Genomic DNA, 547,228 nt, shown 5'->3' on the forward strand with positions numbered 1-547,228 from the left:
GTACCGTCAGCTGGTTCTCGGCAGTGTCTTTGGCACGGGTACTCCCTCCTGCCCAGCCTGGTTCCAGCACGCCAGCTGTTTCCGGGTAGTGTCAACGTCACTTTGCCTCCAATGCGTTGTCCTGTCGTGTTGCGGTCGGGTTAGCCGACTCTATGGTGCCTGCAGTTTAGGTGACTCCTATGTGGGCTGCGGGATCTGGCAATGAAGGCTGGTTCCATAGTGCCAATAGGACAAGCACCCTCTGTAGGACTGTGGGTTTTGGTAACTGCGGCCGGCTCGCGGCCTTGAACTTTTTTTTTACATGGGTACCTTCTGCTACCCATCCGGGTTCCAGTACCGTCAGCTGGTTCTCGGCAGTGCCTTTGGATTAGGTGCCTCCTTCTCGGTATCCAAGTTCCACCAACGTCTGCTGGTCCTTGGTAGTGCTTTCTGGCACAGGTACCTCCTGCTTAGTAACCGAGTTCCAGTAACATCAGCTGGTCCTCGGTAGTTCCATTGGCTCTTGTACCTTCTGCTACCCATCCGGGTTCCAGTAACATCAGCTGGTCCTCGGTAGTTCCATTGGCTCTTGTACCTTCTGCTACCCATCCGGGTTCCAGTACCGTCAGCTGGTTCTCGGCAGTGCCTTTGGATTAGGTGCCTCCTTCTCGGTATCCAAGTTCCACCAACGTCTGCTGGTCCTTGGTAGTGCTTTCTGGCACAGGTACCTCCTGCTTAGTAACCGAGTTCCAGTAACATCAGCTGGTCCTCGGTAGTTCCATTGGCTCTTGTACCTTCTGCTATCCATCCGGGTTCCAGTACCGTCAGCTGGTCCTCGGTAGTTCCTCAGCTTTCTTGTACCTTCTGCTACATTTCCAAGTTCAAGCTTTTTGAAATGGTTCTTGGTAATCACTCTGGATCTCCCTGACGAGGACCCTGAAGACGAGGACCCTGAAGACCAACCCTAAGAAGACGAGGACCCCGAAGACAATGACCCTGAAGACGAGGACCCTGAAGACCACCCCGAAGAAGACGAGGACCCTGAAGACCACCCCGAAGAAGACGAGGACCCTGAAGACCACCCCGAAGAAGACGAGGACCCCGAAGACGAGGACCCAGAAGACCAACCCGAAGAAGACAAGGACCCCGAAGACGAGGACCCCCGAAGACGACGACCCTGAAGACCACCCCGAAGAAGACCAAGAAGATGACCCTGAAGAAGTTGACCAAGAAGACAAAGAAGAGAAGACAAGCACCAAGATACAGAAAAACAAGAGACAGAAAACCAAGAAGCAGAAATACAAGAAGCTGCAGAACAAAAAGCGGAAGAACATTAAGCATAAGACTAAAAATCAGAGCAAAAGATAATATCTAAATTATAAGCAGAAGATGACTAAGCAGTGTATGGGGGTGAGTCCGTTCCTCCTCGTGGTGCCCCTGGAAAAGACCTGCTGCTGCAGGCCAAACTGAACGCGGACAAATCCTGTTGTAAATCTTTTGTGACGGGCAGAACGAAAGGTGTAATGTCCAACCTTTTATAGATAACAACTACAGGAATGCCTGTCACAAATAAGAATATGATGAAGAAGAAGAATATGAAGAAGATGAAGAAGTAGAATATGAAGAATGTAAAAAAAAGAATAATACGAAGAAGGTGAAGAAGAAGAAGGTGAAGAAGAAGTGGATGAAAAAGATGCTGAGGATGATGAAGGAGAAAGTGTGGGAGAAGTAAAAAAGAAGGTGAAGAGCATGGAAGTAGTGAAACATAAATATCTGACAAAATATAAAAATACTTAACATAGTTAATATTTCCGTAACTCAGAACATAATAAAAAAATATTAATTCCTGCTATTCCATTTGACTGGGCTAAACCTCTATGCCTTTATTGTCTCCCCCACCTCCCCCAATACATTCTACATTATTCTTAGTTGTTTTCCTTCATGTAGAAATAACCTACAAGGAAAGAAAGGGTTTATTTTAATTCCGATATTTATGTCCCATTGACTTGCATTGGTTTCCGGTATCGGAATCGGCGATATCCGATACTTTTTCGGTATCGGTCCGATCCAATCCGATCCGATATTTCCCGATATCGGAAGGTATCGCTCAACACTAGTCATAAGTTATACTGCCACTTCATAAACATCATTGTGGTTTCTTTATTAAAGTATTATTCAACAAAAATACAAACAAGTAATCCTATGCCAGAGAAATTTCCAGAAAAAATATCAACGGTATTTAACCATATCCTGCCACTTAAGGTATTTCCACACACCTTCAGAATCTGTTCCACCACCACCACCTTCTCTTGTATCCCACAAATAGATTACATATAGTCTTGCTAAGATCAACCTAATACAATCATTTACTGTTAAATTTACCTTTTTAAACACACACAAATTTCTCACATCCCATAAGCTCTCCTGCACACACACCATAATAAACCACATCATCCTTTCTAGGCCACGACGACTAGCACCAAAACCAAACATAGCCACTCTCCAATCAATAAACTTCACACCAGCAATCCCTTTACACAGTCCACCCACACCTTTCCACACATCATACGCAAAATTACAATCCCACATAAGGTGCCTCACCGTCTCATTCGCTCCACAACCATCCCTTGGACATACTGCAGATCTTATGAGATCTCTTTTCTTCTGAAAATCCCTCACTGGCAAAATATTATGAAGGCCCATCCATACTATATCTCGCTGTCTATTCGACACACCTTGAATGCTTAACTTCTTCCATACCCGCGCAACTTCCATAGAACGCAATCCCACCACATTACTCTCACACTCATTCACACACATCTTCCCCATCACCTTCTTAACAAACGTAAAGTCTTTCATTGCAACTGCTAACAAATCATTCTTCCTCACAAACTTCTCAATCAAACCATACCACTCAGGACACTTAAAAGCAACAGGCACATTCTTATCACGCTTCACCCAATTCAGACCATACAGCATCCATCCAGCCAAATACTTACACATAAATGCCCCTTTATTATTCTTCCCAATCAAAATGACCGTAGTCTTAATAAAATGCAATGTTAGAAACACTTCAATATTCGGAAACTTCAGTCCCCCATACAAATATTGCTTAAACAAAATCTCTCTCTTAAGTCTTTCCATCCTACTGCCCCAAAAAAACACAAAAATTAGTTTCTCCACTTTTTTAATTTTCCTATAGGGCACTGGAAAAATACAAGAAACATAAAGCAAAATAGGGAGAATAACAGCCTTAATAATAAGAACCTTCCCTACCAAAGACAAAGAACGTAACTTCCAAAAATTCATCTTCCGCACAATCCGCTCACCACATTCATCCCAACTCTCATAACCTTTCAAATCATCATTAAAAAAAACTCCCAACACTTTAATTGCACCATCCACACCAGCCACACCATCCATCTTAATCCTATTGTCACCAAAACATTTAAACATGCATTTGTTCCAATTCACACGAAACGCTGACGCGCCACAAAAAAAATTCAACAACAATTTTACTCTCTCCATAGAGGCCACACTCTCACTCACCACTACTACATCATCCATATATCCTAAGACTTTCACAGTCATTCCACCACTCCCCGGCACTAACAAACCACGCACCACTTTCTCTTTCCGAATCATACACAGCAGTGGCTCAATCACACACACAAATAATACCGGTGACATGGGACAACCTTGCCTCACACCAGACCTAATACACACTTTCTCACTCAAAAACCCATTCACCAGAAATTCACTCACCACCTCCCCATACAATCCTCTCACGGCACGCACAAATTTCTCCGGAAAACCCATTCTACGCAAAACCTCAAATAGAAACACATGAGACACGCGATCAAACGCCTTTTCAAAGTCAACAGCCATCACCATACACTTCTGCTTTCTTACTTTACAATCCCACAACACATCTCTTAAAAGACACAGATTATCTGTCATACATCTACCAGGCACTGCACACACTTGATCTTTACCAATCACATCAGCTATAACCACACGCATCCGACACGCCAAAATTTTACTGAATACCTTGTAATCGGCGTTCAGAAGCGTAATTGGCCTCCAATTACTCAAACACCTTTTATCCCCTTTCTTATGGATTAAGACCACCACTCCCTCCTTCATTGAACCCGCAAGCATCCCATTCTCCCACATAAACTGACACACTTCCACTAAATCCATACCCATCACTTCCCACATCATAACATATAGCTCCACAGGCAAACCATCCTTCCCAGGCGTCACATTTTTCCTTGCACCAAACACCGCTTTCTTAACTTCCTCCTCAATCACTGCCTCACATAAACCAGAACATCCATCCTTATCCACCTTACAATCCAAAGTCTTAAGCACTTCTTCTTTCAAACTCTCATCCACCCACTTCCTGCCAAACAACTCAGCATAAAACGTGACCACTTCCTTCATTACATCCTCCCCACTCACACAAACACCATCCACATCAAAAATCTCCTCCATACCCTCCTTCTTACCATTTATTTTTTTAAAGAAATATCTTGAACACTTTTCATCTTTATCAAGATGGACCACCTTTGACCTAAAAATTATTTCCCTTCCCTTCCTCTCCAAAGTCCTCTTCAAATCCTCTCTCGCACTTCTTAACAAATCATCCACATCCACACCACACATCCTCATTTTCTCCAGCCATTCCACCCTCATCATTAAATCTTTATATTGACTCCTAACCATGGCAGCCTTTTTATAGCCCCATCGACGAAAAAACTTTTGCACTTCATACTTCATCCAATCCCACCACACCAACACACTTTCAAACTTACTCTTTTGAGATTTACACCAACTATATTTTTTCTTAAAATCATTCACAATTCTCTCATCCTCAAGCAAACTCACATTCAATTTCCACACACCTCTCCCATGCACCCGCCTTAAATCCCCTCTAAACTCACCTTTCAGGCACACATGGTCCGAAAAAGGAACTGAAAATTGAGAAAAACCATCACATATTATATTTTTAGAAAAAAACATCCTATCAATCCTAGATGTTATCCCACCCCTGTCAGCTTTATAGGTTGGTGGTGGTGGCTTCCCCAAATAAACCTCAGCAGCATCAAAAAAGAAAAAATCAGAAATAATGTTTGCCAATTTTTTTCCTGAGGCATCAACTTTCCCCTCAGTTACACAGTTAAAATCACCTGTTACTATCACAGGGATCCTACCAGGTAATTCTAAACATAATTTATCTAATAAACTTAACCTGTCTTCTTTTTTTGTTGGACCATAAATATTTATAATTTTAACTTTCCACCCCCTCCCACACACAACTGCAGAGATGCAACGACCCACCTCTATTACCTTATAATATTCAAAAACAAAATTTCTATTATTTAATACTATCCCAACTCCATCATTTATTATTCCCACTAGAGCCAGACCAGATATGCTGGCCATATGGCCAATCAGCGTCTTCCAGGGGTTCTTCTATACCACACTCCTGTAGACACATAATATCAAAAGAATGGTTATGTAAGAAGTCCAGAATCACAGATCTTCTAACTCTAGACTTTAAAAGTCTTACATTAAGGGACGCAATGTCCCAATTTGGTTTAGAGACCATTCTTTGGCTCAAAAACCAGAAACACCAGTCTCAGCAAAAAAACATGCCTTCCTTATCCTTTGTCATCCGGCGAACTCCCACTTAGCTGAAAGATAGTGGACTCCAAATTCTCCTCCAGGTAAGCCGTTGACGCAGGAGAAAGAGAAACCACTGGGTAATCCCGCTCACTCACCGGACTTGCCACGCATTGGCTACTTGATGGTTCAGACAACCGGGCCCTTTTATTCTTAGCGCGATCCGGTTCCTCAGAAGACCTCACCCCAGTCTCAGTGAAGTCTCCTTGACCTCCAGCTCCCTCTTCATCCATACTTTCACTGCTCCAACTGAGAGCCGGGTCCCCTGGGATTTCCAAGGCTCCCTCACGTTCTTCACAAAAGGAGTCAATGAAACCCCCCTGATAGGAAGAAATGTCCATCTCAGCTGCCAGAACCTCTTCCACTCTCCCGGGCTCCACCAGTAGGTCAGCAGACGCCCTCACTGGAGCAGTCTCCACACGCTGTTCCACTACCTTCACCCTGGAAGAAACTGCGGCCTCAGGTGCCACACTCTTAGGCCTCGGAGAGTTCGAGACCACCTCAGAGTATGCCCTTGCCTTGCCCTCGTTCGCACGACGAGTACAATCCTTAAAGGCATGCCCCTCCATACCACAAGCATTGCAAACAATTGGATTGGTACAGTCCTTAGCAACATGCCCACTTTGGTTGCACTTGGAGCAAACAGGCACAGCAGTACAAACCTCTTGTAAGTGTCCGTACTTCTTACATTTCCTGCAAAAAACTGGGGCCTCAGGAAAGAAGAGAATACCCCTATCTCTCCCGATAGAGAAACTTTGGGGAGGGTAATGAACACCTCCAGGCTCCGAAGAACTTTCCCCAAATCTGACAAAATATCTGTATTTGCCAGTCCATAAGTTCTCCTCGTTCATGATTTTGTGACTGTTGCTCACAAAGTCACAATGCCTCTTAAGAAAAGTCGCAATGTCATGTTCGTGCACAAAGGGATTATACATAAATATGACTAGGGGAACATCACCTTTGGAGTACAAGACTGTAAAAGTCAAACCATGCAAGGTTGGATTCTTCTCCTGCTCCCTCAACTTCTTATACAGGTTCCGGCAAGCCGCCATAGATTGCAACACCAAGACATACCGTCCTTCTTTCCGGGATTCCTGCAGGCAGACGATGTTTTCTCTTGTCACTTCCAGGATTTTGAAGATCACCTCGTGCACCATATACGACAGATTGAAACGCTCTCTGACAGCAGCATCAACTTCAATGCGGAATGCATTGCGAACCCGATTGTCATCGGTCCCAGCATAGCGTATCTTCACGCCCATTATGATCACTCTCTCGTTCCTCCTCGTTCTCCCCCTAAAGCAGCAACCGGCTTAAGCCATCAAGATGGCGATGCCGGAAGGCCAAGGGAAAACACTCAAGGACCCCAGACAAGACACTTGGTCTTAGCCAAAAGGCCGAGAAGCGATAACCAGAATTGGTTTCAAACTACGGAGCCACCCAAGGATCCTGAAAAGTCCATTTGTGGAGATGAGCTCCTGGACTCCCGTTAAGAAGACATGTTGTCAACCTCTAGATCCCTTACATGCCTGCACTTTTCGGCTTGCTGCTGCTGCAATCCACGCGTTTTAGATCTGCATAACTGCACCTCTTTAAACACAGCACCTTCACCCCCTGCTGTTCCCACCCGCCTCAACACCGTTGGAAGGGAGGAGAACCAATTAAGGCGGGGGGTGGGGTGGAACGAGCAGCTGTCTACCCTTAGCAGGAGGGCTGCTGATTACATACCTCTCCTGCTGCTGCTGCTGCTGCTGGCTGTCCAGCAGCAGACTGAAGGTGGCTGCTGCTGTGCACAGGTATATAAAGGCTCAGAGCCTATTATGACACGCGCAGCCAGCGTTCCATTGCCACATTCCATCTACTGCAGGCAGGATACCTGGCTGGCTGAATGTCGCTGAGAAGCTCACAGAGACCGCCATAAGCAACAGTTTAACAGAATGCCACAGACTAATCAACCAAACTTTTTGGGTTGGGTTCTCTTTTATAGTCTGCAGGCATTAAATGAAAGAAGTCAGTGTTCCAGCAGAGGGAGACAACGTTTCAGAAAAGGCATTGTAGCAAACCAAAAAAGAAATTTTAAGCGCAGCAGAGTAACCAGCGCACATACCTGTTAGCTCAGGTGAGTTTAAAAGGCTGCTGTTGATAACAAGGGCATTTGCTAAATAGATGGTGTGTGTGCAACAATATACTGAAAGGTCAATTATATTGTGCAGCTTATCTCACCACCTGTAGTTATTTAGGTGAAAGCTCCAAAATGCTTGCCTAATATGTCTGTTTATCCAAAAGGAAGTAAAAAGGGAGAGCTAGAAAGATAGCATTTCATTACATTACATGGCAATGCAATGCACAGTTGCTGAAGTTGAACCAAAATGAGCTTGTAATCTGGCTTCTGCAACTTTGAACATGAAAAATCCAATGAGGAGAAGAAAAGCAAAGCCAAAGAGTCCATCCCAAAATCCGACAAACAAGCAAAATGAACAAAAAACATTGAATTCAATTCTTTCTGATTTTAGAAACTGCATTAAAGAAGGGGTGCACCGGTCCTGGAGATACTGCAATACCAGGTCAATGCGTGGAGTGGACAGAGCAAGCTCTTTTTCCATCTCCCTGTTCTAAAAATCCATTTAATATATGGTCCCCAGATAGGGGACGTATCAGATATTAAACTGATAAGAACAGATTTTTTTTTTTTTAATTTGGCTATCCCCTGCAGAGGGATAAAACCGTTTATTAAAACTTTAACAAATTACAAGCATAATTAAACAAATACCAAACGTTAAAAGACAAATGAAATTTACAAAACAAAAAAAATACAAAGATTTTAAATAATTAGGTTCCATTGGTCAACAAGCCATTTTTTGGAAATATGTACATTCTTCTTTTTGTCAATTAAATAATAAGTATACATTTCACATAAAGATAAACTTAAAACATCATTCACTGATAAAACATCTTGTTTAAAAATAGCAATGTTGCGCGCTTTCCAGAGAGATGACTTGGCGCAGTTCACTGTCTTCCAAGCCATTGTGTACTGGTCCATTGTGGGGCATTCCATAAGTCCGTATAGCACAGTTTTATATGTAAAGTCCTTGAGGTCTGCCACCCTTTCCAGTAGGGGGAGCAGTCTTCTCCAGAAATCCTTTGCAAAATTACATGTCCATAATAGATGTTCCACCGTTTCCTCTTCTTGGCATCCGGCTCTTGGGCAGATGGCAGACCTCACAAAACCTCTTCTGTATTGGAATGCCCGGCAAGGAAGACAGCGGTGCATGCAACTCCAAGCCAGATCTCTCTGTTCATTAAAAAGATAAAAAACGTTAATCATTTTCCAGATAGACATAGATTTGTCATCATCATATCTGTCAACATTACATATTTCCTCACTTTTACGTATTTCTTTAATTAGTTTCTTACTATTTCTTAATTCCTCTATTTTCTTAGTCCCTAAATTAAAATCGGACACTATTTTCCTTAAAATCTCATAATGCGTCGACAAATTAAAAGCATGGGGCACAGATATATTAACTTCATACCATCCAAACTTTCTCATAAAAAATCCTGTATTAAAACGCATAAAAAAGGACCAATAGTGATTCTTAAAAAGGGCATTAAAACAGTAAACGAACAGATGGATTAAAAGAAACCTATTAAAATCTGGAAAATCTTTACCACCTTTTACTTTTGATTTCATCACGATTTCTCTTTTCAGCTTTTCCATTTTTGAGTTCCAAAAGAAGGTAAAACAGGTTTTGGTTATCTTTTTTAAAACATTAACAGGCGGGGGGAAAACCATGCTAAGATACAATAAAAGAGGTAAAATCACCATCTTTAAAACCAATACTTTACCCTCCATTGTAAGTCTCCTCATGTTCCACATACATATTTTCGTATTTACTTTCTGTGTAACTGTTTCCCAACTATTATAACCATCATTATTTTCAGTGAATGATATACCTAAAATGGAAATGGATTCGGAGACATTAATTGGTACATCACGTAAAATCATCCCCCCAACACTTAAAATGTTACACTTATTAAAATTGATTTTAAAACCAGAAGCTAGACAAAAGGATTGCACTTGATGGAGAGTGGCCGTAAGTGATGGTGCATCTGTACACAAGACCGCCACGTCATCCATGTAGCCTACAACCTTGGCCTCCAAACCACCGCTTCCAGGCAGAGGGACACCGCATATCTGTTTATTTTGGCGTATTGCACATAACATTGGTTCCAGTGCACAGATAAACAGTAGGGGGGACAGAGGGCATCCCTGTTTCACCCCTGACCGTAAAAATACCTCTTGTGTCTTAAAACCATTCACTAAAATCTTACTTGTACAATCCTTGTAAAATGCTTTAAGCGATAGTAAAAATCCTTCTGGTATGCCCATTTTCTCTAAAACTTTAAAAAGATAAAAGTGTGAGACACGGTCAAATGCTTTTTCAAAATCAATAGATAAAATCGCCATTTTCCCCTTTCTGTCTTTCACATTCTCAATACAGTCTTTCACTAAATTCAGATTGTCCCATATACTGCGCCCCGGCACCCCACACACTTGATTAGAATGAATAACTTTGCTGATGACTTCTTTTAGACGATTTGCACAAATTTTAGCCATTATTTTATAGTCACAATTTAAAAGTGTTATTGGTCTCCAGTTTTCTAATTTTGATTTATCACCTTTTTTGTATAGGAGGGAGACTTCACCTTTCTTCCAGGAATTTAATAAAACCTTATTATTAAAAACCTCAGTAAACAAATAAAACAAATCATCTTTTAAAATATCATAAAAACATACATAAAATTCTATTGGGATGCCATCAGGACCAGGGACCTTTCCAGTTTTAAAACTTTTAATAGTTTTTAACACTTCTTGTTCCGTTAAAACTTGGGATAAAAACTCTTGGGATGCGGGATCTAAAACAGCCGTTAGTCCTTTCAGCGAATCATCCATTAATTTATTATCTATATTTTTTCCATTAAAAAGATTAGAAAAAAAAACCTCAACTTTACCCAGCATATTTTTTATATTATTCTCACCATCTATATGGTCAATTATCACTTTTTCTTTTTTATTTTTCCTAAAAAAATATCTGGAACACTTTTCATTTTCTTCTATATGTTGTACTCTAGAACGAAAAATTATCTCTTTTCCTTTTTGTTCTAGCCATTTTGAAATCTCTTCTTTTAAGTTTGAAATATCAACTTGTACATCTATCCCATTGTCTCTGAGCTTAAATAATGTTTGTAGGCGGGTATTTAAAATTCTATATTCTTCATATTTTTCTTTGGCTCTACATATACTCTTTTTAATAAAAAAGTCTTTTATTTTTACTTTCATTCTATCCCACCATACACTCATAGTCTCATTTGTTTTTTTCCCTTTTCTACATTTCCTATACAACTCAATAAAATCTGATAAAATCTGCGGGTCGGTTAAAAGGGATACGTTCATTTTCCAGCTTTTCTTACCACATTTTTTGTTGTCATTTACTTTTATGGTAAAGGATAAAAGTTTATGGTCTGAAAATATATTAGTTAAAACTTCACATTTGGCAGGTATTGTTTTATCTGAACCAAAAATAAAATCAATCCTAGAGCTACAATTAGCATTGTTCCAAGTGAAACCGGCGTCCTCTGGGCTGTCACTATGACACTCTTTATATATGTCTATCAATTTAGCATCTTTGACTATATCATGTAGCATACCTGAGGTTTTATCGTAGTTCCTGCTTACAGAGCTGGAGCGCCGGTTTTCACCTTTTAAAACACAATTAAAATCCCCTGCTAAGATAAAAGGTTCAGAGTTATTAATAAATAATGGTAAAAGATCAAGCATTTCGGCTCTTTCATTTTTCTCTGGGGATCCATAAAAATTTAAAAACTGCCATCTAATACCATCAATAAAAGCTTTCACTAATAAAATACGACCTGGTAAAATTTCCTGAATAAAATCAATTAAAACGTTCCCTTTAAAAAGTATGGCTACACCCGCTGATCCTGCAGCATTCGATCCGGACCAGACAGATGGCCCACACTTCCACTCATCTTTATATTTTTGATATGACATTTCATGTGGGATATTACATTCTTGCAGAAAAAATACAGATGCAGTAAAACACGTAAAAAAATTAAAAAGAGCAGTTCTTCTCGTGTTAGATTTTATGCCTCTCACGTTGAGGGAAATACCTTTCAGTTCAGCCATCATTAGAAAATGTAAAAATTTTACTTAGGTAACTAAGAGCAACGGATTTACCTGTCCGATGAACCTGATCAGACCACTGGGCTTGCGCCTCCCTCCTCATCTGATAGTATCGTCACGAGAGTCTCCGTGGAGGAGGAAAGATTACCACATTTATATAAACCCGACGCTACACTGGCATAGCTCGGAGGGCTGGCTGGCAGAACCCGCTGGGTCTCCATTGGCTGGCCATGCAGTTCCTCATCAGGTGGGTCCCCGAGGGGTTCCGCCGCCCCTGTTTGACCTGTAGAAGGTCGTCCTATAGGAGGAGGTTGCACACAAGGCAGAGCCTCTGACTCTTCAGAGGCAGCAAGATCCCGGTCCCCACCTGTAGCAGCGGAGACCGAAACCTTTGAGGGACCAGCGTCCACGTCCCCTTCTGGAGAAGTGTCCATCTGTTCACCTCCTGCTGCCTCCTCCGAACCACCCTTTTTCTTTTTCTTAGGACCCACCTTTATCCACTCAGCGTCCTCAGCCCTAGGAGACCCAGACTGGGCAAGGGCTTCTGTGTCGGCCTTTTGCCGGTCCCTTTTGACCTTTCCAGTAGTGCCCTTCTGCTCCTTCTCAGCCCTCCTTTTGGACTCCCGCAGGTCCTGCAGCCAGGTTTTGGGATTTGGTATTTTACCTGTCATAGACTCTGGAGACACTTCACTATTTGGTACGCCCTTATTGTCTCCAGAGGCTCCAGGTTGTTGTTCCTCCTCCTGAGGGGTGGTCTGATCTTTTGGTCCTTGGTCGGACGTCTTGGACTTCCCCTTTTGCTCATCTTCCCGAAATCTGTGAGGGCAAGAAAAATAAAAGTGACCTGGAGTCTGGCAAAAACTGCATTTCTTTTCCTTAGGGCATTCTTTTGTCTCATGTTCTTCACTAGCACAATTTCTACATGATACATGACAGTTTTCTTTTGAATGACCATAGCGCCCACAATTTCTGCAATATACTGGCATCCCAGAAAAGAAGAAATCCCCATTTGTTTGCCCAATTTTGAAACGGGCAGGGGGGAGCCGTATACCACCTGGTGTATTTGGATCTCTTGTACACTTCACAAGGAATTTCCACTTAGATGTCCATATGTTATATTCGTTTAATATCTTCCCAATACATTTAACACTTTTAAAATAAATTGCTAGAAATGACATTACTTCTGGAGCAGAAACAAAGGGCGAAAATACTTTTACAATAACCAGTCTTACCTCATCCAGGACGTGCTCAACAATTTGTATCCCTTTCAAAACAGGACTATTTTCAACTTTTTTTAACTTTTCTAGTACATCTCTAAAAATACCTTCTCCGGTGAATGTGATGTCATAGTCACCTCTTCTGGGATAATCCTGGATGGAGAGAATTTCATTCCTTTGTACGCCAAGAAGGTTCCTGAGCACGTCCTGGACTACATACCCTAATTTCCTCATATCCGAGCCACCCGCCGTGAAGTGAACTCGGATAGAGTTTTTTAGCCTCGCATAAAGAGGCACGAGGTTAGGGTCAACCTCCATGGAAAAACGCAACAAGGTTGCAAATTGCAGCCGCTTGCAATCTGCGCTCCCAGTGTTCTTGCAGCGAAAAACACCTGGAAGCTGGGGGATCGCAACTCGTTACCCTGGGACTAAGCCCTCTCCCTAATAGCAGCAAGCAGGTTAAGTCCACCAAAGTGGACGATCCTGCCAGGCCAAGGAGAGGGGTACCCGAGTGCCCTTCAACCACAATCTCCTGCAATAAAGCACTTGATCGTAGCCAAAAGGCCGAGAAGCGATAACCAGAATTGGTTTCAAACTACGGAGCCACCCAAGGATCCTGAAAAGTCCATTTGTGGAGATGAGCTCCTGGACTCCCGTTAAGAAGACATGTTGTCAACCTCTAGATCCCTTACATGCCTGCACTTTTCGGCTTGCTGCTGCTGCAATCCACGCGTTTTAGATCTGCATAACTCCACCTCTTTAAACACAGCACCTTCACCCCCTGCTGTTCCCACCCGCCTCAACACCGTTGGAAGGGAGGAGAACCAATTAAGGCGGGGGGTGGGGTGGAACGAGCAGCTGTCTACCCTTAGCAGGAGGGCTGCTGATTACATACCTCTCCTGCTGCTGCTGCTGCTGCTGGCTGTCCAGCAGCAGACTGAAGGTGGCTGCTGCTGTGCACAGGTATATAAAGGCTCAGAGCCTATTATGACACGCGCAGCCAGCGTTCCATTGCCACATTCCATCTACTGCAGGCAGGATACCTGGCTGGCTGAATGTCGCTGAGAAGCTCACAGAGACCGCCATAAGCAACAGTTTAACAGAATGCCACAGACTAATCAACCAAACTTTTTGGGTTGGGTTCTCTTTTATAGTCTGCAGGCATTAAATGAAAGAAGTCAGTGTTCCAGCAGAGGGAGACAACGTTTCAGAAAAGGCATTGTAGCAAACCAAAAAAGAAATTTTAAGCGCAGCAGAGTAACCAGTGCACATACCTGTTAGCTCAGGTGAGTTTAAAAGGCTGCTGTTGATAACAAGGGCATTTGCTAAATAGATGGTGTGTGTGCAACAATATACTGAAAGGTCAATTATATTGTGCAGCTTATCTCACCACCTGTAGTTATTTAGGTGAAAGCTCCAAAATGCTTGCCTAATATGTCTGTTTATCCAAAAGGAAGTAAAAAGGGAGAGCTAGAAAGATAGCATTTCATTACATTACATGGCAATGCAATGCACAGTTGCTGAAGTTGAACCAAAATGAGCTTGTAATCTGGCTTCTGCAACTTTGAACATGAAAAATCCAATGAGGAGAAGAAAAGCAAAGCCAAAGAGTCCATCCCAAAATCCGACAAACAAGCAAAATGAACAAAAAACATTGAATTCAATTCTTTCTGATTTTAGAAACTGCATTAAAGAAGGGGTGCACCGGTCCTGGAGATACTGCAATACCAGGTCAATGCGTGGAGTGGACAGAGCAAGCTCTTTTTCCATCTCCCTGTTCTAAAAATCCATTTAATATATGGTCCCCAGATAGGGGACGTATCAGATATTAAACTGATAAGAACAGATTTTTTTTTTTTTTTTTGAAAGCCCGAATTCGTGTACAAAACCCGAGTGCGCTTAAAAAAGTGACAAGTGCCACAAAAAAAAGTGCACTAGGATGCTGGTCTTCTTGAAACCCTCTCCAAAAGGAGAAGGGTCCCCCAAACCATTCCCCGTCCCTCCGAGCCAGAAGGCCACAGCGAGGAACAGGGACAAATAGCCACCTCCAGCCGGAGCCAGAGGCGACCCAATCTTACCCCCAATACCTGCCCGAGTTCTCACCCGAGCAAGGCACTGGGAGCCAAAGACTGTGCTCCCCTCCCGGAAGAGGGGAGCCAACAACGCTCTCCTCCCGAAAGAGGAGAGCCAGTGGGGTTCAGGGGGGAGCGGAACCTGATGGCCACACACTCCCCCCCTAGACCTGCCAAGAGAGGAACCCGTAAGGGAACCGCATCCCGACAAAATCCTAGTAAGGACGTGGACACACGTGAAAAAGTGGACACACAGTGACAAAAAAAAAAATTAAATAAATAGTGAAGGTTTCACAGTATAATACTGCCCGGACCTTCGACCGGGAATTGAAAAATTCCCCATCCTAAGGCCAGAAGGCCCGGAATAAGGGTGTGTGTGAAGAAAGAAATATTGAAGTGCTAGTGCAAATGTGCCATAAACTCAAGTGGGGTTCCCAATCCCAGTGAGTTAAGGCACCCCAGGGTCACCACTCCTGGGGCACTTCACACTTCGGGCTTTCGATCTTCCCCGGCCCAATGGCGTCGATCCTGGGGGGCCATGCTTTCCACCAGATGACTATATTAGCCACCTGGCGTACTAACAAGCGCCTAAACCCCAGTGTGCATAATGTATCAATCTACTAGGGCGGCCAACATCCAAAACCGCCTTTTCGAAAGATACTACACTTGATCTTAGCCAAAAGGCCGAGAAGCGATAACCAGAATTGGTTTCAAACTACGGAGCCACCCAAGGATCCTGAAAAGTCCATTTGTGGAGATGAGCTCCTGGACTCCCGTTAAGAAGACATGTTGTCAACCTCTAGATCCCTTACATGCCTGCACTTTTCGGCTTGCTGCTGCTGCAATCCACGCGTTTTAGATCTGCATAACTCCACCTCTTTAAACACAGCACCTTCACCCCCTGCTGTTCCCACCCGCCTCAACACCGTTGGAAGGGAGGAGAACCAATTAAGGCGGGGGGTGGGGTGGAACGAGCAGCTGTCTACCCTTAGCAGGAGGGCTGCTGATTACATACCTCTCCTGCTGCTGCTGCTGCTGCTGGCTGTCCAGCAGCAGACTGAAGGTGGCTGCTGCTGTGCACAGGTATATAAAGGCTCAGAGCCTATTATGACACGCGCAGCCAGCGTTCCATTGCCACATTCCATCTACTGCAGGCAGGATACCTGGCTGGCTGAATGTCGCTGAGAAGCTCACAGAGACCGCCATAAGCAACAGTTTAACAGAATGCCACAGACTAATCAACCAAACTTTTTGGGTTGGGTTCTCTTTTATAGTCTGCAGGCATTAAATGAAAGAAGTCAGTGTTCCAGCAGAGGGAGACAACGTTTCAGAAAAGGCATTGTAGCAAACCAAAAAAGAAATTTTAAGCGCAGCAGAGTAACCAGCGCACATACCTGTTAGCTCAGGTGAGTTTAAAAGGCTGCTGTTGATAACAAGGGCATTTGCTAAATAGATGGTGTGTGTGCAACAATATACTGAAAGGTCAATTATATTGTGCAGCTTATCTCACCACCTGTAGTTATTTAGGTGAAAGCTCCAAAATGCTTGCCTAATATGTCTGTTTATCCAAAAGGAAGTAAAAAGGGAGAGCTAGAAAGATAGCATTTCATTACATTACATGGCAATGCAATGCACAGTTGCTGAAGTTGAACCAAAATGAGCTTGTAATCTGGCTTCTGCAACTTTGAACATGAAAAATCCAATGAGGAGAAGAAAAGCAAAGCCAAAGAGTCCATCCCAAAATCCGACAAACAAGCAAAATGAACAAAAAACATTGAATTCAATTCTTTCTGATTTTAGAAACTGCATTAAAGAAGGGGTGCACCGGTCCTGGAGATACTGCAATACCAGGTCAATGCGTGGAGTGGACAGAGCAAGCTCTTTTTCCATCTCCCTGTTCTAAAAATCCATTTAATATATGGTCCCCAGATAGGGGACGTATCAGATATTAAACTGATAAGAACAGATACTACACTTGATCTTAGCCAAAAGGCCGAGAAGCGATAACCAGAATTGGTTTCAAACTACGGAGCCACCCAAGGATCCTGAAAAGTCCATTTGTGGAGATGAGCTCCTGGACTCCCGTTAAGAAGACATGTTGTCAACCTCTAGATCCCTTACATGCCTGCACTTTTCGGCTTGCTGCTGCTGCAATCCACGCGTTTTAGATCTGCATAACTCCACCTCTTTAAACACAGCACCTTCACCCCCTGCTGTTCCCACCCGCCTCAACACCGTTGGAAGGGAGGAGAACCAATTAAGGCGGGGGGTGGGGTGGAACGAGCAGCTGTCTACCCTTAGCAGGAGGGCTGCTGATTACATACCTCTCCTGCTGCTGCTGCTGCTGCTGGCTGTCCAGCAGCAGACTGAAGGTGGCTGCTGCTGTGCACAGGTATATAAAGGCTCAGAGCCTATTATGACACGCGCAGCCAGCGTTCCATTGCCACATTCCATCTACTGCAGGCAGGATACCTGGCTGGCTGAATGTCGCTGAGAAGCTCACAGAGACCGCCATAAGCAACAGTTTAACAGAATGCCACAGACTAATCAACCAAACTTTTTGGGTTGGGTTCTCTTTTATAGTCTGCAGGCATTAAATGAAAGAAGTCAGTGTTCCAGCAGAGGGAGACAACGTTTCAGAAAAGGCATTGTAGCAAACCAAAAAAGAAATTTTAAGCGCAGCAGAGTAACCAGCGCACATACCTGTTAGCTCAGGTGAGTTTAAAAGGCTGCTGTTGATAACAAGGGCATTTGCTAAATAGATGGTGTGTGTGCAACAATATACTGAAAGGTCAATTATATTGTGCAGCTTATCTCACCACCTGTAGTTATTTAGGTGAAAGCTCCAAAATGCTTGCCTAATATGTCTGTTTATCCAAAAGGAAGTAAAAAGGGAGAGCTAGAAAGATAGCATTTCATTACATTACATGGCAATGCAATGCACAGTTGCTGAAGTTGAACCAAAATGAGCTTGTAATCTGGCTTCTGCAACTTTGAACATGAAAAATCCAATGAGGAGAAGAAAAGCAAAGCCAAAGAGTCCATCCCAAAATCCGACAAACAAGCAAAATGAACAAAAAACATTGAATTCAATTCTTTCTGATTTTAGAAACTGCATTAAAGAAGGGGTGCACCGGTCCTGGAGATACTGCAATACCAGGTCAATGCGTGGAGTGGACAGAGCAAGCTCTTTTTCCATCTCCCTGTTCTAAAAATCCATTTAATATATGGTCCCCAGATAGGGGACGTATCAGATATTAAACTGATAAGAACAGATACTACACTTGATCTTAGCCAAAAGGCCGAGAAGCGATAACCAGAATTGGTTTCAAACTACGGAGCCACCCAAGGATCCTGAAAAGTCCATTTGTGGAGATGAGCTCCTGGACTCCCGTTAAGAAGACATGTTGTCAACCTCTAGATCCCTTACATGCCTGCACTTTTCGGCTTGCTGCTGCTGCAATCCACGCGTTTTAGATCTGCATAACTCCACCTCTTTAAACACAGCACCTTCACCCCCTGCTGTTCCCACCCGCCTCAACACCGTTGGAAGGGAGGAGAACCAATTAAGGCGGGGGGTGGGGTGGAACGAGCAGCTGTCTACCCTTAGCAGGAGGGCTGCTGATTACATACCTCTCCTGCTGCTGCTGCTGCTGCTGGCTGTCCAGCAGCAGACTGAAGGTGGCTGCTGCTGTGCACAGGTATATAAAGGCTCAGAGCCTATTATGACACGCGCAGCCAGCGTTCCATTGCCACATTCCATCTACTGCAGGCAGGATACCTGGCTGGCTGAATGTCGCTGAGAAGCTCACAGAGACCGCCATAAGCAACAGTTTAACAGAATGCCACAGACTAATCAACCAAACTTTTTGGGTTGGGTTCTCTTTTATAGTCTGCAGGCATTAAATGAAAGAAGTCAGTGTTCCAGCAGAGGGAGACAACGTTTCAGAAAAGGCATTGTAGCAAACCAAAAAAGAAATTTTAAGCGCAGCAGAGTAACCAGCGCACATACCTGTTAGCTCAGGTGAGTTTAAAAGGCTGCTGTTGATAACAAGGGCATTTGCTAAATAGATGGTGTGTGTGCAACAATATACTGAAAGGTCAATTATATTGTGCAGCTTATCTCACCACCTGTAGTTATTTAGGTGAAAGCTCCAAAATGCTTGCCTAATATGTCTGTTTATCCAAAAGGAAGTAAAAAGGGAGAGCTAGAAAGATAGCATTTCATTACATTACATGGCAATGCAATGCACAGTTGCTGAAGTTGAACCAAAATGAGCTTGTAATCTGGCTTCTGCAAATTTGAACATGAAAAATCCAATGAGGAGAAGAAAAGCAAAGCCAAAGAGTCCATCCCAAAATCCGACAAACAAGCAAAATGAACAAAAAACATTGAATTCAATTCTTTCTGATTTTAGAAACTGCATTAAAGAAGGGGTGCACCGGTCCTGGAGATACTGCAATACCAGGTCAATGCGTGGAGTGGACAGAGCAAGCTCTTTTTCCATCTCCCTGTTCTAAAAATCCATTTAATATATGGTCCCCAGATAGGGGACGTATCAGATATTAAACTGATAAGAACAGATACTACACTTGATCTTAGCCAAAAGGCCGAGAAGCGATAACCAGAATTGGTTTCAAACTACGGAGCCACCCAAGGATCCTGAAAAGTCCATTTGTGGAGATGAGCTCCTGGACTCCCGTTAAGAAGACATGTTGTCAACCTCTAGATCCCTTACATGCCTGCACTTTTCGGCTTGCTGCTGCTGCAATCCACGCGTTTTAGATCTGCATAACTCCACCTCTTTAAACACAGCACCTTCACCCCCTGCTGTTCCCACCCGCCTCAACACCGTTGGAAGGGAGGAGAACCAATTAAGGCGGGGGGTGGGGTGGAACGAGCAGCTGTCTACCCTTAGCAGGAGGGCTGCTGATTACATACCTCTCCTGCTGCTGCTGCTGCTGCTGGCTGTCCAGCAGCAGACTGAAGGTGGCTGCTGCTGTGCACAGGTATATAAAGGCTCAGAGCCTATTATGACACGCGCAGCCAGCGTTCCATTGCCACATTCCATCTACTGCAGGCAGGATACCTGGCTGGCTGAATGTCGCTGAGAAGCTCACAGAGACCGCCATAAGCAACAGTTTAACAGAATGCCACAGACTAATCAACCAAACTTTTTGGGTTGGGTTCTCTTTTATAGTCTGCAGGCATTAAATGAAAGAAGTCAGTGTTCCAGCAGAGGGAGACAACGTTTCAGAAAAGGCATTGTAGCAAACCAAAAAAGAAATTTTAAGCGCAGCAGAGTAACCAGCGCACATACCTGTTAGCTCAGGTGAGTTTAAAAGGCTGCTGTTGATAACAAGGGCATTTGCTAAATAGATGGTGTGTGTGCAACAATATACTGAAAGGTCAATTATATTGTGCAGCTTATCTCACCACCTGTAGTTATTTAGGTGAAAGCTCCAAAATGCTTGCCTAATATGTCTGTTTATCCAAAAGGAAGTAAAAAGGGAGAGCTAGAAAGATAGCATTTCATTACATTACATGGCAATGCAATGCACAGTTGCTGAAGTTGAACCAAAATGAGCTTGTAATCTGGCTTCTGCAACTTTGAACATGAAAAATCCAATGAGGAGAAGAAAAGCAAAGCCAAAGAGTCCATCCCAAAATCCGACAAACAAGCAAAATGAACAAAAAACATTGAATTCAATTCTTTCTGATTTTAGAAACTGCATTAAAGAAGGGGTGCACCGGTCCTGGAGATACTGCAATACCAGGTCAATGCGTGGAGTGGACAGAGCAAGCTCTTTTTCCATCTCCCTGTTCTAAAAATCCATTTAATATATGGTCCCCAGATAGGGGACGTATCAGATATTAAACTGATAAGAACAGATACTACACTTGATCTTAGCCAAAAGGCCGAGAAGCGATAACCAGAATTGGTTTCAAACTACGGAGCCACCCAAGGATCCTGAAAAGTCCATTTGTGGAGATGAGCTCCTGGACTCCCGTTAAGAAGACATGTTGTCAACCTCTAGATCCCTTACATGCCTGCACTTTTCGGCTTGCTGCTGCTGCAATCCACGCGTTTTAGATCTGCATAACTCCACCTCTTTAAACACAGCACCTTCACCCCCTGCTGTTCCCACCCGCCTCAACACCGTTGGAAGGGAGGAGAACCAATTAAGGCGGGGGGTGGGGTGGAACGAGCAGCTGTCTACCCTTAGCAGGAGGGCTGCTGATTACATACCTCTCCTGCTGCTGCTGCTGCTGCTGGCTGTCCAGCAGCAGACTGAAGGTGGCTGCTGCTGTGCACAGGTATATAAAGGCTCAGAGCCTATTATGACACGCGCAGCCAGCGTTCCATTGCCACATTCCATCTACTGCAGGCAGGATACCTGGCTGGCTGAATGTCGCTGAGAAGCTCACAGAGACCGCCATAAGCAACAGTTTAACAGAATGCCACAGACTAATCAACCAAACTTTTTGGGTTGGGTTCTCTTTTATAGTCTGCAGGCATTAAATGAAAGAAGTCAGTGTTCCAGCAGAGGGAGACAACGTTTCAGAAAAGGCATTGTAGCAAACCAAAAAAGAAATTTTAAGCGCAGCAGAGTAACCAGCGCACATACCTGTTAGCTCAGGTGAGTTTAAAAGGCTGCTGTTGATAACAAGGGCATTTGCTAAATAGATGGTGTGTGTGCAACAATATACTGAAAGGTCAATTATATTGTGCAGCTTATCTCACCACCTGTAGTTATTTAGGTGAAAGCTCCAAAATGCTTGCCTAATATGTCTGTTTATCCAAAAGGAAGTAAAAAGGGAGAGCTAGAAAGATAGCATTTCATTACATTACATGGCAATGCAATGCACAGTTGCTGAAGTTGAACCAAAATGAGCTTGTAATCTGGCTTCTGCAACTTTGAACATGAAAAATCCAATGAGGAGAAGAAAAGCAAAGCCAAAGAGTCCATCCCAAAATCCGACAAACAAGCAAAATGAACAAAAAACATTGAATTCAATTCTTTCTGATTTTAGAAACTGCATTAAAGAAGGGGTGCACCGGTCCTGGAGATACTGCAATACCAGGTCAATGCGTGGAGTGGACAGAGCAAGCTCTTTTTCCATCTCCCTGTTCTAAAAATCCATTTAATATATGGTCCCCAGATAGGGGACGTATCAGATATTAAACTGATAAGAACAGATACTACACTTGATCTTAGCCAAAAGGCCGAGAAGCGATAACCAGAATTGGTTTCAAACTACGGAGCCACCCAAGGATCCTGAAAAGTCCATTTGTGGAGATGAGCTCCTGGACTCCCGTTAAGAAGACATGTTGTCAACCTCTAGATCCCTTACATGCCTGCACTTTTCGGCTTGCTGCTGCTGCAATCCACGCGTTTTAGATCTGCATAACTCCACCTCTTTAAACACAGCACCTTCACCCCCTGCTGTTCCCACCCGCCTCAACACCGTTGGAAGGGAGGAGAACCAATTAAGGCGGGGGGTGGGGTGGAACGAGCAGCTGTCTACCCTTAGCAGGAGGGCTGCTGATTACATACCTCTCCTGCTGCTGCTGCTGCTGCTGGCTGTCCAGCAGCAGACTGAAGGTGGCTGCTGCTGTGCACAGGTATATAAAGGCTCAGAGCCTATTATGACACGCGCAGCCAGCGTTCCATTGCCACATTCCATCTACTGCAGGCAGGATACCTGGCTGGCTGAATGTCGCTGAGAAGCTCACAGAGACCGCCATAAGCAACAGTTTAACAGAATGCCACAGACTAATCAACCAAACTTTTTGGGTTGGGTTCTCTTTTATAGTCTGCAGGCATTAAATGAAAGAAGTCAGTGTTCCAGCAGAGGGAGACAACGTTTCAGAAAAGGCATTGTAGCAAACCAAAAAAGAAATTTTAAGCGCAGCAGAGTAACCAGCGCACATACCTGTTAGCTCAGGTGAGTTTAAAAGGCTGCTGTTGATAACAAGGGCATTTGCTAAATAGATGGTGTGTGTGCAACAATATACTGAAAGGTCAATTATATTGTGCAGCTTATCTCACCACCTGTAGTTATTTAGGTGAAAGCTCCAAAATGCTTGCCTAATATGTCTGTTTATCCAAAAGGAAGTAAAAAGGGAGAGCTAGAAAGATAGCATTTCATTACATTACATGGCAATGCAATGCACAGTTGCTGAAGTTGAACCAAAATGAGCTTGTAATCTGGCTTCTGCAACTTTGAACATGAAAAATCCAATGAGGAGAAGAAAAGCAAAGCCAAAGAGTCCATCCCAAAATCCGACAAACAAGCAAAATGAACAAAAAACATTGAATTCAATTCTTTCTGATTTTAGAAACTGCATTAAAGAAGGGGTGCACCGGTCCTGGAGATACTGCAATACCAGGTCAATGCGTGGAGTGGACAGAGCAAGCTCTTTTTCCATCTCCCTGTTCTAAAAATCCATTTAATATATGGTCCCCAGATAGGGGACGTATCAGATATTAAACTGATAAGAACAGATACTACACTTGATCTTAGCCAAAAGGCCGAGAAGCGATAACCAGAATTGGTTTCAAACTACGGAGCCACCCAAGGATCCTGAAAAGTCCATTTGTGGAGATGAGCTCCTGGACTCCCGTTAAGAAGACATGTTGTCAACCTCTAGATCCCTTACATGCCTGCACTTTTCGGCTTGCTGCTGCTGCAATCCACGCGTTTTAGATCTGCATAACTCCACCTCTTTAAACACAGCACCTTCACCCCCTGCTGTTCCCACCCGCCTCAACACCGTTGGAAGGGAGGAGAACCAATTAAGGCGGGGGGTGGGGTGGAACGAGCAGCTGTCTACCCTTAGCAGGAGGGCTGCTGATTACATACCTCTCCTGCTGCTGCTGCTGCTGCTGGCTGTCCAGCAGCAGACTGAAGGTGGCTGCTGCTGTGCACAGGTATATAAAGGCTCAGAGCCTATTATGACACGCGCAGCCAGCGTTCCATTGCCACATTCCATCTACTGCAGGCAGGATACCTGGCTGGCTGAATGTCGCTGAGAAGCTCACAGAGACCGCCATAAGCAACAGTTTAACAGAATGCCACAGACTAATCAACCAAACTTTTTGGGTTGGGTTCTCTTTTATAGTCTGCAGGCATTAAATGAAAGAAGTCAGTGTTCCAGCAGAGGGAGACAACGTTTCAGAAAAGGCATTGTAGCAAACCAAAAAAGAAATTTTAAGCGCAGCAGAGTAACCAGCGCACATACCTGTTAGCTCAGGTGAGTTTAAAAGGCTGCTGTTGATAACAAGGGCATTTGCTAAATAGATGGTGTGTGTGCAACAATATACTGAAAGGTCAATTATATTGTGCAGCTTATCTCACCACCTGTAGTTATTTAGGTGAAAGCTCCAAAATGCTTGCCTAATATGTCTGTTTATCCAAAAGGAAGTAAAAAGGGAGAGCTAGAAAGATAGCATTTCATTACATTACATGGCAATGCAATGCACAGTTGCTGAAGTTGAACCAAAATGAGCTTGTAATCTGGCTTCTGCAACTTTGAACATGAAAAATCCAATGAGGAGAAGAAAAGCAAAGCCAAAGAGTCCATCCCAAAATCCGACAAACAAGCAAAATGAACAAAAAACATTGAATTCAATTCTTTCTGATTTTAGAAACTGCATTAAAGAAGGGGTGCACCGGTCCTGGAGATACTGCAATACCAGGTCAATGCGTGGAGTGGACAGAGCAAGCTCTTTTTCCATCTCCCTGTTCTAAAAATCCATTTAATATATGGTCCCCAGATAGGGGACGTATCAGATATTAAACTGATAAGAACAGATACTACACTTGATCTTAGCCAAAAGGCCGAGAAGCGATAACCAGAATTGGTTTCAAACTACGGAGCCACCCAAGGATCCTGAAAAGTCCATTTGTGGAGATGAGCTCCTGGACTCCCGTTAAGAAGACATGTTGTCAACCTCTAGATCCCTTACATGCCTGCACTTTTCGGCTTGCTGCTGCTGCAATCCACGCGTTTTAGATCTGCATAACTCCACCTCTTTAAACACAGCACCTTCACCCCCTGCTGTTCCCACCCGCCTCAACACCGTTGGAAGGGAGGAGAACCAATTAAGGCAGGGGGTGGGGTGGAACGAGCAGCTGTCTACCCTTAGCAGGAGGGCTGCTGATTACATACCTCTCCTGCTGCTGCTGCTGCTGGCTGTCCAGCAGCAGACTGAAGGTGGCTGCTGCTGTGCACAGGTATATAAAGGCTCAGAGCCTATTATGATACGCGCAGCCAGCGTTCCATTGCCACATTCCATCTACTGCAGGCAGGATACCTGGCTGGCTGAATGTCGCTGAGAAGCTCACAGAGACCGCCATAAGCAACAGTTTAACAGAATGCCACAGACTAATCAACCAAACTTTTTGGGTTGGGTTCTCTTTTATAGTCTGCAGGCATTAAATGAAAGAAGTCAGTGTTCCAGCAGAGGGAGACAACGTTTCAGAAAAGGCATTGTAGCAAACCAAAAAAGAAATTTTAAGCGCAGCAGAGTAACCAGCGCACATACCTGTTAGCTCAGGTGAGTTTAAAAGGCTGCTGTTGATAACAAGGGCATTTGCTAAATAGATGGTGTGTGTGCAACAATATACTGAAAGGTCAATTATATTGTGCAGCTTATCTCACCACCTGTAGTTATTTAGGTGAAAGCTCCAAAATGCTTGCCTAATATGTCTGTTTATCCAAAAGGAAGTAAAAAGGGAGAGCTAGAAAGATAGCATTTCATTACATTACATGGCAATGCAATGCACAGTTGCTGAAGTTGAACCAAAATGAGCTTGTAATCTGGCTTCTGCAACTTTGAACATGAAAAATCCAATGAGGAGAAGAAAAGCAAAGCCAAAGAGTCCATCCCAAAATCCGACAAACAAGCAAAATGAACAAAAAACATTGAATTCAATTCTTTCTGATTTTAGAAACTGCATTAAAGAAGGGGTGCACCGGTCCTGGAGATACTGCAATACCAGGTCAATGCGTGGAGTGGACAGAGCAAGCTCTTTTTCCATCTCCCTGTTCTAAAAATCCATTTAATATATGGTCCCCAGATAGGGGACGTATCAGATATTAAACTGATAAGAACAGATACTACACTTGATCTTAGCCAAAAGGCCGAGAAGCGATAACCAGAATTGGTTTCAAACTACGGAGCCACCCAAGGATCCTGAAAAGTCCATTTGTGGAGATGAGCTCCTGGACTCCCGTTAAGAAGACATGTTGTCAACCTCTAGATCCCTTACATGCCTGCACTTGTCGGCTTGCTGCTGCTGCAATCCACGCGTTTTAGATCTGCATAACTCCACCTCTTTAAACACAGCACCTTCACCCCCTGCTGTTCCCACCCGCCTCAACACCGTTGGAAGGGAGGAGAACCAATTAAGGCGGGGGGTGGGGTGGAACGAGCAGCTGTCTACCCTTAGCAGGAGGGCTGCTGATTACATACCTCTCCTGCTGCTGCTGCTGCTGCTGGCTGTCCAGCAGCAGACTGAAGGTGGCTGCTGCTGTGCACAGGTATATAAAGGCTCAGAGCCTATTATGACACGCGCAGCCAGCGTTCCATTGCCACATTCCATCTACTGCAGGCAGGATACCTGGCTGGCTGAATGTCGCTGAGAAGCTCACAGAGACCGCCATAAGCAACAGTTTAACAGAATGCCACAGACTAATCAACCAAACTTTTTGGGTTGGGTTCTCTTTTATAGTCTGCAGGCATTAAATGAAAGAAGTCAGTGTTCCAGCAGAGGGAGACAACGTTTCAGAAAAGGCATTGTAGCAAACCAAAAAAGAAATTTTAAGCGCAGCAGAGTAACCAGCGCACATACCTGTTAGCTCAGGTGAGTTTAAAAGGCTGCTGTTGATAACAAGGGCATTTGCTAAATAGATGGTGTGTGTGCAACAATATACTGAAAGGTCAATTATATTGTGCAGCTTATCTCACCACCTGTAGTTATTTAGGTGAAAGCTCCAAAATGCTTGCCTAATATGTCTGTTTATCCAAAAGGAAGTAAAAAGGGAGAGCTAGAAAGATAGCATTTCATTACATTACATGGCAATGCAATGCACAGTTGCTGAAGTTGAACCAAAATGAGCTTGTAATCTGGCTTCTGCAACTTTGAACATGAAAAATCCAATGAGGAGAAGAAAAGCAAAGCCAAAGAGTCCATCCCAAAATCCGACAAACAAGCAAAATGGACAAAAAACATTGAATTCAATTCTTTCTGATTTTAGAAACTGCATTAAAGAAGGGGTGCACCGGTCCTGGAGATACTGCAATACCAGGTCAATGCGTGGAGTGGACAGAGCAAGCTCTTTTTCCATCTCCCTGTTCTAAAAATCCATTTAATATATGGTCCCCAGATAGGGAACGTATCAGATATTAAACTGATAAGAACAGATTTTTTTTTTAATTTGGCTATCCCCCACATGGGGATAAAAACCGTTTATTTAAAATTTAACAAATTACAGAAATAAAACCATTACATCCACATTACACTTTCGGGACTTCAAAGAAAAATAAAAATTCCATCACAGCAAATTTTACAAGACTTCAAATATTCCATAGGTTAAAAAGCCATTTGCCTGCAAACGTTACATTCTTTTTCCTGTCCAATAAATAGTATATGTACATTTCACTTTTACAAAAGGCTAAAACATCATCTACTGGTAACATTTCATGTTTAAAAACAGCAATATTTCTAGCATTCCAGAGCGCTATCTTGGCACAATTCACTGTCTTCCACGCCATTATTTTTAGGTCCATTGTTGGGCATTCCAGAAGACCATATAACACTGATGCAAAATTAAAGTCCTTGAGGTCCACCATTTTCTCCAGCAGGGGGATTAGTCTTCTCCAGAACTCTTTAGCAAAAGCACAAGTCCATAAAAGATGCTTCACTGTCTCTTCTTCTTGACAACCTTCTCTTGGGCAGATGGCAGACCTCACAAAACCTCTTCTGTACTGGAATGCCCGGCAAGGAAGACAGTGGTGTGCGCAGCTCCAAGACATGTCTTTCTGTACATTAAAAAGATAAGGGGCGTTAATCATTTTCCATATGTGTACAGTTTTGTCATCATCATAACGCTCAATATCACACAACGTCACATCAGTACTAATTTGTTTGAGTAGTGTCTTGCTGTTACATAGATCCCCTGTCTGTTTCTTATTCAAATTAAAATCAAGAATAATTTTCTTTAAAATCTCATAATGTGCAGGTAGGTTAAAAGCATAAGGAGAGGATAAAACCGTTTCAAACCAACCAAACCTTCTCATGAGAAAACCAGTGTTAAAACGCATAAAATAGGAAAGGTAATTATCTTTAAAAAGGGTTTTAAAACAGAAACAGAAAAAATGTATTAAAAGAAACTTATCTAAAACAGGGAAATCTTTCCCACCTTTAACCTTTGGCTTTGTCACAATTTCTCTTTTGAGTTTCTCCATTTTTGAGCCCCAAAAAAAGGTAAAACACACTTTTGTAATTCGTTTCAACAAATTTGTAGGAGGGGGGAACACCAAACTAAGATATAACAGGATAGGTAATATCACCATTTTTACAATCAGAACTTTACCTTCCATTGACAGCTTTCTCATATTCCACATGCAGATTTTCTGATTAATTTTCTGTGCTGCCGCATCCCAGCTATTAAAACCATTATTAGATTCATTAAAAGAAACACCTAAAATAGTAATGGAATCTGTAACTGCAATTGGTACATCATGTAAACTCATCCCCCCGACATTTAAAATATTACATTTAGTAAGATTAATTTTAAAACCGGAAACTGTACAAAAAGACTGAATTTGGCTTATCGTTTTTTGTATTGAAGGTACATCACATCCAAACACTGCTACATCATCCATATAGCTTACAACTTTAACTTGTAGACCATTCCCTCCGGGTAAGGGTACTCCACATATTTGCTTATCCCGGCGTATTGTACATAAAAGGGGTTCTATAGCACATATAAAAAGCAGGGGGGACAAAGGGCAACCCTGCTTCACCCCTGATTTTAAAACTACCTCTTTTGTTTTAAAACCATTAACTAAAATCTTACTCGTACAATCATTATAAAAAGCTTTAAGAGACAATAAAAACCCACCCGGAATGCCCATTTTTTCTAAAACTTTAAAAAGATAAAAATGAGACACGCGGTCAAAAGCTTTCTCAAAATCCACCGCTAGGATTGACATCTTTGTCTTTCTGGTTTTTACATCTTCAATACAATCTTTCACCAGGTTTAAATTGTCCCAGATACTACGCCCAGGTACCCCGCATACCTGATTTGCATGAATTACTTTATGTATCACCTTTTTCAACCGATTTGCACAGATCTTAGCCATAATTTTGTAATCACTATTTAAAAGAGTTATCGGCCTCCAGTTTTTAAGATCCGTTTTGTCACCTTTTTTGTATAGTAGTGATACCTCACCTTTCTTCCATGAGTTGAGTAAAACCTTATTATTAAAAACTTCGGAAAACAAATTAAACAAATCATCTTTTAAAATATCATAAAAACTTATATAAAACTCTATGGGGATACCATCAGGGCCCGGCACTTTACCATTTTTAAAACTCTTCATGGTTTCTAAAATCTCTTCCTCACATAGAGGTTGGGATAAAAAACTTTGGGCATCAGCATCTAGGGTGGACTTGATCTCCCCCAGTAAAGTGTGTATTAAATCATGGTCTACAGTTTTTACATTAAAAAGATCATTAAAATAGACATTTACCTTATCCAATATAACGTTGATATTATTATCTCCATCTATGTTATCAATTATTGTTTTCTCCTGTTTGTTTTTCTTAAAAAAATACCTGGAACAAGTCTCATCCTCTTCTACGTGTTTTACCTTTGAACGAAAAATCAGTTCTTTTCCTTTTTGTTCCAACCACTTTGGAATTTCTCCTTTAAGACTCAATATATCATTACCTACATCCAGACCATTGTCTTTGAATTTGTACAATGTCTGTAACCTGATATTAAGAAAATTATAGATCTCAAACTTTTCTTTAGCTTTTTGTATGCTTTTCTTAATAAAGAAATCTTTAATGCTTATTTTCATTCTATCCCACCAGGAGCTAAAAGAAATATTGGGGTTTTTCCTTTTTCTACACTTTACATAAAACTCAATAAAATCCGATAAAATTTGTGGATCTTTTAAAAGGGACACATTCAATTTCCAAGATTTCTTACCACATTTCTTCTTTCCATTAATCCTCACTCTAAAAGATAAAACCTTGTGATCTGAGAGAATATTAGTTAAAACTTCACATTTCACTGGCAGTATTTTTTCTGAACCTAAAACAAAATCTATCCTGGAGCTACATGTAGAATTGCTCCAGGTGAAACCAGCGTCTATAGGGCTATCCTTGTTACATTCTTTATACACATCAGTTAATTTACAATCATTTATAATATTGCTTAACATTCCAGACGTTTTGTCATAATTTCTACTCACGGAACCGGAGCGTCGGCTTTCGCCTTTTAAAATACAATTAAAATCACCTGCCAGGATAAAAGGTTCAGAAATGTTAATAAATAAAGGTAAAATTTCCAGCATATCAGCCCTTTCATTTTTATCAGGTGACCCATAAAAATTTAAAAACTGCCATCTTGTCCCATCAATAAAAGCCTTAACTAAAAGAATACGACCCGGTAAAATATCTTGGATAAAATCAATAGACACATTTCCCTTAAAAAGTATAGCTACCCCGGCTGATCCGGTTGCATTTGATCCAGACCAGACCGATGGACCATGTTTCCACTCTTCCTTATATTTTTTGTAAGAAATCTTATGAGGGATATGACATTCTTGTAAAAAGAAAACAGAAGCTGTAAAACAGGTTAAAAAATGTAAAACAGTAGCTCTTCTGGTCTTGGATCCTATGCCTCTCACATTGAGGGAAACACCACTAATGTCAGCCATCATAACAAATGGTTAGGAAGAAACAAAAACTGGACTTTACCTATCCGATGGACGGATCAGACCACTTGGACTTTCACCAACGCCCTCTTCTGAATCCACCGTTATCAAAGAGTCTTCATCATCGGAGAAGGAACATTCACTTAAATTAAGACCCGACGCTACTGGGGTGTAGCTCGGAAGGATATTGAGAGAAAGGTTACACTGGGTCTCCATAGGCTGACCATTTAGGTCCTCGTCAGGTGGGTCTCCGAGAGGCTCCGCACTCCCCTGCTGACCCGCAGAGGGTCGTAACACAGGGGCAGGCTGCGCACATGGCGGAGCCTCAGAGTCCCCGGAGGCAGCCAGGTTCGGGGCCCCACCTGGGGCAGCAGAGCCCCGGGACCTCGGGATTCCAGAGTCTACACCCCCGTGAGGGGATGTATCCATCTCCTCCCTATTAGCCACCTCCACGGAACCATTCTTTTTCTTATTATGAGACTTCACCAAATGCCACGTACCGCCCTCGCTCTCGTGAGACCCAGTGGGAATTTTGGGCTCGGTGTCAGCCTTTTGGCGCTCTTTTTTGGCCTTACCGACCGCCCCTTTATGATCTTTCTCAGCCTTCCTTTTAGCCTCCTTATGGTATTTCAGCCAGCTCCTGGGCTCCTGTGAGTTACCTGTCATTGACTCGGAGGGATTGTTACTAGTCGAAGCGCCCTTATCACCTCCCGAGGCTCCAGGTTGCTGTTCCTCCTCCTGAGGGGTGGTCTGATTGGCCCGTCCATTCCCGGATGTCTTGGACTTCTCCTTTTGTTTTTGTTCATCCTCTCTGAACCTGTGAGGGCAAGAAAAATAGAAATGACCAGGTGTCCGACAAAAAGAGCATTTTTTTTCATTTGGGCACTCCTTTGTGTCATGTTCAGTACTGGCACAATTTCTACAAGTGGCACCACAACTATCCTTAGAGTGCCCATAGAGACCACAATACCTACAGAAAAGTGGCATTCCTGAGAAAAAAAAATCCCCATTAGTTTGCCCTATTTTAAATCGAGCTGGAGGAAGTCTCACACCTCCAGGGAATTTTGGGTCTCTTTCACATTTTACTAAAAACTTCCATTTTGAGGTCCAGATGTTAAACTCATTCAACACTTTCCCAATCAATTTCACACTTTTAAAATAAACTGACAAAAAGGAAATAACCTCTGGTGCCGTTATGAAGGGTGAGAAGATTTTCACAACCACCATCTTTACCTCATCCAGGACGTGCTCGATAATCTGAATCCCTTTTAGACCAGGGCTATTTTCTACCGACTTAACTCTGGACAAAACATCTTTGAAAATACCTTCGCCAGTAAAGGTTACATCATAGTCTCCACGTCGAGGATAATCCTGGATAGAAAGGATTTCGTTGGTTCTGACGTGGAGCAGTTTCTCAAGCACGTCCTGGACTACATATCCCAGATTCCGCATATCGGAACCACCAGCCGTAAAGCGGACCCTTATGGTGTTCTTGAGCCTCGCATATAGAGGCACGAGGTTGGGGTCAACCTCCATGGTATGGCGCAACAAAATGCAAATTGCAACCGCCTGCAATCTGCGCCTTCAGAGCTTTGTGATAAAGCACCTGAAGGCTGGGGGATCGCTGCCCGTTACCCTAGGACTAATCCCTCTCCCTAATAGCAGCAGGCAGGTGAAGCCCACCGAAGTGGACGATCCTGCCAGGCCAAGGAGAGGGGTACCTGAGTGCCCTTCAACTGAAACCTCCTGCTGTGAAGCACTTGGTCTCAGCCAAAAGGCCGAGAAGCGATAACCAGAATTGGTTTCAAACTACGGAGCCAGCCAAGGATCCTGAAAAGTCCATTTGTGGAGATGAGCTCCTGGACTCCCGTTAAGAAGACATGTTGTCAACCTCTAGATCCCTTACATGCCTGCACTTTTCGGCTTGCTGCTGCTGCAATCCACGCGTTTTAGATCTGCATAACTCCACCTCTTTAAACACAGCACCTTCACCCCCTGCTGTTCCCACCCGCCTCAACACCGTTGGAAGGGAGGAGAACCAATTAAGGCGGGGGGTGGGGTGGAACGAGCAGCTGTCTACCCTTAGCAGGAGGGCTGCTGATTACATACCTCTCCTGCTGCTGCTGCTGCTGCTGGCTGTCCAGCAGCAGACTGAAGGTGGCTGCTGCTGTGCACAGGTATATAAAGGCTCAGAGCCTATTATGACACGCGCAGCCAGCGTTCCATTGCCACATTCCATCTACTGCAGGCAGGATACCTGGCTGGCTGAATGTCGCTGAAAAGCTCACAGAGACCGCCATAAGCAACAGTTTAACAGAATGCCACAGACTAATCAACCAAACTTTTTGGGTTGGGTTCTCTTTTATAGTCTGCAGGCATTAAATGAAAGAAGTCAGTGTTCCAGCAGAGGGAGACAACGTTTCAGAAAAGGCATTGTAGCAAACCAAAAAAGAAATTTTAAGCGCAGCAGAGTAACCAGCGCACATACCTGTTAGCTCAGGTGAGTTTAAAAGGCTGCTGTTGATAACAAGGGCATTTGCTAAATAGATGGTGTGTGTGCAACAATATACTGAAAGGTCAATTATATTGTGCAGCTTATCTCACCACCTGTAGTTATTTAGGTGAAAGCTCCAAAATGCTTGCCTAATATGTCTGTTTATCCAAAAGGAAGTAAAAAGGGAGAGCTAGAAAGATAGCATTGCATTACATTACATGGCAATGCAATGCACAGTTGCTGAAGTTGAACCAAAATGAGCTTGTAATCTGGCTTCTGCAACTTTGAACATGAAAAATCCAATGAGGAGAAGAAAAGCAAAGCCAAAGAGTCCATCCCAAAATCCGACAAACAAGCAAAATGAACAAAAAACATTGAATTCAATTCTTTCTGATTTTAGAAACTGCATTAAAGAAGGGGTGCACCGGTCCTGGAGATACTGCAATACCAGGTCAATGCGTGGAGTGGACAGAGCAAGCTATTTTTCCATCTCCCTGTTCTAAAAATCCATTTAATATATGGTCCCCAGATAGGGGACGTATCAGATATTAAACTGATAAGAACAGATACTACACTTGATCTTAGCCAAAAGGCCGAGAAGCGATAACCAGAATTGGTTTCAAACTACGGAGCCACCCAAGGATCCTGAAAAGTCCATTTGTGGAGATGAGCTCCTGGACTCCCGTTAAGAAGACATGTTGTCAACCTCTAGATCCCTTACATGCCTGCACTTTTCGGCTTGCTGCTGCTGCAATCCACGCGTTTTAGATCTGCATAACTCCACCTCTTTAAACACAGCACCTTCACCCCCTGCTGTTCCCACCCGCCTCAACACCGTTGGAAGGGAGGAGAACCAATTAAGGCGGGGGGTGGGGTGGAACGAGCAGCTGTCTACCCTTAGCAGGAGGGCTGCTGATTACATACCTCTCCTGCTGCTGCTGCTGCTGGCTGTCCAGCAGCAGACTGAAGGTGGCTGCTGCTGTGCACAGGTATATAAAGGCTCAGAGCCTATTATGACACGTGCAGCCAGCGTTCCATTGCCACATTCCATCTACTGCAGGCAGGATACCTGGCTGGCTGAATGTCGCTGAGAAGCTCACAGAGACCGCCATAAGCAACAGTTTAACAGAATGCCACAGACTAATCAACCAAACTTTTTGGGTTGGGTTCTCTTTTATAGTCTGCAGGCATTAAATGAAAGAAGTCAGTGTTCCAGCAGAGGGAGACAACGTTTCAGAAAAGGCATTGTAGCAAACCAAAAAAGAAATTTTAAGCGCAGCAGAGTAACCAGCGCACATACCTGTTAGCTCAGGTGAGTTTAAAAGGCTGCTGTTGATAACAAGGGCATTTGCTAAATAGATGGTGTGTGTGCAACAATATACTGAAAGGTCAATTATATTGTGCAGCTTATCTCACCACCTGTAGTTATTTAGGTGAAAGCTCCAAAATGCTTGCCTAATATGTCTGTTTATCCAAAAGGAAGTAAAAAGGGAGAGCTAGAAAGATAGCATTGCATTACATTACATGGCAATGCAATGCACAGTTGCTGAAGTTGAACCAAAATGAGCTTGTAATCTGGCTTCTGCAACTTTGAACATGAAAAATCCAATGAGGAGAAGAAAAGCAAAGCCAAAGAGTCCATCCCAAAATCCGACAAACAAGCAAAATGAACAAAAAACATTGAATTCAATTCTTTCTGATTTTAGAAACTGCATTAAAGAAGGGGTGCACCGGTCCTGGAGATACTGCAATACCAGGTCAATGCGTGGAGTGGACAGAGCAAGCTCTTTTTCCATCTCCCTGTTCTAAAAATCCATTTAATATATGGTCCCCAGATAGGGGACGTATCAGATATTAAACTGATAAGAACAGATACTACACTTGATCTTAGCCAAAAGGCCGAGAAGCGATAACCAGAATTGGTTTCAAACTACGGAGCCACCCAAGGATCCTGAAAAGTCCATTTGTGGAGATGAGCTCCTGGACTCCCGTTAAGAAGACATGTTGTCAACCTCTAGATCCCTTACATGCCTGCACTTTTCGGCTTGCTGCTGCTGCAATCCACGCGTTTTAGATCTGCATAACTCCACCTCTTTAAACACAGCACCTTCACCCCCTGCTGTTCCCACCCGCCTCAACACCGTTGGAAGGGAGGAGAACCAATTAAGGCGGGGGGTGGGGTGGAACGAGCAGCTGTCTACCCTTAGCAGGAGGGCTGCTGATTACATACCTCTCCTGCTGCTGCTGCTGCTGGCTGTCCAGCAGCAGACTGAAGGTGGCTGCTGCTGTGCACAGGTATATAAAGGCTCAGAGCCTATTATGACACGCGCAGCCAGCGTTCCATTGCCACATTCCATCTACTGCAGGCAGGATACCTGGCTGGCTGAATGTCGCTGAGAAGCTCACAGAGACCGCCATAAGCAACAGTTTAACAGAATGCCACAGACTAATCAACCAAACTTTTTGGGTTGGGTTCTCTTTTATAGTCTGCAGGCATTAAATGAAAGAAGTCAGTGTTCCAGCAGAGGGAGACAACGTTTCAGAAAAGGCATTGTAGCAAACCAAAAAAGAAATTTTAAGCGCAGCAGAGTAACCAGCGCACATACCTGTTAGCTCAGGTGAGTTTAAAAGGCTGCTGTTGATAACAAGGGCATTTGCTAAATAGATGGTGTGTGTGCAACAATATACTGAAAGGTCAATTATATTGTGCAGCTTATCTCACCACCTGTAGTTATTTAGGTGAAAGCTCCAAAATGCTTGCCTAATATGTCTGTTTATCCAAAAGGAAGTAAAAAGGGAGAGCTAGAAAGATAGCATTGCATTACATTACATGGCAATGCAATGCACAGTTGCTGAAGTTGAACCAAAATGAGCTTGTAATCTGGCTTCTGCAACTTTGAACATGAAAAATCCAATGAGGAGAAGAAAAGCAAAGCCAAAGAGTCCATTCCAAAATCCGACAAACAAGCAAAATGAACAAAAAACATTGAATTCAATTCTTTCTGATTTTAGAAACTGCATTAAAGAAGGGGTGCACCGGTCCTGGAGATACTGCAATACCAGGTCAATGCGTGGAGTGGACAGAGCAAGCTCTTTTTCCATCTAACTGTTCTAAAAATCCATTTAATATATGGTCCCCAGATAGGGGACGTATCAGATATTAAACTGATAAGAACAGATACTACACTTGATCTTAGCCAAAAGGCCGAGAAGCGATAACCAGAATTGGTTTCAAACTACGGAGCCACCCAAGGATCCTGAAAAGTCCATTTGTGGAGATGAGCTCCTGGACTCCCGTTAAGAAGACATGTTGTCAACCTCTAGATCCCTTACATGCCTGCACTTTTCGGCTTGCTGCTGCTGCAATCCACGCGTTTTAGATCTGCATAACTCCACCTCTTTAAACACAGCACCTTCACCCCCTGCTGTTCCCACCCGCCTCAACACCGTTGGAAGGGAGGAGAACCAATTAAGGCGGGGGGTGGGGTGGAACGAGCAGCTGTCTACCCTTAGCAGGAGGGCTGCTGGTTACATACCTCTCCTGCTGCTGCTGCTGCTGGCTGTCCAGCAGCAGACTGAAGGTGGCTGCTGCTGTGCACAGGTATATAAAGGCTCAGAGCCTATTATGACACGCGCAGCCAGCGTTCCATTGCCACATTCCATCTACTGCAGGCAGGATACCTGGCTGGCTGAATGTCGCTGAGAAGCTCACAGAGACCGCCATAAGCAACAGTTTAACAGAATGCCACAGACTAATCAACCAAACTTTTTGGGTTGGGTTCTCTTTTATAGTCTGCAGGCATTAAATGAAAGAAGTCAGTGTTCCAGCAGAGGGAGACAACGTTTCAGAAAAGGCATTGTAGCAAACCAAAAAAGAAATTTTAAGCGCAGCAGAGTAACCAGCGCACATACCTGTTAGCTCAGGTGAGTTTAAAAGGCTGCTGTTGATAACAAGGGCATTTGCTAAATAGATGGTGTGTGTGCAACAATATACTGAAAGGTCAATTATATTGTGCAGCTTATCTCACCACCTGTAGTTATTTAGGTGAAAGCTCCAAAATGCTTGCCTAATATGTCTGTTTATCCAAAAGGAAGTAAAAAGGGAGAGCTAGAAAGATAGCATTGCATTACATTACATGGCAATGCAATGCACAGTTGCTGAAGTTGAACCAAAATGAGCTTGTAATCTGGCTTCTGCAACTTTGAACATGAAAAATCCAATGAGGAGAAGAAAAGCAAAGCCAAAGAGTCCATTCCAAAATCCGACAAACAAGCAAAATGAACAAAAAACATTGAATTCAATTCTTTCTGATTTTAGAAACTGCATTAAAGAAGGGGTGCACCGGTCCTGGAGATACTGCAATACCAGGTCAATGCGTGGAGTGGACAGAGCAAGCTCTTTTTCCATCTAACTGTTCTAAAAATCCATTTAATATATGGTCCCCAGATAGGGGACGTATCAGATATTAAACTGATAAGAACAGATACTACACTTGATCTTAGCCAAAAGGCCGAGAAGCGATAACCAGAATTGGTTTCAAACTACGGAGCCACCCAAGGATCCTGAAAAGTCCATTTGTGGAGATGAGCTCCTGGACTCCCGTTAAGAAGACATGTTGTCAACCTCTAGATCCCTTACATGCCTGCACTTTTCGGCTTGCTGCTGCTGCAATCCACGCGTTTTAGATCTGCATAACTCCACCTCTTTAAACACAGCACCTTCACCCCCTGCTGTTCCCACCCGCCTCAACACCGTTGGAAGGGAGGAGAACCAATTAAGGCGGGGGGTGGGGTGGAACGAGCAGCTGTCTACCCTTAGCAGGAGGGCTGCTGGTTACATACCTCTCCTGCTGCTGCTGCTGCTGGCTGTCCAGCAGCAGACTGAAGGTGGCTGCTGCTGTGCACAGGTATATAAAGGCTCAGAGCCTATTATGACACGCGCAGCCAGCGTTCCATTGCCACATTCCATCTACTGCAGGCAGGATACCTGGCTGGCTGAATGTCGCTGAGAAGCTCACAGAGACCGCCATAAGCAACAGTTTAACAGAATGCCACAGACTAATCAACCAAACTTTTTGGGTTGGGTTCTCTTTTATAGTCTGCAGGCATTAAATGAAAGAAGTCAGTGTTCCAGCAGAGGGAGACAACGTTTCAGAAAAGGCATTGTAGCAAACCAAAAAAGAAATTTTAAGCGCAGCAGAGTAACCAGCGCACATACCTGTTAGCTCAGGTGAGTTTAAAAGGCTGCTGTTGATAACAAGGGCATTTGCTAAATAGATGGTGTGTGTGCAACAATATACTGAAAGGTCAATTATATTGTGCAGCTTATCTCACCACCTGTAGTTATTTAGGTGAAAGCTCCAAAATGCTTGCCTAATATGTCTGTTTATCCAAAAGGAAGTAAAAAGGGAGAGCTAGAAAGATAGCATTGCATTACATTACATGGCAATGCAATGCACAGTTGCTGAAGTTGAACCAAAATGAGCTTGTAATCTGGCTTCTGCAACTTTGAACATGAAAAATCCAATGAGGAGAAGAAAAGCAAAGCCAAAGAGTCCATCCCAAAATCCGACAAACAAGCAAAATGAACAAAAAACATTGAATTCAATTTTTTCTGATTTTAGAAACTGCATTAAAGAAGGGGTGCACCGGTCCTGGAGATACTGCAATACCAGGTCAATGCGTGGAGTGGACAGAGCAAGCTCTTTTTCCATCTCCCTGTTCTAAAAATCCATTTAATATATGGTCCCCAGATAGGGGACGTATCAGATATTAAACTGATAAGAACAGATACTACACTTGATCTTAGCCAAAAGGCCGAGAAGCGATAACCAGAATTGGTTTCAAACTACGGAGCCACCCAAGGATCCTGAAAAGTCCATTTGTGGAGATGAGCTCCTGGACTCCCGTTAAGAAGACATGTTGTCAACCTCTAGATCCCTTACATGCCTGCACTTTTCGGCTTGCTGCTGCTGCAATCCACGCGTTTTAGATCTGCATAACTCCACCTCTTTAAACACAGCACCTTCACCCCCTGCTGTTCCCACCCGCCTCAACACCGTTGGAAGGGAGGAGAACCAATTAAGGCGGGGGGTGGGGTGGAACGAGCAGCTGTCTACCCTTAGCAGGAGGGCTGCTGATTACATACCTCTCCTGCTGCTGCTGCTGCTGGCTGTCCAGCAGCAGACTGAAGGTGGCTGCTGCTGTGCACAGGTATATAAAGGCTCAGAGCCTATTATGACACGCGCAGCCAGCGTTCCATTGCCACATTCTATCTACTGCAGGCAGGATACCTGGCTGGCTGAATGTCGCTGAGAAGCTCACAGAGACCGCCATAAGCAACAGTTTAACAGAATGCCACAGACTAATCAACCAAACTTTTTTGGGTTGGGTTCTCTTTTATAGTCTGCAGGCATTAAATGAAAGAAGTCAGTGTTCCAGCAGAGGGAGACAACGTTTCAGAAAAGGCATTGTAGCAAACCAAAAAAGAAATTTTAAGCGCAGCAGAGTAACCAGCGCACATACCTGTTAGCTCAGGTGAGCTTAAAAGGCTGCTGTTGACAACAAGGGCATTTGCTAAATAGATGGTGTGTGTGCAACAATATACTGAAAGGTCAATTATATTGTGCAGCTTATCTCACCACCTGTAGTTATTTAGGTGAAAGCTCCAAAATGCTTGCCTAATATGTCTGTTTATCCAAAAGGAAGTAAAAAGGGAGAGCTAGAAAGATAGCATTGCATTACATTACATGGCAATGCAATGCACAGTTGCTGAAGTTGAACCAAAATGAGCTTGTAATCTGGCTTCTGCAACTTTGAACATGAAAAATCCAATGAGGAGAAGAAAAGCAAAGCCAAAGAGTCCATCCCAAAATCCGACAAACAAGCAAAATGAACAAAAAACATTGAATTCAATTCTTTCTGATTGTAGAAACTGCATTAAAGAAGGGGTGCACCGGTCCTGGAGATACTGCAATACCAGGTCAATGCGTGGAGTGGACAGAGCAAGCTCTTTTTCCATCTCCCTGTTCTAAAAATCCATTTAATATATGGTCCCCAGATAGGGGACGTATCAGATATTAAACTGATAAGAACAGATACTACACTTGATCTTAGCCAAAAGGCCGAGAAGCGATAACCAGAATTGGTTTCAAACTACGGAGCCACCCAAGGATCCTGAAAAGTCCATTTGTGGAGATGAGCTCCTGGACTCCCGTTAAGAAGACATGTTGTCAACCTCTAGATCCCTTACATGCCTGCACTTTTCGGCTTGCTGCTGCTGCAATCCACGCGTTTTAGATCTGCATAACTCCACCTCTTTAAACACAGCACCTTCACCCCCTGCTGTTCCCACCCGCCTCAACACCGTTGGAAGGGAGGAGAACCAATTAAGGCGGGGGGTGGGGTGGAACGAGCAGCTGTCTACCCTTAGCAGGAGGGCTGCTGATTACATACCTCTCCTGCTGCTGCTGCTGCTGGCTGTCCAGCAGCAGACTGAAGGTGGCTGCTGCTGTGCACAGGTATATTAAGGCTCAGAGCCTATTATGACACGCGCAGCCAGCGTTCCATTGCCACATTCCATCTACTGCAGGCAGGATACCTGGCTGGCTGAATGTCGCTGAGAAGCTCACAGAGACCGCCATAAGCAACAGTTTAACAGAATGCCACAGACTAATCAACCAAACTTTTTGGGTTGGGTTCTCTTTTATAGTCTGCAGGCATTAAATGAAAGAAGTCAGTGTTCCAGCAGAGGGAGACAACGTTTCAGAAAAGGCATTGTAGCAAACCAAAAAAGAAATTTTAAGCGCAGCAGAGTAACCAGCGCACATACCTGTTAGCTCAGGTGAGTTTAAAAGGCTGCTGTTGACAACAAGGGCATTTGCTAAATAGATGGTGTGTGTGCAACAATATACTGAAAGGTCAATTATATTGTGCAGCTTATCTCACCACCTGTAGTTATTTAGGTGAAAGCTCCAAAATGCTTGCCTAATATGTCTGTTTATCCAAAAGGAAGTAAAAAGGGAGAGCTAGAAAGATAGCATTGCATTACATTACATGGCAATGCAATGCACAGTTGCTGAAGTTGAACCAAAATGAGCTTGTAATCTGGCTTCTGCAACTTTGAACATGAAAAATCCAATGAGGAGAAGAAAAGCAAAGCCAAAGAGTCCATCCCAAAATCCGACAAACAAGCAAAATGAACAAAAAACATTGAATTCAATTCTTTCTGATTTTAGAAACTGCATTAAAGAAGGGGTGCACCGGTCCTGGAGATACTGCAATACCAGGTCAATGCGTGGAGTGGACAGAGCAAGCTCTTTTTCCATCTCCCTGTTCTAAAAATCCATTTAATATATGGTCCCCAGATAGGGGACGTATCAGATGTTAAACTGATAAGAACAGATACTACACTTGATCTTAGCCAAAAGGCCGAGAAGCGATAACCAGAATTGGTTTCAAACTACGGAGCCACCGAAGGATCCTGAAAAGTCCATTTGTGGAGATGAGCTCCTGGACTCCCGTTAAGAAGACATGTTGTCAACCTCTAGATCCCTTACATGCCTGCACTTTTCGGCTTGCTGCTGCTGCAATCCACGCGTTTTAGATCTGCATAACTCCACCTCTTTAAACACAGCACCTTCACCCCCTGCTGTTCCCACCCGCCTCAACACCGTTGGAAGGGAGGAGAACCAATTAAGGCGGAGGGTGGGGTGGAACGAGCAGCTGTCTACCCTTAGCAGGAGGGCTGCTGATTACATACCTCTCCTGCTGCTGCTGCTGCTGGCTGTCCAGCAGCAGACTGAAGGTGGCTGCTGCTGTGCACAGGTATATAAAGGCTCAGAGCCTATTATGACACGCGCAGCCAGCGTTCCATTGCCACATTCCATCTACTGCAGGCAGGATACCTGGCTGGCTGAATGTTGCTGAGAAGCTCACAGAGACCGCCATAAGCAACAGTTTAACAGAATGCCACAGACTAATCAACCAAACTTTTTGGGTTGGGTTCTCTTTTATAGTCTGCAGGCATTAAATGAAAGAAGTCAGTGTTCCAGCAGAGGGAGACAACGTTTCAGAAAAGGCATTGTAGCAAACCAAAAAAGAAATTTTAAGCGCAGCAGAGTAACCAGCGCACATACCTGTTAGCTCAGGTGAGTTTAAAAGGCTGCTGTTGACAACAAGGGCATTTGCTAAATAGATGGTGTGTGTGCAACAATATACTGAAAGGTCAATTATATTGTGCAGCTTATCTCACCACCTGTAGTTATTTAGGTGAAAGCTCCAAAATGCTTGCCTAATATGTCTGTTTATCCAAAAGGAAGTAAAAAGGGAGAGCTAGAAAGATAGCATTGCATTACATTACATGGCAATGCAATGCACAGTTGCTGAAGTTGAACCAAAATGAGCTTGTAATCTGGCTTCTGCAACTTTGAACATGAAAAATCCAATGAGGAGAAGAAAAGCAAAGCCAAAGAGTCCATCCCAAAATCCGACAAACAAGCAAAATGAACAAAAAACATTGAATTCAATTCTTTCTGATTTTAGAAACTGCATTAAAGAAGGGGTGCACCGGTCCTGGAGATACTGCAATACCAGGTCAATGCGTGGAGTGGACAGAGCAAGCTCTTTTTCCATCTCCCTGTTCTAAAAATCCATTTAATATATGGTCCCCAGATAGGGGACGTATCAGATATTAAACTGATAAGAACAGATACTACACTTGATCTTAGCCAAAAGGCCGAGAAGCGATAACCAGAATTGGTTTCAAACTACGGAGCCACCCAAGGATCCTGAAAAGTCCATTTGTGGAGATGAGCTCCTGGACTCCCGTTAAGAAGACATGTTGTCAACCTCTAGATCCCTTACATGCCTGCACTTTTCGGCTTGCTGCTGCTGCAATCCACGCGTTTTAGATCTGCATAACTCCACCTCTTTAAACACAGCACCTTCAACCCCTGCTGTTCCCACCCGCCTCAACACCGTTGGAAGGGAGGAGAACCAATTAAGGCGGGGGGTGGGGTGGAACGAGCAGCTGTCTACCCTTAGCAGGAGGGCTGCTGATTACATACCTCTCCTGCTGCTGCTGCTGCTGGCTGTCCAGCAGCAGACTGAAGGTGGCTGCTGCTGTGCACAGGTATATAAAGGCTCAGAGCCTATTATGACACGCGCAGCCAGCGTTCCATTGCCACATTCCATCTACTGCAGGCAGGATACCTGGCTGGCTGAATGTCGCTGAGAAGCTCACAGAGACCGCCATAAGCAACAGTTTAACAGAATGCCACAGACTAATCAACCAAACTTTTTGGGTTGGGTTCTCTTTTATAGTCTGCAGGCATTAAATGAAAGAAGTCAGTGTTCCAGCAGAGGGAGACAACGTTTCAGAAAAGGCATTGTAGCAAACCAAAAAAGAAATTTTAAGCGCAGCAGAGTAACCAGCGCACATACCTGTTAGCTCAGGTGAGTTTAAAAGGCTGCTGTTGATAACAAGGGCATTTGCTAAATAGATGGTGTGTGTGCAACAATATACTGAAAGGTCAATTATATTGTGCAGATTATCTCACCACCTGTAGTTATTTAGGTGAAAGCTCCAAAATGCTTGCCTAATATGTCTGTTTATCCAAAAGGAAGTAAAAAGGGAGAGCTAGAAAGATAGCATTGCATTACATTACATGGCAATGCAATGCACAGTTGCTGAAGTTGAACCAAAATGAGCTTGTAATCTGGCTTCTGCAACTTTGAACATGAAAAATCCAATGAGGAGAAGAAAAGCAAAGCCAAAGAGTCCATCCCAAAATCCGACAAACAAGCAAAATGAACAAAAAACATTGAATTCAATTCTTTCTGATTTTAGAAACTGCATTAAAGAAGGGGTGCACCGGTCCTGGAGATACTGCAATACCAGGTCAATGCGTGGAGTGGACAGAGCAAGCTCTTTTTCCATCTCCCTGTTCTAAAAATCCATTTAATATATGGTCCCCAGATAGGGGACGTATCAGATATTAAACTGATAAGAACAGATACTACACTTGATCTTAGCCAAAAGGCCGAGAAGCGATAACCAGAATTGGTTTCAAACTACGGAGCCACCCAAGGATCCTGAAAAGTCCATTTGTGGAGATGAGCTCCTGGACTCCCGTTAAGAAGACATGTTGTCAACCTCTAGATCCCTTACATGCCTGCACTTTTCGGCTTGCTGCTGCTGCAATCCACGCGTTTTAGATCTGCATAACTCCACCTCTTTAAACACAGCACCTTCACCCCCTGCTGTTCCCACCCGCCTCAACACCGTTGGAAGGGAGGAGAACCAATTAAGGCGGGGGGTGGGGTGGAACGAGCAGCTGTCTACCCTTAGCAGGAGGGCTGCTGATTACATACCTCTCCTGCTGCTGCTGCTGGCTGTCCAGCAGCAGACTGAAGGTGGCTGCTGCTGTGCACAGGTATATAAAGGCTCAGAGCCTATTATGACACGCGCAGCCAGCGTTCCATTGCCACATTCCATCTACTGCAGGCAGGATACCTGGCTGGCTGAATGTCGCTGAGAAGCTCACAGAGACCGCCATAAGCAACAGTTTAACAGAATGCCACAGACTAATCAACCAAACTTTTTGGGTTGGGTTCTCTTTTATAGTCTGCAGGCATTAAATGAAAGAAGTCAGTGTTCCAGCAGAGGGAGACAACGTTTCAGAAAAGGCATTGTAGCAAACCAAAAAAGAAATTTTAAGCGCAGCAGAGTAACCAGCGCACATACCTGTTAGCTCAAGTGAGTTTAAAAGGCTGCTGTTGATAACAAGGGCATTTGCTAAATAGATGGTGTGTGTGCAACAATATACTGAAAGGTCAATTATATTGTGCAGCTTATCTCACCACCTGTAGTTATTTAGGTGAAAGCTCCAAAATGCTTGCCTAATATGTCTGTTTATCCAAAAGGAAGTAAAAAGGGAGAGCTAGAAAGATAGCATTGCATTACATTACATGGCAATGCAATGCACAGTTGCTGAAGTTGAACCAAAATGAGCTTGTAATCTGGCTTCTGCAACTTTGAACATGAAAAATCCAATGAGGAGAAGAAAAGCAAAGCCAAAGAGTCCATCCCAAAATCCGACAAACAAGCAAAATGAACAAAAAACATTGAATTCAATTCTTTCTGATTTTAGAAACTGCATTAAAGAAGGGGTGCACCGGTCCTGGAGATACTGCAATACCAGGTCAATGCGTGGAGTGGACAGAGCAAGCTCTTTTTCCATCTCCCTGTTCTAAAAATCCATTTAATATATGGTCCCCAGATAGGGGACGTATCAGATATTAAACTGATAAGAACAGATTTTTTTTGATTGAATATATCTTTTATTAGCACAAAAAATAAGTTAACAGACAGTGTACAGTGCCGCAGCCCAGTACACACAGAATTCTACATCATATTTACATAGCATGAGGATACGACGCACTAACTAGACACATCACACCCCTATGCTACACAAAACACTCAATCTGAAAGAAAAAGCATGTCAATCAATACAATACGACGAACCGTGATAAGGGATGGGGATTGGGAAAAAGGGGATGGGGAGGGGAAAATCACAGGACCGAAGCTTTATTGAAAGACAAGACACATAAGGGGAGAGGGGGAGGAGGGGTTTAGTCCTCATCCTCGTCCTCCGGACCGTCCACGATGGAATAGTCTCTGAGCAGGCTGTGGATCAGCCTGCGGCAGTCCTGGATGGACATCCTCTCCCTCCTCAAGATGAGCCGGTTCCTGGCGACCCAAACGGCATCCTTGAAGCAGTTCATAAGGCGCCAAGCCTCCTGGATTCCTGGATGGCTCCGACGGTATGAACCCCAGGGAAGAGTCCGTAAAGCACAGAATGGTGCGATAGGCTCGCCCTGGGGACAGAGTTCCTCAGGTCGTCCTCAAGGGCAGTCAACAAGCGCTGTGCAAATCCGCAGTCCCAAAAAGTGTGCAAAGATGTTTCCTCCACGAAGGGGCACCTTGGGCAGTACCGGGTCTTGCACAGGTTCCGGGCATGCATGAATGACCGGACGGGCAGTCCGCCCTGAATCGCCATCCACGACAAGTCCTTGTGCCCGTTGGTCAGCCTGTCAGACGACACATTTGTCCACACAGTCTCCAGCGTGTCCTGGTGAAGTCCTGTGATGTTCTCCACGTCATCCTTGGCTCTGATGAGCTTGTGGATAGTTTTGGGCTTCCACAAGTCGGGCTTGAGTCCCTCCAGTTGATGTTCCCCCACAAATCGAACGACGTCTCCGTAGAACCATGGCGTCGTCCAGTTTTAGGGGAAGGAGCTGTCCCACTTGTCCCAGCCGAGTCGCCTCCAAAGAGGAAGCAGGAAGAAGCGAGACATGGACCTGCCCGCGGAGCCATTCTTGACTTGCAAAGTCCGGCGGACACAATCACACACAAAAGAGGATCGCAGGAGGGTGGGGATATCTGGAACGCCCTTCCCACCCTTGCGAGGCTCCTTGTACATGACGGCCCGCCTGACTCTGTCCATCTTGGATCCCCAGACAAAGTGAAACACTGTCCTGGTAATGGCCCTGCACACAGTGACGTGTGGGGGCCAGGCCTGCGCCGTGTACTGCAAGACGGGCAGGACCTCATTACGCAGGACGAGTGCCTTACCCTCACAAGTGAGGTGTCTGAGGCTCCAGAGTCCGATCCGTTGCTTCACCTTGGCCAAGCGTTCTTGCCAGGACTTGAGGGCCGCTCCTTCCTTCCCGAACCAGACTCCCAGCACCTTGAGGAAATCCGGTTGAATGTTGAAGGGGAAGGGGGCGGAGGAGGCCGGCTGCCAATCCCCGAAGAGCATGGCTTCCGACTTCCTGCAGTTGACTTTGGCCCCTGAAGCCCGGCCGAACCTCTCACACGTCTGGACGAGGGCGTCGACTGAACCACGATCAGCGCAGAAGACGGTGACGTCGTCCATGTAGAGCGAGCACTTGACCTCGTGTCGTCCCGGACCCGGTGCGGTGATCCCTCTGATCTCTCCATTCTGCCGGATAGCCTCTGCGAAGAGTTCTATAACACAAACAAAAAGAAGAGGTGATAGAGGGCAGCCTTGTCTGACCCCAGAGAGGACAGGGAAGGGGTCAGTCTTCCAGCCTTTCACCAACACCGAGCTGTGGATATCAAAATACATCAAACGGACATACGAACAAAACATGTTACCCAAACCTAACCGGTGCAGAGCTCGGCCCATGAACTCGTGGGAAACCCGGTCGAAGGCCTTCTCCTGATCCAAGGAGACCAGGGCCGCGTGTGCGCGGCGGACCTTGATGTACTCGACCGTGTCCCGCACGAGAGCGAGGCTGTCTGCGATGCGACGCCCAGGGATGCCGCAGGTCTGGTCCGGGTGGATGATCCGTCCGATGACCGTCTTAAGTCGTGTCGCCATCGTCTTGGCCAGGATCTTGTAGTCCACGTTGAGCAGAGTGATGGGACGCCAATTCCTCAGGTCGCACCTCTCTCCCTTCCGCTTGTACAGGATCGTGACCATTCCTTCCCTCAAAGATGGAGGCATTCTACCCTCCACCACCATCTCCTCGTACAGGTCCAACAGGTCCGGACAGATGAGGTCTCCCAGCGCTACATAGAGCTCCGCTGGAAGACCATCACTGCCCGGGGTCCTGCCGGTCCTAAAGGATTTAGCGGCAGAGAGCAATTCGCCCACCATCAGAGGTTTGTCCAAGGCTGCCGTGCCTGCAGGATCAAGATGGTTAGTGATACCTGACAGGAACTTATCAGCAGCGTCGGGGTCGGTAGTCTTGTGGGAGTAGAGTTCGCTGTAGAAGTCGCTGACGACCCTCATCACGTCCTCCTTCCCACGTCGCATGTTTCCGCTCTCGTCTCGCAGCTCGTTCAGGGGCGTGTGACCGGCATGAAGTTTCCTGAAAAAGAATGAGTTACATTTCTCACCCTTCTCCAGATTCTCCACTTTGAAACGGAAGACGATTCGCTTGGACTCCTCCTCAAAGTGCCTTTTCAGGCTCTTCTTGGTCTCCTCCAGCTCCTCCCTCACGTCCCAGCCGCAGTGAAGAAGGTCCTGCAGCGACCGCAGCTCGCGCTGCAGCCCTCTGAAGTCCCTCCTCTTCTCACACGCCTGTTGTCGACCCTTGGCCTGAACGAAACAGCGAAACTCAAGTTTAACATATTCCCACCAATCAGAGACTGTTTGGAAGCTACCCTTTTAGGACTGCCACATTGCGTAGGCTGCTCTCAGCTCCTCCACGACTTCATCCTGAGCCAGCAGAGCACAATTCAGCTTCCAGGAGCCGGGGCCGGATGGAAAACCGTCGCCGAGGACACCTTGTAAGTGAATGGCTCTGTGGTCGGAGAAGAAGCAGGGGACCATCGAGTGTCCACTCTGCCTGACTGCCCGAGAGGTGAACACAAAGTCAATCCTGGAGCGGAGTGAGTCATCGGGTCGGCTCCACGAATAGTTCGTGGAGCCTCTCCCCATGGAGCCCACCACGTCCTGAAGAGAGGCCTCGGTTACCATCTCGATGAGCAGCTTGGACGTGATGTCCAACTTGGCAGATGTGCCAGAACTACGACCATCCTCCTCGATGGGGCAGTTGAAATCCCCGGCCATCACTAAGGTCCTGGTGGTGGCAAGCTGAAGTCGCAGGGTCTGGAAAAGCTCCAAACGCTCATTCTTCAGTGGGGACGCATACACGTTGATGAACCTGACAGGTTCTCCCGCCCAGTTGCCATCTACAACAAGAGCCCTGCCGCAGATGAGCTCCTGGACGGACTCAAGCGTGAATGCGCCCCCCCTGATCAGAATTGCGACCCCCGCAGACTTGCAGTCACCCCCACCGGACCAGTAGGATGGACCGTGGGACCACTCCCTGGCCAGATGTTTGAAGGACCTAGAGGAGGGAAGGGAACATTCCTGCAACATATAAACATCACACAACTGGGAAGTAAGGAAGGCATAAATAGTCTGACGTCTGAACTTGTCCTTGATGCTCCTGACATTAATGGAAAATAAGTTAATATTAGCCATCATGTAGGGAAAAAAGAAAAAGTTAGCGCAGGCAATACACCTTAGTTACCACTCCGGTCGGGTGGTCCCTCGTCGGTGTTGACTGCTGGTGACGGGATCACCAGCAGGCCCTCTTCCTCCATCTGGTCAAGCAGCGCGGCCTCGATCTCGGCGACCACCAGTTCCTCCTCTTCTGGCTCGGCCACCAGGGTCTCAACCATGTGCTCCATCTCTTCTGGCTCAGTGAGGGTATCCTCCTTTTCGCCTACGAAATCCAGAATCTTCTTTTTGGAGGATTCAGTAGCAGGGCTGTCCTCCACCTTCCTCTTTCCCCGGGTTGGAACTGGGGAGACAAGAAGGGGAAAATCCTCCTCGGAATAGATAGCGGCAGGTGGAGGAAAGGTTAATTCCACCGCTACCATGGTCTGGGGAGGGAGAGTGGCTGCCGGGGCAGGGGAAAGGACACCTGCTGAGGAGTAGGGGAAGGAGGAAGAGGAAGTGGAATCCTCAGCAGGGGTGGCCGGGGTGGGGGGGGATTGGACGGGGGTGGCAGGGGGAGGGATCGAGAGAGGGGTGACAGAACTCTTACCCTCCTTTGACTTTTTCTTCTGCTTCGGAGCTGCTGGGACCGTCGCTGGGGCTTTGGCCACCGACTCCTTGACCGCTTTGGCCTTGGTCGTCTCGGCCTTGGCCGCTGGGGCCTTGGTCGTCGCGTCCTTGACCTTCACAGGCCTGGTCGTCGGGGCCTTGTCCTCCGGAGCTGGGGTCGTCGCAACCACTGATGCCCAGGATCTCTCACGCTTGGGGCAATCCTTGTACAGATGAGCCGCCAGCCCACACAGGTTGCAGGACGTCTTCTTCGGGCAGTCCTTCGAGCTGTGTCCCGTCACTCGACAAATCCTGCAGGCATCCTCCTTGCAGTCCTTCATCTCGTGGCCGTTCTTGCCGCATCTCCTGCAGTTCCGCGGCATGTCCGGGTAATAGATGAGGCCGTAGGAGTTGCCCAGGGAGAATGTCGGGGGCAGGTGCCGAAGTCCGTCTGAGTACGCCAGGTCCCTGTGAAGTCTAACAGTCACCGACCACTTACCTGTCCAGAAGCCGAGTCCATTCAGGATGTGAGAGGGTTCCTTCACAACCAAACAGAAGCGTCTCAGGAAGGTACAGATGTCTTGGCCTGGGGTGTGCGGGTTGCGCATGGAGACCGTGATCCTCCTTTCATCCCTCTGGATAGGGCAGCTACCTGTAAAGGCAGAGAAAGAATTATCCGGTCCTTTTGCGCTTACCATTTCCCAGAACCTCCTGCAGGTGTTCACAGTGGCGAAGGTGACGAAGAAGATCCCCGTCAAGAAGGTCTGGATGCTGAGGGTGTCCGACCTGGAGAAGCCTCGATCCAGAAGCATCTTCTGGCAGAACACGTCCGAGGACATGTCCGGCACCCTCCCATCCACTTCCTTCAGCTTCAGGGCCACCGTCTGCCTTATCCATGGCTCCAGGGCTGGAGCTTCGTGGCGGGGCTTCTGGGGTCCCTTCTGCTGGCCAGTCGTGGAGGCAGAGTCCTTGGGGTCAGAATCGGCTCCTGGCTGGGCCCTCCTGGCTGTCCCCTGCTCCAGGCTCTTCTTTTCGGCCTTCCTCGCAGCGCTTGCCATGGCTTTCCTCCTGCAGTTACTTCTTGGAGCTGGATCTGGAGCTCTTCCCGAAATGGGTGGAGCTATGCAGATTCTTCTCCCGTCGTGTTCTGGACAAATTCCCCGAAAGGTCTTTGTCTCGATGATTTTCTTACTCGAAGATTCCACAGGACAGCCCGATTCTTCTCCGAGTCTTCGTCTTCTTCTGGATTCTTTAGAGCTTCTTCCTCCCACCGATATCCGCCTTCCTTCTCCGATGTCAGCTGGGCTCCGAAGCTCTTCTCCTTTCGAGTTCGATCGCTCTCGTCAAGTGTAGATCGTAGCTCTTGTGTTCTTATAAGAACAGATACTACACTTGATCTTAGCCAAAAGGCCGAGAAGCGATAACCAGAATTGGTTTCAAACTACGGAGCCACCCAAGGATCCTGAAAAGTCCATTTGTGGAGATGAGCTCCTGGACTCCCGTTAAGAAGACATGTTGTCAACCTCTAGATCCCTTACATGCCTGCACTTTTCGGCTTGCTGCTGCTGCAATCCACGCGTTTTAGATCTGCATAACTCCACCTCTTTAAACACAGCACCTTCACCCCCTGCTGTTCCCACCCGCCTCAACACCGTTGGAAGGGAGGAGAACCAATTAAGGCGGGGGGTGGGGTGGAACGAGCAGCTGTCTTCCCTTAGCAGGAGGGCTGCTGATTACATACCTCTCCTGCTGCTGCTGCTGCTGGCTGTCCAGCAGCAGACTGAAGGTGGCTGCTGCTGTGCACAGGTATATAAAGGCTCAGAGCCTATTATGACATGCGCAGCCAGCGTTCCATTGCCACATTCCATCTACTGCAGGCAGGATACCTGGCTGGCTGAATGTCGCTGAGAAGCTCACAGAGACCGCCATAAGCAACAGTTTAACAGAATGCCACAGACTAATCAACCAAACTTTTTGGGTTGGGTTCTCTTTTATAGTCTGCAGGCATTAAATGAAAGAAGTCAGTGTTCCAGCAGAGGGAGACAACGTTTCAGAAAAGGCATTGTAGCAAACCAAAAAAGAAATTTTAAGCGCAGCAGAGTAACCAGCGCACATACCTGTTAGCTCAGGTGAGTTTAAAAGGCTGCTGTTGATAACAAGGGCATTTGCTAAATAGATGGTGTGTGTGCAACAATATACTGAAAGGTCAATTATATTGTGCAGCTTATCTCACCACCTGTAGTTATTTAGGTGAAAGCTCCAAAATGCTTGCCTAATATATCTGTTTATCCAAAAGGAAGTAAAAAGGGAGAGCTAGAAAGATAGCATTGCATTACATTACATGGCAATGCAATGCACAGTTGCTGAAGTTGAACCAAAATGAGCTTGTAATCTGGCTTCTGCAACTTTGAACATGAAAAATCCAATGAGGAGAAGAAAAGCAAAGCCAAAGAGTCCATCCCAAAATCCGACAAACAAGCAAAATGAACAAAAAACATTGAATTCAATTCTTTCTGATTTTAGAAACTGCATTAAAGAAGGGGTGCACCGGTCCTGGAGATACTGCAATACCAGGTCAATGCGTGGAGTGGACAGAGCAAGCTCTTTTTCCATCTCCCTGTTCTAAAAATCCATTTAATATATGGTCCCCAAATAGGGGACGTATCAGATATTAAACTGATAAGAACAGATACTACACTTGATCTTAGCCAAAAGGCCGAGAAGCGATAACCAGAATTGGTTTCAAACTACGGAGCCACCCAAGGATCCTGAAAAGTCCATTTGTGGAGATGAGCTCCTGGACTCCCGTTAAGAAGACATGTTGTCAACCTCTAGATCCCTTACATGCCTGCACTTTTCGGCTTGCTGCTGCTGCAATCCACGCGTTTTAGATCTGCATAACTCCACCTCTTTAAACACAGCACCTTCACCCCCTGCTGTTCCCACCCGCCTCAACACCGTTGGAAGGGAGGAGAACCAATAAAGGCGGGGGGTGGGGTGGAACGAGCAGCTGTCTACCCTTAGCAGGAGGGCTGCTGATTACATACCTCTCCTGCTGCTGCTGCTGCTGGCTGTCCAGCAGCAGACTGAAGGTGGCTGCTGCTGTGCACAGGTATATAAAGGCTCAGAGCCTATTATGACACGCGCAGCCAGCGTTCCATTGCCACATTCCATCTACTGCAGGCAGGATACCTGGCTGGCTGAATGTCGCTGAGAAGCTCACAGAGACCGCCATAAGCAACAGTTTAACAGAATGCCACAGACTAATCAACCAAACTTTTTGGGTTGGGTTCTCTTTTATAGTCTGCAGGCATTAAATGAAAGAAGTCAGTGTTCCAGCAGAGGGAGACAACGTTTCAGAAAAGGCATTGTAGCAAACCAAAAAAGAAATTTTAAGCGCAGCAGAGTAACCAGCGCACATACCTGTTAGCTCAGGTGAGTTTAAAAGGCTGCTGTTGATAACAAGGGCATTTGCTAAATAGATGGTGTGTGTGCAACAATATACTGAAAGGTCAATTATATTGTGCAGCTTATCTCACCACCTGTAGTTATTTAGGTGAAAGCTCCAAAATGCTTGCCTAATATGTCTGTTTATCCAAAAGGAAGTAAAAAGGGAGAGCTAGAAAGATAGCATTGCATTACATTACATGGCAATGCAATGCACAGTTGCTGAAGTTGAACCAAAATGAGCTTGTTATCTGGCTTCTGCAACTTTGAACATGAAAAATCCAATGAGGAGAAGAAAAGCAAAGCCAAAGAGTCCATCCCAAAATCCGACAAACAAGCAAAATGAACAAAAAACATTGAATTCAATTCTTTCTGATTTTAGAAACTGCATTAAAGAAGGGGTGCACCGGTCCTGGAGATACTGCAATACCAGGTCAATGCGTGGAGTGGACAGAGCAAGCTCTTTTTCCATCTCCCTGTTCTAAAAATCCATTTAATATATGGTCCCCAGATAGGGGACGTATCAGATATTAAACTGATAAGAACAGATACTACACTTGATCTTAGCCAAAAGGCCGAGAAGCGATAACCAGAATTGGTTTCAAACTACGGAGCCACCCAAGGATCCTGAAAAGTCCATTTGTGGAGATGAGCTCCTGGACTCCCGTTAAGAAGACATGTTGTCAACCTCTAGATCCCTTACATGCCTGCACTTTTCGGCTTGCTGCTGCTGCAATCCACGCGTTTTAGATCTGCATAACTCCACCTCTTTAAACACAGCACCTTCACCCCCTGCTGTTCCCACCCGCCTCAACACCGTTGGAAGGGAGGAGAACCAATTAAGGCGGGGGGTGGGGTGGAACGAGCAGCTGTCTACCCTTAGCAGGAGGGCTGCTGATTACATACCTCTCCTGCTGCTGCTGCTGCTGGCTGTCCAGCAGCAGACTGAAGGTGGCTAATGCTGTGCACAGGTATATAAAGGCTCAGAGCCTATTATGACACGCGCAGCCAGCGTTCCATTGCCACATTCCATCTACTGCAGGCAGGATACCTGGCTGGCTGAATGTCGCTGAGAAGCTCACAGAGACCGCCATAAGCAACAGTTTAACAGAATGCCACAGACTAATCAACCAAACTTTTTGGGTTGGGTTCTCTTTTATAGTCTGCAGGCATTAAATGAAAGAAGTCAGTGTTCCAGCAGAGGGAGACAACGTTTCAGAAAAGGCATTGTAGCAAACCAAAAAAGAAATTTTAAGCGCAGCCGAGTAACCAGCGCACATACCTGTTAGCTCTGGTGAGTTTAAAAGGCTGCTGTTGATAACAAGGGCATTTGCTAAATAGATGGTGTGTGTGCAACAATATACTGAAAGGTCAATTATATTGTGCAGCTTATCTCACCACCTGTAGTTATTTAGGTGAAAGCTCCAAAATGCTTGCCTAATATGTCTGTTTATCCAAAAGGAAGTAAAAAGGGAGAGCTAGAAAGATAGCATTGCATTACATTACATGGCAATGCAATGCACAGTTGCTGAAGTTGAACCAAAATGAGCTTGTAATCTGGCTTCTGCAACTTTGAACATGAAAAATCCAATGAGGAGAAGAAAAGCAAAGCCAAAGAGTCCATCCCAAAATCCGACAAACAAGCAAAATGAACAAAAAACATTGAATTCAATTCTTTCTGATTTTAGAAACTGCATTAAAGAAGGGGTGCACCGGTCCTGGAGATACTGCAATACCAGGTCAATGCGTGGAGTGGACAGAGCAAGCTCTTTTTCCATCTCCCTGTTGTAAAAATCCATTTAATATATGGTCCCCAGATAGGGGACGTATCAGATATTAAACTGATAAGAACAGATACTACACTTGATCTTAGCCAAAAGGCCGAGAAGCGATAACCAGAATTGGTTTCAAACTACGGAGCCACCCAAGGATCCTGAAAAGTCCATTTGTGGAGATGAGCTCCTGGACTCCCGTTAAGAAGACATGTTGTCAACCTCTAGATCCCTTACATGCCTGCACTTTTCGGCTTGCTGCTGCTGCAATCCACGCGTTTTAGATCTGCATAACTCCACCTCTTTAAACACAGCACCTTCACCCCCTGCTGTTCCCACCCGCCTCAACACCGTTGGAAGGGAGGAGAACCAATTAAGGCGGGGGGTGGGGTGGAACGAGCAGCTGTCTACCCTTAGCAGGAGGGCTGCTGATTACATACCTCTCCTGCTGCTGCTGCTGCTGGCTGTCCAGCAGCAGACTGAAGGTGGCTGCTGCTGTGCACAGGTATATAAAGGCTCAGAGCCTATTATGACACGCGCAGCCAGCGTTCCATTGCCACATTCCATCTACTGCAGGCAGGATACCTGGCTGGCTGAATGTCGCTGAGAAGCTCACAGAGACCGCCATAAGCAACAGTTTAACAGAATGCCACAGACTAATCAACCAAACTTTTTGGGTTGGGTTCTCTTTTATAGTCTGCAGGCATTAAATGAAAGAAGTCAGTGTTCCAGCAGAGGGAGACAACGTTTCAGAAAAGGCATTGTAGCAAACCAAAAAAGAAATTTTAAGCGCAGCAGAGTAACCAGCGCACATACCTGTTAGCTCAGGTGAGTTTAAAAGGCTGCTGTTGATAACAAGGGCATTTGCTAAATAGATGGTGTGTGTGCAACAATATACTGAAAGGTCAATTATATTGTGCAGCTTATCTCACCACCTGTAGTTATTTAGGTGAAAGCTCCAAAATGCTTGCCTAATATGTCTGTTTATCCAAAAGGAAGTAAAAAGGGAGAGCTAGAAAGATAGCATTGCATTACATTACATGGCAATGCAATGCACAGTTGCTGAAGTTGAACCAAAATGAGCTTGTAATCTGGCTTCTGCAACTTTGAACATGAAAAATCCAATGAGGAGAAGAAAAGCAAAGCCAAAGAGTCCATCCCAAAATCCGACAAACAAGCAAAATGAACAAAAAACATTGAATTCAATTCTTTCTGATTTTAGAAACTGCATTAAAGAAGGGGTGCACCGGTCCTGGAGATACTGCAATACCAGGTCAATGCGTGGAGTGGACAGAGCAAGCTCTTTTTCCATCTCCCTGTTCTAAAAATCCATTTAATATATGGTCCCCAGATAGGGGACGTATCAGATATTAAACTGATAAGAACAGATACTACACTTGATCTTAGCCAAAAGGCCGAGAAGCGATAACCAGAATTGGTTTCAAACTACGGAGCCACCCAAGGATCCTGAAAAGTCCATTTGTGGAGATGAGCTCCTGGACTCCCGTTAAGAAGACATGTTGTCAACCTCTAGATCCCTTACATGCCTGCACTTTTCGGCTTGCTGCTGCTGCAATCCACGCGTTTTAGATCTGCATAACTCCACCTCTTTAAACACAGCACCTTCACCCCCTGCTGTTCCCACCCGCCTCAACACCGTTGGAAGGGAGGAGAACCAATTAAGGCGGGGGGTGGGGTGGAACGAGCAGCTGTCTACCCTTAGCAGGAGGGCTGCTGATTACATACCTCTCCTGCTGCTGCTGCTGCTGGCTGTCCAGCAGCAGACTGAAGGTGGCTGCTGCTGTGCACAGGTATATAAAGGCTCAGAGCCTATTATGACATGCGCAGCCAGCGTTCCATTGCCACATTCCATCTACTGCAGGCAGGATACCTGGCTGGCTGAATGTCGCTGAGAAGCTCACAGAGACCGCCATAAGCAACAGTTTAACAGAATGCCACAGACTAATCAACCAAACTTTTTGGGTTGGGTTCTCTTTTATAGTCTGCAGGCATTAAATGAAAGAAGTCAGTGTTCCAGCAGAGGGAGACAACGTTTCAGAAAAGGCATTGTAGCAAACCAAAAAAGAAATTTTAAGCGCAGCAGAGTAACCCGCGCACATACCTGTTAGCTCAGGTGAGTTTAAAAGGCTGCTGTTGATAACAAGGGCATTTGCTAAATAGATGGTGTGTGTGCAACAATATACTGAAAGGTCAATTATATTGTGCAGCTTATCTCACCACCTGTAGTTATTTAGGTGAAAGCTCCAAAATGCTTGCCTAATATGTCTGTTTATCCAAAAGGAAGTAAAAAGGGAGAGCTAGAAAGATAGCATTGCATTACATTACATGGCAATGCAATGCACAGTTGCTGAAGTTGAACCAAAATGAGCTTGTAATCTGGCTTCTGCAACTTTGAACATGAAAAATCCAATGAGGAGAAGAAAAGCAAAGCCAAAGAGTCCATCCCAAAATCCGACAAACAAGCAAAATGAACAAAAAACATTGAATTCAATTCTTTCTGATTTTAGAAACTGCATTAAAGAAGGGGTGCACCGGTCCTGGAGATACTGCAATACCAGGTCAATGCGTGGAGTGGACAGAGCAAGCTCTTTTTCCATCTCCCTGTTCTAAAAATCCATTTAATATATGGTCCCCAGATAGGGGACGTATCAGATATTAAACTGATAAGAACAGATACTACACTTGATCTTAGCCAAAAGGCCGAGAAGCGATAACCAGAATTGGTTTCAAACTACGGAGCCATACAAGGATCCTGAAAAGTCCATTTGTGGAGATGAGCTCCTGGACTCCCGTTAAGAAGACATGTTGTCAACCTCTAGATCCCTTACATGCCTGCACTTTTCGGCTTGCTGCTGCTGCAATCCACACGTTTTAGATCTGCAAAACTCCACCTCTTTAAACACAGGACCTTCACCACCTGCTGTTCCCACCCGCCTCAACACCGTTGGAAGGGAGGAGAACCAATTAAGGCGGGGGGTGGGGTGGAACGAGCAGCTGTCTACCCTTAGCAGGAGGGCTACTGATTACATACCTCTCCTGCTGCTGCTGCTGCTGGCTGTCCAGCAGCAGACTGAAGGTGGCTGCTGCTGTGCACAGGTATATAAAGGCTCAGAGCCTATTATGACACGCGCAGCCAGCGTTCCATTGCCACATTCCATCTACTGCAGGCAGGATACCTGGCTGGCTGAATGTCGCTGAGAAGCTCACAGAGACCGCCATAAGCAACAGTTTAACAGAATGCCACAGACTAATCAACCAAACTTTTTGGGTTGGGTTCTCTTTTATAGTCTGCAGGCATTAAATGAAAGAAGTCAGTGTTCCAGCAGAGGGAGACAACGTTTCAGAAAAGGCATTGTAGCAAACCAAAAAAGAAATTTTAAGCGCAGCAGAGTAACCAGCGCACATACCTGTTAGCTCAGGTGAGTTTAAAAGGCTGCTGTTGATAACAAGGGCATTTGCTAAATAGATGGTGTGTGTGCAACAATATACTGAAAGGTCAATTATATTGTGCAGCTTATCTCACCACCTGTAGTTATTTAGGTGAAAGCTCCAAAATGCTTGCCTAATATGTCTGTTTATCCAAAAGGAAGTAAAAAGGGAGAGCTAGAAAGATAGCATTGCATTACATTACATGGCAATGCAATGCACAGTTGCTGAAGTTGAACCAAAATGAGCTTGTAATCTGGCTTCTGCAACTTTGAACATGAAAAATCCAATGAGGAGAAGAAAAGCAAAGCCAAAGAGTCCATCCCAAAATCCGACAAACAAGCAAAATGAACAAAAAACATTGAATTCAATTCTTTCTGATTTTAGAAACTGCATTAAAGAAGGGGTGCACCGGTCCTGGAGATACTGCAATACCAGGTCAATGCGTGGAGTGGACAGAGCAAGCTCTTTTTCCATCTCCCTGTTCTAAAAATCCATTTAATATATGGTCCCCAGATAGGGGACGTATCAGATATTAAACTGATAAGAACAGATACTACACTTGATCTTAGCCAAAAGGCCGAGAAGCGATAACCAGAATTGGTTTCAAACTACGGAGCCACCCAAGGATCCTGAAAAGTCCATTTGTGGAGATGAGCTCCTGGACTCCCGTTAAGAAGACATGTTGTCAACCTCTAGATCCCTTACATGCCTGCACTTTTCGGCTTGCTGCTGCTGCAATCCACGCGTTTTAGATCTGCATAACTCCACCTCTTTAAACACAGCACCTTCACCCCCTGCTGTTCCCACCCGCCTCAACACCGTTGGAAGGGAGGAGAACCAATTAAGGTGGGGGGTGGGGTGGAACGAGCAGCTGTCTACCCTTAGCAGGAGGGCTGCTGATTACATACCTCTCCTGCTGCTGCTGCTGCTGGCTGTCCAGCAGCAGACTGAAGGTGGCTGCTGCTGTGCACAGGTATATAAAGGCTCAGAGCCTATTATGACACGCGCAGCCAGCGTTCCATTGCCACATTCCATCTACTGCAGGCAGGATACCTGGCTGGCTGAATGTCGCTGAGAAGCTCACAGAGACCGCCATAAGCAACAGTTTAACAGAATGCCACAGACTAATCAACCAAACTTTTTGGGTTGGGTTCTCTTTTATAGTCTGCAGGCATTAAATGAAAGAAGTCAGTGTTCCAGCAGAGGGAGACAACGTTTCAGAAAAGGCATTGTAGCAAACCAAAAAAGAAATTTTAAGCGCAGCAGAGTAACCAGCGCACATACCTGTTAGCTCAGGTGAGTTTAAAAGGCTGCTGTTGATAACAAGGGCATTTGCTAAATAGATGGTGTGTGTGCAACAATATACTGAAAGGTCAATTATATTGTGCAGCTTATCTCACCACCTGTAGTTATTTAGGTGAAAGCTCCAAAATGCTTGCCTAATATGTCTGTTTATCCAAAAGGAAGTAAAAAGGGAGAGCTAGAAAGATAGCATTGCATTACATTACATGGCAATGCAATGCACAGTTGCTGAAGTTGAACCAAAATGAGCTTGTAATCTGGCTTCTGCAACTTTGAACATGAAAAATCCAATGAGGAGAAGAAAAGCAAAGCCAAAGAGTCCATCCCAAAATCCGACAAACAAGCAAAATGAACAAAAAACATTGAATTCAATTCTTTCTGATTTTAGAAACTGCATTAAAGAAGGGGTGCACCGGTCCTGGAGATACTGCAATACCAGGTCAATGCGTGGAGTGGACAGAGCAAGCTCTTTTTCCATCTCCCTGTTCTAAAAATCCATTTAATATATGGTCCCCAGATAGGGGACGTATCAGATATTAAACTGATAAGAACAGATTTTTTTCTTTTTCATTTTGTTCTTATATTTCAGTTGTTATTTCTCTTCTAATATTTCTCTTGCCTTATAATCTGTTCATGCTACAAGGTTCCACAGATGAAAGTTCCATAGACTCTTGGCTCTTTTTTTCCCAATTCTCTTCAGATCTAACAGGTAATAAATATATATTTCACTTAGTGCTAATTTTATGCATTCACTTTCACTTATAAAATCTCTTTTAAAAAGCAATATGTTTCGGACTTTCCATAGCGCATTCTTTATTCCATTTATCATTATCCAAATGACTCTTTCTTTTTCTTTTGATTGACATGTAAAATTTCCATATAAAACTACTTCGTGATTTAAAAACTTAAGACCAGTAACAAACTTTAAGAGACTTCCAACTTCTTTCCAGACATTTTGGGCATAAAAACAGTTCCAAAAGGTGTGTAAAACTGTTTCCTCTCTAACACAGCCTGTTCTAGGGCATCTTGCAGTATTGCACAATCCCCTTCTGTGTTGAAAAAATCTAACAGGAACACATTCTTGCACTATTGCCCATGCCAAGTCTTTATATTCATTTGTTAGATAAGGTGCATAAGTCATTCTCCAAATTCTTCCACTTTTAGTGTATGTAAAGTTTGCCACTGCTGTCATCGTTTCTTTTCTCTTTGTCTCTAGAGCCAGTCTTCTTGAATTTGACAGCATCTCCACATCTACTTCAGGTAAGTTATAAAGTCTAATTGTTTTTTCTAGTAAGACATATTGTTTTGGCGGTGTAATTAGGACAGGAGAATTTGGGGGCAATGTTATCCACTTTCTTTTCCTAAAGATATCTCCAGCTGCATATCTTAAGTAGAAAGACCAATGAGTTCTTAGATTGGTCATTTTGAAGCAAAAACTAAAGAACTTTAGGTACAAAAATTTTTTGATATTTGGGATATTCTTTCCACCATATTTATGCTGCTTGTACATTGTCTCTCTTCGAACCTTCTCCATTTTTGATCCCCACAGAAAAAGAAAAATTTGTCTCTGGAGAAACTTTACTGTGTTCTCATTCGGGGGGTACACCATACTTAAAAACAACATTATCGGCAACAACAAAGACTTAATGATCAAGTTTTTACCTTCCATTGATAATTTTCTGAGTTTCCATAAACTTATCTTCTTTTGCATTTTCTCCTTCACCAACTGCCAACTTTCTTCTCCATCATTCTTTTTTGTAAACACAACACCTAAAATTTTGATCTTATCACTTCTTATTTTAAGTTGAGGAATCTGCGCATCTGACCAATCACCGAATCCAAGACATTCGCTCTTCTCCAAGTTCAGTTTGAAGGCAGATGCTAAACAGAAAAAATCAGTAGTTCTTACTGCTCTTCTCAGCGATTGTTCTGAGTCGCACAGGATCGTGATGTCATCCATGTACCCCAGTGACTTAGTACTTAGTCCATTTCCACCTGGTATGGGTACACCTTTCACCATCTTATCTTTCCTCAACATTGCCAGTAGAGGCTCGATTGCGCAGATAAAGAGCAGAGGCGAAAGTGGGCATCCTTGTTTGACGCCCGACTTTAGAACAACTTCTGAAGATAAAAAACCATTAATTAAAATCCTGCTAAAACTTCCATCATATAAAAGTGCAATGTGCTTAATAAAAACATCCGGGAATTTCATTTTCTTTAACACAGAATACAGGTACTTATGAGAGACTCTGTCGTACGCTTTCTGGAAATCAAGGGACAGAAGAGCTAGCTTTTGCTTCCTCTCTTGCTGATACCAAATTGCGTCCCGTATAATATTCAAGTTTTCTGCAATTGTACGACCAGGCACACCACATACCTGATCAGGATGCACGACCTTCTCTATCACCTTCTTCATTCTGTTCACCATGATTTTTGCCATAATTTTATAATCTACGTTGAGTAACGTGATTGGTCTCCAGTTCTCTAGATTAGTCTTATCTCCTTTTTTAAAAAGCAGGGTGACCACACCACTTCTCCAAGATTCAGGCAATTTGTCACATAAAAAGACAGCTTTAAAAATCTCAAACAGGTCGTCTTTTAAAATCTCCCAAAAAGTAAGATAAAATTCAATTTGTAGTCCGTCAGTACCCGGTGTTTTTCCTCTAGAAAAGCTTTTGATTGCACTTAGCAGTTCTTCTTCACAGATATCTTCAATCAACAACTCTTGATCTTGCTTTTCAAGGTGATTCTGCAATGAATTAAGAGCATCAGGTAAAAAATCAGCGTCAATTTTCTTTTCGCTAAAAAGATTTTGATAAAAAGTTTGCGCTTTGTCCAACAGTCCATCTTTAGTTGTTTCACCATCAAGTTCTTTAATTAATTCTTTGCGTTCTAAAGATTTTTTGAAAAAGAACCTGGAACATGTTTCATTTTTTTCCATATGTTCTACCTTGGCGTTGAAAATTATTTCTTTGCCTTTCTGTTCAATTGCTTTTTTAATGTCTTCTTTGACTTGTAAAATAACATCCTCCATATCTATCCCTGCATTTCTGAGTTTGTAACCTGTTTGCAGTTTTGTATTCAGGTCTTTAAACCATTTCTGATTCTGTCTGGCCTTCCTTTTGCCAGCTAAGAGAAAAAAATGTCTAATTTGAGACTTCACATACTCCCACCATTCTAGAATTCTTTTGTAATAATGTTTTTTCCCCTGTAGTTTTTTATAAAATTTCAAAAATTCCTCTTTTATACTTTCATCTTCCAGCAGCAGAGTGTTCAACTTCCAGACACCTCGCCCTTTCTCTAGACTGGGCAATTCCAAGTGAGTAATTAACGTTTTGTGGTCAGAAAAGATGTTACCTGTTAGATCCACTTTATTCACTTTAAAACTCTGTGATGTCAGAACAAAGTCAATTCTTGATTTTAGAAGATTGTTCTCCCAAGTGTATCCTGGTTCAGAGGTATTCTTTACTCTCCAGACATCATTCAGGCAAGTATCGTCGATTAGATTTTTTAACTGCATCTCAGTTTTGTCTTTCCTTCTAGTACCTGATGTCCTATTTTCATCAGACCGGATACAATTGAAGTCACCGCCAACCACAGTTGGTGTAGGACCAGGTATAAAGAGTTTGATGATATCTAATAAACTGGATCTTTCCTCTTTAATCGGAGATGCATAAACATTAATCAGCTTGAACTCGGATCCACAGTAACTCACATTAACAACTAGTGCACGTCCAGGTTCAACTTCAGTGAACGAGGTAACCTTAAAGTCTTTGTTTTTAAACAGGACGCCAACACCAGTAGCACGCGATCCATTTTCACCGGACCAGATGGAAGGTCCGTTCGCCCAATCTTCCCTTAGTTTGTTATAGTTAGGGTCATGGTCAATGCCGCATTCTTGAAGTAAAAAAATATCAGCATCTAAAGTCATCAGGTAAGAAAATAAAGCAGCTCTCTTGACAGAGCCCTTTAAACTCCTCACATTTAGTGAGGCAATTTTGAGTGTAGCCATAAATCATTTAAACAGAGCTTGAGTCCGTATCTGACATGAATCCGACCGGGGTAGAGGGACCCGCAGAAACGTCCGTGTCTGAGAATTCCTCGATGTTCACCGGATCAGATGGGTTTACAGGTTTAGGAACTGAGATGATCGGTTTAGGTGAGTAATTAGGGAGGACTATTTTCAAACGCCCAGCAGGTCTTTTGCTGGCGCTCTCTCCCTTAAACAAACTCGACTTCTCCTTTTTCCTTTTCCTCAAAACCTCCACGTCAATGTTAATCTCCTCCTCCTCCTCCTCACCACCAGCCTCCTTAGAAGACTCCTCTCCCATCTCCACTTCAGACTCAGCTGGATTCTCCTCCACCACATGACCATCTGGACTCTCCGACCAATCCTTGAGAACAATGCTATCCCCAGGCGGGTCCCCAGCAGTGTCCTTGGGCGGATCCCCAGAAGGGTTCCCGGGAGGGTCCTTGGATTTGTCTGTTTGTTCTTCAGGACTGGACCGCTTCGGAGGGGCTCCCCCCCGAGCTGCATCTGCATAGCTGAAGGTCTTTTTTCTCAACGGACAATCCCGAAAAGAGTGCCCAGGGATACGGCAGATATTACAGATCATCTGATTTGGGCAGTTCAGAGTGACATGTCCTTTTTGATAGCACTTCTTGCAAAGAGCGTTCTCCTCCTTGCAGCTCTCAAAGGAATGCCCAAAGTCCATACATTTTCTGCAGAAGATAGGCATCCCTGGATAGAAGAGTCTTCCTCTCTCTCTGCCAATCAGGAAGCTCTGAGGCGGATGAATGAGTCCACCAATTCCCAAACCTTCTCTCAGCTTCACGATGAACTTGTATTTTCCGGTCCACAACCTCTCAGAGTTCATGATTTTGTGAGAAAAGTGGACCTCAGAGCAATAGTTATGCAGAAACGCAGCCACATCCTTTTCAGAGACATGCGGATTGCTCATATGAACCACCACAGACTTCTCTTCTGCCAGGCAGAGGGTCACAAAACACAGTCCTTTAAGATGTTCCTCCTGAAGTCTCAGCTTGATCTGATGGTAAAAATTCTGAGATGCCACTTCAGAGGTCAGGGTAAGCACAAAGCGTCCAGGAGCATCTTGAAGTGCCAGAATGTTCTCCCTTTTCACCTGCAGGATCTCAAGCAGGACCTTCCTCACGAAGAAAGACAGGGAGAACTTGTCACGGGCTCGCTCTTCAACTTCAATCTTGAAAGAGTTCTTGATCTTCAAGTCGCCAGCTCCAGCAGAACGGAGAGTAGCCGATGTCGCCATCGCCATATTCAGATAAGTCGATCGCCTTCTTGGTTCTCTTCAGCACGCACACCCCCTATAGCAGCAGGAGGCTTAAGACAGTAGAACTGCCGATGCCTCAAGGCCGAGGATGCGATAGGCTTTGGAGTCTTCCAGCAACAACACTTGGTCGTAGCCAAAAGGCCGAGAAGCGATAACCAGAATTGGTTTCAAACTACGGAGCCACCCAAGGATCCTGAAAAGTCCATTTGTGGAGATGAGCTCCTGGACTCCCGTTAAGAAGACATGTTGTCAACCTCTAGATCCCTTACATGCCTGCACTTTTCGGCTTGCTGCTGCTGCAATCCACGCGTTTTAGATCTGCATAACTCCACCTCTTTAAACACAGCACCTTCACCCCCTGCTGTTCCCACCCGCCTCAACACCGTTGGAAGGGAGGAGAACCAATTAAGGCGGGGGGTGGGGTGGAACGAGCAGCTGTCTACCCTTAGCAGGAGGGCTGCTGATTACATACCTCTCCTGCTGCTGCTGCTGCTGGCTGTCCAGCAGCAGACTGAAGGTGGCTGCTGCTGTGCACAGGTATATAAAGGCTCAGAGCCTATTATGACACGCGCAGCCAGCGTTCCATTGCCACATTCCATCTACTGCAGGCAGGATACCTGGCTGGCTGAATGTCGCTGAGAAGCTCACAGAGACCGCCATAAGCAACAGTTTAACAGAATGCCACAGACTAATCAACCAAACTTTTTGGGTTGGGTTCTCTTTTATAGTCTGCAGGCATTAAATGAAAGAAGTCAGTGTTCCAGCAGAGGGAGACAACGTTTCAGAAAAGGCATTGTAGCAAACCAAAAAAGAAATTTTAAGCGCAGCAGAGTAACCAGCGCACATACCTGTTAGCTCAGGTGAGTTTAAAAGGCTGCTGTTGATAACAAGGGCATTTGCTAAATAGATGGTGTGTGTGCAACAATATACTGAAAGGTCAATTATATTGTGCAGCTTATCTCACCACCTGTAGTTATTTAGGTGAAAGCTCCAAAATGCTTGCCTAATATGTCTGTTTATTCAAAAGGAAGTAAAAAGGGAGAGCTAGAAAGATAGCATTGCATTACATTACATGGCAATGCAATGCACAGTTGCTGAAGTTGAACCAAAATGAGCTTGTAATCTGGCTTCTGCAACTTTGAACATGAAAAATCCAATGAGGAGAAGAAAAGCAAAGCCAAAGAGTCCATCCCAAAATCCGACAAACAAGCAAAATGAACAAAAAACATTGAATTCAATTCTTTCTGATTTTAGAAACTGCATTAAAGAAGGGGTGCACCGTTCCTGGAGATACTGCAATACCAGGTCAATGCGTGGAGTGGACAGAGCAAGCTCTTTTTCCATCTCCCTGTTCTAAAAATCCATTTAATATATGGTCCCCAGATAGGGGACGTATCAGATATTAAACTGATAAGAACAGATACTACACTTGATCTTAGCCAAAAGGCCGAGAAGCGATAACCAGAATTGGTTTCAAACTACGGAGCCACCCAAGGATCCTGAAAAGTCCATTTGTGGAGATGAGCTCCTGGACTCCCGTTAAGAAGACATGTTGTCAACCTCTAGATCCCTTACATGCCTGCACTTTTCGGCTTGCTGCTGCTGCAATCCACGCGTTTTAGATCTGCATAACTCCACCTCTTTAAACACAGCACCTTCACCCCCTGCTGTTCCCACCCGCCTCAACACCGTTGGAAGGGAGGAGAACCAATTAAGGCGGGGGGTGGGGTGGAACGAGCAGCTGTCTACTCTTAGCAGGAGGGCTGCTGATTACATACCTCTCCTGCTGCTGCTGCTGCTGGCTGTCCAGCAGCAGACTGAAGGTGGCTGCTGCTGTGCACAGGTATATAAAGGCTCAGAGCCTATTATGACACGCGCAGCCAGCGTTCCATTGCCACATTCCATCTACTGCAGGCAGGATACCTGGCTGGCTGAATGTCGCTGAGAAGCTCACAGAGACCGCCATAAGCAACAGTTTAACAGAATGCCACAGACTAATCAACCAAACTTTTTGGGTTGGGTTCTCTTTTATAGTCTGCAGGCATTAAATGAAAGAAGTCAGTGTTCCAGCAGAGGGAGACAACGTTTCAGAAAAGGCATTGTAGCAAACCAAAAAAGAAATTTTAAGCGCAGCAGAGTAACCAGCGCACATACCTGTTAGCTCAGGTGAGTTTAAAAGGCTGCTGTTGATAACAAGGGCATTTGCTAAATAGATGGTGTGTGTGCAACAATATACTGAAAGGTCAATTATATTGTGCAGCTTATCTCACCACCTGTAGTTATTTAGGTGAAAGCTCCAAAATGCTTGCCTAATATGTCTGTTTATCCAAAAGGAAGTAAAAAGGGAGAGCTAGAAAGATAGCATTTCATTACATTACATGGCAATGCAATGCACAGTTGCTGAAGTTGAACCAAAATGAGCTTGTAATCTGGCTTCTGCAACTTTGAACATGAAAAATCCAATGAGGAGAAGAAAAGCAAAGCCAAAGAGTCCATCCCAAAATCTGACAAACAAGCAAAATGAACAAAAAACATTGAATTCAATTCTTTCTGATTTTAGAAACTGCATTAAAGAAGGGGTGCACCGGTCCTGGAGATACTGCAATACCAGGTCAATGCGTGGAGTGGACAGAGCAAGCTCTTTTTCCATCTCCCTGTTCTAAAAATCCATTTAATATATGGTCCCCAGATAGGGGACGTATCAGATATTAAACTGATAAGAACAGATACTACACTTGATCTTAGCCAAAAGGCCGAGAAGCGATAACCAGAATTGGTTTCAAACTATGGAGCCACCCAAGGATCCTGAAAAGTCCATTTGTGGAGATGAGCTCCTGGACTCCCGTTAAGAAGACATGTTGTCAACCTCTAGATCCCTTACATGCCTGCACTTTTCGGCTTGCTGCTGCTGCAATCCACGCGTTTTAGATCTGCATAACTCCACCTCTTTAAACACAGCACCTTCACCCCCTGCTGTTCCCACCCGCCTCAACACCGTTGGAAGGGAGGAGAACCAATTAAGGCGGGGGGTGGGGTGGAACGAGCAGCTGTCTACCCTTAGCAGGAGGGCTGCTGATTACATACCTCTCCTGCTGCTGCTGCTGCTGGCTGTCCAGCAGCAGACTGAAGGTGGCTGCTGCTGTGCACAGGTATATAAAGGCTCAGAGCCTATTATGACACGCGCAGCCAGCGTTCCATTGCCACATTCCATCTACTGCAGGCAGGATACCTGGCTGGCTGAATGTCGCTGAGAAGCTCACAGAGACCGCCATAAGCAACAGTTTAACAGAATGCCACAGACTAATCAACCAAACTTTTTGGGTTGGGTTCTCTTTTATAGTCTGCAGGCATTAAATGAAAGAAGTCAGTGTTCCAGCAGAGGGAGACAACGTTTCAGAAAAGGCATTGTAGCAAACCAAAAAAGAAATTTTAAGCGCAGCAGAGTAACCAGCGCACATACCTGTTAGCTCAGGTGAGTTTAAAAGGCTGCTGTTGATAACAAGGGCATTTGCTAAATAGATGGTGTGTGTGCAACAATATACTGAAAGGTCAATTATATTGTGCAGCTTATCTCACCACCTGTAGTTATTTAGGTGAAAGCTCCAAAATGCTTGCCTAATATGTCTGTTTATCCAAAAGGAAGTAAAAAGGGAGAGCTAGAAAGATAGCATTTCATTACATTACATGGCAATGCAATGCACAGTTGCTGAAGTTGAACCAAAATGAGCTTGTAATCTGGCTTCTGCAACTTTGAACATGAAAAATCCAATGAGGAGAAGAAAAGCAAAGCCAAAGAGTCCATCCCAAAATCTGACAAACAAGCAAAATGAACAAAAAACATTGAATTCAATTCTTTCTGATTTTAGAAACTGCATTAAAGAAGGGGTGCACCGGTCCTGGAGATACTGCAATACCAGGTCAATGCGTGGAGTGGACAGAGCAAGCTCTTTTTCCATCTCCCTGTTCTAAAAATCCATTTAATATATGGTCCCCAGATAGGGGACGTATCAGATATTAAACTGATAAGAACAGATACTACACTTGATCTTAGCCAAAAGGCCGAGAAGCGATAACCAGAATTGGTTTCAAACTACGGAGCCACCCAAGGATCCTGAAAAGTCCATTTGTGGAGATGAGCTCCTGGACTCCCGTTAAGAAGACATGTTGTCAACCTCTAGATCCCTTACATGCCTGCACTTTTCGGCTTGCTGCTGCTGCAATCCACGCGTTTTAGATCTGCATAACTCCACCTCTTTAAACACAGCACCTTCACCCCCTGCTGTTCCCACCCGCCTCAACACCGTTGGAAGGGAGGAGAACCAATTAAGGCGGGGGGTGGGGTGGAACGAGCAGCTGTCTACCCTTAGCAGGAGGGCTGCTGATTACATACCTCTCCTGCTGCTGCTGCTGGCTGTCCAGCAGCAGACTGAAGGTGGCTGCTGCTGTGCACAGGTATATAAAGGCTCAGAGCCTATTATGACACGCGCAGCCAGCGTTCCATTGCCACGTTCCATCTACAGCAGGCAGGATACCTGGCTGGCTGAATGTCGCTGAGAAGCTCACAGAGACCGCCATAAGCAACAGTTTAACAGAATGCCACAGACTAATCAACCAAACTTTTTGGGTTGGGTTCTCTTTTATAGTCTGCAGGCATTAAATGAAAGAAGTCAGTGTTCCAGCAGAGGGAGACAACGTTTCAGAAAAGGCATTGTAGCAAACCAAAAAATAAATTTTAAGCGCAGCAGAGTAACCAGCGCACATACCTGTTAGCTCAGGTGAGTTTAAAAGGCTGCTGTTGATAACAAGGGCATTTGCTAAATAGATGGTGTGTGTGCAACAATATACTGAAAGGTCAATTATATTGTGCAGCTTATCTCACCACCTGTAGTTATTTAGGTGAAAGCTCCAAAATGCTTGCCTAATATGTCTGTTTATCCAAAAGGAAGTAAAAAGGGAGAGCTAGAAAGATAGCATTGCATTACATTACATGGCAATGCAATGCACAGTTGCTGAAGTTGAACCAAAATGAGCTTGTAATCTGGCTTCTGCAACTTTGAACATGAAAAATCCAATGAGGAGAAGAAAAGCAAAGCCAAAGAGTCCATCCCAAAATCCGACAAACAAGCAAAATGAACAAAAAACATTGAATTCAATTCTTTCTGATTTTAGAAACTGCATTAAAGAAGGGGTGCACCGGTCCTGGAGATACTGCAATACCAGGTCAATGCGTGGAGTGGACAGAGCAAGCTCTTTTTCCATCTCCCTGTTCTAAAAATCCATTTAATATATGGTCCCCAGATAGGGGACGTATCAGATATTAAACTGATAAGAACAGATACTACACTTGATCTTAGCCAAAAGGCCGAGAAGCGATAACCAGAATTGGTTTCAAACTACGGAGCCACCCAAGGATCCTGAAAAGTCCATTTGTGGAGATGAGCTCCTGGACTCCCGTTAAGAAGACATGTTGTCAACCTCTAGATCCCTTACATGCCTGCACTTTTCGGCTTGCTGCTGCTGCAATCCACGCGTTTTAGATCTGCATAACTCCACCTCTTTAAACACAGCACTTTCACCCCCTGCTGTTCCCACCCGCCTCAACACCGTTGGAAGGGAGGAGAACCAATTAAGGCGGGGGGTGGGGTGGAACGAGCAGCTGTCTACCCTTAGCAGGAGGGCTGCTGATTACATACCTCTCCTGCTGCTGCTGCTGCTGGCTGTCCAGCAGCAGACTGAAGGTGGCTGCTGCTGTGCACAGGTATATAAAGGCTCAGAGCCTATTATGACACGCGCAGCCAGCGTTCCATTGCCACATTCCATCTACTGCAGGCAGGATACCTGGCTGGCTGAATGTCGCTGAGAAGCTCACAGAGACCGCCATAAGCAACAGTTTAACAGAATGCCACAGACTAATCAACCAAACTTTTTGGGTTGGGTTCTCTTTTATAGTCTGCAGGCATTAAATGAAAGAAGTCAGTGTTCCAGCAGAGGGAGACAACGTTTCAGAAAAGGCATTGTAGCAAACCAAAAAAGAAATTTTAAGCGCAGCAGAGTAACCAGCGCACATACCTGTTAGCTCAGGTGAGTTTAAAAGGCTGCTGTTGATAACAAGGGCATTTGCTAAATAGATGGTGTGTGTGCAACAATATACTGAAAGGTCAATTATATTGTGCAGCTTATCTCACCACCTGTAGTTATTTAGGTGAAAGCTCCAAAATGCTTGCCTAATATGTCTGTTTATCCAAAAGGAAGTAAAAAGGGAGAGCTAGAAAGATAGCATTGCATTACATTACATGGCAATGCAATGCACAGTTGCTGAAGTTGAACCAAAATGAGCTTGTAATCTGGCTTCTGCAACTTTGAACATGAAAAATCCAATGAGGAGAAGAAAAGCAAAGCCAAAGAGTCCATCCCAAAATCCGACAAACAAGCAAAATGAACAAAAAACATTGAATTCAATTCTTTCTGATTTTAGAAACTGCATTAAAGAAGGGGTGCACCGGTCCTGGAGATACTGCAATACCAGGTCAATGCGTGGAGTGGACAGAGCAAGCTCTTTTTCCATCTCCCTGTTCTAAAAATCCATTTAATATATGGTCCCCAGATAGGGGACGTATCAGATATTAAACTGATAAGAACAGATACTACACTTGATCTTAGCCAAAAGGCCGAGAAGCGATAACCAGAATTGGTTTCAAACTACGGAGCCACCCAAGGATCCTGAAAAGTCCATTTGTGGAGATGAGCTCCTGGACTCCCGTTAAGAAGACATGTTGTCAACCTCTAGATCCCTTACATGCCTGCACTTTTCGGCTTGCTGCTGCTGCAATCCACGCGTTTTAGATCTGCATAACTCCACCTCTTTAAACACAGCACCTTCACCCCCTGCTGTTCCCACCCGCCTCAACACCATTGGAAGGGAGGAGAACCAATTAAGGCGGGGGGTGGGGTGGAACGAGCAGCTGTCTACCCTTAGCAGGAGGGCTGCTGATTACATACCTCTCCTGCTGCTGCTGCTGCTGGCTGTCCAGCAGCAGACTGAAGGTGGCTGCTGCTGTGCACAGGTATATAAAGGCTCAGAGCCTATTATGACACGCGCAGCCAGCGTTCCATTGCCACATTCCATCTACTGCAGGCAGGATACCTGGCTGGCTGAATGTCGCTGAGAAGCTCACAGAGACCGCCATAAGCAACAGTTTAACAGAATGCCACAGACTAATCAACCAAACTTTTTGGGTTGGGTTCTCTTTTATAGTCTGCAGGCATTAAATGAAAGAAGTCAGTGTTCCAGCAGAGGGAGACAACGTTTCAGAAAAGGCATTGTAGCAAACCAAAAAAGAAATTTTAAGCGCAGCAGAGTAACCAGCGCACATACCTGTTAGCTCAGGTGAGTTTAAAAGGCTGCTGTTGATAACAAGGGCATTTGCTAAATAGATGGTGTGTGTGCAACAATATACTGAAAGGTCAATTATATTGTGCAGCTTATCTCACCACCTGTAGTTATTTAGGTGAAAGCTCCAAAATGCTTGCCTAATATGTCTGTTTATCCAAAAGGAAGTAAAAAGGGAGAGCTAGAAAGATAGCATTGCATTACATTACATGGCAATGCAATGCACAGTTGCTGAAGTTGAACCAAAATGAGCTTGTAATCTGGCTTCTGCAACTTTGAACATGAAAAATCCAATGAGGAGAAGAAAAGCAAAGCCAAAGAGTCCATCCCAAAATCCGACAAACAAGCAAAATGAACAAAAAACATTGAATTCAATTCTTTCTGATTTTAGAAACTGCATTAAAGAAGGGGTGCACCGGTCCTGGAGATACTGCAATACCAGGTCAATGCGTGGAGTGGACAGAGCAAGCTCTTTTTCCATCTCCCTGTTCTAAAAATCCATTTAATATATGGTCCCCAGATAGGGGACGTATCAGATATTAAACTGATAAGAACAGATACTACACTTGATCTTAGCCAAAAGGCCGAGAAGCGATAACCAGAATTGGTTTCAAACTACGGAGCCACCCAAGGATCCTGAAAAGTCCATTTGTGGAGATGAGCTCCTGGACTCCCGTTAAGAAGACATGTTGTCAACCTCTAGATCCCTTACATGCCTGCACTTTTCGGCTTGCTGCTGCTGCAATCCACGCGTTTTAGATCTGCATAACTCCACCTCTTTAAACACAGCACCTTCACCCCCTGCTGTTCCCACCCGCCTCAACACCGTTGGAAGGGAGGAGAACCAATTAAGGCGGGGGGTGGGGTGGAACGAGCAGCTGTCTACCCTTAGCAGGAGGGCTGCTGATTACATACCTCTCCTGCTGCTGCTGCTGCTGCTGGCTGTCCAGCAGCAGACTGAAGGTGGCTGCTGCTGTGCACAGGTATATAAAGGCTCAGAGCCTATTATGACACGCGCAGCCAGCGTTCCATTGCCACATTCCATCTACTGCAGGCAGGATACCTGGCTGGCTGAATGTCGCTGAGAAGCTCACAGAGACCGCCATAAGCAACAGTTTAACAGAATGCCACAGACTAATCAACCAAACTTTTTGGGTTGGGTTCTCTTTTATAGTCTGCAGGCATTAAATGAAAGAAGTCAGTGTTCCAGCAGAGGGAGACAAAGTTTCAGAAAAGGCATTGTAGCAAACCAAAAAAGAAATTTTAAGCGCAGCAGAGTAACCAGCGCACATACCTGTTAGCTCAGGTGAGTTTAAAAGGCTGCTGTTGATAACAAGGGCATTTGCTAAATAGATGGTGTGTGTGCAACAATATACTGAAAGGTCAATTATATTGTGCAGCTTATCTCACCACCTGTAGTTATTTAGGTGAAAGCTCCAAAATGCTTGCCTAATATGTCTGTTTATCCAAAAGGAAGTAAAAAGGGAGAGCTAGAAAGATAGCATTGCATTACATTACATGGCAATGCAATGCACAGTTGCTGAAGTTGAACCAAAATGAGCTTGTAATCTGGCTTCTGCAACTTTGAACATGAAAAATCCAATGAGGAGAAGAAAAGCAAAGCCAAAGAGTCCATCCCAAAATCCGACAAACAAGCAAAATGAACAAAAAACATTGAATTCAATTCTTTCTGATTTTAGAAACTGCATTAAAGAAGGGGTGCACCGGTCCTGGAGATACTGCAATACCAGGTCAATGCGTGGAGTGGACAGAGCAAGCTCTTTTTCCATCTCCCTGTTCTAAAAATCCATTTAATATATGGTCCCCAGATAGGGGACGTATCAGATATTAAACTGATAAGAACAGATACTACACTTGATCTTAGCCAAAAGGCCGAGAAGCGATAACCAGAATTGGTTTCAAACTACGGAGCCACCCAAGGATCCTGAAAAGTCCATTTGTGGAGATGAGCTCCTGGACTCCCGTTAAGAAGACATGTTGTCAACCTCTAGATCCCTTACATGCCTGCACTTTTCGGCTTGCTGCTGCTGCAATCCACGCGTTTTAGATCTGCATAACTCCACCTCTTTAAACACAGCACCTTCACCCCCTGCTGTTCCCACCCGCCTCAACACCGTTGGAAGGGAGGAGAACCAATTAAGGCGGGGGGTGGGGTGGAACGAGCAGCTGTCTACCCTTAGCAGGAGGGCTGCTGATTACATACCTCTCCTGCTGCTGCTGCTGCTGGCTGTCCAGCAGCAGACTGAAGGTGGCTGCTGCTGTGCACAGGTATATAAAGGCTCAGAGCCTATTATGACACGCGCAGCCAGCGTTCCATTGCCACATTCCATCTACTGCAGGCAGGATACCTGGCTGGCTGAATGTCGCTGAGAAGCTCACAGAGACCGCCATAAGCAACAGTTTAACAGAATGCCACAGACTAATCAACCAAACTTTTTGGGTTGGGTTCTCTTTTATAGTCTGCAGGCATTAAATGAAAGAAGTCAGTGTTCCAGCAGAGGGAGACAACGTTTCAGAAAAGGCATTGTAGCAAACCAAAAAAGAAATTTTAAGCGCAGCAGAGTAACCAGCGCACATACCTGTTAGCTCAGGTGAGTTTAAAAGGCTGCTGTTGATAACAAGGGCATTTGCTAAATAGATGGTGTGTGTGCAACAATATACTGAAAGGTCAATTATATTGTGCAGCTTATCTCACCACCTGTAGTTATTTAGGTGAAAGCTCCAAAATGCTTGCCTAATATGTCTGTTTATCCAAAAGGAAGTAAAAAGGGAGAGCTAGAAAGATAGCATTGCATTACATTACATGGCAATGCAATGCACAGTTGCTGAAGTTGAACCAAAATGAGCTTGTAATCTGGCTTCTGCAACTTTGAACATGAAAAATCCAATGAGGAGAAGAAAAGCAAAGCCAAAGAGTCCATCCCAAAATCCGACAAACAAGCAAAATGAACAAAAAACATTGAATTCAATTCTTTCTGATTTTAGAAACTGCATTAAAGAAGGGTGCACCGGTCCTGGAGATACTGCAATACCAGGTCAATGCGTGGAGTGGACAGAGCAAGCTCTTTTTCCATCTCCCTGTTCTAAAAATCCATTTAATATATGGTCCCCAGATAGGGGACGTATCAGATATTAAACTGATAAGAACAGATACTACACTTGATCTTAGCCAAAAGGCCGAGAAGCGATAACCAGAATTGGTTTCAAACTACGGAGCCACCCAAGGATCCTGAAAAGTCCATTTGTGGAGATGAGCTCCTGGACTCCCGTTAAGAAGACATGTTGTCAACCTCTAGATCCCTTACATGCCTGCACTTTTCGGCTTGCTGCTGCTGCAATCCACGCGTTTTAGATCTGCATAACTCCACCTCTTTAAACACAGCACCTTCACCCCCTGCTGTTCCCACCCGCCTCAACACCGTTGGAAGGGAGGAGAACCAATTAAGGCGGGGGGTGGGGTGGAACGAGCAGCTGTCTACCCTTAGCAGGAGGGCTGCTGATTACATACCTCTCCTGCTGCTGCTGCTGCTGCTGGCTGTCCAGCAGCAGACTGAAGGTGGCTGCTGCTGTGCACAGGTATATAAAGGCTCAGAGCCTATTATGACACGCGCAGCCAGCGTTCCATTGCCACATTCCATCTACTGCAGGCAGGATACCTGGCTGGCTGAATGTCGCTGAGAAGCTCACAGAGACCGCCATAAGCAACAGTTTAACAGAATGCCACAGACTAATCAACCAAACTTTTTGGGTTGGGTTCTCTTTTATAGTCTGCAGGCATTAAATGAAAGAAGTCAGTGTTCCAGCAGAGGGAGACAACGTTTCAGAAAAGGCATTGTAGCAAACCAAAAAAGAAATTTTAAGCGCAGCAGAGTAACCAGCGCACATACCTGTTAGCTCAGGTGAGTTTAAAAGGCTGCTGTTGATAACAAGGGCATTTGCTAAATAGATGGTGTGTGTGCAACAATATACTGAAAGGTCAATTATATTGTGCAGCTTATCTCACCACCTGTAGTTATTTAGGTGAAAGCTCCAAAATGCTTGCCTAATATGTCTGTTTATCCAAAAGGAAGTAAAAAGGGAGAGCTAGAAAGATAGCATTGCATTACATTACATGGCAATGCAATGCACAGTTGCTGAAGTTGAACCAAAATGAGCTTGTAATCTGGCTTCTGCAACTTTGAACATGAAAAATCCAATGAGGAGAAGAAAAGCAAAGCCAAAGAGTCCATCCCAAAATCCGACAAACAAGCAAAATGAACAAAAAACATTGAATTCAATTCTTTCTGATTTTAGAAACTGCATTAAAGAAGGGGTGCACCGGTCCTGGAGATACTGCAATACCAGGTCAATGCGTGGAGTGGACAGAGCAAGCTCTTTTTCCATCTCCCTGTTCTAAAAATCCATTTAATATATGGTCCCCAGATAGGGGACGTATCAGATATTAAACTGATAAGAACAGATACTACACTTGATCTTAGCCAAAAGGCCGAGAAGCGATAACCAGAATTGGTTTCAAACTACGGAGCCACCCAAGGATCCTGAAAAGTCCATTTGTGGAGATGAGCTCCTGGACTCCCGTTAAGAAGACATGTTGTCAACCTCTAGATCCCTTACATGCCTGCACTTTTCGGCTTGCTGCTGCTGCAATCCACGCGTTTTAGATCTGCATAACTCCACCTCTTTAAACACAGCACCTTCACCCCCTGCTGTTCCCACCCGCCTCAACACCGTTGGAAGGGAGGAGAACCAATTAAGGCGGGGGGTGGGGTGGAACGAGCAGCTGTCTACCCTTAGCAGGAGGGCTGCTGATTACATACCTCTCCTGCTGCTGCTGCTGCTGGCTGTCCAGCAGCAGACTGAAGGTGGCTGCTGCTGTGCACAGGTATATAAAGGCTCAGAGCCTATTATGACACGCGCAGCCAGCGTTCCATTGCCACATTCCATCTACTGCAGGCAGGATACCTGGCTGGCTGAATGTCGCTGAGAAGCTCACAGAGACCGCCATAAGCAACAGTTTAACAGAATGCCACAGACTAATCAACCAAACTTTTTGGGTTGGGTTCTCTTTTATAGTCTGCAGGCATTAAATGAAAGAAGTCAGTGTTCCAGCAGAGGGAGACAACGTTTCAGAAAAGGCATTGTAGCAAACCAAAAAAGAAATTTTAAGCGCAGCAGAGTAACCAGCGCACATACCTGTTAGCTCAGGTGAGTTTAAAAGGCTGCTGTTGATAACAAGGGCATTTGCTAAATAGATGGTGTGTGTGCAACAATATACTGAAAGGTCAATTATATTGTGCAGCTTATCTCACCACCTGTAGTTATTTAGGTGAAAGCTCCAAAATGCTTGCCTAATATGTCTGTTTATCCAAAAGGAAGTAAAAAGGGAGAGCTAGAAAGATAGCATTGCATTACATTACATGGCAATGCAATGCACAGTTGCTGAAGTTGAACCAAAATGAGCTTGTAATCTGGCTTCTGCAACTTTGAACATGAAAAATCCAATGAGGAGAAGAAAAGCAAAGCCAAAGAGTCCATCCCAAAATCCGACAAACAAGCAAAATGAACAAAAAACATTGAATTCAATTCTTTCTGATTTTAGAAACTGCATTAAAGAAGGGGTGCACCGGTCCTGGAGATACTGCAATACCAGGTCAATGCGTGGAGTGGACAGAGCAAGCTCTTTTTCCATCTCCCTGTTCTAAAAATCCATTTAATATATGGTACCCAGATAGGGGACGTATCAGATATTAAACTGATAAGAACAGATTTTTGATTGAATATATCTTTTATTAGCACAAAAAATAAGTTAACAGACAGTGTACAGTGCCGCAGCCCAGTACACACAGAATTCTACATCATATTTACATAGCATGAGGATACGACGCACTAACTAGACACATCACACCCCTATGCTACACAAAACACTCAATCTGAAAGAAAAACATGTCAATCAATACAGTACGACGAACCGTGATAAGGGATGGGGATTGGGAAAAAGGGGATGGGGAGGGGAAAATCACAGGCCCGAAGCTTTATTGAAAGACAAGACACATAAGGGGAGAGGGGGAGGAGGGGTTTAGTCCTCATCCTCGTCCTCCGGACCGTCCATGATGGAATAGTCTCTGAGCAGGCTGTGGATCAGCCTGCGGCAGTCCTGGATGGACATCCTCTCCCTCCTCAAGATGAGCCGGTTCCTGGCGACCCAAACGGCATCCTTGAAGCAGTTCATAAGGCGCCAAGCCTCCTGGATGGCTCCGACGGTATGAACCCCAGGGAAGAGTCCGTAAAGCACAGAATGGTGCGATAGGCTCGCCCTGGGGACAGAGTTCCTCAGGTCGTCCTCAAGTGCAGTCAATAGGCGCTGTGCAAATCCGCAGTCCCAAAAAGTGTGCAAAGATGTTTCCTCCACGAAGGGGCACCTTGGGCAGTACCGGGTCTTGCACAGGTTCCGGGCATGCATGAATGACCGGACGGGCAGTCCGCCCTGAATCGCCATCCATGACAAGTCCTTGTGCCCGTTGGTCAGCCTGTCAGACGACACATTTGTCCACACAGTCTCCAGCGTGTCCTGGTGAAGTCCTGTGATGTTCTCCACGTCATCCTTGGCTCTGATTAGCTTGTGGATAGTTTTGGGCTTCCACAAGTCGGGCTTGAGTCCCTCCAGTTGATGCTCCCCCACAAATCGAACGACGTCTCCGTAGAACCATGGCGTCTTCCAGTTGTAGGGGAAGGAGCTGTCCCACTTGTCCCAGCCGAGTCGCCTCCAAAGAGGAAGCAGGAAGAAGCGAGACATGGACCTGCCCGCGGAGCCATTCTTGACTTGCAAAGTCCGGCGGACACAATCACACACAAAAGAGGATCGCAGGAGGGTGGGGATATCTGGAACGCCCTTCCCACCCTTGCGAGGCTCCTTGTACATGACGGCCCGCCTGACTCTGTCCATCTTGGATCCCCAGACAAAGTGAAACACTGTCCTGGTAATGGCCCTGCACACAGTGACGTGTGGGGGCCAGGCCTGCGCCGTGTACTGCAAGACGGGCAGGACCTCATTACGCAGGACGAGTGCCTTACCCTCACAAGTGAGGTGTCTGAGGCTCCAGAGTCCGATCCGTTGCTTCACCTTGGCCAAGCGTTCTTGCCAGGACTTGAGGGCCGCTCCTTCCTTCCCGAACCAGACTCCCAGCACCTTGAGGAAATCCGGTTGAATGTTGAAGGGGAAGGGGGCGGAGGAGGCCGGCTGCCAATCCCCGAAGAGCATGGCTTCCGACTTCCTGCAGTTGACTTTGGCCCCTGAAGCCCGGCCGAACCTCTCACACGTCTGGACGAGGTCGTCGACTGAACCACGATCAGCGCAGAAGACGGTGACGTCGTCCATGTAGAGCGAGCACTTGACCTCGTGTCGTCCCGGACCCGGTGCGGTGATCCCTCTGATCTCTCCATTCTGCCGGATAGCCTCTGCGAAGAGTTCTATAACACAAACAAAAAGAAGAGGTGATAGAGGGCAGCCTTGTCTGACCCCAGAGAGGACAGGGAAGGGGTCAGTCTTCCAGCCGTTCACCAACACCGAGCTGTGGATATCAAAATACATCAGACGGACATACGAACAAAACATGTTACCCAAACCTAACCGGTGCAGAGCTTGGCCCATGAACTCGTGGGAAACCCGGTCGAAGGCCTTCTCCTGATCCAAGGAGACCAGGGCCGCGTGTGCGCGGCGGCCCTTGATGTACTCGACCGTGTCCCGCACGAGAGCGAGGCTGTCTGCGATGCGACGTCCAGGGATGCCGCAGGTCTGGTCCGGGTGGATGATCCGTCCGATGACCGTCTTAAGTCGTGTCACCATCGTCTTGGCCAGGATCTTGTAGTCCACGTTGAGCAGAGTGATGGGACGCCAATTCCTCAGGTCGCACCTCTCTCCCTTCCGCTTGTACAGGATCGTGACCATTCCTTCCCTCAAAGATGGAGGCATTCTACCCTTCACCACCATCTCCTCGTACAGGTCCAACAGGTCCGGACAGATGAGGTCTCCCAGCGCTACATAGAGCTCCGCTGGAAGACCATCACTGCCCGGGGTAATGCCGGTCCTAAAGGATTTAGCGGCAGAGAGCAATTCGCCCACCATCAGAGGTTTGTCCAAGGCTGCCGTGCCTGCAGGATCAAGATGGTTAGTGATACCTGACAGGAACTTATCAGCAGCGTCGGGGTCGGTAGTCTTGTGGGAGTAGAGTTCGCTGTAGAAGTCGCTGACGACCCTCATCACGTCCTCCTTCCCACGTCGCATGTTTCCGCTCTCGTCTCGCAGCTCGTTCAGGGGCGTGTGACCGGCATGAAGTTTCCTGAAAAAGAATGAGTTACATTTCTCACCCTTCTCCAGATTCTCCACTTTGGAACGGAAGACGATTCGCTTGGACTCCTCCTCAAAGTGCCTTTTCAGGCTCTTCTTGGTCTCCTCCAGCTCCTCCCTCACGTCCCAGCCGCAGTGAAGAAGGTCCTGCAGCGACCGCAGCTCGCGCTGCAGCCCTCTGAAGTCCCTCCTCTTCTCACACGCCTGTTGTCGACCCTTGGCCTGAAAGAAACAGCGAAACTCAAGTTTAACATATTCCCACCAATCAGAGACTGTTTGGAAGCTACCCTTGTAGGACTGCCACATTGCGTAGGCTGCTCTCAGCTCCTCCACGACTTCATCCTGAGCCAGCAGAGCACAATTCAGCTTCCAGGAGCCGGGGCCGGACGGAAAACCGTCGCCGAGGACACCTTGTAAGTGAATGGCTCTGTGGTCGGAGAAGAAGCAGGAGACCATCGAGTGCCTACTCTGCCTGACTGCACGAGAGGTGAACACAAAGTCAATCCTGGAGCGGAGTGAGCCATCGGGTCGGCTCCACGAATAGTTCGTGGAGCCTCTCCCCATGGAGCCCACCACGTCCTGAAGAGAGGCCTCGGTTACCATCTCGATGAGCAGCTTGGACGTGATGTCCAACTTGGCAGATGTGCCAGAACTACGACCATCCTCCTCGATGGGGCAGTTGAAATCCCCGGCCATCACTAAGGTCCTGGTGGTGGCAAGCTGAAGCCGCAGGGTCTGGAAAAGCTCCAAACGCTCATTCTTCAGTGGGGACGCATACACGTTGATGAACCTGACAGGTTCTCCCGCCCAGTTGCCATCTACAACAAGAGCCCTGCCGCAGATGAGCTCCTGGACGGACTCAAGCGTGAATGCGCCCCCCCTGATCAGAATTGCGACCCCCGCAGACTTGCAGTCACCCCCACCGGACCAGTAGGATGGACCGTGGGACCACTCCCTGGCCAGATGTTTGAAGGACCTAGAGGAGGGAAGGGAACATTCCTGCAACATATAAACATCACACAACTGGGAAGTAAGGAAGGCATAAATAGTCTGACGTCTGAACTTGTCCTTGATGCTCCTGACATTAATGGAAAATAAGTTAATATTAGCCATCATGTAGGGAAAAAAAGAAAAAGTTAGCGCAGGCAATACACCTTAGTTACCACTCCGGTCGGGTGGTCCCTCGTCGGTGTTGACTGCTGGTGACGGGATCACCAGCAGGCCCTCTTCCTCCATCTGGTCAAGCAGCGCGGCCTCGATCTCGGCGACCACCAGTTCCTCCTCTTCTGGCTCGGCCACCAGGGTCTCAACCATGTGCTCCATCTCTTCTGGCTCAGGGAGGGTATCCTCCTTTTCGCCTACGAAATCCAGAATCTTCTTTTTGGAGGATTCAGTAGCAGGGCTGTCCTCCACCTTCCTCTTTCCCCGGGTTGGAACTGGGGAGACAAGAAGGGAAAAATCCTCCTCGGAATAGATAGCGGCGGGTGGAGGAAAGGTTAATTCCACCGCTACCATGGTCTGGGGAGGGAGAGTGGCTGCCGCGGCAGGGGAAAGGACACCTGCTGAGGAGTAGGGGAAGGAGGAAGAGGAAGTGGAATCCTCAGCAGGGGTGGCCGGGGTGGGGGGGGATTGGACGGGGGTGGCAGGGGGAGGGATCGAGAGAGGGGTGACAGAACTCTTACCCTCCTTTGACTTTTTCTTCTGCTTCGGAGCTGCTGGGACCGTCGCTGGGGCTTTGGCCACCGACTCCTTGACCGCTTTGGCCTTGGTCGTCTCGGCCTTGGCCGCTGGGGCCTTGGTCGTCGCGTCCTTGACCTTCACAGGCCTGGTCGTCGGGGCCTTGTCCTCCGTAGCTGGGGTCGTCGCAACCACCGATGCCCAGGATCTCTCACGCTTGGGGCAATCCTTGTACAGATGAGCCGCCAGCCCACACAGGTTGCAGGACGTCTTCTTCGGGCAGTCCTTCGAGCTGTGTCCCGTCACTCGACAAATCCTGCAGGCATCCTCCTTGCAGTCCTTCATCTCGTGGCCGTTCTTGCCGCATCTCCTGCAGTTCCGCGGCATGTCCGGGTAATAGATGAGGCCGTAGGAGTTGCCCAGGGAGAATGTCGGGGGCAGGTGCCGAAGTCCGTCTGAGTACGCCAGGTCCCTGTGAAGTCTAACGGTCACCGACCACTTACCTGTCCAGAAGCCGAGTCCATTCAGGATGTGAGAGGGTTCCTTCACAACCAAACAGAAGCGTCTCAGGAAGGTACAGATGTCTTGGCCTGGGGTGTGCGGGTTGCGCATGGAGACCGTGATCCTCCTTTCGTCCCTCTGGATAGGGCAGCTACCTGTAAAGGCAGAGAAAGAATTATCCGGTCCTTTTGCGCTTACCATTTCCCAGAACCTCCTGCAGGTGTTCACAGTGGCGAAGGTGACGAAGAAGATCCCCGTCAAGAAGGTCTGGATGCTGAGGGTGTCCGACCTGGAGAAGCCTCGATCCAGCAGCATCTTCTGGCAGAACACGTCCGAGGACATGTCCGGCACCCTCCCATCCACTTCCTTCAGCTTCAGGGCCACCGTCTGCCGCATCCATGGCTCCAGGGCTGGAGCTTCGTGGCGGGGCTTCTGGGGTCCCTTCTGCTGGCCAGTCGTGGAGGCAGAGTCCTTGGGGTCAGAATCGGCTCCTGGCTGGGCCCTCCTGGCTGTCCCCTGCTCCAGGCTCTTCTTTTCGGCCTTCCTCGCAGCGCTTGCCATGGCTTTCCTCCTGCAGTTACTTCTTGGAGCTGGATCTGGAACTCTTCCCGGAATGGGTGGAGCTATGCAGATTCTTCTCCCGTCGTGTTCTGGACAAATTCCCCGAAAGGTCTTTGTCTCGATGATTTTCTTCCTCGAAGATTCCACAGGACAGCCCGATTCTTCTCCGAGTCTTCGTCTTCTTCTGGATTCTTTAGCGCTTCTTCCTCCCACCGATATCTGCCTTCCTTCTCCGATGTCAGCTGGGCTCCGAAGCTCTTCTCCTTCCGAGTTCGATCGCTCTCGTCAAGTGTAGATCGTAGCTCTTGTGTTCTTAAAAGAACAGATACTACACTTGATCTTAGCCAAAAGGCCGAGAAGCGATAACCAGAATTGGTTTCAAACTACGGAGCCACCCAAGGATCCTGAAAAGTCCATTTGTGGAGATGAGCTCCTGGACTCCCGTTAAGAAGACATGTTGTCAACCTCTAGATCCCTTACATGCCTGCACTTTTCGGCTTGCTGCTGCTGCAATCCACGCGTTTTAGATCTGCATAACTCCACCTCTTTAAACACAGCACCTTCACCCCCTGCTGTTCCCACCCGCCTCAACACCGGTGGAAGGGAGGAGAACCAATTAAGGCGGGGGGTGGGGTGGAACGAGCAGCTGTCTACCCTTAGCAGGAGGGCTGCTGATTACATACCTCTCCTGCTGCTGCTGCTGGCTGTCCAGCAGCAGACTGAAGGTGGCTGCTGCTGTGCACAGGTATATAAAGGCTCAGAGCCTATTATGACACGCGCAGCCAGCGTTCCATTGCCACATTCCATCTACTGCAGGCAGGATACCTGGCTGGCTGAATGTCGCTGAGAAGCTCACAGAGACCGCCATAAGCAACAGTTTAACAGAATGCCACAGACTAATCAACCAAACTTTTTGGGTTGGGTTCTCTTTTATAGTCTGCAGGCATTAAATGAAAGAAGTCAGTGTTCCAGCAGAGGGAGACAACGTTTCAGAAAAGGCATTGTAGCAAACCAAAAAAGAAATTTTAAGCGCAGCAGAGTAACCAGCGCACATACCTGTTAGCTCAGGTGAGTTTAAAAGGCTGCTGTTGATAACAAGGGCATTTGCTAAATAGATGGTGTGTGTGCAACAATATACTGAAAGGTCAATTATATTGTGCAGCTTATCTCACCACCTGTAGTTATTTAGGTGAAAGCTCCAAAATGCTTGCCTAATATGTCTGTTTATCCAAAAGGAAGTAAAAAGGGAGAGCTAGAAAGATAGCATTGCATTACATTACATGGCAATGCAATGCACAGTTGCTGAAGTTGAACCAAAATGAGCTTGTAATCTGGCTTCTGCAACTTTGAACATGAAAAATCCAATGAGGAGAAGAAAAGCAAAGCCAAAGAGTCCATCCCAAAATCCGACAAACAAGCAAAATGAACAAAAAACATTGAATTCAATTCTTTCTGATTTTAGAAACTGCATTAAAGAAGGGGTGCACCGGTCCTGGAGATACTGCAATACCAGGTCAATGCGTGGAGTGGACAGAGCAAGCTCTTTTTCCATCTCCCTGTTCTAAAAATCCATTTAATATATGGTCCCCAGATAGGGGACGTATCAGATATTAAACTGATAAGAACAGATACTACACTTGATCTTAGTCAAAAGGCCGAGAAGCGATAACCAGAATTGGTTTCAAACTACGGAGCCACCCAAGGATCCTGAAAAGTCCATTTGTGGAGATGAGCTCCTGGACTCCCGTTAAGAAGACATGTTGTCAACCTCTAGATCCCTTACATGCCTGCACTTTTCGGCTTGCTGCTGCTGCAATCCACGCGTTTTAGATCTGCATAACTCCACCTCTTTAAACACAGCACCTTCACCCCCTGCTGTTCCCACCCGCCTCAACACCGTTGGAAGGGAGGAGAACCAATTAAGGCGGGGGGTGGGGTGGAACGAGCAGCTGTCTACCCTTAGCAGGAGGGCTGCTGATTACATACCTCTCCTGCTGCTGCTGCTGCTGGCTGTCCAGCAGCAGACTGAAGGTGGCTGCTGCTGTGCACAGGTATATAAAGGCTCAGAGCCTATTATGACACGCGCAGCCAGCGCTCCATTGCCACATTCCATCTACTGCAGGCAGGATACCTGGCTGGCTGAATGTCGCTGAGAAGCTCACAGAGACCGCCATAAGCAACAGTTTAACAGAATGCCACAGACTAATCAACCAAACTTTTTGGGTTGGGTTCTCTTTTACAGTCTGCAGGCATTAAATGAAAGAAGTCAGTGTTCCAGCAGAGGGAGACAACGTTTCAGAAAATGCATTGTAGCAAACCAAAAAAGAAATTTTAAGCGCAGCAGAGTAACCAGCGCACATACCTGTTAGCTCAGGTGAGTTTAAAAGGCTGCTGTTGATAACAAGGGCATTTGCTAAATAGATGGTGTGTGTGCAACAATATACTGAAAGGTCAATTATATTGTGCAGCTTATCTCACCACCTGTAGTTATTTAGGTGAAAGCTCCAAAATGCTTGCCTAATATGTCTGTTTATCCAAAAGGAAGTAAAAAGGGAGAGCTAGAAAGATAGCATTGCATTACATTACATGGCAATGCAATGCACAGTTGCTGAAGTTGAACCAAAATGAGCTTGTAATCTGGCTTCTGCAACTTTGAACATGAAAAATCCAATGAGGAGAAGAAAAGCAAAGCCAAAGAGTCCATCCCAAAATCCGACAAACAAGCAAAATGAACAAAAAACATTGAATTCAATTCTTTCTGATTTTAGAAACTGCATTAAAGAAGGGGTGCACCGGTCCTGGAGATACTGCAATACCAGGTCAATGCGTGGAGTGGACAGAGCAAGCTCTTTTTCCATCTCCCTGTTCTAAAAATCCATTTAATATATGGTCCCCAGATAGGGGACGTATCAGATATTAAACTGATAAGAACAGATACTACACTTGATCTTAGCCAAAAGGCCGAGAAGCGATAACCAGAATTGGTTTCAAACTACGGAGCCACCCAAGGATCCTGAAAAGTCCATTTGTGGAGATGAGCTCCTGGACTCCCGTTAAGAAGACATGTTGTCAACCTCTAGATCCCTTACATGCCTGCACTTTTCGGCTTGCTGCTGCTGCAATCCACGCGTTTTAGATCTGCATAACTCCACCTCTTTAAACACAGCACCTTCACCCCCTGCTGTTCCCACCCGCCTCAACACCGTTGGAAGGGAGGAGAACCAATTAAGGCAGGGGGTGGGGTGGAACGAGCAGCTGTCTACCCTTAGCAGGAGGGCTGCTGATTACATACCTCTCCTGCTGCTGCTGCTGCTGGCTGTCCAGCAGCAGACTGAAGGTGGCTGCTGCTGTGCACAGGTATATAAAGGCTCAGAGCCTATTATGACACGCGCAGCCAGCGTTCCATTGCCACATTCCATCTACTGCAGGCAGGATACCTGGCTGGCTGAATGTCGCTGAGAAGCTCACAGAGACCGCCATAAGCAACAGTTTAACAGAATGCCACAGACTAATCAACCAAACTTTTTGGGTTGGGTTCTCTTTTATAGTCTGCAGGCATTAAATGAAAGAAGTCAGTGTTCCAGCAGAGGGAGACAACGTTTCAGAAAAGGCATTGTAGCAAACCAAAAAAGAAATTTTAAGCGCAGCAGAGTAACCAGCGCACATACCTGTTAGCTCAGGTGAGTTTAAAAGGCTGCTGTTGATAACAAGGGCATTTGCTAAATAGATGGTGTGTGTGCAACAATATACTGAAAGGTCAATTATATTGTGCAGCTTATCTCACCACCTGTAGTTATTTAGGTGAAAGCTCCAAAATGCTTGCCTAATATGTCTGTTTATCCAAAAGGAAGTAAAAAGGGAGAGCTAGAAAGATAGCATTGCATTACATTACATGGCAATGCAATGCACAGTTGCTGAAGTTGAACCAAAATGAGCTTGTAATCTGGCTTCTGCAACTTTGAACATGAAAAATCCAATGAGGAGAAGAAAAGCAAAGCCAAAGAGTCCATCCCAAAATCCGACAAACAAGCAAAATGAACAAAAAACATTGAATTCAATTCTTTCTGATTTTAGAAACTGCATTAAAGAAGGGGTGCACCGGTCCTGGAGATACTGCAATACCAGGTCAATGCGTGGAGTGGACAGAGCAAGCTCTTTTTCCATCTCCCTGTTCTAAAAATCCATTTAATATATGGTCCCCAGATAGGGGACGTATCAGATAATAAACTGATAAGAACAGATACTACACTTGATCTTAGCCAAAAGGCCGAGAAGCGATAACCAGAATTGGTTTCAAACTACGGAGCCACCCAAGGATCCTGAAAAGTCCATTTGTGGAGATGAGCTCCTGGACTCCCGTTAAGAAGACATGTTGTCAACCTCTAGATCCCTTACATGCCTGCACTTTTCGGCTTGATGCTGCTGCAATCCACGCGTTTTAGATCTGCATAACTCCACCTCTTTAAACACAGCACCTTCACCCCCTGCTGTTCCCACCCGCCTCAACACCGTTGGAAGGGAGGAGAACCAATTAAGGCAGGGGGTGGGGTGGAACGAGCAGCTGTCTACCCTTAGCAGGAGGGCTGCTGATTACATACCTCTCCTGCTGCTGCTGCTGCTGGCTGTCCAGCAGCAGACTGAAGGTGGCTGCTGCTGTGCACAGGTATATAAAGGCTCAGAGCCTATTATGACACGCGCAGCCAGCGTTCCATTGCCACATTCCATCTACTGCAGGCAGGATACCTGGCTGGCTGAATGTCGCTGAGAAGCTCACAGAGACCGCCATAAGCAACAGTTTAACAGAATGCCACAGACTAATCAACCAAACTTTTTGGGTTGGGTTCTCTTTTATAGTCTGCAGGCATTAAATGAAAGAAGTCAGTGTTCCAGCAGAGGGAGACAACGTTTCAGAAAAGGCATTGTAGCAAACCAAAAAAGAAATTTTAAGCGCAGCAGAGTAACCAGCGCACATACCTGTTAGCTCAGGTGAGTTTAAAAGGCTGCTGTTGATAACAAGGGCATTTGCTAAATAGATGGTGTGTGTGCAACAATATACTGAAAGGTCAATTATATTGTGCAGCTTATCTCACCACCTGTAGTTATTTAGGTGAAAGCTCCAAAATGCTTGCCTAATATGTCTGTTTATCCAAAAGGAAGTAAAAAGGGAGAGCTAGAAAGATAGCATTGCATTACATTACATGGCAATGCAATGCACAGTTGCTGAAGTTGAACCAAAATGAGCTTGTAATCTGGCTTCTGCAACTTTGAACATGAAAAATCCAATGAGGAGAAGAAAAGCAAAGCCAAAGAGTCCATCCCAAAATCCGACAAACAAGCAAAATGAACAAAAAACATTGAATTCAATTCTTTCTGATTTTAGAAACTGCATTAAAGAAGGGGTGCACCGGTCCTGGAGATACTGCAATACCAGGTCAATGCGTGGAGTGGACAGAGCAAGCTCTTTTTCCATCTCCCTGTTCTAAAAATCCATTTAATATATGGTCCCCAGATAGGGGACGTATCAGATATTAAACTGATAAGAACAGATACTACACTTGATCTTAGCCAAAAGGCCGAGAAGCGATAACCAGAATTGATTTCAAACTACGGAGCCACCCAAGGATCCTGAAAAGTCCATTTGTGGAGATGAGCTCCTGGACTCCCGTTAAGAAGACATGTTGTCAACCTCTAGATCCCTTACATGCCTGCACTTTTCGGCTTGCTGCTGCTGCAATCCACGCGTTTTAGATCTGCATAACTCCACCTCTTTAAACACAGCACCTTCACCCCCTGCTGTTCCCACCCGCCTCAACACCGTTGGAAGGGAGGAGAACCAATTAAGGCGGGGGGTGGGGTGGAACGAGCAGCTGTCTACCCTTAGCAGGAGGGCTGCTGATTACATACCTCTCCTGCTGCTGCTGCTGCTGGCTGTCCAGCAGCAGACTGAAGGTGGCTGCTGCTGTGCACAGGTATATAAAGGCTCAGAGCCTATTATGACACGCGCAGCCAGCGTTCCATTGCCACATTCCATCTACTGCAGGCAGGATACCTGGCTGGCTGAATGTCGCTGAGAAGCTCACAGAGACCGCCATAAGCAACAGTTTAACAGAATGCCACAGACTAATCAACCAAACTTTTTGGGTTGGGTTCTCTTTTATAGTCTGCAGGCATTAAATGAAAGAAGTCAGTGTTCCAGCAGAGGGAGACAACGTTTCAGAAAAGGCATTGTAGCAAACCAAAAAAGAAATTTTAAGCGCAGCAGAGTAACCAGCGCACATACCTGTTAGCTCAGGTGAGTTTAAAAGGCTGCTGTTGATAACAAGGGCATTTGCTAAATAGATGGTGTGTGTGCAACAATATACTGAAAGGTCAATTATATTGTGCAGCTTATCTCACCACCTGTAGTTATTTAGGTGAAAGCTCCAAAATGCTTGCCTAATATGTCTGTTTATCCAAAAGGAAGTAAAAAGGGAGAGCTAGAAAGATAGCATTGCATTACATTACATGGCAATGCAATGCACAGTTGCTGAAGTTGAACCAAAATGAGCTTGTAATCTGGCTTCTGCAACTTTGAACATGAAAAATCCAATGAGGAGAAGAAAAGCAAAGCCAAAGAGTCCATCCCAAAATCCGACAAACAAGCAAAATGAACAAAAAACATTGAATTCAATTCTTTCTGATTTTAGAAACTGCATTAAAGAAGGGGTGCACCGGTCCTGGAGATACTGCAATACCAGGTCAATGCGTGGAGTGGACAGAGCAAGCTCTTTTTCCATCTCCCTGTTCTAAAAATCCATTTAATATATGGTCCCCAGATAGGGGACGTATCAGATATTAAACTGATAAGAACAGATACTACACTTGATCTTAGCCAAAAGGCCGAGAAGCGATAACCAGAATTGGTTTCAAACTACGGAGCCACCCAAGGATCCTGAAAAGTCCATTTGTGGAGATGAGCTCCTGGACTCCGGTTAAGAAGACATGTTGTCAACCTCTAGATCCCTTACATGCCTGCACTTTTCGGCTTGCTGCTGCTGCAATCCACGCGTTTTAGATCTGCATAACTCCACCTCTTTAAACACAGCACCTTCACCCCCTGCTGTTCCCACTCGCCTCAACACCGTTGGAAGGGAGGAGAACCAATTAAGGCGGGGGGTGGGGTGGAACGAGCAGCTGTCTACCCTTAGCAGAAGGGCTGCTGATTACATACCTCTCCTGCTGCTGCTGCTGCTGGCTGTGCAGCAGCAGACTGAAGGTGGCTGCTGCTGTGCACAGGTATATAAAGGCTCAGAGCCTATTATGACACGCGCAGCCAGCGTTCCATTGCCACATTCCATCTACTGCAGGCAGGATACCTGGCTGGCTGAATGTCGCTGAGAAGCTCACAGAGACCGCCATAAGCAACAGTTTAACAGAATGCCACAGACTAATCAACCAAACTTTTTGGGTTGGGTTCTCTTTTATAGTCTGCAGGCATTAAATGAAAGAAGTCAGTGTTCCAGCAGAGGGAGACAACGTTTCAGAAAAGGCATTGTAGCAAACCAAAAAAGAAATTTTAAGCGCAGCAGAGTAACCAGCGCACATACCTGTTAGCTCAGGTGAGTTTAAAAGGCTGCTGTTGATAACAAGGGCATTTGCTAAATAGATGGTGTGTGTGCAACAATATACTGAAAGGTCAATTATATTGTGCAGCTTATCTCACCACCTGTAGTTATTTAGGTGAAAGCTCCAAAATGCTTGCCTAATATGTCTGTTTATCCAAAAGGAAGTAAAAAGGGAGAGCTAGAAAGATAGCACTGCATTACATTACATGGCAATGCAATGCACAGTTGCTGAAGTTGAACCAAAATGAGCTTGTAATCTGGCTTCTGCAACTTTGAACATGAAAAATCCAATGAGGAGAAGAAAAGCAAAGCCAAAGAGTCCATCCCAAAATCCGACAAACAAGCAAAATGAACAAAAAACATTGAATTCAATTCTTTCTGATTTTAGAAACTGCATTAAAGAAGGGGTGCACCGGTCCTGGAGATACTGCAATACCAGGTCAATGCGTGGAGTGGACAGAGCAAGCTCTTTTTCCATCTCCCTGTTCTAAAAATCCATTTAATATATGGTCCCCAGATAGGGGACGTATCAGATATTAAACTGATAAGAACAGATACTACACTTGATCTTAGCCAAAAGACCGAGAAGCGATAACCAGAATTGGTTTCAAACTACGGAGCCACCCAAGGATCCTGAAAAGTCCATTTGTGGAGATGAGCTCCTGGACTCCCGTTAAGAAGACATGTTGTCAACCTCTAGATCCCTTACATGCCTGCACTTTTCGGCTTGCTGCTGCTGCAATCCACGCGTTTTAGATCTGCATAACTCCACCTCTTTAAACACAGCACCTTCACCCCCTGCTGTTCCCACCCGCCTCAACACCGTTGGAAGGGAGGAGAACCAATTAAGGCGGGGGGTGGGGTGGAACGAGCAGCTGTCTACCCTTAGCAGGAGGGCTGCTGATTACATACCTCTCCTGCTGCTGCTGCTGGCTGTCCAGCAGCAGACTGAAGGTGGCTGCTGCTGTGCACAGGTATATAAAGGCTCAGAGCCTATTATGACACGCGCAGCCAGCGTTCCATTGCCACATTCCATCTACTGCAGGCAGGATACCTGGCTGGCTGAATGTCGCTGAGAAGCTCACAGAGACCGCCATAAGCAACAGTTTAACAGAATGCCACAGACTAATCAACCAAACTTTTTGGGTTGGGTTCTCTTTTATAGTCTGCAGGCATTAAATGAAAGAAGTCAGTGTTCCAGCAGAGGGAGACAACGTTTCAGAAAAGGCATTGTAGCAAACCAAAAAAGAAATTTTAAGCGCAGCAGAGTAACCAGCGCACATACCTGTTAGCTCAGGTGAGTTTAAAAGGCTGCTGTTGATAACAAGGGCATTTGCTAAATAGATGGTGTGTGTGCAACAATATACTGAAAGGTCAATTATATTGTGCAGCTTATCTCACCACCTGTAGTTATTTAGGTGAAAGCTCCAAAATGCTTGCCTAATATGTCTGTTTATCCAAAAGGAAGTAAAAAGGGAGAGCTAGAAAAATAGCATTGCATTACATTACATGGCAATGCAATGCACAGTTGCTGAAGTTGAACCAAAATGAGCTTGTAATCTGGCTTCTGCAACTTTGAACATGAAAAATCCAATGAGGAGAAGAAAAGCAAAGCCAAAGAGTCCATCCCAAAATCCGACAAACAAGCAAAATGAACAAAAAACATTGAATTCAATTCTTTCTGATTTTAGAAACTGCATTAAAGAAGGGGTGCACCGGTCCTGGAGATACTGCAATACCAGGTCAATGCGTGGAGTGGACAGAGCAAGCTCTTTTTCCATCTCCCTGTTCTAAAAATCCATTTAATATATGGTCCCCAGATAGGGGACGTATCAAATATTAAACTGATAAGAACAGATACTACACTTGATCTTAGCCAAAAGGCCGAGAAGCGATAACCAGAATTGGTTTCAAACTACGGAGCCACCCAAGGATCCTGAAAAGTCCATTTGTGGAGATGAGCTCCTGGACTCCCGTTAAGAAGACATGTTGTCAACCTCTAGATCCCTTACATGCCTGCACTTTTCGGCTTGCTGCTGCTGCAATCCACGCGTTTTAGATCTGCATAACTCCACCTCTTTAAACACAGCACCTTCACCCCCTGCTGTTCCCACCCGCCTCAACACCGTTGGAAGGGAGGAGAACCAATTAAGGCGGGGGGTGGGGTGGAACGAGCAGCTGTCTACCCTTAGCAGGAGGGCTGCTGATTACATACCTCTCCTGCTGCTGCTGCTGCTGGCTGTCCAGCAGCAGACTGAAGGTGGCTGCTGCTGTGCACAGGTATATAAAGGCTCAGAGCCTATTATGACACGCGCAGCCAGCGTTCCATTGCCACATTCCATCTACTGCAGGCAGGATACCTGGCTGGCTGAATGTCGCTGAGAAGCTCACAGAGACCGCCATAAGCAACAGTTTAACAGAATGCCACAGACTAATCAACCAAACTTTTTGGGTTGGGTTCTCTTTTATAGTCTGCAGGCATTAAATGAAAGAAGTCAGTGTTCCAGCAGAGGGAGACAACGTTTCAGAAAAGGCATTGTAGCAAACCAAAAAAGAAATTTTAAGCGCAGCAGAGTAACCAGCGCACATACCTGTTAGCTCAGGTGAGTTTAAAAGGCTGCTGTTGATAACAAGGGCATTTGCTAAATAGATGGTGTGTGTGCAACAATATACTGAAAGGTCAATTATATTGTGCAGCTTATCTCACCACCTGTAGTTATTTAGGTGAAAGCTCCAAAATGCTTGCCTAATATGTCTGTTTATCCAAAAGGAAGTAAAAAGGGAGAGCTAGAAAGATAGCACTGCATTACATTACATGGCAATGCAATGCACAGTTGCTGAAGTTGAACCAAAATGAGCTTGTAATCTGGCTTCTGCAACTTTGAACATGAAAAATCCAATGAGGAGAAGAAAAGCAAAGCCAAAGAGTCCATCCCAAAATCCGACAAACAAGCAAAATGAACAAAAAACATTGAATTCAATTCTTTCTGATTTTAGAAACTGCATTAAAGAAGGGGTGCACCGGTCCTGGAGATACTGCAATACCAGGTCAATGCGTGGAGTGGACAGAGCAAGCTCTTTTTCCATCTCCCTGTTCTAAAAATCCATTTAATATATGGTCCCCAGATAGGGGACGTATCAGATATTAAACTGATAAGAACAGATACTACACTTGATCTTAGCCAAAAGACCGAGAAGCGATAACCAGAATTGGTTTCAAACTACGGAGCCACCCAAGGATCCTGAAAAGTCCATTTGTGGAGATGAGCTCCTGGACTCCCGTTAAGAAGACATGTTGTCAACCTCTAGATCCCTTACATGCCTGCACTTTTCGGCTTGCTGCTGCTGCAATCCACGCGTTTTAGATCTGCATAACTCCACCTCTTTAAACACAGCACCTTCACCCCCTGCTGTTCCCACCCGCCTCAACACCGTTGGAAGGGAGGAGAACCAATTAAGGCGGGGGGTGGGGTGGAACGAGCAGCTGTCTACCCTTAGCAGGAGGGCTGCTGATTACATACCTCTCCTGCTGCTGCTGCTGGCTGTCCAGCAGCAGACTGAAGGTGGCTGCTGCTGTGCACAGGTATATAAAGGCTCAGAGCCTATTATGACACGCGCAGCCAGCGTTCCATTGCCACATTCCATCTACTGCAGGCAGGATACCTGGCTGGCTGAATGTCGCTGAGAAGCTCACAGAGACCGCCATAAGCAACAGTTTAACAGAATGCCACAGACTAATCAACCAAACTTTTTGGGTTGGGTTCTCTTTTATAGTCTGCAGGCATTAAATGAAAGAAGTCAGTGTTCCAGCAGAGGGAGACAACGTTTCAGAAAAGGCATTGTAGCAAACCAAAAAAGAAATTTTAAGCGCAGCAGAGTAACCAGCGCACATACCTGTTAGCTCAGGTGAGTTTAAAAGGCTGCTGTTGATAACAAGGGCATTTGCTAAATAGATGGTGTGTGTGCAACAATATACTGAAAGGTCAATTATATTGTGCAGCTTATCTCACCACCTGTAGTTATTTAGGTGAAAGCTCCAAAATGCTTGCCTAATATGTCTGTTTATCCAAAAGGAAGTAAAAAGGGAGAGCTAGAAAAATAGCATTGCATTACATTACATGGCAATGCAATGCACAGTTGCTGAAGTTGAACCAAAATGAGCTTGTAATCTGGCTTCTGCAACTTTGAACATGAAAAATCCAATGAGGAGAAGAAAAGCAAAGCCAAAGAGTCCATCCCAAAATCCGACAAACAAGCAAAATGAACAAAAAACATTGAATTCAATTCTTTCTGATTTTAGAAACTGCATTAAAGAAGGGGTGCACCGGTCCTGGAGATACTGCAATACCAGGTCAATGCGTGGAGTGGACAGAGCAAGCTCTTTTTCCATCTCCCTGTTCTAAAAATCCATTTAATATATGGTCCCCAGATAGGGGACGTATCAAATATTAAACTGATAAGAACAGATACTACACTTGATCTTAGCCAAAAGGCCGAGAAGCGATAACCAGAATTGGTTTCAAACTACGGAGCCACCCAAGGATCCTGAAAAGTCCATTTGTGGAGATGAGCTCCTGGACTCCCGTTAAGAAGACATGTTGTCAACCTCTAGATCCCTTACATGCCTGCACTTTTCGGCTTGCTGCTGCTGCAATCCACGCGTTTTAGATCTGCATAACTCCACCTCTTTAAACACAGCACCTTCACCCCATGCTGTTCCCACCCGCCTCAACACCGTTGGAAGGGAGGAGAACCAATTAAGGCGGGGGGTGGGGTGGAACGAGCAGCTGTCTACCCTTAGCAGGAGGGCTGCTGATTACATACCTCTCCTGCTGCTGCTGCTGCTGGCTGTCCAGCAGCAGACTGAAGGTGGCTGCTGCTGTGCACAGGTATATAAAGGCTCAGAGCCTATTATGACACGCGCAGCCAGCGTTCCATTGCCACATTCCATCTACTGCAGGCAGGATACCTGGCTGGCTGAATGTCGCTGAGAAGCTCACAGAGACCGCCATAAGCAACAGTTTAACAGAATGCCACAGACTAATCAACCAAACTTTTTGGGTTGGGTTCTCTTTTATAGTCTGCAGGCATTAAATGAAAGAAGTCAGTGTTCCAGCAGAGGGAGACAACGTTTCAGAAAAGGCATTGTAGCAAACCAAAAAAGAAATTTTAAGCGCAGCAGAGTAACCAGCGCACATACCTGTTAGCTCAGGTGAGTTTAAAAGGCTGCTGTTGATAACAAGGGCATTTGCTAAATAGATGGTGTGTGTGCAACAATATACTGAAAGGTCAATTATATTGTGCAGCTTATCTCACCACCTGTAGTTATTTAGGTGAAAGCTCCAAAATGCTTGCCTAATATGTCTGTTTATCCAAAAGGAAGTAAAAAGGGAGAGCTAGAAAGATAGCACTGCATTACATTACATGGCAATGCAATGCACAGTTGCTGAAGTTGAACCAAAATGAGCTTGTAATCTGGCTTCTGCAACTTTGAACATGAAAAATCCAATGAGGAGAAGAAAAGCAAAGCCAAAGAGTCCATCCCAAAATCCGACAAACAAGCAAAATGAACAAAAAACATTGAATTCAATTCTTTCTGATTTTAGAAACTGCATTAAAGAAGGGGTGCACCGGTCCTGGAGATACTGCAATACCAGGTCAATGCGTGGAGTGGACAGAGCAAGCTCTTTTTCCATCTCCCTGTTCTAAAAATCCATTTAATATATGGTCCCCAGATAGGGGACGTATCAGATATTAAACTGATAAGAACAGATACTACACTTGATCTTAGCCAAAAGACCGAGAAGCGATAACCAGAATTGGTTTCAAACTACGGAGCCACCCAAGGATCCTGAAAAGTCCATTTGTGGAGATGAGCTCCTGGACTCCCGTTAAGAAGACATGTTGTCAACCTCTAGATCCCTTACATGCCTGCACTTTTCGGCTTGCTGCTGCTGCAATCCACGCGTTTTAGATCTGCATAACTCCACCTCTTTAAACACAGCACCTTCACCCCCTGCTGTTCCCACCCGCCTCAACACCGTTGGAAGGGAGGAGAACCAATTAAGGCGGGGGGTGGGGTGGAACGAGCAGCTGTCTACCCTTAGCAGGAGGGCTGCTGATTACATACCTCTCCTGCTGCTGCTGCTGGCTGTCCAGCAGCAGACTGAAGGTGGCTGCTGCTGTGCACAGGTATATAAAGGCTCAGAGCCTATTATGACACGCGCAGCCAGCGTTCCATTGCCACATTCCATCTACTGCAGGCAGGATACCTGGCTGGCTGAATGTCGCTGAGAAGCTCACAGAGACCGCCATAAGCAACAGTTTAACAGAATGCCACAGACTAATCAACCAAACTTTTTGGGTTGGGTTCTCTTTTATAGTCTGCAGGCATTAAATGAAAGAAGTCAGTGTTCCAGCAGAGGGAGACAACGTTTCAGAAAAGGCATTGTAGCAAACCAAAAAAGAAATTTTAAGCGCAGCAGAGTAACCAGCGCACATACCTGTTAGCTCAGGTGAGTTTAAAAGGCTGCTGTTGATAACAAGGGCATTTGCTAAATAGATGGTGTGTGTGCAACAATATACTGAAAGGTCAATTATATTGTGCAGCTTATCTCACCACCTGTAGTTATTTAGGTGAAAGCTCCAAAATGCTTGCCTAATATGTCTGTTTATCCAAAAGGAAGTAAAAAGGGAGAGCTAGAAAAATAGCATTGCATTACATTACATGGCAATGCAATGCACAGTTGCTGAAGTTGAACCAAAATGAGCTTGTAATCTGGCTTCTGCAACTTTGAACATGAAAAATCCAATGAGGAGAAGAAAAGCAAAGCCAAAGAGTCCATCCCAAAATCCGACAAACAAGCAAAATGAACAAAAAACATTGAATTCAATTCTTTCTGATTTTAGAAACTGCATTAAAGAAGGGGTGCACCGGTCCTGGAGATACTGCAATACCAGGTCAATGCGTGGAGTGGACAGAGCAAGCTCTTTTTCCATCTCCCTGTTCTAAAAATCCATTTAATATATGGTCCCCAGATAGGGGACGTATCAAATATTAAACTGATAAGAACAGATACTACACTTGATCTTAGCCAAAAGGCCGAGAAGCGATAACCAGAATTGGTTTCAAACTACGGAGCCACCCAAGGATCCTGAAAAGTCCATTTGTGGAGATGAGCTCCTGGACTCCCGTTAAGAAGACATGTTGTCAACCTCTAGATCCCTTACATGCCTGCACTTTTCGGCTTGCTGCTGCTGCAATCCACGCGTTTTAGATCTGCATAACTCCACCTCTTTAAACACAGCACCTTCACCCCCTGCTGTTCCCACCCGCCTCAACACCGTTGGAAGGGAGGAGAACCAATTAAGGCGGGGGGTGGGGTGGAACGAGCAGCTGTCTACCCTTAGCAGGAGGGCTGCTGATTACATACCTCTCCTGCTGCTGCTGCTGCTGGCTGTCCAGCAGCAGACTGAAGGTGGCTGCTGCTGTGCACAGGTATATAAAGGCTCAGAGCCTATTATGACACGCGCAGCCAGCGTTCCATTGCCACATTCCATCTACTGCAGGCAGGATACCTGGCTGGCTGAATGTCGCTGAGAAGCTCACAGAGACCGCCATAAGCAACAGTTTAACAGAATGCCACAGACTAATCAACCAAACTTTTTGGGTTGGGTTCTCTTTTATAGTCTGCAGGCATTAAATGAAAGAAGTCAGTGTTCCAGCAGAGGGAGACAACGTTTCAGAAAAGGCATTGTAGCAAACCAAAAAAGAAATTTTAAGCGCAGCAGAGTAACCAGCGCACATACCTGTTAGCTCAGGTGAGTTTAAAAGGCTGCTGTTGATAACAAGGGCATTTGCTAAATAGATGGTGTGTGTGCAACAATATACTGAAAGGTCAATTATATTGTGCAGCTTATCTCACCACCTGTAGTTATTTAGGTGAAAGCTCCAAAATGCTTGCCTAATATGTCTGTTTATCCAAAAGGAAGTAAAAAGGGAGAGCTAGAAAGATAGCATTGCATTACATTACATGGCAATGCAATGCACAGTTGCTGAAGTTGAACCAAAATGAGCTTGTAATCTGGCTTCTGCAACTTTGAACATGAAAAATCCAATGAGGAGAAGAAAAGCAAAGCCAAAGAGTCCATCCCAAAATCCGACAAACAAGCAAAATGAACAAAAAACATTGAATTCAATTCTTTCTGATTTTAGAAACTGCATTAAAGAAGGGGTGCACCGGTCCTGGAGATACTGCAATACCAGGTCAATGCGTGGAGTGGACAGAGCAAGCTCTTTTTCCATCTCCCTGTTCTAAAAATCCATTTAATATATGGTCCCCAGATAGGGGACGTATCAGATATTAAACTGATAAGAACAGATACTACACTTGATCTTAGCCAAAAGGCCGAGAAGCGATAACCAGAATTGGTTTCAAACTACGGAGCCACCCAAGGATCCTGAAAAGTCCATTTGTGGAGATGAGCTCCTGGACTCCCGTTAAGAAGACATGTTGTCAACCTCTAGATCCCTTAAATGCCTGCACTTTTCGGCTTGCTGCTGCTGCAATCCACGCGTTTTAGATCTGCATAACTCCACCTCTTTAAACACAGCACCTTCACCCCCTGCTGTTCCCACCCGCCTCAACACCGTTGGAAGGGAGGAGAACCAATTAAGGCGGGGGGTGGGGTGGAACGAGCAGCTGTCTACCCTTAGCAGGAGGGCTGCTGATTACATACCTCTCCTGCTGCTGCTGCTGCTGCTGGCTGTCCAGCAGCAGACTGAAGGTGGCTGCTGCTGTGCACAGGTATATAAAGGCTCAGAGCCTATTATGACACGCGCAGCCAGCGTTCCATTGCCACATTCCATCTACTGCAGGCAGGATACCTGGCTGGCTGAATGTCGCTGAGAAGCTCACAGAGACCGCCATAAGCAACAGTTTAACAGAATGCCACAGACTAATCAACCAAACTTTTTGGGTTGGGTTCTCTTTTATAGTCTGCAGGCATTAAATGAAAGAAGTCAGTGTTCCAGCAGAGGGAGACAACGTTTCAGAAAAGGCATTGTAGCAAACCAAAAAAGAAATTTTAAGCGCAGCAGAGTAACGAGCGCACATACCTGTTAGCTCAGGTGAGTTTAAAAGGCTGCTGTTGATAACAAGGGCATTTGCTAAATAGATGGTGTGTGTGCAACAATATACTGAAAGGTCAATTATATTGTGCAGCTTATCTCACCACCTGTAGTTATTTAGGTGAAAGCTCCAAAATGCTTGCCTAATATGTCTGTTTATCCAAAAGGAAGTAAAAAGGGAGAGCTAGAAAGATAGCATTGCATTACATTACATGGCAATGCAATGCACAGTTGCTGAAGTTGAACCAAAATGAGCTTGTAATCTGGCTTCTGCAACTTTGAACATGAAAAATCCAATGAGGAGAAGAAAAGCAAAGCCAAAGAGTCCATCCCAAAATCCGACAAACAAGCAAAATGAACAAAAAACATTGAATTCAATTCTTTCTGATTTTAGAAACTGCATTAAAGAAGGGGTGCACCGGTCCTGGAGATACTGCAATACCAGGTCAATGCGTGGAGTGGACAGAGCAAGCTCTTTTTCCATCTCCCTGTTCTAAAAATCCATTTAATATATGGTCCCCAGATAGGGGACGTATCAGATATTAAACTGATAAGAACAGATACTACACTTGATCTTAGCCAAAAGGCCGAGAAGCGATAACCAGAATTGGTTTCAAACTACGGAGCCACCCAAGGATCCTGAAAAGTCCATTTGTGGAGATGAGCTCCTGGACTCCCGTTAAGAAGACATGTTGTCAACCTCTAGATCCCTTACATGCCTGCACTTTTCGGCTTGCTGCTGCTGCAATCCACGCGTTTTAGATCTGCATAACTCCACCTCTTTAAACACAGCACCTTCACCCCCTGCTGTTCCCACCCGCCTCAACACCGTTGGAAGGGAGGAGAACCAATTAAGGCGGGGGGTGGGGTGGAACGAGCAGCTGTCTACCCTTAGCAGGAGGGCTGCTGATTACATACCTCTCCTGCTGCTGCTGCTGCTGGCTGTCCAGCAGCAGACTGAAGGTGGCTGCTGCTGTGCACAGGTATATAAAGGCTCAGAGCCTATTATGACACGCGCAGCCAGCGTTCCATTGCCACATTCCATCTACTGCAGGCAGGATACCTGGCTGGCTGAATGTCGCTGAGAAGCTCACAGAGACCGCCATAAGCAACAGTTTAACAGAATGCCACAGACTAATCAACCAAACTTTTTGGGTTGGGTTCTCTTTTATAGTCTGCAGGCATTAAATGAAAGAAGTCAGTGTTCCAGCAGAGGGAGACAACGTTTCAGAAAAGGCATTGTAGCAAACCAAAAAAGAAATTTTAAGCGCAGCAGAGTAACCAGCGCACATACCTGTTAGCTCAGGTGAGTTTAAAAGGCTGCTGTTGATAACAAGGGCATTTGCTAAATAGATGGTGTGTGTGCAACAATATACTGAAAGGTCAATTATATTGTGCAGCTTATCTCACCACCTGTAGTTATTTAGGTGAAAGCTCCAAAATGCTTGCCTAATATGTCTGTTTATCCAAAAGGAAGTAAAAAGGGAGAGCTAGAAAGATAGCATTGCATTACATTACATGGCAATGCAATGCACAGTTGCTGAAGTTGAACCAAAATGAGCTTGTAATCTGGCTTCTGCAACTTTGAACATGAAAAATCCAATGAGGAGAAGAAAAGCAAAGCCAAAGAGTCCATCCCAAAATCCGACAAACAAGCAAAATGAACAAAAAACATTGAATTCAATTCTTTCTGATTTTAGAAACTGCATTAAAGAAGGGGTGCACCGGTCCTGGAGATACTGCAATACCAGGTCAATGCGTGGAGTGGACAGAGCAAGCTCTTTTTCCATCTCCCTGTTCTAAAAATCCATTTAATATATGGTCCCCAGATAGGGGACGTATCAGATATTAAACTGATAAGAACAGATCCTACACTTGATCTTAGCCAAAAGGCCGAGAAGCGATAACCAGAATTGGTTTCAAACTACGGAGCCACCCAAGGATCCTGAAAAGTCCATTTGTGGAGATGAGCTCCTGGACTCCCGTTAAGAAGACATGTTGTCAACCTCTAGATCCCTTACATGCCTGCACTTTTCGGCTTGCTGCTGCTGCAATCCACGCGTTTTAGATCTGCATAACTCCACCTCTTTAAACACAGCACCTTCACCCCCTGCTGTTCCCACCCGCCTCAACACCGTTGGAAGGGAGGAGAACCAATTAAGGCGGGGGGTGGGGTGGAACGAGCAGCTGTCTACCCTTAGCAGGAGGGCTGCTGATTACATACCTCTCCTGCTGCTGCTGCTGCTGCTGGCTGTCCAGCAGCAGACTGAAGGTGGCTGCTGCTGTGCACAGGTATATAAAGGCTCAGAGCCTATTATGACACGCGCAGCCAGCGTTCCATTGCCACATTCCATCTACTGCAGGCAGGATACCTGGCTGTCTGAATGTCGCTGAGAAGCTCACAGAGACCGCCATAAGCAACAGTTTAACAGAATGCCACAGACTAATCAACCAAACTTTTTGGGTTGGGTTCTCTTTTATAGTCTGCAGGCATTAAATGAAAGAAGTCAGTGTTCCAGCAGAGGGAGACAACGTTTCAGAAAAGGCATTGTAGCAAACCAAAAAAGAAATTTTAAGCGCAGCAGAGTAACCAGCGCACATACCTGTTAGCTCAGGTGAGTTTAAAAGGCTGCTGTTGATAACAAGGGCATTTGCTAAATAGATGGTGTGTGTGCAACAATATACTGAAAGGTCAATTATATTGTGCAGCTTATCTCACCACCTGTAGTTATTTAGGTGAAAGCTCCAAAATGCTTGCCTAATATGTCTGTTTATCCAAAAGGAAGTAAAAAGGGAGAGCTAGAAAGATAGCATTGCATTACATTACATGGCAATGCAATGCACAGTTGCTGAAGTTGAACCAAAATGAGCTTGTAATCTGGCTTCTGCAACTTTGAACATGAAAAATCCAATGAGGAGAAGAAAAGCAAAGCCAAAGAGTCCATCCCAAAATCCGACAAACAAGCAAAATGAACAAAAAACATTGAATTCAATTCTTTCTGATTTTAGAAACTGCATTAAAGAAGGGGTGCACCGGTCCTGGAGATACTGCAATACCAGGTCAATGCGTGGAGTGGACAGAGCAAGCTCTTTTTCCATCTCCCTGTTCTAAAAATCCATTTAATATATGGTCCCCAGATAGGGGACGTATCAGATATTAAACTGATAAGAACAGATACTACACTTGATCTTAGCCAAAAGGCCGAGAAGCGATAACCAGAATTGGTTTCAAACTACGGAGCCACCCAAGGATCCTGAAAAGTCCATTTGTGGAGATGAGCTCCTGGACTCCCGTTAAGAAGACATGTTGTCAACCTCTAGATCCCTTACATACCTGCACTTTTCGGCTTGCTGCTGCTGCAATCCACGCGTTTTAGATCTGCATAACTCCACCTCTTTAAACACAGCACCTTAACCCCCTGCTGTTCCCACCCGCCTCAACACCGTTGGAAGGGAGGAGAACCAATTAAGGCGGGGGGTGGGGTGGAACGAGCAGCTGTCTACCCTTAGCAGGAGGGCTGCTGATTACATACCTCTCCTGCTGCTGCTGCTGCTGGCTGTCCAGCAGCAGACTGAAGGTGGCTGCTGCTGTGCACAGGTATATAAAGGCTCAGAGCCTATTATGACACGCGCAGCCAGCGTTCCATTGCCACATTCCATCTACTGCAGGCAGGATACCTGGCTGGCTGAATGTCGCTGAGAAGCTCACAGAGACCGCCATAAGCAACAGTTTAACAGAATGCCACAGACTAATCAACCAAACTTTTTGGGTTGGGTTCTCTTTTATAGTCTGCAGGCATTAAATGAAAGAAGTCAGTGTTCCAGCAGAGGGAGACAACGTTTCAGAAAAGGCATTGTAGCAAACCAAAAAAGAAATTTTAAGCGCAGCAGAGTAACCAGCGCACATACCTGTTAGCTCAGGTGAGTTTAAAAGGCTGCTGTTGATAACAAGGGCATTTGCTAAATAGATGGTGTGTGTGCAACAATATACTGAAAGGTCAATTATATTGTGCAGCTTATCTCACCACCTGTAGTTATTTAGGTGAAAGCTCCAAAATGCTTGCCTAATATGTCTGTTTATCCAAAAGGAAGTAAAAAGGGAGAGCTAGAAAGATAGCATTGCATTACATTACATGGCAATGCAATGCACAGTTGCTGAAGTTGAACCAAAATGAGCTTGTAATCTGGCTTCTGCAACTTTGAACATGAAAAATCCAATGAGGAGAAGAAAAGCAAAGCCAAAGAGTCCATCCCAAAATCCGACAAACAAGCAAAATGAACAAAAAACATTGAATTCAATTCTTTCTGATTTTAGAAACTGCATTAAAGAAGGGGTGCACCGGTCCTGGAGATACTGCAATACCAGGTCAATGCGTGGAGTGGACAGAGCAAGCTCTTTTTCCATCTCCCTGTTCTAAAAATCCATTTAATATATGGTCCCCAGATAGGGGACGTATCAGATATTAAACTGATAAGAACAGATACTACACTTGATCTTAGCCAAAAGGCCGAGAAGCGATAACCAGAATTGGTTTCAAACTACGGAGCCACCCAAGGATCCTGAAAAGTCCATTTGTGGAGATGAGCTCCTGGACTCCCGTTAAGAAGACATGTTGTCAACCTCTAGATCCCTTACATGCCTGCACTTTTCGGCTTGCTGCTGCTGCAATCCACGCGTTTTAGATCTGCATAACTCCACCTCTTTAAACACAGCACCTTCACCCCCTGCTGTTCCCACCCGCCTCAACACCGTTGGAAGGGAGGAGAACCAATTAAGGCGGGGGGTGGGGTGGAACGAGCAGCTGTCTACCCTTAGCAGGAGGGCTGCTGATTACATACCTCTCCTGCTGCTGCTGGCTGTCCAGCAGCAGACTGAAGGTGGCTGCTGCTGTGCACAGGTATATAAAGGCTCAGAGCCTATTATGACACGCGCAGCCAGCGTTCCATTGCCACATTCCATCTACTGCAGGCAGGATACCTGGCTGGCTGAATGTCGCTGAGAAGCTCACAGAGACCGCCATAAGCAACAGTTTAACAGAATGCCACAGACTAATCAACCAAACTTTTTGGGTTGGGTTCTCTTTTATAGTCTGCAGGCATTAAATGAAAGAAGTCAGTGTTCCAGCAGAGGGAGACAACGTTTCAGAAAAGGCATTGTAGCAAACCAAAAAAGAAATTTTAAGCGCAGCAGAGTAACCAGCGCACATACCTGTTAGCTCAGGTGAGTTTAAAAGGCTGCTGTTGATAACAAGGGCATTTGCTAAATAGATGGTGTGTGTGCAACAATATACTGAAAGGTCAATTATATTGTGCAGCTTATCTCACCACCTGTAGTTATTTAGGTGAAAGCTCCAAAATTCTTGCCTAATATGTCTGTTTATCCAAAAGGAAGTAAAAAGGGAGAGCTAGAAAGATAGCATTGCATTACATTACATGGCAATGCAATGCACAGTTGCTGAAGTTGAACCAAAATGAGCTTGTAATCTGGCTTCTGCAACTTTGAACATTAAAAATCCAATGAGGAGAAGAAAAGCAAAGCAAAAGAGTCCATCCCAAAATCCGACAAACAAGCAAAATGAACAAAAAACATTGAATTCAATTCTTTCTGATTTTAGAAACTGCATTAAAGAAGGGGTGCACCGGTCCTGGAGATACTGCAATACCAGGTCAATGCGTGGAGTGGACAGAGCAAGCTCTTTTTCCATCTCCCTGTTCTAAAAATCCATTTAATATATGGTCCCCAGATAGGGGACGTATCAGATATTAAACTGATAAGAACAGATACTACACTTGATCTTAGCCAAAAGGCCGAGAAGCGATAACCAGAATTGGTTTCAAACTACGGAGCCACCCAAGGATCCTGAAAAGTCCATTTGTGGAGATGAGCTCCTGGACTCCCGTTAAGAAGACATGTTGTCAACCTCTAGATCCCTTACATGCCTGCACTTTTCGGCTTGCTGCTGCTGCAATCCACGCGTTTTAGATCTGCATAACTCCACCTCTTTAAACACAGCACCTTCACCCCCTGCTGTTCCCACCCGCCTCAACACCGTTGGAAGGGAGGAGAACCAATTAAGGCGGGGGTTGGGGTGGAACGAGCAGCTGTCTACCCTTAGCAGGAGGGCTGCTGATTACATACCTCTCCTGCTGCTGCTGCTGCTGGCTGTCCAGCAGCAGACTGAAGGTGGCTGCTGCTGTGCACAGGTATATAAAGGCTCAGAGCCTATTATGACACGCGCAGCCAGCGTTCCATTGCCACATTCCATCTACTGCAGGCAGGATACCTGGCTGGCTGAATGTCGCTGAGAAGCTCACAGAGACCGCCATAAGCAACAGTTTAACAGAATGCCACAGACTAATCAACCAAACTTTTTGGGTTGGGTTCTCTTTTATAGTCTGCAGGCATTAAATGAAAGAAGTCAGTGTTCTAGCAGAGGGAGACAACGTTTCAGAAAAGGCATTGTAGCAAACCAAAAAAGAAATTTTAAGCGCAGCAGAGTAACCAGCGCACATACCTGTTAGCTCAGGTGAGTTTAAAAGGCTGCTGTTGATAACAAGGGCATTTGCTAAATAGATGGTGTGTGTGCAACAATATACTGAAAGGTCAATTATATTGTGCAGCTTATCTCACCACCTGTAGTTGTTTAGGTGAAAGCTCCAAAATGCTTGCCTAATATGTCTGTTTATCCAAAAGGAAGTAAAAAGGGAGAGCTAGAAAGATAGCATTGCATTACATTACATGGCAATGCAATGCACAGTTGCTGAAGTTGAACCAAAATGAGCTTGTAATCTGGCTTCTGCAACTTTGAACATGAAAAATCCAATGAGGAGAAGAAAAGCAAAGCCAAAGAGTCCATCCCAAAATCCGACAAACAAGCAAAATGAACAAAAAACATTGAATTCAATTCTTTCTGATTTTAGAAACTGCATTAAAGAAGGGGTGCACCGGTCCTGGAGATACTGCAATGCCAGGTCAATGCGTGGAGTGGACAGAGCAAGCTCTTTTTCCATCTCCCTGTTCTAAAAATCCATTTAATATATGGTCCCCAGATAGGGGACGTATCAGATATTAAACTGATAAGAACAGATACTACACTTGATCTTAGCCAAAAGGCCGAGAAGCGATAACCAGAATTGGTTTCAAACTACGGAGCCACCCAAGGATCCTGAAAAGTCCATTTGTGGAGATGAGCTCCTGGACTCCCGTTAAGAAGACATGTTGTCAACCTCTAGATCCCTTACATGCCTGCACTTTTCGGCTTGCTGCTGCTGCAATCCACGCGTTTTAGATCTGCATAACTCCACCTCTTTAAACACAGCACCTTCACCCCCTGCTGTTCCCACCCGCCTCAACACCGTTGGAAGGGAGGAGAACCAATTAAGGCGGGGGGTGGGGTGGAACGAGCAGCTGTCTACCCTTAGCAGGAGGGCTGCTGATTACATACCTCTCCTGCTGCTGCTGCTGGCTGTCCAGCAGCAGACTGAAGGTGGCTGCTGCTGTGCACAGGTATATAAAGGCTCAGAGCCTATTATGACACGCGCAGCCAGCGTTCCATTGCCACATTCCATCTACTGCAGGCAGGATACCTGGCTGGCTGAATGTCGCTGAGAAGCTCACAGAGACCGCCATAAGCAACAGTTTAACAGAATGCCACAGACTAATCAACCAAACTTTTTGGGTTGGGTTCTCTTTTATAGTCTGCAGGCATTAAATGAAAGAAGTCAGTGTTCCAGCAGAGGGAGACAACGTTTCAGAAAAGGCATTGTAGCAAACCAAAAAAGAAATTTTAAGCGCAGCAGAGTAACCAGCGCACATACCTGTTAGCTCAGGTGAGTTTAAAAGGCTGCTGTTGATAACAAGGGCATTTGCTAAATAGATGGTGTGTGTGCAACAATATACTGAAAGGTCAATTATATTGTGCAGCTTATCTCACCACCTGTAGTTGTTTAGGTGAAAGCTCCAAAATGCTTGCCTAATATGTCTGTTTATCCAAAAGGAAGTAAAAAGGGAGAGCTAGAAAGATAGCATTGCATTACATTACATGGCAATGCAATGCACAGTTGCTGAAGTTGAACCAAAATGAGCTTGTAATCTGGCTTCTGCAACTTTGAACATGAAAAATCCAATGAGGAGAAGAAAAGCAAAGCCAAAGAGTCCATCCCAAAATCCGACAAACAAGCAAAATGAACAAAAAACATTGAATTCAATTCTTTCTGATTTTAGAAACTGCATTAAAGAAGGGGTGCACCGGTCCTGGAGATACTGCAATACCAGGTCAATGCGTGGAGTGGACAGAGCAAGCTCTTTTTCCATCTCCCTGTTCTAAAAATCCATTTAATATATGGTCCCCAGATAGGGGACGTATCAGATATTAAACTGATAAGAACAGATTTTTTTTTTTTTTTTTTTTTTTTTTTTTTTAACCAAATCAGATAGGCCGGAGCATAAGCTCAATCAAATCGACTTACAAAAGCCTTTCATTGACACTTAGCCTTTCATCACACTTGGTATATAATCAAAAATAAAACCAAACCTTATCATCAGGTACATTATACACTACGAATTAAACTTTACCAAAAACCTCCACTTTTTAAACTTCCAGATCCCTTCAGCATCTATAATACTTCCACGTTCCTGATCCCAGAGGTATATTACATACATACGTGACAGAATCAATCTCAAACATTCATTAACTGACATTTTCTTCCTTTTAAAAACTAACAAATTCCTCGCATCCCACAAACTTTCAATTACACACACCACCAACAACCATAAAATCCTATCCTTAATTCTACTACATGCACCGATCCCAAACATAGCAAGTTTCCAATTAACATACTTTACACCCACCAATTCCTTGCAAAGTCCCCCTATACCCTTCCATACATCATATGCAAAATCACAATCCAATACCATATGTCTAACATGCTCTCTCAAACCACATCCATCCCTCGGGCATACCTCAGATTTAACTAAATCCCTCTTCTTTTGCACATCTCTAACAGGCAAAATGTCATGCAATATCATCCAAGCGATATCTCTCTGTATGTTAGTCACACCATCTATACTTAATTTTCTCCACATCTCGGTTACTTCCTCCCCTCTCAACCCATTGATATTACATACCACCTCACGCTCACGCACCATCCTAATGACTTTCTTCTTTTGCCTAAAATCACTCATGTTAACGGACAACAAATCATACTTCCTTACAAATTTCTCAACACAACCATACCATACAGGACACTTAAAAGCAACAGGCACTCTAGCATCCCTTTTGACCCACTTTAAGCCATAAAGCATCCATCCAGCCGAATACTTCATCATATAAGCACACTTATTACTTTTCCCTAGAACCACCACCACCATTTTCACGTAACCAATCCCTAAAAAGAAATCAATATTTGGAAAATCCAAACCACCATTTACACATAACTTATAGACATATTCCCGTTTCAATTTCTCCATGCGACTTCCCCAAAGAAAATTAAAGATGAATTTCTCAGTTTTCCTAATTTTCTTAAAAGCAGCAGGATATACATTCGCAACAAACAACAAAATAGGCAAAATAACCGCCTTAATAATCAGAACTTTCCCAGTCAGAGTTAATTCTCTCATTCGCCAAAAATTCAACTTGCGCACCACTCTCACCCCACAATCTTCCCAACTCTCATTTCCTTTCAAATCATCATTAAACTTAATCCCAAGCACCTTTATTGCACCATCCTCACACCTCACACCATCCATCCGTACATTCCTCTCACCAAAACATTTAAAGGAACTCTTAGTCCAATTGACCTTAAAAGCTGAGACACTACAAAACAAACTTAATATCAACCTTGCCCTACTCATCGCAGCCATATTCCCACTCACAATCACTACATCATCCATGTAACCTAGAATTCTCACATCCTTTCCATTACTCCCAGGAATCATCACACCTCTCATAACCTTATCCTTCCTAACCATACACATCAACACTTCAATCACACTAATAAACAAAAAAGGGGACATAGGGCACCCCTGACGCACTCCTGATTTAATTCTCACTTTCTCACTCAACCACCCATTCACCAAAAATTCACTTGAAACATTACAATACAAACTCCTAACACAGTTTACAAAATTCCTGGAATAACCCATCTTAGACAAAACCTTAAACATAAAGCTATGTGACACACGGTCAAAAGCTTTTTCAAAATCAACCGAAAACAACAAACATTTCTGCTTACGACTCATACAATCCCCAATCACATCACGCAACAACACCAAATTTTCAGTCATACTTCTCCCAGGCACTGCACACACTTGATCTTCATCCACCACACCGCCAATCACTTCCCGCATCCGGCTAGCCAACAATTTACTAAACACCTTATAGTCTGCATTCAAAAGGGTGATTGGCCTCCAATTCCCCAAATCCTTTTTATCACCTTTCTTATGAACCAAAACCACCACCCCATCTCTCATAGATTCACTCAACATATTCTCCGTGAACATATACTGGCACACCTCCAATAAGTCATTTCCCATCGTGTCCCATTCCTTAACATATAACTCCACGGGCAGTCCATCCTTCCCAGGTGTTTTATTCTTACTCGCAGACATCACCACTTTTTTAACTTCATCCAACACAATTACATCATCCAATATTTCACGTTCATCCTCACCCAAACAACCTTCTAAACACCCCAAAGCATCAGTCAACATCCTATCATCAACCCATTTTTCCCCATACAACTCCTTATAAAACAACACCACCTCCTGCATCACATCCTTCCCACTCACACACACCCCATCACCATTCACCACCTCATCCATATCTACTTTCTTCCCAAAAACTTTTTTGAAAAAAAACCTTGTGCATTTCTCATTTTTCTCCAAATGTTCAATCTTAGAACGGTAAATAATTTCTTTCCCTTTACCCTCAATATATTTCTTAATCTCTTCTTTCACTTGACACATCAAAACATCCACATCCACTCCAATCATCCTTAACTTCCTCAGCCACTCCAGTCTAGAGCTTAAATCATTAAATTTTGCTCTATTCATTGCTGCTTTCCTCCTGCCCCTTTTTCTAAAGAAAAAAACAATCTCACTCTTCATCCAGTCCCACCACTCAAGCACATTCCTGAAATCACTTTTTTTATCCCTCCACCTAACATACATTCGCCTAAAATCACGCATGATCCTATTATCTTCCAGCAAACGCACATTAAGTTTCCACACGCCACCACCATATACAAAGGAAATCTTACCTTCTAGACGTGCCCTCAAACACACATGGTCAGAGAAGGGAACATCTTCCTGCTGGAAATTCCTACAAATAACATTTTGTGAAGAAAAGAAGATACGGTCTATTCTAGACTCTATGCCTCCCCTGTCGGGCCTTATAGGTCGCAGGAGGTGGATTACCTAAAAAAACTTCCGCAGCATCCTGTAAGGAAAAATCCGCCACAAGACTCTTGAGTCTTTTACCTGTAACATCCATCTTATCCCCCTCCGTCACACAATTGAAATCTCCAACAAAAATTATTGGCATTTTGCCAGATAAAAAAAAACATAATTTCTCAAAAATTTCCAGCCTCTCCCCTTTATCTATTGGTGCATACATATTTACCACCCTAACCCTCCACCCCCTACAATTTAACTTACATATTACACACCTCCCCGCCTCCACCACCATGTAACTTTCTATCTTAACACTATAACCCTTCACCAAAACACCTACCCCACAATTTTTATTACATACAGAACCAGACCACACACTTTGACCTAAAGGCCATGCATTTTCACTTAAGGGATCGGAGATCCCACACTCCTGGACACAGTATACGTCCGCATCCAAGTTGCTCAAGTAGTCCAAAATTGCCACTCTTCTCGACTCAGATTTAATCAGCCGAACATTTAGCGACAAGATGCTGAGAGCAACTTGGGCACCCATCTATTAATTTGATGTGGCAGGTCACGACAACATGCCCACCTGTACATCATCCTAACCCTTCTGGGGGTAGGACGCTGGACGTGCAGATATCGTAGTTTGTGCCTTCCCCCAAAAAAGACACATCTTGGGGATCGGATGCAGTAGGGTACACCCGGGCTGGACTCACACTGCAGTCACTTAAAGGGGAAAAGGATGGTTCAGTTTTCTTCTTTTTCTTCACTGAAGCGCCTCCATCTTCATCTGAACTATAATCCCGCCGCTGGGGGTCAAAGTCCCCCTGACCTCCCTCCTCCTCAAGGTCAGAAACGACATCGCTCCAGGCCACATGCGGTGTTCTGGTCAGATCAGACTCCTCTTCCCCCTGCATTGTAACCATCATGTCTGGAATTTCAGCCTCCAGATCCTCCACCGGGGCCACTTCCATGCCTATACGATCATCAGTTATCGTCTCAGACTCACTGACATCTGAAGCCACAGACGCGGCCCTCTGCACCGGTGGCTCAGGTGCCAGCTCCATATTTCCTCTTACATTCACACGAACCAGTTCTGGAAAAGCAACCCGAGCCTCCTCCTCATCCAGGAAAGCCAGAGTAGATATCGGAGCAGTCGGAGTTGGAGCAGTCGGAGTTGTAGCTGTGGGTGCAGGAGATTCATTTCTTCTCCTTCCCCTTCCCGCTGCCCCCGCATATGAACCAGGATGGAATATACAGTCTCTGAAGGCATGCCCCTTCTCTCCGCAGAGGTTACAGACTATTTCATTTTTGCAATTATTGGAAGAATGACCCACCTCATTGCACTTCCTGCAAATAATCTGTCTGATGTCGCATGCTTCCTGAGTATGGCCATACCTCCTACAATGACGACAAAACCTGGGCGCATTGGGGAAGAACAGGTAACCCCGCTCACTCCCAATGGAAAAATTTGATGGAGGATAATGTATACCCCCTGGTTCATCAGGACTTTCCCGGAACTTGACCATGAAACGATATTTACCGGTCCATAGTTCCTCCTCATTCATGACTTTTACTGCCACCTTGGTAATATAGCAGTGCCTATTTAGAAAGGCATAAATCAAAGCCAAGTCCACATGTGGGTTGTACATGAAAACAGTCAGAGGTACCTCTTTGGAGCAATACAAGATGACAAAAGTCAGCCCATCCAAATATTGATTGTCCAGATTCTTTTTCAAACAATCATAGAAATTGTTGCAAACAGCCATAGAAGTAAATACAAGATTATACTTGCTTTTGAATTGCTGGAGGCACAAGATTTCTTCCTTCTTCACTTCAAGGAGTCCAAACAAAATCTCCTTCACCACGAAGCTGAGGGTAAAGATTCCTTCTTTGCCTTCTTCCACATCAATCTGGATTCCAAACTTCACTCGAGCCTCACCGGGCCCAGCGTATCGAATGCGTCCCATTATCGCTAGTCGTGTCTACTGGCCAACTCCTTATAGCAGCAAGTGGCTTAAGCCATAAAATGGCGATGCCACAGGGCCAAGAGTTAACGCACAGACAGCCAAATGACTAGACCCATTACAGATCTGAGCCAAAAGGCCGAGAAGCGATAACCAGAATTGGTTTCAAACTACGGAGCCACCCAAGGATCCTGAAAAGTCCATTTGTGGAGATGAGCTCCTGGACTCCCGTTAAGAAGACATGTTGTCAACCTCTAGATCCCTTACATGCCTGCACTTTTCGGCTTGCTGCTGCTGCAATCCACGCGTTTTAGATCTGCATAACTCCACCTCTTTAAACACAGCACCTTCACCCCCTGCTGTTCCCACCCGCCTCAACACCGTTGGAAGGGAGGAGAACCAATTAAGGCGGGGGGTGGGGTGGAACGAGCAGCTGTCTACCCTTAGCAGGAGGGCTGCTGATTACATACCTCTCCTGCTGCTGCTGCTGCTGGCTGTCCAGCAGCAGACTGAAGGTGGCTGCTGCTGTGCACAGGTATATAAAGGCTCAGAGCCTATTATGACACGCGCAGCCAGCGTTCCATTGCCACATTCCATCTACTGCAGGCAGGATACCTGGCTGGCTGAATGTCGCTGAGAAGCTCACAGAGACCGCCATAAGCAACAGTTTAACAGAACGCCACAGACTAATCAACCAAACTTTTTGGGTTGGGTTCTCTTTTATAGTCTGCAGGCATTAAATGAAAGAAGTCAGTGTTCCAGCAGAGGGAGACAACGTTTCAGAAAAGGCATTGTAGCAAACCAAAAAAGAAATTTTAAGCGCAGCAGAGTAACCAGCGCACATACCTGTTAGCTCAGGTGAGTTTAAAAGGCTGCTGTTGATAACAAGGGCATTTGCTAAATAGATGGTGTGTGTGCAACAATATACTGAAAGGTCAATTATATTGTGCAGCTTATCTCACCACCTGTAGTTATTTAGGTGAAAGCTCCAAAATGCTTGCCTAATATGTCTGTTTATCCAAAAGGAAGTAAAAAGGGAGAGCTAGAAAGATAGCATTGCATTACATTACATGGCAATGCAATGCACAGTTGCTGAAGTTGAACCAAAATGAGCTTGTAATCTGGCTTCTGCAACTTTGAACATGAAAAATCCAATGAGGAGAAGAAAAGCAAAGCCAAAGAGTCCATCCCAAAATCCGACAAACAAGCAAAATGAACAAAAAACATTGAATTCAATTCTTTCTGATTTTAGAAACTGCATTAAAGAAGGGGTGCACCGGTCCTGGAGATACTGCAATACCAGGTCAATGCGTGGAGTGGACAGAGCAAGCTCTTTTTCCATCTCCCTGTTCTAAAAATCCATTTAATATATGGTCCCCAGATAGGGGACGTATCAGATATTAAACTGATAAGAACAGATACTACACTTGATCTTAGCCAAAAGGCCGAGAAGCGATAACCAGAATTGGTTTCAAACTACGGAGCCACCCAAGGATCCTGAAAAGTCCATTTGTGGAGATGAGCTCCTGGACTCCCGTTAAGAAGACATGTTGTCAACCTCTAGATCCCTTACATGCCTGCACTTTTCGGCTTGCTGCTGCTGCAATCCACGCGTTTTAGATCTGCATAACTCCACCTCTTTAAACACAGCACCTTCACCCCCTGCTGTTCCCACCCGCCTCAACACCGTTGGAAGGGAGGAGAACCAATTAAGGCGGGGGGTGGGGTGGAACGAGCAGCTGTCTACCCTTAGCAGGAGGGCTGCTGATTACATACCTCTCCTGCTGCTGCTGCTGCTGGCTGTCCAGCAGCAGACTGAAGGTGGCTGCTGCTGTGCACAGGTATATAAAGGCTCAGAGCCTATTATGACACGCGCAGCCAGCGTTCCATTGCCACATTCCATCTACTGCAGGCAGGATACCTGGCTGGCTGAATGTCGCTGAGAAGCTCACAGAGACCGCCATAAGCAACAGTTTAACAGAATGCCACAGACTAATCAACCAAACTTTTTGGGTTGGGTTCTCTTTTATAGTCTGCAGGCATTAAATGAAAGAAGTCAGTGTTCCAGCAGAGGGAGACAACGTTTCAGAAAAGGCATTGTAGCAAACCAAAAAAGAAATTTTAAGCGCAGCAGAGTAACCAGCGCACATACCTGTTAGCTCAGGTGAGTTTAAAAGGCTGCTGTTGATAACAAGGGCATTTGCTAAATAGATGGTGTGTGTGCAACAATATACTGAAAGGTCAATTATATTGTGCAGCTTATCTCACCACCTGTAGTTATTTAGGTGAAAGCTCCAAAATGCTTGCCTAATATGTCTGTTTATCCAAAAGGAAGTAAAAAGGGAGAGCTAGAAAGATAGCATTGCATTACATTACATGGCAATGCAATGCACAGTTGCTGAAGTTGAACCAAAATGAGCTTGTAATCTGGCTTCTGCAACTTTGAACATGAAAAATCCAATGAGGAGAAGAAAAGCAAAGCCAAAGAGTCCATCCCAAAATCCGACAAACAAGCAAAATGAACAAAAAACATTGAATTCAATTCTTTCTGATTTTAGAAACTGCATTAAAGAAGGGGTGCACCGGTCCTGGAGATACTGCAATACCAGGTCAATGCGTGGAGTGGACAGAGCAAGCTCTTTTTCCATCTCCCTGTTCTAAAAATCCATTTAATATATGGTCCCCAGATAGGGGACGTATCAGATATTAAACTGATAAGAACAGATACTACACTTGATCTTAGCCAAAAGGCCGAGAAGCGATAACCAGAATTGGTTTCAAACTACGGAGCCACCCAAGGATCCTGAAAAGTCCATTTGTGGAGATGAGCTCCTGGACTCCCGTTAAGAAGACATGTTGTCAACCTCTAGATCCCTTACATGCCTGCACTTTTCGGCTAGCTGCTGCTGCAATCCACGCGTTTTAGATCTGCATAACTCCACCTCTTTAAACACAGCACCTTCACCCCCTGCTGTTCCCACCCGCCTCAACACCGTTGGAAGGGAGGAGAACCAATTAAGGCGGGGGGTGGGGTGGAACGAGCAGCTGTCTACCCTTAGCAGGAGGGCTGCTGATTACATACCTCTCCTGCTGCTGCTGCTGCTGGCTGTCCAGCAGCAGACTGAAGGTGGCTGCTGCTGTGCACAGGTATATAAAGGCTCAGAGCCTATTATGACACGCGCAGCCAGCGTTCCATTGCCACATTCCATCTACTGCAGGCAGGATACCTGGCTGGCTGAATGTCGCTGAGAAGCTCACAGAGACCGCCAAAAGCAACAGTTTAACAGAATGCCACAGACTAATCAACCAAACTTTTTGGGTTGGGTTCTCTTTTATAGTCTGCAGGCATTAAATGAAAGAAGTCAGTGTTCCAGCAGAGGGAGACAACGTTTCAGAAAAGGCATTGTAGCAAACCAAAAAAGAAATTTTAAGCGCAGCAGAGTAACCAGCGCACATACCTGTTAGCTCAGGTGAGTTTAAAAGGCTGCTGTTGATAACAAGGGCATTTGCTAAATAGATGGTGTGTGTGCAACAATATACTGAAAGGTCAATTATATTGTGCAGCTTATCTCACCACCTGTAGTTATTTAGGTGAAAGCTCCAAAATGCTTGCCTAATATGTCTGTTTATCCAAAAGGAAGTAAAAAGGGAGAGCTAGAAAGATAGCATTGCATTACATTACATGGCAATGCAATGCACAGTTGCTGAAGTTGAACCAAAATGAGCTTGTAATCTGGCTTCTGCAACTTTGAACATGAAAAATCCAATGAGGAGAAGAAAAGCAAAGCCAAAGAGTCCATCCCAAAATCCGACAAACAAGCAAAATGAACAAAAAACATTGAATTCAATTCTTTCTGATTTTAGAAACTGCATTAAAGAAGGGGTGCACCGGTCCTGGAGATACTGCAATACCAGGTCAATGCGTGGAGTGGACAGAGCAAGCTCTTTTTCCATCTCCCTGTTCTAAAAATCCATTTAATATATGGTCCCCAGATAGGGGACGTATCAGATATTAAACTGATAAGAACAGATACTACACTTGATCTTAGCCAAAAGGCCGAGAAGCGATAACCAGAATTGGTTTCAAACTACGGAGCCACCCAAGGATCCTGAAAAGTCCATTTGTGGAGATGAGCTCCTGGACTCCCGTTAAGAAGACATGTTGTCAACCTCTAGATCCCTTACATGCCTGCACTTTTCGGCTTGCTGCTGCTGCAATCCACGCGTTTTAGATCTGCATAACTCCACCTCTTTAAACACAGCACCTTCACCCCCTGCTGTTCCCACCCGCCTCAACACCGTTGGAAGGGAGGAGAACCAATTAAGGCGGGGGGTGGGGTGGAACGAGCAGCTGTCTACCCTTAGCAGGAGGGCTGCTGATTACATACCTCTCCTGCTGCTGCTGCTGCTGGCTGTCCAGCAGCAGACTGAAGGTGGCTGCTGCTGTGCACAGGTATATAAAGGCTCAGAGCCTATTATGACACGCGCAGCCAGCGTTCCATTGCCACATTCCATCTACTGCAGGCAGGATACCTGGCTGGCTGAATGTCGCTGAGAAGCTCACAGAGACCGCCATAAGCAACAGTTTAACAGAATGCCACAGACTAATCAACCAAACTTTTTGGGTTGGGTTCTCTTTTATAGTCTGCAGGCATTAAATGAAAGAAGTCAGTGTTCCAGCAGAGGGAGACAACGTTTCAGAAAAGGCATTGTAGCAAACCAAAAAAGAAATTTTAAGCGCAGCAGAGTAACCAGCGCACATACCTGTTAGCTCAGGTGAGTTTAAAAGGCTGCTGTTGATAACAAGGGCATTTGCTAAATAGATGGTGTGTGTGCAACAATATACTGAAAGGTCAATTATATTGTGCAGCTTATCTCACCACCTGTAGTTATTTAGGTGAAAGCTCCAAAATGCTTGCCTAATATGTCTGTTTATCCAAAAGGAAGTAAAAAGGGAGAGCTAGAAAGATAGCATTGCATTACATTACATGGCAATGCAATGCACAGTTGCTGAAGTTGAACCAAAATGAGCTTGTAATCTGGCTTCTGCAACTTTGAACATGAAAAATCCAATGAGGAGAAGAAAAGCAAAGCCAAAGAGTCCATCCCAAAATCCGACAAACAAGCAAAATGAACAAAAAACATTGAATTCAATTCTTTCTGATTTTAGAAACTGCATTAAAGAAGGGGTGCACCGGTCCTGGAGATACTGCAATACCAGGTCAATGCGTGGAGTGGACAGAGCAAGCTCTTTTTCCATCTCCCTGTTCTAAAAATCCATTTAATATATGGTCCCCAGATAGGGGACGTATCAGATATTAAACTGATAAGAACAGATACTACACTTGATCTTAGCCAAAAGGCCGAGAAGCGATAACCAGAATTGGTTTCAAACTACGGAGCCACCCAAGGATCCTGAAAAGTCCATTTGTGGAGATGAGCTCCTGGACTCCCGTTAAGAAGACATGTTGTCAACCTCTAGATCCCTTACATGCCTGCACTTTTCGGCTTGCTGCTGCTGCAATCCACGCGTTTTAGATCTGCATAACTCCACCTCTTTAAACACAGCACCTTCACCCCCTGCTGTTCCCACCCGCCTCAACACCGTTGGAAGGGAGGAGAACCAATTAAGGCGGGGGGTGGGGTGGAACGAGCAGCTGTCTACCCTTAGCAGGAGGGCTGCTGATTACATACCTCTCCTGCTGCTTCTGCTGGCTGTCCAGCAGCAGACTGAAGGTGGCTGCTGCTGTGCACAGGTATATAAAGGCTCAGAGCCTATTATGACACGCGCAGCCAGCGTTCCATTGCCACATTCCATCTACTGCAGGCAGGATACCTGGCTGGCTGAATGTCGCTGAGAAGCTCACAGAGACCGCCATAAGCAACAGTTTAACAGAATGCCACAGACTAATCAACCAAACTTTTTGGGTTGGGATCTCTTTTATAGTCTGCAGGCATTAAATGAAAGAAGTCAGTGTTCCAGCAGAGGGAGACAACGTTTCAGAAAAGGCATTGTAGCAAACCAAAAAAGAAATTTTAAGCGCAGCAGAGTAACCAGCGCACATACCTGTTAGCTCAGGTGAGTTTAAAAGGCTGCTGTTGATAACAAGGGCATTTGCTAAATAGATGGTGTGTGTGCAACAATATACTGAAAGGTCAATTATATTGTGCAGCTTATCTCACCACCTGTAGTTGTTTAGGTGAAAGCTCCAAAATGCTTGCCTAATATGTCTGTTTATCCAAAAGGAAGTAAAAAGGGAGAGCTAGAAAGATAGCATTGCATTACATTACATGGCAATGCAATGCACAGTTGCTGAAGTTGAACCAAAATGAGCTTGTAATCTGGCTTCTGCAACTTTGAACATGAAAAATCCAATGAGGAGAAGAAAAGCAAAGCCAAAGAGTCCATCCCAAAATCCGACAAACAAGCAAAATGAACAAAAAACATTGAATTCAATTCTTTCTGATTTTAGAAACTGCATTAAAGAAGGGGTGCACCGGTCCTGGAGATACTGCAATACCAGGTCAATGCGTGGAGTGGACAGAGCAAGCTCTTTTTCCATCTCCCTGTTCTAAAAATCCATTTAATATATGGTCCCCAGATAGGGGACGTATCAGATATTAAACTGATAAGAACAGATACTACACTTGATCTTAGCCAAAAGGCCGAGAAGCGATAACCAGAATTGGTTTCAAACTACGGAGCCACCCAAGGATCCTGAAAAGTCCATTTGTGGAGATGAGCTCCTGGACTCCCGTTAAGAAGACATGTTGTCAACCTCTAGATCCCTTACATGCCTGCACTTTTCGGCTAGCTGCTGCTGCAATCCACGCGTTTTAGATCTGCATAACTCCACCTCTTTAAACACAGCACCTTCACCCCCTGCTGTTCCCACCCGCCTCAACACCGTTGGAAGGGAGGAGAACCAATTAAGGCGGGGGGTGGGGTGGAACGAGCAGCTGTCTACCCTTAGCAGGAGGGCTGCTGATTACATACCTCTCCTGCTGCTGCTGCTGCTGGCTGTCCAGCAGCAGACTGAAGGTGGCTGCTGCTGTGCACAGGTATATAAAGGCTCAGAGCCTATTATGACACGCGCAGCCAGCGTTCCATTGCCACATTCCATCTACTGCAGGCAGGATACCTGGCTGGCTGAATGTCGCTGAGAAGCTCACAGAGACCGCCAAAAGCAACAGTTTAACAGAATGCCACAGACTAATCAACCAAACTTTTTGGGTTGGGTTCTCTTTTATAGTCTGCAGGCATTAAATGAAAGAAGTCAGTGTTCCAGCAGAGGGAGACAACGTTTCAGAAAAGGCATTGTAGCAAACCAAAAAAGAAATTTTAAGCGCAGCAGAGTAACCAGCGCACATACCTGTTAGCTCAGGTGAGTTTAAAAGGCTGCTGTTGATAACAAGGGCATTTGCTAAATAGATGGTGTGTGTGCAACAATATACTGAAAGGTCAATTATATTGTGCAGCTTATCTCACCACCTGTAGTTATTTAGGTGAAAGCTCCAAAATGCTTGCCTAATATGTCTGTTTATCCAAAAGGAAGTAAAAAGGGAGAGCTAGAAAGATAGCATTGCATTACATTACATGGCAATGCAATGCACAGTTGCTGAAGTTGAACCAAAATGAGCTTGTAATCTGGCTTCTGCAACTTTGAACATGAAAAATCCAATGAGGAGAAGAAAAGCAAAGCCAAAGAGTCCATCCCAAAATCCGACAAACAAGCAAAATGAACAAAAAACATTGAATTCAATTCTTTCTGATTTTAGAAACTGCATTAAAGAAGGGGTGCACCGGTCCTGGAGATACTGCAATACCAGGTCAATGCGTGGAGTGGACAGAGCAAGCTCTTTTTCCATCTCCCTGTTCTAAAAATCCATTTAATATATGGTCCCCAGATAGGGGACGTATCAGATATTAAACTGATAAGAACAGATACTACACTTGATCTTAGCCAAAAGGCCGAGAAGCGATAACCAGAATTGGTTTCAAACTACGGAGCCACCCAAGGATCCTGAAAAGTCCATTTGTGGAGATGAGCTCCTGGACTCCCGTTAAGAAGACATGTTGTCAACCTCTAGATCCCTTACATGCCTGCACTTTTCGGCTTGCTGCTGCTGCAATCCACGCGTTTTAGATCTGCATAACTCCACCTCTTTAAACACAGCACCTTCACCCCCTGCTGTTCCCACCCGCCTCAACACCGTTGGAAGGGAGGAGAACCAATTAAGGCGGGGGGTGGGGTGGAACGAGCAGCTGTCTACCCTTAGCAGGAGGGCTGCTGATTACATACCTCTCCTGCTGCTGCTGCTGCTGGCTGTCCAGCAGCAGACTGAAGGTGGCTGCTGCTGTGCACAGGTATATAAAGGCTCAGAGCCTATTATGACACGCGCAGCCAGCGTTCCATTGCCACATTCCATCTACTGCAGGCAGGATACCTGGCTGGCTGAATGTCGCTGAGAAGCTCACAGAGACCGCCATAAGCAACAGTTTAACAGAATGCCACAGACTAATCAACCAAACTTTTTGGGTTGGGTTCTCTTTTATAGTCTGCAGGCATTAAATGAAAGAAGTCAGTGTTCCAGCAGAGGGAGACAACGTTTCAGAAAAGGCATTGTAGCAAACCAAAAAAGAAATTTTAAGCGCAGCAGAGTAACCAGCGCACATACCTGTTAGCTCAGGTGAGTTTAAAAGGCTGCTGTTGATAACAAGGGCATTTGCTAAATAGATGGTGTGTGTGCAACAATATACTGAAAGGTCAATTATATTGTGCAGCTTATCTCACCACCTGTAGTTATTTAGGTGAAAGCTCCAAAATGCTTGCCTAATATGTCTGTTTATCCAAAAGGAAGTAAAAAGGGAGAGCTAGAAAGATAGCATTGCATTACATTACATGGCAATGCAATGCACAGTTGCTGAAGTTGAACCAAAATGAGCTTGTAATCTGGCTTCTGCAACTTTGAACATGAAAAATCCAATGAGGAGAAGAAAAGCAAAGCCAAAGAGTCCATCCCAAAATCCGACAAACAAGCAAAATGAACAAAAAACATTGAATTCAATTCTTTCTGATTTTAGAAACTGCATTAAAGAAGGGGTGCACCGGTCCTGGAGATACTGCAATACCAGGTCAATGCGTGGAGTGGACAGAGCAAGCTCTTTTTCCATCTCCCTGTTCTAAAAATCCATTTAATATATGGTCCCCAGATAGGGGACGTATCAGATATTAAACTGATAAGAACAGATACTACACTTGATCTTAGCCAAAAGGCCGAGAAGCGATAACCAGAATTGGTTTCAAACTACGGAGCCACCCAAGGATCCTGAAAAGTCCATTTGTGGAGATGAGCTCCTGGACTCCCGTTAAGAAGACATGTTGTCAACCTCTAGATCCCTTACATGCCTGCACTTTTCGGCTTGCTGCTGCTGCAATCCACGCGTTTTAGATCTGCATAACTCCACCTCTTTAAACACAGCACCTTCACCCCCTGCTGTTCCCACCCGCCTCAACACCGTTGGAAGGGAGGAGAACCAATTAAGGCGGGGGGTGGGGTGGAACGAGCAGCTGTCTACCCTTAGCAGGAGGGCTGCTGATTACATACCTCTCCTGCTGCTGCTGCTGGCTGTCCAGCAGCAGACTGAAGGTGGCTGCTGCTGTGCACAGGTATATAAAGGCTCAGAGCCTATTATGACACGCGCAGCCAGCGTTCCATTGCCACATTCCATCTACTGCAGGCAGGATACCTGGCTGGCTGAATGTCGCTGAGAAGCTCACAGAGACCGCCATAAGCAACAGTTTAACAGAATGCCACAGACTAATCAACCAAACTTTTTGGGTTGGGTTCTCTTTTATAGTCTGCAGGCATTAAATGAAAGAAGTCAGTGTTCCAGCAGAGGGAGACAACGTTTCAGAAAAGGCATTGTAGCAAACCAAAAAAGAAATTTTAAGCGCAGCAGAGTAACCAGCGCACATACCTGTTAGCTCAGGTGAGTTTAAAAGGCTGCTGTTGATAACAAGGGCATTTGCTAAATAGATGGTGTGTGTGCAACAATATACTGAAAGGTCAATTATATTGTGCAGCTTATCTCACCACCTGTAGTTGTTTAGGTGAAAGCTCCAAAATGCTTGCCTAATATGTCTGTTTATCCAAAAGGAAGTAAAAAGGGAGAGCTAGAAAGATAGCATTGCATTACATTACATGGCAATGCAATGCACAGTTGCTGAAGTTGAACCAAAATGAGCTTGTAATCTGGCTTCTGCAACTTTGAACATGAAAAATCCAATGAGGAGAAGAAAAGCAAAGCCAAAGAGTCCATCCCAAAATCCGACAAACAAGCAAAATGAACAAAAAACATTGAATTCAATTCTTTCTGATTTTAGAAACTGCATTAAAGAAGGGGTGCACCGGTCCTGGAGATACTGCAATACCAGGTCAATGCGTGGAGTGGACAGAGCAAGCTCTTTTTCCATCTCCCTGTTCTAAAAATCCATTTAATATATGGTCCCCAGATAGGGGACGTATCAGATATTAAACTGATAAGAACAGATACTACACTTGATCTTAGCCAAAAGGCCGAGAAGCGATAACCAGAATTGGTTTCAAACTACGGAGCCACCCAAGGATCCTGAAAAGTCCATTTGTGGAGATGAGCTCCTGGACTCCCGTTAAGAAGACATGTTGTCAACCTCTAGATCCCTTACATGCCTGCACTTTTCGGCTTGCTGCTGCTGCAATCCATGCGTTTTAGATCTGCATAACTCCACCTCTTTAAACACAGCACCTTCACCCCCTGCTGTTCCCACCCGCCTCAACACCGTTGGAAGGGAGGAGAACCAATTAAGGCGGGGGGTGGGGTGGAACGAGCAGCTGTCTACCCTTAGCAGGAGGGCTGCTGATTACATACCTCTCCTGCTGCTGCTGCTGCTGGCTGCCCAGCAGCAGACTGAAGGTGGCTGCTGCTGTGCACAGGTATATAAAGGCTCAGAGCCTATTATGACACGCGCAGCCAGCGTTCCATTGCCACATTCCATCTACTGCAGGCAGGATACCTGGCTGGCTGAATGTCGCTGAGAAGCTCACAGAGACCGCCATAAGCAAAAGTTTAACAGAACGCCACAGACTAATCAACCAAACTTTTTGGGTTGGGTTCTCTTTTATAGTCTGCAGGCATTAAATGAAAGAAGTCAGTGTTCCAGCAGAGGGAGACAACGTTTCAGAAAAGGCATTGTAGCAAACCAAAAAAGAAATTTTAAGCGCAGCAGAGTAACCAGCGCACATACCTGTTAGCTCAGGTGAGTTTAAAAGGCTGCTGTTGATAACAAGGGCATTTGCTAAATAGATGGTGTGTGTGCAACAATATACTGAAAGGTCAATTATATTGTGCAGCTTATCTCACCACCTGTAGTTATTTAGGTGAAAGCTCCAAAATGCTTGCCTAATATGTCTGTTTATCCAAAAGGAAGTAAAAAGGGAGAGCTAGAAAGATAGCATTGCATTACATTACATGGCAATGCAATGCACAGTTGCTGAAGTTGAACCAAAATGAGCTTGTAATCTGGCTTCTGCAACTTTGAACATGAAAAATCCAATGAGGAGAAGAAAAGCAAAGCCAAAGAGTCCATCCCAAAATCCGACAAACAGGCAAAATGAACAAAAAACATTGAATTCAATTCTTTCTGATTTTAGAAACTGCATTAAAGAAGGGGTGCACCGGTCCTGGAGATACTGCAATACCAGGTCAATGCGTGGAGTGGACAGAGCAAGCTCTTTTTCCATCTCCCTGTTCTAAAAATCCATTTAATATATGGTCCCCAGATAGGGGACGTATCAGATATTAAACTGATAAGAACAGATACTACACTTGATCTTAGCCAAAAGGCCGAGAAGCGATAACCAGAATTGGTTTCAAACTACGGAGCCACCCAAGGATCCTGAAAAGTCCATTTGTGGAGATGAGCTCCTGGACTCCCGTTAAGAAGACATGTTGTCAACCTCTAGATCCCTTACATGCCTGCACTTTTCGGCTTGCTGCTGCTGCAATCCACGCGTTTTAGATCTGCATAACTCCACCTCTTTAAACACAGCACCTTCACCCCCTGCTGTTCCCACCCGCCTCAACACCGTTGGAAGGGAGGAGAACCAATTAAGGCGGGGGGTGGGGTGGAACGAGCAGCTGTCTACCCTTAGCAGGAGGGCTGCTGATTACATACCTCTCCTGCTGCTGCTGCTGCTGGCTGTCCAGCAGCAGACTGAAGGTGGCTGCTGCTGTGCACAGGTATATAAAGGCTCAGAGCCTATTATGACACGCGCAGCCAGCGTTCCATTGCCACATTCCATCTACTGCAGGCAGGATACCTGGCTGGCTGAATGTCGCTGAGAAGCTCACAGAGACCGCCATAAGCAACAGTTTAACAGAATGCCACAGACTAATCAACCAAACTTTTTGGGTTGGGTTCTCTTTTATAGTCTGCAGGCATTAAATGAAAGAAGTCAGTGTTCCAGCAGAGGGAGACAACGTTTCAGAAAAGGCATTGTAGCAAACCAAAAAAGATATTTTAAGCGCAGCAGAGTAACCAGCGCACATACCTGTTAGCTCAGGTGAGTTTAAAAGGCTGCTGTTGATAACAAGGGCATTTGCTAAATAGATGGTGTGTGTGCAACAATATACTGAAAGGTCAATTATATTGTGCAGCTTATCTCACCACCTGTAGTTATTTAGGTGAAAGCTCCAAAATGCTTGCCTAATATGTCTGTTTATCCAAAAGGAAGTAAAAAGGGAGAGCTAGAAAGATAGCATTGCATTACATTACATGGCAATGCAATGCACAGTTGCTGAAGTTGAACCAAAATGAGCTTGTAATCTGGCTTCTGCAACTTTGAACATGAAAAATCCAATGAGGAGAAGAAAAGCAAAGCCAAAGAGTCCATCCCAAAATCCGACAAACAAGCAAAATGAACAAAAAACATTGAATTCAATTCTTTCTGATTTTAGAAACTGCATTAAAGAAGGGGTGCACCGGTCCTGGAGATACTGCAATACCAGGTCAATGCGTGGAGTGGACAGAGAAAGCTCTTTTTCCATCTCCCTGTTCTAAAAATCCATTTAATATATGGTCCCCAGATAGGGGACGTATCAGATATTAAACTGATAAGAACAGATACTACACTTGATCTTAGCCAAAAGGCCGAGAAGCGATAACCAGAATTGGTTTCAAACTACGGAGCCACCCAAGGATCCTGAAAAGTCCATTTGTGGAGATGAGCTCCTGGACTCCCGTTAAGAAGACATGTTGTCAACCTCTAGATCCCTTACATGCCTGCACTTTTCGGCTTGCTGCTGCTGCAATCCACGCGTTTTAGATCTGCATAACTCCACCTCTTTAAACACAGCACCTTCACCCCCTGCTGTTCCCACCCGCCTCAACACCGTTGGAAGGGAGGAGAACCAATTAAGGTGGGGGGTGGGGTGGAACGAGCAGCTGTCTACCCTTAGCAGGAGGGCTGCTGATTACATACCTCTCCTGCTGCTGCTGCTGCTGGCTGTCCAGCAGCAGACTGAAGGTGGCTGCTGCTGTGCACAGGTATATAAAGGCTCAGAGCCTATTATGACATGCGCAGCCAGCGTTCCATTGCCACATTCCATCTACTGCAGGCAGGATACCTGGCTGGCTGAATGTCGCTGAGAAGCTCACAGAGACCGCCATAAGCAACAGTTTAACAGAATGCCACAGACTAATCAACCAAACTTTTTGGGTTGGGTTCTCTTTTATAGTCTGCAGGCATTAAATGAAAGAAGTCAGTGTTCCAGCAGAGGGAGACAACGTTTCAGAAAAGGCATTGTAGCAAACCAAAAAAGAAATTTTAAGCGCAGCAGAGTAACCAGCGCACATACCTGTTAGCTCAGGTGAGTTTAAAAGGCTGCTGTTGATAACAAGGGCATTTGCTAAATAGATGGTGTGTGTGCAACAATATACTGAAAGGTCAATTATATTGTGCAGCTTATCTCACCACCTGTAGTTATTTAGGTGAAAGCTCCAAAATGCTTGCCTAATATGTCTGTTTATCCAAAAGGAAGTAAAAAGGGAGAGCTAGAAAGATAGCATTGCATTACATTACATGGCAATGCAATGCACAGTTGCTGAAGTTGAACCAAAATGAGCTTGTAATCTGGCTTCTGCAACTTTGAACATGAAAAATCCAATGAGGAGAAGAAAAGCAAAGCCAAAGAGTCCATCCCAAAATCCGACAAACAAGCAAAATGAACAAAAAACATTGAATTCAATTCTTTCTGATTTTAGAAACTGCATTAAAGAAGGGGTGCACCGGTCCTGGAGATACTGCAATACCAGGTCAATGCGTGGAGTGGACAGAGCAAGCTCTTTTTCCATCTCCCTGTTCTAAAAATCCATTTAATATATGGTCCCCAGATAGGGGACGTATCAGATATTAAACTGATAAGAACAGATACTACACTTGATCTTAGCCAAAAGGCCGAGAAGCGATAACCAGAATTGGTTTCAAACTACGGAGCCACCCAAGGATCCTGAAAAGTCCATTTGTGGAGATGAGCTCCTGGACTCCCGTTAAGAAGACATGTTGTCAACCTCTAGATCCCTTACATGCCTGCACTTTTCGGCTTGCTGCTGCTGCAATCCACGCGTTTTAGATCTGCATAACTCCACCTCTTTAAACACAGCACCTTCACCCCCTGCTGTTCCCACCCGCCTCAACACCGTTGGAAGGGAGGAGAACCAATTAAGGCGGGGGGTGGGGTGGAACGAGCAGCTGTCTACCCTTAGCAGGAGGGCTGCTGATTACATACCTCTCCTGCTGCTGCTGCTGCTGGCTGTCCAGCAGCAGACTGAAGGTGGCTGCTGCTGTGCACAGGTATATAAAGGCTCAGAGCCTATTATGACACGCGCAGCCAGCGTTCCATTGCCACATTCCATCTACTGCAGGCAGGATACCTGGCTGGCTGAATGTCGCTGAGAAGCTCACAGAGACCGCCATAAGCAACAGTTTAACAGAATGCCACAGACTAATCAACCAAACTTTTTGGGTTGGGTTCTCTTTTATAGTCTGCAGGCATTAAATGAAAGAAGTCAGTGTTCCAGCAGAGGGAAACAACGTTTCAGAAAAGGCATTGTAGCAAACCAAAAAAGAAATTTTAAGCGCAGCAGAGTAACCAGCGCACATACCTGTTAGCTCAGGTGAGTTTAAAAGGCTGCTGTTGATAACAAGGGCATTTGCTAAATAGATGGTGTGTGTGCAACAATATACTGAAAGGTCAATTATATTGTGCAGCTTATCTCACCACCTGTAGTTATTTAGGTGAAAGCTCCAAAATGCTTGCCTAATATGTCTGTTTATCCAAAAGGAAGTAAAAAGGGAGAGCTAGAAAGATAGCATTGCATTACATTACATGGCAATGCAATGCACAGTTGCTGAAGTTGAACCAAAATGAGCTTGTAATCTGGCTTCTGCAACTTTGAACATGAAAAATCCAATGAGGAGAAGAAAAGCAAAGCCAAAGAGTCCATCCCAAAATCCGACAAACAAGCAAAATGAACAAAAAACATTGAATTCAATTCTTTCTGATTTTAGAAACTGCATTAAAGAAGGGGTGCACCGGTCCTGGAGATACTGCAATACCAGGTCAATGCGTGGAGTGGACAGAGCAAGCTCTTTTTCCATCTCCCTGTTCTAAAAATCCATTTAATATATGGTCCCCAGATAGGGGACGTATCAGATATTAAACTGATAAGAACAGATACTACACTTGATCTTAGCCAAAAGGCCGAGAAGCGATAACCAGAATTGGTTTCAAACTACGGAGCCACCCAAGGATCCTGAAAAGTCCATTTGTGGAGATGAGCTCCTGGACTCCCGTTAAGAAGACATGTTGTCAACCTCTAGATCCCTTACATGCCTGCACTTTTCGGCTTGCTGCTGCTACAATCCACGCGTTTTAGATCTGCATAACTCCACCTCTTTAAACACAGCACCTTCACCCCCTGCTGTTCCCACCCGCCTCAACACCGTTGGAAGGGAGGAGAACCAATTAAGGCGGGGGGTGGGGTGGAACGAGCAGCTGTCTACCCTTAGCAGGAGGGCTGCTGATTACATACCTCTCCTGCTGCTGCTGCTGCTGGCTGTCCAGCAGCAGACTGAAGGTGGCTGCTGCTGTGCACAGGTATATAAAGGCTCAGAGCCTATTATGACACACGCAGCCAGCGTTCCATTGCCACATTCCATCTACTGCAGGCAGGATACCTGGCTGGCTGAATGTCGCTGAGAAGCTCACAGAGACCGCCATAAGCAACAGTTTAACAGAATGCCACAGACTAATCAACCAAACTTTTTGGGTTGGGTTCTCTTTTATAGTCTGCAGGCATTAAATGAAAGAAGTCAGTGTTCCAGCAGAGGGAGACAACGTTTCAGAAAAGGCATTGTAGCAAACCAAAAAAGAAATTTTAAGCGCAGCAGAGTAACCAGCGCACATACCTGTTAGCTCAGGTGAGTTTAAAAGGCTGCTGTTGATAACAAGGGCATTTGCTAAATAGATGGTGTGTGTGCAACAATATACTGAAAGGTCAATTATATTGTGCAGCTTATCTCACCACCTGTAGTTATTTAGGTGAAAGCTCCAAAATGCTTGCCTAATATGTCTGTTTATCCAAAAGGAAGTAAAAAGGGAGAGCTAGAAAGATAGCATTGCATTACATTACATGGCAATGCAATGCACAGTTGCTGAAGTTGAACCAAAATGAGCTTGTAATCTGGCTTCTGCAACTTTGAACATGAAAAATCCAATGAGGAGAAGAAAAGCAAAGCCAAAGAGTCCATCCCAAAATCCGACAAACAAGCAAAATGAACAAAAAACATTGAATTCAATTCTTTCTGATTTAAGAAACTGCATTAAAGAAGGGGTGCACCGGTCCTGGAGATACTGCAATACCAGGTCAATGCGTGGAGTGGACAGAGCAAGCTCTTTTTCCATCTCCCTGTTCTAAAAATCCATTTAATATATGGTCCCCAGATAGGGGACGTATCAGATATTAAACTGATAAGAACAGATACTACACTTGATCTTAGCCAAAAGGCCGAGAAGCGATAACCAGAATTGGTTTCAAACTACGGAGCCACCCAAGGATCCTGAAAAGTCCATTTGTGGAGATGAGCTCCTGGACTCCCGTTAAGAAGACATGTTGTCAACCTCTAGATCCCTTACATGCCTGCACTTTTCGGCTTGCTGCTGCTGCAATCCACGCGTTTTAGATCTGCATAACTCCACCTCTTTAAACACAGCACCTTCACCCCCTGCTGTTCCCACCCGCCTCAACACCGTTGGAAGGGAGGAGAACCAATTAAGGCGGGGGGTGGGGTGGAACGAGCAGCTGTCTACCCTTAGCAGGAGGGCTGCTGATTACATACCTCTCCTGCTGCTGCTGCTGCTGGCTGTCCAGCAGCAGACTGAAGGTGGCTGCTGCTGTGCACAGGTATATAAAGGCTCAGAGCCTATTATGACACGCGCAGCCTGCGTTCCATTGCCACATTCCATCTACTGCAGGCAGGATACCTGGCTGGCTGAATGTCGCTGAGAAGCTCACAGAGACCGCCATAAGCAACAGTTTAACAGAATGCCACAGACTAATCAACCAAACTTTTTGGGTTGGGTTCTCTTTTATAGTCTGCAGGCATTAAATGAAAGAAGTCAGTGTTCCAGCAGAGGGAGACAACGTTTCAGAAAAGGCATTGTAGCAAACCAAAAAAGAAATTTTAAGCGCAGCAGAGTAACCAGCGCACATACCTGTTAGCTCAGGTGAGTTTAAAAGGCTGCTGTTGATAACAAGGGCATTTGCTAAATAGATGGTGTGTGTGCAACAATATACTGAAAGGTCAATTATATTGTGCAGCTTATCTCACCACCTGTAGTTATTTAGGTGAAAGCTCCAAAATGCTTGCCTAATATGTCTGTTTATCCAAAAGGAAGTAAAAAGGGAGAGCTAGAAAGATAGCATTGCATTACATTACATGGCAATGCAATGCACAGTTGCTGAAGTTGAACCAAAATGAGCTTGTAATCTGGCTTCTGCAACTTTGAACATGAAAAATCCAATGAGGAGAAGAAAAGCAAAGCCAAAGAGTCCATCCCAAAATCCGACAAACAAGCAAAATGAACAAAAAACATTGAATTCAATTCTTTCTGATTTTAGAAACTGCATTAAAGAAGGGGTGCACCGGTCCTGGAGATACTGCAATACCAGGTCAATGCGTGGAGTGGACAGAGCAAGCTCTTTTTCCATCTCCCTGTTCTAAAAATCCATTTAATATATGGTCCCCAGATAGGGGACGTATCAGATATTAAACTGATAAGAACAGATACTACACTTGATCTTAGCCAAAAGGCCGAGAAGCGATAACCAGAATTGGTTTCAAACTACGGAGCCACCCAAGGATCCTGAAAAGTCCATTTGTGGAGATGAGCTCCTGGACTCCCGTTAAGAAGACATGTTGTCAACCTCTAGATCCCTTACATGCCTGCACTTTTCGGCTTGCTGCTGCTGCAATCCACGCGTTTTAGATCTGCATAACTCCACCTCTTTAAACACAGCACCTTCACCCCCTGCTGTTCCCACCCGCCTCAACACCGTTGGAAGGGAGGAGAACCAATTAAGGCGGGGGGTGGGGTGGAACGAGCAGCTGTTTACCCTTAGCAGGAGGGCTGCTGATTACATACCTCTCCTGCTGCTGCTGCTGCTGGCTGTCCAGCAGCAGACTGAAGGTGGCTGCTGCTGTGCACAGGTATATAAAGGCTCAGAGCCTATTATGACACGCGCAGCCAGCGTTCCATTGCCACATTCCATCTACTGCAGGCAGGATACCTGGCTGGCTGAATGTCGCTGAGAAGCTCACAGAGACCGCCATAAGCAACAGTTTACCAGAATGCCACAGACTAATCAACCAAACTTTTTGGGTTGGGTTCTCTTTTATAGTCTGCAGGCATTAAATGAAAGAAGTCAGTGTTCCAGCAGAGGGAGACAACGTTTCAGAAAAGGCATTGTAGCAAACCAAAAAAGAAATTTTAAGCGCAGCAGAGTAACCAGCGCACATACCTGTTAGCTCAGGTGAGTTTAAAAGGCTGCTGTTGATAACAAGGGCATTTGCTAAATAGATGGTGTGTGTGCAACAATATACTGAAAGGTCAATTATATTGTGCAGCTTATCTCACCACCTGTAGTTATTTAGGTGAAAGCTCCAAAATGCTTGCCTAATATGTCTGTTTATCCAAAAGGAAGTAAAAAGGGAGAGCTAGAAAGATAGCATTGCATTACATTACATGGCAATGCAATGCACAGTTGCTGAAGTTGAACCAAAATGAGCTTGTAATCTGGCTTCTGCAACTTTGAACATGAAAAATCCAATGAGGAGAAGAAAAGCAAAGCCAAAGAGTCCATCCCAAAATCCGACAAACAAGCAAAATGAACAAAAACATTGAATTCAATTCTTTCTGATTTTAGAAACTGCATTAAAGAAGGGGTGCACCGGTCCTGGAGATACTGCAATACCAGGTCAATGCGTGGAGTGGACAGAGCAAGCTCTTTTTCCATCTCCCTGTTCTAAAAATCCATTTAATATATGGTCCCCAGATAGGGGACGTATCAGATATTAAACTGATAAGAACAGATAAGGTTTCAACATAAATTTATTCAGATATAAAAAAGTACAAAAACACATTATTCTTATTTACAGCGTTAATAGAGCTCTTTCCACAGACATTATTAGTACAAAATAGTATTCCACATGTAAAAGCACCATCTTCTATTCGCTTCGTGTTTACCCACATCTTTGACATCTTTCAAATAATAAATATACATTTCGCTAAAAACCACTCTAATACAATCATTAATGGAAATACAGTCACGTTTGAACAACAAAATATTCCTCACTTTCCACATAGCACTTTTTGCACAATTTATTATACACCAGCATATTTTGGTTTGATGTAAAGTTGGGCAATTAAAAAGTCCGTATAAAACATATTCGTGACAAAAGTCTTTCAGACCACAAACCCATTTCAAAAGCACCCCCAGTCTCCGCCAAAGTTCTTGCGCATAAAAACAGTTCCAAAACAGATGTAAAACCATCTCATCACTTCCACACGAGTCTCTAGGACATTTTGCCCGCGCCGCCAGGCCTCTCCTGTGATGAAAGTCTCTAGTTGGGAGGCACTGGTGGACGGACATCCAGGCAAGGTCTTTATGAATATTTGCGAGAAACTTTCCAAACACATTCCTCCAGACTCGCTTGGATCTGCTCCAGGAAAAGTTGATTACTTCAGATACTCTTTCTTCCCTTCTCAGATGAGTTATCAATTTCCTTCGGTCTTGAAGAATATCAGTATCCAAGTCTCTTAATTTATAATTTCTACATACTTTCTCTAAGATGATAAGATGCTTTGGGGGACATAATAAAACAGGCGAAGATAAGGATGGCCGTAGCCATCTCTTAAAAACATAACCACAAGTATATTTTAAAAACAGACTAAAAACACTGTTAGAATTAAGAAGCTTAAAACAGAAACAGAAGAAATTTATATACAAAAACATGCTCAAATCCGGGACATCCTTTCCACCATTTTGATGCCTTTTATACATTTCTGTGCGTTTTACTTTTTCCATCTTCGAGCCCCAAATAAATATAAACATGCAGCGAGTCAGCTTTTTGAGCATTAAGTCGGAGGGAGGGTACACAATTGCAACATATAACATCATTGGCAATAATACAGACTTAATAATTAGAACTTTCCCTTCGATTGACAAACTACGCAAATTCCAAAAGGATAGTTTCTTCACCATTTTCTCCTGGACCCCCCCCCCAACTCACAACCCCGTCATTTTCTTTATTAAAAGTAATGCCCAAAATTTTAACTTTATCACACTTCATTTTGACTGCTGGTAGGTCCACTGTATCCCAGGAACCAATTGTCAAACACTCAGTTTTATTAAAATTCAACTTAAAACCTGAAGCCTGACTAAAAAAACTGGTACACCTCACCACCCTCCGGAGGGAAGCAGGACCGTGCAGATGGCAGTAACATCGTCCATATACCCGAAGACTTTAATTTGGGCCCCCCCTCCACCCGGAACAGGGACCCCACGGATCACTTTATCTTTCCTAATTTGGCATAATAAAGGCTCCATAGCACAAATAAACAGGATCGGGGACAAAGGGCAGCCCTGCTTCACTCCGGATTCCAGCGGTATTTCACCTGTTAAGAAGCCATTAACAGAGATTTGACAATATGAATCTTTATACAAAATCTTAATTAGAGACATGATAAAATCCGGGATCGCCATCTTCTTTAAAACACTAAAAAGATACTTGTGCGATACCCTGTCGAACGCCTTCTCAAAGTCCAGCGCCAACAGGGCTAAATTCTGACCACGATCCCTAGTATACCATATTGCATCTCTTATGACATTTAACACCTCCGCAATACTCCTTCCCGGTACACCACAAACTTGTTCTGGTTGTATCAACTTATCAATTATCATTTTAAGCCGGCATGCAATAAATTTGGCTAATACTTTATAATCCATGTTGAGGAGGGTGATAGGCCTCCAATTTGCAAGGTCCTCACGAGCCCCTTTCTTTTTAAAGATCAAGGACACTATTCCCCTCCTCCATCCCTTGGGCAACCGTTTACACTTAAAAACCTCCTTAAAAAGTGCTAAAAGATCATCCTTTAAAATATCCCAGAAAGTCAGATAAAATTCGACGGGGAGACCGTCTGCTCCCGGAGCTTTGCCCTTTGAAAAACTTTTAAAAATGTTAAAAAGTTCCTCTAAGCTAAAATCCCGTATTAAAAACTCCTGATCTGACTGATTCAACTTAAAATCTAGGACATTAAGAGCATCTTGTAAAAAGGAATCATCCACACTTTTCTCACTAAAAAGGAGTCGGTAAAAATCAAAAGCCACGTTCTTAATGCCCTGTATAGTGGATTCTTCACCTAAACAAGTAATCGCATCTTTCCTCTCCATTGCTTTTTTAAAAAAGAAGCGTGTACATTTTTCATCTTCTTCTAACTGCTTTACCTTTGAATTAAAAATAACCTCTCTCCCCTTCTGCTCCAAAAGTGTATGTATTTCTGTTTTTAGGCTGACAATGTCTTCCTCCACCTCCAACCCAATCTCTTTAAATTTATAAAGTGTCTGCAGCCTAGTATTTAGATTTGAGAAAAATTGTTTTTTCTGTCTTGATTTCTTCCTCCCTGCCGTGATAAAAAAAAGCCTAATTTTATTTTTAATCTTTTCCCACCAAGACAACATTTTTATATAAGGAGGCCTATGTTGTCTCCATTCCTGGTAGGCTGTACAAAAATCCGACCTTATCTGAGGATCCTCCAGCAGATGTGTCCCCAAACGCCACAGTCCTTTGTTTATTCTCTGCTCTCCTTGGTATTCTAACTGTAATTTTAACATTTTGTGATCGGAAAATAAATTAGACATTAGATCAAACATCACCGGCTTAAAATCCACAGATAAAAACATAAAATCGATCCTAGAGGCCACTCCCCGACCGGACCATGTAAATCCTGGGCCCGTCGGTGAAAGAGACCTCCAGGCATTGCATAGCTTAAAATCAGTTTGAAAATTTTTTAGCAGAAAACATGACTTATCCAACTTACGGAGAGGGTCCCCTCCTACTCGTTGTTCGCCGACACTAAGGCAGTTGAAATCCCCACCTATCAGGAGGGGAGAAGACCCAACACAAAATACAGGCAAAATTTCAAACAATTGGATGCGCTCTTGCTTGTCGGGAGGAGCAGACACATTAATTATGCGAAAACTAAAATTATTAATATGCAAATGTACTAACATTGCCCTGCCTGGTGTAATCTCTGTAACAGAGGAAAACACGATGTTATTACCACGACAGAGCAAACCCACTCCAGCAGACCTATTCACATTTGAGCCGGACCACACTGACGGTCCCGACTTCCAATCCTTTTTAAGCTCGTCATAATTAATTGAGTGTTGTAGTCCACATTCCTGCAATAAACACACATCAAAGTCTAAAGTCTCTAAATATTGAAAAAGAGCAGCCCTGCGTACAGGGCTCTTTAAAGATCTCACATTCAGTGAGAGGCATTTTATGGACGGCATTAAAGTCAAGGTGGGAGGGAGTCATCCAGAATCATCTTGACCTGTTCAGGACTATGATCCAACAGTGCCTCCAAGATCCCTGACTCCGGGGAAAAGGAAATGTTCATTGGATCCGAGGCAGTGACCGGGTATCCAGCTCCTGCTCCCTGCAGCCACAAATCACCGACACCCAAGGAAACATCCGGTGAATCCGGACAGACATCCGCACGCATCTTTTTCCCGCTGGGTTCAGGTAGGTCACTAGTGCAATCTTCTCCCACTACTGCCTCATGGTCTCTCTTCTCGAGGTCGTCACCTAGGGAAAAACACACTGCGTCCTGCTGGCTCAACACTTGAATAGCATCTGGGGCCTTCGCAGCAGGGCCCACCAGTGCCAACATACTGGGGGCACCCTGCTCCAGCACACCAGAAACACACACATCTTCAGGGGCCATCGACACAGAGACACCCTCCCGAACAGAAGAGCATCCCTGCTCCGGTCCCTGGACGGACCGCCCATAGTCCCCTTTTTGCGGGGGCTTCTTCTTTGCCACCTCCACTACAGAGGGGCCAGTAGAGCTTAGCTCAGTCCTGTCAAGGGGATCCTCCCCGACGGACACTGAGGGGCGAGCTAGAGATTGGCTTCGCCAGGGACCCCCAGTTGCCTCTGCATATGTCCGTACCTTGGTTCTCTGGGGGCAACTCCGGAATACATGTCCATCCTCCCCGCACAGATTACACTGTTTCTTGTGAGGACAGTCTTTCGTCAAGTGTCCATACTGGCTGCAATTATTACAACGGGCAGCCCTCCTCTCCTGGCAAGCGTCTTGGGTATGCCCCATTGTGCCACAATTCCTACAATACAAGGGCATACCTTGATAGAAGAGGTATCCTCGGCTCTTCCCGATTGTGAAGGTGGAGGGAGGGTGCTGTGTTCCTCCGACTCCCGTTGGATCCTTCTTTAATCGTGCCAGGAACCTCCGCTTCCCACACCAAAAATTAACTGCATTTTTAATTTTTCCTAAAAAGGACACGTCATCGCAATAGCGACGCAAGAAAGTCAAAATATCCAGCACTTCCACAAAAGGGTTAGGGAAGTGAACCACAATCTGGACTTCTTCATAAACAAATAATAAGGAAAAAATCAAACCTTCCATTTCGTCCATGTGGCTATTTTCGTTCACTTTCTGGACCAGTTGTTGGCAGCACCCTTGACTCCTAAAAGTGATGGTGTAGGTACCTTTCGATTTGTTGTCCTGGAAGCAGAAGATGTCCTCTCTACTAAATCCCAGAAGTCCAAGAAGGATGATGTTGCAAACATACTGGATGTTTTTCTCACAGCGAAACTTCTCCAAAACGTCAATTCGCACTGTATTTCTCATCCGGGGTTCACCCGATGCATATGACAGCACAGCCGGCATCTCTTGAAAAAAAAGGACGCCAACTACGGAAAGAAAAAAAGGCATATGCCTTTTTAGGGGATCACTTCCCGTTGCTCCCGGACTAAGCCTCTCTCCCTATAGCAGCAGGGGGGTGAAGTCCCTCCGAAGAGGAACGATCCCCCCAGGCCGAGAGAGAGGGTACCGGAAGCACCCAGATAGACAACAACCAAACAGACAAGCTGTAAGATCGAAGCCAAAAGGCCGAGAAGCGATAACCAGAATTGGTTTCAAACTACGGAGCCACCCAAGGATCCTGAAAAGTCCATTTGTGGAGATGAGCTCCTGGACTCCCGTTAAGAAGACATGTTGTCAACCTCTAGATCCCTTACATGCCTGCACTTTTCGGCTTGCTGCTGCTGCAATCCACGCGTTTTAGATCTGCATAACTCCACCTCTTTAAACACAGCACCTTCACCCCCTGCTGTTCCCACCCGCCTCAACACCGTTGGAAGGGAGGAGAACCAATTAAGGCGGGGGGTGGGGTGGAACGAGCAGCTGTCTACCCTTAGCAGGAGGGCTGCTGATTACATACCTCTCCTGCTGCTGCTGCTGCTGGCTGTCCAGCAGCAGACTGAAGGTGGCTGCTGCTGTGCACAGGTATATAAAGGCTCAGAGCCTATTATGACACGCGCAGCCAGCGTTCCATTACCACATTCCATCTACTGCAGGCAGGATACCTGGCAGGCTGAATGTCGCTGAGAAGCTCACAGAGACCGCCATAAGCAACAGTTTAACAGAATGCCACAGACTAATCAACCAAACTTTTTGGGTTGGGTTCTCTTTTATAGTCTGCAGGCATTAAATGAAAGAAGTCAGTGTTCCAGCAGAGGGAGACAACGTTTCAGAAAAGGCATTGTAGCAAACCAAAAAAGAAATTTTAAGCGCAGCAGAGTAACCAGCGCACATACCTGTTAGCTCAGGTGAGTTTAAAAGGCTGCTGTTGATAACAAGGGCATTTGCTAAATAGATGGTGTGTGTGCAACAATATACTGAAAGGTCAATTATATTGTGCAGCTTATCTCACCACCTGTAGTTATTTAGGTGAAAGCTCCAAAATGCTTGCCTAATATGTCTGTTTATCCAAAAGGAAGTAAAAAGGGAGAGCTAGAAAGATAGCATTGCATTACATTACATGGCAATGCAATGCACAGTTGCTGAAGTTGAACCAAAATGAGCTTGTAATCTGGCTTCTGCAACTTTGAACATGAAAAATCCAATGAGGAGAAGAAAAGCAAAACCAAAGAGTCCATCCCAAAATCCGACAAACAAGCAAAATGAACAAAAAACATTGAATTCAATTCTTTCTGATTTTAGAAACTGCATTAAAGAAGGGGTGCACCGGTCCTGGAGATACTGCAATACCAGGTCAATGCGTGGAGTGGACAGAGCAAGCTCTTTTTCCATCTCCCTGTTCTAAAAATCCATTTAATATATGGTCCCCAGATAGGGGACGTATCAGATATTAAACTGATAAGAACAGATACTACACTTGATCTTAGCCAAAAGGCCGAGAAGCGATAACCAGAATTGGTTTCAAACTACGGAGCCACCCAAGGATCCTGAAAAGTCCATTTGTGGAGATGAGCTCCTGGACTCCCGTTAAGAAGACATGTTGTCAACCTCTAGATCCCTTACATGCCTGCACTTTTCGGCTTGCTGCTGCTGCAATCCACGCGTTTTAGATCTGCATAACTCCACCTCTTTAAACACAGCACCTTCACCCCCTGCTGTTCCCACCCGCCTCAACACCGTTGGAAGGGAGGAGAACCAATTAAGGCGGGGGGTGGGGTGGAACGAGCAGCTGTCTACCCTTAGCAGGAGGGCTGCTGATTACATACCTCTCCTGCTGCTGCTGCTGCTGGCTGTCCAGCAGCAGACTGAAGGTGGCTGCTGCTGTGCACAGGTATATAAAGGCTCAGAGCCTATTATGACACGCGCAGCCAGCGTTCCATTGCCACATTCCATCTACTGCAGGCAGGATACCTGGCTGGCTGAATGTCGCTGAGAAGCTCACAGAGACCGCCATAAGCAACAGTTTAACAGAATGCCACAGACTAATCAACCAAACTTTTTGGGTTGGGTTCTCTTTTGTAGTCTGCAGGCATTAAATGAAAGAAGTCAGTGTTCCAGCAGAGGGAGACAACGTTTCAGAAAAGGCATTGTAGCAAACCAAAAAAGAAATTTTAAGCGCAGCAGAGTAACCAGCGCACATACCTGTTAGCTCAGGTGAGTTTAAAAGGCTGCTGTTTATAACAAGGGCATTTGCTAAATAGATGGTGTGTGTGCAACAATATACTGAAAGGTCAATTATATTGTGCAGCTTATCTCACCACCTGTAGTTATTTAGGTGAAAGCTCCAAAATGCTTGCCTAATATGTCTGTTTATCCAAAAGGAAGTAAAAAGGGAGAGCTAGAAAGATAGCATTGCATTACATTACATGGCAATGCAATGCACAGTTGCTGAAGTTGAACCAAAATGAGCTTGTAATCTGGCTTCTGCAACTTTGAACATGAAAAATCCAATGAGGAGAAGAAAAGCAAAGCCAAAGAGTCCATCCCAAAATCCGACAAACAAGCAAAATGAACAAAAAACATTGAATTCAATTCTTTCTGATTTTAGAAACTGCATTAAAGAAGGGGTGCACCGGTCCTGGAGATACTGCAATACCAGGTCAATGCGTGGAGTGGACAGAGCAAGCTCTTTTTCCATCTCCCTGTTCTAAAAATCCATTTAATATATGGTCCCCAGATAGGGGACGTATCAGATATTAAACTGATAAGAACAGATACTACACTTGATCTTAGCCAAAAGGCCGAGAAGCGATAACCAGAATTGGTTTCAAACTACGGAGCCACCCAAGGATCCTGAAAAGTCCATTTGTGGAGATGAGCTCCTGGACTCCCGTTAAGAAGACATGTTGTCAACCTCTAGATCCCTTACATGCCTGCACTTTTCGGCTTGCTGCTGCTGCAATCCACGCGTTTTAGATCTGCATAACTCCACCTCTTTAAACACAGCACCTTCACCCCCTGCTGTTCCCACCCGCCTCAACACCGTTGGAAGGGAGGAGAACCAATTAAGGCGGGGGGTGGGGTGGAACGAGCAGCTGTCTACCCTTAGCAGGAGGGCTGCTGAATACATACCTCTCCTGCTGCTGCTGGCTGTCCAGCAGCAGACTGAAGGTGGCTGCTGCTGTGCACAGGTATATAAAGGCTCAGAGCCTATTATGACACGCGCAGCCAGCGTTCCATTGCCACATTCCATCTACTGCAGGCAGGATACCTGGCTGGCTGAATGTCGCTGAGAAGCTCACAGAGACCGCCATAAGCAACAGTTTAACAGAATGCCACAGACTAATCAACCAAACTTTTTGGGTTGGGTTCTCTTTTATAGTCTGCAGGCATTAAATGAAAGAAGTCAGTGTTCCAGCAGAGGGAGACAACGTTTCAGAAAAGGCATTGTAGCAAACCAAAAAAGAAATTTTAAGCGCAGCAGAGTAACCAGCGCACATACCTGTTAGCTCAGGTGAGTTTAAAAGGCTGCTGTTGATAACAAGGGCATTTGCTAAATAGATGGTGTGTGTGCAACAATATACTGAAAGGTCAATTATATTGTGCAGCTTATCTCACCACCTGTAGTTATTTAGGTGAAAGCTCCAAAATGCTTGCCTAATATGTCTGTTTATCCAAAAGGAAGTAAAAAGGGAGAGCTAGAAAGATAGCATTGCATTACATTACATGGCAATGCAATGCACAGTTGCTGAAGTTGAACCAAAATGAGCTTGTAATGTGGCTTCTGCAACTTTGAACATGAAAAATCCAATGAGGAGAAGAAAAGCAAAGCCAAAGAGTCCATCCCAAAATCCGACAAACAAGCAAAATGAACAAAAAACATTGAATTCAATTCTTTCTGATTTTAGAAACTGCATTAAAGAAGGGGTGCACCGGTCCTGGAGATACTGCAATACCAGGTCAATGCGTGGAGTGGACAGAGCAAGCTCTTTTTCCATCTCCCTGTTCTAAAAATCCATTTAATATATGGTCCCCAGATAGGGGACGTATCAGATATTAAACTGATAAGAACAGATACTACACTTGATCTTAGCCAAAAGGCCGAGAAGCGATAACCAGAATTGGTTTCAAACTACGGAGCCACCCAAGGATCCTGAAAAGTCCATTTGTGGAGATGAGCTCCTGGACTCCCGTTAAGAAGACATGTTGTCAACCTCTAGATCCCTTACATGCCTGCACTTTTCGGCTTGCTGCTGCTGCAATCCACGCGTTTTAGATCTGCATAACTCCACCTCTTTAAACACAGCACCTTCACCCCCTGCTGTTCCCACCCGCCTCAACACCGTTGGAAGGGAGGAGAACCAATTAAGGCGGGGGGTGGGGTGGAACGAGCAGCTGTCTACCCTTAGCAGGAGGGCTGCTGATTACATACCTCTCCTGCTGCTGCTGCTGCTGGCTGTCCAGCAGCAGACTGAAGGTGGCTGCTGCTGTGCACAGGTATATAAAGGCTCAGAGCCTATTATGACACGCGCAGCCAGCGTTCCATTGCCACATTCCATCTACTGCAGGCAGGATACCTGGCTGGCTGAATGTCGCTGAGAAGCTCACAGAGACCGCCATAAGCAACAGTTTAACAGAATGCCACAGACTAATCAACCAAACTTTTTGGGTTGGGTTCTCTTTTATAGTCTGCAGGCATTAAATGAAAGAAGTCAGTGTTCCAGCAGAGGGAGACAACGTTTCAGAAAAGGCATTGTAGCAAACCAAAAAAGAAATTTTAAGCGCAGCAGAGTAACCAGCGCACATACCTGTTAGCTCAGGTGAGTTTAAAAGGCTGCTGTTGATAACAAGGGCATTTGCTAAATAGATGGTGTGTGTGCAACAATATACTGAAAGGTCAATTATATTGTGCAGCTTATCTCACCACCTGTAGTTATTTAGGTGAAAGCTCCAAAATGCTTGCCTAATATGTCTGTTTATCCAAAAGGAAGTAAAAAGGGAGAGCTAGAAAGATAGCATTGCATTACATTACATGGCAATGCAATGCACAGTTGCTGAAGTTGAACCAAAATGAGCTTGTAATGTGGCTTCTGCAACTTTGAACATGAAAAATCCAATGAGGAGAAGAAAAGCAAAGCCAAAGAGTCCATCCCAAAATCCGACAAACAAGCAAAATGAACAAAAAGCATTGAATTCAATTCTTTCTGATTTTAGAAACTGCATTAAAGAAGGGGTGCACCGGTCCTGGAGATACTGCAATACCAGGTCAATGCGTGGAGTGGACAGAGCAAGCTCTTTTTCCATCTCCCTGTTCTAAAAATCCATTTAATATATGGTCCCCAGATAGGGGACGTATCAGATATTAAACTGATAAGAACAGATACTACACTTGATCTTAGCCAAAAGGCCGAGAAGCGATAACCAGAATTGGTTTCAAACTACGGAGCCACCCAAGGATCCTGAAAAGTCCATTTGTGGAGATGAGCTCCTGGACTCCCGTTAAGAAGACATGTTGTCAACCTCTAGATCCCTTACATGCCTGCACTTTTCGGCTTGCTGCTGCTGCAATCCACGCGTTTTAGATCTGCATAACTCCACCTCTTTAAACACAGCACCTTCACCCCCTGCTGTTCCCACCCGCCTCAACACCGTTGGAAGGGAGGAGAACCAATTAAGGCGGGGGGTGGGGTGGAACGAGCAGCTGTCTACCCTTAGCAGGAGGGCTGCTGATTACATACCTCTCCTGCTGCTGCTGCTGCTGGCTGTCCAGCAGCAGACTGAAGGTGGCTGCTGCTGTGCACAGGTATATAAAGGCTCAGAGCCTATTATGACACGCGCAGCCAGCGTTCCATTGCCACATTCCATCTACTGCAGGCAGGATACCTGGCTGGCTGAATGTCGCTGAGAAGCTCACAGAGACCGCCATAAGCAACAGTTTAACAGAATGCCACAGACTAATCAACCAAACTTTTTGGGTTGGGTTCTCTTTTATAGTCTGCCGGCATTAAATGAAAGAAGTCAGTGTTCCAGCAGAGGGAGACAACGTTTCAGAAAAGGCATTGTAGCAAACCAAAAAAGAAATTTTAAGCGCAGCAGAGTAACCAGCGCACATACCTGTTAGCTCAGGTGAGTTTAAAAGGCTGCTGTTGATAACAAGGGCATTTGCTAAATAGATGGTGTGTGTGCAACAATATACTGAAAGGTCAATTATATTGTGCAGCTTATCTCACCACCTGTAGTTATTTAGGTGAAAGCTCCAAAATGCTTGCCTAATATGTCTGTTTATCCAAAAGGAAGTAAAAAGGGAGAGCTAGAAAGATAGCATTGCATTACATTACATGGCAATGCAATGCACAGTTGCTGAAGTTGAACCAAAATGAGCTTGTAATCTGGCTTCTGCAACTTTGAACATGAAAAATCCAATGAGGAGAAGAAAAGCAAAGCCAAAGAGTCCATCCCAAAATCCGACAAACAAGCAAAATGAACAAAAAACATTGAATTCAATACTTTGTGATTTTAGAAACTGCATTAAATAAGGGGTGCACCAGTCCTGGAGATACTGCAATACCAGGTCAATGCGTGGAGTGGACAGAGCAAGCTCTTTTTCCATCTCCCTGTTCTAAAAATCCATTTAATATATGGTCCCCAGATAGGGGACGTATCAGATATTAAACTGATAAGAACAGATACTACACTTGATCTTAGCCAAAAGGCCGAGAAGCGATAACCAGAATTGGTTTCAAACTACGGAGCCACCCAAGGATCCTGAAAAGTTCATTTTTGGAGATGAGCTCCTGGACTCCCGTTAAGAAGACATGTTGTCAACCTCTAGATCCCTTACATGCCTGCACTTTTCGGCTTGCTGCTGCTGCAATCCACGCGTTTTAGATCTGCATAACTCCACCTCTTTAAACACAGCACCTTCACCCCCTGCTGTTCCCACCCGCCTCAACACCGTTGGAAGGGAGGAGAACCAATTAAGGCGGGGGGTGGGGTGGAACGAGCAGCTGTCTACCCTTAGCAGGAGGGCTGCTGATTACATACCTCTCCTGCTGCTGCTGCTGCTGGCTGTCCAGCAGCAGACTGAAGGTGGCTGCTGCTGTGCGCAGGTATATAAAGGCTCAGAGCCTATTATGACACGCGCAGCCAGCGTTCCATTGCCACATTCCATCTACTGCAGGCAGGATACCTGGCTGGCTGAATGTCGCTGAGAAGCTCACAGAGACCGCCATAAGCAACAGTTTAACAGAATGCCACAGACTAATCAACCAAACTTTTTGGGTTGGGTTCTCTTTTATAGTCTGCAGGCATTAAATGAAAGAAGTCAGTGTTCCAGCAGAGGGAGACAACGTTTCAGAAAAGGCATTGTAGCAAACCAAAAAAGAAATTTTAAGCGCAGCAGAGTAACCAGCGCACATACCTGTTAGCTCAGGTGAGTTTAAAAGGCTGCTGTTGATAACAAGGGCATTTGCTAAATAGATGGTGTGTGTGCAACAATATACTGAAAGGTCAATTATATTGTGCAGCTTATCTCACCACCTGTAGTTATTTAGGTGAAAGCTCCAAAATGCTTGCCTAATATGTCTGTTTATCCAAAAGGAAGTAAAAAGGGAGAGCTAGAAAGATTGCATTTCATTACATTACATGGCAATGCAATGCACAGTTGCTGAAGTTGAACCAAAATGAGCTTGTAATCTGGCTTCTGCAACTTTGAACATGAAAAATCCAATGAGGAGAAGAAAAGCAAAGCCAAAGAGTCCATCCCAAAATCCGACAAACAAGCAAAATGAACAAAAAACATTGAATTCAATTCTTTCTGATTTTAGAAACTGCATTAAAGAAGGGGTGCACCGGTCCTGGAGATAATGCAATACCAGGTCAATGCGTGGAGTGGACAGAGCAAGCTCTTTTTCCATCTCCCTGTTCTAAAAATCCATTTAATATATGGTCCCCAGATAGGGGACGTATCAGATATTAAACTGATAAGAACAGATACTACACTTGATCTTAGCCAAAAGGCCGAGAAGCGATAACCAGAATTGGTTTCAAACTACGGAGCCACCCAAGGATCCTGAAAAGTCCATTTGTGGAGATGAGCTCCTGGACTCCCGTTAAGAAGACATGTTGTCAACCTCTAGATCCCTTACATGCCTGCACTTTTCGGCTTGCTGCTGCTGCAATCCACGCGTTTTAGATCTGCATATCTCCACCTCTTTAAACACAGCACCTTCACCCCCTGCTGTTCCCACCCGCCTCAACACCGTTGGAAGGGAGGAGAACCAATTAAGGCGGGGGGTGGGGTGGAACGAGCAGCTGTCTACCCTTAGCAGGAGGGCTGCTGATTACATACCTCTCCTGCTGCTGCTGCTGCTGGCTGTCCAGCAGCAGACTGAAGGTGGCTGCTGCTGTGCACAGGTATATAAAGGCTCAGAGCCTATTATGACACGCGCAGCCAGCGTTCCATTGCCACATTCCATCTACTGCAGGCAGGATACCTGGCTGGCTGAATGTCGCTGAGAAGCTCACAGAGACCGCCATAAGCAACAGTTTAACAGAATGCCACAGACTAATCAACCAAACTTTTTGGGTTGGGTTCTCTTTTATAGTCTGCAGGCATTAAATGAAAGAAGTCAGTGTTCCAGCAGAGGGAGACAACGTTTCAGAAAAGGCATTGTAGCAAACCAAAAAAGAAATTTTAAGCGCAGCAGAGTAACCAGCGCACATACCTGTTAGCTCAGGTGAGTTTAAAAGGCTGCTGTTGATAACAAGGGCATTTGCTAAATAGATGGTGTGTGTGCAACAATATACTGAAAGGTCAATTATATTGTGCAGCTTATCTCACCACCTGTAGTTATTTAGGTGAAAGCTCCAAAATGCTTGCCTAATATGTCTGTTTATCCAAAAGGAAGTAAAAAGGGAGAGCTAGAAAGATAGCATTGCATTACATTACATGGCAATGCAATGCACAGTTGCTGAAGTTGAACCAAAATGAGCTTGTAATCTGGCTTCTGCAACTTTGAACATGAAAAATCCAATGAGGAGAAGAAAAGCAAAGCCAAAGAGTCCATCCCAAAATCCGACAAACAAGCAAAATGAACAAAAAACATTGAATTCAATTCTTTCTGATTTTAGAAACTGCATTAAAGAAGGGGTGCACCGGTCCTGGAGATACTGCAATACCAGGTCAATGCGTGGAGTGGACAGAGCAAGCTCTTTTTCCATCTCCCTGTTCTAAAAATCCATTTAATATATGGTCCCCAGATAGGGGACGTATCAGATATTAAACTGATAAGAACAGATACTACACTTGATCTTAGCCAAAAGGCCGAGAAGCGATAACCAGAATTGGTTTCAAACTACGGAGCCACCCAAGGATCCTGAAAAGTCCATTTGTGGAGATGAGCTCCTGGACTCCCGTTAAGAAGACATGTTGTCAACCTCTAGATCCCTTACATGCCTGCACTTTTCGGCTTGCTGCTGCTGCAATCCACGCGTTTTAGATCTGCATAACTCCACCTCTTTAAACACAGCACCTTCACCCCCTGCTGTTCCCACTCGCCTCAACACCGTTGGAAGGGAGGAGAACCAATTAAGGCGGGGGGTGGGGTGGAACGAGCAGCTGTCTACCCTTAGCAGGAGGGCTGCTGATTACATACCTCTCCCGCTGCTGCTGCTGCTGGCTGTCCAGCAGCAGACTGAAGGTGGCTGCTGCTGTGCACAGGTATATAAAGGCTCAGAGCCTATTATGACACGCGCAGCCAGCGTTCCATTGCCACATTCCATCTACTGCAGGCAGGATACCTGGCTGGCTGAATGTCGCTGAGAAGCTCACAGATACCGCCATAAGCAACAGTTTAACAGAATGCCACAGACTAATCAACCAAACTTTTTGGGTTGGGTTCTCTTTTATAGTCTGCAGGCATTAAATGAAAGAAGTCAGTGTTCCAGCACAGGGAGACAACGTTTCAGAAAAGGCATTGTAGCAAACCAAAAAAGAAATTTTAAGCGCAGCAGAGTAACCAGCGCACATACCTGTTAGCTCAGGTGAGTTTAAAAGGCTGCTGTTGATAACAAGGGCATTTGCTAAATAGATGGTGTGTGTGCAACAATATACTGAAAGGTCAATTATATTGTGCAGCTTATCTCACCACCTGTAGTTATTTAGGTGAAAGCTCCAAAATGCTTGCCTAATATGTCTGTTTATCCAAAAGGAAGTAAAAAGGGAGAGCTAGAAAGATAGCATTGCATTACATTACATGGCAATGCAATGCACAGTTGCTGAAGTTGAACCAAAATGAGCTTGTAATCTGGCTTCTGCAACTTTGAACATGAAAAATCCAATGAGGAGAAGAAAAGCAAAGCCAAAGAGTCCATCCCAAAATCCGACAAACAAGCAAAATGAACAAAAAACATTGAATTCAATTCTTTCTGATTTTAGAAACTGCATTAAAGAAGGGGTGCACCGGTCCTGGAGATACTGCAATACCAGGTCAATGCGTGGAGTGGACAGAGCAAGCTCTTTTTCCATCTCCCTGTTCTAAAAATCCATTTAATATATGGTCCCCAGATAGGGGACGTATCAGATATTAAACTGATAAGAACAGATACTACACTTGATCTTAGCCAAAAGGCCGAGAAGCGATAACCAGAATTGGTTTCAAACTACGGAGCCACCCAAGGATCCTGAAAAGTCCATTTGTGGAGATGAGCTCCTGGACTCCCGTTAAGAAGACATGTTGTCAACCTCTAGAGCCCTTACATGCCTGCACTTTTCGGCTTGCTGCTGCTGCAATCCACGCGTTTTAGATCTGCATAACTCCACCTCTTTAAACACAGCACCTTCACCCCCTGCTGTTCCCACCCGCCTCAACACCGTTGGAAGGGAGGAGAACCAATTAAGGCGGGGGGTGGGGTGGAACGAGCAGCTGTCTACCCTTAGCAGGAGGGCTGCTGATTACATACCTCTCCTGCTGCTGCTGCTGCTGGCTGTCCAGCAGCAGACTGAAGGTGGCTGCTGCTGTGCACAGGTATATAAAGGCTCAGAGCCTATTATGACACGCGCAGCCAGCGTTCCATTGCCACATTCCATCTACTGCAGGCAGGATACCTGGCTGGCTGAATGTCGCTGAGAAGCTCACAGAGACCGCCATAAGCAACAGTTTAACAGAATGCCACAGACTAATCAACCAAACTTTTTGGGTTGGGTTCTCTTTTATAGTCTGCAGGCATTAAATGAAAGAAGTCAGTGTTCCAGCAGAGGGAGACAACGTTTCAGAAAAGGCATTGTAGCAAACCAAAAAAGAAATTTTAAGCGCAGCAGAGTAACCAGCGCACATACCTGTTAGCTCAGGTGAGTTTAAAAGGCTGCTGTTGATAACAAGGGCATTTGCTAAATAGATGGTGTGTGTGCAACAATATACTGAAAGGTCAATTATATTGTGCAGCTTATCTCACCACCTGTAGTTATTTAGGTGAAAGCTCCAAAATGCTTGCCTAATATGTCTGTTTATCCAAAAGGAAGTAAAAAGGGAGAGCTAGAAAGATATCATTGCATTACATTACATGGCAATGCAATGCACAGTTGCTGAAGTTGAACCAAAATGAGCTTGTAATCTGGCTTCTGCAACTTTGAACATGAAAAATCCAATGAGGAGAAGAAAAGCAAAGCCAAAGAGTCCATCCCAAAATCCGACAAACAAGCAAAATGAACAAAAAACATTGAATTCAATTCTTTCTGATTTTAGAAACTGCATTAAAGAAGGGGTGCACCGGTCCTGGAGATACTGCAATACCAGGTCAATGCGTGGAGTGGACAGAGCAAGCTCTTTTTCCATCTCCCTGTTCTAAAAATCCATTTAATATATGGTCCCCAGATAGGGGACGTATCAGATATTAAACTGATAAGAACAGATACTACACTTGATCTTAGCCAAAAGGCCGAGAAGCGATAACCAGAATTGGTTTCAAACTACGGAGCCACCCAAGGATCCTGAAAAGTCCATTTGTGGAGATGAGCTCCTGGACTCCCGTTAAGAAGACATGTTGTCAACCTCTAGATCCCTTACATGCCTGCACTTTTCGGCTTGCTGCTGCTGCAATCCACGCGTTTTAGATCTGCATAACTCCACCTCTTTAAACACAGCACCTTCACCCCCTGCTGTTCCCACCCGCCTCAACACCGTTGGAAGGGAGGAGAACCAATTAAGGCGGGGGGTGGGGTGGAACGAGCAGCTGTCTACCCTTAGCAGGAGGGCTGCTGATTACATACCTCTCCTGCTGCTGCTGCTGCTGGCTGTCCAGCAGCAGACTGAAGGTGGCTGCTGCTGTGCACAGGTATATAAAGGCTCAGAGCCTATTATGACACGCGCAGCCAGCGTTCCATTGCCACATTCCATCTACTGCAGGCAGGATACCTGGCTGGCTGAATGTCGCTGAGAAGCTCACAGAGACCGCCATAAGCAACAGTTTAACAGAATGCCACAGACTAATCAACCAAACTTTTTGGGTTGGGTTCTCTTTTATAGTCTGCAGGCATTAAATGAAAGAAGTCAGTGTTCCAGCAGAGGGAGACAACGTTTCAGAAAAGGCATTGTAGCAAACCAAAAAAGAAATTTTAAGCGCAGCAGAGTAACCAGCGCACATACCTGTTAGCTCAGGTGAGTTTAAAAGGCTGCTGTTGATAACAAGGGCATTTGCTAAATAGATGGTGTGTGTGCAACAATATACTGAAAGGTCAATTATATTGTGCAGCTTATCTCACCACCTGTAGTTATTTAGGTGAAAGCTCCAAAATGCTTGCCTAATATGTCTGTTTATCCAAAAGGAAGTAAAAAGGGAGAGCTAGAAAGATAGCATTGCATTACATTACATGGCAATGCAATGCACAGTTGCTGAAGTTGAACCAAAATGAGCTTGTAATCTGGCTTCTGCAACTTTGAACATGAAAAATCCAATGAGGAGAAGAAAAGCAAAGCCAAAGAGTCCATCCCAAAATCCGACAAACAAGCAAAATGAACAAAAAACATTGAATTCAATTCTTTCTGATTTTAGAAACTGCATTAAAGAAGGGGTGCACCGGTCCTGGAGATACTGCAATACCAGGTCAATGCGTGGAGTGGACAGAGCAAGCTCTTTTTCCATCTCCCTGTTCTAAAAATCCATTTAATATATGGTCCCCAGATAGGGGACGTATCAGATATTAAACTGATAAGAACAGATTTTTTTTTTTTTTTTTTCTCCTCAGACGAGGAAATTCCACAGTCTATGGAAACCAGACAAAGGAAAATTCCATCAAAACAGCTGCGTCAAATCCAATACGCAATTTGCTGTCCCCATCATCATCGGAAATATTTATTTCATATTTCAAAACAACAATAACAAAAATCAAGAGGTACTAACAATATATCTCCACTTTTTAACTTTCCATATTCCCTCCGCATCCACTTCCCCTCTCCTCTTTTTGTCCCATAGGAAACACACATACATCTTCCCCAAAATCACCTTCACACTATCCTTTACAGCAATTTCCTTCCTTTTAAACACATACACATTCCTCACATCCCATAACACTTCCTTTATACATGCAAGCATCAACCACAAGACTCTTTCCTTCGTCCCATCACATATTCCCAAACCAAACATAAACAACTCAAAAGACAACAAATTCACACCACACAATTCTTTACACAAAGGCCCCATTCTCCCAATCACATCTCTAGCATACTGGCAATTCCAAAAAACATGCAACACACTTTCCCTTCCACCACAGCCATTTCTTGGACACATTTCACTCCTCACCAAACCTCTATTCCTCTGAAACTCTCTCACAGGTAATACTCCATGTAAAGACTGCCACACAACTTCACTCTGTTTGTTGGTCATACCACTCATCCGCACTTTCTTCCAAACCTTCTGCACATCACCACCCCTAACCATATTTATTCCACATTCTACCTCTCTACATTCAATCATCCTATACACAGCCTTCTTATTCTCCAGCAATCTCACATCTGCATCACACAGTTCATACCTCACCAAAAACTTATAAACCCACACATACCATACAGGCACCTCAAAAGCAATCGGACATCGCAAATCCCTTTCTTGCCACTTTAAACGAAACAAATACGCTCCAAATAAATACCTACACATAGATGAAAACTTTCCATCCGCCCTAATCACTTTCAAAACAAACACAACGATATTCACACCAAAAAACACGTCCAAATTCGGAAAACCCAAACCACCTTTTTCCACTCTTTTAACCAAAATTTCTCTCCTAGCTCTCTCCATTTTCGAGTTCCACAAAAAAACAAATAAAATTCTATTCAAGCTTCTCATACACATATATCCTGGTGGAAATACTACCGCAATATATAAAAATATTGGCAACACCACACTCTTAACAATTAAAATCTTCCCAAAAAAGGATAAACTCCTCAATTTCCAAAAATTCAACTTCTGCTCAACTTTTCCTTTCGCATCATCCCAACTTTCTTTCCCATCCAAACTCTCTGAAAACTTCACACCCAAAACTTTAATAGGTCCATTCACTACATTCACACCTACATCCCTACTTAAACTTCCGCCTCCAAAACCCTTACACTCACTCTTTTCCCAATTCACTTTAAACGCAGATGCACCACAAAAAATAGACACTAACAACTTCACCCGCCTCACCGAACATTCAGAATCACATAATACACACACGTCATCCATATAACCACTCACCTTCCATTCTTTTCCTCCACCTCCCGGCACTTGCACACCACGAATTACCTTATCTTTCCTCAGCATACACAACAATGGCTCAATTGCACAAATAAATGCTACAGGGGACAAAGGACACCCCTGTCGCACACCCGAAAACACATTCACTTTCCTACCCACATACCCATTCATTAAAACACAGCTATAAACACCCGCATACAAACTTCTCACTCGCCCAACAAAATCAGCCGGAAAACCCATTTTTAACAACACTCTGAACAAAAAACCATGCGACAACCTATCATAAGCCTTTTCAAAATCCAAACTTAACAAAAATACACTCTTCTTACGACCCATGCAATCCCATAGACAATCTCTTAACATACACACACACTCATGAATCCGCCTCCCAGGTACCGCACAACACTGCTCATCCCCAATCACACTCTCTATCACATCACGCATCCTATTAGCCATAAGTTTTGCATAGATTTTATAATCACAATTAAGTAACGTTATTGGCCTCCAATTCCTCAGACTTTTCAAATCCCCTTTCTTAGGAATTAACACAACCATACCTGCACGCATACTCTCAGCCACCTCCATGTTTCCCCACATATACTTACATACATCCACAAAGTCCTTACCAATCACACCCCACATCACACGATAAAATTCTACTGGGAGGCCATCCTCCCCCGGCGTCTTATTCAAAGCCATACTACACATAACCTTCCATACCTCATCACCAGTCACCTCACCCATCACTCTCTCTCTTTCTGCTTCACTCAACTTACTCTCTAACACACTCAAAACATCATTCTCCAAACATTCATCCCTCTGTTTCACTGCATACAGATCCTCATAAAACTTAGCCACCTCTTCACACATATCCTCTCCACTCACCTCACTTCCATCTGCTCCATACACCACGCTCATACTCTGTTTCTTTCCAAAAACTTTTTTAAAGAAAAACCGAGAACATTTCTCATCCTGCTCCATCTTATCAATCTTTGCCCTAAACACTATGCTTCTCCCTCTCTCCAACAAAAACTCACTAATCTCCTTTTTTACCTCTAAAATATCCTCCTCCACCTCAACTCCTCCTTCCCTTAACTTATACAAAACGCTCAACCGCGCGTTCAGTTTAACAAAACTCTCTCTTTTAATTGCTGCATACTTGTATCCTAAATTTTTAAAGAACATTTTTGTTTGTTTCTTCACCCAGTCCCACCACTCACAAACATTCCCAAACTCATTTTTATGCTTACACCATTCTTCATACCGCCTTTCATACTCCTTTCTCACATCTTCATTCTCTAACAGTTTAACATTTAACTTCCACAATCCTCTCCCAAACACTCCATCAACTTTTATATCCAACTCACACAACATACACACATGATCTGAAAAAAGAACGTTTTCCTGCCTATAATTAACAGAAACCATATTTTTAGAAATAAAACAATAATCCAATCTGGATTGTACCCTACCACTCTCAGAAAAGAAAGTGTTCAACAAAGGATTCATGTTACACACGCGCTGCATATCACACAACCCAAAATCATTCACTAACTCCAATAATGCTTTCCCAGACACATCCACATTCACTCTCCCCACATCACAGTTCATATCACCCACAATTACCACAGGTATTCTTCCTGGAACAAAAAGCTTAATTTTTTCAAATAAATTTTTGCGCTCATTTTTTTCAACTGGCGCATAAACATTAATAACACAAAACTTTACATTCTTGTATACAAAATTAGCAAGGATACATCTCCCCACCTCAATAACCAAATAATCACTCAAAACAACCTCCCTTCCTTTAACCAAAATACCCACACCATCATTCTTATTACATGCACTCTCCGACCACACAGACGCTCCATAAGACCATTCATCCCCTTTCACACCATCCACTACCCCACATTCTTGTAAACAAAAAATAGATGCATTTTGCATAGCTAAAAACTCAAAAATAGCAGCTCTTCTTACTTTACTTTTAAACACTCTTACGTTTTGGGACACTATGGTAAATCCCATAATACTTCTACTCCTTCACCAATTACACAAAGAAATAGCCTTTGGCCTAAACCAAAGCTCACAAGAGGACAAAAAGAAAAAACATTTACAATATTATATGGTGACACTATCCAGCACCACCACTATCCTCCTCCGCCATCAGAACAGAACAGCTGGTTTCCGACCCGCTGGCTTCACCAGCCACACTCCTCATTCTGGCAGTTCTGATCTTCCTCTGAGGCTCACTAAAATCTGCATCATCACTGCCCCCACCATCCTCCCTACGACTCTTCTTTGCACCCCTATCATCCTCCGAAGAAAAATCTTCAATGTTTTCAGGACCCGAAGGGTGTTCAGGACTGTCGGGTTCCGAGATTTGCACTTCACATCCTGTTGCGTCCATTGCCTCTCCAAAAGTCATCATCTCAGGCAGCTCTGCTTCCACCACTTTCCTAGATATTCTCGCAGACACTGCCTTTTTCTCCACCTTTGCCACTTCCCTCCAGAACTCCTTTTCTTCCCTCCGCTTCTTCCTCATTTCTTCAGCAGAAGAAGAACATGGTCTCAGGGACACCTCCTCTGGCGCCGTAGAGGGAGAGGCTCTACCAGTTTCCCGCCTCCTTCCCTCTCTCTCCTCCCTCTCCAATCTTTCCAGCACTTTCAGTGCGCTTGCCATCTGCCTCCTCTCCAGCTCCTCCTCCTTCTGTTCTTTATCAGAACGTCTAGGTGCACTCATAGGACAGTCCTTATACATGTGATCACTACTCCCACAGACATCACAGGACTTGGCCTCTGGACACTGGTTGGCCATATGCCCCTCCTTTCTGCAATTTCGGCAACACTGAACTTTAAGGCATGTTACCATGGTATGTCCGAAAGAAAAGCATCTACGGCAAAACATGGGCTGGCCTGGGTAAAAGAGGAAACCTCTATGGCCTGCAACAGAAAAATTTGATGGAGGGTGTCTAAAGCCCCCCACACTGTCAGGATCCCTTTTCAATTTCACACGGAATTTATACTGACAGTTAAAGATTCCTAGACAATTGACTTGCTTCACTCCCTTCCGCACATATTCACAGTAGCGAGAGAGGAAGCACTCCAGCAGCTCAGGGTCTGTAAAAGGGTTATAGACAGTCACAGTCACCTCCTTTTCTTGCAGACCAAACAAAGGTTCCCATCTAACTCCTTCCAAGCAGGGGTCACTAGAGTGACCACGGAGCCATTCAAAGACATTAAGGCAAACATCCTGGTCCATAAAGGTAACGTCATAATTACCTTGACGTGAAAATTCGTTGACACTGAAGATCTCAGAACGTCTTGCTCCAGCTTTGCCTTCAACGATGTCTTGGACAATGAAAACCACGTTGTTCTTGTTCTGGTCAGATGGATCCACGGACAAACGGATGGTGTTCTTCACAAAAGACATCTTGGATTCTGTCGGTATGGAATACCACAGGAAAAAGCAGAAAATCCTCCACAAAAGGGTCCGGATTCCTCCAGGAGACTCGCACCAATCAAGGTACAGTCATACGATCGCAGCCAAAAGGCCGAGAAGCGATAACCAGAATTGGTTTCAAACTACGGAGCCACCCAAGGATCCTGAAAAGTCCATTTGTGGAGATGAGCTCCTGGACTCCCGTTAAGAAGACATGTTGTCAACCTCTAGATCCCTTACATGCCTGCACTTTTCGGCTTGCTGCTGCTGCAATCCACACGTTTTAGATCTGCATAACTCCACCTCTTTAAACACAGCACCTTCACCCCCTGCTGTTCCCACCCGCCTCAACACTGTTGGAAGGGAGGAGAACCAATTAAGGCGGGGGGTGGGGTGGAACGAGCAGCTGTCTACCCTTAGCAGGAGGGCTGCTGATTACATACCTCTCCTGCTGCTGCTGCTGCTGCTGCTGGCTGTCCAGCAGCAGACTGAAGGTGGCTGCTGCTGTGCACAGGTATATAAAGGCTCAGAGCCTATTATGACACGCACAGCCAGCATTCCATTGCCACATTCCATCTACTGCAGGCAGGATACCTGGCTGGCTGAATGTCGCTGAGAAGCTCACAGAGACCGCCATAAGCAACAGTTTAACAGAATGCCACAGACTAATCAACCAAACTTTTTGGGTTGGGTTCTCTTTTATAGTCTGCAGGCATTAAATGAAAGAAGTCAGTGTTCCAGCAGAGGGAGACAACGTTTCAGAAAAGGCATTGTAGCAAACCAAAAAAGAAAATTTAAGCGCAGCAGAGTAACCAGCGCACATACCTGTTAGCTCAGGTGAGTTTAAAAGGCTGCTGTTGATAACAAGGGCATTTGCTAAATAGATGGTGTGTGTGCAACAATATACTGAAAGGTCAATTATATTGTGCAGCTTATCTCACCACCTGTAGTTATTTAGGTGAAAGCTCCAAAATGCTTGCCTAATATGTCTGTTTATCCAAAAGGAAGTAAAAAGGGAGAGCTAGAAAGATAGCATTTCATTACATTACATGGCAATGCAATGCACAGTTGCTGAAGTTGAACCAAAATGAGCTTGTAATCTGGCTTCTGCAACTTTGAACATGAAAAATCCAATGAGGAGAAGAAAAGCAAAGCCAAAGAGTCCATCCCAAAATCCGACAAACAAGCAAAATGAACAAAAAACATTGAATTCAATTCTTTCTGATTTTAGAAACTGCATTAAAGAAGGGGTGCACCGGTCCTGGAGATACTGCAATACCAGGTCAATGCGTGGAGTGGACAGAGCAAGCTCTTTTTCCATCTCCCTGTTCTAAAAATCCATTTAATATATGGTCCCCAGATAGGGGATGTATCAGATATTAAACTGATAAGAACAGATACTACACTTGATCTTAGCCAAAAGGCCGAGAAGCGATAACCAGAATTGGTTTCAAACTACGGAGCCACCCAAGGATCCTGAAAAGTCCATTTGTGGAGATGAGCTCCTGGACTCCCGTTAAGAAGACATGTTGTCAACCTCTAGATCCCTTACATGCCTGCACTTTTCGGCTTGCTGCTGCTGCAATCCACGCGTTTTAGATCTGCATAACTCCACCTCTTTAAACACAGCACCTTCACCCCCTGCTGTTCCCACCCGCCTCAACACCGTTGGAAGGGAGGAGAACCAATTAAGGCGGGGGGTGGGGTGGAACGAGCAGCTGTCTACCCTTAGCAGGAGGGCTGCTGATTACATACCTCTCCTGCTGCTGCTGCTGCTGCTGGCTGTCCAGCAGCAGACTGAAGGTGGCTGCTGCTGTGCACAGGTATATAAAGGCTCAGAGCCTATTATGACACGCGCAGCCAGCGTTCCATTGCCACATTCCATCTACTGCAGGCAGGATACCTGGCTGGCTGAATGTCGCTGAGAAGCTCACAGAGACCGTCATAAGCAACAGTTTAACAGAATGCCACAGACTAATCAACCAAACTTTTTGGGTTGGGTTCTCTTTTATAGTCTGCAGGCATTAAATGAAAGAAGTCAGTGTTCCAGCAGAGGGAGACAACGTTTCAGAAAAGGCACTGTAGCAAACCAAAAAAGAAATTTTAAGCGCAGCAGAGTAACCAGCGCACATACCTGTTAGCTCAGGTGAGTTTAAAAGGCTGCTGTTGATAACAAGGGCATTTGCTAAATAGATGGTGTGTGTGCAACAATATACTGAAAGGTCAATTATATTGTGCAGCTTATCTCACCACCTGTAGTTATTTAGGTGAAAGCTCCAAAATGCTTGCCTAATATGTCTGTTTATCCAAAAGGAAGTAAAAAGGGAGAGCTAGAAAGATAGCATTGCATCACATTACATGGCAATGCAATGCACAGTTGCTGAAGTTGAACCAAAATGAGCTTGTAATCTGGCTTCTGCAACTTTGAACATGAAAAATCCAATGAGGAGAAGAAAAGCAAAGCCAAAGAGTCCATCCCAAAATCCGACAAACAAGCAAAATGAACAAAAAACATTGAATTCAATTCTTTCTGATTTTAGAAACTGCATTAAAGAAGGGGTGCACCGGTCCTGGAGATACTGCAATACCAGGTCAATGCGTGGAGTGGACAGAGCAAGCTCTTTTTCCATCTCCCTGTTCTAAAAATCCATTTAATATATGGTCCCCAGATAGGGGACGTATCAGATATTAAACTGATAAGAACAGATACTACACTTGATCTTAGCCAAAAGGCCGAGAAGCGATAACCAGAATTGGTTTCAAACTACGGAGCCACCCAAGGATCCTGAAAAGTCCATTTGTGGAGATGAGCTCCTGGACTCCCGTTAAGAAGACATGTTGTCAACCTCTAGATCCCTTACATGCCTGCACTTTTCGGCTTGCTGCTGCTGCAATCCACGCGTTTTAGATCTGCATAACTCCACCTCTTTAAACACAGCACCTTCACCCCCTGCTGTTCCCACCCGCCTCAACACCGTTGGAAGGGAGGAGAACCAATTAAGGCGGGGGGTGGGGTGGAACGAGCAGCTGTCTACCCTTAGCAGGAGGGCTGCTGATTACATACCTCTCCTGCTGCTGCTGCTGCTGCTGCTGGCTGTCCAGCAGCAGACTGAAGGTGGCTGCTGCTGTGCACAGGTATATAAAGGCTCAGAGCCTATTATGACACGCGCAGCCAGCGTTCCATTGCCACATTCCATCTACTGCAGGCAGGATACCTGGCTGGCTGAATGTCGCTGAGAAGCTCACAGAGACCGCCATAAGCAACAGTTTAACAGAATGCCACAGACTAATCAACCAAACTTTTTGGGTTGGGTTCTCTTTTATAGTCTGCAGGCATTAAATGAAAGAAGTCAGTGTTCCAGCAGAGGGAGACAACGTTTCAGAAAAGGCATTGTAGCAAACCAAAAAAGAAATTTTAAGCGCAGCAGAGTAACCAGCGCACATACCTGTTAGCTCAGGTGAGTTTAAAAGGCTGCTGTTGATAACAAGGGCATTTGCTAAATAGATGGTGTGTGTGCAACAATATACTGAAAGGTCAATTATATTGTGCAGCTTATCTCACCACCTGTAGTTATTTAGGTGAAAGCTCCAAAATGCTTGCCTAATATGTCTGTTTATCCAAAAGGAAGTAAAAAGGGAGAGCTAGAAAGATAGCATTTCATTACATTACATGGCAATGCAATGCACAGTTGCTGAAGTTGAACCAAAATGAGCTTGTAATCTGGCTTCTGCAACTTTGAACATGAAAAATCCAATGAGGAGAAGAAAAGCAAAGCCAAAGAGTCCATCCCAAAATCCGACAAACAAGCAAAATGAACAAAAAACATTGAATTCAATTCTTTCTGATTTTAGAAACTGCATTAAAGAAGGGGTGCACCGGTCCTGGAGATACTGCAATACCAGGTCAATGCGTGGAGTGGACAGAGCAAGCTCTTTTTCCATCTCCCTGTTCTAAAAATCCATTTAATATATGGTCCCCAGATAGGGGACGTATCAGATATTAAACTGATAAGAACAGATACTACACTTGATCTTAGCCAAAAGGCCGAGAAGCGATAACCAGAATTGGTTTCAAACTACGGAGCCACCCAAGGATCCTGAAAAGTCCATTTGTGGAGATGAGCTCCTGGACTCCCGTTAAGAAGACATGTTGTCAACCTCTAGATCCCTTACATGCCTGCACTTTTCGGCTTGCTGCTGCTGCAATCCACGCGTTTTAGATCTGCATAACTCCACCTCTTTAAACACAGCACCTTCACCCCCTGCTGTTCCCACCCGCCTCAACACCGTTGGAAGGGAGGAGAACCAATTAAGGCGGGGGGTGGGGTGGAACGAGCAGCTGTCTACCCTTAGCAGGAGGGCTGCTGATTACATACCTCTCCTGCTGCTGCTGCTGCTGCTGCTGGCTGTCCAGCAGCAGACTGAAGGTGGCTGCTGCTGTGCACAGGTATATAAAGGCTCAGAGCCTATTATGACACGCGCAGCCAGCGTTCCATTGCCACATTCCATCTACTGCAGGCAGGATACCTGGCTGGCTGAATGTCGCTGAGAAGCTCACAGAGACCGCCATAAGCAAGAGTTTAACAGAATGCCACAGACTAATCAACCAAACTTTTTGGGTTGGGTTCTCTTTTATAGTCTGCAGGCATTAAATGAAAGAAGTCAGTGTTCCAGCAGAGGGAGACAACGTTTCAGAAAAGGCATTGTAGCAAACCAAAAAAGAAATTTTAAGCGCAGCAGAGTAACCAGCGCACATACCTGTTAGCTCAGGTGAGTTTAAAAGGCTGCTGTTGATAACAAGGGCATTTGCTAAATAGATGGTGTGTGTGCAACAATATACTGAAAGGTCAATTATATTGTGCAGCTTATCTCACCACCTGTAGTTATTTAGGTGAAAGCTCCAAAATGCTTGCCTAATATGTCTGTTTATCCAAAAGGAAGTAAAAAGGGAGAGCTAGAAAGATAGCATTTCATTACATTACATGGCAATGCAATGCACAGTTGCTGAAGTTGAACCTAAATGAGCTTGTAATCTGGCTTCTGCAACTTTGAACATGAAAAATCCAATGAGGAGAAGAAAAGCAAAGCCAAAGAGTCCATCCCAAAATCCGACAAACAAGCAAAATGAACAAAAAACATTGAATTCAATTCTTTCTGATTTTAGAAACTGCATTAAAGAAGGGGTGCACCGGTCCTGGAGATACTGCAATACCAGGTCAATGCGTGGAGTGGACAGAGCAAGCTCTTTTTCCATCTCCCTGTTCTAAAAATCCATTTAATATATGGTCCCCAGATAGGGGACGTATCAGATATTAAACTGATAAGAACAGATACTACACTTGATCTTAGCCAAAAGGCCGAGAAGCGATAACCAGAATTGGTTTCAAACTACGGAGCCACCCAAGGATCCTGAAAAGTCCATTTGTGGAGATGAGCTCCTGGACTCCCGTTAAGAAGACATGTTGTCAACCTCTAGATCCCTTACATGCCTGCACTTTTCGGCTTGCTGCTGCTGCAATCCACGCGTTTTAGATCTGCATAACTCCACCTCTTTAAACACAGCACCTTCACCCCCTGCTGTTCCCACCCGCCTCAACACCGTTGGAAGGGAGGAGAACCAATTAAGGCGGGGGGTGGGGTGGAACGAGCAGCTGTCTACCCTTAGCAGGAGGGCTGCTGATTACATACCTCTCCTGCTGCTGCTGGCTGTCCAGCAGCAGACTGAAGGTGGCTGCTGCTGTGCACAGGTATATAAAGGCTCAGAGCCTATTATGACACGCGCAGCCAGCGTTCCATTGCCACATTCCATCTACTGCAGGCAGGATACCTGGCTGGCTGAATGTCGCTGAGAAGCTCACAGAGACCGCCATAAGCAACAGTTTAACAGAATGCCACAGACTAATCAACCAAACTTTTTGGGTTGGGTTCTCTTTTATAGTCTGCAGGCATTAAATGAAAGAAGTCAGTGTTCCAGCAGAGGGAGACAACGTTTCAGAAAAGGCATTGTAGCAAACCAAAAAAGAAATTTTAAGCGCAGCAGAGTAACCAGCGCACATACCTGTTAGCTCAGGTGAGTTTAAAAGGCTGCTGTTGATAACAAGGGCATTTGCTAAATAGATGGTGTGTGTGCAACAATATACTGAAAGGTCAATTATATTGTGCAGCTTATCTCACCACCTGTAGTTATTTAGGTGAAAGCTCCAAAATGCTTGCCTAATATGTCTGTTTATCCAAAAGGAAGTAAAAAGGGAGAGCTAGAAAGATAGCATGTCATTACATTACATGGCAATGCAATGCACAGTTGCTGAAGTTGAACCTAAATGAGCTTGTAATCTGGCTTCTGCAACTTTGAACATGAAAAATCCAATGAGGAGAAGAAAAGCAAAGCCAAAGAGTCCATCCCAAAATCCGACAAACAAGCAAAATGAACAAAAAACATTGAATTCAATTCTTTCTGATTTTAGAAACTGCATTAAAGAAGGGGTGCACCGGTCCTGGAGATACTGCAATACCAGGTCAATGCGTGGAGTGGACAGAGCAAGCTCTTTTTCCATCTCCCTGTTCTAAAAATCCATTTAATATATGGTCCCCAGATAGGGGACGTATCAGATATTAAACTGATAAGAACAGATTTTTTTTTTTTTTTTTTTTTTTTTTTTTTTTTACACTCAGATTACAAAGTCTTGGAATCAACAAAAAGATAAGAAGACTCAAATCCATCATCGTGCATTCTACCAATTTTAATACTTCTCCAAATCTTTTATTTTCTTTTTCTTTTATATATATATATTTATTTATTTTTTCCCTCTTTTTTTTTTTTTTAAAAAATTATATAGTTTTTGCTATTTTTTTTTGTTTGTTTTTGTTTTTGTTTTTTTGTTTTTCCACAGGTTTTCAAAAAATCAAAGCTTACAAGGTAAGTTCATTCCATTTACATTGTTTCCATTTCTCATTTGCTTTCACCTTGCCAAGCGTCATTTTGTCCCTCCAGAAATACATGTACAAATAACTTAGACATAATTTAATACACTGGTCGACTGTTACTTCCTTATGTTTAAACACTAAAATGTTCCTTGCTTTCCACAATGCCGCCTTCACACATGCAATAATAATCCATACAATTTTAAAATCCTCCTCTCTTATCCCCATCCCATAAAATACTCTGTTAAAATCCAAAACATTAACAGTACTCACAGCTCTCACTATATTGCACACTTTCCTCCATATTGTCTGTGCAAAATTACAATTCCAGAAGATGTGCATGGGTGTTTCACTATTCCCACACCTGGATCTTGGGCACACTTCAGATCTTACCAACCCACGCCTATGTTGGAACTCACGGGTTGGCAGGCAGTCTTTTACTATACACCAGAGTAAATCCCTGTGTTCATTAGATAACACACTATAATTTACATTCATCCAGATTCTTTCCACAATTTTGAATGAAAAATGTTCCACAGGACTGATACCTATTCTCTCTTCCAGGATTTTTAGGATTTTTTTATGGCATTTAAGAACATTTATTTCGACCATCTTAAGTTTAAAATCTCTTAAAATTTTTTCTAAAACAATATAATTTCCTGGAGGTAAAAACCTATAAGGCCTATTTAGAGACATCTCCAACCATTTATAATTTCTAATATAGAAACCTAAATTATATATAGAAAACAACTTTAGCTTAGAGCCTGGTCCTAATAAAGTGCATACACAGTTCGCTACATACTTTGCATATAAAAAGGACCTAATATCCGGAAAACCTTTCCCACCTTTTTTCTTTGATTTATATATCTCCTCTCTCTTTACTCTTTCCATCTTGGATCTCCATAAAAAATTAAAACATACCTTAATAACTCTCTTCATGATATTATTTTGGGGGATAAAAACTGTTGAGACATATAAAAACATTGGGAGTAAAACCTGTCTAATAATTAAAATTTTTCCTTCCAGGGTAAGATCTCTCAACTGCCAGAAAGTAATCTTTTTCTTAACTCTTTCCAGCAGAGACTCCCAATTTCTTACATTACCACCTGACTCTGAGAAATAAATACCTAAAATTTTTACTTCATTCATTCTTGTTAATTTACACTCAGAATCTACAATAAAATCACCAACAGTTAAAATACCAGATTTTTCCATGTTAATTTTAAAACCCGATGCGCCCCCAAACCAATCCACTGTTCTTATGGCTCTGTTCATGCTTCTAGTGTCTTTAACTAAAACCGTCACATCATCCATATATGCCACCACTTTAACTTGTTCATTGCAACTCCCGGGAATAAAAAAACCATTGATTACCTTATCTCTCCTAAAAGCTGCTAAAAGTGGTTCAATTGCACAAATAAAAAGAATAGGGGATAAGGGACACCCCTGTTTAACGCCACAGTTTATTTTTACATTATCAGATAAAAAACCATTAATAGATATTTTGCTAAAACATGATTTGTAAAGAGATTTAATACGTTTGCTAAAAACATCCGGGCATCCCATTTTCTCTAAAACTGCAAATAAAAAATCATGGGCAACTCTATCGTACGCTTTTTCAAAATCCAAAGTAATTAGAGCAAGCTTTTGTTTTCTGTCTAAAACATCCCATAAAACATCCCTGATTAAAATCAATGAGTCGCTGATTCTCCGATTTGGCACTGCACACGTCTGATCCACTTCTATTACTGAGCCGATTACCTTTTTTAATCTATTTGCTAGTAACTTTGCATATACCTTACAGTCCGTATTTAAAAGGGTTATTGGTCTCCAATTTTTAATCAGTTCTTTATTTCCTTTCTTAAATAATAAAACAATAAGACCCTCCCACCACGACTCTGGGACACTAAAAGATGCTTCTGCTTCTAAAATTACTTCATAAAAATCCTCACCCATGATCTCCCATAAACACTTGTAAAATTCAACAGGTAGTCCATCTGCTCCCGGCGTTTTGTTATTTTGTAGCGTATTAATTGTATTAAAAACTTCCTCTTTAGTAAAATTCCCTATTAAAAAAGATTTATCTTCCGCATTAAAATTTTTTTCCAGTCCTTCTAAAAACTGTTTTTTTAGAGACACATCCGTGTTTTTAACAGAAAATAAATCATCATAAAATTCTTTTGCTTTCATCTTCTTCCCCTCCAAACTTGTTTCTCCTTCCAAAACCTTCATATAATCCTTCTTGTCACATATTTTTTTAAAAAAGAATTTTGTGCATTTTTCATCCTCGTCTAAAACTTTTACTCGGGAATTAAAAATAATTTCTTTACCTTTTTCTTTCAGGCAGTTTTGGATCTTTTCTTTTGTTGTTCGGATCGCCTCCTGCATATCACATCCGTTATTTTCGAGGTGAAAAGAACATTGCAGTTTAGCATTAAGATCATTATAAAAAATACGTTTTGCAGCAGCTTTCTTCTTTCCTTCTTTAATAAAAAATATTTTTACCTCCTTCTTGACAAAATCCCACCAATTAAAAATAGATTTAAAAAACGTTTTTTTTAGCTTCAGTTTTTCATACAGCTTTTTAAAACCTTCCATAACCACCTCGTCTTGTAGTAGGGATACATTAAATTTCCAGTGTGACGGTCTTTTATCCACATCTGATTCTATTTTAAAACTACATTCTATTATTTTATGATCTGAAAAAGGTGTTGAATGCGTTTTAAAACCTGAGCATGTTAGGGCTTGAGATATAAAAATATAATCTATTCTGGATGAAACACCTCTCCCCACCCAAGTGACTTCATGCTCCTTTTTTTGTCCATCTAATGCCCATGTATCTTTAAGATTAAAAGCTGCTAAAATATTTCTAAGACATGAAGCTGACCCATCTTTTACATTTTTTAAATGACAATTAAAATCCCCACCTAAAACTAATGGATCTACTCCAGGTAAAAACAGCTGCAACAGTTCAAACAAATGTAATCTCAAGGCTTTTTCTGCATTTGCATACACATTAAAACACCTCACTTTCTTCCCATTTTTCTGCACATCAATTCTTAAAATCCTCCCAGGGTATATCTCTTCATAATTTACAATCTCCCAATCTTTAGAGCATAAAAACCCCACACCATCACTTTTTGACTCGTTCCCACCAGAAAAGCATAAGTTACCCTTCCATATACCCTGTAAATATTCATAGCTTATTTTTTTTGTCAAATTACATTCTTGTAGAAAGATAAAATCAATATTTTCATTATTTAAAAAATCATATAAAGCAGTTCTCTTATATAGGTCGTTAAACCCCTGAACATTCAGGGACATTGAGCGGATCATCTTCTAACATTTAGTGCAGGGCTCTTCCCTCCGCCCTCATTCTCTACTGCCGGAGAAGATGGGTCTACCTCCAGATCTGATACATCCGAAGATGACACACTCCCCAGCAGACTTGTTGCTTCTAATGCCTTTACTTTCCCACCACATGGTATTCCTTCATTATCACTTCTATCCACACTTCTTTTTAGAGATTTTTCTGTGCAGTCCATTTGTACCTGCGCGCAAGGTAAGCTCTGCGACAGGGAATTAGTAGGAGTGGACTCCACTACTTCTGGAATATCACTTTCCCCTCCACAACTACTCCCTTTACTTAGTGGAGAAATTTCTTGCAACATTTGACTCTTCTCTTCTCTCTTCTGATCTTCTTTCTTCTGTTCTTCTATCTTCTTCTTTTCATTCTTATCTTCTTTCTTCTTATCTTCTTTCTTCTGCTCTTCTCTCTTTTTCCTTTCCATCTGTTTCTTTATCTCCATGGCCCTTTTTTCTATGTCCTCTATCCTCTTCTGTTTTTCCTCTTCCTTCTTTCTCTTCCTTTCTTCCAACTTCCTTTCCTCTTCTTCTTGTGATTTTTTAACCCGTTCCTCCTTCTTCTTCTCCTTCATTGCCCGTCCCTCCTCTTCCTCTTTTCTCTTTCTTTCTGTCTCCTCCTTCTCACTCCTTTCTTTCTCCTCTTCCCCTTTTTCCTCTTCAGCAGCAATGCCTGCTTCCACATCGTCTTTAGCTTCTTGTTGCTGTTCTTCAGGCGATGTGTCCATCTCCTCTACATCCTTTTTCTTATTTTTAGGGCACTCATCCATCTGGTGAGGAGTACCCATGCAACTAAAACACTTGTTACATTCTGCATCCAGATGTCCATATTTTTTACACACACGGCAGTAGTGTGGCATCCCTGGGAAGAATAAATAACCGCGGCTATGGTTGATATAAACCTGCGGCGGAGGTCTGGACACGCCCCCCTCCTCATTCGGGTTCTTCCTAAATGATACCACATACACACGTTTCCCGTTCCACACTCCAAACTGTGTTTCCCCGCGTCTCTTAGGGATGATTTTGTCACAATACATTGATAGGTAACTTTCAACCTCAGAGTCTGTAATAAATGGACTAAACAAATGAATCGTCAGTACTTTCATTGAAAACTGAAAAGAGGGGATTACTTTCACCCCCTCCAGCTCTACCTTCTCTTTATTTACTTCATAAAGAGCGTAGGCACTTTCACACTGCGAGGCTTTATTAAGCGTAACATCATAAAGTCCTCGAGAAAAAAAAGATTGAAAGCAAAAAAGATGCTCCTTGTCGATCTTCAAGAGCTTACAAATAACATTGAAAATAAATTGAGAATCTTTCACCTGCCGGTGGTCAGGAGCAACCACGAACCTGATGGTGTCCTTCAGCGGATGCTCCTCCGAGAAATAATCATTCGGGTTGCTTGCTTGATTCTCCTTCCTTCCTCCAGGGTTTCTCCTTGTCTCCATGATTTTCCTCTTCTTTTCCAGATACCAAGGAAAATATCACACACGGATCGCAGCCTCCACGAAGTTCGTCCTCCCTCCAACACACCGTCCTCCGTAAAGAAAAGGCACTGCAGCTTTAGCACCGATTCCCAAAAGCAGCACTGGATATCTCCAAAGGCCAAGAATCGGTTCTGCCACCACAGTAACCTTCAGCCCAATGTCACAACCCACTACAGATCGTGCCAAAAGGCCGAGAAGCGATAACCAGAATTGGTTTCAAACTACGGAGCCACCCAAGGATCCTAAAAAGTCCATTTGTGGAGATGAGCTCCTGGACTCCCGTTAAGAAGACATGTTGTCAACCTCTAGATCCCTTACATGCCTGCACTTTTCGGCTTGCTGCTGCTGCAATCCACGCGTTTTAGATCTGCATAACTCCACCTCTTTAAACACAGCACCTTCACCCCCTGCTGTTCCCACCCGCCTCAACACCGTTGGAAGGGAGGAGAACCAATTAAGGCGGGGGGTGGGGTGGAACGAGCAGCTGTCTACCCTTAGCAGGAGGGCTCCTGATTACATACCTCTCCTGCTGCTGCTGCTGCTGGCTGTCCAGCAGCAGACTGAAGGTGGCTGCTGCTGTGCACAGGTATATAAAGGCTCAGAGCCTATTATGACACGCGCAGCCAGTGTTCCATTGCCACATTCCATCTACTGCAGGCAGGATACCTGGCTGGCTGAATGTCGCTGAGAAGCTCACAGAGACCGCCATAAGCAACAGTTTAACAGAATGCCACAGACTAATCAACCAAACTTTTTGGGTTGGGTTCTCTTTTATAGTCTGCAGGCATTAAATGAAAGAAGTCAGTGTTCCAGCAGAAGGAGACAACGTTTCAGAAAAGGCATTGTAGCAAACCAAAAAAGAAATTTTAAGCGCAGCAGAGTAACCAGCGCACATACCTGTTAGCTCAGGTGAGTTTAAAAGGCTGCTGTTGATAACAAGGGCATTTGCTAAATAGATGGTGTGTGTGCAACAATATACTGAAAGGTCAATTATATTGTGCAGCTTATCTCACCACCTGTAGTTATTTAGGTGAAAGCTCCAAAATGCTTGCCTAATATGTCTGTTTATCCAAAAGGAAGTAAAAAGGGAGAGCTAGAAAGATAGCATTGCATCACATTACATGGCAATGCAATGCACAGTTGCTGAAGTTGAACCAAAATGAGCTTGTAATCTGGCTTCTGCAACTTTGAACATGAAAAATCCAATGAGGAGAAGAAAAGCAGAGCCAAAGAGTCCATCCCAAAATCCGACAAACAAGCAAAATGAACAAAAAACATTGAATTCAATTCTTTCTGATTTTAGAAACTGCATTAAAGAAGGGGTGCACCGGTCCTGGAGATACTGCAATACCAGGTCAATGCGTGGAGTGGACAGAGCAAGCTCTTTTTCCATCTCCCTGTTCTAAAAATCCATTTAATATATGGTCCCCAGATAGGGGACGTATCAGATATTAAACTGATAAGAACAGATACTACACTTGATCTTAGCCAAAAGGCCGAGAAGCGATAACCAGAATTGGTTTCAAACTACGGAGCCACCCAAGGATCCTAAAAAGTCCATTTGTGGAGATGAGCTCCTGGACTCCCGTTAAGAAGACATGTTGTCAACCTCTAGATCCCTTACATGCCTGCACTTTTCGGCTTGCTGCTGCTGCAATCCACGCGTTTTAGATCTGCATAACTCCACCTCTTTAAACACAGCACCTTCACCCCCTGCTGTTCCCACCCGCCTCAACACCGTTGGAAGGGAGGAGAACCAATTAAGGCGGGGGGTGGGGTGGAACGAGCAGCTGTCTACCCTTAGCAGGAGGGCTCCTGATTACATACCTCTCCTGCTGCTGCTGCTGCTGGCTGTCCAGCAGCAGACTGAAGGTGGCTGCTGCTGTGCACAGGTATATAAAGGCTCAGAGCCTATTATGACACGCGCAGCCAGTGTTCCATTGCCACATTCCATCTACTGCAGGCAGGATACCTGGCTGGCTGAATGTCGCTGAGAAGCTCACAGAGACCGCCATAAGCAACAGTTTAACAGAATGCCACAGACTAATCAACCAAACTTTTTGGGTTGGGTTCTCTTTTATAGTCTGCAGGCATTAAATGAAAGAAGTCAGTGTTCCAGCAGAAGGAGACAACGTTTCAGAAAAGGCATTGTAGCAAACCAAAAAAGAAATTTTAAGCGCAGCAGAGTAACCAGCGCACATACCTGTTAGCTCAGGTGAGTTTAAAAGGCTGCTGTTGATAACAAGGGCATTTGCTAAATAGATGGTGTGTGTGCAACAATATACTGAAAGGTCAATTATATTGTGCAGCTTATCTCACCACCTGTAGTTATTTAGGTGAAAGCTCCAAAATGCTTGCCTAATATGTCTGTTTATCCAAAAGGAAGTAAAAAGGGAGAGCTAGAAAGATAGCATTGCATCACATTACATGGCAATGCAATGCACAGTTGCTGAAGTTGAACCAAAATGAGCTTGTAATCTGGCTTCTGCAACTTTGAACATGAAAAATCCAATGAGGAGAAGAAAAGCAGAGCCAAAGAGTCCATCCCAAAATCCGACAAACAAGCAAAATGAACAAAAAACATTGAATTCAATTCTTTCTGATTTTAGAAACTGCATTAAAGAAGGGGTGCACCGGTCCTGGAGATACTGCAATACCAGGTCAATGCGTGGAGTGGACAGAGCAAGCTCTTTTTCCATCTCCCTGTTCTAAAAATCCATTTAATATATGGTCCCCAGATAGGGGACGTATCAGATATTAAACTGATAAGAACAGATACTACACTTGATCTTAGCCAAAAGGCCGAGAAGCGATAACCAGAATTGGTTTCAAACTACGGAGCCACCCAAGGATCCTAAAAAGTCCATTTGTGGAGATGAGCTCCTGGACTCCCGTTAAGAAGACATGTTGTCAACCTCTAGATCCCTTACATGCCTGCACTTTTCGGCTTGCTGCTGCTGCAATCCACGCGTTTTAGATCTGCATAACTCCACCTCTTTAAACACAGCACCTTCACCCCCTGCTGTTCCCACCCGCCTCAACACCGTTGGAAGGGAGGAGAACCAATTAAGGCGGGGGGTGGGGTGGAACGAGCAGCTGTCTACCCTTAGCAGGAGGGCTCCTGATTACATACCTCTCCTGCTGCTGCTGCTGCTGGCTGTCCAGCAGCAGACTGAAGGTGGCTGCTGCTGTGCACAGGTATATAAAGGCTCAGAGCCTATTATGACACGCGCAGCCAGTGTTCCATTGCCACATTCCATCTACTGCAGGCAGGATACCTGGCTGGCTGAATGTCGCTGAGAAGCTCACAGAGACCGCCATAAGCAACAGTTTAACAGAATGCCACAGACTAATCAACCAAACTTTTTGGGTTGGGTTCTCTTTTATAGTCTGCAGGCATTAAATGAAAGAAGTCAGTGTTCCAGCAGAAGGAGACAACGTTTCAGAAAAGGCATTGTAGCAAACCAAAAAAGAAATTTTAAGCGCAGCAGAGTAACCAGCGCACATACCTGTTAGCTCAGGTGAGTTTAAAAGGCTGCTGTTGATAACAAGGGCATTTGCTAAATAGATGGTGTGTGTGCAACAATATACTGAAAGGTCAATTATATTGTGCAGCTTATCTCACCACCTGTAGTTATTTAGGTGAAAGCTCCAAAATGCTTGCCTAATATGTCTGTTTATCCAAAAGGAAGTAAAAAGGGAGAGCTAGAAAGATAGCATTGCATCACATTACATGGCAATGCAATGCACAGTTGCTGAAGTTGAACCAAAATGAGCTTGTAATCTGGCTTCTGCAACTTTGAACATGAAAAATCCAATGAGGAGAAGAAAAGCAGAGCCAAAGAGTCCATCCCAAAATCCGACAAACAAGCAAAATGAACAAAAAACATTGAATTCAATTCTTTCTGACTTTAGAAACTGCATTAAAGAAGGGGTGCACCAGTCCTGGAGATACTGCAATACCAGGTCAATGCGTGGAGTGGACAGAGCAAGCTCTTTTTCCATCTCCCTGTTCTAAAAATCCATTTAATATATGGTCCCCAGATAGGGGACGTATCAGATATTAAACTGATAAGAACAGATACTACACTTGATCTTAGCCAAAAGGCCGAGAAGCGATAACCAGAATTGGTTTCAAACTACGGAGCCACCCAAGGATCCTAAAAAGTCCATTTGTGGAGATGAGCTCCTGGACTCCCGTTAAGAAGACATGTTGTCAACCTCTAGATCCCTTACATGCCTGCACTTTTCGGCTTGCTGCTGCTGCAATCCACGCGTTTTAGATCTGCATAACTCCACCTCTTTAAACACAGCACCTTCACCCCCTGCTGTTCCCACCCGCCTCAACACCGTTGGAAGGGAGGAGAACCAATTAAGGCGGGGGGTGGGGTGGAACGAGCAGCTGTCTACCCTTAGCAGGAGGGCTCCTGATTACATACCTCTCCTGCTGCTGCTGCTGCTGGCTGTCCAGCAGCAGACTGAAGGTGGCTGCTGCTGTGCACAGGTATATAAAGGCTCAGAGCCTATTATGACACGCGCAGCCAGCGTTCCATTGCCACATTCCATCTACTGCAGGCAGGATACCTGGCTGGCTGAATGTCGCTGAGAAGCTCACAGAGACCGCCATAAGCAACAGTTTAACAGAATGCCACAGACTAATCAACCAAACTTTTTGGGTTGGGTTCTCTTTTATAGTCTGCAGGCATTAAATGAAAGAAGTCAGTGTTCCAGCAGAAGGAGACAACGTTTCAGAAAAGGCATTGTAGCAAACCAAAAAAGAAATTTTAAGCGCAGCAGAGTAACCAGCGCACATACCTGTTAGCTCAGGTGAGTTTAAAAGGCTGCTGTTGATAACAAGGGCATTTGCTAAATAGATGGTGTGTGTGCAACAATATACTGAAAGGTCAATTATATTGTGCAGCTTATCTCACCACCTGTAGTTATTTAGGTGAAAGCTCCAAAATGCTTGCCTAATATGTCTGTTTATCCAAAAGGAAGTAAAAAGGGAGAGCTAGAAAGATAGCATTGCATCACATTACATGGCAATGCAATGCACAGTTGCTGAAGTTGAACCAAAATGAGCTTGTAATCTGGCTTCTGCAACTTTGAACATGAAAAATCCAATGAGGAGAAGAAAAGCAAAGCCAAAGAGTCCATCCCAAAATCCGACAAACAAGCAAAATGAACAAAAAACATTGAATTCAATTCTTTCTGATTTTAGAAACTGCATTAAAGAAGGGGTGCACCGGTCCTGGAGATACTGCAATACCAGGTCAATGCGTGGAGTGGACAGAGCAAGCTCTTTTTCCATCTCCCTGTTCTAAAAATCCATTTAATATATGGTCCCCAGATAGGGGAGGTATCAGATATTAAACTGATAAGAACAGATTTTTTTTGATTGAATATATCTTTTATTAGCACAAAAAATAAGTTAACAGACAGTGTACAGTGCCGCAGCCCAGTACACACAGAATTCTACATCATATTTACATAGCATGAGGATACGACGCACTAACTAGACACATCACACCCCTATGCTACACAAAACACTCAATCTGAAAGAAAAAGCATGTCAATCAATACAGTACGACGAACCGTGATAAGGGATGGGGATTGGGAAAAAGGGGATGGGGAGGGGAAAATCACAGGCCCGAATCTTTATTGAAAGACAAGACACATAAGGGGAGAGGGGGAGGAGGGGTTTAGTCCTCATCCTCGTCCTCCGGACTGTCCACGATGGAATAGTCTCTGAGCAGGCTGTGGATCAGCCTGCGGCAGTCCTGGATGCACATCCTCTCCCTCCTCAAGATGAGCCGGTTCCTGGCGACCCAAACGGCATCCTTGAAGCAGTTCATAAGGCGCCAAGCCTCCTGGATGGCTCCGACGGTATGAACCCCAGAGAAGAGTCCGTAAAACACAGAATGGTGCGATAGGCTCGCCCTGGGGACAGAGTTCCTCAGGTCGTCCTCAAGGGCAGTCAACAGGCGCTGTGCAAATCCGCAGTCCCAAAAAGTGTGCAAAGATGTTTCCTCCACGAAGGGGCACCTTGGGCAGTACCGGGTCTTGCACAGGTTCCGGGCATGCATGAATGACCGGACGGGCAGTCCGCCCTGAATCGCCATCCACGACAAGTCCTTGTGCCCGTTGGTCAGCCTGTCAGACGACACATTTGTCCACACAGTCTCCAGCGTGTCCTGGTGAAGTCCTGTGATGTTCTCCACGTCATCCTTGGCTCTGATGAGCTTGTGGATAGTTTTGGGCTTCCACAAGTCGGGCTTGAGTCCCTCCAGTTGATGTTCCCCCACAAATCGAACGACGTCTCCGTAGAACCATGGCGTCGTCCAGTTTTAGGGGAAGGAGCTGTCCCACTTGTCCCAGCCGAGTCGCCTCCAAAGAGGAAGCAGGAAGAAGCGAGACATGGACCTGCCCGCGGAGCCATTCTTGACTTGCAAAGTCCGGCGGACACAATCACACACAAAAGAGGATCGCAGGAGGGTGGGGATATCTGGAACGCCCTTCCCACCCTTGCGAGGCTCCTTGTACATGACGGCCCGCCTGACTCTGTCCATCTTGGATCCCCAGACAAAGTGAAACACTGTCCTGGTAATGGCCCTGCACACAGTGACGTGTGGGGGCCAGGCCTGCGCCGTGTACTGCAAGACGGGCAGGACCTCATTACGCAGGACGAGTGCCTTACCCTCACAAGTGAGGTGTCTGAGGCTCCAGAGTCCGATCCGTTGCTTCACCTTGGCCAAGCGTTCTTGCCAGGACTTGAGGGCCGCTCCTTCCTTCCCGAACCAGACTCCCAGCACCTTGAGGAAATCCGGTTGAATGTTGAAGGGGAAGGGGGCGGAGGAGGCCGGCTGCCAATCCCCGAAGAGCATGGCTTCCGACTTCCTGCAGTTGACTTTGGCCCCTGAAGCCCGGCCGAACCTCTCACACGTCTGGACGAGGGCGTCGACTGAACCACGATCAGCGCAGAAGACGGTGACGTCGTCCATGTAGAGCGAGCACTTGACCTCGTGTCGTCCCGGACCCGGTGCGGTGATCCCTCTGATCTCTCCATTCTGCCGGATAGCCTCTGCGAAGAGTTCTATAACACAAACAAAAAGAAGAGGTGATAGAGGGCAGCCTTGTCTGACCCCAGAGAGGACAGGGAAGGGGTCAGTCTTCCCGCCGTTCACCAACACCGAGCTGTGGATATCAAAATACATCAGACGGACATACGAACAAAACATGTTACCCAAACCTAACCGGTGCAGAGCTCGGCCCATGAACTCGTGGGAAACCCGGTCGAAGGCCTTCTCCTGATCCAAGGAGACCAGGGCCGCGTGTGCGCGGCGGACCTTGATGTACTCGACCGTGTCCCGCACGAGAGCGAGGCTGTCTGCGATGCGACGTCCAGGGATGCCGCAGGTCTGGTCCGGGTGGATGATCCGTCCGATGACCGTCTTAAGTCGTGTCGCCATCGTCTTGGCCAGGATCTTGTAGTCCACGTTGAGCAGAGTGATGGGACGCCAATTCCTCAGGTCGCACCTCTCTCCCTTCCGCTTGTACAGGATCGTGACCATTCCTTCCCTCAAAGATGGAGGCATTCTACCCTCCACCACCATCTCCTCGTACAGGTCCAACAGGTCCGGACAGATGAGGTCTCCCAGCGCTACATAGAGCTCCGCTGGAAGACCATCACTGCCCGGGGTCCTGCCGGTCCTAAAGGATTTAGCGGCAGAGAGCAATTCGCCCACCATCAGAGGTTTGTCCAAGGCTGCCGTGCCTGCAGGATCAAGATGGTTAGTGATACCTGACAGGAACTTATCAGCAGCGTCGGGGTCGGTAGTCTTGTGGGAGTAGAGTTCGCTGTAGAAGTCGCTGACGACCTTCATCACGTCCTCCTTCCCACGTCGCATGTTTCCGCTCTCGTCTCGCAGCTCGTTCAGGGGCGTGTGACCGGCATGAAGTTTCCTGAAAAAGAATGAGTTACATTTCTCACCCTTCTCCAGATTCTCCACTTTGGAACGGAAGACGATTCGCTTGGACTCCTCCTCAAAGTGCCTTTTCAGGCTCTTCTTGGTCTCCTCCAGCTCCTCCCTCACGTCCCAGCCGCAGTGAAGAAGGTCCTGCAGCGACCGCAGCTCGCGCTGCAGCCCTCTGAAGTCCCTCCTCTTCTCACACGCCTGTTGTCGACCCTTGGCCTGAAAGAAACAGCGAAACTCAAGTTTAACATATTCCCACCAATCAGAGACTGTTTGGAAGCTACCCTTGTAGGACTGCCACATTGCGTAGGCTGCTCTCAGCTCCTCCACGACTTCATCCTGAGCCAGCAGAGCACAATTCAGCTTCCAGGAGCCGGGGCCGGACGGAAAACCGTCGCCGAGGACACCTTGTAAGTGAATGGCTCTGTGGTCGGAGAAGAAGCAGGGGACCATCGAGTGCCTACTCTGCCTGACTGCCCGAGAGGTGAACACAAAGTCAATCCTGGAGCGGAGTGAGCCATCGGGTCGGCTCCACGAATAGTTTGTGGAGCCTCTCCCCATGGAGCCCACCACATCCTGAAGAGAGGCCTCGGTTACCATCTCGATGAGCAGCTTGGACGTGATGTCCAACTTGGCAGATGTGCCAGAACTACGACCATCCTCCTCGATGGGGCAGTTGAAATCCCCGGCCATCACTAAGGTCCTGGTGGTGGCAAGCTGAAGCCGCAGGGTCTGGAAAAGCTCCAAACGCTCATTCTTCAGTGGGGACGCATACACGTTGATGAACCTGACAGGTTCTCCCGCCCAGTTGCCATCTACAACAAGAGCCCTGCCGCAGATGAGCTCCTGGACGGACTCAAGCGTGAATGCGCCCCCCCTGATCAGAATTGCGACCCCCGCAGACTTGCAGTCACCCCCACCGGACCAGTAGGATGGACCGTGGGACCACTCCCTGGCCAGATGTTTGAAGGACCTAGAGGAGGGAAGGGAACATTCCTGCAACATATAAACATCACACAACTGGGAAGTAAGGAAGGCATAAATAGTCTGACGTCTGAACTTGTCCTTGATGCTCCTGACATTAATGGAAAATAAGTTAATATTAGCCATCATGTAGGGAAAAAAGAAAAAGTTAGCGCAGGCAATACACCTTAGTTACCACTCCGGTCGGGTGGTCCCTCGTCGGTGTTGACTGCTGGTGACGGGATCACCAGCAGGCCCTCTTCCTCCATCTGGTCAAGCAGCGCGGCCTCGATCTCGGCGACCACCAGTTCCTCCTCTTCTGGCTCGGCCACCAGGGTCTCAACCATGTGCTCCATCTCTTCTGGCTCAGGGAGGGTATCCTCCTTTTCGCCTACGAAATCCAGAATCTTCTTTTTGGAGGATTCAGTAGCAGGGCTGTCCTCCACCTTCCTCTTTCCCCGAGTTGGAACTGGGGAGACAAGAAGGGGAAAATCCTCCTCGGAATAGATAGCGGCAGGTGGAGGAAAGGTTAATTCCACCGCTACCATGGTCTGGGGAGGGAGAGTGGCTGCCGGGGCAGGGGAAAGGACACCTGCTGAGGAGTAGGGGAAGGAGGAAGAGGAAGTGGAATCCTCAGCAGGGGTGGCCGGGGTGGGGGGGGATTGGACGGGGGTGGCAGGGGGAGGGATCGAGAGAGGGGTGACAGAACTCTTACCCTCCTTTGACTTTTTCTTCTGCTTCGGAGCTGCTGGGACCGTCGCTGGGGCTTTGGCCACCGACTCCTTGACCGCTTTGGCCTTGGTCGTCTCGGCCTTGGCCGCTGGGGCCTTGGTCGTCGCGTCCTTGACCTTCACAGGCCTGGTCGTCGGGGCCTTGTCCTCCGGAGCTGGGGTCGTCGCAACCACCGATGCCCAGGATCTCTCACGCTTGGGGCAATCCTTGTACAGATGAGCCGCCAGCCCACACAGGTTGCAGGACGTCTTCTTCGGGCAGTCCTTCGAGCTGTGTCCCGTCACTCGACAAATCCTGCAGGCATCCTCCTTGCAGTTCTTCATCTCGTGGCCGTTCTTGCCGCATCTCCTGCAGTTCCGCGGCATGTCCGGGTAATAGATGAGGCCGTAGGAGTTGCCCAGGGAGAATGTCGGGGGCAGGTGCCGAAGTCCGTCTGAGTACGCCAGGTCCCTGTGAAGTCTAACGGTCACCGACCACTTACCTGTCCAGAAGCCGAGTCCATTCAGGATGTGAGAGGGTTCCTTCACAACCAAACAGAAGCGTCTCAGGAAGGTACAGATGTCTTGGCCTGGGGTGTGCGGGTTGCGCATGGAGACCGTGATCCTCCTTTCGTCCCTCTGGATAGGGCAGCTACCTGTAAAGGCAGAGAAAGAATTATCCGGTCCTTTTGCGCTTACCATTTCCCAGAACCTCCTGCAGGTGTTCACAGTGGCGAAGGTGACGAAGAAGATCCCCGTCAAGAAGGTCTGGATGCTGAGGGTGTCCGACCTGGAGAAGCCTCGATCCAGCAGCATCTTCTGGCAGAACACGTCCGAGGACATGTGCGGCACCCTCCCATCCACTTCCTTCGGCTTCAGGGCCACCGTCTGCCGCATCCATGGCTCCAGGGCTGGAGCTTCGTGGCGGGGCTTCTGGGGTCCCTTCTGCTGGCCATTCGTGGAGGCAGAGTCCTTGGGGTCAGAATCGGCTCCTGGCTGGGCCCTCCTGGCTGTCCCCGGCTCCAGGCTCTTCTTTTCGGCCTTCCTCGCAGCGCTTGCCATGGCTTTCCTCCTGCAGTTACTTCTTGGAGCTGGATCTGGAACTCTTCCCGGAATGGGTGGAGCTATGCAGATTCTTCTCCCGTCGTGTTCTGGACAAATTCCCCGAAAGGTCTTTGTCTCGATGATTTTCTTCCTCGAAGATTCCACAGGACAGCCCAATTCTTCTCCGAGTCTTCGTCTTCTTCTGGATTCTTTAGAGCTTCTTCCTCCCACCGATATCCGCCTTCTTCTCCGATGTCAGCTGGGCTCCGAAGCTCTTCTCCTTCTGAGTTCGATCGCTCTCGTCAAGTGTAGATCGTAGCTCTTGTGTTCTTAAAAGAACAGATACTACACTTGATCTTAGCCAAAAGGCCGAGAAGCGATAACCAGAATTGGTTTCAAACTACGGAGCCACCCAAGGATCCTAAAAAGTCCATTTGTGGAGATGAGCTCCTGGACTCCCGTTAAGAAGACATGTTGTCAACCTCTAGATCCCTTACATGCCTGCACTTTTCGGCTTGCTGCTGCTGCAATCCACGCGTTTTAGATCTGCATAACTCCACCTCTTTAAACACAGCACCTTCACCCCCTGCTGTTCCCACCCGCCTCAACACCGTTGGAAGGGAGGAGAACCAATTAAGGCGGGGGGTGGGGTGGAACGAGCAGCTGTCTACCCTTAGCAGGAGGGCTCCTGATTACATACCTCTCCTGCTGCTGCTGCTGCTGGCTGTCCAGCAGCAGACTGAAGGTGGCTGCTGCTGTGCACAGGTATATAAAGGCTCAGAGCCTATTATGACACGCGCAGCCAGCGTTCCATTGCCACATTCCATCTACTGCAGGCAGGATACCTGGCTGGCTGAATGTCGCTGAGAAGCTCACAGAGACCGCCATAAGCAACAGTTTAACAGAATGCCACAGACTAATCAACCAAACTTTTTGGGTTGGGTTCTCTTTTATAGTCTGCAGGCATTAAATGAAAGAAGTCAGTGTTCCAGCAGAAGGAGACAACGTTTCAGAAAAGGCATTGTAGCAAACCAAAAAAGTCATTTTAAGCGCAGCAGAGTAACCAGCGCACATACCTGTTAGCTCAGGTGAGTTTAAAAGGCTGCTGTTGATAACAAGGGCATCTGCTAAATAGATGGTGTGTGTGCAACAATATACTGAAAGGTCAATTATATTGTGCAGCTTATCTCACCACCTGTAGTTATTTAGGTGAAAGCTCCAAAATGCTTGCCTAATATGTCTGTTTATCCAAAAGGAAGTAAAAAGGGAGAGCTAGAAAGATAGCATTGCATCACATTACATGGCAATGCAATGCACAGTTGCTGAAGTTGAACCAAAATGAGCTTGTAATCTGGCTTCTGCAACTTTGAACATGAAAAATCCAATGAGGAGAAGAAAAGCAGAGCCAAAGAGTCCATCCCAAAATCCGACAAACAAGCAAAATGAACAAAAAACATTGAATTCAATTCTTTCTGATTTTAGAAACTGCATTAAAGAAGGGGTGCACCGGTCCTGGAGATACTGCAATACCAGGTCAATGCGTGGAGTGGACAGAGCAAGCTCTTTTTCCATCTCCCTGTTCTAAAAATCCATTTAATATATGGTCCCCAGATAGGGGACGTATCAGATATTAAACTGATAAGAACAGATACTACACTTGATCTTAGCCAAAAGGCCGAGAAGCGATAACCAGAATTGGTTTCAAACTACGGAGCCACCCAAGGATCCTAAAAAGTCCATTTGTGGAGATGAGCTCCTGGACTCCCGTTAAGAAGACATGTTGTCAACCTCTAGATCCCTTACATGCCTGCACTTTTCGGCTTGCTGCTGCTGCAATCCACGCGTTTTAGATCTGCATAACTCCACCTCTTTAAACACAGCACCTTCACCCCCTGCTGTTCCCACCCGCCTCAACACCGTTGGAAGGGAGGAGAACCAATTAAGGCGGGGGGGTGGGGTGGAACGAGCAGCTGTCTACCCTTAGCAGGAGGGCTCCTGATTACATACCTCTCCTGCTGCTGCTGCTGCTGGCTGTCCAGCAGCAGACTGAAGGTGGCTGCTGCTGTGCACAGGTATATAAAGGCTCAGAGCCTATTATGACACGCGCAGCCAGCGTTCCATTGCCACATTCCATCTACTGCAGGCAGGATACCTGGCTGGCTGAATGTCGCTGAGAAGCTCACAGAGACCGCCATAAGCAACAGTTTAACAGAATGCCACAGACTAATCAACCAAACTTTTTGGGTTGGGTTCTCTTTTATAGTCTGCAGGCATTAAATGAAAGAAGTCAGTGTTCCAGCAGAAGGAGACAACGTTTCAGAAAAGGCATTGTAGCAAACCAAAAAAGAAATTTTAAGCGCAGCAGAGTAACCAGCGCACATACCTGTTAGCTCAGGTGAGTTTAAAAGGCTGCTGTTGATAACAAGGGCATTTGCTAAATAGATGGTGTGTGTGCAACAATATACTGAAAGGTCAACTATATTGTGCAGCTTATCTCACCACCTGTAGTTATTTAGGTGAAAGCTCCAAAATGCTTGCCTAATATGTCTGTTTATCCAAAAGGAAGTAAAAAGGGAGAGCTAGAAAGATAGCATTGCATCACATTACATGGCAATGCAATGCACAGTTGCTGAAGTTGAACCAAAATGAGCTTGTAATCTGGCTTCTGCAACTTTGAACATGAAAAATCCAATGAGGAGAAGAAAAGCAGAGCCAAAGAGTCCATCCCAAAATCCGACAAACAAGCAAAATGAACAAAAAACATTGAATTCAATTCTTTCTGATTTTAGAAACTGCATTAAAGAAGGGGTGCACCGGTCCTGGAGATACTGCAATACCAGGTCAATGCGTGGAGTGGACAGAGCAAGCTCTTTTTCCATCTCCCTGTTCTAAAAATCCATTTAATATATGGTCCCCAGATAGGGGACGTATCAGATATTAAACTGATAAGAACAGATTTTTTTTTTTTTTTTTTTCCTCAGATTAAGACCCACATTAATTTATGCATCATAGCGCATATTCACATAACGGGTTCTCAAATCATCATTCGGAAAAACAAAAACAAAATCCCAAAAAACACAACCCTGCAATTAACTGTTACTTACTGTAAGAAGTCCAATGTGAAAAGTTCCAGAGTGCTTCTGCTGCTGTCTCACCATACTTCTTTTTATCCAATAAATAGGCATAAAACAGTCTAGCAAGAAAAATCTTTCTGCATTCCATGGGGGAAAAAACAATCTTTTTAAAAATCACCAAATTCCGAACGTCCCATAAAACCTCTTTATATATGACAAAAATAATCCAGCTTGCCCGCTTCCTTTGCGAGTACTTAAAATCTTGACCTATTAAAATCCTTTCAAAATCGAAACAATGAAAACCAACTAAAGCAACAAACATACGTGACAACAAGGTAAAAACTTTTTTAGCAAAAAAACAGTCCCAAAAAATATGCTGTATTGTTTCCACCTTATTGCAACCTTCCCTAGGACATAGTTCTTGAACCTTTATCCCCCGGTCATTCAAAAAAGCCCTTGTTGGCAAGCATCCATGCAACGCCATCCAGGTTACATCCTTCTGTCTGTTGCTGATTCCACGCATGAAAAAAAGCTTCCACACCTGTCCAGACTGTGCATTATTACAAAACGGCACATCACATAACATCTCCTTCTTCTTAATACCTGAGACAATCAGTTTTTTGTCCGGTCTAACCATGGAGCTTATCCCATTTTGATCATAGAAGGACCTAAGCACCACATAAAAAAACGGTATCACAAACGAAACTGGTTTTCTTAAATCCTTCTCACACCAGCTCCATTTCTGGAAAAGCCGTCCTGCTAAATATTTGCACATGTCCGCAGTCCTGTTATTGCACTGGGATAATTTCTAAATGTTCAAAAAATAATGCATTCTTAAAAATAAGTCAATGTTAGGAAAATCACAACCCCCATTTTCCACAGAACACATAACCATTCCTCTTCTTAGTTTCTCCATTTTGGATCCCCAAAAAAACACAAACAGTTTCCTTGTCACTCTCTTTGTCCAAAGCACAGCAGGTGGGAAAATCAAAGCAGTGTACAGCAGAAGCGGGAGAATCACAGACTTGATTACCAGCACTTTCCCTCTCAGCGACAGGTTCCTTAGTTTCCAAAAGTTCAACTTCTGATCCATTTTGTCTTCTAGAATCTTCAGGCTGCTTTTCCCTTTCAGTTCCTTCTCAAAGATGACACCAAGAACCTCAATTTCCTCCCTACTCTCCACTCCTGCCACGTTAACCTCAACCTGCCTCCCAAAGTTACAAAGCTGGCACTTTCCCCAATTCACCGCCATACCAGCCACACAACAAAAAATCCTTACGTGCAAATTCACTCTATTGAGATCCGCCTGTGAACCACAAGTAAAAACAATATCATCCATATAACTTAAAGACTTGACTGGACCCCCGGATCCCCCAGGAATAAAAACACCAGCCACACACTTGTCAACTTGCACACTTTTTAAAAGGGCCTCCACCACACAGATAAAAAGAATTGGTGACAGGGGACAACCCTGCCTAACTCCCGATAAAATATTAAAACTGGAACTCACATGCCCATTAACTAAAATCTGGCTACTGACCCCACAATAAAAACTCTTAATGACCATCAATAATTTATCCGGAACACCAAGGTGACTTAAAGCAGAGAACAAAAATCTATGTGATATTTTATCAAAGGCTTTCTCCAGGTCCACCGACTGTAACAAAAGAGCATTCTTATTCAAATTAGCCTGATAAATTAAGTCTCTTAGAAGCAGCAAATTATCTGAAATTTTCCTACCAGGCACTGCACATGCCTGATACTCCCCCACCATATCACCTATCACATCTGCCAGTCTACCAGCCACAATTTTAGAAATAATTTTGTAATCACTGTTTAACAATGTTATGGGCCTCCAATTTTTAATATCCCTCATGTCCCCTTTCTTATGAATCAGCGTAACAATCCCCCTACGCATAGAAACCGATAAAATCCCATGAGTAAAACCATATTGCACCACCCGGGAAAACTCCACACCTATAATATCCCAAAATCTAACATAAAATTCAGCAGGAAGACCATCACAGCCTGGCGTCTTGCCTTTCGCCAAGCCATCCACTGCCCGTCTAATTTCATCTTTCCCAACCTCCTCACTTAAAAACCCAATTTTCTCCTCAGGAATATTATTAGTTAATACTTTGCAATAATCATTAATTTCCGCATCACTGGCTCTACTATCGTTAGAGAAGAGTGTTTCATAAAAGGAAAGAATACTGCCAATCATCTCATCCCCAGATACCTCCCCTGCAGGAGAAAAAACAGACTTAAAAACCCCTTTAGGTTTAAAACATTTTTTAAAAAAGTATCTCGAACATTGCTCATTTTCCTCCATGTGCTTTATTTTTGCCTTAAACATAATAGTCTTCCCTTTTTCAATAAGTATCTTCTTCAGTTCGTCCTTCAAATCTGCAATCTCTTTATCCACCTCCATCCCCGCTCTCTTAAACTTATGGAGTACTTCCAATTTTGAAATAACAGCAGCATCATGATCCCTTTTGGCTTTCGCTCTCCTAAAACACACCCCTTTAAAATAACATGCAAATTTCTCCTTAGCCCAGTCCCACCACTCTAGCAAATCTTTAAAAAGGTGCTGTTCAGACACACAAGACAAAAACACTTTATTAAAACCAACCTTAACACTCTCCTCTTCCAGCAGGCTTACGTTCAGCTTCCAGAGTCCCTTTCCAAAAGCCAGGGACTCAGCTATACACAGATCTACCACTATCATCTTGTGGTCAGAAAAAGTCGTCATCACGTGGTTGCACTTGGCCACCTTAATCCCTTCAGACATAAAAACATAGTCAATTCGGGAAACACTACGTCCACTATCTGATATGTATGTGAACTTATCACTTGGCCCAACCATCAGACCAGCATCCGTGTAGCGTAAATCCTGCACAATCTGATTTAAAATATTAGACGTAACATCAGTCCTACCTTCCGTAGAGCTCTTACGATCTTTTGCGGATCTGACACAATTAAAATCTCCAGCCACTATAGTGAAGTCTCTGCCTGGTAAAAACAAACTTTAGAGACTCCAAAAACCCAACTCTTGCTTGTTTATCAGCAGGGGCATAAACATTAAAAACCCGTACCCGCTGACCTAAAAAATCCACTAATAAAAACAAACATCTCCCAGGTATGATTACTTTAAACTCTAAAACCTTTAGACTGGAATTACACAGTAAAATGCCCACCCCTTCATTCCTGTTTTCTGAGCATGGGGACCAAAAAGATTGCCCCTTATTCCACTCACTCTCATGCGGGGCAGATTTAATTACACATTCCTGCAGACAGACAATATCTGCATTCACACTCTCAATGTACTCCAGTATCCCTGCTCTCCTACAAGCAGAACCAATCCCTCGTACATTCAGAGAAGCAACACACAACGCCATCATAACAACAGGAAAAAATCTCCACCATACCCGATCCATCATGAACCAGGAGAAAACCCACTCCTGCCACCCACTTTTCTACGTATATCAGGCGACTCAGAACTCGAGTCCCTGTTAGAATAACCTGGTCTTAGGGAGACTGGATCTTCCTGCCCCCCAGACCAACACCCCTCCACCTTACTTCTTTTAATCACGGAGGCATAACTCTCCTCCTTGCCATCATCTTCCTCCTCATTTTCACTCCAATCACTGTTAACCCTATAACGCTGCTGAGGGGTTATAGTTCCATCCGAATCAGAATCCTCCTCCTCCAAAACCTCCATTTCCTCACCCCCATCTCTTCCCAAAACAGGATTCACTGACTCCGCCATATTAGACAAATCCATCCCATCAACCGGGCCATGCACATCAGCTACTTTGTTTATTACTTCCAGCCCCTCCCTCAAACCAACTTTCTTCTGGCTCCGCCCCTTTTCCTCCATCTTGGGCACCGCATGGTCTCTTCCCCTACCACCATCTTGTTTTTGGCTTTCCCCCTCTGAGTCTGAGCCTTCGCCCTCCTCCCCACTTTCCTGCCGAGTCTTCTTCTGCCTCTCTTCAGCGTCCACCTGTGACCTAGGAATCTGAGCCCACAATCTACATTTCCTTGCAAGGTGATCTGCATGTCCACACAAATCACACACCTTATTCATTGGGCAACCACTTGCAACATGCCCAGATTTCCCACAACCTCTACAAACATCACCTTGCACTGGACAATCTTTCTGAACATGTCCAAACTCATGACACTTCCTACAATATTCCATCTGTCCATTATAAAAACAAAATCCCCTTTCTCCTCCGATAGAAAACTGTGCAGGAATGCTCTTGGCACCCCCAATAGCTCTATCATCCGGTCTCAGTTTTACAACATATCTCCTCTTGCCATTTAGATAATTGTATTTGTTCTTCATTCTTCCCAAAAATTTAACCTCACTACAATACCGAGCTAAAAAATTGGAAACAGTCTCATCCGGAACTTTAGGGTTATACATGTGCACAACCACATACTTATATGTCTGCTGGAACAGAGGTTCCAGTGCAATAAACTCTAGGCATTTCAATTCCTTTTCTTCCTTCATTCGTACCAACTCCATGTAGACTCTCTGGCAAATACTCAAAGAAACAAAAGTGATATCATAAATTCCTTGTTTCTGAAAATCCTGCAGTGCCAATACATCCGTTACCTTCAAGCCATTAATGTTCTTCAAGACATCAACGCAAACTTGGTCCAAACCGATTTCTCCTTCATGACCTGCAGCCACCTTCAGACGGACCGAGTCCTCTAATCCACGTGTTTTCTCCACCATTTTTACAGCAGATAAACACAATCGCCGCTCAATCGCACACTAGGGCCCCACAAGGGGGAACCCCAGTCACAACTGCCCTCCAAACAACACCAGCAGCAGAAAACCACCACTGATCTTGCCAAAAGGCCGAGAAGCGATAACCAGAATTGGTTTCAAACTACGGAGCCACCCAAGGATCCTAAAAAGTCCATTTGTGGAGATGAGCTCCTGGACTCCCGTTAAGAAGACATGTTGTCAACCTCTAGATCCCTTACATGCCTGCACTTTTCGGCTTGCTGCTGCTGCAATCCACGCGTTTTAGATCTGCATAACTCCACCTCTTTAAACACAGCACCTTCACCCCCTGCTGTTCCCACCCGCCTCAACACCGTTGGAAGGGAGGAGAACCAATTAAGGCGGGGGGTGGGGTGGAACGAGCAGCTGTCTACCCTTAGCAGGAGGGCTCCTGATTACATACCTCTCCTGCTGCTGCTGGCTGTCCAGCAGCAGACTGAAGGTGGCTGCTGCTGTGCACAGGTATATAAAGGCTCAGAGCCTATTATGACACGCGCAGCCAGCGTTCCATTGCCACATTCCATCTACTGCAGGCAGGATACCTGGCTGGCTGAATGTCGCTGAGAAGCTCACAGAGACCGCCATAAGCAACAGTTTAACAGAATGCCACAGACTAATCAACCAAACTTTTTGGGTTGGGTTCTCTTTTATAGTCTGCAGGCATTAAATGAAAGAAGTCAGTGTTCCAGCAGAAGGAGACAACGTTTCAGAAAAGGCATTGTAGCAAACCAAAAATGAAATTTTAAGCGCAGCAGAGTAACCAGCGCACATACCTGTTAGCTCAGGTGAGTTTAAAAGGCTGCTGTTGATAACAAGGGCATTTGCTAAATAGATGGTGTGTGTGCAACAATATACTGAAAGGTCAATTATATTGTGCAGCTTATCTCACCACCTGTAGTTATTTAGGTGAAAGCTCCAAAATGCTTGCCTAATATGTCTGTTTATCCAAAAGGAAGTAAAAAGGGAGAGCTAGAAAGATAGCATTGCATCACATTACATGGCAATGCAATGCACAGTTGCTGAAGTTGAACCAAAATGAGCTTGTAATCTGGCTTCTGCAACTTTGAACATGAAAAATCCAATGAGGAGAAGAAAAGCAGAGCCAAAGAGTCCATCCCAAAATCCGACAAACAAGCAAAATGAACAAAAAACATTGAATTCAATTCTTTCTGATTTTAGAAACTGCATTAAAGAAGGGGTGCACCGGTCCTGGAGATACTGCAATACCAGGTCAATGCGTGGAGTGGACAGAGCAAGCTCTTTTTCCATCTCCCTGTTCTAAAAATCCATTTAATATATGGTCCCCAGATAGGGGACGTATCAGATATTAAACTGATAAGAACAGATACTACACTTGATCTTAGCCAAAAGGCCGAGAAGCGATAACCAGAATTGGTTTCAAACTACGGAGCCACCCAAGGATCCTAAAAAGTCCATTTGTGGAGATGAGCTCCTGGACTCCCGTTAAGAAGACATGTTGTCAACCTCTAGATCCCTTACATGCCTGCACTTTTCGGCTTGCTGCTGCTGCAATCCACGCGTTTTAGATCTGCATAACTCCACCTCTTTAAACACAGCACCTTCACCCCCTGCTGTTCCCACCCGCCTCAACACCGTTAGAAGGGAGGAGAACCAATTAAGGCGGGGGGGTGGGGTGGAACGAGCAGCTGTCTACCCTTAGCAGGAGGGCTCCTGATTACATACCTCTCCTGCTGCTGCTGCTGCTGGCTGTCCAGCAGCAGACTGAAGGTGGCTGCTGCTGTGCACAGGTATATAAAGGCTCAGAGCCTATTATGACACGCGCAGCCAGCGTTCCATTGCCACATTCCATCTACTGCAGGCAGGATACCTGGCTGGCTGAATGTCGCTGAGAAGCTCACAGAGACCGCCATAAGCAACAGTTTAACAGAATGCCACAGACTAATCAACCAAACTTTTTGGGTTGGGTTCTCTTTTATAGTCTGCAGGCATTAAATGAAAGAAGTCAGTGTTCCAGCAGAAGGAGACAACGTTTCAGAAAAGGCATTGTAGCAAACCAAAAAAGAAATTTTAAGCGCAGCAGAGTAACCAGCGCACATACCTGTTAGCTCAGGTGAGTTTAAAAGGCTGCTGTTGATAACAAGGGCATTTGCTAAATAGATGGTGTGTGTGCAACAATATACTGAAAGGTCAATTATATTGTGCAGCTTATCTCACCACCTGTAGTTATTTAGGTGAAAGCTCCAAAATGCTTGCCTAATATGTCTGTTTATCCAAAAGGAAGTAAAAAGGGAGAGCTAGAAAGATAGCATTGCATCACATTACATGGCAATGCAATGCACAGTTGCTGAAGTTGAACCAAAATGAGCTTGTAATCTGGCTTCTGCAACTTTGAACATGGAAAATCCAATGAGGAGAAGAAAAGCAGAGCCAAAGAGTCCATCCCAAAATCCGACAAACAAGCAAAATGAACAAAAAACATTGAATTCAATTCTTTCTGATTTTAGAAACTGCATTAAAGAAGGGGTGCACCGGTCCTGGAGATACTGCAATACCAGGTCAATGCGTGGAGTGGACAGAGCAAGCTCTTTTTCTATCTCCCTGTTCTAAAAATCCATTTAATATATGGTCCCCAGATAGGGGACGTATCAGATATTAAACTGATAAGAACAGATACTACACTTGATCTTAGCCAAAAGGCCGAGAAGCGATAACCAGAATTGGTTTCAAACTACGGAGCCACCCAAGGATCCTAAAAAGTCCATTTGTGGAGATGAGCTCCTGGACTCCCGTTAAGAAGACATGTTGTCAACCTCTAGATCCCTTACATGCCTGCACTTTTCGGCTTGCTGCTGCTGCAATCCACGCGTTTTAGATCTGCATAACTCCACCTCTTTAAACACCGCACCTTCACCCCCTGCTGTTCCCACCCGCCTCAACACCGTTGGAAGGGAGGAGAACCAATTAAGGCGGGGGGTGGGGTGGAACGAGCAGCTGTCTACCCTTAGCAGGAGGGCTCCTGATTACATACCTCTCCTGCTGCTGCTGCTGCTGGCTGTCCAGCAGCAGACTGAAGGTGGCTGCTGCTGTGCACAGGTATATAAAGGCTCAGAGCCTATTATGACACGCGCAGCCAGCGTTCCATTGCCACATTCCATCTACTGCAGGCAGGATACCTGGCTGGCTGAATGTCGCTGAGAAGCTCACAGAGACCGCCATAAGCAACAGTTTAACAGAATGCCACAGACTAATCAACCAAACTTTTTGGGTTGGGTTCTCTTTTATAGTCTGCAGGCATTAAATGAAAGAAGTCAGTGTTCCAGCAGAAGGAGACAACGTTTCAGAAAAGGCATTGTAGCAAACCAAAAAAGAAATTTTAAGCGCAGCAGAGTAACCAGCGCACATACCTGTTAGCTCAGGTGAGTTTAAAAGGCTGCTGTTGATAACAAGGGCATTTGCTAAATAGATGGTGTGTGTGCAACAATATACTGAAAGGTCAATTATATTGTGCAGCTTATCTCACCACCTGTAGTTATTTAGGTGAAAGCTCCAAAATGCTTGCCTAATATGTCTGTTTATCCAAAAGGAAGTAAAAAGGGAGAGCTAGAAAGATAGCATTGCATCACATTACATGGCAATGCAATGCACAGTTGCTGAAGTTGAACCAAAATGAGCTTGTAATCTGGCTTCTGCAACTTTGAACATGAAAAATCCAATGAGGAGAAGAAAAGCAGAGCCAAAGAGTCCATCCCAAAATCCGACAAACAAGCAAAATGAACAAAAAACATTGAATTCAATTCTTTCTGATTTTAGAAACTGCATTAAAGAAGGGGTGCACCGGTCCTGGAGATACTGCAATACCAGGTCAATGCGTGGAGTGGACAGAGCAAGCTCTTTTTCCATCTCCCTGTTCTAAAAATCCATTTAATATATGGTCCCCAGATAGGGGACGTATCAGATATTAAACTGATAAGAACAGATACTACACTTGATCTTAGCCAAAAGGCCGAGAAGCGATAACCAGAATTGGTTTCAAACTACGGAGCCACCCAAGGATCCTAAAAAGTCCATTTGTGGAGATGAGCTCCTGGACTCCCGTTAAGAAGACATGTTGTCAACCTCTAGATCCCTTACATGCCTGCACTTTTCGGCTTGCTGCTGCTGCAATCCACGCGTTTTAGATCTGCATAACTCCACCTCTTTAAACACAGCACCTTCACCCCCTGCTGTTCCCACCCGCCTCAACACCGTTGGAAGGGAGGAGAACCAATTAAGGCGGGGGGTGGGGTGGAACGAGCAGCTGTCTACCCTTAGCAGGAGGGCTCCTGATTACATACCTCTCCTGCTGCTGCTGCTGCTGGCTGTCCAGCAGCAGACTGAAGGTGGCTGCTGCTGTGCACAGGTATATAAAGGCTCAGAGCCTATTATGACACGCGCAGCCAGCGTTCCATTGCCACATTCCATCTACTGCAGGCAGGATACCTGGCTGGCTGAATGTCGCTGAGAAGCTCACAGAGACCGCCATAAGCAACAGTTTAACAGAATGCCACAGACTAATCAACCAAACTTTTTGGGTTGGGTTCTCTTTTATAGTCTGCAGGCATTAAATGAAAGAAGTCAGTGTTCCAGCAGAAGGAGACAACGTTTCAGAAAAGGCATTGTAGCAAACCAAAAAAGAAATTTTAAGCGCAGCAGAGTAACCAGCGCACATACCTGTTAGCTCAGGTGAGTTTAAAAGGCTGCTGTTGATAACAAGGGCATTTGCTAAATAGATGGTGTGTGTGCAACAATATACTGAAAGGTCAATTATATTGTGCAGCTTATCTCACCACCTGTAGTTATTTAGGTGAAAGCTCCAAAATGCTTGCCTAATATGTCTGTTTATTCAAAAGGAAGTAAAAAGGGAGAGCTAGAAAGATAGCATTGCATCACATTACATGGCAATGCAATGCACAGTTGCTGAAGTTGAACCAAAATGAGCTTGTAATCTGGCTTCTGCAACTTTGAACATGAAAAATCCAATGAGGAGAAGAAAAGCAGAGCCAAAGAGTCCATCCCAAAATCCGACAAACAAGCAAAATGAACAAAAAACATTGAATTCAATTCTTTCTGATTTTAGAAACTGCATTAAAGAAGGGGTGCACCGGTCCTGGAGATACTGCAATACCAGGTTAATGCGTGGAGTGGACAGAGCAAGCTCTTTTTCCATCTCCCTGTTCTAAAAATCCATTTAATATATGGTCCCCAGATAGGGGACGTATCAGATATTAAACTGATAAGAACAGATACTACACTTGATCTTAGCCAAAAGGCCGAGAAGCGATAACCAGAATTGGTTTCAAACTACGGAGCCACCCAAGGATCCTAAAAAGTCCATTTGTGGAGATGAGCTCCTGGACTCCCGTTAAGAAGACATGTTGTCAACCTCTAGATCCCTTACATGCCTGCACTTTTCGGCTTGCTGCTGCTGCAATCCACGCGTTTTAGATCTGCATAACTCCACCTCTTTAAACACAGCACCTTCACCCCCTGCTGTTCCCACCCGCCTCAACACCGTTGGAAGGGAGGAGAACCAATTAAGGCGGGGGGTGGGGTGGAACGAGCAGCTGTCTACCCTTAGCAGGAGGGCTCCTGATTACATACCTCTCCTGCTGCTGCTGCTGCTGGCTGTCCAGCAGCAGACTGAAGGTGGCTGCTGCTGTGCACAGGTATATAAAGGCTCAGAGCCTATTATGACACGCGCAGCCAGCGTTCCATTGCCACATTCCATCTACTGCAGGCAGGATACCTGGCTGGCTGAATGTCGCTGAGAAGCTCACAGAGACCGCCATATGCAACAGTTTAACAGAATGCCACAGACTAATCAACCAAACTTTTTGGGTTGGGTTCTCTTTTATAGTCTGCAGGCATTAAATGAAAGAAGTCAGTGTTCCAGCAGAAGGAGACAACGTTTCAGAAAAGGCATTGTAGCAAACCAAAAAAGAAATTTTAAGCGCAGCAGAGTAACCAGCGCACATACCTGTTAGCTCAGGTGAGTTTAAAAGGCTGCTGTTGATAACAAGGGCATTTGCTAAATAGATGGTGTGTGTGCAACAATATACTGAAAGGTCAATAATATTGTGCAGCTTATCTCACCACCTGTAGTTATTTAGGTGAAAGCTCCAAAATGCTTGCCTAATATGTCTGTTTATCCAAAAGGAAGTAAAAAGGGAGAGCTAGAAATATAGCATTGCATCACATTACATGGCAATGCAATGCACAGTTGCTGAAGTTGAACCAAAATGAGCTTGTAATCTGGCTTCTGCAACTTTGAACATGAAAAATCCAATGAGGAGAAGAAAAGCAGAGCCAAAGAGTCCATCCCAAAATCCGACAAACAAGCAAAATGAACAAAAAACATTGAATTCAATTCTTTCTGATTTTAGAAACTGCATTAAAGAAGGGGTGCACCGGTCCTGGAGATACTGCAATACCAGGTCAATGCGTGGAGTGGACAGAGCAAGCTCTTTTTCCATCTCCCTGTTCTAAAAATCCATTTAATATATGGTCCCCAGATAGGGGATGTATCAGATATTAAACTGATAAGAACAGATACTACACTTGATCTTAGCCAAAAGGCCGAGAAGCGATAACCAGAATTGGTTTCAAACTACGGAGCCACCCAAGGATCCTAAAAAGTCCATTTGTGGAGATGAGCTCCTGGACTCCCGTTAAGAAGACATGTTGTCAACCTCTAGATCCCTTACATGCCTGCACTTTTCGGCTTGCTGCTGCTGCAATCCACGCGTTTTAGATCTGCATAACTCCACCTCTTTAAACACAGCACCTTCACCCCCTGCTGTTCCCACCCGCCTCAACACCGTTGGAAGGGAGGAGAACCAATTAAGGCGGGGGGTGGGGTGGAACGAGCAGCTGTCTACCCTTAGCAGGAGGGCTCCTGATTACATACCTCTCCTGCTGCTGCTGCTGCTGGCTGTCCAGCAGCAGACTGAAGGTGGCTGCTGCTGTGCACAGGTATATAAAGGCTCAGAGCCTATTATGACACGCGCAGCCAGCGTTCCATTGCCACATTCCATCTACTGCAGGCAGGATACCTGGCTGGCTGAATGTCGCTGAGAAGCTCACAGAGACCGCCATAAGCAACAGTTTAACAGAATGCCACAGACTAATCAACCAAACTTTTTGGGTTGGGTTCTCTTTTATAGTCTGCAGGCATTAAATGAAAGAAGTCAGTGTTCCAGCAGAAGGAGACAACGTTTCAGAAAAGGCATTGTAGCAAACCAAAAAAGAAATTTTAAGCGCAGCAGAGTAACCAGCGCACATACCTGTTAGCTCAGGTGAGTTTAAAAGGCTGCTGTTGATAACAAGGGCATTTGCTAAATAGATGGTGTGTGTGCAACAATATACTGAAAGGTCAATTATATTGTGCAGCTTATCTCACCACCTGTAGTTATTTAGGTGAAAGCTCCAAAATGCTTGCCTAATATGTCTGTTTATCCAAAAGGAAGTAAAAAGGGAGAGCTAGAAAGATAGCATTGCATCACATTACATGGCAATGCAATGCACAGTTGCTGAAGTTGAACCAAAATGAGCTTGTAATCTGGCTTCTGCAACTTTGAACATGAAAAATCCAATGAGGAGAAGAAAAGCAGAGCCAAAGAGTCCATCCCAAAATCCGACAAACAAGCAAAATGAACAAAAAACATTGAATTCAATTCTTTCTGATTTTAGAAACTGCATTAAAGAAGGGGTGCACCGGTCCTGGAGATACTGCAATACCAGGTCAATGCGTGGAGTGGACAGAGCAAGCTCTTTTTCCATCTCCCTGTTCTAAAAATCCATTTAATATATGGTCCCCAGATAGGGGACGTATCAGATATTAAACTGATAAGAACAGATACTACACTTGATTTTAGCCAAAAGGCCGAGAAGCGATAACCAGAATTGGTTTCAAACTACGGAGCCACCCAAGGATCCTAAAAAGTCCATTTGTGGAGATGAGCTCCTGGACTCCCGTTAAGAAGACATGTTGTCAACCTCTAGATCCCTTACATGCCTGCACTTTTCGGCTTGCTGCTGCTGCAATCCACGCGTTTTAGATCTGCATAACTCCACCTCTTTAAACACAGCACCTTCACCCCCTGCTGTTCCCACCCGCCTCAACACCGTTGGAAGGGAGGAGAACCAATTAAGGCGGGGGGTGGGGTGGAACGAGCAGCTGTCTACCCTTAGCAGGAGGGCTCCTGATTACATACCTCTCCTGCTGCTGCTGCTGCTGGCTGTCCAGCAGCAGACTGAAGGTGGCTGCTGCTGTGCACAGGTATATAAAGGCTCAGAGCCTATTATGACACGCGCAGCCAGCGTTCCATTGCCACATTCCATCTACTGCAGGCAGGATACCTGGCTGGCTGAATGTCGCTGAGAAGCTCACAGAGACCGCCATAAGCAACAGTTTAACAGAATGCCACAGACTAATCAACCAAACTTTTTGGGTTGGGTTCTCTTTTATAGTCTGCAGGCATTAAATGAAAGAAGTCAGTGTTCCAGCAGAAGGAGACAACGTTTCTGAAAAGGCATTGTAGCAAACCAAAAAAGAAATTTTAAGCGCAGCAGAGTAACCAGCGCACATACCTGTTAGCTCAGGTGAGTTTAAAAGGCTGCTGTTGATAACAAGGGCATTTGCTAAATAGATAGTGTGTGTGCAACAATATACTGAAAGGTCAATTATATTGTGCAGCTTATCTCACCACCTGTAGTTATTTAGGTGAAAGCTCCAAAATGCTTGCCTAATATGTCTGTTTATCCAAAAGGAAGTAAAAAGGGAGAGCTAGAAAGATAGCATTGCATCACATTACATGGCAATGCAATGCACAGTTGCTGAAGTTGAACCAAAATGAGCTTGTAATCTGGCTTCTGCAACTTTGAACATGAAAAATCCAATGAGGAGAAGAAAAGCAGAGCCAAAGAGTCCATCCCAAAATCCGACAAACAAGCAAAATGAACAAAAAACATTGAATTCAATTCTTTCTGATTTTAGAAACTGCATTAAAGAAGGGGTGCACCGGTCCTGGAGATACTGCAATACCAGGTCAATGCGTGGAGTGGACAGAGCAAGCTCTTTTTCCATCTCCCTGTTCTAAAAATCCATTTAATATATGGTCCCCAGATAGGGGACGTATCAGATATTAAACTGATAAGAACAGATTTTTTTTTTTTTTTTTTTTTCTTGAAAGCCCGAATTCGTGTACAAAACCCGAGTGCGCTTAAAAAAGTGACAAGTGCCACAAAAAAAAGTGCACTAGGATGCTGGTCTTCTTGAAACCCTCTCCAAAAGGAGAAGGGTCCCCCAAACCATTCCCCGTCCCTCCGAGCCAGTAGGCCACAGCGAGGAACAGGGACAAATAGCCACCTCCAGCCGGAGCCAGAGGCGACCCAATCTTACCCCCAATACCTGCCCGAGTTCTCACCCGAGCAAGGCACTGGGAGCCAAAGACTGTGCTCCCCTCCCGGAAGAGGGGAGCCAACAACGCTCTCCTCCCGAAAGAGGAGAGCCAGTGGGGTTCAGGGGGGAGCGGAACCTGATGGCCACACACTCCCCCCCTAGACCTGCCAAGAGAGGAACCCGTAAGGGAACCGCATCCCGACAAAATCCTAGTAAGGACGTGGACACACGTGAAAAAGTGGACACACAGTGACAAAAAAAAATTAAATAAATAGTGAAGGTTTCACAGTATAATACTGCCCGGACCTTCGACCGGGAATTGAAAAATTCCCCATCCTAAGGCCAGAAGGCCCGGAATAAGGGTGTGTGTGAAGAAAGAAATATTGAAGTGCTAGTGCAAATGTGCCATAAACTCAAGTGGGGTTCCCAATCCCAGTGAGTTAAGGCACCCCAGGGTCACCACTCCTGGGGCACTTCACACTTCGGGCTTTCGATCTTCCCCGGCCCAATGGCGTCGATCCTGGGGTGCCATGCTTTCCACCAGATGACTATATTAGCCACCTGGCGTACTAACAAGCGCCTAAACCCCAGTGTGCATAATGTATCAATCTACTAGGGCGGCCAACATCCAAAACCGCCTTTTCGAAAGATACTACACTTGATCTTAGCCAAAAGGCCGAGAAGCGATAACCAGAATTGGTTTCAAACTACGGAGCCACCCAAGGATCCTAAAAAGTCCATTTGTGGAGATGAGCTCCTGGACTCCCGTTAAGAAGACATGTTGTCAACCTCTAGATCCCTTACATGCCTGCACTTTTCGGCTTGCTGCTGCTGCAATCCACGCGTTTTAGATCTGCATAACTCCACCTCTTTAAACACAGCACCTTCACCCCCTGCTGTTCCCACCCGCCTCAACACCGTTGGAAGGGAGGAGAACCAATTAAGGCGGGGGGTGGGGTGGAACGAGCAGCTGTCTACCCTTAGCAGGAGGGCTCCTGATTACATACCTCTCCTGCTGCTGCTGCTGCTGGCTGTCCAGCAGCAGACTGAAGGTGGCTGCTGCTGTGCACAGGTATATAAAGGCTCAGAGCCTATTATGACACGCGCAGCCAGCGTTCCATTGCCACATTCCATCTACTGCAGGCAGGATACCTGGCTGGCTGAATGTCGCTGAGAAGCTCACAGAGACCGCCATAAGCAACAGTTTAACAGAATGCCACAGACTAATCAACCAAACTTTTTGGGTTGGGTTCTCTTTTATAGTCTGCAGGCATTAAATGAAAGAAGTCAGTGTTCCAGCAGAAGGAGACAACGTTTCAGAAAAGGCATTGTAGCAAACCAAAAAAGAAATTTTAAGCGCAGCAGAGTAACCAGCGCACATACCTGTTAGCTCAGGTGAGTTTAAAAGGCTGCTGTTGATAACAAGGGCATTTGCTAAATAGATGGTGTGTGTGCAACAATATACTGAAAGGTCAATTATATTGTGCAGCTTATCTCACCACCTGTAGTTATTTATGTGAAAGCTCCAAAATGCTTGCCTAATATGTCTGTTTATCCAAAAGGAAGTAAAAAGGGAGAGCTAGAAAGATAGCATTGCATCACATTACATGGCAATGCAATGCACAGTTGCTGAAGTTGAACCAAAATGAGCTTGTAATCTGGCTTCTGCAACTTTGAACATGAAAAATCCAATGAGGAGAAGAAAAGCAGAGCCAAAGAGTCCATCCCAAAATCCGACAAACAAGCAAAATGAACAAAAAACATTGAATTCAATTCTTTCTGATTTTAGAAACTGCATTAAAGAAGGGGTGCACCGGTCCTGGAGATACTGCAATACCAGGTCAATGCGTGGAGTGGACAGAGCAAGCTCTTTTTCCATCTCCCTGTTCTAAAAATCCATTTAATATATGGTCCCCAGATAGGGGACGTATCAGATATTAAACTGATAAGAACAGATTTTTTTTTTTTTTTTTTTTCTTGAAAGCCCGAATTCGTGTACAAAACCCGAGTGCGCTTAAAAAAGTGACAAGTGCCACAAAAAAAAGTGCACTAGGATGCTGGTCTTCTTGAAACCCTCTCCAAAAGGAGAAGGGTCCCCCAAACCATTCCCCGTCCCTCCGAGCCAGAAGGCCACAGCGAGGAACAGGGACAAATAGCCACCTCCAGCCGGAGCCAGAGGCGACCCAATCTTACCCCCAATACCTGCCCGAGTTCTCACCCGAGCAAGGCACTGGGAGCCAAAGACTGTGCTCCCCTCCCGGAAGAGGGGAGCCAACAACGCTCTCCTCCCGAAAGAGGAGAGCCAGTGGGGTTCAGGGGGGAGCGGAACCTGATGGCCACACACTCCCCCCCTAGACCTGCCAAGAGAGGAACCTGTAAGGGAACCGCATCCCGACAAAATCCTAGTAAGGACGTGGACACACGTGAAAAAGTGGACACACAGTGACAAAAAAAAATTAAATAAATAGTGAAGGTTTCACAGTATAATACTGCCCGGACCTTCGACCGGGAATTGAAAAATTCCCCATCCTAAGGCCAGAAGGCCCGGAATAAGGGTGTGTGTGAAGAAAGAAATATTGAAGTGCTAGTGCAAATGTGCCATAAACTCAAGTGGGGTTCCCAATCCCAGTGAGTTAAGGCACCCCAGGGTCACCACTCCTGGGGCACTTCACACTTCGGGCTTTCGATCTTCCCCGGCCCAATGGCGTCGATCCTGGGGTGCCATGCTTTCCACCAGATGACTATATTAGCCACCTGGCGTACTAACAAGCGCCTAAACCCCAGTGTGCATAATGTATCAATCTACTAGGGCGGCCAACATCCAAAACCGCCTTTTCGAAAGATACTACACTTGATCTTAGCCAAAAGGCCGAGAAGCGATAACCAGAATTGGTTTCAAACTACGGAGCCACCCAAGGATCCTAAAAAGTCCATTTGTGGAGATGAGCTCCTGGACTCCCGTTAAGAAGACATGTTGTCAACCTCTAGATCCCTTACATGCCTGCACTTTTCGGCTTGCTGCTGCTGCAATCCACGCGTTTTAGATCTGCATAACTCCACCTCTTTAAACACAGCACCTTCACCCCCTGCTGTTCCCACCCGCCTCAACACCGTTGGAAGGGAGGAGAACCAATTAAGGCGGGGGGTGGGGTGGAACGAGCAGCTGTCTACCCTTAGCAGGAGGGCTCCTGATTACATACCTCTCCTGCTGCTGCTGCTGCTGGCTGTCCAGCAGCAGACTGAAGGTGGCTGCTGCTGTGCACAGGTATATAAAGGCTCAGAGCCTATTATGACACGCGCAGCCAGCGTTCCATTGCCACATTCCATCTACTGCAGGCAGGATACCTGGCTGGCTGAATGTCGCTGAGAAGCTCACAGAGACCGCCATAAGCAACAGTTTAACAGAATGCCACAGACTAATCAACCAAACTTTTTGGGTTGGGTTCTCTTTTATAGTCTGCAGGCATTAAATGAAAGAAGTCAGTGTTCCAGCAGAAGGAGACAACGTTTCAGAAAAGGCATTGTAGCAAACCAAAAAAGAAATTTTAAGCGCAGCAGAGTAACCAGCGCACATACCTGTTAGCTCAGGTGAGTTTAAAAGGCTGCTGTTGATAACAAGGGCATTTGCTAAATAGATGGTGTGTGTGCAACAATATACTGAAAGGTCAATTATATTGTGCAGCTTATCTCACCACCTGTAGTTATTTAGGTGAAAGCTCCAAAATGCTTGCCTAATATGTCTGTTTATCCAAAAGGAAGTAAAAAGGGAGAGCTAGAAAGATAGCATTGCATCACATTACATGGCAATGCAATGCACAGTTGCTGAAGTTGAACCAAAATGAGCTTGTAATCTGGCTTCTGCAACTTTGAACATGAAAAATCCAATGAGGAGAAGAAAAGCAGAGCCAAAGAGTCCATCCCAAAATCCGACAAACAAGCAAAATGAACAAAAAACATTGAATTCAATTCTTTCTGATTTTAGAAACTGTATTAAAGAAGGGGTGCACCGGTCCTGGAGATACTGCAATACCAGGTCAATGCGTGGAGTGGACAGAGCAAGCTCTTTTTCCATCTCCCTGTTCTAAAAATCCATTTAATATATGGTCCCCAGATAGGGGACGTATCAGATATTAAACTGATAAGAACAGATACTACACTTGATCTTAGCCAAAAGGCCGAGAAGCGATAACCAGAATTGGTTTCAAACTACGGAGCCACCCAAGGATCCTAAAAAGTCCATTTGTGGAGATGAGCTCCTGGACTCCCGTTAAGAAGACATGTTGTCAACCTCTAGATCCCTTACATGCCTGCACTTTTCGGCTTGCTGCTGCTGCAATCCACGCATTTTAGATCTGCATAACTCCACCTCTTTAAACACAGCACCTTCACCCCCTGCTGTTCCCACCCGCCTCAACACCATTGGAAGGGAGGAGAACCAATTAAGGCGGGGGGTGGGGTGGAACGAGCAGCTGTCTACCCTTAGCAGGAGGGCTCCTGATTACATACCTCTCCTGCTGCTGCTGCTGCTGGCTGTCCAGCTGCAGACTGAAGGTGGCTGCTGCTGTGCACAGGTATATAAAGGCTCAGAGCCTATTATGACACGCGCAGCCAGCGTTCCATTGCCACATTCCATCTACTGCAGGCAGGATACCTGGCTGGCTGAATGTCGCTGAGAAGCTCACAGAGACCGCCATAAGCAACAGTTTAACAGAATGCCACAGACTAATCAACCAAACTTTTTGGGTTGGGTTCTCTTTTATAGTCTGCAGGCATTAAATGAAAGAAGTCAGTGTTCCAGCAGAAGGAGACAACGTTTCAGAAAAGGCATTGTAGCAAACCAAAAAAGAAATTTTAAGCGCAGCAGAGTAACCAGCGCACATACCTGTTAGCTCAGGTGAGTTTAAAAGGCTGCTGTTGATAACAAGGGCATTTGCTAAATAGATGGTGTGTGTGCAACAATATACTGAAAGGTCAATTATATTGTGCAGCTTATCTCACCACCTGTAGTTATTTAGGTGAAAGCTCCAAAATGCTTGCCTAATATGTCTGTTTATCCAAAAGGAAGTAAAAAGGGAGAGCTAGAAAGATAGCATTGCATCACATTACATGGCAATGCAATGCACAGTTGCTGAAGTTGAACCAAAATGAGCTTGTAATCTGGCTTCTGCAACTTTGAACATGAAAAATCCAATGAGGAGAAGAAAAGCAGAGCCAAAGAGTCCATCCCAAAATCCGACAAACAAGCAAAATGAACAAAAATCATTGAATTCAATTCTTTCTGATTTTAGAAACTGCATTAAAGAAGGGGTGCACCGGTCCTGGAGATACTGCAATACCAGGTCAATGCGTGGAGTGGACAGAGCAAGCTCTTTTTCCATCTCCCTGTTCTAAAAATCCATTTAATATATGGTCCCCAGATAGGGGACGTATCAGATATTAAACTGATAAGAACAGATACTACACTTGATCTTAGCCAAAAGGCCGAGAAGCGATAACCAGAATTGGTTTCAAACTACGGAGCCACCCAAGGATCCTAAAAAGTCCATTTGTGGAGATGAGCTCCTGGACTCCCGTTAAGAAGACATGTTGTCAACCTCTAGATCCCTTACATGCCTGCACTTTTCGGCTTGCTGCTGCTGCAATCCACGCGTTTTAGATCTGCATAACTCCACCTCTTTAAACACAGCACCTTCACCCCCTGCTGTTCCCACCCGCCTCAACACCGTTGGAAGGGAGGAGAACCAATTAAGGCGGGGGGTGGGGTGGAACGAGCAGCTGTCTACCCTTAGCAGGAGGGCTCCTGATTACATACCTCTCCTGCTGCTGCTGCTGCTGGCTGTCCAGCAGCAGACTGAAGGTGGCTGCTGCTGTGCACAGGTATATAAAGGCTCAGAGCCTATTATGACACGCGCAGCCAGCGTTCCATTGCCACATTCCATCTACTGCAGGCAGGATACCTGGCTGGCTGAATGTCGCTGAGAAGCTCACAGAGACCGCCATAAGCAACAGTTTAACAGAATGCCACAGACTAATCAACCAAACTTTTTGGGTTGGGTTCTCTTTTATAGTCTGCAGGCATTAAATGAAAGAAGTCAGTGTTCCAGCAGAAGGAGACAACGTTTCAGAAAAGGCATTGTAGCAAACCAAAAAAGAAATTTTAAGCGCAGCAGAGTAACCAGCGCACATACCTGTTAGCTCAGGTGAGTTTAAAAGGCTGCTGTTGATAACAAGGGCATTTGCTAAATAGATGGTGTGTGTGCAACAATATACTGAAAGGTCAATTATATTGTGCAGCTTATCTCACCACCTGTAGTTATTTAGGTGAAAGCTCCAAAATGCTTGCCTAATATGTCTGTTTATCCAAAAGGAAGTAAAAAGGGAGAGCTAGAAAGATAGCATTGCATCACATTACATGGCAATGCAATGCACAGTTGCTGAAGTTGAACCAAAATGAGCTTGTAATCTGGCTTCTGCAACTTTGAACATGAAAAATCCAATGAGGAGAAGAAAAGCAGAGCCAAAGAGTCCATCCCAAAATCCGACAAACAAGCAAAATGAACAAAAAACATTGAATTCAATTCTTTCTGATTTTAGAAACTGCATTAAAGAAGGGGTGCACCGGTCCTGGAGATACTGCAATACCAGGTCAATGCGTGGAGTGGACAGAGCAAGCTCTTTTTCCATCTCCCTGTTCTAAAAATCCATTTAATATATGGTCCCCAGATAGGGGACGTATCAGATATTAAACTGATAAGAACAGATACTACACTTGATCTTAGCCAAAAGGCCGAGAAGCGATAACCAGAATTGGTTTCAAACTACGGAGCCACCCAAGGATCCTAAAAAGTCCATTTGTGGAGATGAGCTCCTGGACTCCCGTTAAGAAGACATGTTGTCAACCTCTAGATCCCTTACATGCCTGCACTTTTCGGCTTGCTGCTGCTGCAATCCACGCGTTTTAGATCTGCATAACTCCACCTCTTTAAACACAGCACCTTCACCCCCTGCTGTTCCCACCCGCCTCAACACCGTTGGAAGGGAGGAGAACCAATTAAGGCGGGGGGTGGGGTGGAACGAGCAGCTGTCTACCCTTAGCAGGAGGGCTCCTGATTACATACCTCTCCTGCTGCTGCTGCTGGCTGTCCAGCAGCAGACTGAAGGTGGCTGCTGCTGTGCACAGGTATATAAAGGCTCAGAGCCTATTATGACACGCGCAGCCAGCGTTCCATTGCCACATTCCATCTACTGCAGGCAGGATACCTGGCTGGCTGAATGTCGCTGAGAAGCTCACAGAGACCGCCATAAGCAACAGTTTAACAGAATGCCACAGACTAATCAACCAAACTTTTTGGGTTGGGTTCTCTTTTATAGTCTGCAGGCATTAAATGAAAGAAGTCAGTGTTCCAGCAGAAGGAGACAACGTTTCAGAAAAGGCATTGTAGCAAACCAAAAAAGAAATTTTAAGCGCAGCAGAGTAACCAGCGCACATACCTGTTAGCTCAGGTGAGTTTAAAAGGCTGCTGTTGATAACAAGGGCATTTGCTAAATAGATGGTGTGTGTGCAACAATATACTGAAAGGTCAATTATATTGTGCAGCTTATCTCACCACCTGTAGTTATTTAGGTGAAAGCTCCAAAATGCTTGCCTAATATGTCTGTTTATCCAAAAGGAAGTAAAAAGGGAGAGCTAGAAAGATAGCATTGCATCACATTACATGGCAATGCAATGCACAGTTGCTGAAGTTGAACCAAAATGAGCTTGTAATCTGGCTTCTGCAACTTTGAACATGAAAAATCCAATGAGGAGAAGAAAAGCAGAGCCAAAGAGTCCATCCCAAAATCCGACAAACAAGCAAAATGAACAAAAAACATTGAATTCAATTCTTTCTGATTTTAGAAACTGCATTAAAGAAGGGGTGCACCGGTCCTGGAGATACTGCAATACCAGGTCAATGCGTGGAGTGGACAGAGCAAGCTCTTTTTCCATCTCCCTGTTCTAAAAATCCATTTAATATATGGTCCCCAGATAGGGGATGTAGCACCCTGAGGATTCGGCTGCTACAGGGGTATTGCACCTCAACCCAGAGGTGTGATATTCCACTCCCGGATAAGGATGGAGTGTGGATCTGAGCTCGGTAGGCTGCATGCACTACATACATCCCATTTCCGAGGAACAGGCCGACGGTACTCCCACTTAGAAATGTGCAGGTACGACCGAGTCTGTTCCTGGCTGGAGTGGGAGGGGGGTGGTACATCCCATGTAGTGTAGGGGCAGAATAGGGGGTGCAGTCTGGGTAGTGATAGGAGCTCATTGGGTGCTGGTCACCTGAGCTCACACATAGAGGGATATATAAGGTGGGCACCAACTAGGATCAGGGTCAGATGCAGAGAACAAGTCAGTTGGAGACAGCAAGACAGCTGCAGAGGAGCAGACAGCAAGTAGAGAGAGGAAGTCAGCCTGCAGCAAGGGAGAAGAGAGACCCTGAGTGAGAGAGGAGCAGAGAAGGAGTACCCAGAGGGGAAAACAGAGAGGACCCAAGAACCCAAATAAAAGCACCGGGTGAGGAGTCGGCACAGGGTACCGGAACCCAAGCTGGTGGGGGTAAAAACACTCCCCAGCCAGAGACCGGAGACCGTGGGCAGCGTTTGTCACGGTCACCCATCACATCCACCCTGAAAGCACACCACATGAAGGGTCAGGGAACCCAAGGCCAAGGGTGTCCCAACAGAAGGCCCGAGGGAGCTGGACCTAGGTGGATCACTGGTGGGGACGGCCAGAGAACGGGACAGAAGGAGAGCTCAGGGCCACGCTCCGGACTTGTTTGGGGGTTGGCTGGATCCAGGACCTGGTGGACGCAGCACGGCTCGGGTGGTCACTAGCAGCTGGAGTGACCCGTACAACATCTGCAGTAAGTAAACACCCTTAACTGCACAACCCGACTCTGTCTTCATTGCCGTCTGCACTGCACCACCACAACCCCCATCCTCTGCACCTGTCCTCCCTGAGGCTATACCCCTCCCGTTGGGGGTTATCCCACCAAGCTGCGCACTCACCATCAGCCTCAGCGGACCCTGCTGCAGCGGCGGCCACAGTGACCGCATCACAACGGGTGGCGTAGTCGACACAAAAGAACTCTTAATAACATCTGTAGGACTGCCACCTAACACTGAGTTTGACGCCCTGGGCACGGGCCGGGTCACAGCCGCTCGGAGACTACAACCCCCCATCTGATCCGGTGCCGGGTATTCCCCTCAAAAAGGAATATGTCCCAGGGGGCGCGTCAACTTTGGCGTAGTCGGCAGGATCACGTGCCCGCAACACCCGGGTACTGCGTGCCTGAAGAAAAGTGCAAGTTTACCTCAGAAAGAAGTCTCCCGCCGGTTCCGGAGGGTCCACGCCATCGGACCCCATCACAGGTCGTTTCCCGCCGATTGTCCGCCATTTCCAGCTTGTTCCCGCCATCTGCAGAGTTTCCCGCCACTGGGCGACGCTTCCCGCCAAATCCGAAGATTTCCCGCCTTGGAAGAGCAGCGGACGCCATTATGGGCGTGCCAAAGGAGGGCAAGAGGCCGCCTCCCATCGTGGGCCAGGACAGAAAATGGCGCCAAAAGTGGAAACCGCCCCCACCAACAGAGACTGTGATACTGGAGGTGTCTGTCAGCGTGAAAGAACTCCCCCTGGAGCTGACAGTCACCGAGTTGCCCCGGGACCGCCCTCGAAGTGGGAGGAGACGAAAGAAAAGAACGAAGATGGGTGCCGCCTGGGGCAGTCTGGAGCGAGCGCACCCGGAGGCAAGAAGTCTAACGAGGAGTAGCGGAGGAGCTTACCCGGATATGGAGAGAAAGCAGAACAGCACCGGCCCGCTGGCCAGGAGTCTGCTAAAGACCGAGGAAGGAGAGCAGAGCAGCACCGGCCCGCTGGCCAGGAGCCTGCTGGAGGAAGAGCAGAGCAGCACCGACCCGTTGGTCAGGAGCCTGCTAGACACCACGACCCCACTAGGCCTAGTGGAGGTCCTTGCACAGCTCCCCCGAGTCCGGGAGTGTGCGCAGACTGCCCTGGAGGGCCTCGCACGGAGGATGGCCCGGGTACAGCGCGAGATATTGGCGGAATGGAGCCGGGAGATGGCCCAGCAAGCTGAGACCAGTCAACGGAGCACGCTACCCTGGAAGAGGAAACAGACCGCCTCTGAGGATGGCGCGGGAGGACCAAAGGCCGGAGACGGCGCCGAGAAGGGAGCCGGACGCAAGGAGGCAGGTAAAGGGGACGCCTATACCCCAAGCCGTGAAACCGCCCACCTGCCCCAGCTCCCCGTCGCAGAGCCCGAAAGTCCCCCTGCTGTGCCCGTAGCCGCCATGTCACCGCTATGGACTAGGCCCCGACCGGAAGCCGCCGCAGCGACCCCTGTGACGTCACGCGCCTCGACCCGGAGCGTGACGAAGCAGGAAATACCACCAGCCTGGTCGCAAGGCCTAGTACCCCCGGGCGCCGCATCACCAACAGCGCCCCCTACCTCCGCGGAGCCTCCGGCCTGGCCGCAAGGCCAGGTAGCCCAGGGCGCCGCCGTATTAACGGTGCCCTTCACCTTCCAGGTGCCCCAGGCCTGGCCGCAAGGCCTGGGCAACCCGGGCGCCACCACCACCGCGCCCGCGCCCGTAAAACCAAGGGTGCCACACCTGGGGGAAGACTTGTTCAGCCAGCTCACATGGCCGGACGGGCGGCCCTTCATCTGGCCCGAAGGATACCATGAGCTGGAACGGCAGCAGAGACTAAGACCCCTGGATGAACCCCTGATTCCGGCTCCGAAGCCCGTGGCACGGATCTCGCCCCCGCTAGCGGAAGCACAGTTTGAGTGGGACCCCACCGGAGAAGACCTAATGGGGTTCACTCAGGAAACCCGGGCAGCTGCAGCGGAGCGTGCTGAGTGTTGCCGACAGCAGCTCGAGGAGTTCGCAAGGGAGCGGAGAGAGAGGCGGGTCCGAGAACAACAGGCCCAAATACGGAGCGCCGAGCAGAAGAGCCGGACCAGGAGGGACCCCCGTGCAGCGCATTGTCCCCGCACCATCGGGACAGTGATCAAGTTCAACCAGCAGCATGGGTGGGGCTTCATTAGAGACAACAACACCCCCGGCGACGTCTTTGTCACGCGCAGAGACGTGGAGTCCCATCTGCCGGAGGGGCACAGAGGTCGTGACCTCTACATCGGAGACGAGGTCACCTTCACCCGGCACAAGTGTGCCAAAGGACCTTACGCCCTCCACGTACACCGCCTGATGGAGGAGGAGTTGCGGTGCGAGGAGGAGGAGCAAGAGGATCCGGACGGGTCTGAAGTTACAACCAGCTATAAGCAAAGAGCAGGAGGAAGACGCCGTTGAGTGCGGCAGAGCAGTGATGTGAATAGTTACCCGACCGGGTATCAAAGAGACTGTTGCAACATATATATAGTCCCCGTTGGGACCAGCATGAGTGAACTGTTTACCCGTTAACCCCTTAATCCCACAGGCTGAGGACTGTGAGCAGCCATTCCCTTCCCTCTACCTGGCCGAGGACTGAGAGCGGCCAACTTCCCTGTATATAGTTGCGCTTCCTAAAGCGCCCCCTACCGGTTTTATAGGAAAAACCATTTTTCTAGAGAGACTGTCGCACTTTTCCCGGACACACGTTGCACAGTGTCCGGAGGAGGAACCTGAAACAAGAGACGACGAGAATGTTTATATGAAAAGTTTTATATATATATAATGTTTTATATGTTTTATTATGTTTATATGAAAAAAAAAAAAATGTATGTTTTTGGTGTTTTTGTCTTTACAGCCCGAGGACGTGCTGTGATTTACCAGGGGGGAATGTAGCACCCTGAGGATTCGGCTGCTACAGGGGTATTGCACCTCAACCCAGAGGTGTGATATTCCACTCCCGGATAAGGATGGAGTGTGGATCTGAGCTCGGTAGGCTGCATGCACTACATACATCCCATTTCCGAGGAACAGGCCGACGGTACTCCCACTTAGAAATGTGCAGGTACGACCGAGTCTGTTCCTGGCTGGAGTGGGAGGGGGGTGGTACATCCCATGTAGTGTAGGGGCAGAATAGGGGGTGCAGTCTGGGTAGTGATAGGAGCTCATTGGGTGCTGGTCACCTGAGCTCACACATAGAGGGATATATAAGGTGGGCACCAACTAGGATCAGGGTCAGATGCAGAGAACAAGTCAGTTGGAGACAGCAAGACAGCTGCAGAGGAGCAGACAGCAAGTAGAGAGAGGAAGTCAGCCTGCAGCAAGGGAGAAGAGAGACCCTGAGTGAGAGAGGAGCAGAGAAGGAGTACCCAGAGGGGAAAACAGAGAGGACCCAAGAACCCAAATAAAAGCACCGGGTGAGGAGTCGGCACAGGGTACCGGAACCCAAGCTGGTGGGGGTAAAAACACTCCCCAGCCAGAGACCGGAGACCGTGGGCAGCGTTTGTCATGGTCACCCATCACATCCACCCTGAAGGCACACCACATGAAGGGTCAGGGAACCCAAGGCCAAGGGTGTCCCAACAGAAGGCCCGAGGGAGCTGGACCTAGGTGGATCACTGGTGGGGACGGCCAGAGAACGGGACAGAAGGAGAGCTCAGGGCCACGCTCCGGACTTGTTTGGGGGTTGGCTGGATCCAGGACCTGGTGGACGCAGCACGGCTCGGGTGGTCACTAGCAGCTGGAGTGACCCGTACAACATCTGCAGTAAGTAAACACCCTTAACTGCACAACCCGACTCTGTCTTCATTGCCGTCTGCACTGCACCACCACAACCCCCATCCTCTGCACCTGTCCTCCCTGAGGCTATACCCCTCCCGTTGGGGGTTATCCCACCAAGCTGCGCACTCACCATCAGCCTCAGCGGACCCTGCTGCAGCGGCGGCCACAGTGACCGCATCACAACGGGTGGCGTAGTCGACACAAAAGAACTCTTAATAACATCTGTAGGACTGCCACCTAACACTGAGTTTGACGCCCTGGGCACGGGCCGGGTCACAGCCGCTCGGAGACTACAACCCCCCATCTGATCCGGTGCCGGGTATTCCCCTCAAAAAGGAATATGTCCCAGGGGGCGCGTCAGGGACGTATCAGATATTAAACTGATAAGAACAGATACTACACTTGATCTTAGCCAAAAGGCCGAGAAGCGATAACCAGAATTGGTTTCAAACTACGGAGCCACCCAAGGATCCTAAAAAGTCCATTTGTGGAGATGAGCTCCTGGACTCCCGTTAAGAAGACATGTTGTCAACCTCTAGATCCCTTACATGCCTGCACTTTTCGGCTTGCTGCTGCTGCAATCCACGCGTTTTAGATCTGCATAACTCCACCTCTTTAAACACAGCACCTTCACCCCCTGCTGTTCCCACCCGCCTCAACACCGTTGGAAGGGAGGAGAACCAATTAAGGCGGGGGGTGGGGTGGAACGAGCAGCTGTCTACCCTTAGCAGGAGGGCTCCTGATTACATACCTCTCCTGCTGCTGCTGCTGCTGGCTGTCCAGCAGCAGACTGAAGGTGGCTGCTGCTGTGCACAGGTATATAAAGGCTCAGAGCCTATTATGACACGCGCAGCCAGCGTTCCATTGCCACATTCCATCTACTGCAGGCAGGATACCTGGCTGGCTGAATGTCGCTGAGAAGCTCACAGAGACCGCCATAAGCAACAGTTTAACAGAATGCCACAGACTAATCAACCAAACTTTTTGGGTTGGGTTCTCTTTTATAGTCTGCAGGCATTAAATGAAAGAAGTCAGTGTTCCAGCAGAAGGAGACAACGTTTCAGAAAAGGCATTGTAGCAAACCAAAAAAGAAATTTTAAGCGCAGCAGAGTAACCAGCGCACATACCTGTTAGCTCAGGTGAGTTTAAAAGGCTGCTGTTGATAACAAGGGCATTTGCTAAATAGATGGTGTGTGTGCAACAATATACTGAAAGGTCAATTATATTGTGCAGCTTATCTCACCACCTGTAGTTATTTAGGTGAAAGCTCCAAAATGCTTGCCTAATATGTCTGTTTATCCAAAAGGAAGTAAAAAGGGAGAGCTAGAAAGATAGCATTGCATCACATTACATGGCAATGCAATGCACAGTTGCTGAAGTTGAACCAAAATGAGCTTGTAATCTGGCTTCTGCAACTTTGAACATGAAAAATCCAATGAGGAGAAGAAAAGCAGAGCCAAAGAGTCCATCCCAAAATCCGACAAACAAGCAAAATGAACAAAAAACATTGAATTCAATTCTTTCTGATTTTAGAAACTGCATTAAAGAAGGGGTGCACCGGTCCTGGAGATACTGCAATACCAGGTCAATGCGTGGAGTGGACAGAGCAAGCTCTTTTTCCATCTCCCTGTTCTAAAAATCCATTTAATATATGGTCCCCAGATAGGGGACGTATCAGATATTAAACTGATAAGAACAGATACTACACTTAATCTTAGCCAAAGGGCCGAGAAGCGATAACCAGAATTGGTTTCAAACTACGGAGCCACCCAAGGATCCTAAAAAGTCCATTTGTGGAGATGAGCTCCTGGACTCCCGTTAAGAAGACATGTTGTCAACCTCTAGATCCCTTACATGCCTGCACTTTTCGGCTTGCTGCTGCTGCAATCCACGCGTTTTAGATCTGCATAACTCCACCTCTTTAAACACAGCACCTTCACCCCCTGCTGTTCCCACCCGCCTCAACACCGTTGGAAGGGAGGAGAAAAAATTAAGGCGGGGGGTGGGGTGGAACGAGCAGCTGTCTACCCTTAGCAGGAGGGCTCCTGATTACATACCTCTCCTGCTGCTGCTGCTGCTGGCTGTCCAGCAGCAGACTGAAGGTGGCTGCTGCTGTGCACAGGTATATAAAGGCTCAGAGCCTATTATGACACGCGCAGCCAGCGTTCCATTGCCACATTCCATCTACTGCAGGCAGGATACCTGGCTGGCTGAATGTCGCTGAGAAGCTCACAGAGACCGCCATAAGCAACAGTTTAACAGAATGCCACAGACTAATCAACCAAACTTTTTGGGTTGGGTTCTCTTTTATAGTCTGCAGGCATTAAATGAAAGAAGTCAGTGTTCCAGCAGAAGGAGACAACGTTTCAGAAAAGGCATTGTAGCAAACCAAAAAAGAAATTTTAAGCGCAGCAGAGTAACCAGCGCACATACCTGTTAGCTCAGGTGAGTTTAAAAGGCTGCTGTTGATAACAAGGGCATTTGCTAAATAGATGGTGTGTGTGCAACAATATACTGAAAGGTCAATTATATTGTGCAGCTTATCTCACCACCTGTAGTTATTTAGGTGAAAGCTCCAAAATGCTTGCCTAATATGTCTGTTTATCCAAAAGGAAGTAAAAAGGGAGAGCTAGAAAGATAGCATTGCATCACATTACATGGCAATGCAATGCACAGTTGCTGAAGTTGAACCAAAATGAGCTTGTAATCTGTCTTCTGCAACTTTGAACATGAAAAATCCAATGAGGAGAAGAAAAGCAGAGCCAAAGAGTCCATCCCAAAATCCGACAAACAAGCAAAATGAACAAAAAACATTGAATTCAATTCTTTCTGATTTTAGAAACTGCATTAAAGAAGGGGTGCACCGGTCCTGGAGATACTGCAATACCAGGTCAATGCGTGGAGTGGACAGAGCAAGCTCTTTTTCCATCTCCCTGTTCTAAAAATCCATTTAATATATGGTCCCCAGATAGGGGACGTATCAGATATTAAACTGATAAGAACAGATACTACACTTGATCTTAGCCAAAAGGCCGAGAAGCGATAACCAGAATTGGTTTCAAACTACGGAGCCACCCAAGGATCCTAAAAAGTCCATTTGTGGAGATGAGCTCCTGGACTCCCGTTAAGAAGACATGTTGTCAACCTCTAGATCCCTTACATGCCTGCACTTTTCGGCTTGCTGCTGCTGCAATCCACGCGTTTTAGATCTGCATAACTCCACCTCTTTAAACACAGCACCTTCACCCCCTGCTGTTCCCACCCGCCTCAACACCGTTGGAAGGGAGGAGAACCAATGAAGGCGGGGGGTGGGGTGGAACGAGCAGCTGTCTACCCTTAGCAGGAGGGCTCCTGATTACATACCTCTCCTGCTGCTGCTGCTGCTGGCTGTCCAGCAGCAGACTGAAGGTGGCTGCTGCTGTGCACAGGTATATAAAGGCTCAGAGCCTATTATGACACGCGCAGCCAGCGTTCCATTGCCACATTCCATCTACTGCAGGCAGGATACCTGGCTGGCTGAATGTCGCTGAGAAGCTCACAGAGACCGCCATAAGCAACAGTTTAACAGAATGCCACAGACTAATCAACCAAACTTTTTGGGTTGGGTTCTCTTTTATAGTCTGCAGGCATTAAATGAAAGAAGTCAGTGTTCCAGCAGAAGGAGACAACGTTTCAGAAAAGGCATTGTAGCAAACCAAAAAAGAAATTTTAAGCGCAGCAGAGTAACCAGCGCACATACCTGTTAGCTCAGGTGAGTTTAAAAGGCTGCTGTTGATAACAAGGGCATTTGCTAAATAGATGGTGTGTGTGCAACAATATACTGAAAGGTCAATTATATTGTGCAGCTTATCTCACCACCTGTAGTTATTTAGGTGAAAGCTCCAAAATGCTTGCCTAATATGTCTGTTTATCCAAAAGGAAGTAAAAAGGGAGAGCTAGAAAGATAGCATTGCATCACATTACATGGCAATGCAATGCACAGTTGCTGAAGTTGAACCAAAATGAGCTTGTAATCTGTCTTCTGCAACTTTGAACATGAAAAATCCAATGAGGAGAAGAAAAGCAGAGCCAAAGAGTCCATCCCAAAATCCGACAAACAAGCAAAATGAACAAAAAACATTGAATTCAATTCTTTCTGATTTTAGAAACTGCATTAAAGAAGGGGTGCACCGGTCCTGGAGATACTGCAATACCAGGTCAATGCGTGGAGTGGACAGAGCAAGCTCTTTTTCCATCTCCCTGTTCTAAAAATCCATTTAATATATGGTCCCCAGATAGGGGACGTATCAGATATTAAACTGATAAGAACAGATACTACACTTGATCTTAGCCAAAAGGCCGAGAAGCGATAACCAGAATTGGTTTCAAACTACGGAGCCACCCAAGGATCCTAAAAAGTCCATTTGTGGAGATGAGCTCCTGGACTCCCGTTAAGAAGACATGTTGTCAACCTCTAGATCCCTTACATGCCTGCACTTTTCGGCTTGCTGCTGCTGCAATCCACGCGTTTTAGATCTGCATAACTCCACCTCTTTAAACACAGCACCTTCACCCCCTGCTGTTCCCACCCGCCTCAACACCGTTGGAAGGGAGGAGAACCAATGAAGGCGGGGGGTGGGGTGGAACGAGCAGCTGTCTACCCTTAGCAGGAGGGCTCCTGATTACATACCTCTCCTGCTGCTGCTGCTGCTGGCTGTCCAGCAGCAGACTGAAGGTGGCTGCTGCTGTGCACAGGTATATAAAGGCTCAGAGCCTATTATGACACGCGCAGCCAGCGTTCCATTACCACATTCCATCTACTGCAGGCAGGATACCTGGCTGGCTGAATGTCGCTGAGAAGCTCACAGAGACCGCCATAAGCAACAGTTTAACAGAATGCCACAGACTAATCAACCAAACTTTTTGGGTTGGGTTCTCTTTTATAGTCTGCAGGCATTAAATGAAAGAAGTCAGTGTTCCAGCAGAAGGAGACAACGTTTCAGAAAAGGCATTGTAGCAAACCAAAAAAGAAATTTTAAGCGCAGCAGAGTAACCAGCGCACATACCTGTTAGCTCAGGTGAGTTTAAAAGGCTGCTGTTGATAACAAGGGCATTTGCTAAATAGATGGTGTGTGTGCAACAATATACTGAAAGGTCAATTATATTGTGCAGCTTATCTCACCACCTGTAGTTATTTAGGTGAAAGCTCCAAAATGCTTGCCTAATATGTCTGTTTATCCAAAAGGAAGTAAAAAGGGAGAGCTAGAAAGATAGCATTGCATCACATTACATGGCAATGCAATGCACAGTTGCTGAAGTTGAACCAAAATGAGCTTGTAATCTGGCTTCTGCAACTTTGAACATGAAAAATCCAATGAGGAGAAGAAAAGCAGAGCCAAAGAGTCCATCCCAAAATCCGACAAACAAGCAAAATGAACAAAAAACATTGAATTCAATTCTTTCTGATTTTAGAAACTGCATTAAAGAAGGGGTGCACCGGTCCTGGAGATACTGCAATACCAGGTCAATGCGTGGAGTGGACAGAGCAAGCTCTTTTTCCATCTCCCTGTTCTAAAAATCCATTTAATATATGGTCCCCAGATAGGGGACGTATCAGATATTAAACTGATAAGAACAGATACTACACTTGATCTTAGCCAAAAGGCCGAGAAGCGATAACCAGAATTGGTTTCAAACTACGGAGCCACCCAAGGATCCTAAAAAGTCCATTTGTGGAGATGAGCTCCTGGACTCCCGTTAAGAAGACATGTTGTCAACCTCTAGATCCCTTACATGCCTGCACTTTTCGGCTTGCTGCTGCTGCAATCCACGCGTTTTAGATCTGCATAACTCCACCTCTTTAAACACAGCACCTTCACCCCCTGCTGTTCCCACCCGCCTCAACACCGTTGGAAGGGAGGAGAACCAATTAAGGCGGGGGGTGGGGTGGAACGAGCAGCTGTCTACCCGTAGCAGGAGGGCTCCTGATTACATACCTCTCCTGCTGCTGCTGCTGCTGGCTGTCCAGCAGCAGACTGAAGGTGGCTGCTGCTGTGCACAGGTATATAAAGGCTCAGAGCCTATTATGACACGCGCAGCCAGCGTTCCATTGCCACATTCCATCTACTGCAGGCAGGATACCTGGCTGGCTGAATGTCGCTGAGAAGCTCACAGAGACCGCCATAAGCAACAGTTTAACAGAATGCCACAGACTAATCAACCAAACTTTTTGGGTTGGGTTCTCTTTTATAGTCTGCAGGCATTAAATGAAAGAAGTCAGTGTTCCAGCAGAAGGAGACAACGTTTCAGAAAAGGCATTGTAGCAAACCAAAAAAGAAATTTTAAGCGCAGCAGAGTAACCAGCGCACATACCTGTTAGCTCAGGTGAGTTTAAAAGGCTGCTGTTGATAACAAGGGCATTTGCTAAATAGATGGTGTGTGTGCAACAATATACTGAAAGGTCAATTATATTGTGCAGCTTATCTCACCACCTGTAGTTATTTAGGTGAAAGCTCCAAAATGCTTGCCTAATATGTCTGTTTATCCAAAAGGAAGTAAAAAGGGAGAGCTAGAAAGATAGCATTGCATCACATTACATGGCAATGCAATGCACAGTTGCTGAAGTTGAACCAAAATGAGCTTGTAATCTGGCTTCTGCAACTTTGAACATGAAAAATCCAATGAGGAGAAGAAAATCAGAGCCAAAGAGTCCATCCCAAAATCCGACAAACAAGCAAAATGAACAAAAAACATTGAATTCAATTCTTTCTGATTTTAGAAACTGCATTAAAGAAGGGGTGCACCGGTCCTGGAGATACTGCAATACCAGGTCAATGCGTGGAGTGGACAGAGCAAGCTCTTTTTCCATCTCCCTGTTCTAAAAATCCATTTAATATATGGTCCCCAGATAGGGGACGTATCAGATATTAAACTGATAAGAACAGATACTACACTTGATCTTAGCCAAAAGGCCGAGAAGCGATAACCAGAATTGGTTTCAAACTACGGAGCCACCCAAGGATCCTAAAAAGTCCATTTGTGGAGATGAGCTCCTGGACTCCCGTTAAGAAGACATGTTGTCAACCTCTAGATCCCTTACATGCCTGCACTTTTCGGCTTGCTGCTGCTGCAATCCACGCGTTTTAGATCTGCATAACTCCACCTCTTTAAACACAGCACCTTCACCCCCTGCTGTTCCCACCCGCCTCAACACCGTTGGAAGGGAGGAGAACCAATTCAGGCGGGGGGTGGGGTGGAACGAGCAGCTGTCTACCCTTAGCAGGAGGGCTCCTGATTACATACCTCTCCTGCTGCTGCTGCTGCTGGCTGTCCAGCAGCAGACTGAAGGTGGCTGCTGCTGTGCACAGGTATATAAAGGCTCAGAGCCTATTATGACACGCGCAGCCAGCGTTCCATTGCCACATTCCATCTACTGCAGGCAGGATACCTGGCTGGCTGAATGTCGCTGAGAAGCTCACAGAGACCGCCATAAGCAACAGTTTAACAGAATGCCACAGACTAATCAACCAAACTTTTTGGGTTGGGTTCTCTTTTATAGTCTGCAGGCATTAAATGAAAGAAGTCAGTGTTCCAGCAGAAGGAGACAACGTTTCAGAAAAGGCATTGTAGCAAACCAAAAAAGAAATTTTAAGCGCAGCAGAGTAACCAGCGCACATACCTGTTAGCTCAGGTGAGTTTAAAAGGCTGCTGTTGATAACAAGGGCATTTGCTAAATAGATGGTGTGTGTGCAACAATATACTGAAAGGTCAATTATATTGTGCAGCTTATCTCACCACCTGTAGTTATTTAGGTGAAAGCTCCAAAATGCTTGCCTAATATGTCTGTTTATCCAAAAGGAAGTAAAAAGGGAGAGCTAGAAAGATAGCATTGCATCACATTACATGGCAATGCAATGCACAGTTGCTGAAGTTGAACCAAAATGAGCTTGTAATCTGGCTTCTGCAACTTTGAACATGAAAAATCCAATGAGGAGAAGAAAAGCAGAGCCAAAGAGTCCATCCCAAAATCCGACAAACAAGCAAAATGAACAAAAAACATTGAATTCAATTCTTTCTGATTTTAGAAACTGCATTAAAGAAGGGGTGCACCGGTCCTGGAGATACTGCAATACCAGGTCAATGCGTGGAGTGGACAGAGCAAGCTCTTTTTCCATCTCCCTGTTCTAAAAATCCATTTAATATATGGTCCCCAGATAGGGGACGTATCAGATATTAAACTGATAAGAACAGATACTACACTTGATCTTAGCCAAAAGGCCGAGAAGCGATAACCAGAATTGGTTTCAAACTACGGAGCCACCCAAGGATCCTAAAAAGTCCATTTGTGGAGATGAGCTCCTGGACTCCCGTTAAGAAGACATGTTGTCAACCTCTAGATCCCTTACATGCCTGCACTTTTCGGCTTGCTGCTGCTGCAATCCACGCGTTTTAGATCTGCATAACTCCACCTCTTTAAACACAGCACCTTCACCCCCTGCTGTTCCCACCCGCCTCAACACCGTTGGAAGGGAGGAGAACCAATTAAGGCGGGGGGTGGGGTGGAACGAGCAGCTGTCTACCCTTAGCAGGAGGGCTCCTGATTACATACCTCTCCTGCTGCTGCTGCTGCTGGCTGTCCAGCAGCAGACTGAAGGTGGCTGCTGCTGTGCACAGGTATATAAAGGCTCAGAGCCTATTATGACACGCGCAGCCAGCGTTCCATTGCCACATTCCATCTACTGCAGGCAGGATACCTGGCTGGCTGAATGTCGCTGAGAAGCTCACAGAGACCGCCATAAGCAACAGTTTAACAGAATGCCACAGACTAATCAACCAAACTTTTTGGGTTGGGTTCTCTTTTATAGTCTGCAGGCATTAAATGAAAGAAGTCAGTGTTCCAGCAGAAGGAGACAACGTTTCAGAAAAGGCATTGTAGCAAACCAAAAAAGAAATTTTAAGCGCAGCAGAGTAACCAGCGCACATACCTGTTAGCTCAGGTGAGTTTAAAAGGCTGCTGTTGATAACAAGGGCATTTGCTAAATAGATGGTGTGTGTGCAACAATATACTGAAAGGTCAATTATATTGTGCAGCTTATCTCACCACCTGTAGTTATTTAGGTGAAAGCTCCAAAATGCTTGCCTAATATGTCTGTTTATCCAAAAGGAAGTAAAAAGGGAGAGCTAGAAAGATAGCATTGCATCACATTACATGGCAATGCAATGCACAGTTGCTGAAGTTGAACCAAAATGAGCTTGTAATCTGGCTTCTGCAACTTTGAACATGAAAAATCCAATGAGGAGAAGAAAAGCAGAGCCAAAGAGTCCATCCCAAAATCCGACAAACAAGCAAAATGAACAAAAAACATTGAATTCAATTCTTTCTGATTTTAGAAACTGTATTAAAGAAGGGGTGCACCGGTCCTGGAGATACTGCAATACCAGGTCAATGCGTGGAGTGGACATAGCAAGCTCTTTTTCCATCTCCCTGTTCTAAAAATCCATTTAATATATGGTCCCCAGATAGGGGACGTATCAGATATTAAACTGATAAGAACAGATTTTTTTTTTTTTTTTCGAAAGCCCGAATTCGTGTACAAAACCCGAGTGCGCTTAAAAAAGTGACAAGTGCCACAAAAAAAGTGCACTAGGATGCTGGTCTTCTTGAAACCCTCTCCAAAAGGAGAAGGGTCCCCCAAACCATTCCCCGTCCCTCCGAGCCAGAAGGCCACAGCGAGGAACAGGGACAAATAGCCACCTCCAGCCGAAACCAGAGGCACCCCAATCTTACCCACAATACCTGCCCGAGTTCTCACCCGAGCAGGGCACTGGGAGCCAAAAGACTGAGCTCCCCTCCCGGAAGAGGGGAGCCAACATCGCTCTCCTCCCGAAAGAGGAGAGCCAGGGGGGTTCAGGGGGGAGCGGAACCTGATGGCCACACACTCCCCCCCTAGACCTGCCAAGAGAGGAACCCGTTAGGGAACCGCATCCCGACAAAATCCTAGTAAGGACGTGGACACACGTGAATAAGTGGACACACAGTGACAAAAAAATTAAATAAATAGTGAAGATTTCACAGTATAATACTGCCCGGACCTTCGACCGGGAATTGAAAAATTCCCCATCCTAAGGCCAGAAGGCCCGGAATAAGGGTGTGTGCAAAGAAAGAAAATTTGAAGTGCTTGTGCAAATGTGCCATAAACTCAAGTGGGGTTCCCAATCCCAGTGAGTTAAGGCACCCCAGGGTCACCACTCCTGGGGCACTTCACACTTCGGGCTTTCGATCTTTCCCGGCCCAATGGCGTCGATCCTGGGGGGCCATGCTTTCCACCAGATGACTATATTAGCCACCTGGCGTACTAACAAGCGCCTAAACCCCAGTGTGCATAATGTATCAATCTACTAGGGCGGCCAACATCCAAAACCGCCTTTTCGAAAGATACTACACTTGATCTTAGCCAAAAGGCCGAGAAGCGATAACCAGAATTGGTTTCAAACTACGGAGCCACCCAAGGATCCTAAAAAGTCCATTTGTGGAGATGAGCTCCTGGACTCCCGTTAAGAAGACATGTTGTCAACCTCTAGATCCCTTACATGCCTGCACTTTTCGGCTTGCTGCTGCTGCAATCCACGCGTTTTAGATCTGCATAACTCCACCTCTTTAAACACAGCACCTTCACCCCCTGCTGTTCCCACCCGCCTCAACACCGTTGGAAGGGAGGAGAACCAATTAAGGCGGGGGGTGGGGTGGAACGAGCAGCTGTCTACCCTTAGCAGGAGGGCTCCTGATTACATACCTCTCCTGCTGCTGCTGCTGCTGGCTGTCCAGCAGCAGACTGAAGGTGGCTGCTGCTGTGCACAGGTATATAAAGGCTCAGAGCCTATTATGACACGCGCAGCCAGCGTTCCATTGCCACATTCCATCTACTGCAGGCAGGATACCTGGCTGGCTGAATGTCGCTGAGAAGCTCACAGAGACCGCCATAAGCAACAGTTTAACAGAATGCCACAGACTAATCAACCAAACTTTTTGGGTTGGGTTCTCTTTTATAGTCTGCAGGCATTAAATGAAAGAAGTCAGTGTTCCAGCAGAAGGAGACAACGTTTCAGAAAAGGCATTGTAGCAAACCAAAAAAGAAATTTTAAGCGCAGCAGAGTAACCAGCGCACATACCTGTTAGCTCAGGTGAGTTTAAAAGGCTGCTGTTGATAACAAGGGCATTTGCTAAATAGATGGTGTGTGTGCAACAATATACTGAAAGGTCAATTATATTGTGCAGCTTATCTCACCACCTGTAGTTATTTAGGTGAAAGCTCCAAAATGCTTGCCTAATATGTCTGTTTATCCAAAAGGAAGTAAAAAGGGAGAGCTAGAAAGATAGCATTGCATCACATTACATGGCAATGCAATGCACAGTTGCTGAAGTTGAACCAAAATGAGCTTGTAATCTGGCTTCTGCAACTTTGAACATGAAAAATCCAATGAGGAGAAGAAAAGCAGAGCCAAAGAGTCCATCCCAAAATCCGACAAACAAGCAAAATGAACAAAAAACATTGAATTCAATTCTTTCTGATTTTAGAAACTGCATTAAAGAAGGGGTGCACCGGTCCTGGAGATACTGCAATACCAGGTCAATGCGTGGAGTGGACAGAGCAAGCTCTTTTTCCATCTCCCTGTTCTAAAAATCCATTTAATATATGGTCCCCAGATAGGGGACGTATCAGATATTAAACTGATAAGAACAGATACTACACTTGATCTTAGCCAAAAGGCCGAGAAGCGATAACCAGAATTGGTTTCAAACTACGGAGCCACCCAAGGATCCTAAAAAGTCCATTTGTGGAGATGAGCTCCTGGACTCCCGTTAAGAAGACATGTTGTCAACCTCTAGATCCCTTACATGCCTGCACTTTTCGGCTTGCTGCTGCTGCAATCCACGCGTTTTAGATCTGCATAACTCCACCTCTTTAAACACAGCACCTTCACCCCCTGCTGTTCCCACCCGCCTCAACACCGTTGGAAGGGAGGAGAACCAATTAAGGCGGGGGGTGGGGTGGAACGAGCAGCTGTCTACCCTTAGCAGGAGGGCTCCTGATTACATACCTCTCCTGCTGCTGCTGCTGCTGGCTGTCCAGCAGCAGACTGAAGGTGGCTGCTGCTGTGCACAGGTATATAAAGGCTCAGAGCCTATTATGACACGCGCAGCCAGCGTTCCATTGCCACATTCCATCTACTGCAGGCAGGATACCTGGCTGGCTGAATGTCGCTGAGAAGCTCACAGAGACCGCCATAAGCAACAGTTTAACAGAATGCCACAGACTAATCAACCAAACTTTTTGGGTTGGGTTCTCTTTTATAGTCTGCAGGCATTAAATGAAAGAAGTCAGTGTTCCAGCAGAAGGAGACAACGTTTCAGAAAAGGCATTGTAGCAAACCAAAAAAGAAATTTTAAGCGCAGCAGAGTAACCAGCGCACATACCTGTTAGCTCAGGTGAGTTTAAAAGGCTGCTGTTGATAACAAGGGCATTTGCTAAATAGATGGTGTGTGTGCAACAATATACTGAAAGGTCAATTATATTGTGCAGCTTATCTCACCACCTGTAGTTATTTAGGTGAAAGCTCCAAAATGCTTGCCTAATATGTCTGTTTATCCAAAAGGAAGTAAAAAGGGAGAGCTAGAAAGATAGCATTGCATCACATTACATGGCAATGCAATGCACAGTTGCTGAAGTTGAACCAAAATGAGCTTGTAATCTGGCTTCTGCAACTTTGAACATGAAAAATCCAATGAGGAGAAGAAAAGCAGAGCCAAAGAGTCCATCCCAAAATCCGACAAACAAGCAAAATGAGCAAAAAACATTGAATTCAATTCTTTCTGATTTTAGAAACTGCATTAAAGAAGGGGTGCACCGGTCCTGGAGATACTGCAATACCAGGTCAATGCGTGGAGTGGACAGAGCAAGCTCTTTTTCCATCTCCCTGTTCTAAAAATCCATTTAATATATGGTCCCCAGATAGGGGACGTATCAGATATTAAACTGATAAGAACAGATACTACACTTGATCTTAGCCAAAAGGCCGAGAAGCGATAACCAGAATTGGTTTCAAACTACGGAGCCACCCAAGGATCCTAAAAAGTCCATTTGTGGAGATGAGCTCCTGGACTCCCGTTAAGAAGACATGTTGTCAACCTCTAGATCCCTTACATGCCTGCACTTTTCGGCTTGCTGCTGCTGCAATCCACGCGTTTTAGATCTGCATAACTCCACCTCTTTAAACACAGCACCTTCACCCCCTGCTGTTCCCACCCGCCTCAACACCGTTGGAAGGGAGGAGAACCAATTAAGGCGGGGGGTGGGGTGGAACGAGCAGCTGTCTACCCTTAGCAGGAGGGCTCCTGATTACATACCTCTCCTGCTGCTGCTGCTGCTGGCTGTCCAGCAGCAGACTGAAGGTGGCTGCTGCTGTGCACAGGTATATAAAGGCTCAGAGCCTATTATGACACGCGCAGCCAGCGTTCCATTGCCACATTCCATCTACTGCAGGCAGGATACCTGGCTGGCTGAATGTCGCTGAGAAGCTCACAGAGACCGCCATAAGCAACAGTTTAACAGAATGCCACAGACTAATCAACCAAACTTTTTGGGTTGGGTTCTCTTTTATAGTCTGCAGGCATTAAATGAAAGAAGTCAGTGTTCCAGCAGAAGGAGACAACGTTTCAGAAAAGGCATTGTAGCAAACCAAAAAAGATATTTTAAGCGCAGCAGAGTAACCAGCGCACATACCTGTTAGCTCAGGTGAGTTTAAAAGGCTGCTGTTGATAACAAGGGCATTTGCTAAATAGATGGTGTGTGTGCAACAATATACTGAAAGGTCAATTATATTGTGCAGCTTATCTCACCACCTGTAGTTATTTAGGTGAAAGCTCCAAAATGCTTGCCTAATATGTCTGTTTATCCAAAAGGAAGTAAAAAGGGAGAGCTAGAAAGATAGCATTGCATCACATTACATGGCAATGCAATGCACAGTTGCTGAAGTTGAACCAAAATGAGCTTGTAATCTGGCTTCTGCAACTTTGAACATGAAAAATCCAATGAGGAGAAGAAAAGCAGAGCCAAAGAGATCATCCCAAAATCCGACAAACAAGCAAAATGAACAAAAAACATTGAATTCAATTCTTTCTGATTTTAGAAACTGCATTAAAGAAGGGGTGCACCGGTCCTGGAGATACTGCAATACCAGGTCAATGCGTGGAGTGGACAGAGCAAGCTCTTTTTCCATCTCCCTGTTCTAAAAATCCATTTAATATATGGTCCCCAGATAGGGGACGTATCAGATATTAAACTGATAAGAACAGATACTACACTTGATCTTAGCCAAAAGGCCGAGAAGCGATAACCAGAATTGGTTTCAAACTACGGAGCCACCCAAGGATCCTAAAAAGTCCATTTGTGGAGATGAGCTCCTGGACTCCCGTTAAGAAGACATGTTGTCAACCTCTAGATCCCTTACATGCCTGCACTTTTCGGCTTGCTGCTGCTGCAATCCACGCGTTTTAGATCTGCATAACTCCACCTCTTTAAACACAGCACCTTCACCCCCTGCTGTTCCCACCCGCCTCAACACCGTTGGAAGGGAGGAGAACCAATTAAGGCGGGGGGTGGGGTGGAACGAGCAGCTGTCTACCCTTAGCAGGAGGGCTCCTGATTACATACCTCTCCTGCTGCTGCTGCTGCTGGCTGTCCAGCAGCAGACTGAAGGTGGCTGCTGCTGTGCACAGGTATATAAAGGCTCAGAGCCTATTATGACACGCGCAGCCAGCGTTCCATTGCCACATTCCATCTACTGCAGGCAGGATACCTGGCTGGCTGAATGTCGCTGAGAAGCTCACAGAGACCGCCATAAGCAACAGTTTAACAGAATGCCACAGACTAATCAACCAAACTTTTTGGGTTGGGTTCTCTTTTATAGTCTGCAGGCATTAAATGAAAGAAGTCAGTGTTCCAGCAGAAGGAGACAACGTTTCAGAAAAGGCATTGTAGCAAACCAAAAAAGAAATTTTAAGCGCAGCAGAGTAACCAGCGCACATACCTGTTAGCTCAGGTGAGTTTAAAAGGCTGCTGTTGATAACAAGGGCATTTGCTAAATAGATGGTGTGTGTGCAACAATATACTGAAAGGTCAATTATATTGTGCAGCTTATCTCACCACCTGTAGTTATTTAGGTGAAAGCTCCAAAATGCTTGCCTAATATGTCTGTTTATCCAAAAGGAAGTAAAAAGGGAGAGCTAGAAAGATAGCATTGCATCACATTACATGGCAATGCAATGCACAGTTGCTGAAGTTGAACCAAAATGAGCTTGTAATCTGGCTTCTGCAACTTTGAACATGAAAAATCCAATGAGGAGAAGAAAAGCAGAGCCAAAGAGTCCATCCCAAAATCCGACAAACAAGCAAAATGAACAAAAAACATTGAATTCAATTCTTTCTGATTTTAGAAACTGCATTAAAGAAGGGGTGCACCGGTCCTGGAGATACTGCAATACCAGGTCAATGCGTGGAGTGGACAGAGCAAGCTCTTTTTCCATCTCCCTGTTCTAAAAATCCATTTAATATATGGTCCCCAGATAGGGGACGTATCAGATATTAAACTGATAAGAACAGATACTACACTTGATCTTAGCCAAAAGGCCGAGAAGCGATAACCAGAATTGGTTTCAAACTACGGAGCCACCCAAGGATCCTAAAAAGTCCATTTGTGGAGATGAGCTCCTGGACTCCCGTTAAGAAGACATGTTGTCAACCTCTAGATCCCTTACATGCCTGCACTTTTCGGCTTGCTGCTGCTGCAATCCACGCGTTTTAGATCTGCATAACTCCACCTCTTTAAACACAGCACCTTCACCCCCTGCTGTTCCCACCCGCCTCAACACCGTTGGAAGGGAGGAGAACCAATTAAGGCGGGGGGTGGGGTGGAACGAGCAGCTGTCTACCCTTAGCAGGAGGGCTCCTGATTACATACCTCTCCTGCTGCTGCTGCTGCTGGCTGTCCAGCAGCAGACTGAAGGTGGCTGCTGCTGTGCACAGGTATATAAAGGCTCAGAGCCTATTATGACACGCGCAGCCAGCGTTCCATTGCCACATTCCATCTACTGCAGGCAGGATACCTGGCTGGCTGAATGTCGCTGAGAAGCTCACAGAGACCGCCATAAGCAACAGTTTAACAGAATGCCACAGACTAATCAACCAAACTTTTTGGGTTGGGTTCTCTTTTATAGTCTGCAGGCATTAAATGAAAGAAGTCAGTGTTCCAGCAGAAGGAGACAACGTTTCAGAAAAGGCATTGTAGCAAACCAAAAAAGAAATTTTAAGCGCAGCAGAGTAACCAGCGCACATACCTGTTAGCTCAGGTGAGTTTAAAAGGCTGCTGTTGATAACAAGGGCATTTGCTAAATAGATGGTGTGTGTGCAACAATATACTGAAAGGTCAATTATATTGTGCAGCTTATCTCACCACCTGTAGTTATTTAGGTGAAAGCTCCAAAATGCTTGCCTAATATGTCTGTTTATCCAAAAGGAAGTAAAAAGGGAGAGCTAGAAAGATAGCATTGCATCACATTACATGGCAATGCAATGCACAGTTGCTGAAGTTGAACCAAAATGAGCTTGTAATCTGGCTTCTGCAACTTTGAACATGAAAAATCCAATGAGGAGAAGAAAAGCAGAGCCAAAGAGTCCATCCCAAAATCCGACAAACAAGCAAAATGAACAAAAAACATTGAATTCAATTCTTTCTGATTTTAGAAACTGCATTAAAGAAGGGGTGCACAGGTCCTGGAGATACTGCAATACCAGGTCAATGCGTGGAGTGGACAGAGCAAGCTCTTTTTCCATCTCCCTGTTCTAAAAATCCATTTAATATATGGTCCCCAGATAGGGGACGTATCAGATATTAAACTGATAAGAACAGATACTACACTTGATCTTAGCCAAAAGGCCGAGAAGCGATAACCAGAATTGGTTTCAAACTACGGAGCCACCCAAGGATCCTAAAAAGTCCATTTGTGGAGATGAGCTCCTGGACTCCCGTTAAGAATACATGTTGTCAACCTCTAGATCCCTTACATGCCTGCACTTTTCGGCTTGCTGCTGCTGCAATCCACGCGTTTTAGATCTGCATAACTCCACCTCTTTAAACACAGCACCTTCACCCCCTGCTGTTCCCACCCGCCTCAACACCGTTGGAAGGGAGGAGAACCAATTAAGGCGGGGGGTGGGGTGGAACGAGCAGCTGTCTACCCTTAGCAGGAGGGCTCCTGATTACATACCTCTCCTGCTGCTGCTGCTGCTGGCTGTCCAGCAGCAGACTGAAGGTGGCTGCTGCTGTGCACAGGTATATAAAGGCTCAGAGCCTATTATGACACGCGCAGCCAGCGTTCCATTTCCACATTCCATCTACTGCAGGCAGGATACCTGGCTGGCTGAATGTCGCTGAGAAGCTCACAGAGACCGCCATAAGCAACAGTTTAACAGAATGCCACAGACTAATCAACCAAACTTTTTGGGTTGGGTTCTCTTTTATAGTCTGCAGGCATTAAATGAAAGAAGTCAGTGTTCCAGCAGAAGGAGACAACGTTTCAGAAAAGGCATTGTAGCAAACCAAAAAAGAAATTTTAAGCGCAGCAGAGTAACCAGCGCACATACCTGTTAGCTCAGGTGAGTTTAAAAGGCTGCTGTTGATAACAAGGGCATTTGCTAAATAGATGGTGTGTGTGCAACAATATACTGAAAGGTCAATTATATTGTGCAGCTTATCTCACCACCTGTAGTTATTTAGGTGAAAGCTCCAAAATGCTTGCCTAATATGTCTGTTTATCCAAAAGGAAGTAAAAAGGGAGAGCTAGAAAGATAGCATTGCATCACATTACATGGCAATGCAATGCACAGTTGCTGAAGTTGAACCAAAATGAGCTTGTAATCTGGCTTCTGCAACTTTGAACATGAAAAATCCAATGAGGAGAAGAAAAGCAGAGCCAAAGAGTCCATCCCAAAATCCGACAAACAAGCAAAATGAACAAAAAACATTGAATTCAATTCTTTCTGATTTTAGAAACTGCATTAAAGAAGGGGTGCACCGGTCCTGGAGATACTGCAATACCAGGTCAATGCGTGGAGTGGACAGAGCAAGCTCTTTTTCCATCTCCCTGTTCTAAAAATCCATTTAATATATGGTCCCCAGATAGGGGACGTATCAGATATTAAACTGATAAGAACAGATTTTTTTGAAAGCCCGAAATCGTGTACAAAACCCGAGTGCGCTTAAAAAAAGTGACAAGTGCCACAAAAAAAGTGCACTAGGATGCTGGTCTTCTTGAAACCCTCTCCAAAAGGAGAAGGGTCCCCCAAACCATTCCCCGTCCCTCCGAGCCAAAAGGCCACAGCGAGGAACAGGGACAAAAAGCCACCTCCAGCCGAAGCCAGAGGCGACCCAATCTTACCCCCAGCACCTGCCCGAGTTCTCACCCGAGCAAGGCACTGGGAGCCAAAGACTGTGCTCCCCTCCCGGAAGAGGGGAGCCAACAACGCTCTCCTCCCGAAAGAGGAGAGCCAGGGGGGTTCAGGGGGGAGCGGAACCTGATGGCCACACACTCCCCCCCTAGACCTGCCAAGAGAGGAACCCGTAAGGGAACCGCATCCCGACAAAATCCTAGTAGGACGTGACACACGTGAATAAGTGGACACACAGTGACAAAGAAATTAAATAAATAGTGAAGGTTTCACAGTATAATACTGCCCGGACCTTCGACCGGGAATTGAAAAATTCCCCATCCTAAGGCCAGAAGGCCCGGAATAAGGGTGTGTGCGAAGAAAGAAAATTTGAAGTGCTTGTGCAAATGTGCCATAAACTCAAGTGGGGTTCCCAATCCCAGTGAGTTAAGGCACCCCAGGGTCACCACTCCTGGGGCACTTCACACTTCGGGCTTTCGATCTTCCCCGGCCCAATGGCGTCGATCCTGGGGGGCCATGCTTTCCACCATATGACTATATTAGCCACCTGGCGTACTAACAAGCGCCTAAACCCCAGTGTGCATAATGTATCAATCTACTAGGGCGGCCAACATCCAAAACCGCCTTTTCGAAAGATACTACACTTGATCTTAGCCAAAAGGCCGAGAAGCGATAACCAGAATTGGTTTCAAACTACGGAGCCACCCAAGGATCCTAAAAAGTCCATTTGTGGAGATGAGCTCCTGGACTCCCGTTAAGAAGACATGTTGTCAACCTCTAGATCCCTTACATGCCTGCACTTTTCGGCTTGCTGCTGCTGCAATCCACGCGTTTTAGATCTGCATAACTCCACCTCTTTAAACACAGCACCTTCACCCCCTGCTGTTCCCACCCGCCTCAACACCGTTGGAAGGGAGGAGAACCAATTAAGGCGGGGGGTGGGGTGGAACGAGCAGCTGTCTACCCTTAGCAGGAGGGCTCCTGATTACATACCTCTCCTGCTGCTGCTGCTGCTGCTGGCTGTCCAGCAGCAGACTGAAGGTGGCTGCTGCTGTGCACAGGTATATAAAGGCTCAGAGCCTATTATGACACGCGCAGCCAGCGTTCCATTGCCACATTCCATCTACTGCAGGCAGGATACCTGGCTGGCTGAATGTCGCTGAGAAGCTCACAGAGACCGCCATAAGCAACAGTTTAACAGAATGCCACAGACTAATCAACCAAACTTTTTGGGTTGGGTTCTCTTTTATAGTCTGCAGGCATTAAATGAAAGAAGTCAGTGTTCCAGCAGAAGGAGACAACGTTTCAGAAAAGGCATTGTAGCAAACCAAAAAAGAAATTTTAAGCGCAGCAGAGTAACCAGCGCACATACCTGTTAGCTCAGGTGAGTTTAAAAGGCTGCTGTTGATAACAAGGGCATTTGCTAAATAGATGGTGTGTGTGCAACAATATACTGAAAGGTCAATTATATTGTGCAGCTTATCTCACCACCTGTAGTTATTTAGGTGAAAGCTCCAAAATGCTTGCCTAATATGTCTGTTTATCCAAAAGGAAGTAAAAAGGGAGAGCTAGAAAGATAGCATTGCATCACATTACATGGCAATGCAATGCACAGTTGCTGAAGTTGAACCAAAATGAGCTTGTAATCTGGCTTCTGCAACTTTGAACATGAAAAATCCAATGAGGAGAAGAAAAGCAGAGCCAAAGAGTCCATCCCAAAATCCGACAAACAAGCAAAATGAACAAAAAACATTGAATTCAATTCTTTCTGATTTTAGAAACTGCATTAAAGAAGGGGTGCACCGGTCCTGGAGATACTGCAATACCAGGTCAATGCGTGGAGTGGACAGAGCAAGCTCTTTTTCCATCTCCCTGTTCTAAAAATCCATTTAATATATGGTCCCCAGATAGGGGACGTATCAGATATTAAACTGATAAGAACAGATTTTTTTTTTTTTTTTATCGAAAGCCCGAATTCGTGTACAAAACCCGAGTGCGCTTAAAAAAGTGACAAGTGCCACAAAAAAAGTGCACTAGGATGCTGGTCTTCTTGAAACCCTCTCCAAAAGGAGAAGGGTCCCCCAAACCATTCCCCGTCCCTCCGAGCCAAAAGGCCACAGCGAGGAACAGGGACAAAAAGCCACCTCCAGCCGAAGCCAGAGGCGACCCAATCTTACCCCCAGCACCTGCCCGAGTTCTCACCCGAGCAAGGCACTGGGAGCCAAAGACTGTGCTCCCCTCCCGGAAGAGGGGAGCCAACAACGCTCTCCTCCCAAAAGAGGAGAGCCAGGGGGGTTCAGGGGGGAGCGGAACCTGATGGCCACACACTCCCCCCCTAGACCTGCCAAGAGAGGAACCCGTAAGGGAACCGCATCCCGACAAAATCCTAGTAGGACGTGACACACGTGAATAAGTGGACACACAGTGACAAAGAAATTAAATAAATAGTGAAGGTTTCACAGTATAATACTGCCCGGACCTTCGACCGGGAATTGAAAAATTCCCCATCCTAAGGCCAGAAGGCCCGGAATAAGGGTGTGTGCGAAGAAAGAAAATTTGAAGTGCTTGTGCAAATGTGCCATAAACTCAAGTGGGGTTCCCAATCCCAGTGAGTTAAGGCACCCCAGGGTCACCACTCCTGGGGCACTTCACACTTCGGGCGTTCGATCTTCCCCGGCCCAATGGCGTCGATCCTGGGGGGCCATGCTTTCCACCAGATGACTATATTAGCCACCTGGCGTACTAACAAGCGCCTAAACCCCAGTGTGCATAATGTATCAATCTACTAGGGCGGCCAACATCCAAAACCGCCTTTTCGAAAGATACTACACTTGATCTTAGCCAAAAGGCCGAGAAGCGATAACCAGAATTGGTTTCAAACTACGGAGCCACCCAAGGATCCTAAAAAGTCCATTTGTGGAGATGAGCTCCTGGACTCCCGTTAAGAAGACATGTTGTCAACCTCTAGATCCCTTACATGCCTGCACTTTTCGGCTTGCTGCTGCTGCAATCCACGCGTTTTAGATCTGCATAACTCCACCTCTTTAAACACAGCACCTTCACCCCCTGCTGTTCCCACCCGCCTCAACACCGTTGGAAGGGAGGAGAACCAATTAAAGCGGGGGGTGGGGTGGAACGAGCAGCTGTCTACCCTTAGCAGGAGGGCTCCTGATTACATACCTCTCCTGCTGCTGCTGCTGCTGGCTGTCCAGCAGCAGACTGAAGGTGGCTGCTGCTGTGCACAGGTATATAAAGGCTCAAAGCCTATTATGACACGCGCAGCCAGCGTTCCATTGCCACATTCCATCTACTGCAGGCAGGATACCTGGCTGGCTGAATGTCGCTGAGAAGCTCACAGAGACCGCCATAAGCAACAGTTTAACAGAATGCCACAGACTAATCAACCAAACTTTTTGGGTTGGGTTCTCTTTTATACTCTGCAGGCATTAAATGAAAGAAGTCAGTATTCCAGCAGAAGGAGACAACGTTTCAGAAAAGGCATTGTAGCAAACCAAAAAAGAAATTTTAAGCGCAGCAGAGTAACCAGCGCACATACCTGTTAGCTCAGGTGAGTTTAAAAGGCTGCTGTTGATAACAAGGGCATTTGCTAAATAGATGGTGTGTGTGCAACAATATACTGAAAGGTCAATTATATTGTGCAGCTTATCTCACCACCTGTAGTTATTTAGGTGAAAGCTCCAAAATGCTTGCCTAATATGTCTGTTTATCCAAAAGGAAGTAAAAAGGGAGAGCTAGAAAGATAGCATTGCATCACATTACATGGCAATGCAATGCACAGTTGCTGAAGTTGAACCAAAATGAGCTTGTAATCTGGCTTCTGCAACTTTGAACATGAAAAATCCAATGAGGAGAAGAAAAGCAGAGCCAAAGAGTCCATCCCAAAATCCGACAAACAAGCAAAATGAACAAAAAACATTGAATTCAATTCTTTCTGATTTTAGAAACTGCATTAAAGAAGGGGTGCACCGGTCCTGGAGATACTGCAATACCAGGTCAATGCGTGGAGTGGACAGAGCAAGCTCTTTTTCCATCTCCCTGTTCTAAAAATCCATTTAATATATGGTCCCCAGATAGGGGACGTATCAGATATTAAACTGATAAGAACAGATACTACACTTGATCTTAGCCAAAAGGCCGAGAAGCGATAACCAGAATTGGTTTCAAACTACGGAGCCACCCAAGGATCCTAAAAAGTCCATTTGTGGAGATGAGCTCCTGGACTCCCGTTAAGAAGACATGTTGTCAACCTCTAGATCCCTTACATGCCTGCACTTTTCGGCTTGCTGCTGCTGCAATCCACGCGTTTTAGATCTGCATAACTCCACCTCTTTAAACACAGCACCTTCACCCCCTGCTGTTCCCACCCGCCTCAACACCGTTGGAAGGGAGGAGAACCAATTAAGGCGGGGGGTGGGGTGGAACGAGCAGCTGTCTACCCTTAGCAGGAGGGCTCCTGATTACATACCTCTCCTGTTGCTGCTGCTGCTGGCTGTCCAGCAGCAGACTGAAGGTGGCTGCTGCTGTGCACAGGTATATAAAGGCTCAGAGCCTATTATGACACGCGCAGCCAGCGTTCCATTGCCACATTCCATCTACTGCAGGCAGGATTCCTGGCTGGCTGAATGTCGCTGAGAAGCTCACAGAGACCGCCATAAGCAACAGTTTAACAGAATGCCACAGACTAATCAACCAAACTTTTTGGGTTGGGTTCTCTTTTATAGTCTGCAGGCATTAAATGAAAGAAGTCAGTGTTCCAGCAGGAGGAGACAACGTTTCAGAAAAGGCATTGTAGCAAACCAAAAAAGAAATTTTAAGCGCAGCAGAGTAACCAGCGCACATACCTGTTAGCTCAGGTGAGTTTAAAAGGCTGCTGTTGATAACAAGGGCATTTGCTAAATAGATGGTGTGTGTGCAACAATATACTGAAAGGTCAATTATATTGTGCAGCTTATCTCACCACCTGTAGTTATTTAGGTGAAAGCTCCAAAATGCTTGCCTAATATGTCTGTTTATCCAAAAGGAAGTAAAAAGGGAGAGCTAGAAAGATAGCATTGCATCACATTACATGGCAATGCAATGCACAGTTGCTGAAGTTGAACCAAGATGAGCTTGTAATCTGGCTTCTGCAACTTTGAACATGAAAAATCCAATGAGGAGAAGAAAAGCAGAGCCAAAGAGTCCATCCCAAAATCCGACAAACAAGCAAAATGAACAAAAAACATTGAATTCAATTCTTTCTGATTTTAGAAACTGCATTAAAGAAGGGGTGCACCGGTCCTGGAGATACTGCAATACCAGGTCAATGCGTGGAGTGGACAGAGCAAGCTCTTTTTCCATCTCCCTGTTCTAAAAATCCATTTAATATATGGTCCCCAGATAGGGGACGTATCAGATATTAAACTGATAAGAACAGATACTACACTTGATCTTAGCCAAAAGGCCGAGAAGCGATAACCAGAATTGGTTTCAAACTACGGAGCCACCCAAGGATCCTAAAAAGTCCATTTGTGGAGATGAGCTCCTGGACTCCCGTTAAGAAGACATGTTGTCAACCTCTAGATCCCTTACATGCCTGCACTTTTCGGCTTGCTGCTGCTGCAATCCACGCGTTTTAGATCTGCATAACTCCACCTCTTTAAACACAGCACCTTCACCCCCTGCTGTTCCCACCCGCCTCAACACCGTTGGAAGGGAGGAGAACCAATTAAGGCGGGGGGTGGGGTGGAACGAGCAGCTGTCTACCCTTAGCAGGAGGGCTCCTGATTACATACCTCTCCTGTTGCTGCTGCTGCTGGCTGTCCAGCAGCAGACTGAAGGTGGCTGCTGCTGTGCACAGGTATATAATGGCTCAGAGCCTATTATGACACGCGCAGCCAGCGTTCCATTGCCACATTCCATCTACTGCAGGCAGGATACCTGGCTGGCTGAATGTCGCTGAGAAGCTCACAGAGACCGCCATAAGCAACAGTTTAACAGAATGCCACAGACTAATCAACCAAACTTTTTGGGTTGGGTTCTCTTTTATAGTCTGCAGGCATTAAATGAAAGAAGTCAGTGTTCCAGCAGAAGGAGACAACGTTTCAGAAAAGGCATTGTAGCAAACCAAAAAAGAAATTTTAAGCGCAGCAGAGTAACCAGCGCACATACCTGTTAGCTCAGGTGAGTTTAAAAGGCTGCTGTTGATAACAAGGGCATTTGCTAAATAGATGGTGTGTGTGCAACAATATACTGAAAGGTCAATTATATTGTGCAGCTTATCTCACCACCTGTAGTTATTTAGGTGAAAGCTCCAAAATGCTTGCCTAATATGTCTGTTTATCCAAAAGGAAGTAAAAAGGGAGAGCTAGAAAGATAGCATTGCATCACATTACATGGCAATGCAATGCACATTTGCTGAAGTTGAACCAAAATGAGCTTGTAATGTGGCTTCTGCAACTTTGAACATGAAAAATCCAATGAGGAGAAGAAAAGCAGAGCCAAAGAGTCCATCCCAAAATCCGACAAACAAGCAAAATGAACAAAAAACATTGAATTCAATTCTTTCTGATTTTAGAAACTGCATTAAAGAAGGGGTGCACCGGTCCTGGAGATACTGCAATACTAGGTCAATGCGTGGAGTGGACAGAGCAAGCTCTTTTTCCATCTCCCTGTTCTAAAAATCCATTTAATATATGGTCCCCAGATAGGGGACGTATCAGATATTAAACTGATAAGAACAGATACTACACTTGATCTTAGCCAAAAGGCCGAGAAGCGATAACCAGAATTGGTTTCAAACTACGGAGCCACCCAAGGATCCTAAAAAGTCCATTTGTGGAGATGAGCTCCTGGACTCCCGTTAAGAAGACATGTTGTCAACCTCTAGATCCCTTACATGCCTGCACTTTTCGGCTTGCTGCTGCTGCAATCCACGCGTTTTAGATCTGCATAACTCCACCTCTTTAAACACAGCACCTTCACCCCCTGCTGTTCCCACCCGCCTCAACACCGTTGGAAGGGAGGAGAACCAATTAAGGCGGGGGGTGGGGTGGAACGAGCAGCTGTCTACCCTTAGCAGGAGGGCTCCTGATTACATACCTCTCCTGCTGCTGCTGCTGCTGGCTGTCCAGCAGCAGACTGAAGGTGGCTGCTGCTGTGCACAGGTATATAAAGGCTCAGAGCCTATTATGACACGCGCAGCCAGCGTTCCATTGCCACATTCCATCTACTGCAGGCAGGATACCTGGCTGGCTGAATGTCGCTGAGAAGCTCACAGAGACCGCCATAAGCAACAGTTTAACAGAATGCCACAGACTAATCAACCAAACTTTTTGGGTTGGGTTCTCTTTTATAGTCTGCAGGCATTAAATGAAAGAAGTCAGTGTTCCAGCAGAAGGAGACAACGTTTCAGAAAAGGCATTGTAGCAAACCAAAAAAGAAATTTTAAGCGCAGCAGAGTAACCAGCGCACATACCTGTTAGCTCAGGTGAGTTTAAAAGGCTGCTGTTGATAACAAGGGCATTTGCTAAATAGATGGTGTGTGTGCAACAATATACTGAAAGGTCAATTATATTGTGCAGCTTATCTCACCACCTGTAGTTATTTAGGTGAAAGCTCCAAAATGCTTGCCTAATATGTCTGTTTATCCAAAAGGAAGTAAAAAGGGAGAGCTAGAAAGATAGCATTGCATCACATTACATGGCAATGCAATGCACAGTTGCTGAAGTTGAACCAAAATGAGCTTGTAATCTGGCTTCTGCAACTTTGAACATGAAAAATCCAATGAGGAGAAGAAAAGCAGAGCCAAAGAGTCCATCCCAAAATCCGACAAACAAGCAAAATGAACAAAAAACATTGAATTCAATTCTTTCTGATTTTAGAAACTGCATTAAAGAAGGGGTGCACCGGTCCTGGAGATACTGCAATACTAGGTCAATGCGTGGAGTGGACAGAGCAAGCTCTTTTTCCATCTCCCTGTTCTAAAAATCCATTTAATATATGGTCCCCAGATAGGGGACGTATCAGATATTAAACTGATAAGAACAGATACTACACTTGATCTTAGCCAAAAGGCCGAGAAGCGATAACCAGAATTGGTTTCAAACTACGGAGCCACCCAAGGATCCTAAAAAGTCCATTTGTGGAGATGAGCTCCTGGACTCCCGTTAAGAAGACATGTTGTCAACCTCTAGATCCCTTACATGCCTGCACTTTTCGGCTTGCTGCTGCTGCAATCCACGCGTTTTAGATCTGCATAACTCCACCTCTTTAAACACAGCACCTTCACCCCCTGCTGTTCCCACCCGCCTCAACACCGTTGGAAGGGAGGAGAACCAATTAAGGCGGGGGGTGGGGTGGAACGAGCAGCTGTCTACCCTTAGCAGGAGGGCTCCTGATTACATACCTCTCCTGCTGCTGCTGCTGCTGGCTGTCCAGCAGCAGACTGAAGGTGGCTGCTGCTGTGCACAGGTATATAAAGGCTCAGAGCCTATTATGACACGCGCAGCCAGCGTTCCATTGCCACATTCCATCTACTGCAGGCAGGATACCTGGCTGGCTGAATGTCGCTGAGAAGCTCACAGAGACCGCCATAAGCAACAGTTTAACAGAATGCCACAGACTAATCAACCAAACTTTTTGGGTTGGGTTCTCTTTTATAGTCTGCAGGCATTAAATGAAAGAAGTCAGTGTTCCAGCAGAAGGAGACAACGTTTCAGAAAAGGCATTGTAGCAAACCAAAAAAGAAATTTTAAGCGCAGCAGAGTAACCAGCGCACATACCTGTTAGCTCAGGTGAGTTTAAAAGGCTGCTGTTGATAACAAGGGCATTTGCTAAATAGATGGTGTGTGTGCAACAATATACTGAAAGGTCAATTATATTGTGCAGCTTATCTCACCACCTGTAGTTATTTAGGTGAAAGCTCCAAAATGCTTGCCTAATATGTCTGTTTATCCAAAAGGAAGTAAAAAGGGAGAGCTAGAAAGATAGCATTGCATCACATTACATGGCAATGCAATGCACAGTTGCTGAAGTTGAACCAAAATGAGCTTGTAATCTGGCTTCTGCAACTTTGAACATGAAAAATCCAATGAGGAGAAGAAAAGCAGAGCCAAAGAGTCCATCCCAAAATCCGACAAACAAGCAAAATGAACAAAAAACATTGAATTCAATTCTTTCTGATTTTAGAAACTGCATTAAAGAAGGGGTGCACCGGTCCTGGAGATACTGCAATACCAGGTCAATGCGTGGAGTGGACAGAGCAAGCTCTTTTTCCATCTCCCTGTTCTAAAAATCCATTTAATATATGGTCCCCAGATAGGGGACGTATCAGATATTAAACTGATAAGAACAGATACTACACTTGATCTTAGCCAAAAGGCCGAGAAGCGATAACCAGAATTGGTTTCAAACTACGGAGCCACCCAAGGATCCTAAAAAGTCCATTTGTGGAGATGAGCTCCTGGACTCCCGTTAAGAAGACATGTTGTCAACCTCTAGATCCCTTACATGCCTGCACTTTTCGGCTTGCTGCTGCTGCAATCCACGCGTTTTAGATCTGCATAACTCCACCTCTTTAAACACAGCACCTTCACCCCCTGCTGTTCCCACCCGCCTCAACACCGTTGGAAGGGAGGAGAACCAATTAAGGCGGGGGGTGGGGTGGAACGAGCAGCTGTCTACCCTTAGCAGGAGGGCTCCTGATTACATACCTCTCCTGCTGCTGCTGCTGCTGGCTGTCCAGCAGCAGACTGAAGGTGGCTGCTGCTGTGCACAGGTATATAAAGGCTCAGAGCCTATTATGACACGCGCAGCCAGCGTTCCATTGCCACATTCCATCTACTGCAGGCAGGATACCTGGCTGGCTGAATGTCGCTGAGAAGCTCACAGAGACCGCCATAAGCAACAGTTTAACAGAATGCCACAGACTAATCAACCAAACTTTTTGGGTTGGGTTCTCTTTTATAGTCTGCAGGCATTAAATGAAAGAAGTCAGTGTTCCAGCAGAAGGAGACAACGTTTCAGAAAAGGCATTGTAGCAAACCAAAAAAGAAATTTTAAGCGCAGCAGAGTAACCAGCGCACATACCTGTTAGCTCAGGTGAGTTTAAAAGGCTGCTGTTGATAACAAGGGCATTTGCTAAATAGATGGTGTGTGTGCAACAATATACTGAAAGGTCAATTATATTGTGCAGCTTATCTCACCACCTGTAGTTATTTAGGTGAAAGCTCCAAAATGCTTGCCTAATATGTCTGTTTATCCAAAAGGAAGTAAAAAGGGAGAGCTAGAAAGATAGCATTGCATCACATTACATGGCAATGCAATGCACAGTTGCTGAAGTTGAACCAAAATGAGCTTGTAATCTGGCTTCTGCAACTTTGAACATGAAAAATCCAATGAGGAGAAGAAAAGCAGAGCCAAAGAGTCCATCCCAAAATCCGACAAACAAGCAAAATGAACAAAAAACATTGAATTCAATTCTTTCTGATTTTAGAAACTGCATTAAAGAAGGGGTGCACCGGTCCTGGAGATACTGCAATACCAGGTCAATGCGTGGAGTGGACAGAGCAAGCTCTTTTTCCATCTCCCTGTTCTAAAAATCCATTTAATATATGGTCCCCAGATAGGGGACGTATCAGATATTAAACTGATAAGAACAGATACTACACTTGATCTTAGCCAAAAGGCCGAGAAGCGATAACCAGAATTGGTTTCAAACTACGGAGCCACCCAAGGATCCTAAAAAGTCCATTTGTGGAGATGAGCTCCTGGACTCCCGTTAAGAAGACATGTTGTCAACCTCTAGATCCCTTACATGCCTGCACTTTTCGGCTTGCTGCTGCTGCAATCCACGCGTTTTAGATCTGCATAACTCCACCTCTTTAAACACAGCACCTTCACCCCCTGCTGTTCCCACCCGCCTCAACACCGTTGGAAGGGAGGAGAACCAATTAAGGCGGGGGGTGGGGTGGAACGAGCAGCTGTCTACCCTTAGCAGGAGGGCTCCTGATTACATACCTCTCCTGCTGCTGCTGCTGCTGGCTGTCCAGCAGCAGACTGAAGGTGGCTGCTGCTGTGCACAGGTATATAAAGGCTCAGAGCCTATTATGACACGCGCAGCCAGCGTTCCATTGCCACATTCCATCTACTGCAGGCAGGATACCTGGCTGGCTGAATGTCGCTGAGAAGCTCACAGAGACCGCCATAAGCAACAGTTTAACAGAATGCCACAGACTAATCAACCAAACTTTTTGGGTTGGGTTCTCTTTTATAGTCTGCAGGCATTAAATGAAAGAAGTCAGTGTTCCAGCAGAAGGAGACAACGTTTCAGAAAAGGCATTGTAGCAAACCAAAAAAGAAATTTTAAGCGCAGCAGAGTAACCAGCGCACATACCTGTTAGCTCAGGTGAGTTTAAAAGGCTGCTGTTGATAACAAGGGCATTTGCTAAATAGATGGTGTGTGTGCAACAATATACTGAAAGGTCAATTATATTGTGCAGCTTATCTCACCACCTGTAGTTATTTAGGTGAAAGCTCCAAAATGCTTGCCTAATATGTCTGTTTATCCAAAAGGAAGTAAAAAGGGAGAGCTAGAAAGATAGCATTGCATCACATTACATGGCAATGCAATGCACAGTTGCTGAAGTTGAACCAAAATGAGCTTGTAATCTGGCTTCTGCAACTTTGAACATGAAAAATCCAATGAGGAGAAGAAAAGCAGAGCCAAAGAGTCCATCCCAAAATCCGACAAACAAGCAAAATGAACAAAAAACATTGAATTCAATTCTTTCTGATTTTAGAAACTGCATTAAAGAAGGGGTGCACCGGTCCTGGAGATACTGCAATACCAGGTCAATGCGTGGAGTGGACAGAGCAAGCTCTTTTTCCATCTCCCTGTTCTAAAAATCCATTTAATATATGGTCCCCAGATAGGGGACGTATCAGATATTAAACTGATAAGAACAGATACTACACTTGATCTTAGCCAAAAGGCCGAGAAGCGATAACCAGAATTGGTTTCAAACTACGGAGCCACCCAAGGATCCTAAAAAGTCCATTTGTGGAGATGAGCTCCTGGACTCCCGTTAAGAAGACATGTTGTCAACCTCTAGATCCCTTACATGCCTGCACTTTTCGGCTTGCTGCTGCTGCAATCCACGCGTTTTAGATCTGCATAACTCCACCTCTTTAAACACAGCACCTTCACCCCCTGCTGTTCCCACCCGCCTCAACACCGTTGGAAGGGAGGAGAACCAATTAAGGCGGGGGGTGGGGTGGAACGAGCAGCTGTCTACCCTTAGCAGGAGGGCTCCTGATTACATACCTCTCCTGCTGCTGCTGCTGCTGGCTGTCCAGCAGCAGACTGAAGGTGGCTGCTGCTGTGCACAGGTATATAAAGGCTCAGAGCCTATTATGACACGCGCAGCCAGCGTTCCATTGCCACATTCCATCTACTGCAGGCAGGATACCTGGCTGGCTGAATGTCGCTGAGAAGCTCACAGAGACCGCCATAAGCAACAGTTTAACAGAATGCCACAGACTAATCAACCAAACTTTTTGGGTTGGGTTCTCTTTTATAGTCTGCAGGCATTAAATGAAAGAAGTCAGTGTTCCAGCAGAAGGAGACAACGTTTCAGAAAAGGCATTGTAGCAAACCAAAAAAGAAATTTTAAGCGCAGCAGAGTAACCAGCGCACATACCTGTTAGCTCAGGTGAGTTTAAAAGGCTGCTGTTGATAACAAGGGCATTTGCTAAATAGATGGTGTGTGTGCAACAATATACTGAAAGGTCAATTATATTGTGCAGCTTATCTCACCACCTGTAGTTATTTAGGTGAAAGCTCCAAAATGCTTGCCTAATATGTCTGTTTATCCAAAAGGAAGTAAAAAGGGAGAGCTAGAAAGATAGCATTGCATCACATTACATGGCAATGCAATGCACAGTTGCTGAAGTTGAACCAAAATGAGCTTGTAATCTGGCTTCTGCAACTTTGAACATGAAAAATCCAATGAGGAGAAGAAAAGCAGAGCCAAAGAGTCCATCCCAAAATCCGACAAACAAGCAAAATGAACAAAAAACATTGAATTCAATTCTTTCTGATTTTAGAAACTGCATTAAAGAAGGGGTGCACCGGTCCTGGAGATACTGCAATACCAGGTCAATGCGTGGAGTGGACAGAGCAAGCTCTTTTTCCATCTCCCTGTTCTAAAAATCCATTTAATATATGGTCCCCAGATAGGGGACGTATCAGATATTAAACTGATAAGAACAGATACTACACTTGATCTTAGCCAAAAGGCCGAGAAGCGATAACCAGAATTGGTTTCAAACTACGGAGCCACCCAAGGATCCTAAAAAGTCCATTTGTGGAGATGAGCTCCTGGACTCCCGTTAAGAAGACATGTTGTCAACCTCTAGATCCCTTACATGCCTGCACTTTTCGGCTTGCTGCTGCTGCAATCCACGCGTTTTAGATCTGCATAACTCCACCTCTTTAAACACAGCACCTTCACCCCCTGCTGTTCCCACCCGCCTCAACACCGTTGGAAGGGAGGAGAACCAATTAAGGCGGGGGGTGGGGTGGAACGAGCAGCTGTCTACCCTTAGCAGGAGGGCTCCTGATTACATACCTCTCCTGCTGCTGCTGCTGCTGGCTGTCCAGCAGCAGACTGAAGGTGGCTGCTGCTGTGCACAGGTATATAAAGGCTCAGAGCCTATTATGACACGCGCAGCCAGCGTTCCATTGCCACATTCCATCTACTGCAGGCAGGATACCTGGCTGGCTGAATGTCGCTGAGAAGCTCACAGAGACCGCCATAAGCAACAGTTTAACAGAATGCCACAGACTAATCAACCAAACTTTTTGGGTTGGGTTCTCTTTTATAGTCTGCAGGCATTAAATGAAAGAAGTCAGTGTTCCAGCAGAAGGAGACAACGTTTCAGAAAAGGCATTGTAGCAAACCAAAAAAGAAATTTTAAGCGCAGCAGAGTAACCAGCGCACATACCTGTTAGCTCAGGTGAGTTTAAAAGGCTGCTGTTGATAACAAGGGCATTTGCTAAATAGATGGTGTGTGTGCAACAATATACTGAAAGGTCAATTATATTGTGCAGCTTATCTCACCACCTGTAGTTATTTAGGTGAAAGCTCCAAAATGCTTGCCTAATATGTCTGTTTATCCAAAAGGAAGTAAAAAGGGAGAGCTAGAAAGATAGCATTGCATCACATTACATGGCAATGCAATGCACAGTTGCTGAAGTTGAACCAAAATGAGCTTGTAATCTGGCTTCTGCAACTTTGAACATGAAAAATCCAATGAGGAGAAGAAAAGCAGAGCCAAAGAGTCCATCCCAAAATCCGACAAACAAGCAAAATGAACAAAAAACATTGAATTCAATTCTTTCTGATTTTAGAAACTGCATTAAAGAAGGGGTGCACCGGTCCTGGAGATACTGCAATACCAGGTCAATGCGTGGAGTGGACAGAGCAAGCTCTTTTTCCATCTCCCTGTTCTAAAAATCCATTTAATATATGGTCCCCAGATAGGGGACGTATCAGATATTAAACTGATAAGAACAGATACTACACTTGATCTTAGCCAAAAGGCCGAGAAGCGATAACCAGAATTGGTTTCAAACTACGGAGCCACCCAAGGATCCTAAAAAGTCCATTTGTGGAGATGAGCTCCTGGACTCCCGTTAAGAAGACATGTTGTCAACCTCTAGATCCCTTACATGCCTGCACTTTTCGGCTTGCTGCTGCTGCAATCCACGCGTTTTAGATCTGCATAACTCCACCTCTTTAAACACAGCACCTTCACCCCCTGCTGTTCCCACCCGCCTCAACACCGTTGGAAGGGAGGAGAACCAATTAAGGCGGGGGGTGGGGTGGAACGAGCAGCTGTCTACCCTTAGCAGGAGGGCTCCTGATTACATACCTCTCCTGCTGCTGCTGCTGCTGGCTGTCCAGCAGCAGACTGAAGGTGGCTGCTGCTGTGCACAGGTATATAAAGGCTCAGAGCCTATTATGACACGCGCAGCCAGCGTTCCATTGCCACATTCCATCTACTGCAGGCAGGATACCTGGCTGGCTGAATGTCGCTGAGAAGCTCACAGAGACCGCCATAAGCAACAGTTTAACAGAATGCCACAGACTAATCAACCAAACTTTTTGGGTTGGGTTCTCTTTTATAGTCTGCAGGCATTAAATGAAAGAAGTCAGTGTTCCAGCAGAAGGAGACAACGTTTCAGAAAAGGCATTGTAGCAAACCAAAAAAGAAATTTTAAGCGCAGCAGAGTAACCAGCGCACATACCTGTTAGCTCAGGTGAGTTTAAAAGGCTGCTGTTGATAACAAGGGCATTTGCTAAATAGATGGTGTGTGTGCAACAATATACTGAAAGGTCAATTATATTGTGCAGCTTATCTCACCACCTGTAGTTATTTAGGTGAAAGCTCCAAAATGCTTGCCTAATATGTCTGTTTATCCAAAAGGAAGTAAAAAGGGAGAGCTAGAAAGATAGCATTGCATCACATTACATGGCAATGCAATGCACAGTTGCTGAAGTTGAACCAAAATGAGCTTGTAATCTGGCTTCTGCAACTTTGAACATGAAAAATCCAATGAGGAGAAGAAAAGCAGAGCCAAAGAGTCCATCCCAAAATCCGACAAACAAGCAAAATGAACAAAAAACATTGAATTCAATTCTTTCTGATTTTAGAAACTGCATTAAAGAAGGGGTGCACCGGTCCTGGAGATACTGCAATACCAGGTCAATGCGTGGAGTGGACAGAGCAAGCTCTTTTTCCATCTCCCTGTTCTAAAAATCCATTTAATATATGGTCCCCAGATAGGGGACGTATCAGATATTAAACTGATAAGAACAGATACTACACTTGATCTTAGCCAAAAGGCCGAGAAGCGATAACCAGAATTGGTTTCAAACTACGGAGCCACCCAAGGATCCTAAAAAGTCCATTTGTGGAGATGAGCTCCTGGACTCCCGTTAAGAAGACATGTTGTCAACCTCTAGATCCCTTACATGCCTGCACTTTTCGGCTTGCTGCTGCTGCAATCCACGCATTTTAGATCTGCATAACTCCACCTCTTTAAACACAGCACCTTCACCCCCTGCTGTTCCCACCCGCCTCAACACCGTTGGAAGGGAGGAGAACCAATTAAGGCGGGGGGTGGGGTGGAACGAGCAGCTGTCTACCCTTAGCAGGAGGGCTCCTGATTACATACCTCTCCTGCTGCTGCTGCTGCTGGCTGTCCAGCAGCAGACTGAAGGTGGCTGCTGCTGTGCACAGGTATATAAAGGCTCAGAGCCTATTATGACACGCGCAGCCAGCGTTCCATTGCCACATTCCATCTACTGCAGGCAGGATACCTGGCTGGCTGAATGTCGCTGAGAAGCTCACAGAGACCGCCATAAGCAACAGTTTAACAGAATGCCACAGACTAATCAACCAAACTTTTTGGGTTGGGTTCTCTTTTATAGTCTGCAGGCATTAAATGAAAGAAGTCAGTGTTCCAGCAGAAGGAGACAACGTTTCAGAAAAGGCATTGTAGCAAACCAAAAAAGAAATTTTAAGCGCAGCAGAGTAACCAGCGCACATACCTGTTAGCTCAGGTGAGTTTAAAAGGCTGCTGTTGATAACAAGGGCATTTGCTAAATAGATGGTGTGTGTGCAACAATATACTGAAAGGTCAATTATATTGTGCAGCTTATCTCACCACCTGTAGTTATTTAGGTGAAAGCTCCAAAATGCTTGCCTAATATGTCTGTTTATCCAAAAGGAAGTAAAAAGGGAGAGCTAGAAAGATAGCATTGCATCACATTACATGGCAATGCAATGCACAGTTGCTGAAGTTGAACCAAAATGAGCTTGTAATCTGGCTTCTGCAACTTTGAACATGAAAAATCCAATGAGGAGAAGAAAAGCAGAGCCAAAGAGTCCATCCCAAAATCCGACAAACAAGCAAAATGAACAAAAAACATTGAGTTCAATTCTTTCTGATTTTAGAAACTGCATTAAAGAAGGGGTGCACCGGTCCTGGAGATACTGCAATACCAGGTCAATGCGTGGAGTGGACAGAGCAAGCTCTTTTTCCATCTCCCTGTTCTAAAAATCCATTTAATATATGGTCCCCAGATAGGGGACGTATCAGATATTAAACTGATAAGAACAGATACTACACTTGATCTTAGCCAAAAGGCCGAGAAGCGATAACCAGAATTGGTTTCAAACTACGGAGCCACCCAAGGATCCTAAAAAGTCCATTTGTGGAGATGAGCTCCTGGACTCCCGTTAAGAAGACATGTTGTCAACCTCTAGATCCCTTACATGCCTGCACTTTTCGGCTTGCTGCTGCTGCAATCCACGCGTTTTAGATCTGCATAACTCCACCTCTTTAAACACAGCACCTTCACCCCCTGCTGTTCCCACCCGCCTCAACACCGTTGGAAGGGAGGAGAACCAATTAAGGCGGGGGGTGGGGTGGAACGAGCAGCTGTCTACCCTTAGCAGGAGGGCTCCTGATTACATACCTCTCCTGCTGCTGCTGCTGCTGCTGCTGGCTGTCCAGCAGCAGACTGAAGGTGGCTGCTGCTGTGCACAGGTATATAAAGGCTCAGAGCCTATTATGACACGCGCAGCCAGCGTTCCATTGCCACATTCCATCTACTGCAGGCAGGATACCTGGCTGGCTGAATGTCGCTGAGAAGCTCACAGAGACCGCCATAAGCAACAGTTTAACAGAATGCCACAGACTAATCAACCAAACTTTTTGGGTTGGGTTCTCTTTTATAGTCTGCAGGCATTAAATGAAAGAAGTCAGTGTTCCAGCAGAAGGAGACAACGTTTCAGAAAAGGCATTGTAGCAAACCAAAAAAGAAATTTTAAGCGCAGCAGAGTAACCAGCGCACATACCTGTTAGCTCAGGTGAGTTTAAAAGGCTGCTGTTGATAACAAGGGCATTTGCTAAATAGATGGTGTGTGTGCAACAATATACTGAAAGGTCAATTATATTGTGCAGCTTATCTCACCACCTGTAGTTATTTAGGTGAAAGCTCCAAAATGCTTGCCTAATATGTCTGTTTATCCAAAAGGAAGTAAAAAGGGAGAGCTAGAAAGATAGCATTGCATCACATTACATGGCAATGCAATGCACAGTTGCTGAAGTTGAACCAAAATGAGCTTGTAATCTGGCTTCTGCAACTTTGAACATGAAAAATCCAATGAGGAGAAGAAAAGCAGAGCCAAAGAGTCCATCCCAAAATCCGACAAACAAGCAAAATGAACAAAAAACATTGAATTCAATTCTTTCTGATTTTAGAAACTGCATTAAAGAAGGGGTGCACCGGTCCTGGAGATACTGCAATACCAGGTCAATGCGTGGAGTGGACAGAGCAAGCTCTTTTTCCATCTCCCTGTTCTAAAAATCCATTTAATATATGGTCCCCAGATAGGGGACGTATCAGATATTAAACTGATAAGAACAGATACTACACTTGATCTTAGCCAAAAGGCCGAGAAGCGATAACCAGAATTGGTTTCAAACTACGGAGCCACCCAAGGATCCTAAAAAGTCCATTTGTGGAGATGAGCTCCTGGACTCCCGTTAAGAAGACATGTTGTCAACCTCTAGATCCCTTACATGCCTGCACTTTTCGGCTTGCTGCTGCTGCAATCCACGCGTTTTAGATCTGCATAACTCCACCTCTTTAAACACAGCACCTTCACCCCCTGCTGTTCCCACCCGCCTCAACACCGTTGGAAGGGAGGAGAACCAATTAAGGCGGGGGGTGGGGTGGAACGAGCAGCTGTCTACCCTTAGCAGGAGGGCTCCTGATTACATACCTCTCCTGCTGCTGCTGCTGCTGGCTGTCCAGCAGCAGACTGAAGGTGGCTGCTGCTGTGCACAGGTATATAAAGGCTCAGAGCCTATTATGACACGCGCAGCCAGCGTTCCATTGCCACATTCCATCTACTGCAGGCAGGATACCTGGCTGGCTGAATGTCGCTGAGAAGCTCACAGAGACCGCCATAAGCAACAGTTTAACAGAATGCCACAGACTAATCAACCAAACTTTTTGGGTTGGGTTCTCTTTTATAGTCTGCAGGCATTAAATGAAAGAAGTCAGTGTTCCAGCAGAAGGAGACAACGTTTCAGAAAAGGCATTGTAGCAAACCAAAAAAGAAATTTTAAGCGCAGCAGAGTAACCAGCGCACATACCTGTTAGCTCAGGTGAGTTTAAAAGGCTGCTGTTGATAACAAGGGCATTTGCTAAATAGATGGTGTGTGTGCAACAATATACTGAAAGGTCAATTATATTGTGCAGCTTATCTCACCACCTGTAGTTATTTAGGTGAAAGCTCCAAAATGCTTGCCTAATATGTCTGTTTATCCAAAAGGAAGTAAAAAGGGAGAGCTAGAAAGATAGCATTGCATCACATTACATGGCAATGCAATGCACAGTTGCTGAAGTTGAACCAAAATGAGCTTGTAATCTGGCTTCTGCAACTTTGAACATGAAAAATCCAATGAGGAGAAGAAAAGCAGAGCCAAAGAGTCCATCCCAAAATCCGACAAACAAGCAAAATGAACAAAAAACATTGAATTCAATTCTTTCTGATTTTAGAAACTGCATTAAAGAAGGGGTGCACCGGTCCTGGAGATACTGCAATACCAGGTCAATGCGTGGAGTGGACAGAGCAAGCTCTTTTTCCATCTCCCTGTTCTAAAAATCCATTTAATATATGGTCCCCAGATAGGGGACGTATCAGATATTAAACTGATAAGAACAGATACTACACTTGATCTTAGCCAAAAGGCCGAGAAGCGATAACCAGAATTGGTTTCAAACTACAGAGCCACCCAAGGATCCTAAAAAGTCCATTTGTGGAGATGAGCTCCTGGACTCCCGTTAAGAAGACATGTTGTCAACCTCTAGATCCCTTACATGCCTGCACTTTTCGGCTTGCTGCTGCTGCAATCCACGCATTTTAGATCTGCATAACTCCACCTCTTTAAACACAGCACCTTCACCCCCTGCTGTTCCCACCCGCCTCAACACCGTTGGAAGGGAGGAGAACCAATTAAGGCGGGGGGTGGGGTGGAACGAGCAGCTGTCTACCCTTAGCAGGAGGGCTCCTGATTACATACCTCTCCTGCTGCTGCTGCTGCTGGCTGTCCAGCAGCAGACTGAAGGTGGCTGCTGCTGTGCACAGGTATATAAAGGCTCAGAGCCTATTATGACACGCGCAGCCAGCGTTCCATTGCCACATTCCATCTACTGCAGGCAGGATACCTGGCTGGCTGAATGTCGCTGAGAAGCTCACAGAGACCGCCATAAGCAACAGTTTAACAGAATGCCACAGACTAATCAACCAAACTTTTTGGGTTGGGTTCTCTTTTATAGTCTGCAGGCATTAAATGAAAGAAGTCAGTGTTCCAGCAGAAGGAGACAACGTTTCAGAAAAGGCATTGTAGCAAACCAAAAAAGAAATTTTAAGCGCAGCAGAGTAACCAGCGCACATACCTGTTAGCTCAGGTGAGTTTAAAAGGCTGCTGTTGATAACAAGGGCATTTGCTAAATAGATGGTGTGTGTGCAACAATATACTGAAAGGTCAATTATATTGTGCAGCTTATCTCACCACCTGTAGTTATTTAGGTGAAAGCTCCAAAATGCTTGCCTAATATGTCTGTTTATCCAAAAGGAAGTAAAAAGGGAGAGCTAGAAAGATAGCATTGCATCACATTACATGGCAATGCAATGCACAGTTGCTGAAGTTGAACCAAAATGAGCTTGTAATCTGGCTTCTGCAACTTTGAACATGAAAAATCCAATGAGGAGAAGAAAAGCAGAGCCAAAGAGTCCATCCCAAAATCCGACAAACAAGCAAAATGAACAAAAAACATTGAGTTCAATTCTTTCTGATTTTAGAAACTGCATTAAAGAAGGGGTGCACCGGTCCTGGAGATACTGCAATACCAGGTCAATGCGTGGAGTGGACAGAGCAAGCTCTTTTTCCATCTCCCTGTTCTAAAAATCCATTTAATATATGGTCCCCAGATAGGGGACGTATCAGATATTAAACTGATAAGAACAGATACTACACTTGATCTTAGCCAAAAGGCCGAGAAGCGATAACCAGAATTGGTTTCAAACTACGGAGCCACCCAAGGATCCTAAAAAGTCCATTTGTGGAGATGAGCTCCTGGACTCCCGTTAAGAAGACATGTTGTCAACCTCTAGATCCCTTACATGCCTGCACTTTTCGGCTTGCTGCTGCTGCAATCCACGCGTTTTAGATCTGCATAACTCCACCTCTTTAAACACAGCACCTTCACCCCCTGCTGTTCCCACCCGCCTCAACACCGTTGGAAGGGAGGAGAACCAATTAAGGCGGGGGGTGGGGTGGAACGAGCAGCTGTCTACCCTTAGCAGGAGGGCTCCTGATTACATACCTCTCCTGCTGCTGCTGCTGCTGGCTGTCCAGCAGCAGACTGAAGGTGGCTGCTGCTGTGCACAGGTATATAAAGGCTCAGAGCCTATTATGACACGCGCAGCCAGCGTTCCATTGCCACATTCCATCTACTGCAGGCAGGATACCTGGCTGGCTGAATGTCGCTGAGAAGCTCACAGAGACCGCCATAAGCAACAGTTTAACAGAATGCCACAGACTAATCAACCAAACTTTTTGGGTTGGGTTCTCTTTTATAGTCTGCAGGCATTAAATGAAAGAAGTCAGTGTTCCAGCAGAAGGAGACAACGTTTCAGAAAAGGCATTGTAGCAAACCAAAAAAGAAATTTTAAGCGCAGCAGAGTAACCAGCGCACATACCTGTTAGCTCAGGTGAGTTTAAAAGGCTGCTGTTGATAACAAGGGCATTTGCTAAATAGATGGTGTGTGTGCAACAATATACTGAAAGGTCAATTATATTGTGCAGCTTATCTCACCACCTGTAGTTATTTAGGTGAAAGCTCCAAAATGCTTGCCTAATATGTCTGTTTATCCAAAAGGAAGTAAAAAGGGAGAGCTAGAAAGATAGCATTGCATCACATTACATGGCAATGCAATGCACAGTTGCTGAAGTTGAACCAAAATGAGCTTGTAATCTGGCTTCTGCAACTTTGAACATGAAAAATCCAATGAGGAGAAGAAAAGCAGAGCCAAAGAGTCCATCCCAAAATCCGACAAACAAGCAAAATGAACAAAAAACATTGAATTCAATTCTTTCTGATTTTAGAAACTGCATTAAAGAAGGGGTGCACCGGTCCTGGAGATACTGCAATACCAGGTCAATGCGTGGAGTGGACAGAGCAAGCTCTTTTTCCATCTCCCTGTTCTAAAAATCCATTTAATATATGGTCCCCAGATAGGGGACGTATCAGATATTAAACTGATAAGAACAGATACTACACTTGATCTTAGCCAAAAGGCCGAGAAGCGATAACCAGAATTGGTTTCAAACTACGGAGCCACCCAAGGATCCTAAAAAGTCCATTTGTGGAGATGAGCTCCTGGACTCCCGTTAAGAAGACATGTTGTCAACCTCTAGATCCCTTACATGCCTGCACTTTTCGGCTTGCTGCTGCTGCAATCCACGCGTTTTAGATCTGCATAACTCCACCTCTTTAAACACAGCACCTTCACCCCCTGCTGTTCCCACCCGCCTCAACACCGTTGGAAGGGAGGAGAACCAATTAAGGCGGGGGGTGGGGTGGAACGAGCAGCTGTCTACCCTTAGCAGGAGGGCTCCTGATTACATACCTCTCCTGCTGCTGCTGCTGCTGGCTGTCCAGCAGCAGACTGAAGGTGGCTGCTGCTGTGCACAGGTATATAAAGGCTCAGAGCCTATTATGACACGCGCAGCCAGCGTTCCATTGCCACATTCCATCTACTGCAGGCAGGATACCTGGCTGGCTGAATGTCGCTGAGAAGCTCACAGAGACCGCCATAAGCAACAGTTTAACAGAATGCCACAGACTAATCAACCAAACTTTTTGGGTTGGGTTCTCTTTTATAGTCTGCAGGCATTAAATGAAAGAAGTCAGTGTTCCAGCAGAAGGAGACAACGTTTCAGAAAAGGCATTGTAGCAAACCAAAAAAGAAATTTTAAGCGCAGCAGAGTAACCAGCGCACATACCTGTTAGCTCAGGTGAGTTTAAAAGGCTGCTGTTGATAACAAGGGCATTTGCTAAATAGATGGTGTGTGTGCAACAATATACTGAAAGGTCAATTATATTGTGCAGCTTATCTCACCACCTGTAGTTATTTAGGTGAAAGCTCCAAAATGCTTGCCTAATATGTCTGTTTATCCAAAAGGAAGTAAAAAGGGAGAGCTAGAAAGATAGCATTGCATCACATTACATGGCAATGCAATGCACAGTTGCTGAAGTTGAACCAAAATGAGCTTGTAATCTGGCTTCTGCAACTTTGAACATGAAAAATCCAATGAGGAGAAGAAAAGCAGAGCCAAAGAGTCCATCCCAAAATCCGACAAACAAGCAAAATGAACAAAAAACATTGAATTCAATTCTTTCTGATTTTAGAAACTGCATTAAAGAAGGGGTGCACCGGTCCTGGAGATACTGCAATACCAGGTCAATGCGTGGAGTGGACAGAGCAAGCTCTTTTTCCATCTCCCTGTTCTAAAAATCCATTTAATATATGGTCCCCAGATAGGGGACGTATCAGATATTAAACTGATAAGAACAGATACTACACTTGATCTTAGCCAAAAGGCCGAGAAGCGATAACCAGAATTGGTTTCAAACTACGGAGCCACCCAAGGATCCTAAAAAGTCCATTTGTGGAGATGAGCTCCTGGACTCCCGTTAAGAAGACATGTTGTCAACCTCTAGATCCCTTACATGCCTGCACTTTTCGGCTTGCTGCTGCTGCAATCCACGCATTTTAGATCTGCATAACTCCACCTCTTTAAACACAGCACCTTCACCCCCTGCTGTTCCCACCCGCCTCAACACCGTTGGAAGGGAGGAGAACCAATTAAGGCGGGGGGTGGGGTGGAACGAGCAGCTGTCTACCCTTAGCAGGAGGGCTCCTGATTACATACCTCTCCTGCTGCTGCTGCTGCTGGCTGTCCAGCAGCAGACTGAAGGTGGCTGCTGCTGTGCACAGGTATATAAAGGCTCAGAGCCTATTATGACACGCGCAGCCAGCGTTCCATTGCCACATTCCATCTACTGCAGGCAGGATACCTGGCTGGCTGAATGTCGCTGAGAAGCTCACAGAGACCGCCATAAGCAACAGTTTAACAGAATGCCACAGACTAATCAACCAAACTTTTTGGGTTGGGTTCTCTTTTATAGTCTGCAGGCATTAAATGAAAGAAGTCAGTGTTCCAGCAGAAGGAGACAACGTTTCAGAAAAGGCATTGTAGCAAACCAAAAAAGAAATTTTAAGCGCAGCAGAGTAACCAGCGCACATACCTGTTAGCTCAGGTGAGTTTAAAAGGCTGCTGTTGATAACAAGGGCATTTGCTAAATAGATGGTGTGTGTGCAACAATATACTGAAAGGTCAATTATATTGTGCAGCTTATCTCACCACCTGTAGTTATTTAGGTGAAAGCTCCAAAATGCTTGCCTAATATGTCTGTTTATCCAAAAGGAAGTAAAAAGGGAGAGCTAGAAAGATAGCATTGCATCACATTACATGGCAATGCAATGCACAGTTGCTGAAGTTGAACCAAAATGAGCTTGTAATCTGGCTTCTGCAACTTTGAACATGAAAAATCCAATGAGGAGAAGAAAAGCAGAGCCAAAGAGTCCATCCCAAAATCCGACAAACAAGCAAAATGAACAAAAAACATTGAGTTCAATTCTTTCTGATTTTAGAAACTGCATTAAAGAAGGGGTGCACCGGTCCTGGAGATACTGCAATACCAGGTCAATGCGTGGAGTGGACAGAGCAAGCTCTTTTTCCATCTCCCTGTTCTAAAAATCCATTTAATATATGGTCCCCAGATAGGGGACGTATCAGATATTAAACTGATAAGAACAGATACTACACTTGATCTTAGCCAAAAGGCCGAGAAGCGATAACCAGAATTGGTTTCAAACTACGGAGCCACCCAAGGATCCTAAAAAGTCCATTTGTGGAGATGAGCTCCTGGACTCCCGTTAAGAAGACATGTTGTCAACCTCTAGATCCCTTACATGCCTGCACTTTTCGGCTTGCTGCTGCTGCAATCCACGCGTTTTAGATCTGCATAACTCCACCTCTTTAAACACAGCACCTTCACCCCCTGCTGTTCCCACCCGCCTCAACACCGTTGGAAGGGAGGAGAACCAATTAAGGCGGGGGGTGGGGTGGAACGAGCAGCTGTCTACCCTTAGCAGGAGGGCTCCTGATTACATACCTCTCCTGCTGCTGCTGCTGCTGGCTGTCCAGCAGCAGACTGAAGGTGGCTGCTGCTGTGCACAGGTATATAAAGGCTCAGAGCCTATTATGACACGCGCAGCCAGCGTTCCATTGCCACATTCCATCTACTGCAGGCAGGATACCTGGCTGGCTGAATGTCGCTGAGAAGCTCACAGAGACCGCCATAAGCAACAGTTTAACAGAATGCCACAGACTAATCAACCAAACTTTTTGGGTTGGGTTCTCTTTTATAGTCTGCAGGCATTAAATGAAAGAAGTCAGTGTTCCAGCAGAAGGAGACAACGTTTCAGAAAAGGCATTGTAGCAAACCAAAAAAGAAATTTTAAGCGCAGCAGAGTAACCAGCGCACATACCTGTTAGCTCAGGTGAGTTTAAAAGGCTGCTGTTGATAACAAGGGCATTTGCTAAATAGATGGTGTGTGTGCAACAATATACTGAAAGGTCAATTATATTGTGCAGCTTATCTCACCACCTGTAGTTATTTAGGTGAAAGCTCCAAAATGCTTGCCTAATATGTCTGTTTATCCAAAAGGAAGTAAAAAGGGAGAGCTAGAAAGATAGCATTGCATCACATTACATGGCAATGCAATGCACAGTTGCTGAAGTTGAACCAAAATGAGCTTGTAATCTGGCTTCTGCAACTTTGAACATGAAAAATCCAATGAGGAGAAGAAAAGCAGAGCCAAAGAGTCCATCCCAAAATCCGACAAACAAGCAAAATGAACAAAAAACATTGAATTCAATTCTTTCTGATTTTAGAAACTGCATTAAAGAAGGGGTGCACCGGTCCTGGAGATACTGCAATACCAGGTCAATGCGTGGAGTGGACAGAGCAAGCTCTTTTTCCATCTCCCTGTTCTAAAAATCCATTTAATATATGGTCCCCAGATAGGGGACGTATCAGATATTAAACTGATAAGAACAGATACTACACTTGATCTTAGCCAAAAGGCCGAGAAGCGATAACCAGAATTGGTTTCAAACTACGGAGCCACCCAAGGATCCTAAAAAGTCCATTTGTGGAGATGAGCTCCTGGACTCCCGTTAAGAAGACATGTTGTCAACCTCTAGATCCCTTACATGCCTGCACTTTTCGGCTTGCTGCTGCTGCAATCCACGCGTTTTAGATCTGCATAACTCCACCTCTTTAAACACAGCACCTTCACCCCCTGCTGTTCCCACCCGCCTCAACACCGTTGGAAGGGAGGAGAACCAATTAAGGCGGGGGGTGGGGTGGAACGAGCAGCTGTCTACCCTTAGCAGGAGGGCTCCTGATTACATACCTCTCCTGCTGCTGCTGCTGCTGGCTGTCCAGCAGCAGACTGAAGGTGGCTGCTGCTGTGCACAGGTATATAAAGGCTCAGAGCCTATTATGACACGCGCAGCCAGCGTTCCATTGCCACATTCCATCTACTGCAGGCAGGATACCTGGCTGGCTGAATGTCGCTGAGAAGCTCACAGAGACCGCCATAAGCAACAGTTTAACAGAATGCCACAGACTAATCAACCAAACTTTTTGGGTTGGGTTCTCTTTTATAGTCTGCAGGCATTAAATGAAAGAAGTCAGTGTTCCAGCAGAAGGAGACAACGTTTCAGAAAAGGCATTGTAGCAAACCAAAAAAGAAATTTTAAGCGTAGCAGAGTAACCAGCGCACATACCTGTTAGCTCAGGTGAGTTTAAAAGGCTGCTGTTGATAACAAGGGCATTTGCTAAATAGATGGTGTGTGTGCAACAATATACTGAAAGGTCAATTATATTGTGCAGCTTATCTCACCACCTGTAGTTATTTAGGTGAAAGCTCCAAAATGCTTGCCTAATATGTCTGTTTATCCAAAAGGAAGTAAAAAGGGAGAGCTAGAAAGATAGCATTGCATCACATTACATGGCAATGCAATGCACAGTTGCTGAAGTTGAACCAAAATGAGCTTGTAATCTGGCTTCTGCAACTTTGAACATGAAAAATCCAATGAGGAGAAGAAAAGCAGAGCCAAAGAGTCCATCCCAAAATCCGACAAACAAGCAAAATGAACAAAAAACATTGAATTCAATTCTTTCTGATTTTAGAAACTGCATTAAAGAAGGGGTGCACCGGTCCTGGAGATACTGCAATACCAGGTCAATGCGTGGAGTGGACAGAGCAAGCTCTTTTTCCATCTCCCTGTTCTAAAAATCCATTTAATATATGGTCCCCAGATAGGGGACGTATCAGATATTAAACTGATAAGAACAGATACTACACTTGATCTTAGCCAAAAGGCCGAGAAGCGATAACCAGAATTGGTTTCAAACTACGGAGCCACCCAAGGATCCTAAAAAGTCCATTTGTGGAGATGAGCTCCTGGACTCCCGTTAAGAAGACATGTTGTCAACCTCTAGATCCCTTACATGCCTGCACTTTTCGGCTTGCTGCTGCTGCAATCCACGCGTTTTAGATCTGCATAACTCCACCTCTTTAAACACAGCACCTTCACCCCCTGCTGTTCCCACCCGCCTCAACACCGTTGGAAGGGAGGAGAACCAATTAAGGCGGGGGGTGGGGTGGAACGAGCAGCTGTCTACCCTTAGCAGGAGGGCTCCTGATTACATACCTCTCCTGCTGCTGCTGCTGCTGGCTGTCCAGCAGCAGACTGAAGGTGGCTGCTGCTGTGCACAGGTATATAAAGGCTCAGAGCCTATTATGACACGCGCAGCCAGCGTTCCATTGCCACATTCCATCTACTGCAGGCAGGATACCTGGCTGGCTGAATGTCGCTGAGAAGCTCACAGAGACTGCCATAAGCAACAGTTTAACAGAATGCCACAGACTAATCAACCAAACTTTTTGGGTTGGGTTCTCTTTTATAGTCTGCAGGCATTAAATGAAAGAAGTCAGTGTTCCAGCAGAAGGAGACAACGTTTCAGAAAAGGCATTGTAGCAAACCAAAAAAGAAATTTTAAGCGCAGCAGAGTAACCAGCGCACATACCTGTTAGCTCAGGTGAGTTTAAAAGGCTGCTGTTGATAACAAGGGCATTTGCTAAATAGATGGTGTGTGTGCAACAATATACTGAAAGGTCAATTATATTGTGCAGCTTATCTCACCACCTGTAGTTATTTAGGTGAAAGCTCCAAAATGCTTGCCTAATATGTCTGTTTATCCAAAAGGAAGTAAAAAGGGAGAGCTAGAAAGATAGCATTGCATCACATTACATGGCAATGCAATGCACAGTTGCTGAAGTTGAACCAAAATGAGCTTGTAATCTGGCTTCTGCAACTTTGAACATGAAAAATCCAATGAGGAGAAGAAAAGCAGAGCCAAAGAGTCCATCCCAAAATCCGACAAACAAGCAAAATGAACAAAAAACATTGAATTCAATTCTTTCTGATTTTAGAAACTGCATTAAAGAAGGGGTGCACCGGTCCTGGAGATACTGCAATACCAGGTCAATGCGTGGAGTGGACAGAGCAAGCTCTTTTTCCATCTCCCTGTTCTAAAAATCCATTTAATATATGGTCCCCAGATAGGGGACGTATCAGATATTAAACTGATAAGAACAGATTTTTTTTTTTTTTTTCTCCTCAGACGAGGAAATTCCACAGTCTATGGAAACCAGACAAAGGAAAATTCCATCAAAACAGCTGCGTCAAATCCAATACGCAATTTGCTGTCCCCATCATCATCGGAAATATTTATTTCATATTTCAAAACAACAATAACAAAAATCAAGAGGTACTAACAATATATCTCCACTTTTTAACTTTCCATATTCCCTCCGCATCCACTTCCCCTCTCCTCTTTTTGTCCCATAGGAAACACACATACATCTTCCCCAAAATCACCTTCACACTATCCTTTACAGCAATTTCCTTCCTTTTAAACACATACACATTCCTCACATCCCATAACACTTCCTTTATACATGCAAGCATCAACCACAAGACTCTTTCCTTCGTCCCATCACATATTCCCAAACCAAACATAAACAACTCAAAAGACAACAAATTCACACCACACAATTCTTTACACAAAGGCCCCATTCTCCCAATCACATCTCTAGCATACTGGCAATTCCAAAAAACATGCAACACACTTTCCCTTCCACCACAGCCATTTCTTGGACACATTTCACTCCTCACCAAACCTCTATTCCTCTGAAACTCTCTCACAGGTAATACTCCATGTAAAGACTGCCACACAACTTCACTCTGTTTGTTGGTCATACCACTCATCCGCACTTTCTTCCAAACCTTCTGCACATCACCACCCCTAACCATATTTATTCCACATTCTACCTCTCTACATTCAATCATCCTATACACAGCCTTCTTATTCTCCAGCAATCTCACATCTGCATCACACAGTTCATACCTCACCAAAAACTTATAAACCCACACATACCATACAGGCACCTCAAAAGCAATCGGACATCGCAAATCCCTTTCTTGCCACTTTAAACGAAACAAATACGCTCCAAATAAATACCTACACATAGATGAAAACTTTCCATCCGCCCTAATCACTTTCAAAACAAACACAACGATATTCACACCAAAAAACACGTCCAAATTCGGAAAACCCAAACCACCTTTTTCCACTCTTTTAACCAAAATTTCTCTCCTAGCTCTCTCCATTTTCGAGTTCCACAAAAAAACAAATAAAATTCTATTCAAGCTTCTCATACACATATATCCTGGTGGAAATACTACCGCAATATATAAAAATATTGGCAACACCACACTCTTAACAATTAAAATCTTCCCAAAAAAGAATAAACTCCTCAATTTCCAAAAATTCAACTTCTGCTCAACTTTTCCTTTCGCATCATCCCAACTTTCTTTCCCATCCAAACTCTCTGAAAACTTCACACCCAAAACTTTAATAGGTCCATTCACTACATTCACACCTACATCCCTACTTAAACTTCCGCCTCCAAAACCCTTACACTCACTCTTTTCCCAATTCACTTTAAACGCAGATGCACCACAAAAAATAGACACTAACAACTTCACCCGCCTCACCGAACATTCAGAATCACATAATACACACACGTCATCCATATAACCACTCACCTTCCATTCTTTTCCTCCACCTCCCGGCACTTGCACACCACGAATTACCTTATCTTTCCTCAGCATACACAACAATGGCTCAATTGCACAAATAAATGCTACAGGGGACAAAGGACACCCCTGTCGCACACCCGAAAACACATTCACTTTCCTACCCACATACCCATTCATTAAAACACAGCTATAAACACCCGCATACAAACTTCTCACTCGCCCAACAAAATCAGCCGGAAAACCCATTTTTAACAACACTCTGAACAAAAAACCATGCGACAACCTATCATAAGCCTTTTCAAAATCCAAACTTAACAAAAATACACTCTTCTTACGACCCATGCAATCCCATAGACAATCTCTTAACATACACACACACTCATGAATCCGCCTCCCAGGTACCGCACAACACTGCTCATCCCCAATCACACTCTCTATCACATCACGCATCCTATTAGCCATAAGTTTTGCATAGATTTTATAATCACAATTAAGTAACGTTATTGGCCTCCAATTCCTAAGACTTTTCAAATCCCCTTTCTTAGGAATTAACACAACCATACCTGCACGCATACTCTCAGCCACCTCCATGTTTCCCCACATATACTTACATACATCCACAAAGTCCTTACCAATCACACCCCACATCACACGATAAAATTCTACTGGGAGGCCATCCTCCCCCGGCGTCTTATTCAAAGCCATACTACACATAACCTTCCATACCTCATCACCAGTCACCTCACCCATCACTCTCTCTCTTTCTGCTTCACTCAACTTACTCTCTAACACACTCAAAACATCATTCTCCAAACATTCATCCCTCTGTTTCACTGCATACAGATCCTCATAAAACTTAGCCACCTCTTCACACATATCCTCTCCACTCACCTCACTTCCATCTGCTCCATACACCACGCTCATACTCTGTTTCTTTCCAAAAACTTTTTTAAAGAAAAACCGAGAACATTTCTCATCCTGCTCCATCTTATCAATCTTTGCCCTAAACACTATGCTTCTCCCTCTCTCCAACAAAAACTCACTAATCTCCTTTTTTACCTCTAAAATATCCTCCTCCACCTCAACTCCTCCTTCCCTTAACTTATACAAAACGCTCAACCGCGCGTTCAGTTTAACAAAACTCTCTCTTTTAATTGCTGCATACTTGTATCCTAAATTTTTAAAGAACATTTTTGTTTGTTTCTTCACCCAGTCCCACCACTCACAAACATTCCCAAACTCATTTTTATGCTTACACCATTCTTCATACCGCCTTTCATACTCCTTTCTCACATCTTCATTCTCTAACAGTTTAACATTTAACTTCCACAATCCTCTCCCAAACACTCCATCAACTTTTATATCCAACTCACACAACATACACACATGATCTGAAAAAAGAACGTTTTCCTGCCTATAATTAACAGAAACCATATTTTTAGAAATAAAACAATAATCCAATCTGGATTGTACCCTACCACTCTCAGAAAAGAAAGTGTTCAACAAAGGATTCATGTTACACACGCGCTGCATATCACACAACCCAAAATCATTCACTAACTCCAATAATGCTTTCCCAGACACATCCACATTCACTCTCCCCACATCACAGTTCATATCACCCACAATTACCACAGGTATTCTTCCTGGAACAAAAAGCTTAATTTTTTCAAATAAATTTTTGCGCTCATTTTTTTCAACTGGCGCATAAACATTAATAACACAAAACTTTACATTCTTGTATACAAAATTAGCAAGGATACATCTCCCCACCTCAATAACCAAATAATCACTCAAAACAACCTCCCTTCCTTTAACCAAAATACCCACACCATCATTCTTATTACATGCACTCCCCGACCACACAGACGCTCCATAAGACCATTCATCCCCTTTCACACCATCCACTACCCCACATTCTTGTAAACAAAAAATAGATGCATTTTGCATAGCTAAAAACTCAAAAATAGCAGCTCTTCTTACTTTACTTTTAAACACTCTTACGTTTTGGGACACTATGGTAAATCCCATAATACTTCTACTCCTTCACCAATTACACAAAGAAATAGCCTTTGGCCTAAACCAAAGCTCACAAGAGGACAAAAAGAAAAAACATTTACAATATTATATGGTGACACTATCCAGCACCACCACTATCCTCCTCCGCCATCAGAACAGAACAGCTGGTTTCCGACCCGCTGGCTTCACCAGCCACACTCCTCATTCTGGCAGTTCTGATCTTCCTCTGAGGCTCACTAAAATTTGCATCATCACTGCCCCCACCATCCTCCCTACGACTCTTCTTTGCACCCCTATCATCCTCCGAAGAAAAATCTTCAATGTTTTCAGGACCCGAAGGGTGTTCAGGACTGTCGGGTTCCGAGATTTGCACTTCACATCCTGTTGCGTCCATTGCCTCTCCAAAAGTCATCATCTCAGGCAGCTCTGCTTCCACCACTTTCCTAGATATTCTCGCAGACACTGCCTTTTTCTCCACCTTTGCCACTTCCCTCCAGAACTCCTTTTCTTCCCTCCGCTTCTTCCTCATTTCTTCAGCAGAAGAAGAACATGGTCTCAGGGACACCTCCTCTGGCGCCGTAGAGGGAGAGGCTCTACCAGTTTCCCGCCTCCTTCCCTCTCTCTCCTCCCTCTCCAATCTTTCCAGCACTTTCAGTGCGCTTGCCATCTGCCTCCTCTCCAGCTCCTCCTCCTTCTGTTCTTTATCAGAACGTCTAGGTGCACTCATAGGACAGTCCTTATACATGTGATCACTACTCCCACAGACATCACAGGACTTGGCCTCTGGACACTGGTTGGCCATATGCCCCTCCTTTCTGCAATTTCGGCAACACTGCCCTTTAAGGCATGTTACCATGGTATGTCCGAAAGAAAAGCATCTACGGCAAAACATGGGCTGGCCTGGGTAAAAGAGGAAACCTCTATGGCCTGCAACGGAAAAATTTGATGGAGGGTGTCTAAAGCCCCCCACACTGTCAGGATCCCTTTTCAATTTCACACGGAATTTATACTGACAGTTAAAGATTCCTAGACAATTGACTTGCTTCACTCCCTTCCGCACATATTCACAGTAGCGAGAGAGGAAGCACTCCAGCAGCTCAGGGTCTGTAAAAGGGTTATAGACAGTCACAGTCACCTCCTTTTCTTGCAGACCAAACAAAGGTTCCCATCTAACTCCTTCCAAGCAGGGGTCACTAGAGTGACCACGGAGCCATTCAAAGACATTAAGGCAAACATCCTGGTCCATAAAGGTAACGTCATAATTACCTTGACGTGAAAATTCGTTGACACTGAAGATCTCAGAACGTCTTGCTCCAGCTTTGCCTTCAACGATGTCTTGGACAATGAAAACCACGTTGTTCTTGTTCTGGTCAGATGGATCCACGGACAAACGGATGGTGTTCTTCACAAAAGACATCTTGGATTCTGTCGGTATGGAATACCACAGGAAAAAGCAGAAAATCCTCCACAAAAGGGTCCGGATTCCTCCAGGAGACTCGCACCAATCAAGGTACAGTCATACGATCGCAGCCAAAAGGCCGAGAAGCGATAACCAGAATTGGTTTCAAACTACGGAGCCACCCAAGGATCCTAAAAAGTCCATTTGTGGAGATGAGCTCCTGGACTCCCGTTAAGAAGACATGTTGTCAACCTCTAGATCCCTTACATGCCTGCACTTTTCGGCTTGCTGCTGCTGCAATCCACGCGTTTTAGATCTGCATAACTCCACCTCTTTAAACACAGCACCTTCACCCCCTGCTGTTCCCACCCGCCTCAACACCGTTGGAAGGGAGGAGAACCAATTAAGGCGGGGGGTGGGGTGGAACGAGCAGCTGTCTACCCTTAGCAGGAGGGCTCCTGATTACATACCTCTCCTGCTGCTGCTGCTGCTGGCTGTCCAGCAGCAGACTGAAGGTGGCTGCTGCTGTGCACAGGTATATAAAGGCTCAGAGCCTATTATGACACGCGCAGCCAGCGTTCCATTGCCACATTCCATCTACTGCAGGCAGGATACCTGGCTGGCTGAATGTCGCTGAGAAGCTCACAGAGACCGCCATAAGCAACAGTTTAACAGAATGCCACAGACTAATCAACCAAACTTTTTGGGTTGGGTTCTCTTTTATAGTCTGCAGGCATTAAATGAAAGAAGTCAGTGTTCCAGCAGAAGGAGACAACGCTTCAGAAAAGGCATTGTAGCAAACCAAAAAAGAAATTTTAAGCGCAGCAGAGTAACCAGCGCACATACCTGTTAGCTCAGGTGAGTTTAAAAGGCTGCTGTTGATAACAAGGGCATTTGCTAAATAGATGGTGTGTGTGCAACAATATACTGAAAGGTCAATTATATTGTGCAGCTTATCTCACCACCTGTAGTTATTTAGGTGAAAGCTCCAAAATGCTTGCCTAATATGTCTGTTTATCCAAAAGGAAGTAAAAAGGGAGAGCTAGAAAGATAGCATTGCATCACATTACATGGCAATGCAATGCACAGTTGCTGAAGTTGAACCAAAATGAGCTTGTAATCTGGCTTCTGCAACTTTGAACATGAAAAATCCAATGAGGAGAAGAAAAGCAGAGCCAAAGAGTCCATCCCAAAATCCGACAAACAAGCAAAATGAACAAAAAACATTGAATTCAATTCTTTCTGATTTTAGAAACTGCATTAAAGAAGGGGTGCACCGGTCCTGGAGATACTGCAATACCAGGTCAATGCGTGGAGTGGACAGAGCAAGCTCTTTTTCCATCTCCCTGTTCTAAAAATCCATTTAATATATGGTCCCCAGATAGGGGACGTATCAGATATTAAACTGATAAGAACAGATACTACACTTGATCTTAGCCAAAAGGCCGAGAAGCGATAACCAGAATTGGTTTCAAACTACGGAGCCACCCAAGGATCCTAAAAAGTCCATTTGTGGAGATGAGCTCCTGGACTCCCGTTAAGAAGACATGTTGTCAACCTCTAGATCCCTTACATGCCTGCACTTTTCGGCTTGCTGCTGCTGCAATCCACGCGTTTTAGATCTGCATAACTCCACCTCTTTAAACACAGCACCTTCACCCCCTGCTGTTCCCACCCGCCTCAACACCGTTGGAAGGGAGGAGAACCAATTAAGGCGGGGGGTGGGGTGGAACGAGCAGCTGTCTACCCTTAGCAGGAGGGCTCCTGATTACATACCTCTCCTGCTGCTGCTGCTGCTGGCTGTCCAGCAGCAGACTGAAGGTGGCTGCTGCTGTGCACAGGTATATAAAGGCTCAGAGCCTATTATGACACGCGCAGCCAGCGTTCCATTGCCACATTCCATCTACTGCAGGCAGGATACCTGGCTGGCTGAATGTCGCTGAGAAGCTCACAGAGACCGCCATAAGCAACAGTTTAACAGAATGCCACAGACTAATCAACCAAACTTTTTGGGTTGGGTTCTCTTTTATAGTCTGCAGGCATTAAATGAAAGAAGTCAGTGTTCCAGCAGAAGGAGACAACGTTTCAGAAAAGGCATTGTAGCAAACCAAAAAAGAAATTTTAAGCGCAGCAGAGTAACCAGCGCACATACCTGTTAGCTCAGGTGAGTTTAAAAGGCTGCTGTTGATAACAAGGGCATTTGCTAAATAGATGGTGTGTGTGCAACAATATACTGAAAGGTCAATTATATTGTGCAGCTTATCTCACCACCTGTAGTTATTTAGGTGAAAGCTCCAAAATGCTTGCCTAATATGTCTGTTTATCCAAAAGGAAGTAAAAAGGGAGAGCTAGAAAGATAGCATTGCATCACATTACATGGCAATGCAATGCACAGTTGCTGAAGTTGAACCAAAATGAGCTTGTAATCTGGCTTCTGCAACTTTGAACATGAAAAATCCAATGAGGAGAAGAAAAGCAGAGCCAAAGAGTCCATCCCAAAATCCGACAAACAAGCAAAATGAACAAAAAACATTGAATTCAATTCTTTCTGATTTTAGAAACTGCATTAAAGAAGGGGTGCACCGGTCCTGGAGATACTGCAATACCAGGTCAATGCGTGGAGTGGACAGAGCAAGCTCTTTTTCCATCTCCCTGTTCTAAAAATCCATTTAATATATGGTCCCCAGATAGGGGACGTATCAGATATTAAACTGATAAGAACAGATACTACACTTGATCTTAGCCAAAAGGCCGAGAAGCGATAACCAGAATTGGTTTCAAACTACGGAGCCACCCAAGGATCCTAAAAAGTCCATTTGTGGAGATGAGCTCCTGGACTCCCGTTAAGAAGACATGTTGTCAACCTCTAGATCCCTTACATGCCTGCACTTTTCGGCTTGCTGCTGCTGCAATCCACGCGTTTTAGATCTGCATAACTCCACCTCTTTAAACACAGCACCTTCACCCCCTGCTGTTCCCACCCGCCTCAACACCGTTGGAAGGGAGGAGAACCAATTAAGGCGGGGGGTGGGGTGGAACGAGCAGCTGTCTACCCTTAGCAGGAGGGCTCCTGATTACATACCTCTCCTGCTGCTGCTGCTGCTGGCTGTCCAGCAGCAGACTGAAGGTGGCTGCTGCTGTGCACAGGTATATAAAGGCTCAGAGCCTATTATGACACGCGCAGCCAGCGTTCCATTGCCACATTCCATCTACTGCAGGCAGGATACCTGGCTGGCTGAATGTCGCTGAGAAGCTCACAGAGACCGCCATAAGCAACAGTTTAACAGAATGCCACAGACTAATCAACCAAACTTTTTGGGTTGGGTTCTCTTTTATAGTCTGCAGGCATTAAATGAAAGAAGTCAGTGTTCCAGCAGAAGGAGACAACGTTTCAGAAAAGGCATTGTAGCAAACCAAAAAAGAAATTTTAAGCGCAGCAGAGTAACCAGCGCACATACCTGTTAGCTCAGGTGAGTTTAAAAGGCTGCTGTTGATAACAAGGGCATTTGCTAAATAGATGGTGTGTGTGCAACAATATACTGAAAGGTCAATTATATTGTGCAGCTTATCTCACCACCTGTAGTTATTTAGGTGAAAGCTCCAAAATGCTTGCCTAATATGTCTGTTTATCCAAAAGGAAGTAAAAAGGGAGAGCTAGAAAGATAGCATTGCATCACATTACATGGCAATGCAATGCACAGTTGCTGAAGTTGAACCAAAATGAGCTTGTAATCTGGCTTCTGCAACTTTGAACATGAAAAATCCAATGAGGAGAAGAAAAGCAGAGCCAAAGAGTCCATCCCAAAATCCGAAAAACAAGCAAAATGAACAAAAAACATTGAATTCAATTCTTTCTGATTTTAGAAACTGCATTAAAGAAGGGGTGCACCGGTCCTGGAGATACTGCAATACCAGGTCAATGCGTGGAGTGGACAGAGCAAGCTCTTTTTCCATCTCCCTGTTCTAAAAATCCATTTAATATATGGTCCCCAGATAGGGGACGTATCAGATATTAAACTGATAAGAACAGATACTACACTTGATCTTAGCCAAAAGGCCGAGAAGCGATAACCAGAATTGGTTTCAAACTACGGAGCCACCCAAGGATCCTAAAAAGTCCATTTGTGGAGATGAGCTCCTGGACTCCCGTTAAGAAGACATGTTGTCAACCTCTAGATCCCTTACATGCCTGCACTTTTCGGCTTGCTGCTGCTGCAATCCACGCGTTTTAGATCTGCATAACTCCACCTCTTTAAACACAGCACCTTCACCCCCTGCTGTTCCCACCCGCCTCAACACCGTTGGAAGGGAGGAGAACCAATTAAGGCGGGGGGTGGGGTGGAACGAGCAGCTGTCTACCCTTAGCAGGAGGGCTCCTGATTACATACCTCTCCTGCTGCTGCTGCTGCTGGCTGTCCAGCAGCAGACTGAAGGTGGCTGCTGCTGTGCACAGGTATATAAAGGCTCAGAGCCTATTATGACACGCGCAGCCAGCGTTCCATTGCCACATTCCATCTACTGCAGGCAGGATACCTGGCTGGCTGAATGTCGCTGAGAAGCTCACAGAGACCGCCATAAGCAACAGTTTAACAGAATGCCACAGACTAATCAACCAAACTTTTTGGGTTGGGTTCTCTTTTATAGTCTGCAGGCATTAAATGAAAGAAGTCAGTGTTCCAGCAGAAGGAGACAACGTTTCAGAAAAGGCATTGTAGCAAACCAAAAAAGAAATTTTAAGCGCAGCAGAGTAACCAGCGCACATACCTGTTAGCTCAGGTGAGTTTAAAAGGCTGCTGTTGATAACAAGGGCATTTGCTAAATAGATGGTGTGTGTGCAACAATATACTGAAAGGTCAATTATATTGTGCAGCTTATCTCACCACCTGTAGTTATTTAGGTGAAAGCTCCAAAATGCTTGCCTAATATGTCTGTTTATCCAAAAGGAAGTAAAAAGGGAGAGCTAGAAAGATAGCATTGCATCACATTACATGGCAATGCAATGCACAGTTGCTGAAGTTGAACCAAAATGAGCTTGTAATCTGGCTTCTGCAACTTTGAACATGAAAAATCCAATGAGGAGAAGAAAAGCAGAGCCAAAGAGTCCATCCCAAAATCCGACAAACAAGCAAAATGAACAAAAAACATTGAATTCAATTCTTTCTGATTTTAGAAACTGCATTAAAGAAGGGGTGCACCGGTCCTGGAGATACTGCAATACCAGGTCAATGCGTGGAGTGGACAGAGCAAGCTCTTTTTCCATCTCCCTGTTCTAAAAATCCATTTAATATATGGTCCCCAGATAGGGGACGTATCAGATATTAAACTGATAAGAACAGATTTTTTAATTTGGCTATCCCCTGCAGAGGGATAAAACCGTTTATTAAAACTTTAACAAATTACAAGCATAATTTAACAAATACCAAACGTTAAAAGACAAATGAAATTTACAAAACAAAAAAATACAAAGATTTTAAATAATTAGGTTCCATTGGTCAACAAGCCATTTTTTGGAAAGATGTACATTCTTCTTTTTGTCAATTAAATAATAAGTATACATTTCACATAAACATAAACTTAAAACATCATTCACTGATAAAACATCTTGTTTAAAAATAGCAATGTTGCGCGCTTTCCAGAGAGATGACTTGGCGCAGTTCACTGTCTTCCAAGCCATTGTGTACTGGTCCATTGTGGGGCATTCCATAAGTCCGTATAGCACAGTTTTATATGTAAAGTCCTTGAGGTCTGCCACCCTTTCCAGTAGGGGGAGCAGTCTTCTCCAGAAATCCTTTGCAAAATTACATGTCCATAATAGATGTTCCACCGTTTCCTCTTCTTGGCATCCGGCTCTTGGGCAGATGGCAGACCTCACAAATCCTCTTCTGTATTGGAATGCCCGGCAAGGAAGACAGCGGTGCATGCAACTCCAAGCCAGATCTCTCTGTTCATTAAAAAGATAAAAAACGTTAATCATTTTCCAGTTAGACATAGATTTGTCATCATCATATCTGTCAACATTACATATTTCCTCACTTTTACGTATTTCTTTAATTAGTTTCTTACTATTTCTTAATTCCTCTATTTTCTTAGTCCCTAAATTAAAATCGGACACTATTTTCCTTAAAATCTCATAATGCGTCGACAAATTAAAAGCATGGGGCACAGATATATTAACTTCATACCATCCAAACTTTCTCATAAAAAATCCTGTATTAAAACGCATAAAAAAGGACCAATAGTGATTCTTAAAAAGGGCATTAAAACAGTAAACGAACAGATGGATTAAAAGAAACCTATTAAAATCTGGAAAATCTTTACCACCTTTTACTTTTGATTTCATCACGATTTCTCTTTTCAGCTTTTCCATTTTTGAGTTCCAAAAGAAGGTAAAACAGGTTTTGGTTATCTTTTTTAAAACATTAACAGGCGGGGGGAAAACCATGCTAAGATACAATAAAAGAGGTAAAATCACCATCTTTAAAACCAATACTTTACCCTCCATTGTAAGTCTCCTCATGTTCCACATACATATTTTCGTATTTACTTTCTGTGTAACTGTTTCCCAACTATTATAACCATCATTATTTTCAGTGAATGATATACCTAAAATGGAAATGGATTCGGAGACATTAATTGGTACATCACGTAAAATCATCCCCCCAACACTTAAAATGTTACACTTATTAAAATTGATTTTAAAACCAGAAGCTAGGCAAAAGGATTGCACTTGATGGAGAGTGGCCGTAAGTGATGGTGCATCTGTACACAAGACCGCCACGTCATCCATGTAGCCTACAACCTTGGCCTCCAAACCACCGCTTCCAGGCAGAGGGACACCGCATATCTGTTTATTTTGGCGTATTGCACATAACATTGGTTCCAGTGTACAAATAAACAGTAGGGGGGACAGAGGGCATCCCTGTTTCACCCCTGACCGTAAAAATACCTCTTGTGTCTTAAAACCATTCACTAAAATCTTACTTGTACAATCCTTGTAAAATGCTTTAAGCGATAGTAAAAACCCTTCTGGTATGCCCATTTTCTCTAAAACTTTAAAAAGATAAAAGTGTGAGACACGGTCAAATGCTTTTTCAAAATCAATAGATAAAATCGCCATTTTCCCCTTTCTGTCTTTCACATCCTCAATACAGTCTTTCACTAAATTCAGATTGTCCCATATACTGCGCCCCGGCACCCCACACACTTGATTAGAATGAATAACTTTGCTGATGACTTCTTTTAGACGATTTGCACAAATTTTAGCCATTATTTTATAGTCACAATTTAAAAGTGTTATTGGTCTCCAGTTTTCTAATTTTGATTTATCACCTTTTTTGTATAGGAGGGAGACTTCACCTTTCTTCCAGGAATTTAATAAAACCTTATTATTAAAAACCTCAGTAAACAAATAAAACAAATCATCTTTTAAAATATCATAAAAACATACATAAAATTCTATTGGGATGCCATCAGGACCAGGGACCTTTCCAGTTTTAAAACTTTTAATAGTTTTTAACACTTCTTGTTCCGTTAAAACTTGGGATAAAAACTCTTGGGATGCGGGATCTAAAACAGCTGTTAGTCCTTGCAGCGAATCATCCATTAATTTATTATCTATATTTTTTCCATTAAAAAGATTAGAAAAAAAAACCTCAACTTTACCCAGCATATTTTTTATATTATTCTCACCATCTATATGGTCAATTATCACTTTTTCTTTTTTATTTTTCCTAAAAAAATATCTGGAACACTTTTCATTTTCTTCTATATGTTGTACTCTAGAACGAAAAATTATCTCTTTTCCTTTTTGTTCTAGCCATTTTGAAATCTCTTCTTTTAAGTTTGAAATATCAAGTTGTACATCTATCCCATTGTCTCTGAGCTTAAATAATGTTTGTAGGCGGGTATTTAAAATTCTATATTCTTCATATTTTTCTTTGGCTCTACATATACTCTTTTTAATAAAAAAGTCTTTTATTTTTACTTTCATTCTATCCCACCATACACTCATAGTCTCATTTGTTTTTTTCCCTTTTCTACATTTCCTATAAAACTCAATAAAATCTGATAAAATCTGCGGGTCGGTTAAAAGGGATACGTTCATTTTCCAGCTTTTCTTACCACATTTTTTGTTGTCATTTACTTTTATGGTAAAGGATAAAAGTTTATGGTCTGAAAATATATTAGTTAAAACTTCACATTTGGCAGGTATTGTTTTATCTGAACCAAAAATAAAATCAATCCTAGAGCTACAATTAGCATTGCTCCAAGTGAAACCGGCATCCTCTGGGCTGTCACTATGACACTCTTTATATATGTCTATCAATTTAGCATCTTTGACTATATCATGTAGCATACCTGAGGTTTTATCGTAGTTCCTGCTTACAGAGCTGGAGCGCCGGTTTTCACCTTTTAAAACACAATTAAAATCCCCTGCTAAGATAAAAGGTTCAGAGTTATTAATAAATAATGGTAAAAGATCAAGCATTTCGGCTCTTTCATTTTTCTCTGGGGATCCATAAAAATTTAAAAACTGCCATCTAATACCATCAATAAAAGCTTTCACTAATAAAATACGACCTGGTAAAATTTCCTGAATAAAATCAATTAAAACGTTCCCTTTAAAAAGTATGGCTACACCCGCTGATCCTGCAGCATTTGATCCGGACCAGACAGATGGCCCACACTTCCACTCATCTTTATATTTTTGATATGACATTTCATGTGGGATATTACATTCTTGCAGAAAGAATACAGATGCAGTAAAACACGTAAAAAAATTAAAAAGAGCAGTTCTTCTCGTGTTAGATTTTATGCCTCTCACGTTGAGGGAAATACCTTTGAGTTCAGCCATCATTAGAAAATGTAAAAATTTTACTTAGGTAACTAAGAGCAACGGATTTACCTGTCCGATGAACCTGATCAGACCACTGGGCTTGCGCCTCCCTCCTCATCTGATAGTATCGTCACGAGAGTCTCCGTGGAGGAGGAAAGATTACCACATTTATATAAACCCGACGCTACACTGGCATAGCTCGGAGGGCTGGCTGGCAGAACCCGCTGGGTCTCCATTGGCTGGCCATGCAGTTCCTCATCAGGTGGGTCCCCGAGGGGTTCCGCCGCCCCTGTTTGACCTGTAGAAGGTCGTCCTATAGGAGGAGGTTGCGCACAAGGCAGAGCCTCTGACTCTTCAGAGGCAGCAAGATCCCGTTCCCCACCTGTAGCAGTGGAGACCGAAACCTCTGAGGGTCCAGCGTCCACGTCCCCTTCTGGAGAAGTGTCCATCTGTTCACCTCCTGCTGCCTCCTCCGAACCACCCTTTTTCTTTTTCTTAGGACCCACCTTTATCCACTCAGCGCCCTCAGCCCTAGGAGACCCAGACTGGGCATGGGCTTCTGTGTCGGCCTTTTGCCGGTCCCTTTTGACCTTACCAGTAGTGCCCTTCTGCTCCTTCTCAGCCCTCCTTTTGGACTCCCGCAGGTCCTGCAGCCAGGTTTTGGGATTTGGTATTTTACCTGTCATAGACTCTGGAGACACTTCACTATTTGGTACGCCCTTATTGTCTCCAGAGGCTCCAGGTTGTTGTTCCTCCTCCTGAGGGGTGGTCTGATCTTTTGGTCCTTGGTCGGACGTCTTGGACTTCCCCTTTTGCTCATCTTCCCGAAATCTGTGAGGGCAAGAAAAATAAAAGTGACCTGGAGTCTGGCAAAAACTGCATTTCTTTTCCTTAGGGCATTCTTTTGTCTCATGTTCTTCACTAGCACAATTTCTACATGATACATGACAGTTTTCTTTTGAATGACCATAGCGCCCACAATTTCTGCAATATACTGGCATCCCAGAAAAGAAGAAATCCCCATTTGTTTGCCCAATTTTGAAACGGGCAGGGGGGAGCCGTATACCACCTGGTGTATTTGGATCTCTTGTACACATCACAAGGAATTTCCACTTAGATGTCCATATGTTATATTCGTTTAATATCTTCCCAATACATTTAACACTTTTAAAATAAATTGCTAGAAATGACATTACTTCTGGAGCAGAAACAAAGGGCGAAAATACTTTTACAATAACCAGTCTTACCTCATCCAGGACGTGCTCAACAATTTGTATCCCTTTCAAAACAGGACTATTTTCAACTTTTTTTAACTTTTCTAGTACATCTCTAAAAATACCTTCTCCGGTGAATGTGATGTCATAGTCACCTCTTCTGGGATAATCCTGGATGGAGAGAATTTCATTCCTTTGTACGCCAAGAAGGTTCCTGAGCACGTCCTGGACTACATACCCTAATTTCCTCATATCCGAGCCACCCGCCGTGAAGTGAACTCGGATAGAGTTTTTTAGCCTCGCATAAAGAGGCACGAGGTTAGGGTCAACCTCCATGGAAAAACGCAACAAGGTTGCAAATTGCAGCCGCTTGCATTCTGCGCTCCCAGTGTTCTTGCAGCGAAAAACACCTGGAAGCTGGGGGATCGCAACTCGTTACCCTGGGACTAAGCCCTCTCCCTAATAGCAGCAAGCAGGTTAAGTCCACCAAAGTGGACGATCCTGCCAGGCCAAGGAGAGGGGTACCCGAGTGCCCTTCAACCACAATCTCCTGCAATAAAGCACTTGATCGTAGCCAAAAGGCCGAGAAGCGATAACCAGAATTGGTTTCAAACTACGGAGCCACCCAAGGATCCTAAAAAGTCCATTTGTGGAGATGAGCTCCTGGACTCCCGTTAAGAAGACATGTTGTCAACCTCTAGATCCCTTACATGCCTGCACTTTTCGGCTTGCTGCTGCTGCAATCCACGCGTTTTAGATCTGCATAACTCCACCTCTTTAAACACAGCACCTTCACCCCCTGCTGTTCCCACCCGCCTCAACACCGTTGGAAGGGAGGAGAACCAATTAAGGCGGGGGGTGGGGTGGAACGAGCAGCTGTCTACCCTTAGCAGGAGGGCTCCTGATTACATACCTCTCCTGCTGCTGCTGCTGCTGGCTGTCCAGCAGCAGACTGAAGGTGGCTGCTGCTGTGCACAGGTATATAAAGGCTCAGAGCCTATTATGACACGCGCAGCCAGCGTTCCATTGCCACATTCCATCTACTGCAGGCAGGATACCTGGCTGGCTGAATGTCGCTGAGAAGCTCACAGAGACCGCCATAAGCAACAGTTTAACAGAATGCCACAGACTAATCAACCAAACTTTTTGGGTTGGGTTCTCTTTTATAGTCTGCAGGCATTAAATGAAAGAAGTCAGTGTTCCAGCAGAAGGAGACAACGTTTCAGAAAAGGCATTGTAGCAAACCAAAAAAGAAATTTTAAGCGCAGCAGAGTAAAACCAGGGGAGGAGTCCTGAGGAGATAATTTGCATAATCCCACTGCATTTTGGGGTAAGTGAAGAGTCTCCGCGAGCTCAAAGAACACTGGATTTTGGCTGTTGGAGCTGAAAAGAGGACATCGGTAAACCAGGGGAGGAGTCCTGAGGAGATAATTTGCATATTCCCACTGCATTTTGGGGTAAGTGAAGAGTCTCCGCGAGCTCAAAGAACACTGGATTTTGGCTGTTGGAGCTGAAAAGAGGACATCGGTAAACCAGGGGAGGAGTCCTGAGGAGATAATTTGCATATTCCCACTGCATTTTGGGGTAAGTGAAGAGTCTCCGCGAGCTCAAAGAACACTGGATTTTGGCTGTTGGAGCTGAAAAGAGGACATCGGTAAACCAGGGGAGGAGTCCTGAGGAGATAATTTGCATATTCCCACTGCATTTTGGGGTAAGTGAAGAGTCTCCGCGAGCTCAAAGAACACTGGATTTTGGCTGTTGGAGCTGAAAAGAGGACATCGGTAAACCAGGGGAGGAGTCCTGAGGAGATAATTTGCATATTCCCACTGCATTTTGGGGTAAGTGAAGAGTCTCCGCGAGCTCAAAGAACACTGGATTTTGGCTGTTGGAGCTGAAAAGAGGACATCGGTAAACCAGGGGAGGAGTCCTGAGGAGATAATTTGCATATTCCCACTGCATTTTGGGGTAAGTGAAGAGTCTCCGCGAGCTCAAAGAACACTGGATTTTGGCTGTTGGAGCTGAAAAGAGGACACCGGTAAACCAGGGGAGGAGTCCTGAGGAGATAATTTGCATATTCCCACTGCATTTTGGGGTAAGTGAAGAGTCTCCGCGAGCTCAAAGAACACTGGATTTTGGCTGTTGGAGCTGAAAAGAGGACACCGGTAAACCGCGCGCCGGTAGGCGCGCGCATTTTGAAGCTTTTTTTTTAAGCTTTTTTCACTGTTTTCAGAACATTAACAATAAGAACATGGAAGAGTCCAGGAGCCATTTGGTGAGCTGCATATCCTGCTACATGTTCACAGACTTGCCAGTGGAAAAGCCAAACTTCACATGCCAGAAATGCAAGCTTGTGTCCCTGTTGGAGGAAAAGTTGCGAAATCTAGAAGAGAGGTTAACTACCTTGAAAATCATTAAGGAAGGTGAAGAGTTCTTAGACAGAGCAGAATTATCTCTTCATGATTCAGAAAGAGAAGAAATTCGAACTGCACCTGACGAAACAGAGGAATGGAAGCATGTGACCCACAGAAGCAGGAGGATCGAGAGGCAGTCAGCACCCATACTGCTCAGGAACCAGTACCAGGCTCTCACGCAGGAGAACCATGAAGAAATACAGCAAAATAAGACTTTGCCAGCAATGAATAACCTTGTAAGCCCGCAGAATCCTCCTGGATGGAGAAAGAAGAATGTTGTGAAGAAAAAACGGAGAGTGGTGGTCATGGGGGATTCCCTGTTAAGAGGAACAGAGGCCGCTATCTGCAGACCAGACATAACCTCAAGAGAAATGTGCTGTCTTCCAGGAGCAAAAATTAAAGATGTGTCTGACAGGATATCAAGACTCTTCAGACCTACAGATCACTACCCATTCCTGCTAATACATGTGGGGACAAATGACACCGCAAGAAAGGACCTGGAAACCATCTGCAGTGACTTTGAAGACTTAGGCAAGAAAGTGAAAGAATTGGGAGTGCAGGTGGTCTTCTCATCCATCCTCCCAGTGGATGGCCATGGAACAATGAGGTGGAATAAGATTCTACAGGTGAACAACTGGCTACATCGATGGTGCCGTCAACAAGGATTTGGATTTCTGGATCACGGAATGAATTACCTATACGATGGACTACTTGCTAGAGATGGGGTGCACCTTACGAAGACTGGAAAACATGTATTTGGAAGTCGCCTTGCTACACTCATCAGAAGAGCTTTAAACTAGAACAATGTGGGAAGGGAAGCAAAAGGCCAGAAAAAGCCATACAGCTGACAAATACTATTGAGATCTCTGCTACTGGAAGTGGAAAGGAAGAACAAAGACAAAACAATTTAAATAATAAAAATATGGGAGGAAGAGAAACCAATCACAAACTAAAATGTTTTTATACAAATGCACAAAGCATGGGCAACAAACAAGGAGAATTGGAACTACTAATGCAGGAAAAGGAATATGATGTCATTGGAATCACTGAAACTTGGTGGGACGATACACATGATTGGAATAAAAGGCTAAAAGGATACACCTTATTTGCAAGAAACAGACTTGATAAACGAGGAGGAGGTGTTGCATTGTATGTTAGAAAAGCGTATATCTGCACAGAGATTGAAGCTTCAGAGACTGGGAGTTCTGTGGAAACTGTTTGGGTAAGAATACAAGGAGAGAACAGCGGAAAGGACACCATTGTAGGCATTTACTACAGGCCACCTGGGCAAGCTGAAGATATGGATGAACTCTTTATGTATCAAATGACCAAGTTCTCCAAAAAATATGACGTAGTGGTCATGGGAGATTTCAACTATCCAGACATTTGTTGGGAATCTCTCTCAAGTAAAACTAACAGGTCAAGCAAATTCTTATCCTCTCTTGCTGACAACTTTATCTTCCAAAAGGTAGGGGAGAAAACAAGGGGATCTGCTACTTTGGATCTAATCCTTATAAACAGGGAGGAAATGGTTGAGGAGGTAAAGGTGGCTGGGACCCTAGGAGGCAGCGATCATGCTATTATAGAATTTTGGATAACTAGAGGAGGAAGACATGTGAAGACTCAGACTTCAAGGTTAGATTTTAGAAAGGCAGATTTTAAGAGACTCAGAAAGAGAATAGGAGGGATCCAATGGCTGGATGTCCTTAAGGACAAAAATGTCCAGGAAGGATGGGAAATTTTTAAAAATGAGATTCTCAAAGCACAATCGTTAACAATCCCGAAAAGTAGGAAGAATGGGAAGCATTTAAGGAAACCAGGATGGATGAACACAGAACTTAAACACATGCTAAAAAGAAAGAAAGAAATGTTTATTAAATGGAAAGAGGGAGGCATATCTAAAGAAGATTATAATGCAGTCTGCAGATCCTGTAGGGCACGTATCAGGTTAGCTAAAGCTGACAATGAATTAAGGCTTGCAAGAGATGTCAAAAGCAATAAAAAAGGATTTTGGGGGTATGTCAAAAGTAAAAGAAAAGTCAAAGATGCTATAGGATTTTTACAGGATGAAAATGGAGAAATGGTAAGAGAGGATGTTGAGAAGGCCGAACTTTTTAATTCCTATTTTGCATCTGTTTTCCCTCAGAAAGAAAATGTAACATCAACTGATCTTCACTGTCCTTTTAAAGGAATAGAGGAATCCAAGTTATCTGTAAACAGAAAGCTTGTGAGGGAATATTTAGCTAACATAAATGAGTTCAAGTCTCCAGGTCCAGATGAATTACACCCCAGAGTACTGAAGGAGATCGTAGAAGAAATTTTAGAACCACTCTCCATAATCTTTGAAAATTCTTGGAGAACAGGAGAAGTCCCAGAAGACTGGAGAAGAGCAAATGTTGTTCCTATCTTCAAAAAGGGGAAGAAGGTGGACCCAGGGAACTATAGGCCGGTGAGTCTGACTTCTATACCAGGAAAGATCTTTGAACAAATTATTAAACAACATGTATGTAAGTACATGGATAAGAATGAAGTGATTAACCAGAGTCAGCATGGGTTTGTAACTAAGAAGTCATGTCAGACTAACTTAATTTCCTTCTATGACAGAATCACTGACTGGGTGGATCAGGGAAATGCTGTAGATATAGTATATCTTGACTTCAGCAAAGCATTTGACAAAGTATCTCACACCATCCTTATTGAAAAAATGACCAAGTATGCAATGGACCAGGCAACTGTTAGGTGGATTCATAACTGGCTTAGTGATCGGACTCAAAGGGTGGTTGTAAATGGCTTCACATCCAGCTGGATGAATGTCTCAAGTGGGGTACCACAGGGCTCCGTCCTGGGACCTGTATTGTTCAACATCTTTATCAATGATTTAGATGAAGGAATTGAGGGTAAACTGATTAAATTTGCTGATGACACAAAGCTAGGAGGGATAGCTAATACTAGAGAAGAGAGAGAGAGGATTCAAAAAGACCTAAATAAACTGGAGCAGTGGGCAGCAACCAACAGAATGGTTTTTAACAGGGAAAAATGCAAAGTACTACATCTGGGCAATAAAAATGAAAAAAGCATATACAGAATGGGAGGAATAGAGCTAAGCAACAGTACATGTGAAAAAGACTTAGGTATACTAATAGATCATAGACTGAACATGAGTCAACAGTGTGATGCAGCAGCAAAAAAGGCAAATACAATTCTGGGATGTATTAACAGAAGCATACAGTCTAGATCACGTGAAGTCATTATCGGTCTTTACTCCTCTTTGGTCAGACCTCATCTGGAATACTGTGTACAGTTTTGGGCACCACATTTTAAAAAAGACATAGACAAACTGGAGCAAGTTCAGAGAAGAGCGACCAGAATGGTGACTGGTCTGCAAACCATGTCCTATGAGGAACGGTTGCAGGATTTGGGAATGTTTAGCTTGCAAAAAAGAAGACTGAGAGGAGACTTAATAGCTGTCTACAAATATGTCAAGGGCTGTCACATTGTAGAAGGATCATCTTTATTCTCATTTGCACAAGGAAAGACTAGAAGCAATGGGATGAAACTAAATGGGAGGAGACACAGATTAGATATTAGAAAAAACTTTTTGACAGTTAGGGTGATTAATGAGTGGAACAGGCTGCCACGAGAGGTGGTGAGTTCCCCTTCAATGGACGTCTTCAAACAGAGGCTGGACAGACATCTGTCTGAGATGATCTAGTGAATCCTGCTTTGAGCAGGGGGTTGGATCAGATGACCCAGGAGGTCCCTTCCAACTCTACCATTCTATGATTCTATGATTCTATGAGAGTAACCAGCGCACATACCTGTTAGCTCAGGTGAGTTTAAAAGGCTGCTGTTGATAACAAGGGCATTTGCTAAATAGATGGTGTGTGTGCAACAATATACTGAAAGGTCAATTATATTGTGCAGCTTATCTCACCACCTGTAGTTATTTAGGTGAAAGCTCCAAAATGCTTGCCTAATATGTCTGTTTATCCAAAAGGAAGTAAAAAGGGAGAGCTAGAAAGATAGCATTGCATCACATTACATAGCAATGCAATGCACAGTTGCTGAAGTTGAACCAAAATGAGCTTGTAATCTGGCTTCTGCAACTTTGAACATGAAAAATCCAATGAGGAGAAGAAAAGCAGAGCCAAAGAGTCCATCCCAAAATCCGACAAACAAGCAAAATGAACAAAAAACATTGAATTCAATTCTTTCTGATTTTAGAAACTGCATTAAAGAAGGGGTGCACCGGTCCTGGAGATACTGCAATACCAGGTCAATGCGTGGAGTGGACAGAGCAAGCTCTTTTTCCATCTCCCTGTTCTAAAAATCCATTTAATATATGGTCCCCAGATAGGGGACGTATCAGATATTAAACTGATAAGAACAGATACTACACTTGATCTTAGCCAAAAGGCCGAGAAGCGATAACCAGAATTGGTTTCAAACTACGGAGCCACCCAAGGATCCTAAAAAGTCCATTTGTGGAGATGAGCTCCTGGACTCCCGTTAAGAAGACATGTTGTCAACCTCTAGATCCCTTACATGCCTGCACTTTTCGGCTTGCTGCTGCTGCAATCCACGCGTTTTAGATCTGCATAACTCCACCTCTTTAAATACAGCACCTTCACCCCCTGCTGTTCCCACCCGCCTCAACACCGTTGGAAGGGAGGAGAACCAATTAAGGCGGGGGGTGGGGTGGAACGAGCAGCTGTCTACCCTTAGCAGGAGGGCTCCTGATTACATACCTCTCCTGCTGCTGCTGCTGCTGGCTGTCCAGCAGCAGACTGAAGGTGGCTGCTGCTGTGCACAGGTATATAAAGGCTCAGAGCCTATTATGACACGCGCAGCCAGCGTTCCATTGCCACATTCCATCTACTGCAGGCAGGATACCTGGCTGGCTGAATGTCGCTGAGAAGCTCACAGAGACCGCCATAAGCAACAGTTTAACAGAATGCCACAGACTAATCAACCAAACTTTTTGGGTTGGGTTCTCTTTTATAGTCTGCAGGCATTAAATGAAAGAAGTCAGTGTTCCAGCAGAAGGAGACAACGTTTCAGAAAAGGCATTGTAGCAAACCAAAAAAGAAATTTTAAGCGCAGCAGAGTAACCAGCGCACATACCTGTTAGCTCAGGTGAGTTTAAAAGGCTGCTGTTGATAACAAGGGCATTTGCTAAATAGATGGTGTGTGTGCAACAATATACTGAAAGGTCAATTATATTGTGCAGCTTATCTCACCACCTGTAGTTATTTAGGTGAAAGCTCCAAAATGCTTGCCTAATATGTCTGTTTATCCAAAAGGAAGTAAAAAGGGAGAGCTAGAAAGATAGCATTGCATCACATTACATGGCAATGCAATGCACAGTTGCTGAAGTTGAACCAAAATGAGCTTGTAATCTGGCTTCTGCAACTTTGAACATGAAAAATCCAATGAGGAGAAGAAAAGCAGAGCCAAAGAGTCCATCCCAAAATCCGACAAACAAGCAAAATGAACAAAAAACATTGAATTCAATTCTTTCTGATTTTAGAAACTGCATTAAAGAAGGGGTGCACCGGTCCTGGAGATACTGCAATACCAGGTCAATGCGTGGAGTGGACAGAGCAAGCTCTTTTTCCATCTCCCTGTTCTAAAAATCCATTTAATATATGGTCCCCAGATAGGGGACGTATCAGATATTAAACTGATAAGAACAGATACTACACTTGATCTTAGCCAAAAGGCCGAGAAGCGATAACCAGAATTGGTTTCAAACTACGGAGCCACCCAAGGATCCTAAAAAGTCCATTTGTGGAGATGAGCTCCTGGACTCCCGTTAAGAAGACATGTTGTCAACCTCTAGATCCCTTACATGCCTGCATTTTTCGGCTTGCTGCTGCTGCAATCCACGCGTTTTAGATCTGCATAACTCCACCTCTTTAAACACAGCACCTTCACCCCCTGCTGTTCCCACCCGCCTCAACACCGTTGGAAGGGAGGAGAACCAATTAAGGCGGGGGGTGGGGTGGAACGAGCAGCTGTCTACCCTTAGCAGGAGGGCTCCTGATTACATACCTCTCCTGCTGCTGCTGCTGCTGGCTGTCCAGCAGCAGACTGAAGGTGGCTGCTGCTGTGCACAGGTATATAAAGGCTCAGAGCCTATTATGACACGCGCAGCCAGCGTTCCATTGCCACATTCCATCTACTGCAGGCAGGATACCTGGCTGGCTGAATGTCGCTGAGAAGCTCACAGAGACCGCCATAAGCAACAGTTTAACAGAATGCCACAGACTAATCAACCAAACTTTTTGGGTTGGGTTCTCTTTTATAGTCTGCAGGCATTAAATGAAAGAAGTCAGTGTTCCAGCAGAAGGAGACAACGTTTCAGAAAAGGCATTGTAGCAAACCAAAAAAGAAATTTTAAGCGCAGCAGAGTAACCAGCGCACATACCTGTTAGCTCAGGTGAGTTTAAAAGGCTGCTGTTGATAACAAGGGCATTTGCTAAATAGATGGTGTGTGTGCAACAATATACTGAAAGGTCAATTATATTGTGCAGCTTATCTCACCACCTGTAGTTATTTAGGTGAAAGCTCCAAAATGCTTGCCTAATATGTCTGTTTATCCAAAAGGAAGTAAAAAGGGAGAGCTAGAAAGATAGCATTGCATCACATTACATGGCAATGCAATGCACAGTTGCTGAAGTTGAACCAAAATGAGCTTGTAATCTGGCTTCTGCAACTTTGAACATGAAAAATCCAATGAGGAGAAGAAAAGCAGAGCCAAAGAGTCCATCCCAAAATCCGACAAACAAGCAAAATGAACAAAAAACATTGAATTCAATTCTTTCTGATTTTAGAAACTGCATTAAAGAAGGGGTGCACCGGTCCTGGAGATACTGCAATACCAGGTCAATGCGTGGAGTGGACAGAGCAAGCTCTTTTTCCATCTCCCTGTTCTAAAAATCCATTTAATATATGGTCCCCAGATAGGGGACGTATCAGATATTAAACTGATAAGAACAGATACTACACTTGATCTTAGCCAAAAGGCCGAGAAGCGATAACCAGAATTGGTTTCAAACTACGGAGCCACCCAAGGATCCTAAAAAGTCCATTTGTGGAGATGAGCTCCTGGACTCCCGTTAAGAAGACATGTTGTCAACCTCTAGATCCCTTACATGCCTGCACTTTTCGGCTTGCTGCTGCTGCAATCCACGCGTTTTAGATCTGCATAACTCCACCTCTTTAAACACAGCACCTTCACCCCCTGCTGTTCCCACCCGCCTCAACACCGTTGGAAGGGAGGAGAACCAATTAAGGCGGGGGGTGGGGTGGAACGAGCAGCTGTCTACCCTTAGCAGGAGGGCTCCTGATTACATACCTCTCCTGCTGCTGCTGCTGCTGGCTGTCCAGCAGCAGACTGAAGGTGGCTGCTGCTGTGCACAGGTATATAAAGGCTCAGAGCCTAATATGACACGCGCAGCCAGCGTTCCATTGCCACATTCCATCTACTGCAGGCAGGATACCTGGCTGGCTGAATGTCGCTGAGAAGCTCACAGAGACCGCCATAAGCAACAGTTTAACAGAATGCCACAGACTAATCAACCAAACTTTTTGGGTTGGGTTCTCTTTTATAGTCTGCAGGCATTAAATGAAAGAAGTCAGTGTTCCAGCAGAAGGAGACAACGTTTCAGAAAAGGCATTGTAGCAAACCAAAAAAGAAATTTTAAGCGCAGCAGAGTAACCAGCGCACATACCTGTTAGCTCAGGTGAGTTTAAAAGGCTGCTGTTGATAACAAGGGCATTTGCTAAATAGATGGTGTGTGTGCAACAATATACTGAAAGGTCAATTATATTGTGCAGCTTATCTCACCACCTGTAGTTATTTAGGTGAAAGCTCCAAAATGCTTGCCTAATATGTCTGTTTATCCAAAAGGAAGTAAAAAGGGAGAGCTAGAAAGATAGCATTGCATCACATTACATGGCAATGCAATGCACAGTTGCTGAAGTTGAACCAAAATGAGCTTGTAATCTGGCTTCTGCAACTTTGAACATGAAAAATCCAATGAGGAGAAGAAAAGCAGAGCCAAAGAGTCCATCCCAAAATCCGACAAACAAGCAAAATGAACAAAAAACATTGAATTCAATTCTTTCTGATTTTAGAAACTGCATTAAAGAAGGGGTGCACCGGTCCTGGAGATACTGCAATACCAGGTCAATGCGTGGAGTGGACAGAGCAAGCTCTTTATCCATCTCCCTGTTCTAAAAATCCATTTAATATATGGTCCCCAGATAGGGGACGTATCAGATATTAAACTGATAAGAACAGATACTACACTTGATCTTAGCCAAAAGGCCGAGAAGCGATAACCAGAATTGGTTTCAAACTACGGAGCCACCCAAGGATCCTAAAAAGTCCATTTGTGGAGATGAGCTCCTGGACTCCCGTTAAGAAGACATGTTGTCAACCTCTAGATCCCTTACATGCCTGCACTTTTCGGCTTGCTGCTGCTGCAATCCACGCGTTTTAGATCTGCATAACTCCACCTCTTTAAACACAGCACCTTCACCCCCTGCTGTTCCCACCCGCCTCAACACCGTTGGAAGGGAGGAGAACCAATTAAGGCGGGGGGTGGGGTGGAACGAGCAGCTGTCTACCCTTAGCAGGAGGGCTCCTGATTACATACCTCTCCTGCTGCTGCTGCTGCTGGCTGTCCAGCAGCAGACTGAAGGTGGCTGCTGCTGTGCACAGGTATATAAAGGCTCAGAGCCTATTATGACACGCGCAGCCAGCGTTCCATTGCCACATTCCATCTACTGCAGGCAGGATACCTGGCTGGCTGAATGTCGCTGAGAAGCTCACAGAGACCGCCATAAGCAACAGTTTAACAGAATGCCACAGACTAATCAACCAAACTTTTTGGGTTGGGTTCTCTTTTATAGTCTGCAGGCATTAAATGAAAGAAGTCAGTGTTCCAGCAGAAGGAGACAACGTTTCAGAAAAGGCATTGTAGCAAACCAAAAAAGAAATTTTAAGCGCAGCAGAGTAACCAGCGCACATACCTGTTAGCTCAGGTGAGTTTAAAAGGCTGCTGTTGATAACAAGGGCATTTGCTAAATAGATGGTGTGTGTGCAACAATATACTGAAAGGTCAATTATATTGTGCAGCTTATCTCACCACCTGTAGTTATTTAGGTGAAAGCTCCAAAATGCTTGCCTAATATGTCTGTTTATCCAAAAGGAAGTAAAAAGGGAGAGCTAGAAAGATAGCATTGCATCACATTACATGGCAATGCAATGCACAGTTGCTGAAGTTGAACCAAAATGAGCTTGTAATCTGGCTTCTGCAACTTTGAACATGAAAAATCCAATGAGGAGAAGAAAAGCAGAGCCAAAGAGTCCATCCCAAAATCCGACAAACAAGCAAAATGAACAAAAAACATTGAATTCAATTCTTTCTGATTTTAGAAACTGCATTAAAGAAGGGGTGCACCGGTCCTGGAGATACTGCAATACCAGGTCAATGCGTGGAGTGGACAGAGCAAGCTCTTTTTCCATCTCCCTGTTCTAAAAATCCATTTAATATATGGTCCCCAGATAGGGGACGTATCAGATATTAAACTGATAAGAACAGATACGACACTTGATCTTAGCCAAAAGGCCGAGAAGCGATAACCAGAATTGGTTTCAAACTACGGAGCCACCCAAGGATCCTAAAAAGTCCATTTGTGGAGATGAGCTCCTGGACTCCCGTTAAGAAGACATGTTGTCAACCTCTAGATCCCTTACATGCCTGCACTTTTCGGCTTGCTGCTGCTGCAATCCACGCGTTTTAGATCTGCATAACTCCACCTCTTTAAACACAGCACCTTCACCCCCTGCTGTTCCCACCCGCCTCAACACCGTTGGAAGGGAGGAGAACCAATTAAGGCGGGGGGTGGGGTGGAACGAGCAGCTGTCTACCCTTAGCAGGAGGGCTCCTGATTACATACCTCTCCTGCTGCTGCTGCTGCTGGCTGTCCAGCAGCAGACTGAAGGTGGCTGCTGCTGTGCACAGGTATATAAAGGCTCAGAGCCTATTATGACACGCGCAGCCAGCGTTCCATTGCCACATTCCATCTACTGCAGGCAGGATACCTGGCTGGCTGAATGTCGCTGAGAAGCTCACAGAGACCGCCATAAGCAACAGTTTAACAGAATGCCACAGACTAATCAACCAAACTTTTTGGGTTGGGTTCTCTTTTATAGTCTGCAGGCATTAAATGAAAGAAGTCAGTGTTCCAGCAGAAGGAGACAACGTTTCAGAAAAGGCATTGTAGCAAACCAAAAAAGAAATTTTAAGCGCAGCAGAGTAACCAGCGCACATACCTGTTAGCTCAGGTGAGTTTAAAAGGCTGCTGTTGATAACAAGGGCATTTGCTAAATAGATGGTGTGTGTGCAACAATATACTGAAAGGTCAATTATATTGTGCAGCTTATCTCACCACCTGTAGTTATTTAGGTGAAAGCTCCAAAATGCTTGCCTAATATGTCTGTTTATCCAAAAGGAAGTAAAAAGGGAGAGCTAGAAAGATAGCATTGCATCACATTACATGGCAATGCAATGCACAGTTGCTGAAGTTGAACCAAAATGAGCTTGTAATCTGGCTTCTGCAACTTTGAACATGAAAAATCCAATGAGGAGAAGAAAAGCAGAGCCAAAGAGTCCATCCCAAAATCCGACAAACAAGCAAAATGAACAAAAAACATTGAATTCAATTCTTTCTGATTTTAGAAACTGCATTAAAGAAGGGGTGCACCGGTCCTGGAGATACTGCAATACCAGGTCAATGCGTGGAGTGGACAGAGCAAGCTCTTTTTCCATCTCCCTGTTCTAAAAATCCATTTAATATATGGTCCCCAGATAGGGGACGTATCAGATATTAAACTGATAAGAACAGATACTACACTTGATCTTAGCCAAAAGGCCGAGAAGCGATAACCAGAATTGGTTTCAAACTACGGAGCCACCCAAGGATCCTAAAAAGTCCATTTGTGGAGATGAGCTCCTGGACTCCCGTTAAGAAGACATGTTGTCAACCTCTAGATCCCTTACATGCCTGCACTTTTCGGCTTGCTGCTGCTGCAATCCACGCGTTTTAGATCTGCATAACTCCACCTCTTTAAACACAGCACCTTCACCCCCTGCTGTTCCCACCCGCCTCAACACCGTTGGAAGGGAGGAGAACCAATTAAGGCGGGGGGTGGGGTGGAACGAGCAGCTGTCTACCCTTAGCAGGAGGGCTCCTGATTACATACCTCTCCTGCTGCTGCTGCTGCTGGCTGTCCAGCAGCAGACTGAAGGTGGCTGCTGCTGTGCACAGGTATATAAAGGCTCAGAGCCTATTATGACACGCGCAGCCAGCGTTCCATTGCCACATTCCATCTACTGCAGGCAGGATACCTGGCTGGCTGAATGTCGCTGAGAAGCTCACAGAGACCGCCATAAGCAACAGTTTAACAGAATGCCACAGACTAATCAACCAAACTTTTTGGGTTGGGTTCTCTTTTATAGTCTGCAGGCATTAAATGAAAGAAGTCAGTGTTCCAGCAGAAGGAGACAACGTTTCAGAAAAGGCATTGTAGCAAACCAAAAAAGAAATTTTAAGCGCAGCAGAGTAACCAGCGCACATACCTGTTAGCTCAGGTGAGTTTAAAAGGCTGCTGTTGATAACAAGGGCATTTGCTAAATAGATGGTGTGTGTGCAACAATATACTGAAAGGTCAATTATATTGTGCAGCTTATCTCACCACCTGTAGTTATTTAGGTGAAAGCTCCAAAATGCTTGCCTAATATGTCTGTTTATCCAAAAGGAAGTAAAAAGGGAGAGCTAGAAAGATAGCATTGCATCACATTACATGGCAATGCAATACACAGTTGCTGAAGTTGAACCAAAATGAGCTTGTAATCTGGCTTCTGCAACTTTGAACATGAAAAATCCAATGAGGAGAAGAAAAGCAGAGCCAAAGAGTCCATCCCAAAATCCGACAAACAAGCAAAATGAACAAAAAACATTGAATTCAATTCTTTCTGATTTTAGAAACTGCATTAAAGAAGGGGTGCACCGGTCCTGGAGATACTGCAATACCAGGTCAATGCGTGAAGTGGACAGAGCAAGCTCTTTTTCCATCTCCCTGTTCTAAAAATCCATTTAATATATGGTCCCCAGATAGGGGACGTATCAGATATTAAACTGATAAGAACAGATACTACACTTGATCTTAGCCAAAAGGCCGAGAAGCGATAACGAGAATTGGTTTCAAACTACGGAGCCACCCAAGGATCCTAAAAAGTCCATTTGTGGAGATGAGCTCCTGGACTCCCGTTAAGAAGACATGTTGTCAACCTCTAGATCCCTTACATGCCTGCACTTTTCGGCTTGCTGCTGCTGCAATCCACGCGTTTTAGATCTGCATAACTCCACCTCTTTAAACACAGCACCTTCACCCCCTGCTGTTCCCACCCGCCTCAACACCGTTGGAAGGGAGGAGAACCAATTAAGGCGGGGGGTGGGGTGGAACGAGCAGCTGTCTACCCTTAGCAGGAGGGCTCCTGATTACATACCTCTCCTGCTGCTGCTGCTGCTGGCTGTCCAGCAGCAGACTGAAGGTGGCTGCTGCTGTGCACAGGTATATAAAGGCTCAGAGCCTATTATGACACGCGCAGCCAGCGTTCCATTGCCACATTCCATCTACTGCAGGCAGGATACCTGGCTGGCTGAATGTCGCTGAGAAGCTCACAGAGACCGCCATAAGCAACAGTTTAACAGAATGCCACAGACTAATCAACCAAACTTTTTGGGTTGGGTTCTCTTTTATAGTCTGCAGGCATTAAATGAAAGAAGTCAGTGTTCCAGCAGAAGGAGACAACGTTTCAGAAAAGGCATTGTAGCAAACCAAAAAAGAAATTTTAAGCGCAGCAGAGTAACCAGCGCACATACCTGTTAGCTCAGGTGAGTTTAAAAGGCTGCTGTTGATAACAAGGGCATTTGCTAAATAGATGGTGTGTGTGCAACAATATACTGAAAGGTCAATTATATTGTGCAGCTTATCTCACCACCTGTAGTTATTTAGGTGAAAGCTCCAAAATGCTTGCCTAATATGTCTGTTTATCCAAAAGGAAGTAAAAAGGGAGAGCTAGAAAGAAAGCATTGCATCACATTACATGGCAATGCAATGCACAGTTGCTGAAGTTGAACCAAAATGAGCTTGTAATCTGGCTTCTGCAACTTTGAACATGAAAAATCCAATGAGGAGAAGAAAAGCAGAGCCAAAGAGTCCATCCCAAAATCCGACAAACAAGCAAAATGAACAAAAAACATTGAATTCAATTCTTTCTGATTTTAGAAACTGCATTAAAGAAGGGGTGCACCGGTCCTGGAGATACTGCAATACCAGGTCAATGCGTGGAGTGGACAGAGCAAGCTCTTTTTCCATCTCCCTGTTCTAAAAATCCATTTAATATATGGTCCCCAGATAGGGGACGTATCAGATATTAAACTGATAAGAACAGATACTACACTTGATCTTAGCCAAAAGGCCGAGAAGCGATAACCAGAATTGGTTTCAAACTACGGAGCCACCCAAGGATCCTAAAAAGTCCATTTGTGGAGATGAGCTCCTGGACTCCCGTTAAGAAGACATGTTGTCAACCTCTAGATCCCTTACATGCCTGCACTTTTCGGCTTGCTGCTGCTGCAATCCACGCGTTTTAGATCTGCATAACTCCACCTCTTTAAACACAGCACCTTCACCCCCTGCTGTTCCCACCCGCCTCAACACCGTTGGAAGGGAGGAGAACCAATTAAGGATGGGGGTGGGGTGGAACGAGCAGCTGTCTACCCTTAGCAGGAGGGCTCCTGATTACATACCTCTCCTGCTGCTGCTGCTGCTGGCTGTCCAGCAGCAGACTGAAGGTGGCTGCTGCTGTGCACAGGTATATAAAGGCTCAGAGCCTATTATGACACGCGCAGCCAGCGTTCCATTGCCACATTCCATCTACTGCAGGCAGGATACCTGGCTGGCTGAATGTCGCTGAGAAGCTCACAGAGACCGCCATAAGCAACAGTTTAACAGAATGCCACAGACTAATCAACCAAACTTTTTGGGTTGGGTTCTCTTTTATAGTCTGCAGGCATTAAATGAAAGAAGTCAGTGTTCCAGCAGAAGGAGACAACGTTTCAGAAAAGGCATTGTAGCAAACCAAAAAAGAAATTTTAAGCGCAGCAGAGTAACCAGCGCACATACCTGTTAGCTCAGGTGAGTTTAAAAGGCTGCTGTTGATAACAAGGGCATTTGCTAAATAGATGGTGTGTGTGCAACAATATACTGAAAGGTCAATTATATTGTGCAGCTTATCTCACCACCTGTAGTTATTTAGGTGAAAGCTCCAAAATGCTTGCCTAATATGTCTGTTTATCCAAAAGGAAGTAAAAAGGGAGAGCTAGAAAGATAGCATTGCATCACATTACATGGCAATGCAATGCACAGTTGCTGAAGTTGAACCAAAATGAGCTTGTAATCTGGCTTCTGCAACTTTGAACATGAAAAATCCAATGAGGAGAAGAAAAGCAAAGCCAAAGAGTCCATCCCAAAATCCGACAAACAAGCAAAATGAACAAAAAACATTGAATTCAATTCTTTCTGATTTTAGAAACTGCATTAAAGAAGGGGTGCACCGGTCCTGGAGATACTGCAATACCAGGTCAATGCGTGGAGTGGACAGAGCAAGCTCTTTTTCCATCTCCCTGTTCTAAAAATCCATTTAATATATGGTCCCCAGATAGGGGACGTATCAGATATTAAACTGATAAGAACAGATACTACACTTGATCTTAGCCAAAAGGCCGAGAAGCGATAACCAGAATTGGTTTCAAACTACGGAGCCACCCAAGGATCCTGAAAAGTCCATTTGTGGAGATGAGCTCCTGGACTCCCGTTAAGAAGACATGTTGTCAACCTCTAGATCCCTTACATGCCTGCACTTTTCGGCTTGCTGCTGCTGCAATCCACGCGTTTTAGATCTGCATAACTCCACCTCTTTAAACACAGCACCTTCACCCCCTGCTGTTCCCACCCGCCTCAACACCGTTGGAAGGGAGGAGAACCAATTAAGGATGGGGGTGGGGTGGAACGAGCAGCTGTCTACCCTTAGCAGGAGGGCTCCTGATTACATACCTCTCCTGCTGCTGCTGCTGCTGGCTGTCCAGCAGCAGACTGAAGGTGGCTGCTGCTGTGCACAGGTATATAAAGGCTCAGAGCCTATTATGACACGCGCAGCCAGCGTTCCATTGCCACATTCCATCTACTGCAGGCAGGATACCTGGCTGGCTGAATGTCGCTGAGAAGCTCACAGAGACCGCCATAAGCAACAGTTTAACAGAATGCCACAGACTAATCAACCAAACTTTTTGGGTTGGGTTCTCTTTTATAGTCTGCAGGCATTAAATGAAAGAAGTCAGTGTTCCAGCAGAAGGAGACAACGTTTCAGAAAAGGCATTGTAGCAAACCAAAAAAGAAATTTTAAGCGCAGCAGAGTAACCAGCGCACATACCTGTTAGCTCAGGTGAGTTTAAAAGGCTGCTGTTGATAACAAGGGCATTTGCTAAATAGATGGTGTGTGTGCAACAATATACTGAAAGGTCAATTATATTGTGCAGCTTATCTCACCACCTGTAGTTATTTAGGTGAAAGCTCCAAAATGCTTGCCTAATATGTCTGTTTATCCAAAAGGAAGTAAAAAGGGAGAGCTAGAAAGATAGCATTGCATCACATTACATGGCAATGCAATGCACAGTTGCTGAAGTTGAACCAAAATGAGCTTGTAATCTGGCTTCTGCAACTTTGAACATGAAAAATCCAATGAGGAGAAGAAAAGCAGAGCCAAAGAGTCCATCCCAAAATCCGACAAACAAGCAAAATGAACAAAAAACATTGAATTCAATTCTTTCTGATTTTAGAAACTGCATTAAAGAAGGGGTGCACCGGTCCTGGAGATACTGCAATACCAGGTCAATGCGTGGAGTGGACAGAGCAAGCTCTTTTTCCATCTCCCTGTTCTAAAAATCCATTTAATATATGGTCCCCAGATAGGGGACGTATCAGATATTAAACTGATAAGAACAGATACTACACTTGATCTTAGCCAAAAGGCCGAGAAGCGATAACCAGAATTGGTTTCAAACTACGGAGCCACCCAAGGATCCTAAAAAGTCCATTTGTGGAGATGAGCTCCTGGACTCCCGTTAAGAAGACATGTTGTCAACCTCTAGATCCCTTACATGCCTGCACTTTTCGGCTTGCTGCTGCTGCAATCCACGCGTTTTAGATCTGCATAACTCCACCTCTTTAAACACAGCACCTTCACCCCCTGCTGTTCCCACCCGCCTCAACACCGTTGGAAGGGAGGAGAACCAATTAAGGATGGGGGTGGGGTGGAACGAGCAGCTGTCTACCCTTAGCAGGAGGGCTCCTGATTACATACCTCTCCTGCTGCTGCTGCTGGCTGTCCAGCAGCAGACTGAAGGTGGCTGCTGCTGTGCACAGGTATATAAAGGCTCAGAGCCTATTATGACACGCGCAGCCAGCGTTCCATTGCCACATTCCATCTACTGCAGGCAGGATACCTGGCTGGCTGAATGTCGCTGAGAAGCTCACAGAGACCGCCATAAGCAACAGTTTAACAGAATGCCACAGACTAATCAACCAAACTTTTTGGGTTGGGTTCTCTTTTATAGTCTGCAGGCATTAAATGAAAGAAGTCAGTGTTCCAGCAGAAGGAGACAACGTTTCAGAAAAGGCATTGTAGCAAACCAAAAAAGAAATTTTAAGCGCAGCAGAGTAACCAGCGCACATACCTGTTAGCTCAGGTGAGTTTAAAAGGCTGCTGTTGATAACAAGGGCATTTGCTAAATAGATGGTGTGTGTGCAACAATATACTGAAAGGTCAATTATATTGTGCAGCTTATCTCACCACCTGTAGTTATTTAGGTGAAAGCTCCAAAATGCTTGCCTAATATGTCTGTTTATCCAAAAGGAAGTAAAAAGGGAGAGCTAGAAAGATAGCATTGCATCACATTACATGGCAATGCAATGCACAGTTGCTGAAGTTGAACCAAAATGAGCTTGTAATCTGGCTTCTGCAACTTTGAACATGAAAAATCCAATGAGGAGAAGAAAAGCAGAGCCAAAGAGTCCATCCCAAAATCCGACAAACAAGCAAAATGAACAAAAAACATTGAATTCAATTCTTTCTGATTTTAGAAACTGCATTAAAGAAGGGGTGCACCGGTCCTGGAGATACTGCAATACCAGGTCAATGCGTGGAGTGGACAGAGCAAGCTCTTTTTCCATCTCCCTGTTCTAAAAATCCATTTAATATATGGTCCCCAGATAGGGGACGTATCAGATATTAAACTGATAAGAACAGATTTTTTTTTTTTTTTTTTTTTTTTTTTTTTAAAACCACTCAGGTTTAGATATAAGCAAACAGATAACCAGACTTCGTCATAAGTTATACTGCCACTTCATAAACATCATTGTGGTTTCTTTATTAAAGGATTATTCAACAAAAATACAAACAAGTAATCCTATGCCAGAGAAATTTCCAGAAAAAATATCAACGGTATTTAACCATATCCTGCCACTTAAGGTATTTCCACACACCTTCAGAATCTGTTCCACCACCACCACCTTCTCTTGTATCCCACAAATAGATTACATATAGTCTTGCTAAGATCAACCTAATACAATCATTTACTGTTAAATTTACTCTTTTAAACACACACAAATTTCTCACATCCCACAAGCTCTCCTGCACACACACCATAATAAACCACATCATCCTGTCTAGGCCACGACGACTAGCACCAAAACCAAACATAGCCACTCTCCAATCAATAAACTTCACACCAGCAACCCCTTTACACAGTCCACCCACACCTTTCCACACATCATACGCAAAATTACAATCCCACATAAGGTGCCTCACCGTCTCATTCGCTCCACAACCATCCCTTGGACATACTGCAGATCTTATGAGATCTCTTTTCTTCTGAAAATCCCTCACTGGCAAAATATTATGAAGGCCCATCCATACTATATCTCGCTGTCTATTCGACACACCTTGAATGCTTAACTTCTTCCATACCCGCGCAACTTCCATAGAACGCAACCCCACCACATTACTCTCACACTCATTCACACACATCTTCCCCATCACCTTCTTAACAAACGTAAAGTCTTTCATTGCAACTACTAACAAATCATTCTTCCTCACAAACTTCTCAATCAAACCATACCACTCAGGACACTTAAAAGCAACAGGCACATTCTTATCACGCTTCACCCAATTCAGACCATACAGCATCCATCCAGCCAAATACTTACACATAAATGCCCCTTTATTATTCTTCCCAATCAAAATGACCGTAGTCTTAATAAAATGCAATGTTAGAAACACTTCAATATTCGGAAACTTCAGTCCCCCATACAAATATTGCTTAAACAAAATCTCTCTCATAAGTCTTTCCATCCTACTGCCCCAAAAAAACACAAAAATTAGTTTCTCCACTTTTTTAATTTTCCTATAGGGCACTGGAAAAATACAAGAAACATAAAGCAAAATAGGGAGAATAACAGCCTTAATAATAAGAACCTTCCCTACCAAAGACAAAGAACGTAACTTCCAAAAATTCATCTTCCGCACAATCCGCTCACCACATTCATCCCAACTCTCATAACCTTTCAAATCATCATTAAAAAAAACTCCCAACACTTTAATTGCACCATCCACACCAGCCACACCATCCATCTTAATCCTATTGTCACCAAAACATTTAAACATGCATTTGTTCCAATTCACACGAAACGCTGACGCGCCACAAAAAAAATTCAACAACAATTTTACTCTCTCCATAGAGGCCACACTCTCACTCACCACTACTACATCATCCATATATCCTAAGACTTTCACAGTCATTCCACCACTCCCCGGCACTAACAAACCACGCACCACTTTCTCTTTCCGAATCATACACAGCAGTGGCTCAATCACACACACAAATAATACCGGTGACATGGGACAACCTTGCCTCACACCAGACCTAATACACACTTTCTCACTCAAAAACCCATTCACCAGAAATTCACTCACCACCTCCCCATACAATCCTCTCACGGCACGCACAAATTTCTCCGGAAAACCCATTCTACGCAAAACCTCAAATAGAAACACATGAGACACGCGATCAAACGCCTTTTCAAAGTCAACAGCCATCACCATACACTTCTGCTTTCTTACTTTACAATCCCACAACACATCTCTTAAAAGACACAGATTATCTGTCATACATCTACCAGGCACTGCACACACTTGATCTTTACCAATCACATCAGCTATAACCACACGCATCCGACACGCCAAAATTTTACTGAATACCTTGTAATCGGCGTTCAGAAGCGTAATTGGCCTCCAATTACTCAAACACCTTTTATCCCCTTTCTTATGGATTAAGACCACCACTCCCTCCTTCATTGAACCCGCAAGCATCCCATTCTCCCACATAAACTGACACACTTCCACTAAATCCATACCCATCACTTCCCACATCATAACATATAGCTCCACAGGCAAACCATCCTTCCCAGGCGTCACATTTTTCCTTGCACCAAACACCGCTTTCTTAACTTCCTCCTCAATCACTGCCTCACGTAGACCAGAACATCCATCCTTATCCACCTTACAATCCAAAGTCTTAAGCACTTCTTCTTTCAAACTCTCATCCACCCACTTCCTGCCAAACAACTCAGCATAAAACGTGACCACTTCCTTCATTACATCCTCCCCACTCACACAAACACCATCCACATCAAAAATCTCCTCCATACCCTCCTTCTTACCATTTATTTTTTTAAAGAAATATCTTGAACACTTTTCATCTTTATCAAGATGGACCACCTTTGACCTAAAAATTATTTCCCTTCCCTTCCTCTCCAAAGTCCTCTTCAAATCCTCTCTCGCACTTCTTAACAAATCATCCACATCCACACCACACATCCTCATTTTCTCCAGCCATTCCACCCTCATCATTAAATCTTTATATTGACTCCTAACCATGGCAGCCTTTTTATAGCCCCATCGACGAAAAAACTTTTGCACTTCATACTTCATCCAATCCCACCACACCAACACACTTTCAAACTTACTCTTTTGAGATTTACACCAACTATATTTTTTCTTAAAATCATTCACAATTCTCTCATCCTCAAGCAAACTCACATTCAATTTCCACACACCTCTCCCATGCACCCGCCTTAAATCCCCTCTAAACTCACCTTTCAGGCACACATGGTCCGAAAAAGGAACTGAAAATTGAGAAAAACCATCACATATTATATTTTTAGAAAAAAACATCCTATCAATCCTAGATGTTATCCCACCCCTGTCAGCTTTATAGGTTGGTGGTGGTGGCTTCCCCAAATAAACCTCAGCAGCATCAAAAAAGAAAAAATCAGAAATAATGTTTGCCAATTTTTTTCCTGAGGCATCAACTTTCCCCTCAGTTACACAGTTAAAATCACCTGTTACTATCACAGGGATCCTACCAGGTAATTCTAAACATAATTTATCTAATAAACTTAACCTGTCTTCTTTTTTTGTAGGACCATAAATATTTATAATTTTAACTTTCCACCCCCTCCCACACACAACTGCAGAGATGCAACGACCCACCTCTATTACCTTATAATATTCAAAAACAAAATTTCTATTATTTAATACTATCCCAACTCCATCATTTTTATTCCCACTAGAGCCAGACCAGATATGCTGGCCATATGGCCAATCAGCGTCTTCCAGGGGTTCTTCTATACCACACTCCTGTAGACACATAATATCAAAAGAATGGTTATGTAAGAAGTCCAGAATCACAGATCTTCTAACTCTAGACTTTAAAAGTCTTACATTAAGGGACGCAATGTCCCAATTTGGTTTAGAGACCATTCTTTGGCTCAAAAACCAGAAACACCAGTCTCAGCAAAAAAACATGCCTTCCTTATCCTTTGTCATCCGGCGAACTCCCACTTAGCTGAAAGATAGTGGACTCCAAATTCTCCTCCAGGTAAGCCGTTGACGCAGGAGAAAGAGAAACCACTGGGTAATCCCGCTCACTCACCGGACTTGCCACGCATTGGCTACTTGATGGTTCAGACAACCGGGCCCTTTTATTCTTAGCGCGGTCCGGATCCTCAGAAGACCTCACCCCAGTCTCAGTGAAGTCTCCTTGACCTCCAGCTCCCTCTTCATCCATACTTTCACTGCTCCAACTGAGAGCTGGGTCCCCTGGGATTTCCAAGGCTCCCTCACGTTCTTCACAAAAGGAGTCAATGAAACCCCCCTGATAGGAAGAAATGTCCATCTCAGCTGCCAGAACCTCTTCCACTCTCCCGGGCTCCACCAGTAGGTCAGCAGACGCCCTCACTGGAGCAGTCTCCACACGCTGTTCCACTACCTTCACCCTGGAAGAAACTGCGGCCTCAGGTGCCACACTCTTAGGCCTCGGAGAGTTCGAGACCACCTCAGAGTATGCCCTTGCCTTGCCCTCGTTCGCACGACGAGTACAATCCTTAAAGGCATGCCCCTCCATGCCACAAGCATTGCAAACAATTGGATTGGTACAGTCCTTAGCAACATGCCCACTTTGGTTGCACTTGGAGCAAACAGGCACAGCAGTACAAACCTCTTGTAAGTGTCCGTACTTCTTACATTTCCTGCAAAAAACTGGGGCCTCAGGAAAGAAGAGAATACCCCTATCTCTCCCGATAGAGAAACTTTGGGGAGGGTAATGAACACCTCCAGGCTCCGAAGAACTTTCCCCAAATCTGACAAAATATCTGTATTTGCCAGTCCATAAGTTCTCCTCGTTCATGATTTTGTGACTGTTGCTCACAAAGTCACAATGCCTCTTAAGAAAAGTCGCAATGTCATGTTCGTGCACAAAGGGATTATACATAAATATGACTAGGGGAACATCACCTTTGGAGTACAAGACTGTAAAAGTCAAACCATGCAAGGTTGGATTCTTCTCCTGCTCCCTCAACTTCTTATACAGGTTCCGGCAAGCCGCCATAGATTGCAACACCAAGACATACCGTCCTTCTTTCCGGGATTCCTGCAGGCAGACGATGTTTTCTCTTGTCACTTCCAGGATTTTGAAGATCACCTCGTGCACCATATACGACAGATTGAAACGCTCTCTGACAGCAGCATCAACTTCAATGCGGAATGCATTGCGAACCCGATTGTCATCGGTCCCAGCATAGCGTATCTTCACGCCCATTATGATCACTCTCTCGTTCCTCCTCGTTCTCCCCCTAAAGCAGCAACCGGCTTAAGCCATCAAGATGGCGATGCCGGAAGGCCAAGGGAAAACACTCAAGGACCCCAGACAAGACACTTGGTCTTAGCCAAAAGGCCGAGAAGCGATAACCAGAATTGGTTTCAAACTACGGAGCCACCCAAGGATCCTAAAAAGTCCATTTGTGGAGATGAGCTCCTGGACTCCCGTTAAGAAGACATGTTGTCAACCTCTAGATCCCTTACATGCCTGCACTTTTCGGCTTGCTGCTGCTGCAATCCACGCGTTTTAGATCTGCATAACTCCACCTCTTTAAACACAGCACCTTCACCCCCTGCTGTTCCCACCCGCCTCAACACCGTTGGAAGGGAGGAGAACCAATTAAGGCGGGGGGTGGGGTGGAACGAGCAGCTGTCTACCCTTAGCAGGAGGGCTCCTGATTACATACCTCTCCTGCTGCTGCTGCTGCTGGCTGTCCAGCAGCAGACTGAAGGTGGCTGCTGCTGTGCACAGGTATATAAAGGCTCAGAGCCTATTATGACACGCGCAGCCAGCGTTCCATTGCCACATTCCATCTACTGCAGGCAGGATACCTGGCTGGCTGAATGTCGCTGAGAAGCTCACAGAGACCGCCATAAGCAACAGTTTAACAGAATGCCACAGACTAATCAACCAAACTTTTTGGGTTGGGTTCTCTTTTATAGTCTGCAGGCATTAAATGAAAGAAGTCAGTGTTCCAGCAGAAGGAGACAACGTTTCAGAAAAGGCATTGTAGCAAACCAAAAAAGAAATTTTAAGCGCAGCAGAGTAACCAGCGCACATACCTGTTAGCTCAGGTGAGTTTAAAAGGCTGCTGTTGATAACAAGGGCATTTGCTAAATAGATGGTGTGTGTGCAACAATATACTGAAAGGTCAATTATATTGTGCAGCTTATCTCACCACCTGTAGTTATTTAGGTGAAAGCTCCAAAATGCTTGCCTAATATGTCTGTTTATCCAAAAGGAAGTAAAAAGGGAGAGCTAGAAAGATAGCATTGCATCACATTACATGGCAATGCAATGCACAGTTGCTGAAGTTGAACCAAAATGAGCTTGTAATCTGGCTTCTGCAACTTTGAACATGAAAAATCCAATGAGGAGAAGAAAAGCAGAGCCAAAGAGTCCATCCCAAAATCCGACAAACAAGCAAAATGAACAAAAAACATTGAATTCAATTCTTTCTGATTTTAGAAACTGCATTAAAGAAGGGGTGCACCGGTCCTGGAGATACTGCAATACCAGGTCAATGCGTGGAGTGGACAGAGCAAACTCTTTTTCCATCTCCCTGTTCTAAAAATCCATTTAATATATGGTCCCCAGATAGGGGACGTATCAGATATTAAACTGATAAGAACAGATACTACACTTGATCTTAGCCAAAAGGCCGAGAAGCGATAACCAGAATTGGTTTCAAACTACGGAGCCACCCAAGGATGGTAAAAAGTCCATTTGTGGAGATGAGCTCCTGGACTCCCGTTAAGAAGACATGTTGTCAACCTCTAGATCCCTTACATGCCTGCACTTTTCGGCTTGCTGCTGCTGCAATCCACGCGTTTTAGATCTGCATAACTCCACCTCTTTAAACACAGCACCTTCACCCCCTGCTGTTCCCACCCGCCTCAACACCGTTGGAAGGGAGGAGAACCAATTAAGGCGGGGGGTGGGGTGGAACGAGCAGCTGTCTACCCTTAGCAGGAGGGCTCCTGATTACATACCTCTCCTGCTGCTGCTGCTGCTGGCTGTCCAGCAGCAGACTGAAGGTGGCTGCTGCTGTGCACAGGTATATAAAGGCTCAGAGCCTATTATGACACGCGCAGCCAGCGTTCCATTGCCACATTCCATCTACTGCAGGCAGGATACCTGGCTGGCTGAATGTCGCTGAGAAGCTCACAGAGACCGCCATAAGCAACAGTTTAACAGAATGCCACAGACTAATCAACCAAACTTTTTGGGTTGGGTTCTCTTTTATAGTCTGCAGGCATTAAATGAAAGAAGTCAGTGTTCCAGCAGAAGGAGACAACGTTTCAGAAAAGGCATTGTAGCAAACCAAAAAAGAAATTTTAAGCGCAGCAGAGTAACCAGCGCACATACCTGTTAGCTCAGGTGAGTTTAAAAGGCTGCTGTTGATAACAAGGGCATTTGCTAAATAGATGGTGTGTGTGCAACAATATACTGAAAGGTCAATAATATTGTGCAGCTTATCTCACCACCTGTAGTTATTTAGGTGAAAGCTCCAAAATGCTTGCCTAATATGTCTGTTTATCCAAAAGGAAGTAAAAAGGGAGAGCTAGAAAGATAGCATTGCATCACATTACATGGCAATGCAATGCACAGTTGCTGAAGTTGAACCAAAATGAGCTTGTAATCTGGCTTCTGCAACTTTGAACATGAAAAATCCAATGAGGAGAAGAAAAGCAGAGCCAAAGAGTCCATCCCAAAATCCGACAAACAAGCAAAATGAACAAAAAACATTGAATTCAATTCTTTCTGATTTTAGAAACTGCATTAAAGAAGGGGTGCACCGGTCCTGGAGATACTGCAATACCAGGTCAATGCGTGGAGTGGACAGAGCAAGCTCTTTTTCCATCTCCCTGTTCTAAAAATCCATTTAATATATGGTCCCCAGATAGGGGACGTATCAGATATTAAACTGATAAGAACAGATACTACACTTGATCTTAGCCAAAAGGCCGAGAAGCGATAACCAGAATTGGTTTCAAACTACGGAGCCACCCAAGGATCCTAAAAAGTCCATTTGTGGAGATGAGCTCCTGGACTCCCGTTAAGAAGACATGTTGTCAACCTCTAGATCCCTTACATGCCTGCACTTTTCGGCTTGCTGCTGCTGCAATCCACGCGTTTTAGATCTGCATAACTCCACCTCTTTAAACACAGCACCTTCACCCCCTGCTGTTCCCACCCGCCTCAACACCGTTGGAAGGGAGGAGAACCAATTAAGGCGGGGGGTGGGGTGGAACGAGCAGCTGTCTACCCTTAGCAGGAGGGCTCCTGATTACATACCTCTCCTGCTGCTGCTGCTGCTGGCTGTCCAGCAGCAGACTGAAGGTGGCTGCTGCTGTGCACAGGTATATAAAGGCTCAGAGCCTATTATGACACGCGCAGCCAGCGTTCCATTGCCACATTCCATCTACTGCAGGCAGGATACCTGGCTGGCTGAATGTCGCTGAGAAGCTCACAGAGACTGCCATAAGCAACAGTTTAACAGAATGCCACAGACTAATCAACCAAACTTTTTGGGTTGGGTTCTCTTTTATAGTCTGCAGGCATTAAATGAAAGAAGTCAGTGTTCCAGCAGAAGGAGACAACGTTTCAGAAAAGGCATTGTAGCAAACCAAAAAAGAAATTTTAAGCGCAGCAGAGTAACCAGCGCACATACCTGTTAGCTCAGGTGAGTTTAAAAGGCTGCTGTTGATAACAAGGGCATTTGCTAAATAGATGGTGTGTGTGCAACAATATACTGAAAGGTCAATTATATTGTGCAGCTTATCTCACCACCTGTAGTTATTTAGGTGAAAGCTCCAAAATGCTTGCCTAATATGTCTGTTTATCCAAAAGGAAGTAAAAAGGGAGAGCTAGAAAGATAGCATTGCATCACATTACATGGCAATGCAATGCACAGTTGCTGAAGTTGAACCAAAATGAGCTTGTAATCTGGCTTCTGCAACTTTGAACATGAAAAATCCAATGAGGAGAAGAAAAGCAAAGCCAAAGAGTCCATCCCAAAATCCGACAAACAAGCAAAATGAACAAAAAACATTGAATTCAATTCTTTCTGATTTTAGAAACTGCATTAAAGAAGGGGTGCACCGGTCCTGGAGATACTGCAATACCAGGTCAATGCGTGGAGTGGACAGAGCAAGCTCTTTTTCCATCTCCCTGTTCTAAAAATCCATTTAATATATGGTCCCCAGATAGGGGACGTATCAGATATTAAACTGATAAGAACAGATACTACACTTGATCTTAGCCAAAAGGCCGAGAAGCGATAACCAGAATTGGTTTCAAACTACGGAGCCACCCAAGGATCCTAAAAAGTCCATTTGTGGAGATGAGCTCCTGGACTCCCGTTAAGAAGACATGTTGTCAACCTCTAGATCCCTTACATGCCTGCACTTTTCGGCTTGCTGCTGCTGCAATCCACGCGTTTTAGATCTGCATAACTCCACCTCTTTAAACACAGCACCTTCACCCCCTGCTGTTCCCACCCGCCTCAACACCGTTGGAAGGGAGGAGAACCAATTAAGGCGGGGGGTGGGGTGGAACGAGCAGCTGTCTACCCTTAGCAGGAGGGCTCCTGATTACATACCTCTCCTGCTGCTGCTGCTGCTGGCTGTCCAGCAGCAGACTGAAGGTGGCTGCTGCTGTGCACAGGTATATAAAGGCTCAGAGCCTATTATGACACGCGCAGCCAGCGTTCCATTGCCACATTCCATCTACTGCAGGCAGGATACCTTGCTGGCTGAATGTCGCTGAGAAGCTCACAGAGACCGCCATAAGCAACAGTTTAACAGAATGCCACAGACTAATCAACCAAACTTTTTGGGTTGGGTTCTCTTTTATAGTCTGCAGGCATTAAATGAAAGAAGTCAGTGTTCCAGCAGAAGGAGACAACGTTTCAGAAAAGGCATTGTAGCAAACCAAAAAAGAAATTTTAAGCGCAGCAGAGTAACCAGCGCACATACCTGTTAGCTCAGGTGAGTTTAAAAGGCTGCTGTTGATAACAAGGGCATTTGCTAAATAGATGGTGTGTGTGCAACAATATACTGAAAGGTAAATTATATTGTGCAGCTTATCTCACCACCTGTAGTTATTTAGGTGAAAGCTCCAAAATGCTTGCCTAATATGTCTGTTTATCCAAAAGGAAGTAAAAAGGGAGAGCTAGAAAGATAGCATTGCATCACATTACATGGCAATGCAATGCACAGTTGCTGAAGTTGAACCAAAATGAGCTTGTAATCTGGCTTCTGCAACTTTGAACATGAAAAATCCAATGAGGAGAAGAAAAGCAGAGCCAAAGAGTCCATCCCAAAATCCGACAAACAAGCAAAATGAACAAAAAACATTGAATTCAATTCTTTCTGATTTTAGAAACTGCATTAAAGAAGGGGTGCACCGGTCCTGGAGATACTGCAATACCAGGTCAATGCGTGGAGTGGACAGAGCAAGCTCTTTTTCCATCTCCCTGTTCTAAAAATCCATTTAATATATGGTCCCCAGATAGGGGACGTATCAGATATTAAACTGATAAGAACAGATACTACACTTGATCTTAGCCAAAAGGCCGAGAAGCGATAACCAGAATTGGTTTCAAACTACGGAGCCACCCAAGGATCCTAAAAAGTCCATTTGTGGAGATGAGCTCCTGGACTCCCGTTAAGAAGACATGTTGTCAACCTCTAGATCCCTTACATGCCTGCACTTTTCGGCTTGCTGCTGCTGCAATCCACGCGTTTTAGATCTGCATAACTCCACCTCTTTAAACACAGCACCTTCACCCCCTGCTGTTCCCACCCGCCTCAACACCGTTGGAAGGGAGGAGAACCAATTAAGGCGGGGGGTGGGGTGGAACGAGCAGCTGTCTACCCTTAGCAGGAGGGCTCCTGATTACATACCTCTCCTGCTGCTGCTGGCTGTCCAGCAGCAGACTGAAGGTGGCTGCTGCTGTGCACAGGTATATAAAGGCTCAGAGCCTATTATGACACGCGCAGCCAGCGTTCCATTTCCACATTCCATCTACTGCAGGCAGGATACCTGGCTGGCTGAATGTCGCTGAGAAGCTCACAGAGACCGCCATAAGCAACAGTTTAACAGAATGCCACAGACTAATCAACCAAACTTTTTGGGTTGGGTTCTCTTTTATAGTCTGCAGGCATTAAATGAAAGAAGTCAGTGTTCCAGCAGAAGGAGACAACGTTTCAGAAAAGGCATTGTAGCAAACCAAAAAAGAAATTTTAAGCGCAGCAGAGTAACCAGCGCACATACCTGTTAGCTCAGGTGAGTTTAAAAGGCTGCTGTTGATAACAAGGGCATTTGCTAAATAGATGGTGTGTGTGCAACAATATACTGAAAGGTCAATTATATTGTGCAGCTTATCTCACCACCTGTAGTTATTTAGGTGAAAGCTCCAAAATGCTTGCCTAATATGTCTGTTTATCCAAAAGGAAGTAAAAAGGGAGAGCTAGAAAGATAGCATTGCATCACATTACATGGCAATGCAATGCACAGTTGCTGAAGTTGAACCAAAATGAGCTTGTAATCTGGCTTCTGCAACTTTGAACATGAAAAATCCAATGAGGAGAAGAAAAGCAAAGCCAAAGAGTCCATCCCAAAATCCGACAAACAAGCAAAATGAACAAAAAACATTGAATTCAATTCTTTCTGATTTTAGAAACTGCATTAAAGAAGGGGTGCACCGGTCCTGGAGATACTGCAATACCAGGTCAATGCGTGGAGTGGACAGAGCAAGCTCTTTTTCCATCTCCCTGTTCTAAAAATCCATTTAATATATGGTCCCCAGATAGGGGACGTATCAGATATTAAACTGATAAGAACAGATACTACACTTGATCTTAGCCAAAAGGCCGAGAAGCGATAACCAGAATTGGTTTCAAACTACGGAGCCACCCAAGGATCCTGAAAAGTCCATTTGTGGAGATGAGCTCCTGGACTCCCGTTAAGAAGACATGTTGTCAACCTCTAGATCCCTTACATGCCTGCACTTTTCGGCTTGCTGCTGCTGCAATCCACGCGTTTTAGATCTGCATAACTCCACCTCTTTAAACACAGCACCTTCACCCCCTGCTGTTCCCACCCGCCTCAACACCGTTGGAAGGGAGGAGAACCAATTAAGGCGGGGGGTGGGGTGGAACGAGCAGCTGTCTACCCTTAGCAGGAGGGCTCCTGATTACATACCTCTCCTGCTGCTGCTGCTGCTGGCTGTCCAGCAGCAGACTGAAGGTGGCTGCTGCTGTGCACAGGTATATAAAGGCTCAGAGCCTATTATGACACGCGCAGCCAGTGTTCCATTGCCACATTCCATCTACTGCAGGCAGGATACCTGGCTGGCTGAATGTCGCTGAGAAGCTCACAGAGACCGCCATAAGCAACAGTTTAACAGAATGCCACAGACTAATCAACCAAACTTTTTGGGTTGGGTTCTCTTTTATAGTCTGCAGGCATTAAATGAAAGAAGTCAGTGTTCCAGCAGAAGGAGACAACGTTTCAGAAAAGGCATTGTAGCAAACCAAAAAAGAAATTTTAAGCGCAGCAGAGTAACCAGCGCACATACCTGTTAGCTCAGGTGAGTTTAAAAGGCTGCTGTTGATAACAAGGGCATTTGCTAAATAGATGGTGTGTGTGCAACAATATACTGAAAGGTCAATTATATTGTGCAGCTTATCTCACCACCTGTAGTTATTTAGGTGAAAGCTCCAAAATGCTTGCCTAATATGTCTGTTTATCCAAAAGGAAGTAAAAAGGGAGAGCTAGAAAGATAGCATTGCATCACATTACATGGCAATGCAATGCACAGTTGCTGAAGTTGAACCAAAATGAGCTTGTAATCTGGCTTCTGCAACTTTGAACATGAAAAATCCAATGAGGAGAAGAAAAGCAAAGCCAAAGAGTCCATCCCAAAATCCGACAAACAAGCAAAATGAACAAAAAACATTGAATTCAATTCTTTCTGATTTTAGAAACTGCATTAAAGAAGGGGTGCACCGGTCCTGGAGATACTGCAATACCAGGTCAATGCGTGGAGTGGACAGAGCAAGCTCTTTTTCCATCTCCCTGTTCTAAAAATCCATTTAATATATGGTCCCCAGATAGGGGACGTATCAGATATTAAACTGATAAGAACAGATACTACACTTGATCTTAGCCAAAAGGCCGAGAAGCGATAACCAGAATTGGTTTCAAACTACGGAGCCACCCAAGGATCCTGAAAAGTCCATTTGTGGAGATGAGCTCCTGGACTCCCGTTAAGAAGACATGTTGTCAACCTCTAGATCCCTTACATGCCTGCACTTTTCGGCTTGCTGCTGCTGCAATCCACGCGTTTTAGATCTGCATAACTCCACCTCTTTAAACACAGCACCTTCACCCCCTGCTGTTCCCACCCGCCTCAACACCGTTGGAAGGGAGGAGAACCAATTAAGGCGGGGGGTGGGGTGGAACGAGCAGCTGTCTACCCTTAGCAGGAGGGCTCCTGATTACATACCTCTCCTGCTGCTGCTGCTGCTGGCTGTCCAGCAGCAGACTGAAGGTGGCTGCTGCTGTGCACAGGTATATAAAGGCTCAGAGCCTATTATGACACGCGCAGCCAGCGTTCCATTTCCACATTCCATCTACTGCAGGCAGGATACCTGGCTGGCTGAATGTCGCTGAGAAGCTCACAGAGACCGCCATAAGCAACAGTTTAACAGAATGCCACAGACTAATCAACCAAACTTTTTGGGTTGGGTTCTCTTTTATAGTCTGCAGGCATTAAATGAAAGAAGTCAGTGTTCCAGCAGAAGGAGACAACGTTTCAGAAAAGGCATTGTAGCAAACCAAAAAAGAAATTTTAAGCGCAGCAGAGTAACCAGCGCACATACCTGTTAGCTCAGGTGAGTTTAAAAGGCTGCTGTTGATAACAAGGGCATTTGCTAAATAGATGGTGTGTGTGCAACAATATACTGAAAGGTCAATTATATTGTGCAGCTTATCTCACCACCTGTAGTTATTTAGGTGAAAGCTCCAAAATGCTTGCCTAATATGTCTGTTTATCCAAAAGGAAGTAAAAAGGGAGAGCTAGAAAGATAGCATTGCATCACATTACATGGCAATGCAATGCACAGTTGCTGAAGTTGAACCAAAATGAGCTTGTAATCTGGCTTCTGCAACTTTGAACATGAAAAATCCAATGAGGAGAAGAAAAGCAAAGCCAAAGAGTCCATCCCAAAATCCGACAAACAAGCAAAATGAACAAAAAACATTGAATTCAATTCTTTCTGATTTTAGAAACTGCATTAAAGAAGGGGTGCACCGGTCCTGGAGATACTGCAATACCAGGTCAATGCGTGGAGTGGACAGAGCAAGCTCTTTTTCCATCTCCCTGTTCTAAAAATCCATTTAATATATGGTCCCCAGATAGGGGACGTATCAGATATTAAACTGATAAGAACAGATACTACACTTGATCTTAGCCAAAAGGCCGAGAAGCGATAACCAGAATTGGTTTCAAACTACGGAGCCACCCAAGGATCCTGAAAAGTCCATTTGTGGAGATGAGCTCCTGGACTCCCGTTAAGAAGACATGTTGTCAACCTCTAGATCCCTTACATGCCTGCACTTTTCGGCTTGCTGCTGCTGCAATCCACGCGTTTTAGATCTGCATAACTCCACCTCTTTAAACACAGCACCTTCACCCCCTGCTGTTCCCACCCGCCTCAACACCGTTGGAAGGGAGGAGAACCAATTAAGGCGGGGGGTGGGGTGGAACGAGCAGCTGTCTACCCTTAGCAGGAGGGCTCCTGATTACATACCTCTCCTGCTGCTGCTGCTGCTGGCTGTCCAGCAGCAGACTGAAGGTGGCTGCTGCTGTGCACAGGTATATAAAGGCTCAGAGCCTATTATGACACGCGCAGCCAGCGTTCCATTGCCACATTCCATCTACTGCAGGCAGGATACCTGGCTGGCTGAATGTCGCTGAGAAGCTCACAGAGACCGCCATAAGCAACAGTTTAACAGAATGCCACAGACTAATCAACCAAACTTTTTGGGTTGGGTTCTCTTTTATAGTCTGCAGGCATTAAATGAAAGAAGTCAGTGTTCCAGCAGAAGGAGACAACGTTTCAGAAAAGGCATTGTAGCAAACCAAAAAAGAAATTTTAAGCGCAGCAGAGTAACCAGCGCACATACCTGTTAGCTCAGGTGAGTTTAAAAGGCTGCTGTTGATAACAAGGGCATTTGCTAAATAGATGGTGTGTGTGCAACAATATACTGAAAGGTCAATTATATTGTGCAGCTTATCTCACCACCTGTAGTTATTTAGGTGAAAGCTCCAAAATGCTTGCCTAATATGTCTGTTTATCCAAAAGGAAGTAAAAAGGGAGAGCTAGAAAGATAGCATTGCATCACATTACATGGCAATGCAATGCACAGTTGCTGAAGTTGAACCAAAATGAGCTTGTAATCTGGCTTCTGCAACTTTGAACATGAAAAATCCAATGAGGAGAAGAAAAGCAAAGCCAAAGAGTCCATCCCAAAATCCGACAAACAAGCAAAATGAACAAAAAACATTGAATTCAATTCTTTCTGATTTTAGAAACTGCATTAAAGAAGGGGTGCACCGGTCCTGGAGATACTGCAATACCAGGTCAATGCGTGGAGTGGACAGAGCAAGCTCTTTTTCCATCTCCCTGTTCTAAAAATCCATTTAATATATGGTCCCCAGATAGGGGACGTATCAGATATTAAACTGATAAGAACAGATACTACACTTGATCTTAGCCAAAAGGCCGAGAAGCGATAACCAGAATTGGTTTCAAACTACGGAGCCACCCAAGGATCCTGAAAAGTCCATTTGTGGAGATGAGCTCCTGGACTCCCGTTAAGAAGACATGTTGTCAACCTCTAGATCCCTTACATGCCTGCACTTTTCGGCTTGCTGCTGCTGCAATCCACGCGTTTTAGATCTGCATAACTCCACCTCTTTAAACACAGCACCTTCACCCCCTGCTGTTCCCACCCGCCTCAACACCGTTGGAAGGGAGGAGAACCAATTAAGGCGGGGGGTGGGGTGGAACGAGCAGCTGTCTACCCTTAGCAGGAGGGCTCCTGATTACATACCTCTCCTGCTGCTGCTGCTGCTGGCTGTCCAGCAGCAGACTGAAGGTGGCTGCTGCTGTGCACAGGTATATAAAGGCTCAGAGCCTATTATGACACGCGCAGCCAGCGTTCCATTGCCACATTCCATCTACTGCAGGCAGGATACCTGGCTGGCTGAATGTCGCTGAGAAGCTCACAGAGACCGCCATAAGCAACAGTTTAACAGAATGCCACAGACTAATCAACCAAACTTTTTGGGTTGGGTTCTCTTTTATAGTCTGCAGGCATTAAATGAAAGAAGTCAGTGTTCCAGCAGAAGGAGACAACGTTTCAGAAAAGGCATTGTAGCAAACCAAAAAAGAAATTTTAAGCGCAGCAGAGTAACCAGCGCACATACCTGTTAGCTCAGGTGAGTTTAAAAGGCTGCTGTTGATAACAAGGGCATTTGCTAAATAGATGGTGTGTGTGCAACAATATACTGAAAGGTCAATTATATTGTGCAGCTTATCTCACCACCTGTAGTTATTTAGGTGAAAGCTCCAAAATGCTTGCCTAATATGTCTGTTTATCCAAAAGGAAGTAAAAAGGGAGAGCTAGAAAGATAGCATTGCATCACATTACATGGCAATGCAATGCACAGTTGCTGAAGTTGAACCAAAATGAGCTTGTAATCTGGCTTCTGCAACTTTGAACATGAAAAATCCAATGAGGAGAAGAAAAGCAAAGCCAAAGAGTCCATCCCAAAATCCGACAAACAAGCAAAATGAACAAAAAACATTGAATTCAATTCTTTCTGATTTTAGAAACTGCATTAAAGAAGGGGTGCACCGGTCCTGGAGATACTGCAATACCAGGTCAATGCGTGGAGTGGACAGAGCAAGCTCTTTTTCCATCTCCCTGTTCTAAAAATCCATTTAATATATGGTCCCCAGATAGGGGACGTATCAGATATTAAACTGATAAGAACAGATACTACACTTGATCTTAGCCAAAAGGCCGAGAAGCGATAACCAGAATTGGTTTCAAACTACGGAGCCACCCAAGGATCCTGAAAAGTCCATTTGTGGAGATGAGCTCCTGGACTCCCGTTAAGAAGACATGTTGTCAACCTCTAGATCCCTTACATGCCTGCACTTTTCGGCTTGCTGCTGCTGCAATCCACGCGTTTTAGATCTGCATAACTCCACCTCTTTAAACACAGCACCTTCACCCCCTGCTGTTCCCACCCGCCTCAACACCATTGGAAGGGAGGAGAACCAATTAAGGCGGGGGGTGGGGTGGAACGAGCAGCTGTCTACCCTTAGCAGGAGGGCTCCTGATTGCATACCTCTCCTGCTGCTGCTGCTGCTGGCTGTCCAGCAGCAGACTGAAGGTGGCTGCTGCTGTGCACAGGTATATAAAGGCTCAGAGCCTATTATGACACGCGCAGCCAGCGTTCCATTGCCACATTCCATCTACTGCAGGCAGGATACCTGGCTGGCTGAATGTCGCTGAGAAGCTCACAGAGACCGCCATAAGCAACAGTTTAACAGAATGCCACAGACTAATCAACCAAACTTTTTGGGTTGGGTTCTCTTTTATAGTCTGCAGGCATTAAATGAAAGAAGTCAGTGTTCCAGCAGAAGGAGACAACGTTTCAGAAAAGGCATTGTAGCAAACCAAAAAAGAAATTTTAAGCGCAGCAGAGTAACCAGCGCACATACCTGTTAGCTCAGGTGAGTTTAAAAGGCTGCTGTTGATAACAAGGGCATTTGCTAAATAGATGGTGTGTGTGCAACAATATACTGAAAGGTCAATTATATTGTGCAGCTTATCTCACCACCTGTAGTTATTTAGGTGAAAGCTCCAAAATGCTTGCCTAATATGTCTGTTTATCCAAAAGGAAGTAAAAAGGGAGAGCTAGAAAGATAGCATTGCATCACATTACATGGCAATGCAATGCACAGTTGCTGAAGTTGAACCAAAATGAGCTTGTAATCTGGCTTCTGCAACTTTGAACATGAAAAATCCAATGAGGAGAAGAAAAGCAAAGCCAAAGAGTCCATCCCAAAATCCGACAAACAAGCAAAATGAACAAAAAACATTGAATTCAATTCTTTCTGATTTTAGAAACTGCATTAAAGAAGGGGTGCACCGGTCCTGGAGATACTGCAATACCAGGTCAATGCGTGGAGTGGACAGAGCAAGCTCTTTTTCCATCTCCCTGTTCTAAAAATCCATTTAATATATGGTCCCCAGATAGGGGACGTATCAGATATTAAACTGATAAGAACAGATACTACACTTGATCTTAGCCAAAAGGCCGAGAAGCGATAACCAGAATTGGTTTCAAACTACGGAGCCACCCAAGGATCCTGAAAAGTCCATTTGTGGAGATGAGCTCCTGGACTCCCGTTAAGAAGACATGTTGTCAACCTCTAGATCCCTTACATGCCTGCACTTTTCGGCTTGCTGCTGCTGCAATCCACGCGTTTTAGATCTGCATAACTCCACCTCTTTAAACACAGCACCTTCACCCCCTGCTGTTCCCACCCGCCTCAACACCGTTGGAAGGGAGGAGAACCAATTAAGGCGGGGGGTGGGGTGGAACGAGCAGCTGTCTACCCTTAGCAGGAGGGCTCCTGATTACATACCTCTCCTGCTGCTGCTGCTGCTGCTGGCTGTCCAGCAGCAGACTGAAGGTGGCTGCTGCTGTGCACAGGTATATAAAGGCTCAGAGCCTATTATGACACGCGCAGCCAGCGTTCCATTGCCACATTCCATCTACTGCAGGCAGGATACCTGGCTGGCTGAATGTCGCTGAGAAGCTCACAGAGACCGCCATAAGCAACAGTTTAACAGAATGCCACAGACTAATCAACCAAACTTTTTGGGTTGGGTTCTCTTTTATAGTCTGCAGGCATTAAATGAAAGAAGTCAGTGTTCCAGCAGAAGGAGACAACGTTTCAGAAAAGGCATTGTAGCAAACCAAAAAAGAAATTTTAAGCGCAGCAGAGTAACCAGCGCACATACCTGTTAGCTCAGGTGAGTTTAAAAGGCTGCTGTTGATAACAAGGGCATTTGCTAAATAGATGGTGTGTGTGCAACAATATACTGAAAGGTCAATTATATTGTGCAGCTTATCTCACCACCTGTAGTTATTTAGGTGAAAGCTCCAAAATGCTTGCCTAATATGTCTGTTTATCCAAAAGGAAGTAAAAAGGGAGAGCTAGAAAGATAGCATTGCATCACATTACATGGCAATGCAATGCACAGTTGCTGAAGTTGAACCAAAATGAGCTTGTAATCTGGCTTCTGCAACTTTGAACATGAAAAATCCAATGAGGAGAAGAAAAGCAAAGCCAAAGAGTCCATATCAAAATCCGACAAACAAGCAAAATGAACAAAAAACATTGAATTCAATTCTTTCTGATTTTAGAAACTGCATTAAAGAAGGGGTGCACCGGTCCTGGAGATACTGCAATACCAGGTCAATGCGTGGAGTGGACAGAGCAAGCTCTTTTTCCATCTCCCTGTTCTAAAAATCCATTTAATATATGGTCCCCAGATAGGGGACGTATCAGATATTAAACTGATAAGAACAGATACTACACTTGATCTTAGCCAAAAGGCCGAGAAGCGATAACCAGAATTGGTTTCAAACTACGGAGCCACCCAAGGATCCTGAAAAGTCCATTTGTGGAGATGAGCTCCTGGACTCCCGTTAAGAAGACATGTTGTCAACCTCTAGATCCCTTACATGCCTGCACTTTTCGGCTTGCTGCTGCTGCAATCCACGCGTTTTAGATCTGCATAACTCCACCTCTTTAAACACAGCACCTTCACCCCCTGCTGTTCCCACCCGCCTCAACACCGTTGGAAGGGAGGAGAACCAATTAAGGCGGGGGGTGGGGTGGAACGAGCAGCTGTCTACCCTTAGCAGGAGGGCTCCTGATTACATACCTCTCCTGCTGCTGCTGCTGCTGGCTGTCCAGCAGCAGACTGAAGGTGGCTGCTGCTGTGCACAGGTATATAAAGGCTCAGAGCCTATTATGACACGCGCAGCCAGCGTTCCATTGCCACATTCCATCTACTGCAGGCAGGATACCTGGCTGGCTGAATGTCGCTGAGAAGCTCACAGAGACCGCCATAAGCAACAGTTTAACAGAATGCCACAGACTAATCAACCAAACTTTTTGGGTTGGGTTCTCTTTTATAGTCTGCAGGCATTAAATGAAAGAAGTCAGTGTTCCAGCAGAAGGAGACAACGTTTCAGAAAAGGCATTGTAGCAAACCAAAAAAGAAATTTTAAGCGCAGCAGAGTAACCAGCGCACATACCTGTTAGCTCAGGTGAGTTTAAAAGGCTGCTGTTGATAACAAGGGCATTTGCTAAATAGATGGTGTGTGTGCAACAATATACTGAAAGGTCAATTATATTGTGCAGCTTATCTCACCACCTGTAGTTATTTAGGTGAAAGCTCCAAAATGCTTGCCTAATATGTCTGTTTATCCAAAAGGAAGTAAAAAGGGAGAGCTAGAAAGATAGCATTGCATCACATTACATGGCAATGCAATGCACAGTTGCTGAAGTTGAACCAAAATGAGCTTGTAATCTGGCTTCTGCAATTTTGAACATGAAAAATCCAATGAGGAGAAGAAAAGCAAAGCCAAAGAGTCCATCCCAAAATCCGACAAACAAGCAAAATGAACAAAAAACATTGAATTCAATTCTTTCTGATTTTAGAAACTGCATTAAAGAAGGGGTGCACCGGTCCTGGAGATACTGCAATACCAGGTCAATGCGTGGAGTGGACAGAGCAAGCTCTTTTTCCATCTCCCTGTTCTAAAAATCCATTTAATATATGGTCCCCAGATAGGGGACGTATCAGATATTAAACTGATAAGAACAGATACTACACTTGATCTTAGCCAAAAGGCCGAGAAGCGATAACCAGAATTGGTTTCAAACTACGGAGCCACCCAAGGATCCTGAAAAGTCCATTTGTGGAGATGAGCTCCTGGACTCCCGTTAAGAAGACATGTTGTCAACCTCTAGATCCCTTACATGCCTGCACTTTTCGGCTTGCTGCTGCTGCAATCCACGCGTTTTAGATCTGCATAACTCCACCTCTTTAAACACAGCACCTTCACCCCCTGCTGTTCCCACCCGCCTCAACACCGTTGGAAGGGAGGAGAACCAATTAAGGCGGGGGGTGGGGTGGAACGAGCAGCTGTCTACCCTTAGCAGGAGGGCTCCTGATTACATACCTCTCCTGCTGCTGCTGCTGCTGGCTGTCCAGCAGCAGACTGAAGGTGGCTGCTGCTGTGCACAGGTATATAAAGGCTCAGAGCCTATTATGACACGCGCAGCCAGCGTTCCATTGCCACATTCCATCTACTGCAGGCAGGATACCTGGCTGGCTGAATGTCGCTGAGAAGCTCACAGAGACCGCCATAAGCAACAGTTTAACAGAATGCCACAGACTAATCAACCAAACTTTTTGGGTTGGGTTCTCTTTTATAGTCTGCAGGCATTAAATGAAAGAAGTCAGTGTTCCAGCAGAAGGAGACAACGTTTCAGAAAAGGCATTGTAGCAAACCAAAAAAGAAATTTTAAGCGCAGCAGAGTAACCAGCGCACATACCTGTTAGCTCAGGTGAGTTTAAAAGGCTGCTGTTGATAACAAGGGCATTTGCTAAATAGATGGTGTGTGTGCAACAATATACTGAAAGGTCAATTATATTGTGCAGCTTATCTCACCACCTGTAGTTATTTAGGTGAAAGCTCCAAAATGCTTGCCTAATATGTCTGTTTATCCAAAAGGAAGTAAAAAGGGAGAGCTAGAAAGATAGCATTGCATCGTATTACATGGCAATGCAATGCACAGTTGCTGAAGTTGAACCAAAATGAGCTTGTAATCTGGCTTCTGCAACTTTGAACATGAAAAATCCAATGAGGAGAAGAAAAGCAAAGCCAAAGAGTCCATCCCAAAATCCGACAAACAAGCAAAATGAACAAAAAACATTGAATTCAATTCTTTCTGATTTTAGAAACTGCATTAAAGAAGGGGTGCACCGGTCCTGGAGATACTGCAATACCAGGTCAATGCGTGGAGTGGACAGAGCAAGCTCTTTTTCCATCTCCCTGTTCTAAAAATCCATTTAATATATGGTCCCCAGATAGGGGACGTATCAGATATTAAACTGATAAGAACAGATACTACACTTGATCTTAGCCAAAAGGCCGAGAAGCGATAACCAGAATTGGTTTCAAACTACGGAGCCACCCAAGGATCCTGAAAAGTCCATTTGTGGAGATGAGCTCCTGGACTCCCGTTAAGAAGACATGTTGTCAACCTCTAGATCCCTTACATGCCTGCACTTTTCGGCTTGCTGCTGCTGCAATCCACGCGTTTTAGATCTGCATAACTCCACCTCTTTAAACACAGCACCTTCACCCCCTGCTGTTCCCACCCGCCTCAACACCGTTGGAAGGGAGGAGAACCAATTAAGGCGGGGGGTGGGGTGGAACGAGCAGCTGTCTACCCTTAGCAGGAGGGCTCCTGATTACATACCTCTCCTGCTGCTGCTGCTGCTGGCTGTCCAGCAGCAGACTGAAGGTGGCTGCTGCTGTGCACAGGTATATAAAGGCTCAGAGCCTATTATGACACGCGCAGCCAGCGTTCCATTGCCACATTCCATCTACTGCAGGCAGGATACCTGGCTGGCTGAATGTCGCTGAGAAGCTCACAGAGACCGCCATAAGCAACAGTTTAACAGAATGCCACAGACTAATCAACCAAACTTTTTGGGTTGGGTTCTCTTTTATAGTCTGCAGGCATTAAATGAAAGAAGTCAGTGTTCCAGCAGAAGGAGACAACGTTTCAGAAAAGGCATTGTAGCAAACCAAAAAAGAAATTTTAAGCGCAGCAGAGTAACCAGCGCACATACCTGTTAGCTCAGGTGAGTTTAAAAGGCTGCTGTTGATAACAAGGGCATTTGCTAAATAGATGGTGTGTGTGCAACAATATACTGAAAGGTCAATTATATTGTGCAGCTTATCTCACCACCTGTAGTTATTTAGGTGAAAGCTCCAAAATGCTTGCCTAATATGTCTGTTTATCCAAAAGGAAGTAAAAAGGGAGAGCTAGAAAGATAGCATTGCATCACATTACATGGCAATGCAATGCACAGTTGCTGAAGTTGAACCAAAATGAGCTTGTAATCTGGCTTCTGCAACTTTGAACATGAAAAATCCAATGAGGAGAAGAAAAGCAAAGCCAAAGAGTCCATCCCAAAATCCGACAAACAAGCAAAATGAACAAGAAACATTGAATTCAATTCTTTCTGATTTTAGAAACTGCATTAAAGAAGGGGTGCACCGGTCCTGGAGATACTGCAATACCAGGTCAATGCGTGGAGTGGACAGAGCAAGCTCTTTTTCCATCTCCCTGTTCTAAAAATCCATTTAATATATGGTCCCCAGATAGGGGACGTATCAGATATTAAACTGATAAGAACAGATACTACACTTGATCTTAGCCAAAAGGCCGAGAAGCGATAACCAGAATTGGTTTCAAACTACGGAGCCACCCAAGGATCCTGAAAAGTCCATTTGTGGAGATGAGCTCCTGGACTCCCGTTAAGAAGACATGTTGTCAACCTCTAGATCCCTTACATGCCTGCACTTTTCGGCTTGCTGCTGCTGCAATCCACGCGTTTTAGATCTGCATAACTCCACCTCTTTAAACACAGCACCTTCACCCCCTGCTGTTCCCACCCGCCTCAACACCGTTGGAAGGGAGGAGAACCAATTAAGGCGGGGGGTGGGGTGGAACGAGCAGCTGTCTACCCTTAGCAGGAGGGCTCCTGATTACATACCTCTCCTGCTGCTGCTGCTGCTGGCTGTCCAGCAGCAGACTGAAGGTGGCTGCTGCTGTGCACAGGTATATAAAGGCTCAGAGCCTATTATGACACGCGCAGCCAGCGTTCCATTGCCACATTCCATCTACTGCAGGCAGGATACCTGGCTGGCTGAATGTCGCTGAGAAGCTCACAGAGACCGCCATAAGCAACAGTTTAACAGAATGCCACAGACTAATCAACCAAACTTTTTGGGTTGGGTTCTCTTTTATAGTCTGCAGGCATTAAATGAAAGAAGTCAGTGTTCCAGCAGAAGGAGACAACGTTTCAGAAAAGGCATTGTAGCAAACCAAAAAAGAAATTTTAAGCGCAGCAGAGTAACCAGCGCACATACCTGTTAGCTCAGGTGAGTTTAAAAGGCTGCTGTTGATAACAAGGGCATTTGCTAAATAGATGGTGTGTGTGCAACAATATACTGAAAGGTCAATTATATTGTGCAGCTTATCTCACCACCTGTAGTTATTTAGGTGAAAGCTCCAAAATGCTTGCCTAATATGTCTGTTTATCCAAAAGGAAGTAAAAAGGGAGAGCTAGAAAGATAGCATTGCATCACATTACACGGCAATGCAATGCACAGTTGCTGAAGTTGAACCAAAATGAGCTTGTAATCTGGCTTCTGCAACTTTGAACATGAAAAATCCAATGAGGAGAAGAAAAGCAAAGCCAAAGAGTCCATCCCAAAATCCGACAAACAAGCAAAATGAACAAAAAACATTGAATTCAATTCTTTCTGATTTTAGAAACTGCATTAAAGAAGGGGTGCACCGGTCCTGGAGATACTGCAATACCAGGTCAATGCGTGGAGTGGACAGAGCAAGCTCTTTTTCCATCTCCCTGTTCTAAAAATCCATTTAATATATGGTCCCCAGATAGGGGACGTATCAGATATTAAACTGATAAGAACAGATACTACACTTGATCTTAGCCAAAAGGCCGAGAAGCGATAACCAGAATTGGTTTCAAACTACGGAGCCACCCAAGGATCCTGAAAAGTCCATTTGTGGAGATGAGCTCCTGGACTCCCGTTAAGAAGACATGTTGTCAACCTCTAGATCCCTTACATGCCTGCACTTTTCGGCTTGCTGCTGCTGCAATCCACGCGTTTTAGATCTGCATAACTCCACCTCTTTAAACACAGCACCTTCACCCCCTGCTGTTCCCACCCGCCTCAACACCGTTGGAAGGGAGGAGAACCAATTAAGGCGGGGGGTGGGGTGGAACGAGCAGCTGTCTACCCTTAGCAGGAGGGCTCCTGATTACATACCTCTCCTGCTGCTGCTGCTGCTGGCTGTCCAGCAGCAGACTGAAGGTGGCTGCTGCTGTGCACAGGTATATAAAGGCTCAGAGCCTATTATGACACGCGCAGCCAGCGTTCCATTGCCACATTCCATCTACTGCAGGCAGGATACCTGGCTGGCTGAATGTCGCTGAGAAGCTCACAGAGACCGCCATAAGCAACAGTTTAACAGAATGCCACAGACTAATCAACCAAACTTTTTGGGTTGGGTTCTCTTTTATAGTCTGCAGGCATTAAATGAAAGAAGTCAGTGTTCCAGCAGAAGGAGACAACGTTTCAGAAAAGGCATTGTAGCAAACCAAAAAAGAAATTTTAAGCGCAGCAGAGTAACCAGCGCACATACCTGTTAGCTCAGGTGAGTTTAAAAGGCTGCTGTTGATAACAAGGGCATTTGCTAAATAGATGGTGTGTGTGCAACAATATACTGAAAGGTCAATTATATTGTGCAGCTTATCTCACCACCTGTAGTTATTTAGGTGAAAGCTCCAAAATGCTTGCCTAATATGTCTGTTTATCCAAAAGGAAGTAAAAAGGGAGAGCTAGAAAGATAGCATTGCATCACATTACATGGCAATGCAATGCACAGTTGCTGAAGTTGAACCAAAATGAGTTTGTAATCTGGCTTCTGCAACTTTGAACATGAAAAATCCAATGAGGAGAAGAAAAGCAAAGCCAAAGAGTCCATCCCAAAATCCGACAAACAAGCAAAATGAACAAAAAACATTGAATTCAATTCTTTCTGATTTTAGAAACTGCATTAAAGAAGGGGTGCACCGGTCCTGGAGATACTGCAATACCAGGTCAATGCGTGGAGTGGACAGAGCAAGCTCTTTTTCCATCTCCCTGTTCTAAAAATCCATTTAATATATGGTCCCCAGATAGGGGACGTATCAGATATTAAACTGATAAGAACAGATACTACACTTGATCTTAGCCAAAAGGCCGAGAAGCGATAACCAGAATTGGTTTCAAACTACGGAGCCACCCAAGGATCCTGAAAAGTCCATTTGTGGAGATGAGCTCCTGGACTCCCGTTAAGAAGACATGTTGTCAACCTCTAGATCCCTTACATGCCTGCACTTTTCGGCTTGCTGCTGCTGCAATCCACGCGTTTTAGATCTGCATAACTCCACCTCTTTAAACACAGCACCTTCACCCCCTGCTGTTCCCACCCGCCTCAACACCGTTGGAAGGGAGGAGAACAAATTAAGGCGGGGGGTGGGGTGGAACGAGCAGCTGTCTACCCTTAGCAGGAGGGCTCCTGATTACATACCTCTCCTGCTGCTGCTGCTGCTGGCTGTCCAGCAGCAGACTGAAGGTGGCTGCTGCTGTGCACAGGTATATAAAGGCTCAGAGCCTATTATGACACGCGCAGCCAGCGTTCCATTGCCACATTCCATCTACTGCAGGCAGGATACCTGGCTGGCTGAATGTCGCTGAGAAGCTCACAGAGACCGCCATAAGCAACAGTTTAACAGAATGCCACAGACTAATCAACCAAACTTTTTGGGTTGGGTTCTCTTTTATAGTCTGCAGGCATTAAATGAAAGAAGTCAGTGTTCCAGCAGAAGGAGACAACGTTTCAGAAAAGGCATTGTAGCAAACCAAAAAAGAAATTTTAAGCGCAGCAGAGTAACCAGCGCACATACCTGTTAGCTCAGGTGAGTTTAAAAGGCTGCTGTTGATAACAAGGGCATTTGCTAAATAGATGGTGTGTGTGCAACAATATACTGAAAGGTCAATTATATTGTGCAGCTTATCTCACCACCTGTAGTTATTTAGGTGAAAGCTCCAAAATGCTTGCCTAATATGTCTGTTTATCCAAAAGGAAGTAAAAAGGGAGAGCTAGAAAGATAGCATTGCATCACATTACATGGCAATGCAATGCACAGTTGCTGAAGCTGAACCAAAATGAGCTTGTAATCTGGCTTCTGCAACTTTGAACATGAAAAATCCAATGAGGAGAAGAAAAGCAAAGCCAAAGAGTCCATCCCAAAATCCGACAAACAAGCAAAATGAACAAAAAACATTGAATTCAATTCTTTCTGATTTTAGAAACTGCATTAAAGAAGGGGTGCACCGGTCCTGGAGATACTGCAATACCAGGTCAATGCGTGGAGTGGACAGAGCAAGCTCTTTTTCCATCTCCCTGTTCTAAAAATCCATTTAATATATGGTCCCCAGATAGGGGACGTATCAGATATTAAACTGATAAGAACAGATACTACACTTGATCTTAGCCAAAAGGCCGAGAAGCGATAACCAGAATTGGTTTCAAACTACGGAGCCACCCAAGGATCCTGAAAAGTCCATTTGTGGAGATGAGCTCCTGGACTCCCGTTAAGAAGACATGTTGTCAACCTCTAGATCCCTTACATGCCTGCACTTTTCGGCTTGCTGCTGCTGCAATCCACGCGTTTTAGATCTGCATAACTCCACCTCTTTAAACACAGCACCTTCACCCCCTGCTGTTCCCACCCGCCTCAACACCGTTGGAAGGGAGGAGAACCAATTAAGGCGGGGGGTGGGGTGGAACGAGCAGCTGTCTACCCTTAGCAGGAGGGCTCCTGATTACATACCTCTCCTGCTGCTGCTGCTGCTGGCTGTCCAGCAGCAGACTGAAGGTGGCTGCTGCTGTGCACAGGTATATAAAGGCTCAGAGCCTATTATGACACGCGCAGCCAGCGTTCCATTGCCACATTCCATCTACTGCAGGCAGGATACCTGGCTGGCTGAATGTCGCTGAGAAGCTCACAGAGACCGCCATAAGCAACAGTTTAACAGAATGCCACAGACTAATCAACCAAACTTTTTGGGTTGGGTTCTCTTTTATAGTCTGCAGGCATTAAATGAAAGAAGTCAGTGTTCCAGCAGAAGGAGACAACGTTTCAGAAAAGGCATTGTAGCAAACCAAAAAAGAAATTTTAAGCGCAGCAGAGTAACCAGCGCACATACCTGTTAGCTCAGGTGAGTTTAAAAGGCTGCTGTTGATAACAAGGGCATTTGCTAAATAGATGGTGTGTGTGCAACAATATACTGAAAGGTCAATTATATTGTGCAGCTTATCTCACCACCTGTAGTTATTTAGGTGAAAGCTCCAAAATGCTTGCCTAATATGTCTGTTTATCCAAAAGGAAGTAAAAAGGGAGAGCTAGAAAGATAGCATTGCATCACATTACATGGCAATGCAATGCACAGTTGCTGAAGTTGAACCAAAATGAGCTTGTAATCTGGCTTCTGCAACTTTGAACATGAAAAATCCAATGAGGAGAAGAAAAGCAAAGCCAAAGAGTCCATCCCAAAATCCGACAAACAAGCAAAATGAACAAAAAACATTGAATTCAATTCTTTCTGATTTTAGAAACTGCATTAAAGAAGGGGTGCACCGGTCCTGGAGATACTGCAATACCAGGTCAATGCGTGGAGTGGACAGAGCAAGCTCTTTTTCCATCTCCCTGTTCTAAAAATCCATTTAATATATGGTCCCCAGATAGGGGACGTATCAGATATTAAACTGATAAGAACAGATACTACACTTGATCTTAGCCAAAAGGCCGAGAAGCGATAACCAGAATTGGTTTCAAACTACGGAGCCACCCAAGGATCCTGAAAAGTCCATTTGTGGAGATGAGCTCCTGGACTCCCGTTAAGAAGACATGTTGTCAACCTCTAGATCCCTTACATGCCTGCACTTTTCGGCTTGCTGCTGCTGCAATCCACGCGTTTTAGATCTGCATAACTCCACCTCTTTAAACACAGCACCTTCACCCCCTGCTGTTCCCACCCGCCTCAACACCGTTGGAAGGGAGGAGAACCAATTAAGGCGGGGGGTGGGGTGGAACGAGCAGCTGTCTACCCTTAGCAGGAGGGCTCCTGATTACATACCTCTCCTGCTGCTGCTGCTGCTGGCTGTCCAGCAGCAGACTGAAGGTGGCTGCTGCTGTGCACAGGTATATAAAGGCTCAGAGCCTATTATGACACGCGCAGCCAGCGTTCCATTGCCACATTCCATCTACTGCAGGCAGGATACCTGGCTGGCTGAATGTCGCTGAGAAGCTCACAGAGACCGCCATAAGCAACAGTTTAACAGAATGCCACAGACTAATCAACCAAACTTTTTGGGTTGGGTTCTCTTTTATAGTCTGCAGGCATTAAATGAAAGAAGTCAGTGTTCCAGCAGAAGGAGACAACGTTTCAGAAAAGGCATTGTAGCAAACCAAAAAAGAAATTTTAAGCGCAGCAGAGTAACCAGCGCACATACCTGTTAGCTCAGGTGAGTTTAAAAGGCTGCTGTTGATAACAAGGGCATTTGCTAAATAGATGGTGTGTGTGCAACAATATACTGAAAGGTCAATTATATTGTGCAGCTTATCTCACCACCTGTAGTTATTTAGGTGAAAGCTCCAAAATGCTTGCCTAATATGTCTGTTTATCCAAAAGGAAGTAAAAAGGGAGAGCTAGAAAGATAGCATTGCATCACATTACATGGCAATGCAATGCACAGTTGCTGAAGTTGAACCAAAATGAGTTTGTAATCTGGCTTCTGCAACTTTGAACATGAAAAATCCAATGAGGAGAAGAAAAGCAAAGCCAAAGAGTCCATCCCAAAATCCGACAAACAAGCAAAATGAACAAAAAACATTGAATTCAATTCTTTCTGATTTTAGAAACTGCATTAAAGAAGGGGTGCACCGGTCCTGGAGATACTGCAATACCAGGTCAATGCGTGGAGTGGACAGAGCAAGCTCTTTTTCCATCTCCCTGTTCTAAAAATCCATTTAATATATGGTCCCCAGATAGGGGACGTATCAGATATTAAACTGATAAGAACAGATACTACACTTGATCTTAGCCAAAAGGCCGAGAAGCGATAACCAGAATTGGTTTCAAACTACGGAGCCACCCAAGGATCCTGAAAAGTCCATTTGTGGAGATGAGCTCCTGGACTCCCGTTAAGAAGACATGTTGTCAACCTCTAGATCCCTTACATGCCTGCACTTTTCGGCTTGCTGCTGCTGCAATCCACGCGTTTTAGATCTGCATAACTCCACCTCTTTAAACACAGCACCTTCACCCCCTGCTGTTCCCACCCGCCTCAACACCGTTGGAAGGGAGGAGAACAAATTAAGGCGGGGGGTGGGGTGGAACGAGCAGCTGTCTACCCTTAGCAGGAGGGCTCCTGATTACATACCTCTCCTGCTGCTGCTGCTGCTGGCTGTCCAGCAGCAGACTGAAGGTGGCTGCTGCTGTGCACAGGTATATAAAGGCTCAGAGCCTATTATGACACGCGCAGCCAGCGTTCCATTGCCACATTCCATCTACTGCAGGCAGGATACCTGGCTGGCTGAATGTCGCTGAGAAGCTCACAGAGACCGCCATAAGCAACAGTTTAACAGAATGCCACAGACTAATCAACCAAACTTTTTGGGTTGGGTTCTCTTTTATAGTCTGCAGGCATTAAATGAAAGAAGTCAGTGTTCCAGCAGAAGGAGACAACGTTTCAGAAAAGGCATTGTAGCAAACCAAAAAAGAAATTTTAAGCGCAGCAGAGTAACCAGCGCACATACCTGTTAGCTCAGGTGAGTTTAAAAGGCTGCTGTTGATAACAAGGGCATTTGCTAAATAGATGGTGTGTGTGCAACAATATACTGAAAGGTCAATTATATTGTGCAGCTTATCTCACCACCTGTAGTTATTTAGGTGAAAGCTCCAAAATGCTTGCCTAATATGTCTGTTTATCCAAAAGGAAGTAAAAAGGGAGAGCTAGAAAGATAGCATTGCATCACATTACATGGCAATGCAATGCACAGTTGCTGAAGCTGAACCAAAATGAGCTTGTAATCTGGCTTCTGCAACTTTGAACATGAAAAATCCAATGAGGAGAAGAAAAGCAAAGCCAAAGAGTCCATCCCAAAATCCGACAAACAAGCAAAATGAACAAAAAACATTGAATTCAATTCTTTCTGATTTTAGAAACTGCATTAAAGAAGGGGTGCACCGGTCCTGGAGATACTGCAATACCAGGTCAATGCGTGGAGTGGACAGAGCAAGCTCTTTTTCCATCTCCCTGTTCTAAAAATCCATTTAATATATGGTCCCCAGATAGGGGACGTATCAGATATTAAACTGATAAGAACAGATACTACACTTGATCTTAGCCAAAAGGCCGAGAAGCGATAACCAGAATTGGTTTCAAACTACGGAGCCACCCAAGGATCCTGAAAAGTCCATTTGTGGAGATGAGCTCCTGGACTCCCGTTAAGAAGACATGTTGTCAACCTCTAGATCCCTTACATGCCTGCACTTTTCGGCTTGCTGCTGCTGCAATCCACGCGTTTTAGATCTGCATAACTCCACCTCTTTAAACACAGCACCTTCACCCCCTGCTGTTCCCACCCGCCTCAACACCGTTGGAAGGGAGGAGAACCAATTAAGGCGGGGGGTGGGGTGGAACGAGCAGCTGTCTACCCTTAGCAGGAGGGCTCCTGATTACATACCTCTCCTGCTGCTGCTGCTGCTGGCTGTCCAGCAGCAGACTGAAGGTGGCTGCTGCTGTGCACAGGTATATAAAGGCTCAGAGCCTATTATGACACGCGCAGCCAGCGTTCCATTGCCACATTCCATCTACTGCAGGCAGGATACCTGGCTGGCTGAATGTCACTGAGAAGCTCACAGAGACCGCCATAAGCAACAGTTTAACAAAATGCCACAGACTAATCAACCAAACTTTTTGGGTTGGGTTCTCTTTTATAGTCTGCAGGCATTAAATGAAAGAAGTCAGTGTTCCAGCAGAAGGAGACAACGTTTCAGAAAAGGCATTGTAGCAAACCAAAAAAGAAATTTTAAGCGCAGCAGAGTAACCAGCGCACATACCTGTTAGCTCAGGTGAGTTTAAAAGGCTGCTGTTGATAACAAGGGCATTTGCTAAATAGATGGTGTGTGTGCAACAATATACTGAAAGGTCAATTATATTGTGCAGCTTATCTCACCACCTGTAGTTATTTAGGTGAAAGCTCCAAAATGCTTGCCTAATATGTCTGTTTATCCAAAAGGAAGTAAAAAGGGAGAGTTAGAAAGATAGCATTGCATCACATTACATGGCAATGCAATGCACAGTTGCTGAAGTTGAACCAAAATTAGCTTGTAATCTGGCTTCTGTAACTTTGAACATGAAAAATCCAATGAGGAGAAGAAAAGCAAAGCCAAAGAGTCCATCCCAAAATCCGACAAACAAGCAAAATGAACAAAAAACATTGAATTCAATTCTTTCTGAGTTTAGAAACTGCATTAAAGAAGGGGTGCACCGGTCCTGGAGATACTGCAATACCAGGTCAATGCGTGGAGTGGACAGAGCAAGCTCTTTTTCCATCTCCCTGTTCTAAAAATCCATTTAATATATGGTCCCCAGATAGGGGACGTATCAGATATTAAACTGATAAGAACAGATACTACACTTGATCTTAGCCAAAAGGCCGAGAAGCGATAACCAGAATTGGTTTCAAACTACGGAGCCACCCAAGGATCCTGAAAAGTCCATTTGTGGAGATGAGCTCCTGGACTCCCGTTAAGAAGACATGTTGTCAACCTCTAGATCCCTTACATGCCTGCACTTTTCGGCTTGCTGCTGCTGCAATCCACGCGTTTTAGATCTGCATAACTCCACCTCTTTAAACACAGCACCTTCACCCCCTGCTGTTCCCACCCGCCTCAACACCGTTGGAAGGGAGGAGAACCAATTAAGGCGGGGGGTGGGGTGGAACGAGCAGCTGTCTACCCTTAGCAGGAGGGCTCCTGATTACATACCTCTCCTGCTGCTGCTGCTGCTGGCTGTCCAGCAGCAGACTGAAGGTGGCTGCTGCTGTGCACAGGTATATAAAGGCTCAGAGCCTATTATGACACGCGCAGCCAGCGTTCCATTGCCACATTCCATCTACTGCAGGCAGGATACCTGGCTGGCTGAATGTCGCTGAGAAGCTCACAGAGACCGCCATAAGCAACAGTTTAACAGAATGCCACAGACTAATCAACCAAACTTTTTGGGTTGGGTTCTCTTTTATAGTCTGCAGGCATTAAATGAAAGAAGTCAGTGTTCCAGCAGAAGGAGACAACGTTTCAGAAAAGGCATTGTAGCAAACCAAAAAAGAAATTTTAAGCGCAGCAGAGTAACCAGCGCACATACCTGTTAGCTCAGGTGAGTTTAAAAGGCTGCTGTTGATAACAAGGGCATTTGCTAAATAGATGGTGTGTGTGCAACAATATACTGAAAGGTCAATTATATTGTGCAGCTTATCTCACCACCTGTAGTTATTTAGGTGAAAGCTCCAAAATGCTTGCCTAATATGTCTGTTTATCCAAAAGGAAGTAAAAAGGGAGAGCTAGAAAGATAGCATTGCATCACATTACATGGCAATGCAATGCACAGTTGCTGAAGTTGAACCAAAATGAGCTTGTAATCTGGCTTCTGCAACTTTGAACATGAAAAATCCAATGAGGAGAAGAAAAGCAAAGCCAAAGAGTCCATCCCAAAATCCGACAAACAAGCAAAATGAACAAAAAACATTGAATTCAATTCTTTCTGATTTTAGAAACTGCATTAAAGAAGGGGTGCACCGGTCCTGGAGATACTGCAATACCAGGTCAATGCGTGGAGTGGACAGAGCAAGCTCTTTTTCCATCTCCCTGTTCTAAAAATCCATTTAATATATGGTCCCCAGATAGGGGACGTATCAGATATTAAACTGATAAGAACAGATTTTTTTATTTTTTTAAGCCCGAATTCGTGTACAAAACCCGAGTGCGCTTAAAAAAGTGACAAGTGCCACAAAAAAAGTGCACTAGGATGCTGGTCTTCTTGAAACCCTCTCCAAAAGGAGAAGGGTCCCCCAAACCATTCCCCGTCCCTCCGAGCCAAAAGGCCACAGCGAGGAACAGGGACAAAAAGCCACCTCCAGCCGAAGCCAGAGGCGACCCAATCTTACCCCCAGCACCTGCCCGAGTTCTCACCCGAGCAAGGCACTGGGAGCCAAAGACTGTGCTCCCCTCCCGGAAGAGGGGAGCCAACAACGCTCTCCTCCCGAAAGAGGAGAGCCAGGGGGGTTCAGGGGGGAGCGGAACCTGATGGCCACACACTCCCCCCCTAGACCTGCCAAGAGAGGAACCCGTAAGGGAACCGCATCCCGACAAAAACCTAGCAGGACGTGACACACGTGAATAAGTGGACACACAGTGACAAAGAAATTAAATAAATAGTGAAGGTTTCACAGTATAATACTGCCCGGACCTTCGACCGGGAATTGAAAAATTCCCCATCCTAAGGCCAGAAGGCCCGGAATAAGGGTGTGTGCGAAGAAAGAAAATTTGAAGTGCTTGTGCAAATGTGCCATAAACTCAAGTGGGGTTCCCAATCCCAGTGAGTTAAGGCACCCCAGGGTCACCACTCCTGGGGCACTTCACACTTCGGGCTTTCGATCTTCCCCGGCCCAATGGCGTCGATCCTGGGGGGCCATGCTTTCCACCAGAAGACTATATTAGCCACCTGGCGTACTAACAAGCGCCTAAACCCCAGTGTGCATAATGTATCAATCTACTAGGGCGGCCAACATCCAAAACCGCCTTTTCGAAAGATACTACACTTGATCTTAGCCAAAAGGCCGAGAAGCGATAACCAGAATTGGTTTCAAACTACGGAGCCACCCAAGGATCCTGAAATGTCCATTTGTGGAGATGAGCTCCTGGACTCCCGTTAAGAAGACATGTTGTCAACCTCTAGATCCCTTACATGCCTGCACTTTTCGGCTTGCTGCTGCTGCAATCCACACGTTTTAGATCTGCATAACTCCACCTCTTTAAACACAGCACCTTCACCCCCTGCTGTTCCCACCCGCCTCAACACCGTTGGAAGGGAGGAGAACCAATTAAGGCGGGGGGTGGGATGGAACGAGCAGCTGTCTACCCTTAGCAGGAGGGCTCCTGATTACATACCTCTCCTGCTGCTGCTGCTGCTGGCTGTCCAGCAGCAGACTGAAGGTGGCTGCTGCTGTGCACAGGTATATAAAGGCTCAGAGCCTATTATGACACGCGCAGCCAGCGTTCCATTGCCACATTCCATCTACTGCAGGCAGGATACCTGGCTGGCTGAATGTCGCTGAGAAGCTCACAGAGACCGCCATAAGCAACAGTTTAACAGAATGCCACAGACTAATCAACCAAACTTTTTGGGTTGGGTTCTCTTTTATAGTCTGCAGGCATTAAATGAAAGAAGTCAGTGTTCCAGCAGAAGGAGACAACGTTTCAGAAAAGGCATTGTAGCAAACCAAAAAAGAAATTTTAAGCGCAGCAGAGTAACCAGCGCACATACCTGTTAGCTCAGGTGAGTTTAAAAGGCTGCTGTTGATAACAAGGGCATTTGCTAAATAGATGGTGTGTGTGCAACAATATACTGAAAGGTCAATTATATTGTGCAGCTTATCTCACCACCTGTAGTTATTTAGGTGAAAGCTCCAAAATGCTTGCCTAATATGTCTGTTTATCCAAAAGGAAGTAAAAAGGGAGAGCTAGAAAGATAGCATTGCATCACATTACATGGCAATGCAATGCACAGTTGCTGAAGTTGAACCAAAATGAGCTTGTAATCTGGCTTCTGTAACTTTGAACATGAAAAATCCAATGAGGAGAAGAAAAGCAAAGCCAAAGAGTCCATCCCAAAAACCGACAAACAAGCAAAATGAACAAAAAACATTGAATTCAATTCTTTCTGAGTTTAGAAACTGCATTAAAGAAGGGGTGCACCGGTCCTGGAGATACTGCAATACCAGGTCAATGCGTGGAGTGGACAGAGCAAGCTCTTTTTCCATCTCCCTGTTCTAAAAATCCATTTAATATATGGTCCCCAGATAGGGGACGTATCAGATATTAAACTGATAAGAACAGATACTACACTTGATCTTAGCCAAAAGGCCGAGAAGCGATAACCAGAATTGGTTTCAAACTACGGAGCCACCCAAGGATCCTGAAAAGTCCATTTGTGGAGATGAGCTCCTGGACTCCCGTTAAGAAGACATGTTGTCAACCTCTAGATCCCTTACATGCCTGCACTTTTCGGCTTGCTGCTGCTGCAATCCACGCGTTTTAGATCTGCATAACTCCACCTCTTTAAACACAGCACCTTCACCCCCTGCTGTTCCCACCCGCCTCAACACCGTTGGAAGGGAGGAGAACCAATTAAGGCGGGGGGTGGGGTGGAACGAGCAGCTGTCTACCCTTAGCAGGAGGGCTCCTGATTACATACCTCTCCTGCTGCTGCTGCTGCTGGCTGTCCAGCAGCAGACTGAAGGTGGCTGCTGCTGTGCACAGGTATATAAAGGCTCAGAGCCTATTATGACACGCGCAGCCAGCGTTCCATTGCCACATTCCATCTACTGCAGGCAGGATACCTGGCTGGCTGAATGTCGCTGAGAAGCTCACAGAGACCGCCATAAGCAACAGTTTAACAGAATGCCACAGACTAATCAACCAAACTTTTTGGGTTGGGTTCTCTTTTATAGTCTGCAGGCATTAAATGAAAGAAGTCAGTGTTCCAGCAGAAGGAGACAACGTTTCAGAAAAGGCATTGTAGCAAACCAAAAAAGAAATTTTAAGCGCAGCAGAGTAACCAGCGCACATACCTGTTAGCTCAGGTGAGTTTAAAAGGCTGCTGTTGATAACAAGGGCATTTGCTAAATAGATGGTGTGTGTGCAACAATATACTGAAAGGTCAATTATATTGTGCAGCTTATCTCACCACCTGTAGTTATTTAGGTGAAAGCTCCAAAATGCTTGCCTAATATGTCTGTTTATCCAAAAGGAAGTAAAAAGGGAGAGCTAGAAAGATAGCATTGCATCACATTACATGGCAATGCAATGCACAGTTGCTGAAGTTGAACCAAAATGAGCTTGTAATCTGGCTTCTGCAACTTTGAACATGAAAAATCCAATGAGGAGAAGAAAAGCAAAGCCAAAGAGTCCATCCCAAAATCCGACAAACAAGCAAAATGAACAAAAAACATTGAATTCAATTCTTTCTGATTTTAGAAACTGCATTAAAGAAGGGGTGCACCGGTCCTGGAGATACTGCAATACCAGGTCAATGCGTGGAGTGGACAGAGCAAGCTCTTTTTCCATCTCCCTGTTCTAAAAATCCATTTAATATATGGTCCCCAGATAGGTGACGTATCAGATATTAAACTGATAAGAACAGATACTACACTTGATCTTAGCCAAAAGGCCGAGAAGCGATAACCAGAATTGGTTTCAAACTACGGAGCCACCCAAGGATCCTGAAAAGTCCATTTGTGGAGATGAGCTCCTGGACTCCCGTTAAGAAGACATGTTGTCAACCTCTAGATCCCTTACATGCCTGCACTTTTCGGCTTGCTGCTGCTGCAATCCACGCGTTTTAGATCTGCATAACTCCACCTCTTTAAACACAGCACCTTCACCCCCTGCTGTTCCCACCCGCCTCAACACCGTTGGAAGGGAGGAGAACTAATTAAGGCGGGGGGTGGGGTGGAACGAGCAGCTGTCTACCCTTAGCAGGAGGGCTCCTGATTACATACCTCTCCTGCTGCTGCTGCTGCTGGCTGTCCAGCAGCAGACTGAAGGTGGCTGCTGCTGTGCACAGGTATATAAAGGCTCAGAGCCTATTATGACACGCGCAGCCAGCGTTCCATTGCCACATTCCATCTACTGCAGGCAGGATACCTGGCTGGCTGAATGTCGCTGAGAAGCTCACAGAGACCGCCATAAGCAACAGTTTAACAGAATGCCACAGACTAATCAACCAAACTTTTTGGGTTGGGTTCTCTTTTATAGTCTGCAGGCATTAAATGAAAGAAGTCAGTGTTCCAGCAGAAGGAGACAACGTTTCAGAAACGGCATTGTAGCAAACCAAAAAAGAAATTTTAAGCGCAGCAGAGTAACCAGCGCACATACCTGTTAGCTCAGGTGAGTTTAAAAGGCTGCTGTTGATAACAAGGGCATTTGCTAAATAGATGGTGTGTGTGCAACAATATACTGAAAGGTCAATTATATTGTGCAGCTTATCTCACCACCTGTAGTTATTTAGGTGAAAGCTCCAAAATGCTTGCCTAATATGTCTGTTTATCCAAAAGGAAGTAAAAAGGGAGAGCTAGAAAGATAGCATTGCATCACATTACATGGCAATGCAATGCACAGTTGCTGAAGTTGAACCAAAATGAGCTTGTAATCTGGCTTCTGCAACTTTGAACATGAAAAATCCAATGAGGAGAAGAAAAGCAAAGCCAAAGAGTCCATCCCAAAATCCGACAAACAAGCAAAATGAACAAAAAACATTGAATTCAATTCTTTCTGATTTTAGAAACTGCATTAAAGAAGGGGTGCACCGGTCCTGGAGATACTGCAATACCAGGTCAATGCGTGGAGTGGACAGAGCAAGCTCTTTTTCCATCTCCCTGTTCTAAAAATCCATTTAATATATGGTCCCCAGATAGGGGACGTATCAGATATTAAACTGATAAGAACAGATACTACACTTGATCTTAGCCAAAAGGCCGAGAAGCGATAACCAGAATTGGTTTCAAACTACGGAGCCACCCAAGGATCCTGAAAAGTCCATTTGTGGAGATGAGCTCCTGGACTCCCGTTAAGAAGACATGTTGTCAACCTCTAGATCCCTTACATGCCTGCACTTTTCGGCTTGCTGCTGCTGCAATCCACGCGTTTTAGATCTGCATAACTCCACCTCTTTAAACACAGCACCTTCACCCCCTGCTGTTCCCACCCGCCTCAACACCGTTGGAAGGGAGGAGAACCAATTAAGGCGGGGGGTGGGGTGGAACGAGCAGCTGTCTACCCTTAGCAGGAGGGCTCCTGATTACATACCTCTCCTGCTGCTGCTGCTGCTGGCTGTCCAGCAGCAGACTGAAGGTGGCTGCTGCTGTGCACAGGTATATAAAGGCTCAGAGCCTATTATGACACGCGCAGCCAGCGTTCCATTGCCACATTCCATCTACTGCAGGCAGGATACCTGGCTGGCTGAATGTCGCTGAGAAGCTCACAGAGACCGCCATAAGCAACAGTTTAACAGAATGCCACAGACTAATCAACCAAACTTTTTGGGTTGGGTTCTCTTTTATAGTCTGCAGGCATTAAATGAAAGAAGTCAGTGTTCCAGCAGAAGGAGACAACGTTTCAGAAAAGGCATTGTAGCAAACCAAAAAAGAAATTTTAAGCGCAGCAGAGTAACCAGCGCACATACCTGTTAGCTCAGGTGAGTTTAAAAGGCTGCTGTTGATAACAAGGGCATTTGCTAAATAGATGGTGTGTGTGCAACAATATACTGAAAGGTCAATTATATTGTGCAGCTTATCTCACCACCTGTAGTTATTTAGGTGAAAGCTCCAAAATGCTTGCCTAATATGTCTGTTTATCCAAAAGGAAGTAAAAAGGGAGAGCTAGAAAGATAGCATTGCATCACATTACATGGCAATGCAATGCACAGTTGCTGAAGTTGAACCAAAATGAGCTTGTAATCTGGCTTCTGCAACTTTGAACATGAAAAATCCAATGAGGAGAAGAAAAGCAAAGCCAAAGAGTCCATCCCAAAATCCGACAAACAAGAAAAATGAACAAAAAACATTGAATTCAATTCTTTCTGATTTTAGAAACTGCATTAAAGAAGGGGTGCACCGGTCCTGGAGATACTGCAATACCAGGTCAATGCGTGGAGTGGACAGAGCAAGCTCTTTTTCCATCTCCCTGTTCTAAAAATCCATTTAATATATGGTCCCCAGATAGGGGACGTATCAGATATTAAACTGATAAGAACAGATTTTTTTTTTTTTTTTTTTTTTTTTTTTTTTTTCTCCTCAGACGAGGAAATTCCACAGTCTATGGAAACCAGACAAAGGAAAATTCCATCAAAACAGCTGCGTCAAATCCAATACGCAATTTGCTGTCCCCATCATCATCGGAAATATTTATTTCATATTTCAAAACAACAATAACAAAAATCAAGAGGTACTAACAATATATCTCCACTTTTTAACTTTCCATATTCCCTCCGCATCCACTTCCCCTCTCCTCTTTTTGTCCCATAGGAAACACACATACATCTTCCCCAAAATCACCTTCACACTATCCTTTACAGCAATTTCCTTCCTTTTAAACACATACACATTCCTCACATCCCATAACACTTCCTTTATACATGCAAGCATCAACCACAAGACTCTTTCCTTCGTCCCATCACATATTCCCAAACCAAACATAAACAACTCAAAAGACAACAAATTCACACCACACAATTCTTTACACAAAGGCCCCATTCTCCCAATCACATCTCTAGCATACTGGCAATTCCAAAAAACATGCAACACACTTTCCCTTCCACCACAGCCATTTCTTGGACACATTTCACTCCTCACCAAACCTCTATTCCTCTGAAACTCTCTCACAGGTAATACTCCATGTAAAGACTGCCACACAACTTCACTCTGTTTGTTGGTCATACCACTCATCCGCACTTTCTTCCAAACCTTCTGCACATCACCACCCCTAACCATATTTATTCCACATTCTACCTCTCTACATTCAATCATCCTATACACAGCCTTCTTATTCTCCAGCAATCTCACATCTGCATCACACAGTTCATACCTCACCAAAAACTTATAAACCCACACATACCATACAGGCACCTCAAAAGCAATCGGACATCGCAAATCCCTTTCTTGCCACTTTAAACGAAACAAATACGCTCCAAATAAATACCTACACATAGATGAAAACTTTCCATCCGCCCTAATCACTTTCAAAACAAACACAACGATATTCACACCAAAAAACACGTCCAAATTCGGAAAACGCAAACCACCTTTTTCCACTCTTTTAACCAAAATTTCTCTCCTAGCTCTCTCCATTTTCGAGTTCCACAAAAAAACAAATAAAATTCTATTCAAGCTTCTCATACACATATATCCTGGTGGAAATACTACCGCAATATATAAAAATATTGGCAACACCACACTCTTAACAATTAAAATCTTCCCAAAAAAGGATAAACTCCTCAATTTCCAAAAATTCAACTTCTGCTCAACTTTTCCTTTCGCATCATCCCAACTTTCTTTCCCATCCAAACTCTCTGAAAACTTCACACCCAAAACTTTAATAGGTCCATTCACTACATTCACACCTACATCCCTACTTAAACTTCCGCCTCCAAAACCCTTACACTCACTCTTTTCCCAATTCACTTTAAACGCAGATGCACCACAAAAAATAGACACTAACAACTTCACCCGCCTCACCGAACATTCAGAATCACATAATACACACACGTCATCCATATAACCACTCACCTTCCATTCTTTTCCTCCACCTCCCGGCACTTGCACACCACGAATTACCTTATCTTTCCTCAGCATACACAACAATGGCTCAATTGCACAAATAAATGCTACAGGGGACAAAGGACACCCCTGTCGCACACCCGAAAACACATTCACTTTCCTACCCACATACCCATTCATTAAAACACAGCTATAAACACCCGCATACAAACTTCTCACTCGCCCAACAAAATCAGCCGGAAAACCCATTTTTAACAACACTCTGAACAAAAAACCATGCGACAACCTATCATAAGCCTTTTCAAAATCCAAACTTAACAAAAATACACTCTTCTTACGACCCATGCAATCCCATAGACAATCTCTTAACATACACACACACTCATGAATCCGCCTCCCAGGTACCGCACAACACTGCTCATCCCCAATCACACTCTCTATCACATCACGCATCCTATTAGCCATAAGTTTTGCATAGATTTTATAATCACAATTAAGTAACGTTATTGGCCTCCAATTCCTCAGACTTTTCAAATCCCCTTTCTTAGGAATTAACACAACCATACCTGCACGCATACTCTCAGCCACCTCCATGTTTCCCCACATATACTTACATACATCCACAAAGTCCTTACCAATCACACCCCACATCACACGATAAAATTCTACTGGGAGGCCATCCTCCCCCGGCGTCTTATTCAAAGCCATACTACACATAACCTTCCATACCTCATCACCAGTCACCTCACCCATCACTCTCTCTCTTTCTGCTTCACTCAACTTACTCTCTAACACACTCAAAACATCATTCTCCAAACATTCATCCCTCTGTTTCACTGCATACAGATCCTCATAAAACTTAGCCACCTCTTCACACATATCCTCTCCACTCACCTCACTTCCATCTGCTCCATACACCACGCTCATACTCTGTTTCTTTCCAAAAACTTTTTTAAAGAAAAACCGAGAACATTTCTCATCCTGCTCCATCTTATCAATCTTTGCCCTAAACACTATGCTTCTCCCTCTCTCCAACAAAAACTCACTAATCTCCTTTTTTACCTCTAAAATATCCTCCTCCACCTCAACTCCTCCTTCCCTTAACTTATACAAAACGCTCAACCGCGCGTTCAGTTTAACAAAACTCTCTCTTTTAATTGCTGCATACTTGTATCCTAAATTTTTAAAGAACATTTTTGTTTGTTTCTTCACCCAGTCCCACCACTCACAAACATTCCCAAACTCATTTTTATGCTTACACCATTCTTCATACCGCCTTTCATACTCCTTTCTCACATCTTCATTCTCTAACAGTTTAACATTTAACTTCCACAATCCTCTCCCAAACACTCCATCAACTTTTATATCCAACTCACACAACATACACACATGATCTGAAAAAAGAACGTTTTCCTGCCTATAATTAACAGAAACCATATTTTTAGAAATAAAACAATAATCCAATCTGGATTGTACCCTACCACTCTCAGAAAAGAAAGTGTTCAACAAAGGATTCATGTTACACACGCGCTGCATATCACACAACCCAAAATCATTCACTAACTCCAATAATGCTTTCCCAGACACATCCACATTCACTCTCCCCACATCACAGTTCATATCACCCACAATTACCACAGGTATTCTTCCTGGAACAAAAAGCTTAATTTTTTCAAATAAATTTTTGCGCTCATTTTTTTCAACTGGCGCATAAACATTAATAACACAAAACTTTACATTCTTGTATACAAAATTAGCAAGGATACATCTCCCCACCTCAATAACCAAATAATCACTCAAAACAACCTCCCTTCCTTTAACCAAAATACCCACACCATCATTCTTATTACATGCACTCCCCGACCACACAGACGCTCCATAAGACCATTCATCCCCTTTCACACCATCCACTACCCCACATTCTTGTAAACAAAAAATAGATGCATTTTGCATAGCTAAAAACTCAAAAATAGCAGCTCTTCTTACTTTACTTTTAAACACTCTTACGTTTTGGGACACTATGGTAAATCCCATAATACTTCTACTCCTTCACCAATTACACAAAGAAATAGCCTTTGGCCTAAACCAAAGCTCACAAGAGGACAAAAAGAAAAAACATTTACAATATTATATGGTGACACTATCCAGCACCACCACTATCCTCCTCCGCCATCAGAACAGAACAGCTGGTTTCCGACCCGCTGGCTTCACCAGCCACACTCCTCATTCTGGCAGTTCTGATCTTCCTCTGAGGCTCACTAAAATCTGCATCATCACTGCCCCCACCATCCTCCCTACGACTCTTCTTTGCACCCCTATCATCCTCCGAAGAAAAATCTTCAATGTTTTCAGGACCCGAAGGGTGTTCAGGACTGTCGGGTTCCGAGATTTGCACTTCACATCCTGTTGCGTCCATTGCCTCTCCAAAAGTCATCATCTCAGGCAGCTCTGCTTCCACCACTTTCCTAGATATTCTCGCAGACACTGCCTTTTTCTCCACCTTTGCCACTTCCCTCCAGAACTCCTTTTCTTCCCTCCGCTTCTTCCTCATTTCTTCAGCAGAAGAAGAACATGGTCTCAGGGACACCTCCTCTGGCGCCGTAGAGGGAGAGGCTCTACCAGTTTCCCGCCTCCTTCCCTCTCTCTCCTCCCTCTCCAATCTTTCCAGCACTTTCAGTGCGCTTGCCATCTGCCTCCTCTCCAGCTCCTCCTCCTTCTGTTCTTTATCAGAACGTCTAGGTGCACTCATAGGACAGTCCTTATACATGTGATCACTACTCCCACAGACATCACAGGACTTGGCCTCTGGACACTGGTTGGCCATATGCCCCTCCTTTCTGCAATTTCGGCAACACTGCCCTTTAAGGCATGTTACCATGGTATGTCCGAAAGAAAAGCATCTACGGCAAAACATGGGCTGGCCTGGGTAAAAGAGGAAACCTCTATGGCCTGCAACGGAAAAATTTGATGGAGGGTGTCTAAAGCCCCCCACACTGTCAGGATCCCTTTTCAATTTCACACGGAATTTATACTGACAGTTAAAGATTCCTAGACAATTGACTTGCTTCACTCCCTTCCGCACATATTCACAGTAGCGAGAGAGGAAGCACTCCAGCAGCTCAGGGTCTGTAAAAGGGTTATAGACAGTCACAGTCACCTCCTTTTCTTGCAGACCAAACAAAGGTTCCCATCTAACTCCTTCCAAGCAGGGGTCACTAGAGTGACCACGGAGCCATTCAAAGACATTAAGGCAAACATCCTGGTCCATAAAGGTAACGTCATAATTACCTTGACGTGAAAATTCGTTGACACTGAAGATCTCAGAACGTCTTGCTCCAGCTTTGCCTTCAACGATGTCTTGGACAATGAAAACCACGTTGTTCTTGTTCTGGTCAGATGGATCCACGGACAAACGGATGGTGTTCTTCACAAAAGACATCTTGGATTCTGTCGGTATGGAATACCACAGGAAAAAGCAGAAAATCCTCCACAAAAGGGTCCGGATTCCTCCAGGAGACTCGCACCAATCAAGGTACAGTCATACGATCGCAGCCAAAAGGCCGAGAAGCGATAACCAGAATTGGTTTCAAACTACGGAGCCACCCAAGGATCCTGAAAAGTCCATTTGTGGAGATGAGCTCCTGGACTCCCGTTAAGAAGACATGTTGTCAACCTCTAGATCCCTTACATGCCTGCACTTTTCGGCTTGCTGCTGCTGCAATCCACGCGTTTTAGATCTGCATAACTCCACCTCTTTAAACACAGCACCTTCACCCCCTGCTGTTCCCACCCGCCTCAACACCGTTGGAAGGGAGGAGAACCAATTAAGGCGGGGGGTGGGGTGGAACGAGCAGCTGTCTACCCTTAGCAGGAGGGCTGCTGATTACATACCTCTCCTGCTGCTGCTGCTGCTGCTGCTGGCTGTCCAGCAGCAGACTGAAGGTGGCTGCTGCTGTGCACAGGTATATAAAGGCTCAGAGCCTATTATGACACGCGCAGCCAGCGTTCCATTGCCACATTCCATCTACTGCAGGCAGGATACCTGGCTGGCTGAATGTCGCTGAGAAGCTCACAGAGACCGCCATAAGCAACAGTTTAACAGAATGCCACAGACTAATCAACCAAACTTTTTGGGTTGGGTTCTCTTTTATAGTCTGCAGGCATTAAATGAAAGAAGTCAGTGTTCCAGCAGAGGGAGACAACGTTTCAGAAAAGGCATTGTAGCAAACCAAAAAAGAAATTTTAAGCGCAGCAGAGTAACCAGCGCACATACCTGTTAGCTCAGGTGAGTTTAAAAGGCTGCTGTTGATAACAAGGGCATTTGCTAAATAGATGGTGTGTGTACAACAATATACTGAAAGGTCAATTATATTGTGCAGCTTATCTCACCACCTGTAGTTATTTAGGTGAAAGCTCCAAAATGCTTGCCTAATATGTCTGTTTATCCAAAAGGAAGTAAAAAGGGAGAGCTAGAAAGATAGCATTTCATTACATTACATGGCAATGCAATGCACAGTTGCTGAAGTTGAACCAAAATGAGCTTGTAATCTGGCTTCTGCAACTTTGAACATGAAAAATCCAATGAGGAGAAGAAAAGCAAAGCCAAAGAGTCCATCCCAAAATCCGACAAACAAGCAAAATGAACAAAAAACATTGAATTCAATTCTTTCTGATTTTAGAAACTGCATTAAAGAAGGGGTGCACCGGTCCTGGAGATACTGCAATACCAGGTCAATGCGTGGAGTGGACAGAGCAAGCTCTTTTTCCATCTCCCTGTTCTAAAAATCCATTTAATATATGGTCCCCAGATAGGGGACGTATCAGATATTAAACTGATAAGAACAGATACTACACTTGATCTTAGCCAAAAGGCCGAGAAGCGATAACCAGAATTGGTTTCAAACTACGGAGCCACCCAAGGATCCTGAAAAGTCCATTTGTGGAGATGAGCTCCTGGACTCCCGTTAAGAAGACATGTTGTCAACCTCTAGATCCCTTACATGCCTGCACTTTTCGGCTTGCTGCTGCTGCAATCCACGCGTTTTAGATCTGCATAACTCCACCTCTTTAAACACAGCACCTTCACCCCCTGCTGTTCCCACCCGCCTCAACACCGTTGGAAGGGAGGAGAACCAATTAAGGCGGGGGGTGGGGTGGAACGAGCAGCTGTCTACCCTTAGCAGGAGGGCTGCTGATTACATACCTCTCCTGCTGCTGCTGCTGCTGGCTGTCCAGCAGCAGACTGAAGGTGGCTGCTGCTGTGCACAGGTATATAAAGGCTCAGAGCCTATTATGACACGCGCAGCCAGCGTTCCATTGCCACATTCCATCTACTGCAGGCAGGATACCTGGCTGGCTGAATGTCGCTGAGAAGCTCACAGAGACCGCCATAAGCAACAGTTTAACAGAATGCCACAGACTAATCAACCAAACTTTTTGGGTTGGGTTCTCTTTTATAGTCTGCAGGTGTGGCACCCCAGGGGTCTGGTTTTCCACAGTAATGTAATGTTATGTCTGAGAGCAGGTGGGAGGTCCTTTGGTCAGGGATCCTGTGCATGCCACACCTCCTGCCCAGTCTTGGGAGGGGAAGAACTTCCCCTGTATAAACCCGGGGCTGAGGCAGGGTGAGTGAGACAAGGAGAGTGGAGACAAGAAGCAGCATAGGAAACAGCAGAGTTACAAGGAGTCAGGGGCTGGCAGCTGCAGAGCTCGCCCTGACTAAGAAGATTCTTTACCGGACCCGGAGTCCGAGGCTGTGGGGACTAACTCCTACCCAGCAGCAGAATCCGTCAGGCAGGGGATTTCAGGTCCTCTGGCCCAGAAGCCCGAAGGCACGGTCACACGCGTGGGACCAGCACCGCCATCGTGGAGCGGAAGCCATTAGAAGGCCCCGAGTCACCGGCCATACGGGTGAGCACCACACGGTACACTCAGGGACGTGGGCTACTTACATCAGCTTCTAGCAAGGTAGCCAGAAGAGTACAGTCAGTTTGGGAGGCCTACAACTACGCCTGGCCAGGGGAGATCCCATCTGCTCAAAGACTGACCAGGCCCCGTTTGCTAGCAAGTACTCCGGGAGGGTCTGTCGTTGTTACCAGTAAAGACCCTGAACTACACCGTACCGTCTCTGAGTGGTTCCTGCTACCCCCATCATCCACGTCGGCTGCCCTGAGGCCATACCCCTCCCGTTGGGGGTTATACTATCACGCTGCACAATCCTACCACCGGCCTCAGCGGTCTGCCCTGCAGCAGCAGCTTCCTGGCTGCACTCAACGGGTGGCGTAGTCATGAACTATTTACTACTAATAGACTGCCGTCTAGTTTGACTCCCTGGGCACGGACCGGGTCACCGCCACGAGACTACAACCCTCCACTGATCCGGCTCCGGGAAGGCTCCCGCGTGCGCAACGCAGCGCGACACAGGCCCAGGGGCGCGTCAACTTTGGCGTAGTCGGCAGGATTTCGTGCCCGCAACCACCGGGTACTGCGTGCCTGAAAAGCAAAGACTGTTCAAACTTACCAGTGGTGAAGGTTTCCCGCCATCCGGCGCCATCTTCTACCTTCTTCCCGCCATCCGCGAAGTTTTCCCGCCATTGGACGCCATCTTGAGGACGCCGCGCGGGAAGAAGAGGGGCGTGGACTCCGAAAGCGCGCGAGAACTGAAGCCCCGCCTCACGTCCGGACGTTGCGTAAGGTCCTGGAAGGAGCCCAGCAGACGCCGACGTCACAGGAGTGCGACGGAAGGTCCTCAACCCTGACGATCCACTGCGGAGCCGCGGCCTACGGAAGAGGATCATCGCAAGGTAGGCCACGGTCCACTAGGGGGGAGGAAGATGTCGGATACGGAGGAGAGCTTCACTGCCTCAACCCCCGCCAGCGCTACCGCTGCTGCAGTTATGCCCTTCACCATGCCCTATATCCCGGGAGCAGCTTGGCTACCCCAGTACTCAGGGGAGTCACATACCCTGCATGACTTTAGAGAAAAGCTGGATAGCCTCTTCCAGGTGTACCCCCTCACAGAAGAGCAAAAAGTGAGCATCCTGGTGGCCCAACTAACCGGGGCAGCCAAAAGGGAAGTAAAATCCTGGCCACCTGGGAGGAAGACTGTCGCAGGGATACTAACCCGGCTGAAGGACACCTTTGATACCCGCACCTCAGCCGAGATTAAGCTTAGATTCTACGGGTGCAAGCAGCGAGCGCATGAGAGTATAAGGGACTATGCACTAAACCTACAAGAGGCCCTGAGGGCCATAAAGCAGACCGACCCTGATGGGGTGGGAAATGAGGACAGGCTATTGACTGAACAATTTATAGAGGGTTTATATTGCAATGCCCACCGAACCCAGTTGCGGGCAATGGCCTTACAGGATCCCCATCTGGACTTTGCACAGTTCAAGGATAGAGCTATCCGGGTGCTCCGAGAACCAGCACCGGGTGGCGTTGTTACCCACAGGCGCCCAGCTATCACTTACCACCAGGAGGCGGCGCCCTTGTCGGCAGGGCCTGTGGGAGCTGATGCGCAGGCTTTGGACAATGACCCGGCTCCAGACCTACACCATCAGGTCCAAGAGCTAGCTAAGAGCGTTGCTGCGCTAACCCGAACTGTGCAGTCTTTACAGGTTTCCACCCCAGGGAAGATCCAGCTGGCATCCGGACCGGAGGACATCCCGTGGCGTCGACCAAGGAGGACCCCACCGGCCAGAGGAAGACCCAGTGACCGATACAGCGAGGACGGACGACCCATCTGCCGCCGCTGCAATCAACCCGGACATATGGAAAGGTACTGTTCTTTAAACGGGCACAACCTGGGGTAGAGGGCCAACCCCCAGGAAAAAGATCACCAGGCCCATCGAACTGGCGCGACAGATATGTGGGAGGACGTCCAGTCTTGCCTGTGGTACTGGATGGCATTCCCATGAGTGCCCTACTGGATACCGGGTCACAGGTCACCACCATCCCGTACGTGCTCTTCAAGCAGTACTGGAATGACTCGGATATTACCCGCTACCCTGACGACGACTTGAGTATCATCGCCAGCAATGGCCAGCCCGTGCCACAGATCGGATTTAAAGAGGTGACCCTCAAAATCGGTAGAGTCGAACTGGCCGCACAGGGACTGATCATTGTAGATATTAATAAACATGAGAGTCACCCAAAAATAACTCTAGGAACTAACGTAATTGAAAATTGTCTTGCAGAGGTGATTTTCCTTTTACAGCAGGTTGCCAAGAACGCCAGCTCCGGCGAGCAGCGGGTGCTCCAGAAAGAGATCCGGGCACTGATGCAACGGCAACAAGTGGAACTCTCCGGCGGTGAGATTGGTAGCGTAAGAATGTGTGACCCTTTTCCTATTGCCATGCCCCCAAAAAGTGAAATGATGATTTGGTGCCGGGCAGCTATTGGTCTGAGAGGTAGAGATTACCAGGCAATGGTAGAACCAGTTTACTCAGACAGTAGGCCCACCATTTTGACAGCACGGGGGGTGGTCAACGTACGCCATGGGAGGGTGCCCATTCGCATAATAAATATCGGGGAGAGGGAAGTGTACCTGCCCCGGTATGCCACGCTAGCCAAATTATATACCACTAATCAAAATTCTATACAATCTGTGGAACCCTTGCCTCCATCTTACCCGGAGGAAGGTAACGGCTCTAAGAAAGACATGGAGGACTGGTGTCAGCAACTACATTTGGGTACTGATTCCACTCCCTCACATCAGAAACAAGGAGTTTATCGGGTGGTTCAAGAGTATGAGAGAGTGTTTAGTAAACACCCGTTAGACTTCGGGCGAGTCAAGGGGGTAGAACACCGCATCCCCACGGGAGATCATCCTCCCATAAAAGAGAGGTATCGACCCGTACCCCCTGCACATTACCAACACGCCAAGGGGATGCTTAGAGACATGAAGGAGGCTGGGGTAATCCGGGATAGCTGTAGCCCCTGGGCAGCCCCACTAGTTTTAGTAAAAAAGAAAGACAACACCATGAGGATGTGTGTAGATTACCGGAAAATCAACCGTATCACACACAAGGATGCGTACCCCTTACCAAGGATAGAGGAGTCATTGGCTGCTTTAAGATCTGCTAACTTCTTCTCTACCTTGGATCTCACTAGCGGGTACTGGCAGGTTCCTGTAGCAGAGGCGGACCGGGAGAAGACCGCATTCACCACCCCGATGGGACTTAGCGAGTTCACCTGCATGCCGTTCGGACTCTGCAACGCCCCAGGAACCTTCCAACGATTAATGGAGTGCTGTCTGGGCCACAGAAACTTCGAGACGGTCCTGTTGTACCTGGACGATGTCATCGTATACTCCAAAACTTATGAGGACCACCTGAAACACCTGGCGGAGGTGTTCGAAGCTCTGGCGAGTTAAGGCCTAAAGGTGAAACCCTCCAAGTGTCACCTCCTGAAACCAAAGGTGCAATACCTGGGACACGTGGTGAGCGCTGACGGAGTGGCTCCCGACCCCGATAAGATCACCGCAATTAAGGGATGGCCAAGCCCCTCCAGCGTAAAAGAAGTGCGGCAGTTCCTAGGGTTGGTAGGCTACTACCGAAGGTTTATTCCCGGTTTCACCAAAAAGGCAGCGCCTATGCAGGACCTCCTGATAGGCCAGTCCCGAAAGGCCAAGAACCAGAAGCCGCCCTTCAAATGGGAAGAGCTAGAAGAAGAGTCCTTCCGCCAGCTGAAGATGGCCCTCACGGGGGATGAAATCTTGGCGTACCCGGACTATAGCCAGCCCTTCATCCTCTACACCGACGCCAGTAACATCGGGCTAGGAGCCGTACTGTCCCAGATTCAGCAGGGGAGAGAACGAGTAATCTCCTATGCCAGCCGAAAACTGCGACCCACCGAAAGGAACCCCGAGAATTACAGCTCATTTAAGCTAGAGTTCCTGGCCGTGGTATGGGCAGTCACCGAGCGCTTTAGGCATTACCTCGCTTCTTCCCGGTTCACCGTATACACGGATAACAACCCGTTGACACACCTGGACACGGCAAGACTCGGTGCCCTGGAGCAGAGGTGGATGGCCCGTCTGTCCAACTACGAGTTCACAATCAAATACCGGGCAGGACGCTCCAATACTAACGCGGATGCCCTGTCCAGGATGCCCAACCTGCCGGACGAAGGAGAAGATCCGGAGGGACTGGAAGAAGTTGAACTCCCTGCGTTCCACCGTCATGGGACTATCCAGTATTCCCACCGGGTAAGGGGTAAGCAGGCTGCTACGTTGAACCCCTTACCCCACTACAACTGGGCGGAAACGCAAGACAGCGACCCTGCCGTCCGACTGGTGAAGGAGATGCTGACTCGGCCGGAGGCTCGCCTTGAACCAGACGCTCCGGAGGAAGCCAAACAACTATGGGCGGAGAAGAGTCGACTATTCCTTTACAAGGGGAAGTTGTGCCGCAGAATGGTCAACTCCCGGACGCATGAACTACTCTGGCAAGTAGTGGTGCCACGAAGAGACGCAGCCATGGTGATGGAGGCATACCACGACGGAGCTGGACACTTCGGGTGGAAAAAGCTGGAGTTCCTGCTGCGCGAGCGGTTCCACTGGGTAGGCATGAGGGGAACCATCGAGAAGTGGTGCAGAGACTGTGGCCCGTGCAATCTGAGAAGGAAGGACCGGGCCAGCCAGAAGACTCCCCTGCAGTCCATCGTCACCCGGCAACCGTTGGAACTGGTAGCCTTGGATCATGTAAAACTGACCCCAAGCAGAAGTGGCTACGTCTACGCGTTAACCATCGTGGATCATTACTCCCGGTTCTTGGTTGTCGTCCCCGTCAAGGACTTAACGGCTCAAACAGCAGCTAGAGCCTTCCAGCAGCACTTCTGCCGTCCACACGGGTACCCGGACCAAGTGCTGACGGACCAGGGACCTGCCTTTGAAGCGGAGGTCTTCCAGGAATTCTGCAATCTGTATGGCTGCCGGAAGATAAGGACGACACCCTACCATCCGCAAACTAATGGACTTTGTGAAAAAATGAACCAGGTGGTAATGGATCTTCTAAAAACATTGCCCCTGGAAGAACGCAGTCTGTGGCCTGAGAAGTTGCCCGATCTGGTGGACCTATACAACCACATCCCGGTAGGTTCCACCAACTGTACCCCGGCTTACCTAATGAGGGCGAGACCTGGTAAGTTACCTGTTGACCTGGAAATGGGAGTCCTGACACCTGAGGACACTTCACCAGAAACAGACTGGGACACAGAGAGGCAGCAGCAGTACCGGAGAGTACAAGAGAGCGTGGAGCGAAGTCTCTGTCAGGCTAGAGAAAGACAAGAGAAGACTTACAACCAGTATGCTCCCGCTGTTCCCCTGGTACCCGGAGAGCAGGTCTTGAAGAGGAAAAGACGGCTCCACAAGTTGGATGACCAGTGGGAGAAGGACCCGTACACCGTACTGCCCTCAAGCCACGAGAACCCGAAGGTCTGTACCATCAGTAAAGACGGAGGGGAAACCACAGCCATTGTATCCCGGGACCACCTGAAGAAGTGTCCCGAACAACTGAGGAACCCTGAAGAAGAACAAGAAGACCATCGACCCGTAGAGGAAAGGGAAGATATGGTTAGTACCGTGCTCGGGGACTTCCCTCGGTCTTGGACTCAAGTCAATGGTGCAGTTGTGGTACCCGTACTCACCTTCCTCCAACCATCATCCCAAGAACCTACGGAGCAACGGGTAGAGCTGGAAGAACAGCCGGTCCAGGAGGCAGAAGACTCCACACGAGTAGAACAGGAGAATCAACCCTCTGCTTATAGTGAGCCTGCCGTACCCCTAGTGAGACAAAGAGCCGGTAGACAGCTGCCCAGTTTACCCTTGACAGCTCCTACACCCTGTAGTTCAGGGCCAGACAGTCAGCTCCGTAGGTCCACTAGGGCCACTAGAGGCCAGTTACCCGCACGCTGGAGAATTTGAAGTGTAAAAATAGTTTTATTTATGTTTATCTGTGTATTGTTGCTTGTGTATAATTTTGTGTTTCCAGTTGTTTTTAGGAAACCTTGGTGGATTTACCGGGAATCCTTGTATATAGTTGAAGCGTAACCCAGGATGGACTAGAGACTGTTAAGGACTCGGGGTAGGACAGACCACTACCTGGTTACGTCTCCCTGTGTTGGTGAAATGGACACCTTTGCTTTTCTTCAAAGACTGCATCCGGTTGCGGACACGCCGTAACCATCTTATGTGTTTTTCTTATAGTATTGTTATTGTTATACTTTGTTATGTTTTTCTAAATGTGTTTAGTCCCGGAGTACTAAATTTCACTAGGGGGGAATGTGGCACCCCAGGGGTCTGGTTTTCCACAGTAATGTAATGTTATGTCTGAGAGCAGGTGGGAGGTCCTTTGGTCAGGGATCCTGTGCATGCCACACCTCCTGCCCAGTCTTGGGAGGGGAAGAACTTCCCCTGTATAAACCCGGGGCTGAGGCAGGGTGAGTGAGACAAGGAGAGTGGAGACAAGAAGCAGCATAGGAAACAGCAGAGTTACAAGGAGTCAGGGGCTGGCAGCTGCAGAGCTCGCCCTGACTAAGAAGATTCTTTACCGGACCCGGAGTCCGAGGCTGTGGGGACTAACTCCTACCCAGCAGCAGAATCCGTCAGGCAGGGGATTTCAGGTCCTCTGGCCCAGAAGCCCGAAGGCACGGTCACACGCGTGGGACCAGCACCGCCATCGTGGAGCGGAAGCCATTAGAAGGCCCCGAGTCACCGGCCATACGGGTGAGCACCACACGGTACACTCAGGGACGTGGGCTACTTACATCAGCTTCTAGCAAGGTAGCCAGAAGAGTACAGTCAGTTTGGGAGGCCTACAACTACGCCTGGCCAGGGGAGATCCCATCTGCTCAAAGACTGACCAGGCCCCGTTTGCTAGCAAGTACTCCGGGAGGGTCTGTCGTTGTTACCAGTAAAGACCCTGAACTACACCGTACCGTCTCTGAGTGGTTCCTGCTACCCCCATCATCCACGTCGGCTGCCCTGAGGCCATACCCCTCCCGTTGGGGGTTATACTATCACGCTGCACAATCCTACCACCGGCCTCAGCGGTCTGCCCTGCAGCAGCAGCTTCCTGGCTGCACTCAACGGGTGGCGTAGTCATGAACTATTTACTACTAATAGACTGCCGTCTAGTTTGACTCCCTGGGCACGGACCGGGTCACCGCCACGAGACTACAACCCTCCACTGATCCGGCTCCGGGTAGGCTCCCGCGTGCGCAACGCAGCGCGACACAGGCCCAGGGGCGCGTCACAGGCATTAAATGAAAGAAGTCAGTGTTCCAGCAGAGGGAGACAACGTTTCAGAAAAGGCATTGTAGCAAACCACAAAAGAAATTTTAAGCGCAGCAGAGTAACCAGCGCACATACCTGTTAGCTCAGGTGAGTTTAAAAGGCTGCTGTTGATAACAAGGGCATTTGCTAAATAGATGGTGTGTGTGCAACAATATACTGAAAGGTCAATTATATTGTGCAGCTTATCTCACCACCTGTAGTTATTTAGGTGAAAGCTCCAAAATGCTTGCCTAATATGTCTGTTTATCCAAAAGGAAGTAAAAAGGGAGAGCTAGAAAGATAGCATTTCATTACATTACATGGCAATGCAATGCACAGTTGCTGAAGTTGAACCAAAATGAGCTTGTAATCTGGCTTCTGCAACTTTGAACATGAAAAATCCAATGAGGAGAAGAAAAGCAAAGCCAAAGAGTCCATCCCAAAATCCGACAAACAAGCAAAATGAACAAAAAACATTGAATTCAATTCTTTCTGATTTTAGAAACTGCATTAAAGAAGGGGTGCACCGGTCCTGGAGATACTGCAATACCAGGTCAATGCGTGGAGTGGACAGAGCAAGCTCTTTTTCCATCTCCCTGTTCTAAAAATCCATTTAATATATGGTCCCCAGATAGGGGACGTATCAGATATTAAACTGATAAGAACAGATACTACACTTGATCTTAGCCAAAAGGCCGAGAAGCGATAACCAGAATTGGTTTCAAACTACGGAGCCACCCAAGGATCCTGAAAAGTCCATTTGTGGAGATGAGCTCCTGGACTCCCGTTAAGAAGACATGTTGTCAACCTCTAGATCCCTTACATGCCTGCACTTTTCGGCTTGCTGCTGCTGCAATCCACGCGTTTTAGATCTGCATAACTCCACCTCTTTAAACACAGCACCTTCACCCCCTGCTGTTCCCACCCGCCTCAACACCGTTGGAAGGGAGGAGAACCAATTAAGGCGGGGGGTGGGGTGGAACGAGCAGCTGTCTACCCTTAGCAGGAGGGCTGCTGATTACATACCTCTCCTGCTGCTGCTGCTGCTGCTGCTGGCTGTCCAGCAGCAGACTGAAGGTGGCTGCTGCTGTGCACAGGTATATAAAGGCTCAGAGCCTATTATGACACGCGCAGCCAGCGTTCCATTGCCACATTCCATCTACTGCAGGCAGGATACCTGGCTGGCTGAATGTCGCTGAGAAGCTCACAGAGACCGCCATAAGCAACAGTTTAACAGAATGCCACAGACTAATCAACCAAACTTTTTGGGTTGGGTTCTCTTTTATAGTCTGCAGGCATTAAATGAAAGAAGTCAGTGTTCCAGCAGAGGGAGACAACGTTTCAGAAAAGGCATTGTAGCAAACCAAAAAAGAAATTTTAAGCGCAGCAGAGTAACCAGCGCACATACCTGTTAGCTCAGGTGAGTTTAAAAGGCTGCTGTTGATAACAAGGGCATTTGCTAAATAGATGGTGTGTGTGCAACAATATACTGAAAGGTCAATTATATTGTGCAGCTTATCTCACCACCTGTAGTTATTTAGGTGAAAGCTCCAAAATGCTTGCCTAATATGTCTGTTTATCCAAAAGGAAGTAAAAAGGGAGAGCTAGAAAGATAGCATTTCATTACATTACATGGCAATGCAATGCACAGTTGCTGAAGTTGAACCAAAATGAGCTTGTAATCTGGCTTCTGCAACTTTGAACATGAAAAATCCAATGAGGAGAAGAAAAGCAAAGCCAAAGAGTCCATCCCAAAATCCGACAAACAAGCAAAATGAACAAAAAACATTGAATTCAATTCTTTCTGATTTTAGAAACTGCATTAAAGAAGGGGTGCACCGGTCCTGGAGATACTGCAATACCAGGTCAATGCGTGGAGTGGACAGAGCAAGCTCTTTTTCCATCTCCCTGTTCTAAAAATCCATTTAATATATGGTCCCCAGATAGGGGACGTATCAGATATTAAACTGATAAGAACAGATACTACACTTGATCTTAGCCAAAAGGCCGAGAAGCGATAACCAGAATTGGTTTCAAACTACGGAGCCACCCAAGGATCCTGAAAAGTCCATTTGTGGAGATGAGCTCCTGGACTCCCGTTAAGAAGACATGTTGTCAACCTCTAGATCCCTTACATGCCTGCACTTTTCGGCTTGCTGCTGCTGCAATCCACGCGTTTTAGATCTGCATAACTCCACCTCTTTAAACACAGCACCTTCACCCCCTGCTGTTCCCACCCGCCTCAACACCGTTGGAAGGGAGGAGAACCAATTAAGGCGGGGGGTGGGGTGGAACGAGCAGCTGTCTACCCTTAGCAGGAGGGCTGCTGATTACATACCTCTCCTGCTGCTGCTGCTGTTGCTGGCTGTCCAGCAGCAGACTGAAGGTGGCTGCTGCTGTGCACAGGTATATAAAGGCTCAGAGCCTATTATGACACGCGCAGCCAGCGTTCCATTGCCACATTCCATCTACTGCAGGCAGGATACCTGGCTGGCTGAATGTCGCTGAGAAGCTCACAGAGACCGCCATAAGCAACAGTTTAACAGAATGCCACAGACTAATCAACCAAACTTTTTGGGTTGGGTTCTCTTTTATAGTCTGCAGGCATTAAATGAAAGAAGTCAGTGTTCCAGCAGAGGGAGACAACGTTTCAGAAAAGGCATTGTAGCAAACCAAAAAAGAAATTTTAAGCGCAGTAGAGTAACCAGCGCACATACCTGTTAGCTCAGGTGAGTTTAAAAGGCTGCTGTTGATAACAAGGGCATTTGCTAAATAGATGGTGTGTGTGCAACAATATACTGAAAGGTCAATTATATTGTGCAGCTTATCTCACCACCTGTAGTTATTTAGGTGAAAGCTCCAAAATGCTTGCCTAATATGTCTGTTTATCCAAAAGGAAGTAAAAAGGGAGAGCTAGAAAGATAGCATTTCATTACATTACATGGCAATGCAATGCACAGTTGCTGAAGTTGAACCAAAATGAGCTTGTAATCTGGCTTCTGCAACTTTGAACATGAAAAATCCAATGAGGAGAAGAAAAGCAAAGCCAAAGAGTCCATCCCAAAATCCGACAAACAAGCAAAATGAACAAAAAACATTGAATTCAATTCTTTCTGATTTTAGAAACTGCATTAAAGAAGGGGTGCACCGGTCCTGGAGATACTGCAATACCAGGTCAATGCGTGGAGTGGACAGAGCAAGCTCTTTTTCCATCTCCCTGTTCTAAAAATCCATTTAATATATGGTCCCCAGATAGGGGACGTATCAGATATTAAACTGATAAGAACAGATACTACACTTGATCTTAGCCAAAAGGCCGAGAAGCGATAACCAGAATTGGTTTCAAACTACGGAGCCACCCAAGGATCCTGAAAAGTCCATTTGTGGAGATGAGCTCCTGGACTCCCGTTAAGAAGACATGTTGTCAACCTCTAGATCCCTTACATGCCTGCACTTTTCGACTTGCTGCTGCTGCAATCCACGCGTTTTAGATCTGCATAACTCCACCTCTTTAAACACAGCACCTTCACCCCCTGCTGTTCCCACCCGCCTCAACACCGTTGGAAGGGAGGAGAACCAATTAAGGCGGGGGGTGGGGTGGAACGAGCAGCTGTCTACCCTTAGCAGGAGGGCTGCTGATTACATACCTCTCCTGCTGCTGCTGCTGCTGCTGCTGGCTGTCCAGCAGCAGACTGAAGGTGGCTGCTGCTGTGCACAGGTATATAAAGGCTCAGAGCCTATTATGACACGCGCAGCCAGCGTTCCATTGCCACATTCCATCTACTGCAGGCAGGATACCTGGCTGGCTGAATGTCGCTGAGAAGCTCACAGAGACCGCTATAAGCAACAGTTTAACAGAATGCCACAGACTAATCAACCAAACTTTTTGGGTTGGGTTCTCTTTTATAGTCTGCAGGCATTAAATGAAAGAAGTCAGTGTTCCAGCAGAGGGAGACAACGTTTCAGAAAAGGCATTGTAGCAAACCAAAAAAGAAATTTTAAGCGCAGCAGAGTAACCAGCGCACATACCTGTTAGCTCAGGTGAGTTTAAAAGGCTGCTGTTGATAACAAGGGCATTTGCTAAATAGATGGTGTGTGTGCAACAATATACTGAAAGGTCAATTATATTGTGCAGCTTATCTCACCACCTGTAGTTATTTAGGTGAAAGCTCCAAAATGCTTGCCTAATATGTCTGTTTATCCAAAAGGAAGTAAAAAGGGAGAGCTAGAAAGATAGCATTTCATTACATTACATGGCAATGCAATGCACAGTTGCTGAAGTTGAACCAAAATGAGCTTGTAATCTGGCTTCTGCAACTTTGAACATGAAAAATCCAATGAGGAGAAGAAAAGCAAAGCCAAAGAGTCCATCCCAAAATCCGACAAACAAGCAAAATGAACAAAAAACATTGAATTCAATTCTTTCTGATTTTAGAAACTGCATTAAAGAAGGGGTGCACCGGTCCTGGAGATACTGCAATACCAGGTCAATGCGTGGAGTGGACAGAGCAAGCTCTTTTTCCATCTCCCTGTTCTAAAAATCCATTTAATATATGGTCCCCAGATAGGGGACGTATCAGATATTAAACTGATAAGAACAGATTTTTTTTTTTTTCCTCAGATTAAGACCCACATTAATTTATGCATCATAGCGCATATTCACATAACGGGTTCTCAAATCATCATTCGGAAAAACAAAAACAAAATCCCAAAAAACACAACCCTGCAATTAACTGTTACTTACTGTAAGAAGTCCAATGTGAAAAGTTCCAGAGTGCTTCTGCTGCTGTCTCACCATATTTCTTTTTATCCAATAAATAGGCATAAAACAGTCTAGCAAGAAAAATCTTTCTGCATTCCATGGGGGAAAAAACAATCTTTTTAAAAATCACCAAATTCCGAACGTCCCATAAAACCTCTTTATATATGACAAAAATAATCCAGCTTGCCCGCTTCCTTTGCGAGTACTTAAAATCTTGACCTATTAAAATCCTTTCAAAATCGAAACAATGAAAACCAACTAAAGCAACAAACATACGTGACAACAAGGTAAAAACTTTTTTAGCAAAAAAACAGTCCCAAAAAATATGCTGTATTGTTTCCACCTTATTGCAACCTTCCCTAGGACATAGTTCTTGAACCTTTATCCCCCGGTCATTCAAAAAAGCCCTTGTTGGCAAGCATCCATGCAACGCCATCCAGGTTACATCCTTCTGTCTGTTGCTGATTCCACGCATGAAAAAAAGCTTCCACACCTGTCCAGACTGTGCATTATTACAAAACGGCACATCACATAACATCTCCTTCTTCTTAATACCTGAGACAATCAGTTTTTTGTCCGGTCTAACCATGGAGCTTATCCCATTTTGATCATAGAAGGACCTAAGCACCACATAAAAAAACGGTATCACAAACGAAACTGGTTTTCTTAAATCCTTCTCACACCAGCTCCATTTCTGGAAAAGCCGTCCTGCTAAATATTTGCACATGTCCGCAGTCCTGTTATTGCACTGGGATAATTTATAAATGTTCAAAAAATAATGCATTCTTAAAAATAAGTCAATGTTAGGAAAATCACAACCCCCATTTTCCACAGAACACATAACCATTCCTCTTCTTAGTTTCTCCATTTTGGATCCCCAAAAAAACACAAACAGTTTCCTTGTCACTCTCTTTGTCCAAAGCACAGCAGGTGGGAAAATCAAAGCAGTGTACAGCAGAAGCGGGAGCATCACAGACTTGATTACCAGCACTTTCCCTCTCAGCGACAGGTTCCTTAGTTTCCAAAAGTTCAACTTCTGATCCATTTTGTCTTCTAGAATCTTCAGGCTGCTTTTCCCTTTCAGTTCCTTCTCAAAGATGACACCAAGAACCTCAATTTCCTCCCTACTCTCCACTCCTGACACGTTAACCTCAACCTGCCTCCCAAAGTTACAAAGCTGGCACTTTCCCCAATTCACCGCCATACCAGCCACACAACAAAAAATCCTTACGTGCAAATTCACTCTATTGAGATCCGCCTGTGAACCACAAGTAAAAACAATATCATCCATATAACTTAAAGACTTGACTGGACCCCCGGATCCCCCAGGAATAAAAACACCAGCCACACACTTGTCAACTTGCACACTTTTTAAAAGGGCCTCCACCACACAGATAAAAAGAATTGGTGACAGGGGACAACCCTGCCTAACTCCCGATAAAATATTAAAACTGGAACTCACATGCCCATTAACTAAAATCTGGCTACTGACCCCACAATAAAAACTCTTAATGACCATCAATAATTTATCCGGAACACCAAGGTGACTTAAAGCAGAGAACAAAAATCTATGTGATATTTTATCAAAGGCTTTCTCCAGGTCCACCGACTGTAACAAAAGAGCATTCTTATTCAAATTAGCCTGATAAATTAAGTCTCTTAGAAGCAGCAAATTATCTGAAATTTTCCTACCAGGCACTGCACATGCCTGATACTCCCCCACCATATCACCTATCACATCTGCCAGTCTACCAGCCACAATTTTAGAAATAATTTTGTAATCACTGTTTAACAATGTTATGGGCCTCCAATTTTTAATATCCCTCATGTCCCCTTTCTTATGAATCAGCGTAACAATCCCCCTACGCATAGAAACCGATAAAATCCCATGAGTAAAACCATATTGCACCACCCGGGAAAACTCCACACCTATAATATCCCAAAATCTAACATAAAATTCAGCAGGAAGACCATCACAGCCTGGCGTCTTGCCTTTCGCCAAGCCATCCACTGCCCGTCTAATTTCATCTTTCCCAACCTCCTCACTTAAAAACCCAATTTTCTCCTCAGGAATATTATTAGTTAATACTTTGCAATAATCATTAATTTCCGCATCACTGGCTCTACTATCGTTAGAGAAGAGTGTTTCATAAAAGGAAAGAATACTGCCAATCATCTCATCCCCAGATACCTCCCCTGCAGGAGAAAAAACAGACTTAAAAACCCCTTTAGGTTTAAAACATTTTTTAAAAAAGTATCTCGAACATTGCTCATTTTCCTCCATGTGCTTTATTTTTGCCTTAAACATAATAGTCTTCCCTTTTTCAATAAGTATCTTCTTCAGTTCGTCCTTCAAATCTGCAATCTCTTTATCCACCTCCATCCACGCTCTCTTAAACTTATGGAGTACTTCCAATTTTGAAATAACAGCAGCATCATGATCCCTTTTGGCTTTCGCTCTCCTAAAACACACCCCTTTAAAATAACATGCAAATTTCTCCTTAGCCCAGTCCCACCACTCTAGCAAATCTTTAAAAAGGTGCTGTTCAGACACACAAGACAAAAACACTTTATTAAAACCAACCTTAACACTCTCCTCTTCCAGCAGGCTTACGTTCAGCTTCCAGAGTCCCTTTCCAAAAGCCAGGGACTCAGCTATACACAGATCTACCACTATCATCTTGTGGTCAGAAAAAGTCGTCATCACGTGGTTGCACTTGGCCACCTTAATCCCTTCAGACATAAAAACATAGTCAATTCGGGAAACACTACGTCCACTATCTGATATGTATGTGAACTTATCACTTGGCCCAACCATCAGACCAGCATCCGTGTAGCGTAAATCCTGCACAATCTGATTTAAAATATTAGACGTAACATCAGGCCTACCTTCCGTAGAGCTCTTACGATCTTTTGCGGATCTGACACAATTAAAATCTCCAGCCACTATAGTGAAGTCTCTGCCTGGTAAAAACAACTTTAGAGACTCCAAAAACCCAACTCTTGCTTGTTTATCAGCAGGGGCATAAACATTAAAAACCCATACCCGCTGACCTAAAAAATCCACTAATAAAAACAAACATCTCCCAGGTATGATTACTTTAAACTCTAAAACCTTTAGACTGGAATTACACAGTAAAATGCCCACCCCTTCATTCCTGTTTTCTGAGCATGGGGACCAAAAAGATTGCCCCTTATTCCACTCACTCTCATGCGGGGCAGATTTAATTACACATTCCTGCAGACAGACAATATCTGCATTCACACTCTCAATGTACTCCAGTATCCCTGCTCTCCTACAAGCAGAACCAATCCCTCGTACATTCAGAGAAGCAACACACAACGCCATCATAACAACAGGAAAAAATCTCCACCATACCCGATCCATCATGAACCAGGAGAAAACCCACTCCTGCCACCCACTTTTCTACGTATATCAGGCGACTCAGAACTCGAGTCCCTGTTAGAATAACCTGGTCTTAGGGAGACTGGATCTTCCTGCCCCCCAGACCAACACCCCTCCACCTTACTTCTTTTAATCACGGAGGCATAACTCTCCTCCTTGCCATCATCTTCCTCCTCATTTTCACTCCAATCACTGTTAAGCCTATCACGCTGCTGAGGGGTTATAGTTCCATCCGAATCAGAATCCTCCTCCTCCAAAACCTCCATTTCCTCACCCCCATCTCTTCCCAAAACAGGATTCACTGACTCCGCCATATTAGACAAATCCATCCCATCACCCGGGCCATGCACATCAGCTACTTTGTTTATTACTTCCAGCCCCTCCCTCAAACCAACTTTCTTCTGGCTCCGCCCCTTTTCCTCCATCTTGGGCACCGCATGGTCTCTTCCCCTACCACCATCTTGTTTTTGGCTTTCCCCCTCTGAGTCTGAGCCTTCGCCCTCCTCCCCACTTTCCTGCCGAGTCTTCTTCTGCCTCTCTTCAGCGTCCACCTGTGACCTAGGAATCTGAGCCCACAATCTACATTTCCTTGCAAGGTGATCTGCATGTCCACACAAATCACACACCTTATTCATTGGGCAACCACTTGCAACATGCCCAGATTTCCCACAACCTCTACAAACATCACCTTGCACTGGACAATCTTTCTGAACATGTCCAAACTCATGACACTTCCTACAATATTCCATCTGTCCATTATAAAAACAAAATCCCCTTTCTCCTCCGATAGAAAACTGTGCAGGAATGCTCTTGGCACCCCCAATAGCTCTATCATCCGGTCTCAGTTTTACAACATATCTCCTCTTGCCATTTAGATAATTGTATTTGTTCTTCATTCTTCCCAAAAATTTAACCTCACTACAATACCGAGCTAAAAAATTGGAAACAGTCTCATCCGGAACTTTAGGGTTATACATGTGCACAACCACATACTTATATGTCTGCTGGAACAGAGGTTCCAGTGCAATAAACTCTAGGCATTTCAATTCCTTTTCTTCCTTCATTCGTACCAACTCCATGTAGACTCTCTGGCAAATACTCAAAGAAACAAAAGTGATATCATAAATTCCTTGTTTCTGAAAATCCTGCAGTGCCAATACATCCGTTACCTTCAAGCCATTAATGTTCTTCAAGACATCAACGCAAACTTGGTCCAAACCGATTTCTCCTTCATGACCTGCAGCCACCTTCAGACGGACCGAGTCCTATAATCCACGTGTTTTCTCCACCATTTTTACAGCAGATAAACACAATCGCCGCTCAATCGCACACTAGGGCCCCACAAGGGGGAACCCCAGTCACAACTGCCCTCCAAACAACACCAGCAGCAGAAAACCACCACTGATCTTGCCAAAAGGCCGAGAAGCGATAACCAGAATTGGTTTCAAACTACGGAGCCACCCAAGGATCCTGAAAAGTCCATTTGTGGAGATGAGCTCCTGGACTCCCGTTAAGAAGACATGTTGTCAACCTCTAGATCCCTTACATGCCTGCACTTTTCGGCTTGCTGCTGCTGCAATCCACGCGTTTTAGATCTGCATAACTCCACCTCTTTAAACACAGCACCTTCACCCCCTGCTGTTCCCACCCGCCTCAACACCGTTGGAAGGGAGGAGAACCAATTAAGGCGGGGGGTGGGGTGGAACGAGCAGCTGTCTACCCTTAGCAGAAGGGCTGCTGATTACATACCTCTCCTGCTGCTGCTGCTGCTGCTGCTGGCTGTCCAGCAGCAGACTGAAGGTGGCTGCTGCTGTGCACAGGTATATAAAGGCTCAGAGCCTATTATGACACGCGCAGCCAGCGTTCCATTGCCACATTCCATCTACTGCAGGCAGGATACCTGGCTGGCTGAATGTCGCTGAGAAGCTCACAGAGACCGCCATAAGCAACAGTTTAACAGAATGCCACAGACTAATCAACCAAACTTTTTGGGTTGGGTTCTCTTTTATAGTCTGCAGGCATTAAATGAAAGAAGTCAGTGTTCCAGCAGAGGGAGACAACGTTTCAGAAAAGGCATTGTAGCAAACCAAAAAAGAAATTTTAAGCGCAGCAGAGTAACCAGCGCACATACCTGTTAGCTCAGGTGAGTTTAAAAGGCTGCTGTTGATAACAAGGGCATTTGCTAAATAGATGGTGTGTGTGCAACAATATACTGAAAGGTCAATTATATTGTGCAGCTTATCTCACCACCTGTAGTTATTTAGGTGAAAGCTCCAAAATGCTTGCCTAATATGTCTGTTTATCCAAAAGGAAGTAAAAAGGGAGAGCTAGAAAGATAGCATTTCATTACATTACATGGCAATGCAATGCACAGTTGCTGAAGTTGAACCAAAATGAGCTTGTAATCTGGCTTCTGCAACTTTGAACATGAAAAATCCAATGAGGAGAAGAAAAGCAAAGCCAAAGAGTCCATCCCAAAATCCGACAAACAAGCAAAATGAACAAAAAACATTGAATTCAATTCTTTCTGATTTTAGAAACTGCATTAAAGAAGGGGTGCACCGGTCCTGGAGATACTGCAATACCAGGTCAATGCGTGGAGTGGACAGAGCAAGCTCTTTTTCCATCTCCCTGTTCTAAAAATCCATTTAATATATGGTCCCCAGATAGGGGACGTATCAGATATTAAACTGATAAGAACAGATACTACACTTGATCTTAGCCAAAAGGCCGAGAAGCGATAACCAGAATTGGTTTCAAACTACGGAGCCACCCAAGGATCCTGAAAAGTCCATTTGTGGAGATGAGCTCCTGGACTCCCGTTAAGAAGACATGTTGTCAACCTCTAGATCCCTTACATGCCTGCACTTTTCGGCTTGCTGCTGCTGCAATCCACGCGTTTTAGATCTGCATAACTCCACCTCTTTAAACACAGCACCTTCACCCCCTGCTGTTCCCACCCGCCTCAACACCGTTGGAAGGGAGGAGAACCAATTAAGGCGGGGGGTGGGGTGGAACGAGCAGCTGTCTACCCTTAGCAGGAGGGCTCCTGATTACATACCTCTCCTGCTGCTGCTGCTGCTGGCTGTCCAGCAGCAGACTGAAGGTGGCTGCTGCTGTGCACAGGTATATAAAGGCTCAGAGCCTATTATGACACGCGCAGCCAGCGTTCCATTGCCACATTCCATCTACTGCAGGCAGGATACCTGGCTGGCTGAATGTCGCTGAGAAGCTCACAGAGACCGCCATAAGCAACAGTTTAACAGAATGCCACAGACTAATCAACCAAACTTTTTGGGTTGGGTTCTCTTTTATAGTCTGCAGGCATTAAATGAAAGAAGTCAGTGTTCCAGCAGAGGGAGACAACGTTTCAGAAAAGGCATTGTAGCAAACCAAAAAAGAAATTTTAAGCGCAGCAGAGTAACCAGCGCACATACCTGTTAGCTCAGGTGAGTTTAAAAGGCTGCTGTTGATAACAAGGGCATTTGCTAAATAGATGGTGTGTGTGCAACAATATACTGAAAGGTCAATTATATTGTGCAGCTTATCTCACCACCTGTAGTTATTTAGGTGAAAGCTCCAAAATGCTTGCCTAATATGTCTGTTTATCCAAAAGGAAGTAAAAAGGGAGAGCTAGAAAGATAGCATTTCATTACATTACATGGCAATGCAATGCACAGTTGCTGAAGTTGAACCAAAATGAGCTTGTAATCTGGCTTCTGCAACTTTGAACATGAAAAATCCAATGAGGAGAAGAAAAGCAAAGCCAAAGAGTCCATCCCAAAATCCGACAAACAAGCAAAATGAACAAAAAACATTGAATTCAATTCTTTCTGATTTTAGAAACTGCATTAAAGAAGGGGTGCACCGGTCCTGGAGATACTGCAATACCAGGTCAATGCGTGGAGTGGACAGAGCAAGCTCTTTTTCCATCTCCCTGTTCTAAAAATCCATTTAATATATGGTCCCCAGATAGGGGACGTATCAGATATTAAACTGATAAGAACAGATTTTTTTTTAATTTGGCTATCCCCTGCAGAGGGATAAAACCGTTTATTAAAACTTTAACAAATTACAAGCATAATTACACAAATACCAAACGTTAAAAGACAAATGAAATTTACAAAACAAAAAAATACAAAGATTTTAAATAATTAGGTACCATTGGTCAACAAGCCATTTTTTGGAAAGATGTACATTCTTCTTTTTGTCAATTAAATAATAAGTATACATTTCACATAAACATAAACTTAAAACATCATTCACTGATAAAACATCTTGTTTAAAAATAGCAATGTTGCGCGCTTTCCAGAGAGATGACTTGGCGCAGTTCACTGTCTTCCAAGCCATTGTGTACTGGTCCATTGTGGGGCATTCCATAAGTCCGTATAGCACAGTTTTATATGTAAAGTCCTTGAGGTCTGCCACCCTTTCCAGTAGGGGGAGCAGTCTTCTCCAGAAATCCTTTGCAAAATTACATGTCCATAATAGATGTTCCACCGTTTCCTCGTCTTGGCATCCGGCTCTTGGGCAGATGGCAGACCTCACAAATCCTCTTCTGTATTGGAATGCCCGGCAAGGAAGACAGCGGTGCATGCAACTCCAAGCCAGATCTCTCTGTTCATTAAAAAGATAAAAAACGTTAATTATTTTCCAGATAGACATAGATTTGTCATCATCATATCTGTCAACATTACATATTTCCTCACTTTTACGTATTTCTTTAATTAGTTTCTTACTATTTCTTAATTCCTCTATTTTCTTAGTCCCTAAATTAAAATCAGACACTATTTTCCTTAAAATCTCATAATGCGTCGACAAATTAAAAGCATGGGGCACAGATATATTAACTTCATACCATCCAAACTTTCTCATAAAAAATCCTGTATTAAAACGCATAAAAAAGGACCAATAGTGATTCTTAAAAAGGGCATTAAAACAGTAAACGAACAGATGGATTAAAAGAAACCTATTAAAATCTGGAAAATCTTTACCACCTTTTACTTTTGATTTCATCACGATTTCTCTTTTCAGCTTTTCCATTTTTGAGTTCCAAAAGAAGGTAAAACAGGTTTTGGTTATCTTTTTTAAAACATTAACAGGCGGGGGGAAAACCATGCTAAGATACAATAAAAGAGGTAAAATCACCATCTTTAAAACCAATACTTTACCCTCCATTGTAAGTCTCCTCATGTTCCACATACATATTTTCGTATTTACTTTCTGTGTAACTGTTTCCCAACTATTATAACCATCATTATTTTCAGTGAATGATATACCTAAAATGGAAATGGATTCGGAGACATTAATTGGTACATCACGTAAAATCATCCCCCCAACACTTAAAATGTTACACTTATTAAAATTGATTTTAAAACCAGAAGCTAGGCAAAAGGATTGCACTTGATGGAGAGTGGCCGTAAGTGATGGTGCATCTGTACACAAGACCGCCACGTCATCCATGTAGCCTACAACCTTGGCCTCCAAACCACCGCTTCCAGGCAGAGGGACACCGCATATCTGTTTATTTTGGCGTATTGCACATAACATTGGTTCCAGTGCACAGATAAACAGTAGGGGGGACAGAGGGCATCCCTGTTTCACCCCTGACCGTAAAAATACCTCTTGTGTCTTAAAACCATTCACTAAAATCTTACTTGTACAATCCTTGTAAAATGCTTTAAGCGATAGTAAAAACCCTTCTGGTATGCCCATTTTCTCTAAAACTTTAAAAAGATAAAAGTGTGAGACACGGTCAAATGCTTTTTCAAAATCAATAGATAAAATCGCCATTTTCCCCTTTCTGTCTTTCACATCCTCAATACAGTCTTTCACTAAATTCAGATTGTCCCATATACTGCGCCCCGGCACCCCACACACTTGATTAGAATGAATAACTTTGCTGATGACTTCTTTTAGACGATTTGCACAAATTTTAGCCATTATTTTATAGTCACAATTTAAAAGTGTTATTGGTCTCCAGTTTTCTAATTTTGATTTATCGCCTTTTTTGTATAGGAGGGAGACTTCACCTTTCTTCCAGGAATTTAATAAAACCTTATTATTAAAAACCTCAGTAAACAAATAAAACAAATCATCTTTTAAAATATCATAAAAACATACATAAAATTCTATTGGGATGCCATCAGGACCAGGGACCTTTCCAGTTTTAAAACTTTTAATAGTTTTTAACACTTCTTGTTCCGTTAAAACTTGGGATAAAAACTCTTGGGATGCGGGATCTAAAACAGCTGTTAGTCCTTGCAGTGAATCATCCATTAATTTATTATCTATATTTTTTCCATTAAAAAGATTAGAAAAAAAAACCTCAACTTTACCCAGCATATTTTTTATATTATTCTCACCATCTATATGGTCAATTATCACTTTTTCTTTTTTATTTTTCCTAAAAAAATATCTAGAACACTTTTCATTTTCTTCTATATGTTGTACTCTAGAACGAAAAATTATCTCTTTTCCTTTTTGTTCTAGCCATTTTGAAATTTCTTCTTTTAAGTTTGAAATATCAACTTGTACATCTATCCCATTGTCTCTGAGCTTAAATAATGTTTGTAGGCGGGTATTTAAAATTCTATATTCTTCATATTTTTCTTTGGCTCTACATATACTCTTTTTAATAAAAAAGTCTTTTATTTTTACTTTCATTCTATCCCACCATACACTCATAGTCTCATTTGTTTTTTTCCCTTTTCTACATTTCCTATAAAACTCAATAAAATCTGATAAAATCTGCGGGTCGGTTAAAAGGGATACGTTCATTTTCCAGCTTTTCTTACCACATTTTTTGTTGTCATTTACTTTTATGGTAAAGGATAAAAGTTTATGGTCTGAAAATATATTAGTTAAAACTTCACATTTGGCAGGTATTGTTTTATCTGAACCAAAAATAAAATCAATCCTAGAGCTACAATTAGCATTGCTCCAAGTGAAACCGGCGTCCTCTGGGCTGTCACTATGACACTCTTTATATATGTCTATCAATTTAGCATCTTTGACTATATCATGTAGCATACCTGAGGTTTTATCGTAGTTCCTGCTTACAGAGCTGGAGCGCCGGTTTTCACCTTTTAAAACACAATTAAAATCCCCTGCTAAGATAAAAGGTTCAGAGTTATTAATAAATAATGGTAAAAGATCAAGCATTTCGGCTCTTTCATTTTTCTCTGGGAATCCATAAAAATTTAAAAACTGCCATCTAATACCATCAATAAAAGCTTTCACTAATAAAATACGACCTGATAAAATTTCCTGAATAAAATCAATTAAAACGTTCCCTTTAAAAAGTATGGCTACACCCGCTGATCCTGCAGCATTCGATCCGGACCAGACAGATGGCCCACACTTCCACTCATCTTTATATTTTTGATATGACATTTCATGTGGGATATTACATTCTTGCAGAAAAAATACAGATGCAGTAAAACACGTAAAAAAATTAAAAAGAGCAGTTCTTCTCGTGTTAGATTTTATGCCTCTCACGTTGAGGGAAATACCTTTGAGTTCAGCCATCATTAGAAAATGTAGAAATTTTACTTAGGTAACTAAGAGCAACGGATTTACCTGTCCGATGAACCTGATCAGACCACTGGGCTTGCGCCTCCCTCCTCATCTGATATTATCGTCACGAGAGTCTCCGTGGAGGAGGAAAGATTACCACATTTATATAAACCCGACGCTACACTGGCATAGCTCGGAGGGCTGGCTGGCAGAACCCGCTGGGTCTCCATTGGCTGGCCATGCAGTTCCTCATCAGGTGGGTCCCCGAGGGGTTCCGACGCCCCTGTTTGACCTGTAGAAGGTCGTCCTAAAGGAGGAGGTTGCGCACAAGGCAGAGCCTCTGACTCTTCAGAGGCAGCAAGATCCCGGTCCCCACCTGTAGCAGCGGAGACCGAAACCCCTGAGGGTCCAGCGTCCACGTCCCCTTCTGGAGAAGTGTCCATCTGTTCACCTCCTGCTGCCTCCTCCGAACCACCCTTTTTCTTTTTCTTAGGACCCACCTTTATCCACTCAGCGCCCTCAGCACTAGGAGACCCAGACTGGGCATGGGCTTCTGTGTCGGCCTTTTGCCGGTCCCTTTTGACCTTACCAGTAGTGCCCTTCTGCTCCTTCTCAGCCCTCCTTTTGGACTCCCGCAGGTCCTGCAGCCAGGTTTTGGGATTTGGTATTTTACCTGTCATAGACTCTGGAGACACTTCACTATTTGGTACGCCCTTATTGTCTCCAGAGGCTCCAGGTTGTTGTTCCTCCTCCTGAGGGGTGGTCTGATCTTTTGGTCCTTGGTCGGACGTCTTGGACTTCCCCTTTTGCTCATCTTCCCGAAATCTGTGAGGGCAAGAAAAATAAAAGTGACCTGGAGTCTGGCAAAAACTGCATTTCTTTTCCTTAGGGCATTCTTTTGTCTCATGTTCTTCACTAGCACAATTTCTACATGATACATGACAGTTTTCTTTTGAATGACCATAGCGCCCACAATTTCTGCAATATACTGGCATCCCAGAAAAGAAGAAATCCCCATTTGTTTGCCCAATTTTGAAACGGGCAGGGGGGAGCCGTATACCACCTGGTGTATTTGGATCTCTTGTACACTTCACAAGGAATTTCCACTTAGATGTCCATATGTTATATTCGTTTAATATCTTCCCAATACATTTAATACTTTTAAAATAAATTGCTAGAAATGACATTACTTCTGGAGCAGAAACAAAGGGCGAAAATATTTTTACAATAACCAGTCTTACCTCATCCAGGACGTGCTCAACAATTTGTATCCCTTTCAAAACAGGACTATTTTCAACTTTTTTTAACTTTTCTAGTACATTTCTAAAAATACCTTCTCCGGTGAATGTGATGTCATAGTCACCTCTTCTGGGATAATCCTGGATGGAGAGAATTTCATTCCTTTGTACGCCAAGAAGGTTCCTGAGCACGTCCTGGACTACATACCCTAATTTCCTCATATCCGAGCCACCCGCCGTGAAGTGAACTCGGATAGAGTTTTTTAGCCTCGCATAAAGAGGCACGAGGTTAGGGTCAACCTCCATTGAAAAAGGCAACAAGGTTGCAAATTGCAGCCGCTTGCAATCTGCGCTCCCAGTGTTCTTGCAGCGAAAAACACCTGGAAGCTGGGGGATCGCAACTCGTTACCCTGGGACTAAGCCCTCTCCCTAATAGCAGCAAGCAGGTTAAGTCCACCAAAGTGGACGATCCTGCCAGGCCAAGGAGAGGGGTACCCGAGTGCCCTTCAACCACAATCTCCTGCAATAAAGCACTTGATCGTAGCCAAAAGGCCGAGAAGCGATAACCAGAATTGGTTTCAAACTACGGAGCCACCCAAGGATCCTGAAAAGTCCATTTGTGGAGATGAGCTCCTGGACTCCCGTTAAGAAGACATGTTGTCAACCTCTAGATCCCTTACATGCCTGCACTTTTCGGCTTGCTGCTGCTGCAATCCACGCGTTTTAGATCTGCATAACTCCACCTCTTTAAACACAGCACCTTCACCCCCTGCTGTTCCCACCCGCCTCAACACCGTTGGAAGGGAGGAGAACCAATTAAGGCGGGGGGTGGGGTGGAACGAGCAGCTGTCTACCCTTAGCAGGAGGGCTGCTGATTACATACCTCTCCTGCTGCTGCTGCTGCTGCTGCTAGCTGTCCAGCAGCAGACTGAAGGTGGCTGCTGCTGTGCACAGGTATATAAAGGCTCAGAGCCTATTATGACACGCGCAGCCAGCGTTCCATTGCCACATTCCATCTACTGCAGGCAGGATACCTGGCTGGCTGAATGTCGCTGAGAAGCTCACAGAGACCGCCATAAGCAACAGTTTAACAGAATGCCACAGACTAATCAACCAAACTTTTTGGGTTGGGTTCTCTTTTATAGTCTGCAGGCATTAAATGAAAGAAGTCAGTGTTCCAGCAGAGGGAGACAACGTTTCAGAAAAGGCATTGTAGCAAACCAAAAAAGAAATTTTAAGCGCAGCAGAGTAACCAGCGCACATACCTGTTAGCTCAGGTGAGTTTAAAAGGCTGCTGTTGATAACAAGGGCATTTGCTAAATAGATGGTGTGTGTGCAACAATATACTGAAAGGTCAATTATATTGTGCAGCTTATCTCACCACCTGTAGTTATTTAGGTGAAAGCTCCAAAATGCTTGCCTAATATGTCTGTTTATCCAAAAGGAAGTAAAAAGGGAGAGCTAGAAAGATAGCATTTCATTACATTACATGGCAATGCAATGCACAGTTGCTGAAGTTGAACCAAAATGAGCTTGTAATCTGGCTTCTGCAACTTTGAACATGAAAAATCCAATGAGGAGAAGAAAAGCAAAGCCAAAGAGTCCATCCCAAAATCCGACAAACAAGCAAAATGAACAAAAAACATTGAATTCAATTCTTTCTGATTTTAGAAACTGCATTAAAGAAGGGGTGCACCGGTCCTGGAGATACTGCAATACCAGGTCAATGCGTGGAGTGGACAGAGCAAGCTCTTTTTCCATCTCCCTGTTCTAAAAATCCATTTAATATATGGTCCCCAGATAGGGGACGTATCAGATATTAAACTGATAAGAACAGATTTTTTTTTTTTTTTTTTTTAAACCATTCAGTTTAGTTTTTTAGCAAACAGTCTGAATTTCTCCAAAATTTGCTACTTAAAACTTCTCATCATCATGGTTCTATTTATTCAGCAGTAGTATAAGACGAAATATAATCACAAGGGAACATCCTTTACGTAACACAAATGCAGAAACTTCAAGGAATCACAAAGAAAAAAATCACTGGTATTTGATAAGGTAATGCCACTTTTTAAATTTCCAAATCCCTTCGGCATCTGTGCCACCACCGCCTCTGCTGTCCAACTTATATATCAGGTATAGTCTTGAAAGAATAAGTCTAACACATTCATTCACTGATAAAGATTTCCTCTTGAAAAGTCCAAGGTTCCTTGCATCCCACAAACTCTCCATCACACAAGCCATTATCAACCATAAAATTCTATCTTTAGACCGACTACACGCACCAATTCCAAACATCGCCACACGCCAATCCACAAAATTCACGCCTGCTAAACCCTTACACAATCCACCTACACACTTCCACACACTGTACGCGTACTCACAATCCCACATAACATGCCTCACAGTCTCACAACCACCACATCCCACTCTCGGACACACATCTGTTCTTATCAACTCTCTTTTCTTCTGCACTTCTCTCACAGGTAAAATATTATGTAAAGTCATCCACACAACATCCTTCTGTTTGTTTGACATCCCATACGTATCTAACTTCTTCCATGCATCTGAAACCTCATTCCCTCTCAGCCCAACAATATTACACTCTACCTCATTTGCACTCATTCTTTTCACCACATTCTTGGTCATTCTAAAATCATTCATTCCCACACTCAACAAATCATGCTTTCTCACAAATTTCTCAATCACCTCATACCAAACAGGACACTTAAAGGCCACAGGCACACTCGCATCTCTCTTCCTCCAGCATAACCCATACAACATCCATCCAGCAGAATAATTAGCCATAAAAGCACCTTTATTGCCTTTACCCAGCAAAATAACCACAGTCTTAATATAATTAAGACCTAAAAAAACTTCAATATTGGGAAAGGCCAGCCCACCATGCTGACAAGCCTTAAAAAGGCTCTCCCGCTTCAACTTCTCCATCTTACTACACCACAGGAATGTGAATACCAACTTCTCTATTCTCTTAATTTTCCTGTAAGGAGAAGGAAAAACAGTCGCCACATAAAGCAGGATAGGGAGAATCACTGCTTTGATAATTAATACCTTACCACGCAGAGTCAATTCTCTCATTCGCCAAAAATTCAATTTACGTTCAACCCGCATACCACACTCTTCCCAACTTTCATTCCCTTTTAAGTCATCATTAAATAATACGCCCAAAATCTTGATTGCACCCACTTCACACTTTACACCATCCATACGAATACTACTATCTCCAAAACATTTAAAACTACATTTATTCCAATTTACCCTAAAACCAGACGCACCAACAAAAAAATCCAAAAGCAATTTAATTCTACTCAAAGAAGCCATACTTTCACTCACAACCACAACATCATCCATATAACCTAACACTTTCACATGCTTACCACCACTACCAGGCACCAACAAACCTCTCATCATTTTATCCCGTCTAATCAAACATAACAATGGTTCTATTACACATACAAATAAGACGGGGGACATAGGACACCCCTGCCTTACTCCTGACCTAATCTTCACTTTGTCACACAGCCACCCATTAACCAAGAACTCACTTGACACACAATCATACAATGATTTTACACAATTCACAAATTCTCTAGGAAACCCCATTCTTTCCAGTACTTTAAACAAAAACACATGCGAAACCCTGTCAAACGCCTTCTCAAAATCAATAGCTAAAGTCATACATTTCTGCTTTCTATCCTTGCAATCCCCAATCATATCTCTCAACAATAACAAGTTATCACTCATACTTCTTCCAGGCACTGCACATACTTGGTCCTCCTCCACAACACTACCAATCACTTCACGCATACGATTTGCCAGTAACTTACTGTAGACCTTATAATCCGAATTCAGCAGTGTTATTGGTCTCCAGTTTTCCAAACGTTTCCTCTCACCCTTTTTATACACAAGCACAACCACTCCTTCTTTCATTGATTCACACAACCTACCATTCACCCACATATACTTACATACCTCAGTCAAATCTGTTCCCAAAACTTCCCATGCTTTCACATACAACTCTACAGGTATACCATCTTTTCCAGGAGTCTTACTCTTTTTAGCACTCCACACCACATTCTTCACTTCATCCAGAACTACATCCTCACACAACAGATCACGCTCCTCAGAATCAAGTTTTTTCTCCACACCATTCAGAACATATGACACAAGCCCAGAGTCAATCCATTTCTCATCATACAACTTGCTATAAAACCTATTCACTTCTTTCAGCACATCCTCACCCATACAGTTGGTTCCACTTTCATTCACAACTTCATTCATATCAGTCTTCCTACCATTCATTTTTTTAAAAAAGAACCTCGTACACTTCTCATTTTTCTCCAGGTGCTCAATTTTAGTACGATATATAATTTCCTTTCCTTTCTCATCCAACACACGCTTCAATTCATTCTTAGCCTCAGTAAGTTGATCAGACATCTCCAAACCACTTGCAACACACTTTCTCAACCAGTCAATCCGTCTATTAAGGTCATTAAACCTATTCCTATATCTGGCAGCTTTTCTATAGCCCCACTTTTTGAAGAAAGTTTTAAATTGCACTTTCACCCAGTCCCACCAGTCAAGAACACACACAAAATCCTTCTTACGCATTCTCCATCTTTCATACTTTACATTAAACTCATTCATCACCTCATCATCCTCTAACAGCCTTGCATTCAACTTCCATACCCCACCGCCATACACTTGGTCACCATTCGCACAAAACACGCCTCTCAAACATTCATGGTCCGAAAAAGGTACCTTTTGTTGAGAAAAATCCAAACATACCATATTTTTAGAAAATAACATTAAATCAATTCTGGAATGAATCTCACCACGGTCAGCATGGTATGTCGGCGGTGGTGGCATGCCAAGAACAACAACTGCTGCATCTAAAAAGGAAAAATCACAAATTAAATGGGACAATTTCTTTCCTGTTATGTCACACTTTCCTTCTGTGACACAATTAACGTCCCCAACAAAAATAGTGGGAGATTTCCCTGGAAGAAAAAAACTTAATTTTTCAAGAAGAGCAAGCCGCTCTTCCTTCCCTGTAGGGCAATATAAATTAATAATTCTGACCCGCCACCCTCTATAACTCAAAAATGCAATTAAACATCGGCCCACCTCCACCACAATATAACTATCAATAGAGATTTCTTTATTCCCAACTAATATCCCCACCCCATCATTTTTATTATGATTAGACCCTGACCAGATATGCTGTCCGTAAGGCCAGTCTTTGTCACAAGGAGCATCCTGAATCCCACACTCCTGAAGGCAAAAAACATCAGCACCTAAATGTTTCAGGTAGTCCAGAACAGTTGTTCTTCTGATTTTAGATCTGATCTGCCTTACATTTAGGGACACTACATCCCAACCAGATTGGCAAGACATTAATTAAAGAAAAGAAATACATGACTCAATGTTGATCACACCATACTCATCCATTATCATCAGACTGGGAAAGCACCCCAAAGGTGTTGATGCTCTCAGGGATGCCAAGGTAAGGAGCATCAGGGGAGAAGACATCCTGCGGGTAAATGCGGTCACTTGCAGCACTGTCGCACCCTCCGCTGGCAGGTGAGTACTCTCGTCTGGGTTTTTTATTGGCCAGTTCAGGAGTATCATCATCATCAAAAGACCTCCCAGAAGTAAAGTCTCCTTGGCCACCATCCCTGGCCACCTCTTCGTCTGTAGCACCCCAGGACAATGCAGGGGTTCGAGCAAGAGACACATCCATGTCACCCTCACCACATATTTCGGACTGATGAGGGAGGTCCACATCCAACTCGGAGATCTCCATACTTGGCCCAGCAGGGGCTGGAGGGTCCAACAGGGTCTGGGCCTCACCCACCAGATCTTCAACCTCAGGGGGATCCGTCTCCTCATTGATCTCTGCAGTAGTCACCTGTGGGGTAACAGCAGGGACAGTAGGCTTACCTTTGGTCACTTCGGAGAAGGACCTAGGCTTGACTTTAGCCTTACAATCCCGAATCACATGTCCTTCCTCCCCGCAGGCATCACATACCACCGGGTTGGAACAATCCTTCGCCAGATGACCGTACTTGTTGCACTTTCTACAGTTTGGCAATTGTTTTCAGAAATCCTGGATATGCCCGAACATGTTGCATCTCCTGCAGAACAATGGCGCCTCGGGAAAAAACAGATATCCAGAGTCTCTTCCAATTGTAAAGTTCAGGGGAGGATAGTGAATACCTCCAGGACCATGAGGGTCTATCCCAAACCTCACAAAGTATTTATACTTCCCAGTCCACAGCCCTTCTCCATTTAAGATTTTATGGGAGAATTGCACAAAAATGCAGTGTCTTCTCAGGAATGCAGTGATATCATCCCGGGAGATAAAGGGGTTGTGCATGAATACTACCACCGGGATATCCCCCTTAGAGTAGAGTACAGTGAAGATAAGTCCATCCAGCTGAGGGTGCTCTGAAAGGACTTGAAGAGTTTTGAAAAGGTTTTGGCAAGCCGCCATAGAAGAAAGCACCAAGACGTACCTATGCTCCCTTCTGAACTCCTGCAAACAGATGATCTCCGACTTCTGGATCTTCAGGATTTCATAGAAAATGGCGTTGACCAGGTATGACAACGAGAAATGGTCCTTCTTCTCCTCAGAGACCTCGATACGGAAAGCATTCTTGACCCGGGGATCCCCGGTCCCAGCAAAGCGAAGCTTGACACCCATGGTCGCTTCAGGAATCGCCTTCTCGTTTCCTCCTCACTCTCCCCCTATAGCAGCATCCAGCTTAAGCCACCGAAGTGGCGATGCTGGAAGGCCGAGGGCTAGTACACAAGGAACCTCTTGTCCAAACACTAGGTCTGAGCCAAAAGGCCGAGAAGCGATAACCAGAATTGGTTTCAAACTACGGAGCCACCCAAGGATCCTGAAAAGTCCATTTGTGGAGATGAGCTCCTGGACTCCCGTTAAGAAGACATGTTGTCAACCTCTAGATCCCTTACATGCCTGCACTTTTCGGCTTGCTGCTGCTGCAATCCACGCGTTTTAGATCTGCATAACTCCACCTCTTTAAACACAGCACCTTCACCCCCTGCTGTTCCCACCCGCCTCAACACCGTTGGAAGGGAGGAGAACCAATTAAGGCGGGGGGTGGGGTGGAACGAGCAGCTGTCTACCCTTAGCAGGAGGGCTGCTGATTACATACCTCTCTTGCTGCTGCTGCTGCTGCTGGCTGTCCAGCAGCAGACTGAAGGTGGCTGCTGCTGTGCACAGGTATATAAAGGCTCAGAGCCTATTATGACACGCGCAGCCAGCGTTCCATTGCCACATTCCATCTACTGCAGGCAGGATACCTGGCTGGCTGAATGTCGCTGAGAAGCTCACAGAGACCGCCATAAGCAACAGTTTAACAGAATGCCACAGACTAATCAACCAAACTTTTTGGGTTGGGTTCTCTTTTATAGTCTGCAGGCATTAAATGAAAGAAGTCAGTGTTCCAGCAGAGGGAGACAACGTTTCAGAAAAGGCATTGTAGCAAACCAAAAAAGAAATTTTAAGCGCAGTAGAGTAACCAGCGCACATACCTGTTAGCTCAGGTGAGTTTAAAAGGCTGCTGTTGATAACAAGGGCATTTGCTAAATAGATGGTGTGTGTGCAACAATATACTGAAAGGTCAATTATATTGTGCAGCTTATCTCACCACCTGTAGTTATTTAGGTGAAAGCTCCAAAATGCTTGCCTAATATGTCTGTTTATCCAAAAGGAAGTAAAAAGGGAGAGCTAGAAAGATAGCATTTCATTACATTACATGGCAATGCAATGCACAGTTGCTGAAGTTGAACCAAAATGAGCTTGTAATCTGGCTTCTGCAACTTTGAACATGAAAAATCCAATGAGGAGAAGAAAAGCAAAGCCAAAGAGTCCATCCCAAAATCCGACAAACAAGCAAAATGAACAAAAAACATTGAATTCAATTCTTTCTGATTTTAGAAACTGCATTAAAGAAGGGGTGCACCGGTCCTGGAGATACTGCAATACCAGGTCAATGCGTGGAGTGGACAGAGCAAGCTCTTTTTCCATCTCCCTGTTCTAAAAATCCATTTAATATATGGTCCCCAGATAGGGGACGTATCAGATATTAAACTGATAAGAACAGATACTACACTTGATCTTAGCCAAAAGGCCGAGAAGCGATAACCAGAATTGGTTTCAAACTACGGAGCCACCCAAGGATCCTGAAAAGTCCATTTGTGGAGATGAGCTCCTGGACTCCCGTTAAGAAGACATGTTGTCAACCTCTAGATCCCTTACATGCCTGCACTTTTCGGCTTGCTGCTGCTGCAATCCACGCGTTTTAGATCTGCATAACTCCACCTCTTTAAACACAGCACCTTCACCCCCTGCTGTTCCCACCCGCCTCAACACCGTTGGAAGGGAGGAGAACCAATTAAGGCGGGGGGTGGGGTGGAACGAGCAGCTGTCTACCCTTAGCAGGAGGGCTGCTGATTACATACCTCTCCTGCTGCTGCTGCTGCTGCTGCTGGCTGTCCAGCAGCAGACTGAAGGTGGCTGCTGCTGTGCACAGGTATATAAAGGCTCAGAGCCTATTATGACACGCGCAGCCAGCGTTCCATTGCCACATTCCATCTACTGCAGGCAGGATACCTGGCTGGCTGAATGTCGCTGAGAAGCTCACAGAGACCGCCATAAGCAACAGTTTAACAGAATGCCACAGACTAATCAACCAAACTTTTTGGGTTGGGTTCTCTTTTATAGTCTGCAGGCATTAAATGAAAGAAGTCAGTGTTCCAGCAGAGGGAGACAACGTTTCAGAAAAGGCATTGTAGCAAACCAAAAAAGAAATTTTAAGCGCAGCAGAGTAACCAGCGCACATACCTGTTAGCTCAGGTGAGTTTAAAAGGCTGCTGTTGATAACAAGGGCATTTGCTAAATAGATGGTGTGTGTGCAACAATATACTGAAAGGTCAATTATATTGTGCAGCTTATCTCACCACCTGTAGTTATTTAGGTGAAAGCTCCAAAATGCTTGCCTAATATGTCTGTTTATCCAAAAGGAAGTAAAAAGGGAGAGCTAGAAAGATAGCATTTCATTACATTACATGGCAATGCAATGCACAGTTGCTGAAGTTGAACCAAAATGAGCTTGTAATCTGGCTTCTGCAACTTTGAACATGAAAAATCCAATGAGGAGGAGAAAAGCAAAGCCAAAGAGTCCATCCCAAAATCCGACAAACAAGCAAAATGAACAAAAAACATTGAATTCAATTCTTTCTGATTTTAGAAACTGCATTAAAGAAGGGGTGCACCGGTCCTGGAGATACTGCAATACCAGGTCAATGCGTGGAGTGGACAGAGCAAGCTCTTTTTCCATCTCCCTGTTCTAAAAATCCATTTAATATATGGTCCCCAGATAGGGGACGTATCAGATATTAAACTGATAAGAACAGATACTACACTTGATCTTAGCCAAAAGGCCGAGAAGCGATAACCAGAATTGGTTTCAAACTACGGAGCCACGCAAGGATCCTGAAAAGTCCATTTGTGGAGATGAGCTCCTGGACTCCCGTTAAGAAGACATGTTGTCAACCTCTAGATCCCTTACATGCCTGCACTTTTCGGCTTGCTGCTGCTGCAATCCATGCGTTTTAGATCTGCATAACTCCACCTCTTTAAACACAGCACCTTCACCCCCTGCTGTTCCCACCCGCCTCAACACCGTTGGAAGGGAGGAGAACCAATTAAGGCGGGGGGTGGGGTGGAACGAGCAGCTGTCTACCCTTAGCAGGAGGGCTGCTGATTACATACCTCTCCTGCTGCTGCTGCTGCTGGCTGTCCAGCAGCAGACTGAAGGTGGCTGCTGCTGTGCACAGGTATATAAAGGCTCAGAGCCTATTATGACACGCGCAGCCAGCGTTCCATTGCCACATTCCATCTACTGCAGGCAGGATACCTGGCTGGCTGAATGTCGCTGAGAAGCTCACAGAGACCGCCATAAGCAACAGTTTAACAGAATGCCACAGACTAATCAACCAAACTTTTTGGGTTGGGTTCTCTTTTATAGTCTGCAGGCATTAAATGAAAGAAGTCAGTGTTCCAGCAGAGGGAGACAACGTTTCAGAAAAGGCATTGTAGCAAACCAAAAAAGAAATTTTAAGCGCAGCAGAGTAACCAGCGCACATACCTGTTAGCTCAGGTGAGTTTAAAAGGCTGCTGTTGATAACAAGGGCATTTGCTAAATAGATGGTGTGTGTGCAACAATATACTGAAAGGTCAATTATATTGTGCAGCTTATCTCACCACCTGTAGTTATTTAGGTGAAAGCTCCAAAATGCTTGCCTAATATGTCTGTTTATCCAAAAGGAAGTAAAAAGGGAGAGCTAGAAAGATAGCATTTCATTACATTACATGGCAATGCAATGCACAGTTGCTGAAGTTGAACCAAAATGAGCTTGTAATCTGGCTTCTGCAACTTTGAACATGAAAAATCCAATGAGGAGGAGAAAAGCAAAGCCAAAGAGTCCATCCCAAAATCCGACAAACAAGCAAAATGAACAAAAAACATTGAATTCAATTCTTTCTGATTTTAGAAACTGCATTAAAGAAGGGGTGCACCGGTCCTGGAGATACTGCAATACCAGGTCAATGCGTGGAGTGGACAGAGCAAGCTCTTTTTCCATCTCCCTGTTCTAAAAATCCATTTAATATATGGTCCCCAGATAGGGGACGTATCAGATATTAAACTGATAAGAACAGATACTACACTTGATCTTAGCCAAAAGGCCGAGAAGCGATAACCAGAATTGGTTTCAAACTACGGAGCCACCCAAGGATCCTGAAAAGTCCATTTGTGGAGATGAGCTCCTGGACTCCCGTTAAGAAGACATGTTGTCAACCTCTAGATCCCTTACATGCCTGCACTTTTCGGCTTGCTGCTGCTGCAATCCATGCGTTTTAGATCTGCATAACTCCACCTCTTTAAACACAGCACCTTCACCCCCTGCTGTTCCCACCCGCCTCAACACCGTTGGAAGGGAGGAGAACCAATTAAGGCGGGGGGTGGGGTGGAACGAGCAGCTGTCTACCCTTAGCAGGAGGGCTGCTGATTACATACCTCTCCTGCTGCTGCTGCTGCTGGCTGTCCAGCAGCAGACTGAAGGTGGCTGCTGCTGTGCACAGGTATATAAAGGCTCAGAGCCTATTATGACACGCGCAGCCAGCGTTCCATTGCCACATTCCATCTACTGCAGGCAGGATACCTGGCTGGCTGAATGTCGCTGAGAAGCTCACAGAGACCGCCATAAGCAACAGTTTAACAGAATGCCACAGACTAATCAACCAAACTTTTTGGGTTGGGTTCTCTTTTATAGTCTGCAGGCATTAAATGAAAGAAGTCAGTGTTCCAGCAGAGGGAGACAACGTTTCAGAAAAGGCATTGTAGCAAACCAAAAAAGAAATTTTAAGCGCAGCAGAGTAACCAGCGCACATACCTGTTAGCTCAGGTGAGTTTAAAAGGCTGCTGTTGATAACAAGGGCATTTGCTAAATAGATGGTGTGTGTGCAACAATATACTGAAAGGTCAATTATATTGTGCAGCTTATCTCACCACCTGTAGTTATTTAGGTGAAAGCTCCAAAATGCTTGCCTAATATGTCTGTTTATCCAAAAGGAAGTAAAAAGGGAGAGCTAGAAAGATAGCATTGCATTACATTACATGGCAATGCAATGCACAGTTGCTGAAGTTGAACCAAAATGAGCTTGTAATCTGGCTTCTGCAACTTTGAACATGAAAAATCCAACGAGGAGAAGAAAAGCAAAGCCAAAGAGTCCATCCCAAAATCCGACAAACAAGCAAAATGAACAAAAAACATTGAATTCAATTCTTTCTGATTTTAGAAACTGCATTAAAGAAGGGGTGCACCGGTCCTGGAGATACTGCAATACCAGGTCAATGCGTGGAGTGGACAGAGCAAGATCTTTTTCCATCTCCCTGTTCTAAAAATCCATTTAATATATGGTCCCCAGATAGGGGACGTATCAGATATTAAACTGATAAGAACAGATTTTTTTTTTTAATTTGGCTATCCCCTCACAGGGATAAAACCAGTTTTATTTAAAAATTACACAGATGTACAGAAATAAAAGCAACATTTTACATCATTACAAATTTTTATACATTGTCTCGAAACATACTAGACTTAAAAATATAAATTATTCAAATAGGATAAAAATTTGCATATATTCAAATTAATAAAATGTTACAAAAATTCAAAATGTGTTCCATACATTGACATCCCATTTTAGGGAGATATTTGGATTATTTTTTTTATCTAATAAAAAATATACATACATTTCACTTAAACAAAAACTAAAAACATCATTTAAAGACAATTCATCATGATTAAAAATTAAAATATTTCAGGCTTTCCAGAGAGCTATTTTGGCGCAATTTATTGTCTTCCATGCCATTATTTTTTGGTCTTTTGTTGGGCATTCCATAAGTCCGTAAAGTATTGTGGCGTATTTAAAGTCTTTGAGGTCTGCCACTTTTTCCATCAGAGGGAGCAATTTTCTCCAGAACGCTTTTGCAAAAGGACAAGTCCATAGTAGATGTTTCACTGATTCCTCCTCTTGACATCCGCTTCTTGGGCAAATGGCAGACCTCACGAGTCCTCTTCTATGTTGGAATGCCCGGCACGGAAGACATTGGTGTGCGCAGCTCCAAGCCAAATCTTTCTGTATATTAAAAAGATATTTTGCATTAATGACTTTCCATATATTCAATATTTGTTCATCATCATAGCGCTCAATGTTACATAACTCTTCATTTTTACAAAGACTTTTAATTAATTTCTTACTATTTTGTAGATCTCCCGCTTCTTTACCCCCTAAATTAAAATGAATCACTATTTTTTCTAAAATTAAATAATGCGTTGGCAGTTTAAAAGCATATGGAGATGATAAAACCGTTTCAAACCACCCAAACTTTCTCATAAAAAAACCAGTGTTATAACGCATAAAAAAGGACCAATAGTGATTTTTAAAAAGGGCATTAAAACAGAAGCAAAAAAATTTAATTAAAAGGAATCTACTAAAATCTGGAAAGTCTTTCCCACCTTTGAGCTTTGGTTTTGTTACAATTTCTCTTTTTAATTTCTCCATCTTAGAACTCCAGAAAAAAGTAAAACATGCTTTAGTGATCTTTTTTAAAATATTTACAGGGGGAGGGAAAACCAAACTCAAATACAATAAAAGAGGCAAAATGACCATTTTTATAATTAATACTTTACCCTCCATCGTTAATTTTCTCATATTCCACATACATATTTTCGTATTCACTTTCTGAGCTACCGCCTCCCAGTTATTTAGACCATTATTGGATTCACAGAAAGAAATACCTAAAATATTAATAGAGTCAGTTATTGGAATAAAAACATCGTGTAAAATCATCTCCCCAATATTTAAAATACTACTCTTATTAAAATTAACCTTAAAACCAGAAGCTGTACAAAAGGATTGGATCTGTTTGAGTGAGTTTTGTAGTGATGGTGCATCTCGGCAAAGGACCGCCACATCGTCCATGTAACCCACCACTTTTGCTTCTGTTCCTTTGCTTCCAGGTAGAGGGATACCACATATTTGTCTATCTCTACGGATTGCACATAAAAGTGGCTCAAGAGCACAAATAAAAAGTAGTGGGGACAGGGGGCACCCCTGTTTTACCCCTGATTTTAAAAAAACATCTTGTGTCTTAAAACCATTTACTAAAATCTTACTTGTGCAGTCCTTATAAAACGCTTTAAGAGATAATAAAAACCTTTCTGGTATGCCCATTTTTTCTAAAACCTTAAAAAGATAAAAATGAGAAATCTGATCAAAAGCTTTTTCGAAGTCAATTGATAAAATTGCCATCTTCCCTTTTCTGTTTTTAATGTCTTCAATACAGTCTTTAACAAGGTTTAGATTGTCCCAGATACTGCGCTCAGGCACACCACATACTTGGTTTGAGTGGATTATTTTTCCTATAATTTTTTTAAGGCGGTTTGCACAAATTTTTGCCATTATTTTATAGTCACAGTTTAGTAGGGTTATAGGTCTCCAGTTTTTTAAGTCTGTCTTATCACCTTTCTTATATAATAATGAGACCTCCCCTTTTTTCCAGGATTTTAATAAAACCTTATCATTAAAAACTTCAGTAAAAACATAAAACAGATCCTCTTTTAAAATATCATAAAATTTTACATAAAACTCTATAGGAATACCGTCTGATCCAGGGACTTTTCCAATTTTAAAACTTTTTATGGTTTGTAAAATTTCTTCTTCTGTTATGTTTTGTGATAAAAACTCTTGGGAGGCGGTATCTAAAACAGATGTTATTTCTTCTAGAGAATTTTGCATTATATTTTCATCTATTCTTTTATCATTAAAAAGATTAAAATAGTAACCATGTACCTTTTCCAAAATTTTTCCCATATTTTTCTCTCCATCTATATCTTCAATTACTGTTTTTTTCTCTCTAATTTTTTTAAAAAAATATCTAGAACATCTTTCGTCTTCCTCCACATGTTTTATTCTGGAGCGGAAAATGAGCTCTTTCCCTTTTTGTTCTAGTGATTTTGTTATTTCTTCTTTCAGTATTTTAATATCTTTTTCTACTTCTAGACCATTTTCTCTAAGTTTATATAAGGTCTGTAACCGGGTATTTAAATTATTATATAATTCTAGCTTTTCTTTTGCTTTATATATGCTTTTCTTAATAAAAAAATCTTTTATTTTTTTTTTCATTTTATCCCACCAGGCACTTATAGGGACATTTACATCTTTCTTCCTCCTGCATTTTTTATAAAATTCAATAAAATCCGATAAAATCTTAGAATCATTTAAAAGGGATACATTCATTTTCCAAGTTTTTTTCCCACATTTTTTATTAGCATTAATTTTTACACTAAAAGATAAAAATTTATGATCTGAGAAGATATTATCGTGGGTTTCGCATTTATCAGGTAAAATTTGTTCTGAACCGAATATAAAATCTATTCTTGAACTGCAATTTAAATTGCTCCAGGTAAAGCCGGCCTCTACTGAACTAGTCTTGTTGCATTCTTTATAAATATCAACAAGTCTAAAATCACTTAAAATATTACTTAACATACCGGAAGTTTTATCATAGTTTCTACTTACGGCTGTAGAGCGCCGACTTTCACCCTTTAAAATACAATTAAAATCACCTGCCAAGATAAAAGGTTCAGAGGTATTAATAAATAATGGTAAAATCTCTAACATGTCAGCTCTTTCATTTTTATCTGGGGACCCATAAAAATTTAAAAATTGCCATTTTACACCATTAATAAAAGCTTTAACTAATAACATACGACCTGGTAAAATCTCTTGGATAAAATCAATTTGAACGTTTCCCTTAAAAAGTATAGCTATCCCTGCTGATCCGGTAACATTTGACCCGGACCACACTGATGGGCCACATTTCCAATCCTCTTTGTATTTTTTGTAGGATACTGTGTGCGGGATATTGCATTCCTGTAAAAAGAATACGGAAGCCGTAAGACAAGTTAAAAAATTAAATAATGTTACTCTTCTGGTTTTTGATTTTAGACCCCTCACATTGAGGGAAATGCCCTTAAGTTCTGCCATTGGAGGAAAGTAAAAAAATTATATAAAACAGAAATACGGAACTTACTTCCTATCCGCTGAACCGGCCAGACCACTTACGCTCGAGCTACTTCCCTCGTCCGAATTTATCGTAAGTAAGGACTCCATGGAGGAGGAACTTGACTCACCAAGACAATGACCCAACGCTACATGTGAGTAGCTTGGGAGACAACTAAGCGGAACAGCACCCTGGGTCTCCATGGGCTGGCCATTCAGATCCTTATCAGGTGGGTCCCCAGGTGGCTCCCCTGCCCCCAGGGGAGGCCGACACACAGGGGAAGGTTGTGCACAAGGCAATGTACCCGAGCTCACGGAGCTGGCAAGGCCCGGCTCCCCACCGGGGTCAGCAGGGTCCGGGACCTTTGGGGGACCAACGTCCACCTCCCCACTAGGAGATGTGTCCATCTGATCCCCATCAGCCGCTCCATTCGAACCATCTTTCTTCCCTCTTTTCTTTTTATGGGGACCCACCATAGTCCAGTTAGCCTCAGACTCAGGCCCAGGAAACCCAGTTTTTGCCTCGGGCTCGGTGTCAACCTTCTGCCGGTCTCTTTTGGTTTTACCGATCATGCCCTTTTGTTCCTTTTCTGCCTTTCTTTTAGCCTCCCTGTTGTCTTGGTGCCAACTTTTCCTCACTGCTTGGGAGTTACCCTTCATTACCTCTGAGCTTTCCTCATCACTCGAATCGCCCTCTTTGCTCGCTGAGGCTCCAGGTTGTTGTTCCTCCTCCTGAGGGGTGGTCTGACCTGTTGGTTCATTTTCGGATGTCCTGGCCTTTTCCTTCCGTCTCTGTTCGGCCTCCCAGAACCTATGTGGGCATGAAAAATAAAAATGACCAGGTTTTTGGCAGAAATTACATTTTTTATCATGAGGACATTCTTTGGTGTCATGTTCTGTACTAGCACAGTTTCTACAGGTTGCCTCACAGTCATCCTTAAAATGGCCATATTTTCCACAGTTTCTACAAAAGGGTGGCATACCAGAAAAAAAGAAGTCTCCATTTGAGGAACCTATTTTAAAACGTGCAGGAGGGAGTTTCACACCGCCTGGGAAATTAGGGTCTCTTTCACATGTTACTAGAAATTTCCATTTGGACGTCCATATGTGAAACTCATTAAGTACTTTCCCTATACATTTTACACTTTTAAAGTACATTGCAAGAAAACATGTTAGTTCCACTGAAGTAACGAAAGGAGAAAATACTTTAAGGATTACCATTTTTACCTCATCCAGGACGTGCTCGATAACTTGTATCCCTTTAAGAATAGGATTGTTTTTTGCCTTTCTGGCTCTTACCAGGACATCCTGAAAAATGCCTTCCCCGGTGAAGGTGATGTCATAATCGCCACGCCTCGGATAATCCTGGATAGAGAGAATCTCATTCTTCTGCACATGAAAGAGCCCTTCAAGCACGTCTTGGACTACGTACCGCAATTTCCTTTCATCACTTCCGCCCTCTGTGAAATGAATACGGATAGTGTTTTTAAGCCTCGCATAGTGAGGCACGAGGTTGGGGTCAACCTCCATGGTAGCGCAACAAGAAAAAGCAAATCGCAAACCGCTTGCAATCTGCGCCTTTCAGAGTTCTGTAAACAAAAACACCTGAGAGGCTGGGGGGGATCGCAACCCGTTACCCTGGGACTAAGCCCTCTCCCAATAGCAGCAGGCAGGGGAGCCCACCGAAGTGGGTCACCCTGCAAGGCCGAGGAGAGGGGTACCCGAGTACCTTCTGGACCACAGTCGCCTGTACAAGACACTTGACCGCAGCCAAAAGGCCGAGAAGCGATAACCAGAATTGGTTTCAAACTACGGAGCCACCCAAGGATCCTGAAAAGTCCATTTGTGGAGATGAGCTCCTGGACTCCCGTTAAGAAGACATGTTGTCAACCTCTAGATCCCTTACATGCCTGCACTTTTCGGCTTGCTGCAGCTGCAATCCACGCGTTTTAGATCTGCATAACTCCACCTCTTTAAACACAGCACCTTCACCCCCTGCTGTTCCCACCCGCCTCAACACCGTTGGAAGGGAGGAGAACCAATTAAGGCGGGGGGTGGGGTGGAATGAGCAGCTGTCTACCCTTAGCAGGAGGGCTGCTGATTACATACCTCTCCTGCTGCTGCTGCTGCTGCTGCTGGCTGTCCAGCAGCAGACTGAAGGTGGCTGCTGCTGTGCACAGGTATATAAAGGCTCAGAGCCTATTATGACACGCGCAGCCAGCGTTCCATTGCCACATTCCATCTACTGCAGGCAGGATACCTGGCTGGCTGAATGTCGCTGAGAAGCTCACAGAGACCGCCATAAGCAACAGTTTAACAGAATGCCACAGACTAATCAACCAAACTTTTTGGGTTGGGTTCTCTTTTATAGTCTGCAGGCATTAAATGAAAGAAGTCAGTGTTCCAGCAGAGGGAGACAACGTTTCAGAAAAGGCATTGTAGCAAACCAAAAAAGAAATTTTAAGCGCAGCAGAGTAACCAGCGCACATACCTGTTAGCTCAGGTGAGTTTAAAAGGCTGCTGTTGATAACAAGGGCATTTGCTAAATAGATGGTGTGTGTGCAACAATATACTGAAAGGTCAATTATATTGTGCAGCTTATCTCACCACCTGTAGTTATTTAGGTGAAAGCTCCAAAATGCTTGCCTAATATGTCTGTTTATCCAAAAGGAAGTAAAAAGGGAGAGCTAGAAAGATAGCATTTCATTACATTACATGGCAATGCAATGCACAGTTGCTGAAGTTGAACCAAAATGAGCTTGTAATCTGGCTTCTGCAACTTTGAACATGAAAAATCCAATGAGGAGAAGAAAAGCAAAGCCAAAGAGTCCATCCCAAAATCCGACAAACAAGCAAAATGAACAAAAAACATTGAATTCAATTCTTTCTGATTTTAGAAACTGCATTAAAGAAGGGGTGCACTGGTCCTGGAGATACTGCAATACCAGGTCAATGCGTGGAGTGGACAGAGCAAGCTCTTTTTCCATCTCCCTGTTCTAAAAATCCATTTAATATATGGTCCCCAGATAGGGGACGTATCAGATATTAAACTGATAAGAACAGATACTACACTTGATCTTAGCCAAAAGGCCGAGAAGCGATAACCAGAATTGGTTTCAAACTACGGAGCCACCCAAGGATCCTGAAAAGTCCATTTGTGGAGATGAGCTCCTGGACTCCCGTTAAGAAGACATGTTGTCAACCTCTAGATCCCTTACATGCCTGCACTTTTCGGCTTGCTGCTGCTGCAATCCACGCGTTTTAGATCTGCATAACTCCACCTCTTTAAACACAGCACCTTCACCCCCTGCTGTTCCCACCCGCCTCAACACCGTTGGAAGGGAGGAGAACCAATTAAGGCGGGGGGTGGGGTGGAACGAGCAGCTGTCTACCCTTAGCAGGAGGGCTGCTGATTACATACCTCTCCTGCTGCTGCTGCTGCTGCTGGCTGTCCAGCAGCAGACTGAAGGTGGCTGCTGCTGTGCACAGGTATATAAAGGCTCAGAGCCTATTATGACACGCGCAGCCAGCGTTCCATTGCCACATTCCATCTACTGCAGGCAGGATACCTGGCTGGCTGAATGTCGCTGAGAAGCTCACAGAGACCGCCATAAGCAACAGTTTAACAGAATGCCACAGACTAATCAACCAAACTTTTTGGGTTGGGTTCTCTTTTATAGTCTGCAGGCATTAAATGAAAGAAGTCAGTGTTCCAGCAGAGGGAGACAACGTTTCAGAAAAGGCATTGTAGCAAACCAAAAAAGAAATTTTAAGCGCAGCAGAGTAACCAGCGCACATACCTGTTAGCTCAGGTGAGTTTAAAAGGCTGCTGTTGATAACAAGGGCATTTGCTAAATAGATGGTGTGTGTGCAACAATATACTGAAAGGTCAATTATATTGTGCAGCTTATCTCACCACCTGTAGTTATTTAGGTGAAAGCTCCAAAATGCTTGCCTAATATGTCTGTTTATCCAAAAGGAAGTAAAAAGGGAGAGCTAGAAAGATAGCATTGCATTACATTACATGGCAATGCAATGCACAGTTGCTGAAGTTGAACCAAAATGAGCTTGTAATCTGGCTTCTGCAACTTTGAACATGAAAAATCCAATGAGGAGAAGAAAAGCAAAGCCAAAGAGTCCATCCCAAAATCCGACAAACAAGCAAAATGAACAAAAAACATTGAATTCAATTCTTTCTGATTTTAGAAACTGCATTAAAGAAGGGGTGCACCGGTCCTGGAGATACTGCAATACCAGGTCAATGCGTGGAGTGGACAGAGCAAGCTCTTTTTCCATCTCCCTGTTCTAAAAATCCATTTAGTATATGGTCCCCAGATAGGGGACGTATCAGATATTAAACTGATAAGAACAGATACTACACTTGATCTTAGCCAAAAGGCCGAGAAGCGATAACCAGAATTGGTTTCAAACTACGGAGCCACCCAAGGATCCTGAAAAGTCCATTTGTGGAGATGAGCTCCTGGACTCCCGTTAAGAAGACATGTTGTCAACCTCTAGATCCCTTACATGCCTGCACTTTTCGGCTTGCTGCTGCTGCAATCCACGCGTTTTAGATCTGCATAACTCCACCTCTTTAAACACAGCACCTTCACCCCCTGCTGTTCCCACCCGCCTCAACACCGTTGGAAGGGAGGAGAACCAATTAAGGCGGGGGGTGGGGTGGAACGAGCAGCTGTCTACCCTTAGCAGGAGGGCTGCTGATTACATACCTCTCCTGCTGCTGCTGCTGCTGGCTGTCCAGCAGCAGACTGAAGGTGGCTGCTGCTGTGCACAGGTATATAAAGGCTCAGAGCCTATTATGACACGCGCAGCCAGCCTTCCATTGCCACATTCCATCTACTGCAGGCAGGATACCTGGCTGGCTGAATGTCGCTGAGAAGCTCACAGAGACCGCCATAAGCAACAGTTTAACAGAATGCCACAGACTAATCAACCAAACTTTTTGGGTTGGGTTCTCTTTTATAGTCTGCAGGCATTAAATGAAAGAAGTCAGTGTTCCAGCAGAGGGAGACAACGTTTCAGAAAAGGCATTGTAGCAAACCAAAAAAGAAATTTTAAGCGCAGCAGAGTAACCAGCGCACATACCTGTTAGCTCAGGTGAGTTTAAAAGGCTGCTGTTGATAACAAGGGCATTTGCTAAATAGATGGTGTGTGTGCAACAATATACTGAAAGGTCAATTATATTGTGCAGCTTATCTCACCACCTGTAGTTATTTAGGTGAAAGCTCCAAAATGCTTGCCTAATATGTCTGTTTATCCAAAAGGAAGTAAAAAGGGAGAGCTAGAAAGATAGCATTGCATTACATTACATGGCAATGCAATGCACAGTTGCTGAAGTTGAACCAAAATGAGCTTGTAATCTGGCTTCTGCAACTTTGAACATGAAAAATCCAATGAGGAGAAGAAAAGCAAAGCCAAAGAGTCCATCCCAAAATCCGACAAACAAGCAAAATGAACAAAAAACATTGAATTCAATTCTTTCTGATTTTAGAAACTGCATTAAAGAAGGGGTGCACCGGTCCTGGAGATACTGCAATACCAGGTCAATGCGTGGAGTGGACAGAGCAAGCTCTTTTTCCATCTCCCTGTTCTAAAAATCCATTTAGTATATGGTCCCCAGATAGGGGACGTATCAGATATTAAACTGATAAGAACAGATACTACACTTGATCTTAGCCAAAAGGCCGAGAAGCGATAACCAGAATTGGTTTCAAACTACGGAGCCACCCAAGGATCCTGAAAAGTCCATTTGTGGAGATGAGCTCCTGGACTCCCGTTAAGAAGACATGTTGTCAACCTCTAGATCCCTTACATGCCTGCACTTTTCGGCTTGCTGCTGCTGCAATCCACGCGTTTTAGATCTGCATAACTCCACCTCTTTAAACACAGCACCTTCACCCCCTGCTGTTCCCACCCGCCTCAACACCGTTGGAAGGGAGGAGAACCAATTAAGGCGGGGGGTGGGGTGGAACGAGCAGCTGTCTACCCTTAGCAGGAGGGCTGCTGATTACATACCTCTCCTGCTGCTGCTGCTGCTGGCTGTCCAGCAGCAGACTGAAGGTGGCTGCTGCTGTGCACAGGTATATAAAGGCTCAGAGCCTATTATGACACGCGCAGCCAGCCTTCCATTGCCACATTCCATCTACTGCAGGCAGGATACCTGGCTGGCTGAATGTCGCTGAGAAGCTCACAGAGACCGCCATAAGCAACAGTTTAACAGAATGCCACAGACTAATCAACCAAACTTTTTGGGTTGGGTTCTCTTTTATAGTCTGCAGGCATTAAATGAAAGAAGTCAGTGTTCCAGCAGAGGGAGACAACGTTTCAGAAAAGGCATTGTAGCAAACCAAAAAAGAAATTTTAAGCGCAGCAGAGTAACCAGCGCACATACCTGTTAGCTCAGGTGAGTTTAAAAGGCTGCTGTTGATAACAAGGGCATTTGCTAAATAGATGGTGTGTGTGCAACAATATACTGAAAGGTCAATTATATTGTGCAGCTTATCTCACCACCTGTAGTTATTTAGGTGAAAGCTCCAAAATGCTTGCCTAATATGTCTGTTTATCCAAAAGGAAGTAAAAAGGGAGAGCTAGAAAGATAGCATTTCATTACATTACATGGCAATGCAATGCACAGTTGCTGAAGTTGAACCAAAATGAGCTTGTAATCTGGCTTCTGCAACTTTGAACATGAAAAATCCAATGAGGAGAAGAAAAGCAAAGCCAAAGAGTCCATCCCAAAATCCGACAAACAAGCAAAATGAACAAAAAACATTGAATTCAATTCTTTCTGATTTTAGAAACTGCATTAAAGAAGGGGTGCACCGGTCCTGGAGATACTGCAATACCAGGTCAATGCGTGGAGTGGACAGAGCAAGCTCTTTTTCCATCTCCCTGTTCTAAAAATCCATTTAATATATGGTCCCCAGATAGGGGACGTATCAGATATTAAACTGATAAGAACAGATACTACACTTGATCTTAGCCAAAAGGCCGAGAAGCGATAACCAGAATTGGTTTCAAACTACGGAGCCACCCAAGGATCCTGAAAAGTCCATTTGTGGAGATGAGCTCCTGGACTCCCGTTAAGAAGACATGTTGTCAACCTCTAGATCCCTTACATGCCTGCACTTTTCGGCTTGCTGCTGCTGCAATCCACGCGTTTTAGATCTGCATAACTCCACCTCTTTAAACACAGCACCTTCACCCCCTGCTGTTCCCACCCGCCTCAACACCGTTGGAAGGGAGGAGAACCAATTAAGGCGGGGGGTGGGGTGGAACGAGCAGCTGTCTACCCTTAGCAGGAGGGCTGCTGATTACATACCTCTCCTGCTGCTGCTGCTGCTGCTGCTGGCTGTTCAGCAGCAGACTGAAGGTGGCTGCTGCTGTGCACAGGTATATAAAGGCTCAGAGCCTATTATGACACGCGCAGCCAGCGTTCCATTGCCACATTCCATCTACTGCAGGCAGGATACCTGGCTGGCTGAATGTCGCTGAGAAGCTCACAGAGACCGCCATAAGCAACAGTTTAACAGAATGCCACAGACTAATCAACCAAACTTTTTGGGTTGGGTTCTCTTTTATAGTCTGCAGGCATTAAATGAAAGAAGTCAGTGTTCCAGCAGAGGGAGACAACGTTTCAGAAAAGGCATTGTAGCAAACCAAAAAAGAAATTTTAAGCGCAGCAGAGTAACCAGCGCACATACCTGTTAGCTCAGGTGAGTTTAAAAGGCTGCTGTTGATAACAAGGGCATTTGCTAAATAGATGGTGTGTGTGCAACAATATACTGAAAGGTCAATTATATTGTGCAGCTTATCTCACCACCTGTAGTTATTTAGGTGAAAGCTCCAAAATGCTTGCCTAATATGTCTGTTTATCCAAAAGGAAGTAAAAAGGGAGAGCTAGAAAGATAGCATTTCATTACATTACATGGCAATGCAATGCACAGTTGCTGAAGTTGAACCAAAATGAGCTTGTAATCTGGCTTCTGCAACTTTGAACATGAAAAATCCAATGAGGAGAAGAAAAGCAAAGCCAAAGAGTCCATCCCAAAATCCGACAAACAAGCAAAATGAACAAAAAACATTGAATTCAATTCTTTCTGATTTTAGAAACTGCATTAAAGAAGGGGTGCACCAGTCCTGGAGATACTGCAATACCAGGTCAATGCGTGGAGTGGACAGAGCAAGCTCTTTTTCCATCTCCCTGTTCTAAAAATCCATTTAATATATGGTCCCCAGATAGGGGACGTATCAGATATTAAACTGATAAGAACAGATACTACACTTGATCTTAGCCAAAAGGCCGAGAAGCGATAACCAGAATTGGTTTCAAACTACGGAGCCACCCAAGGATCCTGAAAAGTCCATTTGTGGAGATGAGCTCCTGGACTCCCGTTAAGAAGACATGTTGTCAACCTCTAGATCCCTTACATGCCTGCACTTTTCGGCTTGCTGCTGCTGCAATCCACGTGTTTTAGATCTGCATAACTCCACCTCTTTAAACACAGCACCTTCACCCCCTGCTGTTCCCACCCGCCTCAACACCGTTGGAAGGGAGGAGAACCAATTAAGGCGGGGGGTGGGGTGGAACGAGCAGCTGTCTACCCTTAGCAGGAGGGCTGCTGATTACATACCTCTCCTGCTGCTGCTGCTGCTGCTGGCTGTCCAGCAGCAGACTGAAGGTGGCTGCTGCTGTGCACAGGTATATAAAGGCTCAGAGCCTATTATGACACGCGCAGCCAGCGTTCCATTGCCACATTCCATCTACTGCAGGCAGGATACCTGGCTGGCTGAATGTCGCTGAGAAGCTCACAGAGACCGCCATAAGCAACAGTTTAACAGAATGCCACAGACTAATCAACCAAACTTTTTGGGTTGGGTTCTCTTTTATAGTCTGCAGGCATTAAATGAAAGAAGTCAGTGTTCCAGCAGAGGGAGACAACGTTTCAGAAAAGGCATTGTAGCAAACCAAAAAAGAAATTTTAAGCGCAGCAGAGTAACCAGCGCACATACCTGTTAGCTCAGGTGAGTTTAAAAGGCTGCTGTTGATAACAAGGGCATTTGCTAAATAGATGGTGTGTGTGCAACAATATACTGAAAGGTCAATTATATTGTGCAGCTTATCTCACCACCTGTAGTTATTTAGGTGAAAGCTCCAAAATGCTTGCCTAATATGTCTGTTTATCCAAAAGGAAGTAAAAAGGGAGAGCTAGAAAGATAGCATTTCATTACATTACATGGCAATGCAATGCACAGTTGCTGAAGTTGAACCAAAATGAGCTTGTAATCTGGCTTCTGCAACTTTGAACATGAAAAATCCAATGAGGAGAAGAAAAGCAAAGCCAAAGAGTCCATCCCAAAATCCGACAAACAAGCAAAATGAACAAAAAACATTGAATTCAATTCTTTCTGATTTTAGAAACTGCATTAAAGAAGGGGTGCACCGGTCCTGGAGATACTGCAATACCAGGTCAATGCGTGGAGTGGACAGAGCAAGCTCTTTTTCCATCTCCCTGTTCTAAAAATCCATTTAATATATGGTCCCCAGATAGGGGACGTATCAGATATTAAACTGATAAGAACAGATACTACACTTGATCTTAGCCAAAAGGCCGAGAAGCGATAACCAGAATTGGTTTCAAACTACGGAGCCACCCAAGGATCCTGAAAAGTCCATTTGTGGAGATGAGCTCCTGGACTCCCGTTAAGAAGACATGTTGTCAACCTCTCGATCCCTTACATGCCTGCACTTTTCGGCTTGCTGCTGCTGCAATCCACGCGTTTTAGATCTGCATAACTCCACCTCTTTAAACACAGCACCTTCACCCCCTGCTGTTCCCACCCGCCTCAACACCATTGGAAGGGAGGAGAACCAATTAAGGCGGGGGGTGGGGTGGAACGAGCAGCTGTCTACCCTTAGCAGGAGGGCTGCTGATTACATACCTGTCCTGCTGCTGCTGCTGCTGGCTGTCCAGCAGCAGACTGAAGGTGGCTGCTGCTGTGCACAGGTATATAAAGGCTCAGAGCCTATTATGACACGCGCAGCCAGCGTTCCATTGCCACATTCCATCTACTGCAGGCAGGATACCTGGCTGGCTGAATGTCGCTGAGAAGCTCACAGAGACCGCCATAAGCAACAGTTTAACAGAATGCCACAGACTAATCAACCAAACTTTTTGGGTTGGGTTCTCTTTTATAGTCTGCAGGCATTAAATGAAAGAAGTCAGTGTTCCAGCAGAGGGAGACAACGTTTCAGAAAAGGCATTGTAGCAAACCAAAAAAGAAATTTTAAGCACAGCAGAGTAACCAGCGCACATACCTGTTAGCTCAGGTGAGTTTAAAAGGCTGCTGTTGATAACAAGGGCATTTGCTAAATAGATGGTGTGTGTGCAACAATATACTGAAAGGTCAATTATATTGTGCAGCTTATCTCACCACCTGTAGTTATTTAGGTGAAAGCTCCAAAATGCTTGCCTAATATGTCTGTTTATCCAAAAGGAAGTAAAAAGGGAGAGCTGGAAAGATAGCATTTCATTACATTACATGGCAATGCAATGCACAGTTGCTGAAGTTGAACCAAAATGAGCTTGTAATCTGGCTTCTGCAACTTTGAACATGAAAAATCCAATGAGGAGAAGAAAAGCAAAGCCAAAGAGTCCATCCCAAAATCCGACAAACAAGCAAAATGAACAAAAAACATTGAATTCAATTCTTTCTGATTTTAGAAACTGCATTAAAGAAGGGGTGCACCGGTCCTGGAGATACTGCAATACCAGGTCAATGCGTGGAGTGGACAGAGCAAGCTCTTTTTCCATCTCCCTGTTCTAAAAATCCATTTAATATATGGTCCCCAGATAGGGGACGTATCAGATATTAAACTGATAAGATACTACACTTGATCTTAGCCAAAAGGCCGAGAAGCGATAACCAGAATTGGTTTCAAACTACGGAGCCACCCAAGGATCCTGAAAAGTCCATTTGTGGAGATGAGCTCCTGGACTCCCGTTAAGAAGACATGTTGTCAACCTCTAGATCCCTTACATGCCTGCACTTTTCGGCTTGCTGCTGCTGCAATCCACGCGTTTTAGATCTGCATAACTCCACCTCTTTAAACACAGCACCTTCACCCCCTGCTGTTCCCACCCGCCTCAACACCGTTGGAAGGGAGGAGAACCAATTAAGGCGGGGGGTGGGGTGGAACGAGCAGCTGTCTACCCTTAGCAGGAGGGCTGCTGATTACATACCTCTCCTGCTGCTGCTGCTGCTGCTGCTGGCTGTCCAGCAGCAGACTGAAGGTGGCTGCTGCTGTGCACAGGTATATAAAGGCTCAGAGCCTATTATGACACGCGCAGCCAGCGTTCCATTGCCACATTCCATCTACTGCAGGCAGGATACCTGGCTGGCTTAATGTCGCTGAGAAGCTCACAGAGACCGCCATAAGCAACAGTTTAACAGAATGCCACAGACTAATCAACCAAACTTTTTGGGTTTTGTTCTCTTTTATAGTCTGCAGGCATTAAATGAAAGAAGTCAGTGTTCCAGCAGAGGGAGACAACGTTTCAGAAAAGGCATTGTAGCAAACCAAAAAAGAAATTTTAAGCGCAGCAGAGTAACCAGCGCACATACCTGTTAGCTCAGGTGAGTTTAAAAGGCTGCTGTTGATAACAAGGGCATTTGCTAAATAGATGGTGTGTGTGCAACAATATACTGAAAGGTCAATTATATTGTGCAGCTTATCTCACCACCTGTAGTTATTTAGGTGAAAGCTCCAAAATGCTTGCCTAATATGTCTGTTTATCCAAAAGGAAGTAAAAAGGGAGAGCTAGAAAGATAGCATTTCATTACATTACATGGCAATGCAATGCACAGTTGCTGAAGTTGAACCAAAATGAGCTTGTAATCTGGCTTCTGCAACTTTGAACATGAAAAATCCAATGAGGAGAAGAAAAGCAAAGCCAAAGAGTCCATCCCAAAATCCGACAAACAAGCAAAATGAACAAAAAACATTGAATTCAATTCTTTCTGATTTTAGAAACTGCATTAAAGAAGGGGTGCACCGGTCCTGGAGATACTGCAATACCAGGTCAATGCGTGGAGTGGACAGAGCAAGCTCTTTTTCCATCTCCCTGTTCTAAAAATCCATTTAATATATGGTCCCCAGATAGGGGACGTATCAGATATTAAACTGATAAGAACAGATACTACACTTGATCTTAGCCAAAAGGCCGAGAAGCGATAACCAGAATTGGTTTCAAACTACGGAGCCACCCAAGGATCCTGAAAAGTCCATTTGTGGAGATGAGCTCCTGGACTCCCGTTAAGAAGACATGTTGTCAACCTCTAGATCCCTTACATGCCTGCACTTTTCGGCTTGCTGCTGCTGCAATCCACGCATTTTAGATCTGCATAACTCCACCTCTTTAAACACAGCACCTTCACCCCCTGCTGTTCCCACCCGCCTCAACACCGTTGGAAGGGAGGAGAACCAATTAAGGCGGGGGGTGGGGTGGAACGAGCAGCTGTCTACCCTTAGCAGGAGGGCTGCTGATTACATACCTCTCCTGCTGCTGCTGCTGCTGCTGGCTGTCCAGCAGCAGACTGAAGGTGGCTGCTGCTGTGCACAGGTATATAAAGGCTCAGAGCCTATTATGACACGCGCAGCCAGCGTTCCATTGCCACATTCCATCTACTGCAGGCAGGATACCTGGCTGGCTGAATGTCGCTGAGAAGCTCACAGAGACCGCCATAAGCAACAGTTTAACAGAATGCCACAGACTAATCAACCAAACTTTTTGGGTTGGGTTCTCTTTTATAGTCTGCAGGCATTAAATGAAAGAAGTCAGTGTTCCAGCAGAGGGAGACAACGTTTCAGAAAAGGCATTGTAGCAAACCAAAAAAGAAATTTTAAGCGCAGCAGAGTAACCAGCGCACATACCTGTTAGCTCAGGTGAGTTTAAAAGGCTGCTGTTGATAACAAGGGCATTTGCTAAATAGATGGTGTGTGTGCAACAATATACTGAAAGGTCAATTATATTGTGCAGCTTATCTCACCACCTGTAGTTATTTAGGTGAAAGCTCCAAAATGCTTGCCTAATATGTCTGTTTATCCAAAAGGAAGTAAAAAGGGAGAGCTAGAAAGATAGCATTTCATTACATTACATGGCAATGCAATGCACAGTTGCTGAAGTTGAACCAAAATGAGCTTGTAATCTGGCTTCTGCAACTTTGAACATGAAAAATCCAATGAGGAGAAGAAAAGCAAAGCCAAAGAGTCCATCCCAAAATCCGACAAACAAGCAAAATGAACAAAAAACATTGAATTCAATTCTTTCTGATTTTAGAAACTGCATTAAAGAAGGGGTGCACCGGTCCTGGAGATACTGCAATACCAGGTCAATGCGTGGAGTGGACAGAGCAAGCTCTTTTTCCATCTCCCTGTTCTAAAAATCCATTTAATATATGGTCCCCAGATAGGGGACGTATCAGATATTAAACTGATAAGATACTACACTTGATCTTAGCCAAAAGGCCGAGAAGCGATAACCAGAATTGGTTTCAAACTACGGAGCCACCCAAGGATCCTGAAAAGTCCATTTGTGGAGATGAGCTCCTGGACTCCCGTTAAGAAGACATGTTGTCAACCTCTAGATCCCTTACATGCCTGCACTTTTCGGCTTGCTGCTGCTGCAATCCACGCGTTTTAGATCTGCATAACTCCACCTCTTTAAACACAGCACCTTCACCCCCTGCTGTTCCCACCCGCCTCAACACCGTTGGAAGGGAGGAGAACCAATTAAGGCGGGGGGTGGGGTGGAACGAGCAGCTGTCTACCCTTAGCAGGAGGGCTGCTGATTACATACCTCTCCTGCTGCTGCTGCTGCTGCTGGCTGTCCAGCAGCAGACTGAAGGTGGCTGCTGCTGTGCACAGGTATATAAAGGCTCAGAGCCTATTATGACACGCGCAGCCAGCGTTCCATTGCCACATTCCATCTACTGCAGGCAGGATACTTGGCTGGCTGAATGTCGCTGAGAAGCTCACAGAGACCGCCATAAGCAACAGTTTAACAGAATGCCACAGACTAATCAACCAAACTTTTTGGGTTGGGTTCTCTTTTATAGTCTGCAGGCATTAAATGAAAGAAGTCAGTGTTCCAGCAGAGGGAGACAACGTTTCAGAAAAGGCATTGTAGCAAACCAAAAAAGAAATTTTAAGCGCAGCAGAGTAACCAGCGCACATACCTGTTAGCTCAGGTGAGTTTAAAAGGCTGCTGTTGATAACAAGGGCATTTGCTAAATAGATGGTGTGTGTGCAACAATATACTGAAAGGTCAATTATATTGTGCAGCTTATCTCACCACCTGTAGTTATTTAGGTGAAAGCTCCAAAATGCTTGCCTAATATGTCTGTTTATCCAAAAGGAAGTAAAAAGGGAGAGCTAGAAAGATAGCATTTCATTACATTACATGGCAATGCAATGCACAGTTGCTGAAGTTGAACCAAAATGAGCTTGTAATCTGGCTTCTGCAACTTTGAACATGAAAAATCCAATGAGGAGAAGAAAAGCAAAGCCAAAGAGTCCATCCCAAAATCCGACAAACAAGCAAAATGAACAAAAAACATTGAATTCAATTCTTTCTGATTTTAGAAACTGCATTAAAGAAGGGGTGCACCGGTCCTGGAGATACTGCAATACCAGGTCAATGCGTGGAGTGGACAGAGCAAGCTCTTTTTCCATCTCCCTGTTCTAAAAATCCATTTAATATATGGTCCCCAGATAGGGGACGTATCAGATATTAAACTGATAAGAACAGATACTACACTTGATCTTAGCCAAAAGGCCGAGAAGCGATAACCAGAATTGGTTTCAAACTACGGAGCCACCCAAGGATCCTGAAAAGTCCATTTGTGGAGATGAGCTCCTGGACTCCCGTTAAGAAGACATGTTGTCAACCTCTAGATCCCTTACATGCCTGCACTTTTCGGCTTGCTGCTGCTGCAATCCACGCATTTTAGATCTGCATAACTCCACCTCTTTAAACACAGCACCTTCACCCCCTGCTGTTCCCACCCGCCTCAACACCGTTGGAAGGGAGGAGAACCAATTAAGGCGGGGGGTGGGGTGGAACGAGCAGCTGTCTACCCTTAGCAGGAGGGCTGCTGATTACATACCTCTCCTGCTGCTGCTGCTGCTGCTGGCTGTCCAGCAGCAGACTGAAGGTGGCTGCTGCTGTGCACAGGTATATAAAGGCTCAGAGCCTATTATGACACGCGCAGCCAGCGTTCCATTGCCACATTCCATCTACTGCAGGCAGGATACCTGGCTGGCTGAATGTCGCTGAGAAGCTCACAGAGACCGCCATAAGCAACAGTTTAACAGAATGCCACAGACTAATCAACCAAACTTTTTGGGTTGGGTTCTCTTTTATAGTCTGCAGGCATTAAATGAAAGAAGTCAGTGTTCCAGCAGAGGGAGACAACGTTTCAGAAAAGGCATTGTAGCAAACCAAAAAAGAAATTTTAAGCGCAGCAGAGTAACCAGCGCACATACCTGTTAGCTCAGGTGAGTTTAAAAGGCTGCTGTTGATAACAAGGGCATTTGCTAAATAGATGGTGTGTGTGCAACAATATACTGAAAGGTCAATTATATTGTGCAGCTTATCTCACCACCTGTAGTTATTTAGGTGAAAGCTCCAAAATGCTTGCCTAATATGTCTGTTTATCCAAAAGGAAGTAAAAAGGGAGAGCTAGAAAGATAGCATTTCATTACATTACATGGCAATGCAATGCACAGTTGCTGAAGTTGAACCAAAATGAGCTTGTAATCTGGCTTCTGCAACTTTGAACATGAAAAATCCAATGAGGAGAAGAAAAGCAAAGCCAAAGAGTCCATCCCAAAATCCGACAAACAAGCAAAATGAACAAAAAACATTGAATTCAATTCTTTCTGATTTTAGAAACTGCATTAAAGAAGGGGTGCACCGGTCCTGGAGATACTGCAATACCAGGTCAATGCGTGGAGTGGACAGAGCAAGCTCTTTTTCCATCTCCCTGTTCTAAAAATCCATTTAATATATGGTCCCCAGATAGGGGACGTATCAGATATTAAACTGATAAGAACAGATACTACACTTGATCTTAGCCAAAAGGCCGAGAAGCGATAACCAGAATTGGTTTCAAACTACGGAGCCACCCAAGGATCCTGAAAAGTCCATTTGTGGAGATGAGCTCCTGGACTCCCGTTAAGAAGACATGTTGTCAACCTCTAGATCTCTTACATGCCTGCACTTTTCGGCTTGCTGCTGCTGCAATCCACGCGTTTTAGATCTGCATAACTCCACCTCTTTAAACACAGCACCTTCACCCCCTGCTGTTCCCACCCGCCTCAACACCATTGGAAGGGAGGAGAACCAATTAAGGCGGGGGGTGGGGTGGAACGAGCAGCTGTCTACCCTTAGCAGGAGGGCTGCTGATTACATACCTGTCCTGCTGCTGCTGCTGCTGGCTGTCCAGCAGCAGACTGAAGGTGGCTGCTGCTGTGCACAGGTATATAAAGGCTCAGAGCCTATTATGACACGCGCAGCCAGCGTTCCATTGCCACATTCCATCTACTGCAGGCAGGATACCTGGCTGGCTGAATGTCGCTGAGAAGCTCACAGAGACCGCCATAAGCAACAGTTTAACAGAATGCCACAGACTAATCAACCAAACTTTTTGGGTTGGGTTCTCTTTTATAGTCTGCAGGCATTAAATGAAAGAAGTCAGTGTTCCAGCAGAGGGAGACAACGTTTCAGAAAAGGCATTGTAGCAAACCAAAAAAGAAATTTTAAGCGCAGCAGAGTAACCAGCGCACATACCTGTTAGCTCAGGTGAGTTTAAAAGGCTGCTGTTGATAACAAGGGCATTTGCTAAATAGATGGTGTGTGTGCAACAATATACTGAAAGGTCAATTATATTGTGCAGCTTATCTCACCACCTGTAGTTATTTAGGTGAAAGCTCCAAAATGCTTGCCTAATATGTCTGTTTATCCAAAAGGAAGTAAAAAGGGAGAGCTAGAAAGATAGCATTTCATTACATTACATGGCAATGCAATGCACAGTTGCTGAAGTTGAACCAAAATGAGCTTGTAATCTGGCTTCTGCAACTTTGAACATGAAAAATCCAATGAGGAGAAGAAAAGCAAAGCCAAAGAGTCCATCCCAAAATCCGACAAACAAGCAAAATGAACAAAAAACATTGAATTCAATTCTTTCTGATTTTAGAAACTGCATTAAAGAAGGGGTGCACCGGTCCTGGAGATACTGCAATACCAGGTCAATGCGTGGAGTGGACAGAGCAAGCTCTTTTTCCATCTCCCTGTTCTAAAAATCCATTTAATATATGGTCCCCAGATAGGGGACGTATCAGATATTAAACTGATAAGATACTACACTTGATCTTAGCCAAAAGGCCGAGAAGCGATAACCAGAATTGGTTTCAAACTACGGAGCCACCCAAGGATCCTGAAAAGTCCATTTGTGGAGATGAGCTCCTGGACTCCCGTTAAGAAGACATGTTGTCAACCTCTAGATCCCTTACATGCCTGCACTTTTCGGCTTGCTGCTGCTGCAATCCACGCGTTTTAGATCTGCATAACTCCACCTCTTTAAACACAGCACCTTCACCCCCTGCTGTTCCCACCCGCCTCAACACCGTTGGAAGGGAGGAGAACCAATTAAGGCGGGGGGTGGGGTGGAACGAGCAGCTGTCTACCCTTAGCAGGAGGGCTGCTGATTACATACCTCTCCTGCTGCTGCTGCTGCTGCTGGCTGTCCAGCAGCAGACTGAAGGTGGCTGCTGCTGTGCACAGGTATATAAAGGCTCAGAGCCTATTATGACACGCGCAGCCAGCGTTCCATTGCCACATTCCATCTACTGCAGGCAGGATACTTGGCTGGCTGAATGTCGCTGAGAAGCTCACAGAGACCGCCATAAGCAACAGTTTAACAGAATGCCACAGACTAATCAACCAAACTTTTTGGGTTGGGTTCTCTTTTATAGTCTGCAGGCATTAAATGAAAGAAGTCAGTGTTCCAGCAGAGGGAGACAACGTTTCAGAAAAGGCATTGTAGCAAACCAAAAAAGAAATTTTAAGCGCAGCAGAGTAACCAGCGCACATACCTGTTAGCTCAGGTGAGTTTAAAAGGCTGCTGTTGATAACAAGGGCATTTGCTAAATAGATGGTGTGTGTGCAACAATATACTGAAAGGTCAATTATATTGTGCAGCTTATCTCACCACCTGTAGTTATTTAGGTGAAAGCTCCAAAATGCTTGCCTAATATGTCTGTTTATCCAAAAGGAAGTAAAAAGGGAGAGCTAGAAAGATAGCATTTCATTACATTACATGGCAATGCAATGCACAGTTGCTGAAGTTGAACCAAAATGAGCTTGTAATCTGGCTTCTGCAACTTTGAACATGAAAAATCCAATGAGGAGAAGAAAAGCAAAGCCAAAGAGTCCATCCCAAAATCCGACAAACAAGCAAAATGAACAAAAAACATTGAATTCAATTCTTTCTGATTTTAGAAACTGCATTAAAGAAGGGGTGCACCGGTCCTGGAGATACTGCAATACCAGGTCAATGCGTGGAGTGGACAGAGCAAGCTCTTTTTCCATCTCCCTGTTCTAAAAATCCATTTAATATATGGTCCCCAGATAGGGGACGTATCAGATATTAAACTGATAAGAACAGATTTTTTTTTTTTTTTTTTTTAAACCATTCAGGTTAGTTTTATAGCAAATCAGTAGGATATACCAAAACTGTTGCAAAAAAACTTCTCATCATCATGGCCATATTTATTAAGTATAAAGTAACCTAATATTACAGAAAGAAGAACATCTTATTAATATAAACCAAAAGATCACTGAAATTTTACAATATGCCTCCACTTTTTAAATTTCCATATTCCCTCGGAATCTGTTCCACCACCGCTACTACTATCCATCGTGTAAATGAAAAATAGCCTAGAAAGAATAATCCTAATACATTCATTTACTGTAATTGATTTCCTTTTAAATACACACAGATTCCTCACATCCCACAAACTTTCTAACACACAAGCCATAATTAACCACAAAACTCTCTCCTTTACACGTCCACTTGCACCAATACCAAACATAACCACACGCCAATCCACAAAAGTCACTCCTGCCAAACTCCTACACAACCCCCCTACACATTTCCACACGTCTTGCGCAAAATCACAATTCCACATCAGATGCATAACCGTCTCACAACCATTACATCCATCTCTTGGACAAACATCCGACCTAATCAAACCTCTCTTCTTTTGAACGTCTCTCACTGGAAGAATATTGTGAAACGCCATCCACACTACATCCTTCTGTTTGTTGGACATCCCATACATACCCAACTTTCTCCAAGCATCCGCAACCTCATTCCCTCTCAAACCAACAATATTAGACTCGACCTCATTTGCACACAATTTCCTATACACCCTCTTAGTCATTCTAAACTCATCCACCGGCACACTCAGCAAATCATACTTCTTGACAAACTTCTCAATCACCTCATACCACACCGGACACTTAAAAGACACAGGCACTCTCGCATCCCTCTTTCTCCAATCTAACCCATACAACATCCATCCTGCAGAATAACTTGCCATACATGCACCCTTATTACCTTTACCCAACAATACCACAATCGTCTTAATATAATGGAGCCCTAAAAAAACCTCAACATTAGGAAATCCCAAACCACTATGCTGGCAGGCCTTATAAAGGCTTTCCCTCTTCAGCTTCTCCATCTTGCTGCACCAGAAAAAAGAAAAAATAATTTTCTCAACTCTCTTCACTTGCCTAAAAGGGGATGGAAAAATTATGGCCACAAAAAGCAGAATGGGTAAGATCACTGCTTTGATAACTAGAACTTTGCCCCACAAAGAAAGATCTCTCATTCTCCAAAAATTCAATTTTCGCTCAACACGCATACCACACTCGTCCCAACTCTCATTTCCTTTCAGATCATCATTGAAAAATACCCCTAAAATCTTAATTGCACTCTCCTCATACTTAACACCTTCCATACGAATACTGTCATCTCCAAAGCATTTGAAACTACACTTAGTCCAGTTAACTCTAAAACCTGATGCACTACAGAAAAAATCCAAAAGCAACCTCACCCTACTTATTGAAGCCATACTTTCACTCACCATCACAACATCATCCATGTAACCTAACACCTTCACATGCTTACCACCACTCCCAGGCACTAACAATCCTCTCATCATTTTCTCACGTCTCACTAAACACAGCAAAGGCTCAATCACACATACAAACAAGACAGGGGACATAGGGCACCCCTGTCTTACACCAGACCTAATCATCACTTTGTCAGACAACCATCCATTCACTAAAAACTCACTTGACACATAATCATATAAAGACTTAACTCCATTCAGAAAAACCCTAGGGAAACCCATCCTCTCCAATACTTTAAACAGAAACACATGCGAAACTCTATCAAAAGCCTTTTCGAAATCAATTGCTAACACCATACACTTCTGCTTTCTAGTCTTACAATCCCCAAGCATATCCCTTAACAATAACAAATTATCACTTATACTCCGACCAGGCACGGCACACACTTGGTCATCCTCCACAACCCTACCAATCACCTCACGCATACGATTTGCTAACAATTTACTGTAGACCTTATAATCAGCGTTAAGCAATGATATGGGTCTCCAGTTCTCCAAACGCTTTTTCTCACCCTTCTTAAACACAAGAACCACTATACCCTCTTTCATACTGTCACACAAAACACCATTCATCCACATATACCTACAAACCTCAGTCAAGTCCTTACCCAAAAACTCCCAAGCTTTCACATACAGCTCCACAGGCAACCCATCCTTCCCAGGCGTCTTATTCTTTTTAGCACTCATAACAACATTCCTCACCTCATCCAAAATAACATCCTCACACAAAGCATCACATTCATCCGAACCAAGTCTCTTCTCCATACCACTCAATACATGCGACACAAGTCCAGGATCAATCCATTTCTCATCGTACAACTTACTATAGAAGCCATTCACCTCATTCAACACATTCTTCCCAACCACACTAGATCCATCTTCACCTACCACTTCACTCAGATCCAACTTCCTTCCATTAATTTTTTTAAAAAAGTACCTGGTGCACTTTTCATTCTTTTCCAAATGCTCTAACTTGGTACGGTAAATAATCTCTTTACCTTTTTCATCCAGAAGACATTTTAACTCATTCTTAGCAACCTCAAGCTGATCAGACTTATCCATTCCTTTCCTAACACACCCACGCAACCAATCAATCCGTCTACTTAAGTCATTAAATCTATTACGATATCTGGCAGCTTTTTTGTAGCCCCATTTTTTAAAGAAAGTTTTTAACTGTAATTTCACCCAATCCCACCATTCAAGCACACTACCAAAATCACGCTTACGCCACCTCCAACTTGCATACCTTTTCTCCAACTCACTCATCACCTCCTCATCCTCCAACAACCTCGTATTCAATTTCCAAACCCCACCCCCAAACACCATGTCCCCATTCGCACTAAAAACTCCACGCAAACACTCATGATCAGAAAAAGGTACCTTATGTTGAACATAACTTGAACAAACCATATTTGAGATAACTTTTTTCCCGTAATGTCCACATTACCTTCTGTGACACAATTACAGTCACCAACAAAAACTGTAGGAATTTTTCCAGGGAGAAAAAAACTCAATTTCTCAAGAAGAGCAAGCCGCTCCTCTTTTTTAGTAGGACAATATAAATTAATCATTCTAACCTTCCACCCCCTATAACTCAAAAAAACAATAATGCAGCGACCCACCTCCACAACCGTGTAACTATCAATAGTAATATTCTTATTACCAACTAAAATCCCCACACCATCATTTTTGTTAAAGCTGGACCCCGACCAAACATACTGGCCATAAGGCCAGTCCTTATCCCCTGGAGATTCACTAATCCCACACTCTTGTAGACAATAGACATCTGCACTCAAACCCTTTAGATAATCCAGAACTGTTGTTCTTCGGGTAACAGATCTAATTTGCCTAACATTAAGGGACACAATGTCCCATCCAGAATGATGCGGCATAACTAAAGGGGATCACACATAACCTGAAAAAAAAAAGAAAGAAAACATCAACTCAACCTTCATCAAGCAAAGCAAAGCTATTACCATCTGGCTGAATGCCAAATGTAACAATGTCAGGAGAAAATACATCTGACGGGTAAGCACGAGAGTCCACCGGGCTATCACACACGGCAGCAATGGATGAACACTCAGTCCTTGGCTTCTTCTTGACCACATCAGGATCCTCCTCATCAGAGAAACGGACAGCAGACAAGTCCCCTTGGCCACTGCCCCCATCTCCTCTGAAGAAGTATTGCACCAAGATATGACAGGAGAATTGGACAAGTCCATTTCCCCCTCACCACGGACACCAAACTGGGGAGGGAAAGGTGACATCACCTCTGGAATCACCATGTCAAAGCCTCCTGACGCAGGAGGCTGAAGCTGGGCATCTTCAAATATGTCATCCATCTGAGTGCCATCCTCTTCCTCTTGGGGAGCAGTTGCCTCCCCGACATCCGGAAGGGGACCTTGTGGAACCCTAGTAGAAGTCGAAGGAACAGCAGGCCCCTCCGCGACCACTTGAGCAAAAGACTTAGGAGTGGTTCTAGCTTGACACTGCCTAAGAACATGCCCCTCCTCACCACAAGCATCACACTTTACCTGGTTCTTGCAGTCTTTTGCCATATGACCAGACGTGTTACACCTCCTGCAGGTTGGCGGATACCTGCAGGACTCCTGGACATGACCATACTTGTTACATCTTCTGCAGAAAAAAGGAGCATCAGGAAAGTACAAGAAACCAGTGTCTCTCCCAATAGAGAAACTCATAGGAGGATAATGTATGCCCCCTGGCCCCTCGGGGTCTGTAGCAAAACGAACAAAGTACTTGTATTTGCCAGTCCACAAGCCTTCTTCATTCGAGATCTTGTGGGAAAAATGCACATAAGTACAATGCCTCCTCAAGAATACAGTAATGTCCTCCTGGGGGATAAAGGGATTGTGCATAAACACAACAACAGGAACATCCCCCTTTGAATAGAGGACAGTAAAAGTGAGTCCATCTAGGAGGGAGTTCTCAGTATGGCCTTTCAAGGTTCTATAAAGATTTTGGCAAGCAGCCATAGTAGAAAGAACCAGCACATACCTTCCATGACTTCTAAATTCCTGCAGGCAAAGAATGTCCGACTTCTTAATCTTCAATGCTTCATAGAAGATGGCATTCACCAGGTAGGACATGGAAAAATGTCCCTTCTTCTCCTCGGAAATCTCAATGCGAAATCCATTCTTGACCCGGGGGTCCCCGGTCCCAGCAAATTTCAGCTTGACTCCCATAGTCAGCCACGGAAATCGCCTTCCCGTTTCCTCCTCACTCTCCCCCTATAGCAGCATCCAGCTTAAGCCACCGGAGTGGCGATGCTGGAAGGCCGAGGGCTAGCACTCAAGGAACCTGATGTCCAGACACTTGATCTGAGCCAAAAGGCCGAGAAGCGATAACCAGAATTGGTTTCGAACTACGGAGCCACCCAAGGATCCTGAAGAGTCCATTTGTGGAGATGAGCTCCTGGACTCCCGTTAAGAAGACATGTTGTCAACCTCTAGATCCCTTACATGCCTGCACTTTTCGGCTTGCTGCTGCTGCAATCCACGCGTTTTAGATCTGCATAACTCCACCTCTTTAAACACAGCACCTTCACCCCCTGCTGTTCCCACCCGCCTCAACACCGTTGGAAGGGAGGAGAACCAATTAAGGCGGGGGGTGGGGTGGAACGAGCAGCTGTCTACCCTTAGCAGGAGGGCTGCTGATTACATACCTCTCCTGCTGCTGCTGCTGCTGCTGGCTGTCCAGCAGCAGACTGAAGGTGGCTGCTGCTGTGCACAGGTATATAAAGGCTCAGAGCCTATTATGACACGCGCAGCCAGCGTTCCATTGCCACATTCCATCTACTGCAGGCAGGATACCTGGCTGGCTGAATGTCGCTGAGAAGCTCACAGAGACCGCCATAAGCAACAGTTTAACAGAATGCCACAGACTAATCAACCAAACTTTTTGGGTTGGGTTCTCTTTTATAGTCTGCAGGCATTAAATGAAAGAAGTCAGTGTTCCAGCAGAGGGAGACAACGTTTCAGAAAAGGCATTGTAGCAAACCAAAAAAGAAATTTTAAGCACAGCAGAGTAACCAGCGCACATACCTGTTAGCTCAGGTGAGTTTAAAAGGCTGCTGTTGATAACAAGGGCATTTGCTAAATAGATGGTGTGTGTGCAACAATATACTGAAAGGTCAATTATATTGTGCAGCTTATCTCACCACCTGTAGTTATTTAGGTGAAAGCTCCAAAATGCTTGCCTAATATGTCTGTTTATCCAAAAGGAAGTAAAAAGGGAGAGCTAGAAAGATAGCATTTCATTACATTACATGGCAATGCAATGCACAGTTGCTGAAGTTGAACCAAAATGAGCTTGTAATCTGGCTTCTGCAACTTTGAACATGAAAAATCCAATGAGGAGAAGAAAAGCAAAGCCAAAGAATCCATCCCAAAATCCGACAAACAAGCAAAATGAACAAAAAACATTGAATTCAATTCTTTCTGATTTTAGAAACTGCATTAAAGAAGGGGTGCACCGGTCCTGGAGATACTGCAATACCAGGTCAATGCGTGGAGTGGACAGAGCAAGCTCTTTTTCCATCTCCCTGTTCTAAAAATCCATTTAATATATGGTCCCCAGATAGGGGACGTATCAGATATTAAACTGATAAGAACAGATACTACACTTGATCTTAGCCAAAAGGCCGAGAAGCGATAACCAGAATTGGTTTCAAACTACGGAGCCACCCAAGGATCCTGAAAAGTCCATTTGTGGAGATGAGCTCCTGGACTCCCGTTAAGAAGACATGTTGTCAACCTCTAGATCCCTTACATGCCTGCACTCTTCGGCTTGCTGCTGCTGCAATCCACGCGTTTTAGATCTGCATAACTCCACCTCTTTAAACACAGCACCTTCACCCCCTGCTGTTCCCACCCGCCTCAACACCGTTGGAAGGGAGGAGAACCAATTAAGGCGGGGGGTGGGGTGGAACGAGCAGCTGTCTACCCTTAGCAGGAGGGCTGCTGATTGCATACCTCTCCTGCTGCTGCTGCTGCTGCTGGCTGTCCAGCAGCAGACTGAAGGTGGCTGCTGCTGTGCACAGGTATATAAAGGCTCAGAGCCTATTATGACACGCGCAGCCAGCGTTCCATTGCCACATTCCATCTACTGCAGGCAGGATACCTGGCTGGCTGAATGTCGCTGAGAAGCTCACAGAGACCGCCATAAGCAACAGTTTAACAGAATGCCACAGACTAATCAACCAAACTTTTTGGGTTGGGTTCTCTTTTATAGTCTGCAGGCATTAAATGAAAGAAGTCAGTGTTCCAGCAGAGGGAGACGACGTTTCAGAAAAGGCATTGTAGCAAACCAAAAAAGAAATTTTAAGCGCAGCAGAGTAACCAGCGCACATACCTGTTAGCTCAGGTGAGTTTAAAAGGCTGCTGTTGATAACAAGGGCATTTGCTAAATAGATGGTGTGTGTGCAACAATATACTGAAAGGTCAATTATATTGTGCAGCTTATCTCACCACCTGTAGTTATTTAGGTGAAAGCTCCAAAATGCTTGCCTAATATGTCTGTTTATCCAAAAGGAAGTAAAAAGGGAGAGCTAGAAAGATAGCATTTCATTACATTACATGGCAATGCAATGCACAGTTGCTGAAGTTGAACCAAAATGAGCTTGTAATCTGGCTTCTGCAACTTTGAACATGAAAAATCCAATGAGGAGAAGAAAAGCAAAGCCAAAGAGTCCATCCCAAAATCCGACAAACAAGCAAAATGAACAAAAAAACATTGAATTCAATTCTTTCTGATTTTAGAAACTGCATTAAAGAAGGGGTGCACCGGTCCTGGAGATACTGCAATACCAGGTCAATGCGTGGAGTGGACAGAGCAAGCTCCTTTTCCATCTCCCTGTTCTAAAAATCCATTTAATATATGGTCCCCAGATAGGGGACGTATCAGATATTAAACTGATAAGAACAGATACTACACTTGATCTTAGCCAAAAGGCCGAGAAGCGATAACCAGAATTGGTTTCAAACTACGGAGCCACCCAAGGATCCTGAAAAGTCCATTTGTGGAGATGAGCTCCTGGACTCCCGTTAAGAAGACATGTTGTCAACCTCTAGATCCCTTACATGCCTGCACTTTTCGGCTTGCTGCTGCTGCAATCCACGCGTTTTAGATCTGCATAACTCCACCTCTTTAAACACAGCACCTTCACCCCCTGCTGTTCCCACCCGCCTCAACACCGTTGGAAGGGAGGAGAACCAATTAAGGCGGGGGGTGGGGTGGAACGAGCAGCTGTCTACCCTTAGCAGGAGGGCTGCTGATTACATACCTCTCCTGCTGCTGCTGCTGCTGCTGCTGGCTGTCCAGCAGCAGACTGAAGGTGGCTGCTGCTGTGCACAGGTATATAAAGGCTCAGAGCCTATTATGACACGCGCAGCCAGCGTTCCATTGCCACATTCCATCTACTGCAGGCAGGATACCTGGCTGGCTGAATGTCGCTGAGAAGCTCACAGAGACCGCCATAAGCAACAGTTTAACAGAATGCCACAGACTAATCAACCAAACTTTTTGGGTTGGGTTCTCTTTTATAGTCTGCAGGCATTAAATGAAAGAAGTCAGTGTTCCAGCAGAGGGAGACAACGTTTCAGAAAAGGCATTGTAGCAAACCAAAAAAGAAATTTTAAGCGCAGCAGAGTAACCAGCGCACATACCTGTTAGCTCAGGTGAGTTTAAAAGGCTGCTGTTGATAACAAGGGCATTTGCTAAATAGATGGTGTGTGTGCAACAATATACTGAAAGGTCAATTATATTGTGCAGCTTATCTCACCACCTGTAGTTATTTAGGTGAAAGCTCCAAAATGCTTGCCTAATATGTCTGTTTATCCAAAAGGAAGTAAAAAGGGAGAGCTAGAAAGATAGCATTTCATTACATTACATGGCAATGCAATGCACAGTTGCTGAAGTTGAACCAAAATGAGCTTGTAATCTGGCTTCTGCATCTTTGAACATGAAAAATCCAATGAGGAGAAGAAAAGCAAAGCCAAAGAGTCCATCCCAAAATCCGACAAACAAGCAAAATGAACAAAAAACATTGAATTCAATTCTTTCTGATTTTAGAAACTGCATTAAAGAAGGGGTGCACCGGTCCTGGAGATACTGCAATACCAGGTCAATGCGTGGAGTGGACAGAGCAAGCTCTTTTTCCATCTCCCTGTTCTAAAAATCCATTTAATATATGGTCCCCAGATAGGGGACGTATCAGATATTAAACTGATAAGAACAGATTTTTTTTTAATTTGGCTATCCCCTGCAGAGGGATAAAACCGTTTATTAAAACTTTAACAAATTACAAGCATAATTACACAAATACCAAACGTTAAAAGAGAAATGAAATTTGCAAAACAAAAAAATACAAAGATTTTAAATAATTAGGTTCCATTGGTCAACAAGCCATTTTTTGGAAATATGTACATTTTTCTTTTTGTCAATTAAATAATAAGTATACATTTCACATAAACATAAACTTAAAACATCATTCACTGATAAAACATCTTGTTTAAAAATAGCAATGTTGCGCGCTTTCCAGAGAGATGACTTGGCGCAGTTCACTGTCTTCCAAGCCATTGTGTACTGGTCCATTGTGGGGCATTCCATAAGTCCGTATAGCACAGTTTTATATGTAAAGTCCTTGAGGTCTGCCACCCTTTCCAGTAGGGGGAGCAGTCTTCTCCAGAAATCCTTTGCAAAATTACATGTCCATAATAGATGTTCCACCGTTTCCTCGTCTTGGCATCCGGCTCTTGGGCAGATGGCAGACCTCACAAATCCTCTTCTGTATTGGAATGCCCGGCAAGGAAGACAGCGGTGCATGCAACTCCAAGCCAGATCTCTCTGTTCATTAAAAAGATAAAAAACGTTAATCATTTTCCAGATAGACATAGATTTGTCATCATCATATCTGTCAACATTACATATTTCCTCACTTTTACGTATTTCTTTAATTAGTTTCTTACTATTTCTTAATTCCTCTATTTTCTTAGTCCCTAAATTAAAATCGGACACTATTTTCCTTAAAATCTCATAATGCGTCGACAAATTAAAAGCATGGGGCACAGATATATTAACTTCATACCATCCAAACTTTCTCATAAAAAATCCTGTATTAAAACGCATAAAAAAGGACCAATAGTGATTCTTAAAAAGGGCATTAAAACAGTAAACGAACAGATGGATTAAAAGAAACCTATTAAAATCTGGAAAATCTTTACCACCTTTTACTTTTGATTTCATCACGATTTCTCTTTTCAGCTTTTCCATTTTTGAGTTCCAAAAGAAGGTAAAACAGGTTTTGGTTATCTTTTTTAAAACATTAACAGGCGGGGGGAAAACCATGCTAAGATACAATAAAAGAGGTAAAATCACCATCTTTAAAACCAATACTTTACCCTCCATTGTAAGTCTCCTCATGTTCCACATACATATTTTCGTATTTACTTTCTGTGTAACTGTTTCCCAACTATTATAACCATCATTATTTTCAGTGAATGATATACCTAAAATGGAAATGGATTCGGAGACATTAATTGGTACATCACGTAAAATCATCCCCCCAACACTTAAAATGTTACATTTATTAAAATTGATTTTAAAACCAGAAGCTAGGCAAAAGGATTGCACTTGATGGAGAGTGGCTGTAAGTGATGGTGCATCTGTACACAAGACCGCCACGTCATCCATGTAGCCTACAACCTTGGCCTCCAAACCACCGCTTCCAGGCAGAGGGACACCGCATATCTGTTTATTTTGGCGTATTGCACATAACATTGGTTCCAGTGCACAGATAAACAGTAGGGGGGACAGAGGGCATCCCTGTTTCACCCCTGACCGTAAAAATACCTCTTGTGTCTTAAAACCATTCACTAAAATCTTACTTGTACAATCCTTGTAAAATGCTTTAAGCGATAGTAAAAACCCTTCTGGTATGCCCATTTTCTCTAAAACTTTAAAAAGATAAAAGTGTGAGACACGGTCAAATGCTTTTTCAAAATCAATAGATAAAATCGCCATTTTCCCCTTTCTGTCTTTCACATCCTCAATACAGTCTTTCACTAAATTCAGATTGTCCCATATACTGCGCCCCGGCACCCCACACACTTGATTAGAATGAATAACTTTGCTGATGACTTCTTTTAGACGATTTGCACAAATTTTAGCCATTATTTTATAGTCACAATTTAAAAGTGTTATTGGTCTCCAGTTTTCTAATTTTGATTTATCGCCTTTTTTGTATAGGAGGGAGACTTCACCTTTCTTCCAGGAATTTAATAAAACCTTATTATTAAAAACCTCAGTAAACAAATAAAACAAATCATCTTTTAAAATATCATAAAAACATACATAAAATTCTATTGGGATGCCATCAGGACCAGGGACCTTTCCAGTTTTAAAACTTTTAATAGTTTTTAACACTTCTTGTTCCGTTAAAACTTGGGATAAAAACTCTTGGGATGCGGGATCTAAAACAGCTGTTAGTCCTTGCAGTGAATCATCCATTAATTTATTATCTATATTTTTTCCATTAAAAAGATTAGAAAAAAAAACCTCAACTTTACCCAGCATATTTTTTATATTATTCTCACCATCTATATGGTCAATTATCACTTTTTCTTTTTTATTTTTCCTAAAAAAATATCTGGAACACTTTTCATTTTCTTCTATATGTTGTACTCTAGAACGAAAAATTATCTCTTTTCCTTTTTGTTCTAGCCATTTTGAAATCTCTTCTTTTAAGTTTGAAATATCAACTTGTACCTCTATCCCATTGTCTCTGAGCTTAAATAATGTTTGTAGGCGGGTATTTAAAATTCTATATTCTTCATATTTTTCTTTGGCTCTACATATACTCTTTTTAATAAAAAAGTCTTTTATTTTTACTTTCATTCTATCCCACCATACACTCATAGTCTCATTTGTTTTTTTCCCTTTTCTACATTTCCTATAAAACTCAATAAAATCTGATAAAATCTGCGGGTCGGTTAAAAGGGATACGTTCATTTTCCAGCTTTTCTTACCACATTTTTTGTTGTCATTTACTTTTATGGTAAAGGATAAAAGTTTATGGTCTGAAAATATATTAGTTAAAACTTCACATTTGGCAGGTATTGTTTTATCTGAACCAAAAATAAAATCAATCCTAGAGCTACAATTAGCATTGCTCCAAGTGAAACCGGCGTCCTCTGGGCTGTCACTATGACACTCTTTATATATGTCTATCAATTTAGCATCTTTGACTATATCATGTAGCATACCTGAGGTTTTATCGTAGTTCCTGCTTACAGAGCTGGAGCGCCGGTTTTCACCTTTTAAAACACAATTAAAATCCCCTGCTAAGATAAAAGGTTCAGAGTTATTAATAAATAATGGTAAAAGATCAAGCATTTCGGCTCTTTCATTTTTCTCTGGGGATCCATAAAAATTTAAAAACTGCCATCTAATACCATCAATAAAAGCTTTCACTAATAAAATACGACCTGGTAAAATTTCCTGAATAAAATCAATTAAAACGTTCCCTTTAAAAAGTATGGCTACACCCGCTGATCCTGCAGCATTCGATCCGGACCAGACAGATGGCCCACACTTCCACTCATCTTTATATTTTTGATATGACATTTCATGTGGGATATTACATTCTTGCAGAAAAAATACAGATGCAGTAAAACACGTAAAAAAATTAAAAAGAGCAGTTCTTCTCGTGTTAGATTTTATGCCTCTCACGTTGAGGGAAATACCTTTGAGTTCAGCCATCATTAGAAAATGTAGAAATTTTACTTAGGTAACTAAGAGCAACGGATTTACCTGTCCGATGAACCTGATCAGACCACTGGGCTTGCGCCTCCCTCCTCATCTGATATTATCGTCACGAGAGTCTCCGTGGAGGAGGAAAGATTACCACATTTATATAAACCCGACGCTACACTGGCATAGCTCGGAGGGCTGGCTGGCAGAACCCGCTGGGTCTCCATTGGCTGGCCATGCAGTTCCTCATCAGGTGGGTCCCCGAGGGGTTCCGACGCCCCTGTTTGACCTGTAGAAGGTCGTCCTAAAGGAGGAGGTTGCGCACAAGGCAGAGCCTCTGACTCTTCAGAGGCAGCAAGATCCCGGTCCCCACCTGTAGCAGCGGAGACCGAAACCCCTGAGGGTCCAGCGTCCACGTCCCCTTCTGGAGAAGTGTCCATCTGTTCACCTCCTGCTGCCTCCTCCGAACCACCCTTTTTCTTTTTCTTAGGACCCACCTTTATCCACACAGCGCCCTCAGCACTAGGAGACCCAGACTGGGCATGGGCTTCTGTGTCGGCCTTTTGCCGGTCCCTTTTGACCTTACCAGTAGTGCCCTTCTGCTCCTTCTCAGCCCTCCTTTTGGACTCCCGCAGGTCCTGCAGCCAGGTTTTGGGATTTGGTATTTTACCTGTCATAGACTCTGGAGACACTTCACTATTTGGTACGCCCTTATTGTCTCCAGAGGCTCCAGGTTGTTGTTCCTCCTCCTGAGGGGTGGTCTGATCTTTTGGTCCTTGGTCGGACGTCTTGGACTTCCCCTTTTGCTCATCTTCCCGAAATCTGTGAGGGCAAGAAAAATAAAAGTGACCTGGAGTCTGGCAAAAACTGCATTTCTTTTCCTTAGGGCATTCTTTTGTCTCATGTTCTTCACTAGCACAATTTCTACATGATACATGACAGTTTTCTTTTGAATGACCATAGCGCCCACAATTTCTGCAATATACTGGCATCCCAGAAAAGAAGAAATCCCCATTTGTTTGCCCAATTTTGAAACGGGCAGGGGGGAGCCGTATACCACCTGGTGTATTTGGATCTCTTGTACACTTCACAAGGAATTTCCACTTAGATGTCCATATGTTATATTCGTTTAATATCTTCCCAATACATTTAACACTTTTAAAATAAATTGCTAGAAATGACATTACTTCTGGAGCAGAAACAAAGGGCGAAAATATTTTTACAATAACCAGTCTTACCTCATCCAGGACGTGCTCAACAATTTGTATCCCTTTCAAAACAGGACTATTTTCAACTTTTTTTAACTTTTCTAGTACATCTCTAAAAATACCTTCTCCGGTGAATGTGATGTCATAGTCACCTCTTCTGGGATAATCCTGGATGGAGAGAATTTCATTCCTTTGTACGCCAAGAAGGTTCCTGAGCACGTCCTGGACTACATACCCTAATTTCCTCATATCCGAGCCACCCGCCGTGAAGTGAACTCGGATAGAGTTTTTTAGGCTCGCATAAAGAGGCACAAGGTTAGGGTCAACCTCCATGGAAAAAGGCAACAAGGTTGCAAATTGCAGCCGCTTGCAATCTGCGCTCCCAGTGTTCTTGCAGCGAAAAACACCTGGAAGCTGGGGGATCGCAACTCGTTACCCTGGGACTAAGCCCTCTCCCTAATAGCAGCAAGCAGGTTAAGTCCACCAAAGTGGACGATCCTGCCAGGCCAAGGAGAGGGGTACCCGAGTGCCCTTCAACCACAATCTCCTGCAATAAAGCACTTGATCGTAGCCAAAAGGCCGAGAAGCGATAACCAGAATTGGTTTCAAACTACGGAGCCACCCAAGGATCCTGAAAAGTCCATTTGTGGAGATGAGCTCCTGGACTCCCGTTAAGAAGACATGTTGTCAACCTCTAGATCCCTTACATGCCTGCACTTTTCGGCTTGCTGCTGCTGCAATCCACGCGTTTTAGATCTGCATAACTCCACCTCTTTAAACACAGCACCTTCACCCCCTGCTGTTCCCACCCGCCTCAACACCGTTGGAAGGGAGGAGAACCAATTAAGGCGGGGGGTGGGGTGGAACGAGCAGCTGTCTACCCTTAGCAGGAGGGCTGCTGATTACATACCTCTCCTGCTGCTGCTGCTGCTGGCTGTCCAGCAGCAGACTGAAGGTGGCTGCTGCTGTGCACAGGTATATAAAGGCTCAGAGCCTATTATGACACGCGCAGCCAGCGTTCCATTGCCACATTCCATCTACTGCAGGCAGGATACCTGGCTGGCTGAATGTCGCTGAGAAGCTCACAGAGACCGCCATAAGCAACAGTTTAACAGAATGCCACAGACTAATCAACCAAACTTTTTGGGTTGGGTTCTCTTTTATAGTCTGCAGGCATTAAATGAAAGAAGTCAGTGTTCCAGCAGAGGGAGACAACGTTTCAGAAAAGGCATTGTAGCAAACCAAAAAAGAAATTTTAAGCGCAGCAGAGTAACCAGCGCACATACCTGTTAGCTCAGGTGAGTTTAAAAGGCTGCTGTTGATAACAAGGGCATTTGCTAAATAGATGGTGTGTGTGCAACAATATACTGAAAGGTCAATTATATTGTGCAGCTTATCTCACCACCTGTAGTTATTTAGGTGAAAGCTCCAAAATGCTTGCCTAATATGTCTGTTTATCCAAAAGGAAGTAAAAAGGGAGAGCTAGAAAGATAGCATTTCATTACATTACATGGCAATGCAATGCACAGTTGCTGAAGTTGAACCAAAATGAGCTTGTAATCTGGCTTCTGCAACTTTGAACATGAAAAATCCAATGAGGAGAAGAAAAGCAAAGCCAAAGAGTCCATCCCAAAATCCGACAAACAAGCAAAATGAACAAAAAACATTGAATTCAATTCTTTCTGATTTTAGAAACTGCATTAAAGAAGGGGTGCACCGGTCCTGGAGATACTGCAATACCAGGTCAATGCGTGGAGTGGACAGAGCAAGCTCTTTTTCCATCTCCCTGTTCTAAAAATCCATTTAATATATGGTCCCCAGATAGGGGACGTATCAGATATTAAACTGATAAGAACAGATACTACACTTGATCTTAGCCAAAAGGCCGAGAAGCGATAACCAGAATTGGTTTCAAACTACGGAGCCACCCAAGGATCCTGAAAAGTCCATTTGTGGAGATGAGCTCCTGGACTCCCGTTAAGAAGACATGTTGTCAACCTCTAGATCCCTTACATGCCTGCACTTTTCGGCTTGCTGCTGCTGCAATCCACGCGTTTTAGATCTGCATAACTCCACCTCTTTAAACACAGCACCTTCACCCCCTGCTGTTCCCACCCGCCTCAACACCGTTGGAAGGGAGGAGAACCAATTAAGGCGGGGGGTGGGGTGGAACGAGCAGCTGTCTACCCTTAGCAGGAGGGCTGCTGATTACATACCTCTACTGCTGCTGCTGCTGCTGCTGCTGGCTGTCCAGCAGCAGACTGAAGGTGGCTGCTGCTGTGCACAGGTATATAAAGGCTCAGAGCCTATTATGACACGCGCAGCCAGCGTTCCATTGCCACATTCCATCTACTGCAGGCAGGATACCTGGCTGGCTGAATGTCGCTGAGAAGCTCACAGAGACCGCCATAAGCAACAGTTTAACAGAATGCCACAGACTAATCAACCAAACTTTTTGGGTTGGGTTCTCTTTTATAGTCTGCAGGCATTAAATGAAAGAAGTCAGTGTTCCAGCAGAGGGAGACAACGTTTCAGAAAAGGCATTGTAGCAAACCAAAAAAGAAATTTTAAGCGCAGCAGAGTAACCAGCGCACATACCTGTTAGCTCAGGTGAGTTTAAAAGGCTGCTGTTGATAACAAGGGCATTTGCTAAATAGATGGTGTGTGTGCAACAATATACTGAAAGGTCAATTATATTGTGCAGCTTATCTCACCACCTGTAGTTATTTAGGTGAAAGCTCCAAAATGCTTGCCTAATATGTCTGTTTATCCAAAAGGAAGTAAAAAGGGAGAGCTAGAAAGATAACATTTCATTACATTACATGGCAATGCAATGCACAGTTGCTGAAGTTGAACCAAAATGAGCTTGTAATCTGGCTTCTGCAACTTTGAACATGAAAAATCCAATGAGGAGAAGAAAAGCAAAGCCAAAGAGTCCATCCCAAAATCCGACAAACAAGCAAAATGAACAAAAAACATTGAATTCAATTCTTTCTGATTTTAGAAACTGCATTAAAGAAGGGGTGCACCGGTCCTGGAGATACTGCAATACCAGGTCAATGCGTGGAGTGGACAGAGCAAGCTCTTTTTCCATCTCCCTGTTCTAAAAATCCATTTAATATATGGTCCCCAGATAGGGGACGTATCAGATATTAAACTGATAAGAACAGATACTACACTTGATCTTAGCCAAAAGGCCGAGAAGCGATAACCAGAATTGGTTTCAAACTACGGAGCCACCCAAGGATCCTGAAAAGTCCATTTGTGGAGATGAGCTCCTGGACTCCCGTTAAGAAGACATGTTGTCAACCTCTAGATCCCTTACATGCCTGCACTTTTCGGCTTGCTGCTGCTGCAATCCACGCGTTTTAGATCTGCATAACTCCACCTCTTTAAACACAGCACCTTCACCCCCTGCTGTTCCCACCCGCCTCAACACCGTTGGAAGGGAGGAGAACCAATTAAGGCGGGGGGTGGGGTGGAACGAGCAGCTGTCTACCCTTAGCAGGAGGGCTGCTGATTACATACCTCTCCTGCTGCTGCTGCTGCTGCTGGCTGTCCAGCAGCAGACTGAAGGTGGCTGCTGCTGTGCACAGGTATATAAAGGCTCAGAGCCTATTATGACACGCGCAGCCAGCGTTCCATTGCCACATTCCATCTACTGCAGGCAGGATACCTGGCTGGCTGAATGTCGCTGAGAAGCTCACAGAGACCGCCATAAGCAACAGTTTAACAGAATGCCACAGACTAATCAACCAAACTTTTTGGGTTGGGTTCTCTTTTATAGTCTGCAGGCATTAAATGAAAGAAGTCAGTGTTCCAGCAGAGGGAGACAACGTTTCAGAAAAGGCATTGTAGCAAACCAAAAAAGAAATTTTAAGCGCAGCAGAGTAACCAGCGCACATACCTGTTAGCTCAGGTGAGTTTAAAAGGCTGCTGTTGATAACAAGGGCATTTGCTAAATAGATGGTGTGTGTGCAACAATATACTGAAAGGTCAATTATATTGTGCAGCTTATCTCACCACCTGTAGTTATTTAGGTGAAAGCTCCAAAATGCTTGCCTAATATGTCTGTTTATCCAAAAGGAAGTAAAAAGGGAGAGCTAGAAAGATAGCATTTCATTACATTACATGGCAATGCAATGCACAGTTGCTGAAGTTGAACCAAAATGAGCTTGTAATCTGGCTTCTGCAACTTTGAACATGAAAAATCCAATGAGGAGAAGAAAAGCAAAGCCAAAGAGTCCATCCCAAAATCCGACAAACAAGCAAAATGAACAAAAAACATTGAATTCAATTCTTTCTGATTTTAGAAACTGCATTAAAGAAGGGGTGCACCGGTCCTGGAGATACTGCAATACCAGGTCAATGCGTGGAGTGGACAGAGCAAGCTCTTTTTCCATCTCCCTGTTCTAAAAATCCATTTAATATATGGTCCCCAGATAGGGGACGTATCAGATATTAAACTGATAAGAACAGATACTACACTTGATCTTAGCCAAAAGGCCGAGAAGCGATAACCAGAATTGGTTTCAAACTACGGAGCCACCCAAGGATCCTGAAAAGTCCATTTGTGGAGATGAGCTCCTGGACTCCCGTTAAGAAGACATGTTGTCAACCTCTAGATCCCTTACATGCCTGCACTTTTCGGCTTGCTGCTGCTGCAATCCACGCGTTTTAGATCTGCATAACTCCACCTCTTTAAACACAGCACCTTCACCCCCTGCTGTTCCCACCCGCCTCAACACCGTTGGAAGGGAGGAGAACCAATTAAGGCGGGGGGTGGGGTGGAACGAGCAGCTGTCTACCCTTAGCAGGAGGGCTGCTGATTACATACCTCTACTGCTGCTGCTGCTGCTGCTGCTGGCTGTCCAGCAGCAGACTGAAGGTGGCTGCTGCTGTGCACAGGTATATAAAGGCTCAGAGCCTATTATGACACGCGCAGCCAGCGTTCCATTGCCACATTCCATCTACTGCAGGCAGGATACCTGGCTGGCTGAATGTCGCTGAGAAGCTCACAGAGACCGCCATAAGCAACAGTTTAACAGAATGCCACAGACTAATCAACCAAACTTTTTGGGTTGGGTTCTCTTTTATAGTCTGCAGGCATTAAATGAAAGAAGTCAGTGTTCCAGCAGAGGGAGACAACGTTTCAGAAAAGGCATTGTAGCAAACCAAAAAAGAAATTTTAAGCGCAGCAGAGTAACCAGCGCACATACCTGTTAGCTCAGGTGAGTTTAAAAGGCTGCTGTTGATAACAAGGGCATTTGCTAAATAGATGGTGTGTGTGCAACAATATACTGAAAGGTCAATTATATTGTGCAGCTTATCTCACCACCTGTAGTTATTTAGGTGAAAGCTCCAAAATGCTTGCCTAATATGTCTGTTTATCCAAAAGGAAGTAAAAAGGGAGAGCTAGAAAGATAGCATTTCATTACATTACATGGCAATGCAATGCACAGTTGCTGAAGTTGAACCAAAATGAGCTTGTAATCTGGCTTCTGCAACTTTGAACATGAAAAATCCAATGAGGAGAAGAAAAGCAAAGCCAAAGAGTCCATCCCAAAATCCGACAAACAAGCAAAATGAACAAAAAACATTGAATTCAATTCTTTCTGATTTTAGAAACTGCATTAAAGAAGGGGTGCACCGGTCCTGGAGATACTGCAATACCAGGTCAATGCGTGGAGTGGACAGAGCAAGCTCTTTTTCCATCTCCCTGTTCTAAAAATCCATTTAATATATGGTCCCCAGATAGGGGACGTATCAGATATTAAACTGATAAGAACAGATACTACACTTGATCTTAGCCAAAAGGCTGAGAAGCGATAACCAGAATTGGTTTCAAACTACGGAGCCACCCAAGGATCCTGAAAAGTCCATTTGTGGAGATGAGCTCCTGGACTCCCGTTAAGAAGACATGTTGTCAACCTCTAGATCCCTTACATGCCTGCACTTTTCGGCTTGCTGCTGCTGCAATCCACGCGTTTTAGATCTGCATAACTCCACCTCTTTAAACACAGCACCTTCACCCCCTGCTGTTCCCACCCGCCTCAACACCGTTGGAAGGGAGGAGAACCAATTAAGGCGGGGGGTGGGGTGGAACGAGCAGCTGTCTACCCTTAGCAGGAGGGCTGCTGATTACATACCTCTCCTGCTGCTGCTGCTGCTGGCTGTCCAGCAGCAGACTGAAGGTGGCTGCTGCTGTGCACAGGTATATAAAGGCTCAGAGCCTATTATGACACGCGCAGCCAGCGTTCCATTGCCACATTCCATCTACTGCAGGCAGGATACCTGGCTGGCTGAATGTCGCTGAGAAGCTCACAGAGACCGCCATAAGCAACAGTTTAACAGAATGCCACAGACTAATCAACCAAACTTTTTGGGTTGGGTTCTCTTTTATAGTCTGCAGGCATTAAATGAAAGAAGTCAGTGTTCCAGCAGAGGGAGACAACGTTTCAGAAAAGGCATTGTAGCAAACCAAAAAAGAAATTTTAAGCGCAGCAGAGTAACCAGCGCACATACCTGTTAGCTCGGGTGAGTTTAAAAGGCTGCTGTTGATAACAAGGGCATTTGCTAAATAGATGGTGTGTGTGCAACAATATACTGAAAGGTCAATTATATTGTGCAGCTTATCTCACCACCTGTAGTTATTTAGGTGAAAGCTCCAAAATGCTTGCCTAATATGTCTGTTTATCCAAAAGGAAGTAAAAAGGGAGAGCTAGAAAGATAGCATTTCATTACATTACATGGCAATGCAATGCACAGTTGCTGAAGTTAAACCAAAATGAGCTTGTAATCTGGCTTCTGCAACTTTGAACATGAAAAATCCAATGAGGAGAAGAAAAGCAAAGCCAAAGAGTCCATCCCAAAATCCGACAAACAAGCAAAATGAACAAAAAACATTGAATTCAATTCTTTCTGATTTTAGAAACTGCATTAAAGAAGGGGTGCACCGGTTCTGGAGATACTGCAATACCAGGTCAATGCGTGGAGTGGACAGAGCAAGCTCTTTTTCCATCTCCCTGTTCTAAAAATCCATTTAATATATGGTCCCCAGATAGGGGACGTATCAGATATTAAACTGATAAGAACAGATACTACACTTGATCTTAGCCAAAAGGCCGAGAATCGATAACCAGAATTGGTTTCAAACTACGGAGCCACCCAAGGATCCTGAAAAGTCCATTTGTGGAGATGAGCTCCTGGACTCCCGTTAAGAAGACATGTTGTCAACCTCTAGATCCCTTACATGCCTGCACTTTTCGGCTTGCTGCTGCTGCAATCCACGCGTTTTAGATCTGCATAACTCCACCTCTTTAAACACAGCACCTTCACCCCCTGCTGTTCCCACCCGCCTCAACACCGTTGGAAGGGAGGAGAACCAATTAAGGCGGGGGGTGGGGTGGAACGAGCAGCTGTCTACCCTTAGCAGGAGGGCTGCTGATTACATACCTCTCCTGCTGCTGCTGCTGCTGCTGCTGGCTGTCCAGCAGCAGACTGAAGGTGGCTGCTGCTGTGCACAGGTATATAAAGGCTCAGAGCCTATTATGACACGCGCAGCCAGCGTTCCATTGCCACATTCCATCTACTGCAGGCAGGATACCTGGCTGGCTGAATGTCGCTGAGAAGCTCACAGAGACCGCCATAAGCAACAGTTTAACAGAATGCCACAGACTAATCAACCAAACTTTTTGGGTTGGGTTCTCTTTTATAGTCTGCAGGCATTAAATGAAAGAAGTCAGTGTTCCAGCAGAGGGAGACAACGTTTCAGAAAAGGCATTGTAGCAAACCAAAAAAGAAATTTTAAGCGCAGCAGAGTAACCAGCGCACATACCTGTTAGCTCAGGTGAGTTTAAAAGGCTGCTGTTGATAACAAGGGCATTTGCTAAATAGATGGTGTGTGTGCAACAATATACTGAAAGGTCAATTATATTGTGCAGCTTATCTCACCACCTGTAGTTATTTAGGTGAAAGCTCCAAAATGCTTGCCTAATATGTCTGTTTATCCAAAAGGAAGTAAAAAGGGAGAGCTAGAAAGATAGCATTTCATTACATTACATGGCAATGCAATGCACAGTTGCTGAAGTTGAACCAAAATGAGCTTGTAATCTGGCTTCTGCAACTTTGAACATGAAAAATCCAATGAGGAGAAGAAAAGCAAAGCCAAAGAGTCCATCCCAAAATCCGACAAACAAGCAAAATGAACAAAAAACATTGAATTCAATTCTTTCTGATTTTAGAAACTGCATTAAAGAAGGGGTGCACCGGTCCTGGAGATACTGCAATACCAGGTCAATGCGTGGAGTGGACAGAGCAAGCTCTTTTTCCATCTCCCTGTTCTAAAAATCCATTTAATATATGGTCCCCAGATAGGGGACGTATCAGATATTAAACTGATAAGAACAGATACTACACTTGATCTTAGCCAAAAGGCCGAGAAGCGATAACCAGAATTGGTTTCAAACTACGGAGCCACCCAAGGATCCTGAAAAGTCCATTTGTGGAGATGAGCTCCTGGACTCCCGTTAAGAAGACATGTTGTCAACCTCTAGATCCCTTACATGCCTGCACTTTTCGGCTTGCTGCTGCTGCAATCCACGCGTTTTAGATCTGCATAACTCCACCTCTTTAAACACAGCACCTTCACCCCCTGCTGTTCCCACCCGCCTCAACACCGTTGGAAGGGAGGAGAACCAATTAAGGCGGGGGGTGGGGTGGAACGAGCAGCTGTCTACCCTTAGCAGGAGGGCTGCTGATTACATACCTCTCCTGCTGCTGCTGCTGCTGCTGCTGGCTGTCCAGCAGCAGACTGAAGGTGGCTGCTGCTGTGCACAGGTATATAAAGGCTCAGAGCCTATTATGACACGCGCAGCCAGCGTTCCATTGCCACATTCCATCTACTGCAGGCAGGATACCTGGCTGGCTGAATGTCGCTGAGAAGCTCACAGAGACCGCCATAAGCAACAGTTTAACAGAATGCCACAGACTAATCAACCAAACTTTTTGGGTTGGGTTCTCTTTTATAGTCTGCAGGCATTAAATGAAAGAAGTCAGTGTTCCAGCAGAGGGAGACAACGTTTCAGAAAAGGCATTGTAGCAAACCAAAAAAGAAATTTTAAGCGCAGCAGAGTAACCAGCGCACATACCTGTTAGCTCAGGTGAGTTTAAAAGGCTGCTGTTGATAACAAGGGCATTTGCTAAATAGATGGTGTGTGTGCAACAATATACTGAAAGGTCAATTATATTGTGCAGCTTATCTCACCACCTGTAGTTATTTAGGTGAAAGCTCCAAAATGCTTGCCTAATATGTCTGTTTATCCAAAAGGAAGTAAAAAGGGAGAGCTAGAAAGATAGCATTTCATTACATTACATGGCAATGCAATGCACAGTTGCTGAAGTTGAACCAAAATGAGCTTGTAATCTGGCTTCTGCAACTTTGAACATGAAAAATCCAATGAGGAGAAGAAAAGCAAAGCCAAAGAGTCCATCCCAAAATCCGACAAACAAGCAAAATGAACAAAAAACATTGAATTCAATTCTTTCTGATTTTAGAAACTGCATTAAAGAAGGGGTGCACCGGTCCTGGAGATACTGCAATACCAGGTCAATGCGTGGAGTGGACAGAGCAAGCTCTTTTTCTATCTCCCTGTTCTAAAAATCCATTTAATATATGGTCCCCAGATAGGGGACGTATCAGATATTAAACTGATAAGAACAGATCAGGTTTCAACATAATTTATTAAGTGCGTAAAAGATGGTTTACAATCAAAAACAACAACACAAACAGTACATTATTAAAACACAGAATTCCACCCATAAAAACCCCATATGCGATTAGCATCCCTCCTCCCAATACATTTGACATCCCTCAAGTAATAAATATACATCTGGCTAAAAGCAATTTTAAGACAATCCTTCACAGAAATAGCATCACGTTTAAAAAGTAAAATATTGCGTGCCTTCCAAAGGGCGTCTTTAAAACAGTTAATCATACACCAACATATACAATACTGTTGAGGGGTCGGACATTTAAAAAGGCCATATAAAACATATTCATGGTTAAAATCTCTTAAACCGCAAGTCCATTTTAAAAGAATCCCAACTTTGTGCCAAAGTTCCTGTGCAAATGGGCAATTCCACATAAGGTGCAAGGTGGTTTCGTCATTAATACATGAGTCTCTGGGGCATTTGGCTCTGGCCACCAGGCCTCTCCTGTGTTGAAACTCTCTGGTGGGGAGGCACTGGTGGACCACCATCCATGCGATGTCCTTATGTCCATTTGCTAAGAATTTCCCGAAGACATTCTTCCAAACTTGCTTCGATCTCTCTTCTGAGAAATTTACTATGGGGGTCACATCTTCATTCCTCCTCAGAAAAGATAAAAGCTTCTTGCGGTCTTTAAAAATGTCCATATTAAAATCACCAAGGCTATAAAATCGAACAGTCTTTTCTAAGATTGCTTGGTGTTTGGGGGGGCATAGTAAAACAGGGGAATTCAACGACAACTTAAACCATCTTTTAAAAATCATCCCACAAGTATATTTTAAAAAATAACTTAGCGCACTATTACCATTAAAATGTTTGAAACAAAAGCAGAAATAATTTAAATGCAAATAAATATGTAAATCGGGGACATCCCTTCCGCCTTTCATTTTATTCTTCCTCATTATTTCTCGCCTTAATTTTTCCATTTTGGAGTTCCATAAAAACATAAAGATCATCCTAGTCATTTTTTTAATTAAAACATCAGAGGGGGGGTACACCATAGCTATATACAGTATGAGGGGTAACAACACTGATTTTATAATTAAAATTTTCCCCTCCATTGTTAGGGACCTCAAACCCCAAAATGATATTTTCTTTGACATTTTTTCTATGACATTCTCCCAGCTTTGAGTTCCCACATTCTCCTCGTTAAAAACAACTCCAAGAATTTTTACATTGTCTCGTTTTATAGTGAGCTGCGGGAGTTGGGCGGTGTCCCAGGATCCCAAAGTCAGACATTCAGATTTATTTAAATTAAGTTTAAAACCGGATGCCTGGGAAAAAAAATCAATGCGCAACACCGCCCTCCGGAGGGAAGCAGGGTCCACGCACACAACCGTCACGTCATCCATGTAGCCAAAGACTCTCACATCACTGCCACCTCCGCCTGGAACAGGAACCCCTCTAATCACTTTGTCTTTCCTTATTGCGCTCAGCAGGGGCTCCATGGCGCAGATGAACAGGATGGGCGACAAGGGGCATCCCTGCTTCACTCCGGACTCAAGGGGAACTCCATCTGTTAAAAAGCCATTAAGAGAAATTTGACTAAAACAATTTTTATATAAAATCTTAATACAATTTAAAAGCATATTAGGGATACCCATTCTTTTTAAAACTCTAAAAAGAAATCTATGAGAGACTCTATCGAAAGCTTTTTCAAAATCTAGGGCTAAAAGAGCTACATTTTGACCCCGGTCTCTGGAATACCAAATTACATCCCTTAATACGTTTAAAACCTCTGAAATACTTCTGCCTGGTACACTACAAACCTGCTCAGGCTGGATTAGTTTGGCAATGACACTCCTGAGCCGGTCTGCAACCACCTTAGCAAGTACCTTGTAATCAACATTTAGGAGAGTTATGGGTCTCCAATTCGCTAGAGTACTGCGGTCACCTTTTTTATATATCAAAGACACCACTCCTCTCCTCCACGAAAATGGCAACTGTTCACAAATAAAAACTTCTTTAAAAAGCATAAAAAGGTCCTCTTTTAAAATGTCCCAAAAAGTAAGGTAAAACTCTACAGGTAGTCCGTCACACCCAGGTGCTTTACCCTTAGAGAAACTTTTAAAAACATAAAATAATTCCTCTAAAACAATATCGCGTTCTAAAAACTCCTGGTCTGTAAAATTTAACTTAAAATCGAGATCATTAAGAGCATCAGATAAAAAGGACTCATCTATACACTTTTTACTAAAAAGATGCTTATAAAAGTTAAAAGTAGCATTCAACATTCCCTGCATAGATGTTTCACCCTCTAGATTTGTGATCACTTCTCTTTTATCCATGACTTTTTTGAAGAAGAAGCGAGAGCACTTCTCCCCCTCCTCCAAGTGCTGCACTCTAGAGTTAAAAATAATCTCTTTCCCCTTTGTGTCTATGCAGTTCTGAATTTCAGTTTTTAGGCTAGCAATATCATCTCCCACCTCCACCCCTAGCTCTTTGAATTTAAAAAGTGTTTGTAGTTTGGTGTTAAGATCACTAAAACATCTTTTTTTCTCTCTAGCTTTACGTCTCCCTGCTTTTATAAAAAACATTCTGACTTTTTTTTTCAAATTTTCCCACCAGGTTGCCATAGGGGCATCAGAAGGTTTTTGTCGCCGCCAGGCTTGATAGGCTTTACCAAAGTCTTGTCGAATCAGAGGGTCCTCCAGCAGGTATGTACTTAGACGCCAGAGGCCCCTGTTGACCCTCTGTTCATCCCGATATTCTAGATGCACCTCCAAGCCCTTATGGTCAGAAAATATATTTGATGTTAAAACACATTTTACAGGGTTAAAATCATCTGATAGGAAAATAAAATCGATCCTGGAGGACACCCCTCTTCCGGACCACGTATAACCAGGGTCCGTCGGCAGGAGTGACCTCCACGCATCGCATAATTTAAAATCAGTTATAAAATCTTTCAATAGATGACATGACTTATCCAATTTGCGTAAAGGGTCACCCCCTGCTCGTTGTTCACTAGCACAAAGACAATTAAAATCACCCCCTACGATCAGGGGAGATGACCCAGTACAGTACAATGGCAATATCCCAAATAAATTAATTCTCTCTTGCTTATCAGGGGGAGCATAAATATTCATTACACGTAGGGTAAAACCATTAAATTTAAAATGCACTAAAACCACTCTGCCTGGTACTATTTCTGTGACAGCATTTATAGTAATATTTCTCCCACGACAGAGGAAGCCCACCCCCGCTGACTTGTTGTCATTGGAGCCAGACCAGATGGAGGGCCCCAGTCTCCAATCTGTCTTGATATCATTATAATTTAGTGCATGTTGTATTCCGCATTCCTGTAATAAACATATGTCAAAGTCAGTGGTTTCTAAATACTTGAATAGAGCAGCCCTACGAACTGGGCTCTTTAATGACCTCACATTCAGTGAGACAAGTCTTAATGTGGGCATTCATAGGTCAGGGTGGTGGATCTTCCATGAGGACACCTGACTCAAAGCCCTGTATATCAAATTGCTCCAGGACATCCGGGCTAGAGGACCCAAACGACTCGATATTCTGTGAGCCGGCGGTTGCCCCCTCGTAGGTCACGGTTCCCAGCCACATTCCAGGAGACGCTGGGGCTTCGACATTCCGTCTCTTTTTCGGGGCAGACTCCACTAGGTCACTGGTGCAGTCCTCCTCTTCCTCCACCTCCTCCAGGGGGGGAGACTGGTCCATCAGGACAAGATCAGCAACACAGATTTCCTGATGTTCGCCACCTAGAAGCAAAGCCCCCTCATCTGGCTGGCTAATCGCCCTGGAAGATCCTGAGGCCATCGCTGTGTGGTCCCCTGTAGCCAACCGCACAGGGGCACCACCCTCCAGCCCAACAGGATCGGTATCGGGAACCATCGATACGGAGGATACCCTCCCAGAAGGAGGACCCCCCCGCTCCGGTCCATGCGAGGTCCGCCCATCTTTAAGGGACTTCGATGCAGGTGCCGCCCCAGAGGGGCCTCCGGCTCCCTGCTCCATCCCAGCCTTCTCGCCCTTCGAACCGCCCTCCGACGCCGGCCTGCCAGTGAAGACCGGTGGGCGCATCGGCTCAGCTTCAGAAGATGCAGCTTCTGCGTAGGTCCTGGTCCTGGTCCTGTTGGGGCATCCTCGGAACATGTGCCCCGCCTCACCGCAGAGATTACATTTCCTCCCAGCGGGACAGTCCTTCATTAAATGTCCGTAACAGCTGCAATTATTGCAGCGGTCTACTTTCCTGCCCGTGCAGGACGTTTGGGTATGACCCATTTGTCCACAGTTCCTGCAACATACTGGCATTCCAGGATAAAATAAGTAGCCTCTGCTCTTACCGATTACGAAGGTTGAGGGAGGGTGTAGCATTCCTCCCACTCCACTAAGGTCCCTCTTTAGACGGGCCATATACCTTCTCTTGCCGCACCAGAAGCCTACCGCGTTCTTCACAGTACCCAGGTATCTCAGATCATCACAATAGCGGGTAAGGTAGGTCGAGATGTCTGCAGCTTCCACAAAGGGGTTCGGGAAATGCACCACGATGGGGATCTCGTCATAAGCATACAAGAGACAAAAGGTTAGTCCATCCAATTCATCTAAGTAGTTTTTCTCGTTTACCTTTTGTACGAGTTGCTGACAGCATCCCTGGCTCTTGAAGGTGATGGTGTATGTCCCCTTGTACTCGTTGTCCTGGAAGCAGAATATGTCTTCCCGCCGAAACTCCAGTACTCCAAGAAGAATCCTATGGCAGATGTAGTCCAAATTCTTCTCCATCCTCGATGCTGCTCCAACTTCAATCCTCACGGTGTTCCGCATCCGGGCATCACCCGATGAATATGTGAGCGTTGCCGGCATCCTTCACTCAGGAACGTACCGACTCTTCTCTCTGAAAGGCGCAAGCCTTCATGGGATCCCTTCCCGTTGCTCCCGGACTAATCCTTCCTCCCAATAGCAGCAGGGGGGTTAAGTCCCTCCGAAGAGGAACGATCCCCCCAGGCCGAGAGAAAGGGTACCAAGAGCACCTCACAGGCAAGACCACACAGGTAAACCTGATAGATCGTGCCAAAAGGCCGAGAAGCGATAACCAGAATTGGTTTCAAACTACGGAGCCACCCAAGGATCCTGAAAAGTCCATTTGTGGAGATGAGCTCCTGGACTCCCGTTAAGAAGACATGTTGTCAACCTCTAGATCCCTTACATGCCTGCACTTTTCGGCTTGCTGCTGCTGCAATCCACGCGTTTTAGATCTGCATAACTCCACCTCTTTAAACACAGCACCTTCACCCCCTGCTGTTCCCACCCGCCTCAACACCGTTGGAAGGGAGGAGAACCAATTAAGGCGGGGGGTGGGGTGGAACGAGCAGCTGTCTACCCTTAGCAGGAGGGCTGCTGATTACATACCTCTCCTGCTGCTGCTGCTGCTGCTGCTGGCTGTCCAGCAGCAGACTGAAGGTGGCTGCTGCTGTGCACAGGTATATAAAGGCTCAGAGCCTATTATGACACGCGCAGCCAGCGTTCCATTGCCACATTCCATCTACTGCAGGCAGGATACCTGGCTGGCTGAATGTCGCTGAGAAGCTCACAGAGACCGCCATAAGCAACAGTTTAACAGAATGCCACAGACTAATCAACCAAACTTTTTGGGTTGGGTTCTCTTTTATAGTCTGCAGGCATTAAATGAAAGAAGTCAGTGTTCCAGCAGAGGGAGACAACGTTTCAGAAAAGGCATTGTAGCAAACCAAAAAAGAAATTTTAAGCGCAGCAGAGTAACCAGCGCACATACCTGTTAGCTCAGGTGAGTTTAAAAGGCTGCTGTTGATAACAAGGGCATTTGCTAAATAGATGGTGTGTGTGCAACAATATACTGAAAGGTCAATTATATTGTGCAGCTTATCTCACCACCTGTAGTTATTTAGGTGAAAGCTCCAAAATGCTTGCCTAATATGTCTGTTTATCCAAAAGGAAGTAAAAAGGGAGAGCTAGAAAGATAGCATTTCATTACATTACATGGCAATGCAATGCACAGTTGCTGAAGTTGAACCAAAATGAGCTTGTAATCTGGCTTCTGCAACTTTGAACATGAAAAATCCAATGAGGAGAAGAAAAGCAAAGCCAAAGAGTCCATCCCAAAATCCGACAAACAAGCAAAATGAACAAAAAACATTGAATTCAATTCTTTCTGATTTTAGAAACTGCATTAAAGAAGGGGTGCACCGGTCCTGGAGATACTGCAATACCAGGTCAATGCGTGGAGTGGACAGAGCAAGCTCTTTTTCCATCTCCCTGTTCTAAAAATCCATTTAATATATCGTCCCCAGATAGGGGACGTATCAGATATTAAACTGATAAGAACAGATACTACACTTGATCTTAGCCAAAAGGCCGAGAAGCGATAACCAGAATTGGTTTCAAACTACGGAGCCACCCAAGGATCCTGAAAAGTCCATTTGTGGAGATGAGCTCCTGGACTCCCGTTAAGAAGACATGTTGTCAACCTCTAGATCCCTTACATGCCTGCACTTTTCGGCTTGCTGCTGCTGCAATCCACGCGTTTTAGATCTGCATAACTCCACCTCTTTAAACACAGCACCTTCACCCCCTGCTGTTCCCACCCGCCTCAACACCGTTGGAAGGGAGGAGAACCAATTAAGGCGGGGGGTGGGGTGGAACGAGCAGCTGTCTACCCTTAGCAGGAGGGCTGCTGATTACATACCTCTACTGCTGCTGCTGCTGCTGCTGCTGGCTGTCCAGCAGCAGACTGAAGGTGGCTGCTGCTGTGCACAGGTATATAAAGGCTCAGAGCCTATTATGACACGCGCAGCCAGCGTTCCATTGCCACATTCCATCTACTGCAGGCAGGATACCTGGCTGGCTGAATGTCGCTGAGAAGCTCACAGAGACCGCCATAAGCAACAGTTTAACAGAATGCCACAGACTAATCAACCAAACTTTTTGGGTTGGGTTCTCTTTTATAGTCTGCAGGCATTAAATGAAAGAAGTCAGTGTTCCAGCAGAGGGAGACAACGTTTCAGAAAAGGCATTGTAGCATACCAAAAAAGAAATTTTAAGCGCAGCAGAGTAACCAGCGCACATACCTGTTAGCTCAGGTGAGTTTAAAAGGCTGCTGTTGATAACAAGGGCATTTGCTAAATAGATGGTGTGTGTGCAACAATATACTGAAAGGTCAATTATATTGTGCAGCTTATCTCACCACCTGTAGTTATTTAGGTGAAAGCTCCAAAATGCTTGCCTAATATGTCTGTTTATCCAAAAGGAAGTAAAAAGGGAGAGATAGAAAGATAGCATTTCATTACATTACATGGCAATGCAATGCACAGTTGCTGAAGTTGAACCAAAATGAGCTTGTAATCTGGCTTCTGCAACTTTGAACATGAAAAATCCAATGAGGAGAAGAAAAGCAAAGCCAAAGAGTCCATCCCAAAATCCGACAAACAAGCAAAATGAACAAAAAACATTGAATTCAATTCTTTCTGATTTTAGAAACTGCATTAAAGAAGGGGTGCACCGGTCCTGGAGATACTGCAATACCAGGTCAATGCGTGGAGTGGACAGAGCAAGCTCTTTTTCCATCTCCCTGTTCTAAAAATCCATTTAATATATGGTCCCCAGATAGGGGACGTATCAGATATTAAACTGATAAGAACAGATACTACACTTGATCTTAGCCAAAAGGCCGAGAAGCGATAACCAGAATTGGTTTCAAACTACGGAGCCACCCAAGGATCCTGAAAAGTCCATTTGTGGAGATGAGCTCCTGGACTCCCGTTAAGAAGACATGTTGTCAACCTCTAGATCCCTTACATGCCTGCACTTTTCGGCTTGCTGCTGCTGCAATCCACGCGTTTTAGATCTGCATAACTCCACCTCTTTAAACACAGCACCTTCACCCCCTGCTGTTCCCACCCGCCTCAACACCGTTGGAAGGGAGGAGAACCAATTAAGGCGGGGGGTGGGGTGGAACGAGCAGCTGTCTACCCTTAGCAGGAGGGCTGCTGATTACATACCTCTCCTGCTGCTGCTGCTGCTGCTGGCTGTCCAGCAGCAGACTGAAGGTGGCTGCTGCTGTGCACAGGTATATAAAGGCTCAGAGCCTATTATGACACGCGCAGCCAGCGTTCCATTGCCACATTCCATCTACTGCAGGCAGGATACCTGGCTGGCTGAATGTCTCTGAGAAGCTCACAGAGACCGCCATAAGCAACAGTTTAACAGAATGCCACAGACTAATCAACCAAACTTTTTGGGTTGGGTTCTCTTTTATAGTCTGCAGGCATTAAATGAAAGAAGTCAGTGTTCCAGCAGAGGGAGACAACGTTTCAGAAAAGGCATTGTAGCAAACCAAAAAAGAAATTTTAAGCGCAGCAGAGTAACCAGCGCACATACCTGTTAGCTCGGGTGAGTTTAAAAGGCTGCTGTTGATAACAAGGGCATTTGCTAAATAGATGGTGTGTGTGCAACAATATACTGAAAGGTCAATTATATTGTGCAGCTTATCTCACCACCTGTAGTTATTTAGGTGAAAGCTCCAAAATGCTTGCCTAATATGTCTGTTTATCCAAAAGGAAGTAAAAAGGGAGAGCTATAAAGATAGCATTTCATTACATTACATGGCAATGCAATGCACAGTTGCTGAAGTTGAACCAAAATGAGCTTGTAATCTGGCTTCTGCAACTTTGAACATGAAAAATCCAATGAGGAGAAGAAAAGCAAAGCCAAAGAGTCCATCCCAAAATCCGACAAACAAGCAAAATGAACAAAAAACATTGAATTCAATTCTTTCTGATTTTAGAAACTGCATTAAAGAAGGGGTGCACCGGTTCTGGAGATACTGCAATACCAGGTCAATGCGTGGAGTGGACAGAGCAAGCTCTTTTTCCATCTCCCTGTTCTAAAAATCCATTTAATATATGGTCCCCAGATAGGGGACGTATCAGATATTAAACTGATAAGAACAGATACTACACTTGATCTTAGCCAAAAGGCCGAGAAGCGATAACCAGAATTGGTTTCAAACTACGGAGCCACCCAAGGATCCTGAAAAGTCCATTTGTGGAGATGAGCTCCTGGACTCCCGTTAAGAAGACATGTTGTCAACCTCTAGATCCCTTACATGCCTGCACTTTTCGGCTTGCTGCTGCTGCAATCCACGCGTTTTAGATCTGCATAACTCCACCTCTTTAAACACAGCACCTTCACCCCCTGCTGTTCCCACCCGCCTAAACACCGTTGGAAGGGAGGAGAACCAATTAAGGCGGGGGGTGGGGTGGAACGAGCAGCTGTCTACCCTTAGCAGGAGGGCTGCTGATTACATACCTCTCCTGCTGCTGCTGCTGCTGCTGCTGGCTGTCCAGCAGCAGACTGAAGGTGGCTGCTGCTGTGCACAGGTATATAAAGGCTCAGAGCCTATTATGACACGCGCAGCCAGCGTTCCATTGCCACATTCCATCTACTGCAGGCAGGATACCTGGCTGGCTGAATGTCGCTGAGAAGCTCACAGAGACCGCCATAAGCAACAGTTTAACAGAATGCCACAGACTAATCAACCAAACTTTTTGGGTTGGGTTCTCTTTTATAGTCTGCAGGCATTAAATGAAAGAAGTCAGTGTTCCAGCAGAGGGAGACAACGTTTCAGAAAAGGCATTGTAGCAAACCAAAAAAGAAATTTTAAGCGCAGCAGAGTAACCAGCGCACATACCTGTTAGCTCAGGTGAGTTTAAAAGGCTGCTGTTGATAACAAGGGCATTTGCTAAATAGATGGTGTGTGTGCAACAATATACTGAAAGGTCAATTATATTGTGCAGCTTATCTCACCACCTGTAGTTATTTAGGTGAAAGCTCCAAAATGCTTGCCTAATATGTCTGTTTATCCAAAAGGAAGTAAAAAGGGAGAGCTAGAAAGATAGCATTTCATTACATTACATGGCAATGCAATGCACAGTTGCTGAAGTTGAACCAAAATGAGCTTGTAATCTGGCTTCTGCAACTTTGAACATGAAAAATCCAATGAGGAGAAGAAAAGCAAAGCCAAAGAGTCCATCCCAAAATCCGACAAACAAGCAAAATGAACAAAAAACATTGAATTCAATTCTTTCTGATTTTAGAAACTGCATTAAAGAAGGGGTGCACCGGTCCTGGAGATACTGCAATACCAGGTCAATGCGTGGAGTGGACAGAGCAAGCTCTTTTTCCATCTCCCTGTTCTAAAAATCCATTTAATATATCGTCCCCAGATAGGGGACGTATCAGATATTAAACTGATAAGAACAGATACTACACTTGATCTTAGCCAAAAGGCCGAGAAGCGATAACCAGAATTGGTTTCAAACTACGGAGCCACCCAAGGATCCTGAAAAGTCCATTTGTGGAGATGAGCTCCTTTACTCCCGTTAAGAAGACATGTTGTCAACCTCTAGATCCCTTACATGCCTGCACTTTTCGGCTTGCTGCTGCTGCAATCCACGCGTTTTAGATCTGCATAACTCCACCTCTTTAAACACAGCACCTTCACCCCCTGCTGTTCCCACCCGCCTCAACACCGTTGGAAGGGAGGAGAACCAATTAAGGCGGGGGGTGGGGTGGAACGAGCAGCTGTCTACCCTTAGCAGGAGGGCTGCTGATTACATACCTCTCCTGCTGCTGCTGCTGCTGCTGGCTGTCCAGCAGCAGACTGAAGGTGGCTGCTGCTGTGCACAGGTATATAAAGGCTCAGAGCCTATTATGACACGCGCAGCCAGCGTTCCATTGCCACATTCCATCTACTGCAGGCAGGATACCTGGCTGGCTGAATGTCGCTGAGAAGCTCACAGAGACCGCCATAAGCAACAGTTTAACAGAATGCCACAGACTAATCAACCAAACTTTTTGGGTTGGGTTCTCTTTTATAGTCTGCAGGCATTAAATGAAAGAAGTCAGTGTTCCAGCAGAGGGAGACAACGTTTCAGAAAAGGCATTGTAGCAAACCAAAAAAGAAATTTTAAGCGCAGCAGAGTAACCAGCGCACATACCTGTTAGCTCAGGTGAGTTTAAAAGGCTGCTGTTGATAACAAGGGCATTTGCTAAATAGATGGTGTGTGTGCAACAATATACTGAAAGGTCAATTATATTGTGCAGCTTATCTCACCACCTGTAGTTATTTAGGTGAAAGCTCCAAAATGCTTGCCTAATATGTCTGTTTATCCAAAAGGAAGTAAAAAGGGAGAGCTAGAAAGATAGCATTTCATTACATTACATGGCAATGCAATGCACAGTTGCTGAAGTTGAACCAAAATGAGCTTGTAATCTGGCTTCTGCAACTTTGAACATGAAAAATCCAATGAGGAGAAGAAAAGCAAAGCCAAAGAGTCCATCCCAAAATCCGACAAACAAGCAAAATGAACAAAAAACATTGAATTCAATTCTTTCTGATTTTAGAAACTGCATTAAAGAAGGGGTGCACCGGTCCTGGAGATACTGCAATACCAGGTCAATGCGTGGAGTGGACAGAGCAAGCTCTTTTTCCATCTCCCTGTTCTAAAAATCCATTTAATATATGGTCCCCAGATAGGGGACGTATCAGATATTAAACTGATAAGAACAGATACTACACTTGATCTTAGCCAAAAGGCCGAGAAGCGATAACCAGAATTGGTTTCAAACTACGGAGCCACCCAAGGATCCTGAAAAGTCCATTTGTGGAGATGAGCTCCTGGACTCCCGTTAAGAAGACATGTTGTCAACCTCTAGATCCCTTACATGCCTGCACTTTTCGGCTTGCTGCTGCTGCAATCCACGCGTTTTAGATCTGCATAACTCCACCTCTTTAAACACAGCACCTTCACCCCCTGCTGTTCCCACCCGCCTCAACACCGTTGGAAGGGAGGAGAACCAATTAAGGCGGGGGGTGGGGTGGAACGAGCAGCTGTCTACCCTTAGCAGGAGGGCTGCTGATTACATACCTCTCCTGCTGCTGCTGCTGCTGCTGCTGGCTGTCCAGCAGCAGACTGAAGGTGGCTGCTGCTGTGCACAGGTATATAAAGGCTCAGAGCCTATTATGACACGCGCAGCCAGCGTTCCATTGCCACATTCCATCTACTGCAGGCAGGATACCTGGCTGGCTGAATGTCGCTGAGAAGCTCACAGAGACCGCCATAAGCAACAGTTTAACAGAATGCCACAGACTAATCAACCAAACTTTTTGGGTTGGGTTCTCTTTTATAGTCTGCAGGCATTAAATGAAAGAAGTCAGTGTTCCAGCAGAGGGAGACAACGTTTCAGAAAAGGCATTGTAGCAAACCAAAAAAGAAATTTTAAGCGCAGCAGAGTAACCAGCGCACATACCTGTTAGCTCAGGTGAGTTTAAAAGGCTGCTGTTGATAACAAGGGCATTTGCTAAATAGATGGTGTGTGTGCAACAATATACTGAAAGGTCAATTATATTGTGCAGCTTATCTCACCACCTGTAGTTATTTAGGTGAAAGCTCCAAAATGCTTGCCTAATATGTCTGTTTATCCAAAAGGAAGTAAAAAGGGAGAGCTAGAAAGATAGCATTTCATTACATTACATGGCAATGCAATGCACAGTTGCTGAAGTTGAACCAAAATGAGCTTGTAATCTGGCTTCTGCAACTTTGAACATGAAAAATCCAATGAGGAGAAGAAAAGCAAAGCCAAAGAGTCCATCCCAAAATCCGACAAACAAGCAAAATGAACAAAAAACATTGAATTCAATTCTTTCTGATTTTAGAAACTGCATTAAAGAAGGGGTGCACCGGTCCTGGAGATACTGCAATACCAGGTCAATGCGTGGAGTGGACAGAGCAAGCTCTTTTTCCATCTCCCTGTTCTAAAAATCCATTTAATATATGGTCCCCAGATAGGGGACGTATCAGATATTAAACTGATAAGAACAGATACTACACTTGATCTTAGCCAAAAGGCCGAGAAGCGATAACCAGAATTGGTTTCAAACTACGGAGCCACCCAAGGATCCTGAAAAGTCCATTTGTGGAGATGAGCTCCTGGACTCCCGTTAAGAAGACATGTTGTCAACCTCTAGATCCCTTACATGCCTGCACTTTTCGGCTTGCTGCTGCTGCAATCCACGCGTTTTAGATCTGCATAACTCCACCTCTTTAAACACAGCACCTTCACCCCCTGCTGTTCCCACCCGCCTCAACGCCGTTGGAAGGGAGGAGAACCAATTAAGGCGGGGGGTGGGGTGGAACGAGCAGCTGTCTACCCTTAGCAGGAGGGCTGCTGATTACATACCTCTCCTGCTGCTGCTGCTGCTGCTGCTGGCTGTCCAGCAGCAGACTGAAGGTGGCTGCTGCTGTGCACAGGTATATAAAGGCTCAGAGCCTATTATGACACGCGCAGCCAGCGTTCCATTGCCACATTCCATCTACTGCAGGCAGGATACCTGGCTGGCTGAATGTCGCTGAGAAGCTCACAGAGACCGCCATAAGCAACAGTTTAACAGAATGCCACAGACTAATCAACTAAACTTTTTGGGTTGGGTTCTCTTTTATAGTCTGCAGGCATTAAATGAAAGAAGTCAGTGTTCCAGCAGAGGGAGACAACGTTTCAGAAAAGGCATTGTAGCAAACCAAATAAGAAATTTTAAGCGCAGCAGAGTAACCAGCGCACATACCTGTTAGCTCAGGTGAGTTTAAAAGGCTGCTGTTGATAACAAGGGCATTTGCTAAATAGATGGTGTGTGTGCAACAATATACTGAAAGGTCAATTATATTGTGCAGCTTATCTCACCACCTGTAGTTATTTAGGTGAAAGCTCCAAAATGCTTGCCTAATATGTCTGTTTATCCAAAAGGAAGTAAAAAGGGAGAGCTAGAAAGATAGCATTTCATTACATTACATGGCAATGCAATGCACAGTTGCTGAAGTTGAACCAAAATGAGCTTGTAATCTGGCTTCTGCAACTTTGAACATGAAAAATCCAATGAGGAGAAGAAAAGCAAAGCCAAAGAGTCCATCCCAAAATCCGACAAACAAGCAAAATGAACAAAAAACATTGAATTCAATTCTTTCTGATTTTAGAAACTGCATTAAAGAAGGGGTGCACCGGTCCTGGAGATACTGCAATACCAGGTCAATGCGTGGAGTGGACAGAGCAAGCTCTTTTTCCATCTCCCTGTTCTAAAAATCCATTTAATATATGGTCCCCAGATAGGGGACGTATCAGATATTAAACTGATAAGAACAGATACTACACTTGATCTTAGCCAAAAGGCCGAGAAGCGATAACCAGAATTGGTTTCAAACTACGGAGCCACCCAAGGATCCTGAAAAGTCCATTTGTGGAGATGAGCTCCTGGACTCCCGTTAAGAAGACATGTTGTCAACCTCTAGATCCCTTACATGCCTGCACTTTTCGGCTTGCTGCTGCTGCAATCCACGCGTTTTAGATCTGCATAACTCCACCTCTTTAAACACAGCACCTTCACCCCCTGCTGTTCCCACCCGCCTCAACACCGTTGGAAGGGAGGAGAACCAATTAAGGCGGGGGGTGGGGTGGAACGAGCAGCTGTCTACCCTTAGCAGGAGGGCTGCTGATTACATACCTCTCCTGCTGCTGCTGCTGCTGCTGCTGGCTGTCCAGCAGCAGACTGAAGGTGGCTGCTGCTGTGCACAGGTATATAAAGGCTCAGAGCCTATTATGACACGCGCAGCCAGCGTTCCATTGCCACATTCCATCTACTGCAGGCAGGATACCTGGCTGGCTGAATGTCGCTGAGAAGCTCACAGAGACCGCCATAAGCAACAGTTTAACAGAATGCCACAGACTAATCAACCAAACTTTTTGGGTTGGGTTCTCTTTTATAGTCTGCAGGCATTAAATGAAAGAAGTCAGTGTTCCAGCAGAGGGAGACAACGTTTCAGAAAAGGCATTGTAGCAAACCAAAAAAGAAATTTTAAGCGCAGCAGAGTAACCAGCGCACATACCTGTTAGCTCAGGTGAGTTTAAAAGGCTGCTGTTGATAACAAGGGCATTTGCTAAATAGATGGTGTGTGTGCAACAATATACTGAAAGGTCAATTATATTGTGCAGCTTATCTCACCACCTGTAGTTATTTAGGTGAAAGCTCCAAAATGCTTGCCTAATATGTCTGTTTATCCAAAAGGAAGTAAAAAGGGAGAGCTAGAAAGATAGCATTTCATTACATTACATGGCAATGCAATGCACAGTTGCTGAAGTTGAACCAAAATGAGCTTGTAATCTGGCTTCTGCAACTTTGAACATGAAAAATCCAATGAGGAGAAGAAAAGCAAAGCCAAAGAGTCCATCCCAAAATCCGACAAACAAGCAAAATGAACAAAAAACATTGAATTCAATTCTTTCTGATTTTAGAAACTGCATTAAAGAAGGGGTGCACCGGTCCTGGAGATACTGCAATACCAGGTCAATGCGTGGAGTGGACAGAGCAAGCTCTTTTTCCATCTCCCTGTTCTAAAAATCCATTTAATATATGGTCCCCAGATAGGGGACGTGTCAGATATTAAACTGATAAGAACAGATTTTTTTTTTTTTTTTAATTTGGCTATCCCCTGCAGAGGGATAAAACCGTTTATTAAAACTTTAACAAATTACAAGCATAATTTAACAAATACCAAACGTTAAAAGACAAATGAAATTTACAAAACAAAAAAATACAAAGATTTTAAATAATTAGGTTCCATTGGTCAACAAGCCATTTTTTGGAAATATGTACATTCTTCTTTTTGTCAATTAAATAATAAGTATACATTTCACATAAACATAAACTTAAAACATCATTCACTGATAAAACATCTTGTTTAAAAATAGCAATGTTGCGCGCTTTCCAGAGAGATGACTTGGCGCAGTTCACTGTCTTCCAAGCCATTGTGTACTGGTCCATTGTGGGGCATTCCATAAGTCCGTATAGCACAGTTTTATATGTAAAGTCCTTGAGGTCTGCCACCCTTTCCAGTAGGGGGAGCAGTCTTCTCCAGAAATCCTTTGCAAAATTACATGTCCATAATAGATGTTCCACCGTTTCCTCTTCTTGGCATCCGGCTCTTGGGCAGATGGCAGACCTCACAAATCCTCTTCTGTATTGGAATGCCCGGCAAGGAAGACAGCGGTGCATGCAACTCCAAGCCAGATCTCTCTGTTCATTAAAAAGATAAAAAACGTTAATCATTTTCCAGATAGACATAGATTTGTCATCATCATATCTGTCAACATTACATATTTCCTCACTTTTACGTATTTCTTTAATTAGTTTCTTTCTATTTCTTAATTCCTCTATTTTCTTAGTCCCTAAATTAAAATCGGACACTATTTTCCTTAAAATCTCATAATGCGTCGACAAATTAAAAGCATGGGGCACAGATATATTAACTTCATACCATCCAAACTTTCTCATAAAAAATTCTGTATTAAAACGCATAAAAAAGGACCAATAGTGATTCTTAAAAAGGGCATTAAAACAGTAAACGAACAGATAGATTAAAAGAAACCTATTAAAATCTGGAAAATCTTTACCACCTTTTACTTTTGATTTCATCACGATTTCTCTTTTCAGCTTTTCCATTTTTGAGTTCCAAAAGAAGGTAAAACAGGTTTTGGTTATCTTTTTTAAAACATTAACAGGCGGGGGGAAAACCATGCTAAGATACAATAAAAGAGGTAAAATCACCATCTTTAAAACCAATACTTTACCCTCCATTGTAAGTCTCCTCATGTTCCACATACATATTTTCGTATTTACTTTCTGTGTAACTGTTTCCCAACTATTATAACCATCATTATTTTCAGTGAATGATATACCTAAAATGGAAATGGATTCGGAGACATTAATTGGTACATCACGTAAAATCATCCCCCCAACACTTAAAATGTTACATTTATTAAAATTGATTTTAAAACCAGAAGCTAGGCAAAAGGATTGCACTTGATGGAGAGTGGCCGTAAGTGATGGTGCATCTGTACACAAGACCGCCACGTCATCCATGTAGCCTACAACCTTGGCCTCCAAGCCACCGCTTCCAGGCAGAGGGACACCGCATATCTGTTTATTTTGGCGTATTGCACATAACATTGGTTCCAGTGCACAGATAAACAGTAGGGGGGACAGAGGGCATCCCTGTTTCACCCCTGACCGTAAAAATACCTCTTGTGTCTTAAAACCATTCACTAAAATCTTACTTGTACAATCCTTGTAAAATGCTTTAAGCGATAGTAAAAACCCTTCTGGTATGCCCATTTTCTCTAAAACTTTAAAAAGATAAAAGTGTGAGACACGGTCAAATGCTTTTTCAAAATCAATAGATAAAATCGCCATTTTCCCCTTTCTGTCTTTCACATCCTCAATACAGTCTTTCACTAAATTCAGATTGTCCCATATACTGCGCCCCGGCACCCCACACACTTGATTAGAATGAATAACTTTGCTGATGACTTCTTTTAGACGATTTGCACAAATTTTAGCCATTATTTTATAGTCACAATTTAAAAGTGTTATTGGTCTCCAGTTTTCTAATTTTGATTTATCGCCTTTTTTGTATAGGAGGGAGACTTCACCTTTCTTCCAGGAATTTAATAAAACCTTATTATTAAAAACCTCAGTAAACAAATAAAACAAATCATCTTTTAAAATATCATAAAAACATACATAAAATTCTATTGGGATGCCATCAGGACCAGGGACCTTTCCAGTTTTAAAACTTTTAATAGTTTTTAACACTTCTTGTTCCGTTAAAACTTGGGATAAAAACTCTTGGGATGCGGGATCTAAAACAGCTGTTAGTCCTTGCAGCGAATCATCCATTAATTTATTATCTATATTTTTTCCATTAAAAAGATTAGAAAAAAAACCCTCAACTTTACCCAGCATATTTTTTATATTATTCTCACCATCTATATGGTCAATTATCACTTTTTCTTTTTTATTTTTCCTAAAAAAATATCTGGAACACTTTTCATTTTCTTCTATATGTTGTACTCTAGAACGAAAAATTATCTCTTTTCCTTTTTGTTCTAGCCATTTTGAAATCTCTTCTTTTAAGTTTGAAATATCAACTTGTACATCTATCCCATTGTCTCTGAGCTTAAATAATGTTTGTAGGCGGGTATTTAAAATTCTATATTCTTCATATTTTTCTTTGGCTCTACATATACTCTTTTTAATAAAAAAGTCTTTTATTTTTACTTTCATTCTATCCCACCATACACTCATAGTCTCATTTGTTTTTTTCCCTTTTCTACATTTCCTATAAAACTCAATAAAATCTGATAAAATCTGCGGGTCGGTTAAAAGGGATACGTTCATTTTCCAGCTTTTCTTACCACATTTTTTGTTGTCATTTACTTTTATGGTAAAGGATAAAAGTTTATGGTCTGAAAATATATTAGTTAAAACTTCACATTTGGCAGGTATTGTTTTATCTGAACCAAAAATAAAATCAATCCTAGAGCTACAATTAGCATTGCTCCAAGTGAAACCGGCGTCCTCTGGGCTATCACTATGACACTCTTTATATATGTCTATCAATTTAGCATCTTTGACTATATCATGTAGCATACCTGAGGTTTTATCGTAGTTCCTGCTTACAGAGCTGGAGCGCCGGTTTTCACCTTTTAAAACACAATTAAAATCCCCTGCTAAGATAAAAGGTTCAGAGTTATTAATAAATAATGGTAAAAGATCAAGCATTTCGGCTCTTTCATTTTTCTCTGTTGATCCATAAAAATTTAAAAACTGCCATCTAATACCATCAATAAAAGCTTTCACTAATAAAATACGACCTGGTAAAATTTCCTGAATAAAATCAATTAAAACGTTCCCTTTAAAAAGTATGGCTACACCCGCTGATCCTGCAGCATTCGATCCGGACCAGACAGATGGCCCACACTTCCACTCATCTTTATATTTTTGATATGACATTTCATGTGGGATATTACATTCTTGCAGAAAAAATACAGATGCAGTAAAACACGTAAAAAAATTAAAAAGAGCAGTTCTTCTCGTGTTAGATTTTATGCCTCTCACGTTGAGGGAAATACCTTTGAGTTCAGCCATCATTAGAAAATGTAGAAATTTTACTTAGGTAACTAAGAGCAACGAATTTACCTGTCCGATGAACCTGATCAGACCACTGGGCTTGCGCCTCCCTCCTCATCTGATAGTATCGTCACGAGAGTCTCCGTGGAGGAGGAAAGATTACCACATTTATATAAACCCGACGCTACACTGGCATAGCTCGGAGGGCTGGCTGGCAGAACCCGCTGGGTCTCCATTGGCTGGCCATGCAGTTCCTCATCAGGTGGGTCTCCGAGGGGTTCCGCCGCCCCTGTTTGACCTGTAGAAGGTCGTCCTATAGGAGGAGGTTGCGCACAAGGCAGAGCCTCTGACTCTTCAGAGGCAGCAAGATCCCGGTCCCCACCTGTAGCAGCGGAGACCGAAACCCCTGAGGGTCCAGCGTCCACGTCCCCTTCAGGAGAAGTGTCCATCTGTTCACCTCCTGCTGCCTCCTCCGAACCACCCTTTTTCTTTTTCTTAGGACCCACCTTTATCCACTCAGCGCCCTCAGCACTAGGAGACCCAGACTGGGCATGGGCTTCTGTGTCGGCCTTTTGCCGGTCCCTTTTGACCTTACCAGTAGTGCCCTTCTGCTCCTTCTCAGCCCTCCTTTTGGACTCCCGCAGGTCCTGCAGCCAGGTTTTGGGATTTGGTATTTTACCTGTCATAGACTCTGGAGACACTTCACTATTTGGTACGCCCTTATTGTCTCCAGAGGCTCCAGGTTGTTGTTCCTCCTCCTGAGGGGTGGTCTGATCTTTTGGTCCTTGGTCGGACGTCTTGGACTTCCCATTTTGCTCATCTTCCCGAAATCTGTGAGGGCAAGAAAAATAAAAGTGACCTGGAGTCTGGCAAAAACTGCATTTCTTTTCCTTAGGGCATTCTTTTGTCTCATGTTCTTCACTAGCACAATTTCTACATGATACATGACAGTTTTCTTTTGAATGACCATAGCGCCCACAATTTCTGCAATATACTGGCATCCCAGAAAAGAAGAAATCCCCATTTGTTTGCCCAATTTTGAAACGGGCAGGGGGGAGCCGTATACCACCTGGTGTATTTGGATCTCTTGTACACTTCACAAGGAATTTCCACTTAGATGTCCATATTTTATATTCGTTTAATATCTTCCCAATACATTTAACACTTTTAAAATAAATTGCTAGAAATGACATTACTTCTGGAGCAGAAACAAAGGGCGAAAATATTTTTACAATAACCAGTCTTACCTCATCCAGGACGTGCTCAACAATTTGTATCCCTTTCAAAACAGGACTATTTTCAACTTTTTTTAACTTTTCTAATACATCTCTAAAAATACCTTCTCCGGTGAATGTGATGTCATAGTCACCTCTTCTGGGATAATCCTGGATGGAGAGAATTTCATTCCTTTGTACGCCAAGAAGGTTCCTGAGCACGTCCTGGACTACATACCCTAATTTCCTCATATCCGAGCCACCCGCCGTGAAGTGAACTCGGATAGAGTTTTTTAGCCTCGCATAAAGAGGCACGAGGTTAGGGTCAACCTCCATGGAAAAACGCAACAAGGTTGCAAATTGCAGCCGCTTGCAATCTGCGCTCCCAGTGTTCTTGCAGCGAAAAACACCTGGAAGCTGGGGGATCGCAACTCGTTACCCTGGGACTAAGCCCTCTCCCTAATAGCAGCAAGCAGGTTAAGTCCACCAAAGTGGACGATCCTGCCAGGCCAAGGAGAGGGGTACCCGAGTGCCCTTCAACCACAATCTCCTGCAATAAAGCACTTGATCGTAGCCAAAAGGCCGAGAAGCGATAACCAGAATTGGTTTCAAACTACGGAGCCACCCAAGGATCCTGAAAAGTCCATTTGTGGAGATGAGCTCCTGGACTCCCATTAAGAAGACATGTTGTCAACCTCTAGATCCCTTACATGCCTGCACTTTTCGGCTTGCTGCTGCTGCAATCCACGCATTTTAGATCTGCATAACTCCACCTCTTTAAACACAGCACCTTCACCCCCTGCTGTTCCCACCCGCCTCAACACCGTTGGAAGGGAGGAGAACCAATTAAGGCGGGGGGTGGGGTGGAACGAGCAGCTGTCTACCCTTAGCAGGAGGGCTGCTGATTACATACCTCTCCTGCTGCTGCTGCTGCTGCTGCTGGCTGTCCAGCAGCAGACTGAAGGTGGCTGCTGCTGTGCACAGGTATATAAAGGCTCAGAGCCTATTATGACACGCGCAGCCAGCGTTCCATTGCCACATTCCATCTACTGCAGGCAGGATACCTGGCTGGCTGAATGTCGCTGAGAAGCTCACAGAGACCGCCATAAGCAACAGTTTAACAGAATGCCACAGACTAATCAACCAAACTTTTTGGGTTGGGTTCTCTTTTATAGTCTGCAGGCATTAAATGAAAGAAGTCAGTGTTCCAGCAGAGGGAGACAACGTTTCAGAAAAGGCATTGTAGCAAACCAAAAAAGAAATTTTAAGCGCAGCAGAGTAACCAGCGCACATACCTGTTAGCTCAGGTGAGTTTAAAAGGCTGCTGTTGATAACAAGGGCATTTGCTAAATAGATGGTGTGTGTGCAACAATATACTGAAAGGTCAATTATATTGTGCAGCTTATCTCACCACCTGTAGTTATTTAGGTGAAAGCTCCAAAATGCTTGCCTAATATGTCTGTTTATCCAAAAGGAAGTAAAAAGGGAGAGCTAGAAAGATAGCATTTCATTACATTACATGGCAATGCAATGCACAGTTGCTGAAGTTGAACCAAAATGAGCTTGTAATCTGGCTTCTGCAACTTTGAACATGAAAAATCCAATGAGGAGAAGAAAAGCAAAGCCAAAGAGTCCATCCCAAAATCCGACAAACAAGCAAAATGAACAAAAAACATTGAATTCAATTCTTTCTGATTTTAGAAACTGCATTAAAGAAGGGGTGCACCGGTCCTGGAGATACTGCAATACCAGGTCAATGCGTGGAGTGGACAGAGCAAGCTCTTTTTCCATCTCCCTGTTCTAAAAATCCATTTAATATATGGTCCCCAGATAGGGGACGTATCAGATATTAAACTGATAATAACAGATACTACACTTGATCTTAGCCAAAAGGCCGAGAAGCGATAACCAGAATTGGTTTCAAACTACGGAGCCACCCAAGGATCCTGAAAAGTCCATTTGTGGAGATGAGCTCCTGGACTCCCGTTAAGAAGACATGTTGTCAACCTCTAGATCCCTTACATGCCTGCACTTTTCGGCTTGCTGCTGCTGCAATCCACGCGTTTTAGATCTGCATAACTCCACCTCTTTAAACACAGCACCTTCACCCCCTGCTGTTCCCACCCGCCTCAACACCGTTGGAAGGGAGGAGAACCAATTAAGGCGGGGGGTGGGGTGGAACGAGCAGCTGTCTACCCTTAGCAGGAGGGCTGCTGATTACATACCTCTCCTGCTGCTGCTGCTGCTGCTGCTGCTGGCTGTCCAGCAGCAGACTGAAGGTGGCTGCTGCTGTGCACAGGTATATAAAGGCTCAGAGCCTATTATGACACGCGCAGCCAGCATTCCATTGCCACATTCCATCTACTGCAGGCAGGATACCTGGCTGGCTGAATGTCGCTGAGAAGCTCACAGAGACCGCCATAAGCAACAGTTTAACAGAATGCCACAGACTAATCAACCAAACTTTTTGGGTTGGGTTCTCTTTTATAGTCTGCAGGCATTAAATGAAAGAAGTCAGTGTTCCAGCAGAGGGAGACAACGTTTCAGAAAAGGCATTGTAGCAAACCAAAAAAGAAATTTTAAGCGCAGCAGAGTAACCAGCGCACATACCTGTTAGCTCAGGTGAGTTTAAAAGGCTGCTGTTGATAACAAGGGCATTTGCTAAATAGATGGTGTGTGTGCAACAATATACTGAAAGGTCAATTATATTGTGCAGCTTATCTCACCACCTGTAGTTATTTAGGTGAAAGCTCCAAAATGCTTGCCTAATATGTCTGTTTATCCAAAAGGAAGTAAAAAGGGAGAGCTAGAAAGATAGCATTTCATTACATTACATGGCAATGCAATGCACAGTTGCTGAAGTTGAACCAAAATGAGCTTGTAATCTGGCTTCTGCAACTTTGAACATGAAAAATCCAATGAGGAGAAGAAAAGCAAAGCCAAAGAGTCCATCCCAAAATCCGACAAACAAGCAAAATGAACAAAAAACATTGAATTCAATTCTTTCTGATTTTAGAAACTGCATTAAAGAAGGGGTGCACCGGTCCTGGAGATACTGCAATACCAGGTCAATGCGTGGAGTGGACAGAGCAAGCTCTTTTTCCATCTCCCTGTTCTAAAAATCCATTTAATATATGGTTCCCAGATAGGGGACGTATCAGATATTAAACTGATAAGAACAGATACTACACTTGATCTTAGCCAAAAGGCCGAGAAGCGATAACCAGAATTGGTTTCAAACTACGGAGCCACCCAAGGATCCTGAAAAGTCCATTTGTGGAGATGAGCTCCTGGACTCCCGTTAAGAAGACATGTTGTCAACCTCTAGATCCCTTACATGCCTGCACTTTTCGGCTTGCTGCTGCTGCAATCCACGCGTTTTAGATCTGCATAACTCCACCTCTTTAAACACAGCACCTTCACCCCCTGCTGTTCCCACCCGCCTCAACACCGTTGGAAGGGAGGAGAACCAATTAAGGCGGGGGGTGGGGTGGAACGAGCAGCTGTCTACCCTTAGCAGGAGGGCTGCTGATTACATACCTCTCCTGCTGCTGCTGCTGCTGCTGGCTGTCCAGCAGCAGACTGAAGGTGGCTGCTGCTGTGCACAGGTATATAAAGGCTCAGAGCCTATTATGACACGCGCAGCCAGCGTTCCATTGCCACATTCCATCTACTGCAGGCAGGATACATGGCTGGCTGAATGTCGCTGAGAAGCTCACAGAGACCGCCATAAGCAACAGTTTAACAGAATGCCACAGACTAATCAACCAAACTTTTTGGGTTGGGTTCTTTTTTATAGTCTGCAGGCATTAAATGAAAGAAGTCAGTGTTCCAGCAGAGGGAGACAACGTTTCAGAAAAGGCATTGTAGCAAACCAAAAAAGAAATTTTAAGCGCAGCAGAGTAACCAGCGCACATACCTGTTAGCTCAGGTGAGTTTAAAAGGCTGCTGTTGATAACAAGGGCATTTGCTAAATAGATGGTGTGTGTGCAACAATATACTGAAAGGTCAATTATATTGTGCAGCTTATCTCACCACCTGTAGTTATTTAGGTGAAAGCTCCAAAATGCTTGCCTAATATGTCTGTTTATCCAAAAGGAAGTAAAAAGGGAGAGCTAGAAAGATAGCATTTCATTACATTACATGGCAATGCAATGCACAGTTGCTGAAGTTGAACCAAAATGAGCTTGTAATCTGGCTTCTGCAACTTTGAACATGAAAAATCCAATGAGGAGAAGAAAAGCAAAGCCAAAGAGTCCATCCCAAAATCCGACAAACAAGCAAAATGAACAAAAAACATTGAATTCAATTCTTTCTGATTTTAGAAACTGCATTAAAGAAGGGGTGCACCGGTCCTGGAGATACTGCAATACCAGGTCAATGCGTGGAGTGGACAGAGCAAGCTCTTTTTCCATCTCCCTGTTCTAAAAATCCATTTAATATATGGTCCCCAGATAGGGGACGTATCAGATATTAAACTGATAAGAACAGATACTACACTTGATCTTAGCCAAAAGGCCGAGAAGCGATAACCAGAATTGGTTTCAAACTACGGAGCCACCCAAGGATCCTGAAAAGTCCATTTGTGGAGATGAGCTCCTGGACTCCCGTTAAGAAGACATGTTGTCAACCTCTAGATCCCTTACATGCCTGCACTTTTCGGCTTGCTGCTGCTGCAATCCACGCGTTTTAGATCTGCATAACTCCACCTCTTTAAACACAGCACCTTCACCCCCTGCGGTTCCCACCCGCCTCAACACCGTTGGAAGGGAGGAGAACCAATTAAGGCGGGGGGTGGGGTGGAACGAGCAGCTGTCTACCCTTAGCAGGAGGGCTGCTGATTACACACCTCTCCTGCTGCTGCTGCTGCTGCTGCTGGCTGTCCAGCAGCAGACTGAAGGTGGCTGCTGCTGTGCACAGGTATATAAAGGCTCAGAGCCTATTATGACACGCGCAGCCAGCGTTCCATTGCCACATTCCATCTACTGCAGGCAGGATACCTGGCTGGCTGAATGTCGCTGAGAAGCTCACAGAGACCGCCATAAGCAACAGTTTAACAGAATGCCACAGACTAATCAACCAAACTTTTTGGGTTGGGTTCTCTTTTATAGTCTGCAGGCATTAAATGAAAGAAGTCAGTGTTCCAGCAGAGGGAGACAACGTTTCAGAAAAGGCATTGTAGCAAACCAAAAAAGAAATTTTAAGCGCAGCAGAGTAACCAGCGCACATACCTGTTAGCTCAGGTGAGTTTAAAAGGCTGCTGTTGATAACAAGGGCATTTGCTAAATAGATGGTGTGTGTGCAACAATATACTGAAAGGTCAATTATATTGTGCAGCTTATCTCACCACCTGTAGTTATTTAGGTGAAAGCTCCAAAATGCTTGCCTAATATGTCTGTTTATCCAAAAGGAAGTAAAAAGGGAGAGCTAGAAAGATAGCATTTCATTACATTACATGGCAATGCAATGCACAGTTGCTGAAGTTGAACCAAAATGAGCTTGTAATCTGGCTTCTGCAACTTTGAACATGAAAAATCCAATGAGGAGAAGAAAAGCAAAGCCAAAGAGTCCATCCCAAAATCCGACAAACAAGCAAAATGAACAAAAAACATTGAATTCAATTCTTTCTGATTTTAGAAACTGCATTAAAGAAGGGGTGCACCGGTCCTGGAGATACTGCAATACCAGGTCAATGCGTGGAGTGGACAGAGCAAGCTCTTTTTCCATCTCCCTGTTCTAAAAATCCATTTAATATATGGTCCCCAGATAGGGGACGTATCAGATATTAAACTGATAAGAACAGATACTACACTTGATCTTAGCCAAAAGGCCGAGAAGCGATAACCAGAATTGGTTTCAAACTACGGAGCCACCCAAGGATCCTGAAAAGTCCATTTGTGGAGATGAGCTCCTGGACTCCCGTTAAGAAGACATGTTGTCAACCTCTAGATCCCTTACATGCCTGCACTTTTCGGCTTGCTGCTGCTGCAATCCACGCGTTTTAGATCTGCATAACTCCACCTCTTTAAACACAGCACCTTCACCCCCTGCGGTTCCCACCCGCCTCAACACCGTTGGAAGGGAGGAGAACCAATTAAGGCGGGGGGTGGGGTGGAACGAGCAGCTGTCTACCCTTAGCAGGAGGGCTGCTGATTACACACCTCTCCTGCTGCTGCTGCTGCTGCTGCTGGCTGTCCAGCAGCAGACTGAAGGTGGCTGCTGCTGTGCACAGGTATATAAAGGCTCAGAGCCTATTATGACACGCGCAGCCAGCGTTCCATTGCCACATTCCATCTACTGCAGGCAGGATACCTGGCTGGCTGAATGTCGCTGAGAAGCTCACAGAGACCGCCATAAGCAACAGTTTAACAGAATGCCACAGACTAATCAACCAAACTTTTTGGGTTGGGTTCTCTTTTATAGTCTGCAGGCATTAAATGAAAGAAGTCAGTGTTCCAGCAGAGGGAGACAACGTTTCAGAAAAGGCATTGTAGCAAACCAAAAAAGAAATTTTAAGCGCAGCAGAGTAACCAGCGCACATACCTGTTAGCTCAGGTGAGTTTAAAAGGCTGCTGTTGATAACAAGGGCATTTGCTAAATAGATGGTGTGTGTGCAACAATATACTGAAAGGTCAATTATATTGTGCAGCTTATCTCACCACCTGTAGTTATTTAGGTGAAAGCTCCAAAATGCTTGCCTAATATGTCTGTTTATCCAAAAGGAAGTAAAAAGGGAGAGCTAGAAAGATAGCATTTCATTACATTACATGGCAATGCAATGCACAGTTGCTGAAGTTGAACCAAAATGAGCTTGTAATCTGGCTTCTGCAACTTTGAACATGAAAAATCCAATGAGGAGAAGAAAAGCAAAGCCAAAGAGTCCATCCCAAAATCTGACAAACAAGCAAAATGAACAAAAAACATTGAATTCAATTCTTTCTGATTTTAGAAACTGCATTAAAGAAGGGGTGCACCGGTCCTGGAGATACTGCAATACCAGGTCAATGCGTGGAGTGGACAGAGCAAGCTCTTTTTCCATCTCCCTGTTCTAAAAATCCATTTAATATATGGTCCCCAGATAGGGGACGTATCAGATATTAAACTGATAAGAACAGATACTACACTTGATCTTAGCCAAAAGGCCGAGAAGCGATAACCAGAATTAGTTTCAAACTACGGAGCCACCCAAGGATCCTGAAAAGTCCATTTGTGGAGATGAGCTCCTGGACTCCCGTTAAGAAGACATGTTGTCAACCTCTAGATCCCTTACATGCCTGCACTTTTCGGCTTGCTGCTGCTGCAATCCACGCGTTTTAGATCTGCATAACTCCACCTCTTTAAACACAGCACCTTCACCCCCTGCTGTTCCCACCCGCCTCAACACCGTTGGAAGGGAGGAGAACCAATTAAGGCGGGGGGTGGGGTGGAACGAGCAGCTGTCTACCCTTAGCAGGAGGGCTGCTGATTACATACCTCTCCTGCTGCTGCTGCTGCTGGCTGTCCAGCAGCAGACTGAAGGTGGCTGCTGCTGTGCACAGGTATATAAAGGCTCAGAGCCTATTATGACACGCGCAGCCAGCGTTCCATTGCCACATTCCATCTACTGCAGGCAGGATACCTGGCTGGCTGAATGTCGCTGAGAAGCTCACAGAGACCGCCATAAGCAACAGTTTAACAGAATGCCACAGACTAATCAACCAAACTTTTTGGGTTGGGTTCTTTTTTATAGTCTGCAGGCATTAAATGAAAGAAGTCAGTGTTCCAGCAGAGGGAGACAACGTTTCAGAAAAGGCATTGTAGCAAACCAAAAAAGAAATTTTAAGCGCAGCAGAGTAACCAGCGCACATACCTGTTAGCTCAGGTGAGTTTAAAAGGCTGCTGTTGATAACAAGGGCATTTGCTAAATAGATGGTGTGTGTGCAACAATATACTGAAAGGTCAATTATATTGTGCAGCTTATCTCACCACCTGTAGTTATTTAGGTGAAAGCTCCAAAATGCTTGCCTAATATGTCTGTTTATCCAAAAGGAAGTAAAAAGGGAGAGCTAGAAAGATAGCATTTCATTACATTACATGGCAATGCAATGCACAGTTGCTGAAGTTGAACCAAAATGAGCTTGTAATCTGGCTTCTGCAACTTTGAACATGAAAAATCCAATGAGGAGAAGAAAAGCAAAGCCAAAGAGTCCATCCCAAAATCCGACAAACAAGCAAAATGAACAAAAAACATTGAATTCAATTCTTTCTGATTTTAGAAACTGCATTAAAGAAGGGGTGCACCGGTCCTGGAGATACTGCAATACCAGGTCAATGCGTGGAGTGGACAGAGCAAGCTCTTTTTCCATCTCCCTGTTCTAAAAATCCATTTAATATATGGTCCCCAGATAGGGGACGTATCAGATATTAAACTGATAAGAACAGATACTACACTTGATCTTAGCCAAAAGGCCGAGAAGCGATAACCAGAATTGGTTTCAAACTACGGAGCCACCCAAGCATCCTGAAAAGTCCATTTGTGGAGATGAGCTCCTGGACTCCCGTTAAGAAGACATGTTGTCAACCTCTAGATCCCTTACATGCCTGCACTTTTCGGCTTGCTGCTGCTGCAATCCACGCGTTTTAGATCTGCATAACTCCACCTCTTTAAACACAGCACCTTCACCCCCTGCTGTTCCCACCCGCCTCAACACCGTTGGAAGGGAGGAGAACCAATTAAGGCGGGGGGTGGGGTGGAACGAGCAGCTGTCTACCCTTAGCAGGAGGGCTGCTGATTACATACCTCTCCTGCTGCTGCTGCTGCTGCTGGCTGTCCAGCAGCAGACTGAAGGTGGCTGCTGCTGTGCACAGGTATATAAAGGCTCAGAGCCTATTATGACACGCGCAGCCAGCGTTCCATTGCCACATTCCATCTACTGCAGGCAGGATACCTGGCTGGCTGAATGTCGCTGAGAAGCTCACAGAGACCGCCATAAGCAACAGTTTAACAGAATGCCACAGACTAATCAACCAAACTTTTTGGGTTGGGTTCTCTTTTATAGTCTGCAGGCATTAAATGAAAGAAGTCAGTGTTCCAGCAGAGGGAGACAACGTTTCAGAAAAGGCATTGTAGCAAACCAAAAAAGAAATTTTAAGCGCAGCAGAGTAACCAGCGCACATACCTGTTAGCTCAGGTGAGTTTAAAAGGCTGCTGTTGATAACAAGGGCATTTGCTAAATAGATGGTGTGTGTGCAACAATATACTGAAAGGTCAATTATATTGTGCAGCTTATCTCACCACCTGTAGTTATTTAGGTGAAAGCTCCAAAATGCTTGCCTAATATGTCTGTTTATCCAAAAGGAAGTAAAAAGGGAGAGCTAGAAAGATAGCATTTCATTACATTACATGGCAATGCAATGCACAGTTGCTGAAGTTGAACCAAAATGAGCTTGTAATCTGGCTTCTGCAACTTTGAACATGAAAAATCCAATGAGGAGAAGAAAAGCAAAGCCAAAGAGTCCATCCCAAAATCCGACAAACAAGCAAAATGAACAAAAAACATTGAATTCAATTCTTTCTGATTTTAGAAACTGCATTAAAGAAGGGGTGCACCGGTCCTGGAGATACTGCAATACCAGGTCAATGCGTGGAGTGGACAGAGCAAGCTCTTTTTCCATCTCCCTGTTTTAAAAATCCATTTAATATATGGTCCCCAGATAGGGGACGTATCAGATATTAAACTGATAAGAACAGATTTTTTTTTTTTTTTTTTTTCCTCAGATTAAGACCCACATTAATTTATGCATCATAGCGCATATTCACATAACGGGTTCTCAAATCATCATTCGGAAAAACAAAAACAAAATCCCAAAAAACACAACCCTGCAATTAACTGTTACTTACTGTAAGAAGTCCAATGTGAAAAGTTCCAGAGTGCTTCTGCTGCTGTCTCACCATACTTCTTTTTATCCAATAAATAGGCATAAAACAGTCTAGCAAGAAAAATCTTTCTGCATTCCATGGGGGAAAAAAAAATCTTTTTAAAAATCACCAAATTCCGAACGTCCCATAAAACCTCTTTATATATGACAAAAATAATCCAGCTTGCCCGCTTCCTTTGCGAGTACTTAAAATCTTGACCTATTAAAATCCTTTCAAAATCGAAACAATGAAAACCAACTAAAGCAACAAACATACGTGACAACAAGGTAAAAACTTTTTTAGCAAAAAAACAGTCCCAAAAAATATGCTGTATTGTTTCCACCTTATTGCAACCTTCCCTAGGACATAGTTCTTGAACCTTTATCCCCCGGTCATTCAAAAAAGCCCTTGTTGGCAAGCATCCATGCAACGCCATCCAGGTTACATCCTTCTGTCTGTTGCTGATTCCACGCATGAAAAAAAGCTTCCACACCTGTCCAGACTGTGCATTATTACAAAACGGCACATCACATAACATCTCCTTCTTCTTAATACCTGAGACAATCAGTTTTTTGTCCGGTCTAACCATGGAGCTTATCCCATTTTGATCATAGAAGGACCTAAGCACCACATAAAAAAACGGTATCACAAACGAAACTGGTTTTCTTAAATCCTTCTCACACCAGCTCCATTTCTGGAAAAGCCGTCCTGCTAAATATTTGCACATGTCCGCAGTCCTGTTATTGCACTGGGATAATTTATAAATGTTCAAAAAATAATGCATTCTTAAAAATAAGTCAATGTTAGGAAAATCACAACCCCCATTTTCCACAGAACACATAACCATTCCTCTTCTTAGTTTCTCCATTTTGGATCCCCAAAAAAACACAAACAGTTTCCTTGTCACTCTCTTTGTCCAAAGCACAGCAGGTGGGAAAATCAAAGCAGTGTACAGCAGAAGCGGGAGAATCACAGACTTGATTACCAGCACTTTCCCTCTCAGCGACAGGTTCCTTAGTTTCCAAAAGTTCAACTTCTGATCCATTTTGTCTTCTAGAATCTTCAGGCTGCTTTTCCCTTTCAGTTCCTTCTCAAAGATGACACCAAGAACCTCAATTTCCTCCCTACTCTCCACTCCTGCCACGTTAACCTCAACCTGCCTCCCAAAGTTACAAAGCTGGCACTTTCCCCAATTCACCGCCATACCAGCCACACAACAAAAAATCCTTACGTGCAAATTCACTCTATTGAGATCCGCCTGTGAACCACAAGTAAAAACAATATCATCCATATAACTTAAAGACTTGACTGGACCCCCGGATCCCCCAGGAATAAAAACACCAGCCACACACTTGTCAACTTGCACACTTTTTAAAAGGGCCTCCACCACACAGATAAAAATAATTGGTGACAGGGGACAACCCTGCCTAACTCCCGATAAAATATTAAAACTGGAACTCACATGCCCATTAACTAAAATCTGGCTACTGACCCCACAATAAAAACTCTTAATGACCATCAATAATTTATCCGGAACACCAAGGTGACTTAAAGCAGAGAACAAAAATCTATGTGATATTTTATCAAAGGCTTTCTCCAGGTCCACCGACTGTAACAAAAGAGCATTCTTATTCAAATTAGCCTGATAAATTAAGTCTCTTAGAAGCAGCAAATTATCTGAAATTTTCCTACCAGGCACTGCACATGCCTGATACTCCCCCACCATATCACCTATCACATCTGCAAGTCTACCAGCCACAATTTTAGAAATAATTTTGTAATCACTGTTTAACAATGTTATGGGCCTCCAATTTTTAATATCCCTCATGTCCCCTTTCTTATGAATCAGCGTAACAATCCCCCTACGCATAGAAACCGATAAAATCCCATGAGTAAAACCATATTGCACCACCCGGGAAAACTCCACACCTATAATATCCCAAAATCTAACATAAAATTCAGCAGGAAGACCATCACAGCCTGGCGTCTTGCCTTTCGCCAAGCCATCCACTGCCCGTCTAATTTCATCTTTCCCAACCTCCTCACTTAAAAACCCAATTTTCTCCTCAGGAATATTATTAGTTAATACTTTGCAATAATCATTAATTTCCGCATCACTGGCTCTACTATCGTTAGAGAAGAGTGTTTCATAAAAGGAAAGAATACTGCCAATCATCTCATCCCCAGATACCTCCCCTGCAGGAGAAAAAACAGACTTAAAAACCCCTTTAGGTTTAAAACATTTTTTAAAAAAGTATCTCGAACATTGCTCATTTTCCTCCATGTGCTTTATTTTTGCCTTAAACATAATAGTCTTCCCTTTTTCAATAAGTATCTTCTTCAGTTCGTCCTTCAAATCTGCAATCTCTTTATCCACCTCCATCCCCGCTCTCTTAAACTTATGGAGTACTTCCAATTTTGAAATAACAGCAGCATCATGATCCCTTTTGGCTTTCGCTCTCCTAAAACACACCCCTTTAAAATAACATGCAAATTTCTCCTTAGCCCAGTCCCACCACTCTAGCAAATCTTTAAAAAGGTGCTGTTCAGACACACAAGACAAAAACACTTTATTAAAACCAACCTTAACACTCTCCTCTTCCAGCAGGCTTACGTTCAGCTTCCAGAGTCCCTTTCCAAAAGCCAGGGACTCAGCTATACACAGATCTACCACTATCATCTTGTGGTCAGAAAAAGTCGTCATCACGTGGTTGCACTTGGCCACCTTAATCCCTTCAGACATAAAAACATAGTCAATTCGGGAAACACTACGTCCACTATCTGATATGTATGTGAACTTATCACTTGGCCCAACCATCAGACCAGCATCCGTGTAGCGTAAATCCTGCACAATCTGATTTAAAATATTAGACGTAACATCAGTCCTACCTTCCGTAGAGCTCTTACGATCTTTTGCGGATCTGACACAATTAAAATCTCCAGCCACTATAGTGAAGTCTCTGCCTGGTAAAAACAACTTTAGAGACTCCAAAAACCCAACTCTTGCTTGTTTATCAGCAGGGGCATAAACATTAAAAACCCGTACCCGCTGACCTAAAAAATCCACTAATAAAAACAAACATCTCCCAGGTATGATTACTTTAAACTCTAAAACCTTTAGACTGGAATTACACAGTAAAATGCCCACCCCTTCATTCCTGTTTTCTGAGCATGGGGACCAAAAAGATTGCCCCTTATTCCACTCACTCTCATGCGGGGCAGATTTAATTACACATTCCTGCAGACAGACAATATCTGCATTCACACTCTCAATGTACTCCAGTATCCCTGCTCTCCTACAAGCAGAACCAATCCCTCGTACATTCAGAGAAGCAACACACAACGCCATCATAACAACAGGAAAAAACTCCACCATACCCGATCCATCATGAACCAGGAGAAAACCCACTCCTGCCACCCACTTTTCTACGTATATCAGGCGACTCAGAACTCGAGTCCCTGTTAGAATAACCTGGTCTTAGGGAGACTGGATCTTCCTGCCCCCCAGACCAACACCCCTCCACCTTACTTCTTTTAATCACGGAGGCATAACTCTCCTCCTTGCCATCATCTTCCTCCTCATTTTCACTCCAATCACTGTTAACCCTATCACGCTGCTGAGGGGTTATAGTTCCATCCGAATCAGAATCCTCCTCCTCCAAAACCTCCATTTCCTCACCCCCATCTCTTCCCAAAACAGGATTCACTGACTCCGCCATATTAGACAAATCCATCCCATCACCCGGGCCATGCACATCAGCTACTTTGTTTATTACTTCCAGCCCCTCCCTCAAACCAACTTTCTTCTGGCTCCGCCCCTTTTCCTCCATCTTGGGCACCGCATGGTCTCTTCCCCTACCACCATCTTGTTTTTGGCTTTCCCCCTCTGAGTCTGAGCCTTCGCCCTCCTCCCCACTTTCCTGCCGAGTCTTCTTCTGCCTCTCTTCAGCATCCACCTGTGACCTAGGAATCTGAGCCCACAATCTACATTTCCTTGCAAGGTGATCTGCATGTCCACACAAATCACACACCTTATTCATTGGGCAACCACTTGCAACATGCCCAGATTTCCCACAACCTCTACAAACATCACCTTGCACTGGACAATCTTTCTGAACATGTCCAAACTCATGACACTTCCTACAATATTCCATCTGTCCATTATAAAAACAAAATCCCCTTTCTCCTCCGATAGAAAACTGTGCAGGAATGCTCTTGGCACCCCCAATAGCTCTATCATCCGGTCTCAGTTTTACAACATATCTCCTCTTGCCATTTAGATAATTGTATTTGTTCTTCATTCTTCCCAAAAATTTAACCTCACTACAATACCGAGCTAAAAAATTGGAAACAGTCTCATCCGGAACTTTAGGGTTATACATGTGCACAACCACATACTTATATGTCTGCTGGAACAGAGGTTCCAGTGCAATAAACTCTAGGCATTTCAATTCCTTTTCTTCCTTCATTCGTACCAACTCCATGTAGACTCTCTGGCAAATACTCAAAGAAACAAAAGTGATATCATAAATTACTTGTTTCTGAAAATCCTGCAGTGCCAATACATCCGTTACCTTCAAGCCATTAATGTTCTTCAAGACATCAACGCAAACTTGGTCCAAACAGATTTCTCCTTCATGACCTGCAGCCACCTTCAGACGGACCGAGTCCTCTAATCCACGTGTTTTCTCCACCATTTTTACAGCAGATAAACACAAACGCCGCTCAATCGCACACTAGGGCCCCACAAGGGGGAACCCCAGTCACAACTGCCCTCCAAACAACACCAGCAGCAGAAAACCACCACTGATCTTGCCAAAAGGCCGAGAAGCGATAACCAGAATTGGTTTCAAACTACGGAGCCACCCAAGGATCCTGAAAAGTCCATTTGTGGAGATGAGCTCCTGGACTCCCGTTAAGAAGACATGTTGTCAACCTCTAGATCCCTTACATGCCTGCACTTTTCGGCTTGCTGCTGCTGCAATCCACGCGTTTTAGATCTGCATAACTCCACCTCTTTAAACACAGCACCTTCACCCCCTGCTGTTCCCACCCGCCTCAACACCGTTGGAAGGGAGGAGAACCAATTAAGGTGGGGGGTGGGGTGGAACGAGCAGCTGTCTACCCTTAGCAGGAGGGCTGCTGATTACATACCTCTCCTGCTGCTGCTGCTGCTGCTGGCTGTCCAGCAGCAGACTGAAGGTGGCTGCTGCTGTGCACAGGTATATAAAGGCTCAGAGCCTATTATGACACGCGCAGCCAGCGTTCCATTGCCACATTCCATCTACTGCAGGCAGGATACCTGGCTGGCTGAATGTCGCTGAGAAGCTCACAGAGACCGCCATAAGCAACAGTTTAACAGAATGCCACAGACTAATCAACCAAACTTTTTGGGTTGGGTTCTCTTTTATAGTCTGCAGGCATTAAATGAAAGAAGTCAGTGTTCCAGCAGAGGGAGACAACGTTTCAGAAAAGGCATTGTAGCAAACCAAAAAAGAAATTTTAAGCGCAGCAGAGTAACCAGCGCACATACCTGTTAGCTCAGGTGAGTTTAAAAGGCTGCTGTTGATAACAAGGGCATTTGCTAAATAGATGGTGTGTGTGCAACAATATACTGAAAGGTCAATTATATTGTGCAGCTTATCTCACCACCTGTAGTTATTTAGGTGAAAGCTCCAAAATGCTTGCCTAATATGTCTGTTTATCCAAAAGGAAGTAAAAAGGGAGAGCTAGAAAGATAGCATTTCATTACATTACATGGCAATGCAATGCACAGTTGCTGAAGTTGAACCAAAATGAGCTTGTAATCTGGCTTCTGCAACTTTGAACATGAAAAATCCAATGAGGAGAAGAAAAGCAAAGCCAAAGAGTCCATCCCAAAATCCGACAAACAAGCAAAATGAACAAAAAACATTGAATTAAATTCTTTCTGATTTTAGAAACTGCATTAAAGAAGGGGTGCACCGGTCCTGGAGATACTGCAATACCAGGTCAATGCGTGGAGTGGACAGAGCAAGCTCTTTTTCCATCTCCCTGTTCTAAAAATCCATTTAATATATGGTCCCCAGATAGGGGACGTATCAGATATTAAACTGATAAGAACAGATTTTTTTTTTTTTAATTTGGCTATCCCCCACATGGGGATAAAAACCGTTTATTTAAAATTTAACAAATTACAGAAATAAAACCATTACATCCACATTACACTTTCGGGACTTCAAAGAAAAATAAAAATTCCATCACAGCAAATTTTACAAGACTTCAAATATTCCATAGGTTAAAAAGCCATTTGCCTGCCAATGTTACATTCTTTTTCCTGTCCAATAAATAGTATATGTACATTTCACTTTTACAAAAGGCTAAAACATCATCTACTGGTAACATTTCATGATTAAAAACAGCAATATTTCTAGCATTCCAGAGCGCTATCTTGGCACAATTCACTGTCTTCCACGCCATTATTTTTTGGTCCATTGTTGGGCATTCCAGAAGACCATATAACACTGATGCAAAATTAAAGTCCTTGAGGTCCACCATTTTCTCCAGCAGGGGGATTAATCTTCTCCAGAACTCTTTAGCAAAAGCACAAGTCCATAAAAGATGCTTCACTGTCTCTTCTTCTTGACAACCTTCTCTTGGGCAGATGGCAGACCTCACAAAACCTCTTCTGTACTGGAATGCCCGGCAAGGAAGACAGTGGTGTGCGCAGCTCCAAGACATGTCTTTCTGTACATTATAAAGATAAGGGGCGTTAATCATTTTCCATATGTGTACAGTTTTGTCATCATCATAACGTTCAATATCACACAACGTCACATCAGTACTAATTTGTTTGAGTAGTGTCTTGCTGTTACATAGATCCCCTGTCTGTTTCTTATTCAAATTAAAATCAAGAATAATTTTCTTTAAAATCTCATAATGTGCAGGCAGGTTAAAAGCATAAGGAAAGGATAAAACCGTTTCAAACCAACCAAACCTTCTCATGAGAAAACCAGTGTTAAAACGCATAAAATAAGAAAGGTAATTATCTTTAAAAAGGGTTTTAAAACAGAAAAAAAAAAAATGTATTAAAAGAAACTTATCTAAAACAGGGAAATCTTTCCCACCTTTAACCTTTGGCTTTGTCACAATTTCTCTTTTGAGTTTCTCCATTTTTGAGCCCCAAAAAAAGGTAAAACATACTTTTGTAATTCGTTTCAACAAATTTGTAGGAGGGGGGAACACCAAACTAAGATATAACAGGATAGGTAATATCACCATTTTTACAATCAGAACTTTACCTTCCATTGACAGCTTTCTCATATTCCACATGCAGATTTTCTGATTAATTTTCTGTGCTGCCGCATCCCAGCTATTAAAACCATTATTAGATTCATTAAAAGAAACACCTAAAATAGTAATGGAATCTGTAACTGCAATTGGTACATCATGTAAACTCATCCCCCCGACATTTAAAATATTACATTTAGTAAGATTAATTTTAAATCCGGAAACTGTACAAAAAGACTGAATTTGGCTTATCGTTTTTTGTATTGAAGGTACATCACATCCAAACACTGCTACATCATCCATATAGCTTACAACTTTAACTTGTAGACCGTTCCCTCCGGGTAAGGGTACTCCACATATTTGCTTATCCCGGCGTATTGTACATAAAAGGGGTTCTATAGCACATATAAAAAGCAGGGGGGACAAAGGGCAACCCTGCTTCACCCCTGATTTTAAAACTACCTCTTTTGTTTTATAACCATTAACTAAAATCTTACTCGTACAATCATTATAAAAAGCTTTAAGAGACAATAAAAACCCACCCGGAATGCCCATTTTTTCTAAAACTTTAAAAAGATAAAAATGAGACACGCGGTCAAAAGCTTTCTCAAAATCCACCGCTAGGATTGACATCTTTGTCTTTCTGGTTTTTACATCTTCAATACAATCTTTCACCAGGTTTAAATTGTCCCAGATACTACGCCCAGGTACCCCGCATACCTGATTTGCATGAATTACTTTATGTATCACTTTTTTCAACCGATTTGCACAGATCTTAGCCATAATTTTGTAATCACTATTTAAAAGAGTTATCGGCCTCCAGTTTTTAAGATCCGTTTTGTCACCTTTTTTGTATAGTAGTGATACCTCACCTTTCTTCCATGAGTTGAGTAAAACCTTATTATTAAAAACTTCGGAAAACAAATTAAACAAATCATCTTTTAAAATATCATAAAAACTTATATAAAACTCTATGGGGATACCATCAGGGCCGGGCACTTTACCATTTTTAAAACTCTTCATGGTTTCTAAAATCTCTTCCTCACATAGAGGTTGGGATAAAAAACTTTGGGCATCAGCATCTAGGGTGGACTTGATCTCCCCCAGGAAAGTGTGTATTAAATCATAGTCTACAGTTTTTACATTAAAAAGATCATTAAAATAGACATTTACCTTATCCAATATAACGTTGATATTATTATCTCCATCTATGTTATCAATTATTGTTTTCGCCTGTTTGTTTTTCTTAAAAAAATACCTGGAACAAGTCTCATCCTCTTCTACGTGTTTTACCTTTGAACGAAAAATCAGTTCTTTTCCTTTTTGTTCCAACCACTTTGAAATTTCTCCTTTAAGACTCAATATATCATTACCTACATCCAGACCATTGTCTTTGAATTTGTACAATGTCTGTAACCTGATATTAAGAAAATTATAGATCTCAAACTTTTCTTTAGCTTTTTGTATGCTTTTCTTTATAAAGAAATCTTTAATGCTTATTTTCATTCTATCCCACCAGGAGCTAAAAGAAATATTGGGGTTTTTCCTTTTTCTACAGTTTACATAAAACTCAATAAAATCTGATAAAATTTGTGGATCTTTTAAAAGGGACACATTCAATTTCCAAGATTTCTTACCACATTTCTTCTTTCCATTAATCCTCACTCTAAAAGATAAAACCTTGTGATCTGAGAGAATATTAGTTAAAACTTCACATTTCACTGGCAGTATTTTTTCTGAACCTAAAACAAAATCTATCCTGGAGCTACATGTAGAATTGCTCCAGGTGAAACCAGCGTCTATAGGGCTATCCTTGTTACATTCTTTATACACATCAGTTAATTTACAATCATTTATAATATTGCTTAACATTCCAGACGTTTTGTCATAATTTCTACTCACGGAACCGGAGCGTCGGCTTTCGCCTTTTAAAATACAATTAAAATCACCTGCCAGGATAAAAGGTTCTGAAATGTTAATAAATAAAGGTAAAATTTCCAGCATATCAGCCCTTTCATTTTTATCAGGTGACCCATAAAAATTTAAAAACTGCCATCTTGTCCCATCAATAAAAGCCTTAACTAAAAGAATACGACCCGGTAAAATATCTTGGATAAAATCAATAGACACATTTCCCTTAAAAAGTATAGCTACCCCGGCTGATCCGGTTGCATTTGATCCAGACCAGACCGATGGACCATGTTTCCACTCTTCCTTATATTTTTTGTAAGAAATCTTATGAGGGATATGACATTCTTGTAAAAAGAAAACAGAAGCTGTAAAACAGGTTAAAAAATGTAAAACAGTAGCTCTTCTGGTCTTGGATCCTATGCCTCTCACATTGAGGGAAACACCACTAATGTCAGCCATCATAACAAATGGTTAGGAAGAAACAAAAACTGGACTTTACCTATCCGATGGACGGATCAGACCACTTGGACTTTCACCAACGCCCTCTTCTGAATCCACCGTTATCAAAGAGTCTTCATCATCGGAGAAGGAACATTCACTTAAATTAAGACCCGACGCTACTGGGGTGTAGCTCGGAAGGATATTGTGAGAAAGGTTACACTGGGTCTCCATAGGCTGACCATTTAGGTCCTCGTCAGGTGGGTCTCCGAGAGGCTCCGCACTCCCCTGCTGACCCGCAGAGGGTCGTAACACAGGGGCAGGCTGCGCACATGGCGGAGCCTCAGAGTCCCCGGAGGCAGCCAGGTTCGGGGCCCCACCTGGGGCAGCAGAGCCCCGGGACCTCGGGATTCCAGAGTCTACACCCCCGTGAGGGGATGTATCCATCTCCTCCCTATTAGCCACCTCCACGGAACCATTCTTTTTCTTATTATGAGACCTCACCAAATGCCACGTACCACCCTCGCTCTCGTGAGACCCAGTGGGAATTTTGGGCTCGGTGTCAGCCTTTTGGCGTTCTTTTTTGGCCTTACCGACCGCCCCTTTATGATCTTTCTCAGCCTTCCTTTTAGCCTCCTTATGGTCTTTCAGCCAGCTCCTGGGCTCCTGTGAGTTACCTGTCATTGACTCAGAGGGATTGTTACTAGTCGAAGCGCCCTTATCACCTCCCGAGGCTCCAGGTTGCTGTTCCTCCTCCTGAGGGGTGGTCTGATTGGCCCGTCCATTCCCGGATGTCTTGGACTTCTCCTTTTGTTTTTGTTCATCCTCTCTGAACCTGTGAGGGCAAGAAAAATAGAAATGACCAGGTGTCCGACAAAAAGAGCATTTTTTTTCATTTGGGCACTCCTTTGTGTCATGTTCAGTACTGGCACAATTTCTACAAGTGGCACCACAACTATCCTTAGAGTGCCCATAGAGACCACAATACCTACAGAAAAGTGGCATTCCTGAGAAAAAAAAATCCCCATTAGTTTGCCCTATTTTAAATCGAGCTGGAGGAAGTCTCACACCTCCAGGGAATTTAGGGTCTCTTTCACATTTTACTAAAAACTTCCATTTTGAGGTCCAGATGTTAAACTCATTCAACACTTTCCCAATCAATTTCACACTTTTAAAATAAACTGACAAAAAGGAAATAACCTCTGGTGCTGTTATGAAGGGTGAGAAGATTTTCACAACCACCATCTTTACCTCATCCAGGACGTGCTCGATGATCTGAATCCCTTTTAGACCAGGGCTATTTTCTACCGACTTAACTCTGGACAAAACATCTTTGAAAATACCTTCGCCAGTAAAGGTTACATCATAATCTCCACGTCGAGGATAATCCTGGATAGAAAGGATTTCGTTGGTTCTGACGTGGAGCAGTTTCTCAAGCACGTCCTGGACTACATATCCCAGATTCCGCATATCGGAACCACCAGCCGTAAAGCGGACCCTTATGGTGTTCTTAAGCCTCGCATATAGAGGCACGAGGTTGGGGTCAACCTCCATGGTATGGCGCAACAAAATGCAAATTGCAACCGCCTGCAATCTGCGCCTTCAGAGCTTTGAGATAAAGCACCTGAAGGCTGGGGGATCGCTGCCCGTTACCCTAGGACTAATCCCTCTCCCTAATAGCAGCAGGCAGGTGAAGCCCACCGAAGTGGACGATCCTGCCAGGCCAAGGAGAGGGGTACCTGAGTGCCCTTCAACTGAAACCTCCTGCTGTGAAGCACTTGGTCTCAGCCAAAAGGCCGAGAAGCGATAACCAGAATTGGTTTCAAACTACGGAGCCACCCAAGGATCCTGAAAAGTCCATTTGTGGAGATGAGCTCCTGGACTCCCGTTAAGAAGACATGTTGTCAACCTCTAGATCCCTTACATGCCTGCACTTTTCGGCTTGCTGCTGCTGCAATCCACGCGTTTTAGATCTGCATAACTCCACCTCTTTAAACACAGCACCTTCACCCCCTGCTGTTCCCACCCGCCTCAACACCGTTGGAAGGGAGGAGAACCAATTAAGGTGGGGGGTGGGGTGGAACGAGCAGCTGTCTACCCTTAGCAGGAGGGCTGCTGATTACATACCTCTCCTGCTGCTGCTGCTGCTGCTGGCTGTCCAGCAGCAGACTGAAGGTGGCTGCTGCTGTGCACAGGTATATAAAGGCTCAGAGCCTATTATGACACGCGCAGCCAGCGTTCCATTGCCACATTCCATCTACTGCAGGCAGGATACCTGGCTGGCTGAATGTCGCTGAGAAGCTCACAGAGACCGCCATAAGCAACAGTTTAACAGAATGCCACAGACTAATCAACCTAACTTTTTGGGTTGGGTTCTCTTTTATAGTCTGCAGGCATTAAATGAAAGAAGTCAGTGTTCCAGCAGAGGGAGACAACGTTTCAGAAAAGGCATTGTAGCAAACCAAAAAAGAAATTTTAAGCGCAGCAGAGTAACCAGCGCACATACCTGTTAGCTCAGGTGAGTTTAAAAGGCTGCTGTTGATAACAAGGGCATTTGCTAAATAGATGGTGTGTGTGCAACAATATACTGAAAGGTCAATTATATTGTGCAGCTTATCTCACCACCTGTAGTTATTTAGGTGAAAGCTCCAAAATGCTTGCCTAATATGTCTGTTTATCCAAAAGGAAGTAAAAAGGGAGAGCTAGAAAGATAGCATTTCATTACATTACATGGCAATGCAATGCACAGTTGCTGAAGTTGAACCAAAATGAGCTTGTAATCTGGCTTCTGCAACTTTGAACATGAAAAATCCAATGAGGAGAAGAAAAGCAAAGCCAAAGAGTCCATCCCAAAATCCGACAAACAAGCAAAATGAACAAAAAACATTGAATTAAATTCTTTCTGATTTTAGAAACTGCATTAAAGAAGGGGTGCACCGGTCCTGGAGATACTGCAATACCAGGTCAATGCGTGGAGTGGACAGAGGAAGCTCTTTTTCCATCTCCCTGTTCTAAAAATCCATTTAATATATGGTCCCCAGATAGGGGACGTATCAGATATTAAACTGATAAGAACAGATACTACACTTGATCTTAGCCAAAAGGCCGAGAAGCGATAACCAGAATTGGTTTCAAACTACGGAGCCACCCAAGGATCCTGAAAAGTCCATTTGTGGAGATGAGCTCCTGGACTCCCGTTAAGAAGACATGTTGTCAACCTCTAGATCCCTTACATGCCTGCACTTTTCGGCTTGCTGCTGCTGCAATCCACGCGTTTTAGATCTGCATAACTCCACCTCTTTAAACACAGCACCTTCACCCCCTGCTGTTCCCACCCGCCTCAACACCGTTGGAAGGGAGGAGAACCAATTAAGGCGGGGGGTGGGGTGGAACGAGCAGCTGTCTACCCTTAGCAGGAGGGCTGCTGATTACATACCTCTCCTGCTGCTGCTGCTGCTGCTGGCTGTCCAGCAGCAGACTGAAGGTGGCTGCTGCTGTGCACAGGTATATAAAGGCTCAGAGCCTATTATGACACGCGCAGCCAGCGTTCCATTGCCACATTCCATCTACTGCAGGCAGGATACCTGGCTGGCTGAATGTCGCTGAGAAGCTCACAGAGACCGCCATAAGCAACAGTTTAACAGAATGCCACAGACTAATCAACCAAACTTTTTGGGTTGGGTTCTCTTTTATAGTCTGCAGGCATTAAATGAAAGAAGTCAGTGTTCCAGCAGAGGGAGACAACGTTTCAGAAAAGGCATTGTAGCAAACCAAAAAAGAAATTTTAAGCGCAGCAGAGTAACCAGCGCACATACCTGTTAGCTCAGGTGAGTTTAAAAGGCTGCTGTTGATAACAAGGGCATTTGCTAAATAGATGGTGTGTGTGCAACAATATACTGAAAGGTCAATTATATTGTGCAGCTTATCTCACCACCTGTAGTTATTTAGGTGAAAGCTCCAAAATGCTTGCCTAATATGTCTGTTTATCCAAAAGGAAGTAAAAAGGGAGAGCTAGAAAGATAGCATTGCATTACATTACATGGCAATGCAATGCACAGTTGCTGAAGTTGAACCAAAATGAGCTTGTAATCTGGCTTCTGCAACTTTGAACATGAAAAATGCAATGAGGAGAAGAAAAGCAAAGCCAAAGAGTCCATCCCAAAATCCGACAAAGAAGCAAAATGAACAAAAAACATTGAATTAAATTCTTTCTGATTTTAGAAACTGCATTAAAGAAGGGGTGCACCGGTCCTGGAGATACTGCAATACCAGGTCAATGCGTGGAGTGGACAGAGCAAGCTCTTTTTCCATCTCCCTGTTCTAAAAATCCATTTAATATATGGTCCCCAGACAGGGGACGTATCAGATATTAAACTGATAAGAACAGATTTTTTTGATTGAAGCTGCATCCAAGGCACTGAAAAATGTGACCGAAGTCACACCAAAACAGCGCACGAGGCGAGGATTCATGTGGACCCTTCCCGGAGGAGAGGGTCCCCAATAAACCATCCCCATCCCTCCGAGCCAGAAGGCCACAGCGAGGGTCAGGGATCTCCGATGCTCTCCCTAGCCGAAGCCGGAGAAGAGCCGTTTTCGTGCTCCCAGCTTCCATCTAGGCTGCCACCCTAGTGGAGCTGGAGCCTGTGTTGGTTTCTCAGCCCAAAGCTGACCGGACCTCCGACCGGGTTTATAAAAATTCCCCTTCCTAGCCCGGAGGCCAGGAATAGGGGGGTTTGCTCAGAAAGTATGATTGGCAAAGGTGCGGCGTGCTACGAAGCCAAGTCTTTCTGGGGTTCCCAGTCCCAGTAAGCTTGGACTCCCACCAGGGCGCCTACTCCTGGGGCACATTGCTCCAAAGCCCTCACACTTACCCAGCCTAGTGACTTCGATCCTGGAGGGCCATGTTTTCCATCAGATAACTCTATGAGCCTCCTGGCGTACTAACAAGTGCACCAAACCAGTGTGTAATATGCATCAATTTACTAGGGCAGCCCAAGGACAAAACTGCCTTTTCAAAAGATACTACACTTGATCTTAGCCAAAAGGCAGAGAAGCGATAACCAGAATTGGTTTCAAACTACGGAGCCACCCAAGGATCCTGAAAAGTCCATTTGTGGAGATGAGCTCCTGGACTCCCGTTAAGAAGACATGTTGTCAACCTCTAGATCCCTTACATGCCTGCACTTTTCGGCTTGCTGCTGCTGCAATCCACGCGTTTTAGATCTGCATAACTCCACCTCTTTAAACACAGCACCTTCACCCCCTGCTGTTCCCACCCGCCTCAACACCGTTGGAAGGAAGGAGAACCAATTAAGGCGGGGGGTGGGGTGGAACGAGCAGCTGTCTACCCTTAGCAGGAGGGCTGCTGATTACATACCTCTCCTGCTGCTGCTGCTGCTGCTGGCTGTCCAGCAGCAGACTGAAGGTGGCTGCTGCTGTGCACAGGTATATAAAGGCTCAGAGCCTATTATGACACGCGCAGCCAGCGTTCCATTGCCACATTCCATCTACTGCAGGCAGGATACCTGGCTGGCTGAATGTCGCTGAGAAGCTCACAGAGACCGCCATAAGCAACAGTTTAACAGAATGCCACAGACTAATCAACCAAACTTTTTGGGTTGGGTTCTCTTTTATAGTCTGCAGGCATTAAATGAAAGAAGTCAGTGTTCCAGCAGAGGGAGACAACGTTTCAGAAAAGGCATTGTAGCAAACCAAAAAAGAAATTTTAAGCGCAGCAGAGTAACCAGCGCACATACCTGTTAGCTCAGGTGAGTTTAAAAGGCTGCTGTTGATAACAAGGGCATTTGCTAAATAGATGGTGTGTGTGCAACAATATACTGAAAGGTCAATTATATTGTGCAGCTTATCTCACCACCTGTAGTTATTTAGGTGAAAGCTCCAAAATGCTTGCCTAATATGTCTGTTTATCCAAAAGGAAGTAAAAAGGGAGAGCTAGAAAGATAGCATTTCATTACATTACATGGCAATGCAATGCACAGTTGCTGAAGTTGAACCAAAATGAGCTTGTAATCTGGCTTCTGCAACTTTGAACATGAAAAATCCAATGAGGAGAAGAAAAGCAAAGCCAAAGAGTCCATCCCAAAATCCGACAAACAAGCAAAATTAACAAAAAACATTGAATTCAATTCTTTCTGATTTTAGAAACTGCATTAAAGAAGGGGTGCACCAGTCCTGGAGATACTGCAATACCAGGTCAATGCGTGGAGTGGACAGAGCAAGCTCTTTTTCCATCTCCCTGTTCTAAAAATCCATTTAATATATGGTCCCCAGATAGGGGACGTATCAGATATTAAACTGATATGAACAGATTTTTTTTGATTGAATATATCTTTTATTAGCACAAAAAATAAGTTAACAGGCAGTGTACAGTGCCGCAGCCCAGTACACACAGAATTCTACATCATATTTACATAGCATGAGGATACGACGCACTAACTAGACACATCGCACCCCTATGCTACACAAAACACTCAATCTGAAAGAAAAAGCATGTCAATCAATACAGTACGACGAACCGTGATAAGGGATAGGGATTGGGAAAAAGGGGATGGGGAGGGGAAAATCACAGGCCCGAAGCTTTATTGAAAGACAAGACACATAAGGGGAGAGGGGGAGGAGGGGTTTAGTCCTCATCCTCGTCCTCCGGACCGTCCATGATGGAATAGTCTCTGAGCAGGCTGTGGATCAGCCTGCGGCAGTCCTGGATGGACATCCTCTCCCTCCTCAAGATGAGCCGGTTCCTGGCGACCCAAACGGCATCCTTGAAGCAGTTCATAAGGCGCCAAGCCTCCTGGATGGCTCCGACGGTATGAACCCCAGGGAATAGTCCATAAAGCACAGAATGGTGCGATAGGCTCGCCCTGGGGACAGAGTTCCTCAGGTCGTCCTCAAGTGCAGTCAATAGGCGCTGTGCAAATCCGCAGTCCCAAAAAGTGTGCAAAGATGTTTCCTCCACGAAGGGGCACCTTGGGCAGTACCGGGTCTTGCACAGGTTCCGGGCATGCATGAATGACCGGACGGGCAGTCCGCCCTGAATCGCCATCCACGACAAGTCCTTGTGCCCGTTGGTCAGCCTGTCAGACGACACATTTGTCCACACAGTCTCCAGCGTGTCCTGGTGAAGTCCTGTGATGTTCTCCACGTCATCCTTGGCTCTGATTAGCTTGTGGATAGTTTTGGGCTTCCACAAGTCGGGCTTGAGTCCCTCCAGTTGATGCTCCCCCACAAATCGAACGACGTCTCCGTAGAACCATGGCGTCGTCCAGTTGTAGGGGAAGGAGCTGTCCCACTTGTCCCAGCCGAGTCGCCTCCAAAGAGGAAGCAGGAAGAAGTGAGACATGGACCTGCCCGCGGAGCCATTCTTGACTTGCAAAGTCCGGCGGACACAATCACACACAAAAGAGGATCGCAGGAGGGTGGGGATATCTGGAACGCCCTTCCCACCCTTGCGAGGCTCCTTGTACATGACGGCCCGCCTGACTCTGTCCATCTTGGATCCCCAGACAAAGTGAAACACTGTCTTGGTAATGGCCCTGCACACAGTGACGTGTGGGGGCCAGGCCTGCGCCGTGTACTGCAAGACGGGCAGGACCTCATTACGCAGGACGAGTGCCTTACCCTCACAAGTGAGGTGTCTGAGGCTCCAGAGTCCGATCCGTTGCTTCACCTTGGCCAAGCGTTCTTGCCAGGACTTGAGGGCCGCTCCTTCCTTCCCGAACCAGACTCCCAGCACCTTGAGGAAATCCGGTTGAATGTTGAAGGGGAAGGGGGCAGAGGAGGCCGGCTGCCAATCCCCGAAGAGCATGGCTTCCGACTTCCTGCAGTTGACTTTGGCCCCTGAAGCCCGGCCGAACCTCTCACACGTCTGGACGAGGGCGTCGACTGAACCACGATCAGCGCAGAAGACGGTGACGTCGTCCATGTAGAGCGAGCACTTGACCTCGTGTCGTCCCGGACCCGGTGCGGTGATCCCTCTGATCTCTCCATTCTGCCGGATAGCCTCTGCGAAGAGTTCTATAACACAAACAAAAAGAAGAGGTGATAGAGGGCAGCCTTGTCTGACCCCAGAGAGGACAGGGAAGGGGTCAGTCTTCCAGCCGTTCACCAACACCGAGCTGTGGATATCAAAATACATCAGACGGACATACGAACAAAACATGTTACCCAAACCTAACCGGTGCAGAGCTCGGCCCATGAACTCGTGGGAAACCCGGTCGAAGGCCTTCTCCTGATCCAAGGAGACCAGGGCCGCGTGTGCGCGGCGGACCTTGATGTACTCGACCGTGTCCCGCACGAGAGCGAGGCTGTCTGCGATGCGACGTCCAGGGATGCCGCAGGTCTGGTCCGGGTGGATGATCCGTCCGATGACCGTCTTAAGTCGTGTCGCCATCGTCTTGGCCAGGATCTTGTAGTCCACGTTGAGCAGAGTGATGGGACGCCAATTCCTCAGGTCGCACCTCTCTCCCTTCCGCTTGTACAGGATCGTGACCATTCCTTCCCTCAAAGATGGAGGCATTCTACCCTCCACCACCATCTCCTCGTACAGGTCCAACAGGTCCGGACAGATGAGGTCTCCCAGCGCTACATAGAGCTCCGCTGGAAGACCATCACTGCCCGGGGTCCTGCCGGTCCTAAAGGATTTAGCGGCAGAGAGCAATTCGCCCACCATCAGAGGTTTGTCCAAGGCTGCCGTGCATGCAGGATCAAGATGGTTAGTGATACCTGACAGGAACTTATCAGCAGCGTCGGGGTCGGTAGTCTTGTGGGAGTAGAGTTCGCTGTAGAAGTCGCTGACGACCCTCATCACGTCCTCCTTCCCACGTCGCATGTTTCCGCTCTCGTCTCGCAGCTCGTTCAGGGGCGTGTGACCGGCATGAAGTTTCCTGAAAAAGAATGAGTTACATTTCTCACCCTTCTCCAGATTCTCCACTTTGGAACGGAAGACGATTCGCTTGGACTCCTCCTCAAAGTGCCTTTTCAGGCTCTTCTTGGTCTCCTCCAGCTCCTCCCTCACGTCCCAGCCGCAGTGAAGAAGGTCCTGCAGCGACCGCAGCTCGCGCTGCAGCCCTCTGAAGTCCCTCCTCTTCTCACACGCCTGTTGTCGACCCTTGGCCTGAAAGAAACAGCGAAACTCAAGTTTAACATATTCCCACCAATCAGAGACTGTTTGGAAGCTACCCTTGTAGGACTGCCACATTGCGTAGGCTGCTCTCAGCTCCTCCACGACTTCATCCTGAGCCAGCAGAGCACAATTCAGCTTCCAGGAGCCGGGGCCGGACGGAAAACCGTCGCCGAGGACACCTTGTAAGTGAATGGCTCTGTGGTCGGAGAAGAAGCAGGAGACCATCGAGTGACTACTCTGCCTGACTGCCCGAGAGGTGAACACAAAGTCAATCCTGGAGCGGAGTGAGCCATCGGGTCGGCTCCACGAATAGTTCGTGGAGCCTCTCCCCATGGAGCCCACCACGTCCTGAAGAGAGGCCTCGGTTACCATCTCGATGAGCAGCTTGGACGTGATGTCCAACTTGGCAGATGTGCCAGAACTATGACCATCCTCCTCGATGGGGCAGTTGAAATCCCCGGCCATCACTAAGGTCCTGGTGGTGGCAAGCTGAAGCCGCAGGGTCTGGAAAAGCTCCAAACGCTCATTCTTCAGTGGGGACGCATACACGTTGATGAACCTGACAGGTTCTCCCGCCCAGTTGCCATCTACAACAAGAGCCCTGCCGCAGATGAGCTCCTGGACGGACTCAAGCGTGAATGCGCCCCCCCTGATCAGAATTGCGACCCCCGCAGACTTGCAGTCACCCCCACCGGACCAGTAGGATGGACCGTGGGACCACTCCCTGGCCAGATGTTTGAAGGACCTAGAGGAGGGAAGGGAACATTCCTGCAACATATAAACATCACACAACTGGGAAGTAAGGAAGGCATAAATAGTCTGACGTCTGAACTTGTCCTTGATGCTCCTGACATTAATGGAAAATAAGTTAATATTAGCCATCATGTAGGGAAAAAAGAAAAAGTTAGCGCAGGCAATACACCTTAGTTACCACTCCGGTCGGGTGGTCCCTCGTCGGTGTTGACTGCTGGTGACGGGATCACCAGCAGGCCCTCTTCCTCCATCTGGTCAAGCAGCGCGGCCTAGATCTCGGCGACCACCAGTTCCTCCTCTTCTGGCTCGGCCACCAGGGTCTCAACCATGTGCTCCATCTCTTCTGGCTCAGGGAGGGTATCCTCCTTTTCGCCTACGAAATCCAGAATCTTCTTTTTGGAGGATTCAGTAGCAGGGCTGTCCTCCACCTTCCTCTTTCCCCGGGTTGGAACTGGGGAGACAAGAAGGGGAAAATCCTCCTCGGAATAGATAGCGGCGGGTGGAGGAAAGGTTAATTCCACCGCTACCATGGTCTGGGGAGGGAGAGTGGCTGCCGGGGCAGGGGAAAGGACACCTGCTGAGGAGTAGGGGAAGGAGGAAGAGGAAGTGGAATCCTCAGCAGGGGTGGCCGGGGTGGGGGGGGTTGGACGGGGGTGGCAGGGGGAGGGATCGAGAGAGGGGTGACAGAACTCTTACCCTCCTTTGACTTTTTCTTCTGCTTCGGAGCTGCTGGGACCATCGCTGGGGCTTTGGCCACCGACTCCTTGACCGCTTTGGCCTTGGTCGTCTCGGCCTTGGCCGCTGGGGCCTTGGTCGTCGCGTCCTTGACCTTCACAGGCCTGGTCATCGGGGCCTTGTCCTCCATAGCTGGGGTCGTCGCAACCACCGATGCCCTGGATCTCTCACGCTTGGGGCAATCCTTGTACAGATGAGCCGCCAGCCCACACAGGTTGCAGGACGTCTTCTTCGGGCAGTCCTTCGAGCTGTGTCCCGTCACTCGACAAATCCTGCAGGCATCCTCCTTGCAGTCCTTCATCTCGTGGCCGTTCTTGCCGCATCTCCTGCAGTTCCGCGGCATGTCCGGGTAATAGATGAGGCCGTAGGAGTTGCCCAGGGAGAATGTCGGGGGCAGGTGCCGAAGTCCGTCTGAGTACGCCAGGTCCCTGTGAAGTCTAACGGTCACCGACCACTTACCTGTCCAGAAGCCGAGTCCATTCAGGATGTGAGAAGGTTCCTTCACAACCAAACAGAAGCGTCTCAGGAAGGTACAGATGTCTTGGCCTGGGGTGTGCGGGTTGCGCATGGAGACCGTGATCCTCCTTTCGTCCCTCTGGATAGGGCAGCTAACTGTAAAGGCAGAGAAAGAATTATCTGGTCCTTTTGCGCTTACCATTTCCCAGAACCTCCTGAAGGTGTTCACAGTGGCGAAGGTGACGAAGAAGATCCCCGTCAAGAAGGTCTGGATGCTGAGGGTGTCCGACCTGGAGAAGCCTCGATCCAGCAGCATCTTCTGGCAGAACACGTCCGAGGACATGTCCGGCACCCTCCCATCCACTTCCTTCAGCTTCAGGGCCACCGTCTGCCGCATCCATGGCTCCAGGGCTGGAGCTTCGTGGCGGGGCTTCTGGGGTCCCTTCTGCTGGCCAGTCGTGGAGGCAGAGTCCTTGGGGTCAGAATCGGCTCCTGGCTGGGCCCTCCTGGCTGTCCCCTGCTCCAGGCTCTTCTTTTCGGCCTTCCTCGCAGCGCTTGCCATGGCTTTCCTCCTGCAGTTACTTCTTGGAGCTGGATCTGGAACTTTTCCCGGAATGGGTGGAGCTATGCAGATTCTTCTCCCGTCGTGTTCTGGACAAATTCCCCGAAAGGTCTTTGTCTCGATGATTTTCTTCCTCGAAGATTCCACAGGACAGCCCGATTCTTCTCCGAGTCTTCGTCTTCTTCTGGATTCTTTAGAGCTTCTTCCTCCCACCGATATCCGCCTTCCTTCTCCGATGTCAGCTGGGCTCCGAAGCTCTTCTCCTTCCGAGTTCGATCGCTCTCGTCAAGTGTAGATCGTAGCTCTTGTGTTCTTATAAGAACAGATACTACACTTGATCTTAGCCAAAAGGCCGAGAAGCGATAACCAGAATTGGTTTCAAACTACGGAGCCACCCAAGGATCCTGAAAAGTCCATTTGTGGAGATGAGCTCCTGGACTCCCGTTAAGAAGACATGTTGTCAACCTCTAGATCCCTTACATGCCTGCACTTTTCGGCTTGCTGCTGCTGCAATCCACGCGTTTTAGATCTGCATAACTCCACCTCTTTAAACACAGCACCTTCACCCCCTGCTGTTCCCACCCGCCTCAACACCGTTGGAAGGGAGGAGAACCAATTAAGGCGGGGGGTGGGGTGGAACGAGCAGCTGTCTACCCTTAGCAGGAGGGCTGCTGATTACATACCTCTCCTGCTGCTGCTGCTGCTGCTGGCTGTCCAGCAGCAGACTGAAGGTGGCTGCTGCTGTGCACAGGTATATAAAGGCTCAGAGCCTATTATGACACGCGCAGCCAGCGTTCCATTGCCACATTCCATCTACTGCAGGCAGGATACCTGGCTGGCTGAATGTCGCTGAGAAGCTCACAGAGACCGCCATAAGCAACAGTTTAACAGAATGCCACAGACTAATCAACCAAACTTTTTGGGTTGGGTTCTCTTTTATAGTCTGCAGGCATTAAATGAAAGAAGTCAGTGTTCCAGCAGAGGGAGACAACGTTTCAGAAAAGGCATTGTAGCAAACCAAAAAAGAAATTTTAAGCGCAGCAGAGTAACCAGCGCACATACCTGTTAGCTCAGGTGAGTTTAAAAGGCTGCTGTTGATAACAAGGGCATTTGCTAAATAGATGGTGTGTGTGCAACAATATACTGAAAGGTCAATTATATTGTGCAGCTTATCTCACCACCTGTAGTTATTTAGGTGAAAGCTCCAAAATGCTTGCCTAATATGTCTGTTTATCCAAAAGGAAGTAAAAAGGGAGAGCTAGAAAGATAGCATTTCATTACATTACATGGCAATGCAATGCACAGTTGCTGAAGTTGAACCAAAATGAGCTTGTAATCTGGCTTCTGCAACTTTGAACATGAAAAATCCAATGAGGAGAAGAAAAGCAAAGCCAAAGAGTCCATCCCAAAATCCGACAAACAAGCAAAATGAACAAAAAACATTGAATTCAATTCTTTCTGATTTTAGAAACTGCATTAAAGAAGGGGTGCACCGGTCCTGGAGATACTGCAATACCAGGTCAATGCGTGGAGTGGACAGAGCAAGCTCTTTTTCCATCTCCCTGTTCTAAAAATCCATTTAATATATGGTCCCCAGATAGGGGACGTATCAGATATTAAACTGATAAGAACAGATACTACACTTGATCTTAGCCAAAAGGCCGAGAAGCGATAACCAGAATTGGTTTCAAACTACGGAGCCACCCAAGGATCCTGAAAAGTCCATTTGTGGAGATGAGCTCCTGGACTCCCGTTAAGAAGACATGTTGTCAACCTCTAGATCCCTTACATGCCTGCACTTTTCGGCTTGCTGCTGCTGCAATCCACGCGTTTTAGATCTGCATAACTCCACCTCTTTAAACACAGCACCTTCACCCCCTGCTGTTCCCACCCGCCTCAACACCGTTGGAAGGGAGGAGAACCAATTAAGGCGGGGGGTGGGGTGGAACGAGCAGCTGTCTACCCTTAGCAGGAGGGCTGCTGATTACATACCTCTCCTGCTGCTGCTGCTGCTGCTGCTGGCTGTCCAGCAGCAGACTGAAGGTGGCTGCTGCTGTGCACAGGTATATAAAGGCTCAGAGCCTATTATGACACGCGCAGCCAGCGTTCCATTGCCACATTCCATCTACTGCAGGCAGGATACCTGGCTGGCTGAATGTCGCTGAGAAGCTCACAGAGACCGCCATAAGCAACAGTTTAACAGAATGCCACAGACTAATCAACCAAACTTTTTGGGTTGGGTTCTCTTTTATAGTCTGCAGGCATTAAATGAAAGAAGTCAGTGTTCCAGCAGAGGGAGACAACGTTTCAGAAAAGGCATTGTAGCAAACCAAAAAAGAAATTTTAAGCGCAGCAGAGTAACCAGCGCACATACCTGTTAGCTCAGGTGAGTTTAAAAGGCTGCTGTTGATAACAAGGGCATTTGCTAAATAGATGGTGTGTGTGCAACAATATACTGAAAGGTCAATTATATTGTGCAGCTTATCTCACCACCTGTAGTTATTTAGGTGAAAGCTCCAAAATGCTTGCCTAATATGTCTGTTTATCCAAAAGGAAGTAAAAAGGGAGAGCTAGAAAGATAGCATTTCATTACATTACATGGCAATGCAATGCACAGTTGCTGAAGTTGAACCAAAATGAGCTTGTAATCTGGCTTCTGCAACTTTGAACATGAAAAATCCAATGAGGAGAAGAAAAGCAAAGCCAAAGAGTCCATCCCAAAATCCGACAAACAAGCAAAATGAACAAAAAACATTGAATTCAATTCTTTCTGATTTTAGAAACTGCATTAAAGAAGGGGTGCACCGGTCCTGGAGATACTGCAATACCAGGTCAATGCGTGGAGTGGACAGAGCAAGCTCTTTTTCCATCTCCCTGTTCTAAAAATCCATTTAATATATGGTCCCCAGATAGGGGACGTATCAGATATTAAACTGATAAGAACAGATACTACACTTGATCTTAGCCAAAAGGCCGAGAAGCGATAACCAGAATTGGTTTCAAACTACGGAGCCACCCAAGGATCCTGAAAAGTCCATTTGTGGAGATGAGCTCCTGGACTCCCGTTAAGAAGACATGTTGTCAACCTCTAGATCCCTTACATGCCTGCACTTTTCGGCTTGCTGCTGCTGCAATCCACGCGTTTTAGATCTGCATAACTCCACCTCTTTAAACACAGCACCTTCACCCCCTGCTGTTCCCACCCGCCTCAACACCGTTGGAAGGGAGGAGAACCAATTAAGGCGGGGGGTGGGGTGGAACGAGCAGCTGTCTACCCTTAGCAGGAGGGCTGCTGATTACATACCTCTCCTGCTGCTGCTGCTGCTGCTGCTGGCTGTCCAGCAGCAGACTGAAGGTGGCTGCTGCTGTGCACAGGTATATAAAGGCTCAGAGCCTATTATGACACGCGCAGCCAGCGTTCCATTGCCACATTCCATCTACTGCAGGCAGGATACCTGGCTGGCTGAATGTCGCTGAGAAGCTCACAGAGACCGCCATAAGCAACAGTTTAACAGAATGCCACAGACTAATCAACCAAACTTTTTGGGTTGGGTTCTCTTTTATAGTCTGCAGGCATTAAATGAAAGAAGTCAGTGTTCCAGCAGAGGGAGACAACGTTTCAGAAAAGGCATTGTAGCAAACCAAAAAAGAAATTTTAAGCGCAGCAGAGTAACCAGCGCACATACCTGTTAGCTCAGGTGAGTTTAAAAGGCTGCTGTTGATAACAAGGGCATTTGCTAAATAGATGGTGTGTGTGCAACAATATACTGAAAGGTCAATTATATTGTGCAGCTTATCTCACCACCTGTAGTTATTTAGGTGAAAGCTCCAAAATGCTTGCCTAATATGTCTGTTTATCCAAAAGGAAGTAAAAAGGGAGAGCTAGAAAGATAGCATTTCATTACATTACATGGCAATGCAATGCACAGTTGCTGAAGTTGAACCAAAATAAGCTTGTAATCTGGCTTCTGCAACTTTGAACATGAAAAATCCAATGAGGAGAAGAAAAGCAAAGCCAAAGAGTCCATCCCAAAATCCGACAAACAAGCAAAATGAACAAAAAACATTGAATTCAATTCTTTCTGATTTTAGAAACTGCATTAAAGAAGGGGTGCACCGGTCCTGGAGATACTGCAATACCAGGTCAATGCGTGGAGTGGACAGAGCAAGCTCTTTTTCCATCTCCCTGTTCTAAAAATCCATTTAATATATGGTCCCCAGATAGGGGACGTATCAGATATTAAACTGATAAGAACAGATTTTTTTTTAATTTGGCTATCCCCTCACAGGGATAAAACCAGTTTTATTTAAAAATTACACAGATGTACAGAAATAAAAGCAACATTTTACATCATTACAAATTTTTATACATTGTCTCGAAACATACGAGACTTAAAAACATAAATTATTCAAATAGGATAAAAATTTGCATATATTCAAATTAATAAAATGTTACAAAAATTCAAAATGTGTTCCATACATTGACATCCCATTTTAGGGAGATATTTGGATTATTTTTTTTATCTAATAAAAAATATACATACATTTCACTTAAACAAAAACTAAAAACATCATTTAAAGACAATTCATCATGATTAATAATTAAAATATTTCGGGCTTTCCAGAGAGCTATTTTGGCGTAATTTATTGTCTTCCATGCCATAATTTTTTGGTCTTTTGTTGGGTATTCCATTAGTCCATAAAGTATTGTGGCGTAGTTAAAGTCTTTGAGGTCTGCCACTTTTTCCATCAGAGGGATCAATTTTCTCCAGAACGCTTTTGCAAAAGGACAAGTCCATAGTAGATGTTTCACTGATTCCTCCTCTTGACATCCGCTTCTTGGGCAAATGGCAGACCTCACGAGTCCTCTTCTATGTTGGAATGCCCGGCACAGAAGACATTGGTGTGCGCAGCTCCAAGCCAAATCTTTCTGTATATTAAAAAGATATTTTGCATTAATGACTTTCCATATATTCAATATTTGTTCATCATCATAGCGCTCAATGTTACATAACTCTTCATTTTTACAAAGACTTTTAATTAATTTCTTACTATTTTGTAGATCTCCCGCTTCTTTACCCCCTAAATTAAAATGAATCACTATTTTTTCTAAAATTAAATAATGCGTTGGCAGTTTAAAAGCATATGGAGATGATAAAACCGTTTCAAACCACCCAAACTTTCTCATAAAAAAACCAGTGTTATAACGCATAAAAAAGGACCAATAGTGATTTTTAAAAAGGGCATTAAAACAGAAGCAAAAAAATTTAATTAAAAGGAATCTACTAAAATCTGGAAAGTCTTTCCCACCTTTGAGCTTTGGTTTTGTTACAATTTCTCTTTTTAATTTCTCCATCTTAGAACTCCAGAAAAAAGTAAAACATGCTTTAGTGATCTTTTTTAAAATATTTACAGGGGGAGGGAAAACCAAACTCAAATACAATAAAAGAGGCAAAATGACCATTTTTATAATTAATACTTTACACTCCATCGTTAATTTTCTCATATTCCACATACATATTTTCGTATTCACTTTCTGAGCTACCGCCTCCCAGTTATTTAGACCATTATTGGATTCACAGAAAGAAATACCTAAAATATTAATAGAGTCAGTTATTGGAATAAAAACATCGTGTAAAATCATCTCCCCAATATTTAAAATACTACTCTTATTAAAATTAACCTTAAAACCAGAAGCTGTACAAAAGGATTGGATCTGTTTGAGTGAGTTTTGTAGTGATGGTGCATCTCGGCAAAGGACCGCCACATCGTCCATGTAACCCACCACTTTTGCTTCTGTTCCTTTGCTTCCAGGTAGAGGGATACCACATATTTGTCTATCTCTACGGATTGCACATAAAAGTGGCTCAAGAGCACAAATAAAAAGTAGTGGGGACAGGGGGCACCCCTGTTTTACCCCTGATTTTAAAAAAACATCTTGTGTCTTGAAACCATTTACTAAAATCTTACTTGTGCAGTCCTTATAAAACGCTTTAAGAGATAATAAAAACCTTTCTGGTATGCCCATTTTTTCTAAAACCTTAAAAAGATAAAAATGAGAAATCTGATCAAAAGCTTTTTCGAAGTCAATTGATAAAATTGCCATCTTCCCTTTTCTGTTTTTAATGTCTTCAATACAGTCTTTAACAAGGTTTAGATTGTCCCAGATACTGCGCTCAGGCACACCACATACTTGGTTTGAGTGGATTATTTTTCCTATAATTTTTTTAAGGCGGTTTGCACAAATTTTTGCCATTATTTTATAGTCACAGTTTAGTAGGGTTATAGGTCTCCAGTTTTTTAAGTCTGTCTTATCACCTTTCTTATATAATAATGAGACCTCCCCTTTTTTCCAGGATTTTAATAAAACCTTATCATTAAAAACTTCAGTAAAAACATAAAACAGATCCTCTTTTAAAATATCATAAAATTTTACATAAAACTCTATAGGAATACCGTCTGATCCAGGGACTTTTCCAATTTTAAAACTTTTTATGGTTTGTAAAATTTCTTCTTCTGTTATGTTTTGTGATAAAAACTCTTGGGAGGCGGTATCTAAAACAGATGTTATTTCTTCTAGAGAATTTTGCATTATATTTTCATCTATTCTTTTATCATTAAAAAGATTAAAATAGTAACCATGTACCTTTTCCAAAATTTTTCCCATATTTTTCTCTCCATCTATATCTTCAATTACTGTTTTTTTCTCTCTAATTTTTTAAAAAAAATATCTAGAACATTTTTCGTCTTCCTCCACGTGTTTTATTCTGGAGCGGAAAATGAGCTCTTTCCCTTTTTGTTCTAGTGATTTTGTTATTTCTTCTTTCAGTATTTTAATATCTTTTTCTACTTCTAGACCATTTTCTCTAAGTTTATATAAGGTCTGTAACCGGGTATTTAAATTATTATATAATTCTAGCTTTTCTTTTGCTTTATATATGCTTTTCTTAATAAAAAAATCTTTTATTTTTTTTTTCATTTTATCCCACCAGGCACTTATAGGGACATTTACATCTTTCTTCCTCCTGCAGTTTTTATAAAATTCAATAAAATCCGATAAAATCTTAGAATCATTTAAAAGGGATACATTCATTTTCCAAGTTTTTTTCCCACATTTTTTATTAGCATTAATTTTTACACTAAAAGATAAAAATTTATGATCTGAGAAGATATTATCGTGGGTTTCACATTTATCAGGTAAAATTTGTTCTGAACCGAATATAAAATCTATTCTTGAACTGCAATTTAAATTGCTCCAGGTAAAGCCGACTTCTACTGAACTAGTCTTGTTGCATTCTTTATAAATATCAACAAGTCTAAAATCACTTAAAATATTACTTAACATACCGGAAGTTTTGTCATAGTTTCTACTTACGGCTGTAGAGCGCCGACTTTCACCCTTTAAAATACAATTAAAATCACCTGCCAAGATAAAAGGTTCAGAGGTATTAATAAATAATGGTAAAATCTCTAACATGTCAGCTCTTTCATTTTTATCTGGGGACCCATAAAAATTTAAAAATTGCCATTTTACACCATTAATAAAAGCTTTAACTAATAACATACGACCTGGTAAAATCTCTTGGATAAAATCAATTTGAACGTTTCCCTTAAAAAGTATAGCTATCCCTGCTGATCCGGTAACATTTGACCCGGACCACACTGATGGGCCACATTTCCAATCCTCTTTGTATTTTTTGTAGGATACTGTGTGCGGGATATTGCATTCCTGTAAAAAGAAGACGGAAGCCGTAAGACAAGTTAAAAAATTAAATAATGTTACTCTTCTGGTTTTTGATTTTAGACCCCTCACATTGAGGGAAATGCCCTTAAGTTCTGCCATTGGAGGAAAGTAAAAAAATTATATAAAACAGAAATACGGAACTTACTTCCTATCCGCTGAACCGGCCAGACCACTTACGCTCGAGCTACTTCCCTCGTCCGAATTTATCGTAAGTAAGGACTCCATAGTGGAGGAACTTGACTCACCAAGACAATGACCCAATGCTACATGTGAGTAGCTTGGGAGACAACTAAGAGGAACAGCACCCTGGGTCTCCATGGGCTGGCCATTCAGATCCTTATCAGGTGGGTCCCCAGGTGGCTCCCCTGCACCCAGGGGAGGCCGACACACAGGGGAAGGTTGTGTACAAGGCAATGTACCCGAGCTCACGGAGCTGGCAAGGCCCGGCTCCCCACCGGGGTCAGCAGGGTCCGGGACCTTTGGGGGACCAACGTCCACCTCCCCACCAGGAGATGTGTCCATCTGATCCCCATCAGCCGCTCCATTCGAACCATCTTTCTTCCCTCTTTTCTTTTTATGGGGACCCACCGTAGTCCAGTTAGCCTCAGACTCAGGCCCAGGAAACCCAGTTTTTGCCTCGGGCTCGGTGTCAACCTTCTGCCGGTCTCTTTTGGTTTTACCGATCATGCCCTTTTGTTCCTTTTCTGCCTTTCTTTTAGCCTCCCTGTTGTCTTGGTGCCAACTTTTCCTCACTGCTTGGGAGTTACCCTTCATTACCTCTGAGCTTTCCTCATCACTCGAATCGCCCTCTTTGCTCGTTGAGGCTCCAGGTTGTTGTTCCTCCTCCTGAGGGGTGGTTTGACCTGTTGGTTCATTTTCGGATGTCCTGGCCTTTTCCTTCCGTCTCTGTTCGGCCTCCCAGAACCTATGTGGGCATGAAAAATAAAAATGACCAGGTTTTTGGCAGAAATTACATTTTTTATCATGAGGACATTCTTTGGTGTCATGTTCTGTATTAGCACAGTTTCTACAGGTTGCCTCACAGTCATCCTTAAAATGGCCATATTTTCCACAGTTTCTACAAAAGGGTGGCATACCAGAAAAAAAGAAGTCTCCATTTGAGGAACCTATTTTAAAACGTGCAGGAGGGAGTTTCACACCGCCTGGGAAATGAGGGTCTCTTTCACATGTTACTAGAAATTTCCATTTGGACGTCCATATGTGAAACTCATTAAGTACTTTCCCTATACATTTTACACTTTTAAAGTACATTGAAAGAAAACATGTTAGTTCCACTGAAGTAACGAAAGGAGAAAATACTTTAAGGATTACCATTTTTACCTCATCCAGGACGTGCTCGATAACTTGTATTCCTTTTAGAATAGGATTGTTTTTTGCCTTTCTGGCTCTTACCAGGACATCCTGAAAAATGCCTTCCCCGGTGAAGGTGATGTCATAATCGCCACGCCTCGGATAATCCTGGATAGAGAGAATCTCGTTCTTCTGCACATGAAAGAGCCCTTCAAGCACGTCCTGGACTACGTACCGCAATTTCCTTTCATCACTTCCGCCCTCTGTGAAATGAATACGGATAGTGTTTTTAAGCCTCGCATAGTGAGGCACGAGGTTGGGGTCAACCTCCATGGTAACGCAACAAGAAAAAGCAAATCGCAAACCGCTTGCAATCTGCGCCTTTCAGAGTTCTGTAAACAGAAACACCTGAGAGGCTGGGGGGGATCGCAACCCGTTACCCTGGGACTAAGCCCTCTCCCAATAGCAGCAGGCAGGGGAGCCCACCGAAGTGGGTCACCCTGCAAGGCCGAGGAGAGGGGTACCCGAGTACCTTCTGGACCACAGTCGCCTGTACAAGACACTTGACCGCAGCCAAAAGGCCGAGAAGCGATAACCAGAATTGGTTTCAAACTACGGAGCCACCCAAGGATCCTGAAAAGTCCATTTGTGGAGATGAGCTCCTGGACTCCCGTTAAGAAGACATGTTGTCAACCTCTAGATCCCTTACATGCCTGCACTTTTCGGCTTGCTGCTGCTGCAATCCACGCGTTTTAGATCTGCATAACTCCACCTCTTTAAACACAGCACCTTCACCCCCTGCTGTTCCCACCCGCCTCAACACCGTTGGAAGGGAGGAGAACCAATTAAGGTGGGGGGTGGGGTGGAACGAGCAGCTGTCTACCCTTAGCAGGAGGGCTGCTGATTACATACCTCTCCTGCTGCTGCTGCTGCTGCTGGCTGTCCAGCAGCAGACTGAAGGTGGCTGCTGCTGTGCACAGGTATATAAAGGCTCAGAGCCTATTATGACACGCGCAGCCAGCGTTCCATTGCCACATTCCATCTACTGCAGGCAGGATACCTGGCTGGCTGAATGTCGCTGAGAAGCTCACAGAGACCGCCATAAGCAACAGTTTAACAGAATGCCACAGACTAATCAACCAAACTTTTTGGGTTGGGTTCTCTTTTATAGTCTGCAGGCATTAAATGAAAGAAGTCAGTGTTCCAGCAGAGGGAGACAACGTTTCAGAAAAGGCATTGTAGCAAACCAAAAAAGAAATTTTAAGCGCAGCAGAGTAACCAGCGCACATACCTGTTAGCTCAGGTGAGTTTAAAAGGCTGCTGTTGATAACAAGGGCATTTGCTAAATAGATGGTGTGTGTGCAACAATATACTGAAAGGTCAATTATATTGTGCAGCTTATCTCACCACCTGTAGTTATTTAGGTGAAAGCTCCAAAATGCTTGCCTAATATGTCTGTTTATCCAAAAGGAAGTAAAAAGGGAGAGCTAGAAAGATAGCATTTCATTACATTACATGGCAATGCAATGCACAGTTGCTGAAGTTGAACCAAAATGAGCTTGTAATCTGGCTTCTGCAACTTTGAACATGAAAAATCCAATGAGGAGAAGAAAAGCAAAGCCAAAGAGTCCATCCCAAAATCCGACAAACAAGCAAAATGAACAAAAAACATTGAATTCAATTCTTTCTGATTTTAGAAACTGCATTAAAGAAGGGGTGCACCGGTCCTGGAGATACTGCAATACCAGGTCAATACGTGGAGTGGACAGAGCAAGCTCTTTTTCCATCTCCCTGTTCTAAAAATCCATTTAATATATGGTCCCCAGATAGGGGACGTATCAGATATTAAACTGATAAGAACAGATACTACACTTGATCTTAGCCAAAAGGCCGAGAAGCGATAACCAGAATTGGTTTCAAACTACGGAGCCACCCAAGGATCCTGAAAAGTCCATTTGTGGAGATGAGCTCCTGGACTCCCGTTAAGAAGACATGTTGTCAACCTCTAGATCCCTTACATGCCTGCACTTTTCGGCTTGCTGCTGCTGCAATCCACGCGTTTTAGATCTGCATAACTCCACCTCTTTAAACACAGCACCTTCACCCCCTGCTGTTCCCACCCGCCTCAACACCGTTGGAAGGGAGGAGAACCAATTAAGGCGGGGGGTGGGGTGGAACGAGCAGCTGTCTACCCTTAGCAGGAGGGCTGCTGATTACATACCTCTCCTGCTGCTGCTGCTGCTGCTGCTGGCTGTCCAGCAGCAGACTGAAGGTGGCTGCTGCTGTGCACAGGTATATAAAGGCTCAGAGCCTATTATGACACGCGCAGCCAGCGTTCCATTGCCACATTCCATCTACTGCAGGCAGGATACCTGGCTGGCTGAATGTCGCTGAGAAGCTCACAGAGACCGCCATAAGCAACAGTTTAACAGAATGCCACAGACTAATCAACCAAACTTTTTGGGTTGGGTTCTCTTTTATAGTCTGCAGGCATTAAATGAAAGAAGTCAGTGTTCCAGCAGAGGGAGACAACGTTTCAGAAAAGGCATTGTAGCAAACCAAAAAAGAAATTTTAAGCGCAGCAGAGTAACCAGTGCACATACCTGTTAGCTCAGGTGAGTTTAAAAGGCTGCTGTTGATAACAAGGGCATTTGCTAAATAGATGGTGTGTGTGCAACAATATACTGAAAGGTCAATTATATTGTGCAGCTTATCTCACCACCTGTAGTTATTTAGGTGAAAGCTCCAAAATGCTTGCCTAATATGTCTGTTTATCCAAAAGGAAGTAAAAAGGGAGAGCTAGAAAGATAGCATTTCATTACATTACATGGCAATGCAATGCACAGTTGCTGAAGTTGAACCAAAATGAGCTTGTAATCTGGCTTCTGCAACTTTGAACATGAAAAATCCAATGAGGAGAAGAAAAGCAAAGCCAAAGAGTCCATCCCAAAATCCGACAAACAAGCAAAATGAACAAAAAACATTGAATTCAATTCTTTCTGATTTTAGAAACTGCATTAAAGAAGGGGTGCACCGGTCCTGGAGATACTGCAATACCAGGTCAATGCGTGGAGTGGACAGAGCAAGCTCTTTTTCCATCTCCCTGTTCTAAAAATCCATTTAATATATGGTCCCCAGATAGGGGACGTATCAGATATTAAACTGATAAGAACAGATACTACACTTGATCTTAGCCAAAAGGCCGAGAAGCGATAACCAGAATTGGTTTCAAACTACGGAGCCACCCAAGGATCCTGAAAAGTCCATTTGTGGAGATGAGCTCCTGGACTCCCGTTAAGAAGACATGTTGTCAACCTCTAGATCCCTTACATGCCTGCACTTTTCGGCTTGCTGCTGCTGCAATCCACGCGTTTTAGATCTGCATAACTCCACCTCTTTAAACACAGCACCTTCACCCCCTGCTGTTCCCACCCGCCTCAACACCGTTGGAAGGGAGGAGAACCAATTAAGGCGGGGGGTGGGGTGGAACGAGCAGCTGTCTACCCTTAGCAGGAGGGCTGCTGATTACATACCTCTCCTGCTGCTGCTGCTGCTGCTGCTGGCTGTCCAGCAGCAGACTGAAGGTGGCTGCTGCTGTGCACAGGTATATAAAGGCTCAGAGCCTATTATGACACGCGCAGCCAGCGTTCCATTGCCACATTCCATCTACTGCAGGCAGGATACCTGGCTGGCTGAATGTCGCTGAGAAGCTCACAGAGACCGCCATAAGCAACAGTTTAACAGAATGCCACAGACTAATCAACCAAACTTTTTGGGTTGGGTTCTCTTTTATAGTCTGCAGGCATTAAATGAAAGAAGTCAGTGTTCCAGCAGAGGGAGACAACGTTTCAGAAAAGGCATTGTAGCAAACCAAAAAAGAAATTTTAAGCGCAGCAGAGTAACCAGCGCACATACCTGTTAGCTCAGGTGAGTTTAAAAGGCTGCTGTTGATAACAAGGGCATTTGCTAAATAGATGGTGTGTGTGCAACAATATACTGAAAGGTCAATTATATTGTGCAGCTTATCTCACCACCTGTAGTTATTTAGGTGAAAGCTCCAAAATGCTTGCCTAATATGTCTGTTTATCCAAAAGGAAGTAAAAAGGGAGAGCTAGAAAGATAGCATTTCATTACATTACATGGCAATGCAATGCACAGTTGCTGAAGTTGAACCAAAATGAGCTTGTAATCTGGCTTCTGCAACTTTGAACATGAAAAATCCAATGAGGAGAAGAAAAGCAAAGCCAAAGAGTCCATCCCAAAATCCGACAAACAAGCAAAATGAACAAAAAACATTGAATTCAATTCTTTCTGATTTTAGAAACTGCATTAAAGAAGGGGTGCACCGGTCCTGGAGATACTGCAATACCAGGTCAATGTGACGCGCCCCCTGGGACATATTCCTTTTTGAGGGGAATACCCGGCACCGGATCAGATGGGGGTTTGTAGTCTCCGAGCGGCTGTGACCCGGTCCCGTGCCCAGGGCGTCAAGCTAAGTGTTATGTGGCAGCTTTACAGATGTTACTAAAGTTCTTTTGTGTCGACTACGCCACCCGTTGTGATGCGGTCACTGTGGCCGCCGCTGCTGCAGGGTCCGCTGAGGCTGATGGTGGGTGCGCAGCTTGGTGAGATAACCCCCAACGGGAGGGGTATAGCCTCCGAGGGGACAGGCGCAGAGGATGGGGGTTGTGGTGGTGCGATGCAGCCGGCAATGAAGACAGACTCGGGTTGTGCAGTTAAGGGTGTTTACTTACTGCTGATGTTGTACTGGTCACTCCAGCTGCTAGTGACCACCCGAGCCGTGCTGCGTCCACCAGGTCCTGGATCCGGCCAACCCCCAAACAAGTCCAGAGCGTGGCCCTGAGCTCTCCCTCTGTCCTTTCTTCAGCCGTCCCCACCAGTGATTCACCTAGGTCCAGCTCCCTCGGGCCTTCTTTTGGGACACCCTTGGCCCTGGGTTCCCTGACCCTTCATGTGGTGTGCCTTCGGGGTGAATGTGGTGGGTGACCGTGACAGACACTGCCCACGGTCTCCGGTCTCTGGCTGGGGAATGTCTTTGCCCCCACCAGCTTGGGTTCCGGTACCCTCTTGCTGACTCCTCACCCGGTGCTCTAATTTGGGTTCTTGGGTCCCTTCAGTCTTCCCCCTCTGGGTCTTTCTTCGCTCCACTCTCTCTCTCTCCAGGGCTGCTGTTTCCTTCTCTCTCCTCTCCAACTGACTTGTTCTCAGCGTCTGACCCTGATCTAAGTTGGTGCCCTCCTTATATATCCCTCTATGTGTGAGCTCAGGTGACCAGCACCCAATGAGCTCCTAACTTTACCCAGGCTGCTCCCCCTATCTGCCCCTACACTACATGGGATGTTCCACCCCCTCCCACTCCAGCCAGGAACAGACTCAGTCGTACCTGCACATTTCTAAGTGGGAGTACCGTCGGCCTGTTCCTCGGAATGGGATGTATGTAGTGCATGCAGTCTATCTGAGCTCAGTTCCACACTCCTTCCTTACCCGGGAGTGGAATATCACACCTCTGGGTTGAGGTGCAATACCCCTGTAGCAGCCGAATCCTCAGGGTGCTACATTCCCCCCTGGTAAATCACAGCACGTCCTCGGGCTGTAAGACATAAAACACCAAAACATACAAAATTTTTATATGAACATATAAAACATATAAACATTATATATATATAAAACTTTTTATATAAACATTCTCGTAGACTTCTCTTGTCTCTGGTTCCTCCTCCGGACACTGTGCAACGTGTGTCCGGGAAAAGTGCGACAGTCTCTTAGAAAAACTGGTTTTCTATAAAACCGGTAGGGGGCGCTTTAGGACGCGCAACTATATACAGGGAAAGTTGAAAGTTGGCCGCTCTCAGTCCTCGGCCAGGTAGAGGGTAGGGAATGGCTGCTCACAGTCCTCAGCCTGTAGGATGAAGGGGTTAACGGGTAAACAGTTCCCTGGTCCCAACGGGGACTTATTTTAGCAGCAACAGTTTCAGTTTCTATATACCCCGATTGGGTAACTATTTACAGCTCCTGCTCTGCCGCACTCAACGGCGTCTTCCTCCTGCTCTTTCTTGATATGGTGTTGCTTCAGACCCGTCCGGGTCCTCTTGTGATGGGCGCGGTGGTGTTAGCGCCCAGGTTGCCCGGGCCTTGCGGCCAGGCCTGGGGTATCTGGAAGGTGAAGGGCACCGTAAGAACGGCGGCACCCTGGGCTACCTGGCCTTGCGGCCAGGCCGGAGGCTCCGCGGAGGTAGGGGGCGCTGTTGATGATGCGGCGCCCGGGGGTACTAGGCCTTGCGACCAGGCTGGTGGTATTTCCTGCTTTGTCACGCTCCGGGTCGAGGCGCGTGACGTCACAGGGGTCGCTGCGGCGGCTTCCGGTCGGGGCCTAGTCCATGGCGGTGACCTGGCGGCTACGGGCACAGCAGGGGGACTTTCGGGCTCTGCGACGGGGAGCTGGGGCAGGTAAGCGGTGTCACGGCTTGGGGTATAGGCGTCCCCTTTACCTGCCTCCATGCGTTCGGCTCCCTCCTCGGCGCCGTCTCCGGCCTTGGGTCCTCCCGCGCCATCCTCAGAGGCGGTCTGCTTCCTCTTCCAGGGTAGCGTGCTCCGTTGACTGGTCTCTGCTTGCTGGGCCATCTCCCGACTCCACTCCGCCAGTATCTCGCGCTGTACCCGGGCCATCCTCCGTGCGAGGCCCTCCAGGGCAGTCTGTGCACACTCCCGGTCTCGGGGGAGCTGCGCTAGGATCTCCGCTAGACCTAGCGGGGTTGTGGACTCTAGCAGGCTCCTGACCATCGGGTCGGTGCTGCTCTGCTCGGCTTCCGGCAGGCTCCTGGCCAGCGGGCCGGTGCTGCTCTGCCCTCCTTCCTCGGTCTCTAGCAGACTCCTGGCCAGCGGGCCGGTGCTGTTCTGCTTTTTCTCCATCTCCGGGTGAGCTTCTCCGCTACTCCTTGTTAGACCTCTTGCCTCCGGGTGCGCTCGCTCCAGACTGCTCCAAGCGACACCCATCTTTGTTCTTCTCTCTCGTCTCCTCCCACTTCGAGGGCGGTCCCGGGGCAACTCGGTGACTGTCAGCTCCAGGGGTAGTTCTTTCACGCTGACAGACACCTCCAGCATCACAGTCTCTGTTGGTGGGGGCGGTTTCCACTTTTGGCGCCATTTTCTGTCCTGGCCCACGATGGGAGGTGGCCTCTTGCCCTCCTTTGGCACGCCCATAATGGCGTCCGCTGCTCTTCCAAGGCGGAAAATCTGCGGTTTTGGCGGGAAGCGTCGCCCAGTGGCGGGAAACTCTGCAGATGGCGGGAACAAGCTAGAAATGGCGGACAATCGGCGGGAAACGACTGGTGATGGAGTCCGATGGCGTGGACCCTCCGGAACCGGCAGGAGTCTTCTTTCTGAGGTAAACTTGCACTTTTCTTCAGGCACGCAGTACCCGGGTGTTGCGGGCACGTAATCCTGCCGACTACGCCAAAGTTGACGCGCCCCCTGGGACATATTCCTTTTTGAGGGGAATACCCGGCACCGGATCAGATGGGGGTTTGTAGTCTCCGAGCGGCTGTGACCCGGTCCCGTGCCCAGGGCGTCAAGCTAAGTGTTATGTGGCAGCTTTACAGATGTTACTAAAGTTCTTTTGTGTCGACTACGCCACCCGTTGTGATGCGGTCACTGTGGCCGCCGCTGCTGCAGGGTCCGCTGAGGCTGATGGTGGGTGCGCAGCTTGGTGAGATAACCCCCAACGGGAGGGGTATAGCCTCCGAGGGGACAGGCGCAGAGGATGGGGGTTGTGGTGGTGCGATGCAGCCGGCAATGAAGACAGACTCGGGTTGTGCAGTTAAGGGTGTTTACTTACTGCTGATGTTGTACTGGTCACTCCAGCTGCTAGTGACCACCCGAGCCGTGCTGCGTCCACCAGGTCCTGGATCCGGCCAACCCCCAAACAAGTCCAGAGCGTGGCCCTGAGCTCTCCCTCTGTCCTTTCTTCAGCCGTCCCCACCAGTGATTCACCTAGGTCCAGCTCCCTCGGGCCTTCTTTTGGGACACCCTTGGCCCTGGGTTCCCTGACCCTTCATGTGGTGTGCCTTCGGGGTGAATGTGGTGGGTGACCGTGACAGACACTGCCCACGGTCTCCGGTCTCTGGCTGGGGAATGTCTTTGCCCCCACCAGCTTGGGTTCCGGTACCCTCTTGCTGACTCCTCACCCGGTGCTCTAATTTGGGTTCTTGGGTCCCTTCAGTCTTCCCCCTCTGGGTCTTTCTTCGCTCCACTCTCTCTCTCTCCAGGGCTGCTGTTTCCTTCTCTCTCCTCTCCAACTGACTTGTTCTCAGCGTCTGACCCTGATCTAAGTTGGTGCCCTCCTTATATATCCCTCTATGTGTGAGCTCAGGTGACCAGCACCCAATGAGCTCCTAACTTTACCCAGGCTGCTCCCCCTATCTGCCCCTACACTACATGGGATGTTCCACCCCCCTCCCACTCCAGCCAGGAACAGACTCGGTCGTACCTGCACATTTCTAAGTGGGAGTACCGTCGGCCTGTTCCTCGGAATGGGATGTATGTAGTGCATGCAGTCTATCTGAGCTCAGTTCCACACTCCTTCCTTATCCGGGAGTGGAATATCACACCTCTGGGTTGAGGTGCAATACCCCTGTAGCAGCCGAATCCTCAGGGTGCTACAAATGCGTGGAGTGGACAGAGCAAGCTCTTTTTCCATCTCCCTGTTCTAAAAATCCATTTAATATATGGTCCCCAGATAGGGGACGTATCAGATATTAAACTGATAAGAACAGATACTACACTTGATCTTAGCCAAAAGGCCGAGAAGCGATAACCAGAATTGGTTTCAAACTACGGAGCCACCCAAGGATCCTGAAAAGTCCATTTGTGGAGATGAGCTCCTGGACTCCCGTTAAGAAGACATGTTGTCAACCTCTAGATCCCTTACATGCCTGCACTTTTCGGCTTGCTGCTGCTGCAATCCACGCGTTTTAGATCTGCATAACTCCACCTCTTTAAACACAGCACCTTCACCCCCTGCTGTTCCCACCCGCCTCAACACCGTTGGAAGGGAGGAGAACCAATTAAGGCGGGGGGTGGGGTGGAACGAGCAGCTGTCTACCCTTAGCAGGAGGGCTGCTGATTACATACCTCTCCTGCTGCTGCTGCTGCTGCTGCTGGCTGTCCAGCAGCAGACTGAAGGTGGCTGCTGCTGTGCACAGGTATATAAAGGCTCAGAGCCTATTATGACACGCGCAGCCAGCGTTCCATTGCCACATTCCATCTACTGCAGGCAGGATACCTGGCTGGCTGAATGTCGCTGAGAAGCTCACAGAGACCGCCATAAGCAACAGTTTAACAGAATGCCACAGACTAATCAACCAAACTTTTTGGGTTGGGTTCTCTTTTATAGTCTGCAGGCATTAAATGAAAGAAGTCAGTGTTCCAGCAGAGGGAGACAACGTTTCAGAAAAGGCATTGTAGCAAACCAAAAAAGAAATTTTAAGCGCAGCAGAGTAACCAGCGCACATACCTGTTAGCTCAGGTGAGTTTAAAAGGCTGCTGTTGATAACAAGGGCATTTGCTAAATAGATGGTGTGTGTGCAACAATATACTGAAAGGTCAATTATATTGTGCAGCTTATCTCACCACCTGTAGTTATTTAGGTGAAAGCTCCAAAATGCTTGCCTAATATGTCTGTTTATCCAAAAGGAAGTAAAAAGGGAGAGCTAGAAAGATAGCATTTCATTACATTACATGGCAATGCAATGCACAGTTGCTGAAGTTGAACCAAAATGAGCTTGTAATCTGGCTTCTGCAACTTTGAACATGAAAAATCCAATGAGGAGAAGAAAAGCAAAGCCAAAGAGTCCATCCCAAAATCCGACAAACAAGCAAAATGAACAAAAAACATTGAATTCAATTCTTTCTGATTTTAGAAACTGCATTAAAGAAGGGGTGCACCGGTCCTGGAGATACTGCAATACCAGGTCAATGTGACGCGCCCCCTGGGACATATTCCTTTTTGAGGGGAATACCCGGCACCGGATCAGATGGGGGTTTGTAGTCTCCGAGCGGCTGTGACCCGGTCCCGTGCCCAGGGCGTCAAGCTAAGTGTTATGTGGCAGCTTTACAGATGTTACTAAAGTTCTTTTGTGTCGACTACGCCACCCGTTGTGATGCGGTCACTGTGGCCGCCGCTGCTGCAGGGTCCGCTGAGGCTGATGGTGGGTGCGCAGCTTGGTGAGATAACCCCCAACGGGAGGGGTATAGCCTCCGAGGGGACAGGCGCAGAGGATGGGGGTTGTGGTGGTGCGATGCAGCCGGCAATGAAGACAGACTCGGGTTGTGCAGTTAAGGGTGTTTACTTACTGCTGATGTTGTACTGGTCACTCCAGCTGCTAGTGACCACCCGAGCCGTGCTGCGTCCACCAGGTCCTGGATCCGGCCAACCCCCAAACAAGTCCAGAGCGTGGCTCTGAGCTCTCCCTCTGTCCTTTCTTCAGCCGTCCCCACCAGTGATTCACCTAGGTCCAGCTCCCTCGGGCCTTCTTTTGGGACACCCTTGGCCCTGGGTTCCCTGACCCTTCATGTGGTGTGCCTTCGGGGTGAATGTGGTGGGTGACCGTGACAGACACTGCCCACGGTCTCCGGTCTCTGGCTGGGGAATGTCTTTGCCCCCACCAGCTTGGGTTCCGGTACCCTCTTGCTGACTCCTCACCCGGTGCTCTAATTTGGGTTCTTGGGTCCCTTCAGTCTTCCCCCTCTGGGTCTTTCTTCGCTCCACTCTCTCTCTCTCCAGGGCTGCTGTTTCCTTCTCTCTCCTCTCCAACTGACTTGTTCTCAGCGTCTGACCCTGATCTAAGTTGGTGCCCTCCTTATATATCCCTCTATGTGTGAGCTCAGGTGACCAGCACCCAATGAGCTCCTAACTTTACCCAGGCTGCTCCCCCTATCTGCCCCTACACTACATGGGATGTTCCACCCCCTCCCACTCCAGCCAGGAACAGACTCAGTCGTACCTGCACATTTCTAAGTGGGAGTACCGTCGGCCTGTTCCTCGGAATGGGATGTATGTAGTGCATGCAGTCTATCTGAGCTCAGTTCCACACTCCTTCCTTATCCGGGAGTGGAATATCACACCTCTGGGTTGAGGTGCAATACCCCTGTAGCAGCCGAATCCTCAGGGTGCTACAAATGCGTGGAGTGGACAGAGCAAGCTCTTTTTCCATCTCCCTGTTCTAAAAATCCATTTAATATATGGTCCCCAGATAGGGGACGTATCAGATATTAAACTGATAAGAACAGATACTACACTTGATCTTAGCCAAAAGGCCGAGAAGCGATAACCAGAATTGGTTTCAAACTACGGAGCCACCCAAGGATCCTGAAAAGTCCATTTGTGGAGATGAGCTCCTGGACTCCCGTTAAGAAGACATGTTGTCAACCTCTAGATCCCTTACATGCCTGCACTTTTCGGCTTGCTGCTGCTGCAATCCACGCGTTTTAGATCTGCATAACTCCACCTCTTTAAACACAGCACCTTCACCCCCTGCTGTTCCCACCCGCCTCAACACCGTTGGAAGGGAGGAGAACCAATTAAGGCGGGGGGTGGGGTGGAACGAGCAGCTGTCTACCCTTAGCAGGAGGGCTGCTGATTACATACCTCTCCTGCTGCTGCTGCTGCTGCTGCTGCTGGCTGTCCAGCAGCAGACTGAAGGTGGCTGCTGCTGTGCACAGGTATATAAAGGCTCAGAGCCTATTATGACATGCGCAGCCAGCGTTCCATTGCCACATTCCATCTACTGCAGGCAGGATACCTGGCTGGCTGAATGTCGCTGAGAAGCTCACAGAGACCGCCATAAGCAACAGTTTAACAGAATGCCACAGACTAATCAACCAAACTTTTTGGGTTGGGTTCTCTTTTATAGTCTGCAGGCATTAAATGAAAGAAGTCAGTGTTCCAGCAGAGGGAGACAACGTTTCAGAAAAGGCATTGTAGCAAACCAAAAAAGAAATTTTAAGCGCAGCAGAGTAACCAGCGCACATACCTGTTAGCTCAGGTGAGTTTAAAAGGCTGCTGTTGATAACAAGGGCATTTGCTAAATAGATGGTGTGTGTGCAACAATATACTGAAAGGTCAATTATATTGTGCAGCTTATCTCACCACCTGTAGTTATTTAGGTGAAAGCTCCAAAATGCTTGCCTAATATGTCTGTTTATCCAAAAGGAAGTAAAAAGGGAGAGCTAGAAAGATAGCATTTCATTACATTACATGGCAATGCAATGCACAGTTGCTGAAGTTGAACCAAAATGAGCTTGTAATCTGGCTTCTGCAACTTTGAACATGAAAAATCCAATGAGGAGAAGAAAAGCAAAGCCAAAGAGTCCATCCCAAAATCCGAAAAACAAGCAAAATGAACAAAAAACATTGAATTCAATTCTTTCTGATTTTAGAAACTGCATTAAAGAAGGGGTGCACCGGTCCTGGAGATGCTGCAATACCAGGTCAATGCGTGGAGTGGACAGAGCAAGCTCTTTTTCCATCTCCCTGTTCTAAAAATCCATTTAATATATGGTCCCCAGATAGGGGACGTATCAGATATTAAACTGATAAGAACAGATCAGGTTTCAACATAATTTATTAAGTGCGTAAAAGATGGTTTACAATCAAAAACAACAACACAAACAGTACATTATTAAAACACAGAATTCCACCCATAAAAACCCCATATACGATTAGCATCCCTCCTCCCAATACATTTGACATCCCTCAAGTAATAAATATACATCTGGCTAAAAGCAATTTTAAGACAATCCTTCACAGAAATAGCATCACGTTTAAAAAGTAAAATATTGCGTGCCTTCCAAAGGGCGTCTTTAAAACAGTTAATCATACACCAACATATACAATATTGTTGAGGGGTCGGACATTTAAAAAGGCCATATAAAACATATTCATGGTTAAAATCTCTTAAACCGCTAGTCCATTTTAAAAGAATCCCAACTTTGTGCCAAAGTTCCTGTGCAAATGGGCAATTCCACATAAGGTGCAAGGTGGTTCCGTCATTAACACATGAGTCTCTGGGGCATTTGGCTCTGGCCACCAGGCCTCTCCTGTGTTGAAACTCTCTGGTGGGGAGGCACTGGTGGACCACCATCCATGCGATGTCCTTATGTCCATTTGCTAAGAATTTCCCGAAGACATTCTTCCAAACTTGCTTCGACCTCTCTTCTGAGAAATTTACTATGGGGGTCACATCTTCATTCCTCCTCAGAAAAGATAAAAGCTTCTTGCGGTCTTTAAAAATGTCCATATTAAAATCACCAAGGCTATAAAATCGAACAGTCTTTTCTAAGATTGCTTGGTGTTTGGGGGGGCATAGTAAAACAGGGGAATTCAACGACAACTTAAACCATCTTTTAAAAATCATCCCACAAGTATATTTTAAAAAATAACTTAGCGCACTATTACCATTAAAATGTTTGAAACAAAAGCAGAAATAATTTAAATGCAAATAAATATGTAAATCGGGGACATCCCTTCCGCCGTTCATTTTATTCTTCCTCATTATTTCTCGCCTTAATTTTTCCATTTTGGAGTTCCATAAAAACATAAAGATCATCCTAGTCATTTTTTTAATTAAAACATCAGAGGGGGGGTACACCATAGCTATATACAGTATGAGGGGTAACAACACTGATTTTATAATTAAAATTTTCCCCTCCATTGTTAGGGACCTCAAACCCCAAAATGATATTTTCTTTGACATTTTTTCTATGACATTCTCCCAGCTTTGAGTTCCCACATTCTCCTCGTTAAAAACAACTCCAAGAATTTTTACATTGTCTCGTTTTATAGTGAGCTGCGGGAGTTGGGCGGTGTCCCAGGATCCCAAAGTCAGACATTCAGATTTATTTAAATTAAGTTTAAAACCGGATGCCTGGGAAAAAAAATCAATGCGCAACACCGCCCTCCGGAGGGAAGCAGGGTCCACGCACACAACCGTCACGTCATCCATGTAGCCAAAGACTCTCACATCACTGCCACCTCCGCCTGGAACAGGAACCCCTCTAATCACTTTGTCTTTCCTTATTGCGCTCAGCAGGGGCTCCATGGCGCAGATGAACAGGATGGGCGACAAGGGGCATCCCTGCTTCACTCCGGACTCAAGGGGAACTCCATCTGTTAAAAAGCCATTAAGAGAAATTTGACTAAAACAATTTTTATATAAAATCTTAATACAATTTAAAAGCATATTAGGGATACCCATTCTTTTTAAAACTCTAAAAAGAAATCTATGAGAGACTCTATCGAAAGCTTTTTCAAAATCTAGGGCTAAAAGAGCTACATTTTGACCCCGGTCTCTGGAATACCAAATTACATCCCTTAATACGTTTAAAACCTCTGAAATACTTCTGCCTGGTACACTACAAACCTGCTCAGGCTGGATTAGTTTGGCAATGACACTCCTGAGCCGGTCTGCAACCACCTTAGCAAGTACCTTGTAATCAACATTTAGGAGAGTAATGGGTCTCCAATTCGCTAGAGTACTGCGGTCACCTTTTTTATATATCAAAGACACCACTCCTCTCCTCCACGAAAATGGCAACTGTTCACAAATAAAAACTTCTTTAAAAAGCATAAAAAGGTCCTCTTTTAAAATGTCCCAAAAAGTAAGGTAAAATTCTACAGGTAGTCCGTCACACCCAGGTGCTTTACCCTTAGAGAAACTTTTAAAAACATAAAATAATTCCTCTAAAACAATATCGCGTTCTAAAAACTCCTGGTCTGTAAAATTTAACTTAAAATCGAGATCATTAAGAGCATCAGATAAAAAGGACTCATCTATACACTTTTTACTAAAAAGATGCTTATAAAAGTTAAAAGTAGCATTCAACATTCCCTGCATAGATGTTTCACCCTCTAGATTTGTGATCACTTCTCTTTTATCCATGACTTTTTTGAAGAAGAAGCGAGAGCACTTCTCCCCCTCCTCCAAGTGCTGCACTCTAGAGTTAAAAATAATCTCTTTCCCCTTTGTGTCTATGCAGTTCTGAATTTCAGTTTTTAGGCTAGCAATATCATCTCCCACCTCCACCCCTAGCTCTTTGAATTTAAAAAGTGTTTGTAGTTTGGTATTAAGATCACTAAAACATATTTTTTTCTCTCTAGCTTTACGTCTCCCTGCTTTTATAAAAAACATTCTGACTTTTTTTTTCAAATTTTCCCACCAGGTTGCCATAGGGGCATCAGAAGGTTTTTGTCGCCGCCAGGCTTGATAGGCTTTACCAAAGTCTTGTCGAATCAGAGGGTCCTCCAGCAGGTATGTACTTAGACGCCAGAGGCCCCTGTTGACCCTCTGTTCATCCCGGTATTCTAGATGCACCTCCAAGCCCTTATGGTCAGAAAATATATTTGATGTTAAAACACATTTTACAGGGTTAAAATCATCTGATAGGAAAATAAAATCGATCCTGGAGGACACCCCTCTTCCGGACCACGTATAACCAGGGTCCGTCGGCAGGAGTGACCTCCACGCATCGCATAATTTAAAATCAGTTATAAAATCTTTCAATAGATGACATGACTTATCCAATTTGCGTAAAGGGTCACCCCCTGCTCGTTGTTCACTAGCACAAAGACAATTAAAATCACCCCCTACGATCAGGGGAGATGACCCAGTACAGTACAATGGCAATATCCCAAATAAATTAATTCTCTCTTGCTTATCAGGGGGAGCATAAATATTCATTACACGTAGGGTAAAACCATTAAATTTAAAATGCACTAAAACCACTCTGCCTGGTACTATTTCTGTGACAGCATTTATAGTAATATTTCTCCCACGACAGAGGAAGCCCATCCCCGCTGACTTGTTGTCATTGGAGCCAGACCAGATGGAGGGCCCCAGTCTCCAATCTGTCTTGATATCATTATAATTTAGTGCATGTTGTATTCCGCATTCCTGTAATAAACATATGTCAAAGTCAGTGGTTTCTAAATACTTGAATAGAGCAGCCCTACGAACTGGGCTCTTTAATGACCTCACATTCAGTGAGACAAGTCTTAATGTGGGCATTCATAGGTCAGGGTGGTGGATCTTCCATGAGGACACCTGACTCAAAGCCCTGTATATCAAATTGCTCCAGGACATCCGGGCTAGAGGACCCAAACGACTCGATATTCTGTGAGCCGGCGGTTGCCCCCTCGTAGGTCACGGTTCCCAGCCACATTCCAGGAGACGCTGGGGCTTCGACATTCCGTCTCTTTTTCGGGGCAGACTCCACTAGGTCACTGGTGCAGTCCTCCTCTTCCTCCACCTCCTCCAGGGGGGGAGACTGGTCCATCAGGACAAGATCAGCAACACAGATTTCCTGATGTTCGCCACCTAGAAGCAAAGCCCCCTCATCTGGCTGGCTAATCGCCCTGGAAGATCCTGAGGCCATCGCTGCGTGGTCCCCTGTAGCCAACCGCACAGGGGCACCACCCTCCAGCCCAACAGGATCGGTATCGGGAACCATCGATACGGAGGATACCCTCCCAGAAGGAGGACCGCCCCGCTCCGGTCCATGCGAGGTCCGCCCATCGTTAAGGGACTTCGATGCAGGTGCCGCCCCAGAGGGGCCTCCGGCTCCCTGCTCCATCCCAGCCTTCTCGCCCTTCGAACCGCCCTCCGACGCCGGCCTGCCAGTGAAGACCGGTGGGCGCATCGGCTCAGCTTCAGAAGATGCAGCTTCTGCGTAGGTCCTGGTCCTGGTCCTGTTGGGGCATCCTCGGAACATGTGCCCCGCCTCACCGCAGAGATTACATTTCCTCCCAGCGGGACAGTCCTTCATTAAATGTCCGTAACAGCTGCAATTATTGCAGCGGTCTACTTTCCTGCCCGTGCAGGACGTTTGGGTATGACCCATTTGTCCACAGTTCCTGCAACATACTGGCATTCCAGGATAAAATAAGTAGCCTCTGCTCTTACCGATTACGAAGGTTGAGGGAGGGTGTAGCATTCCTCCCACTCCACTAAGGTCCCTCTTTAGACGGGCCATATACCTTCTCTTGCCGCACCAGAAGCCTACCGCGTTCTTCACAGTACCCAGGTATCTCAGATCATCACAATAGCGGGTAAGGTAGGTCGAGATGTCTGCAGCTTCCACAAAGGGGTTCGGGAAATGCACCACGATGGGGATCTCGTCATAAGCATACAAGAGACAAAAGGTTAGTCCATCCAATTCATCTAAGTAGTTTTTCTCGTTTACCTTTTGTACGAGTTGCTGACAGCATCCCTGGCTCTTGAAGGTGATGGTGTATATCCCCTTGTACTCGTTGTCCTGGAAGCAGAATATGTCTTCCCGCCGAAACTCCAGAACTCCAAGAAGAATCCTATGGCAGATGTAGTCCAAATTCTTCTCCATCCTCGATGCTGCTCCAACTTCAATCCTCACGGTGTTCCGCATCCGGGCATCACCCGATGAATATGTGAGCGTTGCCGGCATCCTTCACTCAGGAACGTACTGACTCTTCTCTCTGAAAGGCGCAAGCCTTCATGGGATCCCTTCCCGTTGCTCCCGGACTAATCCTTCCTCCCAATAGCAGCAGGGGGGTTAAGTCCCTCCGAAGAGGAACGATCCCCCCAGGCCGAGAGAAAGGGTACCAAGAGCACCTCACAGGCAAGACCACACAGGTAAACCTGATAGATCGTGCCAAAAGGCCGAGAAGCGATAACCAGAATTGGTTTCAAACTACGGAGCCACCCAAGGATCCTGAAAAGTCCATTTGTGGAGATGAGCTCCTGGACTCCCGTTAAGAAGACATGTTGTCAACCTCTAGATCCCTTACATGCCTGCACTTTTCGGCTTGCTGCTGCTGCAATCCACGCGTTTTAGATCTGCATAACTCCACCTCTTTAAACACAGCACCTTCACCCCCTGCTGTTCCCACCCGCCTCAACACCGTTGGAAGGGAGGAGAACCAATTAAGGCGGGGGGTGGGGTGGAACGAGCAGCTGTCTACCCTTAGCAGGAGGGCTGCTGATTACATACCTCTCCTGCTGCTGCTGCTGCTGCTGCTGGCTGTCCAGCAGCAGACTGAAGGTGGCTGCTGCTGTGCACAGGTATATAAAGGCTCAGAGCCTATTATGACACGCGCAGCCAGCGTTCCATTGCCACATTCCATCTACTGCAGGCAGGATACCTGGCTGCCTGAATGTCTCTGAGAAGCTCACAGAGACCGCCATAAGCAACAGTTTAACAGAATGCCACAGACTAATCAACCAAACTTTTTGGGTTGGGTTCTCTTTTATAGTCTGCAGGCATTAAATGAAAGAAGTCAGTGTTCCAGCAGAGGGAGACAACGTTTCAGAAAAGGCATTGTAGCAAACCAAAAAAGAAATTTTAAGCGCAGCAGAGTAACCAGCGCACATACCTGTTAGCTCAGGTGAGTTTAAAAGGCTGCTGTTGATAACAAGGGCATTTGCTAAATAGATGGTGTGTGTGCAACAATATACTGAAAGGTCAATTATATTGTGCAGCTTATCTCACCACCTGTAGTTATTTAGGTGAAAGCTCCAAAATGCTTGCCTAATATGTCTGTTTATCCAAAAGGAAGTAAAAAGGGAGAGCTAGAAAGATAGCATTTCATTACATTACATGGCAATGCAATGCACAGTTGCTGAAGTTGAACCAAAATGAGCTTGTAATCTGGCTTCTGCAACTTTGAACATGAAAAATCCAATGAGGAGAAGAAAAGCAAAGCCAAAGAGTCCATCCCAAAATCCGACAAACAAGCAAAATGAACAAAAAACATTGAATTCAATTCTTTCTGATTTTAGAAACTGCATTAAAGAAGGGGTGCACCGGTCCTGGAGATACTGCAATACCAGGTCAATGCGTGGAGTGGACAGAGCAAGCTCTTTTTCCATCTCCCTGTTCTAAAAATCCATTTAATATATGGTCCCCAGATAGGGGACGTATCAGATATTAAACTGATAAGAACAGATACTACACTTGATCTTAGCCAAAAGGCCGAGAAGCGATAACCAGAATTGGTTTCAAACTACGGAGCCACCCAAGGATCCTGAAAAGTCCATTTGTGGAGATGAGCTCCTGGACTCCCGTTAAGAAGACATGTTGTCAACCTCTAGATCCCTTACATGCCTGCACTTTTCGGCTTGCTGCTGCTGCAATCCACGCGTTTTAGATCTGCATAACTCCACCTCTTTAAACACAGCACCTTCACCCCCTGCTGTTCCCACCCGCCTCAACACCGTTGGAAGGGAGGAGAACCAATTAAGGCGGGGGGTGGGGTGGAACGAGCAGCTGTCTACCCTTAGCAGGAGGGCTGCTGATTACATACCTCTCCTGCTGCTGCTGCTGCTGCTGGCTGTCCAGCAGCAGACTGAAGGTGGCTGCTGCTGTGCACAGGTATATAAAGGCTCAGACCCTATTATGACACGCGCAGCCAGCGTTCCATTGCCACATTCCATCTACTGCAGGCAGGATACCTGGCTGGCTGAATGTCGCTGAGAAGCTCACAGAGACCGCCATAAGCAACAGTTTAACAGAATGCCACAGACTAATCAACCAAACTTTTTGGGTTGGGTTCTCTTTTATAGTCTGCAGGCATTAAATGAAAGAAGTCAGTGTTCCAGCAGAGGGAGACAACGTTTCAGAAAAGGCATTGTAGCAAACCAAAAAAGAAATTTTAAGCGCAGCAGAGTAACCAGCGCACATACCTGTTAGCTCAGGTGAGTTTAAAAGGCTGCTGTTGATAACAAGGGCATTTGCTAAATAGATGGTGTGTGTGCAACAATATACTGAAAGGTCAATTATATTGTGCAGCTTATCTCACCACCTGTAGTTATTTAGGTGAAAGCTCCAAAATGCTTGCCTAATATGTCTGTTTATCCAAAAGGAAGTAAAAAGGGAGAGCTAGAAAGATAGCATTTCATTACATTACATGGCAATGCAATGCACAGTTGCTGAAGTTGAACCAAAATGAGCTTGTAATCTGGCTTCTGCAACTTTGAACATGAAAAATCCAATGAGGAGAAGAAAAGCAAAGCCAAAGAGTCCATCCCAAAATCCGACAAACAAGCAAAATGAACAAAAAACATTGAATTCAATTCTTTCTGATTTTAGAAACTGCATTAAAGAAGGGGTGCACCGGTCCTGGAGATACTGCAATACCAGGTCAATGCGTGGAGTGGACAGAGCAAGCTCTTTTTCCATCTCCCTGTTCTAAAAATCCATTTAATATATGGTCCCCAGATAGGGGACGTATCAGATATTAAACTGATAAGAACAGATACTACACTTGATCTTAGCCAAAAGGCCGAGAAGCGATAACCAGAATTGGTTTCAAACTACGGAGCCACCCAAGGATCCTGAAAAGTCCATTTGTGGAGATGAGCTCCTGGACTCCCGTTAAGAAGACATGTTGTCAACCTCTAGATCCCTTACATGCCTGCACTTTTCGGCTTGCTGCTGCTGCAATCCACGCGTTTTAGATCTGCATAACTCCACCTCTTTAAACACAGCACCTTCACCCCCTGCTGTTCCCACCCGCCTCAACACCGTTGGAAGGGAGGAGAACCAATTAAGGCGGGGGGTGGGGTGGAACGAGCAGCTGTCTACCCTTAGCAGGAGGGCTGCTGATTACATACCTCTCCTGCTGCTGCTGCTGGCTGTCCAGCAGCAGACTGAAGGTGGCTGCTGCTGTGCACAGGTATATAAAGGCTCAGAGCCTATTATGACACGCGCAGCCAGCGTTCCATTGCCACATTCCATCTACTGCAGGCAGGATACCTGGCTGGCTGAATGTCGCTGAGAAGCTCACAGAGACCGCCATAAGCAACAGTTTAACAGAATGCCACAGACTAATCAACCAAACTTTTTGGGTTGGGTTCTCTTTTATAGTCTGCAGGCATTAAATGAAAGAAGTCAGTGTTCCAGCAGAGGGAGACAACGTTTCAGAAAAGGCATTGTAGCAAACCAAAAAAGAAATTTTAAGCGCAGCAGAGTAACCAGCGCACATACCTGTTAGCTCAGGTGAGTTTAAAAGGCTGCTGTTGATAACAAGGGCATTTGCTAAATAGATGGTGTGTGTGCAACAATATACTGAAAGGTCAATTATATTGTGCAGCTTATCTCACCACCTGTAGTTATTTAGGTGAAAGCTCCAAAATGCTTGCCTAATATGTCTGTTTATCCAAAAGGAAGTAAAAAGGGAGAGCTAGAAAGATAGCATTTCATAACATTACATGGCAATGCAATGCACAGTTGCTGAAGTTGAACCAAAATGAGCTTGTAATCTGGCTTCTGCAACTTTGAACATGAAAAATCCAATGAGGAGAAGAAAAGCAAAGCCAAAGAGTCCATCCCAAAATCCGACAAACAAGCAAAATGAACAAAAAACATTGAATTCAATTCTTTCTGATTTTAGAAACTGCATTAAAGAAGGGGTGCACCGGTCCTGGAGATACTGCAATACCAGGTCAATGCGTGGAGTGGACAGAGCAAGCTCTTTTTCCATCTCCCTGTTCTAAAAATCCATTTAATATATGGTCCCCAGATAGGGGACGTATCAGATATTAAACTGATAAGAACAGATACTACACTTGATCTTAGCCAAAAGGCCGAGAAGCGATAACCAGAATTGGTTTCAAACTACGGAGCCACCCAAGGATCCTGAAAAGTCCATTTGTGGAGATGAGCTCCTGGACTCCCGTTAAGAAGACATGTTGTCAACCTCTAGATCCCTTACATGCCTGCACTTTTCGGCTTGCTGCTGCTGCAATCCACGCGTTTTAGATCTGCATAACTCCACCTCTTTAAACACAGCACCTTCACCCCCTGCTGTTCCCACCCGCCTCAACACCGTTGGAAGGGAGGAGAACCAATTAAGGCGGGGGGTGGGGTGGAACGAGCAGCTGTCTACCCTTAGCAGGAGGGCTGCTGATTACATACCTCTCCTGCTGCTGCTGCTGCTGCTGGCTGTCCAGCAGCAGACTGAAGGTGGCTGCTGCTGTGCACAGGTATATAAAGGCTCAGAGCCTATTATGACACGCGCAGCCAGCGTTCCATTGCCACATTCCATCTACTGCAGGCAGGATACCTGGCTGGCTGAATGTCGCTGAGAAGCTCACAGAGACCGCCATAAGCAACAGTTTAACAGAATGCCACAGACTAATCAACCAAACTTTTTGGGTTGGGTTCTCTTTTATAGTCTGCAGGCATTAAATGAAAGAAGTCAGTGTTCCAGCAGAGGGAGACAACGTTTCAGAAAAGGCATTGTAGCAAACCAAAAAAGAAATTTTAAGCGCAGCAGAGTAACCAGCGCACATACCTGTTAGCTCAGGTGAGTTTAAAAGGCTGCTGTTGATAACAAGGGCATTTGCTAAATAGATGGTGTGTGTGCAACAATATACTGAAAGGTCAATTATATTGTGCAGCTTATCTCACCACCTGTAGTTATTTAGGTGAAAGCTCCAAAATGCTTGCCTAATATGTCTGTTTATCCAAAAGGAAGTAAAAAGGGAGAGCTAGAAAGATAGCATTTCATTACATTACATGGCAATGCAATGCACAGTTGCTGAAGTTGAACCAAAATGAGCTTGTAATCTGGCTTCTGCAACTTTGAACATGAAAAATCCAATGAGGAGAAGAAAAGCAAAGCCAAAGAGTCCATCCCAAAATCCGACAAACAAGCAAAATGAACAAAAAACATTGAATTCAATTCTTTCTGATTTTAGAAACTGCATTAAAGAAGGGGTGCACCGGTCCTGGAGATACTGCAATACCAGGTCAATGCGTGGAGTGGACAGAGCAAGCTCTTTTTCCATCTCCCTGTTCTAAAAATCCATTTAATATATGGTCCCCAGATAGGGGACGTATCAGATATTAAACTGATAAGAACAGATACTACACTTGATCTTAGCCAAAAGGCCGAGAAGCGATAACCAGAATTGGTTTCAAACTACGGAGCCACCCAAGGATCCTGAAAAGTCCATTTGTGGAGATGAGCTCCTGGACTCCCGTTAAGAAGACATGTTGTCAACCTCTAGATCCCTTACATGCCTGCACTTTTCGGCTTGCTGCTGCTGCAATCCACGCGTTTTAGATCTGCATAACTCCACCTCTTTAAACACAGCACCTTCACCCCCTGCTGTTCCCACCCGCCTCAACACCGTTGGAAGGGAGGAGAACCAATTAAGGCGGGGGGTGGGGTGGAACGAGCAGCTGTCTACCCTTAGCAGGAGGGCTGCTGATTACATACCTCTCCTGCTGCTGCTGCTGCTGCTGGCTGTCCAGCAGCAGACTGAAGGTGGCTGCTGCTGTGCACAGGTATATAAAGGCTCAGAGCCTATTATGACACGCGCAGCCAGCGTTCCATTGCCACATTCCATCTACTGCAGGCAGGATACCTGGCTGGCTGAATGTCGCTGAGAAGCTCACAGAGACCGCCATAAGCAACAGTTTAACAGAATGCCACAGACTAATCAACCAAACTTTTTGGGTTGGGTTCTCTTTTATAGTCTGCAGGCATTAAATGAAAGAAGTCAGTGTTCCAGCAGAGGGAGACAACGTTTCAGAAAAGGCATTGTAGCAAACCAAAAAAGAAATTTTAAGCGCAGCAGAGTAACCAGCGCACATACCTGTTAGCTCAGGTGAGTTTAAAAGGCTGCTGTTGATAACAAGGGCATTTGCTAAATAGATGGTGTGTGTGCAACAATATACTGAAAGGTCAATTATATTGTGCAGCTTATCTCACCACCTGTAGTTATTTAGGTGAAAGCTCCAAAATGCTTGCCTAATATGTCTGTTTATCCAAAAGGAAGTAAAAAGGGAGAGCTAGAAAGATAGCATTTCATTACATTACATGGCAATGCAATGCACAGTTGCTGAAGTTGAACCAAAATGAGCTTGTAATCTGGCTTCTGCAACTTTGAACATGAAAAATCCAATGAGGAGAAGAAAAGCAAAGCCAAAGAGTCCATCCCAAAATCCGACAAACAAGCAAAATGAACAAAAAACATTGAATTCAATTCTTTCTGATTTTAGAAACTGCATTAAAGAAGGGGTGCACCGGTCCTGGAGATACTGCAATACCAGGTCAATGCGTGGAGTGGACAGAGCAAGCTCTTTTTCCATCTCCCTGTTCTAAAAATCCATTTAATATATGGTCCCCAGATAGGGGACGTATCAGATATTAAACTGATAAGAACAGATACTACACTTGATCTTAGCCAAAAGGCCGAGAAGCGATAACCAGAATTGGTTTCAAACTACGGAGCCACCCAAGGATCCTGAAAAGTCCATTTGTGGAGATGAGCTCCTGGACTCCCGTTAAGAAGACATGTTGTCAACCTCTAGATCCCTTACATGCCTGCACTTTTCGGCTTGCTGCTGCTGCAATCCACGCGTTTTAGATCTGCATAACTCCACCTCTTTAAACACAGCACCTTCACCCCCTGCTGTTCCCACCCGCCTCAACACCGTTGGAAGGGAGGAGAACCAATTAAGGCGGGGGGTGGGGTGGAACGAGCAGCTGTCTACCCTTAGCAGGAGGGCTGCTGATTACATACCTCTCCTGCTGCTGCTGCTGCTGCTGGCTGTCCAGCAGCAGACTGAAGGTGGCTGCTGCTGTGCACAGGTATATAAAGGCTCAGAGCCTATTATGACACGCGCAGCCAGCGTTCCATTGCCACATTCCATCTACTGCAGGCAGGATACCTGGCTGGCTGAATGTCGCTGAGAAGCTCACAGAGACCGCCATAAGCAACAGTTTAACAGAATGCCACAGACTAATCAACCAAACTTTTTGGGTTGGGTTCTCTTTTATAGTCTGCAGGCATTAAATGAAAGAAGTCAGTGTTCCAGCAGAGGGAGACAACGTTTCAGAAAAGGCATTGTAGCAAACCAAAAAAGAAATTTTAAGCGCAGCAGAGTAACCAGCGCACATACCTGTTAGCTCAGGTGAGTTTAAAAGGCTGCTGTTGATAACAAGGGCATTTGCTAAATAGATGGTGTGTGTGCAACAATATACTGAAAGGTCAATTATATTGTGCAGCTTATCTCACCACCTGTAGTTATTTAGGTGAAAGCTCCAAAATGCTTGCCTAATATGTCTGTTTATCCAAAAGGAAGTAAAAAGGGAGAGCTAGAAAGATAGCATTTCATTACATTACATGGCAATGCAATGCACAGTTGCTGAAGTTGAACCAAAATGAGCTTGTAATCTGGCTTCTGCAACTTTGAACATGAAAAATCCAATGAGGAGAAGAAAAGCAAAGACAAAGAGTCCATCCCAAAATCCGACAAACAAGCAAAATGAACAAAAAACATTGAATTCAATTCTTTCTGATTTTAGAAACTGCATTAAAGAAGGGGTGCACCGGTCCTGGAGATACTGCAATACCAGGTCAATGCGTGGAGTGGACAGAGCAAGCTCTTTTTCCATCTCCCTGTTCTAAAAATCCATTTAATATATGGTCCCCAGATAGGGGACGTATCAGATATTAAACTGATAAGAACAGATACTACACTTGATCTTAGCCAAAAGGCCGAGAAGCGATAACCAGAATTGGTTTCAAACTACGGAGCCACCCAAGGATCCTGAAAAGTCCATTTGTGGAGATGAGCTCCTGGACTCCCGTTAAGAAGACATGTTGTCAACCTCTAGATCCCTTACATGCCTGCACTTTTCGGCTTGCTGCTGCTGCAATCCACGCGTTTTAGATCTGCATAACTCCACCTCTTTAAACACAGCACCTTCACCCCCTGCTGTTCCCACCCGCCTCAACACCGTTGGAAGGGAGGAGAACCAATTAAGGCGGGGGGTGGGGTGGAACGAGCAGCTGTCTACCCTTAGCAGGAGGGCTGCTGATTACATACCTCTCCTGCTGCTGCTGCTGCTGCTGGCTGTCCAGCAGCAGACTGAAGGTGGCTGCTGCTGTGCACAGGTATATAAAGGCTCAGAGCCTATTATGACACGCGCAGCCAGCGTTCCATTGCCACATTCCATCTACTGCAGGCAGGATACCTGGCTGGCTGAATGTCGCTGAGAAGCTCACAGAGACCGCCATAAGCAACAGTTTAACAGAATGCCACAGACTAATCAACCAAACTTTTTGGGTTGGGTTCTCTTTTATAGTCTGCAGGCATTAAATGAAAGAAGTCAGTGTTCCAGCAGAGGGAGACAACGTTTCAGAAAAGGCATTGTAGCAAACCAAAAAAGAAATTTTAAGCGCAGCAGAGTAACCAGCGCACATACCTGTTAGCTCAGGTGAGTTTAAAAGGCTGCTGTTGATAACAAGGGCATTTGCTAAATAGATGGTGTGTGTGCAACAATATACTGAAAGGTCAATTATATTGTGCAGCTTATCTCACCACCTGTAGTTATTTAGGTGAAAGCTCCAAAATGCTTGCCTAATATGTCTGTTTATCCAAAAGGAAGTAAAAAGGGAGAGCTAGAAAGATAGCATTTCATTACATTACATGGCAATGCAATGCACAGTTGCTGAAGTTGAACCAAAATGAGCTTGTAATCTGGCTTCTGCAACTTTGAACATGAAAAATCCAATGAGGAGAAGAAAAGCAAAGCCAAAGAGTCCATCCCAAAATCTGACAAACAAGCAAAATGAACAAAAAACATTGAATTCAATTCTTTCTGATTTTAGAAACTGCATTAAAGAAGGGGTGCACCGGTCCTGGAGATACTGCAATACCAGGTCAATGCGTGGAGTGGACAGAGCAAGCTCTTTTTCCATCTCCCTGTTCTAAAAATCCATTTAATATATGGTCCCCAGATAGGGGACGTATCAGATATTAAACTGATAAGAACAGATACTACACTTGATCTTAGCCAAAAGGCCGAGAAGCGATAACCAGAATTGGTTTCAAACTACGGAGCCACCCAAGGATCCTGAAAAGTCCATTTGTGGAGATGAGCTCCTGGACTCCCGTTAAGAAGACATGTTGTCAACCTCTAGATCCCTTACATGCCTGCACTTTTCGGCTTGCTGCTGCTGCAATCCACGCGTTTTAGATCTGCATAACTCCACCTCTTTAAACACAGCACCTTCACCCCCTGCTGTTCCCACCCGCCTCAACACCGTTGGAAGGGAGGAGAACCAATTAAGGCGGGGGGTGGGGTGGAACGAGCAGCTGTCTACCCTTAGCAGGAGGGCTGCTGATTACATACCTCTCCTGCTGCTGCTGCTGCTGCTGGCTGTCCAGCAGCAGACTGAAGGTGGCTGCTGCTGTGCACAGGTATATAAAGGCTCAGAGCCTATTATGACACGCGCAGCCAGCGTTCCATTGCCACATTCCATCTACTGCAGGCAGGATACCTGGCTGGCTGAATGTCGCTGAGAAGCTCACAGAGACCGCCATAAGCAACAGTTTAACAGAATGCCACAGACTAATCAACCAAACTTTTTGGGTTGGGTTCTCTTTTATAGTCTGCAGGCATTAAATGAAAGAAGTCAGTGTTCCAGCAGAGGGAGACAACGTTTCAGAAAAGGCATTGTAGCAAACCAAAAAAGAAATTTTAAGCGCAGCAGAGTAACCAGCGCACATACCTGTTAGCTCAGGTGAGTTTAAAAGGCTGCTGTTGATAACAAGGGCATTTGCTAAATAGATGGTGTGTGTGCAACAATATACTGAAAGGTCAATTATATTGTGCAGCTTATCTCACCACCTGTAGTTATTTAGGTGAAAGCTCCAAAATGCTTGCCTAATATGTCTGTTTATCCAAAAGGAAGTAAAAAGGGAGAGCTAGAAAGATAGCATTTCATTACATTACATGGCAATGCAATGCACAGTTGCTGAAGTTGAACCAAAATGAGCTTGTAATCTGGCTTCTGCAACTTTGAACATGAAAAATCCAATGAGGAGAAGAAAAGCAAAGACAAAGAGTCCATCCCAAAATCCGACAAACAAGCAAAATGAACAAAAAACATTGAATTCAATTCTTTCTGATTTTAGAAACTGCATTAAAGAAGGGGTGCACCGGTCCTGGAGATACTGCAATACCAGGTCAATGCGTGGAGTGGACAGAGCAAGCTCTTTTTCCATCTCCCTGTTCTAAAAATCCATTTAATATATGGTCCCCAGATAGGGGACGTATCAGATATTAAACTGATAAGAACAAATACTACACTTGATCTTAGCCAAAAGGCCGAGAAGCGATAACCAGAATTGGTTTCAAACTACGGAGCCACCCAAGGATCCTGAAAAGTCCATTTGTGGAGATGAGCTCCTGGACTCCCGTTAAGAAGACATGTTGTCAACCTCTAGATCCCTTACATGCCTGCACTTTTCGGCTTGCTGCTGCTGCAATCCACGCGTTTTAGATCTGCATAACTCCACCTCTTTAAACACAGCATCTTCACCCCCTGCTGTTCCCACCCGCCTCAACACCGTTGGAAGGGAGGAGAACCAATTAAGGCGGGGGGTGGGGTGGAACGAGCAGCTGTCTACCCTTAGCAGGAGGGCTGCTGATTACATACCTCTCCTGCTGCTGCTGCTGCTGCTGGCTGTCCAGCAGCAGACTGAAGGTGGCTGCTGCTGTGCACAGGTATATAAAGGCTCAGAGCCTATTATGACACGCGCAGCCAGCGTTCCATTGCCACATTCCATCTACTGCAGGCAGGATACCTGGCTGGCTGAATGTCGCTGAGAAGCTCACAGAGACCGCCATAAGCAACAGTTTAACAGAATGCCACAGACTAATCAACCAAACTTTTTGGGTTGGGTTCTCTTTTATAGTCTGCAGGCATTAAATGAAAGAAGTCAGTGTTCCAGCAGAGGGAGACAACGTTTCAGAAAAGGCATTGTAGCAAACCAAAAAAGAAATTTTAAGCGCAGCAGAGTAACCAGCGCACATACCTGTTAGCTCAGGTGAGTTTAAAAGGCTGCTGTTGATAACAAGGGCATTTGCTAAATAGATGGTGTGTGTGCAACAATATACTGAAAGGTCAATTATATTGTGCAGCTTATCTCACCACCTGTAGTTATTTAGGTGAAAGCTCCAAAATGCTTGCCTAATATGTCTGTTTATCCAAAAGGAAGTAAAAAGGGAGAGCTAGAAAGATAGCATTTCATTACATTACATGGCAATGCAATGCACAGTTGCTGAAGTTGAACCAAAATGAGCTTGTAATCTGGCTTCTGCAACTTTGAACATGAAAAATCCAATGAGGAGAAGAAAAGCAAAGACAAAGAGTCCATCCCAAAATCCGACAAACAAGCAAAATGAACAAAAAACATTGAATTCAATTCTTTCTGATTTTAGAAACTGCATTAAAGAAGGGGTGCACCGGTCCTGGAGATACTGCAATACCAGGTCAATGCGTGGAGTGGACAGAGCAAGCTCTTTTTCCATCTCCCTGTTCTAAAAATCCATTTAATATATGGTCCCCAGATAGGGGACGTATCAGATATTAAACTGATAAGAACAAATACTACACTTGATCTTAGCCAAAAGGCCGAGAAGCGATAACCAGAATTGGTTTCAAACTACGGAGCCACCCAAGGATCCTGAAAAGTCCATTTGTGGAGATGAGCTCCTGGACTCCCGTTAAGAAGACATGTTGTCAACCTCTAGATCCCTTACATGCCTGCACTTTTCGGCTTGCTGCTGCTGCAATCCACGCGTTTTAGATCTGCATAACTCCACCTCTTTAAACACAGCACCTTCACCCCCTGCTGTTCCCACCCGCCTCAACACCGTTGGAAGGGAGGAGAACCAATTAAGGCGGGGGGTGGGGTGGAACGAGCAGCTGTCTACCCTTAGCAGGAGGGCTGCTGATTACATACCTCTCCTGCTGCTGCTGCTGCTCCTGGCTGTCCAGCAGCAGACTGAAGGTGGCTGCTGCTGTGCACAGGTATATAAAGGCTCAGAGCCTATTATGACACGCGCAGCCAGCGTTCCATTGCCACATTCCATCTACTGCAGGCAGGATACCTGGCTGGCTGAATGTCGCTGAGAAGCTCACAGAGACCGCCATAAGCAACAGTTTAACAGAATGCCACAGACTAATCAACCAAACTTTTTGGGTTGGGTTCTCTTTTATAGTCTGCAGGCATTAAATGAAAGAAGTCAGTGTTCCAGCAGAGGGAGACAACGTTTCAGAAAAGGCATTGTAGCAAACCAAAAAAGAAATTTTAAGCGCAGCAGAGTAACCAGCGCACATACCTGTTAGCTCAGGTGAGTTTAAAAGGCTGCTGTTGATAACAAGGGCATTTGCTAAATAGATGGTGTGTGTGCAACAATATACTGAAAGGTCAATTATATTGTGCAGCTTATCTCACCACCTGTAGTTATTTAGGTGAAAGCTCCAAAATGCTTGCCTAATATGTCTGTTTATCCAAAAGGAAGTAAAAAGGGAGAGCTAGAAAGATAGCATTTCATTACATTACATGGCAATGCAATGCACAGTTGCTGAAGTTGAACCAAAATGAGCTTGTAATCTGGCTTCTGCAACTTTGAACATGAAAAATCCAATGAGGAGAAGAAAAGCAAAGCCAAAGAGTCCATCCCAAAATCCGACAAACAAGCAAAATGAACAAAAAACATTGAATTCAATTCTTTCTGATTTTAGAAACTGCATTAAAGAAGGAGTGCACCGGTCCTGGAGATACTGCAATACCAGGTCAATGCGTGGAGTGGACAGAGCAAGCTCTTTTTCCATCTCCCTGTTCTAAAAATCCATTTAATATATGGTCCCCAGATAGGGGACGTATCAGATATTAAACTGATAAGAACAGATACTACACTTGATCTTAGCCAAAAGGCCGAGAAGCGATAACCAGAATTGGTTTCAAACTACGGAGCCACCCAAGGATCCTGAAAAGTCCATTTGTGGAGATGAGCTCCTGGACTCCCGTTAAGAAGACATGTTGTCAACCTCTAGATCCCTTACATGCCTGCACTTTTCGGCTTGCTGCTGCTGCAATCCACGCGTTTTAGATCTGCATAACTCCACCTCTTTAAACACAGCACCTTCACCCCCTGCTGTTCCCACCCGCCTCAACACCGTTGGAAGGGAGGAGAACCAATTAAGGCGGGGGGTGGGGTGGAACGAGCAGCTGTCTACCCTTAGCAGGAGGGCTGCTGATTACATACCTCTCCTGCTGCTGCTGCTGGCTGTCCAGCAGCAGACTGAAGGTGGCTGCTGCTGTGCACAGGTATATAAAGGCTCAGAGCCTATTATGACACGCGCAGCCAGCGTTCCATTGCCACATTCCATCTACTGCAGGCAGGATACCTGGCTGGCTGAATGTCGCTGAGAAGCTCACAGAGACCGCCATAAGCAACAGTTTAACAGAATGCCACAGACTAATCAACCAAACTTTTTGGGTTGGGTTCTCTTTTATAGTCTGCAGGCATTAAATGAAAGAAGTCAGTGTTCCAGCAGAGGGAGACAACGTTTCAGAAAAGGCATTGTAGCAAACCAAAAAAGAAATTTTAAGCGCAGCAGAGTAACCAGCGCACATACCTGTTAGCTCAGGTGAGTTTAAAAGGCTGCTGTTGATAACAAGGGCATTTGCTAAATAGATGGTGTGTGTGCAACAATATACTGAAAGGTCAATTATATTGTGCAGCTTATCTCACCACCTGTAGTTATTTAGGTGAAAGCTCCAAAATGCTTGCCTAATATGTCTGTTTATCCAAAAGGAAGTAAAAAGGGAGAGCTAGAAAGATAGCATTTCATTACATTACATGGCAATGCAATGCACAGTTGCTGAAGTTGAACCAAAATGAGCTTGTAATCTGGCTTCTGCAACTTTGAACATGAAAAATCCAATGAGGAGAAGAAAAGCAAAGCCAAAGAGTCCATCCCAAAATCCGACAAACAAGCAAAATGAACAAAAAACATTGAATTCAATTCTTTCTGATTTTAGAAACTGCATTAAAGAAGGAGTGCACCGGTCCTGGAGATACTGCAATACCAGGTCAATGCGTGGAGTGGACAGAGCAAGCTCTTTTTCCATCTCCCTGTTCTAAAAATCCATTTAATATATGGTCCCCAGATAGGGGACGTATCAGATATTAAACTGATAAGAACAGATACTACACTTGATCTTAGCCAAAAGGCCGAGAAGCGATAACCAGAATTGGTTTCAAACTACGGAGCCACCCAAGGATCCTGAAAAGTCCATTTGTGGAGATGAGCTCCTGGACTCCCGTTAAGAAGACATGTTGTCAACCTCTAGATCCCTTACATGCCTGCACTTTTCGGCTTGCTGCTGCTGCAATCCACGCGTTTTAGATCTGCATAACTCCACCTCTTTAAACACAGCACCTTCACCCCCTGCTGTTCCCACCCGCCTCAACACCGTTGGAAGGGAGGAGAACCAATTAAGGCGGGGGGTGGGGTGGAACGAGCAGCTGTCTACCCTTAGCAGGAGGGCTGCTGATTACATACCTCTCCTGCTGCTGCTGCTGCTGCTGGCTGTCCAGCAGCAGACTGAAGGTGGCTGCTGCTGTGCACAGGTATATAAAGGCTCAGAGCCTATTATGACACGCGCAGCCAGCGTTCCATTGCCACATTCCATCTACTGCAGGCAGGATACCTGGCTGGCTGAATGTCGCTGAGAAGCTCACAGAGACCGCCATAAGCAACAGTTTAACAGAATGCCACAGACTAATCAACCAAACTTTTTGGGTTGGGTTCTCTTTTATAGTCTGCAGGCATTAAATGAAAGAAGTCAGTGTTCCAGCAGAGGGAGACAACGTTTCAGAAAAGGCATTGTAGCAAACCAAAAAAGAAATTTTAAGCGCAGCAGAGTAACCAGCGCACATACCTGTTAGCTCAGGTGAGTTTAAAAGGCTGCTGTTGATAACAAGGGCATTTGCTAAATAGATGGTGTGTGTGCAACAATATACTGAAAGGTCAATTATATTGTGCAGCTTATCTCACCACCTGTAGTTATTTAGGTGAAAGCTCCAAAATGCTTGCCTAATATGTCTGTTTATCCAAAAGGAAGTAAAAAGGGAGAGCTAGAAAGATAGCATTTCATTACATTACATGGCAATGCAATGCACAGTTGCTGAAGTTGAACCAAAATGAGCTTGTAATCTGGCTTCTGCAACTTTGAACATGAAAAATCCAATGAGGAGAAGAAAAGCAAAGCCAAAGAGTCCATCCCAAAATCTGACAAACAAGCAAAATGAACAAAAAACATTGAATTCAATTCTTTCTGATTTTAGAAACTGCATTAAAGAAGGGGTGCACCGGTCCTGGAGATACTGCAATACCAGGTCAATGCGTGGAGTGGACAGAGCAAGCTCTTTTTCCATCTCCCTGTTCTAAAAATCCATTTAATATATGGTCCCCAGATAGGGGACGTATCAGATATTAAACTGATAAGAACAGATACTACACTTGATCTTAGCCAAAAGGCCGAGAAGCGATAACCAGAATTGGTTTCAAACTACGGAGCCACCCAAGGATCCTGAAAAGTCCATTTGTGGAGATGAGCTCCTGGACTCCCGTTAAGAAGACATGTTGTCAACCTCTAGATCCCTTACATGCCTGCACTTTTCGGCTTGCTGCTGCTGCAATCCACGCGTTTTAGATCTGCATAACTCCACCTCTTTAAACACAGCACCTTCACCCCCTGCTGTTCCCACCCGCCTCAACACCGTTGGAAGGGAGGAGAACCAATTAAGGCGGGGGGTGGGGTGGAACGAGCAGCTGTCTACCCTTAGCAGGAGGGCTGCTGATTACATACCTCTCCTGCTGCTGCTGCTGCTGCTGGCTGTCCAGCAGCAGACTGAAGGTGGCTGCTGCTGTGCACAGGTATATAAAGGCTCAGAGCCTATTATGACACGCGCAGCCAGCGTTCCATTGCCACATTCCATCTACTGCAGGCAGGATACCTGGCTGGCTGAATGTCGCTGAGAAGCTCACAGAGACCGCCATAAGCAACAGTTTAACAGAATGCCACAGACTAATCAACCAAACTTTTTGGGTTGGGTTCTCTTTTATAGTCTGCAGGCATTAAATGAAAGAAGTCAGTGTTCCAGCAGAGGGAGACAACGTTTCAGAAAAGGCATTGTAGCAAACCAAAAAAGAAATTTTAAGCGCAGCAGAGTAACCAGCGCACATACCTGTTAGCTCAGGTGAGTTTAAAAGGCTGCTGTTGATAACAAGGGCATTTGCTAAATAGATGGTGTGTGTGCAACAATATACTGAAAGGTCAATTATATTGTGCAGCTTATCTCACCACCTGTAGTTATTTAGGTGAAAGCTCCAAAATGCTTGCCTAATATGTCTGTTTATCCAAAAGGTAGTAAAAAGGGAGAGCTAGAAAGATAGCATTTCATTACATTACATGGCAATGCAATGCACAGTTGCTGAAGTTGAACCAAAATGAGCTTGTAATCTGGCTTCTGCAACTTTGAACATGAAAAATCCAATGAGGAGAAGAAAAGCAAAGACAAAGAGTCCATCCCAAAATCCGACAAACAAGCAAAATGAACAAAAAACATTGAATTCAATTCTTTCTGATTTTAGAAACTGCATTAAAGAAGGGGTGCACCGGTCCTGGAGATACTGCAATACCAGGTCAATGCGTGGAGTGGACAGAGCAAGCTCTTTTTCCATCTCCCTGTTCTAAAAATCCATTTAATATATGGTCCCCAGATAGGGGACGTATCAGATATTAAACTGATAAGAACAAATACTACACTTGATCTTAGCCAAAAGGCCGAGAAGCGATAACCAGAATTGGTTTCAAACTACGGAGCCACCCAAGGATCCTGAAAAGTCCATTTGTGGAGATGAGCTCCTGGACTCCCGTTAAGAAGACATGTTGTCAACCTCTAGATCCCTTACATGCCTGCACTTTTCGGCTTGCTGCTGCTGCAATCCACGCGTTTTAGATCTGCATAACTCCACCTCTTTAAACACAGCACCTTCACCCCCTGCTGTTCCCACCCGCCTCAACACCGTTGGAAGGGAGGAGAACCAATTAAGGCGGGGGGTGGGGTGGAACGAGCAGCTGTCTACCCTTAGCAGGAGGGCTGCTGATTACATACCTCTCCTGCTGCTGCTGCTGCTCCTGGCTGTCCAGCAGCAGACTGAAGGTGGCTGCTGCTGTGCACAGGTATATAAAGGCTCAGAGCCTATTATGACACGCGCAGCCAGCGTTCCATTGCCACATTCCATCTACTGCAGGCAGGATACCTGGCTGGCTGAATGTCGCTGAGAAGCTCACAGAGACCGCCATAAGCAACAGTTTAACAGAATGCCACAGACTAATCAACCAAACTTTTTGGGTTGGGTTCTCTTTTATAGTCTGCAGGCATTAAATGAAAGAAGTCAGTGTTCCAGCAGAGGGAGACAACGTTTCAGAAAAGGCATTGTAGCAAACCAAAAAAGAAATTTTAAGCGCAGCAGAGTAACCAGCGCACATACCTGTTAGCTCAGGTGAGTTTAAAAGGCTGCTGTTGATAACAAGGGCATTTGCTAAATAGATGGTGTGTGTGCAACAATATACTGAAAGGTCAATTATATTGTGCAGCTTATCTCACCACCTGTAGTTATTTAGGTGAAAGCTCCAAAATGCTTGCCTAATATGTCTGTTTATCCAAAAGGAAGTAAAAAGGGAGAGCTAGAAAGATAGCATTTCATTACATTACATGGCAATGCAATGCACAGTTGCTGAAGTTGAACCAAAATGAGCTTGTAATCTGGCTTCTGCAACTTTGAACATGAAAAATCCAATGAGGAGAAGAAAAGCAAAGCCAAAGAGTCCATCCCAAAATCCGACAAACAAGCAAAATGAACAAAAAACATTGAATTCAATTCTTTCTGATTTTAGAAACTGCATTAAAGAAGGAGTGCACCGGTCCTGGAGATACTGCAATACCAGGTCAATGCGTGGAGTGGACAGAGCAAGCTCTTTTTCCATCTCCCTGTTCTAAAAATCCATTTAATATATGGTCCCCAGATAGGGGACGTATCAGATATTAAACTGATAAGAACAGATACTACACTTGATCTTAGCCAAAAGGCCGAGAAGCGATAACCAGAATTGGTTTCAAACTACGGAGCCACCCAAGGATCCTGAAAAGTCCATTTGTGGAGATGAGCTCCTGGACTCCCGTTAAGAAGACATGTTGTCAACCTCTAGATCCCTTACATGCCTGCACTTTTCGGCTTGCTGCTGCTGCAATCCACGCGTTTTAGATCTGCATAACTCCACCTCTTTAAACACAGCACCTTCACCCCCTGCTGTTCCCACCCGCCTCAACACCGTTGGAAGGGAGGAGAACCAATTAAGGCGGGGGGTGGGGTGGAACGAGCAGCTGTCTACCCTTAGCAGGAGGGCTGCTGATTACATACCTCTCCTGCTGCTGCTGCTGCTGGCTGTCCAGCAGCAGACTGAAGGTGGCTGCTGCTGTGCACAGGTATATAAAGGCTCAGAGCCTATTATGACACGCGCAGCCAGCGTTCCATTGCCACATTCCATCTACTGCAGGCAGGATACCTGGCTGGCTGAATGTCGCTGAGAAGCTCACAGAGACCGCCATAAGCAACAGTTTAACAGAATGCCACAGACTAATCAACCAAACTTTTTGGGTTGGGTTCTCTTTTATAGTCTGCAGGCATTAAATGAAAGAAGTCAGTGTTCCAGCAGAGGGAGACAACGTTTCAGAAAAGGCATTGTAGCAAACCAAAAAAGAAATTTTAAGCGCAGCAGAGTAACCAGCGCACATACCTGTTAGCTCAGGTGAGTTTAAAAGGCTGCTGTTGATAACAAGGGCATTTGCTAAATAGATGGTGTGTGTGCAACAATATACTGAAAGGTCAATTATATTGTGCAGCTTATCTCACCACCTGTAGTTATTTAGGTGAAAGCTCCAAAATGCTTGCCTAATATGTCTGTTTATCCAAAAGGAAGTAAAAAGGGAGAGCTAGAAAGATAGCATTTCATTACATTACATGGCAATGCAATGCACAGTTGCTGAAGTTGAACCAAAATGAGCTTGTAATCTGGCTTCTGCAACTTTGAACATGAAAAATCCAATGAGGAGAAGAAAAGCAAAGCCAAAGAGTCCATCCCAAAATCCGACAAACAAGCAAAATGAACAAAAAACATTGAATTCAATTCTTTCTGATTTTAGAAACTGCATTAAAGAAGGAGTGCACCGGTCCTGGAGATACTGCAATACCAGGTCAATGCGTGGAGTGGACAGAGCAAGCTCTTTTTCCATCTCCCTGTTCTAAAAATCCATTTAATATATGGTCCCCAGATAGGGGACGTATCAGATATTAAACTGATAAGAACAGATACTACACTTGATCTTAGCCAAAAGGCCGAGAAGCGATAACCAGAATTGGTTTCAAACTACGGAGCCACCCAAGGATCCTGAAAAGTCCATTTGTGGAGATGAGCTCCTGGACTCCCGTTAAGAAGACATGTTGTCAACCTCTAGATCCCTTACATGCCTGCACTTTTCGGCTTGCTGCTGCTGCAATCCACGCGTTTTAGATCTGCATAACTCCACCTCTTTAAACACAGCACCTTCACCCCCTGCTGTTCCCACCCGCCTCAACACCGTTGGAAGGGAGGAGAACCAATTAAGGCGGGGGGTGGGGTGGAACGAGCAGCTGTCTACCCTTAGCAGGAGGGCTGCTGATTACATACCTCTCCTGCTGCTGCTGCTGCTGCTGCTGGCTGTCCAGCAGCAGACTGAAGGTGGCTGCTGCTGTGCACAGGTATATAAAGGCTCAGAGCCTATTATGACACGAACAGCCAGCGTTCCATTGCCACATTCCATCTACTGCAGGCAGGATACCTGGCTGGCTGAATGTCGCTGAGAAGCTCACAGAGACCGCCATAAGTAACAGTTTAACAGAATGCCACAGACTAATCAACCAAACTTTTTGGGTTGGGTTCTCTTTTATAGTCTGCAGGCATTAAATGAAAGAAGTCAGTGTTCCAGCAGAGGGAGACAACGTTTCAGAAAAGGCATTGTAGCAAACCAAAAAAGAAATTTTAAGCGCAGCAGAGTAACCAGCGCACATACCTGTTAGCTCAGGTGAGTTTAAAAGGCTGCTGTTGATAACAAGGGCATTTGCTAAATAGATGGTGTGTGTGCAACAATATACTGAAAGGTCAATTATATTGTGCAGCTTCTCTCACCACCTGTAGTTATTTAGGTGAAAGCTCCAAAATGCTTGCCTAATATGTCTGTTTATCCAAAAGGAAGTAAAAAGGGAGAGCTAGAAAGATAGCATTTCATTACATTACATGGCAATGCAATGCACAGTTGCTGAAGTTGAACCAAAATGAGCTTGTAATCTGGCTTCTGCAACTTTGAACATGAAAAATCCAATGAGGAGAAGAAAAGCAAAGCCAAAGAGTCCATCCCAAAATCCGACAAACAAGCAAAATGAACAAAAAACATTGAATTCAATTCTTTCTGATTTTAGAAACTGCATTAAAGAAGGGGTGCACCGGTCCTGGAGATACTGCAATACCAGGTCAATGCGTGGAGTGGACAGAGCAAGCTCTTTTTCCATCTCCCTGTTCTAAAAATCCATTTAATATATGGTCCCCAGATAGGGGACGTATCAGATATTAAACTGATAAGAACAGATACTACACTTGATCTTAGCCAAAAGGCCGAGAAGCGATAACCAGAATTGGTTTCAAACTACGGAGCCACCCAAGGATCCTGAAAAATCCATTTGTGGAGATGAGCTCCTGGACTCCCGTTAAGAAGACATGTTGTCAACCTCTAGATCCCTTACATGCCTGCACTTTTCGGCTTGCTGCTGCTGCAATCCACGCGTTTTAGATCTGCATAACTCCACCTCTTTAAACACAGCACCTTCACCCCCTGCTGTTCCCACCCGCCTCAACACCGTTGGAAGGGAGGAGAACCAATTAAGGCGGGGGGTGGGGTGGAACGAGCAGCTGTCTACCCTTAGCAGGAGGGCTGCTGATTACATACCTCTCCTGCTGCTGCTGCTGCTGGCTGTCCAGCAGCAGACTGAAGGTGGCTGCTGCTGTGCACAGGTATATAAAGGCTCAGAGCCTATTATGACACGCGCAGCCAGCGTTCCATTGCCACATTCCATCTACTGCAGGCAGGATACCTGGCTGGCTGAATGTCGCTGAGAAGCTCACAGAGACCGCCATAAGCAACAGTTTAACAGAATGCCACAGACTAATCAACCAAACTTTTTGGGTTGGGTTCTCTTTTATAGTCTGCAGGCATTAAATGAAAGAAGTCAGTGTTCCAGCAGAGGGAGACAACGTTTCAGAAAAGGCATTGTAGCAAACCAAAAAAGAAATTTTAAGCGCAGCAGAGTAACCAGCGCACATACCTGTTAGCTCAGGTGAGTTTAAAAGGCTGCTGTTGATAACAAGGGCATTTGCTAAATAGATGGTGTGTGTGCAACAATATACTGAAAGGTCAATTATATTGTGCAGCTTATCTCACCACCTGTAGTTATTTAGGTGAAAGCTCCAAAATGCTTGCCTAATATGTCTGTTTATCCAAAAGGAAGTAAAAAGGGAGAGCTAGAAAGATAGCATTTCATTACATTACATGGCAATGCAATGCACAGTTGCTGAAGTTGAACCAAAATGAGCTTGTAATCTGGCTTCTGCAACTTTGAACATGAAAAATCCAATGAGGAGAAGAAAAGCAAAGCCAAAGAGTCCATCCCAAAATCCGACAAACAAGCAAAATGAACAAAAAACATTGAATTCAATTCTTTCTGATTTTAGAAACTGCATTAAAGAAGGGGTGCACCGGTCCTGGAGATACTGCAATACCAGGTCAATGCGTGGAGTGGACAGAGCAAGCTCTTTTTCCATCTCCCTGTTCTAAAAATCCATTTAATATATGGTCCCCAGATAGGGGACGTATCAGATATTAAACTGATAAGAACAGATACTACACTTGATCTTAGCCAAAAGGCCGAGAAGCGATAACCAGAATTGGTTTCAAACTACGGAGCCACCCAAGGATCCTGAAAAGTCCATTTGTGGAGATGAGCTCCTGGACTCCCGTTAAGAAGACATGTTGTCAACCTCTAGATCCCTTACATGCCTGCACTTTTCGGCTTGCTGCTGCTGCAATCCACGCGTTTTAGATCTGCATAACTCCACCTCTTTAAACACAGCACCTTCACCCCCTGCTGTTCCCACCCGCCTCAACACCGTTGGAAGGGAGGAGAACCAATTAAGGCGGGGGGTGGGGTGGAACGAGCAGCTGTCTACCCTTAGCAGGAGGGCTGCTGATTACATACCTCTCCTGCTGCTGCTGCTGCTGCTGCTGCTGGCTGTCCAGCAGCAGACTGAAGGTGGCTGCTGCTGTGCACAGGTTTATAAAGGCTCAGAGCCTATTATGACACGAACAGCCAGCGTTCCATTGCCACATTCCATCTACTGCAGGCAGGATACCTGGCTGGCTGAATGTCGCTGAGAAGCTCACAGAGACCGCCATAAGTAACAGTTTAACAGAATGCCACAGACTAATCAACCAAACTTTTTGGGTTGGGTTCTCTTTTATAGTCTGCAGGCATTAAATGAAAGAAGTCAGTGTTCCAGCAGAGGGAGACAACGTTTCAGAAAAGGCATTGTAGCAAACCAAAAAAGAAATTTTAAGCGCAGCAGAGTAACCAGCGCACATACCTGTTAGCTCAGGTGAGTTTAAAAGGCTGCTGTTGATAACAAGGGCATTTGCTAAATAGATGGTGTGTGTGCAACAATATACTGAAAGGTCAATTATATTGTGCAGCTTCTCTCACCACCTGTAGTTATTTAGGTGAAAGCTCCAAAATGCTTGCCTAATATGTCTGTTTATCCAAAAGGAAGTAAAAAGGGAGAGCTAGAAAGATAGCATTTCATTACATTACATGGCAATGCAATGCACAGTTGCTGAAGTTGAACCAAAATGAGCTTGTAATCTGGCTTCTGCAACTTTGAACATGAAAAATCCAATGAGGAGAAGAAAAGCAAAGCCAAAGAGTCCATCCCAAAATCCGACAAACAAGCAAAATGAACAAAAAACATTGAATTCAATTCTTTCTGATTTTAGAAACTGCATTAAAGAAGGGGTGCACCGGTCCTGGAGATACTGCAATACCAGGTCAATGCGTGGAGTGGACAGAGCAAGCTCTTTTTCCATCTCCCTGTTCTAAAAATCCATTTAATATATGGTCCCCAGATAGGGGACGTATCAGATATTAAACTGATAAGAACAGATACTACACTTGATCTTAGCCAAAAGGCCGAGAAGCGATAACCAGAATTGGTTTCAAACTACGGAGCCACCCAAGGATCCTGAAAAATCCATTTGTGGAGATGAGCTCCTGGACTCCCGTTAAGAAGACATGTTGTCAACCTCTAGATCCCTTACATGCCTGCACTTTTCGGCTTGCTGCTGCTGCAATCCACGCGTTTTAGATCTGCATAACTCCACCTCTTTAAACACAGCACCTTCACCCCCTGCTGTTCCCACCCGCCTCAACACCGTTGGAAGGGAGGAGAACCAATTAAGGCGGGGGGTGGGGTGGAACGAGCAGCTGTCTACCCTTAGCAGGAGGGCTGCTGATTACATACCTCTCCTGCTGCTGCTGCTGCTGGCTGTCCAGCAGCAGACTGAAGGTGGCTGCTGCTGTGCACAGGTATATAAAGGCTCAGAGCCTATTATGACACGCGCAGCCAGCGTTCCATTGCCACATTCCATCTACTGCAGGCAGGATACCTGGCTGGCTGAATGTCGCTGAGAAGCTCACAGAGACCGCCATAAGCAACAGTTTAACAGAATGCCACAGACTAATCAACCAAACTTTTTGGGTTGGGTTCTCTTTTATAGTCTGCAGGCATTAAATGAAAGAAGTCAGTGTTCCAGCAGAGGGAGACAACGTTTCAGAAAAGGCATTGTAGCAAACCAAAAAAGAAATTTTAAGCGCAGCAGAGTAACCAGCGCACATACCTGTTAGCTCAGGTGAGTTTAAAAGGCTGCTGTTGATAACAAGGGCATTTGCTAAATAGATGGTGTGTGTGCAACAATATACTGAAAGGTCAATTATATTGTGCAGCTTATCTCACCACCTGTAGTTATTTAGGTGAAAGCTCCAAAATGCTTGCCTAATATGTCTGTTTATCCAAAAGGAAGTAAAAAGGGAGAGCTAGAAAGATAGCATTTCATTACATTACATGGCAATGCAATGCACAGTTGCTGAAGTTGAACCAAAATGAGCTTGTAATCTGGCTTCTGCAACTTTGAACATGAAAAATCCAATGAGGAGAAGAAAAGCAAAGCCAAAGAGTCCATCCCAAAATCCGACAAACAAGCAAAATGAACAAAAAACATTGAATTCAATTCTTTCTGATTTTAGAAACTGCATTAAAGAAGGGGTGCACCGATCCTGGAGATACTGCAATACCAGGTCAATGCGTGGAGTGGACAGAGCAAGCTCTTTTTCCATCTCCCTGTTCTAAAAATCCATTTAATATATGGTCCCCAGATAGGGGACGTATCAGATATTAAACTGATAAGAACAGATACTACACTTGATCTTAGCCAAAAGGCCGAGAAGCGATAACCAGAATTGGTTTCAAACTACGGAGCCACCCAAGGATCCTGAAAAGTCCATTTGTGGAGATGAGCTCCTGGACTCCCGTTAAGAAGACATGTTGTCAACCTCTAGATCCCTTACATGCCTGCACTTTTCGGCTTGCTGCTGCTGCAATCCACGCGTTTTAGATCTGCATAACTCCACCTCTTTAAACACAGCACCTTCACCCCCTGCTGTTCCCACCCGCCTCAACACCGTTGGAAGGGAGGAGAACCAATTAAGGCGGGGGGTGGGGTGGAACGAGCAGCTGTCTACCCTTAGCAGGAGGGCTGCTGATTACATACCTCTCCTGCTGCTGCTGCTGCTGCTGGCTGTCCAGCAGCAGACTGAAGGTGGCTGCTGCTGTGCACAGGTATATAAAGGCTCAGAGCCTATTATGACACGCGCAGCCAGCGTTCCATTGACACATTCCATCTACTGCAGGCAGGATACCTGGCTGGCTGAATGTCGCTGAGAAGCTCACAGAGACCGCCATAAGCAACAGTTTAACAGAATGCCACAGACTAATCAACCAAACTTTTTGGGTTGGGTTCTCTTTTATAGTCTGCAGGCATTAAATGAAAGAAGTCAGTGTTCCAGCAGAGGGAGACAACGTTTCAGAAAAGGCATTGTAGCAAACCAAAAAAGAAATTTTAAGCGCAGCAGAGTAACCAGCGCACATACCTGTTAGCTCAGGTGAGTTTAAAAGGCTGCTGTTGATAACAAGGGCATTTGCTAAATAGATGGTGTGTGTGCAACAATATACTGAAAGGTCAATTATATTGTGCAGCTTATCTCACCACCTGTAGTTATTTAGGTGAAAGCTCCAAAATGCTTGCCTAATATGTCTGTTTATCCAAAAGGAAGTAAAAAGGGAGAGCTAGAAAGATAGCATTTCATTACATTACATGGCAATGCAATGCACAGTTGCTGAAGTTGAACCAAAATGAGCTTGTAATCTGGCTTCTGCAACTTTGAACATGAAAAATCCAATGAGGAGAAGAAAAGCAAAGCCAAAGAGTCCATCCCAAAATCCGACAAACAAGCAAAATGAACAAAAAACATTGAATTCAATTCTTTCTGATTTTAGAAACTGCATTAAAGAAGGGGTGCACCGGTCCTGGAGATACTGCAATACCAGGTCAATGCGTGGAGTGGACAGAGCAAGCTCTTTTTCCATCTCCCTGTTCTAAAAATCCATTTAATATATGGTCCCCAGATAGGGGACGTATCAGATATTAAACTGATAAGAACAGATACTACACTTGATCTTAGCCAAAAGGCCGAGAAGCGATAACCAGAATTGGTTTCAAACTACAGAGCCACCCAAGGATCCTGAAAAGTCCATTTGTGGAGATGAGCTCCTGGACTCCCGTTAAGAAGACATGTTGTCAACCTCTAGATCCCTTACATGCCTGCACTTTTCGGCTTGCTGCTGCTGCAATCCACGCGTTTTAGATCTGCATAACTCCACCTCTTTAAACACAGCACCTTCACCCCCTGCTGTTCCCACCCGCCTCAACACCGTTGGAAGGGAGGAGAACCAATTAAGGCGGGGGGTGGGGTGGAACGAGCAGCTGTCTACCCTTAGCAGGAGGGCTGCTGATTACATACCTCTCCTGCTGCTGCTGCTGCTGGCTGTCCAGCAGCAGTCTGAAGGTGGCTGCTGCTGTGCACAGGTATATAAAGGCTCAGAGCCTATTATGACACGCGCAGCCAGCGTTCCATTGCCACATTCCATCTACTGCAGGCAGGATACCTGGCTGGCTGAATGTCGCTGAGAAGCTCACAGAGACCGCCATAAGCAACAGTTTAACAGAATGCCACAGACTAATCAACCAAACTTTTTGGGTTGGGTTCTCTTTTATAGTCTGCAGGCATTAAATGAAAGAAGTCAGTGTTCCAGCAGAGGGAGACAACGTTTCAGAAAAGGCATTGTAGCAAACCAAAAAAGAAATTTTAAGCGCAGCAGAGTAACCAGCGCACATACCTGTTAGCTCAGGTGAGTTTAAAAGGCTGCTGTTGATAACAAGGGCATTTGCTAAATAGATGGTGTGTGTGCAACAATATACTGAAAGGTCAATTATATTGTGCAGCTTATCTCACCACCTGTAGTTATTTAGGTGAAAGCTCCAAAATGCTTGCCTAATATGTCTGTTTATCCAAAAGGAAGTAAAAAGGGAGAGCTAGAAAGATAGCATTTCATTACATTACATGGCAATGCAATGCACAGTTGCTGAAGTTGAACCAAAATGAGCTTGTAATCTGGCTTCTGCAACTTTGAACATGAAAAATCCAATGAGGAGAAGAAGAGCAAAGCCAAAGAGTCCATCCCAAAATCCGACAAACAAGCAAAATGAACAAAAAACATTGAATTCAATTCTTTCTGATTTTAGAAACTGCATTAAAGAAGGGGTGCACCGGTCCTGGAGATACTGCAATACCAGGTCAATGCGTGGAGTGGACAGAGCAAGCTCTTTTTCCATCTCCCTGTTCTAAAAATCCATTTAATATATGGTCCCCAGATAGGGGACGTATCAGATATTAAACTGATAAGAACAGATTTTGCGTTTATATTTAAAATATCGTAGTCTTTATCTTTTCTTCAGAGCTTTAAAATAACATCTTCCATAGGTGATAGTTCCATATACTCAGGGCTCTTTTCTTTCCAAGCTTCTTCATATCCATTAGGTAGTACATATAAATTTCACTTAATGCCAGTCTTATACAATCCTTGACTTCTATATAGTCTCTTTTAAACAACAATATGTTTCTGGTCTTCCATAGAGCACTTTTAACACAACTCAAAGTGCACCATAAAACTCTCTCTTTTTCTTTTGTCATGTTTGGTAAAATCCCATATAAAACCACTTCATGGCTTAAAAAATTAAGACCAGATAAAAATTTTAAAAGCTCACCACAGTCTTTCCACACTTGCTGTGCAAAATCACAATTCCAAATAAGGTGCATAGTAGTCTCATCATTATTGCACTGATGCCTCGGGCAGGTTTGTATAGTGCTAAGTCTTCTTTTATACTGGAAATCACGAGTCGGTAAACATTCCTGCACAATCATCCAAGCTAAGTCTTTATGTTGATTCATCAGGTAAGGTGCATTTGTTAAATTCCATATTTTAGTGACTCTGCTATATGAATAATGGCTTATGGGCGTCAAAGTTTCTTTCTTTTTTAATTGCTGCAGCAGCTTCCTTGCATTCTTCAATGTCTCCATCTCAAAAGAATCTAGGCCATATAATCTGATAACTTTCTCCAGGATGGCATATTGTTGTGGAGGTGATAACAACACTGGGCTTGTTAAAGAAATGGATATCCACTTTCGCCTCCTAAAAATGTGGCCAGCTGCATATCTTAAAAAATGTGCCCAAGGGCTTGAAGCAAACATATATTTAAAACAGAGGCTAAAAAACTTGGAGTATAAAAACAGTTTGACGTTGGGAACATCCTTACCACCAAGGTGGTGCATCTTGTACATTGTTTCTCTCTTCACCTTTTCGAACTTAGAGTTCCACACAAATTCAAACAGCATTCTCTGTAATCTTCTCGCAGTAAGGTCACTTGGGGGATAAACATAACTGAGATATAACATGACAGGAAGCAGAAGGGCCTTAATAATTAAAACTTTACCTTCGATTGTTAATTTTCTTAATTTCCAAAAGTCAATCTTCTTTTGTATTTTGTCCCTTACTCCATCCCAGCTCTTCATTCCATCATTCTGTCGATCAAAAATCACGCCCAGAATTTTAATCTTCTCTGACTGCATCGGGAGATCAGGGATGGACACATCCGCCCAATTGCCACGGACAAAACAATCACATTTCTCAATGTTTAACTTAAAACCTGAGGCTTCACAAAAAAAATTGGTCGTTCTTATAGCTCTCCTGAGAGCGGCAGGTGATGAACAAAAAATAGTAATATCATCCATGTAGCCCATTACCTTCACATCTCTTCCATGTCCTCCAGGGATAGGGACACCTTTAATCACTTTATCCTCTCGTAGCATAGATAAAAGAGGCTCTATTGCACATATAAATAGCACTGGGGACAAAGGGCAGCCTTGCTTCACACCTGAATGCAAAAACACTTCATTAGACAAAAATCCATTGATTAAAATTTTACTAAAAGAGTTCTTATATAAAAGTGCCACTTGCTTGATAAAAATTTCAGGGAAGCCCATTTTTTTTAAAACCAACCATAAAAAACAACGAGAGACACGATCAAAAGCCTTTTGAAAATCCAACGATAAAATTGCTAAGTCTTGCTTCCTGGATTGCTGGTACCATATGACATCGCGGATGGTATTGAGATGCTCCGCAACTCCTCTTCCTGGCACCCCACATACCTGGTCTTCATAAATAACTTTGGATAAAACTTTTTTAAAACGGTTCACTAAAATTTTGGACATCAACTTGTAATCAACATTCAACAGTGTGATTGGTCTCCAGTTTGCCAGATGGGATTTGGCTCCTTTTTTAAAAATCAGGGAGACCAGACCACTTCTCCAAGATATAGGCAGGATATCACACTTAAAAGCTTCTTTGATTACTAAAAACAAGTCGGGTTTTAAAAAATTCCAAAATTCACGATAAAATTCAACAGGCAAACCGTCAGAACCAGGGGTTTTCCCATAGGAAAAACTTTTGATAGCAGCATCTACTTCCGACAAGGTGACTTCAGTGCATAACAATTCTTGGTCTTCGCGGCTCAGACTATTTTTTAATGAATTAAGGGCATCTTCAGTAAAAGACTGGTCTATAGTTTTCTCATTAAAAAGCTGCTGATAAAACTGGTGAGCTTGGTTGAGCATACCTTCAGTTGTAGTTTCACCCTCTAATTCTGTTATCATTTCCTTAGCAGCAACTACTTTTTTAAAAAAAAATCTTGAGCACTTTTCATTTTTCTCCATCACTTCAATTTTTGAGTTATAAATTATTTCCTTACCCTTCGACTCTATACTCTTTTTAATTTCTTTTTTTGTTGCTTCAATTAAATCGTCCATTTCAAGTCCCACATCTCTTAGTTGATAACAGGTCTGCAATTTAGTAATAAGCCTTTTATGCCAAGCGGACTTTTCTCTTGCATTGGCTATGCTGACCTTGATAAAAAAACTTTTTATCTTCATCTTGCTGTATTCCCACCATTCTAGCAGAGTTAAAAATTTTTGTTGTTTTGTTCTTAAATAATTAAAAAACGCTTTAAAATCTGTTCTTACCTTAGGATCTTGTAACAATGTTGTATTTAGCCTCCAAACTCCTCTTGCCTTGACAAGCCCAGGTAATTCTAACTCTGATAGCAACATCTTATGATCTGAAAAAATGTTTGGGATTAAGACAACAGATTTGACATTCACATATTGGGACATGAAAATAAAATCAATACGAGATTTAGAAGAAGAGTTCTCCCAAGTATAACCGGGATCATTACTACGGATCTCTTTCCAGGAGTCTCTAAGAAAAAAATCAGTTAACAAATCCTTTAGTTGTTTCTCTGTTTTGTCTTTTTTAGGAACGGTGGAACTCCCGCTTCTCCCTTCACCAGGCAAGACACAATTGAAATCCCCACAGAACATCAGAGGCGATGAACCAGGTAGGTAATATTGCACATCTTCAAACAACTGATGTCTCTCTTCCTTCACCGGAGAAGCATAAATGTTCAAAAGTCTAAAGTCCACACCTTTAAAACTAATATTTAAGAAAAGAGCACGTCCAGAAGAAATGTCCACAAAAGAGTTGATTTTAAAGTCATGCGACCTAAACAGCACTCCAATGCCAGAGGAACGATTTTCATTATCTCCGGACCAGATAGAGGGCCCATGAGGCCAATCTTTTCTTAAATCTGCATAATTCATATCAAAGTCAATGTTACATTCTTGCAAACAAAAGACATCACAGTCCACTGTTGACAGGTAGGAAAACAAAGCAGCCCTTCTTGTAGAGCCCCTTATACTCCTCACATTGAGCGAGGCTACTTTAATTGATGAGGTCATGATAGGTTAGTTCAGGTCACACTACTGTCAGAATCAGACATAAAGCCCACCGATGTTAACGGGCTCTGCACTTCTGAGTCCGAAAAAGAAATGTTTATAGGGTCTGAAGGCCTTGGCTCCTCAGGAGGGGCAGCGGGAGCCATTGGCTTGTATTGCAGAAGACTTGGTTTTAATGGACACTTCTTGGAAGTCTCCCTGGCCACATTCTCATCAGACCTATCATCTGTTTTCCTTTTCCTACGAGTTTCCAGCTCCATTGCTTCTTCCTCCGAGCTAAATGTCCCGATTTCAGCAGAGGGACTCCCCTCCACCACCATATCACCCGGATCAGAATCAGCAGCCCAGTCCTTAGATGAAGCTTCCCTCTTCTCAGGACGGACAGGTTTCTCAGCTGGAGGTTTCTGCATAGACGTGGGCTTATGCGCAGCAGGAATAGGAGAACTGGCAGGTTTTCCCTGTGCAGCAGGCACTGAAGTGCTTGTGGACCCGACTACAGGGGGTTGTGTTCGCACAGTAGATACAGGAGCACCGGTGGGACCCCCCTTAGCAGCAGGAGCAGGAGGGTTGGTTGGCTTCCTCTGTGCAGCAGGTGCAGACGTACCACCTGATGTACTAGCAGGCTTGGTCTGTGGAGCAGGTACTGGAGAGCTAGAAGACTGCCCCCGCGCTGTAGACGCACCCGCAGGAGCAGGAACAGCAGAGGGTTGCCTCTGCCCCCCGGGAGCAGATGGAGGCACACGGGCAGGTTGCTTTGCCAGCGTTTCAGCATAGGTTTCCGCCTTTTTCTTCAAAGGACACTCCCGGAAGGAGTGACCTGGGACCCGGCAGATGTTGCACACCATCTCATTGGTACAGTCCATTGTGGCATGTCCATGCTTGTAGCACTTCTTACAGATTGCCACCTCCTCCTTGCAGTTCTCATAAGTGTGACCGAAACACATGCATTTCCGGCAGAAGAGGGGCATGTCCGGGTAGAAGAGGCGCCCCCGCTCCCTACCGATCAGGAAACTTGACGGAGGATGACGCTGACCACCAATGCCATTTGGATCTTCACAAAATTTAACAAAAAATTTATGCTTTCCCGTCCAGAGGTTTTCCTCATTCATGACCTTGTGGGAATACCGCAGTTCTGGGAAATAGTTTTGAAGAAAGCAAATAATATTAACTAAGGGAACATGAGGGTTGCTCATCTGAACCACGAGCGGCTTCTCTCCACCGGAGTAAAGGATGACAAAAGTGAGTCCTTTAAGATCCTCATCTGAAAGGTGCAGGTGAATCTGGCGGAAGAGGTTCTGGCACGCATACTCCGACTCCAGAGTCAAAGTGAAGGAACCGGGGCGATCTTGAAGGGCCAGGATGTCTTCCCTCTTTACTCCTAGGATCTCCAGCAGCACTCTCCTCACGAAAAACTTCAAGGTCATCTTCTCCTTGGATGCATCGTCCACTTCGATTTTGAAAGAGTTCTTGATGCGAAGGTCACCAGCTCTGGCATAGCGCACTGCGGCCGCTACTGCTGATGCCATCTTCAAAAGGTAGATAGGGTCGATCGACTTCTTGGTTTCTTTGCGTATCTGCCCCCTAAAGCAGCATGAGGCTTAAGACGGCTTTTACACCGCCGATGCCTCAAGGCCAAGGGCACGATTGGCTTAGAATCCTTCTGGCAAGATGTGGTATCTTAGCCAAAGGGCCGAGAAGCGATAACCAGAATTGGTTTCGAACTACGGAGCCACCCAAGGATCCTGAAGAGTCCATTTGTGGAGATGAGCTCCTGGACTCCCGTTAAGAAGACATGTTGTCAACCTCTAGATCCCTTACATGCCTGCACTTTTCGGCTTGCTGCTGCTGCAATCCACGCGTTTTAGATCTGCATAACTCCACCTCTTTAAACACAGCACCTTCACCCCCTGCTGTTCCCACCCGCCTCAACACCGTTGGAAGGGAGGAGAACCAATTAAGGCGGGGGGTGGGGTGGAACGAGCAGCTGTCTACCCTTAGCAGGAGGGCTGCTGATTACATACCTCTCCTGCTGCTGCTGCTGCTGCTGCTGGCTGTCCAGCAGCAGACTGAAGGTGGCTGCTGCTGTGCACAGGTATATAAAGGCTCAGAGCCTATTATGACACGCGCAGCCAGCGTTCCATTGCCACATTCCATCTACTGCAGGCAGGATACCTGGCTGGCTGAATGTCGCTGAGAAGCTCACAGAGACCGCCATAAGCAACAGTTTAACAGAATGCCACAGACTAATCAACCAAACTTTTTGGGTTGGGTTCTCTTTTATAGTCTGCAGGCATTAAATGAAAGAAGTCAGTGTTCCAGCAGAGGGAGATAACGTTTCAGAAAAGGCATTGTAGCAAACCAAAAAATAAATTTTAAGCGCAGCAGAGTAACCAGCGCACATACCTGTTAGCTCAGGTGAGTTTAAAAGGCTGCTGTTGATAACAAGGGCATTTGCTAAATAGATGGTGTGTGTGCAACAATATACTGAAAGGTCAATTATATTGTGCAGCTTATCTCACCACCTGTAGTTATTTAGGTGAAAGCTCCAAAATGCTTGCCTAATATGTCTGTTTATCCAAAAGGAAGTAAAAAGGGAGAGCTAGAAAGATAGCATTTCATTACATTACATGGCAATGCAATGCACAGTTGCTGAAGTTGAACCAAAATGAGCTTGTAATCTGGCTTCTGCAACTTTGAACATGAAAAATCCAATGAGGAGAAGAAAAGCAAAGCCAAAGAGTCCATCCCAAAATCCGACAAACAAGCAAAATGAACAAAAAACATTGAATTCAATTCTTTCTGATTTTAGAAACTGCATTAAAGAAGGGGTGCACCGGTCCTGGAGATACTGCAATACCAGGTCAATGCGTGGAGTGGACAGAGCAAGCTCTTTTTCCATCTCCCTGTTCTAAAAATCCATTTAATATATGGTCCCCAGATAGGGGACGTATCAGATATTAAACTGATAAGAACAGATACTACACTTGATCTTAGCCAAAAGGCCGAGAAGCGATAACCAGAATTGGTTTCAAACTACGGAGCCACCCAAGGATCCTGAAAAGTCCATTTGTGGAGATGAGCTCCTGGACTCCCGTTAAGAAGACATGTTGTCAACCTCTAGATCCCTTACATGCCTGCACTTTTCGGCTTGCTGCTGCTGCAATCCACGCGTTTTAGATCTGCATAACTCCACCTCTTTAAACACAGCACCTTCACCCCCTGCTGTTCCCACCCGCCTCAACACCATTGGAAGGGAGGAGAACCAATTAAGGCGGGGGGTGGGGTGGAACGAGCAGCTGTCTACCCTTAGCAGGAGGGCTGCTGATTACATACCTCTCCTGCTGCTGCTGCTGCTGCTGCTGGCTGTCCAGCAGCAGACTGAAGGTGGCTGCTGCTGTGCACAGGTATATAAAGGCTCAGAGCCTATTATGACACGCGCAGCCAGCGTTCCATTGCCACATTCCATCTACTGCAGGCAGGATACCTGGCTGGCTGAATGTCGCTGAGAAGCTCACAGAGACCGCCATAAGCAACAGTTTAACAGAATGCCACAGACTAATCAACCAAACTTTTTGGGTTGGGTTCTCTTTTATAGTCTGCAGGCATTAAATGAAAGAAGTCAGTGTTCCAGCAGAGGGAGACAACGTTTCAGAAAAGGCATTGTAGCAAACCAAAAAAGAAATTTTAAGCGCAGCAGAGTAACCAGCGCACATACCTGTTAGCTCAGGTGAGTTTAAAAGGCTGCTGTTGATAACAAGGGCATTTGCTAAATAGATGGTGTGTGTGCAACAATATACTGAAAGGTCAATTATATTGTGCAGCTTATCTCACCACCTGTAGTTATTTAGGTGAAAGCTCCAAAATGCTTGCCTAATATGTCTGTTTATCCAAAAGGAAGTAAAAAGGGAGAGCTAGAAAGATAGCATTTCATTACATTACATGGCAATGCAATGCACAGTTGCTGAAGTTGAACCAAAATGAGCTTGTAATCTGGCTTCTGCAACTTTGAACATGAAAAATCCAATGAGGAGAAGAAAAGCAAAGCCAAAGAGTCCATCCCAAAATCCGACAAACAAGCAAAATGAACAAAAAACATTGAATTCAATTCTTTCTGATTTTAGAAACTGCATTAAAGAAGGGGTGCACCGGTCCTGGAGATACTGCAATACCAGGTCAATACGTGGAGTGGACAGAGCAAGCTCTTTTTCCATCTCCCTGTTCTAAAAATCCATTTAATATATGGTCCCCAGATAGGGGACGTATCAGATATTAAACTGATAAGAACAGATTTTTTTTTTTAATTTGGCTATCCCCTGCAGAGGGATAAAACCGTTTATTAAAATTTTAACAAATTACAAGCATAATTACACAAATACCAAACGTTAAAAGACAAATGAAATTTACAAAACAAAAAAATACAAAGATTTTAAATAATTAGGTTCCATTGGTCAACAAGCCATTTTTTGGAAATATGTATATTCTTCTTTTTGTCAATTAAATAATAAGTATACATTTCACATAAACATAAACTTAAAACATCATTCACTGATAAAACATCTTGTTTAAAAATAGCAATGTTGCGCGCTTTCCAGAGAGATGACTTGGCGCAGTTCACTGTCTTCCAAGCCATTGTGTACTGGTCCATTGTGGGGCATTCCATAAGTCCGTATAGCACAGTTTTATATGTAAAGTCCTTGAGGTCTGCCACCCTTTCCAGTAGGGGGAGCAGTCTTCTCCAGAAATCCTTTGCAAAATTACATGTCCATAATAGATGTTCCACCGTTTCCTCGTCTTGGCATCCGGCTCTTGGGCAGATGGCAGACCTCACAAATCCTCTTCTGTATTGGAATGCCCGGCAAGGAAGACAGCGGTGCATGCAACTCCAAGCCAGATCTCTCTGTTCATTAAAAAGATAAAAAACGTTAATCATTTTCCAGATAGACATAGATTTGTCATCATCATATCTGTCAACATTACATATTTCCTCACTTTTACGTATTTCTTTAATTAGTTTCTTACTATTTCTTAATTCCTCTATTTTCTTAGTCCCTAAATTAAAATCGGACACTATTTTCCTTAAAATCTCATAATACGTCGACAAATTAAAAGCATGGGGCACAGATATATTAACTTCATACCATCCAAACTTTCTCATAAAAAATCCTGTATTAAAACGCATAAAAAAGGACCAATAGTGATTCTTAAAAAGGGCATTAAAACAGTAAACGAACATATGGATTAAAAGAAACCTATTAAAATCTGGAAAATCTTTACCACCTTTTACTTTTGATTTCATCACGATTTCTCTTTTCAGCTTTTCCATTTTTGAGTTCCAAAAGAAGGTAAAACAGGTTTTGGTTATCTTTTTTAAAACATTAACAGGCGGGGGGAAAACCATGCTAAGATACAATAAAAGAGGTAAAATCACCATCTTTAAAACCAATACTTTACCCTCCATTGTAAGTCTCCTCATGTTCCACATACATATTTTCGTATTTACTTTCTGTGTAACTGTTTCCCAACTATTATAACCATCATTATTTTCAGTGAATGATATACCTAAAATGGAAATGGATTCGGAGACATTAATTGGTACATCACGTAAAATCATCCCCCCAACACTTAAAATGTTACACTTATTAAAATTGATTTTAAAACCAGAAGCTAGGCAAAAGGATTGCACTTGATGGAGAGTGGCCGTAAGTGATGGTGCATCTGTACACAAGACCGCCACGTCATCCATGTAGCCTACAACCTTGGCCTCCAAACCACCGCTTCCAGGCAGAGGGACACCGCATATCTGTTTATTTTGGCGTATTGCACATAACATTGGTTCCAGTGCACAGATAAACAGTAGGGGGGACAGAGGGCATCCCTGTTTCACCCCTGACCGTAAAAATACCTCTTGTGTCTTAAAACCATTCACTAAAATCTTACTTGTACAATCCTTGTAAAATGCTTTAAGCGATAGTAAAAACCCTTCTGGTATGCCCATTTTCTCTAAAACTTTAAAAAGATAAAAGTGTGAGACACGGTCAAATGCTTTTTCAAAATCAATAGATAAAATCGCCATTTTCCCCTTTCTGTCTTTCACATCCTCAATACAGTCTTTCACTAAATTCAGATTGTCCCATATACTGCGCCCCGGCACCCCACACACTTGATTAGAATGAATAACTTTGCTGATGACTTCTTTTAGACGATTTGCACAAATTTTAGCCATTATTTTATAGTCACAATTTCAAAGTGTTATTGGTCTCCAGTTTTCTAATTTTGATTTATCACCTTTTTTGTATAGGAGGGAGACTTCACCTTTCTTCCAGGAATTTAATAAAACCTTATTATTAAAAACCTCAGTAAACAAATAAAACAAATCATCTTTTAAAATATCATAAAAACATACATAAAATTCTATTGGGATGCCATCAGGACCAGGGACCTTTCCAGTTTTAAAACTTTTAATAGTTTTTAACACTTCTTGTTCCGTTAAAACTTGGGATAAAAACTCTTGGGATGCGGGATCTAAAACAGCTGTTAGTCCTTGCAGTGAATCATCCATTAATTTATTATCTATATTTTTTCCATTAAAAAGATTAGAAAAAAAAACCTCAACTTTACCCAGCATATTTTTTATATTATTCTCACCATCTATATGGTCAATTATCACTTTTTCTTTTTTATTTTTCCTAAAAAAATATCTGGAACACTTTTCATTTTCTTCTATATGTTGTACTCTAGAACGAAAAATTATCTCTTTTCCTTTTTGTTCTAGCCATTTTGAAATTTCTTCTTTTAAGTTTGAAATATCAACTTGTACATCTATCCCATTGTCTCTGAGCTTAAATAATGTTTGTAGGCGGGTATTTAAAATTCTATATTCTTCATATTTTTCTTTGGCTCTACATATACTCTTTTTAATAAAAAAGTCTTTTATTTTTACTTTCATTCTATCCCACCATACACTCATAGTCTCATTTGTTTTTTTCCCTTTTCTACATTTCCTATAAAACTCAATAAAATCTGATAAAATCTGCGGGTCGGTTAAAAGGGATACGTTCATTTTCCAGCTTTTCTTACCACATTTTTTGTTGTCATTTACTTTTATGGTAAAGGATAAAAGTTTATGGTCTGAAAATATATTAGTTAAAACTTCACATTTGGCAGGTATTGTTTTATCTGAACCAAAAATAAAATCAATCCTAGAGCTACAATTAGCATTGCTCCAAGTGAAACCGGCGTCCTCTGTGCTGTCACTATGACACTCTTTATATATGTCTATCAATTTAGCATCTTTGACTATATCATGTAGCATACCTGAGGTTTTATCGTAGTTCCTGCTTACAGAGCTGGAGCGCCGGTTTTCACCTTTTAAAACACAATTAAAATCCCCTGCTAAGATAAAAGGTTCAGAGTTATTAATAAATAATGGTAAAAGATCAAGCATTTCGGCTCTTTCATTTTTCTCTGGGGATCCATAAAAATTTAAAAACTGCCATCTAATACCATCAATAAAAGCTTTCACTAATAAAATACGACCTGGTAAAATTTCCTGAATAAAATCAATTAAAACGTTCCCTTTAAAAAGTATGGCTACACCCGCTGATCCTGCAGCATTCGATCCAGACCAGACAGATGGCCCACACTTCCACTCATCTTTATATTTTTGATATGACATTTCATGTGGGATATTACATTCTTGCAGAAAAAATACAGATGCAGTAAAACACGTAAAAAAATTAAAAAGAGCAGTTCTTCTCGTGTTGGATTTTATGCCTCTCACGTTGAGGGAAATACCTTTGAGTTCAGCCATCATTAGAAAATGTAGAAATTTTACTTAGGTAACTAAGAGCAACGGATTTACCTGTCCGATGAACCTGATCAGACCACTGGGCTTGCGCCTCCCTCCTCATCTGATATTATCGTCACGAGAGTCTCCGTGGAGGAGGAAAGATTACCACATTTATATAAACCCGACGCTACACTGGCATAGCTCGGAGGGCTGGCTGGCAGAACCCGCTGGGTCTCCATTGGCTGGCCATGCAGTTCCTCATCAGGTGGGTCCCCGAGGGGTTCCGACGCCCCTGTTTGACCTGTAGAAGGTCGTCCTAAAGGAGGAGGTTGCGCACAAGGCAGAGCCTCTGACTCTTCAGAGGCAGCAAGATCCCAGTCCCCACCTGTAGCAGCGGAGACCGAAACCCCTGAGGGTCCAGCGTCCACGTCCCCTTCTGGAGAAGTGTCCATCTGTTCACCTCCTGCTGCCTCCTCCGAACCACCCTTTTTCTTTTTCTTAGGACCCACCTTTATCCACTCAGCGCCCTCAGCCCTAGGAGACCCAGACTGGGCATGGGCTTCTGTGTCGGCCTTTTGCCGGTCCCTTTTGACCTTACCAGTAGTGCCCTTCTGCTCCTTCTCAGCCCTCCTTTTGGACTCCCGCAGGTCCTGCAGCCAGGTTTTGGGATTTGGTATTTTACCTGTCATAGACTCTGGAGACACTTCACTATTTGGTACGCCCTTATTGTCTCCAGAGGCTCCAGGTTGTTGTTCCTCCTCCTGAGGGGTGGTCTGATCTTTTGGTCCTTGGTCGGACGTCTTGGACTTCCCCTTTTGCTCATCTTCCCGAAATCTGTGAGGGCAAGAAAAATAAAAGTGACCTGGAGTCTGGCAAAAACTGCATTTCTTTTCCTTAGGGCATTCTTTTGTCTCATGTTCTTCACTAGCACAATTTCTACATGATACATGACAGTTTTCTTTTGAATGACCATAGCGCCCACAATTTCTGCAATATACTGGCATCCCAGAAAAGAAGAAATCCCCATTTGTTTGCCCAATTTTGAAACGGGCAGGGGGGAGCCGTATACCACCTGGTGTATTTGGATCTCTTGTACACTTCACAAGGAATTTCCACTTAGATGTCCATATGTTATATTCGTTTAATATCTTCCCAATACATTTAACACTTTTAAAATAAATTGCTAGAAATGACATTACTTCTGGAGCAGAAACAAAGGGCGAAAATATTTTTACAATAACCAGTCTTACCTCATCCAGGACGTGCTCAACAATTTGTATCCCTTTCAAAACAGGACTATTTTCAACTTTTTTTAACTTTTCTAGTACATCTCTAAAAATACCTTCTCCGGTGAATGTGATGTCATAGTCACCTATTCTGGGATAATCCTGGATGGAGAGAATTTCATTCCTTTGTACGCCAAGAAGGTTCCTGAGCACGTCCTGGACTACATACCCTAATTTCCTCATATCCGAGCCACCCGCCGTGAAGTGAACTCGGATAGAGTTTTTTAGCCTCGCATAAAGAGGCACGAGGTTAGGGTCAACCTCCATGGAAAAAGGCAACAAGGTTGCAAATTGCAGCCGCTTGCAATCTGCGCTCCCAGTGTTCTTGCAGCGAAAAACACCTGGAAGCTGGGGGATCGCAACTCGTTACCCTGGGACTAAGCCCTCTCCCTAATAGCAGCAAGCAGGTTAAGTCCACCAAAGTGGACGATCCTGCCAGGCCAAGGAGAGGGGTACCCGAGTGCCCTTCAACCACAATCTCCTGCAATAAAGCACTTGATCGTAGCCAAAAGGCCGAGAAGCGATAACCAGAATTGGTTTCAAACTACGGAGCCACCCAAGGATCCTGAAAAGTCCATTTGTGGAGATGAGCTCCTGGACTCCCGTTAAGAAGACATGTTGTCAACCTCTAGATCCCTTACATGCCTGCACTTTTCGGCTTGCTGCTGCTGCAATCCACGCGTTTTAGATCTGCATAACTCCACCTCTTTAAACACAGCACCTTCACCCCCTGCTGTTCCCACCCGCCTCAACACCGTTGGAAGGGAGGAGAACCAATTAAGGCGGGGGGTGGGGTGGAACGAGCAGCTGTCTACCCTTAGCAGGAGGGCTGCTGATTACATACCTCTCCTGCTGCTGCTGCTGCTGCTGGCTGTCCAGCAGCAGACTGAAGGTGGCTGCTGCTGTGCACAGGTATATAAAGGCTCAGAGCCTATTATGACACGCGCAGCCAGCGTTCCATTGCCACATTCCATCTACTGCAGGCAGGATACCTGGCTGGCTGAATGTCGCTGAGAAGCTCACAGAGACCGCCATAAGCAACAGTTTAACAGAATGCCACAGACTAATCAACCAAACTTTTTGGGTTGGGTTCTCTTTTATAGTCTGCAGGCATTAAATGAAAGAAGTCAGTGTTCCAGCAGAGGGAGACAACGTTTCAGAAAAGGCATTGTAGCAAACCAAAAAAGAAATTTTAAGCGCAGCAGAGTAACCAGCGCACATACCTGTTAGTTCAGGTGAGTTTAAAAGGCTGCTGTTGATAACAAGGGCATTTGCTAAATAGATGGTGTGTGTGCAACAATATACTGAAAGGTCAATTATATTGTGCAGCTTATCTCACCACCTGTAGTTATTTAGGTGAAAGCTCCAAAATGCTTGCCTAATATGTCTGTTTATCCAAAAGGAAGTAAAAAGGGAGAGCTAGAAAGATAGCATTTCATTACATTACATGGCAATGCAATGCACAGTTGCTGAAGTTGAACCAAAATGAGCTTGTAATCTGGCTTCTGCAACTTTGAACATGAAAAATCCAATGAGGAGAAGAAAAGCAAAGCCAAAGAGTCCATCCCAAAATCCGACAAACAAGCAAAATGAACAAAAAACATTGAATTCAATTCTTTCTGATTTTAGAAACTGCATTAAAGAAGGGGTGCACCGGTCCTGGAGATACTGCAATACCAGGTCAATGCGTGGAGTGGACAGAGCAAGCTCTTTTTCCATCTCCCTGTTCTAAAAATCCATTTAATATATGGTCCCCAGATAGGGGACGTATCAGATATTAAACTGATAAGATACTACACTTGATCTTAGCCAAAAGGCCGAGAAGCGATAACCAGAATTGGTTTCAAACTACGGAGCCACCCAAGGATCCTGAAAAGTCCATTTGTGGAGATGAGCTCCTGGACTCCCGTTAAGAAGACATGTTGTCAACCTCTAGATCCCTTACATGCCTGCACTTTTCGGCTTGCTGCTGCTGCAATCCACGCGTTTTAGATCTGCATAACTCCACCTCTTTAAACACAGCACCTTCACCCCCTGCTGTTCCCACCCGCCTCAACACCGTTGGAAGGGAGGAGAACCAATTAAGGCGGGGGGTGGGGTGGAACGAGCAGCTGTCTACCCTTAGCAGGAGGGCTGCTGATTACATACCTCTCCTGCTGCTGCTGCTGCTGCTGCTGGCTGTCCAGCAGCAGACTGAAGGTGGCTGCTGCTGTGCACAGGTATATAAAGGCTCAGAGCCTATTATGACACGCGCAGCCAGCGTTCCATTGCCACATTCCATCTACTGCAGGCAGGATACCTGGCTGGCTGAATGTCGCTGAGAAGCTCACAGAGACCGCCATAAGCAACAGTTTAACAGAATGCCACAGACTAATCAACCAAACTTTTTGGGTTGGGTTCTCTTTTATAGTCTGCAGGCATTAAATGAAAGAAGTCAGTGTTCCAGCAGAGGGAGACAACGTTTCAGAAAAGGCATTGTAGCAAACCAAAAAAGAAATTTTAAGCGCAGCAGAGTAACCAGCGCACATACCTGTTAGCTCAGGTGAGTTTAAAAGGCTGCTGTTGATAACAAGGGCATTTGCTAAATAGATGGTGTGTGTGCAACAATATACTGAAAGGTCAATTATATTGTGCAGCTTATCTCACCACCTGTAGTTATTTAGGTGAAAGCTCCAAAATGCTTGCCTAATATGTCTGTTTATCCAAAAGGAAGTAAAAAGGGAGAGCTAGAAAGATAGCATTTCATTACATTACATGGCAATGCAATGCACAGTTGCTGAAGTTGAACCAAAATGAGCTTGTAATCTGGCTTCTGCAACTTTGAACATGAAAAATCCAATGAGGAGAAGAAAAGCAAAGCCAAAGAGTCCATCCCAAAATCCGACAAACAAGCAAAATGAACAAAAAACATTGAATTCAATTCTTTCTGATTTTAGAAACTGCATTAAAGAAGGGGTGCACCGGTCCTGGAGATACTGCAATACCAGGTCAATGCGTGGAGTGGACAGAGCAAGCTCTTTTTCCATCTCCCTGTTCTAAAAATCCATTTAATATATGGTCCCCAGATAGGGGACGTATCAGATATTAAACTGATAAGATACTACACTTGATCTTAGCCAAAAGGCCGAGAAGCGATAACCAGAATTGGTTTCAAACTACGGAGCCACCCAAGGATCCTGAAAAGTCCATTTGTGGAGATGAGCTCCTGGACTCCCGTTAAGAAGACATGTTGTCAACCTCTAGATCCCTTACATGCCTGCACTTTTCGGCTTGCTGCTGCTGCAATCCACGCGTTTTAGATCTGCATAACTCCACCTCTTTAAACACAGCACCTTCACCCCCTGCTGTTCCCACCCGCCTCAACACCGTTGGAAGGGAGGAGAACCAATTAAGGCGGGGGGTGGGGTGGAACGAGCAGCTGTCTACCCTTAGCAGGAGGGCTGCTGATTACATACCTCTCCTGCTGCTGCTGCTGCTGCAGCTGGCTGTCCAGCAGCAGACTGAAGGTGGCTGCTGCTGTGCACAGGTATATAAAGGCTCAGAGCCTATTATGACACGCGCAGCCAGCGTTCCATTGCCACATTCCATCTACTGCAGGCAGGATACCTGGCTGGCTGAATGTCGCTGAGAAGCTCACAGAGACCGCCATAAGCAACAGTTTAACAGAATGCCACAGACTAATCAACCAAACTTTTTGGGTTGGGTTCTCTTTTATAGTCTGCAGGCATTAAATGAAAGAAGTCAGTGTTCCAGCAGAGGGAGACAACGTTTCAGAAAAGGCATTGTAGCAAACCAAATAAGAATTTTTAAGCGCAGCAGAGTAACCAGCGCACATACCTGTTAGCTCAGGTGAGTTTAAAAGGCTGCTGTTGATAACAAGGGCATTTGCTAAATAGATGGTGTGTGTGCAACAATATACTGAAAGGTCAATTATATTGTGCAGCTTATCTCACCACCTGTAGTTATTTAGGTGAAAGCTCCAAAATGCTTGCCTAATATGTCTGTTTATCCAAAAGGAAGTAAAAAGGGAGAGCTAGAAAGATAGCATTTCATTACATTACATGGCAATGCAATGCACAGTTGCTGAAGTTGAACCAAAATGAGCTTGTAATCTGGCTTCTGCAACTTTGAACATGAAAAATCCAATGAGGAGAAGAAAAGCAAAGCCAAAGAGTCCATCCCAAAATCCGACAAACAAGCAAAATGAACAAAAAACATTGAATTCAATTCTTTCTGATTTTAGAAACTGCATTAAAGAAGGGGTGCACCGGTCCTGGAGATACTGCAATACCAGGTCAACGCGTAGAGTGGACAGAGCAAGCTCTTTTTCCATCTCCCTGTTCTAAAAATCCATTTAATATATGGTCCCCAGATAGGGGACGTATCAGATATTAAACTGATAAGAACAGATTTTTTTTTTTTAATTTGGCTATCCCCCACATGGGGATAAAAACCGTTAATTTAAAATTTAACAAATTACAGAAATAAAACCATTACATCCACATTACACTTTCGGGACTTCAAAGAAAAATAAAAATTCCATCACAGCAAATTTTACAAGACTTCAAATATTCCATAGGTTAAAAAGCCATTTGCCTGCCAATGTTACATTCTTTTTCCTGTCCAATAAATAGTATATGTACATTTCACTTTTACAAAAGGCTAAAACATCATCTACTGGTAACATTTCATGTTTAAAAACAGCAATATTTCTAGCATTCCAGAGCGCTATCTTGGCACAATTCACTATCTTCCACGCCATTATTTTTTGGTCCATTGTTGGGCATTCCAGAAGACCATATAACACTGATGCAAAATTAAAGTCCTTGAGGTCCACCATTTTCTCCAGCAGGGGGATTAGTCTTCTCCAGAACTCTTTAGCAAAAGCACAAGTCCATAAAAGATGCTTCACTGTCTCTTCTTCTTGACAACCTTCTCTTGGGCAGATGGCAGACCTCACAAAACCTCTTCTGTACTGGAATGCCCGGCAAGGAAGACAGTGGTGTGCGCAGCTCCAAGACATGTCTTTCTGTACATTAAAAAGATAAGGGGCGTTAATCATTTTCCATATGTGTACAGTTTTGTCATCATCATAACGCTCAATATCACACAACGTCACATCAGTACTAATTTGTTTGAGTAGTGTCTTGCTGTTACACAGATCCCCTGTCTGTTTCTTATTCAAATTAAAATCAAGAATAATTTTCTTTAAAATCTCATAATGTGCAGGTAGGTTAAAAGCATAAGGAAAAGATAAAACCGTTTCAAACCAACCAAACCTTCTCATGAGAAAACCAGTGTTAAAACGCATAAAATAGGAAAGGTAATTATCTTTAAAAAGGGTTTTAAAACAGAAACAGAAAAAATGTATTAAAAGAAACTTATCTAAAACAGGGAAATCTTTCCCACCTTTAACCTTTGGCTTTGTCACAATTTCTCTTTTGAGTTTCTCCATTTTTGAGCCCCAAAAAAAGGTAAAACATACTTTTGTAATTCGTTTCAACAAATTTGTAGGAGGGGGGAACACCAAACTAAGATATAACAGGATAGGTAATATCACCATTTTTACAATCAGAACTTTACCTTCCATTGACAGCTTTCTCATATTCCACATGCAGATTTTCTGATTAATTTTCTGTGCTGCCGCATCCCAGCTATTAAAACCATTATTAGATTCATTAAAAGAAACACCTAAAATAGTAATGGAATCTGTAACTGCAATTGGTACATCATGTAAACTCATCCCCCCGACATTTAAAATATTACATTTAGTAAGATTAATTTTAAAACCGGAAACTGTACAAAAAGACTGAATTTGGCTTATCGTTTTTTGTATTGAAGGTACATCACATCCAAACACTGCTACATCATCCATATAGCTTACAACTTTAACTTGTAGACCATTCCCTCCGGGTAAGGGTACTCCACATATTTGCTTATCCCGGCGTATTGTACATAAAAGGGGTTCTATAGCACATATAAAAAGCAGGGGGGACAAAGGGCAACCCTGCTTCACCCCTGATTTTAAAACTACCTCTTTTGTTTTAAAACCATTAACTAAAATCTTACTCGTACAATCATTATAAAAAGCTTTAAGAGACAATAAAAACCCACCCGGAATGCCCATTTTTTCTAAAACTTTAAAAAGATAAAAATGAGACACGCGGTCAAAAGCTTTCTCAAAATCCACCGCTAGGATTGACATCTTTGTCTTTCTGGTTTTTACATCTTCAATACAATCTTTCACCAGGTTTAAATTGTCCCAGATACTACGCCCAGGTACCCCGCATACCTGATTTGCATGAATTACTTTATGTATCACCTTTTTCAACCGATTTGCACAGATCTTAGCCATAATTTTGTAATCACTATTTAAAAGAGTTATCGGCCTCCAGTTTTTAAGATCCGTTTTGTCACCTTTTTTGTATAGTAGTGATACCTCACCTTTCTTCCATGAGTTGAGTAAAACCTTATTATTAAAAACTTCGGAAAACAAATTAAACAGATCATCTTTTAAAATATCATAAAAACTTATATAAAACTCTATGGGGATACCATCAGGGCCCGGCACTTTACCATTTTTAAAACTCTTCATGGTTTCTAAAATCTCTTCCTCACATAGAGGTTGGGATAAAAAACTTTGGGCATCAGCATCTAGGGTGGACTTGATCTCCCCCAGGAAAGTGTGTATTAAATCATGGTCTACAGTTTTTACATTAAAAAGATCATTAAAATAGACATTTACCTTATCCAATATAACGTTGATATTATTATCTCCATCTATGTTATCAATTATTGTTTTCGCCTGTTTGTTTTTCTTAAAAAAATACCTGGAACAAGTCTCATCCTCTTCTACGTGTTTTACCTTTGAACGAAAAATCAGTTCTTTTCCTTTTTGTTCCAACCACTTTGAAATTTCTCCTTTAAGACTCAATATATCATTACCTACATCCAGACCATTGTCTTTGAATTTGTACAATGTCTGTAACCTGATATTAAGAAAATTATAGATCTCAAACTTTTCTTTAGCTTTTTGTATGCTTTTCTTAATAAAGAAATCTTTAATGCTTATTTTCATTCTATCCCACCAGGAGCTAAAAGAAATATTGGGGTTTTTCCTTTTTCTACACTTTACATAAAACTCAATAAAATCCGATAAAATTTGTGGATCTTTTAAAAGGGACACATTCAATTTCCAAGATTTCTTACCACATTTCTTCTTTCCATTAATCCTCACTCTAAAAGATAAAACCTTGTGATCTGAGAGAATATTAGTTAAAACTTCACATTTCACTGGCAGTATTTTTTCTGAACCTAAAACAAAATCTATCCTGGAGCTACATGTAGAATTGCTCCAGGTGAAACCAGCGTCTATAGGGCTATCCTTGTTACATTCTTTATACACATCAGTTAATTTACAATCATTTATAATATTGCTTAACATTCCAGACGTTTTGTCATAATTTCTACTCACGGAACCGGAGCGTCGGCTTTCGCCTTTTAAAATACAATTAAAATCACCTGCCAGGATAAAAGGTTCAGAAATGTTAATAAATAAAGGTAAAATTTCCAGCATATCAGCCCTTTCATTTTTATCAGGTGACCCATAAAAATTTAAAAACTGCCATCTTGTCCCATCAATAAAAGCCTTAACTAAAAGAATACGACCCGGTAAAATATCTTGGATAAAATCAATAGACACATTTCCCTTAAAAAGTATAGCTACCCCGGCTGATCCGGTTGCATTTGATCCAGACCAGACCGATGGACCATGTTTCCACTCTTCCTTATATTTTTTGTAAGAAATCTTATGAGGGATATGACATTCTTGTAAAAAGAAAACAGAAGCTGTAAAACAGGTTAAAAAATGTAAAACAGTAGCTCTTCTGGTCTTGGATCCTATGCCTCTCACATTGAGGGAAACACCACTAATGTCAGCCATCATAACAAATGGTTAGGAAGAAACAAAAACTGGACTTTACCTATCCGATGGACGGATCAGACCACTTGGACTTTCACCAACGCCCTCTTCTGAATCCACCGTTATCAAAGAGTCTTCATCATCGGAGAAGGAACATTCACTTAAATTAAGACCCGACGCTACTGGGGTGTAGCTCGGAAGGATATTGAGAGAAAGGTTACACTGGGTCTCCATAGGCTGACCATTTAGGTCCTCGTCAGGTGGGTCTCCGAGAGGCTCCGCACTCCCCTGCTGACCCGCAGAGGGTCGTAACACA

General features: G+C 44.7%; 256 non-coding genes and 25 pseudogenes across 256 annotated transcripts; all 281 read right to left on the minus strand.

Annotated features, from left to right (window-relative positions):
• Nucleotides 1-8,194: 8,194 nt before the first annotated feature.
• Nucleotides 8,195-8,386, minus strand: LOC141222872 (U2 spliceosomal RNA). The gene has a single exon (XR_012290612.1). It is a non-coding gene; the product is annotated as a U2 spliceosomal RNA (small nuclear RNA).
• Nucleotides 8,387-14,780: 6,394 nt separating this feature from the next.
• LOC141222306 (U2 spliceosomal RNA) lies at nucleotides 14,781-14,961 on the minus strand (annotated as a pseudogene).
• Nucleotides 14,962-15,762: 801 nt separating this feature from the next.
• Nucleotides 15,763-15,854, minus strand: LOC141222349 (U2 spliceosomal RNA; annotated as a pseudogene).
• A 1,118-nt stretch (nucleotides 15,855-16,972) lies between these two features.
• LOC141222382 (U2 spliceosomal RNA) lies at nucleotides 16,973-17,163 on the minus strand. Its single transcript, XR_012290154.1, has one exon. It is a non-coding gene; the product is annotated as a U2 spliceosomal RNA (small nuclear RNA).
• A 1,118-nt stretch (nucleotides 17,164-18,281) lies between these two features.
• On the minus strand, nucleotides 18,282-18,472 carry LOC141222383 (U2 spliceosomal RNA). Its single transcript, XR_012290155.1, has one exon. It is a non-coding gene; the product is annotated as a U2 spliceosomal RNA (small nuclear RNA).
• A 1,118-nt stretch (nucleotides 18,473-19,590) lies between these two features.
• LOC141222384 (U2 spliceosomal RNA) lies at nucleotides 19,591-19,781 on the minus strand. Its single transcript, XR_012290156.1, has one exon. It is a non-coding gene; the product is annotated as a U2 spliceosomal RNA (small nuclear RNA).
• A 1,118-nt stretch (nucleotides 19,782-20,899) lies between these two features.
• LOC141222385 (U2 spliceosomal RNA) lies at nucleotides 20,900-21,090 on the minus strand. Its single transcript, XR_012290157.1, has one exon. It is a non-coding gene; the product is annotated as a U2 spliceosomal RNA (small nuclear RNA).
• Nucleotides 21,091-22,208: 1,118 nt separating this feature from the next.
• LOC141222386 (U2 spliceosomal RNA) lies at nucleotides 22,209-22,399 on the minus strand. Its single transcript, XR_012290158.1, has one exon. It is a non-coding gene; the product is annotated as a U2 spliceosomal RNA (small nuclear RNA).
• A 1,118-nt stretch (nucleotides 22,400-23,517) lies between these two features.
• On the minus strand, nucleotides 23,518-23,708 carry LOC141222387 (U2 spliceosomal RNA). The gene has a single exon (XR_012290159.1). It is a non-coding gene; the product is annotated as a U2 spliceosomal RNA (small nuclear RNA).
• Nucleotides 23,709-24,826: 1,118 nt separating this feature from the next.
• On the minus strand, nucleotides 24,827-25,017 carry LOC141222388 (U2 spliceosomal RNA). The gene has a single exon (XR_012290160.1). It is a non-coding gene; the product is annotated as a U2 spliceosomal RNA (small nuclear RNA).
• A 1,115-nt stretch (nucleotides 25,018-26,132) lies between these two features.
• On the minus strand, nucleotides 26,133-26,323 carry LOC141222389 (U2 spliceosomal RNA). The gene has a single exon (XR_012290161.1). It is a non-coding gene; the product is annotated as a U2 spliceosomal RNA (small nuclear RNA).
• A 1,118-nt stretch (nucleotides 26,324-27,441) lies between these two features.
• Nucleotides 27,442-27,639, minus strand: LOC141222852 (U2 spliceosomal RNA). The gene has a single exon (XR_012290596.1). It is a non-coding gene; the product is annotated as a U2 spliceosomal RNA (small nuclear RNA).
• A 6,390-nt stretch (nucleotides 27,640-34,029) lies between these two features.
• Nucleotides 34,030-34,220, minus strand: LOC141222775 (U2 spliceosomal RNA). The gene has a single exon (XR_012290528.1). It is a non-coding gene; the product is annotated as a U2 spliceosomal RNA (small nuclear RNA).
• A 1,115-nt stretch (nucleotides 34,221-35,335) lies between these two features.
• On the minus strand, nucleotides 35,336-35,526 carry LOC141222391 (U2 spliceosomal RNA). The gene has a single exon (XR_012290163.1). It is a non-coding gene; the product is annotated as a U2 spliceosomal RNA (small nuclear RNA).
• Nucleotides 35,527-36,641: 1,115 nt separating this feature from the next.
• Nucleotides 36,642-36,832, minus strand: LOC141222813 (U2 spliceosomal RNA). The gene has a single exon (XR_012290565.1). It is a non-coding gene; the product is annotated as a U2 spliceosomal RNA (small nuclear RNA).
• Nucleotides 36,833-37,947: 1,115 nt separating this feature from the next.
• LOC141222814 (U2 spliceosomal RNA) lies at nucleotides 37,948-38,138 on the minus strand. Its single transcript, XR_012290566.1, has one exon. It is a non-coding gene; the product is annotated as a U2 spliceosomal RNA (small nuclear RNA).
• A 1,115-nt stretch (nucleotides 38,139-39,253) lies between these two features.
• LOC141222392 (U2 spliceosomal RNA) lies at nucleotides 39,254-39,444 on the minus strand. Its single transcript, XR_012290164.1, has one exon. It is a non-coding gene; the product is annotated as a U2 spliceosomal RNA (small nuclear RNA).
• A 1,116-nt stretch (nucleotides 39,445-40,560) lies between these two features.
• On the minus strand, nucleotides 40,561-40,751 carry LOC141222394 (U2 spliceosomal RNA). The gene has a single exon (XR_012290165.1). It is a non-coding gene; the product is annotated as a U2 spliceosomal RNA (small nuclear RNA).
• A 1,115-nt stretch (nucleotides 40,752-41,866) lies between these two features.
• LOC141222720 (U2 spliceosomal RNA) lies at nucleotides 41,867-42,057 on the minus strand. Its single transcript, XR_012290477.1, has one exon. It is a non-coding gene; the product is annotated as a U2 spliceosomal RNA (small nuclear RNA).
• A 1,115-nt stretch (nucleotides 42,058-43,172) lies between these two features.
• LOC141222395 (U2 spliceosomal RNA) lies at nucleotides 43,173-43,363 on the minus strand. The gene has a single exon (XR_012290166.1). It is a non-coding gene; the product is annotated as a U2 spliceosomal RNA (small nuclear RNA).
• Nucleotides 43,364-44,478: 1,115 nt separating this feature from the next.
• LOC141222396 (U2 spliceosomal RNA) lies at nucleotides 44,479-44,669 on the minus strand. The gene has a single exon (XR_012290167.1). It is a non-coding gene; the product is annotated as a U2 spliceosomal RNA (small nuclear RNA).
• Nucleotides 44,670-45,781: 1,112 nt separating this feature from the next.
• Nucleotides 45,782-45,976, minus strand: LOC141222834 (U2 spliceosomal RNA). Its single transcript, XR_012290584.1, has one exon. It is a non-coding gene; the product is annotated as a U2 spliceosomal RNA (small nuclear RNA).
• A 5,551-nt stretch (nucleotides 45,977-51,527) lies between these two features.
• On the minus strand, nucleotides 51,528-51,626 carry LOC141222329 (U2 spliceosomal RNA; annotated as a pseudogene).
• Nucleotides 51,627-52,741: 1,115 nt separating this feature from the next.
• LOC141222700 (U2 spliceosomal RNA) lies at nucleotides 52,742-52,932 on the minus strand. The gene has a single exon (XR_012290458.1). It is a non-coding gene; the product is annotated as a U2 spliceosomal RNA (small nuclear RNA).
• A 1,115-nt stretch (nucleotides 52,933-54,047) lies between these two features.
• On the minus strand, nucleotides 54,048-54,238 carry LOC141222397 (U2 spliceosomal RNA). The gene has a single exon (XR_012290168.1). It is a non-coding gene; the product is annotated as a U2 spliceosomal RNA (small nuclear RNA).
• Nucleotides 54,239-55,353: 1,115 nt separating this feature from the next.
• LOC141222740 (U2 spliceosomal RNA) lies at nucleotides 55,354-55,544 on the minus strand. Its single transcript, XR_012290496.1, has one exon. It is a non-coding gene; the product is annotated as a U2 spliceosomal RNA (small nuclear RNA).
• Nucleotides 55,545-56,659: 1,115 nt separating this feature from the next.
• On the minus strand, nucleotides 56,660-56,850 carry LOC141222398 (U2 spliceosomal RNA). Its single transcript, XR_012290170.1, has one exon. It is a non-coding gene; the product is annotated as a U2 spliceosomal RNA (small nuclear RNA).
• Nucleotides 56,851-57,965: 1,115 nt separating this feature from the next.
• On the minus strand, nucleotides 57,966-58,156 carry LOC141222399 (U2 spliceosomal RNA). The gene has a single exon (XR_012290171.1). It is a non-coding gene; the product is annotated as a U2 spliceosomal RNA (small nuclear RNA).
• A 1,115-nt stretch (nucleotides 58,157-59,271) lies between these two features.
• LOC141222400 (U2 spliceosomal RNA) lies at nucleotides 59,272-59,462 on the minus strand. Its single transcript, XR_012290172.1, has one exon. It is a non-coding gene; the product is annotated as a U2 spliceosomal RNA (small nuclear RNA).
• A 1,115-nt stretch (nucleotides 59,463-60,577) lies between these two features.
• Nucleotides 60,578-60,759, minus strand: LOC141222292 (U2 spliceosomal RNA). Its single transcript, XR_012290103.1, has one exon. It is a non-coding gene; the product is annotated as a U2 spliceosomal RNA (small nuclear RNA).
• A 5,993-nt stretch (nucleotides 60,760-66,752) lies between these two features.
• Nucleotides 66,753-66,943, minus strand: LOC141222583 (U2 spliceosomal RNA). Its single transcript, XR_012290347.1, has one exon. It is a non-coding gene; the product is annotated as a U2 spliceosomal RNA (small nuclear RNA).
• A 1,115-nt stretch (nucleotides 66,944-68,058) lies between these two features.
• Nucleotides 68,059-68,249, minus strand: LOC141222401 (U2 spliceosomal RNA). The gene has a single exon (XR_012290173.1). It is a non-coding gene; the product is annotated as a U2 spliceosomal RNA (small nuclear RNA).
• A 1,115-nt stretch (nucleotides 68,250-69,364) lies between these two features.
• On the minus strand, nucleotides 69,365-69,555 carry LOC141222403 (U2 spliceosomal RNA). Its single transcript, XR_012290175.1, has one exon. It is a non-coding gene; the product is annotated as a U2 spliceosomal RNA (small nuclear RNA).
• A 1,112-nt stretch (nucleotides 69,556-70,667) lies between these two features.
• Nucleotides 70,668-70,858, minus strand: LOC141222405 (U2 spliceosomal RNA). The gene has a single exon (XR_012290176.1). It is a non-coding gene; the product is annotated as a U2 spliceosomal RNA (small nuclear RNA).
• Nucleotides 70,859-71,973: 1,115 nt separating this feature from the next.
• On the minus strand, nucleotides 71,974-72,164 carry LOC141222406 (U2 spliceosomal RNA). The gene has a single exon (XR_012290177.1). It is a non-coding gene; the product is annotated as a U2 spliceosomal RNA (small nuclear RNA).
• Nucleotides 72,165-73,279: 1,115 nt separating this feature from the next.
• Nucleotides 73,280-73,470, minus strand: LOC141222407 (U2 spliceosomal RNA). Its single transcript, XR_012290178.1, has one exon. It is a non-coding gene; the product is annotated as a U2 spliceosomal RNA (small nuclear RNA).
• A 1,118-nt stretch (nucleotides 73,471-74,588) lies between these two features.
• LOC141222408 (U2 spliceosomal RNA) lies at nucleotides 74,589-74,779 on the minus strand. The gene has a single exon (XR_012290179.1). It is a non-coding gene; the product is annotated as a U2 spliceosomal RNA (small nuclear RNA).
• Nucleotides 74,780-75,893: 1,114 nt separating this feature from the next.
• On the minus strand, nucleotides 75,894-76,084 carry LOC141222721 (U2 spliceosomal RNA). The gene has a single exon (XR_012290478.1). It is a non-coding gene; the product is annotated as a U2 spliceosomal RNA (small nuclear RNA).
• A 1,118-nt stretch (nucleotides 76,085-77,202) lies between these two features.
• On the minus strand, nucleotides 77,203-77,393 carry LOC141222409 (U2 spliceosomal RNA). The gene has a single exon (XR_012290180.1). It is a non-coding gene; the product is annotated as a U2 spliceosomal RNA (small nuclear RNA).
• Nucleotides 77,394-78,508: 1,115 nt separating this feature from the next.
• LOC141222854 (U2 spliceosomal RNA) lies at nucleotides 78,509-78,700 on the minus strand. The gene has a single exon (XR_012290597.1). It is a non-coding gene; the product is annotated as a U2 spliceosomal RNA (small nuclear RNA).
• Nucleotides 78,701-84,264: 5,564 nt separating this feature from the next.
• Nucleotides 84,265-84,342, minus strand: LOC141222328 (U2 spliceosomal RNA; annotated as a pseudogene).
• Nucleotides 84,343-85,454: 1,112 nt separating this feature from the next.
• On the minus strand, nucleotides 85,455-85,645 carry LOC141222809 (U2 spliceosomal RNA). Its single transcript, XR_012290561.1, has one exon. It is a non-coding gene; the product is annotated as a U2 spliceosomal RNA (small nuclear RNA).
• Nucleotides 85,646-86,760: 1,115 nt separating this feature from the next.
• Nucleotides 86,761-86,951, minus strand: LOC141222410 (U2 spliceosomal RNA). Its single transcript, XR_012290181.1, has one exon. It is a non-coding gene; the product is annotated as a U2 spliceosomal RNA (small nuclear RNA).
• Nucleotides 86,952-88,066: 1,115 nt separating this feature from the next.
• LOC141222801 (U2 spliceosomal RNA) lies at nucleotides 88,067-88,257 on the minus strand. Its single transcript, XR_012290553.1, has one exon. It is a non-coding gene; the product is annotated as a U2 spliceosomal RNA (small nuclear RNA).
• A 1,115-nt stretch (nucleotides 88,258-89,372) lies between these two features.
• On the minus strand, nucleotides 89,373-89,563 carry LOC141222411 (U2 spliceosomal RNA). The gene has a single exon (XR_012290182.1). It is a non-coding gene; the product is annotated as a U2 spliceosomal RNA (small nuclear RNA).
• Nucleotides 89,564-90,678: 1,115 nt separating this feature from the next.
• On the minus strand, nucleotides 90,679-90,869 carry LOC141222412 (U2 spliceosomal RNA). Its single transcript, XR_012290183.1, has one exon. It is a non-coding gene; the product is annotated as a U2 spliceosomal RNA (small nuclear RNA).
• A 1,115-nt stretch (nucleotides 90,870-91,984) lies between these two features.
• On the minus strand, nucleotides 91,985-92,175 carry LOC141222792 (U2 spliceosomal RNA). The gene has a single exon (XR_012290545.1). It is a non-coding gene; the product is annotated as a U2 spliceosomal RNA (small nuclear RNA).
• Nucleotides 92,176-93,287: 1,112 nt separating this feature from the next.
• Nucleotides 93,288-93,478, minus strand: LOC141222782 (U2 spliceosomal RNA). The gene has a single exon (XR_012290535.1). It is a non-coding gene; the product is annotated as a U2 spliceosomal RNA (small nuclear RNA).
• Nucleotides 93,479-94,593: 1,115 nt separating this feature from the next.
• Nucleotides 94,594-94,784, minus strand: LOC141222793 (U2 spliceosomal RNA). Its single transcript, XR_012290546.1, has one exon. It is a non-coding gene; the product is annotated as a U2 spliceosomal RNA (small nuclear RNA).
• A 1,112-nt stretch (nucleotides 94,785-95,896) lies between these two features.
• LOC141222783 (U2 spliceosomal RNA) lies at nucleotides 95,897-96,087 on the minus strand. Its single transcript, XR_012290536.1, has one exon. It is a non-coding gene; the product is annotated as a U2 spliceosomal RNA (small nuclear RNA).
• A 1,115-nt stretch (nucleotides 96,088-97,202) lies between these two features.
• Nucleotides 97,203-97,393, minus strand: LOC141222794 (U2 spliceosomal RNA). Its single transcript, XR_012290547.1, has one exon. It is a non-coding gene; the product is annotated as a U2 spliceosomal RNA (small nuclear RNA).
• Nucleotides 97,394-98,505: 1,112 nt separating this feature from the next.
• On the minus strand, nucleotides 98,506-98,696 carry LOC141222784 (U2 spliceosomal RNA). Its single transcript, XR_012290537.1, has one exon. It is a non-coding gene; the product is annotated as a U2 spliceosomal RNA (small nuclear RNA).
• Nucleotides 98,697-99,811: 1,115 nt separating this feature from the next.
• LOC141222413 (U2 spliceosomal RNA) lies at nucleotides 99,812-100,002 on the minus strand. Its single transcript, XR_012290184.1, has one exon. It is a non-coding gene; the product is annotated as a U2 spliceosomal RNA (small nuclear RNA).
• A 1,118-nt stretch (nucleotides 100,003-101,120) lies between these two features.
• On the minus strand, nucleotides 101,121-101,311 carry LOC141222415 (U2 spliceosomal RNA). The gene has a single exon (XR_012290186.1). It is a non-coding gene; the product is annotated as a U2 spliceosomal RNA (small nuclear RNA).
• A 1,115-nt stretch (nucleotides 101,312-102,426) lies between these two features.
• LOC141222786 (U2 spliceosomal RNA) lies at nucleotides 102,427-102,617 on the minus strand. Its single transcript, XR_012290539.1, has one exon. It is a non-coding gene; the product is annotated as a U2 spliceosomal RNA (small nuclear RNA).
• A 1,118-nt stretch (nucleotides 102,618-103,735) lies between these two features.
• LOC141222416 (U2 spliceosomal RNA) lies at nucleotides 103,736-103,926 on the minus strand. The gene has a single exon (XR_012290187.1). It is a non-coding gene; the product is annotated as a U2 spliceosomal RNA (small nuclear RNA).
• Nucleotides 103,927-105,041: 1,115 nt separating this feature from the next.
• On the minus strand, nucleotides 105,042-105,232 carry LOC141222417 (U2 spliceosomal RNA). The gene has a single exon (XR_012290188.1). It is a non-coding gene; the product is annotated as a U2 spliceosomal RNA (small nuclear RNA).
• A 1,109-nt stretch (nucleotides 105,233-106,341) lies between these two features.
• LOC141222418 (U2 spliceosomal RNA) lies at nucleotides 106,342-106,532 on the minus strand. Its single transcript, XR_012290189.1, has one exon. It is a non-coding gene; the product is annotated as a U2 spliceosomal RNA (small nuclear RNA).
• Nucleotides 106,533-107,647: 1,115 nt separating this feature from the next.
• On the minus strand, nucleotides 107,648-107,838 carry LOC141222747 (U2 spliceosomal RNA). The gene has a single exon (XR_012290502.1). It is a non-coding gene; the product is annotated as a U2 spliceosomal RNA (small nuclear RNA).
• A 1,112-nt stretch (nucleotides 107,839-108,950) lies between these two features.
• LOC141222301 (U2 spliceosomal RNA) lies at nucleotides 108,951-109,147 on the minus strand. Its single transcript, XR_012290110.1, has one exon. It is a non-coding gene; the product is annotated as a U2 spliceosomal RNA (small nuclear RNA).
• A 6,193-nt stretch (nucleotides 109,148-115,340) lies between these two features.
• On the minus strand, nucleotides 115,341-115,531 carry LOC141222419 (U2 spliceosomal RNA). Its single transcript, XR_012290190.1, has one exon. It is a non-coding gene; the product is annotated as a U2 spliceosomal RNA (small nuclear RNA).
• A 1,115-nt stretch (nucleotides 115,532-116,646) lies between these two features.
• Nucleotides 116,647-116,837, minus strand: LOC141222420 (U2 spliceosomal RNA). The gene has a single exon (XR_012290191.1). It is a non-coding gene; the product is annotated as a U2 spliceosomal RNA (small nuclear RNA).
• Nucleotides 116,838-117,952: 1,115 nt separating this feature from the next.
• Nucleotides 117,953-118,143, minus strand: LOC141222421 (U2 spliceosomal RNA). Its single transcript, XR_012290192.1, has one exon. It is a non-coding gene; the product is annotated as a U2 spliceosomal RNA (small nuclear RNA).
• A 1,115-nt stretch (nucleotides 118,144-119,258) lies between these two features.
• LOC141222422 (U2 spliceosomal RNA) lies at nucleotides 119,259-119,449 on the minus strand. Its single transcript, XR_012290193.1, has one exon. It is a non-coding gene; the product is annotated as a U2 spliceosomal RNA (small nuclear RNA).
• A 1,112-nt stretch (nucleotides 119,450-120,561) lies between these two features.
• On the minus strand, nucleotides 120,562-120,752 carry LOC141222423 (U2 spliceosomal RNA). The gene has a single exon (XR_012290194.1). It is a non-coding gene; the product is annotated as a U2 spliceosomal RNA (small nuclear RNA).
• A 1,115-nt stretch (nucleotides 120,753-121,867) lies between these two features.
• Nucleotides 121,868-122,058, minus strand: LOC141222424 (U2 spliceosomal RNA). Its single transcript, XR_012290195.1, has one exon. It is a non-coding gene; the product is annotated as a U2 spliceosomal RNA (small nuclear RNA).
• A 1,115-nt stretch (nucleotides 122,059-123,173) lies between these two features.
• On the minus strand, nucleotides 123,174-123,364 carry LOC141222426 (U2 spliceosomal RNA). Its single transcript, XR_012290197.1, has one exon. It is a non-coding gene; the product is annotated as a U2 spliceosomal RNA (small nuclear RNA).
• A 1,112-nt stretch (nucleotides 123,365-124,476) lies between these two features.
• Nucleotides 124,477-124,667, minus strand: LOC141222427 (U2 spliceosomal RNA). The gene has a single exon (XR_012290198.1). It is a non-coding gene; the product is annotated as a U2 spliceosomal RNA (small nuclear RNA).
• Nucleotides 124,668-125,782: 1,115 nt separating this feature from the next.
• Nucleotides 125,783-125,973, minus strand: LOC141222428 (U2 spliceosomal RNA). The gene has a single exon (XR_012290199.1). It is a non-coding gene; the product is annotated as a U2 spliceosomal RNA (small nuclear RNA).
• Nucleotides 125,974-127,088: 1,115 nt separating this feature from the next.
• LOC141222804 (U2 spliceosomal RNA) lies at nucleotides 127,089-127,279 on the minus strand. Its single transcript, XR_012290556.1, has one exon. It is a non-coding gene; the product is annotated as a U2 spliceosomal RNA (small nuclear RNA).
• Nucleotides 127,280-128,394: 1,115 nt separating this feature from the next.
• On the minus strand, nucleotides 128,395-128,585 carry LOC141222429 (U2 spliceosomal RNA). Its single transcript, XR_012290200.1, has one exon. It is a non-coding gene; the product is annotated as a U2 spliceosomal RNA (small nuclear RNA).
• A 1,115-nt stretch (nucleotides 128,586-129,700) lies between these two features.
• On the minus strand, nucleotides 129,701-129,891 carry LOC141222430 (U2 spliceosomal RNA). The gene has a single exon (XR_012290201.1). It is a non-coding gene; the product is annotated as a U2 spliceosomal RNA (small nuclear RNA).
• A 1,115-nt stretch (nucleotides 129,892-131,006) lies between these two features.
• On the minus strand, nucleotides 131,007-131,197 carry LOC141222431 (U2 spliceosomal RNA). The gene has a single exon (XR_012290202.1). It is a non-coding gene; the product is annotated as a U2 spliceosomal RNA (small nuclear RNA).
• Nucleotides 131,198-132,312: 1,115 nt separating this feature from the next.
• On the minus strand, nucleotides 132,313-132,503 carry LOC141222432 (U2 spliceosomal RNA). Its single transcript, XR_012290203.1, has one exon. It is a non-coding gene; the product is annotated as a U2 spliceosomal RNA (small nuclear RNA).
• A 1,114-nt stretch (nucleotides 132,504-133,617) lies between these two features.
• Nucleotides 133,618-133,800, minus strand: LOC141222844 (U2 spliceosomal RNA). The gene has a single exon (XR_012290590.1). It is a non-coding gene; the product is annotated as a U2 spliceosomal RNA (small nuclear RNA).
• A 6,203-nt stretch (nucleotides 133,801-140,003) lies between these two features.
• Nucleotides 140,004-140,194, minus strand: LOC141222433 (U2 spliceosomal RNA). The gene has a single exon (XR_012290204.1). It is a non-coding gene; the product is annotated as a U2 spliceosomal RNA (small nuclear RNA).
• A 1,115-nt stretch (nucleotides 140,195-141,309) lies between these two features.
• On the minus strand, nucleotides 141,310-141,500 carry LOC141222434 (U2 spliceosomal RNA). The gene has a single exon (XR_012290205.1). It is a non-coding gene; the product is annotated as a U2 spliceosomal RNA (small nuclear RNA).
• Nucleotides 141,501-142,609: 1,109 nt separating this feature from the next.
• On the minus strand, nucleotides 142,610-142,800 carry LOC141222435 (U2 spliceosomal RNA). Its single transcript, XR_012290206.1, has one exon. It is a non-coding gene; the product is annotated as a U2 spliceosomal RNA (small nuclear RNA).
• Nucleotides 142,801-143,915: 1,115 nt separating this feature from the next.
• On the minus strand, nucleotides 143,916-144,106 carry LOC141222437 (U2 spliceosomal RNA). The gene has a single exon (XR_012290208.1). It is a non-coding gene; the product is annotated as a U2 spliceosomal RNA (small nuclear RNA).
• Nucleotides 144,107-145,221: 1,115 nt separating this feature from the next.
• On the minus strand, nucleotides 145,222-145,412 carry LOC141222737 (U2 spliceosomal RNA). The gene has a single exon (XR_012290493.1). It is a non-coding gene; the product is annotated as a U2 spliceosomal RNA (small nuclear RNA).
• Nucleotides 145,413-146,527: 1,115 nt separating this feature from the next.
• LOC141222341 (U2 spliceosomal RNA) lies at nucleotides 146,528-146,718 on the minus strand. The gene has a single exon (XR_012290129.1). It is a non-coding gene; the product is annotated as a U2 spliceosomal RNA (small nuclear RNA).
• Nucleotides 146,719-147,833: 1,115 nt separating this feature from the next.
• On the minus strand, nucleotides 147,834-148,024 carry LOC141222438 (U2 spliceosomal RNA). Its single transcript, XR_012290209.1, has one exon. It is a non-coding gene; the product is annotated as a U2 spliceosomal RNA (small nuclear RNA).
• Nucleotides 148,025-149,139: 1,115 nt separating this feature from the next.
• LOC141222439 (U2 spliceosomal RNA) lies at nucleotides 149,140-149,330 on the minus strand. The gene has a single exon (XR_012290210.1). It is a non-coding gene; the product is annotated as a U2 spliceosomal RNA (small nuclear RNA).
• A 1,115-nt stretch (nucleotides 149,331-150,445) lies between these two features.
• Nucleotides 150,446-150,636, minus strand: LOC141222441 (U2 spliceosomal RNA). The gene has a single exon (XR_012290211.1). It is a non-coding gene; the product is annotated as a U2 spliceosomal RNA (small nuclear RNA).
• A 1,115-nt stretch (nucleotides 150,637-151,751) lies between these two features.
• On the minus strand, nucleotides 151,752-151,940 carry LOC141222297 (U2 spliceosomal RNA). The gene has a single exon (XR_012290106.1). It is a non-coding gene; the product is annotated as a U2 spliceosomal RNA (small nuclear RNA).
• Nucleotides 151,941-158,101: 6,161 nt separating this feature from the next.
• Nucleotides 158,102-158,292, minus strand: LOC141222758 (U2 spliceosomal RNA). Its single transcript, XR_012290512.1, has one exon. It is a non-coding gene; the product is annotated as a U2 spliceosomal RNA (small nuclear RNA).
• A 1,118-nt stretch (nucleotides 158,293-159,410) lies between these two features.
• LOC141222442 (U2 spliceosomal RNA) lies at nucleotides 159,411-159,601 on the minus strand. Its single transcript, XR_012290212.1, has one exon. It is a non-coding gene; the product is annotated as a U2 spliceosomal RNA (small nuclear RNA).
• Nucleotides 159,602-160,722: 1,121 nt separating this feature from the next.
• On the minus strand, nucleotides 160,723-160,913 carry LOC141222443 (U2 spliceosomal RNA). Its single transcript, XR_012290213.1, has one exon. It is a non-coding gene; the product is annotated as a U2 spliceosomal RNA (small nuclear RNA).
• Nucleotides 160,914-162,034: 1,121 nt separating this feature from the next.
• Nucleotides 162,035-162,225, minus strand: LOC141222444 (U2 spliceosomal RNA). The gene has a single exon (XR_012290214.1). It is a non-coding gene; the product is annotated as a U2 spliceosomal RNA (small nuclear RNA).
• A 1,109-nt stretch (nucleotides 162,226-163,334) lies between these two features.
• Nucleotides 163,335-163,560, minus strand: LOC141222865 (U2 spliceosomal RNA; annotated as a pseudogene).
• A 6,384-nt stretch (nucleotides 163,561-169,944) lies between these two features.
• LOC141222445 (U2 spliceosomal RNA) lies at nucleotides 169,945-170,135 on the minus strand. The gene has a single exon (XR_012290216.1). It is a non-coding gene; the product is annotated as a U2 spliceosomal RNA (small nuclear RNA).
• A 1,115-nt stretch (nucleotides 170,136-171,250) lies between these two features.
• On the minus strand, nucleotides 171,251-171,441 carry LOC141222446 (U2 spliceosomal RNA). Its single transcript, XR_012290217.1, has one exon. It is a non-coding gene; the product is annotated as a U2 spliceosomal RNA (small nuclear RNA).
• Nucleotides 171,442-172,556: 1,115 nt separating this feature from the next.
• LOC141222738 (U2 spliceosomal RNA) lies at nucleotides 172,557-172,747 on the minus strand. Its single transcript, XR_012290494.1, has one exon. It is a non-coding gene; the product is annotated as a U2 spliceosomal RNA (small nuclear RNA).
• A 1,115-nt stretch (nucleotides 172,748-173,862) lies between these two features.
• On the minus strand, nucleotides 173,863-174,057 carry LOC141222848 (U2 spliceosomal RNA). Its single transcript, XR_012290593.1, has one exon. It is a non-coding gene; the product is annotated as a U2 spliceosomal RNA (small nuclear RNA).
• A 5,543-nt stretch (nucleotides 174,058-179,600) lies between these two features.
• Nucleotides 179,601-179,698, minus strand: LOC141222327 (U2 spliceosomal RNA; annotated as a pseudogene).
• Nucleotides 179,699-180,813: 1,115 nt separating this feature from the next.
• Nucleotides 180,814-181,004, minus strand: LOC141222447 (U2 spliceosomal RNA). The gene has a single exon (XR_012290218.1). It is a non-coding gene; the product is annotated as a U2 spliceosomal RNA (small nuclear RNA).
• Nucleotides 181,005-182,120: 1,116 nt separating this feature from the next.
• On the minus strand, nucleotides 182,121-182,320 carry LOC141222310 (U2 spliceosomal RNA). Its single transcript, XR_012290115.1, has one exon. It is a non-coding gene; the product is annotated as a U2 spliceosomal RNA (small nuclear RNA).
• Nucleotides 182,321-188,385: 6,065 nt separating this feature from the next.
• On the minus strand, nucleotides 188,386-188,576 carry LOC141222449 (U2 spliceosomal RNA). Its single transcript, XR_012290220.1, has one exon. It is a non-coding gene; the product is annotated as a U2 spliceosomal RNA (small nuclear RNA).
• Nucleotides 188,577-189,692: 1,116 nt separating this feature from the next.
• LOC141222756 (U2 spliceosomal RNA) lies at nucleotides 189,693-189,883 on the minus strand. Its single transcript, XR_012290511.1, has one exon. It is a non-coding gene; the product is annotated as a U2 spliceosomal RNA (small nuclear RNA).
• Nucleotides 189,884-190,998: 1,115 nt separating this feature from the next.
• LOC141222450 (U2 spliceosomal RNA) lies at nucleotides 190,999-191,189 on the minus strand. Its single transcript, XR_012290221.1, has one exon. It is a non-coding gene; the product is annotated as a U2 spliceosomal RNA (small nuclear RNA).
• A 1,115-nt stretch (nucleotides 191,190-192,304) lies between these two features.
• Nucleotides 192,305-192,495, minus strand: LOC141222774 (U2 spliceosomal RNA). The gene has a single exon (XR_012290527.1). It is a non-coding gene; the product is annotated as a U2 spliceosomal RNA (small nuclear RNA).
• A 1,115-nt stretch (nucleotides 192,496-193,610) lies between these two features.
• Nucleotides 193,611-193,801, minus strand: LOC141222759 (U2 spliceosomal RNA). Its single transcript, XR_012290513.1, has one exon. It is a non-coding gene; the product is annotated as a U2 spliceosomal RNA (small nuclear RNA).
• A 1,115-nt stretch (nucleotides 193,802-194,916) lies between these two features.
• LOC141222808 (U2 spliceosomal RNA) lies at nucleotides 194,917-195,107 on the minus strand. The gene has a single exon (XR_012290560.1). It is a non-coding gene; the product is annotated as a U2 spliceosomal RNA (small nuclear RNA).
• Nucleotides 195,108-196,222: 1,115 nt separating this feature from the next.
• On the minus strand, nucleotides 196,223-196,410 carry LOC141222314 (U2 spliceosomal RNA). The gene has a single exon (XR_012290118.1). It is a non-coding gene; the product is annotated as a U2 spliceosomal RNA (small nuclear RNA).
• A 799-nt stretch (nucleotides 196,411-197,209) lies between these two features.
• Nucleotides 197,210-197,301, minus strand: LOC141222350 (U2 spliceosomal RNA; annotated as a pseudogene).
• Nucleotides 197,302-198,416: 1,115 nt separating this feature from the next.
• LOC141222313 (U2 spliceosomal RNA) lies at nucleotides 198,417-198,603 on the minus strand. Its single transcript, XR_012290117.1, has one exon. It is a non-coding gene; the product is annotated as a U2 spliceosomal RNA (small nuclear RNA).
• A 799-nt stretch (nucleotides 198,604-199,402) lies between these two features.
• On the minus strand, nucleotides 199,403-199,494 carry LOC141222351 (U2 spliceosomal RNA; annotated as a pseudogene).
• Nucleotides 199,495-200,609: 1,115 nt separating this feature from the next.
• On the minus strand, nucleotides 200,610-200,800 carry LOC141222452 (U2 spliceosomal RNA). Its single transcript, XR_012290222.1, has one exon. It is a non-coding gene; the product is annotated as a U2 spliceosomal RNA (small nuclear RNA).
• A 1,115-nt stretch (nucleotides 200,801-201,915) lies between these two features.
• Nucleotides 201,916-202,106, minus strand: LOC141222453 (U2 spliceosomal RNA). Its single transcript, XR_012290223.1, has one exon. It is a non-coding gene; the product is annotated as a U2 spliceosomal RNA (small nuclear RNA).
• Nucleotides 202,107-203,221: 1,115 nt separating this feature from the next.
• LOC141222454 (U2 spliceosomal RNA) lies at nucleotides 203,222-203,412 on the minus strand. Its single transcript, XR_012290224.1, has one exon. It is a non-coding gene; the product is annotated as a U2 spliceosomal RNA (small nuclear RNA).
• A 1,112-nt stretch (nucleotides 203,413-204,524) lies between these two features.
• LOC141222326 (U2 spliceosomal RNA) lies at nucleotides 204,525-204,709 on the minus strand. The gene has a single exon (XR_012290126.1). It is a non-coding gene; the product is annotated as a U2 spliceosomal RNA (small nuclear RNA).
• A 4,953-nt stretch (nucleotides 204,710-209,662) lies between these two features.
• On the minus strand, nucleotides 209,663-209,777 carry LOC141222325 (U2 spliceosomal RNA; annotated as a pseudogene).
• Nucleotides 209,778-210,892: 1,115 nt separating this feature from the next.
• LOC141222806 (U2 spliceosomal RNA) lies at nucleotides 210,893-211,083 on the minus strand. The gene has a single exon (XR_012290558.1). It is a non-coding gene; the product is annotated as a U2 spliceosomal RNA (small nuclear RNA).
• A 1,115-nt stretch (nucleotides 211,084-212,198) lies between these two features.
• On the minus strand, nucleotides 212,199-212,389 carry LOC141222455 (U2 spliceosomal RNA). Its single transcript, XR_012290225.1, has one exon. It is a non-coding gene; the product is annotated as a U2 spliceosomal RNA (small nuclear RNA).
• Nucleotides 212,390-213,504: 1,115 nt separating this feature from the next.
• On the minus strand, nucleotides 213,505-213,695 carry LOC141222456 (U2 spliceosomal RNA). The gene has a single exon (XR_012290226.1). It is a non-coding gene; the product is annotated as a U2 spliceosomal RNA (small nuclear RNA).
• Nucleotides 213,696-214,810: 1,115 nt separating this feature from the next.
• LOC141222457 (U2 spliceosomal RNA) lies at nucleotides 214,811-215,001 on the minus strand. Its single transcript, XR_012290227.1, has one exon. It is a non-coding gene; the product is annotated as a U2 spliceosomal RNA (small nuclear RNA).
• A 1,115-nt stretch (nucleotides 215,002-216,116) lies between these two features.
• On the minus strand, nucleotides 216,117-216,307 carry LOC141222458 (U2 spliceosomal RNA). The gene has a single exon (XR_012290228.1). It is a non-coding gene; the product is annotated as a U2 spliceosomal RNA (small nuclear RNA).
• A 1,115-nt stretch (nucleotides 216,308-217,422) lies between these two features.
• Nucleotides 217,423-217,613, minus strand: LOC141222459 (U2 spliceosomal RNA). Its single transcript, XR_012290229.1, has one exon. It is a non-coding gene; the product is annotated as a U2 spliceosomal RNA (small nuclear RNA).
• A 1,115-nt stretch (nucleotides 217,614-218,728) lies between these two features.
• On the minus strand, nucleotides 218,729-218,909 carry LOC141222324 (U2 spliceosomal RNA; annotated as a pseudogene).
• A 797-nt stretch (nucleotides 218,910-219,706) lies between these two features.
• LOC141222352 (U2 spliceosomal RNA) lies at nucleotides 219,707-219,798 on the minus strand (annotated as a pseudogene).
• A 1,115-nt stretch (nucleotides 219,799-220,913) lies between these two features.
• Nucleotides 220,914-221,104, minus strand: LOC141222461 (U2 spliceosomal RNA). The gene has a single exon (XR_012290231.1). It is a non-coding gene; the product is annotated as a U2 spliceosomal RNA (small nuclear RNA).
• A 1,115-nt stretch (nucleotides 221,105-222,219) lies between these two features.
• On the minus strand, nucleotides 222,220-222,410 carry LOC141222462 (U2 spliceosomal RNA). Its single transcript, XR_012290232.1, has one exon. It is a non-coding gene; the product is annotated as a U2 spliceosomal RNA (small nuclear RNA).
• A 1,115-nt stretch (nucleotides 222,411-223,525) lies between these two features.
• On the minus strand, nucleotides 223,526-223,716 carry LOC141222463 (U2 spliceosomal RNA). The gene has a single exon (XR_012290233.1). It is a non-coding gene; the product is annotated as a U2 spliceosomal RNA (small nuclear RNA).
• Nucleotides 223,717-224,831: 1,115 nt separating this feature from the next.
• On the minus strand, nucleotides 224,832-225,022 carry LOC141222464 (U2 spliceosomal RNA). The gene has a single exon (XR_012290234.1). It is a non-coding gene; the product is annotated as a U2 spliceosomal RNA (small nuclear RNA).
• Nucleotides 225,023-226,137: 1,115 nt separating this feature from the next.
• LOC141222750 (U2 spliceosomal RNA) lies at nucleotides 226,138-226,328 on the minus strand. The gene has a single exon (XR_012290505.1). It is a non-coding gene; the product is annotated as a U2 spliceosomal RNA (small nuclear RNA).
• A 1,115-nt stretch (nucleotides 226,329-227,443) lies between these two features.
• Nucleotides 227,444-227,616, minus strand: LOC141222853 (U2 spliceosomal RNA; annotated as a pseudogene).
• A 793-nt stretch (nucleotides 227,617-228,409) lies between these two features.
• LOC141222353 (U2 spliceosomal RNA) lies at nucleotides 228,410-228,501 on the minus strand (annotated as a pseudogene).
• Nucleotides 228,502-229,619: 1,118 nt separating this feature from the next.
• LOC141222300 (U2 spliceosomal RNA) lies at nucleotides 229,620-229,802 on the minus strand. Its single transcript, XR_012290109.1, has one exon. It is a non-coding gene; the product is annotated as a U2 spliceosomal RNA (small nuclear RNA).
• Nucleotides 229,803-230,596: 794 nt separating this feature from the next.
• LOC141222354 (U2 spliceosomal RNA) lies at nucleotides 230,597-230,688 on the minus strand (annotated as a pseudogene).
• A 1,115-nt stretch (nucleotides 230,689-231,803) lies between these two features.
• Nucleotides 231,804-231,994, minus strand: LOC141222465 (U2 spliceosomal RNA). Its single transcript, XR_012290235.1, has one exon. It is a non-coding gene; the product is annotated as a U2 spliceosomal RNA (small nuclear RNA).
• A 1,115-nt stretch (nucleotides 231,995-233,109) lies between these two features.
• LOC141222467 (U2 spliceosomal RNA) lies at nucleotides 233,110-233,300 on the minus strand. Its single transcript, XR_012290237.1, has one exon. It is a non-coding gene; the product is annotated as a U2 spliceosomal RNA (small nuclear RNA).
• A 1,115-nt stretch (nucleotides 233,301-234,415) lies between these two features.
• Nucleotides 234,416-234,606, minus strand: LOC141222796 (U2 spliceosomal RNA). The gene has a single exon (XR_012290549.1). It is a non-coding gene; the product is annotated as a U2 spliceosomal RNA (small nuclear RNA).
• Nucleotides 234,607-235,721: 1,115 nt separating this feature from the next.
• On the minus strand, nucleotides 235,722-235,912 carry LOC141222797 (U2 spliceosomal RNA). Its single transcript, XR_012290550.1, has one exon. It is a non-coding gene; the product is annotated as a U2 spliceosomal RNA (small nuclear RNA).
• A 1,115-nt stretch (nucleotides 235,913-237,027) lies between these two features.
• On the minus strand, nucleotides 237,028-237,218 carry LOC141222468 (U2 spliceosomal RNA). Its single transcript, XR_012290238.1, has one exon. It is a non-coding gene; the product is annotated as a U2 spliceosomal RNA (small nuclear RNA).
• Nucleotides 237,219-238,333: 1,115 nt separating this feature from the next.
• On the minus strand, nucleotides 238,334-238,524 carry LOC141222469 (U2 spliceosomal RNA). The gene has a single exon (XR_012290239.1). It is a non-coding gene; the product is annotated as a U2 spliceosomal RNA (small nuclear RNA).
• A 1,115-nt stretch (nucleotides 238,525-239,639) lies between these two features.
• On the minus strand, nucleotides 239,640-239,830 carry LOC141222470 (U2 spliceosomal RNA). The gene has a single exon (XR_012290240.1). It is a non-coding gene; the product is annotated as a U2 spliceosomal RNA (small nuclear RNA).
• Nucleotides 239,831-240,945: 1,115 nt separating this feature from the next.
• On the minus strand, nucleotides 240,946-241,136 carry LOC141222471 (U2 spliceosomal RNA). Its single transcript, XR_012290241.1, has one exon. It is a non-coding gene; the product is annotated as a U2 spliceosomal RNA (small nuclear RNA).
• A 1,115-nt stretch (nucleotides 241,137-242,251) lies between these two features.
• On the minus strand, nucleotides 242,252-242,442 carry LOC141222473 (U2 spliceosomal RNA). Its single transcript, XR_012290243.1, has one exon. It is a non-coding gene; the product is annotated as a U2 spliceosomal RNA (small nuclear RNA).
• Nucleotides 242,443-243,557: 1,115 nt separating this feature from the next.
• LOC141222474 (U2 spliceosomal RNA) lies at nucleotides 243,558-243,748 on the minus strand. Its single transcript, XR_012290244.1, has one exon. It is a non-coding gene; the product is annotated as a U2 spliceosomal RNA (small nuclear RNA).
• Nucleotides 243,749-244,863: 1,115 nt separating this feature from the next.
• On the minus strand, nucleotides 244,864-245,054 carry LOC141222475 (U2 spliceosomal RNA). Its single transcript, XR_012290245.1, has one exon. It is a non-coding gene; the product is annotated as a U2 spliceosomal RNA (small nuclear RNA).
• A 1,121-nt stretch (nucleotides 245,055-246,175) lies between these two features.
• On the minus strand, nucleotides 246,176-246,366 carry LOC141222476 (U2 spliceosomal RNA). The gene has a single exon (XR_012290246.1). It is a non-coding gene; the product is annotated as a U2 spliceosomal RNA (small nuclear RNA).
• A 1,115-nt stretch (nucleotides 246,367-247,481) lies between these two features.
• On the minus strand, nucleotides 247,482-247,672 carry LOC141222477 (U2 spliceosomal RNA). Its single transcript, XR_012290247.1, has one exon. It is a non-coding gene; the product is annotated as a U2 spliceosomal RNA (small nuclear RNA).
• A 1,115-nt stretch (nucleotides 247,673-248,787) lies between these two features.
• LOC141222478 (U2 spliceosomal RNA) lies at nucleotides 248,788-248,978 on the minus strand. The gene has a single exon (XR_012290248.1). It is a non-coding gene; the product is annotated as a U2 spliceosomal RNA (small nuclear RNA).
• Nucleotides 248,979-250,093: 1,115 nt separating this feature from the next.
• Nucleotides 250,094-250,284, minus strand: LOC141222479 (U2 spliceosomal RNA). The gene has a single exon (XR_012290249.1). It is a non-coding gene; the product is annotated as a U2 spliceosomal RNA (small nuclear RNA).
• Nucleotides 250,285-251,399: 1,115 nt separating this feature from the next.
• Nucleotides 251,400-251,590, minus strand: LOC141222480 (U2 spliceosomal RNA). The gene has a single exon (XR_012290250.1). It is a non-coding gene; the product is annotated as a U2 spliceosomal RNA (small nuclear RNA).
• A 1,115-nt stretch (nucleotides 251,591-252,705) lies between these two features.
• Nucleotides 252,706-252,896, minus strand: LOC141222481 (U2 spliceosomal RNA). Its single transcript, XR_012290251.1, has one exon. It is a non-coding gene; the product is annotated as a U2 spliceosomal RNA (small nuclear RNA).
• A 1,115-nt stretch (nucleotides 252,897-254,011) lies between these two features.
• On the minus strand, nucleotides 254,012-254,202 carry LOC141222482 (U2 spliceosomal RNA). The gene has a single exon (XR_012290252.1). It is a non-coding gene; the product is annotated as a U2 spliceosomal RNA (small nuclear RNA).
• Nucleotides 254,203-255,317: 1,115 nt separating this feature from the next.
• Nucleotides 255,318-255,508, minus strand: LOC141222484 (U2 spliceosomal RNA). Its single transcript, XR_012290254.1, has one exon. It is a non-coding gene; the product is annotated as a U2 spliceosomal RNA (small nuclear RNA).
• Nucleotides 255,509-256,623: 1,115 nt separating this feature from the next.
• On the minus strand, nucleotides 256,624-256,815 carry LOC141222284 (U2 spliceosomal RNA). The gene has a single exon (XR_012290098.1). It is a non-coding gene; the product is annotated as a U2 spliceosomal RNA (small nuclear RNA).
• Nucleotides 256,816-262,965: 6,150 nt separating this feature from the next.
• On the minus strand, nucleotides 262,966-263,156 carry LOC141222485 (U2 spliceosomal RNA). Its single transcript, XR_012290255.1, has one exon. It is a non-coding gene; the product is annotated as a U2 spliceosomal RNA (small nuclear RNA).
• Nucleotides 263,157-264,271: 1,115 nt separating this feature from the next.
• On the minus strand, nucleotides 264,272-264,462 carry LOC141222486 (U2 spliceosomal RNA). The gene has a single exon (XR_012290256.1). It is a non-coding gene; the product is annotated as a U2 spliceosomal RNA (small nuclear RNA).
• Nucleotides 264,463-265,577: 1,115 nt separating this feature from the next.
• Nucleotides 265,578-265,768, minus strand: LOC141222487 (U2 spliceosomal RNA). The gene has a single exon (XR_012290257.1). It is a non-coding gene; the product is annotated as a U2 spliceosomal RNA (small nuclear RNA).
• Nucleotides 265,769-266,883: 1,115 nt separating this feature from the next.
• Nucleotides 266,884-267,068, minus strand: LOC141222837 (U2 spliceosomal RNA). Its single transcript, XR_012290587.1, has one exon. It is a non-coding gene; the product is annotated as a U2 spliceosomal RNA (small nuclear RNA).
• Nucleotides 267,069-278,398: 11,330 nt separating this feature from the next.
• Nucleotides 278,399-278,589, minus strand: LOC141222488 (U2 spliceosomal RNA). The gene has a single exon (XR_012290258.1). It is a non-coding gene; the product is annotated as a U2 spliceosomal RNA (small nuclear RNA).
• Nucleotides 278,590-279,704: 1,115 nt separating this feature from the next.
• Nucleotides 279,705-279,895, minus strand: LOC141222489 (U2 spliceosomal RNA). Its single transcript, XR_012290259.1, has one exon. It is a non-coding gene; the product is annotated as a U2 spliceosomal RNA (small nuclear RNA).
• Nucleotides 279,896-281,010: 1,115 nt separating this feature from the next.
• Nucleotides 281,011-281,201, minus strand: LOC141222490 (U2 spliceosomal RNA). The gene has a single exon (XR_012290260.1). It is a non-coding gene; the product is annotated as a U2 spliceosomal RNA (small nuclear RNA).
• A 1,115-nt stretch (nucleotides 281,202-282,316) lies between these two features.
• LOC141222368 (U2 spliceosomal RNA) lies at nucleotides 282,317-282,507 on the minus strand. Its single transcript, XR_012290140.1, has one exon. It is a non-coding gene; the product is annotated as a U2 spliceosomal RNA (small nuclear RNA).
• A 1,115-nt stretch (nucleotides 282,508-283,622) lies between these two features.
• Nucleotides 283,623-283,813, minus strand: LOC141222798 (U2 spliceosomal RNA). The gene has a single exon (XR_012290551.1). It is a non-coding gene; the product is annotated as a U2 spliceosomal RNA (small nuclear RNA).
• Nucleotides 283,814-284,928: 1,115 nt separating this feature from the next.
• LOC141222491 (U2 spliceosomal RNA) lies at nucleotides 284,929-285,119 on the minus strand. The gene has a single exon (XR_012290261.1). It is a non-coding gene; the product is annotated as a U2 spliceosomal RNA (small nuclear RNA).
• Nucleotides 285,120-286,234: 1,115 nt separating this feature from the next.
• LOC141222751 (U2 spliceosomal RNA) lies at nucleotides 286,235-286,425 on the minus strand. Its single transcript, XR_012290506.1, has one exon. It is a non-coding gene; the product is annotated as a U2 spliceosomal RNA (small nuclear RNA).
• A 1,115-nt stretch (nucleotides 286,426-287,540) lies between these two features.
• On the minus strand, nucleotides 287,541-287,731 carry LOC141222492 (U2 spliceosomal RNA). The gene has a single exon (XR_012290262.1). It is a non-coding gene; the product is annotated as a U2 spliceosomal RNA (small nuclear RNA).
• A 1,115-nt stretch (nucleotides 287,732-288,846) lies between these two features.
• LOC141222493 (U2 spliceosomal RNA) lies at nucleotides 288,847-289,037 on the minus strand. Its single transcript, XR_012290263.1, has one exon. It is a non-coding gene; the product is annotated as a U2 spliceosomal RNA (small nuclear RNA).
• Nucleotides 289,038-290,152: 1,115 nt separating this feature from the next.
• LOC141222495 (U2 spliceosomal RNA) lies at nucleotides 290,153-290,343 on the minus strand. The gene has a single exon (XR_012290265.1). It is a non-coding gene; the product is annotated as a U2 spliceosomal RNA (small nuclear RNA).
• Nucleotides 290,344-291,455: 1,112 nt separating this feature from the next.
• Nucleotides 291,456-291,674, minus strand: LOC141222289 (U2 spliceosomal RNA; annotated as a pseudogene).
• A 6,104-nt stretch (nucleotides 291,675-297,778) lies between these two features.
• On the minus strand, nucleotides 297,779-297,969 carry LOC141222780 (U2 spliceosomal RNA). Its single transcript, XR_012290533.1, has one exon. It is a non-coding gene; the product is annotated as a U2 spliceosomal RNA (small nuclear RNA).
• A 1,115-nt stretch (nucleotides 297,970-299,084) lies between these two features.
• Nucleotides 299,085-299,275, minus strand: LOC141222496 (U2 spliceosomal RNA). The gene has a single exon (XR_012290266.1). It is a non-coding gene; the product is annotated as a U2 spliceosomal RNA (small nuclear RNA).
• A 1,115-nt stretch (nucleotides 299,276-300,390) lies between these two features.
• Nucleotides 300,391-300,581, minus strand: LOC141222498 (U2 spliceosomal RNA). Its single transcript, XR_012290267.1, has one exon. It is a non-coding gene; the product is annotated as a U2 spliceosomal RNA (small nuclear RNA).
• A 1,115-nt stretch (nucleotides 300,582-301,696) lies between these two features.
• On the minus strand, nucleotides 301,697-301,887 carry LOC141222499 (U2 spliceosomal RNA). The gene has a single exon (XR_012290268.1). It is a non-coding gene; the product is annotated as a U2 spliceosomal RNA (small nuclear RNA).
• Nucleotides 301,888-302,996: 1,109 nt separating this feature from the next.
• LOC141222500 (U2 spliceosomal RNA) lies at nucleotides 302,997-303,187 on the minus strand. The gene has a single exon (XR_012290269.1). It is a non-coding gene; the product is annotated as a U2 spliceosomal RNA (small nuclear RNA).
• A 1,115-nt stretch (nucleotides 303,188-304,302) lies between these two features.
• LOC141222501 (U2 spliceosomal RNA) lies at nucleotides 304,303-304,493 on the minus strand. The gene has a single exon (XR_012290270.1). It is a non-coding gene; the product is annotated as a U2 spliceosomal RNA (small nuclear RNA).
• Nucleotides 304,494-305,608: 1,115 nt separating this feature from the next.
• LOC141222502 (U2 spliceosomal RNA) lies at nucleotides 305,609-305,799 on the minus strand. Its single transcript, XR_012290271.1, has one exon. It is a non-coding gene; the product is annotated as a U2 spliceosomal RNA (small nuclear RNA).
• Nucleotides 305,800-306,914: 1,115 nt separating this feature from the next.
• LOC141222503 (U2 spliceosomal RNA) lies at nucleotides 306,915-307,105 on the minus strand. The gene has a single exon (XR_012290272.1). It is a non-coding gene; the product is annotated as a U2 spliceosomal RNA (small nuclear RNA).
• A 1,115-nt stretch (nucleotides 307,106-308,220) lies between these two features.
• Nucleotides 308,221-308,411, minus strand: LOC141222504 (U2 spliceosomal RNA). Its single transcript, XR_012290273.1, has one exon. It is a non-coding gene; the product is annotated as a U2 spliceosomal RNA (small nuclear RNA).
• Nucleotides 308,412-309,526: 1,115 nt separating this feature from the next.
• Nucleotides 309,527-309,717, minus strand: LOC141222505 (U2 spliceosomal RNA). Its single transcript, XR_012290274.1, has one exon. It is a non-coding gene; the product is annotated as a U2 spliceosomal RNA (small nuclear RNA).
• Nucleotides 309,718-310,835: 1,118 nt separating this feature from the next.
• LOC141222507 (U2 spliceosomal RNA) lies at nucleotides 310,836-311,026 on the minus strand. Its single transcript, XR_012290276.1, has one exon. It is a non-coding gene; the product is annotated as a U2 spliceosomal RNA (small nuclear RNA).
• Nucleotides 311,027-312,141: 1,115 nt separating this feature from the next.
• Nucleotides 312,142-312,332, minus strand: LOC141222508 (U2 spliceosomal RNA). The gene has a single exon (XR_012290277.1). It is a non-coding gene; the product is annotated as a U2 spliceosomal RNA (small nuclear RNA).
• Nucleotides 312,333-313,447: 1,115 nt separating this feature from the next.
• On the minus strand, nucleotides 313,448-313,638 carry LOC141222509 (U2 spliceosomal RNA). The gene has a single exon (XR_012290278.1). It is a non-coding gene; the product is annotated as a U2 spliceosomal RNA (small nuclear RNA).
• A 1,115-nt stretch (nucleotides 313,639-314,753) lies between these two features.
• On the minus strand, nucleotides 314,754-314,944 carry LOC141222510 (U2 spliceosomal RNA). Its single transcript, XR_012290279.1, has one exon. It is a non-coding gene; the product is annotated as a U2 spliceosomal RNA (small nuclear RNA).
• Nucleotides 314,945-316,059: 1,115 nt separating this feature from the next.
• LOC141222511 (U2 spliceosomal RNA) lies at nucleotides 316,060-316,250 on the minus strand. The gene has a single exon (XR_012290280.1). It is a non-coding gene; the product is annotated as a U2 spliceosomal RNA (small nuclear RNA).
• Nucleotides 316,251-317,365: 1,115 nt separating this feature from the next.
• LOC141222512 (U2 spliceosomal RNA) lies at nucleotides 317,366-317,556 on the minus strand. Its single transcript, XR_012290281.1, has one exon. It is a non-coding gene; the product is annotated as a U2 spliceosomal RNA (small nuclear RNA).
• A 1,115-nt stretch (nucleotides 317,557-318,671) lies between these two features.
• Nucleotides 318,672-318,862, minus strand: LOC141222514 (U2 spliceosomal RNA). The gene has a single exon (XR_012290282.1). It is a non-coding gene; the product is annotated as a U2 spliceosomal RNA (small nuclear RNA).
• Nucleotides 318,863-319,977: 1,115 nt separating this feature from the next.
• On the minus strand, nucleotides 319,978-320,168 carry LOC141222515 (U2 spliceosomal RNA). Its single transcript, XR_012290283.1, has one exon. It is a non-coding gene; the product is annotated as a U2 spliceosomal RNA (small nuclear RNA).
• A 1,115-nt stretch (nucleotides 320,169-321,283) lies between these two features.
• LOC141222516 (U2 spliceosomal RNA) lies at nucleotides 321,284-321,474 on the minus strand. The gene has a single exon (XR_012290284.1). It is a non-coding gene; the product is annotated as a U2 spliceosomal RNA (small nuclear RNA).
• Nucleotides 321,475-322,589: 1,115 nt separating this feature from the next.
• Nucleotides 322,590-322,780, minus strand: LOC141222517 (U2 spliceosomal RNA). The gene has a single exon (XR_012290285.1). It is a non-coding gene; the product is annotated as a U2 spliceosomal RNA (small nuclear RNA).
• Nucleotides 322,781-323,895: 1,115 nt separating this feature from the next.
• On the minus strand, nucleotides 323,896-324,086 carry LOC141222519 (U2 spliceosomal RNA). Its single transcript, XR_012290287.1, has one exon. It is a non-coding gene; the product is annotated as a U2 spliceosomal RNA (small nuclear RNA).
• Nucleotides 324,087-325,201: 1,115 nt separating this feature from the next.
• Nucleotides 325,202-325,410, minus strand: LOC141222847 (U2 spliceosomal RNA; annotated as a pseudogene).
• A 762-nt stretch (nucleotides 325,411-326,172) lies between these two features.
• On the minus strand, nucleotides 326,173-326,264 carry LOC141222356 (U2 spliceosomal RNA; annotated as a pseudogene).
• Nucleotides 326,265-327,379: 1,115 nt separating this feature from the next.
• LOC141222520 (U2 spliceosomal RNA) lies at nucleotides 327,380-327,570 on the minus strand. The gene has a single exon (XR_012290288.1). It is a non-coding gene; the product is annotated as a U2 spliceosomal RNA (small nuclear RNA).
• A 1,115-nt stretch (nucleotides 327,571-328,685) lies between these two features.
• Nucleotides 328,686-328,876, minus strand: LOC141222802 (U2 spliceosomal RNA). The gene has a single exon (XR_012290554.1). It is a non-coding gene; the product is annotated as a U2 spliceosomal RNA (small nuclear RNA).
• Nucleotides 328,877-329,991: 1,115 nt separating this feature from the next.
• Nucleotides 329,992-330,182, minus strand: LOC141222521 (U2 spliceosomal RNA). The gene has a single exon (XR_012290289.1). It is a non-coding gene; the product is annotated as a U2 spliceosomal RNA (small nuclear RNA).
• A 1,115-nt stretch (nucleotides 330,183-331,297) lies between these two features.
• Nucleotides 331,298-331,501, minus strand: LOC141222312 (U2 spliceosomal RNA; annotated as a pseudogene).
• A 6,161-nt stretch (nucleotides 331,502-337,662) lies between these two features.
• LOC141222522 (U2 spliceosomal RNA) lies at nucleotides 337,663-337,853 on the minus strand. The gene has a single exon (XR_012290290.1). It is a non-coding gene; the product is annotated as a U2 spliceosomal RNA (small nuclear RNA).
• Nucleotides 337,854-346,761: 8,908 nt separating this feature from the next.
• Nucleotides 346,762-346,952, minus strand: LOC141222523 (U2 spliceosomal RNA). The gene has a single exon (XR_012290291.1). It is a non-coding gene; the product is annotated as a U2 spliceosomal RNA (small nuclear RNA).
• Nucleotides 346,953-348,073: 1,121 nt separating this feature from the next.
• LOC141222524 (U2 spliceosomal RNA) lies at nucleotides 348,074-348,264 on the minus strand. The gene has a single exon (XR_012290292.1). It is a non-coding gene; the product is annotated as a U2 spliceosomal RNA (small nuclear RNA).
• A 1,118-nt stretch (nucleotides 348,265-349,382) lies between these two features.
• Nucleotides 349,383-349,573, minus strand: LOC141222525 (U2 spliceosomal RNA). The gene has a single exon (XR_012290293.1). It is a non-coding gene; the product is annotated as a U2 spliceosomal RNA (small nuclear RNA).
• Nucleotides 349,574-350,694: 1,121 nt separating this feature from the next.
• Nucleotides 350,695-350,888, minus strand: LOC141222302 (U2 spliceosomal RNA). The gene has a single exon (XR_012290111.1). It is a non-coding gene; the product is annotated as a U2 spliceosomal RNA (small nuclear RNA).
• A 6,076-nt stretch (nucleotides 350,889-356,964) lies between these two features.
• LOC141222526 (U2 spliceosomal RNA) lies at nucleotides 356,965-357,155 on the minus strand. The gene has a single exon (XR_012290294.1). It is a non-coding gene; the product is annotated as a U2 spliceosomal RNA (small nuclear RNA).
• Nucleotides 357,156-358,270: 1,115 nt separating this feature from the next.
• Nucleotides 358,271-358,458, minus strand: LOC141222855 (U2 spliceosomal RNA). Its single transcript, XR_012290598.1, has one exon. It is a non-coding gene; the product is annotated as a U2 spliceosomal RNA (small nuclear RNA).
• A 6,396-nt stretch (nucleotides 358,459-364,854) lies between these two features.
• Nucleotides 364,855-365,034, minus strand: LOC141222295 (U2 spliceosomal RNA; annotated as a pseudogene).
• Nucleotides 365,035-371,170: 6,136 nt separating this feature from the next.
• On the minus strand, nucleotides 371,171-371,361 carry LOC141222527 (U2 spliceosomal RNA). The gene has a single exon (XR_012290295.1). It is a non-coding gene; the product is annotated as a U2 spliceosomal RNA (small nuclear RNA).
• Nucleotides 371,362-372,482: 1,121 nt separating this feature from the next.
• On the minus strand, nucleotides 372,483-372,673 carry LOC141222528 (U2 spliceosomal RNA). Its single transcript, XR_012290296.1, has one exon. It is a non-coding gene; the product is annotated as a U2 spliceosomal RNA (small nuclear RNA).
• A 1,115-nt stretch (nucleotides 372,674-373,788) lies between these two features.
• Nucleotides 373,789-373,979, minus strand: LOC141222531 (U2 spliceosomal RNA). Its single transcript, XR_012290298.1, has one exon. It is a non-coding gene; the product is annotated as a U2 spliceosomal RNA (small nuclear RNA).
• Nucleotides 373,980-375,094: 1,115 nt separating this feature from the next.
• On the minus strand, nucleotides 375,095-375,283 carry LOC141222321 (U2 spliceosomal RNA). Its single transcript, XR_012290123.1, has one exon. It is a non-coding gene; the product is annotated as a U2 spliceosomal RNA (small nuclear RNA).
• Nucleotides 375,284-381,759: 6,476 nt separating this feature from the next.
• LOC141222282 (U2 spliceosomal RNA) lies at nucleotides 381,760-381,950 on the minus strand. The gene has a single exon (XR_012290096.1). It is a non-coding gene; the product is annotated as a U2 spliceosomal RNA (small nuclear RNA).
• A 1,118-nt stretch (nucleotides 381,951-383,068) lies between these two features.
• Nucleotides 383,069-383,259, minus strand: LOC141222760 (U2 spliceosomal RNA). The gene has a single exon (XR_012290514.1). It is a non-coding gene; the product is annotated as a U2 spliceosomal RNA (small nuclear RNA).
• A 1,115-nt stretch (nucleotides 383,260-384,374) lies between these two features.
• Nucleotides 384,375-384,565, minus strand: LOC141222761 (U2 spliceosomal RNA). The gene has a single exon (XR_012290515.1). It is a non-coding gene; the product is annotated as a U2 spliceosomal RNA (small nuclear RNA).
• Nucleotides 384,566-385,680: 1,115 nt separating this feature from the next.
• Nucleotides 385,681-385,871, minus strand: LOC141222532 (U2 spliceosomal RNA). The gene has a single exon (XR_012290299.1). It is a non-coding gene; the product is annotated as a U2 spliceosomal RNA (small nuclear RNA).
• A 1,121-nt stretch (nucleotides 385,872-386,992) lies between these two features.
• Nucleotides 386,993-387,183, minus strand: LOC141222739 (U2 spliceosomal RNA). Its single transcript, XR_012290495.1, has one exon. It is a non-coding gene; the product is annotated as a U2 spliceosomal RNA (small nuclear RNA).
• Nucleotides 387,184-388,301: 1,118 nt separating this feature from the next.
• LOC141222533 (U2 spliceosomal RNA) lies at nucleotides 388,302-388,492 on the minus strand. The gene has a single exon (XR_012290300.1). It is a non-coding gene; the product is annotated as a U2 spliceosomal RNA (small nuclear RNA).
• A 1,115-nt stretch (nucleotides 388,493-389,607) lies between these two features.
• Nucleotides 389,608-389,793, minus strand: LOC141222816 (U2 spliceosomal RNA). The gene has a single exon (XR_012290568.1). It is a non-coding gene; the product is annotated as a U2 spliceosomal RNA (small nuclear RNA).
• Nucleotides 389,794-390,914: 1,121 nt separating this feature from the next.
• Nucleotides 390,915-391,105, minus strand: LOC141222534 (U2 spliceosomal RNA). Its single transcript, XR_012290301.1, has one exon. It is a non-coding gene; the product is annotated as a U2 spliceosomal RNA (small nuclear RNA).
• A 1,118-nt stretch (nucleotides 391,106-392,223) lies between these two features.
• Nucleotides 392,224-392,409, minus strand: LOC141222818 (U2 spliceosomal RNA). The gene has a single exon (XR_012290570.1). It is a non-coding gene; the product is annotated as a U2 spliceosomal RNA (small nuclear RNA).
• A 1,118-nt stretch (nucleotides 392,410-393,527) lies between these two features.
• LOC141222535 (U2 spliceosomal RNA) lies at nucleotides 393,528-393,718 on the minus strand. The gene has a single exon (XR_012290302.1). It is a non-coding gene; the product is annotated as a U2 spliceosomal RNA (small nuclear RNA).
• A 1,118-nt stretch (nucleotides 393,719-394,836) lies between these two features.
• LOC141222536 (U2 spliceosomal RNA) lies at nucleotides 394,837-395,027 on the minus strand. The gene has a single exon (XR_012290303.1). It is a non-coding gene; the product is annotated as a U2 spliceosomal RNA (small nuclear RNA).
• A 1,115-nt stretch (nucleotides 395,028-396,142) lies between these two features.
• On the minus strand, nucleotides 396,143-396,328 carry LOC141222819 (U2 spliceosomal RNA). Its single transcript, XR_012290571.1, has one exon. It is a non-coding gene; the product is annotated as a U2 spliceosomal RNA (small nuclear RNA).
• A 1,118-nt stretch (nucleotides 396,329-397,446) lies between these two features.
• On the minus strand, nucleotides 397,447-397,626 carry LOC141222294 (U2 spliceosomal RNA; annotated as a pseudogene).
• A 5,987-nt stretch (nucleotides 397,627-403,613) lies between these two features.
• Nucleotides 403,614-403,804, minus strand: LOC141222537 (U2 spliceosomal RNA). Its single transcript, XR_012290304.1, has one exon. It is a non-coding gene; the product is annotated as a U2 spliceosomal RNA (small nuclear RNA).
• Nucleotides 403,805-404,923: 1,119 nt separating this feature from the next.
• LOC141222736 (U2 spliceosomal RNA) lies at nucleotides 404,924-405,114 on the minus strand. The gene has a single exon (XR_012290492.1). It is a non-coding gene; the product is annotated as a U2 spliceosomal RNA (small nuclear RNA).
• A 1,121-nt stretch (nucleotides 405,115-406,235) lies between these two features.
• Nucleotides 406,236-406,423, minus strand: LOC141222856 (U2 spliceosomal RNA). The gene has a single exon (XR_012290599.1). It is a non-coding gene; the product is annotated as a U2 spliceosomal RNA (small nuclear RNA).
• A 6,390-nt stretch (nucleotides 406,424-412,813) lies between these two features.
• LOC141222538 (U2 spliceosomal RNA) lies at nucleotides 412,814-413,004 on the minus strand. Its single transcript, XR_012290305.1, has one exon. It is a non-coding gene; the product is annotated as a U2 spliceosomal RNA (small nuclear RNA).
• Nucleotides 413,005-414,125: 1,121 nt separating this feature from the next.
• LOC141222539 (U2 spliceosomal RNA) lies at nucleotides 414,126-414,316 on the minus strand. The gene has a single exon (XR_012290306.1). It is a non-coding gene; the product is annotated as a U2 spliceosomal RNA (small nuclear RNA).
• A 1,118-nt stretch (nucleotides 414,317-415,434) lies between these two features.
• LOC141222540 (U2 spliceosomal RNA) lies at nucleotides 415,435-415,625 on the minus strand. The gene has a single exon (XR_012290307.1). It is a non-coding gene; the product is annotated as a U2 spliceosomal RNA (small nuclear RNA).
• A 1,121-nt stretch (nucleotides 415,626-416,746) lies between these two features.
• On the minus strand, nucleotides 416,747-416,937 carry LOC141222733 (U2 spliceosomal RNA). The gene has a single exon (XR_012290489.1). It is a non-coding gene; the product is annotated as a U2 spliceosomal RNA (small nuclear RNA).
• Nucleotides 416,938-418,052: 1,115 nt separating this feature from the next.
• LOC141222807 (U2 spliceosomal RNA) lies at nucleotides 418,053-418,243 on the minus strand. Its single transcript, XR_012290559.1, has one exon. It is a non-coding gene; the product is annotated as a U2 spliceosomal RNA (small nuclear RNA).
• Nucleotides 418,244-419,364: 1,121 nt separating this feature from the next.
• On the minus strand, nucleotides 419,365-419,555 carry LOC141222542 (U2 spliceosomal RNA). The gene has a single exon (XR_012290309.1). It is a non-coding gene; the product is annotated as a U2 spliceosomal RNA (small nuclear RNA).
• Nucleotides 419,556-420,676: 1,121 nt separating this feature from the next.
• LOC141222305 (U2 spliceosomal RNA) lies at nucleotides 420,677-420,866 on the minus strand. The gene has a single exon (XR_012290113.1). It is a non-coding gene; the product is annotated as a U2 spliceosomal RNA (small nuclear RNA).
• A 6,181-nt stretch (nucleotides 420,867-427,047) lies between these two features.
• LOC141222717 (U2 spliceosomal RNA) lies at nucleotides 427,048-427,238 on the minus strand. Its single transcript, XR_012290474.1, has one exon. It is a non-coding gene; the product is annotated as a U2 spliceosomal RNA (small nuclear RNA).
• A 1,121-nt stretch (nucleotides 427,239-428,359) lies between these two features.
• On the minus strand, nucleotides 428,360-428,550 carry LOC141222543 (U2 spliceosomal RNA). Its single transcript, XR_012290310.1, has one exon. It is a non-coding gene; the product is annotated as a U2 spliceosomal RNA (small nuclear RNA).
• A 1,118-nt stretch (nucleotides 428,551-429,668) lies between these two features.
• On the minus strand, nucleotides 429,669-429,859 carry LOC141222787 (U2 spliceosomal RNA). Its single transcript, XR_012290540.1, has one exon. It is a non-coding gene; the product is annotated as a U2 spliceosomal RNA (small nuclear RNA).
• Nucleotides 429,860-430,980: 1,121 nt separating this feature from the next.
• Nucleotides 430,981-431,171, minus strand: LOC141222719 (U2 spliceosomal RNA). Its single transcript, XR_012290476.1, has one exon. It is a non-coding gene; the product is annotated as a U2 spliceosomal RNA (small nuclear RNA).
• A 1,118-nt stretch (nucleotides 431,172-432,289) lies between these two features.
• Nucleotides 432,290-432,480, minus strand: LOC141222544 (U2 spliceosomal RNA). The gene has a single exon (XR_012290311.1). It is a non-coding gene; the product is annotated as a U2 spliceosomal RNA (small nuclear RNA).
• Nucleotides 432,481-433,601: 1,121 nt separating this feature from the next.
• LOC141222545 (U2 spliceosomal RNA) lies at nucleotides 433,602-433,792 on the minus strand. The gene has a single exon (XR_012290312.1). It is a non-coding gene; the product is annotated as a U2 spliceosomal RNA (small nuclear RNA).
• A 1,121-nt stretch (nucleotides 433,793-434,913) lies between these two features.
• Nucleotides 434,914-435,104, minus strand: LOC141222546 (U2 spliceosomal RNA). Its single transcript, XR_012290313.1, has one exon. It is a non-coding gene; the product is annotated as a U2 spliceosomal RNA (small nuclear RNA).
• Nucleotides 435,105-436,225: 1,121 nt separating this feature from the next.
• LOC141222322 (U2 spliceosomal RNA) lies at nucleotides 436,226-436,420 on the minus strand. The gene has a single exon (XR_012290124.1). It is a non-coding gene; the product is annotated as a U2 spliceosomal RNA (small nuclear RNA).
• Nucleotides 436,421-442,816: 6,396 nt separating this feature from the next.
• LOC141222795 (U2 spliceosomal RNA) lies at nucleotides 442,817-443,007 on the minus strand. Its single transcript, XR_012290548.1, has one exon. It is a non-coding gene; the product is annotated as a U2 spliceosomal RNA (small nuclear RNA).
• A 1,124-nt stretch (nucleotides 443,008-444,131) lies between these two features.
• On the minus strand, nucleotides 444,132-444,322 carry LOC141222789 (U2 spliceosomal RNA). Its single transcript, XR_012290542.1, has one exon. It is a non-coding gene; the product is annotated as a U2 spliceosomal RNA (small nuclear RNA).
• Nucleotides 444,323-445,440: 1,118 nt separating this feature from the next.
• LOC141222547 (U2 spliceosomal RNA) lies at nucleotides 445,441-445,631 on the minus strand. The gene has a single exon (XR_012290314.1). It is a non-coding gene; the product is annotated as a U2 spliceosomal RNA (small nuclear RNA).
• A 1,121-nt stretch (nucleotides 445,632-446,752) lies between these two features.
• On the minus strand, nucleotides 446,753-446,943 carry LOC141222548 (U2 spliceosomal RNA). Its single transcript, XR_012290315.1, has one exon. It is a non-coding gene; the product is annotated as a U2 spliceosomal RNA (small nuclear RNA).
• Nucleotides 446,944-448,064: 1,121 nt separating this feature from the next.
• LOC141222549 (U2 spliceosomal RNA) lies at nucleotides 448,065-448,255 on the minus strand. The gene has a single exon (XR_012290316.1). It is a non-coding gene; the product is annotated as a U2 spliceosomal RNA (small nuclear RNA).
• A 1,115-nt stretch (nucleotides 448,256-449,370) lies between these two features.
• LOC141222551 (U2 spliceosomal RNA) lies at nucleotides 449,371-449,561 on the minus strand. The gene has a single exon (XR_012290317.1). It is a non-coding gene; the product is annotated as a U2 spliceosomal RNA (small nuclear RNA).
• A 1,118-nt stretch (nucleotides 449,562-450,679) lies between these two features.
• LOC141222315 (U2 spliceosomal RNA) lies at nucleotides 450,680-450,880 on the minus strand (annotated as a pseudogene).
• A 6,072-nt stretch (nucleotides 450,881-456,952) lies between these two features.
• On the minus strand, nucleotides 456,953-457,153 carry LOC141222875 (U2 spliceosomal RNA; annotated as a pseudogene).
• A 6,390-nt stretch (nucleotides 457,154-463,543) lies between these two features.
• Nucleotides 463,544-463,734, minus strand: LOC141222805 (U2 spliceosomal RNA). Its single transcript, XR_012290557.1, has one exon. It is a non-coding gene; the product is annotated as a U2 spliceosomal RNA (small nuclear RNA).
• A 1,118-nt stretch (nucleotides 463,735-464,852) lies between these two features.
• Nucleotides 464,853-465,035, minus strand: LOC141222830 (U2 spliceosomal RNA). Its single transcript, XR_012290580.1, has one exon. It is a non-coding gene; the product is annotated as a U2 spliceosomal RNA (small nuclear RNA).
• A 524-nt stretch (nucleotides 465,036-465,559) lies between these two features.
• LOC141222338 (U2 spliceosomal RNA) lies at nucleotides 465,560-465,675 on the minus strand (annotated as a pseudogene).
• Nucleotides 465,676-466,793: 1,118 nt separating this feature from the next.
• LOC141222876 (U2 spliceosomal RNA) lies at nucleotides 466,794-466,988 on the minus strand. The gene has a single exon (XR_012290614.1). It is a non-coding gene; the product is annotated as a U2 spliceosomal RNA (small nuclear RNA).
• A 5,563-nt stretch (nucleotides 466,989-472,551) lies between these two features.
• LOC141222330 (U2 spliceosomal RNA) lies at nucleotides 472,552-472,629 on the minus strand (annotated as a pseudogene).
• Nucleotides 472,630-473,747: 1,118 nt separating this feature from the next.
• LOC141222552 (U2 spliceosomal RNA) lies at nucleotides 473,748-473,938 on the minus strand. The gene has a single exon (XR_012290318.1). It is a non-coding gene; the product is annotated as a U2 spliceosomal RNA (small nuclear RNA).
• A 1,121-nt stretch (nucleotides 473,939-475,059) lies between these two features.
• Nucleotides 475,060-475,250, minus strand: LOC141222554 (U2 spliceosomal RNA). The gene has a single exon (XR_012290320.1). It is a non-coding gene; the product is annotated as a U2 spliceosomal RNA (small nuclear RNA).
• A 1,121-nt stretch (nucleotides 475,251-476,371) lies between these two features.
• On the minus strand, nucleotides 476,372-476,558 carry LOC141222857 (U2 spliceosomal RNA). The gene has a single exon (XR_012290600.1). It is a non-coding gene; the product is annotated as a U2 spliceosomal RNA (small nuclear RNA).
• A 6,473-nt stretch (nucleotides 476,559-483,031) lies between these two features.
• On the minus strand, nucleotides 483,032-483,222 carry LOC141222746 (U2 spliceosomal RNA). Its single transcript, XR_012290501.1, has one exon. It is a non-coding gene; the product is annotated as a U2 spliceosomal RNA (small nuclear RNA).
• Nucleotides 483,223-484,343: 1,121 nt separating this feature from the next.
• On the minus strand, nucleotides 484,344-484,534 carry LOC141222555 (U2 spliceosomal RNA). The gene has a single exon (XR_012290321.1). It is a non-coding gene; the product is annotated as a U2 spliceosomal RNA (small nuclear RNA).
• A 5,420-nt stretch (nucleotides 484,535-489,954) lies between these two features.
• On the minus strand, nucleotides 489,955-490,151 carry LOC141222822 (U2 spliceosomal RNA). The gene has a single exon (XR_012290574.1). It is a non-coding gene; the product is annotated as a U2 spliceosomal RNA (small nuclear RNA).
• A 2,318-nt stretch (nucleotides 490,152-492,469) lies between these two features.
• Nucleotides 492,470-492,666, minus strand: LOC141222824 (U2 spliceosomal RNA). Its single transcript, XR_012290576.1, has one exon. It is a non-coding gene; the product is annotated as a U2 spliceosomal RNA (small nuclear RNA).
• A 1,124-nt stretch (nucleotides 492,667-493,790) lies between these two features.
• Nucleotides 493,791-493,980, minus strand: LOC141222298 (U2 spliceosomal RNA). The gene has a single exon (XR_012290107.1). It is a non-coding gene; the product is annotated as a U2 spliceosomal RNA (small nuclear RNA).
• A 6,181-nt stretch (nucleotides 493,981-500,161) lies between these two features.
• Nucleotides 500,162-500,352, minus strand: LOC141222557 (U2 spliceosomal RNA). The gene has a single exon (XR_012290322.1). It is a non-coding gene; the product is annotated as a U2 spliceosomal RNA (small nuclear RNA).
• Nucleotides 500,353-501,470: 1,118 nt separating this feature from the next.
• On the minus strand, nucleotides 501,471-501,661 carry LOC141222558 (U2 spliceosomal RNA). The gene has a single exon (XR_012290323.1). It is a non-coding gene; the product is annotated as a U2 spliceosomal RNA (small nuclear RNA).
• Nucleotides 501,662-502,773: 1,112 nt separating this feature from the next.
• On the minus strand, nucleotides 502,774-502,964 carry LOC141222559 (U2 spliceosomal RNA). Its single transcript, XR_012290324.1, has one exon. It is a non-coding gene; the product is annotated as a U2 spliceosomal RNA (small nuclear RNA).
• A 1,118-nt stretch (nucleotides 502,965-504,082) lies between these two features.
• On the minus strand, nucleotides 504,083-504,273 carry LOC141222560 (U2 spliceosomal RNA). The gene has a single exon (XR_012290325.1). It is a non-coding gene; the product is annotated as a U2 spliceosomal RNA (small nuclear RNA).
• Nucleotides 504,274-505,391: 1,118 nt separating this feature from the next.
• LOC141222561 (U2 spliceosomal RNA) lies at nucleotides 505,392-505,582 on the minus strand. Its single transcript, XR_012290326.1, has one exon. It is a non-coding gene; the product is annotated as a U2 spliceosomal RNA (small nuclear RNA).
• A 1,118-nt stretch (nucleotides 505,583-506,700) lies between these two features.
• On the minus strand, nucleotides 506,701-506,891 carry LOC141222562 (U2 spliceosomal RNA). The gene has a single exon (XR_012290327.1). It is a non-coding gene; the product is annotated as a U2 spliceosomal RNA (small nuclear RNA).
• A 1,118-nt stretch (nucleotides 506,892-508,009) lies between these two features.
• Nucleotides 508,010-508,200, minus strand: LOC141222563 (U2 spliceosomal RNA). The gene has a single exon (XR_012290328.1). It is a non-coding gene; the product is annotated as a U2 spliceosomal RNA (small nuclear RNA).
• A 1,118-nt stretch (nucleotides 508,201-509,318) lies between these two features.
• On the minus strand, nucleotides 509,319-509,509 carry LOC141222776 (U2 spliceosomal RNA). The gene has a single exon (XR_012290529.1). It is a non-coding gene; the product is annotated as a U2 spliceosomal RNA (small nuclear RNA).
• A 1,118-nt stretch (nucleotides 509,510-510,627) lies between these two features.
• Nucleotides 510,628-510,818, minus strand: LOC141222778 (U2 spliceosomal RNA). The gene has a single exon (XR_012290531.1). It is a non-coding gene; the product is annotated as a U2 spliceosomal RNA (small nuclear RNA).
• Nucleotides 510,819-511,936: 1,118 nt separating this feature from the next.
• On the minus strand, nucleotides 511,937-512,127 carry LOC141222722 (U2 spliceosomal RNA). The gene has a single exon (XR_012290479.1). It is a non-coding gene; the product is annotated as a U2 spliceosomal RNA (small nuclear RNA).
• Nucleotides 512,128-513,239: 1,112 nt separating this feature from the next.
• Nucleotides 513,240-513,430, minus strand: LOC141222723 (U2 spliceosomal RNA). The gene has a single exon (XR_012290480.1). It is a non-coding gene; the product is annotated as a U2 spliceosomal RNA (small nuclear RNA).
• A 1,118-nt stretch (nucleotides 513,431-514,548) lies between these two features.
• Nucleotides 514,549-514,739, minus strand: LOC141222564 (U2 spliceosomal RNA). Its single transcript, XR_012290329.1, has one exon. It is a non-coding gene; the product is annotated as a U2 spliceosomal RNA (small nuclear RNA).
• A 1,118-nt stretch (nucleotides 514,740-515,857) lies between these two features.
• On the minus strand, nucleotides 515,858-516,048 carry LOC141222779 (U2 spliceosomal RNA). The gene has a single exon (XR_012290532.1). It is a non-coding gene; the product is annotated as a U2 spliceosomal RNA (small nuclear RNA).
• A 1,118-nt stretch (nucleotides 516,049-517,166) lies between these two features.
• Nucleotides 517,167-517,357, minus strand: LOC141222724 (U2 spliceosomal RNA). The gene has a single exon (XR_012290481.1). It is a non-coding gene; the product is annotated as a U2 spliceosomal RNA (small nuclear RNA).
• Nucleotides 517,358-518,472: 1,115 nt separating this feature from the next.
• LOC141222726 (U2 spliceosomal RNA) lies at nucleotides 518,473-518,663 on the minus strand. Its single transcript, XR_012290482.1, has one exon. It is a non-coding gene; the product is annotated as a U2 spliceosomal RNA (small nuclear RNA).
• A 1,121-nt stretch (nucleotides 518,664-519,784) lies between these two features.
• LOC141222566 (U2 spliceosomal RNA) lies at nucleotides 519,785-519,975 on the minus strand. The gene has a single exon (XR_012290331.1). It is a non-coding gene; the product is annotated as a U2 spliceosomal RNA (small nuclear RNA).
• Nucleotides 519,976-521,090: 1,115 nt separating this feature from the next.
• Nucleotides 521,091-521,281, minus strand: LOC141222567 (U2 spliceosomal RNA). The gene has a single exon (XR_012290332.1). It is a non-coding gene; the product is annotated as a U2 spliceosomal RNA (small nuclear RNA).
• Nucleotides 521,282-522,405: 1,124 nt separating this feature from the next.
• Nucleotides 522,406-522,596, minus strand: LOC141222568 (U2 spliceosomal RNA). The gene has a single exon (XR_012290333.1). It is a non-coding gene; the product is annotated as a U2 spliceosomal RNA (small nuclear RNA).
• Nucleotides 522,597-523,711: 1,115 nt separating this feature from the next.
• On the minus strand, nucleotides 523,712-523,902 carry LOC141222466 (U2 spliceosomal RNA). The gene has a single exon (XR_012290236.1). It is a non-coding gene; the product is annotated as a U2 spliceosomal RNA (small nuclear RNA).
• Nucleotides 523,903-525,020: 1,118 nt separating this feature from the next.
• On the minus strand, nucleotides 525,021-525,211 carry LOC141222569 (U2 spliceosomal RNA). Its single transcript, XR_012290334.1, has one exon. It is a non-coding gene; the product is annotated as a U2 spliceosomal RNA (small nuclear RNA).
• A 1,115-nt stretch (nucleotides 525,212-526,326) lies between these two features.
• Nucleotides 526,327-526,502, minus strand: LOC141222842 (U2 spliceosomal RNA; annotated as a pseudogene).
• Nucleotides 526,503-532,739: 6,237 nt separating this feature from the next.
• On the minus strand, nucleotides 532,740-532,930 carry LOC141222570 (U2 spliceosomal RNA). Its single transcript, XR_012290335.1, has one exon. It is a non-coding gene; the product is annotated as a U2 spliceosomal RNA (small nuclear RNA).
• A 1,121-nt stretch (nucleotides 532,931-534,051) lies between these two features.
• Nucleotides 534,052-534,241, minus strand: LOC141222283 (U2 spliceosomal RNA). The gene has a single exon (XR_012290097.1). It is a non-coding gene; the product is annotated as a U2 spliceosomal RNA (small nuclear RNA).
• A 6,393-nt stretch (nucleotides 534,242-540,634) lies between these two features.
• On the minus strand, nucleotides 540,635-540,820 carry LOC141222820 (U2 spliceosomal RNA). The gene has a single exon (XR_012290572.1). It is a non-coding gene; the product is annotated as a U2 spliceosomal RNA (small nuclear RNA).
• A 1,121-nt stretch (nucleotides 540,821-541,941) lies between these two features.
• On the minus strand, nucleotides 541,942-542,127 carry LOC141222821 (U2 spliceosomal RNA). The gene has a single exon (XR_012290573.1). It is a non-coding gene; the product is annotated as a U2 spliceosomal RNA (small nuclear RNA).
• Nucleotides 542,128-543,248: 1,121 nt separating this feature from the next.
• LOC141222320 (U2 spliceosomal RNA) lies at nucleotides 543,249-543,448 on the minus strand. Its single transcript, XR_012290122.1, has one exon. It is a non-coding gene; the product is annotated as a U2 spliceosomal RNA (small nuclear RNA).
• Nucleotides 543,449-547,228: the final 3,780 nt, after the last annotated feature.

The sequence above is a fragment of the Phyllobates terribilis genome, unplaced genomic scaffold (genome assembly GCF_046119375.1).
Source record: "Phyllobates terribilis strain yellow unplaced genomic scaffold, ASM4611937v1 Scaffold_361__1_contigs__length_1927384, whole genome shotgun sequence".
NCBI classification, from domain to species: domain Eukaryota; kingdom Metazoa; phylum Chordata; class Amphibia; order Anura; family Dendrobatidae; genus Phyllobates; species Phyllobates terribilis.